At 51.7% G+C, this 524,950-nt stretch overlaps 37 protein-coding genes and 5 non-coding genes across 68 annotated transcripts; 21 read left to right on the forward strand and 21 right to left on the reverse strand.

Moving 5' to 3' along the window:
• The first annotated feature begins 8,928 nt into the window (after positions 1–8,928).
• PRPS1 (phosphoribosyl pyrophosphate synthetase 1) lies at positions 8,929–21,115 on the forward strand. Its single transcript, XM_054289349.1, has 7 exons — positions 8,929–9,218; positions 11,398–11,581; positions 11,926–12,024; positions 13,684–13,808; positions 15,516–15,689; positions 16,553–16,712; positions 19,040–21,115. Exons 1-7 carry the CDS (start codon positions 9,097–9,099, stop codon positions 19,130–19,132), a joined length of 957 nt encoding a protein of 318 aa, XP_054145324.1. The 5' UTR covers positions 8,929–9,096; the 3' UTR covers positions 19,133–21,115.
• A 4,652-nt stretch (positions 21,116–25,767) lies between these two features.
• Positions 25,768–26,802, forward strand: LOC128945609 (thymosin beta-15A homolog). Its single transcript, XM_054289355.1, has 2 exons — positions 25,768–25,884; positions 26,302–26,802. Exons 1-2 carry the CDS (start codon positions 25,785–25,787, stop codon positions 26,337–26,339), a joined length of 138 nt encoding a protein of 45 aa, XP_054145330.1. The 5' UTR covers positions 25,768–25,784; the 3' UTR covers positions 26,340–26,802.
• A 9,752-nt stretch (positions 26,803–36,554) lies between these two features.
• Positions 36,555–41,846, forward strand: RAB9B (RAB9B, member RAS oncogene family). Its single transcript, XM_054289352.1, has 3 exons — positions 36,555–36,623; positions 38,130–38,182; positions 39,223–41,846. The coding sequence occupies exon 3, from the start codon at positions 39,258–39,260 to the stop codon at positions 39,861–39,863; it is 606 nt and encodes a 201-aa protein (XP_054145327.1). The 5' UTR covers positions 36,555–36,623; positions 38,130–38,182; positions 39,223–39,257; the 3' UTR covers positions 39,864–41,846.
• A 5,018-nt stretch (positions 41,847–46,864) lies between these two features.
• Positions 46,865–53,786, reverse strand: PLP1 (proteolipid protein 1). 2 transcript variants are annotated; one of them, XM_054289351.1, is made up of 7 exons: positions 53,685–53,786; positions 51,259–51,445; positions 50,677–50,833; positions 49,645–49,813; positions 49,368–49,441; positions 49,192–49,257; positions 46,865–48,836 (listed from the first exon to the last, which is right to left on the reverse strand). In XM_054289351.1, the coding sequence occupies exons 1-7, from the start codon at positions 53,686–53,688 to the stop codon at positions 48,765–48,767; spliced, it is 729 nt and encodes a 242-aa protein (XP_054145326.1). In that variant the 5' UTR covers positions 53,689–53,786; the 3' UTR covers positions 46,865–48,764. The 2 variants fall into 2 exon arrangements, with proteins under 2 accessions (XP_054145326.1, XP_054145325.1); XM_054289350.1 differs by having other exon boundaries at positions 50,572–50,833.
• A 14,328-nt stretch (positions 53,787–68,114) lies between these two features.
• On the forward strand, positions 68,115–77,729 carry LOC128945599 (glycine receptor subunit alpha-4-like). Of its 2 annotated transcripts, XM_054289344.1 has the most exons (10): positions 68,115–68,231; positions 70,639–70,772; positions 71,254–71,321; positions 71,984–72,207; positions 72,334–72,416; positions 72,591–72,731; positions 72,813–73,027; positions 73,273–73,422; positions 74,320–74,415; positions 77,069–77,729. In XM_054289344.1, exons 1-10 carry the CDS (start codon positions 68,149–68,151, stop codon positions 77,345–77,347), a joined length of 1,473 nt encoding a protein of 490 aa, XP_054145319.1. In that variant the 5' UTR covers positions 68,115–68,148; the 3' UTR covers positions 77,348–77,729. The 2 variants fall into 2 exon arrangements, with proteins under 2 accessions (XP_054145319.1, XP_054145320.1); XM_054289345.1 differs by lacking the exon at positions 74,320–74,415 and having other exon boundaries at positions 77,069–77,725.
• Positions 77,730–84,523: 6,794 nt separating this feature from the next.
• GLA (galactosidase alpha) lies at positions 84,524–89,676 on the forward strand. The gene is made up of 7 exons (XM_054289346.1): positions 84,524–84,693; positions 85,148–85,322; positions 85,492–85,669; positions 87,134–87,225; positions 88,063–88,224; positions 88,802–88,999; positions 89,168–89,676. Exons 1-7 carry the CDS (start codon positions 84,524–84,526, stop codon positions 89,429–89,431), a joined length of 1,239 nt encoding a protein of 412 aa, XP_054145321.1. The 3' UTR covers positions 89,432–89,676.
• A 1,712-nt stretch (positions 89,677–91,388) lies between these two features.
• On the reverse strand, positions 91,389–94,279 carry RPL36A (ribosomal protein L36a). The gene is made up of 5 exons (XM_054289353.1): positions 94,231–94,279; positions 93,887–93,992; positions 93,136–93,203; positions 91,543–91,665; positions 91,389–91,457 (listed from the first exon to the last, which is right to left on the reverse strand). Exons 1-5 carry the CDS (start codon positions 94,231–94,233, stop codon positions 91,437–91,439), a joined length of 321 nt encoding a protein of 106 aa, XP_054145328.1. The 5' UTR covers positions 94,234–94,279; the 3' UTR covers positions 91,389–91,436.
• A 3,981-nt stretch (positions 94,280–98,260) lies between these two features.
• BTK (Bruton tyrosine kinase) lies at positions 98,261–105,679 on the forward strand. Of its 2 annotated transcripts, XM_054289342.1 has the most exons (18): positions 98,261–98,401; positions 98,559–98,657; positions 98,827–98,895; positions 99,392–99,473; positions 100,883–101,011; positions 101,117–101,184; positions 101,660–101,841; positions 102,105–102,167; positions 102,403–102,457; positions 102,786–102,868; positions 102,978–103,105; positions 103,236–103,310; positions 103,651–103,822; positions 104,087–104,303; positions 104,556–104,620; positions 105,060–105,178; positions 105,287–105,444; positions 105,601–105,679. In XM_054289342.1, exons 1-18 carry the CDS (start codon positions 98,261–98,263, stop codon positions 105,670–105,672), a joined length of 1,977 nt encoding a protein of 658 aa, XP_054145317.1. In that variant the 3' UTR covers positions 105,673–105,679. The 2 variants fall into 2 exon arrangements, with proteins under 2 accessions (XP_054145317.1, XP_054145318.1); XM_054289343.1 differs by lacking the exons at positions 103,236–103,310; positions 103,651–103,822; positions 104,087–104,303 and having other exon boundaries at positions 102,978–103,041.
• Positions 105,680–106,312: 633 nt separating this feature from the next.
• Positions 106,313–107,587, forward strand: TIMM8A (translocase of inner mitochondrial membrane 8A). The gene is made up of 2 exons (XM_054289354.1): positions 106,313–106,494; positions 106,812–107,587. The coding sequence occupies exons 1-2, from the start codon at positions 106,372–106,374 to the stop codon at positions 106,971–106,973; spliced, it is 285 nt and encodes a 94-aa protein (XP_054145329.1). The 5' UTR covers positions 106,313–106,371; the 3' UTR covers positions 106,974–107,587.
• Positions 107,588–107,686: 99 nt separating this feature from the next.
• On the reverse strand, positions 107,687–112,354 carry LOC128945602 (magnesium transporter NIPA2-like). The gene is made up of 5 exons (XM_054289348.1): positions 112,223–112,354; positions 112,060–112,116; positions 110,946–111,036; positions 110,678–110,838; positions 107,687–109,746 (listed from the first exon to the last, which is right to left on the reverse strand). Exons 1-5 carry the CDS (start codon positions 112,338–112,340, stop codon positions 109,124–109,126), a joined length of 1,050 nt encoding a protein of 349 aa, XP_054145323.1. The 5' UTR covers positions 112,341–112,354; the 3' UTR covers positions 107,687–109,123.
• A 100-nt stretch (positions 112,355–112,454) lies between these two features.
• TAF7L (TATA-box binding protein associated factor 7 like) lies at positions 112,455–118,166 on the forward strand. The gene is made up of 11 exons (XM_054289347.1): positions 112,455–112,584; positions 113,467–113,545; positions 113,684–113,817; positions 114,163–114,289; positions 114,470–114,528; positions 115,541–115,613; positions 116,015–116,131; positions 116,232–116,420; positions 116,522–116,634; positions 116,898–116,957; positions 117,742–118,166. The coding sequence occupies exons 1-11, from the start codon at positions 112,519–112,521 to the stop codon at positions 117,784–117,786; spliced, it is 1,062 nt and encodes a 353-aa protein (XP_054145322.1). The 5' UTR covers positions 112,455–112,518; the 3' UTR covers positions 117,787–118,166.
• A 466-nt stretch (positions 118,167–118,632) lies between these two features.
• Positions 118,633–123,655, forward strand: LOC128945976 (aryl-hydrocarbon-interacting protein-like 1). Its single transcript, XM_054289909.1, has 7 exons — positions 118,633–118,728; positions 119,362–119,541; positions 119,717–119,905; positions 119,980–120,156; positions 120,577–120,718; positions 121,045–121,243; positions 123,577–123,655. Exons 1-7 carry the CDS (start codon positions 118,633–118,635, stop codon positions 123,653–123,655), a joined length of 1,062 nt encoding a protein of 353 aa, XP_054145884.1.
• A 381-nt stretch (positions 123,656–124,036) lies between these two features.
• Positions 124,037–154,118, reverse strand: DRP2 (dystrophin related protein 2). Its single transcript, XM_054289632.1, has 24 exons — positions 153,824–154,118; positions 146,083–146,219; positions 140,858–140,991; positions 139,826–139,982; positions 138,722–138,842; positions 137,656–137,924; positions 136,734–136,880; positions 136,141–136,219; positions 134,797–134,857; positions 134,355–134,416; positions 134,024–134,098; positions 131,917–132,118; positions 131,080–131,165; positions 130,250–130,407; positions 129,959–130,125; positions 129,554–129,665; positions 129,067–129,203; positions 128,752–128,817; positions 128,047–128,112; positions 127,221–127,364; positions 126,438–126,675; positions 126,197–126,317; positions 125,975–126,061; positions 124,037–125,236 (listed from the first exon to the last, which is right to left on the reverse strand). Exons 2-24 carry the CDS (start codon positions 146,188–146,190, stop codon positions 125,217–125,219), a joined length of 2,817 nt encoding a protein of 938 aa, XP_054145607.1. The 5' UTR covers positions 146,191–146,219; positions 153,824–154,118; the 3' UTR covers positions 124,037–125,216.
• Positions 154,119–162,817: 8,699 nt separating this feature from the next.
• On the reverse strand, positions 162,818–177,233 carry CENPI (centromere protein I). The gene is made up of 20 exons (XM_054289791.1): positions 177,035–177,233; positions 176,242–176,379; positions 175,740–175,858; positions 174,593–174,700; positions 173,452–173,500; positions 173,101–173,147; positions 172,361–172,450; positions 170,787–170,915; positions 170,381–170,545; positions 170,025–170,145; positions 169,730–169,818; positions 169,305–169,422; positions 169,141–169,205; positions 168,566–168,651; positions 168,017–168,152; positions 167,145–167,269; positions 166,021–166,069; positions 165,630–165,863; positions 163,734–163,775; positions 162,818–162,946 (listed from the first exon to the last, which is right to left on the reverse strand). Exons 1-20 carry the CDS (start codon positions 177,231–177,233, stop codon positions 162,818–162,820), a joined length of 2,238 nt encoding a protein of 745 aa, XP_054145766.1.
• A 3,703-nt stretch (positions 177,234–180,936) lies between these two features.
• Positions 180,937–184,912, reverse strand: TMEM35A (transmembrane protein 35A). Its single transcript, XM_054289625.1, has 2 exons — positions 184,601–184,912; positions 180,937–181,826 (listed from the first exon to the last, which is right to left on the reverse strand). The coding sequence occupies exons 1-2, from the start codon at positions 184,718–184,720 to the stop codon at positions 181,440–181,442; spliced, it is 507 nt and encodes a 168-aa protein (XP_054145600.1). The 5' UTR covers positions 184,721–184,912; the 3' UTR covers positions 180,937–181,439.
• A 1,351-nt stretch (positions 184,913–186,263) lies between these two features.
• Positions 186,264–192,899, reverse strand: TRMT2B (tRNA methyltransferase 2 homolog B). Its single transcript, XM_054289911.1, has 12 exons — positions 192,742–192,899; positions 191,977–192,031; positions 191,434–191,553; positions 190,923–191,022; positions 190,724–190,794; positions 190,138–190,284; positions 189,923–190,017; positions 188,792–189,006; positions 188,591–188,692; positions 188,296–188,415; positions 187,324–187,423; positions 186,264–186,781 (listed from the first exon to the last, which is right to left on the reverse strand). The coding sequence occupies exons 1-12, from the start codon at positions 192,897–192,899 to the stop codon at positions 186,655–186,657; spliced, it is 1,410 nt and encodes a 469-aa protein (XP_054145886.1). The 3' UTR covers positions 186,264–186,654.
• Positions 192,900–194,898: 1,999 nt separating this feature from the next.
• On the forward strand, positions 194,899–196,215 carry LOC128945869 (40-kDa huntingtin-associated protein-like). Its single transcript, XM_054289763.1, has one exon. The coding sequence runs from the start codon at positions 194,899–194,901 to the stop codon at positions 195,964–195,966; it is 1,068 nt and encodes a 355-aa protein (XP_054145738.1). The 3' UTR covers positions 195,967–196,215.
• Positions 196,216–197,431: 1,216 nt separating this feature from the next.
• Positions 197,432–207,737, forward strand: DKC1 (dyskerin pseudouridine synthase 1). The gene is made up of 15 exons (XM_054289634.1): positions 197,432–197,497; positions 197,681–197,742; positions 198,165–198,251; positions 198,782–198,873; positions 199,365–199,549; positions 199,983–200,047; positions 200,578–200,704; positions 201,662–201,792; positions 202,691–202,834; positions 203,277–203,397; positions 204,086–204,204; positions 205,250–205,353; positions 205,754–205,820; positions 206,371–206,529; positions 206,856–207,737. Exons 1-15 carry the CDS (start codon positions 197,482–197,484, stop codon positions 206,922–206,924), a joined length of 1,548 nt encoding a protein of 515 aa, XP_054145609.1. The 5' UTR covers positions 197,432–197,481; the 3' UTR covers positions 206,925–207,737.
• LOC128946013 (small nucleolar RNA SNORD17) lies at positions 200,126–200,369 on the forward strand. The gene has a single exon (XR_008483920.1). It is a non-coding gene; the product is annotated as a small nucleolar RNA SNORD17 (small nucleolar RNA).
• On the forward strand, positions 200,900–200,975 carry LOC128946019 (small nucleolar RNA SNORD83). The gene has a single exon (XR_008483926.1). It is a non-coding gene; the product is annotated as a small nucleolar RNA SNORD83 (small nucleolar RNA).
• Positions 201,936–202,070, forward strand: LOC128946011 (small nucleolar RNA SNORA36 family). Its single transcript, XR_008483918.1, has one exon. It is a non-coding gene; the product is annotated as a small nucleolar RNA SNORA36 family (small nucleolar RNA).
• On the forward strand, positions 203,633–203,876 carry LOC128946014 (small nucleolar RNA SNORD17). The gene has a single exon (XR_008483921.1). It is a non-coding gene; the product is annotated as a small nucleolar RNA SNORD17 (small nucleolar RNA).
• LOC128946018 (small nucleolar RNA SNORD83) lies at positions 204,518–204,593 on the forward strand. The gene has a single exon (XR_008483925.1). It is a non-coding gene; the product is annotated as a small nucleolar RNA SNORD83 (small nucleolar RNA).
• A 678-nt stretch (positions 207,738–208,415) lies between the features above and the next one.
• Positions 208,416–227,404, reverse strand: MPP1 (MAGUK p55 scaffold protein 1). Its single transcript, XM_054289636.1, has 12 exons — positions 227,249–227,404; positions 220,237–220,377; positions 219,822–219,900; positions 218,736–218,821; positions 217,582–217,650; positions 214,517–214,713; positions 214,147–214,253; positions 213,231–213,311; positions 212,550–212,630; positions 211,986–212,188; positions 211,583–211,657; positions 208,416–209,663 (listed from the first exon to the last, which is right to left on the reverse strand). The coding sequence occupies exons 1-12, from the start codon at positions 227,348–227,350 to the stop codon at positions 209,487–209,489; spliced, it is 1,398 nt and encodes a 465-aa protein (XP_054145611.1). The 5' UTR covers positions 227,351–227,404; the 3' UTR covers positions 208,416–209,486.
• Positions 227,405–232,939: 5,535 nt separating this feature from the next.
• Positions 232,940–257,553, reverse strand: F8 (coagulation factor VIII). Its single transcript, XM_054289734.1, has 26 exons — positions 257,402–257,553; positions 253,284–253,408; positions 252,864–252,986; positions 252,229–252,441; positions 251,624–251,695; positions 251,108–251,218; positions 249,121–249,342; positions 248,619–248,853; positions 248,055–248,229; positions 247,013–247,106; positions 246,144–246,355; positions 245,714–245,864; positions 245,369–245,578; positions 241,823–244,160; positions 240,961–241,126; positions 239,997–240,194; positions 239,072–239,300; positions 238,799–238,981; positions 238,498–238,614; positions 237,204–237,275; positions 236,415–236,500; positions 235,792–235,947; positions 234,883–235,027; positions 233,897–234,045; positions 233,454–233,630; positions 232,940–233,236 (listed from the first exon to the last, which is right to left on the reverse strand). Exons 1-26 carry the CDS (start codon positions 257,551–257,553, stop codon positions 233,081–233,083), a joined length of 6,267 nt encoding a protein of 2,088 aa, XP_054145709.1. The 3' UTR covers positions 232,940–233,080.
• Positions 257,554–262,733: 5,180 nt separating this feature from the next.
• On the forward strand, positions 262,734–268,030 carry FUNDC2 (FUN14 domain containing 2). The gene is made up of 5 exons (XM_054289505.1): positions 262,734–262,806; positions 263,262–263,412; positions 264,704–264,779; positions 265,827–265,961; positions 266,384–268,030. The coding sequence occupies exons 1-5, from the start codon at positions 262,788–262,790 to the stop codon at positions 266,459–266,461; spliced, it is 459 nt and encodes a 152-aa protein (XP_054145480.1). The 5' UTR covers positions 262,734–262,787; the 3' UTR covers positions 266,462–268,030.
• Positions 268,031–269,745: 1,715 nt separating this feature from the next.
• Positions 269,746–278,584, reverse strand: CMC4 (C-X9-C motif containing 4). 2 transcript variants are annotated; one of them, XM_054289511.1, is made up of 4 exons: positions 278,536–278,584; positions 278,166–278,220; positions 273,004–273,070; positions 269,746–271,348 (listed from the first exon to the last, which is right to left on the reverse strand). In XM_054289511.1, exons 3-4 carry the CDS (start codon positions 273,059–273,061, stop codon positions 271,179–271,181), a joined length of 228 nt encoding a protein of 75 aa, XP_054145486.1. In that variant the 5' UTR covers positions 273,062–273,070; positions 278,166–278,220; positions 278,536–278,584; the 3' UTR covers positions 269,746–271,178. The 2 variants fall into 2 exon arrangements, with proteins under 2 accessions (XP_054145486.1, XP_054145485.1); XM_054289510.1 differs by lacking the exon at positions 278,536–278,584 and having other exon boundaries at positions 278,166–278,394.
• Positions 271,326–278,567, reverse strand: MTCP1 (mature T cell proliferation 1). Of its 4 annotated transcripts, none has more exons than XM_054289508.1 (7): positions 278,536–278,567; positions 278,166–278,220; positions 274,719–275,634; positions 274,453–274,623; positions 274,248–274,299; positions 273,004–273,070; positions 271,326–271,348 (listed from the first exon to the last, which is right to left on the reverse strand). In XM_054289508.1, exons 3-5 carry the CDS (start codon positions 274,824–274,826, stop codon positions 274,252–274,254), a joined length of 327 nt encoding a protein of 108 aa, XP_054145483.1. In that variant the 5' UTR covers positions 274,827–275,634; positions 278,166–278,220; positions 278,536–278,567; the 3' UTR covers positions 271,326–271,348; positions 273,004–273,070; positions 274,248–274,251. The 4 variants fall into 4 exon arrangements, with proteins under 4 accessions (XP_054145483.1, XP_054145484.1, XP_054145481.1 ...); XM_054289509.1 differs by lacking the exon at positions 278,536–278,567 and adding an exon at positions 275,675–275,785 and having other exon boundaries at positions 274,719–275,589; positions 278,166–278,218; XM_054289506.1 differs by lacking the exon at positions 278,536–278,567 and having other exon boundaries at positions 274,719–275,785; positions 278,166–278,218.
• Positions 278,585–278,903: 319 nt separating the features above from the next.
• BRCC3 (BRCA1/BRCA2-containing complex subunit 3) lies at positions 278,904–285,101 on the forward strand. The gene is made up of 8 exons (XM_054289803.1): positions 278,904–279,026; positions 279,325–279,444; positions 280,423–280,510; positions 281,074–281,162; positions 281,693–281,748; positions 282,234–282,365; positions 282,713–282,756; positions 283,474–285,101. Exons 1-8 carry the CDS (start codon positions 278,922–278,924, stop codon positions 283,623–283,625), a joined length of 786 nt encoding a protein of 261 aa, XP_054145778.1. The 5' UTR covers positions 278,904–278,921; the 3' UTR covers positions 283,626–285,101.
• Position 285,102: 1 nt separating this feature from the next.
• GCNA (germ cell nuclear acidic peptidase) lies at positions 285,103–292,309 on the reverse strand. The gene is made up of 9 exons (XM_054289802.1): positions 292,265–292,309; positions 291,766–291,817; positions 291,309–291,382; positions 290,724–291,161; positions 290,229–290,400; positions 289,021–289,165; positions 288,015–288,153; positions 286,937–287,141; positions 285,103–286,038 (listed from the first exon to the last, which is right to left on the reverse strand). Exons 1-9 carry the CDS (start codon positions 292,266–292,268, stop codon positions 285,786–285,788), a joined length of 1,482 nt encoding a protein of 493 aa, XP_054145777.1. The 5' UTR covers positions 292,269–292,309; the 3' UTR covers positions 285,103–285,785.
• Positions 292,310–293,991: 1,682 nt separating this feature from the next.
• OGT (O-linked N-acetylglucosamine (GlcNAc) transferase) lies at positions 293,992–316,531 on the reverse strand. Its single transcript, XM_054289408.1, has 22 exons — positions 316,380–316,531; positions 312,632–312,782; positions 311,506–311,749; positions 309,914–309,982; positions 306,806–306,922; positions 305,403–305,482; positions 304,002–304,197; positions 303,579–303,719; positions 303,293–303,393; positions 302,947–303,100; positions 302,741–302,842; positions 302,382–302,561; positions 301,482–301,640; positions 300,775–300,864; positions 299,929–300,054; positions 299,363–299,533; positions 299,137–299,253; positions 298,890–299,057; positions 296,803–296,955; positions 295,917–296,169; positions 295,594–295,717; positions 293,992–295,047 (listed from the first exon to the last, which is right to left on the reverse strand). The coding sequence occupies exons 1-22, from the start codon at positions 316,414–316,416 to the stop codon at positions 294,873–294,875; spliced, it is 3,108 nt and encodes a 1,035-aa protein (XP_054145383.1). The 5' UTR covers positions 316,417–316,531; the 3' UTR covers positions 293,992–294,872.
• Positions 316,532–317,337: 806 nt separating this feature from the next.
• On the reverse strand, positions 317,338–347,120 carry TAF1 (TATA-box binding protein associated factor 1). 2 transcript variants are annotated; one of them, XM_054289619.1, is made up of 40 exons: positions 346,979–347,120; positions 346,324–346,441; positions 345,634–345,750; positions 344,723–344,842; positions 344,054–344,127; positions 341,816–342,034; positions 341,166–341,384; positions 340,770–340,971; positions 339,796–339,909; positions 339,304–339,471; positions 338,794–338,921; positions 338,578–338,685; positions 337,580–337,753; positions 337,326–337,499; positions 337,138–337,242; positions 335,886–336,086; positions 334,874–335,015; positions 334,307–334,437; positions 333,701–333,781; positions 333,148–333,297; positions 332,890–333,009; positions 332,546–332,721; positions 331,625–331,860; positions 330,144–330,351; positions 329,726–329,891; positions 329,366–329,577; positions 329,015–329,123; positions 328,722–328,820; positions 327,970–328,147; positions 326,518–326,589; positions 326,016–326,134; positions 325,565–325,657; positions 325,404–325,488; positions 324,851–324,918; positions 324,656–324,772; positions 321,794–321,919; positions 320,190–320,288; positions 319,821–319,971; positions 318,918–319,095; positions 317,338–317,915 (listed from the first exon to the last, which is right to left on the reverse strand). In XM_054289619.1, the coding sequence occupies exons 1-40, from the start codon at positions 347,102–347,104 to the stop codon at positions 317,699–317,701; spliced, it is 5,700 nt and encodes a 1,899-aa protein (XP_054145594.1). In that variant the 5' UTR covers positions 347,105–347,120; the 3' UTR covers positions 317,338–317,698. The 2 variants fall into 2 exon arrangements, with proteins under 2 accessions (XP_054145594.1, XP_054145595.1); XM_054289620.1 differs by lacking the exon at positions 321,794–321,919.
• Positions 347,121–347,236: 116 nt separating this feature from the next.
• LOC128945872 (rho-related GTP-binding protein RhoG-like) lies at positions 347,237–359,970 on the reverse strand. 2 transcript variants are annotated; one of them, XR_008483899.1, is made up of 3 exons: positions 357,558–357,943; positions 349,831–351,730; positions 347,237–347,768 (listed from the first exon to the last, which is right to left on the reverse strand). XR_008483899.1 is itself a non-coding variant. In XM_054289764.1 (3 exons), exon 3 carries the CDS (start codon positions 351,707–351,709, stop codon positions 351,134–351,136), a length of 576 nt encoding a protein of 191 aa, XP_054145739.1. In that variant the 5' UTR covers positions 351,710–351,730; positions 357,558–357,638; positions 359,912–359,970; the 3' UTR covers positions 348,706–351,133. The 2 variants fall into 2 exon arrangements, 1 of the variants encoding a protein (XP_054145739.1); XM_054289764.1 differs by lacking the exon at positions 347,237–347,768 and adding an exon at positions 359,912–359,970 and having other exon boundaries at positions 348,706–351,730; positions 357,558–357,638.
• Positions 359,971–361,325: 1,355 nt separating this feature from the next.
• Positions 361,326–367,470, reverse strand: ITGB1BP2 (integrin subunit beta 1 binding protein 2). Its single transcript, XM_054289797.1, has 11 exons — positions 367,407–367,470; positions 367,154–367,203; positions 367,011–367,067; positions 366,602–366,750; positions 366,352–366,464; positions 366,047–366,105; positions 365,033–365,103; positions 364,728–364,830; positions 363,282–363,401; positions 362,818–362,880; positions 361,326–361,595 (listed from the first exon to the last, which is right to left on the reverse strand). The coding sequence occupies exons 1-11, from the start codon at positions 367,468–367,470 to the stop codon at positions 361,326–361,328; spliced, it is 1,119 nt and encodes a 372-aa protein (XP_054145772.1).
• Positions 367,471–374,165: 6,695 nt separating this feature from the next.
• NONO (non-POU domain containing octamer binding) lies at positions 374,166–389,140 on the reverse strand. 6 transcript variants are annotated; one of them, XM_054289876.1, is made up of 11 exons: positions 389,005–389,140; positions 387,323–387,491; positions 384,556–384,776; positions 383,278–383,579; positions 381,163–381,258; positions 380,101–380,297; positions 379,279–379,363; positions 378,135–378,237; positions 376,753–376,795; positions 376,325–376,434; positions 374,166–375,180 (listed from the first exon to the last, which is right to left on the reverse strand). In XM_054289876.1, the coding sequence occupies exons 2-11, from the start codon at positions 387,480–387,482 to the stop codon at positions 375,043–375,045; spliced, it is 1,455 nt and encodes a 484-aa protein (XP_054145851.1). In that variant the 5' UTR covers positions 387,483–387,491; positions 389,005–389,140; the 3' UTR covers positions 374,166–375,042. The 6 variants fall into 6 exon arrangements, with proteins under 6 accessions (XP_054145851.1, XP_054145852.1, XP_054145847.1 ...); XM_054289877.1 differs by having other exon boundaries at positions 387,368–387,491; positions 389,005–389,139; XM_054289872.1 differs by lacking the exon at positions 389,005–389,140 and adding an exon at positions 387,655–387,820.
• Positions 388,789–421,081, forward strand: ZMYM3 (zinc finger MYM-type containing 3). Of its 7 annotated transcripts, XM_054289866.1 has the most exons (26): positions 389,407–389,683; positions 397,801–397,898; positions 398,874–399,764; positions 400,589–400,632; positions 401,033–401,105; positions 401,895–402,186; positions 402,616–402,793; positions 403,153–403,365; positions 403,961–404,111; positions 404,649–404,764; positions 407,694–407,780; positions 408,100–408,250; positions 408,832–409,004; positions 409,432–409,597; positions 413,255–413,313; positions 413,854–414,022; positions 414,610–414,725; positions 414,881–415,055; positions 415,610–415,756; positions 416,480–416,583; positions 416,988–417,156; positions 417,277–417,428; positions 417,870–417,984; positions 418,843–419,097; positions 419,182–419,299; positions 419,709–421,081. In XM_054289866.1, exons 3-26 carry the CDS (start codon positions 398,888–398,890, stop codon positions 419,905–419,907), a joined length of 4,299 nt encoding a protein of 1,432 aa, XP_054145841.1. In that variant the 5' UTR covers positions 389,407–389,683; positions 397,801–397,898; positions 398,874–398,887; the 3' UTR covers positions 419,908–421,081. The 7 variants fall into 7 exon arrangements, with proteins under 7 accessions (XP_054145844.1, XP_054145843.1, XP_054145840.1 ...); XM_054289869.1 differs by lacking the exons at positions 389,407–389,683; positions 397,801–397,898 and adding an exon at positions 388,789–388,808; XM_054289868.1 differs by lacking the exons at positions 389,407–389,683; positions 397,801–397,898 and adding an exon at positions 389,008–389,062.
• Positions 421,082–421,630: 549 nt separating this feature from the next.
• On the reverse strand, positions 421,631–422,646 carry LOC128945854 (gap junction alpha-3 protein-like). Its single transcript, XM_054289747.1, is given in 2 exon segments — positions 421,631–422,592; positions 422,595–422,646. Coding segments are annotated over 2 exon segments (1,014 nt in total).
• A 625-nt stretch (positions 422,647–423,271) lies between these two features.
• Positions 423,272–425,002, reverse strand: GJB1 (gap junction protein beta 1). Its single transcript, XM_054289735.1, has 2 exons — positions 424,946–425,002; positions 423,272–424,269 (listed from the first exon to the last, which is right to left on the reverse strand). Exon 2 carries the CDS (start codon positions 424,262–424,264, stop codon positions 423,425–423,427), a length of 840 nt encoding a protein of 279 aa, XP_054145710.1. The 5' UTR covers positions 424,265–424,269; positions 424,946–425,002; the 3' UTR covers positions 423,272–423,424.
• A 5,658-nt stretch (positions 425,003–430,660) lies between these two features.
• On the reverse strand, positions 430,661–469,780 carry NLGN3 (neuroligin 3). Of its 3 annotated transcripts, XM_054289366.1 has the most exons (8): positions 469,697–469,780; positions 451,321–452,053; positions 450,178–450,237; positions 443,316–443,375; positions 440,556–440,705; positions 438,647–438,832; positions 433,159–433,948; positions 430,661–432,756 (listed from the first exon to the last, which is right to left on the reverse strand). In XM_054289366.1, the coding sequence occupies exons 2-8, from the start codon at positions 451,796–451,798 to the stop codon at positions 431,919–431,921; spliced, it is 2,562 nt and encodes an 853-aa protein (XP_054145341.1). In that variant the 5' UTR covers positions 451,799–452,053; positions 469,697–469,780; the 3' UTR covers positions 430,661–431,918. The 3 variants fall into 3 exon arrangements, with proteins under 3 accessions (XP_054145341.1, XP_054145342.1, XP_054145343.1); XM_054289367.1 differs by lacking the exon at positions 450,178–450,237; XM_054289368.1 differs by lacking the exons at positions 443,316–443,375; positions 450,178–450,237.
• Positions 469,781–473,922: 4,142 nt separating this feature from the next.
• MED12 (mediator complex subunit 12) lies at positions 473,923–508,748 on the reverse strand. 4 transcript variants are annotated; one of them, XM_054289420.1, is made up of 44 exons: positions 508,627–508,748; positions 508,187–508,291; positions 507,172–507,363; positions 505,344–505,503; positions 504,601–504,776; positions 504,211–504,321; positions 503,390–503,644; positions 501,359–501,505; positions 500,955–501,054; positions 498,902–499,038; positions 498,036–498,167; positions 497,518–497,644; positions 496,675–496,904; positions 496,200–496,280; positions 495,166–495,339; positions 494,805–494,949; positions 493,758–493,876; positions 493,492–493,635; positions 492,572–492,735; positions 492,303–492,434; positions 491,532–491,759; positions 491,187–491,331; positions 490,786–490,906; positions 489,992–490,093; positions 489,166–489,279; positions 488,745–488,908; positions 485,907–486,086; positions 485,670–485,741; positions 485,232–485,392; positions 484,980–485,141; positions 484,787–484,898; positions 484,478–484,567; positions 483,947–484,056; positions 483,323–483,458; positions 482,892–483,053; positions 481,972–482,349; positions 481,490–481,640; positions 481,098–481,300; positions 480,606–480,686; positions 480,186–480,403; positions 479,447–479,603; positions 476,633–476,791; positions 476,396–476,477; positions 473,923–474,403 (listed from the first exon to the last, which is right to left on the reverse strand). In XM_054289420.1, the coding sequence occupies exons 1-44, from the start codon at positions 508,723–508,725 to the stop codon at positions 474,360–474,362; spliced, it is 6,462 nt and encodes a 2,153-aa protein (XP_054145395.1). In that variant the 5' UTR covers positions 508,726–508,748; the 3' UTR covers positions 473,923–474,359. The 4 variants fall into 4 exon arrangements, with proteins under 4 accessions (XP_054145395.1, XP_054145394.1, XP_054145393.1 ...); XM_054289419.1 differs by having other exon boundaries at positions 476,633–476,806; XM_054289418.1 differs by having other exon boundaries at positions 473,924–474,403; positions 476,633–476,809.
• Positions 508,749–510,298: 1,550 nt separating this feature from the next.
• Positions 510,299–513,871, forward strand: IL2RG (interleukin 2 receptor subunit gamma). Its single transcript, XM_054289778.1, has 8 exons — positions 510,299–510,396; positions 511,226–511,316; positions 511,551–511,738; positions 511,858–512,000; positions 512,105–512,267; positions 512,705–512,810; positions 512,879–512,963; positions 513,064–513,871. Exons 1-8 carry the CDS (start codon positions 510,306–510,308, stop codon positions 513,265–513,267), a joined length of 1,071 nt encoding a protein of 356 aa, XP_054145753.1. The 5' UTR covers positions 510,299–510,305; the 3' UTR covers positions 513,268–513,871.
• Positions 513,872–515,710: 1,839 nt separating this feature from the next.
• LOC128945693 (sestrin-3-like) lies at positions 515,711–522,590 on the forward strand. Of its 2 annotated transcripts, none has more exons than XM_054289503.1 (9): positions 515,711–515,793; positions 518,469–518,672; positions 518,882–519,064; positions 519,180–519,416; positions 519,552–519,663; positions 519,861–519,997; positions 520,334–520,524; positions 520,817–520,961; positions 521,513–522,590. In XM_054289503.1, the coding sequence occupies exons 1-9, from the start codon at positions 515,728–515,730 to the stop codon at positions 521,600–521,602; spliced, it is 1,365 nt and encodes a 454-aa protein (XP_054145478.1). In that variant the 5' UTR covers positions 515,711–515,727; the 3' UTR covers positions 521,603–522,590. The 2 variants fall into 2 exon arrangements, with proteins under 2 accessions (XP_054145478.1, XP_054145479.1); XM_054289504.1 differs by having other exon boundaries at positions 519,879–519,997.
• Positions 522,591–524,950: the final 2,360 nt, after the last annotated feature.

Consider the following 524,950-nt stretch of genomic DNA (forward strand, 5'->3'; position numbering starts at 1 on the left):
CTAGCAGCTGAGGGGAGACCACTGTCACACCATTCTCCAGAGGTCAGGTTCATGCCCCCAAGGCTCAGCCCAAACCCTCTCCTATTTCTTTTCACTGTGACCATCAGAGAGGAGCCCTGATCAGCTCTGACTGTGAGCCAGGCAGGGGCTCTCCTCCTTGCCAGGGTGTTGGGGTTCCTCTTCTGTCTTCACCAGGCTGACTGCCATAAGAAGCATTATTTAGTTCCCTGAGGTGGTTATTTGCTTGGAGTTTGGGGGTTTGTTTGTTTGGGGGTTTTTGTTCTCACTCCTAGGTGAATGGTAAAATGGTTCCTAGTTGTGTTCCTCCCCACCCCAAGGTTCCCCTCCTCCTCCTCCTCCTCCTCCCAGTCTAGTATCAGACATAACCAATGAGACAGCCTTAAGTGGTGTTCCCCTGCAGCCACCCACCCTCCAAGAGAGAGAAAGGAGAGAAATGCAAGGTCACCCATGGCATTGCCCTCACCCTGCCACCCACTGCAGCTCGTGATCCCGGTGCTGTCCCTGTCACAGGCTGGGGCCGGGCAGGAGGGCACAGCCCTGCTCACAGCCCTGCTCACAGCCCTGCTCACAGCCTCAGGGGGTGAGGGCAGCTGTCCAAGCCAGGCAGCTCGCCCCAGCCCTTGGGGATGAGCAGTCGCTTCCCATCTCTATGAGTTTTGATAAATATGCACATTGGAAATGTCTCGTTCTTCCATAGGAGCTATGGAAATGCACAGATGTGCTTTTAACACTGCGTCCTCGGAGTGCAATAACCTCCCCTGGCCCGGGGCTGTCAGCAAGGCACAGAGCATCCTGCTGTGGGGACAGCCTCCTGATTCCAAGAACCATGTAGCAAATATCCAGTGGAAGAGCCAGTTGGGACTTCAGTCCGTGGTGGGCAAGGCCTGTTTCAGTGCTGAAGGCTGACAGGGTGTTTTCCTTTTCCCTGGGAATTACCTAGTTACGAAACTCTGAGTTTCTTCAAAGCTCCCCGTTATGCCTATATCATTCCTCCATAAATCTCTCAGTCTAATACAGAGGAAAATTTTTTTATTGTCTGTATATATTATATATAAATAAAAAAATATATGTTATATCTATACACAAATTTATGTCTTGTTTTACAAACAAGAAAGATTAAATATATTAATCTTAATATCCAAACTAGCATTTGTGTCTTTTTTTAAGAACTTTGTGGAAATGTGGCTATTCTTAGATGTACAAGACAGTGTTTGTAAGCAGAACTTCCTCTTTTTGTTGCTATAGAAATGCAGGTATCACAGACAGGTTTGAAATGAACTGTTTGACTTGCCAAGGTCACTTTTGTTTTGCTGATAGCTGTTCTGGTTTAATTCTCCCCCAGAAGGGGAGGGCAGCAGCAGTCACCCCTTCAGTGCTGGCACTGGGCACTGTGGCTGTGCTGGGACACCCTCCTGCCCTAAAGCTGGGGAGAAAGGGGGGATTTAACAAAGCCCTGCCTGATCCCTCTCAGGTGAGCCGGGTGAGCACCCACGGACCAGCTCCAGGCTGTATTTTCAGCCAAGCCTTGAGGTGACAGTGTGGCCCTGCCATCATTGGCCTGATGGCTCTGCTGCCCTCTGGGACTGCTCTGCTGTGTCTGCAGGGAAAGCCCATCAGGGCAGAATGCCAGACCAGGGGAGAATCCAGATCCAGACAAAAAATTTCCTAGCTACAGACGATATCCAATGTTTTTGCCTGGCACCATGAACTGCTTTCTGTTTATCAGGGAGGATTGTCCCTGTACCCCCAAAGTCTGCTCCCTGCCTTTATCTCCTCTAATCGATGTCTACTCTCAAGGAATTCTCCCCAAGGCTCTATCAGTGACCATGGACAGAAAAGGAACAAAATTTGGGCCATTGCTGGTCCCTCTAATGCTCAGGAGACCAACAGAGGACCTGGACCAGCTCCAGTCTGTGTTTTCACCCAAGCCTTTCCCAGCTTTTCTGCCTGGGAAGAGGTGTCAGTGTGGCCCTGCCATCATTGGCCTGATGGCTCTGCTGCCCTCTGGGACTGCTCTGCTGTGTCTGCAGGGAAAGTCCAGCAGGGCAGAATGCCAGACCAGGGGAGAATCCAGATCCACACAAACAATTTCCCAGCTACAGACAATATCCAATGTTTTTGCCTGGCACCATGAACTGCTCTCTGTTTATCAGGAAGGGAGGCGTTGATGTGTGTTCACTCTCTACACCCCAAAGCCTCCAGGAGTTATAAAAGCCAAGTCTAATAAGGATCCAACCCAAAAAAAGCCCCTTTAGGAACTGGGTCATTCTCCAGACGGGGGTTGAATGTGTTGTCTAAAGCAAAGGCGGCAGCACTTGAGACTCACACAGCACTTGAGCTCTCTGTGCCTCCAGGCTCCTTATTTTAAGCTGCATCACACCCTTTCCTATGCTGAACTAACAGTGACACTGAATGGCACAAAACCCACCTATTTATAAAGCTGGATATGGATCAAAAGCATGGAAAAGCCAAGAGGTTTTCTAACAACCCCCAGAGCCTGACAGTGTTATTGACAGCAGGCAGTGAAATCAGCAATTTCAGACTCGGTGCTTGGTACCATCTAGAGGGCAAGAAGCACACATCAGAATGGTCTTATTTGTACAGAAATGTTGTCCAGGAGCAGCCAGATGTCCCTCTGAGAGCAGAGGAGCTGGACTGGTACATTCCCTGCAGGATGACATTGCTGTATTCCTCTCAAAGGTTCGGTCCCTGCTCTTGTTGGGGACTTGTAAATGCTCCCAAAGGAAATGATCCAGGTAAAACGTTCTTGTTAATGGTTCTGAATCACAGCTATTTTAAAAAAATGCATCTCAGTTACACAGCACAGAGAAAAGTGGATTTTTTTCTTCCAAATCTAGTTCCTATTTCACTGCCCATCTCCCTGCAGACTGCCTGGTTCTCATTTAGCACCAACAGTTCTTCACCTCAAACCCACTGTGCCCCAGGAAGTCAAAGTTAAAACACTGTGTGATAAACCAATTTTTCTGCATCCCCTCTCACCAGAGCAATCTGTCTGAGAGTGGTAGATTGTGTTTGCTGCCCTTCAGCACCTCCTCAGAGCAAACCAGCAGTACCTGCACTTCTCACATTGCCTTCCCCTGAGTGTTCTGCTGTAGCCCCACAGCTGGTGCAGATTTCCTCCAGCTCCTGGACCCAGCCACAGCATGCACTCCTGGCCATCTGATGTCCCTGCACCCCCATAATCTGCTCCCTGCCTTAATCTCCCCTAATCTATGTCTGCTCTCAAGGAGTTCTCACCACAACTCTATCAGTGACCGTGGACAGAAAAGGAACAAAATTTGGGCCATTACTGGTCCCTCTAATGCTCAGGAGACCAGCAGAGCAACTGGTGTGCTGGTTTTGGCTGGGCTAGAGTTAATTTTCCTCACAGCACTGGGCTTGGTTTTGTGCTGATAACCCAGGGCTTGCACACAGCCAGGGCCTGTCCTGCTCCTCACCCTCACCAGAGAGGAGCTGGGGGGCACAGCCAGCACAGCTGATCCCAGCTGAGCCCAGGGACACCCCAGACCTGATGGCATCACCCTCAGCACACAGAGCTGGGGAGAAGGAGGAAGGGGGAACATTCTGGGTTTGTCTCCCCAAGTAATCGATGGAGCCCTGCCTTCCTGGAGCACCTGCCTGCCACGGGAGGCAGGGGATGAATTCCCTGTTTTGCTTTGCTTGCTTGTGCAGCTTTTGCCTTATCTGTCCAGCTGTGTGGTGCTGCTTTGCCAGCTGAGGTTAAACCCCCCCTACCTGTTTGTCAGGGGTTAAAGTGTCAAAGGCAGGGGCTGGGAAACCAGCAGGCCTCAAGCAGCAGTCCCAAGACAGGTTTTGTGTCTCCATGAACTTTGCTGGCCATTGTCAGCTGGAGACAGCAACTGGGCTCCATGGCTGAGAGCACTTTGAACTCTAATCCCCGTGGCAGAGCAGCCACATTCTCCTGTCGGGATTTCCACCCTCTCCAAGGTCTTGGCAGCACTACACAGGACTTGCAGGAGCCCCAGATACAACAGCAGAATAACTGGGACCCACTGCTGCTTTCATCGTGCCCAGGGGAGCTGACAGTCAAATGGAAGTGAGTAATGTCTAAATGTTATCCTCATTTAAAGCACAGTGTCTGGATTCCTGTGTGAAATATCCTAACAAATCCTGGATTCCTGTGTGAAATATCCCAACAAATTCCTCTCATGGGCAGTCACAGTGGGGCTGGGCAGGACACCCATGGACTTCTGTGCACGTGGGAGAAGCTGCCAGGGAGCAAAGTCATCTCAGCCTATTTACAGCACCCAAACATGCCTCATATACACAAAAACAGTCTGGTTTCATGTATATTAGGAAAATTTTACAGAGGTTTTGTGTCATGTTATGCAATTCCATGGAGCAGACACCTCACCCCACTGCAGCTGCTGCACAACCCCCCCGGCCAGCTGAGATGGTGTCCCTGGCTGTCACCTGTCCCCCACTCACAGAATGGATGGAGGGGGCTTCCTGCAGCTGGAATATTAAAATTATTAAAAAGCAAAAGTTATTAAAGTTATTAAAAAGCAAACACACCATGCCCAAAGTGGCAGGAATTCCAGTGCTGCCCCTCTAAAGCTGAGAAGATGAAAGGGCTGGGGACATGCTCTCGGTCAGGACACTTTGAAATGTTTTCCTAAATCCCACTTTCAAAAAGCACCTTGGAAATACTCCTAAATCTAATGAATATTCACCTCTTCTCAAGGCAAGAGGGCTCATTCCTCATACTTTTACCTGGGCTGCTTAAAAAGGCACAGTAAAAACGCTGAGTGGAAAGAGCAGGAACAAAAAGGGAACCAGTCAGGATCCTTTAAAAACGATCTCTAGATCTGTATTGGTTCCAGTGGAGACTTGGCAATACCATTTATTTCCCAGAATTTTCACTTTTTCCCGATAAACGGCGTGCTTTTCCTTGGTGGGTGTGGTCAAGCGATGTCCTGTGTGACTCTGGGAATATTTACAGCGCTAAGGGTGAGCACCATTCCTAAATTTCCCCCTCTCCACCCTGCCCTCATATCAATCTCTTACCCCTTTTTGGCATCAATTTTCAACCTCCCTCCCCTTTTTAGCGTCTACTTTTCAGCCTCCCAACTTTTTGGCATTATTTTTTTTTTTTCATCTCTACTTTCCCATCCATCCTCCCACCTTTTCTCTACCTCTACTTTTCTTTTTTTTTTTTTTTTGACCTCCAATTTTTCCAGCCACCAAGGCAAGAGGGCAGAGCCCGGTGTAATTTCCATCAAGTGCCATTCATTAACAGAGCCGGCTGTGAAGAACTGAAGTCACAAGGCAACAGGAAGAAATAACAACCCTCAGCCACGGGATTTTTGCATGAAAATGTGCTCTTGATTAGTGGCTGGTGGTAATTGAGTGGCAATTGTATGCAGGAAAGTGCCAAGAGGGGGACGAGGGCTGCTTGTCTTGATTGATGTCGCCATGAAATGTGATGCTGTTAATGTGCTGCTGGAAACTTCCTGGGAATTTCATTCTCAGCTTGTGACACACAAAGGTATTTCTGATTAATTGCACCTCCTTCGAATCAGGTAAGTAAAGATTTTTTTGGCTGTTAGTGTGTTTTCAGGCTCTCCTCAGTTGGACGCTAATTTAATTCACGATTTGCAGAACTTGATGGAACACAGCACCTCAGGCTATGAGCTTGTCCTTTCTGCTTGTCCAGGCCAGCTTGTGCTTGTCCCTACTGTAAACCACTGGCAAATTAAATAAAATCCTTTCGATTGAAAGGAAATAATTCAGTTTCTCGTATTTTGCTTTCAGAATGAGGCTCACCAGCTGCAATGAGGAGCTTTGAGGTGAATAAGGGCATCCACACCAGAGCTGAGACACTCCAGTGCATTTTTCCATGATCTGTGACCATTCCCCCGAGCATCCTTTCACACAAATCCTGACTCCCAAGCCAGTTCGGTTTGGTTTTAAAGGGATGCAAGCAGAGTGTCTCCTTTCATCCCAGGAACCAGATAAACCTCTCACTCTTCAAAGCTGCTCCTCCTTGTCCCTGCATGGCAAACCACCCTGCTCTAGACCAGCTGTGGCTCAGGAACCTCCTGAGCGAGTTCTGCCTTTGTTTAACTCAGACTCTGGTGCATTAAGAGCTTCTCCTCAAGCAAATCCCCGAGGTTATCCTGTTCCCAGAGCTCGGGGAGTCGTTATGGAGGTGGACTTTTGTCCTCAGGAACAAAGCCCTGGCTAATCTACAAAGGCTCCGTGGAGGCTCAAATAGGAGGGAAAGCAGGTGGGTGTGAAAACACACCTGGCTGCCAGCTCAGAAAGGGAAAAAATATCTTTGATTTTACACAGAGCAGGTTGCTAGTTCCTGGTTTTAGGATTAAGCATTTAATTTTTTTTCCTTTCTTTTTGGTTTTAGGATTAATTCCTTTTTTTTTTTTTTGTCCAATTTTTCACTCCCCCAGATGGCATTTCTGTGATGCCAGGAAGATCCTGATAGGAAAGCTGCTTCCAAAGTCCTGTGGAGGGAAGCCCAGGCAGGGCTCATCAATGAGAGGCAGAATTTGCATGTTTAAATACACCCTCTGCTGCCTTGAGTCTCAGGGCCTCACTGCCTGGTTCACAAATAAACTGAGAAGTTTCTGTTTCTGTGCTTGGGCACAGAAAATTCTCATTCTGTATTCAGTTAAATGGAATTTAAAACAAGAGGTTTAAGCAAATACTTCAAAATCCAAGGTGTGCCTTAGACCTGGAGGTAGCAATAAATGGCTGCAGGGATGTGGATTTGGGGCAAAAATGTGTCTGCTGGAAAACTGGGAGGTAGCCTCAAATCCCATCACTTGAACCATCAGGTAGCCACTCCCCAGTGAAGCTTTCTTCACTGCTAAGATCAATTTTGTTTGTTAAGATGAATGTTCTTTGCTATGATAAGCAACAATTATTAGCAACAAATTAGAAGCAAAGGGTTGTGTTCTTCTTTCCCCATTCCCTGCATTTGTTGTCTGTCACAGCATCTCAAAACTGCTGCAGCTACCCCAGAAAATAATCAAAATTACCAGTATTAATATTCCAGTTCATCAATGCAAAGCATGGGAATCGATATCTATTTTTATGCAGATGAATTCCAAATTTAATGACACTGTACAAAGTGTTCTGGAAAACCTCCTCCAAGCATGGTATTGCTGTCATTAATTTATGGGTCTTTGGGGATAGTGGCAGCAGCGTTTGGGGCCAAGGGAGTTTAAAGAAAATAAAGAAAACATGGCCAGCCCCACCGCCCCTTGATTGTGGATGATTTCTTCTGTTGAATTCTCAAGTACTGGAAGCAAATCAATGTCAGATTCACTGCAGTTTATTGCCTCTTAGAAATTCAGGTAATATGAGCAGGAATACAATTGCATAAAAATACTGAAGAAGCTGTGGCTTATTTATATATAAATATTTGTATGTTTATATAAATGTGTCAATCATCCTCCTTCACTTCGTGGGGAAACAACAAGCACAGACAGGGAGTGAAGAGTCCCTGGCTTGGTCTCATCATTACCCTGGACTTGGTGGTGTTGTGTGTGTGACAGAAACACAGAAATGTGAGCAACTACCAATTCCTGCATTCTCTGTGATGAAACACACGGCCTTTTTATTTTGAAGGGGTTTATAACAATGTATACAAGCTAAAAATTGAGTATCATTTCCTTCAAAGTAGTGAAAGGTCATTTGAGATAATTAACTCTTAGGAAAAGGACAGGACTATATTGGCCTATTAAAAACTGGAGACCGGATCAGAAATTTAGAATGACAATAAACCTCTATAAAAATCACTTTGGTGGGATTCTTGGGGGCATCCTGTGCAGAGCCAGGAGTCAGGAGTTTGTGATTCTCTCAGAACCCAGTATATTCTATGATTCAATGATATCCAGGTTTAAAGGTTAACAATCCAGGTTTAAAGGTGAAAACCCGTTAAGCACAATGTTTCTTTTCACCAAAGGTAAATTAATGTGCATAATGCAGTCACATACAGATAATTCATAGAAGATTGATTTGGTGTTAGTCTACAGTTAGTTACATATATAACTACATATATTATTAAGATAGATAGATGTATACATACACATATATACATCTCTCTATATATATATAAGAAATATATATCTATATGTATATATAGATATAAATATATAATTTGGTATGGAATTGGGTACAAAATCCCCACTATAAACATGAAAGCCCCACAGGAATTAATCAGCCGCCAGGCGGGCTGCAGCCCTGACCCAAATCAGAGCAGCCCTTGAAGGGCAGGGCCGGCACCCTGTCGCGGGGCTCGGCGGTGCCGCAGCGGGCCCGGTGCCACCCGGTGTCAGCCGGTACCGCCTCACACGCGGCCCGCCGGGTGACGCCAGCTCCGCGCAGCGCCGCGCAGGGCGGCGGGGACGGACGCGGCGGGCGCGGGCAGGCCGGCATGCTGAGGTAACGGTGGCGGCGGCGCGGCGGGGCCCGGCTGGCGGCGGAGGGGCGGCGGTGGCGGGGCGGGGGCGGCGGTGGCGGCGCCGTGAGGCGGCAGCGGGGCCGTGGCCCGGAGCCTTCCCCCGGCGCGGGGGGCGCCATCATGGCCGCCGGGGGGGCGGCTGCAGCCGCGCGGACACGTGGGGCACGGCCGGCCGCGCGCTCGGCCCGCCGCCGCTCTGGCCAATCGCGGCGCAGGTTGCCACATAGCGACCAATCGTAGGCCGCCTCTTGATCTAGGCCCCGCCCCCAGCTGGGGGCCGCGCGCGCCTCTCCTCGCCTTCAAGGGGAAGGGGACGGGACAAGCCACGCCCACTACTGCCGCGCCTGTTAGTGGAACCCCGCCCCGTTCTGCGGCACAGCCAATGGAAAGCGATTGGGGGCGTGTCCCCGGGGCAGAGAGGCTATAAAGGGTCGGCGCGGTAGGCGGGAAAGGGTAAGATGGCGGCGTAGAGGCGACTGGTGTGACCTGTACCTACCGTGCCGCGTCCTCGCAGGAGGCGGGCGGGTCCCCGCGCGGCAGCCGCGGGCGCTGCGTGGCGGAGCGACGAGGAGGGGGAGAAAAAGGGCGCCAGTGCCGCAGTCGCCGCCATGCCCAACATCAAGATCTTCAGCGGTAGCTCGCACCAGGACCTGTCCCAGAAGATCGCCGACCGCCTGGGCCTGGAGCTGGGCAAGGTGGTCACCAAGAAGTTCAGCAACCAGGAGACATGGTGAGGCGGGGCGGGGCGCGGCCGCACTACAGCTCCCGGCAGGCCGCGCGGCGCTGCGGCGCTGGGTACCGCGCGGCCTGCGCGCGGGGGATGATGGGGGTTGTAGTTCCGGGGCCGTGTGGATGGGCCCGGCTGCGGAGCTCCGCTCGGAGACCTCCGCGGAGCGCTCCCGCCGGGCCCCTGCTGCCCCGGAGCCCTCGGGTGCCTCGCTGCCGTCCCCCCGGGCACAGCCGGCTCTCGGTGCAGGACGAGGCCGGGCCGCGGTGCGCCCCGGGAGCCATGTGCGGGCCGGGCCGTGCCTCCAGCGGCCCCCGCCTCACGGCGCGGGCCCCACGCGGGCTCTCCCCTCCCGCCGCCTTTGGGGCTCCCTCAGCTCCCGGGGCCGTGCGGGGCTCCTGAGCTTGCAGGGTTCGTGTGCCCTGGCCGCTGTGGCAGTGTAGGAGCGGTGCAATTCGCCACCCGGACCTTGCCCCCTCCACCCCGAAGCCGCGAGCTGATGGGACTGCGCATCTCGGAGTTACACCTACACTGATCAGGCTTTTCATGCTTAAATCTAAACTCTGATGACTTGAGGCTTGATAATTTTGTGTTTAGCATGTAGCTGGTACCTTTAAACTTCGCTGAGGAGCTTCAGAGTCTTAGAAAGTATTGCTGGAATTCTTAAGGAGAGAGAGGAGGCTCACACCTCCGTGCATCCCACGGTGCATTTACAGTCACGCTGTCTGCTTCCCTCCAGCTTTGAAACCTAATGTTCGCCTTGGTTTATGTAGCTGTGCTTTAAAAATCTTGCTGCCATCCTACGTAAAGCTAAAAAGGAGATTTAAACTTGTTCAGAGCTCCTTAAGCTTGCTTTAGAGAATACCCTAACCCTGTATAAACCAAGAGTATAATATAAAGAACCTTGGTTGCTCCAACCCACTCCTTCTGGAAGCAGATTTTTTTCCCCCGAAAAATCCATGATGTACATGTGACGTACAGTATTATGGTTCTCTTGCCATGGATATCGATTGTGAAAGCTCAGAGGTAGTACAGAGAGTTGTAGAGGAGTTATAAAAAGTTCTGTTTGATTTACAGCCCTTGCACTGTTCTCATTGTTCTTTATTAACTGCTCTTACCCATTTAGCTGGCTGGCCAGCAGGTTCCCATGTCAGCAGGTAATGTGACTTGAAGACTTAAACATCTTATTTACCCCAATAAACTGACAGCAGGTGCTTCCCCAAAAGAGTAAGACTTTCAAGAGAATAATACATAGACTTTTTTGTACAATAAATATCTTAAATCACCCCAATATTGGAGATGATACTTTTATGCTAGCTGCTGATAATCAGCGAGTTCCCCAGCAGAGTTCTCATTGACAGAAGCTCTCCATGAGAGATGAATGCATCCTGTAAGTCAGGGGGCAGTAGAGATGACAGCAGCTCACTGATGGATATTGAGCAGTAAGATAAAAATAAATAACAGTCATCAGAAAAAGTTAAAGAAGAGATCAGGAAGGTCAGGGAAGGAAATATTAGAATTAGAGCTCTACCCTGAGGGGCTCTGTTACTGAAGTGGTTTCTTTCCCACTCTTTGTGGTGCAGGTGTCTCCATACATGCATGGAGCTGGCATTTTGCTGCTGGCAAACAGGACCTTTGGCTTGTGTTCAGGCCCTTCATCAGCAGGGATTAGTGTGCACTGCATCCAGGAGAAAATTAACCCCAGAAGCTTTTCCAGAGTGAAATGCTGGAGTGCTTCTCTGCTGGAGCCCTGGATGGCTGTTATGAGTCTCAATCTGATAATTGGCTGCAGGGTGGCTCTGGTAGCAGCTTGACCCCACTCTGGCTGGTGGCTGGCCAGGGCCCTTGCTCCTTTGTGCACTGCTGCTTTTAGAGGTGGCTGTGCTTGTGTTTGCAGGGGAACAAGGCCTGCTCTGGGGTGTTTACATGCTCAGCTTGTGTTGAGATCAAGAGTACAGACTGAGTGCTTTTAGCCTTACTGGTAGACCATTAAATCTGATGAGTGAGTGCTGTAAAATAGCCACTGAGCAAATAAACAGCAGTGTTGCTGTTAACAGCCTTGATTACATGGCACTGTCACCCCCAGAACCTTGGGGATGCAGGGCCTTGGTTGCTCTGCAGGCACAGGTAATGACTGGGCTTTAATTTGTGTTTGGCTCCAACTCTCTTGTGATGTTTGCAGCGTGGAAATAGGCGAGAGTGTTCGTGGGGAGGATGTCTACATTGTGCAGAGTGGCTGTGGGGAAATCAATGACAATCTGATGGAGCTCCTCATCATGATAAATGCCTGCAAGATTGCCTCAGCCAGCAGAGTCACAGCTGTCATCCCCTGCTTCCCTTACGCCCGGCAGGACAAAAAGGACAAGGTAAGGGATGTGGGGAAGGTTTCTGCAGGGAAGTTGAAGGCACACCTTGAAAATCCTGGCTGCTGGAGAGGATTTAAATAAAGTTTTGTCGCCTCCTCTGAATATCCAATCTCTCTTCAGTTTGTTAAACTTTGAGACATTAGGCTGCAAAATGATCTCTTCATAAAGATCTAGTTCTTCTTGAAAATATACTAAAGTCTAATCACTAGCTGATGAGAAGATGCAATGTTAATGAGTGCTGCTTTTAGTAACTGCTTGTGAATCACTGCCTGGAAGCAGAAGGCTGACATCTTGATGAAGGAGTTGAACTTGTCTTGTACTGTCTTTTTTTTCTCCTGTACCAGAGTCGAGCTCCAATCTCTGCCAAGCTGGTTGCAAACATGCTGTCTGTGGCAGGAGCAGATCACATCATCACCATGGACCTGCATGCATCTCAGATTCAGGTAGGAGCAAAAATCAGGAAGGGGCTTGACCTGTTCCAGTCTGAGCCTCTTGGCTGCTTTGCCAGCTCTCCAGTCATCTGCTTTTTGGAGATCCTGCAGTGATCAAGAGCTAGGAATTTGGGACTGGGTGGGGAGGTGGGTAGCAGATTTACCTGTAAATGAAAGTACAGTTGTTCTTCATCAGACTGAGTTGTGTAAATGAGCTAGTAAAGGATCACTGCAGCTTTGTTGCCACACAGTGACACTGTTTGTTCTTCACTAGACCTTGGAGGAATGTGACATGGAGAGTGTCTTTAAATTCTGAGCAGTATTTCTGATACCTCGTGTGTTGTCTTGGAGAGGTGAGCAGTTAGTTCTGCCCTCAGGTGTCCTGGCACAGCTGCATTTGTGGGTTTGGTTGAGCAGGATGGTGATCTGATAGCCTGCCTCTGGCAAAGATGGGCAATCCCATTTGTATCCATTCAGTGCCACCCTCCCACACAGGCTGGCCTTGGTTCTCTCCCAAGCTCGTAGTGAATTGAAAATCATTCATAGCCTTTGTTGGCTTATGAACAAAATATCTCACAGAACAACTAAAGTCTTGATTGGGCTGTGCAAGAAAGCTGGCAGGAATATTTGCCAGGGAGAGGAGAGGATGCAAGCTCAGTTTGATTTTGTTTTTCTCTACCTTGAGCAAGTGCTCAAGACCAAGAAACCAACTCAGTGCCACAGAGAGGGTGTGGCAGAGGGAAGGATGTCTGTTGTATGGCTACACAGGGTAAGGGAGCTACTGCCTGCTGAAGCAAGTGGGCTGGCTGTTGTTTTAACACTTCCAAGTGCAGTCATTCACACTTCAGTATGATTTCCCCAGAAATACTGTCTCAGATGAAAAAAATCTGTAGGGGCACAGCTGAGAAGGCTCTCAGAGCATGAAATAACTGAGCCCAAGGGGGTCCCTCTTCCTACAGGGCTTGGAATTGGTGTGGCTGAAAGGGCTGACCTTGCACCTGCAGCAGGGATGGGATTTAATGGGATCATTAGTGCACATGTGCTTCCAGCAGCTGGCTGGTTTCAGCCTGGTTCCTGGGGCTGCTGTGTTGCTGAGCACAGAAGGAATGATGGGGAGAAGGGTCTGTTACCCTGTACCTTGAAGCATTCCTCAGGAGTAGCTGCCCCTCCCTCTCCTGCCTGTTTACTCCAGAGTTAAATTCTGGTATTTGGTGACCTATGAGATTTGGAGAAGTCTGCAGGGTCACAGTAAAGTTAGGAACCAGCTGCATTACTTTAAAGACAGATGTTACTCAAGCCTGTTTTGTAGATGTGAACAGTTTGGGTAATGAGCTTTAAGGACTGACTGTAAACAGGCAGCCAGCTGCTCTGGAAATGAGTGCATTTGCTGCAGGCTTTCTGCAGCCCCCAGGACAGAACTAGTTTCATTTTGTGGGGATATTAAATATAAAGTGTTATTTATGCTGCTGAACTATTTCTGGCTCTGAAGACTTCTTCCATTACTATTCTGTGTATCCCAAAGACTACTGCCCTTACATCAAGGGAAGCAAAAAGGAAAGCTGAAAGCTGTGGAAAGGTGATGATTGCATGCCTGATGATACAGAAGGCTTCCTACAACTGTTTCTGGAATGGGGCTTTCAGCTTCATCTGTTCCTGTTGTCTTCCTTGCAGGGTTTTTTTGACATCCCTGTTGATAATTTATATGCTGAGCCTGCTGTACTGAAATGGATCAAAGAGAATATTCCAGAGTGGAAGAACTGCACCATTGTTTCACCAGATGCTGGTGGAGCCAAGAGGTGAGCTGTCACATAGGTAGCTTGAGATGCTGCTTCTGTGTCTGCTTCAATTCCTAAGAATACTTGTGACTATTTTTAAAACATGTTCCTTCTTTCAGTCTGCCTTCTCTCAGGCAGTCTGGGACAGCTGGTGAAGAGTGGTCAGATATTCTTCCTAGGGAATATTTAGAAGGTTTCTTTGGGTACATGGAGCATTTAATAGCTTCTAGAATCACAGCTGCATAGGTAGGAATTGCACAAGAGCTACCTCCCTTGGAGTAAACCAATTTGTACAAGGGTGTTTATGCCAACTGAAGGAGGAAATAGTGTAGCCTACACCCCTATGCCAAGGCAAGCTTACTGCTGATGATTAATGATACATTTTTATCCAGGCTGCTTTCTTTGCAGAATTAAACTTAGTCTCTTGAGGTATTTTCTTACTTTATTACCTTGGATTTTAATATGTAGCTGTGATTTAAGCCTGGTGCTCTCTTCATCTTCCCTGAGAATGAGGAAGATAGATGGTTCCTTTCCAAAAAGCAGCAGCATATGCCATAGCACATTTCTATTTTGATAGCCTTACAATCTCCCATCTCCCTGCAGACAAACATGCCAGTTTGTGGGCAGTCCAGAATGTTCTCAGAGGCTTTTTGGGAGAAACTAGGCTGTTCCTTGGTGCTTCTGTCTGAGGGCTACATGTGAACAGTAGAGGGACACAGATGTATCCTCTAATCCAGGGCTGTCACACCAAAATGTTGGTGGGTGCTGATGTGATTCACATGCCTCAGAATGTCTGAAGTGATGTGTTACAGACAGCCAAGAGACACAGTGGAGGTCACTGCATGTCTTCTGTAGCTCTGCTTTGGTCCATGGATTGGGCAAGACCTCCTGTACATCCAGCTATTTCTGTAGCTTGTTGCATAACACAGTATATGAAGTGCCAAACCAGCCAGATATAATCTGACTCTTGAAAAAATCTGCTCAAAAGCCTCTTATTCTGAAATGTGTCAATCTTGGCTGGTGCAGTATTTTATGGAGATATGCAAAGCCAAATCAGTTTAGTTTAACAGTCTTGTGTAGGACCACCAGGATGTTAAGTCTGATCTAGTGGGGCTAATAGTCTGCTTACCTCAAGTGAAAAGTTTCTTAAGGGGGCATGTGTGTTTTACTCCTTCCACTTTTAAACTTTACTGTTCATCAGTATCAATATATAAGGTTAAGATCCCTCTAGCAAGGTTGCTCTGCAGGCCCTTTAATGGAAATTAATGTGAGGTGGTGTATTTGAGTTTCCTGGATGTGTAATCTGTGCCAGTGCTTGTGTGCATGATGATTGAGTGCTCACAGGAGTGACAGTAAAGCCCTGTCATAGCACAACTTAAGCCTTTCCAGTGTAGTGTTACAGAGATGACAACTTTCCAAGTGTTTGGATCACTTCAAGTTTGCTGACCTTGCTGATTAAGATTTGTTTTCAGCTTAAATGCAAATTAGTTTACAGTGGTCATGATGAAAGATGAGATCTGTTTGCAGTCACTGAGAAAGATTGGATCAGAGGTTGCAGTTTAACTGCTCGAAGGCAAACTGAGGTGGCAGAGTGCCTTCTATTAATTGCTTGGGAGCAGTAGCAGATGTGGTGACAGCTCCTCTTAGTGCAGTGTGTTTGATATTGAAGGAGCTTTGCCCGAAGCTGCAGTGTGAGTGAAGTGTTGTTTGGGACCTCTCTCTCCTCAGAGTGACCTCCATTGCAGACCGGCTGAACGTGGACTTTGCCCTCATCCACAAGGAGCGCAAGAAGGCCAACGAGGTGGATCGCATGGTGCTGGTGGGGGACGTCAAGGACAGAGTGGCCATCCTGGTGGATGACATGGCAGACACGTGTGGCACCATCTGCCACGCTGCAGACAAGTGAGTGGGGCTGCCTGCTGCCCTCCTAACCAGGAGCCTGCTCTTGGGAACACCGTGTAATGGGCTAAGCAGTTTGTTTGCATGACGAGTTTCACAAGGCTCGTGCAGTTTCTTCATTATTTGTCATACAAAATAAGGAAAAAAACACAGTAAGAGTTCTTGCAGTAGGCTCATGCAGTTTCTTGATTATTCATGTCATACAAAATAAGAAAAAAAAAACCAGTACAAGTTCTTGCAGTAGACTCATGCAGTTTCTTGATTATTCATGTCATACAAAATAAGGAAAATATCATTAAAAGTGCTTTTAGTGGGAATAGGTAGAAGACCATAGTGTCTCTTTTTTTCCCTGCATTGAAAATGGACCATCACTGACCATGCCAGGTAAAACTAAGTGTTGTTGTCTGGTCCGTCAGCTGCTTTTGTATTAGAAATAAGCTCTTCAAACTTTGATCTCATTCATGCCTTTACACTACAAGCAGTAACATATTAACTGTAAAATACAGTATTAAAAATTAGCACAGTATTTCATACTGTATTAAATACAGTATTAAAGTATTAACACAGTATTAAATATCTGCTACCTTGTGTAAGCAAAAATTACAGAAGGTCGTTTGTATGATCTGTTCCAAATATTCCAGAGCTAAGAACAAAGGGGTTTTTTCAGTGTGTGCTTTGCCTGTAATGGATTTCATGGTACTTGTAAAACTGTTTTTTCCCCCAGGTCAGTAGAGTGTGGGAATCAAAGGTAACCTGTTCCTAGCACATGGGGCTATCTCCAGTCATGCTTACCCTGTGCCCTGCACTAATGTCAACTTAATACTTGCTGAGAATTACTCATCCTTGTCCTTTACTCCCCCTTGCAGGCTTGTGTCAGCTGGAGCCACCAAAGTTTATGCCATCTTAACTCATGGGATCTTTTCTGGGCCAGCAATTTCCCGCATCAACAATGCCTGTTTTGAGGCAGTTGTAGTCACAAACACAATACCCCAGGAGGACAAGATGAAGCAGTGCCCTAAAATCCAGGTGAGCATCTATTTTCTGTCACTCCTGGGGGGTGGTAGCCTTGTCTGTTCACCTGTTGGGGGTGAAAATCCCACAATACTGTGTAGTGCTGACAGTGGTTCTGTTGGTACTGTCATTAGTATTCCCTTGTTGTCTTGGCCCTATTGCTGTGGGGTAACAAACATGTTACACTGATATAAAGCAGCTTCTGTTGCAGCTCATCTCAAACAGTTCATAAAGGGTTTTTTTTCAGGGCTTGTTTTACCTAGATCAGGTGTCTGATTTAATGGGGCCATGATGTAGGCAAGTAGTTGGATGTGTGCCCTCTGAAGGAGTGATGTGCTGATGTGCAATGCTGAAACAGAGGTAGACAGGAGCTTCTGATGTTGGTGCTGACAGCTTTGTTGTGTATCTGTCACTTTATGCCCAGCCTCTGCCATCCATATGAAAACTAAAAGCTGATAATGAGCCCCAGAATCTGCTGCTCAGCCAGTTCTCAATCCACTCATCCAGTGTACACTTCTGAGTTTTGCCTGTGAGGATTTCATGACAGGCAGTGTCAGCAGCCTTGCTGAAGTTGACAATATCCACTGTTCTCGCCCATCCAGGCAGTTGCTTCCTCATAGGTGGTCAGGTTGCTGAAGCATGATTTGCCTTGGTGAATCCATGCTGACTGTTCCTGATCATGTTCTTGTCACCCTTGTGCACAGAGATGGCCTCCAGAATGAAGTGCTCTGTCACCTGCCCAGGGATTGATGAAGTGCTCTGTCACCTGCTCAGGCTGACTGGCCAGTAATTCTGGGTTGTATTTGCTTTCTCCCAGTCCTCAGGCACCTCTGCTGATCTGCAGGAGCTTTCAGAGCTGATGATGAGTGCCTGGCTCTGATGTCTCCCAGCTCTCTCAGTACTCATGGATGTGTCCCATCAGGGTCCATGGACTTGTGGATATCAAGTCTGCCCAAGTGTCCTCTAACCCAGTGCTTCCTAAGGAGGAGCCTTCCTTCCAACATTCCCTTACTCAGGTCTCCTGCTTGTCAGTGCAGGCTGATGTAAAGAAGGTGCTCACTAACTGCCCTCTGTGCATCCTCTGTCACCAGAGTGGCCTTTCCCTTTAGGAACAGACCCACATTATTCTTAGGTTTTTCCAAATACATCAATAACAAAAGGAAAACATTCTTCTTGTCCCTGATGTCCTTTGCCAGATTGAATTCCAGAAGGGCCTTGGCTTCACAGCACCAATATTTAGGACACAAGCATGTGGAGAAGTTCTGGCACTGCTCACTCTCAGCCAGTGCTCTGGTGTGGGTGTAGAGGCTTCCCCACTGCTGGGCTGCTGCTGAGAGGGCAGCTGAACTGGTTGAAGCTGCAGTCATTTTTAAGCTGCTCTTGGAAATATGTTAAAAGCTGATTGCTAGCTGCTGTTGGGTTGCATTTCTTTCAGCACCAACTTCTGAATGATACTCCTGCAGCCTCTAAAACATTTCTGGTGCTTCACCTTGTTTTCAGGCTCCACACAGCAGCTGGTGTAGGCAGAATGTTTAACTGGCAACCTCTGTGTAAGTAGCTGCAGCCAGAGATGCAGTGGAGCAGTTTTCCAGGCTCTCCTTTAATACCTCACATTTACACACTGGTGTCTGATGTTGAGGAGCACAGAGCTAAAGGATTTGTCACAAGTCTCAGGCTTTACTCTGCAGCTGCAGCTTGTTCATTTTTTCTTCCCTTCAGAGACAAGCTATCTAGAAGATTAAAAAAAAATATTAAATACAATTTTCACTTGGTTTCCTCAATGCACCATGAATATAGGGATTTTTACTAGACTACATATATTGAAATGCTTTAGCTGTGGGGATTCAGAGCTGGGATTTGGCTGAGACTCAGCTTTCCCTCCTGCTACCTTTCTGACCCCACCAGATGGAGCCAGCACAGCACCCAGGAGCTGAGCTGCAGCACAGCAGCTTCATCTCTCAGACTGCTGGCAGCAGTGGTAAAACCTCTTGGCTCAAGGGAAGTGATTTCATCTTGATTTAGACTGCCCTAACTTCTCTGCACAAAGTGAATAAGAGAGTCCAGTGGTAAATAGATTGAGCCTAGGGAGTCTGAGCAAAGCAAGGCAACAGTAGAGTGTAATTCTGACAGACCAAGTAGAATATTTGTAGTGATGTTTGTGGGGTATCTTCAGGCTTAGATGTAATTAAATCCTAATCCTGTGTAGAAGTAATTTATCTGCATCTGGCATGTTCAAATGTGGGTGATGAGTTTATTCCTTAGGTTGTCCCTGACTTCCCAGCAGTTCTTTCAGGCTCGATGCCTTTTCTCAATGGCACTGATGCATCTTTCTTCCCTTGCAGGTGATTGACATCTCCATGATCCTTGCAGAGGCCATCAGGAGGACTCATAATGGGGAATCTGTTTCCTACCTATTCAGCCATGTCCCTTTATAACAACAGATGTCAGCTGCTGCTTGTATGGCTTTTTTTTTTAAAACCAAAAGTTGTTCAGCTTGTTGTAAAGTTCAGTAGAAGACTCTGCTTGTTCCAGTGCAGTTCTCCACATCTCCTGCTTAAGTCAGGCTTTCTGGCTCTGTTCCCAACACTGGGAGGCTGGAGGGGGAAAGCTCGTCTTTATAACAGCCAACTCCACCAGCAGCCCTGTGCATGGAGCTGATCAGTAGCACTGACTCAATTCTGCAGGTCTGTGGAGAGCAGGACTGACACATGGCTAATTGCCACAATTATTTTGAGGGGGGGAGGGAGAGGGTTTGTCTGTGGGCAGGGTTAGATGATCTGGCATGTGCATCCTAAATTGTTTGGGAAATAGAGCTCCCTAGGACATGTTGATCTGGATCTACAGCAAGAGCCCAAGAGACTGCTGGCTGTCTTACCACTCTGTACCTGACACTTGGAGAGTGCTGGGGAAGGCTTGTGCCTTGGCCAAGCTTGACCCTTGTGAAGCCCTGGGAGACACCATGGGAGTGGTTCTGCTACAGCTTCCTCCCATAAAAGGAGATCAGTGTAGCTTGCAAACTTGAATTTCTCTTAATTGTTGATGAAATTAAATGCCCTTTAGTGCACTACACAGCAAAATGAGGGTGAGAGCAGAGTCTGTGCAGTGCTGTGCTAGCTTAGTGGGGAAGGTGCATCCTGGACAAGTGTTCTTTTCCAAAAGCTCTGACATAGAGAACTTGTGGTGGTTGTGTGCTTTGGTTTCTAGTGCAGGCTAAAACCAGCTTCTCAATTTCACAGCTTCCTGTTAGCCTTGCTAGCTAACTAGAGCACTGCTGTCATGTGCTGCAGCTGCACCTTGACCTGCTGTGCAACCCCCAACTCTTTTTTTACCAGTACAGTAGTAAAGAGAGCCTCTGTCCAACAGCAGCAAGGTTGTTGCATCTAGCAAGTGCCTGCTCAGATGCTGGGGTGACCTGAAACACAACAGCTTTGTGTCCAGCTGGCTCAGCCTCTCACTCAATGCCTGTTACAGTCCTGTTAGCCTGGAAGTTACTGACACATTGTCCTGCTCACTGTCTGCCTTTCCTTGAAAGCCTTGCTTCTTGCAAAATACCTTAAGCCAAGGAGCACTGCAGGCTGCAGAACAACAGAACCTGAAGGAGCCCTTGGAGTGTGTCTGATGCTTGCCAGGAGTGTTTATGGCAATGGGTTGAAGAGGCTGGTGATACATAATACTGGGAGAACTGCAGATTTAACACCAACCTGACAGGCCACAAAGTGCCTGAAAGAAAAATACCAAAACTAGAGCTGGCTGAGGCTCTTGGATGTAATAAGTGTCATCTGAAACTTGAATACTTTGAAAATGTACCAGACAATCGTAAGGTAAACTGCTAAGTCTCTCTTGAACTCTTACGGTTTATAGACCAAACTGTTTTATTCTGGTTTTCTTTTGTTTTGGTTTTTTGTTTGTTTTTTTTAATAAGCACTCCTTTTTTATTTGTTTTTGAGCTGGAGGAAGGGAAAAAGGGAAAAGAAGGAACTTGAAATTACTTTCTACAGTAACCAGCATGGCTTTGAGAGGCTGGGGGCTGGGGTGTGAGTGGAACTAACTGAAAGATGTGGTTAAAATCTAGGGAAGTACTTCTTTAGTTGTGCCTTTTACTGAAGACTTCTCTCCCTTCCTAAACTCCTGTCCTGTGGCAACATTAACACTTCTATTAGTGTAGAGCTTTTCTTTTTGTATAAGAATTGGTGTTTGTCTGGAAACTGTGCATCTCTTGCTTCTTTGCTTTGCATCCTGCACTGAGCTCTCCTGAGAGTCTGTGATCCCACCTCCTGTATGGGAGCCCCTGCTGCCATCCTGCTGCTGCTCTGAGAGCCAAAGGCCAGGACATCAGAGCAGTGCTGGGAGGATTTTCAGCAGCATTTGTGTTTAAAGTTAAGACCTGATGAAGGAATTAAACTTTTATTTAAAAACCACGGCCTCTGCCTGTAAATACTTCTGAACATCTTAAGTGACATGAATCTTCTGAGTTGGGTCATTTTAAGGGTAGATCATCAAGTACTTTTATGTAGAAGAGACCTTGGAAGGTCATCTGGTTTAACCCTTGTGCTTGTGACCAGCTGTGAGGCTCAGCTTGGCTCTGCTCACATTGCATGGAAGGAAAAGCATGGGACCAAGCACTGAGTAATTCCTTTTGTCCATCTTTGATTTCCTGGACTTAATTGTTAGAGGTGGCAGTGCAGCTTCTCTAGTACTGTTCAATTATGTATCTGAGCAGATTTGTTCACATCATGTTCAGGTAGGGGAAGCCTGAATATTTTAACAAGTACAAATGAAGAATTTGTAGTGTCTTGCACAAAGCTGATGATCAGAGACAGTAGGATTATGTCCTGAGGAGCACTTGTTCTGACTAAACCCTGGTCCTTTCTCATTGTGTGTTGCAGATGGGGAAGTAGGAAGTCAGAAGGATGAGATGGCAGGTCTGGAGAAAGGTCCTTGGCATTACAAATAGACCTCCAGACCTAGAGTGAACATGACCATGGCCTCAGACAGGCATTTGCTGAGGATCACAGTTGTCCATCTGTTAAAATGTCTTGCAGTGCTGGCCAGTGAATAAGTGCAAAAAATGGGGTTTTTTTCCCCCCAAATAGCAGGGTGGGTGCTGTGGGTCTTCTCAGGATTATGCAGCAGATTTCACCTTCACCTTTGAAAAAAGCAGAACAGAGTTTTACAGCCATTTCTATAAAGGAGACCATTGCTATTAGTATATAATGTTTTCTTATTACTTTAATAAAACCAGGGGTTTGAGTTGGGAGAGGGCCCAGACTCAATGTGCTGTATGACATTGTAGCTCTTACAAAGGATGTGAGATACCTCCTTGGGAGAGTTCTCATACCTGTGTAAAGTTACACTGCTCTGAAGCCTTCAGATCAGAAGGGATGGAGACTTCACCAAAGTCTGAAGGTGAGCTGTGGGGTGTCTTAGGCTTTCCTCACAGCTGTCTGAGTTACTCCTGTACAAAACAAGTTATTTCCCAGGAGAAGATCTCAACTGAGTCATTTGCTGTGCTCATGAAGTTGAAGGAGGAGCAGGGGGGAAGGCTCCATCAGCTCTCTCAGCCACAGGCACAGCCAGAGTGTGGCTGCAGCTGTGAGGATGCTGGAATTGGTGCTGGTGGCTATCTCATGTCTGCTGCCTGCTGTTAATTCACCAGAACAAGGAACACATCAATCACTAGTCCTGTATCAGCCTCACCCACCCATCTGAAACTAATGCACACTGTGGGAGCTGAGCTTGCCAGGTGTGCCCTGCAGGTAGCAGGATGTGTCCACTGTTAAAAGCACAATGAGACACACCTCGAAATAATTTGCTGGCACCTCCCTCCTGCCTTAGTGATGTAAGGAGGTCTCCTGGAGCCAGTGTTCCTGTGATCTAAAGAAAGCAGCACCTTGTCTTGCTGCTGTTGGGCAAGGGGAAAATGGTGTTAGCAAGCCCTTTTGTGAACTGCAGCAACATCCACAGGAGGAATGAGCCCTCCTGTAAGACACAACAGCCCCAGACTGCTGCTGCCTTCCTGTGTGTGCTCCTGCCCTGATGGATGTGAAGGGTTGTGGCAGGAGGCTGGGGTGAAAATGGGAGAAAGTGCTGTCACCCTGTGGAGTGGCTCAGCCTGGCAGCTGTCACGGTGGTGCCCTGCAGGCAGATGGGTCAGGAGGCTGAGGAAAAACCTCTGATCAGAGCAAACCTGCCTCCTTCCAGTACAGGAGAATAAGGTATTCCTGGAAATGGCTCTCGGGGAGGCTCTATCAGCCTGGCAGCCTTGTTCTGTGCGAGATTTAAAACCCATCTAAAATGGCTGGCAGTCGGTCTGTGCTATTTCAGGTCAGGGCTGTTTTTGCTTTCTCCCTATCTGTTGATGTCTCAGTTCTTTTGTTATAAATTATTGAAAGCAGAAATGCCAAAAGACGTAAGAAAGAAGCTGGTTGTGCTGTTATGGGAGGCTTTGCTAATTTGCTGGGGAAAAGCTCTTGCTGGGATATAAGCTCCTTTCTTGTTCTTTGTGCAAGATGGGTTTTAGCAGCTCCCCAGCAGCAGCCCCACCTCTCCCCTGCTGGCAGTGCTCAGGCTTGGCTTTAAAGCTGCTCTGGCTGAGGTTTGTACGGTGGAGGTGCCTGTGTGGCTTGAGGAAGGGGGAGCTCCCCTTCCCCTGCCTGCGTGGCCACCGTGGTGGCTTTGTGCCCAGACAAAGACCCGGGGCTTCCAAAGTGCTGCAGCATCGGGAGATGTAGCACATTGTCCAGGGGCTGTGCCTCGCCAGTGCTGGGTGCAGCTGATGTGCTGAGGGGAATGGTGAGCAGGTTTTTGGGTGCAGCTGCTGCTGGTGAGGGGCTGTGCACAGGCAGGGTGGGGTTCAGGTTCGTTTGCACTCGCTGCCTGCCAGGGACAAAAGCTACGTCAGACTGCAGCATCCACAAAGGAGAAGCATGTGGAGAGCAGGCAAGCAAAGGGGGAAGCTGAGGGGAAGGTGAGCACAGCCAGAGAGTAAACACATGGTAAAACACTCGTCTGACTATTTGCATGAAGGCAAAATGGATTGCCTGCGTTCATTTTGAAACTGAATGGATGTTTTGGCTCTCGCTGGCTGTGCAGGAAAGATGAGCCTTTTCTCACTGGGGCTGGGCTGTGTGATGCAGGCTCTGCAGGGTGGGTTTGAAGGATGCTCATGAAGGCAGTCCTGCCTGGGATTGCAGCTCCAAACCTGGCCCTGCCAGGGGCTGCACCACCAAATCAGAGCAGCCTGGCCTGGAGCTGTGCCTGCAGCCTCTCCCTCCCCCCAGCACAGGAATGGGAGGCTGCTTCTCATCCAGACTCCTCTTGGCGGAGCAACCTGGCCTTAGATCTTGGCCTTTGCCTTTTCAGCGTTTGCCAGCTCTTGGTGCTTCTTGAGTTCAGAGCCCACATTGTGGCAGGAGTGAGAAGGTGCCTCGGGGTTTGCGGCTCAGGGCCACCTCCGGCCGTGACCTGCTGTCGCTGGATAGCACCGCTCCCTGCTGCCAAGAAGGCAGTCGGTCTTGCTAAAGAACACAAAGCAAGTGTTCCCTCCGGATTGCTGGGGATTTTCTCTGCAAAATCTCCAATAAGCCCTGAGCAAAACCCAGAGGTTGGCAGGCCAGGAGGAGGTGGAGGTGAGAGCTGCTGCAGCACAGCTGCTATCCCTTGGTGTTCAGTAACAGGTTCCTGTTCGCCATGGCACCAAGATCTCTGCAGAAAGGTTTTGCAAGCCTCATCTGCAGTTACGATACTTTTTCTTTTGCCTCTTCCCCTTCCTCTCATTCTCTTCAGCAGCTACAGGACCTTCCTGGCCCTCCACCCCCTCTCTATCCTGGTGGCCAGCATGCAAGTGCCCCCCAGACTGCCACTGTCCTTCCTACTGGGATCAGATGGGCTGTCTGCACACCCCTTGGCTTTTTACCACCAAAGGTGTTTCTTCCACTTGCACACCAGCCCATGTGCAGTTTGGGCTGCTCCCCAGCCTTGCTGCAGCCAAGCAAGAGCTTGTGAGTATGGTCAGCTTCTTGTCCACCCATGCAGCTTCTTCAGTGACCAGCCCTCCCCAGGAAGTGCTGTGGCCAGTGTAGACGTGAGCTGGGCAGTGGCCAAGCATCTCTCACAGAATAGGGTGCTGGCTTTAGCCCAAGCCTTGTTTTACTCTAGTTCTGCTTCAGCAGTGGGAGCATCCGTGGACACACACATGGGCCACAGCTGCCTCCCTTGCTGTGGGGCACCTGCTTCTGGTGAGGGGGGTTGAGGGTGGGACAGTGGCTGTGGAGCCATCTGGTCACAAAGGGACCAGCCTGCTGCCCCTCACACCTGGCACCCAGGCCCGTGTGCGCACAGGAGTGGCAGTGGGAGCCATGCCCATGTGTGGAGGCAGCAGGAGCTGTGTCCGCGCGTGTGGGGGGCTGTGTGCCGCCTGTCCGTGTGTGCTGTGAGGGTGCGTGGCCCCTGTCCCCCGCGATCCCTCACTCGGTGTCTCTTCTCTCGCTGTCCCCGCCCGTGTCCCTCAGGCCCCTCACGCTCGGTCCCGCTCGCGCCCCCGTCGCGCGGCACGGCGGGAGCGGCCGCCCCCTGGCGGGCCACGCGCTTCCCGGCGGGCGGGCAGCCAATGGGCGCGCGGGCTGGGCGGCGGCCGGGGTATAAAAGGCTCCGCCCCGCGCGGCGCGCGCTCCAGACTCACCTGGACGTGCACGGAGCGGGATCGAGCTCGGCACCGGCACCAACCGCACATCGCATCCGCTGCAACCGCGCCGTACAGCGCCGCAGGTACGGGCCGGGCCGCGCAGGCGGGGCTCCGCGCAGCGCTGCTGCCAGCAGGGACTCGCCGAGGCGCACCGGGGCGGGGGTTGGGGGCGCGGCGGGTCCCGGGGACCATGGCTGCCTTCTGCGGGGAGGGCTCCCCGGCGTGTGCGGGCACCGGGGGCCGCCCCGCTCGGCTGCCCGGGCCCGGCGAGCGGCGCGGTGCCCGGGGCGGCGGCGCGCCCCGCCCTGCGCTATTGTCCGCGGCGGGGGCCGGGGGGGGCCGGGGCCGCCTTTGTCTGCCCGTCCCCATCCTCGGCTGACTGCGGCGGGGGTCTCGCAGGCAAAATGTGCGACAAACCAGACCTGTCGGAGGTGGAGAAATTCGACAAGAAGAAGCTGAAGAAAACCAACACGGAGGAGAAGAACACGCTGCCCTCCAAGGAGAGTGAGTGCGGGGCTGGCGGGGCGGGAGGCGCGAGCGGCGGGGCAGAGCCCTCGGGGCCGCTCTCACCGCCGGGGGACAGGGGCGGCTCGGGGCGGCGGGGCTCCGGCCCGGGGAAAGCCGCGGGCAGAGGTGTGCGCAGCCCGGGGCAGCGGGCACGGCCACTCGGGGAGGGCTGTGGTACCAAACTGATCCCTCGGGGCATTGCTTTGCTGCGGACAGACGCAGACAGGTGCCCGACATGCTGCCACGCACACGTGTGGCTTGTCATCTTCTGACTTGACTGTTCAACCACCCCACTTGGGATCAAACCACAAAACTGGCCACCAGGGCCTGAGTGAATCCTCTGAAACCTTCTCCAGTTCGTGCTTTCACCCAAAAAAAGTCACTAGAGACTAATGGGCCTCTATTCTCTTGCAGCTATTGAGCAGGAGAAGGAATGTGTGAAGTCTTCCTAGGGAGAGATTGCCTGGCAGGAAGAGCGACTACTCAATTATTTTGCTTTGAAATGAATCATGTGGGTTTTTTTAAATTTACATCACATACATGTATAGAAAACAGCTGTATCACCTAACACACTGTCCCACTTTGCTGGCAGCTTTGGCAGGTGGGGGGACAAAGCGTGGTCCTCTCAGTCCATCAGTAGCCTGACCTGATGCCATCTCTGCTGCTTCAGCTGCCTCCTGTGACAGCACTGATCTTGCTCTGATGCAGTGGGGAGATGAGCAAGGGCTGTGGAGGCTTCTGGGCATGGACCCCTTCTGCCTGCTGGAGTGGGGAACCTTTCTGGCCTCACCTCCAGCCTGGGTCTGTCTTGCATATTCTTCACTGACAGTGTTCTGTAGCCTCACTCACAGTTTTTTGTCTTCCTTGGGGGAAAAATGAGAAGTTTATTATAAAATAAAAAATTGTAATGATCTACCTATGGCTCCTGGCTTCTTTTCTGATAAAGGTTCTGGCTGTAGCATGGCTTGCCCTGTGGAGGGTGGGGTGGTGTGCCTGGTGCTGCAGCAGTGCTGGGGGTTCAGTGTTGCTCAGAGGGCGATGTGGGATGGTTCCCTGCAGGGTGAATCCAGCTTGGTGTTTGGGGATCTGTTCCTGGGGAACTGGGAGTGTTGCTGGCATAATTATGGCCACTGTGCTCCACCACCATTGTGGTTTCTTGGTCCATCTAAAAGCAGAGGCTAACAAGGCTGCCCATGTGAGGGCTGAGCCTTCTGCCTTGGAAAACTTGGTGTCCCCTGCCTAAAACCTTGTGGAGCTGGGCTGGTGCCTTGTCAGCAGGGCTGGGGATGCTGGCAGTGGTGATTCTAGCCTGGGTCCTGCTGGTGTGGTGGCCAGGCCAGCTCTGCCCACCCAAATCTTGGAGCACCATTCTCCCATCACTGCATGGCACTGCCCTTCTGTTCCCCTTGAGCTAACCTCCACCCCTACCCTTGACTGCAGGTGGTTTTTGCAGCCCTGTAGGGTTGGGTTTGAATGCAGTAAATCCCTTGGGTACTGTGGGCTGATCCCAGCCCTGCCTTGCAGGTGTGGAGATCCCTGGGCCCTGCAGTTGGCTGCCAGCACAGTGTGGGTGAGCTCTGACAGTGCCTCCAGGTTTATGCTGAGGCTTCCTGGCTACTGCCAGGGCTTCCTCACCTCTACGTGGCTGCAGAGTCACTGAACACACCAGCCCACTTACAGAGGAGTGGAGGCAGACTAGCCAAAACTTGCCAGCTGACAGCGTTGGTCAGTGTTCCTCACGAGCCTGGTCAGCTGTGGACAAACACGGGGCTGTTGTGCCTGTCTGGACACGGTGCCTATCTATGTGCCTCCACCCACACTGCCTGCCTAGGACTGCAAATAACACTGCCTCTGTGGTTGCCACTGCCTCCACCCCTTAAAAAGCAGAATTGAAAGAGCTGCAGGTAAGAGTTTGGTGTTTGTGCGCTGTCAGGGCAGCGTGTGGGGTTTTCCATGGGGTGAGGGCAGAGGCCAGCAATGCAGAGGCCCAGCTGGGGCTGCTGCTCTGTTGGGCTGAGCACTAGGAAGGATGGTGGTGCCCCTTCAGCACCCTGATGTCCCCAGAACAGACCCCTATCCTGGACATGGGAATGTTTTCCCAGTGCCAACAGCCAGGGTGGTTTGTCAGGGTGACAATGTGTCCCTGCTCAGGGGTGGTTTTGCTAATGGAGCAGAGGCAGGCAGGTAAAGCCAGCCTGAACCCTTACCCCATCCCTGAGAGCCAGAGGCTGAGTTGAACCAAGTAAAGCTTTTGGGACAGAAACACAAAGTGTCAGGGCTGATGTCCCCTGCTCAGTTCTGCTTTTGGGGATAGGGAGGTCTCTGGGTGCCCAGAGCACCTTGGCTGCTCTGACGCCGCCCCGTGCCTCTCCCTGTGACATGCTGCAACGGGCCCCTCTGCGGGCATGGAAAAGCACCAGGGCACTTATCTCTCCCTGAGTCACATGGGGACACTCCTGCCGTGGCCTTGCACTCGTCTGCAAGGCCACGGCAGGAGTGTCCCCTCCCTGGCACTGCTGTGCTTACAATAACTTCCCCCTCAGCCTGTGCTGGGCACACAGGCAGCAGAGCCTGCCAGGGGTGCTGGGCACCCCCGTCCCACAGAGCCAGCTGGTTTGGCAGCCAGGGCCAGGGCTGTGGGTTGCTGCATGTGGCAGGGTGGCTGGTGCCAGGAGCTGGCAGCATTGACCCCGAGTCTGTGGAAGTGGCCATGGCACCCCCTGCATCCTGGGGAGCCATAGAGGTGTTGATGCATCTGTGTTTGGGTTGCTTTTTCATTGCAGCCATCCCCAGCATGTAGCAATACAGATTCAGACATGGGGCTGTGCCCCAAGGAAGTCACCCCAGCCTGGGCCCAGGGACATAGCTGGACCTGGGAGCAGCTCCCCAGCAAACACATCCCTGTGTGTCTTATGGCCAATGTCCTGTGGTCCTCTGAAGTGAGGGCAGTCCAGGCACTTTTCCCAACCACACCCCTGCCAGAATGGTGCACAGAATACATTGCCCAGATGCCCTGTCCTCAAGACTGAGGGTAAAGAGTTACCTATTTTTCTAACCAGTATCCAAAATGTCCCTGTTGCCAGCAAAGCGTGAGCCAGGAAGGGGAGAACCATTACAGAAAAGCCTTTTACATCAGCACTTCCCCTCCCTATCCCAGACCTTCACCTTTTCACCCTGGCACACATGGGCCACCACTGCCAGGGCTGTGGGAGGCCAGGACACCTGCCAGACTGATGTCCCCTAGAAATGTGGTGGCTTGAGCAGCATGGACTGCCCCAGCAGGCACCCACACACAGAGGGTGACATTCCAGGAGCTGGGCCTTCCTGGCAGGGCTCTGTGACCCTTCCCTTGCTGGCACCAGGTGAGTTCCTCGTGTCAGCCCCTCTTGGCAATGCCAGGAGAATATAATCCATGCCTCTCTCCCATCTGGGGCCCATCCTGCTGCTTTGGGGCGGTTTCCTCCCACGCTCCATGAGATGTGAGTGAGCCGTGGCCTCACTGCAGAGGAGGGAGGAGAAGGCTGAGTCACCATCAGGAGGGATTTGGGCAAATACCTGGTGACCAGCAGCATGAGGTGAATTCAGATCAGGGCTTGTGGCTGGGTGTCTGTCCTTGCCACTGCTCCATCCTCTCTGACTCCAACGGGAGAGGATTTGGCCCAACACACACATGTGGAGGATGACAGCCCCATCTCTGGCAGGAGGTGCCTGAGTCAGCCAGTGCATTGCCCTGTACTGGGCTGCCCTGTGCCCCACAGCTCCCTGCCAGTCTGTGGCACCTTCCTCATGTCCCACAGCACCACACTGGTTTGTGGCACAACTCACCCAGGGCAAGGGAGGCTCTTCCACTCTGGCAGCCAGGGTTTTTCCTTTTGTCACTCACCGTCTGGCAGTTCCCAGAACTGCAGCAGAAAGTGGTGAGAGCCAAGATCAGTCAGTAATCAAAGCCTAAGGCAGCTCCTGGATGGCAGGAAATTGCCAACCTCAACTTGAACTGCAAATGGGCCGAGCAAACCTCCTTTAAGATATGTGTTTGGCACCAGAGCAAACAGGATAAGGTGAAGCCAGTCTGCACAGACAGGTGAATGCTGCAGCTCCCCGAGGGGTGGATCCTGCCCATCCCCACCTCCCTGTTCCCTACATCCCTGGAGAAAACGTGTCACCACCTCTGTGTCACTTGGGTTGGCCTTTTCCTGCCAGGTCTCTGCTGCCTGCACAGACACGTTGCCAAGCACAGAGCTCAAACCACCCCATGGCAGCTGAGGTTGAGAGGGGAACAAGGGGCAGCAAGCATGAGCTGCCAGGGAAACCTCTGCTGGGACTGCTTGGGGAGGATCTGTTCATGGGGATAGCTAAAGAGGAAAGCACATGGCTGTAAAAGAGGAAGGCAGAAGAGAGGGAGCAATAGTGGGGAAATGAAAGTGTTGTGTGGGCTAGTGACCACAGTCCTTTGGCAAAGGAGTTGCGAGTAGGCTACCATGGTGTGCGAGAGCTGTGCGTGATGGGGCACTTGGTGACATGGGAAGGATGGACAGACAAGCTGTCCCCATCCTGTGGTGGGGAGGAGCACTGTGCTGAAGAACTCCCGTGGCCATGGGGAGGGAAAGCCACTGCCCCTTTGCACCCACAAAGGCACCCACACAGCAAGCCAGAAACCCTTGGACACCTGTGCTGGCAAACTGGCCTGTGGGCTGCACGCACTCAGCACAACCCAACACCTTCCCCGGCAGTGCAGATGTTATTGCTGCTCTTGAAATAATGCCCTGGAGGTCAGGTTTACCAGCAGGAGCTTACTCATCCCCTGCCACGGAGGGCTCAGCATGAGCAGTGATGAACCGGGAGCACGCAGAGCTTCCTGCTCAGGGCCAGGCTGCTGCCAGCCTCTGGCTCTGCACAAAGCCGGGGGTCACCAGCCCGCGCTGTCCCGCATGTGCCGGGGCTGGGGCGGCCCGAGGCGCAGGTGGGAACAGCCGGGCTGCCTGCCTCGGCCGGGCGACAGGCGCTGCTGGCGCCGGGGCTGCCGAGCCCTTCGGGGGCTGCCAGCCCGCTCCTGCCCGCGGCCGGAGCTCGGTGCTCGCTGCCGGCCCCCCCGGCCGCATTCTGCAGATTCCCGCGGCCGGAGGGGCCGTGCCGGGCTGCGGCAGCATGTGCTCCTGCGGGAACGCCGCTCCGGCCGCTGCGGCACCGCCCGCACTCGCGCCCGAGCCGGGCAGCTGACGGAGCAGAGGAGCGCTTTATTTTGGGAAGCAGCTGGCTCACACAGGAGACATTGTTTATCATCTTTCTCGCCTCTGGTGTTTTATTACAAAGGATTATGGCATGAAAAGCCATTTTGTTCCCCTGTTCGCAATGCATAGCCCCTTCTCCGTGATTTATTCCTCTCAACAGGCAACAGCTGGGGTATGGCATCCCAGGAAGTGGAGGGGGAAATAAAGTGGGGGCTCAAAGCCATGGCAGCGATGGCAGCAGGGATGCACCAAATGCCCAAGTCATGGCACAGCTGGCAGGAGTTTGCCAGGGGTGCCTGAGACTGCTGAGATGCACCTTCATGATGTGAGGGGTGGAAAAACAAAATCAAAGCCTTTCCGTGATGGGTAAGGAATGTCACATCACTCTGTCTGGCCAGGGCAGAGATCAGTGTCCTCTGTCAAAGCCTGTGCGCCCCACAGGCACACAGTGCTGGTGGCATTCCTGTGGTTCCACAGCCCCAAACCTGCATGGGATTCTCCTGCTGCCCAGGGGGAACTTGGATCCAGGCTGGGCACAGCATGGTGCAGGTACAAGCTCAGCACGTGGGTGGGGTGCAGGGTACAAACCGAGGGTCAGCTTGGGAATATGATCCGTGTGCACTCTCCCCAGAATCACCTCCAGCAGGGCAGAGGCACCTCCAGAGCCACAGCAGGAGCAGCTTCTCTCCATCCCTTTGTCCAGGCACTTTCCTTGCCAAACGACAGCCAGGATACCCCTGTTCCCCTCCTCTGCCCCTGCTGCCCTGTGTCTTTCCTGTGGGTCCCAGAGCAGAGTCCGTGGCAGCACAGGCTGAACTCCCCCCTGCCCAGCCTGGCAGATTCCTCTGTAGTTTTCCAGGAACCAGCTCCGGAGCCATGGGCAGCACCTTTGCATGTTGCAACAGATGCCTTGTGCTGTTTGCCAAAGGCCCACCCTGTCTGTGAACCTACATCGGGGTAGAACTATGTCTGCTGCTGCCTCCTATGGTGATACCTGCTCTGCCACCCTGTCATCTAACATGTCCCTAAAAACCAGCCAAGGGGTTCTTGGGAAGAGCAGGGGATGGGCGGGGAGGTGAGGGCAGTGGTGCGTGGCTCAGCCAGTGCCAGGCCTGCGGTTCTACTGAAGCTGGGACAAGCCCCTGCCTGCAGTGTTGTGTCTGAGGCTGATCTGCAGCCCAGGCATGTCCCCCTCCCTGCTGCCTCAGACCGGCTCACAAAAACAAGACAGGTCACTTTTTTAGGGCAGGTTGAGCTGTGTAGGGTAGAGGGGGTGAATGATGCCTCTTCCCCACCTTTGCTCCACCTATGGAGCTCCTTCCTGGGGAGATAAATGGATGATGGGATACCTGACAACTTGCTCAGGGCAAATGGGGGTGGCCAAGGCAGGACTGCTCAAGGGGTTCCTGTGCTGGAAATTGTTTCAGAGTAGATGCCAGGGGCTGGAGCTGCTGCTGGGTACATGCCTTGGAGAAGCAGCTGCAGAGCCGTGCACCGGGGCTGGAACAAAAGCAGAGGCCCAAGCCCCAGCTGCAGCACGGGACGTGTGAGGAATTAATCGAGACATGAGCTGGCAGCATTGTGTGACCACGGGCTGGCAGGGGGTCCAAGCTGGATCAGGGCTCCTTACCTTGGCACCAGCTTCCCGTTGTTCACCCTAACTCCCAGAGCTGGCAGTGAGAGCCAAGCAGCCACACGTGTGCTGCAGCCCCTCTCGGCAGGGAGGCAGCCGAGCCAGGGGAGTAAAACCTCTCATGCTGAAGGAGCCCAGTGCCCTGCAGAGTCCCTGCCCCAGTGCAACCCCCTGGTGCTGCTCACCCAGCACATGGCTCCTGGGCCATGTCCCCATCTCCAGACAAATCCCCTGGTGCTCAGGACCCACAGGTGAGGTCCCCTCCTGGCCGTGGGGCCAGGGCAGTGCTGCTCTCAGCAGGCTCCCACCAGCACAAGGTCATGCCCAGATAAGTCCATTCCTTAATTTGTGCTGAGTGTGCTTTAGCCATAGTAGTTACTAAGTAGGCAGCTCCTGTTGGGCCACAGTATTTGTTGGCTGCACTTCTTATCTCTTTACTTTGCTGGGCTTTGGGAACATGTTAGCACAAACCATGGCTCTGTGTTTTGCTGTGGCACTGATGGCCTTGCTCTGCTGGGGGAGCTGCCTTGTGGAGAGGATCAGGGAATACATCTCCCTCTTCTTACCCAGGACTGATGTGGGTGGCTTTGTTGTGCAGGCTCAAGAGGTCCCTGTTCACCCTTACATGAGCCGTTTAAAACTACTAATTAACAACTGGGGGTTTGTGGCAGCAATTTACAGTCTCTGCAGGTAGCTCCTCTCAAGTGTGAGGGCAAGATATCTATCCAGGGAAGACCTTGTGAACTACTCAGGAAAGTGCACCAGCACAGGTGAAGGCATCCAGCACCTGAGAGAATTTAGTAATGCTGGAGGTCATCTACAGTGATCTAGACAATGATGATGTCTTCAGAAATCCAGAGGGTGTTCAGTGCACACATGCTGTGTGGAAGAAGGTGATTCAGAGTGTCCCAGTGTCATTCTGGCAGCTTGGCAGCAATGTATTATCCAGATATGAAAACACCTTATTAGCTCTAGAACTTTGATGAAATATCTGTCCTTCCTTATGCATATAAGCCAGTGCTTGGCTGCCAGGGACACCCCAAGAAGTCAGTCCCCTCCTGCCCTGCTCAGAGGGAGAGTGAGCCCCAGATGCATGTGCTGTACTCTGTTTCCTCTTGCCTGAGCAGGGGAGGACAAGAGGCAGTGGGATGGTGAACCCAGCTTTAAGCAGAAAGCCCATATATGAGATGTGAGAGGGAAGAGAGCTGTTAAGAGGAGGAAATCCCAAGAAGGCTGCCAATATAATTGCTGTAGAGGCACAAGAAGGCAACTGTCTTTCAGAGTAACCACTATGAGTGCTTAAGCCCTACTTCCCCGAAAGCAGCTGGACATCACCTGCTGATGGGAAGTAGGGAATAAATCCTTTGCTTTCCTTAGCTTCTGCATGCAGCTTTAGCTTTATTAATCTGCCTTTATCTTGACCCACAAGTTCTTTTCCATCTTACTTTCTCCCTGCCCTATCTGCTGAGGAAGGGAGTGCTAGAGCAGCTTGGTGGGTAACTGGTGTCCACCACAAATGCCAAACCGGTTGTTATCCAGCACAGCAAGACAACCAGACTGCACAGCCTCTGGGAGCCAAATCAGACCGGGCGCATCCCTGCACAGGTAGGCAAGTGACTCCACCAGCTGCCAGCACCCACAGATTACCCTGGAGGTACAGGGGGCCCCTCGAGCATGAGCACGGTCAGCTGGGGTCACTGGCCATGTGGCATCTTTGGCTGAGCTGCAGGGATGTGCTGCCCTCCCTAAAGCCTGCAGGCAGCTTCCCCTGAGGATTAGGTGTCTGCCAGGCCTGACAGGGGTGGTGCAGGAGGGCAGAGCATGGCACAGTGCTGCAGCAGAGCACCATGCCTCTACTGCCTTGGCAGGATCTGCCGTGGTGGCTCTTTCTTGTTCAGGATCAGGGCTCACCCCTTATATGCTGAATCAGATCCCTGATCAATAAATACTGGGAAACAGGACTGAATGGCTGCCAGGCAAAGGGAACTGGGCAGGGGCAAGTGTGCCCTGCTCAGAGGCTCACTCCAGCAATGCATGGTCCTGACAGAGCTGGCATGGGCATCTGGACTGGTTTGGAGGGATCTCCCAGGGGGTGGTGCAGGCTGCATCTCTCCCTGGTACCAGCAGCATCCTGCACTTCTGCCCTGGAGCTGCTGTGGAGTGCTGTGCACACTCCTGGAGCTCCCACATTTTCCCCAGGCTGCCATGGTCCCCTACTGCCAACAAGCCTCGACCTTGGGCCCTTGTGCTGCCCTCCACCTCCTCACCCCCCTAGGCTTTCCTTGTTTCCCATCCCTTCCAACAGATCACTGAGGTCAGTATTAATATAATCCCTGGCTTAATTTAAATCCTCCTCCCATCTCATGCTTTTCCGCAGGGAGAACAGAATGGATGCCCTTTTGTGGCACCCACTCAGTCCTGGAGCTGATACAGGATCCAGATGGCCAAAAGCCCTGGATGTCCGTACCAGAGGTCCCTGCTCTTCCCCCCTGGAGAAGGTGTCCAAGGCATGTTGCAGCCCCAGTGAGATGTGTCCCCAAGTTTCAAAGGTGTATCTCGTTAAGCACCAGGCACTATTAGAAAGAAAAGTTGATGATGCCAACCACAGGGGAACACACAAGTGGCTGCTGCTCCCCAAAACCCCTCTGCAGCCTCCTGGGGGTCTGGTTTCCCTCTCCCTCTGCTCTCACTGTCTGGGCGAGGCTGGCCACAATTTTCCCTTTCAATGTAATGTTTGTATTAGCTGTTCTTCCCCAGAAACCTCCTTAAAAACATTCTCATTCCTGGCCCTGTGGGATATCGTGAGGGTGGGGAAGTCTTGCTCTTTCAGGCAGCTGTCACTGAAGTGACAAAGTGGGGACAGGGGGACTATGAGAAGAGTGACAGGGGCAGGCAGTGAGGGGACACAGGTGGGACTGTGAGGGGACTGACAGGGAAGGGCAGTGAGGGGCTGCGGTGCGACATGTGGGACTGTGAGGGGACAGGAGACCGGGGACTGGCATTAAGGGGGCTGCGGGGGGCAGGGGACATGCGGGGACTGCGAGGAGAGTGACAGAGGGGACTATGAGGGGAGTGACAGAGGGGACTGTGAGGGGAGTGCCGGGGGCGAGCAGTGCGGGGCTGCCGGCCACAGTGGGGCCATGCAGGGACTGTGGAGGGGAGTGACGGGGGGTGCTGTGGGGGGCACAGGGGGACACTGACGGGACGGGGGCTCGAGGAGCGACAGGGCAGGCAGCGAGGGGGCACAGGTGGGACTGTGAGGGGGGACTGTGAGGGCGCTGAGGAGGCACGGGGGAAAACATGCGGGACCGTGACGGGGCTGAGAAGGCACAGGCGGGACATGCGGGACCGTGAAGGGAGTGAGGAGGCACAGGGGCGACAAGCGGGACCGTGATGCCAGTGACCGTGGCACCGTGAGGGGGCCGAGGAAGCACAGGGGGGACATGTGGGACTGTGAGGAGAGTGACGAGGGGACTGTGAGGGGGCTGAGGAGGCACAGTGAGGACATGCGGGACCGTGAGCGGAGCGACCGCGGCACCGTGAGGGGGCCGAGGAAGCAGAGGGCGGGCATGCAGGACCGTGATGGCAGTGACCGCGGCACCGTGAGGGGGCCGAGGAAGCAGAGGGCGGACATGCGGGACCGTGATGGCAGTGATCGCGGCACCGTGAGGGGGCCGAGGAAGCACAGGGCAGACATGCGGGACCATGATGGCAGTGACCGCGGCACCGTGCGGGGCTGCGGGGCGGGTCCTGCCTGCCGAGGGCGGGCCCTGCCGGCCGGCGGGAGGCGCGTGCGCGGCGCAGGCGCGGGGCTGAGCGGCACCTGCGCCCCGCGGGCCGGGCGGCGGCGGCGGCCGGAGGGCGGTGAGGGTGAGGTAAGGGCGGGCCCGGCGCCACCGCCCCGGCCTGGGCACCTGCGGAGGGAGAGGGCTGGAGAGCCGCCCCTTTACCCCGGCCCGTGCCGAGGGGGCCCCTCGCGGGTGCCGCTCCTCGGCTGCGGGCTCCTTCCTGGCCGCTCCCGTGGGGCGGGATGGGACCCGCCGGAGGGTCTCGCCTCCGCCGAGCCGGGGCCTGGGGAGCAGGGGGGAGTCGGACCTGGCGTGCCCACCCCGCTGTTGGTACCTGCACACAGGTGCTGGCGCCCTGCGAGAGCGGCTCGGCCCTGCTGCAGTGGGGTTCAGCATCCGGATAGCTCGCAACGGGACCAGCGATGTCAAGGCTGTGTCACGGTGCCGGCAGCGTGCTGACCTGAGCCCTGCTGCTGAGTCCTGCAGGCTCTGGAGCAGCCCGACATAACCTATTAGTCATTTTTAAAAAGAGTCACTTGCTAACAGAGTATATTTAAACAGAAATTCTGCTCGGGGCAGATGGCCTGTGCCAGGAGGAGTGACAGTGACAGTGGTGACAGTGACTGTCTTAAACATCCCTCAGGAAGGTTTGGAAAGGAACAAGGGAATTGAGCAGTTCACCTGCTCACAGGGCAGGATTTCCCCTAAGCCATGGGCCATGGGGAGTTGTGCTGCAGTTCCTGTTTGTCTCTTCTGACATTTGCATTTTGGTCTTTGCTTTAGAAATACTGGGTCACACACTGCTCCTCAAATAGCCCATCAGCTTAGCTCAGCTGGGCTTGGTTTGAGGTGTTTCTGTGCAGGGAAGTGAAATTTGTGAGCCTTTTGTGCAGAAAGTGAAGAAACTCACTTAAAGCAGAAGTTTCTGCTTTTGGCTTTGTGGTAAGCACTGTTTGAAAGGGCTGCAAAAAGAGCAGAATCAAGGTTGAAGAGGGCCCCCCGAGGTTAAGGCAGAAAGCTGGGTTTGGCCTGGAAGGAGCAGGAGTGCTGATCTGAGCAGTGCCACACGCTCCTGCTTCAGTGGGTCGGAGATGTCATCACTAAGCAGCACTACTCATCCACACCCTTCCCAGGAATGTTGGTAGCAGGTGTAAGCAAGCTCCTTGTCTTTTCATCCCAGGCTGTTCTCAGCTGGCTCACTTTCTGGTTAGTAGATTCTGGTGCGTGTTCAATCCTCAAATCAGATTCCAGGGTGTGAGTAGGCAGGACAAGCAGATCACAGTTATTATAATCCCCTGGATTGAGGGGAGACACAGGTTGCACAGCCTGTGCTCTCCTGTCAGAGCTCCTTCAGTTGTTCTCTTCTTACCTGGGGTTCAGCATGCACCTTGTAGTGGTTCTGTACTGGGCTGTGTTCCATTTCACTCAGGGCAAGGGAAGCTCCTCAGTGCTTTGTTCTTGCTGTTTTACTCAGTACTGCACGTGCAGGTTCCTAGAGCTCTGCTGTTGTCCTTCCATCCTCACTCAGCATCACAGACTGAAAGCCAACGAGGGCAGCCCTGGTAACCTTGATGACTGATGTTTGTTTTTTAGTGACTGATACACTGGAGGAAGCTGTTCCCTGGACAGTCCTGGAGACAGAGCAGGTACAGTACAACACCCAACAAACCTCTTATTCCATGTCAGGCCTTTACCCTAGCCTGCACAGTGTCCCTGGGAGGGAGAGGGTGCACTGGCACTTGGCCTTGAGGGTGCTGACTAAGGAACCTGTGGTGTCTGGGTGGTTGCAATGTGAACCTGCAGCTGAGCCTGAGCAAACTGGGCTGTGACAGGCAAAGAGCAGCTGGTCCTGTGCTGGGAAACCCCTTCCAGCACCGGGATCACGCGCAGCTGCGCTGGCAAGGTGAGTCAGCATCCTCAGGGTGATTAACAACTGGCTTGACAAATGACTTGTATTGGTATTAGACCTGCACATCTATGGCATCCTTCCAGCAGAGCAAGTCAGAGAGGAGAAATTGTTTAGCTGGTGATGGCACAGTGGACAGGAAGGCCTGGTGATGGCCACCCCTGGTGATTTTGCTGTTTCTGTGATAGCCTCACAGGATGCAGGCCCAGAGAGATGTTTCAAGTAGTGATGATGTGTTTGGAAAAACTGGGCAAGCTTTCTGATACAGAGTTTTCACCAAAAGTGCTGTAATTGATACTAAACTCTCAACAGTTGTTTTTACCTTGCACTTAAAGGGGTCATGTGCTATGTGCTGCATCCATTTTGGACCTGATGGAGGACTTGATTGCCTGAAAGTTTGTCCAGTTCCTAGCTCTAAACTCTCTAATAGGACAGATTAGGATGATAAGATCTCTCTAAAAACAGACATCACTTCCTTAGACACCTCACTTAGACTGAGACTGTCTTATGCTGTAATGTTAAGTTTCCTTGGCATTCTGTTTGATCAGTGAGCTGTTAGCATCTTTCTTCTCCATTGTCATAACAGTGTAATTAGACTGATGCTAGGAAAATAAAAGCTCTAGACACTGATTTCAGGTGTCTCATCCTGCTCATGGCTGTACATAAACTGCCAGCGAGGCACTATGTACAAAATTTCAGAAATGGGGATGGAAATACCATATTCTGTTCTGCAGAACCCACAAGTCCAATGCTGTTTTGTTCTCCTGGTGAACCCTGCAGATTGCCCTGGTACCCTGTCCCTCCGTGCTGCTGCAATGAGCGGGAAGTCCTTGCTCCTGAAGGTGATTCTCCTTGGAGATGGTGGAGTGGGGAAGAGCTCCCTCATGAACCGCTACGTCACCAACAAGTTTGACTCGCAGGCGTTCCACACCATTGGGGTGGAGTTCTTGAACCGGGACCTGGAGGTGGACGGGCGCTTTGTGACCCTGCAGATCTGGGACACTGCGGGCCAGGAGAGGTTCAAGAGCCTGCGGACGCCCTTCTACCGGGGAGCAGACTGCTGCCTGCTCACCTTCAGCGTGGACGACCGGCAGAGCTTCGAGAACCTCAGTAACTGGCAGAAGGAGTTTATCTATTATGCTGATGTGAAGGACCCTGAACACTTCCCATTTGTAGTCCTGGGCAACAAGATAGACAAACTGGAGAGGCAGGTGAGCACAGAGGAGGCCCGGGCCTGGTGCATTGAAAACGGTAACTATCCCTACCTGGAGACTAGTGCCAAGGATGACACCAATGTGACAGTGGCCTTTGAGGAAGCTGTGCGGCAGGTGCTGGCGGTGGAGGAGCAGCTGGAGCACTGCATGCTGGGCCACACCATTGACCTCAACTCCAGCTCCAAATCAGGCTCGGCCTGTTGCTGAGAGTGGCTGCTGCTGCTTTGGGAGCAGCTGGATCAAACACCCTGGGCAGCCCTGGGCCTCTCTGAGGAGAGTGGCCACAAGGACAAGAGGTGGTTTGCTCACTGGGGAGCTGCAGCCTCACCATCTGAATCCTGCCTGGGGTTTTCAGGCACAGAGCATGTATCTGCAGGAGGGAGCTGTTAACAGAGCATGTGAGCATAGTCTTGCTTTCATCTCTGCCTGAGCAGGTTTAAAGGGCTGAGTTCAAGTCCTTTAAATTCCCTAAAGACAATAGGGATTTGTTCTCTACCAAGAACTGCCTGCAGAGCAAAGCTGAGAGCATCCTAGACATTGAAGTATTTTAGTCCTGAAATAAAAAAAAAAAATAGACCCACTCATGACCATACTGCCAAAGGAAATCCCACTCAACATACTGAACAAAACCTGTCCTAAAGACTCTGGCCCATGTGACTGTGAGAAAGCCAAATAGTGGAGTGGCTGGGATGTGTGTCTGTTGTTTGGGATAAATGTATTGTGTTCTGAGGTTGAAATGTGATAAGAATTGTTAGAGCTCTGACCAGAAGCAACATGTGAAGGAGAGAGGGGCCTGTGTTTGAATGTGACAGTATTGTTTCTTCATAGCTGCCTATTTCTGGTCTGTTTTTCCTCACCTCTAACTTTGTCTTGTGTGAGTGTTATATTTTGGAGAGACTGCTTGTTGTTTAATACATGTTTCCTTGTCTCTTGTGGAAGCTCAGCCTTGAAGCCCTGGGTGAAAAACACCGATGTGGATGTTCACTGGGTCATGTCAAAGGGTTACTCAGGAGATCTGGAGTGTGACACTTCAGCTGGTTTCTGTCACAAGTGATCATTGTGTTCAGGTGATGTGCTCTAGCAGGCCAGATGGCAGGTGGGTGGGCTGTCTCCTGGGTGTGCAGGTGGCTCATGTGTGGTCAGCTGTTAAACCCACTCTGTCTGGCACCTGTGACCACTGTGCCTCATCAGCTGGCACAGCCACACCTTCAGTTGCTCGAGCATGGATGTTCCCATGAATGCTGCAGTGTGGAACCATTCACCTGGTGTGTCAGGGACAGTTAGCCGGGCCCTTGATCCCTCATAGGAAACCCAGGATGTTTTATCTGTAATTCCTGTGACAGACTGCTCAAGTGTCTGCTAACAGACTGCTGTGTTCAGTGCTGTGGGGAGAAAGCTGCACTGCTTTCTCTGTTCAAGGTGTGGGCAGCCCAAGGAGCCTTCTAGAAGGGATGCCAGGCTTTGCTCCCATCTCCTGCCCTCTGCTAGGTGTTAGTCCCAGGCTGGCTGTGTAGCAGAGATGAGCTTGCTGGCTGCTGCCTTTGCCATTCAAACCCCGAGCCCTGCAACCTCCCGTGCAAGCATTTGGCCAAAGCTGTGGCTGCCCACAGGCACGTAGGAGCCTGCCCCGAGCACGTATCCACTGGCTGCCCAGTGATTCCCACTGTGATCAGCTGCTGGATGGTGAATTTTATAGCTCAAATCAAGCAACCCTCCCTTAAGCTGTGCTTTAGAGCAGGGCAGTCCCTGCCCTGTGCTGGCAGCTTGTCCCCATCACAGCACAGTCTCTGAGCATGCAGAGCATGAGCATTTTCCCCCATTTCTTCTGGGGTAACCCAGGGAGATACTGCCCTTGTCTGCAGGGCAGCTGTGTGTGGAAGGGACTGGAGTATTAATGCTTTAGGGGGATCTAATTTCTAAACAGGCCAGTTGTATTCATGGGGAGTGAATGCTATTCAGGCAGCTCCCTGAAGGCAAAGGTTCTGCCTCTGTAGGTGAAAGATTTTTACAGGATATTATTGTTACTGTTTATTTAACCGTGTCTGACCTCCTGAGGCCTCTGGATTTTTTCTTCATTAGCACTGCTTGATATTTCCTTCAAGGTCCCAGGCTCTGTGACCTGTGCTTCCAGTTTCCATCCCTGAACAGGCACAGGGGCTTAGGGTGAGAACAGACTCAGGTCCCTGTGTGCTGGCCCCAGTAGGGGGCTGCTGAGGGAGCTCCCTGCAGGTGAAACTGCCACTTACTGTGGATTTTCTGGGATCTGTGTGAGGACTGGCACCTCCTGTGGAAGAGGGCAGAGATTCAGGGTGCCACAATGCAGGAGACACGTGCAGCTGTTTGCACACCCTGTGTGTGTCAATGCTGGCAGCTAAAGCTCAAGAGCCTCGTTGTGCACGTGTTACACAGCACTTATATTTCTGACATAGGATCACTGACTTTTTCTATTAACCCCCCCCCCCCCATTATATCAGGCTTACATGTTTTTTTATAAAAAGTAGAGTATAATATATTTCAGTTGTTTAATTTATTTTAAATGAAACGCACAATTCCCAAAGGAGCCAGGATTTTGAGCTCTGTTGCAGTTCAGTGCCAACAGCCATCCCTTCCCGTGCCCCCTCGTGCTGCTGCGGTTGTTGCTATTGCTACAGAACTGGAATTGTAAAACCAAGAGTCTACCTTTATTTAAGCAAATAAAACATGGATGTATTCAAATGAAGTGGCTGCCTTCTTGATTTATCCATGTTCAAGTCAGTTTTTGTTCTGAGGACTGCTTGCTTACAGCATCTGGCAGAGAGAAGTCACTAAGGGATCAGGGGGATATTCCTTCATGTACCTACCTGCACCAGGAGCTGGAGGATCAGAGCTCAACAGCTGAAGCCAGTGACCAGTTTTGTCTTTTCAGTAGAATCAGAAAGCAGTTTCAGAACAGAAATATTCCACATGGCTTCCTTCTGTCACTACATCTTAAATTCTCAGCCTGGGCTCTCAGCAGCAAGTCCGGTACTTTGCTGTGAATTCTTCCTGTGATCTTGGAACTGGCTCCTCGGGCTCCAGGGGGTTTTAACCAGGCATGACTTCCTTAGGATGCTGAGAAGGAAATCAGCATATGGGACTGTTCTCTTTCTCTGTCCTGCCAGGATAGCTGCTTATTTTGGGAAGCTTTCTCTGTGTTTGCAGAGCTTGTGCCTGCTGTTTCTTTTGGCAGAATGTTTTTGTTTATTTTCCTCCCAGGTTTGCTTGTGCTATCCATGATTCCAGGAGGCAGTGTAGGGTTCAAAGTCCTTGAAAACCGTGCATTTTACATGTGGGCTGGAGTATCTGGGGTCCTCCAACATCTCAAAAGGCAGCTGAAAACACAGTCAACACTGGTGGGAGATGGCTCTGGTGTGGTGGCACTGTGGGGTTTGGGTGAGGCTGCCTCACATCAGGAAGGGTCTGTCTGAAAGCAGCAGAAGCTGCTGACCCCCCTGGTGTGAGGTGTTTGTAAGGAAGTGCAGGCAGAGGCAGGAGCCATAGAGAGGCCATTCCCTCATTCCCCACTTTCCCTCTGTAACCTGTTTCAGAGGGCTCTGTAGGTTTTGTCATGGCAGGGGAGAAGATGGATCCCTGCAGGGCAAAGTGTTTCCAAAGGAAAGCAGGGAGCTGCTTCTGCATGGGACAGATGCTGTAGCACATCCCAGTGTGTTTGGAGAGGAGGAGGGGTGAGGAATGTCCTGATCCCATTCATCTTTCTCTCCCACTGCCTTATTGAGGATTCTGCTGCTCTGGGCTGGGTAGTGCCCCTGAAAGGCCATGGAACTGCTAAGGTGGTGGGGTTCTCCTCAAGAGCCACTCTCTGAGGAGCACTGGTGTCACAATAGAACACAAAATGAACAACACGCACAAGCTGAGATGTCCAAGGTAAAAAGAGAGCAGTTTATTTCTGAACTCCAATATTTATAGACTTTCAAAAGTGACCATAGATTGGAGGATGAAATTGCCACCTCTCCAGGCACACTGGTCAAACCAACAATCTATCAATGCTCTCCTCCTCCAGAAAGGAATGCAAAACAATCATTATTTACATGAAAAGTGTGTGAGAAACTTCAGTACAAAAATGTAAACATCAGAAGGCTTAGAGGAGTGGAGTGACACACCAGTGGCTGCAGATGCCCTGGGGCTGCTCTCTGGTGACCAGGGCTGTTCCCTGAGTGCAGCTCCTCCTTAGCTCTGGGGCTGCTCCTCAAGGCAACAAACCGTGAGGAGATTCATGGGATCTCTGGATACAGCATATTCTTGTGTGAAGTTGAGCTGGATGAATAAAGAGTTAAAAATGCCCCTTTAGGAGCCTCTGAACCCTACTCCAAGCTCCAGTTCCAAACAGGGAGTTGAGGACAGCTCTGACACTGTGGCACTGGTGTGTTCTCTGGACTGAGGAGCACTGCCCAGGTGGGAGGTGATGGCAGCTCCATCAGTGGTTATCTGGAGGACACAGGTGAGTCAGAGTCCCTTGACGGGGAGATTGGGCTAATCTGTGACATGGTGGATTGCTGCTGAGGTGAATGCTCATGCAAAAGCAATCAGAGATGGACAGAGATAGCCCCTGGCCCCAGTGCTTGCATGGCTGCTGCAGGAGCTCCTTCCTCGTGACTGCCTGGGGTCCTTTGGGGGCTGCTGCACATGGCCACGTGCAGGTACAGGACTCCTGGAACAGGCTGTTTGGAGAAGTTGTGGCTGCCCCATCCCTGGAAGTGTTGAAGTCCAGGGAGAACGGAGCTCTGAACAACCTGCTCTAGTGGAAGTTGTCCCTGTCTGTGGCAAGGGCTGGATGATTGTTAAAGTCTCTTTGAACCCAGGCCATTCTGTGATTGTGTGACTTTCCACTTACTATTCCCTCTTCATCTTTAGACAGAAGCTTCTGGCAGAGCTGGACTCTGCAGAGATGGAGAGAAAGCAGCTGGGTGCTTGATCAGGTGCAGGTGAGGACTTCAGCCAGGGCAGGTGGGTGTCAGTACCACGCCACGGCCCTGGCACGCAGAGCTGCTTGCCAGGCATGGCTTATCCAAAACACAGCTCTGTACTAGCCACTGTGAAGAAAACTGCCCTGGCTGAAACCAGCACATCATCCTACGCAGCCTTTCCAGGGCTGAGTCCGTATCCTGGGAGAAGCGAGCCTTTGGTGGTGTTTATGGTGTGTCCTGGGGGGCTCGGGGGAGGGCTCCCCAGGAAGCGCCATCACCCTTGCCGGGCAGCGCAGGGACAGGGACCGGGGCTGCGAGGGGAACCGGGGCTGCCGGGGGAACCGGGGCTGCGGGGGGAACCGGGGCTGGCCGCCGCTCGCCTCGCTGTCCGAGGAGCCGCTGCTGCACCCGGTGGCCGCGGGGAGGAGCCGCAGGACCGGGGATGCGCGCCCGGGGCTCGGGGATGCTGAGGAGGCCATCCGCCCGGCGGCCCCTCGCCCTTGGGGGCTGCCCGAGCGCAGGGCTGGGGGCCCATGGCATCACCAACACCCCCTGGGTGCCGCCATCCCCTCCCCAGGGCACACAGGGCCGTCCCCCGGGGCGGCAGGGCACAGGATGGAGGGATGGGAGTTGCCTCGCCTTCTTGCCAGCAAGCCCATAGGACTTGCTCCAGGGTCCCTTGCTCTGGCCCAGCCTTTGTGGGAGCAAAGTTCTGCCGCATTTTAGCCGCAGGTGATTGCACTGGGTCCCCTGCTTGGAGCTTTCCTGATGGGCCAAGATGTGGTTCGGTTTGGTTTGGTTTGGTTTGGTGTTTTACAGAGATATGGTTTGGTGTGAGGCAGAGCTTTTCCCTGTCTTTTCTTAGCCAGTGTCTGGAGGGCGCTGGGTGCCCAGGAGAGGAGCTCTGAGGACAGGTCCCCTGTCCCCAGGTGGGGTGGCAGCAGGGCACACCTGATGAGGCTCCACGTGTCCCTTGGGGCCTTGCCCAGCTCCCTGGCCTTGCTGGCCGCTCTCACACGCTGCCACCTCGCACTTGCTGTCCCCAGCCCGCGCCCCGGCCGGGGGGGCACCAGGCTCTGCCAGGGGACAGAGATGCTGCTTTGTTCCCCAGCTCGCTGCTGCCCTGAGGCTGATTGTGCACACACAAGACCCTTTCAGCACGGGGAGAGGAGGGTGATGGCATCTGGGAACGCAGGGAACAAAGGGCCCCGTTGATGCTGGCTGCAGCCCCAGGGGTTTCTGTCAGCCAGGGCAAGGCCGAGCTGTGCCACTGAGCTGGGGCAGCAGCAGTGCATGAGCTAAACCTCCCCTGGCCAAGCTGCATTGGGAAGCTTTGCTGTCTGTTCAGAGGGGGCTGAAACCAGGGAAGAGTGGGAGGAGTGGGATTTGGGCTAGGGTCCCATTTAGGAATAGTGAAGGTCCCACCCTGCCACTCCAGTGCATGTGGCTGTGCCTTAAATCTGCATTTTTGGACAGATACATGGGGCTGGGAGCATCCCTCTGTGGCCTCACTCCCTGGAGGCCCCTGGGCACAGCTTCTGGGGAGATTTCCAAGAGAAACAACATTTGAATCAATGATTTTTAAGCAGCTGCTGTGGAAAGATGCACCTAAGGGTTTCTGGGGCAGAAAGGCAGCAGCCAATGCCCTCTCACACACCAGCACTGTGGACACATTAACAATCCTGCAGCAAACAGCACCACAGAGCCACAGACAGGACATGCAGGGCTCTGTGACAGCCCAGTGTGTCCCTGTGCCTGAACAAGGCCATCCTGTTCCACACAGGGCTCTCTGCTAGCGAGACAATCGCCCACCCTGCATGGCTCTGGCCATGTTCATCCCACACATGCTGCCTTAGTGCCAGCCAGCCTGGCTGGAGATGCCCTGTTAGTTTTGTTGTGGTTTTGTTGTGCTACATGAGGAGACACAGCAGAGGCTGTCAGCACGTGGGCTGAGTGTTAAAGGGTAGCAGCAGCACCAAACACAAGCAAGCAGCTGCCACAAGACCCCAGCTTTCCTCAGGGTGGCTGGAGGAGAAATAAGAGGTTTTAAGGGCCCCCCCACCAGCTGGGAACAATGATTTTGAAGTCAGAGTTATGAACCTCGTGGCTGGCGTGGGCAGAGCCCTGCAGGGGCTGCTGGCCCACACATGGATCAGCAAGTACTGCCCCTCTGAGACCTTCTCTTCTGCAGCCTCCCCTTTTTTGTTTTCTTGTGGGGGCAGAAGGTGGGAAAGCCAGCACAACAAATGGACAGGCAGACGTACATCTTGTTCAGAATGTTCTTAATTTTAATGTATTTTCTTTAATTTTTATAAAATACATCCTGTAAGATAAGTCTTTAAAAACTTGCTCCTTTTTATTGATGGTTAACAAGTTGAAATTCTAGATCAGAAATGAAGGAAACACTTTCAGTTGATTAACTCTTTTTGCATGTGTGTGTGTGTATGTGTGTGTGCGTGTGTGGGGTCTGGGGACAAGGGTGGGAAGGAGGACCTGGTTATTTTTTGTTAAATGGATATGAAAAAAAACCCCAGCAACCCCCCAAGAGAGATAGCACTGATGTGAATTTCCAGATCTTGACTGGTTTCTCCCCACCCTGGCACCCCTGCTGGATCTCCCCCCTCCCCATCCCGTGTGCGTTGGTAGCCTGGCCAACCTATTTCAGCATTCCTGGCAGCAAGGATCCTTCAAATGCACTGCTCAGCAGATCTGCCTCCTTATCCTTGCCCCTGCCGAAACCAGCACTTAAAAATATATATAACAACAATACAGACATGGAAAAAATAAAATAAATCCATGCAAGATGGAGCTTCAGTCTGCCACTGAAATTAGTTTCTCCAATAAATAAACACAAAGATTAGCACTAAGGAGAGAGGCAGGGAGAGCAAAACAAATCACCAGTTGTCAGGGAGGACAGGAAACAGCACTTCTGCAGGTCTGGCTGGATCCATGCTACCCAGCCAGAGGAGAACAGCCATGGAGGAGAGGTCTCCACCCAACCCCTTGCCCCCCTACCCTCTCCATGGGAAAAGACTGGCACCTGTAAGGATCTGGATTGCAGAGACGGGCTGTGTTTGCACCCTGTGACCCCCACACTGCCACCTTTCCTTCCCTCCTCAATTCCTTCATGGGTTTCACCTGGAAGCAAGATGCTGCCTGTCCCTCCCACCCTGGCAGGCACAAGGCAGCTGTCCTGACTTGCAGGAAAATAAGTGAGGGGACGAGGGGGACAGAAGGAGGCGTGGTTACGCTTGACAAGGGGGAGAAGTGAGCCGAGCTCTGTGGCCCAGTGGAGGTTAGAGAAGCAGACATCACCCCAGAGAAGAGCACCATTGTGAAGGGCACGGCAGGGCAGGCAAGGCACGCGGTCCCGAGGGTTATCCCCTGCCCACGGAGGGATGGCTCTGGCTTTATGCTCCCAGGGCTTCTGCAGAGGTGTCCCCTCCTCAGTCAAACCTATTTGCTGCCTCTCTGCTGCCTGGAGGGTAGAGCCAAGAGTCCCCCTTGCCTACAGAGACACCAAACTCCTTTAGGCTTTAATAGGAGCAGCTGGGTTAGGGCTTTATCGGCATTGGGATCAGCACTCTCTTCTCCACACTGGGAAGATCCTTGCCCTGAACTCCCTTTGCCGTGGCTGCAGCAGGCGATTTAGGTTAAATTCATCTTTCTCTGCTAAGGGAAAAAAATCCTTCTCTTATTCTCCATCCATGGGTGGTGACAGCAGACAGCTCCAGGAGAGTCTTTAGCAATGGTACCACAACTGGGCCAACTTCCTTTTCTCTCTAGGTAGCCTCTTGCTACTCACGGAGCAACCTACGTGGATTTCTTCCTCCCAGGAGCTTGAAGGCCTTTGCTCATCCCTAGGCAACACTGGGACATTGGAGAAAGTCCCTCCTCTTCTCTGGCTGGTTTTGATGGGCTTGGCTCTGGAGCGAGCCGGTTACGGATGAGCAATGAGAGAAAAGTGCATGAAGAGGCGTCCATCAGTGGGAAGCTCTCCTTCCTGGTCACGCTCAGCACAATGGATGCGAGGGAGGAAGAGGAGGGGAGTCATCAGCGAAGGCAGAGTTAAGGCAGGAGACCTGGTGTCAAGTGGCTGCAGTGTTAAAGCCTCGGGGTTAGACAAAAGGAGGGCGTTTGGTCTGGCTGGGCTCCGCCTCGCGGGCTAGAACTTGGTGCCTCGGCCCATCAGCCTGAGGACTGCGAAGTTGTAGGTGGCTGCGATGATGAAGGTGACCTGCGGGTGGGAGGAGAGTGAGCGAGGGGGCAGCCCCAGCCCCACAGCCCCGCAGAGCAGTGCCCTGCAGAGCCCTGCAGCCCCACAGCACCATCGGGACACTGCAGTGTGTCCGGGGAAAGGCAGGGCACGCCCTGCACTGGGACCTGTCCCTGGCAGTCTGCTAAAGCCTCTCCAGATCCCCTCCTGCAGCCACCTCTGCCTTATGGCCTGGACTCACCATCTGCACTTACGTGCCAGAAAACGACACGAGCACAGGCTCTGTCCCATCCGTGCCCACCACCTTCGCTGTCCTTTTCCCCCACATCCTTGCCAGGCGGAGAAGCACGGCTGGGCAGGGGGAGCACTGACTCACCAGTGAGACCAGCGTGGCAGCTGCCCCCACGAAGGCTGCGATGAAGAGGTGGAAAGTCATCTGGAACTGCAAGGGAACAGGAGGGTGAGCTCTCAGGGTCCCGTGTGCTGCGTGGGGAGGCAGAGCCAAGGTGTCCCACGGAGGGGAGCACACACGAGGTGGCAGGAGTTACTCACCTCGCTGGTCTTGCAGATGGAGAGCAGGTTGGAGCCACACACCTTGCCAGGGAAAGCATTCCAGGGCAGGACACCTGTGGAGATGTGGGAGCCAGGTGAGCGAGATGAGGCTGACAGCTGACTCCCTTGCCCAGCTTCCTGCAGCCTCCTGTCACACACCCCCCAGCATTTTGGGGCCCTTCAGCACCTGGTCTGCTTTACCCCACCCACCATGCCTGGGTCCTGCCCTCCATCCCCTCTCCTCCCCTGGCTCCTGGCCGGTGAAGCCGGCACTCACCGTACATCCTGGCATCCGCACACAGGGTGCCAATGCTGGCCGAGGTCTTGGTGGGGTTGCCAATGGACTGGCAGGTGGTCCAGGTGTTAAAATAGATGTAGACAGGCACGGCAGAGCAGGCGAACACCAGGAGCCAGATGATGGTCAGGACGTAGGTAATGCCCACAAACTGCAGGGGGCAGGACAAAGCCGGGCACAGCCGCGGTTAGCGATGGCCCAGGCCACGGACAGGGGAGCGCGAGGGTCCCCAGGCAGGGCAGGGCGTGGGGCAGGTGGGGACTGCGATGCTCAGAGCCAGCGTGGGCCCAGGCAGGCAGCACAGGGCAGCAGCCCAGGCTGGGGCTCCTGCAGCTCACAGGAGCAGCACCAACCCAGATCCATGCCCGGCTGGGTGTGCATGGGGGGACTGGCAGCAGCAGGAATGCTGCCACCTTTGGCGGGGGGTAACCATGGCCACGGCCAAGCAGGGTTTGATCTCTGAAGGAGGGCAGCTGCAAAAGCTGCCTTGACGTATCAGTGTGGCTCTCCTGCCCTCCCTCCATGGTGCCACCCCACCAGCCCCCGAGGGAACCACAGCCGTGCCCCTCTGCTCCCCTTTGCCAGCACCCTGTCACGGTTCCCAAGAATAGCAGAGTGGAGGACCCCAGGGGTACCGGGTGCCACAGAGCTTTGAGCTGCCAGCACTGCAGGGATGCTCAGATTCTCCCAGCCTATGTTTAAACATGAAGCACTTTTATTAAACATAACTATTTGTGCTACTTTTTGTCCCCAGGAAACACGGCAGGCCTGGGTGAGGACAGCAGGGCTGTGCTTCCCTTTGGGATATCCCAAAACCCAGAGGGGCTCATTCTCCTGCCCTTTGGCCGCGCGGAGCGTGGTGAACCCGCTGGGGCGCGCGAAGGGGTGCCAAACCCCGGTTAAGATCACCTTGTCAGGATGTCCTAGCCACTTTCCCAAACAATGACACACCCGCTGCCACGAGTGAGCTCGCTGGGGGCCTCGCGCTCCCCTCCCTTTCGGGCCCCCAGTTACCGTAGCGCTGAGGCCCTTGCCGCAGATGGTGGTCCTGTAGTCCCCAAAGATTTGCCGGACGGCGCCGGTGGTGTAGAAGCCTTCGGCCAGCAGCAGGGCTCCGTAGAGGAAGAAGAAGGCAGCTGTGCCGTAGATGAAGTACTGAAAGCCGTGGATGCTGCGGGGGAGAGGAGCGCGCAGGGGGGCTCAGGTGCCAGGGCGATGCCAGAGCTCAGCCCTGGCTGCTGCTGCTTCCCCTCCCCACGCTGCCCCACAGGAACCAAAACAGAGGGTGAAGGCACAGGAAGAGCAAAGCTGGGGCAAAGCTGTGGGGAGCAATCTTCCATATCCTCCAATCCTCCCCCCACATCCTCCATACCTACCCCGTGCAGAGGTCCAGCTCTACCCAGGACACCTAGCAGGGGTCAGATGAAAACTGGTGTGAAATAAAACAAGTGGCCCCTTGGACCCTGCCAAAGGCAGCTTGGGGGTCTCTCTGGTGTCTGGGTGAGAGCCTGGCCCTGGCCAGCCCAGCCAGACACCTCAGCCTGGCACAGAGCAGGACAAAGCTGTGAGGTGGGTGCTCTGCAGCAGGGTACTTACACATCGAGGAGGAACTCATAGTCCTGGTAGTTTTTGGAGAAGTAGGTCTCGATGAGCTGCTCGGTGCCTGTGAGGGCCTCATGCCCACAGCCACAAAACAGGGCTACCCCAAAGAAGCACAGGCCAGTGGCAACCAGGGAAGCAAAGGGTGCCCCAATGAGACATCTGGCACAGCACTCGAGTAAACCTGTGGAGAAAAGGGAAGAGGTGGGACGGGACTGCTGGGACAAGGATTGCTTGGAGCCTGCAGCTCAGGAGTGCAGTGGGAGAAAGGTGCCTGCCAGGAGGAGGAAAACAGGTGGGAGGAAAACAGGTGGAAGGAAAACCCCAGAAATGACCCATTGCAGTGCTGCAGAGCCAAACCCAGCAGCTCCCCTAAGAGCTCTCCCAGCAGCTCAGAGCCCACCCAAGGGTGTCCAGGGATGGTGGCAGCGTGGGGCGCAGGGGCTGTGAGGAGCCAGCCATGCTGACCCGTGACAAACAGATGGAAATAGAGCGTGATGTAGCGTAATGCCAGTGGGACCTGGCAAACAAGCTGCTAATGGGCTCCCCACTGCCACCACAGCAGCACCACAGCTGCCTGCTGCTCTAATTTGCCATTAAATGTAGAGGGGAACTCAGCACCTGCACAGAATCCAACCCCAGGGCAGATCCAGCAAGGTGGCCCTGCTTGGGGCAGCATAGCAGGAGCCAGCACACACCCTGAGCACTCTGGACATCCAGGTGGCACCCTGGGCACTGGTCCCTTGCCTGGCACCCTGCAGGCAGCTCGGGCTGCAGCCGCCCCTTTATGCAGGCAGGCGTGCTTGTAGGAAAGCGCCGTGCCAGTTCCACAAATGACAACACTTGTGTAATAGGTTTAGTCCTCCAGGACCTGCAGGGAAAGCAAGGACACACAGCAGTGTGCTGCTTGGAGTGCCTAAATGCTGGGTTTTTTCAGCAGTGAGGCCATGGGCACCTGCTCCTCCCGCACGTTGGGGCTCTAACCTGCAGGAGTGTTGGCTTAGTTCCCCTGAGGGCTGCCTTTGGAGGTGCCCAGCCAGTTTCTAACATGGGCTCAGTGTCCCTGTGGGCTGGGTTTGGAGGTGCCCAGCCAGTTTCTGACATGGGCTCAGTGTCCCTGTGGGCTGGGTTTGGAGGTGCCCAGCCAGCTGCTATCCTGCCTGCTTTGGGGACAGACAGCCAGGTGGGTTTGCACCCACCAGCATCTGGCTCCAGCTAAGCTGGATCAAGATGCTGCCCTGGCTGTGTGACACCTGGGGAAGCTGCTCCCCTTCCCCAGGACATGGGCTCTGGCACCCCACTGCCCAGGGCACAGTGGCTCCCATCTGGGCACAGAATTCCTGCCTTGAATGCCACGAAGGCACCCACACCAAGCCCACGCTCCCTCCACAAACCCCACAGTGCTTATCTCCTCCCCAGGAGAACACGAAAGCCGTGGGGCCCTGGCCAGCCCTGCCCTCCCCGCTGGGAGCAAGGTTGCGCAGTGGCACCGAGGACAATGGGGGATTGTCCTGGCACTGCCACCCCAGTGGCTGCCCCACGCCAAGAGCAAACAGGGAACAAAGGCAGCGCTATAGGAGAGTGCTGGGACCCCTCCCTCTTGTTTGCCTTGGACACAGCACATCCAGGGGGGGCCTCCTTCATCCTGGGAGCGCTGCTCCCAACCTCGCTGGGACCCAGGGTCTGGCCCCTCGCTGGGGCAAACTTTCCTTTCCTGGTTTGATTTTTGGCCACCTGGGAGATGGCACAGAGGTGCCAGCTCTGGGGCAGTGAGCAGCTCCATTCCCAGGGGACTGAGAGCCCTGGGATGGTACAGGGCCCCTCAGGCTCCCTGTCACAGCCTCTCTGCAGGGGGAAAGCCTGGGGAGGGAAAGGAGGGGAGAAAGAGCCCTTGTGCCACACAATCCTGAGCTTTGTGCCCAGACTCCGCTGCTGCCAGCGCCAAACAACGTGCTGCAGACAGGAGGAGAGGCAGGGGGCCAGCAGAACAAGGCACCCCTGGGAACAGAGCAGCCCTAAAACCCCAGGGGTACCCCGGTGAGTGTTAGCTCTGCTGTATCAGTGGGGAAACTGAGGCACCAGGTGTGGCTCTGTTTTCCCAAGTGGCACGAGCTGTGACGGGCTCAGTGCCCTGCCTGGACCTCACAGCTCCTGCCAGCTCCACGATGGAGCTCTCATGTGGTGGGACAGGCTGTGGGGATGGCATCTGCCCCCTCAGACAGCACAGGAGCACATGGGGACAGAAAACTGCCTTGGGAAAGAAAACACCATCCCTGCCGTGCCAAGGCATCCTGCCACGGCTGGCACAGGCACACCGGGGTCACCAGGACCTCACCGGTGCCAGAGGAGACTTTCAGTGGGCTCTGCTGTGGGCTGAGGTCCCCAGAGACACCCAGGTGTCGCCCAGGTCCCCTCATACTCACCCATGGTGCTGGTCCTGCTCAGCTCCCCGAGCGCCGCTCTGGCTCTGCTGCTTGGCTGCTGCCCGGCGGTCCCACGCCCTGGGTCCCCCCTCTGGGTGCCTGTCCCGCTCTCCAGCAAAGAAAAGGGCTCTGTGAGTGACAGCCACCCCCCTTAAAGGCACGGGCCCGCCCTGCCCGCCCCCCAGCACCCCTTGGCTGCCAGCTCCCGGGTGATGCCAACGGCCCTGCACAGTGCTCTGGGGGGAAAGGGCTTTGCAAAAGGGACACAGCGCTCTGGGGCATGGGGAAGGGGTGCTCCCCCCTCATTGGTGGCTCTGGGGACATCCCCCAGCCCCACCAGGCTGTGTTGGTGCAAGCTGCCCACTGGCAATGTGGGAGTGTGGCCCTGTGGGACTGCAATGGTGTGCCCCTGTCACCTCCCTGATCCCAGCATCTGGCAGCAGGGAAGAGGGGCTCCCACCCCAGGAACCGCTTTCGGCTTTGGGGGCTCCAAACTGGAAGTTTCCCCCCTTTTGATGGGAACCTTGCAGCTACTTTGCCCAGCCCCGTGACCCCCATGGTGCAGTGACAGTGGGGACACCCGTGGCTCCCCATGGCCCCAGGGCTGTGGCAGGGCCAGCCTGGTCCCTTGGGTGGCCCAGTCCCGTGGGTGCCACGGTTCCCATGGGTGTCCCTGGTCCCCTGCAGCTGTGCAGGCAGCAGAGGACCCCGGGAGCCTGCAGAGGGCAACCGGGCCCTTCCCGGCAGGCACAGAGGGGGACAAAGCCCTGCTGTGTCCCTCAATGCCCCTCTGTGTGCCAGGCAGTGCCCAGGGCCTGCCTGTCCCCGGCCTCGGGGACACTGCTGGGCTGTGGCACGCTGGGACCAGGCTGGGCCACCCTCTGGGGACCCTGCCCCTTCCCACCAAGCCAGATAGGCACCCCTGGCTTGCCACAGGGGGGCTGGGGGGGAATCACCACTTGGGCATCAGTGCCAGGGTGTTGTGTGCACCCCACAGCAGTGGGGCACAACTCCTGGCCCCACAGACCCCTCCCTGCCTCAGTTTCCCACTGCAGAGGGGCTGCCTGGTGTCCTCAGGCAGATGTGGAATGGGAGGGACAACAGAGCAGGGGGAGTCTCTGCCATCACTGTGGCACCCCTCTTAGCTCCCAATGTGGCATCCAGGGACCTGGCAGCGATGTCACCTGGCCACGATGGCCTTGAAATGGCCATGGGAAGGTGACAGACTCACAACACCCCTTTGGAAATAGCCAGAACCCCTCCAGCCGCTGGAAACCAGCAGAGCCCTGCCTGCATCCCAGGGAAGCCCAAAGGGACCCCCAGCCACCAGGAGGGGAAAGTATTACATAAAAAGTCCCCCATAAATAAAAGATATAAAATGCAACATGACAGAAAAAGAATAAAATATGACATGGGGCAAAAACATACCAGCCCCTCTTTTTGTTTCCACAGAAATTCCAGGTTTGCTGACTCTGCCATTTCTGAAGGGAAGTGAGACTTTTTCCTCACTGGGTACAAGGCGAGCAGCTAAGAGGGATTGTGATTCCTGCAGAAAGTGCTGTAAAATTCTTGACTATTGGGCATTTTTAGTCAGCAGGTGGATGACAAAGTGTGATGGAAACCCCTTGGCCCTGTGATGAGTGGCAGTGGGGATCACTCACCGCCTCCTGGCAGTGCTCCATGGATGCTCCAGAGCAGGACTGCAGGACAGGGAAAAGGGAAATTCCCCCCTTTGGATTTCTGAGGCTTGAGGGAGAAGAAAATGTGCAGGGAAGAGTTTGGAGCTGCCTTTGCCCTGCCCTGCCTTTGCAGGGCACTCCAGCTCTCTTTTGGAGAGCTGGAGTGCCCTGCCCCAGGCAGCTGGGTGGGCACCCAGAGCCCACCCCAGGCACTGCCCCTGCCTGCCCTGGGGGCACAGAGCCTGGGGGCACGGGGATGCTGGAAAACGCTTTTTGCATCCCTCTGCTTTTGTGAAAAATGCCTGTTTTATGGTTGGCTTTTCGCAAATATTCACATTAATATTATATATCTTGTGTTAGAAAGTTATGCTGTACTAATTCTCTTAAGTACTGTGTTAAATATAGTTTTAGGCTATAAAAACGTTAAAATAGAAACCATGCTATGTAGGATATTTTTTTAAAGAAAGGACTCGCACAGAGATAGCAGCCACGGGACACCTGAATCTTTCAGAGAAAGAGAATTTATTGCTCCATTATCAGAAGAAACGAACTTCTTCCTGCCTCGAAGGCATCTTAAGATTCAGAAGAAGACGATGACCTGACAGAATCCTGTATTTGAATGGAATTTATGCATCATGTATGAGGTGTATGAATATGCATCAGGCTGTTGTTTTTAAGGGTTAATCCTCTGTTAACGTGGGTCCTTTTTTGGGCTTATTTTGCCCAGAAAGAGGTACCCGAACTGTCCATAACTCTTTGTTTCTATTATCTCATATTATCCTAATTCAATTTGTCCAAAGTATTATTACTCTAATTGTATTACTTTTTTCTATAACCATTTTATTGCTATTAAACTTTTAAAATTTCAAAAACCAAGTGATTGGCGTTTTTCACACTTTGCACTCCAGCTGGAGAGTTTGGGAGAGCCTCTGCTGCAAACCCAGCCGTGCAATTCTGCGTGCCCAGAGCAATCCTGCAGCTCAGCCCCTGCTGGGTGAGCCCCCAGGGAGCTGCAGGGAGCCTGTGCAGCCCACATCAAAGCTCTCCTGTCGGCTCATCCCTGCCAGAGAAATCACTGCTGCTTCCCAGGCGGGGAACACGCCAGGCTGGTAAAAATAAACATGCTTATAAATCAATATGGATCACCTTGCAGTTTGTTCTGACCCTTGGGCAGTGAGCAATTGCATCCAAACCCCAGGGAAATGAAGGAATTAGTCAGGAGCTCTCACTAACAGAGCCTGGCAGTGCCACACTGCCCCTGCTGAGGTGTGTGGGGGGCTGGCAGGGCAGGGCAGGGCTTGGAGGGGGTTTTCCTTCCCCAGCACCCCCAATCTGCACTGAGATGCTGCAAAGGCTGCACCAAAGTGAAGGGTTTGGATGGGCACACACACATCCCTAAATACACTCTCAGTGTGGAAAGGGCTCCCTGGAATTTTTGTGGGTTTTTCTCCTGACAGCTGCAGCTCAGACTCAGGCTTCCCCTGGGCCCTGGGGCTGGGGGGACAAGGAGGGGACATCAGTGGCAAAGGGACAGACACACAGGCACCGCTGGTTCATCCACTCCACTGCTTTCGGGCAAAGCAGTGGCATGGAAAAGCAAGCAGGAGCATGTGGGGCAGGGGAGCAGAGCATCCTCGTGTCCCTGTCTGTGTGCAGCCACCATCACCAGAGGCTGTCACGGTGGTGATTGTCACTGTGGTGATTGTCACTGTCACTCTGGTGATTGTCACTGGCTCTGTCACTGTCCCATCGCTCTGGTGGCACAGCACAGCCTCCTGCCTGTCCCACCCCCTCCCAGCACACACTGGGCAGGCAGGCAGCCCTCCCTGGGGTGGGCTCAGCTGGGAGAAGGGCTTTCCTGCAGTTCCAGGGAGGATTTGTATTCCCTGCTGATTGGTTTCTTTGCTTACAGCCCCACAGGGGCCGCACTCCTCATTTTCTGCACTCCTCATTTTCTGCACTCCCCTGGGCATGGGGCTGGGCTTTCAAAGATGCTCAGTGGCCAAAATCAGGCTGTGCTGACCCTGCAGCCCCTGCAGTGTGCTCCCCACAGTGCAGGCACAGCCCTGGGTACCCCAAGAGCAGCAGCAGCAGCGGCACGTGCAGTGCCTTGATCCATTATACATCTGTCAACAGGAGAAACCCCAGCCCATCCTGTCACAGCTCAGAGCCTTGCTGCTATTTTTAGCCACTCTCTTCCCTGGTCAGGATGAATTTCTTGTCATCTGCTGCTGATTTTAGCTCTGCTTTTCTTGCACCTCCCTGCCCCACCTCGCCCAGTGTGGTGGTGTTTGAGGATCCCCAGGACAAGGGAAGAGACGAGGATCTGACTCCATATTTCAGAAGGCTGATTTATTATTTTATTATATATATTATATTTAAAGAAAATAATATGTTAAAACGATACTAAATAATAGAAAAAAGGATTTCATCAGAAGTCTTGAAAGGAATAGAAAAGAATGATAATAAAATCTTGTGAGTGACCAGAGAGTCTGAGCCAGCTGTGATTGGCCATTAATTAGAAACAACCACATGAGCCAATCACAGATGCACCTGTTGCATTCCACAGCAGCAGATAACCATTGTTTACATTTTGTTCCTGAGGCCTCTCAGCTTCTCAGGGAGGAAAAATCCTAAGGAAAGGATTTTTCAAAAGAGATGTCTGTGACAAGCTTATAGGACCTGGCTCAAGGAGATCATTATCTCAAGGTGTCCCCGACAGAACCAGGAGGTGACAGTGCCATGGGCAGGCTGTGCTGGCTGCAGCAGTGTCTGTCTGTCCATCTGTCCGTCCCTCCCGGGATGCCGAGGGCTCCCCCAGAGCCAGCCCTGCTCCCTCTGCCCGCCCTGGCTGTCCTCACCGTCCTGTCGGTGTTCCCGGCTCGCTGCAAAATGTGCTAATAAAAATTACATTGAAAAAGGAAGGAGCTGCTAGAGGCTGTCAGAGGACAGGGGAGGAGCACTGAAGGACAGACAGACAGACCAGTGCTGCAGGATGATAGGGAAAGGGAAGGGGAAAGGGAAAGGGAAAGGGAAAGGGAAGGGGAAAGGGAAAGGGAAAGGGAAAGGGAAGGGGAAAGGGAAAGGGAAAGGGAAGGAAAGGAAAGGAAAGGAAAGGAAAGGAAAGGAAAGGAAAGGAAAGGAAAGGAAAGGAAAGGAAAGGAAAGGAAAGGAAAGGAAAGGAAGAGGCTAAAACCCTTGTGAGGCTCAGCAAGGGTGGAGTCCTGCACCCTGAGCCCCCCAGGGATGCTCTGGGGCTCTCCCAGAGCAGGCAGGGTTGAGGCAGTGCAATAAAGCCCTGCTGGATAACCTCGGGTCAGAGCTCTCCCAGCTGGCACCAGCCCTCACCCCTGCCTGTCCTGGCTTTCCTGGGAGCACAGGGGCACCAGGAGGTGCTGGCCAGCAGGGATGGCACGGAGATGAGCTCACCTCCCACGCAGCCACCCTCCAGAGAAGCTGAGCAGATGTCTGCCCTTCTGTTTTGGTGTCTGTGGCTGATGTTTCCCTCTGCAGGAGCCTGACTTTTCAAACCTACCCGGTTTTTGAGTTTGGAAGAGCTTGTCCAGCCTGTGCTCCGTGCCTGGCTCACTGCTGGGGGCAGCAGGGACCAGGGCAGGGTGGCTGCCACCCCAGAGGTGACACTGCAGGAGCCTCCCTGCTGTCCCACACCATCACAGGCTGTGTCACCCACGTGAGTGTGACTGTTTGCACTCCCATCCAGTGAGTAGGGGTCTGAGTATGAGGGAAGAGACAAGGATCTGACTCCATGTTTCAGAAGGCTGATTTATTATTTTATTATATATGTTACATTAAAACTATACTAAAAGAATAGAAGAAAGGATTTCATCAGAAGGCTGGCTAAGAATAGAAAAAGAAGGAATGATAACAAAGGTTTGTGGCTTGGACAGAGTCTGAGCCAGCTGACTGTGATTGGCCATTAATTAGAAACAACCACATGAGACCAATCACAGATGCACCTGTTGCATTCCACAGCAATAGATAACCATTGTTTACATTTTGTTCCTGAGGCCTGTCAGCTTCTCAGGAGGAAGAGTGCTAAGGAAAGGATTTTTCACAGAAGATGTCTGTGACAGGTGAGTGCAGTTTCAGGCTGTGTTTGTGCCTGGGGGATCAGCTGCAGAGCCCAGGGCACACCCAGCAGTGCTCAGTGCCAGGAGCAGTGCCCTCACCAGGGCCCAGGCACTGAAGCCTTCCTGGCTGCTCACTGCTCCTTTTATCCACCAGACAGCTCTGTTATTTACTGCAGAAACTGGGGATAATACAGTGCCAGAAACAACTCTCTTAGTCAGGTTTCTAATTTCAAAAGAAACTCCCACAAAGCCTCTCACTCCGTGCAGTGAGTCCCTCAGATTAATTACAGGTTGGTGGAGAAGGTGATTTCTTTTCCCCTGGCTCCTTTTCCAGCAGATTTGCCTTTCACATCCACTGCCTTTCTCCTTGATTTTCTCCCTACTGGAAGGTAAACAGATGCCTCACTCTGATCTTTTCCAGGCTGTTCATTACTCTCTCACTCTGCCTTTCGTGGGGTCACATTCTTGAACTGTTCTCATTTACTTTTCAGAAAATCCTGGAAGGGAAAGACAAATGTCATCCTGCCTCCCTGGCAGGAGGGGGTGGGAGATGAGAACAGCAAACAGAGCCCAGGATTGCTCTGTCCCTGTGGAGCTGCACTGGGCTCCATAGAGGGAGGGGCAGCAATGCCAGCTCTGGGCTGTCCCCATTTATTTCTTGCTGCCCATTTGAAAAGGCTCAGGTGAATTCATGTGCTCCCAAAAGTCAGGACCCAGAACATCCCTCTGGCTGTCCTGAATGGCCAGGACCCCGTCTCCACCACAGAGGCCAAGCTGGGCATGGAGGGGAGTGGTAGGAGCACAGGACAGGGGGAAGAGGGCACAGGGCCTGCTTATTCTTCCTTATTCTTTCTTATTCTCTTATTCTTTCTTATTCTTCCTTATTCTTTCTTATTCTTTCTTATCCTTTCTTATTCTTTCTTATTCTTCCTTATTCTTTCTTATTCTTCCTTATTCTCTCTTATTCTCTTATTCCTTCTTATCCTTTCTTATTCTTCCTTATTCTTTCTTATTCTCTTATTCTTTCTTATCCTTTCTTATTCTTCCTTATTCTTTCTTATTCTTTCCTATTCTTCCTTATTATTTCTTACTCTTTCTCCCCTGCAATTGCCACCTGATGTGTAATGTTCTAATATCCCAGACTTGTCCCTCCTGGGGGTCTCTGGTTGAAGGCAGAACCCAAACCCGTCCCATGCAGTGAGGTGGGGCAGGCAGCCTGCAGGGCATGGCACACAGCACTGCCCCAGGGTCTGCTCCTGCTGCTCTCCTGCTCCTGCAGGGGCCGAGGGCAGGGGAGCTGTGGGAGGCAGCACAGTGAGCAGAGCTCATCAAACCCCAGTGAACAGAGCTCACCAAAGCCCAGCGCTGCTGCTGCAGGGAGAGATGTGCATCACCATGGCAACCCTGGCCAAGGATGCTCAGAGCTGGGCACCCCAATGGGGAGGGGACAGGGGACCACGCTGGGCCTGTCCCCAGTGCCCCAGTGCCACCCTCAGCCCAGCCCTGCTGAGGCTCTGGTCTGGCACAGCAGCTCCTCCTTCCCCTGCTCAGAGCTGCAGAGGCTGAGGGGCAGGCAGGGTCGGGGCTGAGGGTCCTGCAGTGTCAAATCCAGTGGATTTTCTCCAGAGACACTGGAAATGCTGGAGGGAACCAGAGCAGGGTCAGGCCAGCACCCTGGGGAAGGGAGGTGTCCTCTGAAGGGTTGGGATCTGTGCCAGCCTTTGCTGCTGTCCCAAAGAGTCTTGCTTGACACTTATCTAAATTAAATCTCCCTGTTCATCCTGCTGCCTTGCCAAGGTCACAGGATCAGGCAGTGCCATTGCTCCAGCCTTCCCTCTGCCTGCAGCTCCCTCCTCTCCTGCTCTGCCTGCAAACACAGCCCCCAGGGTCCCCCCAAAGCAGCTGGGGTTGGGACCAGTGTCTCAGTTCACCTTGCAATCCTCTCTGGGTCACCCTGCCCTGCCTGCTGAGGCTCTGGCTCCTGCTGGCACTGCCACACAAACACTGAGCCCCACTGGGCTCCCCAGTGCCCCCTGTGCCCTCCTCCTGCACCATGGTGCCACCTTCCTTCAGGAGCAGCCCCAAACATCCCCGCAGCCTGTCACCTTCCAGGCCACAGCAGCACCAGGGCCAGTGCTCCAGATTGCAATACAAGATGTTTTCTATTACCATCTGTATGGCAGATTACCTTTGTCAGGTGGGCAGTTTGCCTTATCTCTCTCTCTGAGTGACCACAATCGCTCCTCCCTCAGGAGGGGACATCTGCTGATAACAGCTATTGAATGTCCCTGCATGGCTGATAAGAACTACAGCATCCCATTGGGAGATGTGAGCCCAGAGGGAGGAGCCAAGCATTCCTACCCAGATATAATCCAGAGGTTTTGAGACACCAGCACGGCTTCTCCACTGGATTCCCCAGAGGAACAGCACCTGCCTCTCCTTCCACTGCATCTTCAGAGGAAGAATCCATCCTTCTCTACAGGATCCCTGCTCCAGCAGAGCCACCCCTGACACTGCAGGAGGGCTGAGCCACAATTCCAATGGGACTGCTGCCAACAGGCTGACCCACAGGGTGTCAGGTTGGGTTCTGACTCTGCCAGTGTTGTTCTAGTGTACTGCATTGTTTATTTTATCCTTTTATTTTCCTTCCCTATTGAAGAACTGTTATTTCCTGCTCCCATATTTTTGCCTGAGAGCCCCTTAATTTAAAATTTATAGCAATTTGGAGGGTTTACATTCTCCATTTCAAGGGAGGGTCTTGCCTCCCTTAGCAGACTCCTGTCTTTCCAAACCAAGACAGCCAGAGACACGAGGTCTGCAGCCCATGGACAGGCAAAGGAAAGTCTGCACCATCCACTCCATGTGTTCAGGCCAGGGTGGCACTCACTTGGTTGGATGTGATGGGTGGTATGTACACAAAATAATTCCTTGAGAACCTGCCACAAAATAAAATAAATATGTTAGATGAGGATAAGCACCTGTTGATGAGGGGGTGGCTTTGAAGAACAAGCACTGGGCTCTCCTTTCTTTGATGGCTTTCAGAACAGCTGAAAGGCCTCCAGCCTGCAGGGAAGGGGCTCAGGGGCTCCAGGGTGCTCTGAGGGATCTGCTTGGAAGGGCAGAGAGGAGCAGGACTGAGCTGGATCCTGCAGGACTGAGCTGCTCCCCATGGCCAGGAGGGCACTGGTGGGATGGGGCTGACCCTGATGGATCCAGCAGGACTGAGCTGCTCCCCATGGCCAGGAGGGCACTGGGGGAATGGGGCTGGCCCAGCTGGATCCTGCCATGCTGGGGTTGCATCCAACCCCCTGTCCCCTCCAGCCACCCATTATGGTGTCCCAAACCCAGCAGCTTGGACACACAGGGACAGAGAAGTGCCCTCTCTGATGTCCCCCCACAGCTATATGGAGGGTCTGGGGCACATTTCCTCAGCACATGCAGCAGCCCCACAAGCACAGTGATGGGCTCAGTCCTCAGGCCTCACCTCACTGCGCCTCATTGGGAAAATGAGCCCCGTTACAGCATCCCACCCCTGAGGAGCCCCCAGATGGGCCCAAGTGACCCTCTGGGATCAGCAGAGAACCCAGTGCTGGCCTGAAACAGAGCTCAGAGCGCTCACTGAGGATGCTCTGTCCCCACAGAGTATGTTGGGGACTGATGGACGAGCAGCTGCATCTGGCACAGCCCTGGAGAGAGGTGCCAGGTCGCTTGGAGCCAGAGGAGAGGTGACCTCTGTGCCTGGCTGCTCACAGAGCAGGAGGGGCAGCCCTGGGGCTGCTGGCAGGGCCAGCCCAGCTGGATGGTGCAGCTGCCCTTGGCCAGTCCCCAGCGCAGAGCATCCCTGCCCAGCCTGCACAGCCCACCCCAGCACCAGCAGCTGGGGTATTTTTAGCCTGGAAAAGTGCCACAAAATCATAGAGCAACATTTGCTGGAGTTGGGACCAGTGTCTCAGTTCACCTTGCAATCCTCTCTGGGTCACCCTGCCCTGCCTGCTGAGGCTCTGGCTCCTGCTGGCACTGCCACACAAACACTGAGCCCCACTGGGCTCCCCAGTGCCCCCTGTGCCCTCCTCCTGCACCATGGTGCCACCTTCCTTCAGGAGCAGCCCCAAACATCCCCGCAGCCTGTCACCTTCCAGGCCACAGAATAGATAATAGTAGAAATAGTAGAAATAGTAGAAATTGCAGAAATGGTAGAAATAGTAGAAATAGTAGAAACAGGAGAAGTTGCAGAAATAGTAGAAATAGAAGAATCCACCCCACTTGCCAGCTTCGAAAGCCGATCCTCTCTAATATCATCCCAATCATTAAGAGGCTATGAACCAGCATTAGCCTTTAAAGCTAAAGAAAGAGGGTTTCCCCCTCCTTAATGGTATGCCTCAACTAAACCCTAGCCCCTGATATTTTATCATGCTCACTTCATGACTCTCTTTAATTATCCAACCCCAACTCCTGTCATTTGTATCAATAAATCCCCACTCTAGCAAACCACCCATCACTCCGAGCACTACCCCCTGAACCTGACCATGAACTTAAGCTTCTTTGACCAATTTCCAAGCCCATCCCTCCTAGGAATCCCACACCCTGCCCTGTCCCTCTGGTGGCTACACCTGAGCCCAGAGCCTGCTTGCCCTGCTGAGGAACAGGGGCATGGTTGGGCTCTGGTGCCTGTGGGGCTCAGTCCATCCACCAAAACACCACTACAGCTGCTCATCCCTTCACTGTTTATTGCAATGAGATGATTTTTGTTCCTGCTGGGAAAGGAAAGCACCCACAGCCTGTTAGACAGCTTCTCCAGGGAAAGGCAGGGGCAGCAGGACACAGGAAAAGCGGTGACAGCACAGGACAGCACAGTGCCCACACTGGGCTCACTCTGGGCGGCCACGGGGAGCTGCAGGCTGGCAGCACTGCACAGACACCCACCAGGGCGTGTTGCCCCCAGCACTAATTTCACACCCCATTAAATGCCTCCAAATGTTTGCTTTGGGGGAGTGTGCCTCCGTGTCCCCCAGGGTGGAGGGGATGTTCTCTCCCCCAGTGCAGCATGTGGGGTTTTCCTGTTTGTTTTGCTGCTTTCCTTAGAAACAGTGCTGAGACTGTGCCTGCTCTCCCTTAATTTCACTTGTCAGAGGATTAAAAGAGGGAAAGGAGAGCTGACATGGCCCTAAACTGAAGGCAACAGAGAGCCTGAATCTTTCACAAGGACTGCTTTGCTCCCCAGGGCTCATTAAGCATTTAAGCAGTTGGTCCAGAGGATGCACAGCAGTCCTGGCACGCTGGCAGAGCCCTCTGCATGCAGCAGCTCTGCTTCACACCTTGATTTCTGCAAAAGAAAATCCCAGTCCTGAGGAAAAAGTGACAGGAGGATGTCCAGAGGTGGCTGGGCATCCTTAGGAGAGGGGAGGAAGTCAGGAGAGAATGAGGAGACAGGATGGAGGTGCTGTGATGTGGTGTGCTCTAATTACAGCAAGCACAGCCTCCCAGGGCGTCAGACTCTGTGCCTGAGGAACTGCAGGGCTGTTTCCCTGTCCAGCCCTTCACTGGGGCTGGGGCTGAGGGAGGCAGAGCCAGCAGTGCCCCCAAACCAGGATCTGCCTCTGAGCTGCTCCCAAGCCCTCCCCAGAGCAAATGACCCTCCAAGCCTGCTGCAGGGCTGCTGGAGCAGGCTGCTCAAAGCCCACCGCAAACCTGTGCCCACCTGGAGCTTCTGTCCCTCCTGGTGCTTCAGGGCTTCCAGGCTCCAGGGCAAAGGCAAATCTGTGCTCACTCCAAAGGAGGGGCCAAGGATGAGTGGGAAGCAGCAGGAGGACTTTGTGGTCCTGCATGAAGAGCAAAGTGCCCTCCTTTGCCTGCTGTCCTTCCTCTCCCTCACCCCCCCAGCACAAATAGCACAGAGCCGGTCCTTATCCTGAAACTGAGCTTAAGCACCTGAACCTTTTCTCTGCAAAAAAGCTCAAACCTGTTTTCAAGGGGTTGAATGACTCACTCCCACCTTGTAATGGTGTTGTCTGCAAATACACCTCAGGGTTTCGTTTATCAGGCAGGGTTCAGTCTGTAGATGTGGCAATGCAGAGAAGGGCTGGGGCAGTGTGGATTGGCACAGGCCTTCCTCAGGCTGCAGATTTGAGGCAGGGAAGTGTCTGGCCTCAAAGGAGAAGGTTGATGTGAACTCAGAGACAGTGGAGGGAAAGGAAATAAATCCCCCACTTTTCTGCCCATCTGAGCAAGCCCAGTCTCTGCTGCCTGCATGTCTCCTGTCAGCAGAGCCTGCACGGTGGCAGGGACAGCTTTGGGGATGCCCCTGGGGGCTGCTCCAGCCCGGCAGCCACTGGATCACAGTGTGGTCTTTGTGGTCTCTGCCCCCTGCCCCTGCCAGCCCTGCTGCCCCTGGGGAGAGCAGCCCCAGGACAAGCTGGTGGTGGATGCCTGGAGCCCAACGCTGACAGCTCCTGCTGGCTGCAGTCCTGACTGTTTACAGAAAAACCACCTCATGCCTTGATTCCAGGGACATGGGGCATAAGCCTATCCCTGTCACTCCCAAAAATGCCCTGCTCAGGATGAGGCACCATCCTGGCATCCCCTGGGCTCTCTCTGTTTGTGCAGCTCCTGCTCCATCCCCGGGCCAGCCAGCAGCGAATCAGCACTGCCTGCGCCCTCCTGGTGGGATGCTCGCTGCCTTCATCTGCTCAGAGCTTGTTCTCAGCGCTGCTCTCAGCACTGCTCGCCGTGCTGGCTGCCTGCAGAGCTGCAAGGAGGGCAGCAGGGCTGTGGCTGCAGCATCCCCACGGTGCTGCCCACCTGGGAGCCTCCTTGGCTTCTCCCAGAGCCTCGTTAGCCCAGCCCTGCTGACCACAGCATGTGCACCCATGCCTTGGAGCTGCTCACCTTGAGCTCCCATGCTCGTGGCCACCTGGCACGCTGGCCCCACAGCCTCTGTGACCATCCTCAGGCCCCTCAGGGACACCGTGCCTGTGCCTCAGTTTCCCCAGAGAGCAGAGAGGGAGCACTGGCTGCCCTCCTCTGACAGTGTCAGGTCAGTTTAGCTGGACAGCGTCAGGAGAGGAGCTGTCACACCGTGTGTGTTTGCTCTGCTCCCTGGGGCTCCCTGCTGTCCCTGCCCCTCCTGGCACCGTGGCACCGCAAACATTAATGGCAACGGTAATCAGAGGAGACTTCTCCAGCTCCTGGTGCTGGGAGAGCTGATCAGAGGGGATGGGGACCCTGCACACCCCCTCGGGCCAAGTGTCCTCTGGGCACCAGCCCCCTGTGCCCTGTGCTGGCCCAGCACCCTGGGCTGGCTTCACACAGCCCTCAGCCACAGTGCCAGCCTTCAGCAAAGCCTTGGGAGCTCTCCAGGTCCTGTGCAGCCCCTTGCTTGCCCGGGGAGAACAGGCACAGGGGGCACCATGCCCTCCTTCCCCACTGAGCTCCTCCTCTGTGGGCCCCTGCAGCAATGGCTTCGTACAGCAGCTCCCAGCCATTACCAGACTGCAATTAATACAAACAAATGAGATCAGCCAGCCACAGCAGAGTGAACAGAAACCTGACTGACATATCTGCCAGGAATCATTTATTCTGCGCTTTTATCTTTTTTAAATACTATTTACTTCCTTGCAAATTAATCACGGATTGCCTTGGAGCAGAGGCGACTCTGCGGCTGGGCCGGGTGGCCTCAGGGCACCGGGCAAAGGCAGCCGAGCACCGAGTCCCGGCCCGGGCTGTGGTTATCAGGCAGCTCCCCTCCCTCTGCCTTGGCTGCCCTGTCCCCGGCAGCCGCGGCAGCTCCTGAATCACACAGACATGAGCGACGGTGTTGTGTTCTCCGAGGAGCTCACCAGGACAGTCCTGTCCATCCGCTGAGCCCTGGGAAAGGCTCCCGGGAGGAGGGACCTGAGCTGCGGCCCCAAGGCCGGGCACAAGGGTTTAGGAGCCCGGTTTACCCAGGCGCTATCCCCCATCCGATGGGCAGTTCCTCTGGGACATCCCTCATCCCCGTACATCCCTGAGCCCGCACATCCCTGAGCCCGCACATCCCTCAGCCCCCTCACATCCCCGCACATCCCTCAGCCCCGCACATCCCTCAGCCCCGCACATCCCTCATTCCCGCACATCCCTCAGCCCCGCACATCCCTGAGCCCCGTACATTCCTCATTCCTGTACATTCCTCATTCCCCGTACATCCCTCATTCCCGCACATCCCTCAGCCCCGCACGTCCTCTGCTCCCGGTACGGTTCTCTCCCTCCGAGCGTCCCTCGCACATCCCTCAGCCCCGGCGCATCCCTCGCCCCCTCCAGCCTCGAGCCCGGCGCGCCCCGAGACCCCTCCAGCCCCCGCCGGGGCCGCTCCGTCCCCGCACCGGGATCCCCCCCGAGGGCCGCGGGCTGCGGGCCGGAGGCAGAGGCCCCGAGGGGCCGGGGAGGAGGCGGGCACCGGGCCGGAGCCCCCCACCCACCGCCGCTCCCGCCTCCTCCCCGCCGCGGCGGGCGAAGCTCCGCCCGGCTCCCGGGGCCCGCAGCCGGCCGGCGCCCACCCCGCGGCGGGCGCCCGGACTATGAGGAGCGGGAGCGGGCGGGGGGCGGCGGCAGCGGCCCCGGTGCGGCCCCGGTGCGGCGGGAGCGGGAGCGGGGACGCCGCCGCCGCCGGCCGGGTCATGCCCGTGCGCCCGGGGCGGCGGGGCTGCGGGCTGCGGCGGGATGGGCGCGCTCCGGGCCGGTGCCCTCGCCTTCCTCCTCCTCCTCCTCCTCGGCTGCCTCCTGCCCCGGCGCGGCCCGCTCAGGTGAGCGCACGGCGCGGGTGCTCGGTGCTGCGCGGGGCTGCGGGACCCCGGCACCCCAAGCCCGTCCATCCCCCGAGCCGCGATTCCCCCGGCACACGGGCATCACCCCCTCTGGGAGACAGAGCTCCTGCGGGACCTGGGCATCCCTCCAGTCCCGGACCATCCCCGGACCCTTATCCCGACCCCCGATCCGGTGCTGTCTCCGCGGCCTGATGCCCCGGACAGAGCGCTCCCAGCTCCTGTCTGCACCTCCCGCAAACCCGGCCTCGCTGCCCATTCCCGGGACCCTGACCCAGCACCCGGGACCCAGCAGCCTTCCTCCACAGTGCCCACCGCACACAGCCAGACCCTGCCTGTCCCCAGCCGCCCCCGAGGGCTCCCCGGGCCAGCGGGAGGGTCACCCACGGGAGAAAGGGACCGCTGAGCCCGTGACAGCCCAGGCAGCTCCATCCCTGCCGCTGCAAAGCCCCCGGGATGTCCAGATCCTCTCCTGGCTCATGGTGTGTGGGAAAGGACAGTTCAGGGCAGACCCTGACCCAGACCCTGGCTCACTCGGGACAGTGGGTGGGTGCCCCAGGTCCCCTGGGTGCAGGAGCAACTCTTGGCCCACTTGGGTGGAAAATCTAAAGCCCTCGGGTCCCTTTTTCCATCTCTGTCCACCTTGGGTGTTATCTGGGACGAGGTGGGATGCAGGGGAGAGGGGAAGGGAAGGGTTGGGGGCTGCAGGACTCCTGGGCTCAGCCTGATCCCAGTCCCCCTCCCAGCAGTCGGCCAGTGTGGCTGGAGGGGCACGGGGGGATTTGCAACATTCATGGCAGGGAGGGGTAACCCAGAATTGCCTCACGTGCAGAAACTGCCTGTCTCAGGGCAGCGTTTTTAGGCAGACATCAGCGTTTTCAGCCCTGCCACCCACGGGCTCCACAGCGGCGCTGAGTGAGCTCCAGGGCCCCGCGGTGCCCGGCCCGGGTCGGGGCAGAGCCCCCGGGCAGGCAGCGCTCAAGGCAGGGGCTGGGCCCCAGGGCTGATTCCCCTGCCTGGGATGCCGTGGGAAGCGGTGGCACTCTGGGCATTTTGGCATCCCTCACGCTGCTCTGAGCATCCCCGGGGCTGCAGATCCGCTGTGCCTCTGTTATCTGAGCCTCCTCAAGGAGCTACCTGCCAAGGGAGCCCGGGAGCCTCCCTGCCACGTGCTGCAGGGGAGAGCCCTCACTGTCCTCTCCTGTGAGAGGACATGGCTCACGGCTCTGTGCCAGGCAGAAGCCTCACTTAACTCCTTGTTCGCCTGGCCCCTGGCAGCCCTCCTCCCAAAGGCTCCACACCTTGCTCATGCAGCTCCTGGCAGGGAATTCCTCCCAGCCTTTTGCTCTTGATCAGGATGAATCTCAGCTACTCTCTGCTGCCCTTCTCCAATTAAAGGAAAACCTGCCCCACTGGAACACTTTGGTTGTGGCCATTTCTAGCTGGTAAGGTGCACATAAACCCCTTTAGGATGAATCTCACCCCTTTGAAAAGAGGTAGGAAGAAGGACCACAGGGTTCCCAGCATCATCCTCTTCTTGCAGTGCTGGGGCTGCAGCTCCAAGCAGGAGTGAGATCCACCTGGGCACAGACCTGGTGGAGTTATAAGCATCATGCAGCAGCACCAACAGCATGCTCAAAGCTTCTTTTGTGTCCAGAGATGTCTGGCTAATTCCTCTCCATCACAGCCACATGCCTGGCAATGTGGTGAGTGAACATCTCTCGCATTGTTCCTTGAAATTATCATTATAGACTGACGGCAGGAGAGAAGCTGGCAGGCTAAGATGCATTCACAAAAATATCCCCTCCAGAGTCAGTTTAAATAAATCTCCATCGTCACTCAGAGCGCTGTGTGGGAGAGCTCATCCCCATGGCTGGTGTGGTGGTGGGCTCTGCTGCTCCTCTCCTGCCACATCTCCCTGGCCCCTGGCAGCTGTCAGAACCCAGCTGGACACTCCTCACTCAGGCAGGGACACCGTGTCCCCCAGCCCCCCATGACAGGCAGTGTGTGATTGTTTGCTCAGCAACTCAAGCTGAGCTGTAGGTGGAACCTGAGAAGGAGCTGCCTGCTTTCCCCTCCAGCACTGCTTATGCTCCATCCCCACCACAGCCCTGGAGCCAGGAGACACCGGCCCCCAGCCCCATGCCAAGGGACGTGGTGGAGCAGGGACAGGCAAAATGTGGGCATGTGACACTCAGGCTGCTGCAGGTGAGGGGAAAAGCCATCAGGAGCCCAGCAGAGGGAAGGGATCCCCCACCATGCTGACTGGGCACTGGAGTGGATGCAGCACAGGCACAACCACCTGCCCTGGCAGCTGAGCGTCCCCAGGGGAGCCCAAAATGTGCCTGCAGAGCCCTGGCAGCAGCTGACCTGCCTCCCTGCCCCACAGGCTGGTCTCAGGGCGGGAGGAGATTAAAGCTGGCTCCCGAGGCTCAGCCCAGCCCATGTCACCCTCTGATTTCCTGGACAAGCTCATGGGACGAACCTCAGGGTACGACGCCCGCATTCGACCCAACTTCAAAGGTAAGAGGGGGGATGTGAGGGCTCCAAACCTGGCAGGTCCTGGCAGCTTATGGCTGCCCAAACCCAGGGCCTCTGGGGCAAGAGCCTGCCCCACATCCCTGTCCCAACACCCTGCCAGAGTCCCGGCTGTCCTGCCAGCTCTGTGTGCTCGCTTTGCTGGCAGCACGGGCGTGCTGGGGTCACCCCAGTCCTGGGGATGGCCCCACAGGAGGGGACGCCTGTGTGCCCACAGGAGCAGTGTCCCCGGGGGTGGCCCCACAGGAGGAGATGCCTGTGTGCCTTCAGGGTGTCCCCGGGGGTGGCCCTAGAAGGAAGGGATGCCTGTGTGCCTTCAGGAGCGGTGTCCCCAGTGTCCCCAGGGGTGGCCCCAGCAGAGGGGACGCCTGTGTGCCTTCAGGCACGCAGCAGGAGCGGTGTCCCTGCGTGTGCCCGCACGTGTCTCAGCAGCCAGCAGCAAGAGGAGGCTCACGCTGTTTTCCAGGTCCGCCTGTCAACGTGACGTGCAACATCTTCATCAACAGCTTTGGCTCCGTCACCGAAACCACCATGGTGAGGGTTTGGGCAGCCTCTCCCAGAGCCTCGGGGCTGGCAGGGGCTGTGCTGGGGAGCGTGGGGGTCCCCGTGCCCATGGCTGTGCTTACAGGGCTCCTTCTGGCACCACACTCGGGACATGCAAAGCCATAGCACGTGGCTGTGGCTTTCCTGGGGTCAGCTAACACAGGCTTGGCTATGTGGGTCACATTCCCTGTGCCTGAGCTGGAAGAAAGAGCTCCCCAAAGGGTCACACTGGGGCAGATGGATGTAACCCCCTGCCATCCTGAACCTCCTTGGGTGCATGAGGAACACATCAGAGGAAGTCCCAGGGCAAAAAAAAATTCCTATTTGTGCTTCTGCAAAAGCCTTAATACTATCAACAGTCCCACAGAGCCTTGTGCAGAATGCTGCAGGCAGCAGTTACTGGTCTTCCACCTCCTCCTCCTTCTCTCAGCTACTGTGGCCTTGGCTTTTTAATTTCCCCTGGCTGCCAGCAGCATGGGAAGGCTCCTGAGCTGCCCCTGCTCCCTGCTTTATTAGTGGCAGGCACGCAGCAACAGCAGGGCTGAGCCTCAATGGAAGCAGCCCATTCCACCCCCTCCTCCATCCCTTCCTCCTCCTCCTCCCCCTCCCTGGTACCCGGGGGTGCTCTCACTGACTGCTGCCCCCTGTGCCAGGACTACCGGGTGAACGTGTTCCTGCGGCAGCAGTGGAACGATCCCCGCCTGGCCTACCGGGAGTACCCCGACGACTCCCTCGACCTCGACCCCTCCATGCTCGACTCCATCTGGAAGCCAGACTTGTTCTTTGCCAACGAGAAAGGGGCCAATTTCCATGAGGTCACCACTGACAACAAGCTCCTGCGCATCTTCAAGAATGGCAACGTGCTCTACAGCATTAGGTAGACCCTTGCCCTCTGGTGCAGTGCCTGAGTGGGGAGGGAAAGCTTTCCCCTGGCCTTCCATGTGGTGACTTTTCCCCAATGACTGCCCCATCTCCAACTCCCTCCTTTCCTCTGCCTCCTCAGGCTGACCCTGATCCTGTCCTGCCCCATGGACCTCAAGAACTTCCCCATGGACATCCAGACATGCACCATGCAGCTGGAGAGTTGTGAGTACCTTGGGGGGGTTCAAGCTATGCTTCATTTCCCTCTTCCCATCCCATTCCATGTCATCCCAAAAGCTGGCAGCTCACTTTTTCTGAGGGACATGAGCAGGAAAAAGCTCAGGGTGGGGTTGAACGGGGTGCATGTCCCCATCCCATGGCTCCCTACATCCCCTCCAGTTGGCTACACTATGAATGACCTCATCTTCGAGTGGCTGGAGGAGCAGGAGGCCGTGCAGGTGGCAGAGGGCTTGACACTCCCACAGTTCATCCTCAGGGATGAGAAGGACCTGGGCTATTGCACCAAGTACTACAACACAGGTGAGCCCCCCAGGGACCTGCTGCCACCCCTCCCATGGCCCAGGGGTCCCTCTCGCCCACTGGGGCCCTCTTTCCCTGCAGGCAAGTTCACCTGCATCGAGGTGAAGTTCCACCTGGAGCGGCAGATGGGTTACTACCTGATCCAGATGTACATCCCCAGCCTACTCATCGTCATCCTCTCCTGGGTCTCCTTCTGGATCAACATGGATGCGGCACCGGCCCGGGTGGGCTTGGGCATCACCACGGTGCTCACCATGACCACGCAGAGCGCCGGCTCCCGCGCCTCCCTGCCCAAGGTCAGTGCTGCTGCCTGCTGGGCAGCGCCCCAGGGCCAGGGGCAGGGGCAGGGACAGGGACAGCCTTTCCCTGGCAATGCCTTGGCTTTGGAGCCTCATCAGCTGGGGCACCACCATGCTGAGGGGTAACGCTGGCTGCTCTGGCCCGTGTGCCCAGGCTGAGAGGGGCTCCCAGCCTCCTGGCAGCGGGGGGCACAAGCAAGGTGGGGGGCAGTGGGTCCCTGAGCCCCCTGTCACCCCGGCAGGTGTCCTATGTGAAGGCCATTGACATCTGGATGGCCGTGTGCCTGCTCTTCGTCTTCGCCGCCTTGCTGGAGTACGCGGCCGTCAACTTTGTGTCGCGCCAGCACAAGGAGTTCATGCGCCTGCGCCGCCGCCAGCGACGGCAGAGGATGGTGAGTGTCCCCCTCTCTGACATCTGCTCCTCCTCAGCCCCTGAGGGGACAGCCCAGGGCTGCAGGGACAGTTTCTCAGCAGTCCCCAGGGCAGGGCTGTGTTCCATAGCCGCAGATGGCTCCTCTGGCACCCCAGGCACCCACGGGCACTGCAGCACAGGGCTCGGCACCCATGGGTGCTTCAGGGCCTGCTTAGGGTGCTGTTCTTCTCCTGCTGGGACAGCCTCAGGCTCTGCTTCCTCTAAAAATGCAGAAAAATAAGCAGTGAGGATGGGGGAAACCAGCCTTTCCCCTTATGTGCATCCCACAACCTGGGCTCTTTGGCAGTGACAGGGACTCACTGCCGTGTCAGGGAGAAAACTGCAGAAAAATAAGCAGTGAGATGGGGGAAACCAGCCTTTCCCCTTACATGCAGCCCCAAACCTGGGCTCCTTAGTGGTGACAGGGACTCACTGCTGTGTCAGGGAGGGACCTGGGGGCACCCAGGGACAGGTGTGGGCTGCAGATGGGAGCACAGCAGGATCTGCAGAGGCAGGATCCCTCACTCATGGAAATAGTCCTCCCCTCTGTCAGCCCACCAACACAGGCATCAGGCCTGCAAGAAGCTTTGGGTCAGCATGTGGCTGCCCCACTCTCATTTTAAACAGTCTGTGAGGCACCGTGGAAGACACGAGTACACATACACACACCACACAGGCTCACAGCATCCCATGCAAGCAAATCCCTTCAGCACGTGCTGAAGACAGATCCCAGTGCCAGGGCACACTGGTGGGGCTCATTCCCCCCAACACAGAGCCCCCATCTCCCCCCACCACCCCCACCCCGGCACCCAGAGCCGCTGCCCCGGGTCACCCGCTGTCCTGTTTCTGTTTGGTGCGCACTGCTGGATGCCACAAGGGCCTGAGCAGCGGCACGGCCAGCCTGGAGTCCCTGCGGCAGCCGAGCAGCCGGCGCAGCAGCGAGCACACCTACGCGACGCTCTGCAGCTCCCGGGTAAAGCACGACCCTGCGGCAGCCCCCGTGCTTCCCCAGCCAGCCTCACCCTCCCCTCCCCACAGGGAGCCCCCAGGAGCAGCCCTGGGGGCAGCAAGGGGCTGTGGAAGAAGCAGGATAGTGATTAGCACAGAGAATGTGGCTGATGGGTGAGGGTTTGGGCAGCCTCTCCTAGAGCCTCAGGGCTGGCAGGGGCTGTGCTGGGGAGTGTGGGGGTCCCCAGTGCCCATGGCTGTGCTTACAGGGCTCCTGTGACCCCTTCTGGCACCACACTGGGGACATGCAAAGCCATAGCACGTGGCTGTGGCTTTCCTGGGGTCAGCTAACACAGGCTTGGCTACGTGGGTCACATTCCCTGGGCTCAAACGTGTTGAGAGAGGGATGGGAAAGGAGCAGGTTTCCCTGTGGACACCCCCACTCCATGCCTTGGGTTCCCCTTTGGTAAAGCAGCACCAGCAGAGTCCCCTTTGCTGAGGGTGAGTGATGCTGAGGGTGCCTGAGCCCAGCTCCCCAGCCATGCCCACAGCTCTGGCAGGGTGAGGGCTCTGCCTCCCTGCAGGCAGGTTCCAGGCACTCCCAGCTCTGTTGGAACCTCCCAGCCCCATCACCCACCAAGGGCCTTCTGAGGCAGGGAGGAGAGAAAGCAAGCTGCACCCACGCTGGTTTGGGGCTGGGGTTGTTCTTTAGGTGGGACAAACAAAGCTTCCCCAGGGTCTTGCTGCTGTCCCCACCCCAAACTGAGAGAGGACAGCTGCCTGCAGTCACCCCTGCACAGGCAGCTGCTCAGGGCTCATGAGCACTTTGAGGCACAGGGAGAAGTGTGGGGCAGGGCAAGCTCCCAGGATGTTGGGGAGATGCAGGGGATCAACCACAGCTCCAGGGAGGAGACCAGGCCTGGTCACCCTCACCTCCTCTACGCCACCAGCAGCCCTTGGATGCCAGGAGAGGCATCTTTGCCTTTCACAGATGACTCCTGGAGAGCAGCACCAAGCCAGGGCAGGGAGGGGGAGGCTCTGTGCAACCCAAGGACCGTGTGCTGGCTTAGAACAGACCAAAGTGAGGCTGCAGAGCACCCCGGGGTGCTGCTGGCACAGCACTGGATGCAGCCAGGAGCACCCCGGGGTGCTGCTCAGTCAGAGATGGGAGCAGAGCCCTGCTACACACAGCTCCTGTGCCTGAGAAAGCACAGCCCGGGTCTCACAGCCTGAGGGCAAATCCCTCCCGCAGACCACCCAAATCCAGGCTCAGGAACCCTGGGCTGGGGGAGCAGCTGCTGGTCCCCAGAGCACACAGAGCACCCAGGTCCCCCCATCCAGAGGGGCTGCAGGCACTCAGCCTGAGGCAGCGAAATAAAACTGTCCTGCAAATGAGAACTGACCTCAGCAATCTGAGCCACTGCTGCTCTTCCCACTGTAAAATCTTGCTTAGCCTGTGGATTGCTGAGTTAAATAAAGATGCCAGGGTACAAACTCTCTGCATGAGAGCCCCCGTGCCAGCCGAGTGCCTGCAGGGGCTGACCTCAGCAGGCAGCCCCTGTGTCCTGGAGGGCAGTGCCGGCCAGAGATGGTGTTTGGGGTCCCAAACAGCACCCAGACACAAAGTGAGGCACTGACCTACAGTGCCTTGGAAGAAAGGACCCACCACAGCCAGATACAGCACCACAAAGGCAGAGGGGAGCTGAGCTGAGCCACAGAGACCAAATGAGTCCAGGGGCTCAGCAAAAAGCCAGATGTGCAGCCTGTGCTTGCACATGCCTGTCCCTCATCACATCTCTGCACACATAACCCTCTCCAAGGCTAAAACAAGGCGAGTGGCTCGCAGTGCACAGCTGTCGATGGGGAGGAGGGCAGGCACTGCTGGCCAGCCCCTGAGGCACCCAATCGGTGCCCTGAACAGTGGCAGTGGGCTGCGGCCAGGGACTCTCACGGCAGTTCTGCAGCCTTGATCATGAACACACAACTCCATGGGCACGTTGCCCCCTCTGCCAGCCAGGGGAGAGAGAGGCTGAGCAAGGGCAGAGAGACCAGCAGAGTCCAGCTCTCTCAGCCTCCCTCCTCTGCTGCACCAGGCAATCTCTGCCAAGCAGCCATGGGGAGAAATGAGGGCTTGGGTTCTTGGAGGGACTGGGGTGCCCTGCAAGCCCTGGTGGTAGCCAGGTTCCTGCATCCCCACCCTGCTCTGCCCCAGCAAGCTGCCTGTCCTCTCCTATTCACCATCACAGCCACATTTCCACGGCACAGCAAACACAGCACACTCACAGCAGTGCCTGCACACCTCCACCTGCACCCAGTGCACCCTGCACCCCTATGGGCCCCCTTCCAGCAGTTCAGCTCCCATCCCTCTGGCTGCCAGAGCTGGGAGGAAGCTGGGGGGAAGTGTCAGGCTGCCAGGGTCGGGTTGCCTTTGGATACACCCTGAAACACGTGCTGGATGAGAAGGCAGGAGCTCAGTGCTCACCCCTACGCTGTGCACAGACAGCACTGGGAGCTCCTGCCGGCATGGCTGGGCTGTGTGACAGAGCTGCCAGCCTGGCACAGCACCCAGCACCCAGCACCCAGCACCCAGCACCCAGCACCGGGGGTGTGCAGGACGTGCAGCCTCCCCCCGCAGCCCGGCACCGCCGTGCCCTGCCTGACCGCCTTTCCTTCGGCAGGAGGAAGAGCTGAGCCGCGAGAGCCGCTTCTACCTGCGGGGCTACGGGCTGGGCCCCTGCCTGCAGCCCAAGGAGGGGGCTGCGGAGGGCCCCGGAGCGTTCAGCCCCCCGGCCGTGCTGCGGGAGGGGGAGAGCCTCCGCAGGCGCTACCTGGACCGCGCCAAGCGCATCGACACCGTCTCCAGAGCCGTCTTCCCCTTCACCTTCCTGCTCTTCAACATCTTCTACTGGGTGGTTTACAAAGTGCTGCGCTCAGAGGACATCCACATGGTGCCCTGAGGCTGGAAAAGTAGGACTGACTGCCTCTTGGTGTCACCCCACAGTGTGCTCAGGTGCCACAGGCTCAGCCAGAACTGCGTTTCCCTCTGTCCCGGAGCGGTGGCAACGCTGGGCTGGGCCTCAGAGCCTGGACGTGTGGCAGCCCCTGCGCCCCTGTGGATTTTGTGGCACAAAGTGGGGGGATCAACAATCACAGGTCCCCACGGTCAGCTGGAGAGAGGAACCCCTCCTGCTTCCTGCATGGTGTCACCCCAGGTACCCCGGGATGCTGTGCTGTCAGGGCAGGGAAACACCCCAGGAATGCAGTGCTGTCAGGGCAGGGAAACAACTACACCCCAGGAATGCTATGCTGCTGGGGGAACCCTGAGTAGCCAGGGTCACAGGAGAGCCCTGGGTGGCCAGAAAACATCACCTTCCAGAAAAATATCTTCTCCCTTTTCCATACCTACCATGTTAGGCTGCTGCTTCTCCAGCCTGCATCACTGAGCTGTGGGGCAGGGATCAGGCTGCAATTCTCTGCTCTGGCCTGGAGCTTGCTTGCAGGAAAGAGCAGGCAGCAGCCCTGCCTGCACCTGGGCTGTGCAGGATGCTGGCTGTGCCCCCCTAGCCCCTGCCCAGCAATGCAGCCCCAGCCAGCTCCAGCACACAGCAAAGCAGCAGGCTGGGGATGCTGCCGTCCCTGCAGAGCTCAAAACTGCCCGTGGTGCCCAGGGCTGCAGGACTGTGGCAGGGACAGTGGGCAGGAGGCTCTGTTTGCTCCAAGGACAGGCCAGCCCTGAGGCAGGCAGCAGGCAAGCTCAGTCCTGCTGAAGGGGCCCAGATGGCCACTGCAGTTACAGATGGGAGTCACTTGGCACTGGGGAGATGGCACTGCATTATCAGCAGGGTAGGGCCCACAGCCTGTCTTCCAAGGGAGATTTTGGGATGAAAGCAGTGGGGAAAGCTTGGCCAATCCTTTTGGAGGAGCAGAGTGAGTGGTGGTGTACCCAGACTGCTGCATTCCCACAGCATCACGGTGCCAGAAGAGAGATGGAGGTGAAAATTGCCCCATTCCTCAGCCCAGCATCTGAGTGCAGCATCCCCTGGGCAGGCTTATCCCTAATGTTCCTCCACTGGAGAGGAGAGCAACTGGAACCCCAACAGGACAAGCTCAGCAAGGCTCCCAGCCCTCCAGACCTGGATACCCTCCATGCTTTGCAGGAAATAAAAGCAGCAGGTGATGCTTAAGTCCTCCAGAGAGGAGTGTGGTGATGCTCTCCTTTCCCTCTGCCCTCAGGAGGTTGCAGCCCAGCAGCCCCCACGGCCATGGGTGCAGGAGAGGGCCCAGAGTCTACCAGGATGGGCAGGATGGAAATAGGATTCACCCCTTTCCTTGAGGGCTGTGGTGGCCCCATGTCACAGTGAGTGCTGCAGTGACCCACCTGCCATGGCAGGGGGACATGGCCAGGAGGCCAGCACTGCCTTCTGACACCAGACCCAGGCAGAACCCCCTGCCACGATCCCTGGCCTGGCTCCTCAGGCACCACTCATCCCCCTCTTCCTTCCAGGACTGACCGGCAGCACCATCCCCTGAGCCCCACAGAGTGCTCAGCCACATGCACCCATTCACAGATGGGGCAAGCAGAGAACAGGCCCCAGGCCACCCCATGAGGGGACAGAGGGACCCACAAGGACAGGCTGTGCCAGCTCCATCCCATTGCCAGCCCCGAGCATGCCCCCCGTGCCGTGGGGCTCCCCATGGGTTCCCACCGTGTGTCCAGGCCAGACTTGCTTTGGGGAGCCCCATTTGGAGGCACCCTGGGCTCCCCCAGCACCCGAGGCAGTGCCAGTCAGGGGGTACCAGTGTCTGAGCAGCACCCACAGGCACTGGGTGGCCATGCCAGCCTCCTGCAGTGGTGGGGTTTTAAACAGCATCGACCTTCCTACGCAAATAAAGCTTTCTGGGATTTTCGTGCTGTGTGCTGGGGATTTGTCTCTGCCAAGAACACTGCAGCCAGCTCCCACTCACAGCGTGGGGAGGGGACAAGGGCACAATGCCCTGTGGGGACAGGAGCCCTGACCCACCATTATACCCATACAGATATCATTCCTCTCCACGGGTGATTTTTCTGACACAACTGTTCACTGTCACATTTAACTCCCACGTGGGAGATGCCGGGAGGGCTGGGCAGGAGCCCCCTGCAAGCCCTCAGCCCCAAACCTCCTCACTTTCTGTCCCCACCTAGCTCTGTGGGTGCTCCCCACAGTCACCCCAGCCCTTTTCACCCACCCAGGCTTGCCCAGGGGACAGGACCCGAGATGAGGCGGAGCTGAGGGGGTCCCAGCTCTGCGGTGGAGCTCAGACGCCCGAGCATGTGCAGCATCCCCAAGCAAACCTCCCTGCACGGCCCCTCAGCCCCTTCACTCGGCTCCCTGGGCAGGAGCCAAGCTTACAGAGCTGCCAGCTGTCCTGGGGGGCTTACGCCAGCCCTGCAGTGCCACCCGGGGCCGGGGCTTTTGTCCCCAGCTGGTGCAGGGGTGGGCAGAGCCCGCAGCTGAGGGCTGAGCGCCCGAGCAAACATCAATCTCCCTCTGTGCTCCCGGCCAAGTCTCACAGAGCAGCTCTGTTGGTACCTCGCAGCCCCATCGCCCTTCTGGGGCAGGGAGGAGAGAAAGCAAGCTGCACCACGCTGCTTTGGGGCTGGGGTTGTTCTTTAGATGGGACAAATGAAGTTTCCCCGGGGTCTTGCTGCTGTTCCCACCCCAAACTGAGAGAGGACACAGTCAAGGGGAGACCTGTGAGGTGTTTCACACCAGTAAGGTGTCCCAGTTCCTTCACTCCTTGCTCTGGAGTCAGGACATCACATCTGGGCACTCAGACAAATGCTGCAGTCAGCCCTGAGCCATTCAGCTCCAGGAACGAGCACATCACAAAAAAAAAAAGAAAAATGTAAAAACCCAACACATCCCTCCCAAGCCAAAGCCCCCAGGTGCCAAGCACTGCTCGAGCAAGGGGAGCTCATTTCTGGCATCACACTTGGAAAGGCATAAGGGCAGCACCACCCCATGGCTCTGCAGGTATTTGTGGTTCAGTGTCCCTGGGGGCAGCTTCAGAGTCGGGAGCAGCACTCAGGCCCTGCCCTTGGTGCTCCCAGCTGCCCAGTTTGAACTGGGAGTCACTGGGACACCCTCACAGCTGCAGGGCTGCCACTGCCCTCCAGCACAAAGCTCCAGTGGTTCCCTCACATCTTGGGATGGGGGTTCTGAGCCCCATGTCCTCTCACAGCATGGCCAGGGACCAGCCCAGGTGGCTCAGCCCCTCAGCAAAGCCCACAGTCTTTGGACAGAATCAGATTTTTATTTCCTGTTCAAGGCTGTGCATTGGTGGTGCACCCCAGTCACCACAGACAGCAGCTGTGGGCACAGCACCAACAGCCATGGCCAAGTTAATTGCTGGTTCAAAAGGAAGTTAATGAAGTTAACACCAGGTTAATGGAACTCCCAGACAGCAAAATGAGCATCAGCAGCACTGGCAGCTTCCCAGCTCCTGCTTGCAGCAGGGCCAGGAGCACACACACACAGGTTGGGGACAGCTCAGCCCCTTGCCAGCCCCAAGGGACCATGTGGGGCCAAGGAAATGTGCCTTGGGCTGGGCACTGCAGTGACATGCCAGCCTGGCCCCTGCCCCACAACCACAGAGGGCCTGACCCTGCTGGCACTGAGCTCTGCTGCAGTCCCTGGCAGCATCAGGGTGTCAAACCTCCCCTTCTCCCCCTCTCCCTCACCAGGGCCTCTGCCCCTTCCACAGCCTGGAGCTCCTGTGGGGCAGCTCCAAGTGCCAGAGGTTCAGCAAAGCATCCTGTGCACACAAAGCTGTGCCTGCAGGACAGCCCCAAGGCCAGGGCAGTGCCACAGGAACAGGTGACAGCTCTTCTGGGGCTCTGAGCAACCTTTGCACATGGCCTGAGCACAGAATTCTTTCAAAGAAAATAGAAAGCTCCAAAAATCACCCAGGCAGCCCTGAGCAGGTCAGGGCTGCCCCTTTACAAGGGGGAAAATGGACATAAGGGGGAAAATGGACACAAGAGGGAAAATGGACACAAGAGGAAATCACCAGGAGCTGGACTGGCATTGTGCCCTACTGGGATTGGCCATGCCACAGGCACGGGGCCCCAACAGGAGCTCCATGGCACAGGAACCTGCTGGCACAGGTGCAGGGTGCTCTGGCAGCGTGGCTGTGCCAGCACCCCAGCCCTCAGCACAGCTCTGCAAGAGCTGTGCCCCCAACAGAGCATCCCCTGCCACTCCGGCTGTGGCATCACACCACAGCCTGTCACCTGCTCTGAGGGGCTGCACCATGGCCCTGCCAAACTGTCACAGACATCTTTTATGGAAAATCCTTTCCTTAGGGTTTTTTCTCCTGAGAAGCTGAGAGGTCACAGGAACAAATGCAAACAATGGTTATCTGCTGCTGTGGAATGCAACAGGTGCATCTGGGATTGGTCTCATGTGGTTGTTTCTAATTAATGGCCAATTACAGTCCAGCTATCCAGACTGTCTTAGTCAGTCACAAGCCTTTGTTATCATTCCTTCTTTTTCTATTCTTAGCTAGCCTTCTGATGAAATCCTTTCTTCTATTCTTTTAGTACAGTTTTAATATAATATATATCATAAAATAATAAATCAAGCCTTCTGAAACAATGAGTCAAGATTCTCATCTCTTCCCACACCCTGGGACCCCTGTGAACACCATCACACCAAACCCCACAGCACGGCTTGGGGACCAGCCTGCCCCACTCTGGGGACACCAGCCGGCACATGCAGCCCACACTGCACCCCAGAGCTCCCCATGCCAAGGGGTGTGGGGTGCCAGGTTCTCCTGGGGACAGGCAGGACACCTGGGAAGCAGCAGTGAGGGAGTGCTGGGGCACAGAGAGCAGCAGAGATCAGCCCTGCAGCATCCAAGCTCTGGCAGTAGGGGATAAGTGCCCAGCCCTGAAGAATCGTTTAGCACAAGAGAAAACAAAGCCAGGAGGTTTTCCAGCCTCCAGAGTGTCTTGTTTTGCCCCACTCTGAGAGATCTCTGCGCTTCAGCTCCCCGAGGGACAGGGGGAGGACCCCAGCCCTGAAACAAGGAGTGATTATCAGCCCGCGGGCTCTGAGGAGCTTTTGTTCCGTGGCTGTGGCAGAGCAGGGATGGGAGGACACCTAGCGAGCTGCCTCGGTGGCACCCTGAGCTCTGTGCCCTGCTGTGCTCCCATCCTGCCCCTCCTCCTGCCCTGGTGGGGCCCTCAAGAGCTCCAGGGGGCTCCAGGGCTGGTCCAGGGGGAGACCTGGCTCCTCACATCCCATTGCCCTCTGTGCCTTGGCAGCAGGAGCCTCCACTCTCCCTGACAGGCCACACGTGCTACCAAGGCTGCTCATGGCTGTGTCGCTCCTGCAAAAACAGGGATTGAATGCAGGGTTCAGCTCAGAGATGCTGGCTGGCACAGAGGTGCCCTTTGCAGCTCTCCAGGTCCTGCTGACACCAGCACTGCCCCTTTTCAGAGCTTCTCATCTCAACTCAGTCACATGTAACTGGTGCAAGTGGGGTGATACACATGACTTATTCTTGTGGCTGAACTTGTTGAAGAGAGACCAAAACCTTTGATTGCAAAGATCTGGATGGGCCCAAGTATCCCAAGCAGAAACAGGCTGGATCCAACAGCACAGAGTCAACACAAGGAAGCAGAGAGGCAGCAAACAGCCTGGCCATAATCCACACTCTGGATCAGGCTGGATCTGATCAAAGAGCACAGGGAGAGGTGCTCGGGAGGAGGGCTCATTCAAGAGCTTCTCACAAAGTTTTTGAAGCAGACCTGAAACAAGAATGTATCTGGTGGGTAACTGTTCAAATACCATTCGTTTAGGAGATAATGTTTGGGTTTTGATGGAGAGGCATAGCATGTGATGTGGACTATCCTATATTTCATGGACTGTCTGATGGGGCAGAGTGTGTGATGCATAGTTATACATACCCTGAAATTATGAAGAAAACATCCGGGGGGGGGGGGGGGGGGGAGGAATGGGGGGGGCCAAAACCAAGTCCTGAGCCCATGGGGTACAACCTCTCTTCCCCAGCACCCTGTGCTGACAGAACACACACAGACCCACACCCTCCACCCACAGCAGCCCCCAGCCCCTCAGGCAGCCCCAGCACTGCTGAGCACACAGAATCACTGAGGGTGGAAAAGATCTCTGAGATTGAGTCTAACCCATCCAACCAGAGCACGGCACTGACTGTCATGTCCAGTCCTTAAACACCTCCAGGGACCCTGACTCCACTTTGCTGGGCAGCCCATTCACCCTTTCTGCGAAGAAATTACTCCAGATGTGCACCCTGAACCTCCCCCAGCACAGCCTGAGATCCTGTCCTTGTGATCCTGTCCTTGTGACCCTGTCCCTGAGATCCCGTCCCTGTAACGTGTCCCTGTGACCCTGTCCCTGTGACCCTGTCTCTGTGATCCCATCCCTGTGACCCTGTCCCTGAGATCCCGTCCCCGAGATCCCGTCCCTGTGACCCTGTCCCTGTGATCCGTCCCTGTTCCCCGGGAGCAGAGCCTGACCCCACCCGGCTCCCCCTCCAGCCAGGGAGTCGTGCAGAACTATAAGGAGCCCACTGAGCCTCCTTTCCTCCAGGCTGAGCCCCCACACCTCCCTCAGCCTCTCCTCACGGGATTTGTGCCCCAGACCCTTCCCCAGCTTTATTCCTTCAGCAGCTCCACGTCCCTCCTGAGCTGAGGGGCCAGAGCTGGGCACGGGTGTGGCCTCAGCAACGCCCAGAACAGAGAAGGACAAACACTGCCCTGGCCCTGGTCCACTCTACTGCGGTACCGGCCGGGTGCCAGCGGTCTCTCGGCCAGCTGGGCCCCTGCACAGGGCCGGTGCCGCCCCGGGCGCGGCTCCCCCGGCACCTCCGGGCAGCAGCTCCGGCACGGCCCGACCGCGCCGCCACGGGCCCCTCACACCGGTCACGTGACACCGCCACACCTGACCCGCGACAGGGGGCGGGCCGGTGCGCGCCTCGCCGCTCGGGATTGGCGGAGGGGCGGGCGGTGTCGCACGGTGATTGGTTCTACTGTCAGCCCTGCCCGCCGACTCCCTGAGGATTGGGCATGCGGGCTGCCAATCAGCGGCAGTCGGCGGCGCGGCGGGGCGATGGCGGCTGCACGGTGGTTGCTGCGCTGGGTCGCGGCTGCGGTGGCCGCGGTGGCGGCGGCGCTGGCGCTGGACAACGGCCTGGCGCGGACACCGCCCATGGGCTGGCTGCACTGGGAGCGCTTCCTCTGTGCCACCGACTGCGCCGCCGAGCCGCGCCGCTGCATCAGGTACCGCCGCAGGGGCACGGGGAGCCGTGCAACGGGGGCAACGCAGTCACGGACAGCCGGCCCGGTGCCCGGCAGCCGCTGTGCCTTCCCCAGTAGCGGACACGCGGCCCGGTGCCCCGGCAGCCGCTGTGCCTTCCCTGTTAGCGGGCAGGCGGCCCGGTGCCCCGGCAGCCGCTGTGCCTTCCCGGGTACCAGATAGCCGGCCCGGTGCCCCGGCCCCCGCTGTGCCTTCCCTGTTAGCGAGCAGCCAGCCCGGTGCTCCGGCAGCCGCTGTGCCTTCCCGGGTAGCCGGCCCGGTGTCCCGGCAGCCGCTGTGCCATCCCCGGTAGCGGACAGCCAGTCCGTGGCAGCCGCTTTGCCCTCCCCGCGCTGCCCCCGCCCGCTGTGCCCGCGGCTGTGCCGGTGGTTCACAGCAGACGTTCTCCGCTTCCTTTGCCGGTGGTGCCGTGGCCAGCGAGCAGCTGTTCGTGGAGATGGCTGACAGGATGGCTGCCGAGGGCTGGAGGGACGCCGGGTACGAGTTCATCTGCATCGATGACTGCTGGATGGCCCCGACGCGGGACAAGCAGGGCAGGCTGCAGGCGGACCCCAAGCGCTTCCCCGGGGGCATCCGCAAGCTGGCCGACTACGTGAGTGCCACCGGGGCACGGTGTCACCCGGCGGGGAGCAGGGGAGGGCTGGCTGGGTGTCACTGCTGAGATAAGGCCCTGCCTGCCACTGTGAGGTTTTGCTTCCCTCGCTGCCCCAAATCCTCCTGCCTTGAGGCTGCCCCATGCCAGGGTCTGTTTCTGTCTGCAGGTTCACTCCAAGGGTCTGAAGCTGGGAATCTACAGCGATGTTGGGAGCAAGACGTGTGCTGGCTTCCCTGGCAGCTACAACCACTATGACCTGGATGCTCAGACATTTGCTTCCTGGGGTGTGGACCTGCTCAAGTTTGATGGCTGCAACTCTGAGTCACTGGATCTGCTGGCAGAAGGTGGGCACGGGCTCAAGGCAGCTATTCCCATGGCTGGGAATATTCTGCAGGCAGCAGCAATTCTAGGCCCAGCATCAGGCTCCAGAGATTTTCCCTGAGCATACTCATTTAAGGGACTTGCTTACAAAAGCAAATCTGAGGCTCTGTTCTCAAGGCCAAGGTGTTGAGTGTTGCTGTGTTAAGTGATTTTACCTGCTCGGTCTCCTGGAGCTGTCCTTCAAACTCAGCTCAGAAAAGGAGCTGTGAGCCCAGAGCCTGGATCAGGCTGAGCACAAACCCATCAGCTGTGGGCTCTGGGAGGGCTGTACTCCCTCAGCTCTTAACTCAGCACAGGCTTTGCCCTTCTGCAGAACCTGTACTGCAGAGCCCAGAGCATCTCACACACTTAACCCTCAATCCCTGTGGTGGGGCCTTATCAATGTGAATCAGCCTGAAGCTAGAAAAGTTTGTGTCAGCCATTAAAGGAGCAGTTAGGAGAGCTTTTAACAGATAAAAATGAAGGGAATTATGGCATAAAAATCCTACTGGGGTTTTCCTCTTAAAGCACACCAGTGTAAATACCACTTCAGAAGTGATTTGCACAAAGGCTGAAAGCTCAGCAGCTCCCTGTGCTGAGGCAACTTGGCCACAGCCTCTTCTGAAGCACAGGCAAATCCCAGTGCCACAGGAGTAGATTTATGGGAAGAACACTTTAACTTAGAAAGCTTTTTCCTCTTGACTGTGCTCTCTGGCTGCTGGCACAGTCAGCACCACCACATTTGACAGTAGGAGCCCTGCACAAAGTCCTGTCTCTGCCTGGCAGGGACAACCTGCCCAAGTGACAGTGCCATCCAAGCCAGATGGTGGGGCATATGCCAACTGCCACAGACAGGAGCACAGCTCAGCACCCTGAGTGACAGCTGAGCTGAGAGCTCCTGCTGGATCATATGTGTAACCCAGATACAATGCAGTTGTACTGAAGCAGTTCCAGAGGAGAGAGCGGACTTTTCATTCCCTCTCTGCCAATTGGAAGGGACTGAACAGGGCTGTTTGGGGACAAGGACAGGAAAAACTCGAGCTCTTGCATTCCTGCCCTGTCCATATGGCGCAAGGGCCTCGTGAGAACCTACTCCTACATCACCCAGCAAAGCTGCACTGCCTGATAGATACTGACTTGTGTTTCCTGGCTATCTAGAGGGAAAATGCCATACAGGAATGCTTTTAACCTCTCCCCCTGGCTGTATGTACAAAGGGATCAGCAGTCTTGGGGCAACAGCCTGCCCAAGCAATGCTCCTGTCCCTGGGAGGCAGGTGACCAGCTGCAGACTTTAAATCCTCCTGTTCCCCCTGTGGTGTCTCAACCACAAAAATGTGTTCAATCTTAATTTTGCAAGAGTTGAACTGAAACCTGAACCTGTGACATTGGCTTAGTTCTGCTGTGTGACCAGGGAGGTTGTGTAAGCTGTGTCTGTGCTCTTCCTCTAGGGTACAGGCGCATGTCTGTGGCCCTGAACAGGACTGGAAGGAGCATTGTGTACTCCTGTGAGTGGCCTTTCTACCTCAGACCTGTGCAGCAGGTAAGGAGTGCCTGCAAGGTTTATCCTGGGGCTCAAGTGGGAAGAAGAGAAAAACATTTAACATTGCAAAACAGCATCCTGAGAAACTTGCTGCTCTCTGTTCTGACAGAGAACAAGGCTGTAAAATGGAGGAAAAAATCTTTTCTTCCAGAGCCCTGAAGCATTCCTAAATCATTGCTCTGCTGAAATAGATTCAGTGGAATTCTGCAGCATGAAGGCACAGCCCAGATGGAGCATGCCAAAAAAACCACAGCATCCATCTGCTTCCTCTCTCCAAGGAGCCAAGCAGCAAACCATTGGCAGTGCAGACACAGCCTAGCAGATAGCTCAGGGCAATTCCTCCTGGACACAGTGCTGCAGGCTCAGCCTTACAGACAGCTCTGGGGACCACCAGAGAGGCTTTGTGACATCCCCCACATTGTTCAGTGACAAATTTCTGCCAGCCAGGGTCTGTGATTGACACACTGCCCTCCACCCACAGCTGGAATTAAATGCATTACTCACTAAAGGGTGTAAACCCAAGAAATAGCAATAATTACTGGGATATTACAGTTTGATCCCACGGGCCTTGTCACACCTTCAGTAAAACTGGGAAGGAATTTTGTAACAGAGCTGGTGGTCACAACTGTTCTCCCAAGGGGAGCAATAGTGTTGTCTAGAACATGTCAGAGTGGAATTACTGGGCACAAAGCATTCAAGGGAATCAACATGCACTAGCTGGTGATGGAAGGTTCTCCCCTGGTTCTCCCCCAAGCTACCTCTGGTCCAGTCCAGCCTCATTGACACTCCTGTTGTACAGCCAGGTGCTCTGTCTAATCACACTCATTGTTCTGGCAGCCCAATTACACAGAGATCAAACAGTACTGCAACCACTGGAGGAACTTCTATGATGTCTATGACTCCTGGAGCAGCATCAAGAGTATCTTAGACTGGACAGCACTTCACCAGGACACCATTGTGAAGATAGCTGGGCCAGGGGGCTGGAATGATCCTGACATGGCAAGTACAGCAGCAACCACCCCACTTGAAGCATCAGCAAAAAAACCTTCCCTCAGCTGTGGGCTAAGAATGGGAGGGGAGAGAACTGGGGGAGAAACACTGAGGGGAAGGGCTCTGATGGGACCCTAGGATCAGGATCTTGGTGAGAAGGTCCAGGGTAGAAAGGGAACTGCAGCTCTGGGTGGTACCAAGGAGGCACCATCTTTGTGTCACAGCCTCCACAAGCAGCACCAGCTCAGGACACAGGTGTGGCATTGAGGGACAGTCTCCAAAGTGCTGATGTCCCACCACAGTGAAAACCCCTGGGTGCCAGCACTGCAAGAATCTGAATCCAAAAGCATTCTCAAACACTGCCTAGCCACCACTTAAAGAGCTCTCTTCACTTCCAGCAGGGACTCATCCTAAACTGCCATGCAGTCATGCCTTGCTTTTCCCAACCGGCTGGTCCTGCTCCTGGCCCTCAGCCTATCTAGCCAGGCTCCAAAGAGAGGTCCCACCCTGTGATTTCCTGGTGCTGGTGGCCCAGATTGTCCCCAGCAGTTAGTGTTACCAGGCCCTTTCTGTTTGCTTGTCATAGCTGGTGATTGGAAACTTTGGGCTGAGCTGGGACCAGTCGGTGACTCAGATGGCCATGTGGGCCATCATGGCCGCCCCCCTGTTCATGTCCAACGACCTGCGGCACATCAGCCCCGAGGCCAAGTGGCTGCTCCAGAACAAAGAGGTGATTGCCATCAACCAGGACCCCCTGGGCAAGCAGGGATACCAACTTTTCAAGGTACAGTAGAGAAGGGGGGTTCAGAGGGGAGCAGGGAGGGATGGAGTGGTGCTCAGGGTTTGGGAAAGGAGCCCATGTGTTCCTGAAGCCTGCTGGAACAGACAGGCATGAAGATCACCACTTCAGCCCTCCCACAGCCCTGGGTTTGTTTTGTTTTCTCCTTGGCAGGACAAGAACTTTCAGCTGTGGGAGCGGCCCCTGTCTGACCGAGCCTACGCTGTGGCAGTGCTGAACCAGCAGGAGATTGGGGGGCCCCAGAAATTCACCTTCTCCCTCACCTTCCTCGGCAATGGGCTGGCCTGCAACCCAGCCTGCTCCATCCAACAGGTGCTGCCAGCCAGCAGGGACTGTGGTGTGTACAGCTGGATGTCCTCCCTGAGCCTGGAGGTGAACCCCACAGGCACCGTGCTGCTCAAAGTCCTGCCAGTATAGGCAGCACAAAGACAATCTTCTCCTAAGCCTTAGGCTCTGTTTGAACTTGAGGCAGGAAATTGTTCTCCTTCTTCCAAACAGGTGCCTTTCTTCTCAGGCATTCATTATCTGAACCTTCCGTTGAATGTGACAAATTGCCATCACTCCATCATCGAGAGGTGACAGAGAAAGGGTGAAAGCAGAGCGGGGCCCCTTTCCCTGGCATCTCACCTAACTCCTCCTCCAAGGGGCTGGAAGGGCTCCAGCAGGGCCCCTTTCCCTGGCATCTCACCCAGCTCCTCCTCCAAGGGGTGGAAGGGCTCCAGCAGGGCAGCAGCTCCTGTTTACACCCACTGCCACTACCGAGCAAGGAAAGGCAAGGGATGCACAGGCAGCACCTTACAGTTGTCCTGGAGCATTTTAGGGACAATAGGGAAACACCCCTTGGCCACCTTGCTCTCTTTTCCAGACCAGGACACACAGTCCAAGAAAAGCTGCTCCCATCCCCACTAAAGAAACCAAACACTTGACTCAGAGCATGGACATGCACTTCCATCTTCTGACAACTCAGGGACTGACATGAACCATTGCACTTCTCAGCAACTTCCTTGACACCTGCTATCAGGCCTTAGGACTCAAGTTTTTGAAGGTTTCCCCTCACTCCAGGAATCTCTCACCAGTGGCTGTCACTTCCTTTTAGATGACAACTCCCTCTCTACCCTTCATATGGCCACTGGAGTCCCCTTGCTCCATGAATCCTGCCTCCCAGAAATCCCTGAGTGCTTGCTTCCCACTGCTGGCAGCAGCCTTTAGGTTGAATAATATGGGCTCTCCAAGACAGGAAATGGATAATCACCTAAGCAAACATCATGTGCAAATATATTATCTTCTGATTACAATACAATCAGGGTTTCTTGATTTGTTCTTCTGTGATTGAGCACTTTGATTAAAATCCCTTTAAAAGACTATGCTTTTTCTTACTTGCAGTGTACAAGAGTACAGCATGGTATCTGAAATTAAATAATGATTTAGAAAACAGGCCAGTTTGTTCCAGTCATGTAAGTTTTTGTGACATTTGTCACCAGAAACAGCACTCAGTGAAACTGATGTAATATAGCTGTACAGTCCACCCCACAGGCCAGAGCCACCACTGCCTACACAAATCTGACAATGCCATCACATCAGCCAATATTTAATAAGCAAAACCACAGATTCCCTTACAGCTCAGTAACTGAGTGCTCTCAGTCATGATGAAGATGTGAAGAGGCATCTCTCCATCCTCCAGCTCCATTTCCACTACAAGAAGTTGCCCTTAAGGGTGAACCCTGCATTGCATTCCCAGCACCTGCTAACAGCACTTCCTACTCACAGAAATGTTCCTCTCTAAGGGGAGGCTGTCCTGGAGGCTGTCCCCACAATCTACCACACTCTGCTTGTTGCCCATTTGAAACTTCACTGCTGTGCTTGGCCTTCTTCCTTCAAGGAAGATGCAAAGGGGAGCCAGCAGCAGTTGGCACAGGGGAAGGCAGCTGAGGCCTGTTTCACCATGTGCCAGGGGCAACCACAGGCACAGAGCTGTCCCTCACCTCTCTGAGCTGCCACAGCTACTGGCACCAGCCTCATTACCTAATTAGGGACCTGCCTAATGGTGCAGGTGTCAAACCCACTGGCTGCTCCAAGGCCTTTGCTACTCAGGGCAGTACAGCTGTCTATAAAAGGGGCCTACAGCCGAGTGTAGGGGCTGTTCAGGAGAGTTCATAAACGAGCCTGCAGCATGTTCATGCATAGAAGTCACTGGCACCCATTACAGAACACTTCTTGGAAACACAGTAAAGAGATCCCAGCTTCTGGCAGGGAATTTTCAAAAGCCAGGGTAAAAACTGCTCTGTTAAATGGTTCTGCAAGCAACACCTCCCTGCTGAGCTGATGTACTCACAGCTCCCACCCCAAGAGAAAACACATGAAGAAAAGCAAGGGATCAATCTAATTACTTTAATACGGTCCGTAACGATGAGCAGGACGATGCTCAGAACTGGATCACCTGGCCCTGTAAGAAACAAAAGACAAGAGTGAGTTTATTCACCACTGAGTATTGTCCCCCCTTCTCAGCCACTCACAGAATACAAACTCACCTTTCTCTTCTTGTCTCCTCCCAGCTCAAAGTGCTTGCACCTCTTAATTGCCAGCATCCTCTTGGACCTGCAGTTGGGCTCCACACACTCCAGCCTCAGCACAATCTTCTTGGTGGTCTTGGCCTGGGAGGAGGAGCAGGGTGTTTCAATGAACCACACATCCCCAAGCAGACAAACTTTCAGGGAGAGCTTGTTCCCTGCACTCCTGAACATTCAGTTTGTTCCCAAAGCACAGAGAGAAACTACAAACACAGTTAGGCTCGCTCCACTGAAAAGAAGGCACTTGAAAGATCAGTTGGGGAATGAAGTAGATTTGTATCTTCACAAAAAGGGCACTGGCAAACGCATTCAGTGAGGCAGGGCTGGTTCCTACAAGGATCAGCCATGCTGGAGAAATCTGTTCCACTGAACAGAGCAAGAAATTCACACTTTTACAGTGTGGAAGCACAGACCAGCAATGCTCAAGAGAAATCCAGAAGAAAATTGGACAAAAGAAACACCTGGAAGCAACACCACTGGCAAATTTCTCTGGAAGGAGCAGTGACACAACAGGCTCAGTGCAGACCTGCAGCTACTCAGAAGCTGGATGGAACCTGAAAGACTGCAGAGGAAAGAATCCAAAGCTGGGAGGCTGCTGTAGCAGCTGGACAGGGCTGTAACCACCAGCTAAAAACCTCAGCCAAGCATCCATACAATGCTGACTGGGAAAAAACAGAAATGAGAATTGCAATGTACAGGTAGAGAGTGCCAGCAGTGCAGCTGCTTGGTGTACCCTGCTTGCAGAAGCATTTTCTGTGAGGTCTCCCCACTTCCTGGCACAAAGTCAACTTGAAAACCCGCTGCCTCATTTTTCCTTCTTGCTGGAAGGCTTCCTGTGCACCTCCAGCAGCACACCAGGGCTTCCCAATAATGAGCCAAGCAGCTCTATGAGCACAACTAAATAATTCACACAAAGTAACAAACCCACCCACTGGGGTTTGCTTCCCTGCTGTGAATACACCAAACAAGCAGACAGCTCCTTTCCCTTTGCCAAGCCCTTCCCCTTGGACAAGCAAAAAAGGAAATGTTCCTTTCACTTCAAATATCCCACTCCCCTGCAGCACCAAAGCTGAGAAGCTGCTCTGCCAACACAGCCCAAGTCACCCTAAAAATGAGGAGCATCTCCATGAGACAGCACAGCAAGGAGATGAGCTGGGCTCTTGATGGGAGCTTACAAGGGAGATGGAGGATTTTACAAGAGCACAGAGTGACAGGGCAGTGGGAAATGGTTTCCCACAGACAGAGTAGGAAGAAATTCCTCCCTGCGAGGGTGGGGTGGCCCTTGCACAGGTTACCCAGAGAAGCTGTGGCTGCCCCTGGATCCCTGGCAGTGTCCAAGGCCAGGCTGGGACAGTGGAAGGTGGCCCTGCCACAGCAGGGGGCTGGAACACGATGGTCCCTTCCAACCCAAGGCATTCTGTGAGGATGAGGGGACACCTGCAGTGCCAGCACAGCACTGCCCTAACACAGCCAGAGCAGAGAACGAGGAACCTCCCTCAGCTGGGCACGGGCTGCCAGGGAAGTTTCCTGGTCCTGAGGAGCAAACTCACTCACCTTTTTACGGAAGATGGGCTTTGTCTGGCCCCCGTACCCGCTCTGCTTCCGATCGTAGCGCCTTTTTCCTATGGGGAAACAGCTCTGGTCAGGCAACAACCAAGGAGATGCTCCAGGCACAGCTGGCACTGCCTAAATCCCAGCACACCCCAGCCTGTCCCTGCACAGCCCAGCAGAACCAGTGCCACGGCTCTTGTGCTGTCCCCAAAAGTGGAACCTTCCCCTCACTGTGCGCCCAACAGACACACAAGGTCTAGGCACTTGATTTGTTCAGAGTTCTGTGCAAAGAGTGATTCATGTTAATTCCTCAAAGCCAGCACACAAAGGGTTTAAAATATTTATACAGTCCTGTTCAGGTGATATTCGCATAATTAATCCACATCAGTACTGGCAGAACTACCACTGGATTCACTTTCTTTCACATTTTAAACTCACAGCAGGGCTCTCCCTCGGGCTGGCCAGCCTGGGCTCCAGTTGTGCTTTCACAGCCAGCTAGATTTACCCAGAGCACATTCCCTAATTAGTTAAACATTTCTATACGACAACCATCTGAAACCGCCTTGGGCTGACACGTCCTTAGTCTTTCTCCCTTTCTCCTATTTTTATAGTTCCCTTTATTGTACAGCACGTCCTTTAGGCCAAGCTGTCCTCCCCAGCCATACAAGTGTTCCCAATGTACACCAGCCGTGCAGGGCACACCACACCCGGCCCGCACGCAGCTCCCCTGGGCCCAGAGCGAGCCCGCGCTCACCCTGCGCATAGAGCGAGTCCTTCCCCTTCTTGTACTGCGTGACCTTGTGCGGCTGGTGCTTCCCGCACTTCTTGCAGTACGTCCGGCGGGTTTTCGGCACGTTCACCTGGAGGAGAAGGAGAGAGAAGCCGGTCACGGCCGCTGCGCATACGCCACATCCCGCTCCCAAGGCCCCGCTCCGGCGCTTCCCTTTCCCTCGGGCCCTGCGCTGCCATCGGGGATGGAGAAGCCCCCGCGCCGGCCTGGCCGCCCAGCACGCACCCATGGCAGCGGAGAGAGCCCGGCCCGGCGCAGCCGCGGGGCGGATGGCGGCGGATGGAGCCCGGCCCAGCCCCGGCACTCACCATTTTGGCGGCGGCGGCCCGGAGAGGAGGAGCTGACCGGAAGCGGAAGTGAATGAGCTGGGGACCATAGAGAGGAGCGCGCAGGGGCGCGCAGGGCACGGCGCCCCCTGGCGGTGGGAGGAGAGCAGCCATGGGCGGGAGGGAGGGCGTGGGACGGGGCTGTGAGGGTGGGGAACTGTGGGGTCCGCCGGGTGCAGGTGACATCCCAATGTTCGAAAGACAAACTGTGTCAAGAGTTCATTGTTAAGGTTTAGGGCTTGACATGTTTCAGAGATCTCAGACTGGGTGGAAGTTCACACGGCTTGGGAAAAAGGATTTACCATCACAAAGAATGCAGAATTTAGGAGCACAAGAACAGTTGGCAGAACTCTCAAGACAAGGATGTAAGTAGCAAAGCAAACTGAACAACTGTGCTGAACCAGATCTGAGTGGATAAGACAGATTCCAGATCACGACACCAACTCACGGACCACCAACCCAAGAAACTCGCTGACCCAAATGAAGGCTGAACATGTGGCCTAATTAATAAAGGAATTGACGGAATCATTTAACACTACAAGATAGAATACTAATGAATTATGTAATCTGTAGCCAATGGGGATTAATCTTTTCATTTGCTAAAACGTATAAACAGTAAAAACTTTTGATAGTCGCTCTGCTGGCTTTGTGAATTTACCACCAAAACCTCTTTCCACACAGAACTCTAAATAAAAATACCTTGTTTCTGTGTGGGGATCAGCCCCATTGGGTGAAAGAACCCGTTTTGGGGCAACACAGGGCTGGTCATCCAACTCATCCAACACCCAGCACTGCCCAGAGCCCGGGGCAGGCTCCCGGCCTGGCGCCCCCACGGCAATGACCCGGCTGTCTCCAGGAGGAAACACAAACGCTGCCTTTGAGTCACAAAACGAAAAAAGGGGAACCGAAAGGGTGGGGTTGGCCGGCCCCGTCCTTCCTCCCTGCGCACCCTGCCGTCTCTGCGGGTCCCTGCCGCCACAGGCACCCCGAGCGGCCGGGTGGGCGCGGCGGGCCCGGCGGGCCGGAGCGGCGGCGGCACGGGCGGTGAGTGAGGGACCCGGAGCCATGGAGGGCAGCGCTGCCTCGGGCTCCTGGGCACCGATGGGCCCTGCTGATGTGCCCGAGGGACAGCCGGGGTGGCGGGAGGCTCCATGTGGCTGTACCGGTGGCCTCACACCTCTGCTGGGCTCCGTGAGGGCAGGGGAGCCGTGCTGGGCACAGGGCACACGGGGAGGGTGAGCCCAGCAGCGAGGGCAGGGCTCTGCCTCGTCCCACAGCCTGGCCAGTTCCAAGCAGGTGGCACCTGACCCTGTCACCTGGCCGGGGCTGTGGGGTGCAGGGAGCTGGAGGGGTGCCAGGGGCTGCAGGCTGGGCTGGAGCAGGGAATCACAGCGGTGTGAGGCTGCCAGGGCTGTTCAGAGCAGGGTTGGGGCTCTGCCAGTGTCTTTGGCCGTTCCTCACCTGAGCTTTCCGCAGTGGGCACTGCTGGCGTGCAGCTCTGGCTTTGCTCTCAAGTCTCTCCCATGCAGGTTTCCCCCTCTGTCCTTCCCACCTATGGTTTTTGACACCCTCAGCGCTGAACCTGAAACATGAGGGCTGTGAAGTTAAGATGAGGGTGTGAAGTTTGTCACTCTGTCACCCTTCCCTCTTGTCCCAGGCATGCCAGCCCCACACCAGAGCTTGCCTGTGCAGGAGGGATGGCTGTGGGACCATGGTGGGACACAGTGTGCGGTGGCATGAGGCCAGCAGCATGTGCCAGGCTGGTGGTGGTCTCAGAGCATGCTGGGCAGAGGTGTGAGCATGGCAGGAAGTCACACTGGCTGGAGGGGGGGACACAGGACATGCTCCCACACGCCCACTCATCACTGCTGTCACCGCACAGCAGTGCTGGCTGTGGGGCTGAGCCCTGGGGGCTCCCACAGGGACACAGTGGGTCTGGTGGCCCTGCTGGGGACAGGGAGGCTGTGCCATGATGGGGCACAACAGCCCTCTGAGACACTCGTTGTCCTTTCCCCTCTGGCAGTTCCATCCAGAGGACACAGTGAGGACGTGTCCCACCTGCCTGGCACTGCTGGCCATGACCCCACTGCTGTGACTGCAGGTAAAGCTCCAGGGAGCTGGCACTGCAGCTGGGATGGAGGCCAGGGCCCCTGTGCTCAGCCCTGTGTCTGTGCCAGGGAGGGCAGTGGGACCCTCCTGCTCTTGGGACACAGGATCAGCAGCCACACTTGATAAGGAGGGAAAATGAGGCTCAGGGCTACAGGGTGGTTCTAGGGTCACTCTGGGCTCATCTACCATCTTGCCAGCAGTCTGGGGGTCAGGGGGGCCACACCAGCCACCTGCAGGGACCCCAGATCCCTCCTCCTGAGGCCTCAGTCAGCACACTGCTGTTTGTTCCAAAAGACTCCAAAATGACTAATTTTTTAAGTTGGGCTTCTTTTGACCACCCAAACAAGCTGGGAAGGTGTGAGCCATAAGAGCCACAAGGAGGGGAGAGGGAAGCCTGGCAGAGGGAATCCTGCTTGTCCCCAGCCTCTCTGTGTGCTGTGGGGCAGGGTCAGCACTGCAGCAGCAGGGGCTGTGCTGGGAGGCTCTGGGCATTGCCAGCAGATGGGAGGACACCTCTGCTCCTTGTCTGGGCATTGCCAGCAGATGCGAGGACACCTCTGCTCCTTGTCCCCAAGCTGGGGCTTGCCCTGGAGGGAGGCACAGTGTGTGGGATTGGGTCCTGGCATCTTTGTTCCCCCCTGACCATGTTGTGAGTAAGCCAATGCCCATCTCCTGTGAGGGGAGAATGGATGGAATACTCAGCTGGGGAATGGGGGTCTGAACCCCTGTTTCTGGTCTACCTCTGAGCTTCCCCCTGAGGAGATGGGCTGTGGGGAGCAGGGGAGAAAAACAGCTTCTCCCAGGTTACTTTCCAAAGCCGTGCTTATAGGAGGAAAAAAGGGGAACAAGGTGAAGGTGAAGGGGAAGCAGGGACTGTAGGTGGTCAGGCAGGAGACAGGAGCTGGGCTCCAGGGGCTCCCAGCTCAGCAGGGGCTGCACACAGCTCACCCATCAGCTCCCAGACTGCAGTCAGGTGCTGGTCACAGCCCACAGCTCCAGCCACGTGGCTCTGGGGGTGCTGGACCCACCTGGGGGTCACAGTTCTGAGTACAGCATGGAGATGGGCCAGGGAAATTTCCAGTCCCTAAAGGCTGGGCAGCAGTGGGATGCAGGGCTCTCATGAGCCCGTTCCTGCACTGCCCTTCCCTGGAGAGGCTCAGGGGAGCTTTGCTCATGGCTGGGGGAGGATTTAACCCCTCTGCCTGCTGGCTGGAGACAGCCCTTCAAGCCTGGCCACTGACAAGTGCTGCTCAGAGGGGAGGAAGGGGAGTTGAGCTCCATCCCTGCACTCCTGCAGGCTCCATGGACACACAGGGGAAGGATGGCTTTGGGGCTACTCCGTGCTCTGGGCAGCACTGTGGCTTTTCAGGGCCAGGCCCTAGCCACAGCTTTTCAGGGACTGGTCTCCCGTGACCAGCCCTTGCACGCTGCCAAGTCAGCACATCCCCGGCACGGAGAGGCTGCGGTGGGGCAGGAGGAAACGGCCCACACAGGCTCACATGCACAGAGCCCCAGGGGAGGAGCTCCTACGCGGTGTCACAGCCGCCCGCTCCTCCCCGGGGCTCCGAGCTCCCCCCGTTTCTCTCTGTCTCCAGCTCTCTGTCCATCTTGCATATCCTGGGGGCCTCCCCAGCTGGAGAAGGAGCCATCCGGGTGGTGGCTTGGTCTGCAGGCCGGTGTGGGAGAGGTCACATCACCAACAACCCACACTGACCTGCCCTCACCCCTCTGTGGCTGCTTCCCCTCGCTGTGGGGGTCCCAGCACCCCCTGTCTGCCCTTGGGGCGAGGGGCAGAGTGCATTGAGTGGGGTCCAACAGGTTTTGGGCTGAGCAAACACCGTGTCAGCATTGTTTTACCCACAGCAAGCTGGTGAGCACAGCACAGGGGACACCAGGGGTTGACATGGCCAGTGTCATCCTGGAGAGCATCTTCCTGAAGCGCTCGCAGCAGAAGAAGAAAACATCTCCCCTCAACTTCAAGAAGCGCCTGTTCCTGCTGACAGAGAGCAAGCTGTCCTACTACGAGTATGACTTTGAGCGGGGGGTGAGTCTGCAGCCACAGGGGCTGGGCCAGTGTCCAGGGGTCACAGCTGTCCCTTGCCAGCACGTAGCCCAGGGGGTGGTTGGACAGGGAGAGGGGCTGGTTTGAGCCTCTCAGGTCTCCACTTGGTGGCTGTTTGAACCAAGGCAGTCTCTTGCAGCGCCGGGGCAGCAAGAAGGGCTCTGTGGACATTGAGAAGATCACCTGTGTGGAGACAGTGGCACCTGAAAACAACCCTCCCCCTGAGCGACAGGTCCCGGTGAGGAGGGTCCCTGGGGTGGTGGCAGTGGGGGACAGCCCTGCTTGGCATGGGGGGCTCTGTCCACACCATACCAGGGGTCCAGCTTGATGCAGAGCAAGGGGATGCCAAAAGCTGTGGGTCTGCTTCAGAGGAGATGCCAGCATCCATCTCTGCCTCTCTCTTCCAGAGGAAAGGGGAGGATTACAACAACATGGAGCAGATCTCAATCATCGAACGGTTCCCCTACCCCTTCCAGGTGAGTTTTCACTGCGCCCTCTTTGCTGGTCCACTCTGCCGGGGGCAGGTCCTGAGGGGGGGACCCCACAGGGGCCTGGGGTCAAACATGGCATCACTGCCCTGGTGCCAGGTGTCACTCAGCTGCTTGGAGACACTCTGCTGCTGTCCACACTGCTGGGACAGCCAGGTGAGCCTCTCTGAGCCCCGAGCCAGCTCTGTTTAAGATGGAAACCTGCTTCTGAGCTCTGTCCTGCCCCTTTCAGTCCCCTGGCTGCACACTCAGCCCCCAGCCCAGCTGCCTGCCCTGCTGGCACCCAGGCACACCGAAAGTCAGAGAAGGAAGTGGAAAGTCTCGGGGGAGGGGGCTTATTTTTAACCTCTTTGTCACGGTCCCGCGAGCACCGTGCGGGGCCAGCAGACACCGGCGGGGCTGGCTCGGGGTGGCCACAAGGCTCGGCTCCGCCCGTGCCTGCCTGAGAGCCCTGCCCGCGGCGCTGAGCTGAATGTTCCTGCAGGTGGTCTATGACGAGGGGCCCCTCTACATCTTCTCCCCGACGGAGGAGCTGCGCAAGCGCTGGATCCATCAGCTGAAGAGCGGTGAGTGCGGGGGCTCTGCAGCTCCCTGGGGAACCAGCAAGGCACAGCTGTGCCTGTGCCTGACCCTCAGTGCAGCCTCCCAGGGCTGCCTGGCTCATGGGTACCTGTCCCATGGCTGAGGAAGGAAGAGCAAGCTGATCCTGCCTGGGGCAGGTGAATGCTGTCACCCTCTGCAGCAGCATGGCTGAGGCTCCTTGCCTTCTCACAAACCTGCTCCAAAGCGGCTCAAGCAGGCTCAGAAATCATTGAGGGCAAGAGGAAATAGCAGATGTGGCCATACAGCTGTGCTGCCTTGGCATGTGAGGGTTGGGTGCCCAGTGCTTTAGGAAACATGGACCACAAACCTGCTGGGAGTCAGGGAGTATCATCCCCAAACCACGTCAAGCCTTCCTCGGTAATGCTCAGCTAATGCTCAGCTGGGTGGGTGCTCCCTCCTCGAGTGTATTGCAGCAGCACTGTGCCAAGGGGCTCCAACCACCCAAAATCTGCTGGAGCTGCCTGTGTGTGCCTCCTGGCACATGTGTGTGTGTGTTTCTGTGGCTTTGTGCTGGCAGGGTGGGATCAGCTGCTTGAGTTGACACGGGGAAGTTGGCTCGAGCGGGGCGGAAGAGGGGCAGGCTGATAACGGGGAAGTCGGTTATCTCACAGGAGCCCCAGCAGAGCAGCCAGTCCCCTCCCCACTTCCCTGCTGAGGGAGCAGGGCTGCTCTGGCAGCTCAAGCCAGTGTAGAATCCAGAGGGAAAGGAGAGAAAATGCTGCCTTTTTGCTGACAGGATGTCCTCCTCTTACTCCACCAGAGAATGGGCTCTCTGCAGCCTGTGCAGCTGCTGGGCCAGCCCCAGGCTGTTGGCAGTGTTTAGGCACATCCAGTTGTCCCTCTAACCTGGGGAGAAGTGTGAGGAAGCCGGTCAGCCTGCCTGGCAAGGGAATATTCTCCCTGCCAGGGAAGTCTCTGAGCAGGGTGGTGGCAGTGCCCTCCTCTACCCATGGAAAAGCCAGGCACAGCACTGGCCTCCTACCCCACTTCTGGGGAAAAAAGGGCTCAAAAGAACTGTGAAACATGGGCCAGAGCAGCCTGGGGGTTATTGGATATTTTGGCTGGCAGAAGGGCCAGGTCCTTCTGTGACTGGTTCCAAGCATGCTCATGCCCTTTTGCAGAGCTGCTCAAAAGCTTGGATCTGAGAGCCAAGCCTGGCCCTTCCCTGTGGCACAGGGATTGCACAGCCTCAGCACTGAAACAAGAGTGGTAAGCTGGGGAAAACCTGAACATCAGGGCTCAGGGGACTGCAGCACAGCTGAGAGGAAATGATTTAATGCAGCTGACCACTTGCACTGAAGGAGCAGAGAGCTCTTGCAGCAGGCTGGGGACACAGCCCTGGCTCACACACATCTTCCCTCCTCTGCCACAGTGATTCGGTACAACAGCGACCTGGTGCAGAAGTACCACCCCTGCTTCTGGATCGACGGGCAGTACCTGTGCTGCTCCCAGACAGCCAAGAACGCCATGGGCTGCCAGATTCTGGAGAGCAGGAATGGCAGTAAGACACCAGGCACCCTCCCTCTGCCTCATCCCCCTGCCCTGGGGAGCACTGCACACAGAGCCAGGCGTCTTTTCTCACCATGGCCCCTCCTCTGTTCCGAAGGTTTAAAAGTCGGGCGGTCGCATCGCAAGACAAAGAAGCCCCTTCCCCCAACTCCTGAGGAGGACCAGGTAAAGGCCAATGTCAGGGTTTGCTCCAAAGTGCTGGAGAAAAGATCTCCCTGGGAAAAGCCAACATGTTCAAGGACTGCTCAGAGATGTACAGGCAGGACTCTGCTCTGGGGAGGGAGGTCAAGATGGTGACCTAAGGGAGAAGGAGCTTGAAGCAGGGGATGGACCCCAAAGGCCTATAGGGAAGTCAGTTGATCTCAACCCTAAGGTTTCCCAGAGAGATTAAATCCCTGATGTAGGTTGGAGGAGTCACAGGTCAAGCCAAAAGGTAAAAACACTCACCTTTCTGTGGAGATGGGGAAAAATATTTTGATAAAAAGTCCAGGGGGAGGAAATGGGTGTTCTGTTAGAGATACACGTGGGAGCTGAGACAAACACTGCACTGACCTTGCCTGAGACCACTGCCCTCCCAGGCCTGGGAAGGGTTCACGTGGTGTGTGTGCCAGCCTGACCACTTCCCTCTCCCTGTGGGAAGATGGTGATGAAGCCTCTGCCTCCTGAGCCAGCCCCCAGCACAGCAGGGGAGAGGAAGAAGGTGGTGGCCCTCTACAACTACGAGCCAATGAACGCCCAGGACCTGCAGCTGCACAAGGGCGAGGAGTACTTCATCCTGGAGGAGAGCCACCTGCCCTGGTGGAAAGCCCTTGACAAGAATGGGTGAGAGCTCCCACTGCCCATGGCTGTGGTGCTCAGGCACTGGTGGGCAAACACATCCTTGGGCACCCCATGGGTGAGGACAGGCTGCCTGCTCACCTCTGGGCTGCCCTCGGGAGGAGGCTGAAACCAGCTGTGGTGTCAGTTCTTCCCAGATGGGATTGCACCAAAGTTTTTGAGCCCATTTCTACTCAGCCTCCTGAGATAGGAATATCTTTTCCCCTTGGCCTCCTCCATCAGAGTGTGACCAGCCCTTTTCTCTGCAGGAGGGAAGGATACATCCCCAGCAACTACGTCACTGAAACCAGAAATTCCCTGGAGATCTTTGAGTAAGAGAGGGCACAGGCACCTGGCGAGTTGCACTTGGTTGGAGACATTTTCCATTTGGTTGTTCCCCTCCACAGCCCTTGAGCCCAGCCTGGCTGGGTTATTCTCCCTCTTCCACATCCCCTGACAGCCTCCAGCCCCTGGCAGCCATCCCTGCCCTGCTCTCTGCACTGCCAGTCCTGGCTGGGCACAGAGGTGGCTGTGGAGATCTCTCTGATGGCTGTGTCCCTGTTCCAGGTGGTACTCCAAGAATATCACTCGGAGCCAAGCAGAGCAACTGCTGAAACAGGAGGTAAGTGCTGCCTCCCGAGGCTGGGTCTGTTCTACACCAGCCCTCCATGGGCTGTTCTCACATTGTGTCCAGCGTGGGACCAGCCCTGGCTTTTCTGGGAGAGGAGTGTTGCCCCAACAGCCCCAGGAGCCTTCCCTATCCCAGTGTGAGCTCGTCCAGGCAGCCACTTCAGGAGATTGCCTCCCATGCAGGGACTGGAAATAGGATTCCTCTGACTCCCTGCATCCTTTCCAGCCATGCTGTGATCTTCACTCACTTCAAGTTTTGCCTGTTACAGTCACACACAGTCCCCACAAACACCCAGTGCCCTTTCCCCTTTGTGTTTTAGGGTAAGGAAGGAGGCTTCATTGTCCGAGATTCCACCAGCAAGACAGGGAAATACACTGTCTCCGTCTATGCCAAGTCCTCTGCGTAAGTGCCTCTGAAAACAGCTTGTTCCTCCCTCAGAGGGCTCCTCCAGACACCCCTCACCCTCTGCCTCTCCTCCCCATGGCACTGACCTCATGTTCTCCCTCTCCAGAGACCCCCAAGGCACAATCCGCCACTACGTTGTCTGCTGCACCCCCCAGAATCAGTATTACCTGGCAGAAAAACACCTCTTCAACAGCATCCCAGAGCTCATCACCTACCACCAGCACAACTCTGCAGGTCAGTGCTCTGGAGACACAGTGAAGCCAGCAGTGTTTGCTCTGGCACCACGGCATCCCCACCTTCCTGTGCCAAAGGCAGGAGTTGTGTTCCCTGCTGGAATGTGGCATTCTCTGCTGCTGTGTTTCAGGGCTCATATCCAGACTGAAGTACCCTGTGTCTCAGCACAAGAAAAGTGCTCCTTCCACAGCTGGCCTTGGCTATGGTAAGCCACAGCCTGGGCTACCTCACAGTTCCCTGGTTAAAGGGTTTGTTTCTGCTGGCAGCAGCCTTCCCAGGCTGGGATCCTGGCTGTCCCGTGGCTCATAGCCTTCCCAGGAACCACTTCCCAACTGCCCTCTGGTGACAGTATTGACCAAAAGACTCCACAAGCTGCCTTGCTCCCATTCCCTGGAGTTACAGGTCTCAGATGTTGTGGATTTTGTGGATGATTTTTCAGGCAGCAAATGCTTGTGAGCTTTTCTTGGGCTTGCTAGATTGGATGACTGGGAGCACTGTGCAGGGAGGTCACCTGTACCCACATTACCCTCACTCTCTTGTTCTAGGCTCGTGGGAGATTGACCCCAAGGATCTGACCTTCCTGAAGGAACTGGGGACGGGGCAGTTTGGCGTGGTGAAATATGGGAAATGGAGAGGCCAGTACAACGTTGCCATCAAGATGATCAGGGAGGGCTCCATGTCAGAGGACGAGTTCATTGACGAAGCCAAAGTCATGATGTAAGTGGTGAGCACCACGCAGGGCAGCGCTGGATGCTTCTTGCCAGAATGGCTGTACTCCTGGGAGGTGTGGAGGGACAGTCTTGGGCAGTCCCATACTCTGCAAAAAGCATCCAAGATCCCACGGATTTTGTGCTGATTCTTTGTTGGGGTTTTCCACTGTCAGCTGGGCCAGAAGCACCTTCCCTTTTCAAACTCTCCTCATTCACTTCCTTTGCTCCCTGGATTTCTAGATGCTCAGAATTGCCTTTGTCCCCAACACAGGAACCTGTCTCACGAGAAGCTGGTGCAGCTCTATGGGGTCTGCACTAAGCAACGTCCCATCTTCATCATCACCGAGTACATGGCCAATGGCTGCCTCCTGAACTTCCTGAGGGAAACACGGCAGCGCTTCCAGCCCGCCCAGCTGCTGGAGATGTGCAAGGATGTCTGTGAAGCTATGGAGTACCTGGAATCCAAGCAGTTCCTGCACAGAGACCTGGTAGGGCTCTGGCTGCTTTGTTCAGGCAAAATCCCTCTGGGGAAGTTGACCCCACATAGATAAATAGGGTGCTTGAAGGCCTCAGTTGCTCTCTGCTGAGGGCTTTCTAGCTTACCCCAGTCCAGGTAAACTTGCAGGAAAAAGTGTGGAGAAGTATTTGGTAGGTGGGGATGAGATGAAGTTCACCTGCTACAGGGGGATGGGAGAGACAAGAGCAGGTAGAAGTAACTGCCTCCACCTCTCCATTTACAGGCTGCTCGAAACTGTCTGGTGAATGACCAAGGAATTGTGAAAGTGTCAGATTTTGGTCTTTCCAGGTCTGGTAGATGTGTTGCTTTCCTGTCTCAATACTCCATCTCCTCCTTCCATCAATTCTACACTTTGGTCTTTGTCCCCACCACCCTCCAGCTCTGCTTTACCATTGTCTTCCCATTTAATCTGCTTGGCTCAACCTTCTGCCTCTCCACTTTCCACCATCCCTTTCTTATTTTCCCCGGCCCTTTCCCCCCCCCCTCTCTGTATCTTCTTTCCCACCCCCAAATCTCCTGGCTGCAGCTTTCTCTCCACATCCCCTTTTTGCTGTGCTTCCATGTCAGCAAATCTCTTCTGCAATCCTGGCTAACACGCACTTACTGCTGAAACCCGTGCAGAGCTGCAGCCTCTGGTCATCCTGAGCTGCCCATTCCTTTTGAGCTTGTGGGAAGGAGGGAAATGTGAAATCCAGCTGAGGCACCCTGATCCATTTTCCTGCTGCAGGTACGTGCTGGATGATGAGTACACGAGCTCCATGGGGTCCAAGTTCCCAGTGCGGTGGTCTCCTCCTGAAGTGCTGCTGTACAGCAAGTTCAGCAGCAAGTCTGACGTCTGGTCCTTTGGTAAGGGCACAGCATTGCTGGTTTGGAGGTTGGGAACTCCTCTGCAAACCAGGTGCAGCCACCAGGTGCTCCAATGCCATGAGCTCTCTGTGCTGTTCCCCTCAACAGGTGTCCTGATGTGGGAAGTTTATTCCCTGGGAAAGATGCCTTACGAGAGGTTTAACAACAGCGAGACAACCGAGCACGTCATCCAAGGCCTGCGCCTGTACCGGCCGCAGGCGGCCTCGGAGCGGGTCTACGCCATCATGTACAGCTGCTGGCATGAGGTGAGTGGGTCTGTGCCATCATGTACAGCTGCTGGCACGAGGTGAGTGCCTTCCACCCCTGGTGACACCTCCAGCCACCCTGGTGGGGTGACAGCATCCCCAGGGCATGGCTGAGGCAGACTCGTGTTCCAGCTAGGCCCCCCTTTTGCCCCACAGAAGCCTGAGGAGCGCCCCACCTTCACCGTGCTGCTGAGCAGCATCCTGGACATGGCTGACGAGGAGTGCTGACCGCGGGCACTGCCCCTGACCCTGCCCAGCACTGCCACTGCCCCGCGGGACACCCCTGCACACCGGCTGGCACAGTTCTCATGGACACGGGCGTGCAGGAGCCTGGGGAAGCCCCACGGCTGCACCCACAGCTCCATCACATGCTCAGAGCTTCAGCACATCCCTGGAGCTCCATCACGTCCTCAGAGCTCCATCGCATCCCTGGAGCTCCATCACCGCCCTGGAGCTCCATCACATGCCCAGAGCTCCATCACCACCCCAGAACTCCATCAGTGCCTTAGAGCTCTATCACATGCTCAGAGCTTCAGCACATCCCTGGAGCTCCATCACATCCCCAGAACTCAGTCAGTGCCTTGGAGCTCCATCACATCCCTGGAGCTCCATCACTGCCCTGGACCTCCACCGAATCTTTGGAGCTCCATCGCACCCCTGGAGCTCCATCACGTGCTCAGAGCTCCATCCCATCCCCGGAGCTCCATTGCATCCCCTGGGACGCTCCCGCCCCGCTCCGGTCGGTCCCGGACAATAAAACGGTTCCAAGGGCTCCCCGTTGCGGCCGCTCCGCCCCGCCGGCAGGGGGCGCGCGGCGGGCGGGCGCGCAGGCGCGGCGCGGGCGGAAGGGGCGGGCGCGGCACCGGCGGCACGTGAAGGTCGCGGCGCGGCGGCACCGGGAGGGAGCGGGGGCACACCGGGAGCGCCATGGACCCGCCGTCCGCCGCCGGGCTGGGCGGGGCCGACCCCCAGCTCCAGCGCTTCATCGAGGTGGAGACGCAGAAGCAGCGCTTCCAGCAGCTGGTGCACCAGATGACCGAGCTCTGCTGGGTACGGGCGGCGGGCAGGGCCGGCGGCTCCGGTGACCCGGTGGCGACGGTGGGGCGAGGCGGGCTGGGAGGCCGCGCAGACCTTTGTCCCCGGGGGGAGGAGGCAGATGGGCACAAAATGGAGCCGCCGTGGGAGCAGCCCCAGCTCCGGTGAGCACAGAGCGGGAGGGGGCGGCTCTCGGGGCGGGCAGAGCCACGCGTGGGGAGCGGCCGAGCTGGGCTGAGGGTCCGGAGGGGATCGGGGTCCTGAGGGCGGGAGATGGCCGGAGGCACGGCCCCGGTCGGGCTGCGGTACCAACGGGACCCCGCTGTGTGCAGGAGAAGTGCATGGACAAGCCGGGCCCCAAGCTGGACAGCCGGGCCGAGACGTGCTTCGTGAACTGCGTGGAGCGCTTCATCGACACGAGCCAGTTCATCCTGAACCGGCTGGAGCAGACGCAGAAATCCAAGTCGGCCTTCTCGGAGAGCCTGTCCGACTGAGCCAGACCCAGCCCCGCCAGGCCAGGCCCTCGCCCATGCCCACTCCTGGTCACTCCGCTGCCCCAGGGAGCCAGGATCAGCTCGGGGGGTAGGATTTGATTAAATGCCAGTCTCGGGGAAGTCGCAGCCAGATGAGAGCCCACAACAGACACACGGACGCTGCACGTCGGGGTGATGTGCTGCTCCCGGCCCTGCGGGCCAGCGGCCACCTTTGTGCCGGGACCCGGGAGGTTTGGAACGTGCCCCTGGGCTGAGCAGAGGGTGCTGATGCTCGTTTCACGGATGCTCCCAGCGCCGATGGGAAGCTCGGCTCTGGGTGAGGCCAGCCTGCCTTAAACGGTGCTGCACAAAGCAGCTCTCCTGGGCACATCCTCACCCGCCCCGGGCTCCACGGCTGGGACAGGCACCCTGAGCAGGAAGAGCATGTTGGGAACAGTGATCATCCCAGGCAGTGCCACTGCTGGAAAATACTTCCAGGCTTCCATAGGTGAATCGTTCATATGGCCAAGTGACCAATTTTCACACTCTGCAGCACAACTCTGTCGATGCTGACTTGCTCCATTAACTGCTTTCCCTGGGTAAATGTAATAAATATTAACTGGGTCAATTTTTAATATGAGATTCTCCTTTTTTCAGATAGATCACTACTAAGAATGGAAAATCTGGCCTTCTTGTCACTCCCCCTCCTTCCCAGTTACCCTATTTATGGCAAAATTAGTAGGAAGGAGACATAACTGTCTTTTGGCTAGAAGGCCTTTTCTGAATTCTGATATGTTGCTCAATTAATTTGGTCTCATGAATCAGATTTGTTTCTGGGAGAGGCTGTGGCCTTTCCTCTTCTTCCCCAAAAGGTTAATAGCTCCTGCTGTCCTGGAGAGTAGTTTCTTTAGAAAGACTAAATGCAGGAATAACTAACCAGCTGCTTTATAGCCTCGTGCACCTTCACCTTTGGAGGTCACTGGCAGGAAGCCTGTGGGTGTGTTTTCTGGACCTCTGCCCCCAGGACACAAAGAGGAGCTTCAAACTGGAAAAACAACCAATTACTGTTCAGCCCTCTGGGAAGGCAGCAGCATTTCAGCAGTGCTCATACGCTGCAGGGCTCTGGGAAGCCTGGAGTGACCCTGACAGTGGTCTGGAGCTCTACACAGGAGCCTGGTAAAGCAGTTCTGCACACAACCCACTGCAGGGCTGCTGGACAGAGCGTGTGAGCTCCCAGCGTGGGTGGCTTGTAGCCAGCAGCCCTCCTGGGAACAAACTCAGGATGTGTTCAGCAGCTATGCAGATGTAAAGCCATGTCAGTGAGGACACAGCTGTCTAGTTATCTGTCAGAAACTTACCTCAGTAGCTAGGGACTAGGTTCCCAGAGTAGGTGATTCCCTCTCCTGTCCTAACCTGAGTTTCTCTGGAGCACTCACAGAGTTCTTCCTACCCCTGTGATCCTCCATGCCTTCCAGTGTTCACCCAGCTCTTGGTGTAAATGTTTCACTCAGCACTTGGAAACTGAACAGATCAGTTTTTAATAGAACACAGGAAGCTTCATCAACCTGCACAGCAGATGTTGCACGAAGAGGTTGGTCCCTCTGTAAGAGCCACAGCAGCATGTGGCAGCACCACTGAAGTTTCCCAGTTTGGGCTGTATTCTGTTTTTGGATGTGAATCTGTAAATAAATTCTAGCAGAGTGAGCAAAACCAAGTACTTGACAGAGGAATTTTTGCATTAATACTCTCTGAATGTCACCTTTAAAGCCAGACATCCATCTTCTCTCTGTTCAACCTTAGCACCATGTTAGATCATTCTGTAACTGTTAATTCTGGGTGTAAAAACTGTGTGAGCCTCCCCAGATGTGTGACCTGCCACAGAGTCAGGGTTAGCACTGTGTTAGTGCTGCAGGCCTCTCTCTGCACAGCTGAGCTCCGAGTCCTGATGAGGGAAAATTAATTCTTCACATAAAAGAAGAGTGAAGAAGCACAGGATGCCAGGAATGGGGGCACTTCCCAGGGCTCCTGTCTGTACCACAGGAGGCTGCTGGCCCTGTCAAGCTGGTGGTGCCTGGACTGGCAGAGGGTCACTCACAGCTCCTGCAGCAGCACGTTCAGCCTTTGGCAGGGAGAGCAGGAAAACAGCAGTTCACATGCTTCCTCACCTGCTTTCACTTCTCCTCCTCCTCCTCCTCTGCACTCTGAGGGCCCTTGTCCTCCGAGGGCAGCAGGGGCTGGTGCTGACAGCACTGATGTCTGTCTGCAGTGCTCCAGGGAGGGTGTGGGTCTGCCCTGGCTGGCTGCAGGAAGAGGGGCAGGAGGCTGGGGGTGAAGGGCAGGTCCCTGAAGGCGTGCAGGAGGAAGATGCCCGACACGATGGTGAGGAAGCCGCTGATGGAGCCGATGATGTTGTCCAGCACCAGGTGCTGCCACTCCTTGAAGAGGATGGCAGAGCACGTCATGACTGCCGTGGTGAACAGCACGTAGTAAATGGGTGTGACCACAGAGGTGCTGAAAATGTCCAGGGCTTTGTTCAGATAGTTGATCTGGATGCTGATGCAGATCACCAGGCACACCAGGAGCACCCAGCCCAGGGGTTCCTTCAGGACTGGCTTCCCAGAGAACAATTCCTTGAGAGCAATCCCCAGGCCTTTGACACAGGACACAGACAGCGAGCCGATGGCAGAGCAGACCAAAACATAAACCAGGACGTTGCTCTGTCCATAACGGGGTCCAGCCACAAAGATGAGCAGAATGGAGCTCACCACGACACACACAGCAAATACAATGAATCCTTGGGGAAAGAAGAATTCAAGAACTCCCATCAGAACACAGCAGCACCAGTGACAGATTGAACAGCAAGGAGAGATGGAGGATAGGCAGGTAACTGCCCCATCAGCCTTTCTGGCCTCCATCTGAGGGGAACAGGGTTGGAAAGCCTGAGCAAAGCTGCAGAGACAACAACAGCTCATTACAGTGTGATCACAAGTCAGGCTGTTGGGGATACAGTCTGCTGGGAGTGGCAGGGGCACAGCCAGGCTCCACAGTATGAACAGAGCTGGGGGACTTGTGACCAGTCCAGCAGGAGGCCCAGGAAGGTGACAGAAGGCTTGGGAAGCCGTGGCTGAACTCTGCAGACAGGTGGGATAAAAAGGAAAGTGCCACATCACAGCAGTGCCCTGCCAGTGCTCCCCCTAATGAGCAGCAACATCTGCCTGTTACTCTGCTTTGCCCCTCTCCTTTTGCTGCCTTCCTCCATCTCTTTTGGCTTATTCTGCCATTTGTGCTATTGCCTACATCATATCCTTGCAACTTGATGCATCCTCTGAGATACATACCAGGACTACCTGATCTTGGACACAACTCCTTGAATTCTTTTGCCTTGAGTTCTTCTGCCTGAATTTCCTCCTCTCTCTTCTCTCAGCCACACCACTACCACCCTTATGTACAGGAATTCCCTCTGCAGTTCCTGGCACAGCCACAGGCCAATCTCTTCTGCTGACAGCTGCACCTCATTTCCCTGCTCCTCACTTTTTGCATTATGCATCACAGACAGTAAAAAAACCAGCCCACTTGGTAACTAGTAATAATTCCAGTGGGGTGTGCAGAACAAGAAACAACTCAACTACCATTTAGTTCAGTTTAGATTTCCAATCTCTCCAAGTTGTATCCCACCTTCTACTGTCATCAGGCTGAAGTCAACAGAAATCCTTTTATTTTAGTACCTGGATCTTTCAGCTTCTCTGCCATTGACTCCAGGCTGGAAACCTCTTCTTCCTGTGGAGCATGGATCACCATGACAGTGGAGCCCAGGATACTCAGGATGCAGCCAATCTTCCCATGGACGTTCAGCTGCTCATTCAGGAAGATGGAAGACAGAACTGCACTGAAAAGGCAAAAAAAAAAAAATCCAAAACCAATTAGGAGAAGAAAACAAGAAATGGATACTTGAGGGCTGGTAGGTGAAGTGAGGCTGTTTCTGAGGCTGCTTACCTAACAAGGACACTCAGAGCACCCAGTGGAGTTACCAGTGTTGCAGGGGCAAAGGCATACGCAGCGAAATTTGCAGCTTCTCCAACTCCCACTGCAAGAGAAACTCCTGTGAGCATCAAAGTAGGAGCAATTCACCGTAATACAAGTTTGAGTGTAGTCAGAAAAGCCTCAAGTTCCTCCTGAGCATGCTGTTTCTCTGAGGTATGTTGAGCAAGCAGGGAAGAACAGCACCAGCACCTTCTCTTGGGAAGAGAAAGCTCAGTGTTATGCACAGTGATCCTTAGTCACATGTGCCTCTACAGTGAGCAGCAACCACAGGAAAGTATTTCCATAATTTCCACAAAGCTGAAAGGTGTCTGTCCTTTTCCTGGAAAAGCTTTTACAGCTTTTTAAAGGGTAAATCAGTTAGAGTTGGTTCTTAACATAGAAAAGTGTAAAGTAAAGCTGCTGAAACTGCTGCACACAGTGCTGGATGTGCAATTATCATTACATCCTCAGGGCAGGCCACTTCAGAAGCACTTACCCCAACCCAGCTAAACCAGCTCCTCAACACCTGCCAACACCTGCTTAGCACAGAAACTTGGTAATGCATGAGACTTCAGAATAGTTTAATTACAATGAGGTCAACATCATCATCAAAAACTTGGATAAAGCTCAAGTAGTCAAACAAAAATGGTAGTAACAAAGCATGAAAGTGACTGGAAACAACCGCAGCCACACTCTTATTAGGGAAGGCTCTGGATTGACCTAATTGTGGCCCTGCAGTGTGCAAAGGGAACCTACAAGAAAAAGCGAGACTTTTTACAAGGGCATGTAGTGACAGGATAAGGGGGAATGGGTTGAAACTGAAGGAGAGTAGGTTTAGATAAGATACCAGGAATTGTTCCCTGTGAAAGTGGTGAGGCCCCGGCACACGGTGCCTAGAGAAGCTGTGGCTGCCCCATCCCTGGCAGTGTCCAAGGCCAGGCTGGACATTAGGGCTTGGAGCAGCCTGGGATAGCGGGTGTTCCTGCGGGAGGGGTTGGAACGAGATGATCTTTAAGGTCTCCACCAACCCAAACCACTCCGTGATCCCACGATAAGTGTGGTAACACAGTCTGAGCGCGGTACTTACTGCACAGCAGCCCTGCCCACCACAGCCACTCCCGCAGGTACGCGTGCCCTCCTTGCCCTGAGTGCGGAGGAAACAAACGAGAAACCTCAGATGAAACCAAACCAAACTCTGGTCACGACCCTCGGGGGACCCAGCGGGGGCAGCGCCCCGGGAGCGGCCGTACCTGCCCGGGCGCGGCCGCACAGCCGGAGCAGCCCCTTCTTCTTCAGGACGAAGCTGCCGCCGATGAAGGCGCTGGAGGCCAGGGCCAGCCCCAGCCCCGCGCCGAACCCGGCCCCCATGGCCAGCGGCACCGGAGCGGGGCCGGAGCGGGGAGGGAGCGGAAGGGGCGGTGCGCCGGGCTCGGCTTCCGCGGGGCGGGACCGGGCCGGGCCGGGCCGGGAGCGGGGCTGGGGCCTCCGGTCTGCATGCAGGAGCCTTCCCTGGGCGCCGTGACCGCGTGTTTGTGTTTGAGGCGGGATGAGCAAGGGCAAGGACGATGCTCCGCACGAGCTCGAGAGCCAGTTCGTGCTGCGGCTGCCCCCGGTAAGCGCTCGGTCCGCCCGTCCCCTCACGGCCACACCGGGCTGAGCCCGGCTGGCAGGCCGGCACCGGCTGCCCCAGGCGGTGACAGGGCGGTGGGGAAGCTGCGGCTCGGGGTGTGGAAGCAGGCTGGGTGCTCTGGGGCCTGGGGAGCCCCTTCCTATCCTTTTGAGCGGGTTGTCCACGGCCTTCCCCAGAGAGGTGCTCCTGCCGCTCGGAGCTCGAGCTCCTGCTCCGGTTCAGAGACAACCGAGAGGGTTTGGGAGGACCTTTCTGTAAAGGTTTTGGCTCTTTAGTTGCAGTGGCGGTACGTGCTTTCGTTGCTGTTTGTTATGTGCGTCAAGCTGAGACTCTTTCTGGTGCCCAGCGACAGGATGATAAACTAAAGCAGTTTCCACCTCATTAAAGGAAGAACTTTGCATTGAGAGTGGCAGGGCACTGAAACAGCTGGGCAGGGAGGCTGTGGGATCTCCATCTCTGGAGACATCCCAAACCCACCTGGATGTGTCTGTGCATCACCTGCTGCGGGTGACCCTGCCTTGGCAGGGGGTTGGACTGGGTGATCTCTTCTTCCACCCCCAGTTATTCTGGGATTCTGTGTCCTGCTGGGACCATAAGGGCCTGGTGAGGGCAGCTCTAGGTGCCCACAGTGCTGTGGAGCTCTGGCAGGTGTGTCTGTCAGGGACCTCACACCAGGGATATGGAGAGCACTGGGAATAGCAGAGCCACGTTAACATGCTGTTGGAGCAGGGTGCAGTTCACCGTGGGTCTTGCAGTTGCTGTCCAGCACGTGGATGGCAGGTGTTTAAAGCTGGGTAGGTTGGGCAGAAGCATTCAGTAACTCTTGGAGGAAGCACTCCAGCTCCTGAAGAATTCCCTTCTCAGGAATATGCCTCGACTGTGCGGCGAGCAGTCCAGTCTGGGAATGTCAACCTGAAGGACAGGCTCACCATTGAGCTGCACGGTGAGTGAGCAGCACCAGGCACCTCTGCTGAAGCTGTGCCACCTGCACGTGCTGTCCTGTGAAGTTCCAGCTGCCCAGGGCTGTATTTCCTGGGTGGCTGTTGGGGCACAGCACTGACCTGCCCCTGGTTCTCCCCAGCGGACGGGCGCCATGGGATTGTCCGTGTGGACCGGGTGCCACTGGCAGCCAAGCTGGTGGATCTGCCCTGCATCATCGAGAGCTTAAAAACCATTGACAAGAAAACCTTCTACAAGACAGCAGATATTTGCCAGGTATGAGCTGTCCTTCTTGCCTGCACCAACAGCTTAATTCATTGCTCCCCCTCCAGGCAAACCCCTGTGCACTTTGGCAACTGTACACCCATTATAACATGCCCAATTCCTGTATCTCAATGCATTAGCAGTTTAAAATTCCCCATTCCACTTGGTCTTTAGAAACCTCATTCCTGAAGTGTGAAATGTGATTGTCCTTGTGACAGTTTAACTGCTGCTGTGTCCAGCTGAGCTGGGGTTGCAGCTGTGTTTCCCACACCCTGTGCCCCTGATTTCCCTTGGCTGACAACGTGCAGTGGGCAGTCACTGTTCCTTCACATCCTTGTGCTCATGTGGGGATTCCAGATGCTTGTTTGCACTGTGGATGGTGATCTGTACCCACCTTTGGAAGAGCAAACAGTGACCACTGACCCCAAGGCAAACAAGAAGAAGGACAAGGACAGAGAGAAGAAATTCATATGGAACCATGGCAGTGAGTAGAGGCTGTGCCATCCCCTGCACCCCAGTACCCCACATGTGAGCCGGGTGCTCACAGTACTGGCAGTGCTGCTGCTCCTTTCCACGGCTCTCTCTGTTGCAGAAGGGATCTTCTCCCTTCTGACACGTGCTTCTCTCACTGCCTGACACATGAAATCTGTTTCCTCTGTCACAGTCACCCTTCCCCTGAAAAATGTACGGAAGCGGCGGTTCCGGAAGACAGCCAAGAAGAAGGTGAGTTGTTTCTCACCCAGATGCAGATGAAATACCCAAGGGCTAGGAGGGCAGAGACATTAGAGCTGTAACTGTGATTGTCCAGAAGTCATGTGTTTTCTAACATTTGTTCACTTTTCCTTGCCTGAGATGAGGGTGAGGGCAGGATAGTAGATTTAAACACTTCTTTGGGTGCTTCTTCTGTATTTTTCAAGATACTCCTGAGGGGAAAGTTCTCTGTTTAGAGCACTGCTGGACCTCATTCCTGTGGCTGCCTTGCCCAGCCACATCTCTTCCTGCTCATAGAGAAGAAAGGAAGAAAGACTCACGTGGAAATGCGGCTTCACTCATTCCTGCTTTCCCAGCTTAAATCTTCTCTTCTTCTCTTTCTGCACGGCCCATTCCCTTCCCCAAATAGTACCACTGTCACTTCAGCTGGGGGAGTGACAACAGATGGAGCTCAGAGACTGTCTCTGTGCATATGCACAAGCCAGGCAAGGTGTTGGGGAGAGGCAGCACCCTGAGGCTGGGAAGACTTGTTCTTCTCTCCTTTGCAGTTTCTGAGAACAGGGTTGAGTGTGATTTTGCATGACATTTGGGAAGCAAATTACTTGAGACATTCTTGTAGCCCACAGGAGAGATTTGATATCACTGCAGTAAAATTCCTGACTAATTTAAAAGTGAAAAATGAAGCCTTCTTTTGAGTGGGATGGGAAGGATTTGAGTTCAGTTGAGTTGACCATCAACACCTCAAGGACTTTCTGCCTAGACACAGAAAGTCTTATGAAATACATAGTATAAACAGAAAAGTGAGAGCACTCAACCTACCAAGGTACAAAAAAGATGGGTTGTTATTGGGGAGTGCATAAATTACTTCACAGTTAAATATGAGCAAACTCTGAGCAGGGAGATAAGAAAGCCTTGAAACAGTGCTCTATCCAGAGGTGGAGCCTTGGAGCTGAGCTGGCCAGCAGCAGCAGCATGCACAAGGCATTTCACAGTGTCTCTGTTCTCTGTCCCCTCTCTGGCCCAGTATATTGAGTCTCCTGATGTGGAAAAAGAGGTGAAACGTCTGCTGAGCACCGATGCTGAGGCTGTCAGTGTCCGTATCCTTTCAGTGGGGAAAAGCTCAGGAGTGGGACAAGGACATGGGTGTGACCTGGGGGTTCTGGAAAGAGCAGGTTGAGCTTTGCATGGATGTGGGACACTGGGACATCAACACACAAGAGGCACTGAAGTTTTGGAGCTTCATCTTTGCCTTGTTCAAAGTTTATTGTCTCCTCAGGGTGACCTTTCTTGTGGACTGTGCTGTTGTAGTGAGAAGGAACTGAAATAGTGGAAGAGAAGTCATTAGAAAAGAATTCTGGGATGTTTTATCCTGGGGATCCATAGGTACAAGGCCAGGCTGGTTGGAGTGGCAGTGATCTGCCATTTTTAGCCTCTTCCATCACAACTGCATCTTCCAAGTTCCTCATTTTCCCCTTGACTCACCTGTTCCTGCTGTCAGGCTGGGAAGTCATTGCTGAAGATGAAACAAAAGAAGTGGACAACCATGGTTCCCTCACCAGCCTGGACATCTCCTCCCCAGGGATGTCGGGGCATAAGCAAGGCCATGGCTCCTCAGGTGCAGTGGGAAAAGCTGTTTTATTTCTAGCTGTGGTCCCTGGCAGGCACAGGGCACTGGCAGCTCATCAGCTGTGTTTTAACTCTTTACCCCCAACTAGAACACGATGAACTGCGGGAGATATTTAATGATATCAGCAGCAGCAGTGAGGATGAAGATGAGAGGGATCATCACGATGATGAAGACCTGAACATCATGGACACTGAAGAAGACTTGGAGAGACAGCTGCAGGACAAGCTGAATGAGTCTGATGGGCAGCAGCAGGAGAATGAGGGGTCCAACCAGATTGGTGAGTGGCCAGCAGAGCATGGCAGAATTGTTGGGGTGCCAGGCAGGCTGTGCTTCCCAGCTCTGCTGCTGCTCTGGGTCTGAGCTCACTCTCCCTTCCAGCCATGGGCATCCAGAAACAGATTGACAACCTCAAAAGTAAACTCCAGGAAACTCAAGACAGGAGGAAGCGCCAGGAAGATCTCATCATGAAAGTGGAGAACCTTGCCCTCAAGGTGAGAGCTCTCCTGGGGTCTCTTCAGACCTGCTTAACACTGGCTGGCCATTAGATCCAGCAGGCTGATTTGGAGAAGCCAGGAGCCTTTGCCTGCTGGGTTAAAAATAGCTGTGGTGTGGCTGTACACACTCCAGCATCTCCCTGTGGAGGCAAAGTAATCTGTGAAACTGGAGGAGACAAGGGGGTGGTTGATGTGTGGTAGCAGCACCCATTCTGCTGAGAGCACACTGCCAGCTGTGGTCTCCATGTTTGTGTCTGCAGACCCGTCTCCAGGCCGTGCTGGATGAGTTCAAGCAGCAAGAAGAGAGAGAGAAGCAGCAGGTGAGGAGAAGCCCACAGTGGAGTGGGAGGTACTGGGGCACAGCACTGCTCTAAGCTTGGCCTGACAGAGTTCCTGAGTCTTCCAGCACAGCAGCTGCTGTGAACTCCAGGTTACAGCTCAGGTGGGGTTGTACCTGTACCTCAGGTGGGGTTGTATCTGTGGTTGCATGGAGCTTCCCAAGGCAAAAGGAGATACAAGGAGTGGGATTGACTGCAGTTTTCCCTCTGGAGCAGCCAAACCATGCCCAGTCAGCAGTCCAGAGCTGCCAGGATTGCTGCCTGGGGTGAAACACAGCACACAAACCTGTTAGCACCCTTGTAAGAGGAGGGCAGTGGCTGTAGGGTTGTGGCAGATTTCCTGCCTGGGCTGCTCTGTTCCAGCCTGGTACCAAGGCAGGAGGTTCTCACTCTCAGATCCCTGTGGACAGTGCCAGTTCTGTCCCAGAGGAGCCCAAGCACAGCCCCAGGCAGCACACAGGGAGAGCAGCCACTGATGTGAGTAGGAGATGTGCAAGAATCTTCTCCTCCTAGTAGAGGAGAAGTCATTAGAAAAAAAAGGTCTGGGATATTTCATCCTGGGGATCCATAGGTACAAGGCCAGGCTGGTTGGAGTGGCAGTGATCTGCCATTTTTAGCCTCTTCCATCACAACTTCCAAGTTCCTCTTTTCCCCTTGACTCACCTGTTCCTGCTGTCAGGCTGGGAAGTCATTGCTGAAGATGAAACAAAAGAAGGGCTGGGGTCCCAGGTGTGCCTTACTGTAACATGTCACTCTCTCTTCCCAGATGGCATCCCTGCAGGAGCAGCTGGAGTCCCTCATGGAGAAGTGAGCAGTGGGCTGGGTCTGTGTGCAGAGCTGGACGTGGTCACCTGCCACACTGAAGTCCTTGCTTTAGTCACACACTGCTGCTGCCACTTGAGCCACTTGTGCTGCTGGGCAGTGGTACAGGGTCCATATCCAGAACTGATTTCACATCCACTGTGCTGGGTTTGGCTGGTGGAGCTAAAAAATTGGACTGTGCCTGTGAGAGCAGCCAAAACACAGATTTCCTGTCAATAGTCAGCACTGGCCTCCCCAGGACAGGACAGTGCTGCTTTCTGCATCTTACTGAGTCTTGGGCTTGATGGGCTGGGGCCTGGTAAGAGTTTGTTCTTGTGTTTGAGGAGTGCTTCTATCTGCAAACCAACCTCAATAAAGTTTCATTTTCAACCCTGGTCTGTTCCTTTGTGGTCTCCCAGACACACAGCCCCTGGCAGGAGCCATGCCTGGGCACCTTTGGTGGGGCACTGCTGGGCTCCTTCCCCAAAGTGCTCCCTGTGGAGCTGGGTCAAAAGTGCTGGCACTTGGTGGGGGGAACGAGGCCCTCCTGATCAGGGAGTTCCTGTAATTCCTCACAGACTCTGCAGGCAAATCCCAGATTAACCTGACAGGGTGGGAAGAGGATTAGAAGGGCGGTTACAGAAAGCAACAGAGGACACCAGGGGCTTCAGCAAGTGTGTGCTAGGAGGGGACACCCCTCTCACAACCCACGGGCAGGGGAGAAGGCTCTGCCCCCAGCACAGAAAGAAGGTCAGCAGGAGCCCTGGAAGATGATGTGTATGTCCAGATAATCAAGAAAGAGACACCTAAGGAAGACGTGGAGCTCTAGAAGGGCCAGAGTGATCTGTGAGCAGCCATGGAAGAAACCTACCTGCTGAATGTGGAAGGGGTCAAAAAGAAGATTCTGCATGGAGGCCAAGGGCAGCTGCCAAAGCTGCAGGATGGGAGCAAGGTAAGTGGTCTGGGTTGTTCCTGCAGAGCCCAGGCAGAGGGAGTGGGTCTGACATCCCTGCCCAGCTCCAGCTCTGGAAAGAGTGAGAGCCCTCACAACAAGGATGCAGGAGGGGCTGGATTGGGCTGGTTTGAATTTTCAAAATTCAAAATTTTGAAATTTTCCCAGCCTAATTTCTCACAGTGACAGCTGGCAGTGCCCACAGCCTCACCCTGCACTGGGCCTGGGACACCTCCTCCCCCTGGCACCCTTGGGGCCCAGCAGCCCAGGTGGGTTGCTGAAATCTGCTTTTCCTGCCATGTGCCAAGCAGCAGTGAGATGTGCCAGTGGGTTGCTCCTGGGAGATTCCCCAGCCTCTGATCACTGTGGGTTCCACCAAGTCCTGGAGCACACTGAGAGCTCTCTCTGCACAGGGCTGTAAAGGGGGATCCAAAGGGAGCAGTGAGCACAGCATGGATGGATGTTAAGACATTTGACCATCTGCTTGCTGTCTCAAGTGGGCAGGAAGCACAATGTCCTGCTGTGGAGGGAGAGCTGCCAGTCAGACCAGCCCAGTGCTGGGAGCAGGCTCAGCCCCACAGCTGAGGCCAGGGTGGCTGCCAGGGGGTCTCACCTGGGCTCTCTCTGGGCCAGTTCACCTTCCACTTCCAGACGCTGAAGGACGACTTTGAGCGCACGGTGATCGACGACAGCCGGGAGGCCGGCATGCCCATGGAGATCATCGTGGGCAAGATGTTCAAGCTGGAGATCTGGGAGACGCTGCTGAGCTCCATGAGGATCGGGGAGGTGGCAGAGTTCTGGTGCGACGCCATTGTGAGTGAGGGGCCCAGAGATGCCCACTTCCCTCCTTCCTGCAGAGCCAGGACGCAGATCCACGCATCCCAGCGATGCTGTGTCCTTCTCTGGTGCCAGCACAGCGTGTCCCTTGGCCTCTGCACCGGGGGGCTGCCCCAGACAAGGGGCTGAGCAGGGCGCTCCCTCCTTGCAGCACACAGGCATGTACGCCCTGGTCTCCAGGGGCATGAGGAGGATCGCAGAGGGACGGGACCCCCTGGAGGGCCAGAAGCACCGCTGTGGCATGGGCAACATGTTTGACTACCACAGCACGGGCTACGAGGACCTGGACGAGCTGCAGCGAACGCCTCAGCCTCTCATCTTCATCATGGAGCTGTTCCGGGTAAGGGGATGGCGGGGATGGCTGCCAGAGCGGGAACAGCTGGGACAGGCACTCAGCTCCTGCTGCCTGGGCAGGTGGAGGACCCCTCAGCGTACAAACGTGACACGTGGGCCATGAGCAAGGAGGAGAAGCTGGCAGCAGTGCCCGTGCTGCACAGCGAGGGCAACCGGCTGGTGCTGCGCAGGGAGTTCGCGCAGGCGGCCGCCAAGTACCAGGAGGCTGTCATCTGCCTCAGGAACCTGCAGGCCAAGGTGAGCAGCACCAGCACCCCCATCCCTGCCTGGGTCACTCCTCACAGTGTGCCCTGGGTGCCTGGGAGGGGATGGACACAGCCATGAGGTGCCCTGGGTGCCTGGGAGAGGATGGACACTGCCATGAGGTGCCCTGGGTGCCTGGGAGAGGATGGACACTGCCATGAGCTGCCCTGGGTGCCTGGGAGGGGATGGACACAGCCATGAGCTGCCCTGGGGGCTGGGAGGGGATGGACACAGCCATGAGCTGCCCTGGGTGATGGACACAGCCATGAGGTGCCCTGGGTGCCTGGGAGAGGATGGACACTGCCATGAGCTGCCCTGGGTGCCTGGGAGGAGCTGGACAGAGCCATGAGCTGCCCTGGGTGCTGGGAGTGGATGGACACAGCCGTGAGCTGCCCTGTGTTGCTCGTGGGGCAGGAGAAGCCGTGGGAGGATGGCTGGCTGAAGCTGGAGAGCCTGGTCACACCGCTGGTGCTCAACTACTGCCAGTGCCAGCTGGAGCTCGGCGAGTACTACGAGGTGCTGGAGCACACCACGGAGCTCCTCCAGAAGCACAACGGTACCTGTGCCCTGCATCCCACCCCTGCTGTGCTCGTGGCTCCCAGGGACTCCTTGCTCTGAATCCCCCAGCCGTGACAACGCTCATCCTGTGTCCTGTGATAGTGCCTGTGTCACTTAGATCCCTGTGTCCCAGTCTGCCTCATCCACCACCATCCTTCCCCTTCCCTTGATGATCCCTGTGCACAGCCCAGATCTCCCTGCCCTCCCTATAAGTGTGTCCACCCCACATATGCTTGGCATCCCCTGTTCCCCAGGCTCTCCAGCTCCTGTGGCTGGTGGCCCTGAGCTGCAGGACACCCACTGAGGGCTCCTCTCTCCTGGCAGACAATGCCAAGGCCTATTTCAAGCGGGCAAAGGCCCACGCTGCAGTCTGGAATGAGAGGGAGGCGCGGGAGGACTTCCAGCGCGTGGCTCACCTCGACCCCTCCATGGCGGCCGCCGTGAAGAAGGAGCTGAAGCAGCTGGGGGAGAGGATGAGGAAGAAGCACGTGGAGGATCGGAAACGCTACCAGGGCCTCTTCCAGTCAGGCCAGGGCACGAAGGGCCGTGAGGGGAGGGAGAGCAGGGAGATGGGTGATGGGGCACCTCAGGGGGAGGCTGGGCAGGGGGAGCAGGGTGCTGGGACTGGGGTCACAGAACAGCCCAGGGCTCCCCAGGCTGAACCAGGGACCCCCATGGCTCCCCAAATGGAACCAGGGACCCCCAGGGCTGCAGGTGAAGGGGCAGCACCAGGAGGAGAAGAAGCCCGAGGAGAACCTGTGGGAGAAGAGGTGGAAGGGAGGGATCAGACAGCAGTGGGCAAAGAAGAAAACCTGGGCACCTGTGGGGCAAAGCCAGAGAGCCTGGGAACAGAGGAGGAAGATGAGAAAGAGGAGGAGAGGGAAGAGGAAGAAGAGGAGGGGGAAGAAGAGGAGAAAGAGGAAGAAAAAGAGGAGAAGAAAGAGGAAGAAAAAGAGGAGAGCAATGAAGTAAAGGTAGAGAGGGGGGCAGAGGAAGAAGATGGAAAATTGGAGGAGGAGAAGGAAGAAAAGGAAGACAAAGTGGAGGGGGAAGAGAAGGTGGAGAGGAGAGCAGAGAAAGAAGACGGGAAATTAAAATGTGAAGAAGTAGAGAAGGAAGAAGAAAAGGAAGGAAAAGAGAGGGAGGAGGAGGCAGTAGTGAAAGGGAAAGAGGAGAAGGACAAAGAGAAAGAGTGTCTACCAGCAAAACTGGAACCGCCTGAAGCAGGGCAATGTGGGACAACAGGGGGGACAAAGGCAGCAGGGCCAAAGCAGGGGCCGGAGCAAGGAGCCAGCAGAGCAGAGGCAGCTGGCACAGGCAGTGAAGCACAGGCTCAGCCAAAACCAGCCCCACATCTGGAGCCTCCCAGCGAGGGGCTGGGGCCAGCTGAGGGGGCCCCAGGGCTGGAGGGTAAAACACCTGGGAAGGCTGTGGGAGAGGTGAGCTGCAGGGAGCTGCAGGGAGCAGGCAGGGAACAAGAAAATCCCCGGGAAAGCAACATCCCTGCAGAGAGCTTCACCCCTGGGGAAGGTGAGGAGCTGGGTGCAGGGGCAGAAATGCCCCCTAAGGGGCAGAAATGTCCCACAGCAGCTGGAGAAGGGGGTGCTGCAGCCCGGGAGCAGTGCAGCAGAGAGCAGGGCAGTGCCCAGCCCTGAGCAGGGTCAGCTCCCCTGCCTGGGGACAGCTGCCAGGCACTGACAGAGAGGCACAGCAGGGCAGCAGGGCTCCTGTGCCCGCAGGGCAGCCCCCGCAGTGACACGGGGACAAAGCTGTCCTCACCCTGCAGGCACAGCCCTGCCCGACTTCCCGGCTCCAGCCCTTTCAGCTGGTGCCACCGAGCTCTGCTGGCTGAGAAATAAAAGCTCTTCCCTGGCACCACAGGCTGGATTTGTTCCTGAGCATGAGCAGCTTCCCTGAGCACATCCCACAGCTCTGCCCTGCCCTGTGGCACAGGGATGGGGCAGCTTGTGGGGTCAAGGGGCTGCATTTCACCCCCTTAAGCTCCCAAATCTCTCCTGTGTGAGTGTCCCCAAAGTTCCCTGCAGTGGCACCGTGTCAGGCCTTTGCAGCACTGCCAGCCTTGCCAGGCAGGGTGAGAGCCCAACAATTGTCTGTCCTGGGCAGGCTTCACCATCAGCCAAGTCTGGGCAGGGCAGAGAGCCCGAGAGCCCCTGGCCTCACCCTGAACTTCTCTGAATCCCTCACTGTGCCACAAAGGCACAGCCAACACGGGCAGCACTTGGGGCACCCAGACACCTCTGGGCACTGAAAACTTGATGGAGCTGCAGGGAGAAAGGAGGGAGAGGACTGCCTTGCCTTACCCAGCAGCCTGCCTGGGGCTGAAGTGTTTCCTCAGCCAGAGCTCCTGGGGAATGAGGGACTGTCCCCGCATAGCCCCTGTCCCAACCCTCTGCAGCCACATGCACAGACCTTGCTGGGAGAGGATGAAGGTGGTGGCTGGGGAACACGCCTGGGGCTCTGCTCCCAGCTCCTGCTGTGCCTCAGGTGTGGGGACAGCCAGGGGGACAGTGCAGGCTGTGTCCCAGCAGCCCTGCACAGCACAGCCATGGGGCTGGCTCAGCCCAGACACACGGACAGAAGAGGCCAGAGCACTGATCCAGGCATCAGTATAAATACAAATTTATTCTCTTTCCAGAGCAGAGATGCCACAAAGCAGTGAGGACAGCAGCACCACAGTACATGGTTACCAGAGCATCAGCCAGCCTGCTCCCCTCCCTGACACATCCTGGCTCCCAAACACAGCCCAGGCACCCACCTGGCCACCTCTGCTCCCCACAGCTGCCACTGGGGCCAGCAGCTCTGTCCTCATCCTGCCCTTTTTCTTCTTCCCCCCAGGCTGGACACTCCTGAGCACACCCTCAGGCCAAGCCTCACTGCTGCTCCCCACGCTGCTGCCATCCTGCCCCTGGCATAACAGAGGGGTCCAGCTGGGTCTCACAGGCTGGCCCAGCGTCCCTGTCACTCACAGCCTGACACAGCATGCCCAAAGCCACCTAATGCCACCACCCTGCCCTCCTGCCACTCAGCTGGCCAGCACAGGGGACAGCAAGGACAGCCACCCACGCTGTGCCAGTGGCACTGGAGCACTCCATGCTGCACAGCCCAGGCTGGAAGGCTCACACTGGGGTGGGCACTGCTGCTCACCTCTGCCAGCGGCCCAGAGCCAAGCCCACAGTGCTGCTCACAACCTCCTGGGACAGTTCTGCACCGTGTCCTGACCCAGCCAGCAACACCAGCCCTGGCTGTGTCCTTGCAAGCCCTGTTCAATGGGATGTTCCCCCCCTGCGTGCAGCCCTGCCCTGCCCCGAGGGCTCAAGCCTCTCAACTCTCCTCATTCTGTGGCTCCAGAGCACCGGGGCCATGTCAGCCCCTGCTCTGGGTCACCCTGCAGCACCTGCCTCTGCCTCCTTCTCGACATAACACAGCACCAATCAGCCAGCCCGAGGGAGCCCTGGGCACCAGGAGCCACCACCCCCGTGCTGCCCTGCCAGCTGGCACTGCCCCATGGCACCCACAGCCAGGAGGTGCCTGCCTGTCCTGCTGCCCTCCCGCACCTGCATCACACCAAGGCGGCCCCAGGGCTGAGTATGGCTGGAGGAGCCCTCCCAGCCGGACAGGGAGCTGGGGCTGTGCAGGACCCTGCCATGGCCAGGGCACAGATGCCCAGGACACCAGGCAGGGTGCAGCACCTGCTGTGGGCGCAGCTCCCTCACTGCAGCCCTACAAGGCAGCCCCAGCAACAGGAAAGGTGCTGGTGCCCTGGGAGCTGGTCTGAAAGTGAAGGGCAGCTACACTTAAGGTATTAGAGTTTAATAGAGTGAGTCCATGAGAGGATTTAAGTACAGTATATATATATATATATAATATATAGAAATATATGCAAATTAAACAATAAGGCTCTGTTATAAAGACCCTCTCAATATAAGGCTACTAGCTGGGCTGAAGCTCTAACATGGACTCAATCCCTACTCCATAAACCTCACAGACTCTCTCCTGGTGGTGTGTGCCTGGCTGGCTGCAGAGCCTTGGGTGGCAGAGCTCAAACCACAAGGCTGGCAGCTGGTCACTGTTATAAAGAGTTATTTTAAAAATTTTGTGGCTCCAGGAGTGTTTTGGTGCCCACAGGCCTGGAGGCTCCTGGGCAGGGATGAAGAGTGGGATGCTGAGCTCTGCATCCCCCGAGGGTGCCACGGGACACTGGCAGTTTTCATGGCTTCAGTTCTTCCTTCTGAACCATCCCACCCAGGCTTGGACACTGTGGCCAGTGACCCAGCCAGCCTCCTGGGGAGCCCACAGTCCCACTCCTGCATGGCCTATGTTCCCCTGAGATCTTCTGGAGCTGGCAAGCATCCTGCACCACCAGCTCGGAGGGAGTCTGTGTGAGGTCTGCTGCAGCACAGGGAGCATGGCAGGGAGAGAGGGGAGGAAAGCAGCCAGGGAGCTGGTTAGGAAAAGCCTCTGGCTCACAGGAGGTGTTAGATAAGGGAGGTCATACCTGGAAGAGAAATAGACAGGTCAGGAGAACAGGAGCCAGAGCCAGCTGGTTAGAAGGGGGCTGCTGCAGAGCCAGCAGGATCCTGCTCAGGGATGGCAGAAAGTGGGCAAGAGTCTGCATGGGCAGGCCACCAGCTCATGTTAGTGCTGGCACCAAGCAATGGCTCCCCCTGGCAAGAGACCAAGTGCTGCCCTGCACTGGAGCACAGAGGGAAGGAGCAGAATGACCAACACCAAACCCATGGGTGAGTGGAGTGCCATCCACACGCACATCCCTGCTGGGAGGAGCCATCCACGAGCAGCCAGGAGAGCCTGCACCATTGCTCCCATCTCACCAAGCTGCTGGGGCCTCTCCTGCAGAGGGGTCTGACAGGGACGAAGGCAGGAGGGGGCTCAAAGCTGTCACTGCAGGTGGTGCTGGCACTCTGTCCATCCTCACGGTGGGCTGCACGTCCTGAGCAGGGCAGGAGGCTGCCCTGCAGCTCATCACAGGGATCTGTTTGCTCTGTGCTCTTGGCAGCTCTCATGGCCTCTCCTTCCTTGCAGGTGTGAAGCAGCCTCCTCCTCCTCCATTCCCAGGCCACACACCCATCCCAGCAGCACTGCAGCAGCAAAGCTCTTGGCTGAAGCACTGCAGGTCATCAGCTGTGCAGGGAAGCTGGGATTGGGGCAGGGCTCTGTGGGAAGCCTCACCTGAGGGAGCAGTGAGAAGTGAGGGAGGAGGATTTCACTCAAGTACCTCGGGAGCTGGGGAAGGCGCTCCGCAGCTTCTCCATGATGTCTTCCAGGCACATGCTGACCTCCTGGGTTTTGGCTTCCACCTCATCTGCAGCAGCAAGGAGGGCAGGGGGGTAGGAAAAGGCTCTCTGGACTCACACCTGGCTGCCAGCATCTCTGCAGGATGGCAGGGTGCAGGAACAAGGCAGCAGGGCCAGGAGCTCAGCCCGAGCCCACAGCTCACCTGCAGTTTCAGTGTCAGGGGTGTTGTGCTCTCTCTCCTTTGCCTGGCTGCCTTCTGACTGATGTGGAGATGAAGCCAAGGAGGAGGCTGCTGAACCATTGCCTTCTGACTCTGTGGGAGGCTGGAATGAGAAGAGTTGTTGTGAGAAGGTTGTCATGACCCTCTGTCCTTGGCTCCCCCTTTGTGCCACTGTCCCAGCCCTGCTGTGGCAAAGCCCACCCCATCCCTGCTCTGCGCTCACCTGCAGCAGCAGCTCCCTCAGCCTGTGCAGCTGGGACTCCAGCTGCTTGTTGTGGTCCTCCAGGATCTGCATGCGTGTCTCCAGGCGGCTCTTGTGCTGCCGCAGGATCCGCGCCTCTGCCAGCAGCTCCTCGTTCCGAGGGTCCTGCACCGACTCAGGAGAGCCTGAGGCCAAGGTTGGGGACTCCACTGCCTCGTCATGCTGCCACTTCAAACGTCTCAGCTCTCCCTGGAGGATCCTGCAGAACAGCCCAGGTCAGCATCCCCTCAATGCTGCCTGCAAACCCGGGGAGCTGCACATCAGACAAAGCTCTGCTGTTTGCGAAGCTTAAGGGCCAGGATGCTGCACTGCAGGGTGGCCTGTGAGTGGTTCTACCCCACACAGGGGTTCACAGATGTGCAAACACATCCCAAGAGGCTGAAAACAAGGGCAGGGAAAGCATCACCTCCTCCTGAGCTGGTGTGCCCTGCCTGGAGCCTCACCCTGATCCACAACAGCAGCACCACTGCTCATGAGGGGCTCAGGGACAAGAAAGGCAGAGTGCCCTGGGCTCACTTGAACTCATTTGGGGTTCAGGAGGGAGCAGGTTCTCTGGATGTATTTGGGGAACAGAGAGAGCACAGCCTCACTGAGTTTTAGTGCTTAGCCCTCTCAGCACCTGCAATCCCCAGCTCCAGCCCCAGCAGCATCCCCTGCCTCCACTCTGAGCTCTGCAAGGCCTCCCCAGCCCCTTCCCCCCTCCCAGGCCATAACCCCCACCTTCAGAGCTGCCCATGTCTGTACCTGTTCTCATCCTCCAGGTGGGCCAGGACTCTCTCCAGCTCTCCCTTGTCATCCATGTTGAGGCCTGCTGGGCCCTGCTGGCTGCCCCCAGGCTCCCTGTCCGTGATGGGGCTGGAGTGGCGCAGCAGGTACTGGTCCTCATCCCTGTTCCAGCAGGGGAGAAACACCTCATTAGGAAAACCATGGATTTGTGTGCCCCTGGGGAAGGACAGTATGGAGGGAGGCAGCTTCACAGGAGAGCTCCTGGCTGCTCCAGGCCCAGAGCTCAGAAGGGGCCCAGCACCCCTGATGTTTGTTGTTGGGGGAATGTGGTGTTTGTGAGGGTCCCCAGGACGAGGTGAGAGATGTGAATTTGACTCCATGTTCTCAGAAGGCTGATATTCTATTCTATTCTATTCTATTCTATTCTATTCTATATTATTAAAAGAATGCTATACTAAAACTATACCAAAGAAATAGAGAAAAGAATACATCAGAAGGCTTAGCAAAAATTATAATGAAAGCTCATGACTGACTCCTCAGAGTCCAACACAGCTAGACCGTGATTAGTCATTAATTAAAAACAATTCACATGTTTAGATAAACAGTCTCCAAACCACATTCCAAAGCAACAAAACTTTAAAAAAATTGAGACTTCTCCTCTTCCTAGGAGAAGGAATCCCAGCAAAGAGATTTTTCAGAAAAGATCATAGTAACAGGGGTGCCCAAGAGCCTCTCACTCAATGGGACTGGGAAGGAAAGCATTTCTGTTCCCTGGCTAGGCATGGACAGAGCCACAGGAGCCCTGACCCATCAGGAGGTGAGGAGAAGGGAAAGGAGAACTCACAGGCTGTCATCAGGGGACAGGCTGTCACTGAAGAATGAACAGTTCTGGCTTTCCATCTCTGCAAGCCTGGAGGGAAGTGAAAAAGGTTGAGATATGGTCAGAGACATCCTAAATGTCTGCTCAGCTGCTTGCAGACCCTCTCTGCAGGGTCTCCCACCTGGCCTGCACCAATCTGTCCTTCTGCACAGGCTCTGGAGAGTTTTTCCTTTTTAGAAACCAAAATACACTGCTTCCCTGGCTGTAAGTCTCTAGAATAAAGAGCTGCTGCTGTGCAGTTGGCTCAGCCTCCACCCTCACAAGCAAAGGAAAGGGATGTAGGAATTCCAGCTCCAGCCCAGGAGCTGAGCTACAAGTACAGGCTCCCTGTACCCCCTGGGTCCCCACAGCAAGGGCAGAGGCACCACAAACCACAGGGCAGCAGCAGTGGGAAGCTGGCAAACAGCTCTGGTGAGGACACAGAGCAGAACAACCAAGGGAGAGCCCATCCAGCAGCGCATCCTGGGCAGAGCAGGACAGCACATGGAGGCTGCTGCATTCTGCTGTCAAATGCATGGTCTGTGCTGCCCCAGCCATGTCCCAGGCAGGTCTGCCTGGCTGTGCAGGGGCAGGTGGAGGGGTCTGTGACCATCTGTGTGCCCCACAGCCCCCCCACACCCATCAGGGCCATGCCCTGTGCCCCAGCAGGACAGCAGAGCCCTGAGGTACCTGCTGGCAAAGTGCTCGATCCTGGAGTGGGTGTCAGCGTGGGGTAACATTGGGGAGGAGGCTGGGCTGCAAGAGAGGCACACTGGTCAGCAGGCTTGGCACAGACTGAGCCTCCTGGCTGAGAGGAGCCGGGGATGGGCTGGACAGAGACTGAAATCCCTGTCCCTCCAAGAACAAGGTGGCAGATCACCCCCAGAGCAAGTGCTCCTCCAGCCCTCCCCCAGGAGCCCTGTGTGACCTGAGATGCTCCTTCCATCCACAGAAGCCATGGCTCATTCTGGGCCTAGAGACAAAATCCAGGGCCCAGCAACTCACGTCTCAGAGCAGTCAGCCTCGAGCACAGACTGCACGGGCAGGTAACCCCTCTGGGGGTGCTTGCTGAAGTACTGCTTGGACCTGAACTTGTTCTTCAGTGTCGTGGCAAAGTCCCTCATGTTCTCACTGGATGTGGTCTGCAGAGACACAAATGTGACACAGGTGCCTGCTTAATGGAAAGGGGGGGACCACAGCTCAGCACCCACAATAAGATAACACCCCAGGCTGGGCATGAGCTCCATGCGGGGGGAAGAGGCAGATAAAACTGAGGAAGAAGCAAGGAGGGCACACAGCAGCTCTGTGAGCCCATCATGGGGCCTGGCACAGGCCAAGCTGGGCACTGGGGCCATGCATCCTGCTCACCACGAGCCCCAGAACAGCAGGGACACAGGCAAGGGATCACTTGTGGGGCTGCACCAGCCCAAACATCACAAGGCTGCTGCCCTGCTCTGTGCCAGGGCCCTCCCAGCCCAGCCCAGCTCCTTACTGGGGTGTAGTACTCCATGATGGGGTAGTGCAGCTTGTTGCCCTTGCTGGCTCGCCCCGTGAGGAAGCAGGTCTGGCAGATATCCACATTGAACTGCTTCAGGCTCCGATACCTGCAGAGGTCAAGAGGCCATAGGGAACCACTGGAAGTCATCAAAACACGTGTTTAAAGCCCAATAAGAGGTCAGTGGGAGGGGACAGAGGTGGCCTGAGTTGCTCTAACACCCCAGTGAACCCACAGTGCTGATGGCTGAAGCCCCCAGGAAAGCACTCTGCTCCTTCCCCTCAGCTGGCACCTGCTCTGCCCTGCCAGGAACAGTGCTGGCTGCAGAGTCCCAGCTGTCCCAAGAGCCCAGAGCAGCTCAGCTCTGTCCCTGGGGCCAGGGTCCCGTGTCACAGCCCTTACCTGAAGCCCTTGATGGGGCACTGGCGGCACACAGAGCACTTAGTCTGGTGCTTCACCTGCTCGGCCATGGTGACCCGGTGCAGCACCGCCAGCCACACCATGGACTGGGGCTCCAGGTTGGCCCACTCCAGGAACTGGGACACCTCAATGGCAGACTTCCCATTGCTCTGGGGAGGGAGAGCAAGGGGCTGCTCAGAGCTGGGGCCTGGCTGCCATGGGGTGCAGGTCCCCTGTCGCTTCGGGAGCCTGTCCCCAGCACAGACAGGGCCAGGGCCATCACCCCACACTCACAAAGCGGAAGCAGCTGCGGATGCTGGGCTCCACATTGCTGCCCCCAAACGCTGCCACCTCCCCCAGCTGGCGAGGGACCTGGATGGCCTCATGGAGCAGGACCCCGAGGTGCCGCTGGTCACACAGGCCCCCGGCGTTGGCCACCTGGCTGAAGAGATCTGTGGGGACACACACACAGCTGAGAGCCCAGCAGGCATGGGGAGCAGGGTGTGGGGACACCAGGGACCCACTGCCCACCCCCAGCACAGAGCTCAAATAGGAGGAAAAACCTGAGCTATGATTAAATAACTTTTATCAGTGTCCTTCTAGCTCCTAATAACCAGTTTAGTGTCTTCTTCAGACATACATCATCTTATTAAACAGCCCCAGACATCCTGTCCTCTATGAATCAGCCTAATCCCTTCATTTAACCCCTTGGTGCTCCCTACGCTGCACAAGGTTCCTCTCCACAATATTCCATGGTTAAAATGCAGTGAGGAAAGCAATTTGCCTGAAATCTACTTCCCCCCAGCCATGCACCCCCTGGTATTTTCCTTCTGGAGAGCACTGGATAACTTTCCTGTGTGCCTTCTCTGCACTGCTCCTCACAGTGCCATGCAAGCAAGATCACTGCAGCACCAGGCAGTGCACAACAACACCTCCTAATTTCAGTGGGTAGGCCTAGGGAGGGAGGGAGGGAGAGGTGGTGATGCAAGCAGCTTAGTCACTGCAGGAAAGCTGTTTCCTTGCTCTTCCTGGGCAAGGAAGGTCTGAGCCAGGAAACAAAACCACTCCTGTCTTCCCGAGGTGAATTCACAGCAGGTTCAAGGGGAGGCAGACAAGGGACTCACACTGGAACTTCTCCTTGACCTCTGTCCCGCACAGACACGCGATGCCCGTCTTGAAGGAGAGAGCCCTCATCTTCCCGCTGCGGCCACTGCAGGACGAGAGATTGCACAGCTCTGCAAATGCTCCAGAGTGGGGCTTTTTGTCGGGGGGGGGGGGGTCATCAAGGCAAGCACACACCAGGCAGCCTCCCCCACTGCCAGCTGGAAGAGCAGCACGGGGGTATTGTATTTGCAGGGAGGAATGATGCATCTGACTCCATGCTCTCAGAAGGCTAATTTATTATTTTATGATACTATATTGTGTTAAAGAATACTATACCACACTAAAGAATACAGAAAATACTTACAGAATGCTACAAAGCTAATAATGAAAACTCGTGACTCTCTCCAGAGTCCTGACACAGCTTGGCACTGATTTGCCAATGAGTGAAAACAACTCACACCAGAAACCAATGAAACAATCCCCTGTGGCTAAACAATCTCCAAAAGCAAAACACAGGAGAAGCAAATGAGATAATAACTGATTTCTATTTTCTCTGAGGCTTTGCAGCTTCCCAGGAGAAAAATCTTGAGCAAAGGGATTTTTCAGAGACTGTAAATGCCACACAGGGGTTTCCTCCTAGGCTTGGCAGCCCCACAGCTCAGGGGACATGGAGGGACCTACTCTCCAAACACATTCCACAGGAGCAAAACACAGGAGAAGCAAATGAGATAATATGGTTTTCTTTTTTCTCTAAGGCTTCTCAGCTTCCCAGGAGAAAAATCCTGAGCAAAGGGATTTTTAAATGCCACACAGGGGTTTCCTCCCAGGCCCGGCAGCTCAGGGGGAGGGAGAGGTACCTGTCAAAGACATTGAGCAGCCAGTTGAGGCTCATGTCCACGCAGAGGGGCACGTTGACCAGGATGCCGCGCTCCTCCTCCAGGCGCTCGTAGAGCGCGGTGAGGCAGTGGATCACCTCCACCACGTCCATCGCCCGCTCGCTGGGCTGTAGGTCGTGCTCGTTGAAGATTTCCAAAGCCGTGCCCAAGGTGACCATGTCCACTGCACAGAGAGCACAGAGGGAACAGAGGGAAAGAGGGGAAATGGGAGAGATGCTGTCCTGCCCTAACCTGGGGCAGTGTTGGTCCCACTGTGTTGGGAAAGATGCTGGTAAGGATGGGGCAGCTCCTAGAATTTCTCTCCTGCCTGTAAACTCATCCCAAAATACCACATCTCCACCTTGAGCCACCATTCTTTGTGACCTTCCCTCCTCATTTCTGTGTCCAGCCATGGCCATGAAAATGCCCCCCATGGAAGGCTCTGTGCAGAGCCCAGTGCTGGCCTCTCTGCATGGGCCAGGTCCCTGTGGGGCTGGTGTGGGGGAGAGAAGGGGCACAGACCCATACAGACCCTACAAGCAACTGTCCAGAGATGGATCAGTCCTGTCTCCAGCTCTGACAGGGTGAGGGAATTAAGGCACAAACCTAAAACAGGGCTAGGACAGTGTGAGCTGCCCTGGCTGCCCTGCTTTCAGATTTCTATGGCTGCAGGTTATACATGCTACTGTGTTAGCAGCCAGCAATACTTCTTTCCTGAAAGTCTTTCCATCTTTGAGACCTTTTTATATTCACTGTACCCAGAGAACTGTGTGCCTTTTCCACACTGTAAGTTCACTCTGTGGATAAACCCTCCCTTCTCCTGTCAAAGCTGCTACACTCGCACTGGGAAGCCCCAGTTTCCATGCCAGGGAGTATCACTCCTGCCCACCCTTGTGTCCACACTGCCCACGACTGCATATGGCTCTGATCCATCCCTCACTGCCTCTTTCCTTCACAGCCACTCCACCAAACTTCTCGTGATGGGAAAGCTGCCTTGGCAATCTCCCTGCCCTTTTCTCAAGTATATCTTGATAAAGAGCACTTATTCAAGTCACTTCTGGAATGGAAAGAAGGCGACCGTGCAGCACGTGAGATGCAAAACCAAGGAAGCACAAGCAGCACACAGGAGAGTTCTCCTTTGCTGTTCATCCTTGTTTCCTCTCCACACCTTGCCTGCTGCTGCATGGACACCTTAACAGGGTGGCAAAAGCTTTCTTCCATTTGCATTACATCATCCTTGAATGTCCCTGGGTACAGGACAGCCTGATCACCACAGTGTTATGAGAATACTCCACAGCCAGGGTTTGACTCCCTTGAGAACCCAAACTCCTCTTGCCCTGACTCACTGCCTCCCTCCAGCCCTCTCACAGGATGTCAAGGAGCACAGGTCTGCCTGGCCCCACTGCTGCTCCCCTTCACGAACAATTAATTCAGGGGGATTATTTCCCCCAGACTGCTGCTGCTTAATTTTGACAGAGCCTTAGGTGAGGCTTTATCAAAAGTTCTGAGCAGCCAAGGATGCTGCATCTATCAGATTCCCACCTGCCTGCTTGCCAGTTCCACCAGAAACTCCTCAGCAGTTTCCAGGGAGCAGCTGCCTCTTGGAGAGATGTTTGAGCTCCTGTTGTATCATGTTCACCTGGCTATGAATCCTCCAGTTTCACCAAGAGTGCAGAAGTCAGGTTTATTGGCTCTCTTCCTCCTCTTTCAGCAGTGCAGCCCTCTCTGTCCCTGCCAGTGAGGCTGGTTTCATCTCTCAGTTACACCCACACCTCCTCCATGCTCCTTTGGAGCTGCTTGGTGAGCTCCTGCCTGATCCCACAGCTTTGTAACCCTGAGCTGGAGCACTTTGTTCTCACATCCCTTTGGACAGCACCTGCCCTTGGGTCATCTCCACCCCAAGCTGTACGAAAGGCGCTGACACAGACGCGGTGCATTTGCTCAGCTTCCCAGGCTCATCTCCCTGGATTCTCCCCTCAGTTGCCCATCCCCTGGTGCCTCCTGCCTTTGATGTGCTGATAAAAGCCTGTGTTAGTTTAAACCTTCACCAAGGGAGAGGCAGCAGGAGGGGAGCCCTTCCCACACTCACGTCTCAGGGCTTTCTGCACCCGCCGCAGCTTCATGGCCGTGCGGTACGCCGAGAACTTGATGTTGTTCAAATCCGCTGCAGACACACAGGAAAACAAGAATTAAACCACAACACCCTCATCCCCAGGGCAGGAAGCAGCAGCTGCAGCTCTCAGAGCCCAGCAGAGCACGTGCAGGACAGTGAGGAGCAGAGCCTGGCAGGGGTCACACCCCACGGCTTTGGGGGACCCTGTGGCACAGGGGGGAGCAGGTGGCCTGGGGGGATCTCACATGCACCCCACGCTGCAAAAAAGGCAAATACTGCACAAAGAGTTCTGGGACAGCCTCCTTACCCAGCGTCTGGTACAACTCTGTCATCTTTGGGTGGTCCCAGCACGTCGTCTGGGCCTGGTGGCTGGAAGCAGAATAGATGGAGACCAAGAGTCAATGTGGTAACCAAAAGGTGCAGTGAGAGATTAAAAAAAGGACCTGGCCAGTGCTGGGAGCAAGTGTTTCAGGTCTGCAGACACTGCTGCATCCCCCTGAGCACACTCCCCAGCACAGCAGCAGGAAGGATGCCCACAGCAGGGTATCCCCACTTGCTGCCAGCCCCCTCTCCCTCCAGCTGGGGCTTCCCCTCATCCTGGGCATCCCAGCAGGCAGGGAAAGCCTGGATCTGCCAGGCTGAGGAAGCCCTGCCTCACTGGAGGTGAGTTCTGCCCCCCTCTCCTCATTGCCCAGTTCCTGATCCCTCCAGGCCAGAGGAGGCCCCGGGCTGTGGCAGGGAACACTCACTTGATGTAGTATGGCACTTTGTTGGGGGAAATGGCTCGCTCCCAGGGCACCTGGACAGAGGCTGCAAGGAGAGAAACACCTGTCAGATCAACACCAAGTGCTCCTCTAAGCTGCTGGTACTTCTGCTGCCAGCCCTGGCACAGCAGGACTGTGCCAGCAGGTGGGTGCCTCTGAAAAGGCTGCACACCCCCAAATCACCAGCTGCAGGTGTTGGTGCAGGCAGGGGGATGATACCTATAAAAAAGTCACAACTGCTGGTCTTGTTAGAGACATCTCGCCTCTCGAGCCAGGGGCTTTGTATCTGGCTGAGCTCAGAACTCAGGAAGAGACATTTCCTGATGTTTTTGATGATGCCCAAGGCAACCTTGTGGTGACCACTGGGCAGGGCTCATAGCAGATGGGATTTGGGCACACAGACACAGCACTGCCTGTTATGACCAGGCTCAGACACCCAAAGCATCTGTTGTTCCTTTTGTTCCTGCTCTGTGTGCCAGCTGCAGTGTCTTGGGAAGATGAGGATCCATCCCCTACCAGCTGCCTGCCGCCCTGTGTTATACAGAGGATGGAAGCCATGGCATGACCCTTGGACATTTTCCTTTTTCACAGGTAACGTATCAATTCCAGCAGCTGGAAAAGTCACTCTTCCTTTTAGATAGGTGTGTGCAGTCTGCCGAGAAGCACAGGCCAGTGAATCCCACTGACATCCAGAGACCCTGCAGGGCTCAGCATTCCCAAGGATGGAGCCCAGGCTCTGGAGCACAACCTGCTGCCCAGCCTTGGCAGGCCTGAGAGCTGTCAGCCAACAGCTCTGATCTGTAAAAACAGCATCCCTCTGCCTCACCAGATGAATGAAAACCTCCTGAAAAGGCACATTTTCAGCCTCCAAATCACCAACAGGGGATATGAGGCACTGCCTTTTCCTGCCATCTGTTGTCTTGCTCTGAGGCTGACACAGTCCCTGTGTCCCCTGGGAGCTGCTGTGAGTGCCACAGCTCTGTGCTTTGAAGGGAAACCACAGTCAGAACCACCTTCAGTCCCACAGGGTGAGACAGCACAATGCCAGCTGTGGAGATGCCTCCTGCCTTGGTCCCACAAGGTGGGACAGCACAATGCCAGCTTTGGAGATGCCTCCTGCCTTGGTCCCACAAGGTGAGACCAATGGCAGCTTTGGAGATGCCCCCTGCTTCAGCTCCCATGCACCAAACACCAGCCTGGGGACATCTCCAGCCCCGTGCATGGCTCTGGGCTCAGCAACAGGACCTTGCACCCTGTTTTGCTGTGCCACAGCCCAGGCTGCTGTGCAGAGGCAGCCTCGTGGCAGAAGCCAGGGGATCACTCACGTACAGGAGAGGAAGTGCTGGGAGCCTGGTCCAAAGTCCCGGTGGGCATCTTGGAGCTGCTTCAGCCGTTCATTTATGGAGGCCTGGAGAGTTGAAAAATAGCTCACAGCCAGTCCAACAGGCATTTTGGATTGATGACCCGTTCAGGAAGGTTTGTGGGTGGACTCAGACATGCTCCAGCACACAGATGCCCTTCCTTCCTCTCCTATCTTGGTGTTTGTGTCCTGCTCCAGCCTGCTAAACCCTCTACACCTCCTCCCACAGGCTGAGGCAGCCCAGCCACATCTCCAGCTCACCTACATCCATTCTCTCACAGACATCAAAGCAGTCACAGCAGGTACTGACCCTCTCCACCAACACATCCTGATTCTCCCTTTGTTCCTCACACTGCCTTCTCCTGACCAAGACCTCTGCAGATTCACCAGACTCTTTCCTCACCCTGAACTGATGCTCTTCTCTCCCAGGAGCACCAGCTATAACATCCTGCTGTGCCAAACCTTACTTTATCCTCCTTGAAGGATGTCAGCAGTGGGAGCCCTTCCCAGCACCCTCCTGCCCATGGTTTATTTGCAGTGCTTGCCCCTGACTCCCTCCCACCTGCAGCTGCTTCCAGCGGGTGTTGATCTGCTCCAGGGTGCGGGAGCTCTCCATGCACAGGTGCACATCTGAGATGGCCAGCTGGTGTGCAAGGTCATTGACCACCTTCACCCCATCCTTCATGGGGGACAGCTCCTCTTTGAACAGCTGGAGTGCAGCGGGGATGGGGACACAGAGCAGGGGAAGAAGGAAAAGAAGCAGGTGAGCAGCCAGGACTTGGATCTGATTCCTTTGCTGCAAGCTAGGGTGGGCTAGGGACTGCTAAGGCACTGCTGACCAACCCTGCCACAGGGTATCTCAGCAGGGGAAAAAATACCCAACCCAATCTGCCACTAACTAGGTTGCAAATTACTCCTGATAAATTGAATTATATTTAATGATTAAATTAAATTTAATGATAAACAAAATGGGGGCTGCAGATTACTCCTGATAAATGAAATGGGGAGCTGCAGATTACTCCTGATAAATTAAATGGAGGGCTGAAGATTACTCCTGATAAATTCAATGGGGGCTGCAGATTAACTCCTTATAAATTAAATGGGGCGCTGCGGATTACTCCTGATAAATGAAATGAGGGGGCTGCAGATTACTCCTGATAAATGAAATGGGGGCTGCAGATTACTCCTGATAAGTGAAATGGGAGGCTGCAGATTACTCCTGATAAGTGAAATGGGGGGCTGAAGATCCCTCCTGATAAATGAAAAGGGGACAATGACTCAACTATGCTGTGCCACTGTGCCTGTGTAAGGTCTGTGCCATGACAAGGTGCTCAGGGCACTGCTGGCCAAACCCCCCTCACAAAGCAGGGGGGCTGTGGGAAGGAGCCCTTGGCCCCGGGATCCCAGGTGATGAGGCTGCCCTGGACTGAGCAGTGCATGGAGCAGCTCTGCCAAGGCTGGTGCCTCCCCAGAGCCAGGAGTACCTTGGTGGACTGGATGTGCTCAGGCAAGGAGTCGATGAAGAGGTCCCCGATGGGCTCCCAGGTGTCCCGCACGCTCTCAGCCTGGTCCAGGGTGGTGCTGAGCTCCTCCATGGCCCCTTTGATCTCCAGCAGCTGCTCCAGGGTGCGCTCGATGTGGCGGTGCTGGTCCACGCAGCGGGCTGTGAGCTTCTCCCAGAGCTCGCTGGCCACGTTGGCCTGCTTCCACACAAAGCGGCTGATGTTCTGGATGCGGTGCCGTGGAGACACATCTGGCAGGACAGAGGGAGCAAAAATGAGAGCCCAGCCCAGGGGAGAGAGGGGCAAGGGGTGGAGGGAGGACAGGGAAATTGGAGATAAAATAATCGAGGGAAAACTGGGCAAAGGGAAGGAAAACAAGTAATAGTAGTATCCATAGTATCCATCTCTGCACCAGCTCCTCCTCTCTATCCTCACAGGCTGTGCTGCCTTTTAAAAACCTACCCCAGAGCACATCTGGTGCTGCCTCATGAGGTGCCCCCATCATGGACTGCACCAGGAGCCTCTGCCTTTTCCTGGGACAGCAACACTGCTCTGTGCCAGTCTGACCCTTGGCCAAAGGACTGGGCACAGCCTGCGCATGGTGGTGTGGGGCAGAGCACTGGTGTGCTGCTCCGTGCCAGTGATGTGGGGCAGAGCACTGGTGGGCTGCTCTGTGCCAGTCTGACCCTTGGCCAAAGGACTGGGCACAGCCTGCGCATGGTGGTGTGGGGCAGAGCACTGGTGTGCTGCTCTGTGCCAGTGATGTGGGGCAGAGCACTGGTGGGCTGCTCTGTGCCAGTCTGACCCTTGGCCAAAGGACTGGGCACAGCCTGGGCACTGTGGTGTGGGGCAGAGCACTGGTGTGCTGCTCTGTGCCAGTCTGACCCTTGGCCAAAGGACTGGGCACTGCCTGGGCACTGTGGTGTGGGGCAGAGCACTGGTGTGCTGCTCTGTGCCACCACAGCCACCTCCATCCACTCCACCCTCTCCGGGCCAGCCCAGGAGGAGCTGTGAAACCAGAGAACAAAAAGGGGGCAGCTCCACAGACCTTTGCTTTCCAAAGTTGGTTCTTCTAATTCCTCAAATGGGTGCTGGGAAAGGAAAGCCTGTGCTGACTCCAGGACAGAGTAAATGTATGGCCCCCGAGACTTCACTTCTTCCATGAAAGCCTGGAGAGCAGAGCACAGAGATGAGACAGCAGGCTGAGCCAGAAAGGTCTGCCCTGGCTGCCCCCTTGCCAAATGCTGCAGTGATTTATTCACCCCAAGGCACAAACCTCCCTGGAGGCACAGAGAGAAGTCAGTGCTAAGAGAAATATTTTTGCAGTTCAGGGAAGGAATGACCACCTGGCAGAAGGTGGCTCCTGCAGAGGTTTGGCCTGGAGTGGGGAGGCAGAGCAGCAAGCCCAGGATGGTGTGTTGAGCCAGGGCTGCACAAGAGGAGCTGTTTTATTTATGGTGCTTTCAGAGGCACTGCTTGGAGATGCTCTTCACTCATGCAGTGAGAGCATGGCCACGCTAACAATCCTTCCAGCAGCTGCTCAGCAACAGGTCCAGCTGCTGCAGGAGCAAGGAGAGGAGCAGCAGGATGCCCCACAGCAGCACATCTGTCAGAGGCACGCTGGTCTAGCATGTCCTCTCCTCCCCTGCACTGCAGCTCCCACACCAGTGCTGTCTGCTGATGGGCTGTTTGTGCACCCAGCAAGGATGAGGGATAGCAGCAGTAAACACCTTAATTTTGTTTTCAAGGTAAAAACAACTAAAGCCCAACAGGCACTGGCAGTGAGAAGAAAATGCTGTGAACTTGGGAGCAGGAGACTCTGATCTGCCTGGGTGTGTACCCCAGTTTCAGGTATGATGATAACATGTTCCTGCAGCCACAGGATTGCCCCTAGACCAGCTTTCCCAGGCTGCAGGATCCCAGAAGCAGAGGCCAGTGAGAGGGAGGACACAGGGAAGCCACTACAGAGGACAGGGTCCCTCATCAGCTGCAGGTGACTCGAGGCTGTAATGTGGGTTTGCTGTCTAAACCAGCTGGGCTCTGCCTTTCCTCAGAGCAGAGGTGGAGTCCCTCAGGGACTGGCTGTGGCATGGCAGCGACAGAGGCAGGGCTGTGCACACACAGGGCAGGAGCAGGGAGGAGCAGAACTCACCGCGTGTGTCTCCTTCTCCTGCTGCACCAGGAGAACATCGCCCCGCAGGGGCAGCTGCGCCGACAGCTCCTCATCCTTCTGCCCCAGCCAGTCTATGATCTCTTGCAGAGGCACCTGCAGCTTCCCACTGTGGTCAGAGAAGGCCTCCAGACGAGCCCTGGCAGGGGAGCAAGGACAGTCAGACAGACAGACAGACAGACAGGAGAGGAGCACGTTCCCTGAGGAGGGGAAGCACAGCACCATGGCCGGGTGCTGACCTCAGGGTCTGGCAGCACACATTAGCACGGGCTGTGCATGACCAGGGACTGGCAGCACACCTCAGCATGGGCTGTGCATGACCTCCAGGACATCCCCAGGGACTGGCAGCACACCTTAGCCAGGGGCTGTGCTGACCTCCAGCCAGCAGAGAGCCTACACTGCCAGGTGGGGTGAGGCAGGAGGCACTGGGGACAAGGACCTGGAGCCATTCCTCACCCTGGAGCCCAGCGCAGAAGACAGCCATTCTGTGCTTGCCCGTGGGTCAGAACTGCTCTGGCTAGCAAGGGGGGCTTGGAATGGCATTTACATGTCTGGGCAGCTTCCAGGAGCCTTGGATTAAGGCAGGAGACAATTAACACGCCCCAGTTAAGCTCTCTGTCATGCTAGAGCTGCAAACTCTGACAGTCTGGAAGGCATGTTCCCCTCATGCAGGCAAGAGGGCTACCAGTGAAGGAATGGGCACAGAGGAGGTGCAGGCAAAGCCATGGGGCAAAAAGAGACAGCTGCAGGGGTGGCAGAGGACAGAGAGAGCAGCAGAAAGCAGGAGGGAAGGAGGGGAGGGAGGAGAGCTTGGGATGGGTAGAAATGGAGGAGATGCTTTCCAGCAAAAGGAGTTCAAAAGCCTGTGGACCAGAGGGGGAGCTGAGCCAAGGTCACTGTGAATTCATGTGGCTCATCAAGCAAAAGGGTTCAAAAGCCTCCTGACAGTCAGAAGCAGCAGGCAGGGCTGGGAGGCCAGGCCAGCCTGGGGCTCGCTGCAGGCACAACTCTTACCGAAGGCTGTGGGATTTTTTTTTGATCTCGTTCCAGCAAAGATTCATCTCCAGAGGGGCCTGGGGCCCAGCAACACTGCTGGGAGCCCGGGGGGTCACACACGAGGGTCCTGCACCATCCTGGGAGGCTTCAACCTGGGCAGAAACAGAACCACACTGCATCCAGAGACTGCTGCCTGGTGCTGTGGGAACTTGCCTGGGGACACCCACCCCACTCTGCCCTGACCCTGACTGGATTTTTGACTCTCAAGGGGCTGCCCTGCTCCTTAGGTGGTCTGTTAGCAGCTCCCAGGAAACTCCTGGGATGCAGTGCCAGTGTCACCCTGTTTCTTTAAGATTTTCTAAGCCTTCTGATGTTGACATTCTTGTAGTGAACTTTCTCACACACTTTCTGTAAATAACTCATTGTTTTGCATTCCTTTATGGAGGAGGAGAAAGTTGATAAACTGTTGGTTTGTCCAGTGCCATTGGAGAGGTGGCACTGTCACCCTCCAATCCACTGTCACTCTTGGAAAACTATAAATGTTGGAGTCAAAAAATAAACTCCCCTTTTTTCTTCACCTTGAGAGCAGCAGTGTGAGCTTCTGTTCTTTCATGTCCTACAGTAACAGTGCAGCTCCAGCAGCACTCAGAGCAAAGGCTGAAGGGAGGGTTCACTGCACATCTCGTGTTCTCCTCAGCTATCCAGCAATGAGCTTATCTTGCTGAGAGCTGTTAAGCCAGAGCTGGTCCTTATGTGTCACAGAGCCTGCAGGGCTAATGATGATTTTTACCCATGTTACACAGAGCTGCTGTGCTTCGAGAGGAGGCTGATCCTGCTGTTCCCAGGATCTGCCAACATCCTCTATGCCATCCCCAGTGCTGGCACTTGCCACCTGCTCTTCTACAGAGGCTCCAGGATATTCCCTGCCTGCATGGCAAATCTGAGAAGCCACTTCTCCTCCACAGATGCTGCTTCTCCTCCGCAGCCCTCCAGAATGAGCAGCCGTGGGAAGGGTGCTGCAAAAGGCCATGGAGAGAAGACAGCAAATCCCAACGCAGCCAGGCAAGGGAGGCACATCCAGCTGGAAAAACTGGGTTCTGATCCCTGGACAACAAATCCTTGTTGGAATCCTCTCCTGAGCCCTCAGCACTGTATCATGCCCCTGCTCACAACACACTCTCTGCACGTACTGGTGACAGCAGCACACAGCATCAAAAGCCCCTGACACAGGACTCAGCGAGTGAGAGGGGATTTTCTCTCCAAAACCCACAGTTTGTTAAGCAAAACACATGGACACTTTCCCATAAGTGAGACATCAATGAGCTGTGTTGGAGAAATGGCAGCATTTCGATCGAGTGCTGCTTTGATATCAGAGCTCGCTTGAGATAATTATCCCCAGGTGCTTAATCAACCATAATTAAATGTGTTAGTACTTTCTAAACAGCATACAACAGGCCAGATAAGGGCAGCTGCCTTGGGGGAAAAGCAGCAGCTCCTCCAAGGGGAATGTGTACATACATACTTGTCACTTGTGCTGTCCAAGGGCTCGTGGAGGTGTCTGGAGAAGCAATTCAGCCAAGCCGAGGGAAACAACAGGCAGGAGAAAACAACCAGACAAGGAATTTGGCTGCACAGCTAAAAATACCCCCTCCACACCAGTTCTCAGAGAAAAATCAAGCGATCGCCAAGACTGGTGCTAAGTTTGATTCATCTAAAAACATCCAACAGGCTGTTCTCTGCCTCCCCATCCTGCCACTCCAGAAACACCAAGAAAACAGAGAAAACCATCACCCACAGAGTTCACAGGATTCTTGGGGCCACGGATAATGATCCACTGAAGCTAAAACTGCTGCTTGCACATAGAAAAACCAATACTCTGCATGTGCAGGTGCTCATGGCACTGAAGTTAGGTCAGTGCCAGGGAACTCTCCAGCCCTCCCCTCTATCCCAGGGGACTCCAAAGGAAGGATCAGCTCTACCTGGGTGTCATCACAGCATAGCTCTGCAGACAACCCAGCCCTCCTGGCCTTATTACACAAGTTAAAAGCCCACCACGCCTGCAGCTCCCAAGCCTTGTAGACAATCACGTAGCAGAGACCAAGCAGAGAGCAGGTGCTGAACACCTGCTTCCCTTGGACAAACCCCCTGCAAGACAGCAGAGAGAGAAATAAATGCTTTCCTATTGGGGAAGATGAAACAGGAAAGCCTTATAAATGTGATTGCCTGGCAAAAGATTTTGAGAATATGGAAACTATAAACAAGATTGAAATGAAAGCAAGCTTTGAGATACCTCAGTTACTGGAAAACAGTGGAAAACAAACCGGAAAACAATGGCATGGCCAGCTGAAGGTAATCCCCTTTTGATGGAACAACACTCTCTGCTTGCAGACAGGTCCAAGGCTCAGAGCAGACCCTGCCAGCTTGGCAGAAGGGGCCCAAAGAGGAGTTTTTAGGGTTTAAAATGTAACACAGTATAGTAATATAGTGATTCTTATAAGCTGTGTGTAAATCTATAGAATTTGTATATTGTACTAGATTGGTTAGTGAAAATCAGAATATTCAACACAGAAGATGATTTATTGTATTGTAATGGGAACTTTGCTTACTTGCCCCTCTTACTCACTTACCCCCTTTCACTCTCTCACCCTCTCATCCTCTCTCCCCCTCTCTTCTCTCTTTGCTGCTCTGAGCTGTGGCTGGCAGCTCCCAGCAGAGCCCTGCACCCAGGCCCTTTGCAATAAACCACAAGTTCCAGCCCTGGCTGCAGAGATCTCTGTCTCTGTCCATCCCAACTGTGCTACCCCATCACTCCGACACTTTCCCTCTGAGCATCCCCTCAGCATCCCTTCCCCAGAGCCCCGGACCCTCACCTGTCGCAGGTCTATGTTGTGACTCCCGCGGGCTGTGGCCGGTGCCCCTCGCTGCTCCCAGCCCCAGCTCCGTTGGAGGAGCGGGCATCGCTCCCGCAGCGCCCGGGGCAGGAGCGGGCACGGCCCGGCCCGGAGCCGGCACGGCCGTGCACTGACCCCCCAGGAATGCGCAGGGGGCGGCAGCCGTCCCTGCCAGCCTCAATCCCAGCTTTGTCCAGCACATTCCAGCGGCCTCCAACCTGCCCCAGCCCCGCGGCTGGCCTGCAGCACGGGGAGGGCAGGGATGTGCCCATGGGGACAGCCCCACGGGACAGCAGGTGTGTGCAGGGCTGTGCTATTCACACGGCCTCTGAGCGGAGAGAGGCTCTGAGACAAGCAGAGAAGAGGGAAAACACAATTCTTATCTCGCTTGCAGTGCCTGTGTTGTGCAAAGGTAGAATACAATATGGTTATGGTTTACCCAAAGTGAGGATGTTTGGTTCCCTTGGCCTATCAGGGCCAGGTGTGTGTGTGTGGGACTGTCACAAGACAGTTACCAGAGAATCAGAGATCAGTGCAGTTCTGGGCAGTTGTGAGCAAGAGTGAGTGCAGGGCAGATTCAGTTTAGATACAATGCACATAGTATAGTATAATAAAGTAATTAATTAGCCTTCTGATGATGGAGTCAGATGCATCATTCTCTCTCCCCTTTGTTGGAGTCACCTTTGATTTACAATACAGGGTCACTGGAATAGCCATCCCTGCGAGGGCAGCGCAAAGGGGATGCCCAGCACAGACCTTGGCTCTGATGCTGGAGCACACACAGAGCACACAGGGTGTTTGCCAGGGAAGGGATTTATCCAGGAAATCATCCTATCAAGCCTCAGTGACCCAGAAGGTGAATAGGTTCTTGAGATCTGCCCTTGTGGTCCCCCACATGCCCCAGCACAGTGTTGGGTACCAGCAGATGTTCATGCCAGCCTGGACCAAGTGCCAATAGTTTCTTTTTGCCAAAAAGTTCTGGGCTGGCTTCTTGTGTCCCCCACAGTCCTGACGCCCAGAATTTTTATCGTGCTCTCTTCCACCTACAGGGAGGGAAAGAAAAGCTCCCAGTATCTCCCCCTCTCTTCCCAGAGGGTGCTGCCCTGCCTGTGGGACCAGCACAGCCAGCTCCTGTCCCCAGCACCCCTCAGGTCCAACAGATGGGAGAGCAGCTCCCAGACTGCAGGAGGGGGCTTCAGTGAGGAAGGGCTGTGTGCAGCAAATCCCTCCCAGCAAATCCCACAGGGCTCTGATCCCTGCTCAGCAGGTCAGGAAGGCTTTTCCCTGCTCATCCTGTTCTATCCCTCTCCCTCCTCACTTCATTTGCCAGGCTGTCTATCAACCACTCCTGGCCCACAGCAGCACTGTAGCAGCCACCCCAGGGCCAAGAACCCCTGACTGAGCCACCAAGAGCCTGCCCCTGCCTCATCCTTGCAGCTGGAGCCTCTCCAGAGACAGCTCTGCCTCCCTCCTGCACACCCCAGCTCCCTGAGGCAAACAGGTCCAGGCTGATGGTCAGCCAGAGCAGGGAGAGACCTCAGGCTCAGCCCTTGCTTCTCATGCTTGGAACACAACAAAAAAGGAAAAGGCAGAGCTGGGGCCTGGTTTATCCTGGGGAGAACCCTGCCAGTGCCCAAGGGAACCTTTGGCAGTGCCCAGACAGGTGAGAGCACCCTGGGACCCAGGGCTAAAGAGGGATCCACAGCCTGGCAGAGCCCAGGCAGCCTCTCCCCACAGCAGAGGGGCTAAAGCACCTCATGACAGCCCAGTGCAGAGCACAGGCAACTTTGCAGACAGCTGCCAGCACACCTTTCTGTCCTTCCATCTGCTCTGCCATTTACCAGGGTCCCCAGAGACCTTCCTGCCCCTCTGCTGAGGAGCCTGGTGGAGGAGGAGGGACACCAAGATCTGTCCCTCGAGATAATTAGATTAGTAAGAGGTCAGAGTCCTCCTCTGCCTTACAGCATCAATACAACCCACCAGGGGCTTATTTCCAATCTCTTCTCCGCAACCAGAAAGAGTAGAAAAGCTACATTTTCACCAAAAGCTGACATTCTTCTAAGTTTCCAGGAAAGAAAAAAAGCCCAACCAAATACATGAGAGGTGTTTACAGTAACCTCTCATTCTTTATTGTGGAAGAGCTCAGAGTCCAGCTCTGCAGGTCTCTCCTCCCCTGCTTTGGGGAACACTCTGCAGCAGCAGCGCTGGAGCAGAGCACACGCTCTCCTCCTGGAGTGATGGGGGCTGGAGCTTCAGCCTCCCCTTCCCCAGGGCAGAGGGGCTGCTTTGCCCCCCAGAAAGCTGCAAGATGTGCACAAATCTGCCAGGGAAGGGCTCAGGGGCGGCTCTTACCTGAGAGAGCGGGCGGGCAGGGCTGCTGTGCTGCGCCTGGGCCGGGAGGGGCCACTCAGGGCACGGAGGGAGGACATGGAGCCATTCCTGCATCACCAGGGGCTGCATCAGAGCTGATGGTCACGGGCATGGAGCACCTGAAAGGCAGCAGCAGAGTGCCTGGGTCAGCCTGCACCTCCTCACAGAGCTGAGCCCCCTCCCAGCTGCCCGCAGCGCTGCCTTCACGGCAGCTGGAGACTAAAGGAAGCATTTTTAATTTAATGTACTTCTCCTGGTGCTACAATCTAGTTTCATCTAAGCATCCAACTCTTTTCTTCCACCTGGTTATGCAATTTTCTGTTAGTGAGTCCCACAGACTACACTGCACTTTTAGAAAGGGTTGGGTTTCTTGAACTGTACAAGATGCCCATGGTTATAGAAAGGGAGAGAGGATCTCACTAGCATGGCCATTGCTCTAGTTGTGGTTGAGATAACATTCACTTTCCTCCTAGCAGGTGGTACAGTATGGTTTTTAATCCAGAACAACTTATGTTTAGACAGAACAGACATTTCCCCATAACAGACAACATTTTCAAACATATTTTTTCCTTTTATATTCAGAAGGCAAACTGCCTAGAGCCCCAGCTTCATGTATCTCATACTGTGAGCTGGCTTTTTATGAGTTTTTGCTCATTATGAGCTACAAAATTGCCTTCATTATCCCCATTTTTGAACTGCATGACCTGTAAAGCCAGTTAGCAGTGGCCCCTGGACTATTCCATAGATCAGAAATGAGACCTCTGCTCACAATGCTGCTGGGTTTTGCTGTTCGGACTCTAAATGAGCTAAAACAAGGATTCATTTCATTGCCAGCACCATCTCAGCTTTATGGAAAGCCATGAGAAATAGAGCTCAGAGAAGATTTGGTGACTGCTTTCCTACTTTTACAAGGTGAAAATCACCTGCTCCAGCAGACAGAGCTCATGGCTGCTTGCAGGGCAATGAGTGATGCTGATGGGAGAAGGCTGCTGGCTGCTTCACACCAGCTCAGCTGGACAGCTGGGGACCCCTCCTGCTTGGCGGGGCAGGGCAGGATCAGGCAGCACATCCTGCACTGCACAGCTGAGGAGAAACCCCCCTGGCCCTGTGCACGCTGCCCATCCCTGGCACCTCCACAGCCTCACTGCCCTGCCTGAGCCTCCTCTGCCTCTCTGCCCTCAATTACACACATTAAGAGATTATCCTGTGATTTTTTTTTTAATCTCGGAGTGATTTTTACAGCTATAATGCTCTCCCTTTCCAGCAGAACAGCCTGTGCTGAGCTCTCCAGCAGGCTGACAGTCCAAGGTCTCGTCCTCTCCCTCTCCTGCCCATTAGCTCCAATGAACACTGCAGGCTGTGCCTCCCTGCTCCTTCCCCCATGCAGGCAGGGGATTATCAGGGGATTGTGAGACCCACATTAATCATTATAAATTCCAGGGTCTTCAAAGCCCTGCAGCTCTTGGTGCAAATTCACCACACCCAGCCCCAAGGGTACAGAAGATTTCTGACAGAAGGTAGCACCACCTCCTTTTCCTCCAGTGCTTGTGCCATTTGGGCTCTGTTCCTCTAAATGACACTCATTCTAGCTGAGATACAATTCTCAGTGTGTGGAAAGCTATTTTTCCTCACAGCCTCTGACAGAGGAATGCCCCTGAGCTCTTCCCCAGGACAGGGAAATCCATGGATTTTGCAGACAGGTTCTGTGATATCTCACTGTAGCTGCCATCCTGAGGCCTGGGTTTTCCTGTGCCACAGTGCAGTGAAACTGCAGAGGTGTGTGCTGGCCAGAGGAGTTCAGCCAGCCCCCCAACAGCACACACACACACCTGGGCTCTCTGCTCTTAGCCTGGCCCCTGGCAGTGCCTGCCACCAGCACAGAGAGCAGGAGCAGCGCTGGGCAGGTCAGCAGCTCTGCTCTGAGTGCATTTTGCTGAGTGACAGCTGTGCATGCACAAGTGCACTCTGAGACAGGGGTGGGGAACCCTGCTCCTGCAGGTATCCATGGAGGGTGTCCATGCTCCCTGCCAGCGTCGTGGAAATAAAGACGGGCATTGCTGCACTCCTGAGGCTCCTTGTGCTCCTCCAGGGATGGCAGAGCCCATCAGGACACAGATGGTACAGGGACCTAAAGCCTGTCCAAGGCAGCAGTCACAGCACAAGCTGAGTGCCAAGCAAAGGGCACTGCCCAGCCGTGCCCTGTGCATCACCTCGCTGCCAGGAACACCAGAGCAGGGTGAGGGCAGTGCCTCAGCTGCCCTTTGGCACTCTGCAGCAACAAACACAAAGCCCAGAGGTAGAGAACCCAGAGAATGTGGGACTGAGTGAGCTGCACAGCAGGCAGCACAAAGGAGCACATTCAGGGGAGAGAGAGACAACCAGACAGAGAGGCACGTCTGCAAGCAAGGCAGCAGCTCCATGGGACCCCCTGCCAAATTCCCTGCTATTGCTGGAACCAGGCAAGGAGAAATGCTCTTGGATCTGCTCTGCTTCTCTGCTGAGGCACACAAAACAGCTCCAGTTCTGGCACTCCTACCTCAGTGCTTCATACAGCTCTGGGGCTGGGCACTGCAGCATGTGGAGCAGATTTTGTGGATGCTTCCTGGCTAAATTCCTGCTGCCTGATGCCTCCTCCTGTCAAGAGCCAAACCTGTGATCCACTTTGCCTCTCCCACACCACCATTCACTTTCTGCACTCTGCTTTAGGCTGGTGCTGGAGCCCCAGCACACAACAGCCAAGGTTCAACATCATTCAAACCAGATTGAAGTGCAGATAAAAACTCTCATCCCCACAGCCTTCTCCAACCTCTAATGAGTTGAGAGATTCTCCTTCGGTGGGCTCAGGGAACAACGTGGTCAGGCTGTTCAAACAGATACAAAGTGAGCTTGGTCCCCTGGGCACATTTCTGTGCAAGCAGAACAAGCATCAAGGCTCAGGTGAGAATTTCCACAGGTGGGCACTGCAAGAAGCAGCTGCAGAGTCCCCATGGAGCAGGGACTGGGGCACTGCAGTCACACAGTGCAGACAGCAGGGAGGGAAACCCCTTCCACTGGTGTCTGTCACCTGTCTGTGCTGGAGGAACCACTCCAGGCACAAAGGTGTCAGATCAGAGGCATCAGGTACAACCTCCTTACCTGGGGCTGTTCTGCATCCTCCCCCATGCAGAGCACACAACATCTGCCTCTGCTCTCAGAGCACCCTAAGAAATGAAGCAGTGCATGTTCCACAGTGCTGTGTGAGAGCTCCCAAACACTTCAGTACCCAAACCACTACCAGGATGAGACCTTGATGATCCTCTAGCTGAAAAATGAGAAAGCAAAAAATCTGGATGTTACTTTTCAACAGATGAATGCTTGGGCATTAAAGGTACTAAAACCAAAATAATTGCCTTTTTTTCCTCTTCCTACTTGTTACAAATTCAGCACTGGAGAGCCTGTCCCACTCCCCCCTTTCCAGGCAGTCTGACAAAGGCAGCTGGAACAGCCTTTGCCCAGCCAGTCCTGCTCCAGCTCTGTCACACAACTCTGCACCACCCAGGGATCTCTGTGCCCTCTCTGCTTTCCAGACCTGCTGCAGCAGCACCCCTGGCTGCCTGGAGAGGCTGTCCCAGCTCCTCAGCACCTCTCCTCCACCCCAGCCAAAAGGAAGGTGACAGCTTCCCACCACTGCACGTGGTGCACAGAATTCACCAATTCTGCTGCATTTGTTTAAAATCCTCCTGATAGAAGCCCATATCCAAACTCCCCCAAACAGTTTGGGAATTCACAGTTCAGTGAGGGAATTCACACTGCAGCTGACCCTCCATGGCTATAAGACATCCCCCAGGATTAGAAACCTGCCACAGGCAGTAGAGTGTAATGTTGAATTTCCAGATCAAGAGGTCTCTCAATCACAGGTTTTATGCTTTGAATTCCTAATTTCCTCCTAAACATTCTTCCCTGAAACTTTCCACTTCAGATCTTGGCCTATAAGGAAAAAAATATGGGAACATCTTGAGGCAAGGCAGCTCAGCTCAGCCTCTATCCCATGAGGAGGGTGGAAATACAAACATGTTCCCTGCTGCTGGAAATGTTAATGGCTTTGTTGTTGTTTAACTTACTGTACAGAGAAGTAATAACATTTTAGCTCAGCATGTTCGGTGTCCTTTCAGGGGAAAGGTGGGAGGCTTGTGGATATTTCAGAGCTCAGCTCCCATGTAGATGCTAACAAAGGCAGCATTCCCAGGCTGACAGACAGCAGGACTCCCTCGACAGCTAAACAACACGTCCTGTTTCAGCAAAAAAAATTATTTTCTGCACTTGTAAGTAAATAATTGAAGCCTGAGATCGCAGGCCAGATGACCTACTTCCCAAGACCCCACTGGTCAAGGTTTGGTGAGAGAAAAGCAACCTTTGTCCCAGTGGGATCAATGTCAAAACAACACAGAGCACTGGCCCTTCATCTCCATCTCTTTACAAACCCAGAATAGATACCCAAACACACTCCCACAAAAATCAGCCCAACATTCTCCTGGCTGTTATGTGCTCCCATGTACCCTGAAAGGGACTGGCAGCAATCTTCCACATGTGGAGCATTTCTAACCCCATAACCTGAGGGTTAAACATCCCAGAGGCCAAAGCTGGGCTTCACACTGCACTTCCACCAAAGAACCAGGGCCCCTTTATTAATTAAAATGAAGGGTGATTCAATTAAGCACCTGTGCATGAGAAGTAACATAAAACCTTGGTTTATCTGGTGGTGAGCAAGCAGCACAAGATGTGTTATGCACTGAGGGTGGGTCAAGGGGGGACTCTCACACCTAATGAGCTCCTTTCTTAAATGGCCACTTGGACTTGGAGCTCATAACCAAAATGTTATTTTAATTCAATGGATAAACAGGTGCTTATCTAAATAAGGAAGTAGCATCCTTTCCCCTGGCTCACTCACTCTCCATTTTCCTAAGCAACAGAATACACACACACAACCTCAAACTGAAAAATTTCCCCAGTTGGCTTTGCACTAGGAAACTGTGGTGATGATGATGTCCCCACCTCACCAGGTGAGTGTGGGTGTATGCCCACAACATGGTCATGCAACACTGACTACCCTTCTCTAGGCTCAAAAATAACTTAGGGAATTTTTTTACAGGAAGACTGAAAAACCTACATTTCTTTTGCATGCCATTTCAGACTCCCAGCTGGGTTTTAAGTTGCTCCCTCTAAAGCTCACTTTTCCTAGGAACTCTTCCCCTCTCTCAGCAGCTTAGAGTACTGAGATAATGACTCGAGCAGGCAGAGGAGCCAGCTGTGAGCCCACAGCCCTGCTGGGCTGGACACAGAGGAGCTGCTGCCTGCTAGACCTGACAGACAGAAGGAGCAGGAGAAGAGCAGGCAGCCACCTCCCAAAAGGGACAGCAGAACAGGGGGGAAACACTTGCTTAATGACTGAAAGAAGGTTGCACCGAGCATAAAAATTGCACATTCCTTAAGAAATGTGGCTCCTGTAGCCCAATTTAAACCAGTAAAAGCCTCAAGCCTTGCCCTTCTCCTCTAAACACCTGAACCTCCCCTGCTGCTGGAAGCAGCAAACAAGTTTTGCTGCATTGTGAAAAGCACATCACCCATTTGCCAGGCTGTGTAACTGATCAACAGCAGTGGGAAGAGCACACCCACACTCAGCTCTGATGGCCAAGGCAATGCTGCTGACTCCTGGCTGCCTTGGCACTTGGCTTCCCATTCTCACTGTAAAGCTGGCACCTGCTTCTCCAAACTGAATGCTCTGCCTTGCCCCCAAGGTTGTCCTTATAATAAACTCCCTGCCAAAGCACAAGGCTCTCTGGCCTTCTGAGGCCATGATTTAATGGCCAGGCTGTGTGCCCCATGGAGTCACATTTCCTTTCCCTACTTGAGATGTGGCAGAGTGACCTTATTCTTATGCAAAGGAAAATGGGATGGAGCAATTTTGGCTCAATCCTGAAAAGATTGGTTTCATCTTCATACACCTATGAAAATTAGAGTTTTTTGAAGACTGAGTTCTTTCTGGTCAGTATGTCTTATTTCATGAGACTTATAATTCCTCTGTTATGCTTTTATCACAGACACCCAGGCTAAAGTGGAAACCTTGAATGTACTTCTAGAAACATGACTATATTCAGAAATAACCATATGTCTCCAGAACTCAGGACTTTTGTTTGAACCGATTCATTTAATCCCTTCCCTGCCTCACTTTGCTTGGTTTTGTGAAGAGCCACTCCAACCTGAGCAGCCCCATTCACAGCTACAGTCCTGGCCAGGTTTAGAGAGCATTGATCTGCCTCAGGCATTAATCCAGAGGCATGATCCTCATCCCATCTCAGAGAGGACCTGAACACAGCACCACATCACAGCAACACTCCAACACTTCCCCTCCCAGCACTCCACATTCCTGGACACTGCTGCAAAGGGAGACTGTGGTCCAGTTCCTTTCCAGAGGGCCCTGCTGCCTCCAGAATCCTGCCTGGACAGCTCCCACAGCAGCAGGGACAAGCTTCCACCCACAGGGAGGGTGTGAGATGGCACCAGAGACACATGTGAATGCCAGGAGAATGGAAACCCCTCCAGAAGAATGGAAACACCCCCAGCACAGCTGAATCTGGTGGCTGGGACCTCACACAGCTTCCTCAACAAGGGCACTCTGGTCAGGCAGGGAAGGCCATTAATGAGAATAACCAAACAAGAACTCCCACAGGTCCAAAACAAAGAGGTGAGCAGCAGGAGAGGTGTGAGGGACCTTGGATTAGGGCACAAGGAAAACAAACTGACCAAAAACTGACTAGACTTTTTTTACATCACTAAAACCCAAAATACAAACAGACATTGGTTTCTCCCAGAGAAAGCATGGCATTTAAGGGTATGGGAATAATTGCTCCACACCCCTGTCACTGCACATGGGCAATCTCAGCACTGAAACCCCACAAATACAATGCTGGCACTTCCACCAGTGCCCCTCCACAGCTGTGATGCTGTGCTGGAGGGAAGGCTGAAGGGAACACGCTGGACTGGGCACCTGGAACAATCTGTGGCACCAAATCTCCAGAAAGCACAGCCCAGGCTGTCCTGTCTGGCTGGGAGAGAGAGGCAGAGCCCTGGGGAGCAGGAAAGGTCCTGGGCTTCCTTCAGGCAATCAGGGCTGCCTGCAGCCAGGGGAAGGTCAGTGGTGGCAATACCAGCCCTTGAGAGGGAGGAGGAGGAGGAGGAAGGATGAGTGAAAGGAGCTGGGGGAGGGGAGGGCGGACACATAAAGGAGCAAGGCTGGACCGCGTAAGGTGCTGAATGGGAAGGGCAGAGCTGGGACTGTGGGCTGATGCTCGTCAGGAGTGTTTCGGTGCCCTGATCCTGCCAGGAAGATGCTCGAAGGCCACCACACACCCTGCCCAGGGTAAATAAACACTGCCGGGGTAAATAACCCTTCAATGAGCAAAGCATCGCAGCCGGGCACACCGGGCTCTGCTGCTCGCCTCGGGAATCCGCATCCCCAGCTGCTCCCCGGCCTGTCCCTCCTGGAGATGCTCTGGGCCACTCTCCTGCTCCCACCCCGACACCCCTCTCTCCTTCTCCGCAAGTTTCCTCACCCGCACATGCACGGGCAGCGCTGCTGCCAAGGGACCCGCACACCCCAAAGAGGCATTGCCCGGTTTGAACCATCCATCCGAATTGTCCCTTTTCCCAGCCCAGGCAGGAACACGGGCGTTTTGCCGTGGCCTACCTTGCGAGCGCGGCGGGTCCGGGCGGGCAGCGGGGCTGGCTGTGAATCAGCAGCGGAGCCCCTGGGGCAGGGCTGCATGCTGAGCCTCGGCACCGCTGCCTTCCTCCTCCTCCTCCTCCACCGCCCCGGCTGCTGTGTTGCTATGCCATCACAGCCCCGGCAGCAGCAGCAGCAGAGGCTCGCCCGGCTCACAGAGATCCCTTTGGATCGGCAGGGAGCAAGGACGGAGCCCCCCGAGCGCCCGGCCCTGCGAGAGCCCGGCCCAGAGCGAGGATGCCGGGCAGGGGAGGGAACAGCGGGGATGCAAAGATGGGCACGCACGGGAGGAGGAGGAGACAAAATACACATGGAAAGGGGGAGAGAAAAGGGAGGAGGGGAGAGGTACAAACACACAGAGATCTGACCTCTGGGGACCTGCTGGGCTCAGCCACGCTTCCCTCTGCTCGCCGGCATCTCCCACCGGCTCTCATTTTAGGTTAGATATGGCCACGCGTGTGCTGGAAAATGCCAGACACAGTCGCCTCCTTCCTTAAGCACAATTTGGGTATCTGACATTAGATTTTTATAATTTAAGAATAGCCCGTTTTAAAGTTAAATAGCAAAAATATTATTATCACAATTTTGGATGTGCTTCCCGCTCTTCTTAGGAAATAAAAATAAGTAAAGGAAGGAGGCAATTCTTATTCTCCTTTCAAATATCAGGGTATCTTGTCTCAGCTCACAAGAAACAGGAGGATTGGAGCTGCTGGCTTGGATGAGGACACAGACATAGAGTTGGGGTTTTTGCCCATGGATAACAGTTCACAGTTCTGCAGATCATTCCACCCAAGGATTTCAAACTGCTCAAGCCACCAAGTGATGTTATTTTCATATAACACAAAAAGAAACAGAATTCAATTACTTGGTGAGAAAGAGGATTCAAATGTAGTCCCAGCTCTCTGTTTTAAGCACTAGTCTGTCTCAGCCTCTCCATGGGAAAATTAAAAGTCAGAAAATACAATAACTCTGGTCCTTGTCAGAACAGTCTTTAATGAGTCTTAGCCCATTTTTCCCCAGAGCTGGCAGACTAAAGATGTTATTTTGCTGCTCACACAGTTATGTTATCCAGAAATATCAGTGCTGTTTATAAACATTTTCCATTTCTATACATTTATTCCCTGTCTCAGGTGTATTCCAAAATGCAGGTTCACTCAGAACCAGCACTGTAACAGCTTCACAACTCCACTAAATTCCTGAAAAATCACTCCTGGTGAAGCCAGCAATGGAAATAACAACTGGCAAACTCTGCAGCATCACAGGGCCTCCTGTGGGTGGGTGTAAGGATGATGGTGCTGCACAGAGGGGCAGTGCCCAAACCACCCCAGGGCTGTGCCCAGCTGGGTGGGGAGCCCATGATCACCTTTCAGCCACTTTGGGCACCTTACAGAGCAAAACCTTAATTCCAACACCATGGGGATGCAAACAGAGCAAAAGCTTTCCTAGGTCACCAATTTAAATATGGAAAATGTTTAAAACTCAAAATATCGTTCATCCTGTGTAAAATATGTTTGAGAGAGTCATCAGGAAACCTGTGAGCCCCTTGGGATGGTAGCAGCTAGAACCTGCAGCAGGTGGGTGCCTGAAGTTCTCCCTTGATCCCAGATGGGTGCACCAGGAGTCAGGAGCAGAGCACAGTGAGGCACAGACAACTCCTGTAACCACACTGAAAGGAGATTTTTAAATAGCAACCTCCTTATCTTTGGTTCCAAAAGGAGCAACACTGAATACTTGGAGTACCAACCCAAGAATACTTATTCACTCCACACCTTCTGCTCTTAAAAGCTTCTTCAATAGCTCCTGCTTCCACAACAGCTGTACTGATGCAATAAAATCCCTCCTGGAAAGCTGTATTTAGACCAAAAAAAAACCAGATATGGATCAGAAGACAAAAATGAGCAGAGACTCTGCTGGGCTATTTTTGTGCACACAGACAAATAAGAAATCTTGGGTTAAATAAGGAGAGAGAGGGGGAAATAACAGCAGAGTCTGGAAGGGCTGTCCAGGCACCTCCACAGACACCATCCTCCAGAGAGACAGGGCCAAATCCGATGGCAGCATGTGTCTGTCACCAGCAGCAGCTGTAAGGGACATGACAACATGGACAAACATATCAAGCCAATGTACACATGCACACGAGACAGACAGCAGCACAGAGATGTGAACAGACAGCATGAACCACAAAAACAAGGTGCTTTCCTGTACAAGCATCCTAAATTATTGATTGTTTAAATGCAGTAGAGAAAAAATATCTCTTGTGTCAGTTTAGTTTAAATTATGAGGCAAACCAGAATCTCTGCTGGGAGAGTTGCTTCCAGGGCTGGGAACATCTTCCCAAGTCTTCCAATACTTTCTGTTTTAAGATTAAAATTAGGGCAAGGAGAGGAGGAATTCAGAACTCAAGGGGAACGAGGGAGACCAGCTCGGATGTGTCATAATCACAGTTTTCACATAAGCACTACAACTTTTTTAAGTGTATGGGAAGGTTTCTGAGATGAGAGGCTAAATTTGGTGTACTTTGAGTTCTGAAGAGAACTTAAGCCAAAAAAATCTCCCAAAGAGCTCCAAGAGCTGAGCTTCCAGAAGATACAGTGGTACTTACTTTATGTATTCCCCTAATGAAACATTTCAGTCATTTTCTGTTTTATGAAACAGCAAATATGTACCTTGTTAGGAAAACTAACAATGTCCACCCTCCCAACAGGGATATCTCAATATGAACAGTGCTAAATACAGAGTACAATCATACAATAGGTAAAAATTGGGACAGGTTTTATAAGGCTTGAACATAAAATTCACATATAGAGAGACACACAGACAGAATTTTTAGTTTGAAAGTTCTAAAAGCTATAAATAAGGGCTGTGTTTGCTTTCAGCCTAAATTCTGTATTACATTCTCAATATACAAAGCCATTACTATTAATCACTTCTAAGTTGGAATATCCATAACAATAATTATTCTTGCATTACCAACCAAACAAAAACCATCACCTAAAATTCTGGCATTCATATTTTCAACATAAAACTTCAGGGTTCAGTATAATTAAAGGCTATTACTTTTACATTTTTCTTCCCATAAGTTCCCACCAATTAACTTTATCTTCTAAAATAGTGCTTGTCACAGGGAATTGGTTCCCAAAATGTGCAGTGTCTCTTTCCTCCTTTGAAACATCACATCTCCTGAAAGAGAAAGTTCATCTCTCTGGTACAGAAGAGAAAGTATTGCTACCATCCTTTGGAAACTTTGGGAAATTATTTCCCTTTCAGAGTAAAGCTCAAATTAATCCATTTACCCCAATTAAAGTGTTTTGGCCAGGAACAGAATGTAGACTTATCCTTGTTAAAAGGAGAATACAGGCAGACAGCAAGAAGAGCACTTTCCCTAGAGCCATACACCCACAGTCCTTGTGGATCCATCTGCTGAAGAAGAGTTTAGTGAGAGGCTTGTGAGCCAGGACAAGGTCCTTTATGGCTTGAAAAACTCCAATTTCTCCCCAAGAGTCTACAAATCCCTGCTTTCCTGAGACACAGGGCTCCCTCACCTGAGTCTCTTCCTAATTAAAGCATCAGACAGCACTGTGCTCTCTCACAGCTGCCCACAGCCAGACAGCTGCAGCTCTGTTTTGATTCAGGATCATTGATCTCAGTGGTTGTGCTGTTCCTACCTGGGAGGGGAAGCCAGAGGAGCAGGTCTTGCACAAAGGGACAGACCTGCCCATCAATTCCAGTACATTAGACAGGCCAGCAGGCTGGGAGCAGAGCACAAAGAGCCTCCCTTCAACAAGGAGGAGCAAAACTAGAATTAGAGCCCTAAGAAAATAATTTTGTTGACTGGGTATTGTACCATCCTGGGGGGCTTTTTTTTTCTTGTTTTGTTTAAATAACTGATATAGAATAAATAACTGTACCTCTTTTGCTAGCATCAATAAGCACAAAAACCTTCCCAGAGCAGATTCTACCCTGCTGAAAGCATTTAGAAAAGCAGCAGGGTACTTTCTAAACACATGGTACCTGGGGTGAGAGAGAAGAATGGGCAGAGAACTGATGCAAGCCATGCACTCAGAAACAGAATTAATCCCCCTTTTCATTTGTTCCCACACAGGCCTTGAAACAATCCCCCAAAATGAGAAATAGAGACTATGAGGGAGGAAGGAAATCTTTTCAGAGCAGCAAGTGCCAAAAGAAAGAGGAGAGGGTATCAAGAGAGTGTAAAAGAATTTGTGGGGAGAGATGGAGAAAGAAAAGAGAAAGGAGAAAATGGTAGAAAAGAAAGCAAAAGCATGCAGGAGAGGAGGGTAAGGCAGACAAGGCAGATTTCAGGGGCTGTTTTGTTCTTCAAAAGCTGTCAACACATTTACAATGTGCTTTCCATCCCCCTCCTGCCTTACTGGGCTGTGCACTCAGAGGAGCAGGAGAGCAATCACACAGGAACTGCTGAAGATTCACTTGGACACAGAACAGAGGTGCCCTGAGAGAAAGGAAACTGCTTAGTGATCCGTGCACAACAAACCATGATGGGGATGGTGCAGGGCCTGAGACTGGAGAGAGGGCTGGCAGAAACCTGCAGAGAGCAGCCTCTTCCTGCAGAGATCACACTGGCAGCACTGACACTGGAGCACAGCAAGCCAGGCTGCACAGGGATACAGCTGCACATCAAATGTATGTTCACAGCAGAAGCTTATCCCTGCATTCTTGAAAGGAAGAGCCCAAAGGATTTGGGCAGAGAGTAAAATCTTTCAAAGTATCTATTGCAATTTGCAGCCTAAACCCAGTGCCTGGAGCTCAGGAGCTCAGGCACATTACAGTGAGTTAAATATCCCCTGAGTGAGGCTGTGCTGGAACAGCCCATCCTGTGTCACGTTTCTGGCAGGTACCACAGCCTGCCTGATGCATGTTCACTCATTCAGCTGCAGAATGGGATCACGCCTCAGCCCACAGATTTCTCAACACTGTCAAGGTTAAAATGGTATTTAGAGCCTGTGTAGGTACCTACAGCCCCCCCCCCTTTTTTTTTTTTTTTTTTTTTTAAGATCGACTGTTTTGGTTTCTACATTTGTGCAAGAGTGAGCCTGGAGATTAAAGCCTTTATTAAAAAAAAAATCTTACCCTGTGTTATGCAGACTTTTTACTCCTACGAGACAGGAAGCTGAGAGGCAGAGAGGCATCCTCACAAGGTACACACACACCTTGTAGGATGGTATTTGTGTGCTTCAACACCTCCTTTGCCAACTATAATTACTTGGACAGGTCTAACAGCTACATTCAGTTCTCTCAGGAATCCTGTGCCCAAACCCACATCACCAAATGCTAACGACATAAAAGGCATCCTTGGTCAAAAGGTTTGGTGGTATCCAGCCTTCTTCAGAACATAATTGTTGCTTCCATTTTAAAAAGCAGAGCTGTAATGAGGGAAACCCATTGGTACAATATAAATCATCTTTCCTGGAAGAAAATACTTGAAGACTTTGTTCTTTCAAGATATTCATCATCCAGAGCAAGCTTTTTACCAGTCTCTGTTGTTTTTCATCCAGACTAGATGCATCCTCTGACTAAAGAGCACATAAAGAGCTCCCTCACACACTCTCTCAGGAGCCATGGAGCTACAAATCAGCCCAGTGTGTATTATTAATGACAAGTTATCAGAAAATCTAGGACAACAGCCAGGCTGGAGTTTCTCTGTGCTGTGATTCTATGGAGAAAATGAACCCTTTGCCAGGTCAGACCCCACAGTTTCCCTGCTCCTGTCTCCACTGTGCGCAGATTTGTGATAAGCCATTTTGTCACAGCAGCCAGGAGGTGATTACCCTGCCCCAGAGGCCTCACAACTGAGCTTTGCCTAAAAGACAAAGGTAACCAAGGGAGGAGACACTGGGTAGAGGCACAAAAATCTCAAAGATTGCATCAAAAAAGGCAAAGTGGATTTAATTTTGGTGGCAGTTAAATGGCATTAGAAGAGTTCAGGAGCACCCATGTTGGCAGTTGCTAGAGCTGCAGTACAAGCCTCACAGATTCCATTTTCTGAGTGGTTACAGCTGTACCACCTTCTAAATCCTTGGGTCCTGATTTATTCATGGCATTAGGAATGCAAAATGCAAGCAGAGGGAAGTAGGCCAACAAAAGAATAGAAAGCAGGGATACAGAGGAACCAGTTTCTTCATTCCAGCTGAAAACAGGTTGAAATTATTAACTCTTTCAGAGCAAGCTCTCTCTGAAAGGGCAGTAGACTCTGATGCATAAAGGTGCACAAATGAGTCTCCCACCACAAAATTAAAATGATGAACAGGAACACAAAGCAAACATGGCTTCAGAAGAAGATGTCAGATTAACTCTAGCCCAAGGCATCTGGATTTTCAGAGGCATAATGCTGCCTGTGTCTGACAGGGAGGGGTTAATGGCTTTGGTTGTGTGACCAAATGTTCAGCTGGTGCAACTCAACACAGATCCATTAGAAATTAGTGGAGCTGTGGCTGCTTACCCTAGACAGGGTTCTGGCCCACTACTTGGAAATCCTATTTAATATCCACTCAGAGATTTTTCCAAAGGGAGAGGCCTCACTTTTTGAAATCAGATTAAAAGCTACCAGCAATGCTACAGGATGCAGTTAAACTGAAATGGCCACTGCCATGGCCTGTTTATGATATTACAAAACCCCTAAATCAAAAGCCTGCAGAAGCCTTGTGATAACACCCCAGCGCAGCTGTTTCTGCTACAATTTCATAGTGTCCACCTACCTTAGAATGGGCTGAAACAGGCATGAGAGGTAAATCACTCATTTGTCACTTACCAGGAAATGGATGGGTCTTGACTGTGTCCATTTTAGTCCTCAGAGCAGCTGTGGTCAGCCAAGTCTTTGAGCACATACTTTTAACAGAAAATGGTCTGCAAAATTTGCTGTGATGATTCAAATGCAAAGAGCAAGCAGGGGGAAAAAGATAAGAAAATAGAAAAGCTACAGTAGCACATTTCTCCATAAAAGGGCCATTCTTTCACTCAAGTGCAATGCTACTCAGGATAGAGGGAAAAAAAAGAAAAGAAAAATGTCCAAATGTCAAAAAAGACAAGAGTTACCACAGCATAAAGAGGCTAAAAGTCATCTCTGGTGCCCAATAATACCAGGCACATTTTGCTGCATAGGATGGATTTTAAACAGGCATCTTGTCCATCCAACAAAACAAACAAACCAATAAAAAAACCCCTGACATTAAAATGATCTGTCCTGTTGCTGTAGTTCTGCACTCCTAAGTGCCCAGCCTGTGTACTTGAATGTCAAAACTGTGCACAGTTTGCTTAAATACTTTCACAACCCAGGGTACAACAAAGACCTGTGATGCTGCAAGTCTTCCATAACATGATTCTGTGTTTCCTCCACCAAACACCAACCCCGAGGGAAAACTGATCTCAGCACCAGTAACTGTAAAACATTCAGTATATCCTCAAGGATTCTCTATAAGCCCCTTCAAATACATTTACACACATCACACACACTCTTAAGAACCCTGGCATCTTCCACAAGTGAAATGAAGGCTCTGGCAGCTAACAGGAATGCACCTTCCACAAACTCCAAATTCCAAACAGGAATCCTTGTCTTCCTGGCTATTGCTTCTTTGAGATGTACACAGCCTTTCCAGCATAAGTGGAAATAACATTTCCAAAAGCTTTTTGAAGGTAGCTTCACAGAAAAATAATACTAGTTATATGTTAGGAACACATCTTGAAACATATCCACTTGGAGGAATTTTTAATAGGTGGAGTTTCTCCTGTTGAAAAAATATCATCAGGGTTTTGAAGATCTGTTTCTCCTGACAAAAATTAGCAAGCAGCACTTACACTTCTTGGGATAAGACAGATGAAAGAGAAGGGCAATACTTTAGACATTAACCAGATGTACTTGAGCTGAGAACTCTGGTACTCAACCAGGCTGATTTTGAGGGGATGAAGAAAGCAAACATCTTAAGTGGCTCCAGAGTTGCTCTCAAGACTGATTCCTTTACTGAATCAAAGCACAGATTCACAATGCAAAATTCACCATCATCTAACCCAACTCTCAAGTGGTTACAACCTTGTTTCACAGCAGAAAAATAAAGTTCATTCAGATTTTGGAAACCTCAGTTCAGCTTCTACTCAGATTTAAAATGAAATGACAGGAGAAGATACATTTTGTAAGAGTTTTTTCAAAATGACACATTAGAAATATTTTACAGAATATATATTATACATATGTACTCAAATAATATACAACACCTACCAAGCCAAAAACACTAAAGGGAAAGTTACATTTGCACTTATCAAGACAGAAAATGGTGAGCTGGTGGCAACACTGTGGAAGTGCTCACACCAGTAAATCAACTGAACTCCAGTTCAGTGTACTTTCCAGCTGTATTAGAACATCATTAGAACCAGAGTTAGCAAAAAAACTGTTCCTTAAGCCTCAAAATGAAAATTAATTTCAGGAAGGTCAGTTTGGTCAGCCTGTTAAAAGTCATGCAGAGTACAACAGGGGATTGGGAAGCTCACATTGCTCCAATCCAAGACATACACAGCATCCCTGAAAGGCTGATGGAGTTGTTTCTCATTACCTGCTGCTGAGGAAGACAAAGCAGGTCAGGGGTCAACATGACTTATAAATGAAGCACCACTGCTCACTGCAGTTTTGAGATGGAAAATGTTTGCTTCTCAATCAGAACAGATAATCCAACAGAGACACACTAGGGTGAAAAAGGTGGATGTCACAGAGCTTCAGACCAGAGAAGTTTAGCAGGGACAAGAGGGGGTTCAGTGTTAGTGAACCATGGCAGCCTCAACATCTGTGACTTCACTTTCATAAGAGAGATGTCAGTACAAAAGTGCAGGTAGGAGTCAATGCTCTGTTTCTCTCCTCTGAGAAAGGAAGAATTAGTGACACAGTCCTTTAGAGTCTGCAAGTCTGCTCCAGATGACAGAAGTGCAGTGAGCCCCAGGTCACACATCCACATTCCCTGCTTTGCTGCGGGCCTGGGAAACCCGACTGATGCTGCTCTCAATGAACACCTTCAGCCCCTTCAGCCCCTGGGCGTAGAGATATTCCAGATACCAGTCCCACTTCTTCCCCTGCAAACCAGAAAGAAGAGTCAGATGTGCAGAACAAAGCTTTACCTTTCTTAAGCCAATTTGGAAAGGTCTGCAAACTCTGCCTTCCTGTGGGACAAAATCCACATGTTGGGTGACATCTGTAAACACCCACAGGTACAGGGTCACCTGCTGGTCCTAAATGCCCACAATTACATTCTTAGACTGAATCATGATCTCTAATACTGCAAGTTTTTATAAATCTCACTTCTAGAAAAAGAAAAGTCTATTGGATCAACAGGGAATAAGTCAGGAACTAAAAATGAACATGGCTGTTAAAGCCTTCTCCCACCACTAGTGGGGATTCCTCCAGCTCAGGTTTGAAGTATTCTGTGGCATAGGAAAGGAAACCAACTGCCACTGTATTTGCTCAGTGAAGATTCCTGTTCAAAGCTGTAACAAAGCTACTCATCTGTCTCAGAAATAAAATATGAAGCAGAATTTGAATTATCAATTAACTTTAGGTTCATCAAAAATAACTTTTTCTGGAGCCTGCAGAGAGCAATAAACAGCCCTGTCCTGGCACTGCACTGAGTCATGAAGGAAATACATAAAATCTCAAATCACTAGCCACAGATACTTCACTTCTTAGGTGTTGATTGTCCTCTTGTTTGGCCCTGTTAAGAGACTGAATCACAGCCTACAGCTGGAATTTTTCCCCTTCCAAAATTTTTCTAGCACACTTGTGAGTTTGAATATTCTAACTTCATCCTCTTCAACACAGCTGCTGAAATTTACCTGCTTTATTTACTGAAACAAGAAATCTTACCTTAATTAATTTGAAGTTGAAGGTGGTATCTTCAGGACAAATCTTAAGGGAATAAAAAAATATCAAGTCAGATAAAAACTATGTCCAAGGTTGATAGGTCTCTGCTAAATCAGGTCTAAATAGGTCTCCTAAATCAGGAAGTGCAGACATGCAAAGAAATTCAGAGATTTTCAATCCTGCTTCAGAGGGGTCTTCCAGCATCATACCCTGTGCATAAGTGGCAAAGAAACATCTGGACCCTCTTGTCCTGTGCTGCAGCATTACAGGACAGCAACAGGGAATATTCACAGGTATCTTTACAATTGTCTCTCTACAGTGTAAAAGTCTCCCTTTCTAAACGTCAGAAATTCACAGCAATGAGCAAGGGGAGAGAAGTGACACTGAGATCAGTGTTTGTTCCCCCAGTGCTGCAGAGCAGTGCCCTCTGGTGCCCAGCACTGCTCAGGAAAATGTGTCCCTGCAGCTCAACATTATTTCCTCCTGCCTCAAAACACATTTGTCACAGCTGTTAAGCAAAATTTCTTCTAGTTCTACAGTAGGAAGAGAATGCAAGAATTCCCAACCAGAAGGTTTTGGGGGTTTTTAAGGGATTTTGAGGTTGGGTGGTTTTTGGTTTTGTGTTATGGTTGTTGGTTTGTAGTTTGGGTTTTTTCGAATGTGCAAAACTTATAAAGAAAAATTAGGAAGCTGTGCCAGGGAAAGTTTAGGTTGCATATCAGGAAAATGTTCTTCCCACTGAGGGTGATTGGGCACTGGAACAGGCTCTCCAGGGAAGTGGTGACAGCACCAAGCCAGGCAGAATGCAAGAAGTGTCTGTAAAACACTCCCAGGCACGGGTGGGGTTCTTAGGCTGCCCTCTGCAGAAGCAGGAGTTGGACTTGATGATTTTTTGTGTGTCCCTTCCACTGCAGGATATTCCATGATTCTAGGAAGCCTCAAAACAAGAATTATGTGGACAAAAGACATGAGATATATACAATCTCTTTCCTTGGTCCAACAAAACCAAAATAGCTTCCTTGAGCAAAGACAAAAGCTGAATTTAATCAGCAGTAAGACACAAACTAGCTTGGTTCAGGACACTGAGTACATAACAAAGGCAAACAAGTGTTCCTAACCAGAATTCTTTGCTTCAACTACTCAGGTGCCCCTTGCTGCATTCTAGGAGTCACACCTACACTTGCCTTGAGCCTGCCAGCATTTCTCACAACAAACTGGCATCTCTGTGCAGCCCCTGGACAGCCTACAAAACCTGGCTTCTTGGAGCAGCACACACATCTTGGGACAATAACAGCTCTGGCAAACTGCTCTCTCCACTCCTCAGCAGCTGCACTGAGCACAGGAGGGCACCCACAGCTCAAGGGAACTCCTGGCAGAACTCACCAGACAATGCAAGACAGCTCCATGTTATCTCACCTCTGTGCTTGAAGCAGCTGCTTGTATTTCTGTTTTAGTAAGCAAAAAAGCTACCACAAGAGCCAGAAAGCACTGCTAACAAATTCTAGCATGAACAGCTGTATACAATTTAACCATGCATTTCTTGACTTTCTAGAGTTTAAATATTTAGGTCACACTGCCTATTTTGTGGGGCAGAATGCACCTTTGGTAAGCTTTTACTGAAGTGTCATTTATTTCATTAATTAGCTATTTTAGTTCTATCATGAGTACAAATTCACATCCAAAACTGCTAGAATCATACATTCAACTGCTTTCATACCACACAAAGAAAGGCTCTTCAAATTGTGCCAATAATCTAACAAACACAGAATGCCACAGCAGCTTTTGAAAGCTCAGTTGTCTCTACCACTCAGCCAGGACACAGAGACCCTTCTCTACAGAAACAGTCAAGACAGAACATGTGGTGCCATGAAAGATCCAAATCTTGGCCTACACCATTACCTGCTGCAGGAATTTAATAGAGTAGCCCATCATGGCTGGATGATAGACAATGTTAAAGCTGGTTTTTACGTCCTTCACTGCAGTTTTACTCAGCAGTTTATCATCCATACGAAGACCTTGAGGATGAATATCCTTCTGGAATGCACTGGATGTCCACAGACAGCCCACCATAGCTATTATGTACTGGTTGTACTCTTGGTATGTCTGGTTACTGAACTTGAACTGCAGGATTTTCTGAGGGGGGAAAAAGAAAAATCAATAAATAACATCCTCAAAGCAGCTGTGTGCTCCCTCCAGTCCTTAAAAGATGGCCATTAGCACACCTCCCCTCCACTCAACCCAATTCCTTGCTGAAGTCTGTTCTAGCACATGACAGATGTGTCCACAATACCTTTTTACTCAGCTCATTTTCTTTTGCAGCCACTAAGTTGGCTCGATACCTGAAAAAAAAAAAAAAGCCAAAATAAAGACCAAGTTAGGGGCCAATAAATTTTTACTACATGCCTGGGTTGAAAAAAGCTGGAGGAATGTATCAAGAAAACTTATTTCCACCATGAGAAAGATCATCAAACTTTATTGGTGAAAGAGAAAGACATGAAAAAGGATTCAAAGGGACTTTATCACTTGGCAGAGTAGGGACATATCTAATAATATCAGTCTCTTAAATGATTCACACATGACCAGTTTGCCTGGGACAGTCACCTTCATAAATGCAACACACAAGAATGGACATCCAGCCTTTAAATCAGCAGAGAAATGCAGTGTGTTTTTAAGAAGGGAGACTTTCATTCACTAAGCAAAGAAACAGAAGGCACTGGAAGTAATGCAACTTGACAGTTGTTCTATATAATAAGCACAAGCTCTTCTTATTTCCTAGAGACCTTCCTGTCATGTTAATTACCCTGCAGATTCCTTAGAGAAAAAGCCACATGGAGAGCCCTGCACCAGCTGTCAGCTATTGGCCACTCTTCTCCTCAGATGCAGCCACTGGAACTAACAAGGCCAAGAAGCGCAGCCTTGGTGGTGGATCCTGCAGAGCAACAAACAGTGCTGCCTTTGGCCTTGCCAGCAGCATGAGGCAGTCCCAAATTCCTGGAGTTTGGAAGTGGAAGAAGTGCTTCCTACTCAGCACATGGGCACATGGCAGAACTTGTAAGGAAAAACTCAAGTGTAGTAGCCAAAGAAGAGGAGTGAGAAGTTGTATAGTTACTACCATTAATCCCAGCTAGCTGACTTTAGTTCCCTCAAAACAATAGGGGAACTTCTTCACATATCAAAGATATGGAAATAATACCAGGAGAGAGGTCAGAGTCCTGCTATCTTGGATAACAGACTTGAAAAAAAAAAAAGGAACTACAGCTGTAAGATCCTTTATCATGAAAGCTGGACACAAGTGGAATTTTTACCTTTACCTTGCACAGCAAGAAGTAGATCCCAGGTTTTTACAACAAAGTCATTTCATTTCCAAAAGACTGAAAGAAGACAAGGAGTCCCTGCCCACCCCTGTTGTAGTACCTGTACATAATGTAGCAGAGCTGATTCAAGTTGACAGAATCCATGCTGAGCAGTGCTGGGTAGAAAACCCCAGCAGGAGGCATTATCAGCAAAGGCAGGTTGTACTTCAGGTACATGTCACACACCTGCAGGAATGAAACACATCCAGGCTGATTATTACTGCCAAAGTAATGATAATTACAAACTGCCAAGGGGGTTAGAGCAACAGAGAGCATGACACTGAATTCCAGCCAGATCATCCAGAAGGGAAGGCCAGGGTGTCTTACACAAGTGTTGTTACCCATCAGTTTTGCGCATTTTTAGTGGACAAATTCAGTTACAAATAGATCCCAGAACTATCATTGTTTTTTCAGCTATTCCCAACCTGAACTGTAGGAGCTGTTGCTGTTGTTACAGCATGGCTGGAGTTCACAATAAGCACAACTACAGTGAGGACATGAGGAAGCTGGAGAATACTTAAGGCTATTTGATGCTGTTCAGTTTGCCTACAGCACAAACTAGAAAAAATCCCACATTTTTAAGGAAACATTTAATGAAAAAGAACCAAGATAAGTTGTGTGAAATTGAATTGATCACTGTTCTTTTCTTTAAGTCACCATTAAAAAAGCAGGTTATAGCCTACTGTTACTTGTCCTTCCTCAGTTCACCTCTGAATTTAGAGCAACCACTTTCTAGCAGCATATTTACTTCTGCTTGTGGATACAACAACAGCAGTTTTCACCTGCAGATCTACAAAGTATGTGGAATATTCTGGCATTGAATCACAAAGTTCTGTAAACTAGAATGAGGAAGATGTTTTTATGCTCTAGCTTAAAAATGCAAACAACCTTAGGAGTACTTGAAAAGAAAGACAAAATGACTGGGATACCCACAGTGCCATAGAAATCCAGAATGAAGTAGAGCAAGAAGGTGGAATTGTTTTCCAAACGCAGTGCAACAGTAGAGATCCATCCCACAAAGTGAACCAGCTCAGCCACCATGTTCACCAGTCCAGACAGGGTGGTGTTCCTGCAGCAAAGACAGGGCACAACATTACAGAAACCTCTTTGCAAACAGCAGCATGGAAAATGGTGAAACAAAATTGACATTTATGCTTTTGCCCCATCAAATACTCGACAACAGACACTTGTTCTTCAATACAGGCAGCAAGACATTGTTATCAGCACCATATGAACACCCAGCTGTCAGTGCTATGAGGATTTTGAATTCTGGACACTTCAATTTCCAGTGTCAGCAGAAATACTTCTAAAGAAAGACAAAGAACAGGCCTGACAAGGTAGCTTACAACACAGCAGAATCATAACTGTATTATTAACCTTCTGCTTGGTCTTTAGGCTGGGTATTAGGGCTAGACTATAGATCTAAAAACTCCAGTGAGCAATGCACAGAACATGGCTCACATTCTTTAAAGACAAACTTACACAGAAGAAATCTCCAAATCCATTTGAATCACACTGTGAATTAACCAGTTCTGCAGCAGCTCCTTCAGGCTCTCAAGAACACTGCACTGCAATAGGCAAAAAGAAATCAGGTTGATGTCAATTTATGCAAGAGAATAATTCCAAACAAAGAATGCCTTGAGAAATGGCATATCCAAGGAAAGGTACCACGAGTTTCTCAGGAGCTGCATGGCCACTAGAACTGAATGTATGTGTTGTATATAGCTTTTCCTGGAGAACATGAACTTCAAGTACTGAAAAAACTGCAATAAAACTGTTTAAACAAGTAGTTAAAACTGCAATAAAACAGATCAACTATTGTGTTGTGTGCTATCAGTTCTTTTTATCTCCAGTGCCCCAGCTTAATTCCAGTCAAAAAAGGAAGCTATCTTAAAGCACCTATTTCTTAAAGAAGTTAAACTGTAAGTATATGTTTTATCCTGTTTGGGCACAGACTTCTTAAAAAGATGTTTCCTATAGAGTCCCTCAACATCTAACAGAAGTACAGATAGCAGCATCAACTAGAAGTAAACAGCCATTGTGTTCACTTGAATTACCTTAAAGTAAATAGATGATGTGAAAAAGAGCTGTGCCAGGGGATCAAAGAGATATGGCTTAATGTCTGAAAAAAATGAGAAAGCAGTATGATATCAGTGCACAAATTCTATGCCCTGAGATATCCCCAGTGTCCAAGCTCACCCAAAGGATCTGAGGCACACACCAGAGAAACTGCTGAGGGGGATCCAGCTCACAAGCCCCAGGACTTCTGAGCGGCAGCAGACGCCATCCCAGAGGGGAAGGGTCTTATACAGGAACTCTTCACAGGCAGAAAATCCCTCCTGGAAAGCAGAAGAGAAGCATTCAAAAAGTCATCTGACTGCAGCTTGCCATGCTCACATCACTCTGAAGAAAGCAAGAGGCTCACAGCTCCTTCCTGCCATACTTGCCAGGACATTCAAATTATCATTCATAGATTATTTTTCCTGCAGAAAACAAGGCCATTTCCAGAATACTGACTTGCCATAGGTAAAGGTATTTTTATCACTTGAGTCACTGTCTCAGAAATACTACAGGAAACAGGTAAGTGCCAAAAGCTCTTTAAGGGAAGACTTTGTGAAACCCTTGGCTTCCACAAAACACACTTACCTGCAAGAAACATTCTGCCTTGTAGGCAGTTTCCAGGAAGCTCCTGAATTCTTCTTCATATGGGTTATCAACCACACACCAGGTGCACTCTGAACAGGAGAGAATACTGTACTTAAACACGAGCACAACAACAACAAGCACAATGAGAAAGCAAATTCAGCTCTCCTCCAGTAGCTGCTTTAACACTCTATGGTTATCACTGTAAATCTGAATAGCACAGAACCATTACTGCAAAGTGAAAAGCCTCAGACATCCCTTAGCTCCCTACCTCACAAGATAATACTGAAGTTCTTACCTTCCTGGAGCCTCTGGCCCATCCAATAGTAGAGCCTCAGGTAAATAGATTCATCTTTCACACAATTCATGTAGTGAAGCAATAAGGGGTTTGTTAGCACAGAACCCATCTGGGAAGGAAACTGCAAGAAAAAAAAGAAAGAATTATTCAGTATTTACATCAATAAACTGCCAGAGACCCTCATGTCCAATCTTTTTATCACCACAAGACCATTCACAGGACTCATCCAATCTTCTCATTTAGGACTAGAAGCTCTGTTAGAATTAGGTAGCTCACACACTACCCAGATATAAATAGGGCATAGAGGACCATCCTTTGATCTACCAAAACATTGACCAATGTTTCCTGAAACTCACCTCTAGACAGTGGATATTCTGTAGGAGCTGAGGGAAGGTCTGCAGCTGCTCCACTGGAAAAGACTCATTTGGACTGCACAAATAAAGACAGCTCTTTTCTCTGTCCTCATCTAAATGTTTTGTGCTTGCACTGCTTGCAGGTATAACCAACTGGGCATTCCATTTCTGTAGAAAGGAAACACAAATGACTCAGTTCCCAATGCAATTGGCTGTACTCATGAACAATGTTCCCAGAAAGACCCAGTTTTACAAAAAAGGCACCCAGGTTTTCATTATAATTGATTGTTGCATCTCTCTATAGTTACTCCCCACTTTCCAGTGCTGAAATAAAGGCAGACTCCCATTATTTGCCAATATTCATAATGAAAAGCACTACTTGGCACCTTCTAGGGTGCCCATAACATACCCTCTTTCGTGACTGAGGTTGAGATGTGCCCAAAAACACTGCCTGGGACAGGGGAGAGGTTCCTTGGTTTCTCTGCCTTACTGCAGCAATTGCTGCTTTCCATGGGCCCTCTGAGTTCTTGAAGTAAGTCTGGAAACAGAAATCAGACACCCATGCAAGAAGTTAAGCTGAGACAAAGCAATAGAAAGATCACTTTCTATTCTGATAAACCACAGTCATGTAGAGACACTCAACTCTACTTGACAGATTTTCACAGCACAGAACTCTCAGCATTCCTCAGTTTCATCACCTTTGGGCTACAATTCAACTGTTGGGCTTTAATTTCCTTTGGAAACAACATCCCCCATTTCAGAAGGGATCTCCAACATTTGTATCTTAAAATCTTAATTCAATCATCAACTCATAGATTAAATCTCAAGTATACCTTAAAATTAAACATGACCAAAGTATGCTCAGTTAATAGAAAAATTTTCTGAATTCAGCATAAGTGACACCCACATCACAGAACAATGCCATGAGTAACCAAATACTCAAATTAATCTAGATATTACTACAGAAAATTGGAAAAGCTAACACCTTTTCTGCACATTTTTTTTGACATTTCAATGCCAAGCAGTCTTTAAATTCTAATCAAATGCCAAATCATCACAAAAGCATTCAGATTGGCTTGGACCTAGTTAATCAAGCTTTTATTATACAACACTGTGTTCATAAAGACAGTTGAAGAAATATTTGGGATCCAGTTGCTAGTAATTTACTACACTTTAAAAAATGCAAATGTGCATGCTAAAAAATGTAAATTCTCCAACAGATGACTGTGCAGCACAATGCAAAGTAAAAATTTAGAGAATATAAATACACATGCAGAAATAAATTTTATTGAAACTCAATTTGTCTGCATATAAATTAAATGTCTGTTCCAAAAAAACCAACAAAAATCTCAAACATTTAAGTCTATGACACTGAAATAAAATTTTGTTGCACAATTTAGGTCTACCCAGATGCTGTTTTCTCTTCTATATCTGGTTCTGCTACATGTTTCTGCTTGGTCAAAGGGCTGAGCACACACACAGGCTCTCTAAAAGGGGAATTATTTTTTTGCTGTTCCTTGCAGCTCTGACAAATCAGTTTCCTACTTTTTTTACCTGCTTTTTTCTCTCTCCTATGACACAGACTTTCCAAGTACAGAGCTCTTGTTCACTGTCATCTGTTCATTGTCATTTGTAGTTGAGAATGGCAGCAATTAGAACAATACCTTGACAAATTAGACAGTTTGTTTCCTTCAGAACATAATATTGTGTGAAGTAATAATAATGAAACCCAGCAGGAACACCAAAAGAAGGATTAAAGTAATCCTCATAAAATAAAGGTAGATGTCATTCCTTACCAAATCATCTCATTATGATGAAAAGGAAACACAAGGCAAAGAATCCTCATCTAAACCTGATTTTACTCAGTGAAAAGAGAAAATGGAATTAATCTTCACGAGTAAATCTGCTATAGCTTAAATAGAAAGCTCCATACAAATACTGCAGTAAATCCTGGTTTTGAACTGACTCAATCTAATTCCATACCTTCATTTTCCCAGGAAGGGTTATGGTCACTTGTTCTGGGCAGAAAAGTTTGTAAAGTGACAGCAGAGCTTGCAGATGAGACTGCATTCCCTGTAAAACAGCAGAACAAGAGGGAGAATATATGAGGTATGTTTTAATACAGAAACTGAATGCTGTATTTTAGAAGCAAAAAAATACAGCATTCAGTGATCAGTAAAAGTTAAATTCCAGAGTTACACATGATTAAGTGACCTTAGATAAACAACAGAAACTGACAGACACAACAGAAACTGGGTCAATGAAATAACAACAGCAAGAGGACTGAAGACCTTCCTGTAGTCATAACTGATAGAAAGGAATTTAACAAAATGATAAGAAATAGTCTTCTGCTGTCTAAAGAACATGTTATTATAGCAATGTTTTTTTCTTTTAAAAAAAGGAGCAAGTCCTCTACAATCTTACATTTTTCAGACATTTTTGGCACCACTTGAAAAAGGAAGATGAATAGAAAATTAAAGACTGGAATAGATAAATGAAGGTGCCTCTTGGTCACATGGAACTCTGCATATATCACTGCATGTGCTCACAAAACACACATGAAAATTAGGGATGCACATGCAAGAGAGAAACTTTGATACCACAAAGAACTAAAACCTACAATTCCAAGTCCAATCATTCCTTTCCACTGTGTAAGGACATTAGTTTCACAAAGTGCATTATTAACCACAGTTCAAACTCTACAAGATCTGAAATAAACTCACCATTTTTGCTTGGAGGTCAAGCAGGATCCTAATCCGAAAAGGCCTGACTGGAAATACAATTAGGAATATAAAGGATTTTAAAAATACCATAACAGACATCTAAGCAAAAGTTATATAAGTAACATTTTTATAAAGCAAGCAGAACTAATAATTCTTATTTCTAGGGTGATAGAGAGGTTTCCAATTCAGCAAGTGTTACACCAAGTTTTCCCTGAGCTACCCCTCACTCTCCCTTGCATTAAAAGCACAATATTGGCTAATCATTGTATCAGCTGCATTGGAAGAAAAGGCAGCACCAGCAAACAGAATCAGAAATAAAATGGTATTTCAGCTCACACAGATGAGACTCACCATTTTCCCTCCTGGTCAGCAGGTAGAGCACGTGGCAGACATAGGGGCACTGCAAAAAGGGCATCATGAGCTCTCCTGCTGCTGCAGACACACAGCCAGGACACAAAAACCAGCACAAAGACAGCCCCACACAGCAACTCCATTTAAAACTTCATCTGCACTGTGAGCAGTCCTGACTGTAACCAAGCTGTTTAATTAACTCAGATCATTTCTTTTGGAACATGGTCTAGAAATTACAAGAGTCAGCAGTGGAAATGCAATTACATTTTCAAAAGGAAAGGCACCTTTGAGCCAAAATACTTTTTTAGGGTTTTTAACTGTAGTTGAGGCTGTAAAGAGTCTTAAATTAGTTTCAAACCAACTCTGATGTTCTTTCCAACTGACCCATCATGTCTAAAAAAGCTATTTCAAACATTAAGAACTTAAATCCAGTTTTATGGAAAGATGATAAATGAAATTAATCTAAAACCATTAAAAACATTACAAGAAATATAACTCAGAACTTTGGGAACTTGTTTTAACCATCAAATATCCTAAAGTGAAAGAATATTAGCAATTTCATACCTAACATGACTGCCAAGATTATTTTATTATGCACTGAATCCAAACACTTTGAAATTCCTGGATTTTTCAGTTGCCATATGGCAGAAATTGCCTGAATGCTTGTTCTCTTTTAAGCTACATTTCAAATTAATTAAGTAGAACAGCAATTAGCTTCTCACCTTAAATAAACACTGCTCTAAATTTTTTCCTTTTTTTTTTCTTTTTGCCCAAGGTGTACAAGTCAGATTCTGCCCAGGAGCAGGAGACTTTACCTGCAGATGTCTGACAATCCCAGAGACCACTGTTACTCTTGGGAATTTCTACAGAATAAATGCTCACAGTCTTGTGATACAGCATAGCAATTCTTGGAAACATGTTAAATACACAGACCCCAGCAATCTTACAGTGCTTGCCTGTTTATGGACCTAAATCACCCAGCAATCTTATAATGCAAAGAGAAAATAAAAAAAGAAATCCAACCATCAGAAAATGGTCTCTAATCAACCTACTCCAGACTAATTCTAGCATTAATATGTATACTACTAATGAAAATTTAGGTTTATTTTATCATTTCCATATGTTCTTCAGTTCTCCTTACCAACTTCTCATCTTGCAGGAAGGAGAAGAAGAAACCATAGAGGGCATTAAGCTGTTCCTTGTGATCAATGAAGTCAAACATTGTGATCAGCCACTTCAAAAAAAGCAGCTGCAGAGAAGAAAAAAAACCACATTACATTAAGTGATGGGCAAAAGCAAGGCAGGGGAATCAGAATCCAGCTCCAGAGACATCATCAGTAAGGATAAACACCATTTTTAAGGATAACCAGCTACAAACAGTTCAGGGGTATTCAGATGAAGAAAGTCTGCCAAGGGATTCACCAGGTAATCAACTGACCCCGCGTCACTGCTGGTGGCAGCTGGGTTTTGGTTTCTAGAACCACGGGACCCTATTTGTGTATCAGTGGTGATTGGGAGAGAGGGAATCCAATAAACAGGGCACACATGGGCTCAGCCTGGAGAAAAGGAGGTTCATGGGGGACCTTCTCATTATTTACAACCCCTTGAAAAGAGGCTGAAGTGAGGCAGGGGCCAGTCTCTTCTCCCAAGCACAAAAATGATAGGTCAAGAAGAAACAAGCAACAAGTTCTGCCAAGGAGGTTGAGATTGGATAATAGATGAAATTTCTTCACAAAAGGGTTGTCAAGCACTGGAACTCACTGCCAGGGAAGTGGCTGAATCACCATCCCTGGAGGGATTTAAAAGATGTGCAGCTGTGGCTCTTGGGACATGGTTGGCTTGGCAGCAGTAGGTTAATGGTTGGATTCTGGGTCTTAATCTTTGCCCATCTAAATGATTCTACCACATAAACCTTTGAGCAGACCATGTGAACACAAAAAAGACTCTTTTCCTAATGTAAACTCATGCTGCCACAACCAAGGTACTCATAACCTAAGGGATACCTCACTGAAATTAAAGTATTTCACAGAAATCTTGGTGGAGACACCATTCCTGAGGAGTTCAAAGATACAAGACAAGCAGGAACCAAATCTCCACAGACAGTTTTAATGTGTTCTTTGGCTCCCATTGCCACTCTAGCAATGGCATCTCTGCCAGTCTTGGTAAACAACGGCATCTTGGGTAAGACCTTGTAAATTAAAACCTCAGGATTTTTGATTCCTCAAAATAACCTGTTCTTATGGTTCCTGTGCAGAAACAATACCTACCATAAACACTTACTAAGTTACCTGGATGTTGCCTGAGCATTTGCCAACACAGAGCCAAGACACAGCTGTAACCACAGAATCTTCTGGTATCACTGAGGCAGGAATCAGGCTCTTCAACAAACGAGTATTCACTGTATCAGCTGGAAAAAAAAACAAACAAAAAACCAACAATTTTAAGCAAGATGGTGCTCATGTACCAGGTTCTTTGTTATTCTTTTGCAGCTTAAGTCAAAATTCCCTCTGGACTAAATTATTTAGAGCTTTCTTGCTCAAAGTAATGGTGTGTTTGAATTTAGCAAGGACTTACCTATACCTCAAAATGATGACAAATAATTCATTCCAGCTTAACCAAAAAAAAATGGAAACTACCAAATCATGCCAGAAAAAATAATTTTATGCTATAATACCATAAACACATTATCTCAGCAGGTTTGATTAGAGGGGAAAGGCACATTCACAGAACTACAGAAGGGATTTGATTAGAGGGGAGGGGCACATTCACAGAAGTATAGAAATGCTGTACCAAATCTGCCACTGAGCACCACCTTCAGCAGTATCTCAAACCCTTCAGGGGGCAGCCCTTTTTCCAGGGCAGTGCTTTCCACAGCATCCAAGTGTTCCTGCACAACACACGTCTTCTTCAGTGCAACAGAGTCTTGAGCTAGGAAAAACAAACAGGACAAGCACAGGAATAAGCAACGTCTGAACAGAAATTAAATAAAAGCTTCTCTGAAATGTCCCTGCACATACTCCTTTTTCTTGACATAGTAACAAAGCAGAAAAAAATTTTAAGACATTAAAGAAACATTACATAGCTCAGTGGTAAAGAGGGAAAAGAGAAGTAAAATTATTCTAAAATTATTGATATTATAATAAGAAATATGTAGAGAGACCTCTTAGAAGAGCATGTAGTGACAGGGCAAAGGAATGGCTTCAAACTGAAGGAGGTTTAGATGGGATATTGGGATAAAATTGTTTACTGTGAGGGTGGTGAGGCCCTGGCTGAGGCTGCCCAGAGAAGCTGTGGCTGCTCCATCCCTGAAAGTGTTCAAGGCCAGGCTGGATGGGGCCCTGAGAAACCTGATCTCCTGGGGGGTGTCCCTGCCCATGGCAGGGGGGTTTGGTCCTTCCACTCCAAGCCATTCTATACTATTCCTTTTTTTTTTAACATTGTAGTAACACAAAACTTCTAAGACATTAAAGAAATAATACATAGCTCAGGCATTAAAGAGGGAAAACAGAAATCATTTTTTTAATTAAGAATGCAGCTATCATCTTCTCAATCCTAGATAACCACCCCAAAAAAACTTCCTCACCTTTCTGAAAGTAGCTCAAAGCTTGCTCTAGAGACCCTTCCTGGCTCTCACATTTCTCATCATCAGCAGATTGATTATTCTGCAAACTTTTTTCAGAGTCAATTTTCCCTCCCTTTCGCCAGGCAGAGAGATCAGTTTGGCTTTTATTGGGAACGGGCAGAGGCTGCTTTGGGGTCTTGGAACTCCTCCTTCGCTGCATCTTTTCAGACTCCCAGCTGAGACTGGAGAATTTCACTCATTTGTCATGTGAGAGCCAATCCTTCCTTGGGTAAGAAAAGAGATCAGCTGAGGAATGTCAGAGAGCTGGGTCCCTGCAAGGAAAAGAAACATTTATTTTCCTGACAAGCAGATTTTAGAGGCATCCTGCATAACATGAGTAAATTCAAAAGAAATAGTTTAGAGCTCACTGCTCCCTAAAAGATCAGACAAGATCCTCAAAGATGTAAAGACAACAGTGTATCAAAACTCTCATCTTACATTAAAAAGGAAAAAATACCCAAGTAAAAATTAACACAAGCTCCTTTCAAGTTAAACATTATCTGATACAATCTTATATAACTTTTTGATTAAAAAAATCAACATAACCAGAAAGTTAACATAACACAAACAAGTTTTCTTCTAAGTGAATTTTGTATATTATTATTTTCCTTACTTTGGTTGCATGTGCCAATACAACCCAGTCAACAAGTCATGATTCTCTGCAAGGTTAGGTACAGATTGTAGAGGATCATAACAACACTTTTCTTCCTATTTCACAAAAATTAGATTCTTCTGCAGCCTTCCTACCAACCAGCTTGGATTGGAAAAACTAAGAAATCTGGGTAAACCTCCAAATGAGATACAAGAGCTACCAACAGTGCCAAATTGCACAGGTATAGGTGAAATACACCCATAAAAAGTGGCATTTTCTCCTCAATATGCTGGAGAGATCAACCATTTACCCACAAAACAGGAAATTTTGCTACAATTTCCTGAACTCGGTAGACTGTGTACCCCTGTCCCTGGATTGCTGGAATGTCTATTTCCAGAGACATTAAAACACAATGACTTTCAATTCATACTCCTCTCACTTCCTTACGAGGTTACAATCATCATTATTTCCGTCTAGGCGTGTTTGTCACTTTCCTGTGCAGCAAAGCTCCGTGACACGCTCTGGAGTACAGCACCAGCTTTCTCTCAGCTCCCTCACCACTTTCTTTACATGTGTTTTGTTCTCTTTTGTCCCGCAGCTCTACCAGAAAGGTTTGGTGAAGGAGAGAGCGGCTGGAAGGGCAGTTCTGGCTGACAGCGAGCCCCTCGGTGCCGACATGAGTGTGGCAGCAGCAACCCTCACCCTCCTCCTCCTCAGCAGCAACCCTCACCCTCCTCCTCCTCAGCAGCCCTCACCGTAACTCCCCCAGGGCCCAGGGCCACCCGGAGCATCCTGAGGGGACGGAGGGTGCGAGGCCAGCCCGGCCCGGCGGCCCCGGGGCGCTCGGAGCGGCGGCGGGGAAGTCACTGACCGCCCCCTCACACAGCCACCGACCCTCCCGCTGCCCTGGCCATTGACCGCCCCTCTCACAGCCACTTACTATTGACCCTCCCGCTGCCCTGGCCACTGACTACCCACTGACCCTCCCGCTGCCCCGGGAAGCGACCCCCGCCGCCACAGCCACTGACCCTCCCGCCTCTTTGGCCACTCACCACCCCACTGACGGCCCGTCTCTCGGGGCAGCACTGACCATTGCAGGGCAGTTGGCCGCCCTGCCGCCCTGGTCACCCTTCCCACAGCCACCTCCCGCCGGCTCCAACCGTCCCTGCATTCAAACCCCGCCGCTACCGCCCGCACATGCGCACTGACCGTCTGTGGTCCCGCCCATCGGCCCAACTGCGCATGCGCAGCGCCGTCATAGCTGGCGGTGGGAGGGAATGGCGGTGGCACTTCCGCCCTTCCTGTGCCGGGGGTCTCTGCGCATGCGCGGGGGCGAGAACTCCTCGTCAGGGAACGAGTCCCTCCCCTCAGGTGTATCCGCGTCCCTCGGGCTGGGAACGGCAGCCTAAGGCTACGTTTTAAAATAGAGAGGCGGGGAAAAAAAGGCACAAATAAAGCGAAGCAGTAACCCCGAGGCCGAGCGGAATGAAGTAGAAATAAAGAATTAAAGGGAAAAAAAAAAAAAAAGGAAGAGTAAAATAGCATCGAGGTCTTAGAGAAAGAGCGGATCTGTTCTTGTCACTTCCAGCGTGCACAGATGGCTGGAAGAGTCCAAAAATAGCTGTTTAATGCTGGGGGGCAGTGACAGAGGTCAGCCCGCTAAGATAAATACAGAATTCGTGTTACTGGGCTCCAAGATGGGTTATCTCGCTCTGTAACAAAGGACGTGCAGCCGCTGCTGCGGGTCAGTTGTTCATTTCCATGCAAATGTGAAAAAAGGGGTTTTTTAGTAGTCACTGAACAGTCTGAAGCTTTTACAGAGATAGGCTTTGTTCCATGGGATGCTTTATTATTATCATCTCTACAAGCTCCAGTGAGGAATGTTACAAAAGATAAACACAGCAATTGTTCCCAAAGGTTTCCTGGGCTGGCTGCCCAGGTGAAAGGGCTGCAGCAGTTCAGTCGTGTTTCCTGGGAATACACAGCATGGTGTGGCATGGAGTTGGTGGTATTTTTATTTGGTTTTGAATTAAAACACAATTAATAACCTGTCGGGGCATGGTAGTTAAAGCATCTTTTGGGAAGCAGAGGCAATTCTGTGTATATATTTTGGATGAACTTGAGATAGTCTGTGAAGATGAGAAGCAGGTGAAAAGAACCTGCTGGTTCCTTTGCTCAGGGTGCACATCTGATACAAGAGATTTAGTCCATCTGGAGCTCTGGGAGGTGGCTTTTTCAGCATATATATGTATATTTTGCTGCTAAAAGATGCAGCCATATATATACATATACACACATATAGGGCTGCATCTGTTTTAGCAGCAAAATTCAGGAGAAAACTATATGAACATCCATCATCAATTTTTATAGAGATGCAATCCTGACACTTTACTGGAGTTACCTTTTCTCACTGCTGCACTGAACTGTAGCAGAACTTTATTTGAGGCTGTTTCGGTAAAATACCCAAATGTCTCTTTTAATTATCTGTGGTTATTAATATAAAACCAAGTAGAATTTCTCTGACTTCCACTCTGCATCACGTTGTCTCTCAAATTGCCTGACATGATTCTGCCTATTTTAGGTCGAGTTTTTGACCAGAGGGAAATGTTTTCAGACACATCTCTCAAATAAGAAATTTGTTTCTGTAAAGACATTTTTCTCCAAATTTCAAAAAGTTTATTTTTGTGACTAATTAAAAAAAAAAAAAAAAGAAAGAAAGAAAAACTGAGAACAGACAAACATTAAGAAAACCAGACAAATTTCAGAGGTAACACATGCTCCTTATGACACTCTAAGATTTCAGATACAACACAGGGGTTCAGGCTCTGGTAACAGGACTTATCCCAGCTCACTGAGGCTGTATGTGGGATGAGCAGTGAGGTACTGCAATTGTTCAGACCCTCATCTATCAGAAATAAACAGCAATTCTATAAAGTCACAGTAGCTGTGGGGGGGAGGAAAAAAGGAACTTGCAGGGAACTGGGGAGCACAATGCTACTTGCCAACATCAGAGAGATACTTTGGAGTTCTTTGGGCAGTTCTCCTCCCCATCCCATCTTCTCTGCCAAGAAGGGTAAAGAGATGCCACTGCCTTGTGTGAAGCAGGCAAAAAAAACTACTGTTATCAGGCCATTGTCCCAGTTTTGGAGCCTCTGCACAGAAATCAGAGAAGATGTAAACAGAGCATCCCGTGTTTTCTCTGGATAAGCATTCCACAGAAAGGGCTGGGCACAGAGGCAGCAAAGCCCAAGGAACCCCTCTCTCCAGCACATTTTTTGGTAACAGGGTCCCTTTTACCCCTTAACCATGGAAAGGGAAGTGCAGATGTGTGTGTGGGGCAGCACAGGGACACTGCTCATGGCCTGCCCACCCTCTGCTCCAGGCAGCAGCAGCACCCAGGGCAGCTCTGCTGCTGCTCAGGGCCATCGGCCCACTGCAGCAGTGCCAGGGTGGCCTGAGTGCCTGCCCAGATGAGGGGTCTCAGGCTGGTTTTGCAGCTCCTGCTGCGGCCAGCACTGCTCCAGCCGGGTTGCTGACTGCCTCCAAGCTGTCCCTGTGGAAGCTAGCTTGTGTTTTTCTACATTACAGGGCAGCAGCAAAAGCAAGACTACAGTGTAGACATACCTTGTATCTCTCAGACCCCAAGCGCAACTTTATTTAGACAGACAAAAAAAAAAAAAAAAAAAAAGCAAGTAGGTAAATAAAAACCAAATTTTTCTGGGTGATTTTGGAGAGAGCTGCCTCGAGGGTCCGTGTTTCCTCACATGCACTCAGCTAGGATACCTTCACTTTGCCTTTCTCGGGAGCTGCTTCGTGGATGAGTGGCTGCTCATCACCGTTCACAGACAGCATCCTCTTGTCGGGCGGCAGCTCCTCGGGCTGCCGGGCGATCAGCAGGCGGCAGGTGAGCAGGATCCCAAACACCAGGGCGTGGGCATAGCGCTTCAGGGGGTCCCCCACCAGCTGGTGGAAGAAGAGCACGGCCAGCACCAGGAGCAGGAGCAGGAAGTTGGCCACGTCCTTGGGGCGACCGGGCACCAGTGTCATGACAATGCCGCACGCCACTTCCAGGGCGCCGATGCTCTTGCGGAGCAGGATGGAGCTGACTCCCATCTTCTTAAGCATGGGCAGGGCCCGCACGTAGCTTTTGTATGCTCGTTTCTGGAACCAAGCAGCCAAGGACATCGTGTGAGAAAGGGAAGGCAAAGGTGACTTCCATTGAAACAGATTGATGTGCAACACGATCTAAAAATTATTTCAATTGTCATAGACTACTCTGGCACAATATCCAATCTGTAAAGCTTCTGTTTGGGGGTATATTAAACCATCAATCTGCAATTCCACCTTTCTGAGCTGTTGTCTCTTCACTGGAAAACAGTTCTGCAACCTCTCATCCATCTTTGGAACTACAACCAGGCCAGGTGTACCTTACCCCAAAATCTGAGGTTCTGATTGCTGGAATTAGCAGTGCAGAACCATGTTATTAAAACAAACCTCTTTCTAAGAGTACCTTGTGCTTTAAAATTGACTAACACACCAAATCCCTCCAAAGCCAAAGCACAGCAAGTAAATACAAGTCTCTTTCTACTCCAAAGCAACTTACAATATTCCAAAGCAATTTACAGTAGATATGGGCAGTGCAGGCTTAGGGTGGGACTAAACATCAAAGCTGAGATTCACCAGTCCTATCCTGTCCTTACATACCTTTATGATCCTTTCTTTCCTCAGGTGAAAGCAAGCTGACATTTAACATTTTTGTTATGCTGGATTTAGAAGCAGTGTAAACTGCATGTCTCAGCCTGCTTACACAGCTGCCTTATTCTTTTGGGTAAAAAAACAACTTTTGTCCTTACACATGTCCAGGTTCTTGCCTTTGAACATGAGGTGCTGGGGGCCTCACTGTTTCGTTTGTTTTTGGTTTTTTTCTCTCTTTTTGTTTTGCAATCAAGTATTTCCTTTATAAATATATATTTTAATAAGGCTCCTATATTCAGTGTGATACACTGAAATTATTTCCACTTATACTTGAGTATAATATCCCTGAAGACATTCTTGCCATTGTGTTTTCAGTGTGAGGGAAATGGAAGCCAAATCTCAGTTACAGGATTGTTCAGCTCTCACAGGCACTGATCAGACTGTGGATTTACTTCCATACAATTTTGGAAACCTACATTACAGTCATACAGAACTTTCCCACGTCTCCATAGATTTTGATGCTTCCTTCTGAGAGGAACTGATACTTCACAGGTGGCTAAAAAATATCCAGCATTGTCATTTTTGCTACAAAATAACTGAAGATCTTGTGACACATTTACTCCAAGTGTTTGTATTGTAAGGATGTATTTTAAACCATCAGTGACTAAAACCTCAGAACAGAGTATTTTTAAACAGTTGTGAAAAATACAACATTTTTAAGAAATGTACTATAAGCTTGTCCTAGAGTACTCTGGTATTTTAGGTATTTTAATAGGCAAGCTAATGTGTTTTCTGCCAAATGAAAAACTACAAGTTTGGTGGTTTAGGTAGATAACAGAGGTTCTCTGTTTGCTGGGGGCAAAAAGCCATCCTTATGGATTAGCAAGGTCAGGTTTTCCCTGTCTGCATGACCTGACAGACCACCACAGCATGCAGCCCAGCAAATGCAGGAGAGCCTAATGAGCCATGAATATGTAACATGAATATGGACTATGAAGAATAATGGTGCTGTCTAATGTCTGCTTTATAAAACCAGAGATCATTCCTACCTGTAGGCCTGACTCTTGATAAAGCAGAAGGAGACACAGAAGTGAAATATTTTACAGAGCAAGCATTTTGCAATGCTCCTAAAGTCTCTGTGATTTTTTTTTTCCTGTAGCAGAAGCTTAAGAGCTTTGTTTTCTAGGGGTTTTACCTCATGTGTCTCTTGCCCATGAATTACTTCTTGAGGATTTTCCTCTGTGAGATCCCTGTGCAGGGCTGCAGACTAAGCACTGCAATTCAGACGTTATTTGAGAGCTAAGGAAAAGCAGCTGGGCAGGTGGAGCAAAGGGAGAGAACAGAATGTGCTGGAAACTTCCAGCACTATTTTTTTTAAGGGCACAAAAATTATAGTAATCTTTTCAACCACCACAATGAATAACTGGGAAAGGGGGTGGGGGGGAGCAGGAGAATAAATAAACACAGATGAGGAAGCAAAATGTGGCAGCCAGTCCCTCACCTGCCTGCAGCTCTCAGAGCTCTGCAGCAGGGCTGGCCCTGAGCAGAGAGGAGCATAAACCAGTTCACCAGGTGAGAAATGCACACAGTGACTTCTCTGTCCTCTCCTCACCCCTTTCCTCTTAGGCAAGAGGGGGAGAAGCTCATTTCCCAGGCCAAAGAGAATAATAAGAAGACTATTAATAATACCTCCCTCTGCCAGCTAAGAATCTCAAGCTTTTCACAATCATTAATTAATCCCTGCACAAGTCTGATGAGGTAGGGACAGCCAGTGTCATTATCCTTGCTTTAAAGCATGGAATTTTGAGGATGAACATCTGCCAGAGCAGGCATCTGCTTTTCCCACCCCCATCCAGCGGATAGGTTTCCCCTCGGGGATCAGCTGTCCCTGCTGCACGTCTGGCACTCCTGCAGGCCTTGTTTTTCCAGCCCCTTGTGTCCCCATCTCCGGCAGGCTGTGTGTGCTGTGCCACCCCATCCCTGCCTCCCCTCTCCATCCTTTTCCACCGGAGGTTTCTCCGTGGATGGGCTCAGCCGGAGCCAGGCGAGGGCTGCCAGGATACCCTGGGCACTGCGTTTTATTGGCCTCCCTCCATGTCGATCAAGCAATGAGTCAGATCAGCTTCTTCCCCCTCCTGGCCTCGCTCGGGGTCCCAGGGCAGTCACCCCCTGCGTCCCCCCTGCTCCTGCTGCAAGGCGGGAGAGCCCCACAGCCGCTCCCTGCGTGCTGCCCGACTTACCATCTCATTGTAGGCATCCCTGCTGAGCCGGGGCGTCAGCTTGATCGTCCCCATAAAGACGAAGAAGAGCCCCAGGGCCACCGAGAGGGCGACGATGGTGATGGTCCTGGGAGATGCCATGGAGCCGCAGGGATCCGCTCCTAGCGAGGCCTTGTGGCTCCGGCTGGCAGCCCGGGTGGGAGGGAGTCCGTCACCATTGAAGGCTGTAGGAATAAAGCTGCAGAGGCAGGAGGATGACAGCGGGAGGGGATTCAGACTCCTCCACTCGGCAACCCCTGGGTCCTAAAGCCCTGCAGCCAGCGCCAGGCAGCTCCAGCACCGGAGCGCAAGGGGAACTCATCCATCCCCTTGTTTCCTTGCGTGCTCCACAAATCGCCCACAGAAAGCCGAAACTGAGGCGATTCTGGGGATGTGGGATGGCAGCCAAAGGCAGAGCACAGTCATTCCGTAGTGGGAAAACGAGGACATGTTAGCAGAGGGCACAGGAGTAACGTGCTGTGGGAGGAGAAGTGGGCTGGGGTCTCTTGTACAGAGAGAACATTCAGTTTCAGATACTGAAACTACACAGCAAACAACATATTGCTTCATTTATTTGCATCAGGAAAGAAAAAGAAATGTCTTGTCCCCGTGGCTCTCCTGGAACCTGATGCTCAAAAGGGAAGATGAGGCCACTTGTGTCACCCTGATAAAACCTATCCTGTATGTTCACCTATCCAGAGGCTAGTGGAAAGGTTTTATGATCCTCTGGTACTTTCTGATTTAAAGTCATTGTCTCCTCTGCAATTAATGCAACAAATTTCCTTTTGACCAAAACTAGTAGAAATCTATTCAGATCTCACAGTGAGAAACTGTGAGATTATTATGTGAAATTATACGAATATACAAATATATATATATAACACAAATTATACTAAAAAATTCGTATAATTACACAAAACAGAACTGCTGGAATATTGCATCCTTTGGTATAAAATGAAAGCAAGAGGCTGCAACAATCTCATCATCACTCCCTTTATGGTGCAGTAATTCTTAAATCCTAAACACATGTATTTTGACCCCCATGGCTTGAGAACTGGTTGCTGTTATTATTCAAAGCTGAGGTCTGGAATTAAAAATCTGAAAAATACAGGCAACTCTCCCAGTTTCCTTGGGAGTTTATCAGCCTTGATTCAAAACATTCTGGGACTCACACAACACGAGGGAACTCTGCTCACTCAGACTCCCCTCCCCATTACAGCAGCTCCATCTCTGGAAGAGCTAGAGAAATATAACAACATTGTAGGCAGGACAGGACACATACAAAACAGAAGAAAAATTTTAATTAGCTATAGCAGAATATCCTGAAAAGGAAAAACATTGCAGCTGACATTTTCTCAGGGCACTTCATATTTAGGCATCAGGAATCATTAGTGGAGAAGGGGGAGGCAGATGTGAAAAGAGAGACACTGAAATCTGTTCTCTTTATTTTGTTTTATAGAAAATCTCATTGTCAAAGCAGGTGCCTCCTCTAGGCAGGGATCCCAACAAGGGAATCCCTAGGTTTTCATACTCTTCCAACCTGAATTTCCCACAACAGTTCAACCAGTGGAAAATTAGAGTTCTCTTTGTTCATTGGTTTGTGCAGAGTCTGTGGGTGAGAAGTCAGGGCTGGAATTCCCGTGCCCTTTGTTAGGCACAAGGTCAGCGCCCATTCACGGCTCCTAGCCTGGGGCTCCAGTGATTTCCCACTATCCAGGGCACAACTTGCAGCCTGAACACCGAGCTACAGATTCCTCACCGCAGGGAAGGGTCTTTTCCAGGCTGCTTTAACCAGCAGCCCAAGGTTTGCAGGGGAAGGAAGGATGATGAAATGCTACAGGGAACCTTTTCACCCCAGAAATGCAAGTAGTTTTTTACAGAACAGTATTGCTAGGCAACCCAAACTAAGAGAAAAACCAAAATTATTTATTTTTATACAACTTCACAGAAAATAAGTTAAAATCCTAACTACATTGGCTCTTCAGGACAGGAGGACGTAGCTTCCCAAGCTCTCAGAGCTCATTCCTGCCTCCCTGTCAGCGGGTGAACAGCAGCACCAGCTCACAATGAACAGTGTGAGGAAACATGTCAAAAGGAATAGCCATCACAGGGGCAAATGGCTCCCCTGCCAGCTTCTTCCGTGGGTCAGGGGGGCAGCACAGCCTGTGGAAAGCAAAGAGCATCCTTTAGACCAGCAGCAGAAGCCTTCCCACCACTGGTATCACAATCCAAGGGGCACCCACAAAGGAGGCATCATGTATTTGACAAACATTCCTCAGAATCTGCAGCTGACACTGGCTGAGGTGTGGAACCATCAATAGTAAATCCCCAACCAGCTCTGAACACCTCAGGGACAAGCTGAACAGTCAGCAGCAAGTCAGACACTCAGTTTTCAGTTTTGCACTGCCCTTATGACTGCCTGCAGACAGATTTATCACCTGGGTGTACCCCAGCTAAAGGCTGAGCAGATAAAGCTACATGATTAACCCCTAAGCAGGTGACAAATCCCCTTGGCTTCACCTTCTTGACAAAGGGTCACCCTTCCTGCAGTGAACCCCATGGACTCTGCATCTCACATCCAGATGTGCTTTTTTTTCCCTGAGGGATGCACAGTGTGCCATGTTTGAATTATTTTCTATTCCTCACTGATGCCTTGTCTGGGCTTAACGGGGTCTGTCACTGAGAGAGAGGAGGAGAGTGCTCACTCGAGGAAGTTCCTCATGGCTTCCCCCTCTGGCTTGCAGGAGATGTAGAGCAGCCTGCGGATGGCGCTGCAGTTCCGGATGGCTCGAACGACCCTGTAGTCTGCAAACACAAACAGCCTGCTTTCCTTCCATCACCCTGAGCTCTGCAGCAGGAATGACTGCACAGCACCACAGAACTGTCACAAATACAGATGCATATTTTGGCATGCTCTGTCTCAGATGAAGTCTCTCGGAGGCCACGGGTGTGACCCACACTGCTGACAGCTTAGCCAGGTTGGCAGGCAGGGCAGAGCAAGTCCCTCTGCTTCCCATGAGAGAAAAAGTGTTAATTAAGCAAAAGCATATAAAACTTCCACACACAATTGTGAGAGTGCATCTGGGCACCAGGACAGTGTGTGACTTCCCATACACACTCCAGGGGAGACCACTGAGACAGATTGAGGGCTGGGTTGTTCAGCCTGGGGAAAAGAAGGTAAGCAAGGATCCATTTACTATCTTCAGGAACCTCATGGGGCATAACAGATAACTGAGAATCTTCTCAAAGGGGCATGAGAAGCAATAGATGTATGGCAGCAAGGGAAAACTCTGATTAAATATATTAGGGAAAACATTTTCAGGAGAGGGGATACACCCTTGGAGAAATTCAAACCTCAGCTAGGCTTTATATCCCTATGCAACCTCATACAACTCTGAAGTTGGTCTTGCTATAGTTGGGAGATTACACCACAAACCTCCAGAGGTCCCTTGTCTCTTAAATAATTGTGTGAGCCTGTGAAAGATGGAAAAAGGATTAGAGCTAAAGAGAAAGCATGAAGGACCTGAAAACAGCAGACTTAGGGAATTTAGCTGCTGTCAGTAACAAGAAACAAGAGACTAAACAAGGGAAGGGTTTGGAGCCAGTATAAGAGGTCTCACAGAACTTGTTCAAAGCTCTCTGTTTACAAGATGAAAATAAATAGCATTTTCTCTCACGTAGGCCAGCCCGAGAAGGGTTCACCACAGCAACAAGCGGTCGGGCATCCTCCCACGATGCCAGGAGCTGTGGTAACACAGCCTCTGCCTTTCCACTGTGAAACTCACAGTTTGAGATCCCTGTGAAACAAAAAAGCAACCACATGAAGTGAGTCTCACCAAGAGTTGGGTATAACATGATATTCACATACCCTTTGCTGTGTGAAAGTAACTGGTTAGGGTCCCTCTGCTCACTTCTACTCTAGTTTTTCAGCATTTAGTTTGAAACTTTTTGCCACAGCAAGCTTGAACTCACCATTGAATGCTGCATTCCACTCAGCATCCTCTACTGCCTTCTCCACCACCTCGACACCAATAACCTTGGACACTCGGTGAGCCAGAGAGAGACCAATTGTGCCTGGAAACAGGGGAAACAAAAATACTCCACACATTCATGCCGAAGAAACAGGTGAGCATCAGCTGTGGAATGCAAAGCTCTGGGAGCCCAGGAGCCTACCTGTTCCACAGCAGATGTCAAGGAGAACAGTGTCCCCAGCAGCCTGGCAGAGCTCCCCAACTAACTGGAACAGAAGCTCTGCCCCAGCCGTGTTGACCTGGAAGAAGGCATCCGGAGAGATGCGGAACCTGAGGCCGAGCAGCTCCTCGCAGATGTGCGGTGCCCCGTGCAGGAGCTGGTACGGGGACTGCTCGTGGGAGCAGCGCGTCATGGTGCTGCCAGGGCACACAAAGAAAATCTGTGAGAAGGCAGCAGAGGGGAGCTGCTTTCCATTCCTATGGGCAGCAGGGGATGGTTCTTCCCCTCATCAACTTATGTCGCAGACATTTTTTCATAGAAATCCTTTCTTTGGGATTTGTTCATCTTCTGGGAAGCTGAGGCCCCAGAAAGAGAACATAAACAATGATTATCAGCTGCTGTGGAATGCAATAGGATGCACCTGTGATTGGTTCATGTTCCATGTGTACAATTAAGGGCCAATCACAGGAGCAAGCTCGGGGAAAGATTCTCTGGACACAGAACTTTGTTATTCATTCTTTTCTATGCTATTCTTAGCTTAGCAGCCTCTGCAACTTCTCTCCTTATTCTTTTTAGTATAGTAATAATGTATTATATATCATATATCAATAAATCCAGCCTTCTGATCATCAAACAAGATTCTCGTCCACTTCTCTCACCCATGAAGACCTTCATCAGATTGCTGTAATAAACTTATATTTCATGTGAGCCTTTCTACAAGATTAAAGCATTTTGATTCTTTGTAAGGAATCTGTGACTTGCACAGCCTAAATTTCATTAAAAGGATCAAAATTACTTAGAAGAAGGCAGCATTCCTCTGGTCTATTCCCCAGTTTTGCTGCTAATGTGATTTACTGTTTTGGGATAATCACTGGAAGTTTTTTCTTTAAGTTTCCCAGATGCATAATTCCCAGAGGTAGAGCCACAGTGTGTTCAAGTAAGTCTGGAAAAATAAAAGATGGGGCCATCTTAAAGCCACATCTTCAAGAGGGATGCAAACATCTGTCATTCTCTTCCAGCACTCCCTGAACTGGTGCAATTTGAATTTGGCCAGAAAGGGTAGAAGAAGGAGGTGGCTTTGTTTCCACTCATTCCCCCTGTCGAGGCACTTACCTCTCTTGGAAATAAAGTGAAGTCAAGGCACAGACTGCTCCAGGCCCACGTGTGAAAAACTCCTTCAGCAACGCTTTCTGAGCAGCCAGCTCCTCCTTCAAGAGTGAGAAAGGAAAAGCTCTTTGGGTACCCTGATTAGAGCCCTCTCCCCAGCACCACAGCCAGCAGGCCCAGCTCAGCCAGATGTGCCTCCTGCCCTGTCCCAAGGTGCTCACCTGGCCCAGCTGCTGGGGGTGGAAGGTGATGATGGCCATGGTGTGGCCACAGCGGCTGGTACGGACCACGAGCTCTCTCCAGTGCCCACCTTCGTGGAAGAGGATGCAGGGGTCCAGGGGGGAGTGACAGATGAACTCCTCATAGCACTGAGGGGAAGGGAAATGGCACCTTTAGTACCATGAAGACAAGTGCCCTGCTCTTAGCCCCCCAGACAGGCAGCCCTTCCACCACTGTGGTCTGCTTTTTCTGTTTGATATCAATGCACTGGCTGAATGCTCCTGCCAGGCTCTTGTAAGGCAACACATTTTAATAATTTCAATTTGCAATTCTTATGTATTTTAATAGATTGGCAGGAATTCATTGTCACTTAACTTCATTACTCAGGATGCTTTATGGGCCGCAATATTGACATGTGAGTTTTTATAAATGTATTTATCCACCAACTAGAATCAGGCATGAAATTTTCAGAACATGAAAATGGACTTGAAAACACAGCAAAATTAAAATTACAGTGTTCTCCCAAGTAAGAGCTATTGCAACCTCTCTATTCCATAGTGAAGGGACAGACATGACTTATTTATTTACCTGGGCTACTTGTTTATGTTTTGATGGTATGTTCTCCACATGGCTGGCTTTCACACAGACAATATTCCTTTCTGTAGAGAGATGGACAGGAATTTAATTGCTCTGGCACGTAAACCACTCATCATAAACTGTGGAGAGTCCTTTCCCCATTTCCACAGCCTTCCAGCAGTTTTCTCTGAGTTTCTTGTTCTGCACTGACCTCTGCCAGTTCCCACATACAACCCCACAGTTTTGGGGTTCCCATCTGGTCCTCGGTTCACAGAGAAAGTCGATTTGTTTCGGTAGCCATTAATGATGGGCTGAGGGAGAAAAGAAGGAAAAGCAAAGCCTTGGATTAAAAGAAAAAGCAATGGAGGAAAGCCAAACCCCAGCCTGGTCATTCTGTTGCCAGCATGTGAAGGTGTATGTGAATGGGCAAAACACAGAAACAGAGCTTGTGCACCAGAACCCCAGTACTGCCCCTTGGGGACAAGAAGTGGCTCTCTGTGACAATGGTGACAGGGAAGCCTGAGGCACAAAAAAGGGGTTCCTAAGCACTGGGCTTATTTCACTCTCAGGCAGTCACAAGCTGCAAAGCACAGGTTAGCAAGGACTGACTCAGGACTGACACATTCTCTGCAAGCAAATTATGCCCCTCATGAGACTCTTGAGCTGGCGAGGCAGAGACTGTTCATGGCTCAGAGGGAAGAGCATTCCCATGGGACACTCACCGAAGGGACTACGGGCTGCAGAGGACAGCAGAGCCCACCAGGTTTCTGTGCATCGATGCCCAGCTCCTCAAGACGAGATGCCAGTGTCTGCAAAGTCTTCCTCTGGCTTTCATACTTCACCTGCAGAGGAGTTCTGAGGCAGAAACACTCTCACAGGACCACACGATGGTGGGCAGCTCTTCATCACCCACCTCTGAGGAGTCCAACAAGAGGAAAAACTGCAAGTGAAAATATAGCCCCAGAGGAACTCTGCCCTTTTCATAACCACAGCTGCTTGGAGAAACAGGAAGAGTGAAAAATCCCATGTCTATGATGCCCAGTGAAGCAGAGCAGTCCCACAGAGGACAGGATCACTCTGCTAACACCCATCCTCTGTACTGCCAGGAACCTCCATTTCTATCCTTCACAACAACAGGATTAAAGCAGCAGTAAATGGGGTCTGAACAGTTTGCAGCATTAAGTTGCTAAGGAATACTGCTCAAGGGGATAGGAGGGACAACTGGGGCAACACAACAGAAAAAAGTCTGTGTAAACACATCTTACCTGTAGCTGCTCTTGGTAGGGAAGTCTCCACAGTGGTGTCACTGCATTTGCTAACCTGGAAAGCACAAGGCAATGCCCTCATTCCTGCTGCATAACATCCCTGTCAGCTGCTTCATGGGCAGGCCTGTTATGGTGTGGGCTCTGCACCAGGCAGTGAACACCCAGGGTATCACAGTGGAATGCACAGCTTGTGTGCAGCAGGAGGGAATTTCAAACTGCCCAATCTCACTGATCCGGCCACTAACACAGAAGTGGTTTAGAGATAAAGCTCAGAACTTGCCACTATTCATATCCAAAGCAGAACAAGCAAGAACAAAACACATCTAAACTGGTTAAAAAAACCCCAAACATATATATCCTAAAAAGACCCCCAAAACAGAGGTGAGGCTGATATGATTCACACACTCATAACTGATTCTCTGAGCACATGGGGAACACCACCTCACAGCTGGGTAAGTTGCAGCTATTGCTTACCTACGATTTTTGGAGCTGCTTCCAAAGCACCCAGTGCCAACTACTCTGAGATCCAGGACTGCAAATCAAATGGACTATCACTTTTTGCTTGCCAGTTTGGCAACTTATCCGCTGCTTTCCTCTCAGAACTTTTCATTTTTCTTCTCCACTATCCCCTACTCCAGGCAAACGAGCCGAGCCCTGGCTCTTCTATTCCTACTGGGTGGAAATAAACCCCCCAACCTACCACGTTCACAGCTGTAGGTGCTCGCTGCTTTGAAAGAACGCTTGGATATTTTGAAAAAGCCATACCTCTCCTCCCAGGAAGGCTCCGGCGGGCTGCAGCTCACCCTGGCCTTCTCCTTCCCTTCCCACGGTGTCGCTGTGGTTGTTGTCACCGGGCAGCGCAGGGCGAGCGGCGGCGGGCGGAGGCGGCAGCGCGGCGGCCTCAGAACGGAGCACAGAGCCATGGCGGGAGCGAGAGGCTGCGGGGGAGCCGGGCCCGCTCCGGGCACCGACAGGAACCCGCGCCGGGCACTTACAGGGCCCCGCTCCGGGCAGCACAGGGCCCCGCTCCGGGCAGCACAGGGACCCGCTCCGGGCACCGACAGGGACCCGCTCCGGGCAGCGACAGGGACCCGCTCCGGGCAGCACAGGGATCCGCTCCGGGCAGCGACAGGGACCCGCTCCGGGCAGCACAGGGATCCGCTCCGGGCAGCACAGGGCCTCGCTCCGGGCAGCACAGGGCCCCGCTCCGGGCAGCACAGGGATCCGCTCCGGGCACCAACACGGACCCGCTCCGGCAGCGGCACCGGCGGAAGGGGCGCGGTGAGAGCCCCGGGCCCGGCCCCGCTCTCCCCGCCCGACGCTGGGAGGGAGGGCTGAGCTCTCAGCCCGGGTCTGGTCGGACAGGGGTAGCGAAGTGTCACAGCAGCTGCGTGGCCATTGTGAAAAACGCCAATCGTTTTTAGAATTTTAAAAGTTTAAAAAAATGGTTATGAAAATAGTAATATAATTAGAGTAATAAAAATTTGAACAATTTGGGTTAGGACAATATAAGACAATAAAAACAAAGAGTTATGGACGGTCCGGGTACCTCTTTCTGGACAAAATAAACCCAAAAAAGGACTGACGTTAACAGAGGATTAACCCTTAAAAGCAATAGCCTGCTGCATATTCATACACGTCATACATGATGCATAACTTCCATTCAAACAAAGGATTCTGTCTGGTCAGTGTCAACTTCTTCCTCTGAATCCTGATATCTTCAGGGCTGAGCAAGGCAGGAAGAAGTTCGTTTCTTCTGATAATGGAGCAATAAATTCTCTTTCTCAGAAAGATTTAGGTGTCCTTTGGCTGCTATCTCGGTGCGAGTACCTCATTCCACTCTTTGAAAAAAGTATCCTACATAGCATAGTTTCTATTTTAACATTATGTTATAACCTAAAGCTATATTTAACACACTACTTAAGAAAATTAATACAGCATAACTTTCTAACATAACACATATAATATGCATTTTAATATTTGTGAAAAGCCGATCATAAAATATGCATTTTTCACAGCCGTGCTGAGCTGGCCTGGGACAGACTGAAGGCTCAGTGCCAGCTGCCACCGAGCCTGTTCGATGGGATACTCAGGATGGCGATATGGCTGGTGTGTCACCTCGGTGTGGCTGCCGTGTCACTGCACGGTGGCTGCAGTTGGGTACTTGTGGTTTATATGGACAGGAGTGCGAGAACAGCCTCTCCCAGCCAGCCCCAGCCGCGCCTCCAGCAGCTGCTCGGGGAACAGTAGGGAGCAGGCAAGCACACATGGTCCCATGCCCACTTAATCTCTCCATCACGAAATATTGTCAGCGCTGGAGATTTTACGAGTCAGGCGTGGCTTATTTATTTAGGGACCCCAGGAGTTCTCTTGTCCAAGTGTTTACCTGTCATCCTTTGATGTTACCTAAAATTCCTGCTGCCACATATTCTTTGGCCAAGGGGCTCACCCACCCATTGCTACCATTTGGGTGAATTGTTCTTCTGTGCACCTGGCTGCCGCGGTTTCCCCCGACAGCTGCAAAGCCTGGCTCTGTCCCCGCCCGGCCCTGCTCCCGGCCCCGTTCCCGGTTCCGCTCCCGTTCCCGTCCTGGTGGGGCCGGAGCAGGGCCGCGGATCCTCCACTCCGCGAGGGGGCGCCACGCGCTTTGGGCCCACTGCATGCCTGGGGCGCTGCTCGCGGTGCCGCGCTTGGCCACGCCTAGTGGGCGGGCTATGTGCATCATAGACACGCCCACCGTGGGCGGTGTCAGCTGGGAGCGCTGTTTGCAGTAGCCGCGCCCTCTCCACGCCCCCCCGTCCACGAGACGCCGGTGCTAGCTCTGATTGGCCGGCGGCGCGGGGCGGGTCTGGCGCTGATTGGCCGGCGGCGCGCGGCAGAGCGCGGCCGGGCGCGGCGCGTCAGTTCCGCGCTGGGCCCGCGATGCTGTCGGCGGGCGGCGGCTCCGGCCCCGGCGGGGCGGGCGGCTCCGGGCCGGGGCTCGGCGGCGACGGCGATTTCCTATCGCGGTACCGCCTGGTGTCGGCCAAGCTGCGGCGGCGGTTCCTGCGGAAGCCGAACGTGGCGGAGGCGGCGGAGCAGTTCGCGGCGCTGGCGCGGGAGCTGCGCGCCCAGGAGAGCCTGCCCTACGCCGCCTGGTGCCAGCTGGCCGTGGCGCGCTGCGCCCAGAGCCTGTTCCACGGCCCCGCCGAGGCGGCCGCGCTGGCCGAGGCCGCGCGGCTCTTCCTGCGCCAGGAGCGGGACCTGCGGCAGCGCCTGGGCTTGCGCGGCGGCTTCGGCGAGCACGTGGCGGCGGCGCAGAGCTGCGGGGCCTTCGCCGCCCGCCTGCACCTGGAGCGGGGGCAGCCCGCGCTGGCGGCCGGGCCGTGCCTGGAGCTGGCGGCGGCGCTCCGCGACACGGGACAGCCCGCCCGCGCCGCCGCGCCCCTGCAGCGGGCGGCGGAGCTCCTGACGGCGGCGCGGCTGCCGCTGCAGGCTCTGCGCTGCCTGGCCGAGCGCGCCTCCTGCCTGCTGCTGGCCCGCGACTACGCCGGGGCGCTGGCCGCGCTGACGCGGGCGCAGGCGCTGGCCGGGGCCGGGCTGGGCGGTGCGGCCGGGGCCGGGGCCGCGCCCGGCGGAGCCTTCCTGGACGTGCTGGCGCGCTGCGAGGTGTCGCGGGTGCTGCTGCTGCTCCTGCTGCAGCCGCCGCCCGCCAAGCTGCTGCCCGAGCACGCCCGCACGCTGGAGCAGTACTGCTGGGAGGCGCCCGACGGCGGAGCGGGCACCGGGAGCGGCTCCGGGAGCGGCGGGGGGCTGCCGCCGGCCGCCAGCTACCTGCCGGCAGAGCTGTTCCTGCTGCTGCAGTCGGCGGTGCTGGCGTGCCAGGAGAAGGACGCGGAGGCGCTGAAGGCGCTGCAGGCCGAGCTGTGGCCGCTGCTGAGCGCCGAGCAGAACCATCTGCTGCACCTGGTGCTGCAGGAGATGCTGAGCCCCGCCGGACAGGGGCTCTGAGCTGGGACAGGTCGGACTGGTCGCTTCAGCCGGTGCCAGCACAGACTCTATTCCGTTATTTATTTTTAATACGAGTTGAAGTAATGGTTGGTGAGAGAATGCGTTCATCTATCTACACGTCTGCCTTTTGTCATAGTAAACTGCTCACTGTATGTACTGAAAGTTGTCGTGCTTGGAAAAAGTGTAAGCCTAAAGCAGAAAGGCCATTTCAGGGCAGAAGGAAGCTGTTCATTAAAAGACTGTCTGCAATTTGCATGTGTTGGAGGATTTGGGTATCTATGAATCAAATGTTGTTAGAGGTGCTTTTTCTAAAAAATCAAACAAAAATCCTCCGTATAAAAATAGGTTTTCATTTTTTCCCCTTCCTGAAAACAACTGACACTGCAGCCAGCACAAGGCCCTGAGTTTTGTGGTGGATGAAAGGAGCTGGTCACTGACCTGCAAGTGGTTCCTGGGGTGGTGGTGGCTTGACTCCAGTCTCTGTGGCAGCTGTTAACCCAGGGAACTGAGCCTGCACGGTGGCAAAGCCACTTCATCTGAGGGAATTTGGGGAGGGAATTAATGGTGGAGGTGGTGAAGTTACAGGAGTTCTTGGAATGTGGGCTATTTGTTCAATTCTTTTCAACTGTTATCTGTCTGCTCTCTGGCACTTTTGTCTCTTGCTTTCTGCTTCTTGGGACCTTTAGGTGAAGGCAGCTGATCTTTAGAGAAAAGACCCTGTCTTTTGGGTCTTTGGGCTGTCTTTGGTGCACTCAGCTGTTGGATACAGGCTTTGCTGAATTCCATCAGTGCTAATACACAGCCTCAGGCAGGGCAGGCTCTATCCTGGAGGCTGGAGATGCCCTGGGGTGTGCGTGTTGGGGGGATAAGGAGCAGTTCCAGGGTACCCAGCTAGTGGTGAGAGAAACAAACGCTCCCAGCCAGCACTTCCAGAGACCCTGCAGAGGCTGAGGCTTTTGGAAAGAAGGCAATCCCGTTTGTACACCTGGGAGAGAAGCCAGAGGTTAGAGGTAATTGTGTTAAACAGAGGTATTACATCTGATTTTAATATTTGGGCCTAGAGACAGCAGTTTTTCCAAACGCTCTCCCAGTGTTTGTTTTTCAAGTGCTTTTCACCTTCCACACTTAAATAACGAAGAACTTCCATTTTCCCTTTTGAAACGCAAACAGAGACGCTGCTAATTTTAAGAAGCCTTAATTACCACAACCCTCTTTTGACATGGTAAAATGGTAGTAGAGAAAGGCTCGGACCCGAACTGGATGCAATTTTATGGCTAAGCTAGCCGTGAATGCGCCAGACCGAGAGGCAAAACTAAAAACCAATGTGGGGAAACGCCTTATATCCGCGTCCTTTTCAAATCCCATCGGACGGAACCGTGGCTGTGTAACCGCGGCGGCACCGGGGCGGGCGGAAGGCGGCGGAAGGGGCGGTGCCGGTGACGCGGCGCGCGGGGCCCGGCGGGACGGGGCGGGCCGGGGCGGCCGGTGCGGCGCGATCCAGCACGCGGCGCGGCCATGGCGGACGGGGACGGTGCGCAGCGGTGGGGACCGGCGGGGGCGCGGGCAGCCCGGGCGGGGAGCGGCGCGGGGAGGGCTCGGGGCCGGCGGGGCGCCGCTCGGGGAGGGCTCTGCGGGCGGCTGTGCCCCGCCGGGCCTTTGCCCCTCTGCTCTCCCGGGCCTGCCGCCGCTCACTCCCGGCGTGTCGCTCCCGCAGGTTCCAGCGTGAAGAAGCGGCGGAAGAAGGAGAAGCGGGCGCTCACCGATGATGATGTAGCGGTGAGCGCGGGGAGGAATGGGGGGTGGATCGGGCCGTGCTCGGGGGGCTCCCCCAGCCCCATCCGTGGGGACGCGTCCCTGGTACCGTGGGTAGGGCCGGGCCGGGCTCTCCGCGTTCCATCCCGGCGGGATCGCGGCCGCCCCGCGTGGAGCCAGCGGAGCCTCCCGGGAGGAATGGGGGTAGAACAGGGGGTGGATCGCGCCGTGCTCGGGGTGCGATGGGGCTCCCCCAGCCCCATCCGTGGGGTACCGCGTTCCGGTACCGTGGGTAGGGCCGGGCCGGCCTCTCCCCACTCATCCCGACGGGATCGCGGCCGCCCCGCGTGGTGCGAGCGGAGCCTGCCGGGCCACGTGGAGAGCGCGGCGGGAACGCGGCCCGCCGGCTTCCCCCGCTCTGATCCCGCTTAACTTCGCCCCCCCAGGACATCCAGCACACCGAGGACTTTCTGATCAAGCCCGAGTCGCGGGTGGCCCAGCTGGACACGTCGCAGTGGCCCCTGCTGCTGAAGGTAGGGCGGCTCTGCTCGGCCTCGTGGCCCGTCCGAGTTCCCGCTGCTTTTGTCCTCTGCCCCTGGAGGTGTGACCGCGCTGCAGGAGCGGCACACGTGGTGCTCTGCCGCCAGAAATCGTGTTACAATGTCTCTCCAGCAGTATCCTTTAAGTTCAGTGAGATTTCCCGTGCTTTGGAAAGATCCCGCCATATTTCTGGAGTTTTTCATTTGGGTCTGATTACGGCCTGTGGCGTGTGTAGGTTTCCATGTTGCTTTTGCTGAGTTTCTGGGGAATGTTCGGTTCATCCTGCATTGTCAGTGCATATATTGCGCTGCTTTCCCATCTCCTTCAGTCCAGGATTTCTATTGTTTTATATTTTTGTAAAATAATATCGTGGTTTCATTGTTGGGTCATTTTCATTTTGGAAGTGGTTCTGTCACTTAAATGCACAAATCAGACCTGGTTATGTGGGAGATGTACTGCAGCACAACAGCACTGAAATCAAGGGAGCTTAAAAAGACTTGTAACTTCTGCTTGGATTTTGTAGAACTTTGACAAGTTAAATGTGAGGACAGCACACTACACACCTCTTCCTTCCGGTGCTAATCCCCTGAAGAGAGAGATTTCTGACTATGTTAGGTGAGTGCAATACAGGCCAGAGTGGTTTATTTTTCTTGCACAGTTAATACCTTCAAAATATTTTCTGTCTGGATTCCCCTTGTACCTTTCTTCTTCACTACAGAATCAGTAAACATTTAAATAGGACCCACTGATCTCTCCCTGTAAAGTTTTCTTTATTTTGGGGTTGTAGCAGGTCTGATAAACATGCAAACCACCTAAGGAATTCTCTGGGGTCTTCAGAAAAGTCCCTTGGCCTGCTGGGCTTTGAAACTGCTTGGAGTTCATAGAATTTGGGTGTTTTTTATAAGTGCAAGGAGAATTCCTTGCCCATGGATTGTATCACCTGTTCTGCATGGAGCAGATCAGTGTGAGCTTACTGAGAGCTCATTGCTTATCTGGCTGTATAAAAATACATTTCTTTGCAGCCAGGACAGTATTTCAAAGTTCCTGCACTGTTGCCATGTATGCCCTGATGCTTATCTCCCATTCCCTGCCCTTTTGCACCCCAGGTCTGGCTTTATTAACCTGGACAAGCCCTCCAACCCATCCTCTCACGAGGTGGTGGCGTGGATCCGGCGCATCCTGCGCGTGGAGAAGACGGGGCACAGTGGCACCCTGGACCCCAAGGTGACAGGGTGCCTCATTGTGTGCATCGAGAGGGCCACAAGGCTGGTCAAATCCCAGCAGAGTGCAGGTTTGTTCATGCTCAGGGCCATTTGCAGTGACTGGGGATGTGTGAAGTGCTTTTGCAGACAAAATGGAGGTTTCTCAAACTTCAAAAGTTCAATCTTAGTCTTCAGTGCCTTGACATTAAGGGTTATTTCAAACCACATGTTGTCTCAAGTGGTTTTTTCATTGCTTCTCTGGTGCTTAGGCTGATACAAAGCACCTCTGACATGGTTTGATGTACCAGTTGAACAGCCTCTACTAGTCCAGAAAAGAAATAAACACAGCTTAGATTTATTTCCCTGGAAGAAAAAACAACTTTCTAACAAACCATGCCCATTTCCTAGAAGAGATGGTAGGATTTCAGGGTTCTGGGGATGTGTGGCTGTTGAGCAGGGTGGACCTTGAGGTCAACATCAAATGCCAGTGGCCGTTCCTGACTGCTCTTGTCATTCTTTCAGGCAAAGAGTATGTGGGAATTGTTCGGCTGCACAATGCCATTGAGAGTGAGGCCCAGCTGGCCAGGGTAAGTCTCACGTGCTCTCAGCCATGCTGGGCACTGGTGGGAGATGAGAGGCCAGGAGTGGAGCTCAGGTGTGCTCATGTGAGGTGATGACACAGTTTATCCATTCTCTGAGTGCAGTGGAGCTGCCCTCCTGCAGCACCCAGCTCCTGTTCTAGGCTCTGGGTGCTGTGCAGCCTCCAGACACCCTGCAGTGTCCCAGTGTCCTGCTGGGGGCTGCTGGATGTGTGGCTGGCTGCCTGCAGGAGGGGAGCAGGGCTGGCAGGGTTGGAGCCCCTCCTGGGGGGCTCCAGCCTCACTGGGACGAGGGATGGTGTCTGATCACATGCTGCCACCTAATGGAAAAATCCTGGCTGTGTTCACTGGCATCTCGACCACATCACTGGCTTGGATTTGCTGTATTAAATATGGATAAAAATCAGGGTAAACCTTGTGGTTTCTCACTCTTGGAAGTGGTCACAGTTGCTGCAGACTCCAAGGTGCTCCTGCATTAGGGCACAAGTGTAAACTCTTGCTTCTCCTTCTTCCCTCAGGCCATTGAAACCCTGACAGGTGCCCTGTTCCAGAGGCCACCCCTCATTGCTGCTGTCAAGCGACAGCTGAGAGTCAGAACCATCTACGAGAGCAAGCTGGTGGAGTATGATCCTGAGAGAAGATTAGGTAAAACAGGGCTTTCCTGCCTTCTTCCTATGAAACAGACAACTGATAAAATTTTCTGTGAAATGGGCTGCTTTTGGCACATGTCTTAAGACCTAAATCCTCCCATTGTCCAGCAGTAACTGCTTCATGCATTGCTTTGGTGTGCTGGGAAGCAAATCCCATTTCTTTTTGTGCTGCTGCACCCTTCACAGAAGAGCCAAATGATGTCAATTAGATGGCATTAGCTCTCAGGGCAAAGATGACCTTCATCTATCACCCCATGCTGATGGCTCTGGGAAGGGTTGGGCATGCAGCTTCTCTTGTAGGATGTGGTTTATTTTCTGCTTAAATGTTGGGGTGCACTAAGTCCTGGCTGGGTGATAATAGGGGTGTGACAGGGCTCCACAGAATCCCAGCACCAGTGGAGGAACAAAAAGGCAGCAGCACGGGCCCTGGGGTGGAACTGGGGTAACTTTTTTCCATGGTAAAACCCTGAACTGAGGGCAGACAGGAGCACAAGGCAGGGAATACAGTGTGTAACCCAACTGAGGATTTCAAGGCAGGAGAACAGCTTAAACAAACCAATGGGGTTTCAAAGGATACAAAACTGACAGGGAAGTTTCTAAAGGGAAGGGCAGGTTCGGGGAGGGATTGACATTTAATGGAAGGAGGAGTAAGGAGGGTTCTGGGAAAAGAGCAGGGACAGGAGGGGGTGACAAGTGGGATGAGGGGGTTGAAACTTGGCAGGGAGTGGCCAGGTGACAAACAGAAAAACTAGCACTTAACTGAATAGAATAACAATGAGGGAGCAATTCTAATTTTAGAAACATAAGATACAAAATGGGGGCTTGTGCCACTCTAAAGACAGGGGGAGGACAATACAGAGGGATTACAAAACCACAAATTAAACAGTGAATATGCCAAATAAAGAAAACGTTCTACAGCATCTAAATCTCTCTATCCCGCCCTGCCTTTCAGGTATCTTCTGGGTGAGCTGTGAAGCAGGCACGTACATCAGAACCCTCTGTGTGCACCTGGGGCTGCTGCTGGGCGTGGGGGGCCAGATGCAGGAGCTGCGCAGAGTCCGCTCGGGCATCCTGGGAGAGACGGTACAGTGGCACCTCAAATGTGGCCACCCCTTTGACATTGGCACAATTGCAGCAGCTCCTGGGGACTCTGGGAGCTCCACAGTGTTAGGAGGAGGGTTGTGCATAGCCCAGAGCAGTGAGAGCTCTTGCCGAGGATGGTCTGTAACCAAAGTGTTGAGTTCAGTTCAGGATGTTGCTCCTGTTCTGGTAATTAAACTTTGGGACAGTGAGTGACTGGGAAGTGCATTGTGGTGGCTGAAGGTTTGTTTTATGTCACCTGTGTTTCTCAGCCTACAGACCCTGGTGTCCATGAGTTCAGGAGTGTGAACAGCTCAGGGAATGGGGTTCATTGGAATGAACTGGGAGGTGCAGTCTTGTGAGATCTTGGACACTTGTACAGTCTTTTCTTTCAAGTCATAGAGAGATCCTGCTGCTGGTCCAAACTTCAGAACTAATTTATTTTTTTGCAAAGCAGCAGTATCAGAGTGCAAGTGCTTCCCCACCCATCTGTGCTCTTAGCACTATAACCACTGGGTCATTTATGAATTCCAGGTGTTGGGTGCTCACAGCTGCCTCAGAATTTACTCCATGTCACAGGTTAAAGATCTGGTTAATTTGAACTTCTGCTCACTAACCTTTGTCTAGGAGCCCCAGGAATTTAAGTTAGGCCATATTTAACAGTTTCATGTGGGCAGACCTTAGACTGTAGATCCAAATGCTGTCTGAGATTAGGAAGGTCCAAGTCTGGTAGCTCAAGCTCAAGGCTGATCTCAAGCTGCTGATGGAAAGTATTCTTTCCTCTTTTAAGTTGTGTTTTCATGCTTGTGATGGGTGTCTGGTTTCACTCCCTATTTGCTGTTTGGACTTCAGCTGTTCTCTTGTGCATAGTGGAGAGTTTAGGAGGGTTTTGCCTTTGCAGGACAACATGGTGACCATGCACGACGTGCTGGATGCTCAGTGGCAGTATGACAACAACAAGGACGACAGCTACCTGAGGAGGGTCATCCTGCCCCTGGAGAAACTGCTGACCTCACACAAGAGGCTCGTCATGAAAGACAGTGCAGTGAGTTCCTGAGGCAGTGCCAGGGGACAGGCAGACACTGCAAGGTGTCCCCCTGACTTGTGCAGCTGGTAGGACACACAGGGGATCAGCAGCCATGGCACATCCAGTGCTGTCCTGATGGTGACTTGTGTAGATCCTCATGTGGCTGCTGCCAGAGCAGCACTAAGGGGCAGGAGCCATGAATTAAATACAGAATCTGCTCTCCTCACTTAAAGAGGACAATGATGGTTATGAGATATCTGCCTTACCTGTTGTTTGCTGTGATGAGTGCTTTGCTTTCTCCTTACAAAGCTCCCAAGTTTTATGTAGTGGACAAAATCCCTGTTTACTTAGGGATGATATTGCTGGGATGGTAATGTCAGTGGGAATCTAAAAATTAGAGACACTTCATACTTTGATTCTCATAATAACTTCTAAGCCCTTCCATTCCCTACATTTTCAGGTTAATGCCATTTGCTACGGAGCCAAGATCATGCTGCCTGGTGTTCTGAGGTATGAGGATGGGATTGAGCTTAATCAGGAGATTGTTGTCATCACCACAAAAGGAGAAGCCATCTGCCTAGGTATGGAATGCCTCCTTCTCCTTGTGTCCAGCTAACTGCAGAAATAACAGACTGTGTGACAGTAAGGGCACCACAAATTAGTCCCCATGTGCAGAAGGTTTAATTAGTGCTTCCTGATGGAGAATGTGGGCCCAAGGCAGCTGGCTTTGGGCAGGATGTTGGGAAGCAGTGGCTGCATCAGTCCTGGGCCAGGTGTGAGGGGTTCAGCAGCTGTGTGATGCTCAGGTGTGCTCATGTGAGGTGATGACACAGTTTATCCATTCTCTGAGTGCAGTGGAGCTGCCCTCCTGCAGCACCCAGCTCCTGTTCTAGGCTCTGGGTGCTGTGCAGCCTCCAGACACCCTGCAGTGTCCCAGTGTCCTGCTGGGGGCTGCTGGATGTGTGGCTGGCTGCCTGCAGGAGGGGAGCAGGGCTGGCAGGGTTGGAGCCCCTCCTGGGGGGCTCCAGCCTCACTGGGACGAGGGATGGTGTCTGATCACATGCTGCCCCCAGGCACAGCACACCTCCTGGAGATCAGTGCAAAGGGACTCCAGCAGTAACCAGGGTCTTTAGAGAAGTGTGTGACAGCCACTGAGTCCTTGGGGTGACACTGGTGGGGGTGTTGGTCATGTTTGAGCTGCCAGAGGCAGAACAGGCTGTCCCAGTTCTGCTGTTCAGGAGTTACTGACCCCCATGCCTGCTTCTGCAGCCATTGCCCTGATGACCACAGCTGTCATTTCCACATGTGACCACGGAGTGGTGGCCAAGATCAAGAGAGTGATCATGGAGAGAGACACCTACCCCAGGAAATGGGGGCTGGGCCCCAAGGTGAGTGTGGGCCTGGGGCCAGTCCCAGGGCACTGGTGGGAGCCCAGCCATTGGGATGTGGGGCTCTGGGACCCTTGGGCACAGCTGTGCCTTCTGCAGGGCCTTGCTGTAATTCTGCTGTGGTCTCCTGGAACTGTGATGGTGGCAGTTCCAGTGCCAGCTGTGGCAGACCAGTGCTGGTGGGAGTGAGGCTTTCCCTCCCAGAAGAGTCTGGGGGCCACTGCTGGTGTTAAAGCATGGGCTCCTCAGCTCTGCACAGCACCAGGCATGGGCTCCTGAGATCTGCTCAGCACCAGCCCTCCTCTGGGGAAGAGCCACATGATGTGAAGTGGATGGCATTAGCACTCTGTGCAAAGATGACCTTCATCCATCACCCCTTGCTGATGGCTCTGGAGGGGCTGGGCAGGAGCTTCTTTTCCTTCTGGTGCAACACTGCTTAAATGCACACTAAACTGTGAGACATAAAACTGTGCCTGAAGGAGAGGAGCAGGGGGAACTCCCAGTGCTGGGTTCCTCTCCCATCTCAGGCATGTGGTAGTAGCTCAGCTGCAGCCAGGCTGGCCTGATGCAGGTTGGACTCAGAGCTCTGCCAAGTTGCTCATCCCATTCCTGTGGTTCAGGTGAAAGCTTTGGGGCTGCTAACACATCTGTCTGTCTCATGGCAAAGGTGGGGTAATACAGGACAGTTCAAGTATTTTGGAGTCCTCTGCAAAGCCTCACAAAGAAGTGGTCCAGCTCAAATGCTGCAGGTCATTAGGCTGGAAGAACCCAGTCAAAGATCCAGACTCCATGATGTGCAGTTGTGTTACTGTTGCTGGGACTCCCCCATCAAATTAGCCATTATCTACTGACAAAGATGCCTCCTGTCTGAGGTTTAGGCTTCTGTGCAGGGGATGTTTAGTCTCATTTGTTTTAAGGTCCTTGGAACAGTGGTAAATAGATAATGCTGTAGTTGTTGGCTTGTAGCTGGATTCCCTCCTCTTAGCTCGAGGGAGGATTTTCCCTACCTGGAGCTGCAGTTTGATTTGTTGCCCTTTGCTTTCAGGCCAGTCAGAAGAAGATGATGATCCAGAAGGGTCTGCTGGACAAGCATGGAAAGCCCAATGAGAGCACACCAGAGTCCTGGAAGATGGAATATGTGGATTACAGGTGGGTACTGGGTGTGTGCCTCCCACAGGGTTGTTCAGAGAGGACCAAGGGCTGGGCTGGATGCTGCTATTTGTGCATGCATCGTGTTAGGCTTGGCCTGTGGGGTGCAGTTGCATCTCTTGGAGTGCTCTTGGGCAGTGTTGGAAGGAGGCCCTGAGCAGACAGTTATCCCTTTTTAGCCTGCAGTGGTTTTAGAGGGAGTCAGTCTGCTAAATTAAGTGGGGGAGGCCGTGCTGTGCCCAGCCCAGCTGGCCCTGGTGCAGGCTGCAGGTCTCCCCTACACCAGCTTCCCCCAGCTCTGGGGTGGTTACAGAGCCTTGGGAGGGGACAGGGATTTGTACAGGCCTGAGCAGCATGAGGCAGTGACTGTCCTGGGCAACACTGGGATCTTTTCTTTCAGGGATGCTTCCAGGAAAGAAGCAGCTGCTGATCACCAGGCTGTTTCAGAGGTGGACAGGGCTGCAAAAGTGAGTATTGCCAGTATTCTCTGGCTCTTTTTTCATGCCCTTGTTATTCCCATTATCTGCACACACCTTGCACCTGCATTTTGGGCCAATGATGATTTTTAGTCCAGGCTTTTCCATGCCCTTTGTTAGGCACAAGGTCAGTGCCCATTCACAGTTCCTTGTCTGGGGCTCCAGCAATTTCCCACCACCCAGGGCATGATTTGCAGCTCAGACACCAAGCTACAGCCCTGGGCATATTCTTCAACACAGCACAAGAAAATATATTGTGTGAAGCCACAACAGAGATTTGTTGTGCCAGAGAACCTTTTTAGAGACTACAGAGAGCTGCAGAAATGTCCATGCAAGAGTTGCACCTAAAATTCCCTAACTCAGAGTTTTGTATGCCCTTGGAAAGGAGCAGCAGTGTTTTAAACTAATATTTGGGATACAGGAAACACTGAAAAATACAGGGGGCAGTTCTGGCAGAAGCAAATCCTAGACAATCAGTTTTCCCCTCACCTGAGCTCTGTTGGAAGGTGTTGGTGTGTCTGACAGTGTGTTCCCCCAACAGAGAAAGAGAGACTCCGAGAGTGAAAACGAGGAAGCTGTGACCCCTCCATCCCCTGCCACCCCACCACCAGAGGAGCTGAGCAAAAAGGAAAAGAAAAAGAGGAAGAAAGAGAAGAAAGCCCAAGAGGCAGCTGAGAGTGGGGGAGAACAAATTGAGAGGGTATGTAATGGGGTACTGCCATGGTCCCAGCATGGTAGAGATTGCTGTGTGTCCCTGATCACCTCCAGGATTAGTGCACCAGCAGCCTGCAGTGTGTGTCCACAGAGTGCCAGGCTTTCCACAGCAGAGGAGGATGGTTTAGAGGTGCATTTTAAACTGAACTGGTGGTTAGAGATAGGGCAGGTGGCCCAGGACAGTTGGTGGTGCCCTGTGGGAGGATGGTGCTGGGGTGTGCCGTGGGACTGCGCTGCTTTGCTGTTCTTCCTGAAATGGGCACTGGGGGATTCCTTTTGGATGATTTCCTGACCTTCCCAACCTCTTCACAGCCCAGTGAGAGCAGCAGCAAGAAGAAGAAGAAGAAGAAACACAAGGAGGTGGAAGAGAGCTCGGACTAAGCAGCTGGGTGTGTCCAAAGCAGGCAACCTCATCAGTGTAAGGAGAAGGAGTTTTAGGCCTTGAGAAGAGGAGAACTGGCTGTGTGGCAGAGGAACCAGCAAGTTCTAGTTCTTCTCTGCTGTTTATATGAGTGAAGGGGTGTTTGCCCTGCTCAGGTGCCCCTCTTCATCCTGTTTTAAGGGTTGCCAGAGGAGCAGGGTTCCTCACTGTCCCTGCACTGGATTGATCTCTAAAGCTGAGCACCATGATGCCAACAGAAGTGGTATCTTCAGGGAAACTGTAGCTTCTGGCTCTTCCTTGGTCTCTGTTTTCACCTTAGTGAGGGTGGAAAATAATCTGTCACCCCCCTCACGTACTGCCTCTTTCTTCCTTTTCTCCCAAGGCTGAGGCTGTTACCTGACAGTTAAAGAATGTGTTGCTTCCTGGAGGAGTGGCTTTGTCACAGCCCATGTGCATGGGTTTCCATGGAGACAGATCAGTTATTTCTGAAGGACTGTTTTGTTTTAACCTGGCCACATGCTTGGCTTCACTTTCAGTTAGATGAGAACAAACAGTCCACTCAGATTGTTTTTCACTCCTTTTTTGACCTTTATCATGAAAGGATTAGAGAATTTAATTCCTCCATTTTGCTTATAGCACGAGGCTGTGCTTGTTCATGGTGTGCTGATTGCCAGGCCCAGCAGCCTCGGTGACCTGGGCAGTGTGTCCCTTTGGCTGCCTCTTTGCTCTTCTCTATCCTTTGCTGGATTGTAAAGCTTTTGGTTGCCTTGCCTGGTTCTGATGCCCAGTGTGCTATGAAGGCTGGAGGTGGGGATGTGGCTGGAGGGCAGAAGGTGACCAGGAGGTGACCAACATGTTCTTCAAGCTGCTGGGGCTGGAGTCCTCCTGAGGAAAAGCTTGGTCAGAGGCAGCTCTGCCAAGGGGCATTCATTGGCTGTGGGCTTTGAACGGTTTCACATAAATCTGTTGTATTGCTAAGCTATCTGGAATTACTTGCTGGGGGCAGAAGGTCTCTCCTCTGTCACAGGGGGAGTGCTGAGCCAGAATTGAGTTCCTTTTAATGAGGAAGAACCTCAGGCTGTTTTGTTCTGAGTTTGATCCCTGCAGAGATTCTGTTAACTGTTGGTTTAACCTTGTGCACTGCTTTAGTCTTAATGGTCTATGCTCCCCTCCAGTGCTGGAGATGCAGGCAGAGGGGACAGCAGCTGGTGGGTGTTACAACCTGAGCACGGGGAAAAAAAAAAGGTCCATTTTTATTTACTCTTTTTTTACAAAAAAATTAATAAAACTTCCGGTTTTGAACAGGTGATTTTCTTGCTCCTTTGGTTCCTCCCAAAAGGTCAGTGGCATTCATAGAGCAGATTTTACCACATACCCAGCCTCTGCTCCTCTCCTGAAGAAGCTGCTGGGGCAGAGAAATGGTCATGTTGATGAGCCTTTGTCATTGCTGTGTCAGTGCCCAGCCTGAGAGGTAAAACACCAGCCATGGCAATGTTTCAGCACACATTTATTGCTGCTCATTGTTTCCCTGCAGTGGATCAGAACAAAGGTCCCTATTGCACATAGATTTTTATTTTTGGCATCCTTAAAAAAAAATTGCACAAGACTTTTTAACCACCTTCCCCTTGCCCCTATAGCTGACTGAACACACAAATGAGATTTTTCACCTACATGGATGTGGTGATACTTCCCAGACATGGTGGTGTGGGGCTTGTGAGTCAGTGCAAACCCCGGGGTGAGCATGGCTTTTGTGTTTGCATACAGTGTGAGAGACACCCTAGACTGGAAAACATGCCTGGATGATCTTTGTAGACACTTTTCTACTGCATGCAACAGATAGTTGTGGCTGGATGTAATTTACCCATTGAAGAATCCCTCGGGGGTTTGGTCTGTGGGACTGGCTCAGCTGCTGCCCAGTTTCTCTGGCCAGGCAGGAACAATCCAAGCTGCACGGTGAGAATTCCAATACAGTGAGGTTTTACACCTATGGCTGCACAGGGTGAATGAGAAAACTCCAGCCTGGGAACATGGGGTGAGGCCTGCCTGGGGGTGTTCATGCCACATTCATCATCTTCCCCATTTGTGAGAGGAACCCCTTGGGTGGAGGAGCTCTGATCTGGGAGAAGCCTCCTAATACTTAGATTTCCTTGAAGCCTCAGGGACTCCAGCAAGGGTTTTGAGTTGTGCATTCCTGCCATGTCAGGAGCAATCTGTCTGTTCTGCCACATCCCTTGGGACTGCTGCAGGGAGGATCAGCTGGGTGCCACAGCAGGACTGTGCTTTCCCTTGCCCTGGGAGGGCAGGGAGCTGTGCTCTGAGCTATCCTGGGCTCTGCTGTAGCCACTGCCCTGCCCTGCAGTGCCACAAGAGGTGGCTCACCCCCAGGCAGCCTCTGCCCTGTGTTTGTTCCCCCAGGAGAGGAGCTGTGGGCACCCTGTGAGAGTGTGAACCGAGACCATGTCCGTGGAGCAGCAGAAGGGAGTTGTGCTGGGCTGTGTGGGCAGGGGAGGCTGAGGAGGTGTTTCCCAGTGGCTGCAGGATGGTTGATGGAAGGTGCCCTGTCAGTAGACCCAGGAGACAGGCACCCACTGTGGGGAGCTGCAGGCCTGCTCAAAGGCCTCCTGCAGCAGCTGCAGGCTCTCTTCCACGCCGTTGTTGACCAGGGAGAGGTCGAAGTAGTGCGCGTAGCGGCTGCGGATGCTCTCCGAGTCCTTGCGGAGCTGCTGCAGCGCCTCCGACTGCAAGGGACAGCACAGTGCTCAGCAGGGACCTTCACAGCACACCTGACCAGCAAACAGCCTCCCAACACCTCCCAAAACAGCTCCAGTGCTTGGGAAGTCAGCACAGAGAATGCTTACAGCTTGTCTGATGGGCCAGGAGCTGTTGTGTGATCTCTGGGCTTGTGTCTGGGGCTGTTGCTGGGCTTTGGGTGGTGTTGGGAGCATCAGGTTAGCTGCTGGAGTGAGGCCGGGCCTGCTGGCTCTCTGTTTACCTCTGAAATGCTCTGTGGCAGCTCCCAGGGAGAAGGCTGACAAGCAGCAGGCTGCTCAGTGCTCTGGTGGGCACTGTCACCAGCTCCAGGCTGGTGGGATGCCTGCAGGATGCTCCCTTCCCACTGGCTGACCAGAACAGCACCAGCTGGCAGAGCTCTACCTGCCTCTGCACTGCTTTTGGCTGGGGTTTTAGTGCTGCACTTCAATAGGAAAAGCAAAGCTGCCTCTTCCCTCCTGCCCAGCTTGTAGGGACAGCCCAGGGGTGCATGAGCAGCTCTGCCCCTGGCACTGAGGTCCAGACCATTTCCATGTATTTCCCTAATAGAGCATGAAAGGCAGCTTCTGTGCCTGGGGAGGAGGGACAGCTTGGGGTGCAGTGCTCACTGAGCTCTGCTCTGTGCAGATTTAAATAGATCTAAAAGGGTATTATTAGATTATATTAATTATATCTATTATATAATTAAATCTATTATTAATAGATGGAATAGACATATTAATAGACCCGAAGCAGACCAATCTTTAGGTCCTTCCTTCTTTTTTGTTAGACCAGCTGGGTATATATCACAATACTGATACTTTTAGTGGCCAGCACTAAAAACATTACAGATGGCACAGTAATATTTGTAATACCACACCCTCCCTCAGGGCACAGCAAGCTTCTGTCTTTAAGGTGTTCAGTTCAACACTGACAAACTTTAAATACAATTATTTACCCTAGGGGCAAAAAAAAAAGAAGATACTGCTTAGCTACCTTCATCTTGAAAGAGTTACTGAAAATATTAATCTATTCTTACAAAATTAATTTTTCCTATACTGTGGATAGAGCCAGCAGCTGTTGGGGGTGGAGAGGGGAGGGGGGGCAAGCAGCAGCCTTTGCTCATGTGAGCTCTGCGGGGTCACATTAACTCTGCCGCATCCCTCTCCTCAGTGAGCCGAGCTGCAGGGTTATATTTAGTGCCTGGCAGCAGGGCTGGCCCTGCCCACTGCAGCAGGATGTAAATCCTCTCTGGATGGGTGACAGAGTGGCCCTTTCTGTTCTGAGATCTGTCCCCTTTTCCCCTCCCCAGCCTGCTGCATCAGGCAGTTCATGTTCCTCTAAATGCCTGCACAACACTTGCTCTGAAGGTTGCATAAATATACTATCTGTAGCCTGAGCTTTACAAACACAATAGGCTGGAAGAGGCGGCCTTGTTGCCATTGAATCCAGGAGGACCACAGCTCTGGGTTTTCTTGGTGCCTCTCTTCCCATCTCCCTGCCAGGCTGGGGTCTAGGACTGGTTAAGCATCCAGGGGCTTCCTGGGAAGTGATATAGCTTGTGGCTGCCAGCCTGAGGCTTGGCACTGAATGAGTTAACTGCTATCAGTGCTGCTTTCATCCTCACGTTAAAGGGATCAGCATCCTAATGAGGCAAAGAATGAAAGCAGCTCTTGTTTGTGTGTCTATTTGCATAGCTGATGGCAGGGTAAACGCTCCTGCCCCACTGTGCTGGGACTGTGCTGTGGGATGAGTCTACAGCTGCAGGAATGGGCAGCTCAGGTCTGGGCTGACTTCAGCCAAGCAGACAGGAGTACACTGGTGGGGAGCCCTGGGTTGCTGCAGCAGGTGCTGCCATGGCCCAAGAAGGCCACGCAGAGGGGACAGGAGGGGACAGGGTGGCACTCACGTCCTCTGCCCGGTCTGTCGGGGCAATGAACACGATGAACGGGGAGAGCTCGGCCGTGCGCACGATCTTGAGGGTCTGTGGAGAGAGGGGTGCAGTCACCACAGTGTGGCCCTGCTCAGGCTGGGGCTGTGCTGCACTGGGGGCTAAAGGAGACATGTCCCCTCTCTGGGGACATGAGCTCACTGGGTGGACTCCTGGAAAAGGGTCCCTGCCCCCCACTCCCACAGCCAGGTGAGTGCTGGGACAGGGAACACCCTCACTGTACCCATGCCTTGGGAATGGAAATGCCACCCCAGGGCTGGCTGGCTTTTTCCTTTGGGAAGAGAGGGCAGGGACAGTGACAGCCAGCACCCAGGTAATCTGTGTCAGCCCCTGTCCACCCACCCCTTCCCCTGCTCCCTACCTGGGGCTCGATGTCCAAAATAGCAACTTTGTCCTGCTGGTGGATCTTGTGCACTGTTTCAAACTTGGTGCCAAACATGTTGCCCTGGTAGCTTCCAAACTCCAAGAACTCATTGGCTGAGATGTCCCGGGTCATCTCCTCGGTGGAGACAAAGTAATAGTCCTTCCCATCCACCTCATTCTTCTTCTGGGGGCGTGTGGTGTCTGGGGAGGGAGAGAGGGGGTGAGTGCTGGCCCCCAGAAGGAGGGGGGAGCAGAGTGGAGCAGGCATCAAGACTAAGCTGTACTAATCCCTGCTAACTGCTTCCTGCTTGGACCAGTCCCTCAGCCAGCTGGGGACAGGAACTGATGAAAGAGTGAGGTGTCTCTGTGTGGGGGCAGCAGCCCTGCAGCCTCTGTGGGTAAAGGTGGCTCCATGTCGGATGCAGGCAGGGAGGCTTTGCACATGGGGACCTGACTGCAGGGGCCTGGTGGTGCTGGAGGAACATCTCCCCACCTCCCACCTGCTGTCAGAAGGTCCTGGGTCAAGGAGGTGAGAGGAAATGCATCCTGTGCTGGTACTTACATGGGGGTGGGTACATGAACTTGTCTGGGTTGTTGCTGAGCAGAGCATTCTTGATGTGGCTACGGCCCACACCACTGGCCCCTGGAAAGAGAGAGATGGACACTGGAGCTGGGCTCAGAGCACCCTGGTGGGAGATGCTGGGGCCCCTCCACAGCTCTGGGTCTGACAAAAAGTGCAGAGTTTGGCCTGGGCCCTGCCCAAGATGTGCTTTCTGGGCTGGTCTGTGGTGTCTTCCAGCCCTGGAAAAGGCTCTTTGTGCCCTGGGGATGCTCATCTCCAGCCCCAGCTGGAGACAGGACTGCTGCCTGCAGAGCAACCAGCCTGGCTGGACTGGCCCATGCCCATGGAATCCAACACCAAGTGCTCAGTCCGCATAGAGTGGGAGTGCTTGCCTTGATGCAACTGCAGAGCTGCTTTTAATAGAGATTTTCCATTAAGATACTCAGGAGCTGCAAATGCCTAAATTAACTCTTCCCCAGCACTGCAGCAGATGCCAGACCGTGGTTGCTGCATGGAGGGGGTCAGCCTATGGATGGGATGACTGCTTCAGGCTGAAGAAATGCTCCCCAGACCTTACTAGGTCTTGAAGGCCATGCTGCCCCAGCCCCTGGGCAGTCCTGGTTCCCCCTGGTTCCCACACACAGCCCCTGTGCTGCAGAGGATGCCTGGCACAGGACCTACCAATGAGCACCAGAGTCTTCCTCTTGAAGGCAGGCAGCCTCACCACTTCCTCGTAGGAAACAACATCCAGCTGGTCAAAAACTGGGGTGGAGGAGAAAGGAGACATGGAGGGGTCAGAACTGGCTTGGCCACACCAGCATGAGCCATGTTTGTGCGTCAGAGCAAAGCCAGGGCAAATGGACAGCAGTGGTCAGGACTGGGCTGGGAGCTCATCCACCCTTGGCTCCTTGGGAAAAAGAGCAGCAGCATATGAGGGGCAGAGTGGCTGCTGGAGAGCTGCCAGAGAAGCCAGGGAAGCCATTGCTTTTGCTCAGTAATTCTGCTCAGGACAGTAGGACCTGGGAGCTGGGGTGGAGGCAGCAAGGGAGCTCGTTGCTGGGTCAGCTTTATATATCTGGGTGATTTACAGCCTTGTTTGTTGCTGGTTGAAGCTGCAGGCTGGGCCAGGAGCCAGCAGTCCCTGGGCACCCACCTTTGCCAGCTCTTGCCTCAGTTTAGCATGGGGTGCTGCTCCTGCCCACCAGGGACAGGCCTTGGCAGCTGTGGGAGCAGTTCAGGCTGCTCCTGACTGCTGAGCAGCAACACTGCCACTGCCTCCCCTGTGGGGTTCAGCAGCCTGTGGGGTTTGGGGCTGGGGAGCCTGAGCTCACAGAGCCAGGAGTGCAAGGGATTGTCACCAGGGGAGAGCACGGGAGCTCAGTGCTGAGCCAGCCCTGGCCTTGTGGACATGGGGACACAGCTGTGGCCACATGAGGAACATGAAGGCTGCAGAAGAGACTTAACAAAAGCTGACAGCTGTGGGGTATCTGAGATTCCACTGCTGCCACAGCTGGGCTGTTTGGTTGACTGCTGAGGAGGACAAAGGCAGGGGCATGGCCAGGGCTGGGGTTGAGCCCACTGCCCTGCTCACACTTACTTGAGCTGTGCTTGGCCAGGTATTTATCTTTGCACTTCTTCTTCTTCCCGAAGGGGCTGCAGCTCGGGGACTCGCTCTGGCTGGGCTGGGAGACGCTCGCCACACGCCTGCCAAGAGAGCAGCACACCCCCATGGCCCAGCTGTCCCCCAAACCCTGGCACAGCAGCAGGACTGTCCCTCAGACATGCAAGAGAAACAGGCTGGCTGCTGGGACAGGCAAAGCTCACCCTGCAGCACATGAAGGGGACATTTTCCTGCTTGTCCCAGCAGTGACACTGGTGTTACCCAACACAAACTCCTGACAGCACATGGTCACTGCTCCCTCCTCCACTCCCAGATCCAGCCCTTCTGGGTAAGTGCAGGGACCTACCACTCCTGCAGCTCTGGAGAAGGGATGAGTCCTGCTGACTCAGTAGAGGAGCCCTCCACCCGGCCCTGCCACCAGTTGCTGTCGTCCTTGTTTATGATCTGAATCACATCTCCGATCTGAAACTTCAGCCCTGCCTCCTTGCAGGGGATCAGGTTGTCTTTCTTGGGGTCATAGTCAAACTGTGCCCTCATGAACATCTGCAAAAGAGAGAGGAGACCAAAGTCAGCCTGGCCATGCAGCACATGAAGGGGACATTTTCCTGCTTGTCCCAGCAGTGACACCGGTGTTACCCAACACAAACTCCATACAGCGTGGCTGAGCTTGGCCCCCACACTGCACTCCCAGGCAGTGACTGCAGAGATGGCTCCAGGCACAAAGCCCCTGCTCCTTTCCAGGCCCCACAAGGCTGTGTGGGGAGAAAGGAGATGCACAAAGCTTAGGGGGAAAGTCCTGGGCATGGAATTGTAGTGAGATGTGGTGGTGAGTGGACGATGGCATCTTGGCCTTACTGGGAGCTGATGGCAGGGCTGCAGCCTCTAGGCACCCCCACACCCACAGGTGGTGTTCAAACCCCGCCATGGAGCTCCCTGCAGTGCCCTGGGTGCTGCACAGTGCTGCTGAGCTGGGCCAGCCACACAGGAGTCCCACCAACATGGTGCACAGCTGGGCTCTGCAGCGGGGTGAGCACAGAGGTGATGTTGTATCAGGGACCCCAGGGAATGCCATGGCTCAATCTCAGCTGCTCTGTGCTCCCTTTCCCCACAGCTGGGCAATCCCTGCATGCCACAAGGCCTCTGGGGAGCCAAGGCTGCAGTGCTGTATCCATCCCTGCCTTGCTCTGTCCTAGTCCCTTTTGCATCTTCCAAAACTCATCACAGCTGCAACTGGAAACAAGCTGCTGCTATGGCTTCCCAGGCCACTATGTGCCCTCCTGAGGCTGGGGAAGCCCTGGGGACAAGAAGGTGTGAGAAAGTTTGTTTTCCCTGTCCCTTCTGCTTGCTCAGCTCCTTGGGAGGGAGTCCACAGCACCCACTCCCAGCAGGACCCTGTCAGGCATAGAGTGTAGGCAAATCCAGGCAGAGTCCAGAGCATTAGGAGTGAAAAGCAGAGTTTAGGGAATGCTGAGCATGACCCTAGCAAGTTAGTAACCCCAGAAACACAGCATGTAGCAAGGGGGAAAAGAGTTTCACATGGGGTGATGCCTGTCCTGTCCTCAGATGTGATAGGCAGGGCCTGGAAACTCATCTTGCCCCGGTGGGACAGACCATGCTGCCCTTGTTCCACATTAAAGCCATTTCCCTCAGCTGTGCTGCTGCAGGCACAGAGCCATCAGCACACAAACATGGCTCCCTTCCACTGCCAGAAAACACCATATGGATCAAGCTGTGACATGAGGGGGGCACAAGAAAATGAAATTAGGAAAAACAATAGGAGTGGAATCTCCTTTCAGGATGAGGACTGCTGCTTGCTTTGAGAGCACTCTCTGGCACCTGGAAGCACAAACATGAAGGATACACAGCAGGCACTGCCCAGGCATCTGCCCAGAGCTCTCTGCTCCTGCAGCACTGGTGTCCCAAGCCAGGACATTTGGGAAAGACACCCCCCTACATCAGTTAGATGCCAGCTCCACACATGACCCACAGCTGCACAGGGCTCTTTGCCTGCCTGCTGCCAGCCCTCTCTGGGGCCAGACAGCTGCTGAGCAGGCTCCAGCATGAGAAGTCTTGGTCTTTTAAAGTCAAAGGGCTGCAGGGAATATGCTGGAAGGGTCCTCAAGAGCCTTGAATGCTCTGTGCTTCCTCTCATTAAGACACTCCCAAGCAGACCTGCGCCAAGAGACACTCAACCTTGTGAGCCAGGCAGGGGAAAATCATGATGCCAGCATCTCCAGCATCCTGCCTGCCAGGCACTGAGATAAAGGTGACCATGGGGATCCAAAGAGTCCACTTGCAACAAACCCAGGCACAAGCAGCTGTGGCTCTGGGGAGCAGACAGCACCACTGCCCTGGGCACAGCAGGAGCAGTACAAGTGCTGCTGGGAAGGAGTTTGTCCCTGTGCCTTTCGCAGCCTCAGGTGAACCAACAACTGCATTCTTTTCCTCTGGGGTAGATTTTCCCCTGGCACAGAGTTGGCCAACTGCAGCTGGCTGGGTCAGGACAGGGAGGGCAGACTGACAGCAGGGAAGGGCAGACAGGGCCAGTGTTTAACAAACACATGCAAAGCTGGTTCAGCAGGACTGGAGGCAGCATAAACTGAGGAAGAAAGAGAGCCACCTTCCACCACGTTCAGAACTTCAGCTTCTCTGGGTAAAGAAGGATGTGTGCTCCCTCAGCCCATCCCAGCACCATCCAGCCCCCACCCTCTGCCTCTGAACTCCTCTGCCTCCCCTGCCTGTCCATGATAAGGGGCTGCACAAGGACAAGACAGCCACCCAGCTACAAAGCCCTGAAGCCTTGGCAGAGAACACAGCCCTGCCCACTGCTCTATTTCAGCCCCAGCAAGACTTCAAAGGCAAAGCCAGGCAGGTGTCATCCCCTGGTGACACAGCATGGCCCCCCTACCCTGGCAGTGACAGCAGGTGCAAGGAACTGCCTTCCTGCCCCCACTGCTCCTTCCTCCCACGCTGTGCACGGCGCCATCCGCACTGATGTCACCCTCACTGGGGCTGCTGCACCCGGCCTTGGTGACAGCAGGGACCACAGAGCAGGGGCTGCCCTGTCACACACAGCCATGGCTCTGGAGGAGACCTTCATGTGCTCCCTGCTGTGCACCTGCCACTGCTTTCCCATCCCCAAACACCACAGGTGGCTCAGCCATACCAGCCCCGTGTTCCTGCACACACTTTGGGTGAAAACACCCACACAGGCCCAGCATGTGGCTGTTTGCAGGGATGTAAGCACAGGACAGGTCCCTCCAGCAGCTCAGACAAGGCAGGCACCCCCTTGCCCTGACACCCCTGGCTGAGCACAGCTCTGTCCCCAGCATGTCCTGCATGATTTGCTGTGTCCCACCCTGCCCCACAGCCCTGTCCCAGCACTGCCCATGCTCCAGAGGCTGCACTTACCTGGAGAGCAGGGAGGCGGCTTTGCTGGTTGGGAATGACTTTTAATGACACCATCCCCTTGGTTTCTTTCTAGTGAACAAAGGGGAGAAAGAAGAGTTGGAGGAGGTGGTGTCTGGAGGCAGCTCAACAGCAGCAAGCTGTGCAGGGAGGTGCTGAGTGCCAGGGCCTGCAAAGGCAGGGCTCCTGGGCACCCCACCGTGCTGTGCTGCTGGGGGACACCACAGCCTGGTCACAAACAGCTTTGCTTGGCTTTGCCATACTTGTGTCATTCCCATGGGGGACACCAGCACCCCTACAAGGGTCTGGCTGTGGGCACTGCTAAGTACCACCAAAATGAACATGGAGACCTGCATCCTCTCCTCTCTGGCTGCTCCAGAGAGGAGAGGCTGACTCTTCCAGGTCCCCTCCATGGTGGCCCATTGCTCTGGCCCTCCTGGTGACATTACAGCACAGCACTCTCTTGCCTGCCACAGGCCACTGTTGCCTCATACACATCACAACCCCCACATGGTCCCGTGGGACAACCACATGTGGAGGCTTGGAGGTGGCTCCTGGGCCAACCACTCTTCTCAGGAGGCAAAACCAAAGACAAGCTCCTCCTTGGTCCTGCTGTCTGGAGCAGGGACACCCTGTGGCACTCTGGCAAGGCCAAGCCTCCTGCTTTAGGCTGCTGGTGGGGGCTCTCAGCAGCACCACCTCCCTCCAACAAGGTGTCATATGCTGGGCAGAGATCAGGATCAGCAATGTATGAACCCCAGGCAGCTCTGAGGCCCTGTCCAAAGCTGTCTCTGGCAAGGGCCTGACAGGATCAGCATGGCCTCAGCAGCAGGCAAATGGCACCAACATGACATGCATGTGTGGCTCAGGTCTGCAGGAGCTGCACAGCAGCCTTGGCAAACAGAGGTGGTTTCCAAGCCCCACACAGGATGAGCACATGTCAGGGACCCACTCAACAGCCCTCAGTGCTGCCCCAGGAGGCCAGAAACAAGCAGCAAGCACAGGGGGCTGCATGCAGGATGGTTTCTGCCACACCTCACTGCTGTATGTAGGCAGCTGTGTGAAGGCTCTGGTGTGTGGGAGGGGGTGAATGTTCACAGCATGCAGGGCAAAGGGATCCTTCCCAGGGAACAGCCCTGACACACACAGATACCTACCAGCATCTTCTGCAGCTGGTCAACTGTGTGGTTGCTCGCACTCTGCCCATTGATTTCTATGATTTCATCACCCACGTGCAGGGAGCCTGCCAGCAATGTGAGAAACATGAAAATGCAGAAAAGGGACAAGAGCTGCTCACCAAACCCAATTCACACAGCTCCATCAGCCTCCAGGGCCAGGACAGTGCAGTGTTTGCCTGGCAGTGCTTCTGGAAGCACACATGCCACCTCAGCACATGGCAGGAAAGCACAAGGGGAATGAATTCTTCCCCCTCCACCCAACACACACACCTAGCCAGTCCTAAGGTCACCAGGCTGCTTTCCACTGTGTGCAAAGTGCTCTGGACTGGTCAAAGCACCTGCATCAGCATTTCAAACACAGCCCCAAGTACCTCACCTGAAGCCAATCACAACCTCCTTACAGGGCCCTTACCACAAATACTCCTCACTTTGTGTGTTTTCAGTTTATACACCCAGGCAGATTACAGCCTCAGATATACTACTAAAAATCAGGCTCCAGTAATGTTATTGGAATGGCTGCTGTCTTATTTTGGCAGTGGTAAGCACAGACTTCCCACTTGGATCCAAGGCTGGAAAAGCAGCCTCGTCTAAGCAGAGAACATCTCGTATCCATGCCTCCTTGGCAAGACCCAAAACCAGAAAATAGCACCTATTTATTTCTTTTGGCACCTTCTTTTGGTCTGCAGAGCCAATCTACAGGATGCCTGTCCCACCTGTGCACTTTAGGAATGGGAAGAGCCTTCCCCAAGGTCCCTGGGGTATGATCCATCTCTTCTTACAGTGACCCCATCACGAGACAGAGACAGATGATCTCCAGTTCCTTTTTGGGAGAGCCCTTCCCCCAAGCCTTTATTTATCCCTAAAGCCTCTAGTGTTTTAACATGACAACCATGCAGAGGGACCAGTGAGTCCCAAGCTCCTGACACATCCCTAGGGGAGGAACAAGCACAGATGTCCATGTCACAGGGGGAAGCCAGTAGTGCTGAGGACCTGCATTACTGCTGCATGGGAAGAAACCACCTGCAGACGTGCACCCCATGCACCACTTCTCCAAAGGCTCGTTACCTTGTCTGTGAATCATGCCCCCATGGAAGATCCTGGCCACCATGCAGCTCTGCTTGTCATTTTGCTTCAGCGTGATTCCCTGCAAGACAGGAAAATCCATGACTGCTCGCTGCAGGGGAGAGCTCTCCTGCCCTCACAAAGTCCTCTCCAGGCCCATGTCCACAGTGGGCTGTGCAGTGGCTGGGGGGAAGACCCTGCTAGGCCAACTCAGGCTGCTGCAGCTCCTCTTGGCACAAGCACCACCACCCTTTGCGGGGCTCGCTTCGGCTCCCTGGGCAGAAGGCAGAGTCCAGCCCCTTCTTCCCATGGCCGAGATCTCCAGTGACTGTTTCCCTCAAGCCAGGCTGCTGGCTCAGCTCAGGCTGCCCCTCCACCCCCGGGTGCCATGCAGCTTTGGGGCCTTGCCAGCTCTCACCATGGGCTCCTCGGTGACCTTCTCGAACTGCACGAGGCGGATCTTGCGCACCTCGCGGCCGCCGTGCGAGGGGCTGCCCAGGGTCGCTGAGCCGTTGGTGTAAATGTCCTCAGTCAGGGTGTGTGGGGACTGAGTCATGGCCTGTCGGGGCAAAACAGAGACCACGGTTTAGGGGCTCTACCTGGGAATGCTGGATGCCTGTTCTGGGGCTCAGCTACTCAAACCTGAGTTAGTTTGGAGTTAGTTAAGGTGCCTGCGGTGCAGGTGGAGCACACAGGAGGAGAAGACACTAAGGGCAAGAAAATAAAAGGAGCAGAAGAACTTGAGCCTTGGAGATGTGGATGTGGGTTTCATCTGCAGTTTTCCAGGTGGGAAACACAAGAGGTAAGAAAAATTTGGAAAAGCTACAGGTAGAAGAAGCCAAAAGAGTTCACAGCTGATCTTCTGAAGCAAAGAGTCACAAACACTTCTTGTGTGTCGCAGCAGCACTTGCCTCACAGGTAGCTTGCTGCAGAGCATAAAGCCCAGGATTTCTTCACCAAGTGAACAGAACAGTTTGGGACTCACTCCTGAGAACTGGAGCCAGGCTTTGCTATAGCTTAGTTTGCAAATTCAACCTTTCCTGACCTACATCAGTGGGCAACTGACAAGGTGCAATGCCAGGTAAACAACATTCAGGCACTGAACCAAGACAGCGAGAAACATCCCATTCCCCTTCCAGCTCCAGCTCCTTTCATGCTGGTTTGCACTGGAAATCCAGGCTTTCAGTCCTGAGGAAATCCCTGTTCTTGGTTTCCAGCCTGTGCTGGCACCAGGGCTGACAGAGAGTGCTTGGGGTCCCATACAAAGACCTCCAAATCCATCCTGCCTGGTGAGCTTCTCCCTCACAGCCCAAGAAAGCCTGACACAGTCCTGTTAAATCCCTCAGACACACTGGGCAATGTCTCCACACACCTCACAAATGTGCCTGTTTGTCCCCAAGTGCAGTGGACTTTCCTCAAGCCTCTCCCAGATCAGTGCTAGCCCAGCAAAACCCAGACCAGCTTTGATCTGCAGCCTCTGCCCTGTTGGCACAAATTCCCACACCAGCCCATGATGCAAAACAAACCCTCCTGTCTGTTCCACTCCACACCAAACTCCTGGCTTTGCTGCCCAGTTTGCAGCCTGCACCCTCCCTCCCTGTCGGATTCCCGGCTGTTTAGATGGTCTGGAAAGGCCCGGGATGACCTTGGGCAGCCCGCGCTCCAAAGGACGAGAAGGGACTTCAGATCTTTTCTCGGTCTCGGTGTTTATTAATTGTTTATCTAAAAGATTTTCCCTCTGCCTGACAGAGTTCTGCTCAGCAGTCAGCCATGGGCACACTCTACTCTCCCCCGGGGCGGTCACTTATCTTTATACTCGGAGTTACGTATACAATATTTATCATTTTTCTCCAATACCCTCTACCCTTATTAACCAGTGCACTTTTAGTAAGGACCAATCCCAAAGTGCCAACACCGCCACAGAAGATGGAGGCCAAGAAGAAGAAGAAGAAGGGCACGCCCCAATTCCTCCATCTTACTTCTTTAGACCCCCCCTGTACAAAAATCTTAAACCCTGTATCTCACACTCCAATTAACTTATCCCTTCACCATTCACCCCGGTGAAATCCTCCTATCCTCATACCGATGTCATCTCCCGTGTAGGATCAAAGTCCAGCCACCAGACATTTCTGGCAACATTCCAGGACTCCCGAGCCCCCCAGGGGTGGTCTCGGTCACTCTGCACCTCAGTCCTGAGAGGCTGAGATCCCACACCTCCCAGCATGCCTGAGCTGAGAGCCACAGACAGCAAAGCTGCAGGGACACCCAGCAAGGTCCTCATCAGCTTCAGTCCTGCATCAGTGATGTAGCAGTGCCCAGACAGGCAGAGCCAACACCTCTCCTCACACAGTCTGACTTGTCAGCTGAGCACCAGGGCCAGAACCTCCATGACAGGGGCTGGGAAATATCAGCCTGACCCCCTTGCCCCAGGTGAGACTGCCCCAGCTCAGTCTCACCCACCCTGACCCCTGGCCAGGAGCAGAGGAGAAGCTGCAGCCCCACACTGTCAGGTGAGGAGGCAGATCTGGCCAGGCCAGTGAAGAGCACCTGCTCCTGGGCTGCAGCCATGGCACCAAACCACAATAATATGAGCTTTGGTAGGGATGTGCTGGAATGCTGCTGGCTGATCCAGCTCTGTGCAGTGGCAGAAAGCAGGGAGGGAGCCAAAGAAAGGGGCAGCAGAGTCAGGACTAACAAGGATAGCAGGAAAGGTGTTGGCAGAGAGGGACAGAGCAGGCACAGTCACTGTCACAGACCCCAGAAAGGCCAGGGAGAGAAGGGCTCAGGGAGCTGTGTGCCCATCATGCAGTGATTTATTTTTAAGCCAACTACTTCCAGAAGCACCAACCAACCTCCTCCTCAAAAGGGAACCACGTGGGCTCCAGCTGCCAATGGCTTAAACATGGAGGAGAAGGCTGAATCCCAGCCCAGAACAGCAGCCAGGCCGTGGACTTGCAGGGTGGAAGAAGAACAAGTTGTATCCACCCCTCCCCAGCCTGGCCTGCCAGCCCAACAGGGCACGATGCTACCACAGCATGTGCAGAGCACAGGAACAGATCCAGCAGTGTGCGTGCCTAGAGCTGTCCCACAGCTCTCTGTCAGCTGTCCCCTGTGCCAGACCAGCAGGTGCAAGGAGGAGTAGGAGGACAAGGACCTTGTCCAGCCCAAACTGAGGCCAAAGTGCCCACGAGGTGCTTGGAGTCAGCACAGATCATACTTATCTTGGTCATGCCTTGGGAAAGGGTTAGACCATGCAGCTCCTGGCTTCAAACCTCTAGGCTCAGCAGAGCCCAGTGACCCAGGACAGCACAGTCTGCTCCAGGGACTGGGAGTTCCCATCCTCACCATCCCCATCAGCTGAGCCTCCTGGCCTCGACCTTTGCTTTTTGCTGAGAGCTGGAGAAAACACCCAGCCCTCATGCTGACACAGCACCAGTGTCACCCTGGTGACTCCTGGAGAACAAGGTCTGTCACCAGAGACTGGCTGCTGTGCCTGGGGATGGCCACCAGTCACCTGATGGCAACTCTGAATGCACAAGGGTCCTCCAAAACCAGAGCCATGCTGGTATGCTGTGGCTTTTTTGCTGATGGCACTGGGCAGCCAGTGGGTGGGGATGGGAGGATGGCTGGTTCATGAGGACAGCCAGAACCCTCGGGGTGGCAGACTCAGCCCTGATGCTGGCACCCAGAAACAGGAGATGTGTGTGGCTCTCATGCCCCATGCCCATGAGCTGGCTGGCTGGATTGCCTTGCACTCTGCTGGCAGCTGCCACGCTCAGGGCTGGCTTGGCCCAGCATAGTCTGTGACCTCAAGAGCCTTTCAAGTCACGCTGGTGACTGGCCAGACTCTGCTCCTTGTGCACTGCTCCACAGGAAACATCTGTGAGCGCTGCTGAGAGCCAGCTCGTGGCCACCAGCCACTGCCAGCTGTGCACAGCCCCAGCTGTGTCACTGCCAGGCCCGTGCTGGGGCAGATGTGGGGCAAGGAGGTTGGGGGCTGAGCTGTCAGCAATAGGGCTGTCCAGCAGCCCTGTGTGCCTTGCAGCTGGGTGACAGGGGTACAAATCCTCCTGCACAAATCCTGCACTGGCAATGCACACAAGAGCCACCAGTCTGTGGGTCAGAGGTGCCCCACAACCCCTTGTCTGCATTTCCCTCAAGATTTCTGCCCCATATCCCAGGGCAGAGGGAATGTACCAGCTCCTTGGGCAGTGTTTACAAACAGGGACTGTGGTGAGGATCCCAGGACTTGGCACCTTGTCCCCCAGTGGGGTCAGCACTGTCTGCCAGGGCTGCTGCTGCTGCTGTGCTGGCTCCACCAGGCTGGGCAAATCAAACATTAACTGGGCAGCTTGTTTGCAGGAGGCTGAAGCAGCACTTGAGGAAAGCAGCACTACAGAGCAAAGGGCACGTTCAGAGATTTGGTTCCTGGGCTCTCCTTGCTGCTCCAACCAGGAGACTTCAGTACCAGGCAGCCTTGGAAAAACAGGGCTGCCTGGTCAGTATGTGGAGAAAAGTACTGCTGGTTTTGCCAAGCAGGCCCCCAAAGCACAGCAGCTTGGATGCAAGAAGGAATCCTGGAGCCAGGTTTCTCTGGGATTGCCCTCTTGGCTGGCAGGAAGACATACTGTTCTCACACTGTGAGGAACAAAATCCCAGCTCCCTCCATGAATCATGACCCCTTAGACTATAATCACCATGGGTGCATGCAGGGAGGCAGGGGCACTGTTTGGTGCAGAGATGTCCTGACCCAGCAATATCTCCTGCCACCCTGCAGGGCTTCCAGCCTTGCCTCCCTCCCCATCCAGGATCTGTCCATCTCAGTCTTGTACAGCTTAAAAAACACAGCAATGTGTAAAAAAATGCAAAGTAGCAAAAAAAAATGAGCTTGGGAGCTGCTTTAAGGCTGCTTCAGCAGGCTGGGGAGCTACAGCCACGTAGACATTTAGACGTAATTCATTCTGCCAGGGGCTACTGACTTCTCAAGTCTGCCTGCACAGCCACAGGAACAATCTCACCTAAAACCCCTTCTAGCAATATGATTGAAGTTTAAAAACAAGAATCAAACCAGCAAACATTTAAACCAAAAAGGATTACATTGCTGACATCAGGAAAAGGCCCAGCAACACCAACAGGTCTCTGTGGGAAGGGGAAAAGAGAAATAGGAAGGATACAAAATGGTCGTGGCAGCCAGAAGGTGCTGCCAGCTCTGTGTGCCCTCACACTGACTCCACATCACAGAGTGCTGCAATGGAGATGGGCCAGATTTTCAAGGGAGCACAGTCAGTTTTGCTGAGGCACCACCTTCCCACCAGAAAAGGCTGATGCAGCCTTCCAGATGTGTTTGTGAAGCTGGTAACCTCCAAGGGACAGCCACTGAAACCACAACACTGACAGAAGGAGGAGCTGCCCTGCCACTCCATCCCAGCTTCCAGAACAAGCCCTGCAAAACAGCTGTGACACACAGCCACACAGCAAAATACTTTATTTGGGATTAAAAAGTTGGAACCAGCCCTCCCCACGTCATTAGTCAAAGCCAGAAGTTTTAGCTCAGCTTTCAACTGAGTTTTACCTGTGGTTGATTCAGGATTTGCTCCCTGTAGCCTCAGTCTGCCTTGGAGCTGCTGCCAGCTGGATGCTGAGAGCTGCTGCCCAGAGGCAAGTGCAGTGCTCCCTCTGCACCCTCAAATCAGCTCTCCCCAGAAGTACCCTCCTTTTCTCCACCAAACTCCCAAAGGTCACATTTGCTGCCCATTTTACAGCTGGGGAACTGAGTCACAGGTGATAAAGGGACAAGCCAAGGTCATCCTGCCATGTGCAACAGCTGGAAATAAAGCCCACACCTTTTTGGTAAATCTCTACTTGTCAGTCAGGAGATATGGCAAAGATATGCAGGCACATGGTGAGTGTGAAGAGGAGAGGCCTGGGGCTGTTTTCTAGCAATAACATGGCTTCCACTTGCCATGATTTGCATGCCCTGCCCCACCACGTGAGGAACACAGCACAGCACTTCCCAGCACATGGCTCTGCCAGACAAAATGCAGAAGAGAAACCTCCCAGTCACCCTGTTTGACTCCAGACCAGGAGCAGCCAGGCAGACCCAGCACCCTTCCCAAGAAGGGACATTGCTGCTGGGGGAGGTCCTGGTGTCCCATGGAGGAGCCACAGCCACCATGGGCCATCTCTGCATACCCATGACACAGAGACAGGAATCTGTGACTGGCAAGCTCAGGGCACTGCTGGAAGCCAGCACTACAGAGCTCCTTTTAAAAGGCCTCATGCAGATCTCCGTTCACCATCCCTCCCTTTATCCCTACTGAAATAAATACACCACAACACCAGGGAGCAGCTCCTACACTTTCCATGCTCTGCTGCTATTGGCAATTTATCCTTGCTCTGTCTGCAGCCAGACAGGCCCTCTGCCTGGATCTCTCAGTCATTGCCTGGTCCAGACACTTTGCTTTAATTATATTTTTCCTACTGTTTTTCTCAAAGCACCCTGTCAGGGTTGAACCATGAGAAGCAGATGAGCCACTGGTGTGAGACAGATCTGACAGGCCTCTTTTGCATGTTTAAATGTCCAACGCAATGGGCAAGGACAGCACTTTAGGGAAATTTCCTCCCTGCTCTCTCTCAGAGACTCCCCACAGTTGCAAGGAAACCTTAGCCCAGGCACATCATGCCACGGCATCACCAAGGATGCGTTTTCAAAGCTGGGAGAAAAGCACCAGCTGTTTAACATTGGCAACTGCCGACCTTTTCCTAGCTGCACCCAAGCCGCCCCAAACAACACTGAGTGAGGAAGGAGCCCACCCAGCAGAACCCAGAGGGCTGGTGCAGCCTGCCCTCCTCCTGCTGGAGGTGCGGTGCATGCGGCCACGGGCTCACTCCCTGTCCGGGCAGGTGTGAGAGGGGCTGCGTGCATCCTCCTTCCCTGGGGCAGAGACCCCCGCGCTCCTGCAGCCCATGCCGTGGACCGGGAGGTTGCTCAGCAGCTGAATCAGCTCATGTGACAGGCAGTTCCAGTTCAGACCAGCTACAACTTTGCAGCAAAACAAGCACAATCTCTTCCGCGGCAGGATGCTGGAGCCTTGCTCGCCTGCACCCAGCTCTTTGCCCTGCCGGCAGTGCTGGGTGACCATTCCCCGGAGGCACCGCGTCCCCAGCGAGCACCGCTGCCCCCGGGGTGCTGGGGCCCGCAGCTGGATGGGCAGCGCGGGGTCCCTGCCTGTGGGACCCTGCTTCTCTCCGTGTGCGGGAGGGACGGGATGGAGCGGCATCCCCGGGAGCCGTGCCGGGCCCGAGCCGGGCGCAAAGCGCTGGGCTAAGGGCCCGCAGGGCAGCGGGGCACGCCGGGCTCCCTGCGGGGATGGGGCCGGGAGCGGGGCGCAGGCGGAGCCGCGGGGTCTGGGGGCGGACGGGCCGCTCACCTCGGGCTTGGGCCGGTTCTGCAGGAGGTGCTCCAGGTAGAGGTCGGAGAGCGCCGTCCTCATGCTGCCGCCGCCGTCGCTGCGCCCCGACTTGAGCGTCATCCCGGCGGCAGCTGCGGCCGGCCCCGCTGGCCCCGGCAGCGCTGAGCGGCCCGGCCCGGCTGCGGCGGCGCCGCGGGCTCCCCACGCTCCGCCCGAGTGCGGCGGGGGCCGGGCGGAGCCAGGCGGCGGGGGCGGGCCGGGGACGGGCCGGGGGCTCGGTGGGGCCGCCCGGCGGCAGCGGGGCCCAGCAGCCGGGGCCGAGCAGCTGGCGCTGAGAGAGCGGCGCTGGGAGGGCGGCGCTGGGCGGCCCCGCTGCGCTCGGCCTCGCCTCGCCTCGCTCAGCGCGGGGGCTTTTCCCGTGGGAGCGTCCCCATCGCCTCAGGGCTGGGCCAGCCCCTGGCCCCTGCCTGGCCCTGGTCGTGCCCAGGCATTCCGGTCACAGAGTGCACCCAAACGGACCCGCGAGAGTCATCGAGGCCAGCTCCGGGCCCTGCCCAGGACACCCCACAGTCCCACCCCGTGCCCCAGAGCACTGCCCAAAGGCTCCGTGAGCTCTGTCAGAGCTGCTGTGAGCGCTGCCCTGGGAGCTGTTCCAGTGCCCCAGCACCCTCTGGGGGAAGAACCTGTCCCTAATACACAATGAACCTTCCCTGATACAACTTCAGCCGTTCCCTCGGGTCCAGCACAGAGGGGGATCAGGGTCTGCCTCTCCTCATCAGCAAGCTGTAACTGCAGTGAGTCTGTGCTCAGTCTCTTCTCCGGGCTGGACAGACCAAGTGACCCCAACTGTTCCTCACAAGGCTTCTCTCAAGGCCCTTCACCATCTTCATTTCCCTCATTTGGACACTCTGGGCAGGAACCCAGCAAGGACAGGGGGAGCGCCTCTCCAAAGTGGCACTGGTGCATGGCTGGGTCTCACAAACCAGTGGTCATTCCTGGGCTCTGACAATGTGCAGAGCTCCAGGGTACCTCCAGGGTACCTTTCTCTGCAGTCTAGCAAGTCCAGCCCTCTTCTTCCTTCAGCTGTTCTGGGTCTTCCACCTTCTTCAACTTGCATGGGTGGGATGGCAAATCCCTGTATTTGTGAGCCATGCATGGTGCAAAGGGTTTCTGTCAAACCATTTCTGCCCTTGCTGTAGGTCTTACTGATGAGAAGGTCAAAGTGAAGTCTGAATTTTATTTGGGGATGGAAGGTTAATTCTGCTGTATTATTCCTTAAGAAAACACTGAAAGGGTTTTCCACACCATCCCTGGGATCTTGGAGGTTTAGAGGTTGCCTTGGACCAGACTCCCACGCTGCTGCTAGATGACTTCTCCAGGCTGAGTTAGCCTCCAGTTACCATAAGAAATACAAGGAGAAGAAGGAAACCTAGAGAAAGGAAACAGGAAAGGGGAAACAGGAAAAGGGGGCGGGGGGGGGGGGGGGGAGTAGCAGGGAGGGGACGGGACAGGATGTGGGCGAAGAAAGAAGGAAAATCCATCTCGTTCTGATGGCAAGTTTCTCCTGCCTCATGGGAACAAAACTGTTCCTGATTGGGCTATAAGAAAGCCCAGAATGCTGTGAGATGCTGGAAAAAGGAGGTGTGGGAGCTGCAGGCACTGATGTGACTGGCTCCCAACAAACTGCTCTAGCACTACCAGGAGCAAAGAGTCCCAAAGCACAGCCTGGGCTGGGAGTGCTCTTCCCAACAATCCCATTCCTGTTGTGCACTTTTGTGGGATCACCTGCCTGGAGTCCTGCATTGTCCAGATGTAGTTCCTGTTCTTACCCTATCTCCAACCTCACACGGCCCATCTGGGCCCTGGGCTTTGTTGAAGTAATTATCCCACCTGCCAGGATTTATGCCACCATCAACAGGGCTTGAAGAAGACAAGTTGCCACTCCACTGAGGAAATGGGTTGTTTGTTTATCTGACATGTAGAGCAGCTTGAGCTGGGTATCTCCAAAGAGGAACCCCAATCAAAGAAATCCTTGGGCAATTAAATCCTTACAATGTAAGTTCCCCAGCCCTCACATGACTGCTCTGACCACTAGTAATATTAGGATCTGGAGTATTGCTGTTCTTTATTGGGTCCCCTCACTGTCTCTGGGTGGGCTGTTCCTGCTCTTATCTCTAAGACTGCTGTGTCAGCTGACCTCATGATGGTAGCAGCCTTCCCTGCTTCCTTATCTTCCAGCTCAAACCAGCTCTGGGGCCCTCTCTTACTTAACTTGGTAAAAGTTCAGCCTGTCTGGGTGGAAATTCATAACTGGTGGTGTAAGGCTTCATCAAATTTTGCTCCTGATGGTGAGCAAGTTCTGTGTACCAAGCACATAACAGGGTTGTAGTGTTAGTAGGAGATCAGGGCAGTCAATACCAGGAGCAGAAAACACCTAGGTGGGCCATGTTTTGCAGCTGAACCTGGTGGACCATGTGGCCCAGACTTTGTCTGCAGGGTTCACTGTACAGCCTGATTAGGATGAGAAAATAATGGACTAGAAAAGTCAAAGGATGCCTGGCTGCCTTTGGCCCCAGCAGATGTGCCCACCAGGCTGGAGAATGCTGCTGGGAGCCTCATCTTCCCATCCCTGCCCAGCTGACCAAGAAGGCTCTGCAGAGCACTCCTTACCCAGCAGCTGAAACAGCCAGCAAGGAGGAGGGGGAGGTGGACACACGCTGGGTTGGTGGGGCATGGCTTTGGGATGTGCTGGAGTCAGGACCCCTTGGTGCAGGGCTTCTCTTGCACTCACGGGCTAGAAACAGGCTGGTAGGAACGTGGAGTAGGAGGCAAGAGATACAGAGAGCAGAGACATGCCTTGAAGTTAATCATGGAATGTGTAGTAGGAGGGAGAAATGTGACAAGAGGCACCTGACAGACAGAAAAACGATGTCTAAGTGTGTTCATTCCCTCTTGGTTGCATATGGGAAAGCTGAGGTGGAGGAGGTGGTGAGCAGCTTGGTCGTAGCTCCATGGCTGAGCTTGGATTTAAGCTGTGATTAAATCTGCTGTGCTCCCCATTGGCCATGGTCCCTGCTCAGGTGCTCTCTTCAGCCTGATACTGCCTGTTCCTGTTGTGTGCTGGCAACTTTTTCAGGGGAGGGTGCCCACCTGCACAGCTGCAATAGCTGCAAACATTCCCCACATCTGATCTCGTGGGGGAGCACACCAAGAGCCCTCCAGCCAGCGTGAAGGAAGGGAGATTCAGGAACCTCCCTGGCCCATGGCTTATGGCTGTGGCTCAGCACTGAAACCACACACACTTTGGCTGGCCAATTAATCTCTGCTTGGGCTGTTACAGACAGAGACAGCCAGGATGTATTTTGCCTTCCTGGAGACACCAGAAAGCTGCGTGAGCACCAGATCACCCAGCCCAGGCAAGCCTGGCAGCTGAGCCATGAAAGACAAAAGATCCCTGGGGTGCAGGAGGATCCAGGGACTCTTTGCAGGGCTGTGACTAGGCAGGACATCTCCTGGCTGAAAGGCAGAGGGCTTCATGGTGGTCAAGCCCTTTCCCTGCACAGAAACGTCTGTGGCTGGGGGAGGATGTGATGCATTTCAGATCTGCGTCGTGCTGGGAGGAAACAGCGTCTGGTCTCCGTTCCTCACAAGGTAAATGTCAGGACATGCTTCCAGTAATGGATGCCAGAACTTGGCAGGCTCAGACACATCTGTCTGCCTGCCCACTACTGCTCTTTCTCAGCACAGTCCCTTCCCTGCTGCCTGGCTGGAGAAAATCCTGGAGCTGCTCAGGGCTGGTGGGTGAAAGCTGCTGGGACGCCTGCAGAGATTTCAGCTGTGCTTCCTATTTGAAAATAATCCAGAGTGGGCTCTGGTGCATAGATTTTTTGCTCTTAGCTAACCCTGTGTCACCAGACAAATGTGCCAGAACATGGCAGCCTCTTTCTGGAGGGAAGATGAGCCTGAGCATCCACTGATAGAGACCCTGAAGGGTATTTATACCCATGGAGTTGCCTTGGAGCTGAGGAAGGATGCCTTGAGAAGGGCCTGAGGTGGCAGGTTTTGTCCTCCCAGGCTGAGGGCTACTCTGCCTCAGGCAGGGGTGTTCCCTTTGAGAATCTCATGGCTCCTATCCCTCTCTCCAGGCCAGTGCTTGCCAGGCAGCCTCTCCTCACCTCTGTGCCTGGTTATTGCCAGAATGCAATTGAGCCAAAGGGTGATTGCATCTCCTGCTTGGGCTGTAATGTAATCACTGCCAGGGCCACAGCAAAGGCTCCCTGTGCAGCAGTGTGGAATGTGCCTGAGGCTTTTTCAAGCTGTTATTTGAAACACCAGTTTCTGATCTCCCCTGGGTGTGAGTTCCCAGACAGGTCACAGCACTGGGGTGGTCAGCAGCACATGTCCCTGCTTCCTCCAGACACAGGCCATGGAGGGGACATCTCTGTGCACCACACAGCCCAGTGCAGTGATGGAGGCAGGAGCTGGGTGCCTGAAAGCAGCCATCCCTCACACAACCACCCTGCTCATGGCACAGCCCTGGTGTCCTCACCACAGCTGTCCCCTGCGCTGTGGCACAGCTGTTCTCAGATCTGCTGCAGGCCACGTCTCATACAGGTGACAGCAGAGACTGCCCAGCTCTGATGGGGCACCCTGCAAGTTCCCAAGTCAATCACTGGATGTTGCTGGGCTGCTGCAGCCATCGTGCCTATCCCACTGTGGCAGCACCCAGCTGACTCCTGCCATTCTCCAAAGCCCCTCACAACCCTGCTTCCCTGCCACACCAGCTGACTCCTGCCATTCTCCAAAGCCCCTCACAACCCTGCTTCCCTGCCACACCAGCTGCCAGAGCATATTGGGCCACCCAGCTCCCCATCACAGATGGAGGACTCACTGCCCTGGGAGTGGGATGGCACAGGCTCTGGCAAGCTGCTGGAGGAGAAGTGCTGCCCAACAAGGATGACCCCCATGCCTTCTCCACAGCCCTCCAGGTGCTCCCCACCCTTGTGAGGTGGCTGTTGCTCTGGAAGGTCCCCACTCCATGAGAGGAATGAGGCAGGAGCCAGTGTCACCCTGCTCATCATCATTCCTGGGAGGGGAAACCTCTGCCCACTGTGTAGGGTGGGTGCCAGGGAGGGGGAAAGCCACAGGTGTCAGGAAGGTAGCTCTGACCCATGGCACACCTTGCTGGGGGTCATGTCAAGGTGGCAGCTCATCCACCAGGGTCCCTGGGAGCCACAGAACTCCTGTGGAGAGCAAGGACAGCTTGCTCAAGGCAGCAACAGAAAGGGGGGTGATGGCACCCAGCCACAGCAGCAGCAGCAGCACTGTGGAAAGGAGACAAAGGGAAGTGCAGGGCCAAAGCCCAGTGCTGAGTCAGGCTGAGCAAGAGCTGCCTCCCTCCAGCCTCCCATCCCCACCGATTGTGAAATGGACACTGGGGCCTGGAGCAGGGCCTCCACCCCCATCCTTATCTTTGCTCTTCCTCCTCCAGGACCGTGCCCAGGACAGCAAGAATTTGTGAAAAACGAGGCTGAGAAGCTCTGGGGCTAATTAATTTGTAGCTGCTGGTAATGTTGAATGGGTCCCTGGGGAGTCCAAGGCTAAAGCAGAGGAGAAAGTGCAGAGAGATACTGGAAAATTACTGTTTAATTCTTCATCATTACATCTGAGTATATGGCATCTGGCAGACACAGGAAAAGGCAGATAATGACCCAGCCACTTCTGCAGCCCTTCCCCAGCAGCAGGGGCAGCCAGGCCCCTGGAGGGATGGCTCCAGCCCTGGGGAGGGCTCAGTGCCTGGTGGGATGTGTGTCCTTGGGCTGGCAGTGCCCCTTCCCGGCCCTGCAGCCATCAGTACTCCTGCTGAGTGTCGCAGCCAAGGAACTCTACTCGCAGGGCAATGTGGTTGTGCCACAGGCGGGGGTGTATCCTCACATAGCGGGCAAAGAGAGGCGGCTCCAGGCTGTTCCTCACTGTGCTCTGGTGGTCTTGGTTTGCCTTGAAAATCTGGAGAGGAGAGAGAAACCAGGGATGCACTTGGCTGGCATAGTGAGGACAGGATCAAGCCAGACAAACACCCCTTGGGATGCTTTAAGGAAGGAAGAAGCACAGCCTGGCTCACTGCTCTTGGAGAAATCCTGTGAGCATGTTTGCTGCCAAGGGCTGTGCTTGCTGCCCTGGGGGTGGTGGCCATGGGCTCTGGCCACAGAGCAGCCCTGCCTACCTTCTCCTTGCCATTTTGCAGGACTGGGCTCCAGTGCATGCCATCCTGGCTGATGGAGACAGCAAACTCCTTCACAAACATCTGGGTGAAGAGAGCTTTGGCACCTTGGGTTATGATTGCAGTCACCTTCTTGGTCACTTCGAAGTCCACCTGCAGCCACTCTCTGGGGCTGTTGCTCTGGGGAAGGACAGACTGCCATCAAGCCTCCAGCAGCAATGAGGAAAACACACTCATTGCAGCTGAAGCCAGGCTGGCCCTGCCCTTCCCTCTGCTGCACCTGCCCTACCAGGCATCTGCTCGGAGCTGCTGGGTGCTAAAGCAGTGTGGCAGTGAGTGTGCAGCTTGCATGGTGCATGTGGCTGCATGCACTTCCCACACTAGGGGAGGTGACCTGGGGACCCTGCTGGGCTCCCAGCTGCCTGCCATCTCCTCACACAGGCTACCTGTGGCCTCCAGGCGTTGGTCCTGCCCTGAAGGTTCAGGCGGGCCAGGGCTGGTGTCCATCTGGAGAAGATGTTGGCACTGTGGGAGGATGCAGTGATGTGCTCATCAGGGATCCCTCTGTTCTCCATTCCTAAGGGCATGGAGCAGCCTGGAAGAGAGAGGCAATGCTTGTCAGGGGCTAGAACTGACCCACCATGGAGATGCCTTCTGCCTGCTCACTGCTCCAGCTGCCCTGCGTGCCTTTGCCCTGGTTATGAGTTCTGCAGTGCCATGGTCCCTGCATTGCTTGGGGCCCCTGTGTGCAGCCTTGCTCTGACCTCACTACTCCCACCTTCTTTTCTCCCTGGAGATTTTATCTAAGAGAAATGTGAAGAATTTCTGGTGTTAGGAAACATAAGGAGAACCTGTCTCCAGGGGGAGGACAAGAATACCTGTCAGGGAGACACCCTGCATTTGTGTGATCAGGTGTGCTTGTGCACAGCTGCTCCAGAGCCAGCTGGCAGGTTTGGGGCATGGGCTGACAGCACAGCCACTGCTGTTTTTAGCTGCTGCAAAGCAGATGTGCAAAGCCAAAGACACGATCCTAGGGCACCATTTCCCCAGGCTGTGCTGTTGATCAGAGCCATCTCACCTTCAACTGGCAAAACCAGACTAAAAGCCAACAGCATCTGTCTCTGCTTGCTTCCAGACTGAGGCAGCAGCTCTCCATCCATCAGCTTAGCTGCTGCTGGAAGTTTCCTGTGCCTCAGTAAAAAAGTTGGTGAGAGCTGGCTCTTCCTCTGGTGTTTTTATCTCTCATACCACAATGAGACTTTCCAGCTTTGTTCCCTCAACACCTCAGTGCCATCTCCAGCTGCCTCCTTCCTCCTCCATAACTGCCTGGGGGTCCTGGCACAGATGGAGCTGGGGCTCAGCACCCTAGCAGGGCAGAGCAGAGCAGAGCAGAGGGCAGCCCTGGTGGCTGGGATGTGAGGGGCACACGCACTGTTGAGGTCGCAGCCCAGGAGCTCCATGCGCAGCGTGGCCCGCAGGTTGTAGTGGGTGGGGTGGATGCGGATGTATCGAGCTACCACCGGGGGCTTGAACCGGTTCTCTTTCACTCCACTAGCATCCACATTCCCAAAGAACAGCTGCAGGGAAAGGGAGGAAAAGGATTGTAGCACCGGTGGAAAGAGAGATAGGCAGGACAAGGATTACTGGGGAGAAGAACGTTCATGTCTGGCACACAAAAATGACAACTCAGGGAAATGATCTTAAATGAGGCTCAGGCCAAAGTGTGAGTGGGCCACTGAGAAAGAAAAGGAGAAGAAGAAACTTTGGGTCTGTGCAAATTAACGTGGTTTTATATTTTTCACCAAACAGTGGTAAGAAAAATAAGGAAAAAAGTCAGTCCTCAAACGTTTGGACCTGGGAAAAGTTGTAGCCACACATGGTGCACACAATGGAGGCTTTTCTGGCTACTCCTCTCCCAGTGGATTGATCAGCTTATGCATATTTAAGTTGTGGGCTTTTTCTAGTGACTGTAGATTCTCCAAATCATCTGCATTTGCACAATATTTTTAGAAAGGCAAATTTGCCTTTGAGGTCAGAAAAGATACTCAGGTAGAATCTTATGCTTAGCTCTAAGTAAAACACAACATAACATTGAGAGGTGGATCTCACAGCCACCTGGGATGGTGGAAAGAGGTAGCTCAGATAGTTTAAAATCAGACAGATGGGACAGCAAGTCCCTTGCAGACCTGTGATTCAGCCACCTGGCACTGAATGGTGTCTGTTGCTGCCCTAATCTCAGGGGCTCAGGAGGTTTCTGCCTTGTGGACAGAGCTCCCCAGCCCTCCTCACCCCAGGACACCCCATTTGGGGAGAGCACTCTGCTCAAGACCCTTGACCTTACCATCTGTGTGCTCGTGGCATTCCCCTTGTAGGTCTTCCACCTTCGCCCATCGAGGCTGTAGAACACAACAAACTGGGAGATGTAGAAGCTGGAGAACTTTTGTCTGGCCCCTTGGGTTTTTATGCCGTGAATAATGGTGGGATGCAAAAGATCCACCTGAGAATGAAAGTCAGGGATTCACTTCTGATGGAAAACCCAAGCTATGTTCAGGCAATGCCCCAAAAACCCAAAAACTTGCTTCCTCCTGACATAATTCAGCACTGGTTATGAAAGTAATTAAACCAGTTATTTATAAGGGCACAAGTCAGCCAACAGCTGTGAGTGAGCAGGGGACAGCTGTTAGGAGAGGTGAGCTGTTCTGCCTTGGGTTTGGGGAGATTTTTGCACAATCCAGTGCTGCAGCTGGACCATTTAGTGATTCCTCTGCTGCACTGAGCATGGATATGGGGGTCAGGCCAGCAGCAGCCTGAGCAGAGCAGCTGCCATTAGGATCTTAGTGCTCCCCTCTCAGAGGGAAGAGAAAACAGCAGGAACAGATGTTTATAGCTGGGGAGGCACTGCCCATCCATGAGCATGGCCTTGCAATGCCCCCAGTGGTGCCTCAGGCACAGGGCCCCTCTCACCTGGATCCAGGCATTGCTGCGGTCGGTGCTCCAGGCGTTGATGGAGCCGCTGTTGTGCAGCCTGGCCAGGTGAGGAGCCCACTGCCCTGCAGGGAGAGAGCACAGACACAAGGGTGCTGCTGGCCCCTGCTGCTGCTGCCCCAGGTGGTGAGAGGTGCACCCACAGCACTGGGCCTGAGCATCACCCCGGGGTTTAGTAGCCACACACAGGGTGTGACCGTGTTCACAGGGGCCTGAGAGTGAGGGAAGAGACGAGGATCTGACTCCGTGTTTCAGAAGGCCGATTTATTATTTTATGATATATATTGTATTAAAACTATACTAAAAGAATAGAAGAAAGGATTTCATCAGAAGGCTAGCTAAGAATAGAAAAAGAAGGAATGATAACAAAAGCTTGTGGCTTGACTCTCTGTCTGAACCAGCTGACTGTGACTGGCCATTAATTAGAAACAGCCAACGTGGGCCAATCAAGGCTCCACCTGTTGCATTCCACAGCAGCAGATAACCATTGTTTACATTTTGTTCCTGTTTTCCTCCTCAGCCTCTCAGGAGGAAAAATCCTAAGGAAAGGATTTTTCATAAAAGATGTCTGTGACACACAGGGTGGCACAGCACTGGCACCATGGGCCAGCTGTGTGGGAAGGCTCCAGGTCCTGACTGGGGTGCTGGCATGGGCACAGATGGGGGAAGGACTGCACTACCAGGGACTCAGTGCAGCAGAACTGGGGCAGGCAAACGAGTTCTGCTGGCTGAAGCTGCCCTGAGCCCCCCTGCCCTCCAGCTACTCACCATACTGCCCTGAAGCTGTGATCTGAGAGTCTGCAATGCCACCCGAGGCCATACCCAGGGCATTCTGGCAGTCTGCAGGGAACAGAAGCCAGGCACAGTTGGTTAGACAGCAAAAGTCTGGGCTGGGTAGCAGCCTTCAGGCTCAGGGAGGTTTGCAAGCCTCCAGGAGCTCCCAGGTCTATTTCTCTTACACCGGGGGATAGGTTTCAGAGGCTTCCACATCCATCTCTGGATTTTAAGACAGCTGGAAGTTCTTGCTCACACCCCATATGTCAAGAGCAGAGAGTTTCTAGCATCAGACACAGCAGCCTTTTGCCAAACTCCTTTCCCTGAATCCATGACCTCTCATTCCCATGTCCTAATGTCCCAGCAGTGCTGACAAGTGTCTCTTCCTTATACCCACATCTTGCTCCTGGGCCTTTTTGTTGCTAGGCAGCATCTTTTGAAAACAAATATCACATTGCTAAAGGAAAGTCTACCCGACACCCCTGTCTCTCTCTGTGTCTCTTCTGGTCTCTGAGCACAGGGATGTTTGTCTCCTATAATAACCATTATTTTTTATTATTAGTGACTTGTCACACCTTGGCATCTCCACTGCATGTCAAATGCTCCTGGGTAAAATGCAAATTTGAAATCTTAAGCGGATTTTTAACTTATGGCAACATTTTCTGGCTGACATTTAATATTCTTTTATAAACAGGAGAGAGACTGTCACAGTGTGATAAAATACTACTCTCCCACACCACTTCCCCAGTCCTTACTTGTGGTGAGTTAGAAACATGTTGTTCTGGGGTGGAATCAGAGGTTTACTGTGGATTTTGCGGTTGCTTTTGGAGCTATTTCTATCAGATCAACGTGCAGTCAGGCAGCATCACTCACTGCCTCCTGTCATTGCTCTGTGCCTCAGTTTACCTCCTGATGTATGGCTAGGCAGCTGGGCACTGTATCTTACTGGCAGCACAGGCAGGGACCAGCCCATGCATGCACTTCCTTGGATAAGTGCATTTTATGGAAGGTCCAGGGACTCTCAGATTTGGAGAATGAGAACTCTTGCAGTAAATATTTGCAGGCCAATGAAGGTGCCTCCCAGCCTTCACCCCAGCTGTGTCCCTGACCCTGCTCTCTGCTGGGCTGTGCAGGCTGACAAGGGCTGAAGTAGTGACTTTTTTTCAGAGTGAAAACACAGAAGGTCCCACTTGGGTCACCCCAAGAGAAATGCTGAGAGAATATGGGGGAGGAAGCTCAAATACACACTGGTAATGGCTGTGTGTGTGCTCACAAGAAAATCACTCACTCAGGTCATACACGAGGAAGAGGGCACTCATTCCAGCTTCTTGGTGCTCTCCCACTTTGCACTCCACCCTCCAGATGCCAGCATGTGAGGGCCACATCTCCACCGTCCCAAAGACACCTGGCCAGGAATGGAGAGCAGAGCAGAGCGGAGTTACTGCCTGTAATGGGACACACTGTGCCAAGTGCTGTGCAAGCACAGGGGCAGAACAGTCCAGATCCACTCCCCATCCGTGGTATTCCCCCACAGAAACTTCCTGAGGGCACAAGCCGTGGCAGAGGGGGTGCACAGTGCTGCCTCTCACCAGGATAAAGGTTGTAGACTCCCATGCGATACTCCTGGCCGGTCCTGACGTTGAAGAGCTGCCCGTGGAAGTGAACAGAGTGGATGTCCTCAGTGCTGCCCATGTTTAGGAGGTGCCATCGGACCCGTTGCTGCTGGGCCATCACCAGCCCAGGCAGGGTGTCGCTCACATAGCCATTGATGGCTGGGAAAGGCAGCAGTCAGAGGGGCTCAAGGCTCTGGGGCATTCCCATCCTGATACGGGCTGTGGGGTGGAAAGGGCAGGGAGCCTCACCGTGGAAGGAATGGTTTCTCCTGAAGTCAGGGCTGTCCTGCTGGAGCCGGCAGGGAGGCCGGCAGTTCCTGGCCACGTTCTCTGGGAAGTACCAGCTCTTGGTCTCGTCAAAGATGGTGAAGAGCAGGGAGAACTCCTGCACAGCCAGCTGCCTCCTGGAAACGTAGCTCAGCACCCCATGGTTGCAGATGATCAGCGGCCCGATGAGGCCTGAGTGCAGGTCCTTCTCCTGCCAGGGAGCCAGGGAATGAGGGGCTGCCTCTGAGCTGGGGGAGGCACTGACACCAGCAAGAGACAGCAGAGAGGAAAGCACTGAACCCATCTGCATCCCTGGCCTGGCTCCCACTCTGGGGCACGGAGGCACTGACACCAGCAAGAGACAGCAGAGAGGAAAGCACTGAACCCATCTGCATCCCTGGCCTGGCTCCCTCTCTGGAGGGATTAATTTGTTGGGTTCACCAAGCTAAGAAAGGCTGAGCAGCAAGTGTTTGCATGTGCTTTCAAGAGACGTGGTGTCTGTCTGTCCAACTGTCCAACAGTCCCTACTGTGCTGGACCCTGGGGCCAAATTCAGGAAGATTTGGCATAGAGGTAAGGAACTGCAGAATGCTGGTGTCTTGTAGGTATCATAGGCTGGAATAATTGGGGAAAGGGGTGAAAACCAAATGGAGGAGAGGGAGAGGGAGAGGGAGAGGGAGAGGGAGAGGGAGAGGGAGAGGAGAAGAGAAGAGAAGAGAAGAGAAGAGAAGAGAAGAGAAGAGAAGAGCACCAGCATGTATTCATCATTGTATTAGACACCTGAGAATCTACACAGCCCCAAGCTGCTTTCAGCACAGCCCCATAGGAAATTCCTTGACCTTCCAGGAGGACCCAGGTGTGCTGCCCTCCTCCCCTTCCTGGGATGCCCCATGGAGACTCCCACCTACCAGGTCCACGTTGGAGAAGTAAGCCCAGGCCTTGCAGTCGAACTCCTGCGTGGTTGGTGCCATCTGGGGCAGGACTTTCCAGGTGTATTTCTGCTGGCCACCAGGCTGCACCACCTCACCCTGCTGTGCTGTGCCCTCATAGGCTGTCAATGTGGAGTGGAAGGAGAAGGGCCGTGAGGCCAGGTTCTTGAATGTCACCTGCACCAGAGGGAAGGCAGAGCAGTGCAATGTGTGAGGGAGCAATGCTCACAGTGCTCTGGGCCCTGGTGGTGGGTCCAGCCAGCTGGTGGGAAGGATGTCCCTAGTTCCCAGGTCTCCAGCAGGTCTCCATGCAGTGGCCAGCCCCTGCTGAAGCACAAGCTGTAGCTGTGCAGTGCAGTCTCTGGTGGAAAGCATGTCCTGGGTTCATGTCAGCAGGATGAGGCCTTTGCCTGCTCAATGGAAGCAAGGTCAGCTACACTCCTGTCTCTGGAGCCCAAAGGTGCTGCATCTGTCCTGGTGAAGATTTCCATGAAAACTGGGCAACTTCTCCAGGGACACAAGTCCTGAGCCTTTCACTTTCTTCTTAGGTAGGTGTTGAAGGAGCTGTGGTAGTGTGGGAAGCCCAAGCCTGCCCTCATGCAGAGCACCTAAAAGAGCTGCACTGAGCCCTGCTTAGCTCACTACCCTTTTTGCATCCCTTCACCCAAAGGCTCCCCATGGAGCCCAGGAGCTGATCAGGCCATGCTGTTGCAGGGGTTGGGTCTCAGCTCCAGGGCTTTGCATCTGAACACTCTGAGGTTCCTGCTGGCCCACTCCTCCAGCCACTGAGGTCCCTCTGAGTCCCAGTCTGGTGCCATTCACGTGCCAACAGGGCAGCTCCTGTCCCCAAGCCCTGAAGGTTAACCCATGGGCACTGCAGGGCAGCACTCCCTCTGGCTGAACTCCAGCAACAACAACAGGGGGATTCATGGTTTCTACTCACCATGATGACATCCTGAACTTCTGCCCTGATGTAGGGCCCGAGGATGCCCAGGTGCTCATCCAGCTCTCTGCGCTGCACCGGCTGCGTGAAGGACTCGTCCAGGTACTCTCGGAAAACCGCCTTGCGGTACTGCCAGGAGTGCTTCCCCCTGCTCCTCCGGGGGTCCCTGCAGGGTGGCAGTCAGCTCAGTCAGGTGACACTGTCCCACAGTGAGCACAGCATGGCAGGGTTGTTACAGGCCAGGGGGATACAGAGCCAGGGCATCCCTGACCCACTTGCAAGGAAGCTCAAAGTTTCTGGAGGTTTAAACCCCCCTGGGGAGAGGGAGATGCTGGGAGCATCCTTCCCCTGGGCTGCTTGGCTGGGTTGTACTGGTACAGAACTGTGATCCTGCCTGCCAGGACATGCCATCTCATGCACCATTGTGACAGTGTTCACAGGGGTCTGAGGAAGAGGGAAGAGATGAGGATCTGACTCCATGTTTCAGAAGGCTAATTTATTATTTTATCATATATATTATATTAAAACTATACTAAAAGAATAGAAGAAAGGATTTCATCAGAAGGTTAGCTAAGAATAGAAAAGAAGGGATGATAACAAAAGCTTTTGTCTCGGACAGAGAGTCCAAGCCAGCTGACTGTGATTGGCCATTAATTAGAAACAACTCTATGAGATTAATCACAGATCTACTTGTTGCATTCCACAGCAGCAGATAACCATTGTTTACATTTTGTATTTGAGGCCTCTCAGCTTCTCAGGAGAAAAAAATCTTACAGAAAGGATTTTTCATAAAAGATGTCTGTGACACATCATGCCATGCCATGCAGTGCAGGAGGAATGCCTGCAGGACCATCACACTTACCTTGCCTTTAGGAAGTGCTGGGGTCTCTGGTCCCCGTACTCCCACATCACCTCCACTGCTGCAATGAAGTACTGCCTCATCTCCCCCTGGAAGGAGCGTGGGTCATGCTCCACTTCCCCATACATGTCAAAGTCCTCCATGGTCTGCTCTGTGTCGTACTCATCATAGTCTGTCTTGGCAGCCTCTGAGGGGCTGGAATGTGTCCCATTGTTCAGGGCCGGTTCCTCCCTGTGTCCTGGGATGTGGCTCCTCTCCCCAGCTGTGCTGTTGCTTTCCCCATCCTCCTTGGGCTCTCCTAGGCCCTGGCCCTCTCTGTTCCCTATTTCTCTCAGGACATCTTCCCTGCCGAGCACCTGACATCCATGAGGAGTGTCTTGCACATACTCTGTTGACTTTTTGGAGCTGTTGTTGAGAGGGGGACGACTTGGAGACAGTGAACAGTTCTGTCTGGTGGCTGATTTCAGAGATGTTCCTTCTGTGCTTTGCCCAGACATTCTCCCAGGCATATGGTCCTCTGTGGCATTGGCCTTGGGCTGCTGAGGCTCAGGACTGGACTGACCCAGCTGCTCCACAGAGTTTGTCTCCTCCTCCATGTGGCTTCTCCCCTGAGCTTGCTCTCTCCCAGGAGCCCCCCACACCGCAGCTCTGCCTGGCTGCAGCTTGGCCACAGCTGGGCTGTGCAAGTCCCCCACGTTGACCACAGCCCCTGGGGAGCCTGGGTCCCAGTTTGAGGCCAGGTGTGCAGCCTCAGCAGTGCTCTGCCTTCCTGAGCTGCTCTCTGCCCCTGCAGGTCCTGTGCCCAGTGCTCCTGGTGAGGGCAGGGAGCGTCTGCTGCGCTGAGCCCCATCCCTGCTGCTGGTGTTGGGAAGACCCAAACCTCTGCTCTCCAGTGACCTGCCTTGTTTAGGTCTCCAGTCAGGGCTTCTGGCTGTAACTCTGTGCCTCAGAAACTGCTCAGGGCTCTTTAAGAAGCCATTTGGGAATGGTCTGGTGTCATTGGTCACAATGTTCGATTCAGAAAGGGCAATACTGTCCAGCTCTGCTAATTCCTTAGCATCCTGAAACACTTCTTTCAAAACTACTTCATCCCTCTCTTCTGTCATTACATAGCTGGGTGACTCAAGGTCATTGCTGTCTGCAAAGGTGGTGTCTGGAAAGCCTTTGGCAAGTCCACTGGCCTTTTCTGTGCCACTTTTTGCAGGCAAGGGGTTGCTCTCATCTGTGAAGGTTTCTCCTCGTACAGGTTTGTCTGACAAAGAAACATTTTGCTCTTCAAAAGTTTCGTAAAAGCCTTGTGAAACCACATTGTGAGGCCTTTTTTCCAGCCTAGCATCTAGGTCATTTGACGAATAATTGCTTTCTATGGTGTGACTGTGAACCACAGCATGAGAAGTCCTGTTATCTTCTGTCTCATCTGGAAGTGCAGAAGGATTGTTCAATGTGGAGGAAGAGTTGTGATCAATACTTAAAGACAGGCCTGTACTGATTGCCTCCTCTGAGTCATACAGGTTAAAGGATATTTTATCAGCCCTTTTTAGCAGCTTGTCCTCTTTTCCCTGTGAAGACACATCTTGAAGTGCCAGGTTGTGCTCCAGATCATTCTGGTGAATTGAGCTCCTGTTCTCCTGAAGAGGGGCTTTGCCAGCAGCATAAGCAATGGAGTCCCACAAGCTTTTTGCATGAGTAGCTGTCTTTTGAGGCTCTGCTTCCAGGTTCTCTATCCTACCACCAGACTGGACTGTCATTCCTTTTACTGGCTCCTGCAGCTCTGGAGCCTCTCCTGGAGCTGCTGTGACTTGGTGCAGCCATTGCTGATCTTCTTCTGAGCTCACAGTACCATGGACCCTTCCACTGACACTCACCACGTGTTCTCCAGGTGGGGCTGCTCCAAACCCTTCATCCTGGCTGATGATTTTTGACAATTCTTCATCTTCCAGGAAGGACTCATAGGACACTGGGTCATAGCTCGTCTCTGGCAGAGGAGACATGGAAATATCATTTGGATTTGGCAATGTTTCTAAAAATGTTGATATGCCATTGGAAGAGGGATCAGAAATCTTGCCATTGCTCTGGAGGGCCCCATGTTCTGTCAGGCACAATCTTGTCTTCTCTATCTCATTTCTGGAAGAGGTGATGTTGTTCAGTTGCTCATTCACACATGACTTCTTTCTTTTAGAGAAGCCCCTGGGCTGGAATTCAAAGGCCACCTCCTCCCCATCAGAATACCCATAATCTTCCTCATCAGTGTACTGCTCATTCTGGCACTGCGAGACCGTGAACTTGGCATGCATCCCTCGGTCCCTGAAATCAGGATTTAGGCACCCCAGCGTCCACACACCTGTCTCAAGAGAGGCCAAAAGGACACCATCAGCTCACTTCAGTGGGAAATTGGAAGAGATTCCATCCCCATGCTGCTCCCTTGCTAGTGCAACCTGTATTTTCAGGCAGCCTCTGGTAGTGATTCCATGCTTTCATAGTCCCTAGAGTGTCTTACAGCCAGACCCATGGTGTTCTGGCAACATGAGAGCCTTACAAGCACCATCAGCAGGGCTGGCAGAGCTTAGTGAGCTCCACACACCTGTGAGGGCCCAAGCACAGCTTGGTGAGAGCAGTTAATGCAGTGAGAACCCACAGAGCCCCCAGCAGCAGCAGCAGCCACCATAACCCACCCCCAAAGATATCCTGGTGCTGTCAAACACCCCTCTCTCCCAAAGACAGTCAGCACAGCTCTCCCACTGAAGGAGAAGGAAATGGAAGGCTGCATCTCTCTCACATCCCCAGGCAGTGTGTTTGCTCCCAGCAGGGATGGTGAGATGTGTGATTTCTGGGCTCTGCTGCTGGAGAGAGCTGCCACCTGCTGCCGGCTGAGCTGCTGCTCTGCTTCTGAGGAAGCACAGCAATCCGAGCTCAAACGGATGTGAGGCTTGGCTGGGCTGTAGAAAGCTTCCTGGGGTGTCTGCAAACCCTGACAGCTTGGCTCGGGCTGCAGTGCTCATGACCTTCATATCAGTGTTGCAACCACATGGTAAATCCTGTGCCTCCTCTGGGAGGAGGAAATGGTTTGACAGCTCTAAGAGAAAAGTGCTGAGTTGGGGGAAATGTATCTGAACTCTGAAGCAAATCTTTTCTCTGACTTCTCTGTGGCTGTGGTTTCTGTCCTTGCAGAAGTGTGGAGATAAATGGCATGGCCAGCAGCTGCACCCACAGCAGGTACAGCACTGCCACTCCCCTTGACCTCGACGCTTGGAGCCAAGATTGCAAATGTCCACCAGGCTCATGTTACTGCAGCCAGCTACTGGTTTGGCAGCATGTGTGACCTTAACACACCCTACTAATTAAGTAAAATACCATAACTCAATTTCTTTGAGTTAAGCTTTGAAAGATTTAATCACTGCCTCTCATTTGTTGTTCTAGCAGGCTGTGGATCCTTTGCTCCCAGAGTTTTCAAAAGGAATTGGGCACCAATCAGAGAATTGGCTGGAAGTGCTCCGTGATCTCTGCTGGGATGCCAAGCCCATGGTTGGCAGAATAGCCCATGTCACTCACCTGGCTTTTCCAAGCTCATGATGACTGTTTCTCCAGAAAACGGGAAAAGAGTGAGCACGTCCTCAAAGACCATGTTGTGCTTGAAGGTGTTTCCAGAGAAGAAGATGGAGAGGAAATCTGTTTGGGCCCCAACACTCAGGACATACCAGTACACAACATCATTCAGGCAGAGTTTTGTTTGCAGGTTGTCAAATACAAAGCCATTAATAGCTGGAAGAGGGCAGGGGTGAAACATTTCAAGACCAAATTCCCTCCATGGCTGCTGAGCTGCTGTGCATCCCCTGCTCACTCCCTGGGGCAGGGATGAGCCTGTGTCTGTGGGGCCTTGCAGGGCTGAGTACTCACTGTGCATCACATTGGAGGCATAAAACTGGGGGTCCTGGGTGTCCACATGGGCTGCATCAGAGCAGAACCTCTTGATGTTCTCCTCCAGGTACCAGCTGTGGTTCTCATCAAAGACTGAAAACAGCACCAACTTCATGTTGTCTGACATTATCTGGAAAAGAGAGGGAAGAAATTATTCCTGGTCTGATCAGAGCACCCCTGGTGCCCAGTGTAGCTGTCAGGTCTCAGATTGGATGATGGAGAAGTTTACTGCTATTTCACAGGAGTTAGGGTGCAGATTTTGGGAAGAGACAGCAGGCAGAGGAATTAGGACTGCTGGTAAGGTTGAAGAAAACAGGACAGACAAATTTGGGTTTACTTAAATATTTCACCCACCACAGTCATTCCAGCCTTTCAGCTTAGAAGTTGAGGCAACAAAGGAAAGACCCACCTGATTCCCCCTCTGATCCATGGACTTCTTGGAGCAGATGAGGAGGGGCCCAATGAGGCCTGAGGCAGTGTCCCTGACGGGGTTGATGGAGCTGTAGTAGAAACGGGTGAGGCAGCGAGGGTCTGCCTCTGTTGGGCCATCCTCAGTGGTGAGACTCCAGCTGTAGGTGAAGGACTTTCCAGGGGCAATGGCAATATCCTTCACATCCTTCTCTGGCAACACATAACCCAAGAGCAGACCAGTTATGTCTGGGCTGCTCCTGCAAGGGGTGATCCCACTTTGTAAAAGAGCTCAGAAAGGTTTCCTGACTGCAGGAGCTGCAGAGGGAACCACCCATGCCCATCCCAGGATCCTGGTGGGATGTGGGATGGCCCTGCACAAGTCATGGTCTTAGGAGCACAGTAACAAAGGGTGAAAGCAGTTCTGGGAATGAAACCTGAAGGGAAAAAACAACCCCAGAGCAAAAACCACAAAGCTGCAAGAGGGAGAGTCTAAATCATGGTGAACCCCCCCACAAATGCAGGCCGGAGGGAGCCCAGGGAATGAGGGCTGTAAATAAACCGCAAACACAGGCAGGATCAGCAGGATGGTCCCTGCATTGTCAGAAAGTGGAGGCCTCCAGGATGGACAAATTAACGTGGTCCCAGCTCCCTGGTTGGAAATGCCCCTTCTCCCAGTCATCATTAAAGCCCTCCTTAAAGACAGATTTACATGGCACCAATGGGAACATGAATCTAGAATCATCATAATCCCTGGAATTGTAGAGCTCAGGTGCTTGGATGAATGGACAACCAGCTTCAGGAAACTCTCCTGGCCCAGAAAAATGGCAGTGGCCAGGTGATATCCCAAGTTGCCATGGCCTGCCTTACCTGGTGAGCGTCTCATGGGATAGTAGGGCCTGACGCTGGTGAGGCCATGAGGGTAGATGTTGTAGGGTCGGCTGGCTAGATTCCTGAACACGATCTGAAACGAGGACAGGCAGCAGGAATGGGTTTTGATCAGTGTTTTCTGGTGTTCTGGTGTTTTCTGATCACTGTAAGCCCTTGAAGATGCTCTCAGTGTCCTTGCAGAGAGGGAGACACTGGACAGCATTGCCCAGGGGTTAGCAACCTGCCAGTGATCAACAGGAGGGACCCAGACATGTCTGAGATCACAAAGAATACAAGAAACCACAATTTCTCTGTGATGAGCCTACACTGTCCATTGTTCTGGGAGGTGTCTGTTGTAAGGAGGGCATGAAAATATCAGATTTATTAAAGAGAAAGTTGCTGTTCATAGTCTTACTTTACACATGAGTCAGAAGAGGGCCATCAATCCAGGCCCCAGAGGACCAGGACATTAAGTATGCACAGCAATGAAGAGCTTTAGAGTGCTCCCCACTTCACTGCATGCAGCCCTTCCTTTATTTCTCTAAATGGCTCTGTCACATGCCCACAACCACACAGGGAACCCCAGGGAGGGAGCAGAAATGTGAAGCTGCTGGAAACCATCCCATTCCTCCCAGCTGCAACAAGTCAAGTGGTCAGGAGAGGCACTTTGGGAGACAAAAGTGAAAGTCTCCAGTGCTGTGAGGTAACAGCAAACAGATGGAGAAGAGCAGAGGATGAGAGGACACTCCCGCCTCAGAGGAAGGTGCTGGATGTCATGGGTCGTGTATGAACTCACACAGTTCCTAAGACACCTGCAGAGAAGTCAAATGAGAGGGACTGGGCCATATCCTGTGCATCTTACTGACAGTATTTACCTTAAGCTGCCAGTACCACCTGCCTTTCCAGTGAACTTTGAGCATTGCCAAACAGGAGAGAGCACCTGAATGACTAAAGTCAGTCCTCTGCCACAAGCAAAGAGCTATTAGTAGGAATAGCATCATCTGAAATTTCCCCTTACAGTGGTAAACTGCATTTCTCTTACCTTCAGCTGATCTCCCACCTCCCCCTTGATGACAGGCCCCAGAATTCCCTTGTCCTGCTGGCTGGACACCTTGCGCTTCCTGAAGGTTGCATCCTCATACTCCACAAACACCACCTTCTTATACCTTGAGCCCACCCTCTGTGGGCCAGGCTCCAGGTACAGGCTTGCCATGTTGCTGCAGGCAAAGGCAGAGAGAGAGCAAATGGCCACATGTCAGAAACAGAGCAGGACCTTCCATCATCCAAGGACCTGGCAGGTGGCTGAGAAGGTCACCAGGAGTTGTTGTCTGCTCAGAAGGAACTGATTCCAGAGGCCTTGGTGACAGAGAGACAAATGCCCTAAAGACAAATGTCTCTGCAGGGCATTTGGTAAAATGGAGCAAAGCCAGGTGCTGCCTTCCCATGGCCTCTCCAAAACCATTCTTGTCCTGCCAAACTGTTAGTGTCAATAAAGAACGAAACTGTCCAGGTTGGGCAGAATGAAAAGCAATTTCTGGGGAAAAGGGGAAGAGCTGGCAGGGCTGCCTTGAGGAGCAGCCTCGTGAGCACACATGCCCACTCTCACCTGTCCAGAGACGCTGGCTTCACAGGGGCATAGTCCCAGTCCACCTCCTCAGCTGCAATGTAGTAAGGCCAGGTCATGGGCCTGTCCTTGGCAAAAGAGCGTGCTTGGATCACGTGGTAAGTTTGCTCATCTTCCTCAGGGTAGTCCAGATCCTCTGGCTCCTTTAACTGCTTCCCTGTCTTCAGCAGCCGCTCCTCAGGACACTCCTCCACCTTCACAAAGGCCTCCATGCCAACTGGGGTCAGACAGGCAGGAGAAAGGGTCACACTGCTGTGCCAATACAGGCAGGCACCCACCCAAGCCCTGCCTGGAAATTTCTCCACTTTTTTTCCCATCAAACGGGCCAACCTGGATCCACCCTTGCCATCTGGTATGGCCAGGCTGCAGGTGGATGTAACCCTAAGGAGCAGGAGGGGCCTGGAGCTGCAGCACTGCACAGAACCCTGAGCCCAGGCCATCCCCTGACCTGCTCTTCCCCCCAGCTCTTGGAAAATAACCTTACCTTGCTGATGGGACAGTATCTGGCAGAACATCCGGAACCAGCCAGCTGTTCCTGGCGTGGTCTGGGCTGTGAGATAGGTGGCAGGGGAGATTTCCAGGCTGCTGAGGCGGTGGCTCCTCACCAGGAATGTGTGGCCTTCAAAGAAGATGGAGTGGACTTCTGGCCCAGAGCCCAGCCCGATCACATGCCAGTGGACCTGCTTCTTGAGGCACAGTGTGAGACCTGCCAGGGGACAGGGAAAGCAGTCAGGAGTCAGCACTGTGCCCACTGTGCCCAGCCCTTGTCCCCACTCTTGGTGTCATACACTCAGAGTCTGACATAGAGTAGGGTAGAGTAGAGTAGAGTAGAGTAGAGTAGAGTAGAGTGGCGTCCCCTGCTCCTGTGCTGGCTTCAGGCTGGACAAATCACACATGAATGTGAACTGAGCAAAACAGAGGCACTTGTCACATCATCCCCCTGAGACAAGACTACATTTAGAGTCTGGGGGACTTTGGGGGGTTGCTGGTAGGAGCTCACAGTGGGATGCAGTGGTAAAGAGAGAGATGTGCTCCTTGACTCTGTAAATAGGGAAAGTGAGCATTGGACAGGAGATTCATTTGTCTGATCACAGCACTGGCAAGCCTGATACTAAAACACTGCATTTGGAGCAGGGCTCCAGCACATCCTCAGCAGTAGCTGAAATACCACAAAGGGCAGAGAGGGGTCACCAGGATTATTGAGTGCTGGAGAAAATTCCTTCCTCAGAGCCACTCAAAGAGCTCAGTGTGCTTAGGAAATGGGAAAGAACTTGACTGCGTTGTAAAAATACTTTCCTGGGGAGAAACTGACGTGTGCTGAAGGACTCTGTAATCTAGCAGGGAAGTGAATAACAAGTTCATGGATGCTCAAGCCAAACAAAGTCAAATACTCGCTTTTGGCAGAGTGCAGAGGTGACTGGAACAGATCCCAAGGGCCTGGAGGAAACTGGGTGGAGGTTCCATCCTGAGGCCCTCAGCTCTCCATTTCCAGCTCTCCATCAGACACCTCTCAGGCCAGGTCCTGCATCCAGGGAGGGGGATGCTGAGTGGAGGTGGATAACTTCTCCAGGGAAAACCCACTGTGCAGAGATGGTGTTTGACCATGAGGCTTCCTCAGCTCTTGACCTCTATGAACCCATCAGGACAGGGAATTTAGGGGACTTTCCCTTTTTTTTTGCTGGAGAATGGCCAGGCCCCAGTGGGAGGTTTTAGGATGTGGCTCCCCAAAGCTGCTGGTGGTAATGACTCTCCTGACAGTGTTTCCCAGTTTGTCTTGGAGATTCCTCACTCTTGATCTTTTCCCAGGAGAACACCAGAAAGCAGCAACTTTTGTATCCACTGAGATCAAACCCGGCCTTTTCTCTTGCTCTTCTGAAGAAGAGGAGTCTGAGAGAAGATCTTATCACTCTAGCTGCACCAGTGAGGTTGATGTCAGATAATGGGAAAAATTTCTTCACTGAAAGGGTTATCAAACGCTGGAACAGGCTGCCCAGGACTTGTATATGAGACACTCAGGGACATGGTTCAGTGGTAGACTTGGTAGTGTTAAGTTTACAGTTGGACTTGATGATCTTAAGGGTCTTTTCCAACCTAAATGATTCCATGGCTCTATTCCCAAAATCCTATGAAGGTGATTTAATGACAGCTAAATGCTACCTCCAGACTTGTCCACAGGGCTACAAAAGATAAAACTCTGCTTCCAGCATTATTCCTGGAGAGCTCCAAGGAAGCCAGCTGCTCTTGGCAGCACAGACAGCAGCAAACAGCTCCTGCCCTGCTGTAATGGGAAAGGCAGATCAAGGAGTGAAAGATAAGACCCTCTCTGAGGTGAGCACAGCCTAACAGATCCATCACCTGGAAACTCCTCTTATCTCTTTTCTTCCATCCTTTCAGAGTTATAGACCTGGCTCCAGCCCTGTTCCCAGCAGCTCCCATGCCCCCAGCCCTGTCCCTGTCCCAGCAGGACTCACCAGGCAGTGAGCCATTGACATAGCCATTGATGGTGTGCAGCTCTGTCCTGTTGTGAGCCTGGGGCTGAGCAGCTGCTGGGACAGAACCCTGCTCAGAGTACCAGCTTTTCCCTGTGGAGAGAGGAGGGTGCAGTCAGCTGTCACTTGGGAGCATTTCAAAGCAAAATGAACCTCTCAGGGAGCTCAGATGTGTGGTGCCTGTGGGAATGCACAGCACACCTGGCCAAGGCTCTGCATGGGTGTGGGGATGTCACTACATGTGACAGGGAATGACTCCCCTCTTAACCAGTGTGGTGGGAGCAGGGCCAGGGCATGGCATGGCAGAGATGGGGAGCTGCAAGCTCCCTGCACCTGGGGAAGAGAAGGAGGGGCAGTACTGCACCAGTAACACACTGACTGGAGGGACTGGACAGGCATAAACCCTTGAGAAGCTGTCCTCACATTAATTGAACACACATGGCAAAGCAGATGCCCCAGACCCTGCTGAATGCCTGACACCACTCAGCCAGCACTTACCTTCATCAAACACTGCGAAGAGCAGCACAAACTCTTTCTGCAGGCTCTCATTCCCATCACTGGCCAGGGTCCCTGCAAGATGCAATGGGATGGATTTCTTTAAAGGTCAGCAAGCACCACCCAGGGAATTCCCTCTGTGCTCTTCAAGAACTGGTAAACCAAGGCCAGGCTGTGGTTTGCTTTTGTCATGTCTCAAATTGCAACAGCCCTGCTTCCAGTCTTGCAGTCCCCAAAAGTCCATGGTTGAGAGGCAGCTGCCCCCAGACGGCATCAAGAGGTCAGTTTGTGGTGCCTCCCCTTAGACCTTTGCTCAGTGGAGAAGCTGCTCCTGGTGAGTCACTGCAGCCTGCAGACAGTGCCCAGTCATTTCCAGGTCTGGACAACCACCTCCAGGATATGTCTCAGCCAGAGATGACAAATCTTACTCCAGTCACATCTTCTTGCACCTTGTGCTGTCAGAATTTCAACTCTGAGCCCCAGGAGCACTTTCATTGAGCACAGCTCACTGACTCCAGTGTCCTGCTCACCCTCAGGAAGGCACCTGTGATTATTCTGCTTTTATTAAAAGTTGCATGTGGTCTGTCCCCAGCCTGTGCTGTCCTTACCAGGTCGGCACACGAGCAGGGCTCCAATCAAGCCAGAGTTGATGTCCTTCACACTGTTGGTGTTGGAGGAGTAGGAGTGTGTCAGGCACGCGGAGTCGTCGTCCGTCGGGCCCTGGTTCTCCTGGATTTCCCAGACATAGGTGTGTGTCTTCCCAGGATCCACCCTGTCCCCCTCCTTCTCTGGCTGGCTGGTCTCATCCTCATACCCTGCTCCTAAAACCAAAGGAATGGCCAGATGTCACTGAAGGTTCATCCCCAGCACACCTTCCTCCCAGCCAGAGCACAGCCCCTCTCCATGCCAGGGCAGTGACAGGGCTCAGGGCTGTGACAGAGCTGTGCCAGACTCACATGTTGGGCTGTGCACCTGCCCTGAGCTGGACAGCACAGTCTGCCTTGCCCTAAGCATCCAGCCTTCAATTTAATCTGTGTGTTGCCTCTATACCAGATCCAGGTTTGCTCTGCATTGTTTGCTCAGCTCATTTCTGGGCTGGGCATGGTCACGTTGCTCCCCAAGCCAGGCCACCTCTGTGGCCATCTGTCCTTGCAGAGGGACATGAATGGCAGGAGGAGAAAGGATGCACACCTGGCAGGAGGTGCCACACAAGGACTTGCAGCCCCTGGTGCTGCCAGCTCACCTTCTGATGCCTTCCAGTAGGACACCCCGACAGCATGGAGGCTGTAGGGGCGGGAGGCCAGGTTCTTAAAGGTGATGACCACTGTGTCATGGACTTCTGCTCGGATGGTGGGGCCCAGGAGGCCTGAGGGGATAAGACAGTAAGGTCAGGCAGCTGGGGTCAGGCAGCTCACACCCTGCCAGCAGCCCCAAAGGGTCCTGGCTTTCCACAAGCACAGTCAGTGTTTGTCCCTCGTGCAGCAGGGCAGCATCAGCTGCATCAGCTCCAGCAGGGCCCCGGCACCCCCAGGAGCTCTGCCATACCCAGATCCACCCAGCTGCTCTCCTGCTCCTGGCTGAGGAGCAGCCAGCACCCAGCCCAGGATGAGTTTGGTGGCTGTCAAGGATTGCTGGAGCTCCCCACCCTGCAGGTGCTTCTTACCCATCCAGGCTGGCTTCAGCTTGGGCTGTGTGAATGAGCCATCAGGGTACTCCACAAAAACAGCTTTCCTGTACTGGGGAGGGACACCAGCTGTGGGGGGACGTGGGCCTGCATGCCCCAAAATGCTGCAGGAGGAAGGAAAGTCAAGGCTGATTGCACAGACCCATCCATGCATGGGCAACATCCAACATCCATCCCCTTCCTTCCCTTGCCACCAGCTCGCTTGCAATCCCCAGGGATTGCTCACCCTGCTGTGTCCTTTGGGTTTCCTGACAGCTCCCAGGTATGATTGGGAATGTTTTGCCCAGCATGCAGATGCCAGCAGGGCAGTGATTAGTGTTGTGGTGTTAGGGTGGAAGAAGACACAAGGCCAGAGCCAGATGCAGCTGGGGCAGGGCACAGCAGCAGGCATTGCTGCCCCTCTCCTGCCTCATGCCTTGTCCAGTTTCAGGATTCCTTGGCAGCAGAGACAGAGCCCTGGCAGTGCCATGGTGACCCCTGCCCTGAAGCCACCCCAACCCCAGCCCCAGCACCTTCAGGTGTGGCAATCAGATCACATCACTGTAACTCACATCCTCCCCAGCTCCCCCCAGGAAAGAGACTGGCTGCTGGCAGGTGCTGGCAGTTTGCTTTGTGTCTGAGCAATGTCCCCACATTTGTTTCTTTTCTGCCCAAAATGGGATTTACACTTCACAGCAGAAAGATAAAAGAGCCTTGAATGCATTTCACACCCCACTTATCTCTGCTGGCCACTTTCTATCTGTAAGAAGCTTAACAAATTCATTTTCCAGAAGCAATCCAGCCTGTTTATCAGGATAACAAAGGCATGAATTTCTTCAAGGATTTTAGAGGCTGACTTATCAGCCCCAGGACTAAGACCATTTCCAGTAACCACACAGACCTTTCCAGCCTTGTTTCGTTTGGAGCTAAAGCCAGGTGGTGTTTTCTCCCCACTTAAGAAGCAGGGAAGGTTTGCTGTCCTGCTCTGACTAAGCCTTCATTCCAGCAGCGTTTCCCTTTGCAGCTCTTCCTCAAGCGGAAGAGGAAGGAGACAGAGTGACTCAAATTTAGGAAAGGCAGTGCACACTCACCCATAAGACTGGCTGGAAGCCACCTGCAGCTGGAGGGTGCTGTGGGGAGAGCAGGGTCCCCTCTCCTCAGGGGCAGAGCAGGATGGGAGCCCAGAAAAAACCCCACAGGCACCCATATCCTATAACCCCACAGGTACCCAGCCCCTGTAACCCCACAGGCTCCTATAACCCCACAGGCATCCAGCCCCTTTAATAACCCCACAGGCACCCATATTCTATAACCCCAAAGGCTCCTGTAACCCCACAGACACCCACAGCTCCTATAACCCCACAGGCTCCTATAACCCCACAGGCACCCATATCCTGTAACCCACAGGCACCCAGCCCCTTTAACAACCCCACAGGTACCCAGCTCCTATAATAACCCCACAGGCTCCTATAACCCCACAGGCATACAGCCCCTTTAATAACCCCACAGGCACCCGTATCCTATAACCCACAGGCTCCTATAACCCCACAGGCACCCAGCTCCTGTAACCCCAAAAGTACCCAGCGTCTATAAGCCCACAGGCACCCCACAGGCTCCTATAACCCCACAGGCTCCTGTAACCCCACAGGCTCCTATAACCCCACAGGCTCCTGTAACCCTACAGGTACCCAGCCCCTGTAACCCCACAGGCACCCACAGGCTCCTATAACCCCACAGGCACCCATATCTTATTCCTGGCTTGCTGGCACTGGGGTCCTGCCCCAGCTTTGCTCCCCTCTGTGTCCCCACACTGGGAGGTAGCTGAGCTCAGGGTTGCTGACACTCAGCTGTCCACTCTCAGGAAGCTGTGCCTTAATCTCTAGCTCACAGAAAGCACAAATTTGAGAATGCAGCTCTGAGATATGATGGTCTGGTCCTGCTGATTCTGCAGTAAACAAGGCAGAAAGCCTCTGGAGCCAGGGGGATTCTGCTGGCATGCAGGGGCGTGGCTGGGAGGGCTCTTAGTGACAGCAGGGCTCAGTGCTGGGTCCCAGTCCTGGCAGAGCAGAGCCCACAGGAGACAAGCAGGCGGGTTCAGCCCAGGGATGTCTGATCAGAGTCCTTCTGGCCAGTCCTCTGTGACTGGGATCCCCGTGAACTTCCTTCCCCAGGGGCAGCTGGAGCTGAGACAGGCCGATAAGTTTCTGGCACTTTGGATCAGCATTGTTAGCCACTCTATCTGTTCATCTCTTGGAGTTGGGAGACATCCTGCACTGCCAAAACACTCAGACATGGGCTGCTGCTACGTGTCCACCAGCCCTGTGTCTGAGCTGAGAGCCCTGGAGCCACTGCAGGATGTGCTGGGACCCTGTGGTGGGGCTGTGCTTGGGAGGAAGAGAAACTGAAATCATGGGGAAGGTGTGAGCAGCTCTGGCATGTTACAGCCCATTAATTTGACAGAACTTTCTACAAACATGCCAGAGAAATCCCTGGATACATACAGGGGGTTGGAGGTCCTGGCTGGAGATGCCCCTTTGGAGCTGCCCTGAGATGCTGGCACACTGAGGTGTGGGGCAGAAGGAAGCACAGACACAGTTCAGGGACAGCCAGCTCCAGGGGCAGCTCTGCCTGCCCACTACACTTTCCTGGCTCACTCCTGCATGCCCCTGACATCCAGCCTGGCTGTTTTCCTGTGCCCTCCTCTGTAGCCTGGGAAAAGGCACCACCATGCAGCTGGGAACAGCCATGAGGAGCAAGCCCTGATTCCCATCAGCTTCCCAGCACTGCCCAGGAGCTCTCTGCCTCTCCAGGCTGCAACACACCAGCAAGCCCCTCTGAGACAGCCAGTGTTATTTTCCCCCCCTTTTACAGAAGGACAAGTGACCTCACACTGCCTGCCAATGCCCCACTCATCCCCAGGCAGGGTCAGGTCCCTGAGTCACTCCAGGGTCAGGAATAGTGCCTGAGTGCATCCTAAAGCCAGTGCTGAAATGGAAAGCCACAGGGCTAAATTAAGTGTGAGGGAAGTCATCACCCCAAGCACAGCCTAACGGATCTGAGGGCAGCATCAGTGAAAGCAGGGCAGGGGGATCAGTAAAAGGGGGGTGCTGGATGCAATTTTCCTACTGAAGTAATCAAAAGGGGAAAAAACCACATAACTGGGATACAGTGAGTACAGCAGCTAGTCAGCCTGACCTGGGTCATCCCTAGAGCCTGGCTCTCAGTGCCTGACCACAGCTCCTCACTGCTCAGGCCACTGTGGCTCTGAGATGGGCTCATGGGCTGATCCTGCCTCAGCAGAGCCTGGGGAAGGGGATGGAACCAGGGCAGAGGGAATGGGCACACCTTGACCCACAGGGGTGTAGCATCCAGCTCCATCCTCCATGCCAACCTCAGAACATTCACAGCCATGCATGTCCAAACCAGCCGTGCCTTCAGACAGCACCATCCTGATGCCTGAGCAGTGCAACTACCATTTTTCCTTCCAACTTCAAAGTACACAGCAAAACCACCATGCCTTCCTCCTCCTTACCACTGTGCATTAATATTATGCTTTGCCCAAATGCTACAAATAATTTTCATTTCCTTGAGGAAGAATTTCAGCCCCCAACAATGTAATGTACACAAAGATATGAATAACTAAAGCTGGGTTTTACCAGGGGCAGACACAGTGGAAAGCCTTTGCTGCTCAGAGTTATGTCAGGGGGGCACAGCCAAACTTCCTCTGCAGTGCCCAGAAGTCACAGGTGCCCATCTCCCCTCACACTTCCCCAAAGCCCTCAGGATGCAGAGCAGAAAAGCAAACACAGGCTGGAGAATCAGCTCCTGGCTCCTAGCACAGACTTTAAAGGCTCCTAGGCAAATGGCAATAAGATAAACCTGTGCAGAACAGTGATGCAGAGCAGGTTTGCATCTTTCTCTCTCCATTCCACCTGTCCCTCATCGGGGGTTGCACTCAGTGACTCCCCATCACACCACCCCTTCCCAGCAGCTCCCTGCACCCACCCTGCCAGGTTACCCCATGTCCCACCTGCCTGGAGCCCAGCTCACAGTGCCATATGCCAGGGTGGGAGAACACCCAGGGCAGGGCTCTAGGAGTGCAAAAGGAAGAGCTTTACCCTGCAGGCGCTTGCAGCACAGACAGCAGGTCGCTGTGTGTGTAGTCCCAGCTGGTTTCCACCGCAGCTATGTAGTATCTTCTGACTTTGCTGGTGCCCTCCTCAACCAGGCACAGGAGCAGGAGGCTGCACAGGGCTCCCACCAGCACCATGCCTCCTGGCTGGGAACTGGTCTGACTTCAGGAGGAAAAGTGAAGAGGAAGGAATGAGAAAAAGAAGAGAAAAGCCTTTATCTGCTCATCCAGCTGTTGTAATCCACCGGAGATGATGATGAAAGGCAGCACCCACAGACTCACTCGGGGCACTGGAGTGTTTCTCAAAGATGTCAGCAGGGGAATGGCTTGAGCAGGTTTGTGCGGAGAGCAGCGTGTGACTGGTGGACTCTCCTGCTCTTCCTCTGGCAGTGGCAGGGGGAGAGGAAAAAACAAAAGGAAAGGGAGGGCAAGCACAGCGGTGAGTTCCGCTGGCTCCGTGTCCTGGCTCCTGGCTGGGAGCAAGATGAGGAAAGGGAGGGTTGCAGAGGCAGCAGAATTTAGGTGTGGTCTTTGCCTGGTCTCACCTTCTGTGTCACCTCTACGAGAAGGAGAGCAGGTTGCCAGGGATGCAGATGTACACACGTGACTTATCCCTGACTCTGGGATGCCCAGCAGTGGTGATGTGGCCACACAACCTTGCCTCAAGCCACATGGGAAGGAGTGGTTGGGATGATCCCTGGAATTCCCTTCCCGCCAGCTGCTCCTCTTCTCCCAGGGTTCTGCAGTAGAGCTCAGAGAAGATGCACTGAAATGTTTTGACAAATATATTTCATTTTACTCACAAACTTTCAATCTCTCTTTTTAACAGCCCATGAAATCCCCCTCCCCTCATCAGTGCACACACACACACACACACACACACACACACACACACGTGTGCTCAGGCACACACACACTGCCACATGGTTGTCCCTTGGCTCAGGGAGCAGGAAGATGAGGAGGAATGCCCTGCATGGTCCCTGCATCCCCTGGATGAGTGAGGTGGGGAAATGTCCCATAAATCATGTCACAGGGCAGCAGGAGTGCAACGGGCCAGTGACCCCTTTGGTGACAGTCCTAGTGTGTGCAGAAGCATCCATGTGACAGGTCTTGGTGACTGGGAAAGAGAGGGACACAGAGGGATGGGCTTTTGGGGGTCTCTGGCATGAATCCTCAGCGCAGGGCAGAAACTGATTCTCCCCCACCACCCACCTTGCTCCTGGGGAGACAAAGAGTGAGTAAGAAACATTTTCTCCAGCTTGTACACGCACAGCTGGCTCCATGACTAACCTGGGGCTCCTTTTCTTTGTGAGCAACAACTCACCTCACTTTTTCCAGCTACTATTTTGGGGCAAAGCAACTGGTGTGTCATGTTTGGGGATGCCCCAGGGTGCTCTGCATCCTGCCCTACTGCAGTGAAGCAGAGGAGTGACCTATACTGGAGGGAAGAGAGGAATGGGAGAGCTGGGCTGTGCCTCAGGGACCAGTGTCCCCTCCTATGGATGTGACTTTATTTTAGTCAGCCCATCTGGGAATCTCCTGTGAGACTCATCTGGAAAGGCTTCCAGGAACAAGCAGATGGGGAAAACATTGCCAGGCAGACAGCATGACCATAAGGAGGGCAGCTGAGGAGTGGCAGGACGGGATGGGCATGTGGGAGGGTTGGGACAGGCTGCCAGGAGCGGGGCTCCAACTCTGCAGAATTCTGCATGGGGCAACACAGAAACTTCTTAACTCTAACCCTGGCAGGGATGCTCTGGGCACTGTGGGATGACAACATCTGGAGGGGACAGAGGACTGTCAGGAACGGCATCCCTGGGGGCTGCAGTGGCAGGAGCCTGGAAACAGTCAGAAATTAATTGTTGTGACATTGACAAATGGTGAATTAATAATTTTCAGCTACTGGGAGGCAGCTCCAGGTTCCTGGCCCAGGGAAATAAGAGTAAACCTGAGAGACGAGGTCTAACCCAGGAGGCCAGAAAGAAAATATTATCAAGATACTCAAGGCTGTGGGAAAGGGGATCCAGGTGTGACAATTGAAAGTAACTCGGGGAGGGGGCCCAGATGCTGGCCTTAGCTGCACACAGCAGCAGCTTTGTGTAGACACACGAGAGCCAGTGTGGAGCAAATCAGGCCAAGGACAGCTGGACATGCAGAGGGAGCCCAGCATGCCAAGCTGGACCCCACATGCCCCAGCAAGAGCAAGCATGGTGCCAGCCAGTGGGTGCCATTAACAGCTGTGCAGCTTCCAAGGGCTCTGCACACCCATGTGGGAGCCTGTGCAAGCTGTCAGCATCACCCAGGGCTGGGCCAGGCAGCAGCTGTGCCTTTGGGAAAGCTGCAGAGAGGAGTTGGCATTCCAGTCCTGCCTGGAGCCCACCTGCCCTCCCCAAGGGCACTGTCCTCCTGTGCAAAGGTGATGGAAAAGCCACGATTCCAGGTGATGGAATCTCCTGCCAGAACATATTTTGCCAGAGCCAAGGACCCACACGCATGCAGAAAGGGCTGTTTGTTTCCCTGAAATGTGAAGTTCTCAGAACAGTAACATAAAAGTTCTCAGAACTAGAGCAGATAAAAATTAGTCAGAATCATTTGAACCATGTCTAATCTCTTCTGGAACCTTTGTGTGTGTGTGTGTGTGTGTGTGTGTGTGTGAAAGAGAGAGAACAAGTGATTCGTGACAGCTTCTCAGGAACACTGAGCAGCTCAGAAGCAGCAGCCAGGCACAGGGCACTCACCCTTCCTAGAAGCAGGAAAATGGCTCTGCACATGGCACAGATCTGCCTGGAGGACCAGGCAGGGCCCCTCATATCAGCACTTCCAAATTACTGCACCCAGCAGGGATGGAGCAAAGAGGGGCTGCAGCCCAGTGCAGTTCTTGATGGGGAAACTCACGGGCACAGGGGCACCCAGGGAACAGCAGTGCAGCAGGGCTGAGGCCAACACCCTGAATATCCAGAACATCCATCCCTGATGGACCTACCCCAGCATCAGAGTGGAAATACTGCCATGGAGGAGGTCCCAAACTAAGCCTGCTTTCCTCTGCTGGGTTTCCCTGCAGTAAGTGGGTCAGTGGAGCATTTCTGCTTTCTCACTTGATCCTCACATCAGAGGCGTCTCTGAATGAGTCAGGCAGCAGAAACACTCTCTGGAAGCTCCCATGGGCTGGTGGGCTCAGCCTGGCCATGGAGGCGGGAGGGTTGTGGTGGTGCCAGGAGGGAGAGGAAGCCTTTGAGATGGGGAATGGTGTTTCATGCCTGTGCCTCCAAAGCTGAACAGCAGGAAGGCACCTGGCAGGGAGCTGCAGTGTCTGTGGGCTGCTGAGGGGCTGGCTTCTGTCCTTGCTCCCACCACACCAGGCTGTGCCTGACCCCAGCACACAGGAGCCCCCAGCCCTGATCCACCTCCACCTTGGCATCCTGCTGGAGGAAGCTGAGCACCTGCACCAGATGAAGATGCACATGTGCTAGGAAAGATGAGGCCATGCTGCAGATGCCCAGGCCATCAGATGCTCCCGGGATCAGCTGCAGCAGAGCCCACAGCTGGAGGTACCAAAGGAGACCTGCCTGGCCCCAGGGCATGAGGGCATCCCTTTGCTCAGGGCAGGGGAGACAAAACCAGGGACACGTGCTGGACAAGGATGGAAGCCTGTCACGTACCAGACATGCAGGAGACCCCAGCACCACCTGACACTGCTGTTCAGATTGGATTTCTAGAGGCCAACTTGCCTCTACCATCCCTTCCCCAGACACATCTTTTCCTCCTGTTCCCAGGGAAGTGCTGTCGTGTCACTGGTCAGAATGCACACACTGCTCCAGCCAGTTCCCCCTCATCGGGGCAGTGCAGGAAACACGTGGGACCTTCCTGGAAACACGTGGGACATTCCTGCAGTTCCCAAAAGCAGTTCCCAAATCCTCCGACCTACGTGCAAGTGGCAACGAGGTGCTGGGCTGTTTACTAACAGGATGTCCTCAGCAGGGCACATGAGCGCTGCTGTTAGTTCCTAGAAGTGTTTAGTTCCTAGAAGAGCGTTTGTTTGTTCCCCTACCCGTCCCATGCCGCCTGCGCTCCTGCTCCCACTCACACACTGCTTTCCATTAACCCCAAATGAGGGTCAAGTCTCCTCTGTCACAATCTCTCCATGATTTTTTCTTTTTTTTGCTTCTTGTGTCTCGGGATTTCCATCTTTGCTACACCCTGGGCAGCTTCCCCAGCTGGGAATTAGGTGGCATTTGTTCCACAGGAGTTCAAGTGATTAATGGCTCAGAAATCAGAGGTGTCATTATTTTAGGGGAAACACTAAGATGTGTTCCTGCCAGGCAGCATGTCCAAGCTGCCCAAATCAGCTCCGGGGCAGAGGCCCAGCAGCCGGGGTGTGCTGGCTGACTGCGCTGCAGCCAGAGCCCCGAGCTGCTCCAGCACACCTGAGCTCGTGTGCCCGTGCGCAGTGCCCACCGTGCCGGGGGGCCTGGGGTCCCTCCAGTGGATGGCAAAACGCGCTGTGACAGCCCCAGCCAAGCAAGAGTCCCATCTCAGAGGGAGCAAACCACCGTGGGCTTTAGGAACGCTTTGTGCCGCCCCGGCTGCCGCTGGAGCAGCGCAGCCACCGCACAGCCGAGCCGCTCGAGCGGGAGCAGCAGCGACCCCGGGGACACCGGGGCCGAGGGGCCCAGAGGAGCCGCTCCGGGGCCGGGATGCTGCTGCAGCACCGGGCACCTTGCAGGGAGGAGCACCGAGGGCACAGCTAGGGGCACGGCGGGGCACAGCCGTGGGCACAACTGAGAGCATCACCGGGACATAGCCGAGGAGGCGCTCCGGGGCGGTGATGCTGCTCCTGCAGCACCGGGCGCTTTGCAGAGGTGACCACCGAGGGCACAGCTGAGGGCACAGCCGGGGCACAGCTGAGGGCACAGCTGAGGGCACAGCCGGGGGCATCACCGGGGCACCGCCGGGGCACAGCCTAGGAGCCGCTCCGGGGCCGCGATGCTGCTGCAGCACCGGGCACCTTGCAGGGAGGAGCACCGAGAGCACTGCCGGGGCACGGCCGAGGGCACACCGGGGCATCACCGGGACACAGCCGGGGCACAGCCGAGGGCGCCGCTGGGACATCGCCGGTACACAGCCGAGAGCACCGCCGGGGCACAGCCGAGGGCACGGTCACGGCCCCGCTGCCCCCATGCGCGCTCCCGTTCCTCCCCTTGCGCCCCTTTCCCCTCGGGCCCCTCCTTCTCCCTTCCCGCCCCTCTCTCCCGACCTGCCCGTCCCCACCCCTGTCCCGGTCCCTCTCTCCCGGTCCCTCTCCCGCGGCCCCGCTGCCGCCCGCTCCCGGTGACGCGCGCCGTGCTCGCGCCTGCGCGGAGCGCAGCGGCGTCATGGCGGTGCCGGGCGGAGGTGGGCCGGGCCGGGCCGGGCTGGGCTGGCCGGGGATGGCTCGGGGCTCGGGGCGCGGGTCCCTCCACCCCTCTCCCCCTGCAGCGGGTCCCGGCTCCCCCGGCTCGGCCTCCCCGCTGCAGGGCGCGGTGTCGCTCCCTTTGCATCGCGCGGGGCGGCGGCTGCCGGGGCCTGGCCCCGCTTGAGGGACCGAGGGGGCGGCTCCGGGCACGGGCCCCCAGCCCCGGCCGCTCTGCGAGGGGCGGCCCCGAGGGAGTGAGCGGTGCCGGGCGCGGGGTCCCGGAGGCCCTGGGGAGTGCCGGGGCTGAGGGACGTGGGGGTTCCCGGAGGCCGGGGAGTGCCGTTCCCCTGAGCTGTGTCGGGGCAGGGCTGCTGTGCCCCTGGGCGCGCACCGGGCAGCGGCAGGGGGCTGTGGTGCCGCGGTCCCGGCGCTGAGCCTCTGCAGGTGCCTGCAGGTGCCAAGGACGACACATTCAACGTGCTGGACCTGGCGGAGTACACCAAGAACCGGCCATGGTGGCGCAAGATGTTCGCCCCCAGCTCGGGGTCGAGCGCTGAGAAGTACAATGTGGCCACGCAGCTGGTGATCGGAGGGGTCACGGGATGGTAAGCGGGGCCGGGGCTGCCCTTGCTGCGCTGGCTGCGTCCCCGGGTCACACTGACAGGCGCTGGCAGATCGAGTGGCAGGCATTCAGCAGGCGGGTGCTCAGCCTGCTGTCCCCTGGCATGGTCTGCTCAGCTCTGGGACGTCCTAAGTGCTGTCTGTAACTTGAAGAACTGAGATTGTCTCTAAGGGAAGAAAATTGCACCAGTCTGGAATTATTTTTAACTTCTGGTAAAAAGTGGTGCTGTTGAATTAGAACAGGCAGATATGAACCCCTTGAAACAAGGATGCCTTCTCCACTGGAGGTGGATGTGCTTCAGGCATCTGCAATAAAAACCTCCTGGGCTCTCAGTTCCCAGGGTTTCCTGTCACTTGTAGCTGGGACTGAGCATGGCTCTATTTGTAACTTCATTCCTACAGCATCGTTTGAGTTGAAAATTTTGTGTAATTGTGTAACTGCTTTGCCTCTTACCATGACCCTCATGTTCACCTGGCAACAGGGTAATTATTTAACATTGTGTGACAGAGCTTTGTCTTGTCACAGAGGTGTGGCCTGGCCACCCTTCTCTTGTATCTTCACTGAGTGAATTCAGAAATGGGCAAAGGCAGGCTGCTGTGTTGTTTGCAGTGCTCATAAGGAAACCTTGTTCCAAGGGAAGTGTGGTTTGGGGGGCACAGCACACCAGCCCGTGGCTGCATGACTGAGCACTGGGGTGGTGCTGGCTGCAGGAATGTTTTTCATGCTGAAAGCAGGTACCCATTTTGTAGACCAGCCTTAGATCACTGCTGTGTGCTTGTTCCATCCTTTTTCTCTCCTGAGAAACAAAAAGGTAAAGTAAGTAGTTGTTTGCTGCTTACTTTACAAATAAGTAAGAAAGGGGGTTGTGATTTGCTCCCCATGCTCTGTCATGGAGCAGCACATGTGCTCCCTCATTTCTTCTCAGAGATGATGCCAGTTAAAAAAAAAAATGACACCAAAACATAAAATCACTTGTTGATTTTGGGGAAATCACAGGTTTCTGGTTACTCTTTTGGGACAAGGATGAGGTTGAAGACATAAGAACCAAACAGAAAAAGGCTGGAATGTGCCAGCACAGAGTGAAAAGCTATAAAGCATCAATTTTGTCTGGGTGCAAATCCTTCTCTCTGGTTGCACATGGGTTTCTTCTGCAGTTGGTCAGGCTGTCTCCAGTCCTGGGTAACTTCCCAAAGGCAGCCTGGCCTGTGGGAAGCACAGGGAGTGGTGTGTGTGTGGTGTTTCATTCTCCTGACCGAATGCTGCTTGATTTGTAGGTGTACTGGATTCCTCTTCCAGAAGGTTGGAAAGCTGGCAGCGACAGCAGTGGGAGGAGGCTTTTTCCTTCTTCAGGTGGGTATGAACAGCAGCCCAGGCTTTCTGAGAGCTGTGCTGCTGGGCACAAAGGTCTCTCTAGGAGCCACTGCCTGTTGGGGCTTTGTTGGCTGTGAATGCCAGAGGTGTGTGCTCTCCAGGGCACGTGGATGCAGCAGCAAAGCAGGGTCAGTGTGCAAACACCAGTGCAGCACTGCCAGGGCACATCCACTGGGGATCTGCTGCCAAAGGCCAGGCAAAGGCTCAGGAGGGCCTGAGTGGAGCACGAGACAGCTTCAGCTGTCTGGCTGTGGACACAGTGTCCCTGGAGGAACAGCCCTGCATGTCAGGAAGGATTTACCCATATCTGTGCCATGCTTCCTGCCAACCTGGCTTCCCAAGGAGACCAGCCAGCACAGATGGGGCTCACTGTAAAGCACTGGGGAGGAGGAGAGAAAGGAGATCTCTCTCTGTCCTCTGCCACTTCTGCTGGTTTCCCAGAGCCCTGGCACTGAGGGAAGCTGCTGGGATGTGTTCATGCACCTGGTGCATCCTGGAGCAGGTAGAGCAGCTCTGTTCAGATCTCACCTGTTTGCTCCTCAGGTCTTGTATGTGACTCATTCTCCCTCACTCTCCTGGTTCTGCTTGTTCTGCTCAAAGTCAAGAGCTTGCTCTGGGCAGAGGGAGTTCCACAGCTGAATCACCCTGAGCAGATAAAACAGTTGGAGAGGAATGGGCTATTAATAGCTGTGTGCACCCACAGCAGCAGGAGAGCTGCAGGGAGTCCCAACAATATCCATGGCAGTGGTGAGGGGGAGGTGATACCAGCTTCACTTTAAGGAACAGAGGCAGAAGCAGGCTAGGCTGCTGTGTGTGCCCAGCAGCTGGGGGTTACTGTGGGAGACAAATATTGCAGAACACTTGGCACAGCTCCAGGATGGTGTTCTGTCCAGTTTTTAAGGCAGTGTGCCCCCCAGTGAGGGGGAGGTGGCTGTGGCCAGGGAAGGTGGCCTGTTTAGCAAGGGGTCTGTTTAGCTGTGGTCATGCAGGACTTCAGGAACTTTTTTCTAATCCCCAAAACTCTAGATTGCAAACCACACAGGATACATCAAGGTGGACTGGAACCTAATACAGCGGGACATGAACAAAGCCAAGCAGCAGCTGAAATTTCACACCAGTGGTGACAAAATGCCTCCAGAAGTGAAAAGCAGAGTGGATGAGGTGAGAGCTCTCCCAGGCCATGTGCTGGAGGGACAGCAGAAAACAGGATTGCCTCTTGAACTGTTACAGATGTTCAGTTGTGCCAATACAAGGAGGGAATTCTTGCATGACAGCAAAATGGGAGAGATGGCAAAAGTTGTGGGTGTTGCCTGCCTAGAGTTTAGGAAGACATCATTTCCCACAGCATTCTCCTGCAGGAGCTGGCTGCTCGTGGCTGGGGAGGGTGAAGATCTGGCTGTGTGCTGGTGCAGGTAGGGAGGGGAGCTCCTTAGGTAGGAAGTTTTCCCAAATGTGAGCAGTGTCATCTCTGTGAGCATCACTTGCCTCAAGAACAAACAGTCTGAGGGATTTCTTCTTAGCAGGAGGGGCAGTGAGTGGCCTGATGTTGTTGAACACTGTTGTCTCTTCTCACCCCTGCTTAGGTGGTCATATTTCTGAAGAAGAATGCTATCCTGACTGGAGGGTTTGCTGGAGGATTCTTGTTTGGAATGGCATCCTAGAAGCTGCACTCCCATGCCCAACTTCCCCTCCCCTCCTCTACTGCTGTTATCTCTCACTTAGAAGTCAAAGGATGTTGCCAACAGACTCAGTCCCATCTGCTCACAGGTTCCAGCCCTTATTTCTTACAATGCTGCTTCTGATTTCCACCTTTTTCTTCTGTCTGGGCTGTTAGTGTGCTGGGCTTGGTCTGGAAGCTCACAACTCCCAGTGTATCATGATTTCCCACCAAATATCCCCAGACTCAAATTTTCTAATGAGTTTCAACTTCATAAAAATGTAGTGGCAGAGAAACCTCTTAAATGTGCTTCTTGCAGGTGCTCAGGACTGTTATATGTACCTTTGTCTGCCAGTATATTGTGTCAGCTCTGCACCACAATTTAGCTGTCAGTATTCCTGCCCTGGTAACTGGACCACCTCTGCTTCCCTCTGCACAGAGGTGATCTGTGCAATCCAAAATGTGGTTGACAATCCTGGGGTGGATGCAGAAGTGTCAAAGCTGCCTGAGCTGTGTCCAGGACAGGGGAATATGGATTTTCCTGCCCTCCCCCTGCTGTTTCACTGCACATAGGTGGCCATTTGGCTTTGTCTCTGCTGGTGTCCTTCCCCATACTGGAATTGCAGCACTGGCACTGCTGATGGAAACAGCACTGAGGCTGACTCTCCAAGCCCTTTTCTCATCATGTGTTCTGAAAGTCACCAAGTTCTGTTCTGCAGAACCACCTGACTGCTCAGCCCTTGAGGCTCTCTCCTGCTTCCAGCAGGCCCAGTCTGGCTGTGTCACATGGGGGCATTTCAGCTGTGCCACTTAGTGTAAATCACTCTGGGCCTCTGACTGGGCTTTCCATGTGTGCCACAGCCTTCTCTGGTCACTTTGGCATTGGTGATGCTCCTTGAGCTGTAATCATGTGGGACAGGATTGTAGACAGGAAATGCATCCCTGCTCAGGGTACACTGTACTGGTCCAGGTCCCTGTTGCCAGCTGTACTGGAGAAAGGAGGATGATGTGAAATCTGGAGTGCAGTCCTTTACTTGCCTCTGAAGGGCACAAATTCCTTCTCCCTGGTCTCTGCAAGCAACTGAAATGACAAAACTTTAGTGAAAACCAGACCATGCTCTTGTGAGAGCAGTTCATTTCATATTTCTGCCTCAGTTATGTTCCTTCCTTCTTTGTGTTTGCCATTTCCACAAGAAAGGCTCTTTGCTTAACTCCATCAGCTGCAGCCCTTCTCCTGCAGGAGATGAGGCTCCCCAGGTGCAGAGCTCAGTCTGACTCAGTGCATTGTGTGCAGTACAGACAAACATCCCCCAGGGCATTCTGCAAGCACAGAGACTTGTCTGACAACGTGGTGATGTCCTCCAGCAGGTATAGGAAGGAGTTCTTGCCCAGAATGTGGTATTTTGTGTGAAAGTCAGCTCATCTTTCCACGGGAAACATGGTAGGGAGCAATGGCAATCATGGGTGGGTGGTTTGCAGCACCTGGCTCAGCATCTGCACCCCATTTCCAGTGTGTGCAAAGGCTTTGTGATCTGCTGCTCTCAGTGTGGCTGGGAAGGGGATCCTGCCCTGAGAGCTGAAATGCTGGGTTCTTCCACTAGAGGGGTTGGAATGAGCACTTGCAGTTGGTAATTTTGTTTCAGCTCTGCTGATTGAAGTGTCCATATAGCAACACATTGATTTAGCTGAGGTTTTCCTCACCTTCAGGATCTGAAAAGAGGCTGCAGGCAATCATGAGATAGAAGTTGCTGTCTTTGTCTTTGCTCCTGTCCTGCCATACATGGCCAAGGAGAATGAAGGAGTAGCTGGGCTCACATCCTTTAACAATGGCCTTCTTAAAGGCCATCCTGGACTGCAGGATGCCTCAAATAGGTCTTCAATAAATTGGTGTTTAGCAGTGGAAATAGAGACAGTGGTGGGGTTTTTGGGACTTGGTTTGTTTTTCTGTAGGATCTGCAGATGTGAACATGCATAAATGGATACATTGGTCTTGCAAGGGATCTCTTGTTCCTGTAGGACAACAGCATTGCTGCTCTTTGGCTGGGTGGGCTGCAGAACACAACTTCTGAGATGCACTGATCTCCACAAAGCTGTCTCCAATGACAGAGCTCAAAGCAAATCATTAACAGACCTTAGGGGTGTTTTTCTGGCTCAATAAGTCACTACTTCTGCTCAGCCCTAGGTGGGGTGAGTTCTGCTCAAGTCCCAGTTTGCTACAGGGAGAAATGGCCCCAAGAGGAGCTAAAATGCTGCTGAAAGGGGAAACAATCAACAGATTTATGCTGGGTTTGATGTGAATGTAGGCAGGGAATGGACAAGCACATCAGGATGTGGGAAATCTTTCTGCTGTGCTGGTGTTGGGCTCGTGGCTGGCACTGTTTGATGCTGTGGGGCAACACTGGAAGCTTTGATGCTGGATCAGTCTCTGTGGGGATGCATTTTCATTGCTGCAGGTGTCAAGATGAGGTGTCCCTTCCCCTCCCCAGTCCTGCTCCTTTTAGTGTTGTTTCAACAACTTCTGATATCTGTTACACTCTGAGATTTCAAACACATCAGGCTTTTAAAGTGGTTTTATATATTGTATGTAAATGCTTGTTGAAGTGATATTTTATTAAACAGTTTTGCTCTAAATGCTTCTCTGTGTGAGGTCTGTTGGCTTCCTGGGAACCAGCACATTCCTGCCTCACTGACTGAGGGGAGCACCCACAGCAGCAGGAGTGTGGCAGGTAGCACCTGGGGACATGGCTTAGTGCTCCACTTGGCAGTGCTGGGGGAATGGTTGGACTCCATCTTAAAGGTCTTTTCCAACATAAATGAGTTTATGGGGGTTCCAGCCTCCCCTCATCCATGCAGGTAACCTGGGCTACCTTATTAAATCCCTCTCCATGATCATCCTGGCACCAATCACACATATTCCCAAGAGTATGGGATGCTGCTAGGGCAGGAGGTGAGTCTGTATGAGTCTGTAGCCAGCCTGGGTTGCCTCTGCTGAGCAAACTTGTTCCACCCAACTTCAAATGGGCATTGAGACAAGCCTATTTCTTTTTCATAGGTGCAAGAGAAGCCTAAAGATATATATTTTATCTGTCTATCTAGATATATCTAAATAAATATATTTTATCTATTTATCTATTAGTGATTTTCTTTCCACTGTTCCTGCTCAGATAGGGCAAAAGAGAAAAAATAGCTACTTGTCAGTGTTTGAGGTGGTTCACAACACCTTTATCATTTTTATTATCATCACTTTTCCCTACTTTTCAGGGACACTAAACCCCCTGTTTTGTCTTAAAGGTTTTTTCTTGGAGGGGACAGCAGTGGGAGGGGAAGACAAGCCCTAAATTATTCTGATCTCCAGCCCCAGTTACAAAAATATCAAGCAGCTTCTATTGAAACATGATCTCCCATGGCTCTGGGCTGTGAATGGCAGCCAAGGCACCCGGCCTGCAGCTCCACAAACAAGCAGAGACCACAATTTGTTCCAGTCGTTTATTTTGTACCATGGTATTTCAGAGCAGTGAATACAGATGGTTTGCTCTTCTAGGCTTCAGTACACACAACTATTGTGCCTAGACCTCAGTGGTTTATAGAAGCTCTATTTCATAAGTAAGTTGTACTTGATCACAGCACAAAAGTCCTTTACGGCTAGATCTAATACAGAGTTAGGGCTAGTGGGTTGGGAGCCTGATATTTGGGTGCCTGGACTCCTGCTACAGGGGACAGCAGACAGGCAGCTCTGAAGGGTGGTGCAGGAACCTGTCTATGAGCTCTTCCTACAGGTCACAGGAAATTCTGCTGCATGGCTGAGAGCTTCTGGAAAGCCATCTCTCCTGGGGCCCAGACACAGCCGGCTTGGGAGTGAGTCTGGAATGTTGTGTGGAAAATAACTGCCTACAACTGCTTGTTCAGTAAGCAGCACCTAAGTCAGTTCTTGGATCTAGCCCAGGGCTCTGTGACAGGCCTTTGGGTATCAGCAGTTTCAACTAGACTTGGATTCAAAGCATATTGCTTAAAGGTGTTTAATTAGACATAAATTTATAAATTTTGTATCAACAGTCAAATCTTTCAAATGAATATTGCTTTTTTAAAAAAATATCCTATCCCTGTAGCAATCCCTGAAATTATATTCCTGTAACATCTTTATCTTTATCATGCAAATAGCAGCGTGTAGGCAATTCAAATATAAAATAAACAACTCTGTCCAGTGGAAAAGTGAGGCACTTAGGCAAAGTGACTTGCAGTCACTCATGATCTATACAAGACTTAGGAACAATCATCAGACCTGATGCCCATTCTTGAGCTTGAACCACTGGACAGGCAAATGTTGTCTGGAACTACTGCACGGTGGCAGCACTACCTTTGTTGTATCAAGATGGGTTTGTTTCATGTTTAAACTCACTCTCCTGAGCTCATTTCCTGTACCTCTCGCTCCAGAAGCCAGAATAACTCTGTTCCAATTCTCCATTTTTAGAGCAAGGATGGATTAGAGTAAGGTAAGCATCCTAAAAACATCAAGTTGACATTTCACAGGTGTGATGCAGAGGCAACATAGATTATGTTTTCGTACAGAAAATAAAGTTTGTTAACCAGGCCATATGTTGGTACTGTGTAATGCTTTTTGGTGTGCTGAACGGTGTGTTCCAGGAGCAATCTGGCTTTTCTGAAAGTCTAAAGAAGGCTTGAAAAAACACACACGAGCTCTTCAAGTGAGTCCACGCTTTGTGTTACTGAGGTGGTGGGGAAATTCCTTTTGAAGTCAACTTAGCCTTTTCTCTCTCCATTTCTTCTCTCTCAAACCCTGAACAACAGACGGACCTGCCCTTGGCGAAGCGAGCGCAGCATTTCCGCATCTCCTGGAGCGCAGCTTCACACTTGGACTCCACGTAGTTGTTCGCTGGAAAAGGAGGAGACACCAGGTCTGCAGAGAGGAACAGGCTTTGTTCCCTGAGGGAGCACACCCTGCCCAGCTCTGCAGCTGCTTACAAGCATTCCATCATTTTCTTGCTCACTGCTGTCTAAGGCTGTGGCTCTCTGTGACTCAGAGAGGAGTCCTGCAGGAAGAGACTCAGGCTGGTTTGAGTTAAGAACCACCTGCCCAGAAACATCCACAGCCCCCTGCTGTGCCCTGGATGAGCGCTGCAAGCACTACACAGCTGCACTCTGACTTTTAAAAGATTAAAAGAAGCAACACCAGCATAATGTGAGACACACAGCACCTGTGGAGAGCCCCGAAAGCAGCAGTGAACACCTTCTGGTTAATGAGCAAACCACGCTGCTGTGATCACTGGGCTATGAATTCCCTGACTGGGTTGGTGAGTGAGCTGTAATACAAACACAGAGATCACCCCTGAGAAAAGGGTTGTGGTGATTTCTGCAAGCTGGCAGCCCAGGAGGCGCAGCAGACCCTTGGAGAGGAGAGCTGATCTCTGTCTGCCATAACCTGCAGTTGATGAGTGCTCCAAGGCTCTCCTAACTGTCCCTCTGCATCTGCAGCTTTGTTTCTAAAACTGTAGCTACATACAGGCACACCATCATCTGTCAAGGATGCATTGCTGAAAGTCACACACAGATAGCAAAACACAAAAGAGATTTATAGCAGGCATTCAGTCTCCCAGAGGAGCAGCAAGATGTTTGGAACAATGACTTTTGAGAAGTCAGCATCTCCCAAAGGTGCAGCTCCCACCCTCCACCTCACACATTGGATACAGTAACTGTGCATTCCTCAGTTAAGGCTCTGTACTTTGATTTTTACAGGGGAAAATTGCTTTGCTCTCTGTCAACAGCTGCTTCATCTGTGCCCATCAGACAGCTCCACAGCCCAAAACAGGAACAGCAGCAGTGACAGGGACTCGACATGCAGCAAAGAGCTTCTCTGCCAACTCTTAACCATTCAGATCAACACTGTACACAAACCTACACAGGAAAACCACTTGGAATAACTTCCACAAATGTTATAAAAATAACATTGCCACAGATGGGACCAAAACAGGGTCAACCATCAGCTTTTAAGTGCAGTAATATAGGGAGAGAAGGCAGTTCTTTGTGGGAGAATGCTCCAAACCATGAGGACATTAAAGGTAGTCTCTAGACAATTGCTGGGGACATGAAGGCATTGTCACACCTCAAGGACAGATCACCTAACCCGTTCCTGACAGAGCTCTTGAAACACCCCTGGAGCAGCTCTGCAGTCTTCTCATACCATCCACCTACTCCCTCACTAACCACACTGTAAGAGAGCTTATTATAAATGTCTAGCTCTCCCTGCCCACAGCTGAGTCCCAAAAATACACCTGGGATCTCACTGCCAGCATGGAGAACTCTACAAGCACATTACTGTTACTAATGATCTGCTTTATACTAATGAGGTCTCATTATTTACAATTAAGCACAAACCAATTCTATTAACATCAGACATTATAATTTTGTTCATTTTGCAGCCAGGCAATGCTAATGTGCTTTGTTCCTTCTCAAGGTGAAAGACAAGGTTAATTTAAAAGAATTAAGTTCCACCAAAAATCAGGACACCAAAGACAAAATGACATTTGGTACCTTGCAAGCATTTCTGTATTTCACAGGCTTGTTTCTGGCAGGGATCCTTCCGGGACATGTTCAGGAACTAAAATGATAGAAAATGTTACTGTAGATCAGGGTTCTTCTCAGGGGTGGGAAAGACAATGTCCTACAGCCACATCTTTCAGGAGCTCCCCATTTCCCCCACTGTCACCATTCAGAAAACATCTACAGCTGCTTCCAGGTGCCTGCCAACATACACAAGAACTCTGTCTGGCTAAAAGATGATGATGGGGACAATGAATAAAGGAAGTTTAATGTAACTAAGTTTAAAAGCCTTCTTCTTTTCTCTAGTTAAAATGTGTCCTTTTCCACTTGGATTTACAAAGGATCCAGAAAATATTCAAATTAACAGGGCTGACTAAATTTTAAGAGTTTTCTATCTCTAGACCTTATACTGAGACATGTATTTATGTGAAATCCACCTCTGTGAGCTTTACACAACCAAAGATTTGGTGGCAAGTCATGGAACCACAGCTGGAGAAGGCATTTTAAAAAACAATCACCCAAACAACTCAGTTGTGTATATGCCATAAAGCCAACAAGAAGGGCTCTTTTCATTTTGTTTCAGGAGGAAGTCTCTTGGAAATCCTCTCCCTCTGTCCAAAAAACCCCTCAACCAGATTGAAGGACACCTCCATCTTGTTCAAATCTATTAGAAAAGGATTTCAGACACCTGAGTTGATTTTTCTGCAGCTGAGACACCTGTAACTGTGTCAGTGTAAGATCAAAAGCCAAGCAAAAGCTGGTGGTACCAGTAGTTGGATGGGAGACCTCTAAGGAAAGCACCAGTGTCACTGAAAGTGGAGGTGAGACTGAACCCTCTGAGGCTCTGCTCAGAGCTGGGAGCTGCTGCCTGTCCACTTTCTGACAAGCCACAGCCCCCAGCAGTTTGCAGGGTCACCAGGGCATTGCTTGCAGCATCCTGGCCGAATTCCATCTGGGGCAATCACATTCTGCCTACCCAGAACTCCCCCTGATGCTTCACTAGGTCACAATGCTCCACTGCCTGTCCTAAACTCTTGTGTGGTGCTGCTGTGTGTGGTTTAACTGCTTCCACCTCAAAGGTGGCTGCATTTCAGTGGAGAGAGAACCTTTTATTGTACAAAACAGACAATGGCATCTTCCTAGAGCCACTGCTCCTGAAAGACAAAAATTCATACTGAAGAAAGACTGGGAGTAAACAGTGCACAGTACAAAGCAGGGGTAATGTCTGCACATACCAGATTAATCCCCAGGCACGAGTTTAAGCAGCAGTTCTTCAACACCATCAAGCTGTAAGTGACAAGGAAAAGTTCAATACGTCTACAGTTACCGTGGATGAGCTAATGGACTTCAACAAAGTAACAGTCCTTTGCCGTCCCTCAAGGATCTCAAATGACTTCACAAACAGGAATGACTATGTTCTATTGTCGCCACCATCCTTACCATGAGATGGTGCTCTATCTCCCAAACGCGAGAGTTACTATCCCTGTACTGCTCACCCTGGGACAGCTGCCACATGTGAGGCAGCCGGGATGGGGGGAGCTGGCTGGGTCGCAGCGCCTCACCCAGGGGAACCTGAACTCTTTGGATCCGAGCCCTCAGCATACCTTCCTCCTGGGGGAGAGTAACAAACAGAGCAGGCAGTTACTGGCAGAGGCACCTGAAACAGCAACGCTACAACCAGGGGGAAGCTCAAAGCGCACACTTGCCTCTTCCGCAGCCACGAGCCAGGTTTTGCGGTGCTCATCGCAGTAAACCCCCACGCGGCGCACCCAGAGGCGCACGGGAGGAGCGCCTGCCTCCCCTCCCTGCGCCATCCCTCGGGCGCGGCCGCAGCTCAGCCGGACGGCATCGGCCCGCGGGCTGCACTCGCGGCCTCCGGAGCTCCGAGCACATCCACGGGGAGAGCTCCCGCAGCCGGCAGCCAGGTGGTGTCTGACTCTTGGAGGAGATGCTACACGTGCGGAAATGTCCCTAAAAGTCAGCTCGGGAGGCTGAGGTGGCGCCTAAGCCAGCGGAAACATCAGGCCAAGTCGTACAGCGGGACACGCGGGCCGGGTGGCGTCGGTAAGGCATTCTGGGGCTAAAGGTGCTATTGGTACCGAGTTAAACCCTGGGAGTATTGGCTTTGCTCATTCCACTAACAGTCCTATTAACAGTCTTTGTGTAAAATGGGGGGAAAAAGAGGTGTCTAAATCCCAAACGCAAAACTGGTGAGCAGCAGTGAGGTGAGCTCAGCAGGAACGGAGATCACTCTGGAGACAGAGCACAGGGCTCGCTGTGCAGGACTCTCATCTTTGGAGCTCGCTGAGCTGTCGGGGCGCAGGGTCCTTTGTCTCATCTCTCGGGGTGGCAGCACTGTCCATTCACACCCAAACTCCTCGGGAGCAGCGCTCAGGACTGCGTCACTCGGCTTTTGGCTGGTCACAGAGTGCCACCGACACGGGCAGAGGAGCTTGGGGCACTGAGGTGGTTCCTGCTACTGTAACTTTTGTGTAACAGCACGTTTATCTGTGTGCCAGTTAGATCAAGCTGAGCCATGAGCAAATGGAGGCCAGGGGAAATGATTCTCTTTGAACCCTAGAAGAGGTAATCAAAATGGTACAGACAGTCTTCATCCTTTATCTAGGTGTAAAGTAGAACAAAGTTAAGCTGTAACACATACAACATCCTCCTGCTATGAAGCAGATGCAATATTCTTTATCCCAGTGAAACACAGTGGTCTTCTGAAAACTTGTAAGGTTATAAGGCATATTTCAAACAGGAGCAAGAAAATCTGGGTACAAAATAAAGGAGGGAAGGTCAGGGAGAGAAAAAAAAAAACTTGTTATACATTGGGCTGCATATATAACAGAAAATACTCTTCCATGATGCCTTCCATATCTTAGATCAGTGTTTCTCTATCTTTTTGAGCCAGAGGAGCACTCAGCCTTTTTGAGAACAAAACACCAACCACGGGTCAGCCTGAACAGCACCATCACAAAGAAAACTTTGAGTGTTCTTTTATTACTTCTGTTTTTCACCCATTCTGTTTGTTGCCTTGCTTGGTGTGTGGGGATGTGTATGTGCCCCACACAAAGCAGCACTGTTCTGGCTGCCATCCTGTGATGAGGGACAGGCATTCCAAGGAATGCCCCACCAGCTGGATCACTGGCATTTGGAGGAATGTGACTGCAGCCTGACAAGCCTCACAAGGCCTTCAGGAATTAGGCTTAAAAGGACATTTCTGTAACTCTTTTCCTTTCTGCTTTACCCTATGCCACATTACAAATTTAAACCCCTGTGTGGAACTCTGCCCAACAGTGAAATGCAGCAATTGCCACTGAACATAATCACCCCAGGTGGAATTCGGCCAGGATACTCTGCAGTAAACTGCAAAAAGTTCCATCATGATCAGAAATGCCCAAGAACTTGGAATGTTTTCATTCCATTCAAAGCTGGAATTTTTACAGGTCATCATCTCCAGAACCAGAAAGCTCAAGACTGGCTCCAGTAATAGATAAATGAGTCTCAGTAAATGAACTGTGTTTCCTACTGTAGGTAAGCTCTCCTGGAAGGTCTCCTCTCCAAACACTGCCCTGGTTCAGGCTGGCTGAACCACAGGGAGCAGGACCAAAGCACAGCATGCACATTTGTGTCCATGGGCAGTGGAGATGGCAGCAGTGACAGAGCCAGGACAACAGAACAAGGTCTCATGCAGAGGACACTGTGCAGAATGGGCAGAGGTTCGTGTGTGCTGTCACCCTGTGCCACAAGCTCCCCCAGAACTGCAAAGCTCAAAGGCTCAGTCTGGCCTGTGGAGGTGCCCAGGTGGTGCCACATGGAAAACCCTGAGGTCAGGCAAAACCGTCAGCTGGGTCTGGGGTGGGACAGGAATGGGGATTGGGGTGGGACAGGAATGGGACTGGGGTGGGACAGGAATGGGGATCAGGGTGGGACAGGAATGGGGATCAGGGTGGGACAGGAATGGGGATTGGGGTGGGATAGGAATGGAGTTCAAGGTGGGACAGGAATGGGATTGGGGTGGGACATGAATGGGGATTGGGGTGGGACAGGAATGGGACTGGGGTGAGACAGGAATGGGGTTCAAGGTGGGACAGGAATGGGGTTTGGGATGGGACAGGAATAGGGTTCAAAGTGGGACAGGTGTCTGCAACACCCAAACACACCAAAGAAACTGGAGATTCCACAAGCACACACCCAGACAGTGCACCTGAAAACACACACAGTGTCTCATTGCTGCAGGTTTGATTAGAAAGCAAAAACAAAGCTTGAAGGAAGACATGGGTGGAAGGAGAAGAGAGCTTACTTATATTTTAAACATGTTTTAAACCCGAGTTCTTACACTGCTTGCTTCATAATCTATCAAAAACCCCATCACAACCAAGAAAAACCCCAACAGCTTAAATGTGCAGGATTGCAGCATCATCCTTTGAGACTTTAACATTCCCATCAACACTGCTGTAGAAGGCTGAGCTGCTCAAAGTGCTGCTTTGGGGAGATTCCAACCCCAGTCCTCACAGACAGGAATAACACTGGCAGATGTTCTGTCCATCTTAGCATCAACCTTAGAAGTTTAATGCTGTTCTGGGACCTGGATGGATTTCTGAGCCATAATATATGGATAAATGTCAAAATGGCCAGGAGGAGGAATGCAGCTTGTAGTGACGACAATTTATTTGGTTTTAAGTTGGGTACATTAAAATATTTTATGGAAACAGTGACAGAAATTGCTCCAGATGCTGCCTGGACCACCCCAGAGCTGGAGGTCAGTGTGCTGAATAAACTGCACCCTTTATCACCTTTTGATCTAAAAAGCAGCAGGGAGTTCAGCTGCCATTTAGGCAGCAAGGAGAAGCAGTGCTGAGGCTCAGCAGTGCTGTGCTGCCACAGTTACACCCCAAAGCACGGCTGGCCAGCCTGGCCTTCCCCTGGGGCTTCAGAGCCGCCTGCACGCCTCAGGGCTACGAGCGTGCTGAGCCTTCCTGACAAACCCAGCCCGGCTCTGGCAACAGCTCGGGGATCTGGTGACTTAAGGGCATGTGGAGACACTCTAAAGCTTCTTCTTGGGGGTTTGACTCTACTCTGCCTGGAGCAAGCCCCTCTGACTCCACGCTCCGCTCTGCCCGACCTACGGAGGGGTAGCAGATGCTCACCGACCAGCCGGGCTGTCCAGCAGCGTGGGGAGGGCAGGCCGAGCTTTGGTGGGATCTAAAAAAACAGGAAGACAAAGAGATGGACATAATGCGGGGGGAGCCACGCAGAGGGGCGAGGGAAGGGACGCAAGAGCCGGGCCGGGGAGCGGGAGCGGGGGCAGAGCGGCCAAGCCGGGCAGCGAGGGCCGGAGGGGAGGGGGGTGTGGCGCAGGCGTGGGGCCGGAGCGGCCACGGCGGGGCGGCCGGGCGGGAGGAGGGCGCAGCACATCGCCACAGCCACCGCGTTCCCCGGGCCGGGGCCGGGCGGGCGGGCGGCCCTGGCCGTGAGGCGGCGGCGGGCGGGGGCCGGGCCGGGCCCGCCATGACCTACCTGCACCCGCGCCGTGACCGCCGCGCCGCGTGCGCCGCGCTAAGCCGTCCCCCGCCCCCCGGACCCGCCGCCTCCCCGCAGGCCCCGGAGGCCGGGCCCGGGGCCGAGCCGAGTGGGGTTAAGCCGGATCGGATCGGGCCGGGCCGTCCCGTCCAGGCCCGGCCCTGCCATCCCCCGCCGCTCCGCCCCGGGCATCGGCCGCCGGGCGGAACCCGGGCGGAACCCCGGCGCTGCCGCTCCCGTGGGCGGCACGGCCCTTCCGCCGCGCCGCACCGCTCGCCTCGCGGGAGGCCGCGCCGATTGGCTGGGAGGGCCCGCGAGCGCCGCTGCTATTGGTCCGTCCGCCGAGGGGGCGGGGCGAGGGCAGGCGGGCCGGGGGAGGCAAGATGGCGGTGCAGGCGGTGCACCTGGAGGCGGACGCGTTCCTGGTGTGCCTGAACCACGCGCTGAGCACCGAGAAGGAGGAGGTCATGGGGCTCTGCATCGGAGAGGTACCGCCCGCGGAGGGGCCGCCCTGGGAGGGGCGGGTGGCGGCGCTGCCTGTGCGGGTTGTGGCCTGCGCGGGGCCGTGAGACGCGGGGCGCGGGCTATGAGGCACGGAGCCACCCCGGCACCCCGCTCGTCTGCGGCCCTGGCAGCCGCCAGCGCCATGGTCAGCTCCTGGGAGAGTCGAAGCTCAGAGTCAGGAAATGTTCCCGTGCCCGTACCCCCTCGTTCTACGGTTCTCGTGCCCCGCGGGTTGCTGTTTCTGTGGCAGAGGAATCTCTGATTTCCCCCCTGTGTCCTTAGGTGGACACCAACAGAATCGTCCACATCCACTCTGTGATCATCCTGCGGCGCTCTGACAAGAGGAAGGACCGTGTGGAGATCTCACCGGAGCAGCTCTCAGCTGCTTCCACTGAAGCAGAGATATCCTTCAGCACAGGCAGCCGCAGGCTGGCCCTGGAGTGCTTTACCTCATGGGCTGTGTTTAAGGCCTGCAGAGGGTTTGAAGCTGTCAGCTGGGAGGGCTGTGCTGGCTGTTGCCTTGCCCTGGAGTCTTTGTTGGTTCCAGCACTTGCAGTGGCATTGTGTTATAAATCGTTATCCTTGTTTTGTATTTAGTCACAGCTAAAACTGCAGTGTGTGTGTGGAGGGGGTGGCAGTTCAGCAGGGAGGCTGAGTGCAAGAGGAAAGGTCAGCAAAGCTCCAGGTGCTGCACTGGAGCCTCTTCTCTGCACACACTCTGGGTACTGCTTTGCACAGCTGCTGAAATGTTGTTTGTTGCCACATGCAAACCAAATCCAGTTTGCTTCTGCAGCAGTGGCTGCTGATGGTGCTGGGGAAGAGGCTCCCATCAGCTCCCTGCACTGTTTGTTATCACTCCTCCAGAGGGATCTGTGTGGTGTTCACAGGGTCCGGGGATGAGGGAAGAGATGAGAATCTTGACTCCATGGTTCAGAAGGCTGATTTATTATTTTATTATATATATTATATTAAAAGAAAATTATATACTAAAACTATACTAAAAGAACAGAAGAAAGGGTATCATCAGAAGGCTTGAAAGGAATAGAAAGGATGGAATGATAATAAAATCTTGTGAGTGACCAGAGAGTCTGAGCCAGCTGACTGTGATGGGCCATTAATTAAAAACAACCCCATGAGACCAATCACAGATGCACCTGTTGCATTCCACAGCAGCAGATAATCATTGTTTACATTTTGTTCCTGAGGCCTCTCAGCTTCTCAGGAGAAAAAATCCCAGCAAAAGGATTTCTCATAAAATGTCTGTGACAGATCTGGAATTCTGTTGCCTCATAGGAAACCCTTTAAAGCTCTGCTGTTTCCCCTGTGCATGCAGCCCTTCCCTTTGTCTCTTGGTTCTGGTTGGCTCCTTGACCCCCACACAGGCTGGCAGAGATGACAGGACGGCCCATGAGGGTGGTGGGCTGGTACCACTCCCACCCCCACATCACGGTGTGGCCCTCACACGTGGGTAAGAGCAGCCCAGGGTCTGAAACATTCCCTGATTGTCTGGGGGGCTGCAGGGGCCCCCCCAGTGTAGCCCCATTGCTGTGTGTGCTCTTCAAGGACTCAGAGGTGGCCCAGGAGTCACAGATCAGCTACTGCTGGTACTGCTGTTCTTGCAGAAGGATAAAAACAGACCTTGGGTGTGGGGAATAGCAAAAACAGCTGTGGGGATCCTGGGCCTGCTGTGATGAGTTCTGGTATCTGTGAGTGTTAATGCATAGCTAAAAACTCTCATAACAGAACTACCTGAGTACCTTATATGTGTTGGACCTCATGGTGACCTGTGGCAGCAGCTGGCTGTGAGATAATTTCTTGGTTTTGCGAGCTCATATTCTATTTTTAAGAATTTCTATTTACATTTTAAATTGGATCAAGTTCTATACTTAAACTCAAGTCACCTAGAGTGAGGATGTAAACAGAGTTTGTCACATTTGTTACCAAATCCCAGTCACCCTTCAGAAGGTGGCAGAGCATTTCCCTGTCCTGCAGGGGAGCAGGGCAGCTCTCACTCCCATTTCTGTCCTGCAGATGTCCGCACACAGGCCATGTATCAGATGATGGACCAAGGCTTTGTGGGGCTCATCTTTTCCTGCTTCATTGAGGACAAGAACACCAAGGTAGGCAACTTTAAAATGGCAACAAACCCTCCAGGGCTTCATGAGAAACATCAGGGCAGAGCTGAAGTCCTTGGCTGCAGCCTGCAAGAAGGGCAGAGCTGTGCTGGGAGCACATGGAAAGCACAGTGGGAGTGGTTTGGATTGTGATCCCAAGGACAGGAGAACAAGTGATGATGGCTCTGAGCTGCCCAGGGGCTGCAGCAGCAGCTGCAGAGTGTGCCTGGAATGGACTGGGGCTCTTCCCTCAGGTGTCCAGCCCAGCACACACAGCTCTGCCCCTGTTCCAGCCTCTCCAGGAGGTGTGGCTGTCGTGTGAGATAGCTGACAGTCAGCTCTAGGCTGTCCAGGCAGCTGCTGCTGAAGAGGTTTTTCATCATTAAAGGGTTTATCAAGGTATGACTTAAACACCTCCAGCAAGTAAATCACAGCAAAACCTCTGGAATTCTATTGAAAGCTTCCCAAAGGAATGTGTCTTTGCCTTTTAGATGGTTTTTTGCCTTTGGAATCTGACTTTCTGCTGTCTCTCTCAGACAGGTAGAATTCTCTATACCTGTTTCCAGTCTGTTCAGGCCCAGAAGAGCTCAGAGTGAGTACAGAAGAATATTATATCTGATTGTATTTTGAATTGTCTCTCCCTTCTCTGGCTTGTCTCTAGTAAGTGGCTTCTCAGCCTGTTGTGAGGAGCAAATGCACAGAGATGCCTGCACAGGGTCTCCTCACTTCTGCTCTGCAGGCTGCTGGAAGAGAATCTAAAGATTAGCAGTGATTCTTTTAGCCTAGATAATTAATTCTTATAAGAATTGAGGTCAGGGTGGGGATTTGTGCTGCAATTTGGTGTGTAGCAGCACCACCTTTTTGCTTCCAGCTCTAGAGGTCAAGCCCTCAGGTTTGCACCTTATGATTAAACTTCAAGACAAGGATGTGGATATAAAATGCTTCCCTTTGCCTGTCAGCTCAGGCATGTGTTCCAGAAGTGGATGTGCAGCCCTTCCAGGCCTTGGACAGACTCTTGCAAGGTTGTAGAAGTTATTTTTTGTTTGCTGCTTTTAATTCTATCTCACACCCTTCTAGATATGACAGGATTGAAATTCCCATTCATGTTGTGCCCCATGAAACCATTGGGAAGGTGTGTCTGGAGTCAGCTGTGGAGCTGCCCAAGATCCTGTGCCAAGAAGAGCAGGATGCCTACAGGAGAATTCACAGGTAACAGCCCTGGGCTCTGCCCCTCTCCAAGGCTGCCTTTGCTGACATGTTCTGCTGTGGCTGTAATTAAGACTTAGCAAAGTCTTAGCAAAGACTTACTAAAGCATTAGCAAAGCTGTAGAAATTAAGGATTAGCAGATCTTGTGCCTCTGTAGAACTTACTGAAGTCTGTAGAACTGAGCCTGGGGTTAGCAGCAGAATTTTGGGGTTTTTGTCCTTGTGAATGTGCAGGGCTTCAGCAGGTGAAGAGGTTCAGGTGTACCTGTGGGCAGCTGTTTCACAGCCCGTGTTTAATTCACAATTCCCTGCTGCCTTGTCTCTAACCTGCTTTCTTTTCCTTCCCTTAGCCTCACCCACCTTGACTCTGTAACCAAGATCCATAATGGCTCAGGTAAGGATTCCTTTCCTGCACGTGACAATCCAGGGTGCTGCTCCCAGAGTCAAAATGGTGGAATCTTGTTACACAAGAACAGAATTATAACTAGGAACTTAAAATAAAAACTTCAGAGGTTGTAAAATACCCTAATCCTGGGTGAATCCTGAATGTTGTATCCTTCAAGCTTTGTAGAATTGGTTAAAATGAAGGAAAACTTTGGGCTTGTTTGGGGTTTTGGGGCTTGGTTTATTTTTTCTGTTGGAACAGGAAAGGGGATTTGGGATTTGTTGAGTGTTAAAGTAGTGCCTGGCTGACCTGTATGCACACTTCCATCTCCTGGCACTTTATAGGTGTTACATGGGTGTGACATCTTTCCTTTTGCCACTGTGACGGGGTCAGTCCTAATCCTACTTCTGTTCCAAGTTTATCACCCCATTGTCCATTCTCACATGTTTAGGAAATGAGGTGTTCTGTGATGCTTCTAAATGTAGAAATTAATTAGCATCAGTGATTAGGTGTGTGCAGATTTTCACTGTAGAGCTGTCATCCCTGCCTGGGTCACACTGAAATGGTGTTTCCCTGGTAGAAGCTGCTGGCTCTGATCTTCCAGTGCAGATGTGAGGTTGCCATGGGCTGGAGGCTTTCCTTGGCTGGCTGCTGCCTTTGGGGGTGTTGTAGCACACTGAGTCTTTTGTGTGCTGTCCTGGCATGATGTGTTGTTGCTCTTTGCAGTGTTCACAAAGAACCTCTGCAGCCAAATGTCTGCCATCAGCGGGCCCCTGCTCCAGTGGCTGGAGGACAGGCTGGAGCAGAACAAACAGCGCCTGCAGGAGCTGCAGCAGGAGAAGGAGCAGCTGCTGGAGGAACTCGCTGCTTTGGAGTGAGGAGGAAATGCAGACCCTTCAGGAAAGTGATGTGAAAAAATCTTCAAGAACTACTCCAGGCTGAAGGGTGGCCCTGCATTGCCTCAGTGGAGGTACTGGCTGTGCCTCTTTTGCAGCAAAGAGCACAGCTCCAGGATCAGGACTTTACCTGCCCCAGCCTGGTGCAAAGCACTGCTGTGTCTGCACTTGCTGCACTTCTGGCTCAGTGGTGGGGCTGGGCAGCACCTGAGTGCTCCTGTTCTGGAGAGCACACACCTAGGGACCCTGTTGTTTCTCCCTCTGTGTTTTGACAGAAGTCCTATTGCTTTACATGTATTCCAGGAGCCTGGAACAGGAGGGTTAGAGGGGAAAAGTGTCCCTGCTGTCATATATGATGCTGCCAACTTCTGCCTTCTCTTAGTAGCTTCAGTTGACCATGATCTTATCTCTAGTAATGTTCTGGATCACTGTCATTCATCCAGGCAGGTAGGAGGTGGGAGGGAAGCTTGGGAACAGACCTGGAAGATCTTTGACATAGGATCTGTGTTGAGCATATGTCAAACCAAATAAACAACTGCAAAGCTAGAGCTGTTGGGAGCAGAAATGAAATGAATGCTATCCAGTGCCTGCATTTCTTGGTCAGTCTGTATTCTGTGTCTAATTCTGGTGTGTGCCCAGCACTGAGCTTCTCTAGAAAATGAAGTTTCTGCTGGCTCAGTGAGGGGACTGTGGTTCCTTCCCAGAGGGAAGAAGGCTGAGGTGCTGGGCAGAGAACTCATGGATATACTAGTCTGACATTCTTCCGTGCTAAACTTAAGTACAGAAATTTCCTAAGACTGGAATGAAATAGCTGTTGTTGAATGAATCCCTTTAACTGTTTTTGCTGTTGCATTTCACAGTGTCCCCCATCATGTACATCCTCATCTGTGTTCTGTTGTGTGGATCTGTCTCTTGTGAGCAAAGGATGGGACAATTGCAGTGACAGAGCTGGGGCAGAGGCACTCCCTGCCATGACAGCCAGTGTTGCTCAGCAGCTGTAAAGTGCTGTCAGGTGTGAAATCCCCTTAACCCCATTGCTTTGTCAGACCTGACTTTTCAATCTTTCTACATTGCTACTGACAAATCCCCTAATAGCAGAACTTCCGTGAAGTCTATTGCTCACTACTGTTTTTTTTTCCTTAGAGGTGCTGTGAATAGTAATTAATCAGTTTTGGAACAGTCAGTGGTTTTGTGCTGTCATTTTTGCTGTTGGTTTCTAGTTCCAATGCTCCTTACCTTCATCATTGCAGGAGAAGGGAGGGTGGTGCCTCAGTGGCCTCATGAGGCTTCATGAGGGCTCCTGGGAGATGAGCCAGCAGCCCTGGGCATCCTGGAATGGGGATCCTTGGATTGTAATCCCAGTGCCCAAAGGATGTTACTGACTGTGCTGATCCACAGCCAGGAGAGCTGGGCTGCTACCAGGGTTCTGTATTCCTACACAGCCATGATTAAACTGAAACAAAGTAGCCTGGTTTATTGCAAGAGTTTGTATTAAACTGGCATTTATTGATTATCAAAATTATTAAGCCCCTGAGCAATTTGCTTACAGAAGGCACAAACACTATAACACACATTGTTGCATTTTATATGAGACTTAAGCCACAACAAGACCTACTCATCCTTGGGGAAAGTTTGAATCTGCTTTCCCCAACCTGACCTTCTGCATCTATTTTAGTTCCTATGAAATCTCAAGGATAGAGGTACACTACTTACTGAGAGTTAAAGGGCTTTGGAGAAATTCACATATTCTGTTAATGGATTTAAGGCACCATCTACCTACCACTTAATTTTAACAAAAACAGCCAAGCATCTCTCGGGAAAGTCTACATGGGAGAATATCTGAACCATGTTGGAAGCCCAACTCAGGTATGCCCCTTTTCCTGCCTTGGAGTCATTCAGAATCAGAGGACTTAGGCTGGTGGGCCTGGACTTTGTTGCCTCTGGCAATTGCAGCCAGATGCACAGGGAGCAGTTCTTCAGCACACACACAGAGTCTACAGCATATCAGCTGCCCAGATTAAACAGTAAATCCCTTACTCACTGGAGTCACCGAAGACATGCTATGTGTAAGTGCTGCTCAGAAATGTCACTACTCTCTATACAAAATGTAAGTAGCACCAAGAAAGGAGGTATATTGAGATATCAGAAGGAATCTTCCAGCTTGGTTTTCACAGCAAAATCAGCACTGAGCTTCTTCATGACCTCTGCATGACTCAGCCCATGCTGCTCTCTCTTAGCAAGGGCATAGTTTTCCTTGACATACTTGGCAAAGGGCGTGAGCTGTGTCCTGGCAGGGGTGCCCCCCCTGCCCGGGGGCTGCCTCAGGGCCAGCTGCCCCCCGCAGAAGGCGCAGACGAACCGCGCCGTGTCCAGGGAGCGCGAGTGCCGCCCGATCCTGAAAGGCAACAACCAGACCTGCATTCCACTGTGGGAGAGGGCCCTTGCTCTGCTGCTCAGGCCTAAGGCAGCATTTTAGAACAAGGAACAATGCATTACACAGTGGTACAATCAAATCTGTGCTACGCTTCTCTACCCTCGTATTTTTTCCACTGCTCTTTCAGCTTGGTTCCTTCCTCTGTCTCTTCTCTCAGCCTACCAGTATGAAGTGCTACAACATTTCCAACTGCCTCCACAACCCATGTATCAACTGCCTCTTGGAGTTTCTCCTCTAAGATATCATTAAAAAAAAAAATCTTTTCAATGCTCTGTAGCATCTAAACAACCACTGCATTGCATAGTCCTAATAAACACTTTGGGGTCTGTGAAGTGTTTCCTCCCAGTACTTCTGGCAGTCACACATACAATCCTGAGGTTAAAAAAAACCCCATAAACGGTGTCATTATTACAGGTTGTGTCCCAGTGTCAATCCTTCCCATCACAGTGCTGCTCACATCTGTGAGGGTGCAGATATAATTTAAAGTCATCAAGACTTTAATCTGGAAGCTTCCTCTGGTAGTTTTATCAAGTATCTAATCACTCAAATATTCTGTGCCCAGTTTTCATGGGGATTTGTTCCTTCAAAGCTTAGGTACATATCTCTTACTGCTTCCCAAGACCTTCCCTCATCACCTCTGGTCCTCAGATGACATTTCTGCCTGTCCTGACCTCTAAACTAGAACTGAAACTATCTGGAAACAAATGTGGAATCACATACTGAGGTTCTGTAAGCTCTGGAAAACACTAGAATATCCAACCTGCTTTACTATTTCAGAGAACCCTGATTTCTAGACACAGGAGAGTGCCAAGTTAGAAAGTTAATCCGCAGTCACGTGCAAGATGACAACGTTACTCACGTAGCTTTGCAGCGACCACACTCGTAGGTGAATTTGTAATTGATCTCATAGCTGTGGCAGCGTGTCACCACTGGCAGCTCTGGATGAATGACAGCTGCTTTGTTGGCATAGAACCTCCAGAAGCGCCCGTGCCCGTCCCGCACGCCGCTGATGAGCCAGGTGGCCGCGTGGCAAACCTCGTGGATCAGCGTGTCCCGCAGGCGATCTGGGGAAAGCAAACAAAGACAAACATCAGAAACAAACAAACGTGTGGGGAAGAACAAACTCACCTGTGGCCACTGCTTCAGGCCTCCGACACTCACTCTGTATTAAGATGAAAGTATTATTTTGAAGGTTAAAACTACCGATGTCTTGATAAGATAAAATGCTCCAAAACAAGGTTTTACTTTGTGCATTTCCAGTTTTTGATCAGCCCCAATTCTGCATCCTAGTTACTCCCCCAGACATCTCATCTGTTTGGGGTTTTTTGTTTGGTTAGTAAAGCTGCACCACTCCTGCAAGTGTTTAAGGCTAGGTTGGGCAGGGCTTGAAGAAACCTAGTTCTAGTGGAAGGTGTCCCTGCCCACAGCAGGGAATTAGTACAAGGTAGTTTTTAAGATCCCTTTCAATCCAAACCATTTTATGATTCATTTTTCCATATTGGGAGGGGATGAGAGAGAAATAACAATCACAGCACCACATAACAGAACTTAATTTGGCACTGCCCTGTCTTTATTCCAGCTTTAACCACTACCAACAAGGTGTCTTGGTGTGATGGAAGAAGTCAGATTTTAGACTGCCATTGCAACACAGAATTAGAGTCTAACACCTAACCTGTAGGTCTTCAAATCATTAAGAAATATAAACAATACTGCAGTTACTGTGACTACATCTCTGTTCTCACATTTTGTAGTATTTGCCCAGGCTCTCAGAAGGGCTGTGGAATGTGGGTAAATCCATACATGTATTTATTAATTTGTACAACATAATATAAAATTTTGAAGCAGGCTCCAGTACCAGATCTCTTAGTCAGATTTTTGTTTTTATCTCTAAAACTTACTTCCTCAAAGAAGAATCAGCAGACCCTTTCTTGACCTACCTGCAGAGTCACAGACCTTCTCAGAGAGTTCAATGCGAGCGTAGCGCTTCCCTTCAGCGCCTCCCCTCTGCCCCGTTACACAATACCCTGCTGTCTTCCTCATTTTCTTATTCCAGATTATTTCCATGTCCTCTGGTAACTGAAAAACAAAACAGTGCATGTAGTCTGCCCTCTCCTACTCCTTCTCTTACCTTCTAGCCCTGAGGGTTCCCCTTGTATTTAGTGCAAAGCTATTCCACGATGTCTCTGTTGGTGCCCTTAACACTTAAGATGCCAATCCCCTCCATGGCCTCTTATTCCCACCATCAGTTTTTCTGTAACCAACAATGGGGGTTTCACAGTGCAGGGTGAGACAGGAGTCCTTAGTTCTTCTATTCTACCTCCAAGTACCTCCAGGTACAGGGCTGAAGCAGTGGGCAGTAAGATATTCTGCTTCAGGAACAGTGAGTCTGTTCAGCTGTTTTATGTGAAACCTGTAAACTCAAGATTATTTTCTCATCTGTATAAAAACCACTTTCCTTCCTGAGGGAAATCCCATTGGAATTACTGAGGGCAATGCCCTTCTTTCAAGGATATTTCTCACCAGAGGAGGGTCCCCAATATCCCAGATGATGATCCCAGGTCAGGACAGTTCTCTGAAACAGAGCCTTAAATCTGAAACACAACTTGTAGCTTTATGCTGACCCTAAACTGTTATTTGAAGGATCACCTTTTTAATCTGTTCCAGAAAGGCAGACAAGGCAGACATGAACATCCTATAGGAAGGAACACAGATTATGTGCAGCATTTCCATTACAGCTGGGAAAGCAAAGCCAAGCTGGAAACTGCTGCATCACAGTGGTGACAAACCCCTTCTGAAGAAATTGCCTGGACTAATTCAAACATAACCCACTGCTAAAAGCTTAACTTCTACAATCTGAAGAGGACAAGGAGCAATCACATCAAAAATTGAGGAGCAACATATTAACAAGCATTTTATAATGGTAGTTCTTGTTTTGAAACCAACCTTCTGCTCAAAGATAGTACTATTAAACAGCCTGTAGAGCTTCTGGGCCAGCTCCTCTTTATTTTTCTTGAAATACTTCACATACTGGGAGGCTGGATTTGAAAGATCTTGCAAGAAACAACCAGGCACTGAACATATCCTGAGTCTGCAAGAAAAGCCATTAAGCAGTTTGCTGAAGTACAGACATATGGAAAAACACAGGGAAAAATAAGGGCCACTTGAAATCCAGTAAAGATCTCAGGGATGCTTCAAGTGGCATCAACCTCTCCTGACCCTTTCCACCAGCTTGCCCTCATGAGGCCACGGCTGTCCTCTTACCCCTCTGAGGGCACGAAGGGGCAGAGCTGTTGCAACAGTCTTGCAGTTACTTCATTAATTCACAAAATTAGATTATGAAGACTGCTAAGTAGGAAAAGAGATTTTGTGACACAGCAAGCCACAACTATACCAAAATTTAATCAACATATGAACAGCCCTAACGTGATCATGACAACAAAGGTGTGTTTTCAGAAACACACAAAGATAGTCCAGGAATGCTCAGGAATTATTTCAGAAGTAGATATTCCACCAGGATTACTAACTCCAATGCTGCAGCATTCTGACCTTTTAAAGTCTCACCTTTAAAGATATCATTTAAAGGTTTGGTATTGAACACACCACTATAAAATGATTCAAGGAAACAGCACATGGCTAGGAAGCATAATAAGGGCAGCTATTAGAAATGAAAAATGCATTCTTTTGAAAAGTCTAAGCTGTATCTACATATAGAAAAAGAAACATGAATTCTCCAAGTTATAAGGATATAGATAAAAAATCAATACTTTTAAACTCTTGTTTAAAAGGTATGAATTACTAATAGAATGAGTTTTGGCATCTTTTCAGAGCTAAGCAGCTGGATATATACAATCTGTAGTGCCACCACATGCTGTACAAGACAAGGAATAGCAAGAGAGAGAACATTTAAAAACAAGATTTGGCATTTGTCAGATTTATTTGTCATCAATTCCCCTAGGCAGAGATCAGTTTATATTCTCCCTTTCACACTGGAGACTGAAAACTGTTTTCCAGCTATTCAACCATTAACAAATGCTGAATTAGGAGAAGTTTCTAGGTAGCAGAGGGATCACATCATCCCATGCAAAATGCTTAGCATGTCTTTGTCCATCTGTAATTGTCCTAGAACACAGGAACAATGGAGAAACACTCACCTTTTCTCTGTCTTTGCTGACTGTGAGCAACTGACTGATCCATTCCCAGGAATTCTTGCAGGAGTTGTTATCATGGAAGGTGTTCCTTGAAGTGAAATGGATTTTGGCTTTGGTGTCTTGACTCCCTCCCCTTTCACAGGCTGTGCATCTTTGCAGGGTGGCTTGATGTTTTCTAGTTCAACAGGAAGAGTCACAGGATTACACAGCATACATTAAAAAAAGAAATCATAGAATCATTAGAAACCACCAGAAGGATCCACCAGCTTTGCTTTCAGAATAATTTTAAAAACGAAAAGTGTCTACAATGAGAAAAACAAGCAATAGCGAAAATTTTACATCTTGATAGCACAAGATGACTTTTCTCAATGCTCAGAGGAGTAATTTTTGATTGCACCAAAATCCTTTTCAAGGTGCTGGGCTGCACCTCAGAGGTTGATGCCCCACAAATGGAAAGAACCAGGCAATTCCCACTGCAGTTAGCTCAGGACTGCTCACCTGCTGTGCTTGGCTGAAACACAGATTTACTTGTGCTCAGGACTGGCTTGCGGGGCAGACTTCGCTTCTTTATCCGTTCCATCAAAGATCCAAAACTCTCATCTGAGCTGTCTGATTCCACCCCTGCACCACGTCCCAGGGCCACAGTTGGCAATTTGTTTTCTGTATTTTCACAGCTTCCTTCTTTCCTTCTAACAAGCAAATCTGGACTGCCTTTGAAAAGTGACTGGTTCCGATTTTGTGGAGGTGAAAGGTTTATGCACTTCTGACTCTCCCTCAAGTCTTTCCCTCCCTCTTTTTGGTGGTCATGCCACGGGCTGTCTACAAAGACAGAATCTTCAGTGTCACTTGAAGTGTCTGGATAATGCAATTCTTGGCAGCAAGTGTTTCTCTTTCCAGGAGTCATCAGCTTTTTCGGGGTCTGAAGATCTTTCCGTGCTGCAATTCAAAAGAAAGAGCTTGAAGTTTTGGGGGCTGCATTTAGGAGATTTGCCTTTGTCTTAACACAGACTAAATCCCTTGAAAGATAGGAAAACACAACAGTAAAGCATCTTATGATTTTTTTTATTATAGATGATTGCTTACCACTCTTGGTTGTACTCTTTTTCACCTTCAAGTCCAAGAAGAAATCATCCGAGTCATCAATGAAGTCTTTCAAACTGTAAAGAGAAAAAAAGGCAAATTGTGTGGAATAAAGGTAGGAGTAAGCAGAAAAATAGAGCAGTAAGTGTGCCTTACTAAAACAGCAATCCAAAAAAAAGCCACCCAATATAACATTATCAGCTGCTCACAGCAAATGTCACCAACTGCATCCATGAATAGGAATGGGAAGAACATGTGAACCTCCAAATATCCCTTTTTACATTTGCCCTGAACATGACTGAAGATGTTAACTGGTCTGTCTGCACTCTCTCCTAGACTGGTCTATGAATCAATACAACTTTAAATTGTTTTCTTCTATTCTGATTAAATATGTAAAATGCAAATATTATACAGAACACTAAGATGTGAACACAGAAAACTCATTAATGACAGCACCCACCTTGTATCTGCCTTTTTAGGAACAGATTTGGGAGTTTTCAGTCTAGCTAAAACTGAAACAAAAGAAGATTATTTAAGAATAAGGTTTTGTGTCTCTTGTTATGCATTTTTAAAAGTTTGCAACCAGTAAAAATTTGTTCTAAAGTATTTTCAAAAAACCAAACATAATTATATTCACATATAATTCCAACCCTCAATTCCTCAAGGCTGACAGCAGCTTTCTAGTCTCTGGTGACTAAAAAGGAAGCAAGTGAGTGACAGGGAACAGACAAAACTGAGGCAGTAAGAAAAACATAATGCAAGGCAAAAAGAGTGAAACCTGAGGCAATTCAAGAACACTCCCTGTGGCACTGACACCAAGACTGCACTGCAAGGAGAGAATTACTGTGCAGCACAAGCAATGAAAAGAAAGTAACATGTAAAAATGCTTCACTGTAATTAGACAGAAACGTGTCCTTTTCACACTCCTTCATATCACAAACCAAGGTGTCATTACTTACACATTTCAAATTCGTCATCGCTGCTGGAAGACAAGTACAGGGCACTGCTGCAAAAGTGAAATTCAGAACTTTAGGTCTCAGCAGGATCTGCATCTCCACTGGTGTGAAACACCCTTGAACACAGAACCAAATATACATTGGGAAAAACACTGAAAGTCCCAAATAGGCTGAATTACTTTAACTCTTTATAGAAAGCTCGTTTCTTGTCGTACACGTGGTCTATGAGCTGTCAGAGCACATGTTATAGTAAGCCTGAAACCCCAGCCCAGGCACTGATGAGTAAGAAGCTGCTTTTGCATAAGGTGCACTCTAATAGAGCTGCCATGAATATTTAGCAAAATGCAGCAGCTGTCATACTGATATTTCAAGAGGCAGAATGGAGGCATAACCACCTGGACTGCTATGCCCATGCAAATGTAGAGGCTGCCCCCAACATCCTTACCAAGTCATTTATTTCATTTTAGGAGAACATGAACCAAACATGAACAACTTCAAAAATACGTGATGCAGCTGCTTAAAAAACCAGGAAGACAGCTTTTTTAAATAGACATTACTTAAACCTTAAAGATTGCAATTCGGAAACTTGTACCTACCAATCAACATAAAACAAACAAGGGTGTAATCTAGAATTATAAATCAATATATATAATATGTACTACATGCAATGTAGTATGGCGTATTTATATACAAAGGCATGCATTATATGTATATATATATGCATCTACATGTATATATATGTATGTGAAGCAGAGTAGAAAGTTTCCAAAGTAGAAATCCATTTGGATTTAAGTGAAATGCACATCTTTAAGTTAAGTCTGTAGCTTGCTGTTTAGTCTGCCTGCCTGCCTATTCTCATGAAGGGCCCGTGCTTAGATAAACTGCTTCAGCCAAAAGACAAGAGATAAGAAAAGAGCAGAGCACAGCAACCTGACGCAAGAGTTCTTTCTAAGATAAACAAGAATTAGTAGCAAGTATCACGCAAAATCAGTAGAATAAATATGTATAAACCTATCGTAAAATTGCATCCCTATGTATTTAAGAAAGAGACAAAAAAGATCTGAAGTTCCCAGAAGTACACGTCATTTTAAAAGAACGATTCCCACATGCATACAGCGCTGTAATAAATATATCAACCTTACAACTTTCACAAAAGTTGTAGAGTTTTTGTTTCTGCAAATCATATGTACTTAGAGATGCATATATGTGTATGTATATGTATATAATTTAAATAGCTATATATTTAAGAACTCTCTATGGTAATGATTTAATACCAACACGTCAGGACACACGGGCTGAGGCGCTGTCTCCCCCGGTGCCCCTCACCTGCCGCTCCGCCAGCCCTGGCTGCCCGCGGCGCCTCTCTCGGGGCTCCCGCCGCCCGCGGCCGCTGCCCCGCTCGCTGCCCGCCGTGCCCCGGCGCCGCTGCCCGCGCGGTCCCGCCATTCTCGGTGCCGGGGCCTCGGGGCCGGCTCGGGCTCGGGCTCGGGCTCCGCCGCCGCTCCCGCCATGGCGCTCGAACGGCCCGCGCCCTTCCGGGGCACCGCGCATGCGCACACGGGCAGTGCCAGCCGCCCGCCCGCCCCGCGGCGCCGGCAGCGCGGAAATCCCGCTTATTCCTACCCAAAATAGCCATTGCGGCCCAAACCGCTGCTCAAAACGGTACACAACAGAAGAGTAAAGGCCAGCAAGATTTTTTTCTGACAGCACCACAAAACGTGACACACCGGTCAAATCAAACTGGCAAACCAAAGCTTTATTTTTTTTTTTTAAAGTCTTTGCTACAGTACCTAGGACTGCACCCCTATACATAATTAACAATCATTCCTGAAAGGTCTGTATTTGGCACCAGTTTGTGTTCACCTCAAACACCTGTGGGAAGGATTAATTTCAAATCAAATTTGGTTTTTTAACAGAATAGGAGCTGCCATCATGAAGCCAATTAGCTGAATTATTGGAGAAGCTTAAAAAACAAAACAAAACAAAAAAACAAAAGTCCTTATCTTAACCAACACATTACAGAGAGAGCTCCAAAACAGAGGTCAAACATTAAAAGGCTGATATAGGCTCAAGTGGTTTATAAAACCTATAAAAAAAGACTACACCAGCACATACGCCCTTTCAGTCCACGCAGTTTAGAAATTAACACAGGGAGCAACTCGCTAGCTGGAAATCTTGTCATGGGAGAACCACATATATACCAACAGGAGTACTCAAAATCAAATGTTAAAACGCTCCAATTCCCAATCCACGTAAAAGGAGAGAGGTTTGTAGGAAGATTAAATCAATCCATGATACCATAAACTGGTTGGGCAGTTCAAACTTCCCCCAGCAACCACTTTGTCACTCATACACACAGGCTCACATGTACACGGCTCAATCCCATTCAAATTCCTCATGGAATAAAAGGATCCCAGGCTCTATTGAGTCTTTCCCTATCATGCAAGAAATAAGTCTGGCTGTGCTTTAATCACCATCATGTATTACTTCAGCCACAGAGTACCAGGCAGATTAAGTAGAAATGCACAGTTTTTAGCTGATCATCTCTGCACAGGTGTTGGAGAGGCTCAGTTCCTGGAGAGTTTGGAGGGCAGGCCCAGTGTGTCTCTGTTCATGCAGACTCGCTGGCCTCCACGGCTTTGATCATGTGGTCGGGTTTGTTGCCCGCAGCGTAGTGATCCCACATCTGCAGGTACAGCCGCTCCAGGTCCATCGTGTACTGCTTCGTGTTGAACAGAGGGCTGGATATTCTCTGCTTCCACACTTTGCCACGGATTTTTTTCAGGCTACAAAAGAGAGTTAAAGCAGTCATGAGATGTTCCAGACAACACATCATACTGTCTACCTCTGAAACCTGCTGCTTTCAGCTAACCCAGAACTGTCTGTACAACTGTTTCACAAACACCTGCTCCCCCACCTCCACCAAATTCCTGTTCTATCTCCTCTCATTTCTGATACAGACCAGCAAAATTACTTCAAATCAGAAGAGCTGCAACATCAACTTGCTGCATTATCTGTAGGGCAGTAACACTTTATAGCATGATTTTAATTTGAAGTGACAAACTGCTTCATCTTCTATTTAAAAAGAATAAAACTGTATTGCACTTTTGCATATAAGCAGTTTCTTCAGAATTGTTACTCAATTGGGAGTGCTGTTAAGTTACCATAAAAGCAGAAGCTGACTTGACTGCAACACAAAACACCTCTAGACAAGGACTGCCCAGCTATTTTACATATAAAATATCAGGATTAAAACTACTGATGCCTCAGCACTGTGCCCAAATACTCTGCATTCTTGATGCTCCCACATTCCAGAGTCCAAGTTTGCTTACTATTCCAGGTCAGTTCCCAGTTTCACAGCAATATCCTCATACTCCTGTCTGCTTTTTGCAATGAGCTCAAGACAACCCAGGCAAGTGAGTTGTGAGGCAGCAACTCGTGAGGCAAGAGTCTCGCCTGAAGAAAAGAAAATAAAAGGCACATCAAAACCAACAAAAACAACCAGGAATGAGTTCATCAAGTAACTTCTCACACAGGAGCTAGGAACTACTTTCCTTCTGCCTCTACAAAAGGCACAGTTTGATGTGTTTGCTGTTACTAAAAAACTACTAATATTCCAAGCCATGTATTCAATGTAGGTTCCCTGCTGCATTACCTGGCATAGTGACCATGGGAGTCCCAGCCCAGAGCACATCCATGCCAGTTGTGTGCCCATTGCAAAGGGGAGTGTCCAGACAAACATCAGCCAACTGCCCTCTCCTCACATGCTCTTCTTTGGGGGCAACAGGCGAAAAGATGATTCGGTTTTGGGCAAGGCCCAAGTTTTGTGCGTACTGCTGGATATTGGGCTCTCCTACAGCTGGGAAACGTAGCAGCCACAGCACACTGTTGGGAACTCTTTTAAGGATCTGTAACAAAAATAAGAAGAAAATACAGGAAGTTCAGAGAAGAATATTTACTTTTCTAAAGAAGAAATTGCCACATACTAAAATGAAGTGGAAGGCACCATCATTCTTTGAGGCATAGAGCAGAAATTAAAGAGATCATCATTATGAATGAGATCACTGGGACTGCAATTCTGATGCCACTGAAAGAGACAGCAACTCTGAGCAACAGTGTACAGAGCAGTTCCTTAAGAGAGTAAGTACTGAACTTTATGATCTCATTTATACAATACACTGTAAGCTGGAACCTGATAAAAATGCCCTCCACTCACATTTATCAATGTACCAAAGGCCAAGGCCAGTTATAACTCATTTGCAAAGACTAAGGAAATCCAAAATTATTTCACAATGGAAAACCAGCATACTTAAGCTGTCCCAAACACAAATTTTCATTGCCTAGATACACAGATAGTAATTGGAAATACATCTAAAATCCTCTATATGCTACTAACACTAAGCCCTGTGACATGAGCACTGTAAGGATTCAAATGGCTCAAGGTCAATGTTTTCCACAGAGAAGTTCACTTGCATGAATGATAACTTGAACAGCTTTACCAGAGTCTGACCTTAGATTTCCTGCTGGATACAGATACTCACATTAGCCCACATCTGCAAGGTGGAAGGATCAATCTTATAGAGCTGATTGAAGTTACAGTACACAACAGCATCCTCTGGTAGGCCGTACTGAGAACGGGTAGTGACAATTATAGTCCGTGGAACTTCTTCACCAGTTGCTGCTTTGTTGTTTATCTAAAATAATAATAACAAAAGTATTGAAACACTGAAACTGCAGGAAACAAGACTATGCCCTGTGGAATTGTCCTGAGACACATTTGCTAGCATAACAAATTACTGTAAGCACATCTTTGGTTTTATGATACAAAACAAAATTGTCTACTTACCCACAGCAAGAATTTAACTGGTATGTGTACACGTTTGTGGATGCCACAATGTTGCAACCACCAAGGCAAAAAACACTGGGCATTTTCATGCCCTTCCTATATCTCCCTGAAATTCCAAGTAACTGGAATAATTGGAAAGAAGAATCATATAAAGAGGCATTACACATGGAATCCTATCCTCCTTAAGGTCACGTAATTTCCTTGAGACCAAAAATGAAATTAAAACTGAAAGACAGAATAAAAAGGTATTTAGAAAGCAAAGCTGGGGTTTGGTTTGTTTGGATTTTTGTGGTTTATTTTTGGGTGGGTTTTTTGTGTGTGCTTCTCTTTTTTAAGATAGAACACAGTAAGCACAGAACAGATAATCAATAGAGGCAGACTCATATGTAACTGATAGGACTGTAAGGAACCAGTTGACAAAGAAAATAATGAAAATGCTGAAAATAAGAAGAGTTAATGACAAACTTTTAAAAAGCCTTCACAAAGAATAGGAATATGCTAATAAAAAGGAGCAGAGGATGAAGTTGGAATAATCAAGTTACCATGCAAGAGTCTTGAGGATTAGTAAAATGGAAGCAGGATTTGTAATTAAATGACAAGCCATGATAGGATCAAAATCAGATAAAGAGACGGCAACACAGCTACTCAGAGCCTTTTTCCATATATTTATGTGTATTTTTACATACATAGGCATTAAAAATTTAGACAGTGGCATTGCAGCCAGCCACTGATGACACACTTGATGTGAATGACAATGACTCACTGTCACTGTTAGAAGATGCACAACAGAAGTTGGTAAATATGCTACTAATTCAGGTCACTGAGACCTCAAAAACACAGTGATCAGTTCTTGTTGACCTATGCCCAAAAGTAGCTGATCTCAGCACAAAGAAGTGCTATTATCAATGTCACTGAAAGACAGAAACCCTGTTTTAGAAGTGCACAGACAGAGGTGAGAGTCTTTCATCTCAGTGGTGGAGTGTTAAGACAAGAATTCTCTATGATTCTCAGATGACAACTTCAGAAAAATTGCTAACAGCCTTACTGACCAAGCTAAGAGAAACTATGCCCAACTCAAAGAAAAGTCTCAGTTGTGAAGAAAAGAATTCAAAAATAAACCAAGCTATGAAAATATGAACAGAGCAGTGGTAACAAAAGGTATCAAAGTGATGTAAAAGAGGTTCCTGAGGAACTGTACACTGAATAAAATTCACAAGATACCGAGTGATGCTAATGTCAGAATATGGCATTTCTAAAAGGAAAAAACTGTTCTGCAGTGGGAAAGTTAAATACCAGCAACTGTCACTAAAATCCCATGAACTGTGAAGCACTGAGAGGTGCTAATATAGTGTAAAATTCTGGAAGATGTAAGGAGATGAATAAATGTTGTTGAAATACAGTGGAATAACTCTGCCTCTATCCTATTACTCAGCCATATTTCTTCTAACAGAAAAACACAACTGACACTGAGTAACAGGTCACAAATCTTGGTAGGCTGCAGGCAATAAGGAAATCTTGCCTTCAAATTCAGAACAAGCAAATATCTTCTTTATGCAACAAGAAAGAATTTGTTTGGACTTTAGATACCTCTAGATACAATTCCTCTATCTTTGGGGGGGAAGATCATCTTCCAGTACATCTGTGGCTTATAATGAGCTTCCTTCAGTATGACAACTAAAGGAATCAACACGACAGAAAACACATTTGCTTGGAGGTTTTTCTTCATTGCTATGTTAAAACACACATATATAACATAAATACCAGTGTCCTGAAGTGCCTCACCTGAGTAGTTGCTAATCCATTACTGATGTTGAAGCCATTGATAGTAATCTGAATTTGCCCACGGTTTATCATCTCAATCACAGCCTCTGCAATGGTGTTCATAGGGATCACTGGCATGCTGAGGGCGGCATTGCCATCGGCGTTGTCACAGCTGTCAGGACACTTCATCTGAGATAAATCACACAGGGGTCAGAGGCAGTTCCACCTGCAGGCCCCAGGATTGCACACAAACAAGAGCAGCTCTCACCTTAACGATCTTGACATCAGGAAGGCTGTCCAGGAATGCCTTCAAGTCAATGCCATTCAAAACAATCCTGTTATCATAGATATGGCCATTGGACTTGAAATCAATGACTGCTTTTTTCTGTCAAAAGAAAAGATTTCAGGAAGTTACAAGACCCCTTGCCAATAATATACCAAGTGCCATTTCATAAAGACACCTATGGAAAACACCCACTTTACTTCCAACGTACCTTCAGATGGGGGAACATGTTGGCATGGTCTCCAATAAAGAAAGTGTTTGGCATGTAAGCTAATTTCTCTGAATACTGCTCAGCCACCTCAACTGGTGAAGTTTCTTTATCTGTGATGATATAATCCATGAACAATGCCCCACTGGTTCCAGGATATCCTAGCCACATTGCCTAAAAAACAAGATTCAGTTCCATGTGCATTGCAAAAAAAAGGCAGTTAAAAATCAATTTTAACTTACATTTGCCACATACAGGTTCAAGTTTCTTTTTCTGCTTTACTAACTGAAGATCAACCCCTAATTCTAAACTTTCCATACCAAGACAGTGAACAGCTCAAATATGCTCTAAAATTGATCTCTCAAGCAAATTTTCCCCACAATGTGCAGCGTGAAGCCAACCATCAGTGATTACAGCTTCTCTCACCTGAGACAACTCCTGTAGTCTAGAATGACTCTGATCAAGCTTCCTCTCATTCTCTTTCCATAGGCATTTTAGAAAATCCTTAGTCAAAAAATCTCCCCAAAAAACTCCTGACATTGATTCTGGCTTACTAAGAGTTTAGTTACCTGAATAGGTGCTGGTCTCAGGGCAAACAATTCATTTCGGGCTCCTTTGGTGTAGCCATTCATGTTAATGAGAATGTGAATCCCGTCCTGATGGATGCGGTCTGCTGCTTTTCCATTACATGGTATCTAAGAATAAATAAATAAATACATAATTTTTTGTTTTCAGTCTCCCAGCAATAAATGTGGTTAGTCATCAGTGTAACAATGGATAGATGCCAACTGCATAATTTAATTTGAGACTTAAATCTTGTTAATTCTGGTTTTACAGAAGTGTAAATCCTCAATGCAGCAGTAGAGCCGAGTAGCAATAAAACAAAAGCTAAAGGCCAGAAACTGAGGTTATAGAAACCAGAACACCCTCCCCCACACCCAGTCCTCTACAGCTAATTAGTAATTAAAGCTCACATAGGGCAAGTGACACGTTCACAAACTAAGGTAGTACAGAAAATCAAAATGAAGATCAAGAAAAAGCCAGTTAACTACACTACAGGGCTTTGCCTTGACTTCAAATCCTGGTCAGTTTTCACACTGAACCTAAGGCAAGCTTAAATGTATTTGCATTGTGACATCTTGACTCCTCCATGACATTTAAATATGACTTATCTTGAGACTTAATGTGAGAGTTATTAAATATTGATGTTACTTTTTAATAATCAGAGGTCACAAGATAACCACCACATCTGAAGTAGGGCATAATGCCAATACAACTACAAATTTCAAATTATTAAGACTAACATCAGCCTAATTCAAGAAATAATTGCAACTAAGAATCTCAAACCACAGATTCATCTCTTTATTTAGAAAAATTTAGGTTTGCTAGAAGGTCAATGCATAAAACAAGCTTACCTGAGATAAGTCAATGAAATGATTTGCTTCAGCCATCACTTTCACACGGAAGTTTGTCCCATCATCAGGACTCAGGGCATAACAGAACACCTAAAATAAGAGGCACCAAAAACTGAGTATCTATTACAACTTGTCCATAAAATAACTGTGCTATATTGTGATTTTAAATTACATCTAGTTTCACAGAAATCATAGTTTTTTACATAGCATTTACCAGTTGAGAAAGAAGCCAAGAAAGAGACATTGAGCCATTTTTTGACACATTTAAACCAGGCTTAGCTCTGTGCCAGAGAATGGCACTGCACCCTGCACAGACATATATCCAATCTTCTCATCAGTGCAAGGCAAAGTAACCTTAACAGACAGATCTGCATAAGAATTAGATGTCTAAGATGCCTTCAAGTCACCTCTGACTTTGTAATTAGTGAGAATCATAACTATGAATCAGGTTGAATAGACAAGCCAAGCCTCAGGGAAGCTTTTTAACAGTGACTGGTTCTCCCAAGTAGGAAACCACAAGTGTATCTGAAAACAGCACTTCATATTGGTAAAGGAGGATGATTTGGGCTGAAGAACTCATCAACCCATAAAAAAAAACAAGAAGCAAAAATTTGCTCTTTCCTGATTTAATTGCTTGCACCAAGGGAAAAAAAAGGTGCTACTTATAGGCATACTTAGAGCTTTAAGCATGCCATTTTTATTTTTACCTCGAATTTGTCTGGGTTATGCATGCCTGGAATTGACTGCATTAGGTGTGAGGTTGGATGGTTTCCAAAATCAGAGCTCACGTAGCCAATACGCAGTCGACCTTCACTGGCCTTCAAATCCTTGGGATGCTCATATGGTGGCTTGTGAAGAACATTAATCTGCCAAGAAAACACACAAGTGTTTAAAAACCCAGGAATTAAAATCTAAACAAAGGGACAAAACCTCCCTAGGAATTTGCAGAATTAACCTTATCCTACATTCAAGCAAGCAGTCATGGACATCTGCTGCTCCAAACCTGTGCTCTACGTATTCCACTGGAGCCAAGTGCAGTGCCCACACACTGTGTCACAAGATGTGATGTCTCTGCTCTCACACAAATACAGACACCACTAGCACATTTCTGCTTTTCTAACAGTTTCAGTATTCCACCCCAATTATTAAGTATCCTGATACCACACCATGATCCTCAGGAAGTTCTCAAACCACAAGTCACTGTTGACCAGAACAGCATTGCTGTAGGGCACCACAGTGTTTGTTCTGTTCTTTGCTCTCCATCTTGCCAAGGCATCAACTGGCAACCGCTATCTCTGACAGGATTATCAGGCTACTCAGACAAGTCACTGTGACAGAGTGTTATCTTCCATTAGTTAACTGGACCCTCCCACCAGCTGACAGCACATTTTCAATTATAATGGCAACCTGCACCAGTAGTCTGTCTCAAAACTCACAAGCACTAATAGCTATGAACATTACATCCCACCTCTTCACATGTCAGTGACTCAGAAAGCTTACAAAGGCTAATAATGACAAATCTGAGTATTAGATTTTGAGTAGGAACACACAAAGCCTCAAAGGACTTAAATCAATAACCAACAACTGGCCTGTACAGAGCTTCCTACCTTGTCCAAACAGAGATTTCCATGTCTCTCAGCAATTGCCTTCCTAAAACTGTGAGATAGGGGATACAGCATGCTGTGATGTGGGTGTACAGAAGGCAGTCTGTTTTTCTCCAGCTGATCAGCTACAATGCTAACGAGCTTCTTCATTCTTTCATCATAGTCTGTCCAGTCACAGACAATCTATAAAGAAGGAAAAACAAAGATTACGATGACAGCTTCCCCCAGCCTGTATCAGTTATTTCAGAGGTTGAGATTAATGTTTCTTCCAAAAACGGAAGTGAGAACTCCTGCAATTACTGTTAACGACTGTAAAATCTTCTGATTTAAAACTGAAGTCTTTCAAAGCCTCTCTTCCTCACCTGCAAACAGTGGGCCAAGTTGCAATATGCATCTGGGAAATCAGGTTTCAGTTTCAGAGCAGTACGGTAAGAGGCAATGGCTTCTGGTATATTCCCTGAATCCTGTGAAGATACAGAAATGAGTCAGCAGGTAAAAATATCCTCAGGGTAACTACTCACAGTGCCCCACCACACTCTTCTAAGAGTGAATCATTCCCATGTGCTACCTTGTGAATCGAGGCCAGGTTGCTGTGGGCATCAGCAAAAGCTGGGTTTATCTGAATGGCACGGGTGTAGCACTGCAGAGCTCCCTGAACATCCTGCATCTCCTTCAAAGTGTTTCCCATATTAGAATAAGCATCTGCAAATGTGGGGCTGATTCTGAAAAATAAACATAATATGTCATGAACAAGAAAAGCTCCTCCTCCAACAAGAAAACATGCTCATATCCAGACTTTTCCATTTGAAGAGCAACTATGGAAATTACAACACATTACTAAATCATCTTCTATACAAATCCAGGCACTTTCCCATTAGGAAAGGCTGGGACTCTTACAGGGAGTATCCATTTACCTAATAGCCTCTTTGTAATGCATCAGAGCTTCCTGTAACTTGCCCTGCTGTTGCAGAACGCTTGCTAAGTTCGAATGTGCTGCAGCAAACTCTGGAAACACCTGGAAGAAAAGAAGCTGACTCTGTCTCAAACACGACAAAACCACAGCAAAAACAGTTATGCATTTATTATTGTATATTCTTGTATTATTATTGTATATTCTTACTTTTTTTTTAGAGAAAGGGGAAGAAAACCTCTCATTCCCATGTAGAACCACCTCCCTCTCCCCCTCACACCCAACTGTACCTCAAGAGCTTTCCGATAAAGACGCACAGCTTCCTCAATATTGCCCTGCTCCCGCTTGATGTTTGCCAGATTGTTGAGTGAGTCTGCATGAGTGGGACAAAGTCGAAGGGCTGTGTTGTAGCATTCTTCTGCTTCTACCACCTTCAAAAAAGGGGCACTGTTAATATGTATTATTATTTATATTTATTTAATGTTATTTATTATTTGTAACACTACATTTATTGTAAAAGCACTGTTTATGAAAAGTCATCATACCATCACTTTTAAAAGGTTCAATATGGAGATTTCCTGAATTATTCTTCCTTTTAAGTGAGGTTAACATCCATCTTAACAACTTGCTCAACAACTTAACAAACTGGCGACAGCTGGTGCCTATTAAAAAAGCATTCACTGTAATTTTAAGCAGAAAGAAGTGCTCCTTACACTGCCTTTCTCCTTCAAGGCATTGGCCAAGTTGCAGTAGGCATCAGGGAAGTGGGGCTGCAGCTCAATGGCCCTCCTGTAGGTGTCTATGGCCAGGTCTATCAGGCCCTGCTCATAGTACACACAGGCAAGGTTGCCGTGCACAACTGCGTGATTCGGGCTCAGACTCAAGGCTCGCAGGTAAGCTGCCACAGCTCTGGAACAAAATACAGGAAAAAAGAGGTGAACAATCATCAAATAAAAAAGGTTAACAATCACCCAGAGAGCAGGAATTATTTACCTTGGTACAGTGTATACTGAACAACATTAGGTCTTCTGGAAAACAAGGAGAGCCTTCAGGTTCTTTTTTTAAACACTTGTCATTACTAGGAAAAAGCCCTCTTTTTCCTTACCCCATTTTTTGCCAGTTTATTATTCAATTTTAACAAGGTAAACAGTATCACATTACATCTTTATTCTCACCACTAACCTACCATTAGTTAGACTTAAATCATCACTTTGTTCAAAAGTGAAATATTTAATCATATGATCCTATAGCACTATATAAATGGCTGATGTATTTAAATCAAATTTTAGGAAAACGATATATTTGTAAGTAAATCTTTAAAAGATGATGCAAAATCTGAAATTATAGAAAAACATGCCTCTGTTTGGTCCTCTAATTCATGATGTAATCAGACATCACCGAGTCATTTAGACTGTGAGCAATGCAGATAATTAACCTGTTCCCTGCAAGCTTTTATTAAATCTGGGGCCACAAACCACAGCTATCAGAAATTAAAAACCAATTAACAGATGCAATATGCTACACTGCATATAAACAACACAGCCTGGATCTTTTCCCAGAAACAGAAGACTCACGTATCAGATTAGAGGTCTCAGAACAGGTTAGTTCAACAACACACCAACACTACTGCAACCCAAGGCAATAACATCAGGCAGACATGTCAGAAATACAGAATATTCAATCACATGTTTAGCTGAATTCCGGCATTCCAGTATGTCTCACATAGAAGGGAAATTTCTGAAGAGACACACTTGCAAATTATGTTCTGAATCACTTAATAAAAACAGAGAAATCTAGCATTTACGTCTTCCTTGTGCATCTTATTTTCACCCTCCTGAGCCCTAATTTCAAATCTATTTTCATCAGAAACTCTTGGTTTTGACAGTGCATTAAGTACAAGAAAGCAACATGAAAGAATACATATCACTGGAATTTTTTATTTTTATTTGAATAGACCAGTAGCCTGGTCTGTCTGCACTTCAAAGCCATTTGTTTGCTAAGCTTAGACTTGAAGTCTTTGCTACCCCTGCCCATAGACAATTTACAGAAGGAACACAATCTGTATCTTGATATATCTGACAAGCCACAGAGAGCAACAGTACTGATCTGCTTACCTGTCAAATATCCTTGCCTCCTTCAGAACATTTCCCAGATTGATATAAGCATCCAAAAAATTTGGGTCAAGTGTTACAGCCTGAAAATAGTTTTGAAGTAAAAGTTTTGAGCATTAAACACAAACATATTTTCTATGAAATTGCGTTGTTTGCTGCTTTTTAAAAATTTGATAAATATAATCTGTAAGTTTTTAAGACTTTATCAATAACCCAGTAAAGAAGGAAAGCATACAAACCAATCACAGAGCAAAGTTATTTATCTGTAGAAGTGAAGCATGTACTACCTTCAAATTTATTTGTTTGCTTACCTACTGAGTTGCAACTAATGCAGAATAAAGTATTAAGCATTTATTTCTCATTAGGCTGATCATACTTAACACTCCTGTCTACTAATGCTACGTTGTCTTTAGCTTGTTTTTAGAGAAGAAACCATAAAAAACCTTTATCTGTATCCTTTACCTACTGCAAAGTAAGACAGAATTTTAAAGCTTTACCAGTGCAGGAAAACAGGCTGTTCACAAGATCAAGGAAATAGCAAATACATCACATGTGCAGGGAAAATTGAGTAGCCATTTAACTAAAACATCTTTGCTCCCTTCAAAACTAATAAAATGCAAAAAATCACTTAAAACTGATGATGTTACAGAAGCTGCAGCATAAAGCTACATATGAGTATTTGACAAGCCTCACTCTTACAGTCTTACAGGAATTATTAATTCCATATTAAAATACTTCATCTATCATGGACTAGACACAGATTCAAAAAAAAATCTTGAGCAGCTAGACTTTTTTCTGTACATTTAAAGCCATGAGTTTCAGGAAAAAACTGTTGTCACATCTTAAATTCAGCTTTAGGGCACTCTAGAAACTTCAGAGATGAGGACAAAATTAATTACGATGCCAATTAGACACTAATTGGAAGGTCTCAGACAACTCTTAATGACACTAATCGAGGGAAATCTGAACAGTAGTGAAAAATAACCCTGGAGAAGAGGAATTAATGTGTCACTTAAAACTGTTCTTCTCAATTACTCAAAGGACAGTAATACCTGAAACAAAAATAATAGTGCAAAATGATTTAAGCACCAAGTTGATTCTTTCTCTCACACACAACACATGCAAAACATCATCATCAAATGAGATTTAAAAAAAAAAATTAGTCCAGGAAAGGGCTGAAGAACAATTTAATTAATTTTCTCATATTTGGCATGTGTGAAGGGCTAGGAGAGTTCTAAGTGTCTCTCTCTAGTACCATATAGGCAGTTTAAAACACCAGCAAGTTTAAAAAAACAATTAACAGGATCATATAAAGTTCTCCACTACCAAAATATTTATCACCTGCAAGCACACAACGGCACGTACATTTAAATCTAGCAGTGAAGCTGACTCCCTTAAGTAGTTACCTTTTCAAAGTGATGAATTGCAAGCCAAATTTCTCCTTGGGCATTGAAAACACAGCCAAGATTACTCCAAGCCACTGCAAAGTTTGGTTGAGTCTCAATTGCTTTTAAGTAACACGCCTTGGAATAGTTAAAGAAGAGAGATACAAGGGAAGGGGAATATTTGTAAAAAGAAAAAAATGAGAAAAAATAATTGTTAGTATGCCTTCTCTAACCAGCCAAAAGTGACCCTGCAGTATAGGCTAGCTTGCGCCAAAACTAATGCGCTGCAAACTGTTGTTGATCCTGCGCCAGCGCAAACCAAAACCCAGGTGCAAGCCCACCATTTTTCAGTTATGCTGGCAATAAATTAACATTCCTTCAGACACTAGATTGGCACAAAAATCATCTTAGAAACAATTCAAGTAGCTCACCAGAAGATCTGCTGCCTTTAAGTGCATAAAAATAAAAAAATTACCGTGTAAAAACAACTTTACTCTGAAATAAAATTTTCAAATATTCTAAATCTGATAGAAATTAGTTTAAAAAAAATCAAAAAGAAAAAAAAAACTACTGAAAAAGATAAAGTTTAAAGTGTGCTTGTCAAATGCGATGACACACCCCAGCCACATCTTGTTCCCCAGTTTCTTCAAATACAATTCAACCTCTCCTGCAGCTTCAAAACCTCAAATGACAGGATTGCATGAAGGTTTAGGTCCCTGTAATGCAAGCGCAAGAAATCGCTGCGCATCCTACCCAGCACGGCGCCACGCTATCGCTGCGAACTGCTTGGCTCTAGTGATTGCCCCAAGGTGCAGTGAACAGCCAACCAGAATCATTAATCTACCAGACAGGCCCACACAAAACTCGCATGTTAAATTTGACGTCTGGACTCTGGAAATGCGTTACAAGCCAATTTTTGTTCAAAAGGCTGCAGCCTGGAGCTCGGGCAGTCGCCCGATCAGAGATTAATCATCGAGTCAACCGTTCACGGGGGCTTGAATCGCACGCAATGCGCGTTACCGCTGCGCAGCCTTTGCGCTACTGCAGGATCACAGCGCATCATCAGAAGAGCAGAACGCTGCAATCCAAACAAAGAAGAAAAAAGGAAAAAAATGAACAACCGGAAGAGTTAGAAGCTTTTACTATTAACTATCTCCAATTATTTCTTTAAAAAATATTTTAATTTACTTTTACTTTATTTCTTTGAAAGAATTTGTGGCTAATAGTATAAAATATTCTTACATTACTTGCTTGTAATTAAATATTTTAAGCTGTTTCTGAAGCCACAAGACAGAAGATTCAGGCATGGAGGCAAATGGTTTTGCTGTGGCAGTTACAAACCCGTTACCATATTTCTCATCATGTGACTTTTCGGTGCGTTCCTTGCTGGAAGAGGAGGAGGAGGTGTGTGTCTGCCCTAGATCCAGGCCTCGAGCTCCCTTCAGCGAGGCACCTTACGCATGGAATAGGAGGTTTCACCCACCTGAAACCTTCTAAATACAATATCAGTGGTGAAAAACCAAAAACAAGAGAGAAAATAAAACAAGATCATTAGTAAGAGTTCAACAAAGCAATTGCATTTTTTTGGATATGTCTTAACACATGGGAATGAGGATAATCTGTCTGTAACAAGGGAGACATGCAGAAGGGAGAGGGTTAATCGGGCAATTGCATACAGCAGGGACTTTTTTTTTTTGGAAGAAAGGCTCTGAAACATCTACAAAGAAATTAAATTTTAGTTCAAACTGTAAGGAATCTGCTGGCTTGATCTTTCAAATGGACTGATAACCAAAGAAACACATTGCAATTTACTCGAGATGTTTTTCCTCGTTTATTAAGTTCTCACAAAACGGAATAACACTTTCAAACTAGGTGTCTCCAGAGCTCTGAAACAAAGAAGTCAGCAACCTAAGGCAGGCGCAGTGTCTTGGCCTATACCAGTCACACTAAAGCTGCAGTGAAGTGCAATTCATGTTAGCTGTCCGCTTGGTGGGCTGAGAACCAAGTGTCTCAAAGACCGTTCAATTCCGAATGCCGCTACACAATTGTTTTCAACCTGGATCCGACCAAATCGATCAGGCTGCTCTAGGGTGGTACACGCATCCAAGTTGTTTGTGAGAAATAAAGCAATATTGAATTTTGATCCTGCTGTCCCCGTTACCCCACAAAGATGCCCACCCTCCCCAGCTGGTGCTGCAGCCAAACAGACAGCTACGCTGTTCATACACTCCACTTTGAGCATGCGCGTGGGGCTTGGAGCGACAGCCGTGGAGCCCAGAGCGGCTCTGCTTGCTCCACACTCCTCACCCCGGCAGCGCGGACGCGTAAGGTGGCTTGTAACAAGACAATTTCTTTCTGCAATCCGAATTTTAACGTGCCAAGAATTTGAAACTCATCTTGGTGTTCGAATTGTCGGTTTAGGAAACGCACGACTGCTAGAAGCCACCTTTCCACTACAGCAAGTTTTCTTTTGATCAGTTCATTTACCAAACAAACCAGCTTTGTCCTTCCGATTTCTTTATTTTGGGGGAGGGGAGAGGGAAGACATGAAGAAAAGATACTGGGGATGGGGGTGGGAGGGTGGTGTGTGTCGCATACTGCAGCTATTATTTACTAGCCTTTCTTCCACTATCAAGGGAAGGGAAAAGTTAAAAGAATAAAAATCTTTAAAAGCCAATATTACAAGGTAACATTTGGAAAGTTTCTTCTCCACTTACAAGCCACAAAGGACTTTAGAAGAGCAGCCTTTTCAATAGCACCTGCATCGTACAGGGATCTCGAGCTAACCACAGGCTCTCTGCTTGGCAGCAGCAGGCAAGCCTCAGATCTGAAGGATTGTTACTTATTTCCAGATGAAAGCATGATGGAGCCCCTGCCCAATACTTCAGAATGGTATCAGATAGTCTAGTTCAGCAGCAAGGCTTGGTAACTTTCCATTTCTTGACTTAAACCAACTTTTTAAACATGGACATGCCATATCTTGCCCTGCAACTACTCTGGGGTGTTTCAGTGCCTTCAGTTTTCAGAAGTTTCTCGGACTGTCTGTTGATCAACGCAGATTTGAAGACTTGGTGCAAAGTTCAAGTTTTCAAAACACTGATGTTTACATGTATTCTACCCAACACCTACCTTGGCTTCTTCCAAGCGACCCAGGGCTTTGAGCAGGTTCCCCAGGTCACTACGAACACAGTACAAGTCCTGAAAAATCAACATCACACCATCAGCTTCAGGACTTCACATTCCCCACAGGTCTTCACAGAGAACTTGCAAGGAACAACCCAGTCCTCTAAAGCTTAATTTAGATTCTTAATAAATACATCACAAATGGAAATTATTTTTCTTGACCGAAGATTACAAACAACAGATAATCTGAGCAAATTTAGTACTGTAAAGAATTAAAAAGAAGCAGTATTTCATACAATTCCTATTATACAGAAATAAAAAACTGAAAATAAATGCCCCCCCAGCACCTTAAGTCCTTTTGCCACATGTAAGCATTTCAAGCCCTTTTTTTTTTAAACCACAATGCCAAACCTGTACTCCTAAGATACACCATTGCCATTATGGCTTTTAAATAAGATATGTAAAGTGATTTTGCTGCCTGTATTCCTAAAGAAGTTTTCCTCCCTGTTTTGCCCACTAATCCATCCTTTTCCAATAGCTTTACCCCATGTTCTTGTTGTTTCATTTGTTTGAAATGAAAGCACAATCTGCAACAGCATTATCCAGCAGTAAAGACCAGAGAGAATGTAGACATTTTGTCAACACTAATGAAAGGATTTACTAACCTAAACAAAACTCAACTCCTGCAAAAAACCCCACCATCTCACATTATTCTAACCAGTGCATCCACTAGTCACACCACTTGGCATGTTAAGATAGACAAGTTCACACTGGCTTAAGAACACAGAGAAATAAGGTTCAATAAGTCTCTTGTTGGACTGGGTTTGCTTTTCCTACAGAAAATGGATTTATGGACATGGGACAAATGGTGCACTTGAAGTATTTTTTATCAAAATGTTTGACCAAATAGCAAGCAAATACCCTTATCACACTGAGCAATACTATACAAATTTAATGAACATGATGCAAAATAAACAGAAGACAGCAGTCTGCTTACTAAAAATGTCAATTTGAAACAATTACAACCAAAAATCCATACACCAGATCAATCTTATAGGAGTCACTCACAGACAGTCAGTTTCAGCCTGTAAAACCTAAATGATGCTCCAGTAAACCAGCCCACAATGGAAATCTAACTCGGTATACAGCAGAAATTTACCAAGGCAACAGTCATCGCCATCAAATTTCTGACTTTGTGATAAAGCAATACCTGGTGATTTTCCAAGATCTCACATTCAAGTCTAAGCATCAATTCTCTGTCTGTAGTACTATCTTAAAGCACATAAAGCTAAATATGGGGGCATTCACTGAAGCTTCTGCCTTCAGAAGAGAGAAACCAAACCTTGCTTACCTTTTATCTAAAAAGTTAAGTATGTTCCATATAGAGAAAAGCAACCAACCAGCAGCCCCTACTGCAATACACATTTTATTGTGGCAAAAGCCTCTCAAAGATCCTTAAAAATAGTATTAACTGCTTAATTAAGTTTATGGTATACAAGTTGGAAGAGTTACCTATTGTTCATGCTTTGAAAGCTGCTACTTTTGTGTCTTAAGGCAGTAATAAAGAATGGACTTTCATAAAATAAAGCATTACTTACAGGATTGTACTGAAGGGCAGACACATATGCCTGTACTGCTCCTTCCATATCCCCTGCAGCTACGAGTGCAGCAGCCAAATTAATATATCCATCAATGAAATCAGGTTTGAGGCGCAGTGCATGTCTGTAATGCTCAATGGCTTCCTGCAGCTGTCCACGCTCCTTGTACACATTGCCTAGGTTTGAATAGGCTTCAGCCAGCAGTGGGTTCTGTTTGATTGCCAAAGTGCTGAAGTGAGCAGACCTGGAGAAAGCAGACCAGTCAGCAAATAAAAAACCATGACCCAAAACCAAACCAAAACCACCCAAACAAACCCACCCTTGACATTCAGTGTTTGTCTGTTTATCTAGTCACTCCAGTGAACATTCATGCTTAGGTGAGCCAAACACAGAGCCAACAAATCTGGACTTACAGAGCTGTCCTGTATCTTTATCCTCCCACTTAAAACTCTGATTGCCCTGGTTCCCGTTTTAGGTTGTACTGAACAAAGACAGCTCTCATTTAGTCAGAAGGGTTCAAGTTGCCTCACTAAACCTGAGCCCAATACATTTGGAAAAAAACTACAGGAATCCCTCTTCCAACATCTGTATGCCTTAGGCAATGTTCTACTTGATATTCTTTTCAAGCAGCAGGACATGACTAACATGTAAAATTCTGTTGTATACCCACTCACTCCATTTTCCCATGTCTGAACTACTATGACTTCAATCAGAAGACTATATAAAACAAATCTAAGTCAAAAGTTCTTAGTTGCTTCACCAGCAAACATGAGTTTACAGCTAGAACAAGTGAAATTCAAAATGCTAGAGGCACAGAGAGCAAGATCAGGAACAGGCAAGCAGAAAGCACAAAGAAACAACTTTCAGATCCCAGAACTCCTTTAACTAAACATGTTGTTGTGCAGGAAACAGTTTTACAATTTAAAGAAAAAACCCCAAACCCTTAGACTGTAGGTGGAATGAACATTACAGAAGTAAATCCTGCCAGCACACACCAATGTGGCTGATGTTCCAATGTTAATTAATATGTTCAATAGCAAAATAACACACCAACAATGGCAAGGCCTCCTGTCTGTTGTAAAGCTGATGAGTCCAAGCAAAACTGCAGAGGGAAGAAGCAGCCTACCTGTCCAGTCGGCGGCACTGGAAGTGAATGGATGACAGCAACAAAAGCACCCCAGTGTTATCAGGCTCCTGCCTCCAGAGCTGCATGCAGTGCCTCTCTGCTGCCTCAAAGTCTCCTGCCTGATACTCACGATGAGCCAACTCCGCTAACCCTTGGAAGGAAAGCATACGTTTCGTTGGTTCTGGAGAGTCACCAAAACATTTAAAGGGGGAAAACAAAAAGTTAGATGATGGGAACAAAACAAAACCAAAACAAAACCAAAACAAAACAATGAAAAAAAAATGTACACAACTAATGGATAAAAATGTTTGAAATGATATGGAACACTACAGCAGGTGACAGTTGGGATTCTAAGATCTTATCTGTACCAGACCTTGACTCTATCAGCTAATAATAACAAAAATGCAGACTGTAACGACTGTGAATATTTGCAATTTAATCATTTCCATTATTCTGAAAGAGACTCCTGTCATTATATGATATTTTAGTTCCTAACACTGGAAGTGCTGCTAACAGAACAATGACTCTCCTCACTCCTCCCCACGACTGAAAATCCTATGCTTTGCTAAGTAAAAAAAGTTCTAACAATTTAATAGGGAAATGAAGGACAGGAGACAAAGACTTTAATAAAGGACTTGAACAAAATAAAGTTTTGCTGTGCAAGTAGTGAAAATTCTTAAAAAAAAATAAGGCAAAAAAGCACAATGAGTAACATTCATTGAATCCTGCATACTCCTATATTTCCTCTGAGTCAAAATCCTTTCAGAGAACAAAAACGGTCGTGGAACAACAATATCTGATGAAAGACAAACACACACTTCAATGATTATGCAACTGGCCTACAGGAGGAACCATTAAACAGACAGGGTACAGGAAAGCAGTTACTGCTCCTGGAGGCTTAGCTGGAACAGGAGTGACAGAATAGTTTTAGTATTTAATACCCAACTGCGGAGAATGAAATACTTAAATGAAACACCACCTGTTTTAGGCAAAACAACCAGAAGTGAGAGAAGTAAAATTTCTTACAAATAAGCAAGTGCAACTTGGATAAAACCCACAACCATTCATTGTAGAAAGAAGTGCTGGCCTTCAAATTCTGCCTTTATACCAACAACTCTTACTATTAAAATGTTTGATTACTGCAAGTATCTCATCTTTCCTCCTGTACTCTGCAGCCCCTCCATTCCATTCATTACACATTTCCCACCTCATCCTATAGCTTTAAAATTTGGAATCTAAATGAAACAGATAAACCTTTCCTAATACAAGAAAGCACCTCAATAGCTGAGCCTACATTTTTGTAGTGAGGTAGTACAAAAGTTCATGCTTTTGTGAGAACTTTAAAGACAGCCAAAATAATCATAAAGAGATTAGGTACAGATTTACTACCCAGTGTTTATTTTATGAAATTGGGATTGATGCAATTTAAATTACTTTCATATTTGGGGTTTTAGCACCAGTAGGTTTTAATATAAGGCTGCAAGTCCTGTATAAGTACAGTAGTTTTTCCAGATACTGTACAGTCTCCGTCAGCGCTATAAACTGTTTCACAGTAAATTGGAACTACCACTGCCACTCTCTTTTTCAGATAATTCACAAATTAGTAACCAAGTTTCCTTAACCAGATTAGATTCCTGTTTTTCAAACCCTAAGAGCAAAGTGGACTTCACGATCTGATTAAACCGACTGGCAAAGATAAAAAGGTACAACCTTTATTCAACATGAGAAAGTTGAACTCTGGTTGAAAACCACAGCACTAATAAATGGTGCTGACAGCAATACTGGAGCACCTGCAGACTGTTCCTCACTCGGCCCTGTGCTGTTAACAGGTTCTGCCCTTCTGGCATTTTCAGCTTCCGCTGATGGCACAGAGAAACCAGACAGAGGAAGAGCACGGCTCGTGTACTCAATTTCCTCTGCAAGTACATTTAAATTGTTTCAGTAAATTTTAAAGCGGAAAAAAAAGCAAAAAATACCCCAAAACATAACAACCGAAGTTTACACTTCAAGGCTTATGACGGCAGGGAAAGAGGCTTTCAGTCACTATTTCAAGGCTACATTTTGCCTACTTAGAGCAAGAAGTCAAACTGAAGTTGTAACTTCCAGGCCAAAAGAGCAGGCGGTGCAGAGTTAATACCTGGGAATGAGAACTACTAACAAAAGCAACAAAAGAAGAAACACTGACACTTTCTTTCATTCATCAAGTGTCTCTGTTTACAAAACAAGCCACCCTCTGTCTCCAGAGAAAAGGCAAACAGTGTAAAATTGCCAGTCATTTACCTCCAAGCATTTATTTTACAAACGATTGTGCAGAAGTTCACTGAAAAGCAGGAAGTGGACAGCCACATCAGGAAGCCCAGAATGAGTGAAACTTTTTAATACAAACTTGGCTGGAAGTTATGCAGCGCAAAATATCCGTAAGACAGCCCATGAATGGATGCTCACTGAATCAATTTGTAAAGAAAATAACTGCAGCGAGGAGTCACAGCCAGGAAAAGCCCTTTTCGTGTCTTGCATAAATTAATTTCTGTACCTCGGCTAATTTGTGCTGCATGCTTCGACTATGACCTTGGAAAAGTCTAGTACAGTGCTGTGACAATGACCTTCCCCGAGGCTTCCAGACAATACGGGCGAAACAAAAAGCTGCACAGAAGCATCAGAAAGGCGCCCAAGGCCATTTTCTCCCGACAAATGCCATCCTAAGCACTTGCAACACACTCATGCTCAACCTTCCGCTCGGACACCACCTAGTTCCAGGCAGAAGCGGTGGTTACCCCCAGCTGGGAGGTGCTGGATAGCACAGGATTCCTCCCAGCGTGCACGTGGCTCGTTTTACCCGCAGGGATCCAGGCTACAAGAGGATGCTGCAGCCTCGCTGACCACACACACAGTTCTAGCTGAGAAAGTACCAAACACCGTGCTGCAGCACATTTCTGTATCATTACCGATTCTCTTTAGACCTCTATCTCTGTACTCCTATCCCGTCTCTTTCTCCAAAAATTCTCCTTTTCCTTCCGCTTTTCCCAAGCATCATTTCAGCTCTTCCTGCCCCTCTGGTTACAGAAATCCCCAAATTCTGGGGCATAAAGCTGTGCTCTCCTTTCATCCTTTCAGTAAGCACAAGACTTCTTTCTCTTGCTCTACAGAGAAAGTCACATTTCTCCTCCATTCCTCAAGTTCCTAAATTTAGGGCAGGATCTTTCCTTGATACAACACGCTATCTTACAGTTCAGAAAAGCGCTGTAGTGTCCGGCTATGCCACAGAATCACAGAACGGTTTGGGCTGGAACGGACCTTAAAGACAATCTCGTTCCAATTCCACTGCCATGGGCAGGGACACCTTCCATTCGACCAGGCTGCTGCAAAAAAACTCCTGTCTCAGTGCAGCGAGCGATTCTGGGCAAAGCAACACACATTTTGGGTCAGGCTTTTCGCTTACTTCGCCCTCTAACGCAGTCACCTGATAGTCTGATAAATATAGCAGCGAGCCCGCCGCACTCACACCTCCCCGGCAGCGGCCCGGGGCTGCCCACGGGCAGCGCCCACCGGAGCGCGCCCAGCACCGCGCTCGGGCCCGGGGCGCCCGGAGCCCCACAAAGGCGGCGGGGGCACCCCCGCCCTGCCGCGTCTGGAAACTTCCGCCGGGCGCGGGCCCGGCCAGCGAGCAGCGGCCCCGGGGGCGAGGGCACGGCCCGGCCCCCGCTGTCCCCGGCCAGCCCATCCCCGGGGGCGCCGCAGCGCACGGTACCTGTGCTGTCCGCCACGTTCCCCACGGAGGTCGCCATCGGGACGGGGGCCGGGGAGGCTGTGGCGGCGACGGCAGAAGGTGCGCTCGGGCCGGGCCAGGCCGAGCTGCCCGCGGTCGCGGCGCGCTGAGGCGGCGCTCCCGAAATGGCGGCGGCGGCGGTACCGAATGGCCGCGGCCGGAACTATCTCCGCGGAAAAGAGTCCGGGCGGCGCCGGGCGGCGCTGCCACACGGCGGGCGGAGGGACCTGCTGGAATCAGCGCGTTATCAGAACAAAGTTATCCTTCCGCGCGCAGCGCTGCGCCAAAGGCGGCGGGATTGCGCATGCGCCGCCACCTCCTGGTACCCCCGCACGTGGCTCCGCGGAACCGCCGCTCACCGGGACAGCGGAGCTCAGTCACGGGACAGAGGAACTCAGCGGCACAGCGGAGGAGCTCGGACACCGGAGCTCAGATAACGGGACAGAAGAGCTCAGTCACGGGCCAGAGGAGCTCAAACAGCGGAGCTCAGTTACCGGGACAGCGGAGCTCACTGGGACACCACAGCTCACCGAGACAGTGCAGCTCAGTCACAGTGACAGCAGAGCTCAGCAACCGGGACACCGGAGCTCAGCGTGTACCCGCACAGAGAAACAGCAGCAAAGGCGCCTGTGTTCCCGTTCCTGCTGTATTTCCATGAGTGCTCTCAGCCAGGACTCCATGCGGAACCCCGGGGTCTGCAGCAGCTTCCCCAGGGCACTGACAATTAGCAGTGTCCGGTGAACCCTGAGCCTTCCTAAAGGCTCACATTACCAAAGTCTGGTTTCTGGAGGTAGTTGCAACTTACAGAAAAAGTAGGGCAGCTGTTTTTGAAGTATTGGTAGTGTTACGCAGTTCCCAAAACCACTCAGGGGTCAGACACTGTATTTGTGGTCCCAGAGAAAAAAACTCCCCTTTATGAAATGAGAATTGCCTTACAGTAGTTCATCAACAGCAAGTATTTCATTCTGAGCAAGCATTTTTTCCTGACAGACATGCAGGTATCCAACAGGCCAGTATTTCTGAGGAATAGCTTTACATCGATGAACACTGAAGAACAAACCATACAAACCTGTATCTGAATTCTGGAACCAGTACAGGCTACAACAAGCCAAGGCTTCAGCAGGACACACTTGTTTAAAGCTTATTTTTGACCGTTTACTCATTCATATAACATGTTTTACAATCAATTAAAATATCTAAAAAAAAAAAATCTTATTGACATAGCCCACACTACACTGAAATTGGGACAAGAGAAATTCTGAAGCCAAGCTCAGAATGATCATCATCTCAGGGAAGGGAGTTCATTCATCTGAGTCCAGGTCACTGTCTCCTGCAATGGAGTGAAAGTCCTCACTGTCCTCCTCATCCTCAGACAGATGGACCTGACTTAACACGCTTGGCCCCAAGCGCTGCTGCTCTTCCTCCTCCTCCTCTTCAGAGATCTCATAGCCTCCAATGCTGCTGAAACTCGTGTCTCTTGTGTTGGACTTTGGGTCTGGTTCCTCATAGCTGCCATAACTAGAAGAAAGAAGAAAATAATTTCAAATGAGCTGCTGATACCAGCAATTCTGTATTTAACTGCTGTAAGAGTTGGCTTGAAGTCCTGTGAACACCAGGACTGTGCATTTCAATTCTGTTACTGGCCAGCTTTTAAAAACAGAAACTAAAGAAAAAACAGTTCTTCAATGAAACAATTCCAGTATCTTCACTCTGATACACTCCAGGCAGGAAAAACTGATTGTTTCAACAGCTTCTGTCACCTTCAGTGCAGATAGAAAGTGCAGAAGTGTTTTCAGTCATTCTCATCTTCTCTAGAACTTTCTGCTGACTCTTGTCAAGATCCTGGGCTGGAATGCCAGCCCAGCTACCTGTCAGCTCTGATGCCTGTGATTTATGAGGCAATGTCAATATTTGCACCAAGAAACTGAATTCCACAAGTAGAAGAAGAACAGAGAATCAAATACTTATACTCTACAGAATGTCCAGAGAAGGGAGAGTAGGTTACTGTTCTCTTGAATGCAAAAAAATAAAGCTGATATTATTGTACTTTTAATTTTCTAATAATTGAACACCTTCCAAAATACAGAATATGCATATTTCTATACTTTTGGACTTCAATTAAGCAGCTGAATTTCAAGTCAGGACATGCTTGTTCTTAGAGGGGAAAAAAAAGTTACTGTGCTATATCACTTTTTAACTTCAAAGGCATCTTGTAGTTTGATATAGCTTGTAAAAACCTTTATTTGTGCTGCCATCAAAAACCACTATATATGTACAAGAAATAATCTAAATTAAAAGAAAAAACTGGGTCGTTTTTTCTTCTAATTTTACTGATATTTTTATTAGTGAAAATCTAACAGCAACCCCAAATTTCTGTCAGTAAGAATAAATTGTAATTATGGTTGCAACAGTAAGAACAGTCACGAGATATCTTTATGAAAAATATGAGATATTCTTCAGGTTTTTATGATGAAAATTTCAAAAATCTTTAAGAGAAGGGATTTTACCAGCTCTAATTACCTGATATTGCTGTCCTCCATAACATGAGATGTCTCCCCACCATCTCCTTCATAGGACATCATGCTTTCTTCATTGTCCATGCCCATCCTTGTGTTCTCTTGAAGAACATGAGGCTGTTTGGGTCTCACTGCATTGGGCTCCACATCTGAGTCACTGCCACTCTCACTCAGCTGGATAGCTGTGTAATGAACCAAAGTTTGGTCAGGAACTGCCAGGTTTGTTCTGTCACTCACATACCCACTGTCTGTGGTTCAAGGCTGCAGTGCTGATTGTAAGGAATGTTTACAAAGTCCTGTCTCCACAAGGCAGCAGAAAAGGTATCTGGGAGGTGACACCACCCACTGAGTGCCCAATTCTGATGTTACTCCAAAGCAATCTCACTACCACCATTACCCAAAAGGCCTTATGTCTTGTCTACTCTGAAAAATTCCCCCTTCAGAAGTCATTGGTAAATACCACTACATGCTTTTCTGCATAAGTTTGTATTAAAACATAGAAACAGTCTGAATAACCTCTGTACACCTCTTCCTGTTTGTGATAACGTTAAATGTGATAATGTTAAATTGTTTTAACATTAACATTTTACATTTAACATTCATAATCCTATTTCATATCAAATTAAATATCCATTTAACTACCCATTTGTGTCTCTGCACACCAAATCATACTTGCAGTGTTTTCAGAACCATTTGCAGTTTCACTTTATGAAATACAATCAACAAGATCTTGTCTTAACTCTGCTCTCATGTGTGTCTATACTTACAGCATTCCCATTCCTATTTTGGTTTCAGTCCCATTTATGTTCACCCAGTTGCCCCTTTGGTCTCTGCTTTCTATTGCATGTTTTTGTGATGGAAGCATGAGATCAGCTGGGTTCATCAACAATCAGAAAAGGACACTTACATGAGAAAGGATTATCTCCCTCTTCATCACTCCCATCATCATCATCCTCTCCATCAGACATAAGCAAGTCTTCATAGAGGACACTGGCCTGGGGCTGCTGGGCTGATCCTTCTTCTTCATCAGCAAGGTCACCATCTGCATCTTCAACCTCCTGAGTCACACAAAGAGGGATGCTGAAGATCCAGCAGCCTGCTGCCATTTCTATCAGAGATTTCCCACTCTGTCCACTCTGAAGCATTCATTCCCTCATTTCCCAGTGCTAACTTTTCCAAACTGCATTTCAGAGCCTGTCTCAGGGCAGCAGGCACAACAGACAGCCCTGAGAGTCAGCACCTACACTGTGGCTGGGATTTCTGTAAATATACTCACTGGGGCTGGAGTCTTAGGCTTGCCATCATCATCCTCATCAAATCCTTCAATATCCACATCAGAGTCTTCCTCGCCCAGCCTACCTCGCCCCTGGCGCATCTGGATGGGAACAAAAGAGCAGTGACACTGAGGGTGGCACTGCTGGACATCACCCAGAGCAGCAGTGACACTGAGGGGGGCACTGCTGGACATCACCCAGAACAGCAGTGACACTGAGGGGGGCACTGCTGGACATCACCCAGAGCAGCAGTGACACTGAGGGTGGCACTGCTGGACATCACCTAGAGCAGCAGTGACACTGAGGGTGGCACTGCTGGACATCACCCAGAGCAGCAGTGACACTGAGGGGGGCACTGCTGGACATCACCTGGGGCTGTGAGGGACACCTGGGCCACAGAGGTGGGTGTGGGAGCACAGGAAGGGAAAGACAGAAAGGAAAATATTTGTGTATCACTCTCAGAGCAAGGATGCTTCTTCTCTTTGTTGCAAGATCAGAGAGCACAGTCTCCACACCCTTCTACCTGGTGTGCTCATCCTTGAATCTCCAGCCTCACAGACCAGAGTTCCTTGTTCAACTAGTCATTTCTGGAAAATAGCTAGGTTTTTTTTTTACTAGACTGTAAAAAAGTGCTTTTTTTCATAATATATTTTAAAAGCATACAGCATTTCCCCCAAATCTTTTTCTGTCCTTCTCTTCCTGTTCTTCCCACAGTCCCCATGAGTCCAAGATAAAGAGGACATGCAAGATTCTGTCCCAAAGACTATATATTTCTACAGAAAGCTTGAAGACTTCCAAATCTAGAAGGCATTCACAAAGCTACAGATGGCCACAATATTACACAGAACTATTCATAACCAATCTCTGTTTGCCTGCATTGTTCAGAATAGCTCTCACCAGTCTTTCTGGTACCACCTTCAGTCTTATGGCTCCTCACCTTCTTCATCCTCCTGGTAATTTATTTTCATGCTCCTATTACTGCATATCCTTCTGCTATTCCATCTCCTTCAACATTTATTGTTTTGTTTAATACAGAATAAAGGCTAAGGGAAAATATTCTGTGGTTACTGTAACAAGTTCATTTATAGTTATTTAATGCCTTTAACCTGTCTGCTTTTCCTTTTACAACTATAAGGTACCTACAGTGGCAACCATATGTTCCAAGCTCCTAATTGTCACTGGATGCAACCATAATAATCTAATTAGGATCTTTGAATGTGTAGAATATCCTTCACCATTTCCTTATTCAGAATTAACAAGGGATTGCATATTAACCCTCTGTAGCATGAGTCACCAGGTTTCTACTTCCAGAAGCAGTGAAGCAAACAAATACCTGGCCTTAGGCAGATTCTTTTGCAGCTTTTGATTCTCTATTCTTTGTTTTGCAGTGTTTCAATTCCCAGTGCTCTTTAATTTATTTTTTTTTACTTTTGCCTCAGAGCAGTCAAAATTAAGAAAATATCATAACTTTTGGAAGAGATATTCTTCTCTGCTTGGAAAAATTGATCTTTTTGTCACCTGTTTCCTACAAAGTCATTGCCTCCTTTTGGTAATTTGCTCACACAAGACAACTCCCCAACCAGATGAGAAAATGGAGGATTCTGACCTGAGCTCCTCGCTTCCCTGAGGTAGTGATGGGAGTGTCCATAGCAGACAAATTGCTTTCATCTTGATAGAATGAAGCACCATGGGACACACTGAGGGAAGTGCTGGTATCATACAAATCTGGTGGCTAAAAGTATAGGTGGAAACAGGAGACAGAACATCCTCAGGCACTGAACTGAGACTGGAACATTACCTTGAGAGGCAAGACTGGGATTTCAGGACTGAATGCATCTTTTTGGCATGGTGTTCATATTATTACACACTGTTTAGTCAAAATGAGCTAATTATTCTTAAAGAACAAATGGGGTAAATGCAATGGCTCAAAATCTCAGCTTTGAAGTTTGCCAAATAACAGCTTTTAAAATAGAAGTCATACTTCTATACAGTGCTATTCTACAAAGGCCAAAATCACAAATGGGTTCCAAAAGGATTCAATAAATTTATAGAGAATAAACCTCTCTGCAGCTCGTAAATACAATAGTCCAGGTCCAGTAGAAGTTTAAGGTGCCTGAACAACCAATTCCCAGCAGCAGAGGGGGTTTGCTGTAAAAATTATCACTGCATGTTTGCATCCACCTACTTCTGTTCCCTGCCACAGACAGGAGACTTGATTACATCAACCTTTGGTCTGACTCAGCATGGCCCTTTTCATTCACTTCCTTGCAATGGGAATGCTGTTGCAGCCCCAAATGTTCCAATCAGAACTGGGGAAAGTCTAGCACCTATGAAACAGCAAAGCTGCAGCTTCCAATCGATCCTATGTAAGTCATTGTCTCAACTCCTAAAGCTGACACAGGCAAGAAAAAGGGGATTTGGATAAAGTGTTCCTAAAGCCAACCTGCAGTTTGCATGCAGACTGAGCTCTGAAGAGTTAATGAGGAACTACATATTAGGATTTTGATAAAGTTCCCTTACAATACACAGTTCATAGATCATGACAATACTGAAAGTCTTAAGAACAATAAAAATAATTTTTAAATTAGGCAAAACAGCCTTCCTAAGAATTTAAACAGACATGTAAAGCACAGACAGCTCTCAACTGTATTTGCTTTTTATATCCTGGAGGCCAACCTCTGAAGACTCATATGGGGAGATAAATGTTGGCTGTCACAACTGCATTTAAAAAAGGGAACTAAAGCCAAGCAGTTCCCCCAGACCTGCCATCTGTGGCAAGTTTGGGAGTGTGGGAAGTGGGATTTCTGCCCAGAAGCAGAGGGAAAGGGTGGCCTTCAGGTGACAAGTTCAAGGCAGCTCAGAGAGCTTTTTCCCCTTAGCAAGGACAGTTCCCTGCCCAGGCCTCCTTTCCTCTCTTCTGATCACCAGCTTGGAATAAAACACACCAAGTAACATTGCTCTTGGGAAGGAAACCATCAGGTAAGAAAATGGCATTTTTGTCCCTCATTCTCTGATGCATTGGGATCACCACTGATGCCATTTAATTCTTGAAATATGTCAACAAATAATTTCAATATCTCCTCTCCAAAGACTCTCCTGCAGACCAACACTTCCTACTGGCAGGAAGGTCTTTTTCCATGATACTCAGTTTCAGCATTCCCAGCCAGTTGAATTTGATCATGATTTCTAGCAAATACTTTCCACCTTCCTAAAATGCTACATTTTGGGTATTTTTGTGGGGAGAGATGGATGGGAGGGTGTTAAATATTGCCCCAAACCCTCCTGTGTCCTGCTACCCTGGCTCAGCCATACAGTCTTTGTATACTTCTTGCCTAAACAATTTCTAAACTCATTTTTTAGCTTAAAAATAATCTTTATAAGATCTTAAATTGTTCCTGAACTTCAGGCCCTTCTTTTCTGCTCTGACTTTGTTAAAATTAAATGCAATTTTCCAGATGTAATTACATCAGACTTGCACAGAACTGAAAAATTATTGGTCTACAACTGGGCTGAACAACTGCAAAGAAAGTTTTGATTTGTCTTCCTATACCCCAAAATTTGCATTTTATGATTCAATTATCAACACAGAGATCTTTCCCAAGGCCTATGAACTCTTTCAAATAAACAAAAGGCACATCTCAGACACTAGAATGACATCCCCTGCTTTCCTAGGCAAATTCCAAAGTTAATTTTAGTTTTTATGAATTAACTTGTCATTCCTGGTGGAAGTTTTTAACTGATGTTTTTAAAAACATCAAACAACCCAAAATAAGAATTATTTTTTTAAAAGTCTAAGTAGCTTATAAATCTTTGCCAAACTGTAAACACTGAAAAGAAACCCAGCATGAACTTGCTCTGTAACACATAGAAAATACCTGACACACACAATTGTCTTCTATAATATAATGATAAAGGTTAAAAAATGTTATTTTCCACTACAACTGGAACAAAGAGATGCAAAGAATCCCAGCAATGAGGGTACAGTTGGAGTTTGCTGACCTTATTAGGGAGTTCCTTTGCCCACAGCAATGAGCCTTTCCAACAATGCCACCACCAAACAGCTCCCTGGATTCCTCTCAGCACTACACCCATGTTTTGTCCTCATGTTCTCCTTACCTGTCCACTGCTTGACTTCTGAGGGTTTCTAAATGTTACATTTGCACAGTCCTCAACCTTCCAACCCACACTCAGCTGTACCTGACTGTACACAGCTCATCTTTAGACCAGTTTTACAACTTGCCTGGGAAATGTCTCTCTCTGTCTTAGGTACCTCACTTTCTGAAGCATCAGAACTGCTTCTAATATTTATTCTTAAAAAGCAGTATGTGTTAGCACACCATCCAACAACATACTCCACTAAAAGAAAAACTGCAGACAGATGGAGAACATGAAACAAAGAGGAAAATTGGGATCAAACACCCAGGAGACTGAAACTAAAAGGAAGTGAAAGCCTTGCTTGGTCACTTGCCTGTGGAGTGTAGGGACCAGGGGTCATAGGATCAAGACTCTCCAGATCTGCCTCCTCCAGTGCTGCTTCCTTAGCAGTAGAGATGTCCCTCTCGAGTTGAGTCAGGTGCTCATCATACTAAGAACAAAAAAGCTTGCTAAGGTTGCAGATCAGAAAATTCAAACTGTAAATATTCCACTAAAGTTGTCCACATACCTCAGCTAAAGTCTGGTAACAGATGTTTACAATCTCCTGGGCTGTTTTTGTGTACTGGCTGTCTGACCCTGTAGTAAGAAACAAATCTCTTTATACATTCTGATGTTTTTTCAATACAGACAGCAAGAGACAGGTTTTGGTTACACAGACCCCTAAATCCTAACTCCTTCTGAGTAAGCAGAGCTCACATTCAGCTAAAATAGCACAACCAGTTTGTTCCAGCATTAAAAGTGTGATTTAGAGGATTTAGAGGTACAACAGGAAGGTTGTACCCTGTCTGTCTCAAGGAAATTCCCAGAAACAAATCACTGGATCAGAGACGTGCACTGAGCAAGCAGAACATCCTCCCCAAATGTAACTGCCCCATTCTGCACCAGATGGTAATAAAGCTCCATGTGACAGTGAAAACAGCACTGTTAAAGCATCTCTTTCCTCAGGAAAGGAAAACAATCATCAGGTTTATGAATCACAGCCTCAGGCTTCAACACACTTTGGTTGTGCCCAGATGAATTAAAGTACAAAAGGCAGCTGAAGCCTCATTTCCACCACCTACCATTGTACTTAATGCTGTTGGCAAGGATGAGGTTAACGTCATCCAGGAAAGTCTCCCTGTTCTGGTATTTGTGTTTGGAGATATTCTGGAAGAGAATTGTCACCCAGTGAGTGATCAAGTCCAAACACCTCTCAGGAGACTGCTCAGCCCAAGCTGCTCACCTTGCGGATGGTCTCCAGATCCATCGGATTGGCAATCACCTTGTAATAGTCAGGAACAAACTTCTTGTTAACTGGATGGTGGAATGGCCAAGACTGAAAAAAGAAAAAAAAAAAAAGAAAACAGACAGGTTTAGAAAGCTTCTGTGTAGAATTTTCTACAGTTTGAGCTATAAATGTCATAAAACAAGTGCAGAATTGATTAACACTCCAAATGTATTTAAGGTGTTTATAACAAGACCTCTTGAATCCAATGATTTAGGTTTGGGAGGGACACAGAGAAAACACCTACCAACTGGATTTTTAACTAGGCCTGTTGATATCTATTTGACAGTAGGAACATAGAATACAAATTGATAATTTTACAGAAGACTTTTCTATTTAATAGCACTGTTTTCTCCACAACAAGATCAGCACATTTTGCACATCACACATAGTCACTCAAGATACATACATCTGGAACTGCCATCATCTTTTGAGTCACAATGTTATCCAAAATGAAGGAAAAGGCCACTTGATCATCATCATCCAGGAGAGGATTAATTGCTTTTTCTAATCGAGCCAGTTTATCTTCTTTCTGCAAAAGAAGTAGGGAAAATCAGTGGCTGACCCTAAACTAATAACTGAACTATCACGATACTCTGTCCCAGAGAGACTCCCATGCACCTTTTTATGGAAACACTTGAAACTAACAGGGGGTAATAGTCAAGATATAAGCCTATAGATAAGGTAACTAGAATAAGAAACAAGCATTTTTTCAGCAAGGCTCCCATGGGAACTGTTTAAAATGGTAAAAATTCAAATACCTTCTGGGCTAGGAGGAAGAACTCCTTTAATTTTCTACTACTCTCCGTAAACCCCTAGGTTTTGTCTATGCACATCCTCTGTTCTCAAAGTCTTCAACCACACCTGATCATCCCTCCCCCTCCATTCTGACCACAACACATTCACAGAACTTGCCTCTTTTAGCTTTTCATCACACAGGTCGAGCATGGACTGGGATATCTGTGTCAGTGAGTGCTTTGGCCCTGCAAACACACACAGCAAGTGCAGCTTGATTAAAAAGGCCATGTCACAATATGCTTAATCTTTACTCCTAAGGCATCACTGATAATATTTCTGGCACAGTTAGGAGAATATACTCAAGTATATTTTCAATACACACAGTTATTCAAGTTCAGCATGCATTTTATATGAGAAAATGTTATTAGTAGTAAATAACATTTCTGGCATACATTCTAGTAAAGTTTGGAAACCTTTTGGAAAGCAGCTGTGCCTGTGGCAGACTGGCCTCCAAGCCCTCCACCTCTGCCAAATATTCACAGTATAAATCATGAAATTTCTGTTTCCTTCCCTAAGTCCAGTCAGTGAAGCAGAACTGCTAAGGAAGGCAAGATGGACATTTAAGGAATATTCAAAAACCCCAGCTTTAGATAATTTCAGGATTCCTCAGACATGGAAACAAGAATTTGCAACAGAACTATGAAAAAAATGGATCTTACTTATTAGGATAAATCAGGGATTTAACTGTCAAAATAATAAAGGAAGCAGCAAAGACACAAACTCAGTGCTGTCAGTGTCGCCCTCAATGCTGCACAACCTAGACAGACTCAGTGCAGCTGGGAGGTTTTTCTGTCAAATTAGTATATTTTGGACAAAGACATTTCTATCAGCAGTCAGAATAAAGCCAGGGAATCAGCACTTTTCCCCAGCAGATACATACTCTACCACAGAATCTATGCTTTTATTTTAAACTAGCTTTCTTTCATTTTTTAAACTAGTTTCCTGACCTTCCCAAATGGGGAAGAGGTTTATTGCAACTGAGAATAAAATACGTAAAATCATGACAGCAAACTCTACTCAAAGCTGTATGCTCCAAGGCACTGCCTTTAATGGGTGTGAACTATTCCTATTAGCATTGAAAGATTCATTCAATAAAGCATAATAATGTAATCTAACTCAAAGCTGCATGCTCCAAGGCACTGCCTTTAATGGGTGTGAACTACTTCTATTTGCATTGAAAGATTGATTCAATAAAGCATAATAATGTAATCCACTGAACACAATATTTTACTTAGCTATGAAAGAGGTAGGCAGGACTTGAAACATGCAGAAGTCTTCAGTCATTGAGTCAATCCAAGACACAAACCCATAACTGAACTTCAATTACTACATCACAGTCAGCATTTAGTTGTTGCTACATGCTGGAATTCACTTCTTTCTTATTAATTAATTAGTTCATTAAAATTAATATAATCTTTCAGGTATAGCTAGAAAAATATACGTTCACTACTGCAATCTGGAAGTGCATTTACTCTGCTTTTATGTTGCTTTTGTTAACTCTAAAAGTTCCACAGCTCATCCATGCACAGTGTATTAGCAGAAGCAGGATTTCCCTGTGTTTTTACCATTGTAAGTGGCACTGTTCTTCACAATGAGCTCCAGGTGCTCCCTGAACTCCTCTCGGGACGGGTACTGCCTCTTACGGACGTTTTCACGCAGGGTCTGTAAATCCATGGGCCGAGTAATGATCTTGTAATAATCTTTGACAACTTTTGGATTTACAGGAGTGTGGAAGGGGTATGTCTGAGGAGGAAAAGAAACAAATGGTTATTAGCACAGTAATAGCACAGTTAATCTCAGTTTAACCTCCACAGTTAAACAGGCACTAATGTATAAAACCTTTACACAAAGTTTCCTGCACCAGGGAAAACAGAATAAGCTCAACCCCACGATGGCAAACACTTTCTTCCACACGGTTATTTTCTAATACCACTATAAGAAGGAAAATCTCACTTCTCACTGAAAATGTGTGGTATTTTCAATTGCAAAACAAAAGTCAAGAAACTGAACTTTAAAATTCGCATTTCAACTCCAATCTTCCATTTAATCTTTTGATTTTGCAAGTTTCTGGCAAAGACTGGTCAGAAAAGAGTGAAGGACAGATCTTCTCCAGTGCCACATATATAAAAGCATTACACATTGCTATATTTCATTCATCTTGTGCTGGTTTTGTTGAAAAAAATATTTGAAAAAATCACAAATGAGCTTTGAACATGTATCCATACAAAACCAGCCAAATTCTGGTATCTACAACACATACCCTCCTTCAACCATATTGCTTGAGATGCAGGATTTGGGTGTCATAGCTCAAACTTACATTGGGAAGATCCCTGATATCATTGATGATGCCCTCCAAGATGGATGAGAGTGTCACCATGGGATCGGTTCTCCGCCGGTGGATGGATTTATGGGGACGCTGAAAAAATCAGAGGCAGAAAAATTAAAGCAGTCCCAAGTTGCAAAACATTTACTCACAGAAATCCTAGACAATTTAGCTTATTAATTTCCTGGGCAGGCACGAGGAGGTTGCACAGGAGCAGTTAAGGGCCTGGCCAGGTGGTACAAACAGGAATGGAGGTGCTGCAATCAGCTCAGTAACTCTTCACTCACGTTGAGATAATCACAGTGCACCGTTGTCCCTACGCGACGCTTCTTCTTCGGAGGAAGCTGCTGCTTGGGAAACTTCAGGACCAGGGATTTCCTGCGGACCTCATCAGCACTAGGCACAAACAAAAAAAGCACAATACTTCCTCCAGCCCTCATGTGAATCAAGATCATTTGTCCCCCATTACTGGCTTTGGTTCCATCTCCCATATTAACTAATGCTTAATGGAAATTCTGTACTAACAGTTTATGTAAATCCCTGTCACTTTATGTAATTAATACACATGAGTATTCTGCATTAGGCTCTCCATTGTTTATTCTTATTATCCCCACCAGTATCTCTGCTTTTTCCCTTACCTCTCAATCAGTTGTTTTCCCAGGACAATTTTCGTTCCTTCAACTTTGATGAGTTCTTCATTGTCATTGTGAATGACTGTTTTTTCCAGCTCTTCCTCCTGCTCCTCTGTCATTGCAACAGGATTAGAAGGTGGGGCATTTGTTTGGTAGTAAAGAGGGCAGAACTTATTCGTCCTCATGTGCCCAATTGCACCACATGCTCCACATTTTAGCTGCAAAAATAGAAGGTGATGTATCAGAACTCACATATGGGCTCCTAGTTTTGAGGCAAAGCATCATTAAAACACCCCAGTGAGATCTTTAGTACATGACTAGAACAGAATATTTCTCCAGTAGCCAGAACCTGTATGGAATGCTTACTTTCAAGTCTGGACGCTCTTTCATTTTCTTGGGCTTCTTTTCTGGAGGGCCCTTGAGTTTCTCTTTCTCTTGGTTCCGCTTTAGCCTCCGTAGCTGCTCCTGGATCCTGCGCCGCTCCTTCCGCATCTCCTCACGGTGCTGCTCATCAAACAGGGCAAACTTCCGTCTGGGTGGGGGGAAAAAAACCACAGAAATTTTCCAGCCTAGTTCATGGTTTGCCAGGTACTCTTCTGCCAGCTCAATCACTGCACGAAGTTTGTGACACTCTCCAAAGGGACAGCCATTAAATCTCTTTCTCTCCACAATTACTGCGCCGGGCTTCTACGCTCAATTCTACATTTCTTCATGCTGTCAGTGGAATGAAATAAGCCTGCAGGCAAAGTGAAGAGACAGGAGAAGGAGAGCAGGAAGGCCTTACATGAACTCCTCGTCCTTGGTGGTCCGTATGCGGCAGTAGGCGTCGATGACCGCGGGTTTCCGCACCGTCTCACACCGCACGTACTCCTTGCCGTCCTCGTCCCTGAACGTGCGGTAGATCTTCAGGCGCCGGCCCGTGGCAGAGGAATTCAGGCTGGTCACAGAGGCAGTGTCATCATCCTTGTGAGAGTTTGCTGAGGCTGCTGAAGCTGTTGTCACAAGAAAATGCTTTATTTGCTTCTAATATTTTTCCACATTGTAGAAATACCATTGTTTAAATACAGCAGATAGTTTTGGCTTAAAAGCTTCCAAGACACACACTCAGGAAAACCTAATAGAACTCTTTCCCTTGCTTGTTCATGGTTTCTTACCATGACATGAAATGCAGCTGAAACAAAGATACCTAATTATCCACATAGATTACAAAGCCAGAAAGAACAGCTACAGTCAACAAGGAGCCACAAGTACAACCTGCCATGCAATTGCATCTGGCCCTGCAGATGGATTAGTTACAGTGCTTTTCATCATAGGTATGGTTATCTGGCAGAAACTTAGGATCAAGAATTATCCAGTTTTCCAAGGAGTGCTCCAACCAGTGTGTCAAGTAACCACAGAATCTTTCCAGCACCATTCATAATTCAGGTTGAAAGGTTTTGTACAAAGTAACACTGGATATCTTTCATGAGGTAATAATCATAAAAAATCTTCCACATTTGCCTTATAAATTATTCTGGTAACTATTTATTAGTGATTTATTCCCAATTTGAGAATAGGTGGCAACAGTAACATTGACTCAGATGCAGAGTTCAGCTTTGCTCACAAACATTCTACAAGTGACAGTGGTCGTGGACACCTTCATGAAGTTCATTCACAGGCCAAACGTTTTACCAGCCAGTCAGGGACATGTCAAGTTCTCTGTTGGAATGCACTTAAAACAAGCACATCTCCAGGAGATCCAAATCTGGCAGCTGCCCAATTTACCTCCAAACATGCTGCCACAGCACACAGTGTAACAGACACTGCTATCAGCCTGCAGACTGTGTCTGCTTCACACACAGAGCTGTGTGTACACAGAGGATCCAACTACACAACCGTAAGATGGTTGCAGGAACTATGTGTGAAGACATGTTGAGAAAAATGCTGAAAAAAACCAGCTCCCCACTCAAAATAAAAATAAAAAAAAGAAACTTCAGCAGGAAGCAGCAGTGACTATCTAAAGAAATACCAGAGTAAGTTTATAGTTCAAAATAAACAAAAGATATGAGGCAAAGAATACACTTCACATGCACTTTCAGCCACTAAGTGCTCAAGAGAAGGAAGAACCCCTAGAGAGGGAATGTTAAGATAAGCAGATAAGCATGTTTATACCTTCTCCCTGTAAGGAATCCACACTCCTGAGTGGCCAGATCAGCACACTTTGCAGCAGGACATTAAGTCCTGCATCCCTTCCCAGGCATAATTCTGGTGGTTGCAGTTACTTACACAGCCCCTTTTTGTCTCTCCTGTCCTTTTTGCCCCTGTCTTTGTCATTGTCTTCTCCCAGGAGCATCCTTTGCAATTCCTTCCGTTCCTGCTCTTCTCTTTCCCGAGAGAGCTGAGAACTAGTTTTCTTGTTCTGTAACATGTTCTCAATATTCTTTCCCATCTCTTCAAAGTCACTGTCTTCAGCTGAACTGCTATCTGTGTCTGTTGACAGGATCTCAGTGGATTCCAGAACCCTGAAATAGGAAGCATCCTGAAAGTCAGTGAATGTGGCCCTCCCAAATTAAAAAAACCTCAGTCTGTTACTTTCCCAGAAATACAAAGGTAAAAATGATGCAAAGATTTGAGAATTAATGATACAAATCACTACTACAACAGGCATAATTTATTCCCTTCTCAGCCCTCCTTTTAACCCCTGCTAAAGGAACAACTGTTTGAAGACAATCTTTCCCAAATAGTTGATCTCTTCTTCATTAACAATACCTTATCCCCTCATCACGCAAGTCTCAGGCCAGAACAAGGAGTAATTATGTATTTTGGCAGTTCTAAGAATAGGACATAGAATTGGTACCTGCTACCCAAGAGCGAGATGGCAAATTGTTCATAACAGAACAAAACAGGAAAGGAAAGGAAGGAAGGTGGTGAACTACAGATGTGTAGAACTGCAGAACATCTCATGTTGTGACTCTGCAACACATTCTACCTTTCCAAAAGGTCTGTGACAACAAGGGTTTCTATTATTCTGAGGGTTTCTATTAACAGCCAAAGGCCTCTTTCTCAGTGCTGTATTTCATGAGCCTAACAAGTTGAATGAACACCTACACCACCACATATCAGTGAGCCCCAGACATGCACAGAGCTGGACTTTTGAGGTGGGGACAGGGTGGGGTCCAAGGCTGTGAACATCAGATAAGAACGCACTTATTTTGTAAGTCGAAGATGCGCTGACACTCTTCTTTGTATCTCTCCTGATGTTCTGCCACAGAGAACCGAGAGCCACGGGCAAATTTGCTCATGGGCCCCTCCCCTGAGCGTGCCTGCTCTGTGGACATGGTACGGACCACGTCGATCACCTCCCACCGGGACAGCTTCTTTATCTGCAAACAGGAAAACAAGGAGTGGTTCTAGAGACACACAGCTGAGGCACCTGGCTGTGGATCTCAATCCTCTCCACATGAGGTCAAAGCAGAAATTTATACATCCCTTCCCCCATCAGCTGCCAAAGCCTTAGTGAAGTGTGCAGCCTGCCCTGGGCTCACACTCACCTCCTCCTCAGGCACTCCGAATTTCCGCAGGAGCTGTTTGGCATTTTTGAGGGAAAGCCGGCGCAGATCCGCGTCTGTGCCCGTCACTGTCTTCTTCACTGGCTGAGGCTCTTTATCGTCCTGTTCAGAGGAAGATTCAGCCCATTAATGTCATAGGAGTCTTTCCTAGGCTCATTTGATATTTTCTCTTCCTTATGTCCCTTATTTAGTCCACTTCTCCCACATGACTTCTCAGCCATTGCTACTTGGGAACTATACCTTCTGCTGGGTTGGTTTATTTGGAATCTTGACATAAGAAAATCCTTCCCCACAACCAGTGGGATCTGCAACACCAGTCACTTCTAGGAGGCACTTGCCCTTCATGGCAGCAATGAAGGCTCGTGTGGTGTTCCAGGGAGCCGTGCGCACCTGCCAGAGAGAAAATAAACAATCACAACCCTGTTACAGTCCAAGCTTTTATTTTGCAATTCTTGCAGTCATACTGAAAACTTTTCAACTGACACAATGAGGGTGAATTCCTCCTCTTGATCCTTCAGCTGCCCTGATGACACTTCAATGAATAATTGAAATGCTAAGGAACTCACAAAGAGGCATTTAAGGTAAAAAAAAGCCTAATCCTGGAAAGGACCTGCAAGAACAATCACCAAAGACAGGTATGAGCTGCCAGCAGAAGTTCCCAAAAAAGCTGTGTGAACATTGAAAACACTGAATCAGACTTTAAATATGTCCTTTAAATACAAGGACCTCATTTTTCTCCTGCCATTCAAATTTATATACCGGTGTACACACTCATGCATCACTCTGATGATACCTCATCATCAATCTTCATTTGGAAATCCTCTTCATTCTCCTCTTCTGGAGCAAAGAAGGATTTCTCCCCATAACCTGCATCCTGCAGAGAAATGTTAGGGAAAAAATGAGAAGCTGAAGTGTTAAACAGGTTACTGGAGACAAAACATGAAGACTTGCCATGCTGAACAAGCAAACCTCCACAGACAGTTGTTTGCAAGATTCACAGTGACCAACAGTAGCAGAGATGTCAAACTGCCCAGTATTTTGACAAACTCCATATCTAACAGTGCATTCAAATTTAAAAAAAAATAATCAGTGTCTCTTACAGCCACCTGCTGGTCACTTTAAGCTGTAGAGCTCCAGGTATAAACATAAGCCCTTTCCTGTACCTTCCCTTTGGTACTTTTGAGCTGATTAAATGTTGAGATAATAGGCAGTAAGAATACAGTGTTTCTCTCTTTAAGACTTAATTCCCTTTTATGCAGCAGCAAACTTAGCAAGTGACACAACAGTCAGGGACCTAACTTGCCTATTTTATAGCAGAATTAGCTTCAGAGAGGAGGTGTTAGCTAGGCTCACCCCTCCCAGGGTGCCAGGAATTTGCCTTGGATTTAGCAGGATTTACCTTGAGCCGCTGCTCGGCTGCAATCATGCTGTAATAGGCACAGCACTGCTCTGGGGACACCATGGCTCTGATCTCTTCCTCTGTTGGCAACCTGAAATCCGGCTTTAAAACCCACCAGTTTGAGTCCATCCCTGAAAAACGCACAGGTCAAACACTGAGTGGTTTCCACGTGGTGGATGCCATCACAGTCCCAGCTTGCATTTGCATGTATTTGCATGCAAAACACAACACAGCCACACAGAGAGGGAATGTGTTTGTGTTGTGTCTTTAATGAGTAAAGGGTTATTAAAAATGCCCAAAGGGTTATTAAAAATGTCTAAACTTGTGACCAATGTCTACTGTCACTATTCTAATGACTACTAAATGTAGTCACTTCTCACCATCAAGCACACTTGCGCCAAAAGAAAGCGCACATTCTTAAAAACTGGAACAAACAGCACCCCTGTCAGATTACAGTTCTACAAGCTTTCAGTAATGGTTTATCAGGAGATGTTCTCTCTTTGTGCTGTGTTGGGAGCTCCAGGAGCAGCACAGGATGGCTGCCCACCAAAGAAAACCCGTCAGTACCTGTGCGTTTGAAATCGGCGCAGAGCTTCAGGCGCTTGCGGATGCTGCTCTCGGAGTGCGAGGGAAAAGCCTTCTTGATGTCCTCCATGCGGATCCTCCGGGGACGGTCCCTGCTCTTCCAGAAGAGCCTGTAGATAAAAACCTACAAAACAACACCCATTTGTCCAAAGAAACAATAAACCGGCTTGCACAGACAGTGCACACGATGTTTCTGGTGTCTGCTCCAGATTTGCTACTTAAAAACCATTTTTTCTCATAAATTTATTCAGTGAATTTTCCAAGCTGTGTGTCTGCTTCAGGTTCAGCTGGTTTTGAGAATGAGATGTGGAAACATGTTTGTCTTGAAAGTTTGTTTTAACACATTAGAAATGTTTGTGCTTTGTCACAGAAATTCTGTGAACAGCATGGATTCTCCTGCTCTGCAGATACCTCTGGAGTTATAATTTTGAGTTAAATTGACAGTAAATTACTAGAAATTTTCTCAAAAAATGAAATTGGGGATAATTACTGAGTGCTCATGGACTGTCTCAAAGCTTAATCACCAGAAGATCTAGAAAATTAAGAAATACCTACGAGGCAACTCTAATTCTGTGCTGTTTGATAGCACAGTGATAAGTTTCCTTAACTGACTCTTAGTAAAACCCATAAGTGACATTTCACACAGCACAACCACTTCAAAACTCACTCTAACTTCTTCAGTTTTGTACATTTATATATAATTTCCAAACCTTTTATTCTGGTTATAAAAAGCCATTATCTTATCAGATAGGATGCCATTAAAACAGAAGAGACAGGCTATAAATCTTTGGTTAAATGAAAACCAAAATGGCCTGTCTGGTTAACATCCAATTCTTGCAGTGCTCTCACCTCACCAGAAAACAAACAAACGAAAAAATGGAGTCACAGCAGGACAATGAGATCCTCAAATCAAGACTGTCCCAAGGCCCAAGCCTATGCCATGGACTTGCCTCAAAGATCCCCCAAAATCCCCAAACAATCTCCTATCACATACCTGCAGGAAGTCTCTGATATGTGTGTTAGCTCGCTTAGAGTTGGGCCCAGGTACTTCATAGAGTGGGCACTCCTGCCCAACTACAAAAATATCCACCAGTTCTCGAATGTAGTAACCTTGGCGTGTCCTGATGATCAGAAAATCTGTTTCAGGCATCTTATGTAAATAGATGGGGGCCCTGAAAAGATTGTTTTCAAATGCCTGTCAAGAGAAACAAATCAAAGTTCAGAAGTTTTGATCAAATCTTCTGTGATACAATCTACAAAAAAGATCTTAAAGACCAAAACAACACCACAAGGTTCACTGCAATGGTATACCATTATTTATATCACAGTATATGTAAATGTGCAGGGACTAGTCAAGGATGAAGAACAAAAGCTTAAGAAACACTAGAACAAATGCAGAGATTGAAGGGCTCTTTGGACATGTGGAGGTACTTCAAGTCCTTTAAGGAGGCACTTTCAATAAAAGGCAGAAAGAACACATCTGCAAAAGGGTACAATAACCACAGAAACCAGCCCAACACACAATTAGCATTGGTAGTTCTGTGATACATCTCTAATGTGAACCTTCACCTTACCTTTATCCTGTGGTACAGAATGGAAGAATTATTGCTGCAGCAAGAGCAGCTAGCATTAACTGAAATCCATTTCTATTTACATTAATAGATTATTAGCCAGGTGGTCCTTGTAACATTCTTAATTCCTCTCCCCAACTCAAATGTATGTATTTTAACAACAGAGAGAGGCTCATAAAAGCAGAAGTCTGTGCACCTGACTAGTAAGTGGCATCCAAAAACAAGAAGTGTAATTCTCAGAAGGTACACATAAAATCCTGGACTGTGAGAAATCCATGTTTTCTATCCCCTCCAACACCTATTTATTGAGCTTCTCAGCATTCAAGCAGCTTTGGTTTTCCCCTCAGTCCTCTCTAACACTATTTCTAATACCATTACTAAGCAAAACAGCAAAGATTCACTTCCTGCAATTCTTGTAACTCCTACAATGACTTAAAAAAACATGCAACAGAGATTAAAAAAAAAACTAGGAACTGAATTACTAATAGTAATTACTATTACTAGTAAACAAAGAGACATAAACTGGGATTCAAAAGGAAGTTGGTGGGTTTTTTGGAAGCTGCGTATTATTTGTGATTGAATAAATAGGGTTTAAAGTAAAGAGTAAAAGGTACTCTGCCTATTATGCCACAGCCAACTTATCAGTCTTTTAAATGTAAAAACCTTGTTTCTCACCTGCAGCAACTGGCCTGGATGCAGAGAACCCAGGAAGGGAGAAGTGTGACAATAAACAGTCTCTCCATATTTACAGTCTGGAGCTCCTGGATCTTTGCCAGGTTTCTGGAAGGTGCAACGGAGGAGCTGTTAGCTCTCAGTGAGAGGCAGAGGGAAAGCGCTGTCCAAGAGCAGAATCTGATACTCACCCTCTTGTAGTAATTTTTAATCTTTGTTGCCATGCCAACCTGCATCATCAGAGGGGCGTTCTCCTCGCTGTACTCAGCCAGGATGAGATCTCCATCCTTGCCAGTGAGGTCCTGGGGTGTGCGCATGAAGAACATCTCCCCCCCGCCGGAGGCCTGGCGCTCCTGCTCCCGCATCTGCGCCGGGGACAGGGGACAGTGTCACCAGAACAGCTCACCCAGCTGCCCAGGGGCCACACAGACAGGAACAACTGGACCTTGGCTTTCTTCTTGATGTGCTTCAGCAGAGGCTGCACAGCGTGGGGCCCAGGCTGGGACAAGGCACCAAAGGAATATTTCTTCAGGGGAGGCCGATGGAACTGCCGCAGCTTCATGGGACCCATGTGGGTGGGGAAGAACGGCTGGCGCAGCTCCACTGCTGGGATGGAGTGCTGGTACAGAACAAAGCTGTGCTAAGAGACATGCACCACCTCAAAAGTAAAACCATCATCTTATCCTGTTAAACCTCAAATAACAGAGCCCAGGGATATTTTTAGGTTTCCTCGCAGAAGTACAAGTGCATTGAAATTCACTTGTCATCATAAGTGTTGACTTTTGACAGAAAAGTCCTTACTTCCATATAAAGATCTTTCCTTTGCATACAGGGATGACTTCAATTTTACTATTTCAAATGGTACCAAATGGTGGGATCTTTTTACTAATCAGGAATTACATGTATAACCATAATTCGGTGGGGAGAAATTCATCTGGAATTATATGCAAGTTTCCCATTACAGAAGTTGCTGGAGTCAGATGAGGTTTTAGAAGTCACTGAATTCCACAAAGAAGGAAGAAAAAAACTATCATCTCCTCAGCTGGGGCTAGTGAGCAGTAATTCATATTCACCAGTAACTAAATTAATTTTATAATATTCAGACTAAGACACACAGTAGCAGCAGAAACAAGCTGCACCCCATTCTCCTCTCCCACTATTGGTTTACAAAGAATGCTACATAACAAGACACCAAACAAAAGCATGGTGAGGAGGACACAGCAATATCAAGCAAATAAATCTCAGTTTGATGGGGCAATCAATAAAAATTAGTTCAAACTCCTAATATTAATTGAGCATTAAAAATATCTTTCATGAACACTTAACTGACCTGTTGTAATCTAAATTCTGTTTTTCTACAAATCCTCAGTCCTACCCTCAGCTAAAAACCTCCTATCAAGGCACTCAAGCCCTTTCATTCACAGTGAAGACTATTGTGACTACCTGGATGATGTTTCCTCCAAAGGTTCCTCGAAGTCCCTGCTGTTTGGGGTAGTAAAACTCATCATTGGAGAGGTTCCAGGGATCCTTCACCTCTGGCTGAGACATGTTCTAATTCCATTTTAAACACAGAGAGAGAGAGATGTCAAAAAACCCAACAAATCTCACTCCCTCCTCATCATTCCTAACCCTGGAGATGATGCTAAAGCTTATGCTTACCTGCTGTGGTTCTTCCTTGATGACACCTGTTTTTCCCAACAGGATCCGACTCTTCTTTAGAGAAGATTCTTTCTTGTTCTCCTTGGATGGAGAGTTCAAAGTCATCTCTTCCTTTTCATCAGGAATTTCTGAAAGCACAAGTTTACATCCCTACCTTTCCTCTTCAAACCAACATGCATGCAAGTCAAATTAAGACAGTCACTCCTAAAACACATCAAGAGCCAGATTAATCACATTGAATTTAACTTTCAAGGCATTCATTTTTGCTTTCCTGTCAGTGCATTTAACTTGGAAGTTGAATGTGTACACCACAGCAATATAGGTTATTAGCATTGCCATGTTCTGCTTAGGCCTTTGACTTGCAAATTAACTTCAAAATCCAGAACAAAGGAAGGCTGTAAGTATTGCCCCAGTCCATTTGTTTCCACTGCAGTGTGATTATAAACCCTTGCTTCCATTTCCCTTTGTCTTTTCCCACTCAAGTCAAATTTCTGCATGCCATAAACGTACCTAGAATTATGTTTTCATCATTTGGATCAAGTGTTAAGACAGGGGGATCCAAGTAGGTTTCCATTGCCTGATCATCCCAGATGATATTGTCTTCCCAACGGCCATACACCAACTCTTCATTATCAATTGGGAAAATGGAGTACCAGGGCTTGTCTTCATCCAGGGAAACTGCAACAATCAAAAAGTAGAACACTTGAGAATTTTATACACAGGAAATTGTTTCAGCCTTGGCAGAAAACTATTTCAGATCTCATTCCCGCATCTTATTCCCTCTACCTTCCCCATCTTTCAGGCTTCCTGAGGGAAGACCTCTGAAAGGCAAAAGAAAACTGATCTTGAAAGCAGAGAGGAAGTAGAGCTCCAAGTCTGAGCTTTACCAATGCTCAGAGATTTTGCTCTTTTGAAACACAGCCTCCAAAAAGTTTTAGAGCAAACAAGTAGCCCTTCTGCCACAGAAATGAGTGCCACATGCACCTCTTCATGGGCCATTACCTTGCTGTTCAGGAGCCTTTTCCTTGCACTTTGCTATGCCCAGGACTCCTGCCACATTGGGTTTCTGTGCTAGAGGAATTGGTGAGTTGAGCAAAGAGCCACTGCGGTTCAAACCTAGAGAAAAGAAAACCAAAAGCAAGGTCAGCTTGAGTGGGAGGGTCAGAGGCACTGCAGTGCCTCAAACCAGGACTGGGGGATTGCATGGAGAGTGACTCTCAGCCTGATGGATCTACTGCTCATATCCCAAAGAGTGATATGTGTAATTAGAACTGGGAAAGCTTAAAAAAAAAAACATTTCACACAGAGCTGACTGCTGGAATCTGCAGCCTCTTCAAAGAAACTCCAATTCACACACCTAACACCTCAGTGTCTTGTACTCACAGCTGAACACTAAAGAACTGACACTGGTATCCAATAAAGATCTGACATCCCCATTAGTCTTTCCTTGTAAAAGCAGCATAAGATATAACAAACATTCATTCTATGTGAACAATTTCAATTTAAAATGCATCCATGTCTAAAAGAAGTCTGAGGCTTGTAAGAATGGTTACTTCCTATCTAGAAAAAACAGTATACAATTTTTAGTTGAGGAGAAACTTCTGAAGACTTTTACATAATTCTTCCAATTAAAAACAAAAGTAAACAAAATTCCACTAGCCTATAAAAAGAGAAAATCCTAAGGGCAGCTTTGCTTGATATTAATGTAGATGGATCCAGCATCTGGTATTCCACATGGGAAGAAGAAAAACAGAGCTTTTAACAGAAGTGACCTACTCTGGTTTTGGAAAGAAACCAAGTCTCAGAATTCTCAGTGGAGCTGTGATTTTTCCAAAAAGCACCCCCTCACAGGGGGAATTATGTTCTACATTTGAGACATGCAACTGTACATGTACAGTTTTACTAAGTGCTGCAGTTGAGCATGTAATGAGCCAGCTCACTACAGCAAGTAAAGCTGGTGTCAGAGCCCTGATCACCTTGCTGGGCATTGTAGGCAGTGGCATTTCTGGTCATGCTGGAGGGCAGCCAGCCCGCCAAGCTCGCACGCTGCGTCTTAGTCCCTTTGTGCTTGACATCCTCCCCGTTCCAGATGACATCATCCTCCCACTGGAGCTGTGTCACCATGAGGAAGTGCTCATCAGCTAGCAGATCATCCTTCTCCTTCGACGATTCTGCATCCTGGAAGGGAGTAATAAGAACTTGGAAGACGTGGAAGTCACATTGGAAGATGTGACTTGAAAGACATCCTTCCAAACTAACGGAGGAAAATTCAACGTCTCATTTTGCACAGTGCACAACAATCCACCAGCCCATCGCCGGATTCTCATTGTGCAGCAATCCCCACATCCATCCCCACACTTTGCCCCACTCACCCCCTCCTCTGTGTGCCCTTTGGCCTCCTCCTCATTCTTCTCCTTCAGCTTGAAGCCATAATCGAAGCCACTGCCGTCCTCAGGGACGCCCAGCATGTCGTACCAGAGCTGGGCAGGGCCGTAGCGCCACTCGGCCACCTTGGGCTTGGTGTCTGTCACCTTGTCCGTGTCACCAGTCGACTGGGAGAATTTTGACTCCACAGGTGCCATCATGGTAATCTGAAGCACAGCAAAGAGGGAACGGTTACACTGGTGGTTTATCTAAGTGTCAGTAAGAGGTCTCCTCCTCCCGAGTTTCCCAGCTTACTCTCATAGAAGAAAAGCATTTCTAAGAAGTTCTTTTCCATACTTAGTAGCTGCCCCAAGAATGTTCTGCAATTAGACTTTCAAGAACACAGAGATTTCTTCATTGATACAAAGAGGGTAAGCTCTCCTATTGATCCTGTACCACAGATGCAGCCTTCTCAGTAAGAAGCAATCACCTGAAGTCACTGACTAGTATTTGGAGAAGAGCTGCTGCCCAGCTGGAATACAAGCTAACTCTGTTCTCCACTTTTGAAGGAAAAGCTCCTTCCTCTAAAAGTCACTGTCCAATCCACTACTACCCCCAGCACTGGCTGGTGACCCTCTCTAAGTCTCAGATATCCCACCTCATCATCTGAAAGGCACTGCTCAGGAGGGGGAGGAGCAGCAAACTCATACTCCCAAGGAGACTTTCCTTCCACTCCACTCTCAACCACAACTTCACCCTCCTGTATCTGCACTTCCTGTGCCAGCTCCCGGTGCTTCTTCTTGCGCTTCCTCCGGGCGCTCCGCCAGACCGACGGCACGTTCTTCCCAGGGCCGAAGAGACGCAGGAAACGCAGCACCTGGAACGGGAGAAAACAGGAGGATCAGACTAAAACAGGCACTGTGGAATGCCTGCCCTCACTGAAAGAACACTAATGCAGGAGAGCGCTCTGAAATTCAGAAGCTCGGCCTGTGGTACAACCCCAGCTCCCAATGCAATCAACAACCTCTGGGTTATACTCAAAAAAAAAGTTTCTGATCCTTCTGTTTGATGGATCCCGCCTTTTCAAAAGGATATATTCTTAATTTCAGACGCAGAGAAAGTCAGAGGGAAGAAAGACTGCCTTTACATATTGGACATGTGGTTAGACACCACCTGGAAGGAATTGATTTTCATTCTGAACAATCCACAATCTTCAGAAAGACAGATGGAGGTTGAAGAAGAGTTGATAAAATTATCAGCAAAAGAGACAAGCTAAAAGAGAGTTATATAGAGATTTCTTAAGCAAACAGATAGATAATATGGCCCAGAAATAATACACTTATTTTTACTTCCATTATAATGCAGTTCCCCTACACTGCACACCTCCATAACCTGCACTCGTGGTAATGATACATTTTCTCTCCTGTTCCTTCTATGGGTATGATTGCTGGTTTTTATACACTTAAATTTATTATTTTCTTCTAAGAACTCTCTTAAAGAGGTAAAAAAATATTTCTAAATTAACTGACATATTTAGGAAACAGGAATTGGAACCAAAGATTTGCAGATACACCCTATTAATGTTCTCTGTTAATCTGTTACAGTGATTCCCAAAGGAAATGTTTATATGACCACTCTGTCCTCTGCCTATCCATGTAAACCTTCTTTCCAAAACTCCTACAGATTATTTAAAACAATCCAGTTTTAAATTTAAAATTTAAAACTTTATCCAGTTTCAATGCCCTGTCATGAAGAGCAAAGGTCTCAGACATAGTTAAACTGCTAACAGGTTAAATGGACACAAAAGTCTGCTTCTGCACATGCTACTTTAGGAGGTTTCATCCAAAAATACAATGCTATATTAACATGCACAGCAACCATTCTCATAGCAAAATCTACAGGGCTTTAGGCTTTGCCAGCTCTATTGCTCATTAATTAATCATGGCAAGTGCTCAGCATTAATTGCTTGCACTGATTTCTGCACCCACTGGGCACACCCAACACTGAGCCAGTCTCTGATATTACATGCTGAGCATCAAAGGAATGAACACACTGACTGATACACAGGAAACACCAAGTTTGCAAAAGCCTAGCAAACACTGAGAAGGGAAACCTCTGTGCTAGAGCCTCACCTAGAACCTAGATTACCAATAGACAGTGTTCAGCTAAGTCATTAAAACATTACATTAATTATGCAAATTATTCATCTCCTTACACAAACTCTCTGAGGCACACATAAAACCAAGTTACCCTTATCCACAACTATCTCTTTGGCAACTCTAAGCCCATCTTCATTGTCCTTCTCCTCCTACCTTTTCCTCTCTTCTTGACAGCTCTAAAACTTCCAAAATACTGAAATACATAAACTGCATTTTCTATTTGGGAGCATTTAGGAAAGAATTGTAATTAATTCGCTTTGTGCAAAACCCAACCATTCTTTGAACCAACTTGCTTTGATGTGATTTCTGATTTATGCTCAGAGCAATTTCAGGAGAGAATTAAGTAAAGATATAGATCACAGATTGTTACAGGAAAAGCACACCAAGTTCAGGACAGCACAAAAGGAGGAGCAAGTATTTACCAGAAAAGCCAGGAAGCAGACAGATTAGCACGGTTTTTAATCATCTGGCAAAAGTATCAAATCAACAGGCCTTTGCTATGGTCAGCAAAACATTCACACCCTGATTTATAGGATGCTTTTTAAGAGATTCCTGCAAATGGCAGGAAAATTATTAGATAAAATCAATCTGGAAACAGCAGCACACAGAAACTAAAGAAAGTATTGAGTGAGCAAGAACATCTATGTGATTACTGAATAGATACTCCTAAACACCGTACAATGCATATTTAGAGGGTTTACATGACACACATCTCCTCCACAAAACTCTTACAATACCTTGCCTGGTCGAAATTCTGGGAAGAGCTCTGTAACACTTGGCAACTGTTTGGAAGCATCTCGCTGCATGATTCCTGCAAGAGGAAGTGTGAGTTTGCCTTCCTTGGATTCTGCCTGCCTGGCTTCTTGAGGTCCCATCTCTGACTCAGAATCAGAGCTGCTGCTGAAATCCACCTTGTCAGAGGCAGCAGAGGAAGGAGCAATGATGGAGGGCAAAATGATACCGTCTCCATCTTCAGATACTATAACAGAACAAGCACCTCATAAACAAACAGATCCCCTCCCTCTCCCCTAGCATAACCCCATAGTGCCACATTTACTGTTTGTATGAAGTTATGCAAAAATTAAGCCTGTGCAGGCAGTTTAAGTACCATTCTGGTTTAACCTTTCATTTTATCCTATGCGTTCCAGGTGAATTCCCCAGCCACAACTGAGAGGATGAGATAAAAAAACAGTTTCATTGTCAATACAGGTATTGCAACAGTCACTGGAAATAAAATGCTTCCCCCTAGGCTTCAGGCAACCCTGTAACACCACAAATACTCACCTTCAGATGCAGCCTGCAGATCGAGTTTGGGTGACACATGGTGCCGCAGTTCTGCTACACAGAAGCTCTCACTTTCTTCAGAAACTCACATTGCCAGAGAGAAGAAGAAAGTCCTCACTCACCAGTGGCAGCTGCATCCTTTTCATCTTCTTTTTTTCCAGGTACTGGAGGGGGTGGTGGTGGTGGCATCAGCTTGGAATCAATGTCCTCACAGTCAGCATCATAATCATCCTCATCTTCATCTAACCATGCAGGAGACAAGACCAAGTGTTAAGCAGATAATAAAACAAAACCAGGCACCCTTTCCATTTATTCTGTCTCAAACCTGATGGCATAGACACCATTCTTATCTTGTAACTAGAAGAAAACTCTTACCAGTTCAGCTTCCTGCACAAACTCACTTGCAAGATGTAAATTTAAAAAATACCAGGAAGGAAGGACAAAGAGAAGCTGACAGAAAGATGACTGAAGCACTTAAAATCTATGTGTATATATATATTCTGCTATGACCTCCTTTTACTCACAATTTGCCTACATGTTTATATATTCTGCTATCACATCCTTTTATTCACTCTTTGTAGAAGAAATAAAGAAAATGTGGCTTAAAAAGTCCAAATCATCTTCATATCTCACCAATCACAGAAAGTCAGCAGAAAGATTAAGTGTAAGACATCTTTAAAGAATATGCCAGGATGTAGCATTTACACCAGCAGCTACTGAAATGGAAAAGCTGCTTGGTTTTGAAAGCATATTCTGGGCCAGAATACAGACAGAGATACCTGGGAACAACAAAAGAACCAAGGTACCTTCTGCAGAGTCTTAAAAAAAATCAAGAGTAAAACAGGAGATACTAAGATTGAAGTGACTCCAATAAGGAACTGATTCCCTTAAAGAGGAAGACAGCAAGCAATGGCTTCATCCAGTGAAGAGAGTTTCACAAAAGCAGTTACTGGGCTTGTGAAGCAAGGAGTGAGAAAGCACAATGCCCCAGAAGGGCTCCTGCAGGCAGAGCTGCAGTGCTGGGCCCCTTTACCTGGCCTTCGAGCTGGCTGCAGGCTGCCCATCGCCTGCTTGTACCGACGGCTCTCATCCTCTGCCACTTCAGTGATGTCTGAGTAATCAACAGCATCCTCTGTGCTCTTAACCCAGCCTAGGAGAAACACAAAACTTTATCCTAATTTATACTAGTTACATCAGACTCCACTAGGTACTTATGAATGCTTGCTTTGCTATGCTTCCTTTATTTAAAAAAACAAAACTATCTGATAAGCATCTCCCACAGAGTACTGTTCCCCTCATTCTAATCAAAAGCTCTCATGGCTCTGAATTTCTCCTAAGAGATTGGTAAGCAATCAAATTTAGCACAAGAAGCACTTATCACTTACTCATGAAAACTGTTCAGCAAGTTCAGAAAGAGATATTATACTGTGTGCTAAGTAGGCTTCTTTAATACAAACACAGACTAAACTCATTTATGAAGGAGGAAAGACAAGTAAAAGAAAAAATACTCATAAAAAATTAAAGGGAACAGGTGCACAATTGATCAGGAGCTACTGTGGGATTCTGTTTGGCAAGGTGGAGAAGAGAAGGCCTTTGACAGAGAGGCTCTGGCCAGAGACCACCACGATATTCCCTGCAGACCCGGGTGCATTTTGCTCTCTCCGGCAAGAGCTCTGCCCCTGCAGCCCCTCCGCTCCCCAAGCGCAGCCCCCCAGCGCCAAACCTTCCTCGTCCAGGTGCGCTCCCTCGCTCTCGGCGCTCTCCTCCTCACTGGCGGTGATCTCGGTGATGAGGTTGCCCAGCCCCAGCACGCCCAGCCCGGCCAGGTGCTTCTTGGATTCCTGGGGAGACCAGAGCCGGGAGGCTCCGAGCGCCGGGCCGGGCCGAGCCCCGCGGGAGCCTGCGGGGTCCTGCCCCAAAGCCCGCCCCGAGCATCCCCCGGGACACCCCGGGTTATCCTGGGACACCCCGAGCACCTCCATACACCCCGGGTTATCCTGGGACACCCCGGCTGACCACAGGACACCCCGAGCACCTCCATACATCCCGGGTTATCCTGGGACACCCCGAGCACCTCCATACACCCCGGGTTATCCTGGGACACCCCGAGCACCTCCATACACCCCGGGTTATCCTGGGACACCCCGGCTGACCACAGGACACCCCGAGCACCTCCATACATCCTGGGTTATGCTGGGACACCCCGAGCACCTCCGTACATCCCGGTTCACCGCAGCAGAGCCCGGCATATCCCGGTATATCCCGGCACAAACCGGGTCACCCTGCCTTCACCCCGGGATAGCCCACAGGTCGCTCCCAGCACCCCGGCTCACCCATCCCTCCGCCCGCCGTGCCCTCCCGGAGCGACACGGCCCTACCTTGTCGAGGACGCTGTCCCCTTCCAGCTGCCCCGCCTCATTGATGTTGCCGAAGAGGAAGCCGGCCAGGGAGAAGGGCTCGGCGCGGCCGCCGTCCGCCTCCTCCTCGCTCTCCGAGTCCGACATCGCTGCCGCGCCACCGAGAGCGAGCGGAAGCGGCGGCGGGAGCGGCCCCGGGAGCGGCGCCCGCCCACAGCGCCCCCGCGCGGCCCCGCCCCGCGGCGCACAAGGAAGCGCAGACGCTCCGGCTTTGCCAAAAATTCCTTTTATTGCCTCAAAGAACCGGGCCTGGCTTTCCACAGGAAAGAGCTGCCTTCAGCACAGGGGCGGTACAAACAGCAGGGTGAGTTAATGCGACAGCCAGAGAGGTGAGGAAAGGTTTATTACAATGTCATTATGCATAATTTATAAAATAAAAAAAGGAGGAAAAAAAAATCCTTTAAAACTGTTAGATGTAATACAAATTATTTTATAGCATAAAATCAAGTTGCCAGTGTATGTATCGGTACCACGCTTCAGAGTCTTGGGCTCCCATGCTGATGGGTGGTCCTTGCTGCCCACTCTGGGGTTGGGACCCCTCTGAGCTCCATCCACTTCTTGGGTCAGCCCAAGCAGCACCAAGGGTTCTACAGAATGAGGTTTAGCACCCGGAGACAAAGCACAGGGAGGTTCTTCTGCTTTAAATTTCATAGAAATAGCTACAGCTGTAAACTGAAGAAAGCACTTCCGAATCTAAGCACAGCTCATGGATATCCTTTGGACACACAATTCCTGAACTGCTCAGCTTCAGCTGTATTTAAAAAAAAAAAACCCAAGTAGTTCAGAAATCATTTACAAAGCAAAGGTTAAAATCCGTGTCTTCACAGTGAGTCTCTTCTGTGATTTAAGACATACACATTGCATCTCTATTCAGAAACAAACCAAAGGACCTTGAACCGATCAGGAAACCGACACTGAGTTTTCTGACCTCCCAAAACAAGACAAAATCCAGCCATGGGATTATGTGAAGTCTGTATTTTTCAACTGCTCACAGAAGAAAAATAAAGCATGGAAGAAACAGAACTGATTGTAAACTGAAGCACTGGATTACTTATTAAAAAAGGACCAAGAATTCCCAGGGGGAGGAAAAAGAGGAAGGAGGATCAAGAAAGGAAAATGTCCACTGAAAGGAAAAGCTCTCTGGATTTGTCCTGAACCTCACCCTCATGGAAAGCAGAGGCTGGAGGAAACCAGCTGCTAGCCAGGACTTTTATTCCCATCAGAGGGTGACAGAAATACAAAGCATTTAAATAACCAGGTTCTCTGAAGTGAGTAAAAAGTCTTTGATGGTTTAAAGTTCCTTCTGCTCATTTTTATCACTATCATGTTATTCTCCTCAGCACTGTTGTGCAATCCATTTGCTAAGTAATCTAAGTGGGGATAAGGTGTTCTGGCATAATGTAATCAACAGTGTAACCAAATCAAATAAATTGATTAAGTAGTTGAATTTTATCTCGCTACACTCTCTTCCAGTTCACTCCAGGATGGCTGCTTGAGCCTACAGAAATGGAGGGGTTGTGCAATAATACTTGCTCACAAGATTTCATCTCCACAAAATGCATGTAATTCAGTTAGGAATAACCACAAAAAGGCACAGGATTAAAAGATTTCAGTATGTAAAAAAAGTAAAAAATTTTAAAAACAGTAGTAGCTTCAGTACAAAACTGCAAATATATGTAGCCAAAAAAAAAAAAAAAAGGTAGACTTTTAATTTCAGGTACCTCTTAAGACTAGTTCAAACGTATCACAGACTTTTAAAAGTACATTTCTGAATAAAGCAAAGGTTATGGGCTTGCACCGGGGTCACTAGACAGTTGATTTAGGTCTGACCAGCATTAAAACAAACCACGTGCACTGGCTTAAATAAATACATTTTAAACATGATAAAGTCTATTTACTCAGTTACTGAAATTTACCTACAGAAAATAATCTTGAATTACAAGGCACAGAGTTAATTGCTGCCTGCAAGCCCAGCCCACACTACAGGCCTACAGCTAAAGCAAAGGCAGAAGGTGGTGAGTAGAGGTTATCTCAGTGAATTCTCTACACCCTCACAGCCTTCAGGGCAGGAACCACATCTGGAACAGCACTTCCTCTGCAAGTGCAAGGGACACAAAGCACTCCAGGCAATGGCACTTGGTGAAGAAAAATGTGCAGAGTGTGTAGGCTTCTGCAAACATCCTGCAGAAAGGGTGTTTTGGTACTGCCTGTGCTCAGTTTGGAACTCTGTGTTGGTTCACTGACCACAGGCACCAGTATTTGGATTAACTGCAGTTTGTAATCTGTGGGTTGCAATTGGCTAAAGCAGCACCGAAATGAGCATGTGTCAGATTAAAAAAACTGCAGTTAGCATCAGCATCAGTTACACCAGCTGAAGAAAGGCACATCCTCTTCAAATAGTGGAATTAGGGCACAAATACCAACATTTCTATCCAAATAGTGGAATTAGAGCCCAAATACCAACATTTCTATCCAAATAGTGGAATTAAGGCACAAATACCAACATTTCTATCCACCTGGTATTTTTGCCAGCATCAGATAAAGCAAGGTCAAATTAACACGAGATCCCTAATAACCTCGTTGATGTATTTTCTGTTATCCTGCTAAAATGAGGCACTTTTTTTTTTTTTCCTGACCAGGGTATACACCAGTGCAGTTTCGCATGTGTGGGAATCACAAGGAAAAAGCAAGTTCTGAATGACCAATTGAGGCTGCAGCCAGACAAAGACAGCACTGTCAACTTCAGACAACAAAGCCCAGTCCAGCACCAGTGGTTTCACACAAAGTATCTTTGAAGCATGCTGCTTTCATACCACGGAGCTGGAAGGTTGAGTCTAAGGAAGGGCTCTGCGCTCACTCCTCAGCTGGTCCCGGAACCACACATAAAGAACAGTGCACATCCTGAAAATAAAAGCCAGCTGCCACTTACTAGAGCTGCTATAGAAGGTTAAAAAGTATGTAAATAGAAGTTCAGTTAAAAAGAGTTTATAAGAACTGAGCATCCAGGAGAGGAAAAAACCCACCCAGGTAATCCTATCCAGCGACTGGCTAACCATTACAGACTGAACTGAAAATAGGAAGAAGCAGGGGTTCCTGTAAACAGAACCTCTAAATTTTCTGTCAGCCTTCTCACAGAAAAACAACTAAGGAATTTGCCATAAAAATCTGAGATGGTGGCCCCGAGAATGTTAGGAATTGAAGCAATTCATTCCTCAAAAGCAAACAGGCTGCTGTCAAGTCTCTGGGATTCATCAAAGGGATTACACTGAAAATCTCATTTTGAGAAGTGTTATCCCAAATACCTCAGTCAGCCTGAGAAGGTAATTGTTAGAACTTTATTCTCAGGGTGCAAAGTCTCTTTGGACAGTGAAATAAAATCTCAGTTTAGAAGATTACGGAAGATTTGAATCTAAACTACTCTTCCACTTCTCCACCTCAAAACTATGAAAATCACTCATTTGAATGAGTCATCATTATTCTAAGTTCCTTACATAAGGAGAAATCAGCTCCTGCTTCTATTAATAAATCATTGCAGGTATTCCCTTGGTCTTGCTCATTGCATTAACCATGCCTAATGCTAACTCTTCATACAATCAATCACAGTTCACTACAAGGTGAATCTCAGTTCAGGCATTTTCGCAAGTAAACAAATTGTTTTCAAGCTTTAAATTGACAAAACAACTGGACAGCCAGACTTCTGTTTGTATAACAAATTCAATCAGTGAATAAAGGATGGGAAAAGCAGCAGCTACACTTTAAGCAAAGTTATCAGGATTTGTGCTTTTCTGCAAATCTAGTAACTGATGGCTATCTAGTAAAGAAGTGGCTTCAAAGAGGTCTCCTCTTTTATTTTCCTCCACTAAAATAATCAAGTGATCCCTGGAGAAGCTGGAGACTGGAACTTTAGAAATAAGAGTAGGTATTTGACCTCTCAGTTGGAAAAAAAAAAAAACCTGTTCCGTTTCAGTTTCCCTGAAGCAGTAAGACTGCAAGAATATTCATTGTATAAACCATTTCTGCTTAGAACTGTTAGTGCAAGATGCAAATCTTCAATTTAACTCGTTAAAAAGCCCTCCAAGATTCTAGTCAACTCCCAACATCCATCACCCAAGGCAACTACAAGAGGACACATTTCCTCGTGTTCTTCTTTGTCACAGGATACAGAACTGCACGGACAGCTTCAGCAAACACCTCCCGAACACCCTCCTGATTCAACGCCGAGCACTCCAAATATTTGACTGCTCCAATTTGTTTGGCCAGAGAAGTCCCCTGCTGCGGGGTGGTGGGAGCCAAGCTCTGCTCTTTCAACTTTTTAACCGTTTCCAGGTCACTCCTCAAGTCTCTCTTGGTGCCCACCAGGAGGATGGGGACGTTGGGGCAGTGGTGAGAAACCTCAGGGTGCCATTTGTGCCTGACGTTGGCGTAGGACGAGGGGCTGCCGATGGAGAAGCAGATGATGAAGACGTTGGTCTGGGGGTAGGAGAGCGTGCGCAGGCGGTCGTACTCCTCCTGGCCCGCAGTGTCCCAGAGGTTCAGGCTGACTGTCCGGCCGTCCACGGTCATCTGGGCACTGTAGTTGTCAAACACAGTGGGGATGTACTCCTCTGGGAAGGCGTTGGTGGTGTAGCTGATGAGCAGACAAGTTTTTCCCACCGCGCCATCTCCGACCACCACGCACTTTATAGTCTGCATCCTTCACCCAGAAACAGAGTCCTGCCCAAAGCAAGAAGAGGGGAGTTAGGCAAAGCACACTCAGTGGTGGGCACTGTAAAGATAAGCTTTAGCAAGTGTTTTTAATATAGCTGAGGATTTTCTTATCACATTCAGTGTCTCAAGCCACTCTGAAGAGCTCGGGGCTACAAAGACAATAGTGAAATGGAGATGCAATGAGTGGAGAGCTAAGTGACAATTGGCTGCATTCCAACCATGTAAGTACAAATTAGCCAAATTCCCACAGTCTTGTCTTACTGCCAGACTGTTTCCCACAGGCAAAAGGACAAGTCCTCAGAGGCACCTGCAAGTGGAAAGGGATTCTGACCCAGTAACAAGATACTCTGTCGTTTGTAGGTTCACACATCCACCTCTATACAAACACACACACACCAACACTCACACTTGCCTACACAGTCTGCTATCTAAACAGTTTACCACAAAGAAAGGTCCAAAAGTTATAAATAAAATCAAGATATTAATTTCTGGGCTGCACTGCTACTGTTTACAATAATAATTCACTACACTCAGATCAATCAGTCCTGAATAAACTACATTATTTACAGGACACCAGATAAAAGGTTCAGAAAGCAGCACCCTCAAGAAAAGCTATTCCTTGAAATCTAACTAGCCACAGTAACCCAGATTAGAATCCATAAAGAATTTTTCTAAAGAAGCCAAGAACAGATTACACTCACTAATCACTGACAGAACAAGCAGGATTTAATAGGCTTGAGTTATTTGATGTCCTCTAAATAATGAGCATGAGAAAAATCCATGTCCTAAAAGATCAGCAGTCAAACAGCTTTCCTGGGGAATTGTTACTCAGGAGATACTTGACACTTTGAGGTTTTCCATTTCCCTTTCCTGATATGTGAAAGGTAGGTTTGACAATCAAACTAATACAGACTAAAACACAATTAATTTTAAACTTTCATCACATGAACAGCAAGAATTTTGAAAATAGCAAGGAACTAACTACAAGCAGTCATTTGTTGTACATTTCTTGTGTGCTGGAGCTTCCACTGCTAGCCTGAACAAGAAGGAACTTGCATCTGCCTTCTCACCCAAATGCCTTTGAGGTACTATCAGTAATCCTCAGCTTGCAACCAGCAGAAAATACCCTGCTTCAAACAGAAGAGAATAGTGGGAAGAACTTTTTAGCAGGGCCTGTTATGATAGAACACGGGGCAGTGGCTTTAAACTAGGAAAAGATTGATTTAGATTAGATATAAGGCAGAAGTTATTTACAGAGAAGGTGATGAAACACTGGCACAGGTTGCCCAGAGAAGCTGTGGCTGCCCCATCCCTGGAAAGGCCAGGCTGGATGGGGCCCTGGGCAAGCTGATCTCACTGAAGGTGTCCCTGCTCACTGCAGAGTGGTTGACCCAGATGACTTTCAAAGGTTCCTTCCAACCTAAACTATTTTGATTGCATATTCCAGAAAGATCTCAGCTCCAACACAAGAGTGGCAAAGGGAATGCAGAACTTCAGGACCATCCAAACAAATCAACAATTCATTCCCATTTAAGCCTCAGCTTTGTCTTTTTAGACAAAGTTTTTACCTGCATCCACCTTCTCACTGGGAGCACATGATTTTTCTGAACTAAGTGAAAATGGGCTACCTGCACAAAGCTGCAACTGGAGTGACACTGACTGGTCACAATAACACACAGCGCTGAGGAAGCATCAGTGTGCCTGCACAGACACTGTGGAAACCACACACGGTGGGAGGGAACCAGCACCTTGTGCTGCTACTGCTGCACACAGGGCAGGCTTTAAAGCCCATTCCTGCACTTACATCAAACCCCTGAAGTACCAGAACGTGCTGTGCCAGAAACCTGAGTGCTGACCAACACCACTGCTTCCACAGCAAAGGTTTTTTCCCCAAATAAACTATCTGTGCAACAGACAATTCATTTTGACCAGCCACTAACAAGTGACATCACGGAGATGGCAGAGCTAAGCCAGCAACAAAAACCAGATGATACACAAAGCCTTTTATATGCCCAACCCCTGGTTTCCCAAATAAACAAATTGCAAACACTTGTAAACAGATCTCTCTAGAAAACCCAAACAGGGACTCACATCTCCTAAATCTCTGTGCACTGGTGTCCAGAGCTCTGCACAGAGTGACAGGGTACCCCCAAACTGCACCCCAAAGCCTGCCCATGGCTGGAGGGACATCACAGCAGCACCCTCAGACAGCACAGCTTCCCAAATGGAAAAACTCCAAAGCCACCAGCAGCAGCCAACACAATCTGATTCAAGATGTCCAAAGAAACTGTGTTACTCAAAGATTACTTTGTTGGTGTTTTATTTAAGGCTATTACAGATTTCAACTTGGAAATCAGTAATAAAGTAACAAAAAAAAGCCTGAAACATGAATGCTCTTTTCAGGGCACTAATACCTTGAATTACCTCACTAAAACTCGGATTTTAGAAGAGCAACATTTGCAAGGGGAAATAACTCCAGGCAAACCTGCCAAGGCATTGGGCAAAGCATTAACTACACAAACACAGCTAAAGAGCTTGCAGGCTTTTAAGTATGATTCTCTGAAGGGCCCCTTTAAAGGAGGTTGCCTGAGCTGAAAGGAATCGTGTGTGGCATTTGCAATACAGAAAAACAAACACACACCAGGATACACATTCCTTGTATTGAAACACAAAATTTAGATTAATTAATCAAAAAGTAAAGAGTAGAATAAAGCTACTTGACTCCAGAAAATTATGTTGTGAGCAAGGGTAGTTTGGTTAAAGATTTATATATGGAAGACAAAGAGTTTTTTAATTTAAGTCACAACCAAGCAAACTAATATTCTCTCCATCAGGTCTTTTCTATTAAATCCATTAACTCATAATGTATGAAATCTCTAATTATTTTTTTAGTAAACAATTTGGCTACAATAAAACTCTCATAAGATAGTTAAAAAAAGCCTGGGTTCAAATTTGCATGGAAAATCCCTATTTCTTAAGCACCCTTGAAGCTGGCACTGCATGCTATCTAAATATAAATATACATTGAAAAAAAAAAATCCCATACTCCAAAAACAAAATTACCAACAAAAATTACTAAGAGTAGGAAAATTGGTTTAGGGTTTGTTTGGGATTTTTTTGGTGACCTACTAAAGAATTTTTGGGGAAATTTTAGAGAGAAAAACTACACATATGACAAGTAACAAGAAAATGAAAGAAAGAAAAATACAGATTAACACGTCAATAGATAAAAAAACCCCAATTTAGAAACAGAAAGCTGGTCACAAGCTTCAAAGCCAAGTTGAAAGGTTATGCAGCTAAAGAAACAAGTGAACAGAAAATCCAAAGTAGTGAGAGGTAATCTGGGTTCCTTAGTCCTTGCAGGGAAAGGACTTTTATTGCAGCTGAGGTTCTAACAGTTACAGCAGAATGGGAATAATTTTCAAATTAAGTAATCATTTTTTTAAAAAGCAATCAGAAAAAAAAAAAAAAGGAAAAAAAAAAACCCACACCAAATCATCCCACTCAGAAGTGTTGTGCAAAAACACTTAGATAAGAGTATTCTTATTTCTATCTTGTCCATCGATGGCTTTGAATTTGAAAACTGGCATTCCCTGTTTGGGTTAGCTCCCTCCTCAGAAGATGCTGCAAAGTCTGACTTCACTGCCTGCACACCTGGCACTTCCTCTGGAATGTGCAAGATTTCAACATGTCAAGACATCACCTGAAGAGCTGCTCCTGTTCTGACCTAATTAAGCATTTTCTGGTATCATTAACATGGACAGTTTGCTCTCCAGATGAACATTTGCTGGGGAAATTCACTGCTTGGAACACAGACACACAATAACTTCACGTTGCATCAGATTTTTTTTTTGTGGTAGAGAAACAGCTTCTAGATCTTCCCTTAACACTCCTGAAGGGAAGTTCCCTGACTGCTGAGAGAAGGGAGAATACAGTGACAGAAAACAGAGAGAAAACAGGAACCTGTATCCTTCTGTAGTTTTCTAGATTTATGTTTTTTATACTTCCTACACTTTTAAAACCCTTTTGCAGAACTTCTTAGCAGGACACGCCTCTGCCTTTGCTAACATCAGATGCTCTTTGTGAGGTGGATTTTAGCTCTGATATTGCTCTCTGATAAACTCACTCTCACTCAGTTTGTCTGCTCTTCCTTCCTTCTCTTTACAGTTTAGATAGGGCCCCATTTTGGCCAAAACTGAGCAGAAAACTCTAATTCAGCTGAAATCTGCTGTACTGAGCTGTGTCATTCTGCTCAGCCATCACTTTCATCAAGCCCTCGCTGTTTGGGAGAACCAGATCCTGCTTTACCAGGGGCAGGCAGAAATTAAGAAATTGAAACAACTTAATTGCTCATCTTTCAGTAACAAAAACTAGATCAGAGACAACTCACTCTGTCTGCCTGAAACATGAAGTCAGGCAGGAACTTTCAACAAAGAACTGGGTGGATAGGACAGTTCTAAATATATCACACCATGCAAAGGAGTTAATTCACATGTGCAGCTTACCCACCAGCCCCAGCAGGGAAGAGAAAGGGGCTCTCAGCAATTTAATCAAGACTCTGTTACTATCCCACAACAGCTCAGCTTACTTGCCATTGTTTTAGGCAAGTGCCAAAGGGGTGGAGAAGTGCCAGGCTTTCAGAACGTGCGCCAAGAAAGAGCAGAAAAAGTTAAATAGGAGACCTCATCCCTCATATCCTTCAGCAGTGAGTGACCTACTTGGACTTCTCAGTGCCTCTCAAAGTTTTCACACCACTTTCTGTCCTACCATTCACCTGCAAGAGAAATAAAACTGCAACAGTCTGGGTGGCTGTGAAAGGGGGGGAAAACCCACAGGGGAAGGCAGATTTCATCAGCACAGCAGGAACTGTGCATTTCAGCACCCAGGCTCCATGTGAACAACAGAACCGAGGGAGCTTGCTCCCTTTCCAAGCTCTTTGCCTATAAATTCAGCTCCCAAGCACACAACAGGAGTGCAATTCTTGCTGGCTGCTCCTTCAGTGCCAATGCTAGAAAGCCCTTCATGCCTTTTGACACAAAAAGTTGTTTCTAGGAAATAAAAGAAACCCCTCAAAACATTTCAAATAATATTTTTAAATCTCTACCTCTGTCAAATTAGGCTGAAATTGGTTTATTGGTTTAAAGATTTTTTTTTCAGGGATGAAACACACAAAAGCAATATTTCTTAGGAAACTACAGTGAAAATGAAGTGTTCTGCATGAGGTATTTGGGCAACTCACCTACACAAGCATCCTACTACAGGCACTTATACCCCAAACTTTATAGCAGAGCAATGATAATAGTGACCAAACATCAAACACCTTCAATCCCATGAATCCAAGATCCTGAATGGAACATTAATATTTCCAAAGGGCATTAGCTCATGGAGGAGATGCACAGCTGATGCAATAAGACTGTGACAAGGTGCAGTTGCACAGCCCACAGGAACTCAAAGCCAAGACTCCAGCAGATATCTGGATCCACAGTGTATGAACATGACACATATCCTGCCATAATCAAAAGCTGCAGAGTATCAAACCTGGATTTCCCTCCTGACACCACGTGCAGAGGCATGGATTAATCAAGACAGGGATCCTTCAGAGTTTATTTGAACACAAGTGACCCTTTGTTGGTGAGCAAAGGTGTAAGAACAGGAGCCAGGGCTGCAGGCTGCTGTGCCCACACTCACTAACTCACTCCCATGTGATCCAAGCAATTTGGTCCTGGGGGGTCACAGTCAGCACATGAAAAGTTAATAACCATGTCCTTCCCACCTTCCATAGATTCTGACAAGGTTTTAGTCACTACTATTGGCTAAAAGAAACAAACAGTACCTCAGACATAAAGTTCTGTGGAGAGGCGTTTTAGGCTCGTTGCAGGATGAATGATAAATCCAGTTTAAGCATTCTGGATTCCTGTTTGAGGGGAAAAAGAAAAATAAGAAACTGTTAGTGTGTCTTCCTATCATCTTTTGTCACCTGGCATTTGCTGGCAGTCTCAGTTGTAACAAAGCCACTGTTGTGCACGAAGGGCAATGTTACACCAGGAAAATCTAAGCTGCTTTCTGTGAGGAAAAAAAGCCCCTCCACACTTTCCATTGGATTGCACTTCTCTGAGTCCTCCTCTTCCACCACCAAATTTCACTGGGGAGATGGGGAGGGCAGGGGTAGGGAGATTTAATAACAAATAAAAACACAAACAAGAATAAACAAAGAATAAAACCAAACAAAACCCAACCAAAAACAAAACTGAAACAAAATCAAGCAAAACCAGAAAAACCCAAAACACAGAAACCAAAACAAACAAACACAACCCCCGAACAAAAACAAACAAAAATGCACTTGCTCAATCAATACCAATTTTTTCAAAGAGTTTTGGTATGACGAAGACAAGAGTTAATGCATGCACTCATGTATTTTATCATGGCTTGTGCACTACAATACTGCAACCATTGCCAAGTCTCATTTGCATCAAGCATTGCAATTCTAAAATGTGAGCAAAAGTTACCAGAGTCAAGGAGCCTCTCAGCACTTAATCAGATTTACACAAACTGGCATGTAAAGTAAAAAAACATTCCCTGCAGAGGTACAAATCTTCACGTGGCACCAGATTGTGTGAAAATACTTTGGACCCCAGAAGAATCACAGCCTCATCACAAAACAAATCAAACCACATGTTCAGCTTCCTCCTGCTAACTGCAAACCGCACATTTTGTTGTTTTTCCAGGATCTCTGTAAAGTTCCTCCTATGAATAATATTTAAAAGTTTTTTTTTAAATGGAAATAATAATCTAAAATGTATCTCATAATCTTGAATTCCTCGCAGGAAAACCGCTGTGCTGGTGAACAGCGGCAAACTGGCTCCAAAGTATGCCTTGCAGTGATGTATTTTACATCTTACACAGAAGAGAACGTGAGCTTTTTAAAAATCAAAAAATGAGCTTGGGGCAAAGAGCAAACGATGCTGCCTCAAGAAGTACTGCACCCAGCCCAGGACACACACTGCAAGTATAAGGTACACATAAAAACTCTTAAACTAAAGCATTTAAAGCTTTTTTATAACTCAGGGTAATTATGGTGGGAATTGCAAGCATCTATAAAGAATAAACAGATACTGATTACTCACTGCTTCCTGAAAAAAAAGAAAACCAAAAAAACCCCCAAAACCAAACAAAACCAGAAAAGAACAGAGGGAAAAAAAACAGAGAGAAGTTCAGAACAAATAAAAAGCAGCATTGCTTCTCGGGGTTTGAGGTTAAGCAGGAACTCAGCGCAGGTTGTGATAAAACTGAAAGTTCCCAGCGTGCAGAAGAGAACCACTGAGCGATGAAGGGCAGCTCCTGGCAGCTGCTAAATGAGACCATACCTGGCACCCCCTGAGTGTTTTAGGTCACCACTTTGCTCTGCTTTTCCTGAGACAGCACTCTGCCAGCTGCTGGAGAACAAATCCAACCTTCCTATCCTTACCTATCCTCACTCCCAGCAGCGAGGCAAGGGACCTTCCCAAAGGCTGCCTCATCCCGTGCCAACGTTTTATGACGCTCGCTGGGAGCAGAGGTCGCCTTAAATTTGTCGCGGTGCTCCTGATCGGGATTAGCATCGCGCTGGCATCGAACAGCCCAGCCCAGCCCAGCCCGGGCACACCGCGGCACCGGGGCAAGCGCGACCTGCCCTGCCCTGCCCCGCACTCCCGGAGCGGATAAAGGCTCGTTCCAAGCCCTTCCCCAGCACCGCCGGGTCCCCGGCCGCCACACTCAGCTCCGCCCGCACCGCCCCGCGCGAAGCCGGGCGCGCATCCCTTGCCGAAGCCCTCGGGGCGCGCAGGAGCCGGCCCGCCACGCGGCTGCGGCGGAGCAGCCCCGGTACCGCCGGGCTACCTGCCCTGCCCTGCCCTGCCCCGGAGCCGGCCGCGTCCCGCCGGGACAGGTGCGCCCACAGCGTGCCCCGGTTCGGGAGCGGCGGGGCCGCCCGGGCGGAGGCCGCGGGCCGCGCCCCGCTGTCAGCGCGGCCGGGCACGGAGGATGTTCCGGCACGGCCGGGCGGGAACACACGCGGCCACGCGCGGGGCCCGCCGCTCCCCCGCCGGGCCCGCCGCTCCCCCGCCCTTCCCGCGGGCTCTCCGGGCCCCGCCGCTCCTCTCCGCCCGCCCCCGCGCCCCGGCGGTGCCGCCGCCGCCGCCCCGCGCTCACCTCCGGCGCGGCCCCGCGGCCCCGCTGCTCCCCGCGGACCCCGACCCGGCCGCGCCCCGCGCCCGCCGCCGCGCGCACGCGCCCTCCGCGCCGCCGCTGCCCCGGGAGCCGCCAGGGGGCGCGCGCGGCCGGGGCGGGCGGAGCGCGGGGAGCGGCGGGCCCGGAGAGCGGAACGTAGCCGAACGGAACGGAACGGAACGGAGCGGAACGAAGCGGAACGGAACGGAATGGAGCATCCCCTCGGGTCCGGGCCGGGCTACGGCCGCGCTGGAGTGCCCCGATACAGCCCCGCCATCCGCCCCCCTGTGATCCTGCTGATGCTAAATGCGTTATTTTGTGATTATGCGTTATCGGAATATATCTTGAGAGATTATATTATATTATATTATATTATATTATATTATATTATATTATATTATATTATATTATATTATATTATATTATATTATATTATATTATATTATATTATATTATATTATGGTTGGTCTGACTTTGGATGATTTCTCAGTAGATTGACTTCAAAACCGATACGCAGAAATAAGCACGCGTGTCTGCGTGCATATCCACAAATACGTAACATATATAAGGACAATATATCCTTAATAAAGATAATGCTAGTAAAAGGAAAGAATGGCAAAAGTGAGTGTTTGCTTTTGCTTTCTCTACACGATACTGTCCGATTAAGTGGCGCTGTGGCAGAAGATTGCTGGGTTTTTCACAAGGGTGGACGCTCCGGTCCCTGGCGTGCGCCGCCCCCGTTCCCGTTCCCGTTCCCGTGCCGCGTTACCCCGCGCAGCTCCCGCGGGCATCCCCCGCCTCCGCCCGGCCCGCGGCGCCTTCCGCATCCCGCCGCTGCCCCGGGCGGTCTCACGCCTCTCAGGGCTGTGCACGAACGCCACGGCTCCGCTTTGGCTGCCGGCGGCGGTGACGCTCCCGTGTCCGCGGTCACCGTGTCCCGACCAAGCCGCGGGGTCCGGGATGGGGAGACGGCAAGAGCTCAACTCAGCTCAGCCCGGGGCTCAGCGCCCCAGGAGCCGCAGGGAAGGCTGTGTCCCCCCCCAGAAATGCCGGGCTCAGGGAGAGTGCTGGGCTCTGAACACCCCCAGGGACACCGAAGGTGACTCCTCCTGTTGTCCTGCCCCAGGCAGGCACAGAAGGGGAAGTGACACAAGGCAGGGTTTGGCCTGCTGATGTTTCTTAAGCGCCCGTCACGGATTTCAGAGGACAACCTTTGCTCTGGGTGTTTATTAATTGTGCCCTCCGAGCCGGGGAGAGGCCACGCTGCACCTGCACACAGCTCTGGGCCAGGACTGCTCTGCTGGAGCTGGTGCCAAGGTGCCCAGCAGGGCTGGAGAGGGACTTGGGACAAGGGAGGGAGGCACAGGACCCAGGGAATGGCTGAAGCACTCGACCATCAGTTACTCGGTGTTATCAGATCCGGTGTTCCCATCTCCAACTCTTCTTCATCCTCCTCCTCGGACCAGCTCAAGCTGTCGTCAGAGTCCTCATCGTGCACAGCCCCGGGCTCCTCTGTGCTTGCAGCTTCCTTCTCTGGCTCACCACAGGACTGCAGCTTGCTCTGGGGGAGCTCCAGCCTGGCCCAGGAGCCTGGGCTGGCTTTGCAGAGCGTGATCTCCACCTTGGCTGGGACCATGCTCACAAAGCTCTTCTCCACATCAATGGTCTAGGGAGGGGAAAAGGCACAGTGAGCCGGGCAGGTAAATGGACTATGGTAAATTTCACCTATGATCCTGCTTCTAATGTGGCCCTGTTTGCATTATCCAACCCATCATTGCACTAGGATTAAATCATGAAAGAACAGTGCTCTACCCTTCAAAACATAGAGTGTGGGCACAAAAGGTGAATGAAAGGTGGCAAACAGTAAACTTAGAATCCTGCATTACTAGAGAACAGCTGGGATTCATTTATGAAAGCAATACTGTTAATGCCCAGGATGTGTGTCTAAACACTGAACTTCGAAATTCATCCAAATTTGCCGCTTCGAAATTCATCCATTCACTGACCAGAAAACTGTGCTCGTTTATACTGGAAAAGGTTGTGTGTGCCTGAGAACTGCTTGTGCTGCTGTAAAAATTGATTACAACGATGTTATTTTGTCTAGTAGAAACCGTTCTAATTTTTGTATTTGTAATTTTGTTAAGATTATCAGGTGTGATCTTTCGTACGCAGCCCCAGTGACACCCCACCAGTTGATTCAAACCAATTACACAATGTGCCACAGACTATCGCAGACTATCACCCACTGAGCCCTGCCAGAGCAGAAATCTCCTCCTGTGCCAGGAGAAGCTGAGCTGCACTGAGCTGAGCTGAGTTTCACATTGCTGCGTCTCAGCAGCACCACCGTGCTCGTACCGAGCTCAGCAGAGCTCAGCTTGCCTCGGCTGCACTCGCAGCCTCTCCCCAGCAGGAGCTGTGCTGAGACACAGCCGTGCCCACACCTGTCAGCCCTCCGCGCCTGCAGGCACAGCCAGCGCCAGAAATACCGACCAGAAACGCACATGCAAATTCCTGAGCTCACTGCTGCTCGCCCCAGCCAGCCAGCAGCTGAAAAATCAGTCTCATAGCTCAGACCTGCAACTCACAGCAGGATTGTGGGGCAGACAGGGACCTGCCAGGCCAAAGAGCATTTGGGGCAGCCTGGCAGCAAACGCAGAACACCTTTAGGGCTGGCAGGGACCTCCAGCTCCGACCTTAGCTCTGGATCAATCAGTGCAGCCACCTCAGCCTCCTCACAGCCCCTGAGGCATTTCCCAGCAGAGGTGGCCATAAATGCCTGTATCTGGGCAACCCAGCCTAGGATGGAAAGCTCAGGCTGCCTCCCAGAGCTGCAGCCCAGCCCCATGCAGGCTGCTGGAACAGGGAAATCAAAGCAAACAGGATCTTACCCCCCAGAGCTCCAGTTCTGCCTGGAAAATCTTATTCCCTTCAAAGATGACATGAGCCTCGAGCTGAAAGATCAACAGAAAATTATCTGAGAGGGCAGCACAGCACTGCCAGAGCTCTTCCCCAGACAGTGCAGCTGCCTGTCAGCACCATCCTGCACCCACACCCTGGCTCCAGTATAATGCTCTGGTGATGCCCTCAGCACCTGGCAACATTCCACCCCTTTCAGAGTGTGTTCACCTCTGCCACAGGTCAAGGGACCCAAAGCCAGCAAATCCACCAAAGGAAGCTGAAAGCCAGAGCTGCTGGGCAGATGCATCAGTGGGGCTGCCAGGCTCTCAGCTCAGGGATGGCAGGTTGGCAGTGCCAACAGGCCAAACAGGTGTCTGGCTGGACACCAAAGAGCACAGGGCACCCAGGCGGCTCCTGCAAACCCAGGTGGGTGTGCAGAGCCCACCCCACTCACCACGGTGCGGTTTGCCTTGACGCTGCTGAGGGCAGGCAGGGGGTTCTTGGCGTACACTGTCACCACCACCTGGCTGCCGGTCTGGTGCCAGTCCTGCCGGCACAGCACCGCCTTCTTGTCCTGCCCAGGAGGAGAGCAGCCCGTCACGGCACGGCTCGGCTCAGGCACCGCCCCAGCAGAGGGCACGGCTGAGCCTCGGGATGCTCCCTGCACATCTCCCTTGTGCTGGTAGCTCGGGTTGGCAGCAGCTAAGCAAGAACAAACCCTGCCTTTGGGGCAGGTTTCTGAGGGTTTTACAAAGGTGGGCAGTCCCTGCCATGCTTCCATCCCATGTAACATAGGACATCTGTGCTGTGCTTGGGGTTCCTTCAGGGCACTCTGAGATCAGAGACATCTCTCCTAGTTCCAGAGCCACTCTGCTGTGCCCAAGCCCCTAAGTGCTGTGCACAGCCAGGAAACTCAGCCTGGAGGGCAGTGCAGGGCTGTTACTGGGCATGGATCATGATTTGGGAGTCAGATGAACCCTAGATGAAACCCCCATGTTTCACCTTTGTCACCGTGTCAGCACCACAGGCACTGACAGGCCTGTGTCCCCACCACCTCATTTCTGACCAGCACGAGGAGGCAGACCCCTGCAGCCCTCCACACTGCCAGCCACAGAAATGCTCCATGAGGAGCCCTGGCCCCAGATCCTGGCCCTCAGGTGACAATTAGCACCAAACACCTGAATCACAGCATCACAGTTCCCTCTCTGCAGCCTCCTTTACATTCAGGGTATGTTTTCTGCTCCAGGACAAAGAGGAGATTGGGCTCAGAGAGGGTTGCTGGGAGCAGCGCTGATTCAGAGAAACACTGTGCACTTTCGGGGTTATCCTGGGCTGCTTTGGTAGAACTATCCCAGCTCAAGCTTGTTTCCAGTCAAGAACTTTCCTGGGGAAACTTACAGACACAGTATTGGGAATTGGGATCAGGTCCCCACTGCCTGCCTCAACACCATGTTGGTGTGTGGATGAGATCCCTCCTGAGAAGCAGCTGCAGAGCAAAATTTCCATTAAAGCCAAATCCAGTTATCTGCAATCATCTGCCAAAGCCTTTGGGGTTTTTTTTTGTTGGACTTTTCCTGTGCTCAGCCACCTGTCTCAGTGTGGCAGCCTGCAATGCTGGCTATGCTGTGTCCAGGGCCAGGTCCTGCCTTGTTCAGATTTATACTGCACATCTGCCCATTGGGGGTGAGAGCTGACACATCTTGTGAAGGCAGAGCAGCACCTCAAAGGGCACATGGGTGAAGACTGGCCACTCAAACCCGTGCTCTCATCTGCCAGCAATTACAGATATTAAGACAATAAAATGCAGAAACCTGTGTGAATACAGAGCATGGAAGAAGCACTCTCAAATACCAATAATGCCAATGGCTCACACGAGTTGCCTGTGCTGAGAGCCCCTCACCTTCTTTTCTGTCCAGCAGTGACGCCCACGGCTGCAGCCTGGCTGCTCCATGAAGGCACTGAAATCTGTGGTTTTGATTCCACAGCAGCTCCAGTACTTCATCCTGAGGAGAGCAGGGTGGCCTGAGTGGGGTCAGGAGCAGGAGAGGGACCACAGCAGGGTGGGGAGGAAGCAGAGGGGCTCACAACCACGAGCTGCCCCTGTCCCCTTGCAGGGTGTCACCCACAGCGGCAGTGCCCGTGCTGCTGGGGCCACCTCCTTGCCGTGGCAGGGTCAGTTTGCTCTGGGAAAAGGTTTTCTCTTACCCCTCGTGGAAGACAGGAACACCAGGATGAAACGTACAAACCTCTGTGTTACTCTCTGGGCCCTGGTAGATCTGTGGAGAAGGAAGCAAAGGAAAGTTCTGTCTGTGTCTCTGGCATAGGGTGATGGGGCACAGGTGTCCACTCATCAATGCCCAACATCACACTTTGTCCAGGCCCAGCATCTGTGAGGATTCCCTCTGGGACCATGCCCAGCCAGCAGCCCAGCGCCCATCCCTGCTCCCTGCTGGCACAGCCGCCTTGACCTTGCCAGGGCCACAGTGTCACCCCTGCCACCCTGCCAGCAGCCCTTCTGCGCCCTTCTCCCACACACTGCCTGCTCCCAGCCCAGGGCCTGGCAACACAAGCACAGTGGGCACGTTTAGGCACCACAGAAACTCAGAGGTGCAGGGGCTCCTTTCCAGAGGCCATGCCAGCTTTGTGGCCCCATCTGCCTCCTGCCTTTTGCTCCCCACTCCCTCACGGCAGCTTTCCAAGCATCCCATCCCTGCCACAGCTGCACCCTCCCACTCATCCTGAGGCAGGCAGTGCTCCACAAGGCAGCCTCGGGCGAGAGCGAAATTGGGCTGAGCTGCATCAGTTCAAGGCAGGTGGGAATTGCTCCATGTGCATTTTGCCTACGTGCCCAACCCTGAATATGTGCTGTATTTCACTGCAGCAATCAGCCAGCAGCGAAACACAAATGCACCACCAATGTGGAAGCCTCTTGCAGGAAAGTGGGTGGGAGGTGACAGAGGAGGCTGCTGCCAGGGTGGGATGAGAATATGGAGCAGGTGGGCACTGCCACCTTCCACCTGCCTGATACCTGCCCTGAACCTGGGCCTGTGATGCTCCTGGAGCAAGGCACGGGAGGGTAAAGGCACAGGAGGGTGAAGGCACAGGAGGGTGAAGGCACAGGGGGGGTAAAGGCACAGGAGGGTGAAGGCACAGGAGGGTCATGAAGGCACAGGAGGGTGAAGTACAGGAGGGTGAAGCTGGGTCCCTGCAGGTACTCACCGCCTTGCAGGCTGCGTTCTTGCACGTGGTGCCAGCTCTCACCTGGGCAGCCTCCTCACCTGTGAGACCAACACAACCTCACCCAGGACACATACACTGCCCTTGCCTGCCCCCAAATCCTCACCCAGCCCTCTGCCAGCTCCCCAGCTGAGCACAGACCATCCCAATGCGCCTCCAATGCAGTTTTGCAGTTTTGCAGGTAGCTGAACATGCAGCGCTCACTGACTGCCCTGAGCCTGCCATGCAAAGCCCCGTGCTGAATTTGCCATGTGCACCCCCAGTGCCATCCATCAGCTTGTCCTTACCTGTACAAGAGCTCTCGAGTGTCCTGTCCTCAGAGGACACGTTCAGTTTCTCCAGTGCCTGCTCCAGAGACCTGGATACTTTAATTGGCAGCAGTTGTCTTGGCTCATCAGAGCTGGGAAACAGCAGCAGCAAAGGCCAAGTGGGTTTTTCTGTGATTTAAGTGTCACTGCCTCTCCTGAGAGAGCAGCAGGGCAGGGCACACACAGAAGTGACACAGCAGGGCAGGACTGTTGGCTGAGCCTTTCTCACCTTGGTCTTTCCCGCAGCATCTTCTCAGCTGATTTTGGTCCTTGGACAATGAGCTCCTTCACTGGCTTGGCCTTTGGTTCATCTGAGCTCTTCTCTTGGCTGGAGGGCTCAGGGGGCTTCTCCTTGCTGTGGAACCCCTTTGTGCATCCCTGAGCAGCAGAGACAAGCCCTGTGACTGCTTTGTCCTCCTCAACCTGGTGGCTGTCCCCAAACCTTGTGAGTTTCTGTGATGAGGTGGCAGAGGTGGGCTCTGACCTTGCTTGGAAGGTCCTTGGAAGCAGACACAAATCCCTGGCTGGCAGGGGAAAGGGACATCCCTGACACAGGACAGGGTGGGACAGCACTGGGCTGGGGCCAGAAGGAAAGGATGGAGGAGCAGTGGGTGCCCCTGGGCTGGCAGGTCACTCACCTTTATGGAGAGGAACTCAGAGAAGTCTGTTGTGCGTTTCTTGCAGCAAGACCAGCCCTAGACAGCAGGACACGACAGGCTGGTCAGCTGTGGGCAATCTTGCTGGGGACAAGGGCACTCCCCACAGCTGCTGCCCCACTCACCTTCAGAGCATCGTGGAAAATGGGGACACCAGGGTGGTACAGGCAGGAATCTGAAAAGGGAAAACAGGGCAGGAGCTTTCAGGAGCAGCAATCCTGCCCATGAGCCGCCAGAGACAGCCAGCAGATCCAGAGGCAGCTCCAGAGGCAGCTCCTGCCTTTTGGGGTGCCTGTACCGGGCTGGGCACACCCCGGGAACGCAGCACACAATAATTCCCATTATTCCCTCCGGTGGCAGGCACACGAATTCACTCACCTTCAGCGTTGTGCTCGGGGTCAAACCTCTGTCCGCAGCCCTTGTTGTAGCACAGCAGGGCCATGGCTCAGGCGGGTTGGCAGCGTCCTTCAGCCCTTCCTCAGAAATGCCATCGGCCCGGCCCTGCCCGGACCCCTCTGTGCTGCCCGGGGGCCGGGCTGGCCGTGCCTGCCTTTGGAGGCGGCCGGTAACCCGAGACAGGGCTAAAGATGGACAGGGCAGCTGGGGGGGCCTCTGCTATCTGCACAGGCATTCCTGGGCTGGCCCCGAGCCCAGCACAGGGAATGGGCGCTGCAGGATGGCCCCAGGCCCGGGGTGTGCAGAGATCCTGTCCCAGTGCCTCCATCCTGCCAGGCACAGATCCTGTCCCAGTGCCTGCATCCTGCCCTGCACAGATCCTGTCCCCCACGCCATCCCACCAGCCACAGATCCTGTCCCCCCCCTCCATCCTGCCCTGCACAGCATCGCCCCAGTGCTCAGCCCTAGGAGTGAAGGGAAGACAATTCCCAGAGTCACAGGGGAAAATTGGCTGGTGCTGTTCTCCCCCAGCCCCACAAGGCACAAGCACCTGCTAAACAGAGGCACCAGCAGACCAAGGCTGTGCATGTGGCCAAGACATCTCCTAATGCTGGTTTTGTGCAGCCCAGGAGTAACAGAGTGGTCAAGGGAAGGTTCTTGGCCAGTGAGAAGCAGGAGACAGTGATTACAGGGTGATTATGATTAGATTTATGGCTAACACAGTTTTTAAATGCAGTATCCAAACCAAAACTCTACCATGCATTACAAAATATGGTATATACAGGAATGGTCCCTCTCACTGAGCCACAAGCTCCAGTGAGACTGAGACCCACTCACTTTCTAAACTTCTCAGAGAAATCTCAATGTGGCTCAGACCAAACCTCAGATTTGGTCACATTATTTGTCTAAAGGATTATAATATTCAGGTTTGGCTAGAAATATGCAGATTTACAGGTTTTGACCTTGCAGAATTCACAATTACAAAGCTATAAGGCAACTTTGGGGCTGCTTTAGAATTTTATCTCTGTATTTGATCAGATCTTACAGTTTTTCACTACTCCTCTAAAAGTGAGTATTCTAGTATTCTGTGTGTTCCTTGCATTCTGCTGGACATGCCCTGCAGGTGTCCCCAGGAGGGGCAGGGGTGGCAAACACCACCCAGAAGCTGCCTGTGACCTTGGGAGAGCAGTTTGCATGGCTGGCCCAGACTCCAGCAGCATTTTATACCCTTTGCAGGTCGATGTGCACCACAGTCAATCACAAACAGCTCAGCTCCCCCATCCCTGGAACATATTAATCATGCAAGCAGTCAGTGAGTTCCTCCTGCAAAACCTGCCTGCTGTTTTCATCTTATCTTAGGACAGCCCACATTGCCCAGCAGAGATTGTGGAAAGGCAGAAGGAAGGAAGGATGCACAGACAGACTCAGACCTGACTATCTTCCCTTGTCATCACGTCAGGGATGAAAATTGCTCCCTGGAAGATCATTGTAACCGCAGAAGAACACAAAATGCTACTTGGGTCCCCTGTATGCTGAAGGGGTTTGCTCAGACCTGAGCATTCCCCCTGCTCCCCTTCTGGGACCCAAGAGTTTTCTTCTACAAACAGGAAACGAAATCCCTCCTGAGATCAAAGGTTTTACTTAGTTCCTCTTAGTGTCTAAATCAAATATTTTCTTTGTGCTGCTCCTGTTTGCAGGGACAGCTGTTTCCTGGGTGCTGCCCTGACCTGCAGGAGCACACAGCACCTGGGCACCATTTCTGTTCAGAACTGGGGCTGATATAAATCCTTGGCACTATCAGGCAGCACAAAGAACAAGTCCTGCAGGCAGAAGATGCCCAGGGAGTCTGCTCAGGAGCTGAGCCCACAGGGGCTGCCATGGCTGATGCAATTCTAATCCTGTCCCACAATGTTTGTTTAACCTACTTAATCCCCCTACAAAGCCTGAAGAATTTTCTGTCATTCCAAGGGTATCTCCAGAGTTCAGAGGTAGGGTGAACTGTTGCCAGGATTCTGGAGCTTATCAGGGAGAAGACTCCAGATTATTTGACACTGTCCTGCTGCTTTATCTGCAGCTCAATTCTGCCACCCCCATGTCAGGACCCAGGACATCCCTCTGGCTGTCCTGAGCAGCCAGGATCCCTGCCAGGAGGCTCAGAGACCCTGGCACAGAGCCCAAAAATGCCCCTGTGGTTTTGATTATGACCCCTGGAGCAAGTTACCAGCCTTAGATGAAGATCTGCAAGCCATGACAAATTAAATAGAATGATAGTGAATTTATCACAAGTGAAAAAGTAGATTTTGAGGGTTTTAGAATGGGGATTTAAGTGGACAAGATGGAGGGATCTGGGTGTGTCCAGCCTTTCTCCTTCTTCTTCTTGGCCTCCATCTTCTGCTGTGATGGTGGCACTTTTAGATTGGTTTAGAGTAGAAGCTCACTGTCTAACATAGGTGATAGGTATTGGAAAGTAATTGTAGATATTGTACACATAGTTTTTAGTATAAAGACATAACACCACCCTGGGGGCAGGCAGAGTGCCTGGAACTGTCCTGCTGAGTGGACCTCAGCAGGACAGGAGAAGGAATTTTATAGATAAGATACAATAAACAACCTTGAGACCAAGAAATGAAGAGCCCTGACTCTTTCTTCAAGCAGGGAAAAGAGACTTTCCAACTTTTCTCGGGGTCACTCTGAGCAGCTGAGATCCCAACACCCCCACCTTGAGGTGCCCCAGCCAGCAGCAACACCAGCACACAGCCAGCAGCTTCTCCTTGTGAGCTCCTGAGCAAGGAGCCAGCCCTGCTGCAGGGGAGGACACGCATCACTGTCACTCCTCTTTGTGCCTGTGTACAAACCTGCACCCACCCAAAAGCTGGGAGGGGACCAGGAGGGCAGGGGGGAGCTTGTCACACCCACATGGTCCATGTGGCTTCAAAGCACTGCCCCAGGTCACAACTGACCCAACAGGCCCAAAGGTGGGCAAAAAAAAAAATCCTGCTGGCATCCAGAGCCTCTGCTGAGGTGAGAAAGATCACTGGGGACCCAGGGAATGGGCAGAGGCCTGAGACAGGGGGGTTTGCCATCCTGGGGGCTGAGCAGAGCTATAGAGTTTCAGATCTGCCTGTTCTTTCCACAAGCTGTCACCAGGGCTGCAGCTGTCACCAAGCCTGTGCCAGTGGGAATGTGGAACTCAGGTTACCCTGCACACCTCAGAGGAAACTCCAACAGGCTGATGTGGCTGACACATCACAGAGATAAACAGCAGGTACCCAGGGGCTGGGGAAACTCTGAACACCTGAGGCAGGAATAGAGTCCCAATTAAAAATAGAGCCTGTTTGCTTTATGTACACTTAATTCCATGTACAACAGATCAAAAAAGGAAGTAGAAAAACCAGAATAAATTATTCTCAAATCCATCTGAATGTGTTTGCCCTTGAACAATCAGGGTCAGTGTAAATCAGCCCTGCAAGGTCCTGGGGAGAACATGCTGGATACCTGCAGGGAAACCAACCCAGCTCACCCCTGACCCTTCAGTCGCTCAGGATGCCCTGTGGAGCCAGGGGAGCAGCAAGACACTGCATTTCTAGAGCACAGAGTAATTCCTCCATACAAAAGGCCTGTTAGGTGAAGGGATATCCCTGAAAAACACGTTACTGCTATGTATGCAGCAGGCAGGATTAATGTTTTATTTATTTGGGCAATAAAATCTTTCTCAAAAGAACACATGTTGAGCAACTCTGCCTGGCCAGTCTTCAGTTAGCACTGCTAAGGGATTATATACCACCTGCCCAAGGGGCCTGCACTGCTTGTACTCAACAGTTCAGAGAACAGGTTTGAAAAAGACCTGAAAACTACCAGAAATGGGGGTATGGGCAACCTCTCCATTCAAGACCACTGCTTTTCTGCAGTCCGGAATCTGGAAAGTCTGGACCTTCTAATGCTGCAACACTTCAGTCTCATTGGAGAATTACAATCTCAAACTGGAACCAGCTACCCAGCTGATAAGGATTTTCTCCCTGTAGTTCAGCCAGTGTCTTGCTCCAGAGGTAATTCCTTGGAGCTGAGTTACTCCTAGAGGAGTTGGTTCACTGTAGTGCTCACTCTGAAGGCACATGCAATATTCCTTATCAAAAAGTGTCCTTTAGTTCTCAGTTGGAGCCAGTCCAAAAAGAAGAGTTCAGTCTATTTTATATCATTGGCTGGCATCCTGAATCAAAATCTGCTGGCTGAAATACCCTGAACTGGCACTGAATGTGGGGTTTTAGCACTTCTCCTTTTGAGGATCCTGTTGCCTTTACAGCAAGGTCCCTGTGAGCTTATTTAGAGCAGAGTGGCCAAAGTGAAGTGAGGGAAAGTGCCCCAAAAGCAGGGCTGTGCCTGGCTGAGCTCCTTGCTTTCTCACTCTCTTTTTACTTACGTCTGGCACTAGGTACCCAAGTCAGGACCAAGAGAAGAGAGAATGATGGCTCCTTTCAGCAAGGCCATAGAAAATCACATCTTCCTTCTTCCAGCCCCCAAAGGTAGCTCACTGGAGAAGTAGTTCAGCACATGCCATCACTTGCAGCTTTCTGTGATAAATTAGAGCTGCTAGTGAGAGGCACCGTGCCAGGAAAAAAAAATGAAATGTTTACTGCTTTGGTATGACAGAATTATCCACATACCAGCTGGATTTTTCATTTATCTTTGATTCTTGCAAATGCACTCACTACTTAACTGCATAAAGCACAAGTTGTAACTTCTGAAGTCCACAAATGATGGGGGTTTAAAGTTAAGAGGAAAGTGGTGAAACCAAATTGCTCATCAGTCCTTGGTGTGAAACAAACTGATACTGGATTTTAAACCAGCTGATCAAATTTGACAGCAAAAGGCAAGGGTTTATCCTCAGAAGAGTAAAAACATTTAATCAGCGTGCAATTACATAATAGCCAGCACTCTGGAAAGGGATGCAGAGGGAAGCATTCCCTCCTGCACAGGGCTGAGCCTCAGCACAGCAGGGCTGTGAACAGCCCAGCCTCAGGAGATGCACTCCTTACCTCAAACAGGCAGTGCAAGCACCAACACCAAAGCCAAAGGGCTTCAGCAGGGCAAGGAACTGCTCTGGAGGGAGGCAGCTCCTGTGCCCAGCTGTAAATGCTTCTGCACTGCAGCCAGCCTGTCCCTGACACAACTCTGAAAATCTTAGTGAAGGTTTGCTTTACCATTTCCTTACTCAGCTACAGTTTTCAGTCTCCTCCTTTAAAGCAAATTAAGAATAGTTACCTATAGGATCCATACCAGAATTTTGTTTTCTTTCATTGCTGCCACTGGATCTTTAATTTGGAAATCTGGAATCTTGTTAGATGGGCTTTGAGTAGTGCTAAATGATTTCAAACACCCTTTTCTCCCAGGGAAAGGCAGTACCCAGACCATCCTTACCTTACACTTGCTCAGGACTGTTCAGCAGCAGAGTGATGCTGAACATCTGAGCTCTGCTGTTCCACTAGGACAGCAATTCCTCCTTGGGCTGCCCAAGTAACACACAGCAACTGAGCAACTGGCAGGTGAAGGAGGTAATGCAGATACCTGGATGCAACTTCATAGTTTCTTCTCCTCATATTTCACACTTGAGAATTAAACACTGCAGTTACCCAACAGCCATGGCACTAGTGAATGTCTGCCAGCCTCATTACAGACAGGGTACAAGAACTGCTCCATCTTCCACACAGCAACAGAAAAGCTAATTAGCATTCTCACTTGAGATTTTGCAACAGTGAGCTGTTCTAGCAAATAAGCCAGATGAAAAACATCACCAAACTCTTCATGCTTCACAATCAAGCTAATAACCACCATTAGATACCATATCATCTCAGCAAACCAGCTGCTGATGCTTTCAAATGTGGAGAACAAATTAAGAAAAAGAAACAAAGAGCATTGGCTGCAGCCTCTCTTCCATACATCTTATCATCCCATTCCAGGTTAACTAAAACCCATTCAAAGTCAGGAGTAAACTAATTAAGGCTCCAGAGTGATTATTTCATCTTCCCCTGCATTTAAAGAGTATCTACAGGACCAAACTCTAATTTAAGGTTCTTGCTGTGGCAAGATTAGCCATCTCAAAATGTTTTTATCTTCCTCATGATTTCACAATTTTTCAAGGCACTTTCTTATGCTTTCAGGCTGAAACACTTCCTCCCTCCTCCCTTTCCCACCTAAATTAATTTCTAAGCTTCCCCTTTGCAGTCTCAACTCCAGAGACCCAATGTGAGAGCATAAGCCACAGAAGGCTCCTGTCCCTTCAGATTCCCCCAAGTATTGCCCCAGATAAAGCATCACCCTTGCCAAAAGTGAGTCCTCTCCTTCCCACCCCAGCACAGGAGTTCTGGAAAGTCCCAGCCAGAGGCAACTGCAGCACAGAGCACAGACAGACAACTCTGCACTCTGCACCTGAGAAAGGAATTGAGCTCCAGGACACACAGACAAGCCTTCAACCACAGCAGACACATCCCAGGTATGTCAGCAGCTCCCTTTCCGCATTCTGACCCGCTGAAGTTGAAGGTCACATTCCAACCCACAAATAAAACTTGTTCTGTGAGAAGGAAAACTATTAGAAAATCCTCAGGGGTTGAACACCCTCTTTACAGGGCTATGCAAGAACAACTTTCACACCATAATCTGAAGTTTCATTCAATTCAATTCACATGTAGACATTAGTACAAAAAAAAAGAAGAAACAAGACACCAGATAAAAAAGGCTTAAAATCCACTTTAATAATGCATTCCTGTAACATTCCTCAGACAAACTCAAACTTTTTAGTGGGACAATTACAGTTTGTGTTCAAACAGTTTACACTAAATGAAAAATCTTGTAGTACTTCTACACAAAAGACAGGCAAGGTTAGGATTATACAAACATTTGTTTCAGTTAAATCTTCAGCATGAGATACAGTATCTTTATCCAATAGATTGTACTTTACTACCAGTAAAAATAAAGAGATACAACACGTTATCAAAAAAATCCATCAAAACAAGAATCTCCCAGCCCTTCAGGCTGCACGACTGTCAACTACTTCAACGAAACAAATGGTCCAGGTAAAAAGAGTAACTAACAAGTTAGGAGGGGGGGAAAAAAAAAGAAAAAGAAACAAACAAAACCTTCTCCAATTCATTACATGACAGATCATTTGGAGCTATATAAATTTACAAAATCATGGGAGCTGCAAAGTACCCAAATGCTGCCCTAGTTCTCCAGAGACCCCCCGTACTCTTAAGCAAGGTACACTACACTAAAAAAATGCCAAGACATACTGAAATTTTATCCAATTTAGCCTCATGATTTCAGCTGCAAACAGGAAACCTGGAATGGTCAAGGCATTAGGGTCCTTGCAAGATTTTACTGTTACTGAACCAGGGCAGCCTCCCAGAATTCATTTTTCACTTTGAAATTAGGAATGCACCACATGAAATTTTCCAAAACCTTTACCAGTCAGACTGCACTCCCCTTGTCTTAAGAGTGGCTTTACCAAACCAGGCCCTAATTAACTATCTTTAAAACGTCCCCCCTCCCCCCCAGGTTGAACCCTGTGTGTGGCCTGCCGAGATTTCCTCCTTTGGGGCGTGTCCAGGGGATGGCTGAACCCTGCTCAGTATCGGCGGCGCTTGTTGGGGCCGAAATCCCCGCCCGGGTTTCCCCGGTTGAAGGCGGGCGGGTTCCCTCCCATGGCCCCGAGGCCCTCCATAGCTCCACCCTGGCCAAAGCGGTCTGGAGGCGGTGGTGGGGTCTGGGAACGTGCAGAAGATGCAGGAAGAAAAACAAGGAAGAACAAAGGGCAGTTAAAAGCAGTTTGAATTGATCGCAATTCTACCAATATTCCACAATTCCAGCTGACCTCACTGCAAACATTCACCCCACCAAAAACATCCCCACATCCCAAACCTTTGTAGAACAAGGCTCCTTTCCCCACACAACCTGCAGTCAGGCACACTGGGACTGTGTGCAGCAGCTGAGCCATCTGAACTCACCTCTCCTTTCCACTCCTGGCTTCACCTTCCCCCTTAATTTCCTTGTGTGGTGCACATTCCCTGAACCTCAGCTGCTTTGCTGTCCCTACCACTTAGGTGGTTTTTAGACAAATAAAACTGTTCTTTATGGAAAAAAAAAATTTGTGTCATAGTCAAAACAAAGCAAGCAGTCTGAGTAGGAATATTTGCAGAAAAAACATTCATTGGACCAGTTCACAAAAACCACTGAAGGAAGATGAACTTTCAGGACAAACTTTACTATGACTGCTGCTGTTTCTGCTGGGACTGGAAATCCTGACACTGTGGAAGGGCCAATCCTGTGTGACAGAGATGGATAACAAATGCCACAAAAGTCAGGGTCTATTGCAAAACCCTGCAGTAAAGTTTAAAACTAAATCTAATACAAAAAAATTTTAAAAAAAATCAAACAAATAAGCATGAACACCACTGATTCTTTGCTTTTGACCTCCTAAGCAAATTGGCTGAACTCATTCTGGCATATGAGAACAGGAGATAACCCTTTTCTGGTTATGGAACTGGTGATGAACAGAACACTCCTGAAAGCTTGGCTTTATGCCTACAAGAATCTACTCTCAAAAACCTCTCAATTTCACAGAGTGCTTCCCACTAGGTCATTTAAAAACAACCATATATTACTCCTAAGAGCTTTCTAACAAGCATTTTAGCACTAGCTCTCTTGGAAGTAAATGAAGCCATTATTACACTTGGCTCAATCTCCTGAAAATTATCAGCTAGTACCAAGGCAAGATTAACTTAGCAGGAGTGAAGCAACAGGTCTGAGTAGATAAATAAGCCTCAACTTCAGCAGCTAATGCTTAATACTGGAAACAATATAATCTGCATTTTAGAGGTGTGCACAAAAAGCAGATGGAGATACACTACCATTCCCATGGCTCCATCAGGGATCATAGCTCCAGGACCAGCAGCAGGAGGTGCAGGAGCTGGGACATTGGTACCACCCATAGCTCCTCTATTGTTCATGCCAATGGTACCTGGAAAAGAAAACTGAGGAATAGTCCTGGCACACACACACAGTGACTGGGGTCTGCTCATCACCCCAGAGCCACAAATCATTGCTCCATGCAGGGACAGAGTCCAGTCTATTAACCAGCTTTGCACTATCAGGTCACAATCAGTTGATCTTGCTTTACAGCATGTTGTGTTTCCTGTCACATGAATACTTCCTCTTACTAGCCTGGGAGATTACTTTGACTGAGTTTCTAAATAAGAAGCCAATAAAATGAGATCACTAAAAAAAGGGGGTAGATTTTGAAGGAAATGAACATGCACAGAACAAAGAATACTCTTACCTCCCATACCCATCTGTCCCATTCGCATGTCTGGTGGCTCCCTCTGGAAAGACAGACACTCATCTCAACTGATACTCAGGCTTTTAAAAATGTAATTTTACAAATTCAAAGAGTTCTGAGGATATACTACTGAATAATGTATAGAAAAGTAATTCCCAGGGTAAATGTCAAAGAAAGGCAGGAGCAACCTTCACATGACAACTGCTGAATGAATAGGTTTTATTTTAAATATCTCATTATAAAAGGTAGTTCTTCAAAATTATAATAAAACATCCAGCAGCAAAGCTGCACATGCAGACTTTAACAAAGACATCTTGATGGAAAGAAGATGTGCTGAGCAGTAGTAACACATTAGACAGAATTAGTTTTGCTACTCTCTCAGCACAGCTAAGAAGCTTTTCCTGTTGAAAGGAATGCAAGCTTACATAAAGACACAGTACTGGGTCACTTGCATTAAAATACCATTTAGTGAGCTCAATTTCTCTTTTATTAATCAAGCATCAGAAACACCTATCACAGATTTTTCTCACTGCAAAATCAGGAGCACTTCAGTGAGGGCATTACTTTTTTTAACAGTGGTAAGTGAAAACAACTTTAATTTCATCTGTAGTTTCAGTGCCATTATCCATCACATGAAGGCAGTATTATTTGTAGGAATCAGGATATCTGCTGCACAAAGAGAATATTCCAGCTTTTGGCTCAGCTATGCTCTTGGTCCTTTGGTTTGACACACATTTACCTATTTTGCCTAGGGGCCAAGTTCACTAGTAAGCATTGAACACTTACCCCCAGCTGCATCAAAGCCATTACACCACCTGAACAGCCCTACAGCTGCCTCCACAACAGAAACTGCCTGGGACTGGAAACAAATTGTAAGGCATTTCTCTATAGAACTAGAGATACTGTTATTAAAAGGCAGGTTATCACCAGGTTACACTACAAAAAAATACTTGACCAACTGACTTTTAAGTACAAGCATATACCATGCCTGCAGCAATGCCCTCAGTTGGGATCATTTTATTATGACTAAGAAAGACTGCAAGCTAGGGATATTGCCAGTCATATAATCATAACAGCCTTCTGCTGCAGTGCTTCAGGACAGTGTGTGTTGCTGTTAGAATAGAATTAGTCAGCACACATTTCTCTGAACAGTAAGACAGCTACAAAGGGCCCTACGTGAAGAGCAGTGGAACAGAACCGGGAGATTTACAGTTTCCAGGCTAAACTGTATTAAGATTGGAGGGAGTCAATAATTTAGGGTAGACTGCACTACTGATGTACAGTCCTCCAACCAAGCTGAAAATTCACAGAAAGCTGTGTTGTGGAAGGGAAAAATCTACAGTGAGTGCAGAGATGTAATGGAAATGTAGAAGCACTCATACCGCATCAGCAAAATTGCCTTTGAAGCCTTCCTGCTGGCGTCTCATCATCTCCTCCTGCTGCCTTCTCATCTCCTCCTCACGGCGCCTGCGCTCCTCCTCTTGCCTGCAAACAAAGCCCAAGATGCTCAGCACAACAAACACCAACCACCTGCATCACTGGGCTGCAGGGCTGCCTCATGGATCTTCCTTGGAAGCTTCACAGTTCAAACTTTCAGTTTTGAGAGCTCATTTGAAAAAAAAAAAAAAAACACTTGTGTGCATGTGTCTCATGAGGAGCAGCTGAAGGAGCTGGAGGGGCTCAGCCTGGAGAAAAGGAGGCTCAAGGGGGACACCACCACCCTCTACACATGCCTGACAGGAGGGTGGAGCCAGGTGGGAGTCAGTCTCTTCTCCCAGCTAACAAGTGACAGGACAAGAGGAAATGGCCTCAAGTCACACCAGGGAAAATTCAGATTTGACATCAGGAAAATTTCTTCAAAACGGTTACAAAGCATTGGCACAGGCTGCCCAGGAGGTGGTGGAGTCACCATCCCTAGGGTGATTTAAAGGATGTTTAGATGTGGTGCTTAGGGACTTGGTGGGCTTGGCACTGATAGATTTACAGCTGAACCCATGATTTTAGAAGTATTTTCCTATGTACACAGCAGCTGCCAAGTGCATGCAGCCTACATGCAATATCATGCATCAAGCCTGACAGCTCTCCAGCCCCTTCTATTACAAATAGTCTGGTAATCTTTCTGGAGCTTCTCAAAACAACTGCAAGACAAGGAAGAGCTACAATCCAGAGAGAAATCTCTGAGACCAAGTTACCCTCAAATGAAAACAGAGATGCTGGAATGGGATTTCCCAATCTACAGCACTGAAGCCACTAAATCACAGCAGAGATTCTGATTTTTCTACCTGCCTCATTTAAAGGAACTTAACTGAGACACAGAAATGTGAAGAAGTACATACTAATCAATGGAAGAAACTCCTAACTCTTCCATCTTAAACCAAATGTACACTCTTCCCTATGAACAAAAAAAGCCCTAAGTACAGGCACACTTGAGGTAGTAATTAAATTGTCACAATGAACAACTAGGCACAGTGAAGAGGTGTTTTATTCTGCTCTGGATTCACAGCATTTCACAACCTGCCCCCTTACCTGAGCTCCAACTGTTTACGTTTTTGTACTTCTTGGTTATGCAATTCCTCCATTCTCCTCAGCTCCTCCTGGCGCCTCATTAAATCTGTGTAAGACAACAGTAAAAAACACAATCAGACTCATCTCCCATGCCACCTCTTAGGAATTCCTGAAGTAGAACTCTAACATAGAAGGCTTTACCAATACAGTAGCATGTCCCCATGTTAGGTCTAACAAGATTCAGTGCCAGGTCCTGTCCTGGGTCACACCAAGCCCTGCAGCTCCAGGCTGGGCAGAGGGGCTGGAAAGGGCCTGGTGGGAAAGGCCCTGGGGGTGCTGCTCACCAGCAGCTCAACAGGAGCCAGGTGTGCCCAGGTGGGCAAGAGGCCAAGGGCACCTGGCCTGTCCCAGTCATGGTGGGGCCAGCAGGACCAGGACAGTGACTGTCCCCTGAGTGAGGCACTGCTGAGACCACTCCTCAAATCCTGTGTGCAGCTCTGGGCCCCTCACAACAAAACAGACACTGAGGGGCTGGAGCGTGTCCAGAGAAGGGAACGGAGCTGGGGAAGGGTTTGGAACACAATTCTGATGGGGAGCAGCTGAGGGAGCTGGGAAAGGGGCTCAGCCTGGAGAAAAGACTTGAGGAGACTTTACTGCTCTACAAGTACCTGAAAGGAGGTTAATGGTTGGACTTGCTGATCTTTTCCACCTAAACAATGCTACGATTCCATTGATTTGCACCACAGCTCCCCTTGAGTGGTCTCTAGCCAGTCTATTGAGCCACCCACTCCAGGACAGCACAGGGCCCTGCTGCCACCCTGGATTTACCCATCTGGCTGGTACCTTGTCGCATGAGCATCACTTGGTGCTCGTGGCGAGCTGCTTCCATCTCCATCTCCAGCTTCTCTCGAGCTTCCTTGATGTTGCGATCTACTTGTTCCTGCTGCTGCTTCTCCATCTCTATCAAAGCCTTCCAACGCATGGCGTATTCATACTCAAAGCTGCCGGGCTGTGCAAACCGAGGAGGCTGCTCACGCTCCCTGGCAGACAATGAACAGCTAGTGAATGCTTCAGGAGAGCAAGGAGGAAGCAAGAAAGCTCCATTTGTGTGTTAAATGCAATAGCAGACCCCAGTTAACTGTGCCTGAGACACCAGTTTGTTTGCTCCTCAGGCATCATCTTATTCCTGCATGGAAGCTGTCCTCCTCCATAACAAGCAATGACACTGCTTTCATAAGAGATTCTGGGTAAAGAGATTTAGAAATCCCCTTGAAAGCAACAGCCTTTGCTCCTGCTGCACATCTTATGGACAGATGCACTCCAGAAACAAACACTGCCCAAGTGTGTGTGTTATTTTCACTCTGAACCTGTAGAACAGGACTATTCCTAATTCTGCCTCCTGAAGCCCTCATCTTCCTTACTTGAAAAATTCATGAGCTCATATGGTTTGCCAGTGCCAACTGCTCAGGATTCCCACCTATACTGGGGAGCCCTCTAAAACTCTGGTCTTATACCTGGATAGCTCTACAACCTCCTAATGCCACTCATATAATTCCCCAAATTTCTATTGTGAATTCAAGTGTTTCCTACAAAGGCTTTCTGTAATACTTCCCAGGGAATCTCATGTATCTGTGTTATATTAAATTGACCTAATTTTTTATTCCAACAACTGAAATGGACTTATAGAAAATATGTGAAGGCAGCCAGTCTTATCCAGCAGTGTGGATTCAAAATCACTGTTTTCTTTCAGCCAATCATGGCAAGAGAAGAGTGAATGCAATTCTCCTTCTTAAGCCAGGTCACACTTAAGGAAAAAAAAGCAGGACCTGATGAGCACTGGTGAGCCACCCCTCTAAGACAGACACTGGCCCACAGGCACTCTCCTGCTGCATGCCAGGCACATACTTGTGATACTGCTGGTTTTTGATGACTAGTTTCTCTGGTAGACCCTCCTCATCATCATACTGATCCATGGGCTCCACAGTGACAGGGCGAGGGAATCTGTAAAGAAAAAGTGAGATGTTTTCACGAAAACTGAAGAACAAGCTTGCAGTTGTGGAAAGCACAACTTATATTGCTTTTAGCACTGCTCAAAGAAACTCAGGGCAGCTGGGGATCTCAACCAAAGCGAAACCAGGAATCACTTTGAACTCTTTCTTTTTTTCTACAACAGGAGTGTAACTGTCAATCAAAATCCTTGTTTAATCCAAATCAAAATTGTGCTGGAAGAATAATATTTGTAGTTACTTGCTTCAAATTAACAGCTTAACTGGAATCCTGACACACTCCAGCAGGATCTACTCAGCATGAAGTCTTGTCTCTAGAGTGGCACAAGCCATCTGTGCCTTTTTATGGCTATCTAAAGCAAAGAGTCACCACACACTCCTCACTGGAGGCTGCAGGCTGTACCATCCAGTCATCCTGTGCTGGTGAGGCCACCATGTGCTACTGTTGCTTGGCAACATTGCTCTAGGAAGGCCCACTGGGCCCTTGTCTGAATTTCCACCCCCCAGGGAATCCACTGGTGCACTTCAGAGCAGACACTGCAGACGTGTGCTCCTCTCTCCCTGGCTTCTGCATGCAGAACAAAGTATTGACCTGGCCTCTGAATCAGCTCTCCAGCACAGCACTGACACTGCTCATCCTCAGCACAAAGCAGCACCCCAGCTTCCCATGAGCTCTCAGTGCCATGTGCCAGGGCTGGGGAAATGAAGACAGATGATCCTGTGGTGCCAAGTTGGCAATGGGTACCCAGGCTCCAGCAGGAAGGCAGGATATGGAGGGCTAAAATCCATTTCCTCAGCTGAAGATCCATAATACAGCTTTGCACTTTGATGTGACATATTCCATTATTAATAATCTTATTTTCTAACATGAACAGATTTCAAACAGTTCATCTAGCTTTCCTGTCTTGAACTAGGACAAACCAGAACAAGTTTAATCAAAACCAAACCATAACTAGAAAAGAACAACAGAATTATTTGTAGTCTTAGATACCAAAACCCAATGTACTGATAGCTATAAAGAGAGGGAATGTTAACTTTAACTATGCATTGACAGTGATTAGTTTTAAAAATCACTTTTAAAAATCACTTTTAAAAATCTGTTTTCATTGTTCTTTCAGGTATAGACTTCTGAACCAGCAAAAGCTCCCTAACCATAATCCTCCTGTAGAGCACTACTCACTATGCTGGTTATGCTCAAGAAGCATCAGGGAGAAAAACAGGTATTAAAAAAGAAATAAACAAAACCTGCTTTTTGAAATTGAATGTGCTTGTGTATAGCTGTGCCACTGCAGATCCACAGGAGGTGAGAAGCACAAAACTTTTAAAAATTGCTTCAAAAATGAGCAATATAGCTCAATTTCAGAAAGTGTTCTAGTCACAAATTCTAGGAGCATAATACAAGAGAGTAATTTTTTTCTAAGAGATAAGAAATGGCTCCCTCTTAACAGAGCAACAAGATGCTTTGTGGAATGCAACTGGAATTGGTCATTTGCTTGAGCTACTTCATATAATTATGAGAACATGATTTTCTCCCTTATTACATTCAAGTACAGGGAAAGCAGTTTATAATGGTGAAAACTCCACACAATCCAATTTATGTGAGCAGCCTCTCCAACAGATCCCATGTCCACAAGTGGCATTCCACCCTGTGGAGAAGACTCTCCCGTTTAGTGACCCAAAGTGTAGAATTAAAACACTTACACTTTGTTTCCAAACAAGTTATATGGATGGTCTCTGAAACAGGCTCTGTTCTTAAAGGCTGCTTTAATTGCCCTAAGGTTGTTTTATAGAGAAAAAGTTTATTGGGAAGTTTTATGCACTCACCCCACTAGCAGCTTCCCAGAAGAAAGCTTTCAGAGCTGAGCTTCAGCACAGACTGTCTCTTGTTGGAACAAAGCTAAATAAAATTCTCCCCAGGCCAATCCCCCACCACCTCATGCCCCACCTGTCCCACTGTGAGGCCACAGTCAGGGCTCACCAGCCATGCAGAGCACCCCTCCCCAGGCACACTTACGTAGTCAGCAGGAAAGATCCATCACTACATCTATCCAGCGCCTTCCTAGCAGCAGGCTTCCCTGAGAACTCCACAATGCCTTTCCCAGAGGATCGTCCTCTGTCATCCACAATAACCACAGCCCTTTCCACCTGGCCAAACACTGAGAAGGCTTCCTCCAGGAGCTCGTTGGACACAAACTGAGGCAGGTTCCTGACCGTCAGCGAGGCGCTGTGGCAGGCAAAGCGCACGCGGAGCTGCTTCCCACGCAGAGGCATGTTGTCCAGCTCCACCTTGGCAATCTCTGCCAGGGTGCGAGTTTCCTGCAGATAAAACAGCCTGCATGAAAGCTCCCAGAAAGGCACAGGACTAAACACAAGCTTATTTCTCCATAGCAAGTGCTTCTGAGAGAAATAAATGATCCTCGTGCCAAAAGGCACAGCTATTCCTTATCATGAATGACTGAACAGCCAGGGTTTGGGGGTGGGGAAGGTGAGAAATATATAACAAATATCTAAGTTTAGTCCAACAGCTAAGTATGAACTAAGCAAACAATGACATTTTCATTATGACACATAATTATATTAAGGCTACAAAGCACCTTTTTTAAAAAAAAACAAATTCATTTTAAAAAAACAACTAAGATTCATCTGTTAACCAAGTCTGATAAGGAAATGCTGACAGTATGACAATCTATGAAGGACCTTCTATACCACTTTCACACCTTTCCACTCACTTAAGTAACTACCAAGCCCCTGCACTACATAAAAGTGGCCCAGATATGGCTGTGGAAACCTCATCCACTCACCTCAGGGCTTTCACAAAGGTGGTGCATGAGCCACAGAAATCTAAGAACCACTCTATGGTGGCAGCTACTTCCCTTTCAGACACACTTCAACGTGATCATCTAGAGATCCCCTAGCCCAAGAGAATTAATCATGCCAGAAATGCTGCATGACAAACTATGCCCATTGGAATTCCATATTCCAGAAATAGAAAAGTTCACTTTGGCTATAATAGCATCACATTCATGTGAGTTTTTTTCTGCTTTCTACCAGCTGATTTCAGAATAAATTTATCAGATCTCTCATAACTCCTGCCACAAGCTGTTTAAATTCACATCTCTCTTAAAAGCAAGCTCTAGACCAACCACTTGGAAGCTAATCCCATATTCGAGGTTACTGAGATCATCAGCAGGTGTAATCAGCAAGACATCAGAACATCCACAACTTTCAATTAGCAACAGTGCTCCATTGAGAGCCATCACCACAGAACTCCCCGAAGTGCCAAGTCACTCACCAGCCTGATAAAACCAAAGCCTTTGTCCTTGTGTATGAAGACTTCCCCTGCCTTGCCATACTTCTCAAACAACTTTCTCATCTCTTCCTCTGTAATATCAGGGGGCAGATTCCCCACAAAGAGGCGGCTCCTTTGGGTGAAGGTCTTTTCACCGGGTTTCCGGAAATTCTTCAGGTCAATGGTCAGGCCTTCATCTGAGGGGAATAAGGTACACAGCTGCTCTACAGTTGGGGGGATAAATTTTATTAGGTTTCATCACAGTGACCACAGAGACACAGGATAATACAGGTAACACATCCCTTCACTTTGGTCTTAAACCTCTCCAGCCATCTCTCCAGCAAAAAGGGAGTTTGATGTTTTATTTCAGAATGGCCCCATAGCTTTTTTAAAGAAAACTGAACCTCAGTGCTCATTAACACCAGTGAATTGGAGGAAACAACACACTGCAGCTTGAAATAACATCAAATATTTCACTCCAACTTTTTGAGATCTGGTCAAGGTAACTGGCCCACAAAAAAAACAACTGCAGTCACAACACAGGATTTTGCTATTACAACACAAATAATTATAGAAAAGCCACAGTTTAGCCAGAAAACAGATTTTTACTCAAAAACACAGAAAACCAACTCCAGATATCTCGAAAAACATGAAAATAAGAGGAAATTTTGTTCAAACAGTTAACATTTAAGATAGCTGTCATTCTGTGAGATGGGTTCCAGAGTATGGGTTTCCAAGCTGAAGAGAAGGCTGGAATAATTAAAATAGTGGGGGAAAACACCAACCCAAAATTTTAAAAAAACCCTGCCATATAAATGAGCCCTCAGAAAAATTACAAGATTAATTACAAGAAAAAAATCCCTATTCAGTAAGTTCTGCTAGAAGGGATTTTTCAAGTCGGAAAAGACCTCTGAGATCAAGTCCAAGGTTAAAATATTTTCTGAGCTGTCCAACAGAAATAAACACAAACAGTAACATTCTCAAATCCCCACAGGCATATACAATCTTTAACCCTTAATTCAGCAAGAGTCCAGCATGAGCCTGAAAGTTTTGTTTGTGCCAGACACTGGGGTGGATTTAGCATCACTTTATCACCCTGTGCCCCATTTTCTTAAACACACATGGAACTTAACCACACAGGACTACAGGGCACAGAAAGCAACTCCTTTGCTTTGCAGGGGAGGACACAAGTCACGGTCACACATATGAAATAAACTGTGAACATCAATGGCTTGATTGCAGTTACAAAACAGGGCAATAAATGAGAAAGATTCTCCATGAAAAGACAATGCAAGGACAAATCTTTGATAGGAGTAAGCACACCTCCATGGCCAACACTAAATAACCAGACTGAGTGTGCCCAGAGAAGAGCAGTAGGAGTAAGTTATCTACTTCACACAGCAAAGGTGCAGGAGTGAAATGTTTTGCCTTGTTCACAGCATTTCCATGAGTATTTGGGGATGAATTTGAAGGGCTGTGGATACAACACGAGGTGCTTGCACAGAGTTACACTCAGGGGTACACAGAGTACCTCTGTTCTGCCTCAGGAGATCCATGCAAAGGAGTGAGACACACTCACTCACTCCAAGCTGATTCCCCAGGGAATTCCACAGTACAGCTGCACTGTTATTGTTTTCAACCTGACTGGAACCGGCTGCTCTGCCACTCTGCTCTGTTACTGTCTGGGAACTGATAAAGAGCCTGTTCAACTCTGCCACTTAACAAAAACATGTCGGATTTTTACCAGCCCGGTATCCTTGACACAAAAAAACCCCCACTCTGAGGAATCACACAAAGCACACAGGTGATTCCACACATTTTTGTTTTGAACAGCCAAAGTGTCCAAACTTTAAAAAAAACTAATAAAATCCACATCTAATAAAACTAAAGCACTCTCTCCCTCCCCAAAAATGCTAACGGAGATGTCTCGCCACTTCTAAACCATCAGGTCAGATCGGTTCAGACCCCTGAAGCCATTAACGCGTTCTGTTCCCGCTCCGGAGCACACTCCACACCGACCAGGAAAACCCGGACACCCGCTGGAGCAGAACGGCTTCGGCAATGTCAAATGGCATTAAACACTGAGTAAAGCAGGGCATCTCCCGGTTCCTCGTTATAAACAAAGAAAAATCAGTCTGAAGAGGCGCCTGCAGATCGCTGCAACAACGTTCTCACTACAACATAATCTTCACCGATTCTTACTTCTGTATAATCTAGTAATTGCTCTAGCAATCAAGCTTCTTAAGTTTCTAGCTTCCTAAGAAAACCTGTATTGAGAAGCCATCTGTTATGCCCGGGGAAAAAACAGGAACCAGACAATGAAAGACAGAGCTCGTTATATTCGCGACGCTTACAGACACACTGTCAAGAACGCACTGACTTTCAAACTGTGAGCGATCTTTCCCTGGGATTTTCAGACAAAGACAGAACCTCTATATCGCCTGCCCTGGTTTTGGGAACGCAAGAAACTCACGAACACACAAAACTTACGAACAAACGCCACAGGACTCGCGCGTACCCACGAGCGGACATAAGAAAACCAAAAGAAAACGCACAAATACAACCCAGGCGCGATTAAAACCGCAGCTTCCAACAAGGGGAAAAAACTGATTTAGCAGGAGGTGCTGCAGCCTCCTTGGGAACCTAAGAATTTATTGTTTAAACTCGGAAAACCGGGTTCCTTTTGTTCCTGCCGAGACCTGTTGCACGCCCGAGGGCCGCAGCTAACCCGAGGTTTCCCGCTGCACCGAAGCGGTCGCTCAGCGCCTACCCAGAGCGGGGCCGGGCGGGCCCCCGCGGCGGGCCCGGGACTCACTCTGGCTGTTGGCCTGCTGCCCGTTCGCGGGGATGGACGGCGGCGGGTGCTGCTGGTGCTGCTTGCGCGGAGCGTGGTTCTGCTTCTCCATGTTGAAGCCCTTGTTGCCCTGCATCTTCCCCACCTAAAAGCAACACGCGCACGGTCGGGAGGCGGCCCGGAGCTCGGTCCCGGCTGGCTCCCGCCGGCCCCGCGTGCAGGGGCGGGGCGGGCCGCGCAGGCCGCGCCGGGCCCCGGCGGCGACGGAGCGGGGCCGAGCCGCGACCCTACCGCCCCCGCGAGCTCACCTGGCGGCAACACCGGACAGGGACACGGACACCGGGACGGGCACCGGCCCCGGCCACGGACACCGGGACGGACACGGGCACCGGGACCGCGGCGGCCCTGAGAGGAGAGCGCGCGGCCGGAACTCGCGCAGCCTAACACGGCGCCCCTCTCCCTGAGCTCCTATTGGCCACCTGGCGCCCGCCGCCGCGCCGCTAACTGGCCAAGCCCGCCGTCACTCACAGCGGCCGCCGTAGCGGGGCGGGACTAGCTGGCCGTGCGCGGACCCCATTGGTCAAGGGAGCGGCAGCGCGCGCTGCCAATCACGGCGGCGGGCATCAAGCTTGGGTGAGAGGCGAGCGGGGGACAAAGGGAGCGCCGCGAGCCGCCCCGCGCGCGGCGCGCAGGCGCGGTGCGGGCGCGCGGGGGCCGCGCGCTTTTAAAGGGCCAGCGGCGGCGCCGAGCGCGTGCCGCCCCGCCGCGCCCCCCGACGGCACCGGGGCGGGTCCGGGCTTGGCTTCTCCACCCCGGCCAGTGAGCACCGGAGCCCGGCGAGCCGGCCTGCGCCGATCCGCTCTCCTCTAGGTGTTCTCCATCCCCGTGCCCGGTCCTTGCCGCCTCCAGCCGCGGGCTGCCCCTCGTCGCCCGGAGCCCGTTCCCGTCGCTGCCCCGCTGTGCGGAGGAAGGCGGCTTCTGCCCCTGGGAGCGCACCGGGCGCCCTGGGAGCGCAGTCGTGTCGTGCCTCGGGCGGGTTTCACTTCACCGCCTTGCAATAAACCCCGCCGCCTCACCGGCGCAGGTGCCGCGCGCCCGCGGCCAGCCCGCTCCCGGGCACGGGACCCCCGGGCGGCTCACAGCCCTCGCGGAGCGCCCGCGGCTTTCCCGCAGCTCCGCCGCCCGCTCCCGGCTGTGCCCCCGGCTCCCAGCCCACGCTCAGCCCCGGCACCCCCGTGTGCCCGCAGGCCGGGAAACCGCAGGCTTCTGGGGGCGGGAGCGATGGGAGAGCCCCCCGGTGGAGCGGGGCGGCCGTGAGCTGGATGCTGCCCCGCTGAGCCGGAGGGGGCCCGGTCCTACCGGCAGGGGACCTCCGGGGGGGGGGGGGCAAGCCCGGTGGGGGAGAGCAGCGCGGGGGGCACGGATGGAGGCGGGAAGGGGGAGCCGCGGGCGGCGAGGCCAGGTGGGAGCTGTCATGGCTGTGGAAGGGCACGCCGGGCTCTGCGCGGTGGTGCGGGAGCGCAGCCCGGGCACGGGAGGGGGATCCCGGGGGGAGGCGGTGCCGGGAATGGGGGGCGCCGGCCCGGGCGGTCCCACCCGGGGGCGGTGCCGCGTCCCTGGCCCCCGCGGAAGCCCCGCCCGACCGCGCTGTCACTCACCGCCCCGGGGAGACGCTCCAGCTTCGGGGAGGCGGTGGCGGCGCCCGGGCTCGGCCGGGTGGGTCCCCCCGCGTGCAGGTAGAGGCCGTGGCGGTGCGGCCGGACCGGACCCCCCGGGACGACAGCGGGGCTGGGGCCGGGAGAGGCGGCAGCGAGAGGGTTAAGGGGGGGGCGGGGAGCGGGGTGGCGAGCCCATTCCGTGCGATCCGCTCCGCGCTTTGCAGGTGGCCGCGTGGGCACCGGCGGGAACCGGGGCGCCCCGTTCTGGCCCGCGCCTCCCATCGTGCTCCCCCCCCGCACCCCGCCGTGCCCCGCCAGACCGCGGCTGTTGCCCGCGCCCGGCTCCGTGCTGCCCGCCCGCCGGGACCCGCTCCGCCAGGTGGATCCGCCCCAGGTTTTCCAGCCGCCCGTGGCGATCCGGGCTGTCGCGCCGATCCCGAGCTCGGGGCTCCGCTCCGCGTTTCCGCGGCAGCCGCTCGTGAGCGAGTCTCGCGAGCCCAGGCCCCACCGCGGCCTATGAGAGCGCGTCCCTCGCTCCGCACAGCCAATAGGGCGCCGCCGCCGCCCCCCCGTCGGCTGGCAGCGCGTTGAGGGCTCCGAGCGGCGCCTCCATTTAAAGGGGCCGCGACCCGAATCCGGGTTCTGGGTAGAGCGGGCGGCGCAGCACCGGGAGAGCCAGGTACGAGCGGTGGCGGCCGCGGGCGTGCCCCGGCGGTGTCCCGGGAGGTGCGGATGGGGCCACGGGCCGGTCTTGGGGCCCCGCGAAGAGGGGGCGGGGCGGGCGCGTGCGGCGCGGGTACCAGAGTGGGGGGGTGGGTGAGCCCCCTGGGGATGGGGGGGGGGGGGGTGTGCGCGCCTTGCGGGAGGGGGCGTGGCCGGCGCCCCTCGAGGGGGCGTGGCCGGCGCCGCTCGCCCCCTCCCCGGGGCCGCCGCTTGGGGGCGCCCTGCGGCGGGTCCCGGAGGGGGGGGCGCTGTGCGACCCTCGCCCCTTATGGGGGATCTGGGCTGTGGACTCCCTCGGGATGGATGGGGAGCCCTAGCCTGACCCCCACCCCTTGCAAGCTCCGGTCCAATGGAGAACCCAATGCGAATTGCTCTGCAGTGCGGGGGAGGCGGTGGTCTCTGCACCCCTCCCGGTATTGCTGGGGAATGCACTTGCCTGGCCCCCATTCTCGCCTCGGTTCCATGGAGACCCCCGTGGGCCCTCGCTCTGGAGCGGGGTGGTCTCTGGAGTCCCCCGGAATGGATGGGGAGCCCCCATGTGCGCCCCATCCCCGACCTGGTGCAAAGCTCACCCCGTGCCCCCTGCAGTGGGGGGATCGTGCCACCCTTTTGCCTTTTGAGGAGGGATCTGGGCCCTGGGTGCCCCCGCTGTGGCTGGGGAACCCACCAGCCTGCCCCTGATTCCCAGCCTGCTTCCATGGAGACCCCAGCGAGATCCCTGCCCCTGTTGTGGGAGGCGGTCTCTGGGTACCCCTGCGGTGGATGGGGAGCCCCAGCCTGGCCCATCCCCGGTGTGGGCTGGCACGGGGAGGTGTGGGGGGCAGCCCTTATGGGGGACAGGCTGGGCCCAGGGTTCATGGCTCCCGCAGGCCCTGAGCGCTCAGCCCAGCGGGGCCTGTCCTTGCTGAGGGGCTGTGCTGAGCAGGGACAGCAAACAGCCCTGGCAGCCTCTGCCCCACAGCTCTGCCCTGGCACTCGGCTCTCCCCGTGTCCCCAGGGGCTCTGCCTTTATGGTGCTGTCACCACACGCAGGAGCAAAGTCTGTGGGGTTCACAGCTGCTGCTCTGTGAACTGGATAACCTCTCTGACAGCCTTCCCTGTGTGTGGGGGAGTCTGCAGCCTCCTCAAGGCTTGGAGGGGCTGTGTGGCCCTGGGTGTGTGTCCCTGGGCACCCTGTGCTGCTCTCGAGGATCTGGCCCCAGGGGCTGGAGCTGCCCTGGGCTCTGCTGAAGCCTCCCCATGCGGGCAGGGTGGCTGTGGCCAGCAAGGTGCCCTGGGGAGCATCAAGCACCTCCTGTGTGGTTGGTAGAGGTGGAGGCAGGCCTGGCGAGGCCGGGAGCTGGCTGTGCTGTGTGCCCAGCATGGGAAAAGGCCCTGGCATCAGAAATGCTGTGTGGGCAGAGGCAGTGCTGGACGTGTCAGGTGATGGTGGGGGGTAGGATTTTCAACTGAGTGCTGAGGGATGGTTCCTGGAGTCTCTTTTGATGAGCATGAGAGCTGCTTCATTTGTGCTCTCCTCTGCTCCTGCTGTGCTTCCAGGTATGGCTTTTGTTCTAGGCTGTAGCTTCTTTCCTTTTCATTGCAGCTGCAATCCCCAAGAAAACTTTTAATCTGCATTTTCTCACCTAACCCTGCCTAGCCTGGGATCAAAGCTGGTGATAAGAGCATAGCCCTGTTGTTATTGTGAGCTCAACCTTATGAAAGGAATATCCACAGCCTGCAGAGCTGTAATGACTAACCTGAGCCTCACAGCTCCATAGTGCATATTTGCACAACCTCTTTTTCTCTCTGCACCTGCTCACATCCCTCTCCCTGTGAGTGCCCTTGCTTTGGAGGATGACAGTGAGTAACACCAGATTCTCCCACATCTGTGGCAGCCAGAGGAAGGGCCCAGGCTGTGCCCATGGCCTCACTTTGGGGGCAAAGCCCCTTGTATGGTATCTCTGTGGATGTGTTGTGGTCAGCGATGCTGGGATGTACAGATGTGCTGGCAGAAGCCTTGCTGCAGAAGGGTTGTGGTCAAAGCCATCCAATGGAAGCATGGAATAGGCTACAGCTGTGACAACGCATTTGTTACTTTAGCAAAGGCAGTGCTAAGGGTTTGATTGAATTTTAGTCTCAGTAGGGTTTTATTAACTTCCCTCTCTGCTGATGGTACAGGTCAGGGAATGGCAGTGTCTGAGACCATCCTCACCAGCCCTGCTGGCCATGGGCTCTGGTGCTGTCTCCTCTCCCCTTGCTGTGAGCCTGCTCTGCTGGCCCAGCCCTGGGCAGCCCAAGGGGTGAGTGTTGGTCCCCAGATGGGGTGAGATATTGCTCTGCTCAGCACAGCCTTACCAGGGCCACTCTGAAGAGCTGCATGGGAGCTGAGGCCTCCCAGCACTGAGATCCCTTTCCAGCACCTTGCAGAGGGATCTGGGACTGTTAGTGAGGCAGAGGCGACAGCTCTCACTGTGTTTCCAGTATTTTGACTCTGCAGGGCCTCAAGGAAAATTTCATGTTTTGCCTTCAAAGATACATCCTCTCAGAGACTCTGCCCTTTTGTTTTCTCTCTTTTCCTGGGCAGTAAGGTTTATTCAGAGAACTACAGACAGATTTGAGTTGTAAAGGATCTCTAGAAGTGTCTGGTCCTTCTGATCTGCTCACAGCAAAGCTGACTTGAGGCCTTGTTGTTCAGGGCTTTGTCCAGTTGTGTTTTGAGGGCCTCCAGGCAGTCTGTGGCCTGTCCCAGGCTGCAGCACTCCTCTGGAGAGTCACCTGCTGTCCCTGCAGCTGTCCTCTCCAGCTGCTTGTGGGATGTGCCAGAACACTTTGTCAGGTACTCTGATGCCCTCCTGCAGCATTTGGGCAACAGGTAGACAGACCTGATGACCATCTAGTTTTTACCATTTCCAGGTCTCCTATTTTTTTTTAAATAATTGTCTTGATATCATTAAGGCAGTTTGGACACACTGCTCAAGCATGCTGTACCTCCAAGCCTTTTTTGTTGAGCTTCTGCTAGTACTTCCAAAGCTTTTTTACCCACTCACCCCTTTCCCCTGCATTTAACACTATTTTGGCTGTACAAACACCAGGAGAACTTTCTCTTGGACTTGATGGCTGAGTGGAGTTGGTTCTTGAAGCTGAGTTGCTCTCCATACAGCATTGCTGCTGAGGGTGTACTTGGATTTGTTACTCTTTTCTCTGTTGCAAAGCCTTGACACTCAGTGCTTTGGGAGATCCTGGTCTTAGGAGGTGTGAGGGGATCCAAGGCATTTCAAACTGCTGCCAGGATGGCATTCTGGATGGATGAGGAGGCTCCTGTTGCCTGTTCTAGCATTTACTGCTATGGTTAGCATTAGATAATGCTGAGATTGAGGAATGTTGTCAGTTGTATTTGAAATGTTGCAGGGAGTCTCCTGGTAAACCAGGCAATTCTGTGAGATTTCTGAAATTTGTCCTTCTTGCACTTTGTTGAAGCTGAGGTGAAGTTTCTGGAATGCAAACTCAAAATCCAGTTTGGTCGTTCCTGCCTTTGAGGAATTTACAGGAGACCCATGGCTGTGTGTTGCAGCACCAGCTGCTCAGTGCTGGAGGATTTTCTGGCTTCAGGGTGGCTGTGATACTTCATTTGAGGCCTGCAGCCCTGAGCTGGGGCTCCTGCTGTAGGAAAATCTAGTGGTGATCTGCTTTCCTGGCTTTGGGATTAACAAAAAACAATTGCTGGAGTCTCAGTGCTGCTGGTGAAATTCTGGAAAGGCCCTTTTTTCCCTGTGTGCCAGTTACTGTTGTGTGGAGAGTCCCAGTCACACTGGAGACTGGCCTGGAGGGGATGTGGTGAAAGCTGCTGCCCTTTGCACTGCTGGGAGCCAATCATACATTTGGAGTTGGGACAGTGTTTGCCAAACCCTCCCTGAAAGGCACAAGGACTTGACCAGTGGCATCTGCAGGAGCTGTGGCTGACTTGGAGTGAGTCACTGCATGTAAAGCCTCCAAGTCACAGAGGGTTTACAGATCCCATGGTCAGTTCTTTAATCACGTGTTTCTGGGCTTTGATTTCCAGCTTTTTGCATCCTTGAGTGCATCTCTGAATCTCCAAGGAGCTGTCTGCTGTAGATCTTCTTACTTTGGGACTTTTTTGAGATGGGTCACATCTCCCTGTTTCTTTTCAGGGAGCAAAACAGGTTTAGCACTGGAGGGTGCTTTAAACCATGGCTGATTAATAAAGCAGTGGGATTCTTGTGTTACTGTGTCAGATTTTTATTTTTAATTTGAAACATCTCAGCTCTTCCAATGACTGTGATCAATTGTAGACAGTCGCCAAGAATGAGACAGTGATGGTCTAAGGTGGCTCTGTGTGCAAGTAGCACTGTACTGAATGTCACCAAGGGGGCTTTGTGCTCTTTAGTTTGCAGCTCAGAGAGCTGCCTCTCCACAAACACAAGTAAGTAACAAAAAACTTTCTGCTCCTTTCTGGAGAATTTTGACTGGACTGGAACATGGTCCACAGTAGTGTGCTTAATTAACTGGTGATTGTTTGTAAATTCATTTGTGTTGAAGTGAGTTAGCCAATATGTTATAAAGGTTTGCAGTGCTTGAATTTAGAATGCTGTCAGCTGTCCAGATAAACTCAGATAAGTCACAGCAGTGAAGTTGGCTTCTGCTGTACTCACCACTCAAAGTATAATACTATTGATGAAGATATGTTGACTAAAACCATGCTGGTAGGACATGATATTACTTTCTTAATGTTTTATTCATTGAACTGTGTATTGACACTATTTTTGTTGAGAAATACTAGGTGGAGTGTTGCTGTTGGTTCAAAAATTTGGCACAAAAAAATAGAAGCTTCTTCCAGAGATTTGCTTAGATCTTACAGACCTTGTAGATGGGAGGTGGCTGAAATGTTCATTTAAGTGTCTTTTGTAGTTACTAGTTAATTATTTTCATATTTCAAATTATCTCTAATAGTGAAAAAGGTAAGCCTTCAGCCTTCAAAAGTATTGAAAATCCGAATACACATCCATGAACAGAAGTCCAGGACAGCAACTCAAGCAGTTCATTTTCCTTTGCTAGAGGACAGCAGTAACTGCATGGCTGTGGGATTTTTTGTGGGCTGTAAAGACTTCTGAGATGTTCTCTTCATCAGGAGAGAGTAACAGCAGCATTTTTTTTTTGCTGTCTGTTTTTAATTAAATGTTTGATGGTAGATCCTCATTTCTGTAGGTAGGCCACATATTCCCCTGCTAATGGTTACCTGAGTTACAGCACCACTGATGTCTTTAATAAGCTAGATAAAGTCCCAGGTAGTCCCTGGGATGTGCTTAAGTGTCCTGGCAGAGATGTTGCACTTTGAGCTTCCAGACCTGAGAGAAGATGCCACGTGCCCCTCTTTGGCAGGTCTGGTGGTCACAGGTGGGTTTGGCCGTCACTGTCGTGTTCTGTGCCAGGCCTGCACTCCTGGGGAGGACCCCAGCTGTCCCATCACTCCTTTGGAAATGATTCTTGCTGCCTGAGAAGCATTTTGCTGCAGGCTGCTGTGCAGGGGACTTTGCTCCTTCAACTTCCCAAGCATCTATCTCTTACTGGATACTCCAGGGAGTAATACTTACTCCTAGGTGAGAAGTTCCCAGATGGAGCAGTTCTATGTGCTGCTAGGTGCAGGATTTCAGCACACTGCCTCCTCTTGGTTTGTTGCACTGTACTCTCCTTGCTGCCAGTTATGTGGCTGCAAAAGAAGAAGATTTTGAGCAAACCAGTGACCAAACCCCAGTGACTGAGCTGTGCATTAGCTGGTACTGGAATAAGAGAGGTGATGACTTGTGGTGGATCATTTCAGCACCTGCCAGAAACAATAAGCTATTCTGTTTCTGTTGTGGAAAGTGAGAAAAGACTTTCCCAGAGATAAAGAGCACGCTCTGTTTGCAGCTTAACTCACTGTGAAGCTCAACAGAAGGCCCAGACAAATCTGTCTGCCTGGGGCAGACAGAAGTAGAGCTTCTTACCTTGCTGCAGCAGAGCAGCTCTAATTTCTTCAGGGTGAGTTTGATTTCAGAGCAACCCACAGAACTGGAAAATACCATTCTTTCCTATTTTGAGAGCCTCCTTCCTCATTCTTATCAGCTGGTAGTTGAAAGCCACTATAAAGAATTCATTGTCAGGGACATTCTGTGCTTTCCCACTCACACTGCCAGCATCACCTTGGGTCCAGCCTCAACTCTTAACTCCATCAGCTTTTCCAGATTCTTTTAAATATATCAAGAGTTGGAATTCATCTGCCCTGTATCACCTCAGAGCTCTGCTGCACCAGGTTGAATATAAACAAAAGGAAAATACTTTTAAAAACTGAATGTTAAACTGCAGGACTTAAAACCCACTGGAATTTTAGGAAGTCCAAAGTGTAAATTGGTTCAAAGGGGGATTAGGCAGATTCACAGAGGATTTGCCCAGTACAGACTCTTAACAGGGACATTGTCAGTGCAGCTCAAGCCAAGTGAGATTCTTCAGCAGCTGAGTCCTTGACTGGGGGATGTGCTGAAGAGGAACATCCTGTTAGTTGTGTTTCTTACACTCTCTCCCCAGGTATCCATTCTTGGTGTGAATAGGATCTGCATATTCGAGCACATGGCCCTTTCATTGGCCTGACTGCAGCAGTCCTTAGCTTTGCACATCCTAAGAAGTTTGAGTTCCTTCTCCAGAATGTGTGAGCTGTTCTGCTGGGAGGATTCAGACAGAGCTGATGAGAGGGGACAGGGCCTGGAGCACTGAGGGCTGTGCTTCCAAACAGAGCATGTGAGTGAGTCAGTGCTCTTACTGCAGCCTTGCCTCTGCAGAGAGGTCTGTTCCAGCCACATCCTGATACTTTGGAGTTGCCTTAATCTGCAGAATGCTTCTTCTCTTTCAGACTTTTCTGTTGGTCAAGAATGTTACCATTAAGTCAGAGTTTTGTCTTGCATTTTGTCACCCGAAGTTTGAAAGCAGGGTTAAGGTGTACACTGTTAACCCAGATGCCTTTGGTCCGCTTGTAACATGAGTTACAGGACAAGTTTGTAGATGGTTGCTTGCATTATGCTCTAGGAGGGAATGCCCAAATGGATTTCTTATGCTCCAAATGTTTCCAGGGTCTGTTTCTACCAAGCAAAGACTAGGCAGCTGAAAGTGGGAATTACTTTAGGACCTTAATGGTTCATTGCAAACGTGTGCAAAGTGTCTGAGGTCATTCTGAGGGGTATGTTAGCTCTGTTAAGTATACCTATAAATAAATTTTCCTTCTTCATCTGGATGCTTTGAGGTTTTTTTCTTATTATTGTAGGGTCTGCTGTTTGTGAAACTGGGTGGGGAATGTCTTTGAGCAGGAGACATTGCTCATATTCTGAACAGCATCTTGTTTATCATCTTGGAAGGGTTCTCATCTTCAAACCCTTACGACCTTTCTTTCAGATATCTTTGTTTCTATTTCACTTTTTTCTTATTTTTGTCAGCCAACCTAAAACATGTATTAGATCCTGCATTGCTCTGGAATTGGCTTATTCTAAAAGTTCTGTCTCATCTTGTAACTAAAAGTGAACAGAAACACCAAAATCTTTGGGTGTGAAACTTGCTAAGTATTTCTAAAGATTACATTTGCTTTAGTTTCTGATTGGGATTGTGTGAACAGTGCTTTATCTACCACCAGGAAACAGAAAACATTACTGTGTATTTAGATAAAATAAAGAGGTGGTGGCTTTGAAATCCAGTTGTTGGGTATGATTCCCTTAAATTCCTGCTTGTCTAAGTTTTAGAGGCTGGGTACCTTCTCTGTCCAAGTATGTTCTGTTTATTTCTGAGCAAACCATTTGTGAGTGAAATTTTGCTTGTCCGTTCAGAGGGAAGGATATGAAAAAAAGAGTTAAACAGCCATCATCAGTGAAATTAAATCAGGCTTCCTGCTTCATTGATAGAGATGAGTTATGCCCACTGTAAGCCCAAATAAACAAAAGTACTATGTTTTTTTCATTCAGGGCTTAAAACAGTGCTAAATTTAGAATTGGAATTACTCTGATAGGAAGGGCTAGGTTGTTGCCACATCATTTGATTCTAGTGCCTTTTTTGTAGTGCCTACTGAGAGCCTGTTTGGGGACATGATGTTATTTCAAGTCTTGCACTGCCTTCTCACTTGCAGACTCCAGCTCTTTCTCTCTTTCCCTCTTCAGGTTTGTCAACCATTATCTCCTTGTGGGGGTATAATTCAGTTTTAGACCATATTACTTGCCTCATCTCTAAGTGTTGACCTTTCTGTCTTATGATGATGTCAGCCATGAGGAGCTGGGCTGTAACTTTGCCTCTGAGGTTGGCAGTCTGCATCACACCTTCCTGTTCAAGTCACTGTTGGTGCCCTGCAAAGTCACACTGATCTTTTTTCCTGACTGCATTGCCTGCTTGTGTCTATCTTGCTACTTGTTCTTCTTATGACTGCTTTTAACATCAGAGCTTTACCACCTTTCTTCTTGTCACCCTCCAGAACTCCTCCTAGTTCTAACTTAAGTTTTCCAGTTGTTCCATGTCTGAATATTAGCCTATGTAATTTTGGGGCTATGCAGTGGCTGTAGTTATACTGTAACATTGTTCATATCTGTCCTCTGACAAGATTAATGCCTGTTGTCATCCTGTGTCTTGTTAAGACTCACACTTCAGGGCTTGAAAGACTCACACGTCAGGCTTCTACCTCTATGTTTAAGAGAAAAAAGGTATTTTAAAAATTAAAAATGTGTTAGCTCCATAAGAACAGATCAGGAGAGAGGACAGACCAGATTATTTGGATGGAGAAGAAGGCAGGGCTGGGGATATTACCATAGAACATTGGTGTGGAGCCTCCTGAATTGGTGCTCTGATACCCCAGTGTGTCATTTAGCATAAGCAAGTTACTTTGCTGTGCTGTGGTGAGATGTGTGAGGGCTGTAGAGTTCTCAAAGGTCTGTAATACCAAACTACTGCATCCTGTTGCTGACTTTTGTACCCTTTGTACCCACAAGCAGAGGTGATTCACCTGCTGGTGTCTGATGTCCTGGTTATGGCCTGGCAGCATTCCTGGGCCTAGGTTTACTCCAGCAGTGTTCAGAAGAGTGCACAGTTCATGTTCTGTGTTAGACTGCTTTTCATTAACTTGCAAGTCTCTCTCTCATTTCCAGTTGCCATCTTCTAAATGGATTCCAGTGAATTTTCAGGATCTCTGGACCCCCTGTCCTTGCCTGACAAACCCCTCATTGGTGATCTCCCTGCTGACATGGAGTTTGGTGAAGATCTCCTGGGCTCCCAGACAGCTTCTACCCAGGAAGTTTCAGTTCTTCAGCCCCCTGACTGGGATCAATCCAAGCAGATGACTGCAGATGAGGACTTGGACCTTGTAGTGAAAGCAGACAACGTGCCTGATCTAAATAAATCAAATGACTGTGTTCTAGATAAACCTGGTGTCTTGGATGTGCTGGAGAAACCTGGTGTCAGGGATGATTTGGGTAAAACCTCTGACTTGGTGGATAAAGCAGAGGGTCTGGATGGGCTGTGTAAGGAACAACCTTCCCAGGACGTGGAGGGTGGACCAGCAGACTCCTCTGCCCTGTCTAGAGAAGCTGTTGGTCCAGAAACAGGGAAAGAAGGGGAGGATGCACCAAAAAATTGTTCTGGGGATATAAAGGAAGATGGTGCTGCTGCTATTCCTGCACTGTCTGGTGACAATGCCCCTAAATCACCCCAACAACCTGTCCCTGACTCCAGGGACCTCAGCAGTGCCCCAGCCAAGGAAGAAACCACAGCACAGTCCTCAAGTCCCGCAGTGCCCCCACCCCAAATCAGTCTGAAACAAACAAAGAAAATGAAGTTGAAGGCACCAAGGAAAAGCTCACCCTTGCAGAGGGAAGGGCTGGCAGGGGAAGCAGAGGTGCAGCTGAGCCCAGACAACAGAACTGCAGCTTTGCCCCCTGAGCCTGTGGAGAAAAACCGGGCAGAGGAAGGGGATGATAATGGGAAGAACTCACTTAAAGGAAACAGTGCACTCAAAGCACAGGAAGCCTTACCACCAGCAGGTAAGTTGTTGGCTCAGCAGAACCTGGCTTCCTTTTGCTCAAGTCATCCAGCTAAACATTGCTGAAGCTGGAGTCTGCTCTGCACTCCAGCTCATCCCCTGCTATGGAAATAGCCAACCCTTCTGATGGTCTAGATTTGGGCAAAGCCTCTTGTGTAAAGGGAATAATGTTCTGGTATGCACAAGCTCCTGCTCTGGCTTTCATGGCTTTAATTGATTTTTGGTGATTGTGGAAGCAAGGAGCTTCCCCAGTAAAGCTATGGCTGCACATCAGCCACAGCTTTTTTTATTTGAAACATCTCAACTCCTCCAATAACTGTTAACAATTGTAGACAGTAGCCAAGAATGAGACAGTGATGGTCTAAGATGGCACTGTGTGCAAGTAGCACTGTACTGAATGTCACCAAGGGGGCTTTGTGCTCTTTGAGTTTGCAGCTCAGAGAGCGCACGCTCTCCATTGCTGGAGTCTTTGCTGGAACTGAGGGTCAGCACCAGCTGTTTCCAATAGGCAAAGTTCCTCTGCCCAGGCTGGCCATCCCCAGGAGATGCTCAGTCTGGTCAAAAGCAGCCCACCCAGCCTGCCTCCCCCATGCAGGGCGGTCTCCCCCTCACAGGGCTCCTCCCAATCTGTGTGTTTGGATCTGCAACTACAGCTGGTGGGTTTAGGAACCTTCCACCACCAGAACTGTACTTGGTAGCCAGGACAGGCTGGGGCTTCATGTGCTGACTGACCCAAAGGGTGGCTGCATTTGGAGAACACATGTGCTCTTCTATTGTAAAAAAGCAAGATGTTAGATGCAAGTTTGTTCTGTGCTTCTGTTCCAGGAGAAAGCCTGTCTGGGAAGGGAAGCGAGCTGCCGGCTGAGAAGGTGAGGAGCTTGCAGTCAAGTATGTGTGGTGCAGGAGCACAGAGTGGGGCTGGCTGTTGTCAGACTGACTCTGTGAGGGACACTGGCTGTCTCATCAGCCCTCTGGAAAGGAGTTTGCATGACTCCTGTGACAGAACGATCCCTGTGCACTGTCACTATGCTGTAATGTGGCTTCAGTGTGTCCCTGCTGCCCTCAGCTGAAATGTCATTCTCATAAGCCTACTCTCCTCTCTCCTCTGTCTTGCCTGCTCTGATCAGGTATCCATGGAGTTTTATCCATTTTCAGCCTAGGTATTGGGAAACCAAATCCCAGAAGTTGGAACTTCACCATAATCTGGGATATTTATCTCTGGTTGCCCTAGCTGCTAGTTAGCCTAACTATTTTCTGAATGTCTTCTAGGAGCAGAAAAGAAGTGAACGACCCAGAAGATCAGAAACTGTCAGGCCTGAGACTGTGAACTCCTCAGAGAGCAGTGAGTAACTGGGGAGAGAGAATGGTCCAGAGAGACCAAAGCAGAGAGAATGGTCCAGATCCATTGTGGGCAGGTAGTTCATGGTGTGAGTACAGTGGGAACTCTGGAACTTCCGTGCAGGCTTCCCTTCTACACAAGACAGGTCCACAAGTCTCCATCCTGGGGTACTTGCCTTGCTTTCTCAGGGCACTTAGGTCAAAACAGGGAGTGTTGTAGTATTTTTACAGTGGTGTGTGGGCACCAAGCACTAAGTTACAGGATGAGACTGGGGGAGAGTTCCCAGGAAATCCATTTTCCATCTCCTCACCCAGGAACTTTCTTCCATTCTCTCCATGAGAGCAGGCTGAGAAAGGTTGTATTTTGGAGATTTTCCTGGAGTGAAGTGTCTGTTCTTTGAGATACTGAATGTCACCCTGCCATTCCCTAGTATTTGTGTGTTGCTCCTTTATTGCCTGCCTGTGCTAGAATCTGGTGATTAACACATTCCCTTTCCAGTCTAACAGTTCTTACAGGGTAGATGTTCACACTTCAGGCTTCTGCTCAACCTTGGTGTATCATGACTTCCTAGACAGGAATTGTATTTAAGCCTGGTTTGTTTAAACACCTCTTGATTCATCTCCAGTTACAACAGAATTTCTTTTAAGGATCCCTTTATCATTCCACCCAGACAGGAACAAAGTACATAGAGGGACTCTAGAAAGGTGACTCAGAAAATCCCAGCGTGTGTCTCACGGCAGAGTTTCTCACTTCCTAACGAGGGGTTTCTGATCTTCCTGTGCTGCTCTGCAGTTCCAGTGTCTGATGAGGACTCTGATGCGATGGTGGATGATCCCAACGATGAGGATTTCGTCCCGTTCCGGACGCGGCGCTCCACGCGGATGTCGCTGCGCGCTCAGATGGCGCAGCGCGCCGCCCGCTCCTCCTTCACCAAGATGACGTGTGCCAACTGCCGGACCCCGCTGCAGAAGGGCCAGACTGCCTACCAGAGAAAAGGCCTTCCTCAGCTCTTCTGCTCCAGCTCCTGTCTCACCACCTTCTCAAAAAAACCGCCTGGCAAGAAGATATGCACCTTCTGCAAAAAGTGTGTGTTCGTTCCCCCGTCCTCAGTGCTCCCGTGCTTGTGGCCCACTCAAATGCTCCACTGCTCTCCTGCCAGTCCCCTTCCTATGGCCCTCGTTCAGCCACATCACTCCTGCCCGCTGCCAGCTGCTGCCCTGTGTATTCTTTCACACGCTGCCTGCCCCATGCTCCCTACACCCCCTTCACATTCTTGCTTTCCCTGCCTGTCCCCAGACTTAGAGCCCCATATTCCAGCCTCCCCTCAAAACAACCTCCTGCATGCTCTGTCTTCAAACACCTCTCCCCTGGGCCAGGACAGAAGCTGCTGTGAGACAGTTCTTGCCAACTTTTTGGGACACCAGAAAGTCCTGTACATTGCAGTGAGCCATCCTATCCCTTTGTGGCAGGACACACACGTCCCTGCACTAACGCATCCCCTCCTGATCCCCAGGGAGATCTGGAACACCAAGGACTCTGTGGTTGCCCAGATTGGTTCAGGTGGCTCTTTCCATGAGTTCTGCACCTCTGTCTGCCTTTCCCTCTACGAGGCCCAGCAGCACAGACCAGCACCTCAGTCTGCAGATGCCTCGGACACCAGCCGCTGCAGTGTTTGCCACAAACCTGGCGAGGTAAACAAATCCCTTGTCCTTCCCATGTCCTCGACGAAGTGCTTAGGACTCACAGCACTTAGTTTTGGTCAAGACCAGGGCATTTGCCAGGTTTCCCTGTGGTGTGAGGCCTCAGGAGCTGGCTTAGGCTCACTCTCAAGCTTTTCCTTGCCTGAGGCTCACTGCTTCCTGCCACCTGCTCTCCCAGTTGCTCCTCTGACTTTTGGCAAGGGAGCTACCTCAAGTCCACACCAGCTTCCAGTATGGCAATTCCCAGAGTTTTAGTGCCTGTTATCCCAAGGGTTGTGCTTGTAGTGGTACAGCTGCCCTGGAAGGAGGCCTGTGGTGGTTTGGGAGTGACAGCAGTGATGTCTCTGCAGATCCAGCATGAGGTCAGCAATGGGAATGTGGTTCACCGCATCTGTAGCGACGCCTGCTTCACCAAGTTCCGAGCCACCAAGGGGCTGAAAACGAACTGCTGTGACTACTGTGGACTTTATATCTACAACAAGGGCTTGCCCCTGGAGTACCTCTTCCATGAAGGCCAGCAAAAACGCTTTTGCAACTCTGCGTGTCTCAACAGTTACAAGAAGGTGGGTGGGGGCAGCTGCCTGGGGTGGGAGGTTCTCTGTGGGCACACAGCAACTTTGCTTGGTGTGGCACAGGGGATTTTATTAAATAGCAGGTGACTGGAATCCCCTTGGTCTTTGATTGCTGACAAAGCAGTGAAAAGATTGCTGTGGGGAAACTCTGAAGCAGGCAAACAGAATTTATTTTATCTGCATGGGGCCCACCATGGACCCAAGCATGGGTCTGAAAGTCCATGAACTGATGGTAGAGTGACATTGGTATATGCAGTTAGCATGGACTGGCTTCTGGATGTCTCCCTAAAGCTGGGCTGGGTATGTTCCTCTGTTACCTGAGCAGTCTTCCCTTAACTGTCTTGGAAGGGATGGCCAAACTTTGTATTCCTGCTGGGCCACCCTTGAAATGAGAAGTTGAAGAGCCAAAGGCAGCTTTTTTTACTACTGCCACCTGAATCTGCAGACTATGAGCCTATCCCTGGCATCAGGTGGTCACTGCAGGAGAGTAGTCCTGTAGTGGATTCAGCAGTGGGGTGGGATGTGGTAGCTGGGCCTTGCCAGCTGTGATGGTCTCCTGGAAGCTCTGTTCTCTCTGTGTTTGCAGAAGAACACTCGGGTCTATCCCTGCATGTGGTGCAAGACACTGTGCAAGAACTTTGACATGCTGCCCAACGTGGATCGCAGTGGCAAGATGGGCCTGTTCTGCTCCATTTGCTGCACTACCTCCCACAAAGTGAAGCAGTCAGGCTTAGTTGGTAAGAGCACCTGTGTAGAGGGAATCATCACCTCTCCACTTAACTCCTTCCTTGGTATTGTTTGTTGCTTGTGGATGGGACTGAAAAGATGTAAGAGCCTGGGGGAAGAGTCCAGTGAGACAAGTGGAAGTGCAGAGGGAGGAACCTTGCAGCATGTAGACATCTTAATAGAGGGTAGTGTGCATTGCTGTTCTTGAGAATGAATTCAGGGAGCAGGTGTAGTGCTGGATTGTGCTGGCATTGCCCTGCCCTTTACATGGTGTACTGGGGTGTCCAGGAGTGGGACAAGTGTTGCAGCCAGTTTTGTCCAAATTCCTACAGAGCCAGGGTCACTTCTGTGAACCACTCTGCTCTCCATCTGTTTAACATTTCTGTCCTAGTAGAATCTGATGCTCTTAGTTTCCTGCTGTTCTTGTCCCTTGCTTTTTGGTAATAGCTTGACAGACTGAGGATGAGTGAGTAACTTGCATGCCCTCCTCAGAATCCAGTCCCACATCCTGTGCTGCTGCCCTCACCAATTCCTGTCTGTTTCTTCAGGTCCCCCTAGACCCTGCAGCTTCTGCAGAAAGAGTTTATCTGAACCCTGCTATTACAACAAGACAGACCGGGTTGTCTACCAGTTCTGCAGCCCCAGCTGCTGGACCAAATTCCAGGTACTGAAATATCCTTCATGCTGGGCTGGGCCATGAAGCTCATGCCTCCTTTCACACTAAACAGAGGCTCCACCTTCCTTGAGCTCCTCAGGGAGGGCTCCTAAGAAAGTCTCTTCTGAAGCCCAGGAGTTGCAGTGACTGTGATTGCTCCAATCCCAGTCTTGGCCCTGTCTCCCCCACCCTCCATTGGATAAGGTGGGCTGCAATTCACTCCTCTCTATCAGGGCTGCAATTCACTCCTGTCTATCAGGTTATGCCCAGCAGGAGGGCAGTGCAGAGCTGTGCTGTTTGAGGTAGAGTGGCCTTAGGAGAGCACAAGCAAGTGCAAAAGTAAGCCAGCAAAGCACAAGTGCACACCTGATAGCTGGGTGGAAAGAGCAGAGCTGCCCTCTCAGCCAGGTGTCACTGAGAAACATAAGTCTTCAGGATGTATTATCTAAAAATTTACAAGTAGCAGGCCTGGATACCTCTTATTTAATAATCCTCAAAGGCTTGACTGGTGATTTTTAATCTTCTGATGTTAAGTTTCAGCAAACATGAGATGTCTGTGGTATTCATAGGCAATTTCAAGAATATTAGTTTTGTACAGTTGTCAAAGAACAAAGTAACAGCCAGGAAGACCTGAGAAACTCAGGCCAGGACATGTCTTGGGCAACTGAGAAAACGTAGAAAATCTAGAGGTAAGAGTTAGCTACCAGCAGTTGCAGCATTTCATTTTCAGATTTGATTTGTTTGGGGCTGTTTTTTTTTTTTTTTTTTGGTGGGAGTGGTGGAGACATTTGGTTGTTTGGGGTTTTTTGGTGGGTTTCTTTTTGTTTCTTTCTGTTTGTTTGTTTGTTTGGTTGGTTTTTTTTAATAAATCCTTGATTGTAATCCTTCACTAAGGTCACAAACAGTGTGAATAGTGTAGCTCTAAAGCTTTTAGTGTTGTAGACTTCATAAAACTAGAATCATAGAACAGTTTGGGTTGAAAGGGACCTGTAGATGTCATCTGGGCCAGCCTCCCCTGCAGCGAGCAGGGACGTCTTCAATTAGATCAGGTTGCTCAGAGCTCTGTCCAATCTGATCTTGAATATTTCCAGGGTCAGGGCACCTACCTGTGCCAGTGTTTCACCACCCACGTTGTAAAAAAAAAAAAAAAAATAGATAATCTCAATATGCTCTCTTTTAGGTTAAAACTATTAGCCCTTGTCCTATTGCAGCGGGCCCTGCTAAATTGTGTATCCCCATCTTGCTTACAAGCCCCCTTTTAAGTATTAAAAGGCCACAATAAGGTGTCCCCAGAGCCTTCTCCAAGCTGAATAATCTCAACTCTCAGTCTTTCTTGACAGGAGAACTCTTCCAAAGCTCTGGTCATTTTTATGGCCCTCCTCTGGACTCGCTCCACCACCTCCATGTCCTTCCTGTGCTGGGGAGCCCAGAGCTGGAGGCAGCACTGCAGGTGGGGTCTGACCAGGGTGGAGCAGAGGGACAGAATCCTCTCCCTCTATTGAGGAGACAACTAGGTTGGTCAGGCAGGAGTGCCCTTGGTGCCCTGTGCTGGCTGTGTTGGCACCTCATGTGCTCCATGTGCCTCAGCACAGCTTCTAGAAGGATCTGTTCCATGATCTTCACAGGCACTGCACAGTTCAGTTGTTTCCAGGGTCCTTCTTTCTACCCATTTTAGAAATGGTTGCAAATTTTCCCAACTGGGACTTCATTGATTCATCTAACTTGAATTATTACCATATAAAATCAGCATTGTAAACATATAAGTAAACCCATGCATCACCTGGGTTAGGAAATGTGTTGCTGGCAGATCTCAGAACACACTTGTCAAAGAAAAAACACTGGAGAGAATGTTTCAAAATGGCTTCTTGGGGATCAGCGTTAAGTCCAAAGACTTCAACATCTTCACTGATCATTTGTCAGTAAAGTCAAAGTAAGCATGATGAAATTTAGCAGATGAAACAAAAACTGGTGAGGTGTTAGCCCATGCTGCATTCAGGGTAGTCATGGAAAGCAAAGCAATTGGATTGATTGACTGTTTCCTCCTAATGTGTGCTTAAATGCAGTTTCAGTACAAGATCCTCTGTCAGCTTTGCTCAGGTAGTGTGGAAATCCTTGAAAATAAGGATTTTGAAAAGGCCATGGAATTACAGCAGGTAAACTATTCAGTATGAGCATCTCAATTTACATCCACACAGGGAAGGATTAATTTATTGCAAGTACAAGCAGGCAAACACAGAGTTAATGTTTGAAGGCCAGGGAGCAAAAGAGCTGCCTAGAATGATGCACATATAGGAAGGATGTTCTCCACTGTCCATTTCAATGCTGAAGAGAAATTGAAAGTATTCTGAAGAAAAGCCCAAAAATTAAATTTGGGCTTGGAAAATGCTTGTACTGAGGCACTTGCAGAATGTCTTATCTGAGGTTATCAGAAAGAAAACCAGGAATTACTTTATTAATAAATATATCCTTGTGGATAAGACACCAAATACTAAATGCATTGTGGACAGGACACCAAATGCTGTTTAATCTAGCAGATTAATCTAGCAGAAAATGGGATGAGAGGCTGCTTGAATTCTTAAATTGCATTATCTTGAAAATAGAAATCAGGCACCTCTGCTTCAAGAACTTTTAGAGAAATCCTCAGAAGAGGTAGCAGAGCCCTCATCATTTAAGTTTTTAAATCCAGTGGCATGGCAAGCTTGCAAGCTTGCCTTCCTGAGGAGAGCTGGACCCAGCACACTGGAAGCAAAGTGAAATTGCTCTCAGGAATCATCTGTCCAGGAGCTTGGGACATGATGAGATGGACTGAGCGAGTCCCCACAGTGGCAGCAGGTGCGAGGGGCCAGGCAGGCTGCAGGCCCTGGAGGAGGTGGCAGTGGTGGCAGTGTGAGCAGGTGCCTGCTGCCCTCTCCCCATGAGCTGTCTCTGTCTCCTGCAGCGCACCAGCCCTGAAGGTGGGATCCACCTCAACTGCCATTACTGTCACAATCTGTTCAGCGGGAAGCCGGAGATCCTGGACTGGCAGGTGAGGATTTCACCTGGGGGGATGTTGAGGTGTAGGCCAACACTGCTGAGAACCTCTGGGGTACTTCCTCTCCCTGCTGTAAGCAGAGCTCCTCCTCTGCCAGTCCTCTGAATGCCTTAGCTGCAGAGATGTGCCTGGAGACTGAGTGCTGCACTCCTGATCAGCGGGATGTCAGAAGGGCAGCAGGAGACCACTCCTGCCAAATCCTGTGCCAGGAGAGCTGAGGACTTAACTCAGCCCTGTAGTCTTTCTCTTGCTTCCCTGAGAAGTGTGGGAACCTGCTGCCAGGCTGGCTGACCTGGCTGTGGTCTCTTGGCAGGACAAGGTGTATCAGTTCTGCTGCAAGGACTGCTGCGAGGATTTCAAGCGGCTGCGTGGGGTGGTGTCTCAGTGTGAGCACTGCAAGCAGGAGAAGCTGCTGCATGAGAAGATCCGTTTCTCTGGAGTGGAGAAGAACTTCTGCAGCGAAGGTACTTGGGGAAGGCATGGGAGAGGCAGAGCCCCCATGCCAGCCCATGCTGGGGGAGGAGAAGAGAGCATGGAGAGGAACAGAGGGGAGATTGTCTTAGCCAGGCCCTGGGGCAAGAGCCTTGCCATGAAGTGAAGGGAGGACTGTTGTGGGGATGGCTTGCTGTCCAGCCAGGCCCTAGGGCAAGATCTTTACCGTTCATTGTGTCCTTGGGGAGGGCCTTCTCACAGCTTTTCTCTCTCTGGGGGCTGGGGAGACAGCAGGTGGCAGCTCCGCTCCTCCTGTCATCATGCACTTCTACGCTCTTGCGTCTGGGCTGGCCTGACCTGGCCTTGCCCTGCCTGCTGGGTTCCTGCACACAGGAGGTTGGAGTCAGACTCTTCCTAGAAGCATGGAGGTGAGAGATGGCAAGTCCCCGTGAGGTCCCATCTTATCCCAGCCCTAGGGGCCAGTGCTGGATTGTTCCCTACAGTGTGTTGCGTGTGCTCTGTTGTCTCCGCAGACCTGGATTCTGGTCATGTTTGGGTCAGGGAGGCCCCCAGTTCATCCTGGGAAGGTTTCACTCCTATTGTTTCTCCGCAGGGTGTGTGCTTCTTTACAAACAGGATTTCACCAAGAACCTGGGCCTGTGCTGCATCACCTGCACCTACTGTTCTCAGACCTGCCAGCGGGCGGTCACCGAGCAGCTGGAGGGCAGCACCTGGGACTTCTGTAGTGAAGACTGCAAAAGCAAATACTTGCTCTGGTACTTCAAGGTCAGTATTGGCACTGGCAGCTTGTGCTAAGTGCTGTGGTGGGCACGGCACCCAGATAAGTGGGCATTGCACTGAGGAAGTTCACACTGCTGGAGTCTGGCTGGCACTGCTGCGGAGAACCTGGCACTGCTGGAGTCCTGCCTGGCAATGACGGGACACTGCTACGGGGAAGCTCACGTAGCTGGAGTCCCCAGCTGATCCTGCCAGACAGAGCACTGCCCTGAGGAAGCTCACAGTGCTGGATCCGCGGCCAGTGCTGCTGGGAGAAGTTCGCACCGCTGGAGTCCCCGGCTGGCACTGGCAGGGCACTGCTGTGGGGAAGCTCACTGCACCTTGCGATGTGCACCTTTCACTGGAGAGTTGTGTTGCACTCGGAGGGGGTGTGGTTAGTTACTCGTTGTTTCTCTCCTGCTGATGCGGGCTTTAGGCAGCTCGGTGCCATGCCTGCAAGCGTCAGGGGAAGCTGCTGGAAACCATCCACTGGCGGGGGCAAATCAAACACTTCTGCAACCAGCAGTGTCTGCTGCGATTTTACAATCAACAGAACCAGCCCAACCTGGACACGCAGAAGGGGCCCGAGAGCCTGCTGAACAGTGAGTAGGAGGGAGGGAGGGAACCTGCATAGCTCAGTCTGAGAGACACAGGGAAGACTCAACAGCAGGGGGTGGAAGCTGCCTGCCTGGGACTGGAGGAGACGCTAGGGAACAATCCTGCACTGGCCCCTGGGGGGGAAAGGACGGAGTGGGACCTAATGGGCTTCTCCATCTCTAACATCTATGGTTCTATGACACACAGGGCCCAGACGGGAGGAGCCGGTGCCAGCGTGCTGCCTGTAGCTCACACTCTTAGCGAGGATACTCAGGGATTTAACATCCTCAAGTTGCCAGCGGAGAGCTCGATTTACAGGGTTAGGGGACAGCGTGGTTTGGCATGACAATCCACCTGCAGCCTCACACCACCTCCGAGCTGTGACCTTCTCAGATCTCATAAACTAATCTGGATTGGGCCAGGTCAGTGCTTGGATGGGAAACATTCAAGGACAAAGAAGGGTGCTGCAGGAAGTGGTGCTGGTGATGCTGTAGGTGGGCTCTCCTTCAGCCAGAGCTGAACCTAGAACGGTCTTGAGGGAGCGCTGAGCTGCTGGAGGCACTGTGTCTTGCGATGTTAGGTTGGAGTCCTACCACTTACCCAAAGTTCACTGCAGCTTTGGGGAGTTGCCAACCCTGTGTCCCAGATAACCCCATTCTGCATCCATGGAGAACCAGCTGGAGAGGAGATTTTCACTGCCTGTTGCCCCATTTCCTGTCATTAACTCGAGCCAGTTCCTTATGGAAGATTGCAAAGTGCTTTGGGATCCCTCAGGATGGAAGGTGCTCCTAGTGACAGTGACAAGACACCGCTTGGCCCTCGGACACCTGCAGTCTCATTCTGCTTGGTCTTTCTTAGGCCACAATCTCCTGGGTGACCTGGGGATAGAGTTAAAGTGCTTGCAGCTTACAGTGGGACTTGCTGCAGTGCATCAAGCTTCAACACATACCTGCATCACAGGTTCAGGGCTTTGCTGGCCTCCCTGGGATTTCATGATGTGTAAAACCCTGGCTAGGGTGTGCCAAGGAGGGGAAACCAAGACAAGGAGCTTCTCATGAGAGACCTCATCCTCCATCTCCAGACTCTTGAGGCTCCTCCCCTGACTGTAGAGCACTGATCATAGGACAGGGAAAGCTCTGGATGTCTTGCTGCTTAGACAGTAAGCAGAGCTGCCCTGCCAGAAGCAGCATGTTCCCCCAGCTGGGGGAAGCCCAATGTGCCTTCCAAGGGCCACGCTCCATAACAGGCTGTGTGAGGTGACAGCTCAAGTAGCAGCACACTGGAGTGACCTGGAGAAGGAACTGTTGGTTTCTGCTGGCACAGGGGTGCCCATGGGAATTCTGCTTGATTTACAGCGCTCTGCTCCCAAGGGAGGAAGACATGCTGGTTCCTGTAGCTCACCAAGTGATTGCACAGCCTTAGCCATGCTGTTCCATTTGTCCTCTGCTGTCAAAGCATGTTGCTTTTGAGAGATCTGTACCACAGCTTTTGGACAGGCACAGTGGGCAAGCTCTGCCTGCAGAGGGAAGATGTTTCACACTTTCAGCTCTTGTCTCCTTGGAACCATGGGCCACAAGACTGAGAAGTACCTTCACCACCACCACCAACCACGAGAGTCTCAAGCCTCGTCCACCACATCTCTGGAGGCCCCCCAGAACTCTGCTGCTTGGTATGTGGGGCATCACTCTTCACTGTGCCACAGCTGCATCTCCATGCAACCTGTAAGGACTAAAAGGAGCCAAGGAAAAGCCTGTCATCAGTTGTGAGTGCTCAGCTGAGCACGAGTTCCAGGCTGCCCCAGCAGTTGCTGTGCTTAGTGGATGCACTGGACCCTCTGTATGCTCTGGCACACCAGTCCCCTGCCAGATGTGGGACTGCTGTGGACATCCTTGCCCCAGGACTGTGGGATACTGCTGAGTTTGCAAAGGAAAGATGCTGAAGCCAGGTTTCACTTACACAGAGAGCTTTCCAGCTGTGCTGTGCAGGAGATTTTTAGGAGGACCAGCTTTTGCATGGTCTCCTGTGGATCTGACAGCTTTGTTGCCAGCTTGCAAGGGCCTACCTGGATTTCAGGCTCATCTTGGGCAGAGCTGCTTATTCTTGCTTACTCTCTTGCAGCCAGTGATTGCCTAAATCCATTAATTCCTGGGATCCAGTGGCTGCTACCAATCTGGTGATCGTGAGAGTTCTTGTAGCTGATCATACAAGCAGACATTGCCTTGCTGGGAACAGTTCATGTAGTGTGGAACTGAGGAGTTTTGCTTCAAAACTGGGCCCAAAAGGCTTCCAAAGGAGCTGGCTCTGCACTGGGCTGTCCAGCTGGAGAGGGTAGAAGTCACAGTTGTGGCAGGCAGTGCCTTGACAGCTCCTTGTTGGTGTTGGGATGAGAAAAAGAACAAGCTGCAACTTTCCTGGAAGCCTGGACACATAGCATATGACAGGAGAATCTTGTTTTCTTTAGTCCTAAATCATTGACCAGTGGGGCAATCGTGTTTGCTTTGGATTCTGCTGCAGCAGAAATTCTGCTCATAAGCCATAGCTTGTCTTTCCTCATTCAGGCCATTGGTGTTTCCCACCTGAACCTGCTGCCCATCCACTTTGGATTGTCAGGGTGAGTTCTTGGCCCCTGAGACTGCTGCAGATCCTGTGGCTGAATGCTCAGCTGCAGATTAGGGAGCTTCCTCCAGCTGGGGTTTATCTGTTGCCCCCTGTGGTGGTCAGCAAGTGGAGCCTGATGGGCCTCAGATTGTACAAAAATTATCCTTCACTTCCTCAGGTTCAGAGGAAGTCTTCACAGTGTGAATGTCCCTGTGTTGGACCTTTAGGAATCTGGGTCTTTCCTGAAGGACCTGTCTGTGCACAGGAGCTGTGAATGGACCTGCCACTGCCTTTGGGTGCTGGGACCTGCTGCTGTCCTTGCAGGGTCTCCTTCATGCATGGCCCACCAGTGGAAGGCAATTCTTTCTGCCAGTCACATGGGTAACCAGGGATCACTGGAGACTGGGATGAAGGTGCTCTGGTAGCTCACCAGCCTTTGAGGTGGGTGCAGGTTTTCTGCAGAGCACATGAGCTGGATTCTCATGCAGGGCAGGGTGATGGTGTCACCACCTGAGACCAGTGTCTGCCACACACACCTCTCACCTGCAGGTGATCCTCTCTTTCCTTAGGGGAATGGACTGCATCCCTAGGGCTGGGCAAAGCTGTCTCTCTGCTTTCTGGGATTTCTCACAATGCTGCTGCTAGCTCTGTCACCTTCTTCCTCGGGATCTCGAAGCACTTTGCCAAGATATTTGCTGCAGGGATATGGAGGCACAGGGAGGGGCCATGGCTCGGTACAGCAAGCCAATAGGCAGAGCTGGGATTAGAGCCCTGGATTCCTCTCTCTACAAGGGGCTGGGATTTCTCCTGACCTGCTGTCATGGGGAAGGGGTGGACTGTAAGGGAACACAAAATCACATGGGAATAACTTGATTTTGGAGTTGTAGTGTCTTCTGAGGTGTTAGGGCTAGAGATTATGGAAACATTAACTGTTCCTGGAGTGGCCAGGGGCAGTTTCCGGAGAGCCTGTCCCTGCTCTCTGGCTGCTTGCACCTCCAGTCCCAGCAGTGGGACATGTTGGCCCAGGAGCTCTTGAACTTAAGAGTTGTTGCTTTCTCTTACAGGTCAGACTTCAGAGCCAAAACCAGCTGTCCCTTCCACACAGAAGGCAGAAACTAACATGGTAAGACCCATTGGTGGTAGGAGTTTGCAAAACAAAGGGGCTGTCCCCAAAGACAGGACAGTTTCTGCCATTGCTCAGGGAGATTTCATTCTTACAAAACAATGCATTTTGTGATGTCTGGGTAGCAGGAAATTAAAAGAACTCCTAGGAAGGCAGCATCAACATATCTCCTGCAAAGGGGAAGAATAACTGTTCCCCAGGAATCAATGATGAACATTCTGACACTGTTTCACTGGCTTCTCTTTGCACAGTGCTTTCCTGTCCCTGGGTATAGTTGCTGTCCCACTGTTCCCCTCTACCCTGTGGGACAGGAGCCACCACTGCTGGACTCCTGGCACAGCAGAGGCTGTACACAGGCTTGCTGCCTGCCAGGAACAGCTTGGCTGTCCTTCATCATGGCCTGACCATGGGAGTGTCCACATGTTAGGGACTGCCAGGCTCCAGGAGGTGCTTTGGGAGTCATTCTATCTGCACCTGTAGTAGGGAAGAGATCGTGCTGCCTTAGGTGGACACCAACCTCCTGCTTTCTGCATTTCCCAGCTGTCAGCAAAGGCCTCCTCAGCCCAAACCTCTCCAGCTGTGCCGCCTCCTGCCCCACCTCTGGTTCCAGCCACCCCTCGGAAAAACAAAGCTGCCATGTGTAAACCCCTGATGCAGAACCGGGGTGTCTCCTGCAAGCTTGAAATGAAGTCCAAAGGATGTCAGACAGGTAGGAAAGCAAGGTTTAACTGTAGGATTACAGGGGCATTTTGGAAAGGCAAGTGGCACGTCCCTGCTCCACGCTGTGAATCCAGCCTGAAATGCTGCACAGAGCAGGCTGGGTGTTGGGCACCGTGCTGAGAAGTCTCTGGGCACACATGGGTAGAGGGCACACATGGCAGGGCTGTTGACAGGGAGCCCATTTCCATCACAGCAAAAGGAGAAGTGTAGAGAGCTCTGTAGCATGATCCTGCCTCTTGTGGGGCAGCTCCTGTTCCTCTGGAGATCATTAGCTTGTCTGAGGGCTGTCTGCTAAACCAGTTCCACTCTAGTTCCTGTTGTGTGGTCTGCAGCATATGCAAGGCAACTAGACCTCTTAGCAGGGCTGTGTAAGAGCAGGATTTGTACTTCTGGCTAAGGCAAGCCTCTCTTGCTGCTGACTTTGACTTGCTGCTATTGCAGCTCTGCCCCTGAGTCCAGGAGCTGGTGGCTGGAAGGGCCGTGGTGCTGGATGGCTGGGGGCATGGCAGCATGCAGCAGAGCTGGGTGGAGGAACTTCAGGGATTAAGGTCACTGATGTATTTTTGCTCTTGTCAGAGGCTGACTGGAAGCCCCAGCTGGTTGTGTTGCCAATCCCCGTCCCGATCTTCGTGCCTGTGCCTATGCATATGTACTGCCAGAAAGTACCTGTGCCTTTCTCCATGCCTGTCCCGGTAAGCAACACGCTTCACCTGCTCGTGTCCTCCTGCTCTTGTGATCCTGCCTTGCTCAAGTCTCCCTGCTTCTCTGTTCATGCTCGTCTCCTGCCTCTGCTTTTGTGTCAGTCTACTGAGTGTCAGTTTTCTGCCTGGTGTGCTGCTGTCCACAGGTGCCTGTGCCAATGTTCCTGCCCACCACACTGGAGAGCACAGAGAAGATTGTGGAGACCATTGAGGAACTGAAGGTGAAGATCCCCTCCAATCCCCTAGAGGCTGACATCCTGGCCATGGCTGAGATGATTGCAGAGGCTGAGGAACTGGACAAAGCCTCCTCAGACCTGTGTGGTAGGTTCTGCCATAGCTTGATCTGTCCAACAGCTGGGATCAAGGGGGGTTTGCCAGCTCTTGGAGCTAAAGCACCTGCTGGGATTGTGGCTCTCCCAAAGCCTTTGGAGAGGAAGCAGGGAAGACCAAGTCCTTAACTTCTACTGAGGAGGTACCGGAAGGGAAGAGCAGCAGGGATCAGTGTCTGCCACTGTCCCTTTTGGGGGTGCCAGTCTTGTGGCACAGGTGCAGCTCTCTCAGTTTATTCAGGTGGCTGTAGAGATTCTTCCCTAAAGCAGCTTCCATGCTACAGCCAAAAGGTAGCTGCATGCAGCCCTGGTCTTGTAGGTTTTTTTACCTAGGGGGCTGCATTCCTATAAATGGCAGTGATAGGGATTGTGGCTGAGGTGACAACAACCTTCCAATGTTTTTCTGTCCAGGGAAAGCTGGACAGCTCAGATGTCGTGGGGCTGCTCTGATCACAGGGATCCTGACTTCGTTTTCCAGTTATCACAGGGAAAACAGACAAAAGATTTTCAAGAAAGTTTCGTTTCTGATGAACTTTTTCCTTTCAGACCTGGTGAGTAACCAGAGTGCAGAGGGCCTCCTGGAGGACTGTGATCTGTTTGGACCAGCACGGGACGATGTGTTGGCCATGGCTGTCAAGATGGCAAATGTCCTCGATGAGCCGGGCCAGGACCTGGAGGCTGACTTCCCTAAGAGTAAGAGCTGGGTCACACAGGGCTACTGAGGGGGTTCCCACTGCCCTCAGCTGTGTGCTCTCACCTCCCTGTGCCCTCTGACTGACGTGGTGTGAGAGCCCTGCGGTGACTGCTTGCAGCAGGGGTGGGGAGACCACCACTTCTGAAAGAGTGTTTGTTTGTCCAGACTAAACTTACCTGTTGTGAACTTAAGACCCAGAGAGGGGGGGAATGAGAAGCTGATTTGAACAGCACAAAGAGCAGGGCAGCAGTACTAGTGTGTTTATGAGTGATGATTCCATAGGATCCAGCTAAATGAGAAACCTGGACAAGGCATGGCATCCTGAGGAACGGCAGAATTGCTGAGTGTCTGTTAACAGAAAGTGGAAGAAGAGGCAGGGACTTGCAGGAGCACAGCAATGCAGCAAACAACAGAATTGAGCTGCCTGTGCCAGGCTGTCCACAGTACTGGCCTGACACCAGGGAACGAGGAATGTTTCTCAATTTTAAAAAATAAACAAAAAACTGTCAGAGATAAAAATGTGGGGTTCTGGTTATTCTGAGAAATTTTAGCATTCTCTGCCAGAGCCTTATTTCCTTTGTTGGGCTGTGGCTGAAAGTTCATTCCAGGCAGTGATAGAGGATGTGAAGTGTTCCCTCTTCATTTTACTGTAAAAATCAGGCCAGCACAGGGGGCAGGATGAGAAGTCTCAGCTGAGCCCTTCTGCCTGTGTTTCCTTTCAGATCCTCTGGACATCAACCCCAGTGTGGATTTCCTCTTTGACTGTGGGCTGGTGGGACCAGATGAGGTGTCCACAGAGCAGGATCTGCCTCGAGCTGTGCGGAAGGTGAGGAGTTCTCTGGGTACTGCCTGCTTAAAGCCCTTTGGGTTTGGCATGGGAGCTGCCACCTGGGCTGTAGGAGGTGAAGTGTACCAGAGTCTTTGGTGTGCTGGGGAGGTTGTGCCCTCTCCTTTCAGGGCATGGTTGGCCTGCAGGCCACTCCTTGAATGAAAATACTTGCTTGTCACTTCGGAGGAACTTTGAATGCTACAAATCGTGTGACAGCTAGCTGGTCTCTTTCTTGCCTGTGACCCTTGTAATTAATGAGCTTTGTTGGCTTGGCTGCCAGCAGAGTGGTGCCTGGTGCCATGGCACACTGCAGGGAGCTGGCAGCCAGCAGGTGTGAGGGTGGCCAGGAGTCCTGCACCTGTGCCAGGTGGGTGCCCAGTCTCACTAACACCTCTCTGCAGGGGCAGAAGCGCCTGGTGCTCTCTGAGAGCTGCTCCCGGGACTCCATGAGCAGCCAGCCCAGCTGTACAGTGCTCAACTACTCGTATGGTGTGAATGCCTGGAAGTCCTGGGTACAAGCCAAGTACGCAGGGGGAGAAAGCAGCAAGGGAGAGGAGCTACGCTTCGGCCGTAAGTGCCTTGTCTGATGCAGTGCAGGGGCAGAAACCTCCCAGAAGCTGCACCTTGGGGTGCTGAGGTGTTCCTGACCTTGTAGGCTGTTGTCTGAGGCTGCTGTGCTTGTCTCTGCAGCCAAGCCCATGAGGATCAAGGAAGACATCTTAGCCTGCTCAGCAGCTGAGCTCAACTACGGCCTGGCACAGTTTGTCAAGGAGATAACGCGGCCCAACGGGGAGCGCTATGAACCAGACAGCATCTATTACCTCTGCCTTGGCATCCAGCAGGTGAGGGGGGCCTGTGCCCTCATCCTCTACAGCCAGACTGGGGTCAAATCTGGTGAGGGAAGCCTGTACCCTTCATTCTGCCTTCTGGGGACCCAGAGAGGCTGGCTGGACTCTCCTTTAGTGCCTCAGCCCAAGACAGCATCCCACCTGGTTTCGTCTTTGTTCCCAAGCTCAGAGTAGGGTGGCATCTATTCCCCAGCCTTGCACCCTTCTTGCACATCTCTGAGGAGGACTGGGGGATCTCCCCAAACTCAGGCCCTTCTTCAGCCCTAAGTCTGCTTAGTCATGCCCCAGGGTTTTCTTTGCAGCTCTCTGTGTCTGCCCAGCAGCTCTGGTGGTGCAGGGAGGGGTGCTCTGCATATGTGCCCTGTGCTCTCTGGGGAGGGTTTGCATTCCAGGTGCTGCTGTGTTTCTCTTGACTGTGTGTTCTGTCCTTTCTAGTACCTGCTCGAGAACAATCGTATGGTGAATATATTTACAGACCTTTACTACCTGACCTTCGTGCAGGAGCTGAACAAATCCCTGAGTGGCTGGCAACCCACAATCTTACCAAATAGTATGTGTCTTCAGAGTACCTTCAGTCCCCATAAATCCAGTTTGTGCTTGTAGCCTGATTGTGCTCCCCCAGCTTCAACCTTGGCATAGGCAGCACAGTTCTGCTGTGTGTTGAGGTCACACTGACCCAAACCAACTGCAGAGCCAGCATGGTTTGTGCTTCAGCTGCTTCTGTTGCCCACAGTCAGGGTAGCTGAGAGCAGAGCACCTGTACTTTGTATCTTGGGACAATTTGAATCTTTACAACACTTCACAGTGATGTCTCCACCCTTTGGCATGGAGGATGCCAAGCCAGGAGGCACACTGGTGCTTGTGCTTATGTTATCAGCACATGGATGAGCCCTGCACATGGTGCTAAGCCTTGGCCAAGGTTGCTGTGCTGCTGCCTTGTGAATGGGCTAACCTAGAGCTCTGCAGAGGCTTTTCTTGTTGCTGTGATCTGGGCTGCCTTCCCTGCTGTGTCTTGTCAGTAGTTATTTCACAGATCCAGCCTCATCTCTGCAGATTGGCTATCCCAGGCAGAACCATTTGACTCCAGACCTGTGTATCTAGGCAGGAGCTGGCCAGATCTCTCCTGCCTGCTGCTTTTCCCTAATCTCTCACTGAGTGTGGTGGAGCACTGACCTGGAGTTCACTTTTTGGCCATCTGTAGTGATGAGCAGTTAGGATTGATTTGGGTTCTCACCTGTGGTTTGGCTGTGATCTGGGGAGGCTTATGGCTGGGCAGAGCTCTAGCTGAGGAGAAGAACCTTGTGGAAAAAGAGATGCTGTGAAGCATCAGTCTTTTGCAGAGGCAGGGTGAAGGGATTGCCACAAAGCCACTGCTGATGTGACCTGGTTCTCCCTCTGTGTGTTGCAGACACAGTTTTCTCCCGTGTCGAGGAGGAGCACCTCTGGGAGTGCAAACAGCTGGGTGTTTACTCACCCTTTGTGCTTCTCAACACCCTCATGTTCTTCAACACCAAGTTCTTTGGGCTGCAGACAGCAGAGGAGCACATGCAGCTCTCCTTCACCAATGTGGTGCGCCAGTCCCGCAAGTGCACCACAGCCCGCGGCATGACCAAGGTGGTGAGCATCCGCTACTACGCTCCTGCCAAGCAGAAGAAAAGCCGAGGTGGGTCTGGGGGAACATCTCTGTTCCTCCCCCTGCATCCCCCACCAGGACCCAGCCATGATCCAGCTCTCTCCCTCTCTGCAGATGGCGGCTCTGGAAAACGGAAGCGTGAGGAGGAGGTTCCGATGCTGGAGCAGCGGGAGAACAGGATGAATCCCCTCCGATGCCCAGTCAAGTTTTATGAGTTTTATCTCTCCAAATGGTGAGGCTTTCTCTGGAGAAGAGGCATGTGCCATTTTGGGGCCACTTCTTAGTTTTGATGTAACCCTGTGGAGTGACTGCTGCTCTCCATACATTTGTACAGAGCATGCAGTCTTGCCCAGGCTCTGTGCTGCTTCACTAGCCCAACTTTGAGAGAATGCTTCTCTCCAGTCTTTTCCACTTCCTGCCCTTCTCCAGACTGGCAGGAATGTGCAGTAAAGAGTCCAGTGCTTGGGTGGTTGGGAGTTTTGGCCTTGAACAAGGAGCTGTAGGCTGAGTTTGTGTCCTTACCCTACTGAATGATGAGAGGCTGTGACGAGCTGTGGACACTCCTTGCTAAACACAGGCCAGGCTGTCTGAGCCCCTGCAGGGAGCTGCAGCCCAGGTCTCACCCTGCTGTCTCTCCACAGTCCCGAGAGCCTGCGGAACCGCAGCGACGTGTTCTACCTGCAGCCCGAGCGCTCGTGCATCGCCGAGTCCCCGCTGTGGTACTCGGTGATCCCCATGGACCGCAGCATGCTGGAGAGCATGCTGAACCGCATCCTGGCCGTCAGGGAGATCTACGAGGAGCACAGCCGCCTCAGCAGCCTGGAGGACGACGTGGACTAAGGCAGAGGTGCTGCTGGACTGGCTGCACTCCAGCCCTGGACACCTCATCTTGCTGCTTCCCATTGCAGGGCAGGGGCCGTGCAGCATAGGAAGGGATGGTGCTGCAGCAGTGCTGTCCCTGCATCATTACCAGACTTGGACCTCCCATCCTGCTCGTTACAGGCATCCCCTACGTGCGTGGCCCCCACACTCAGCTCTGTCTCCAGTTCTGGCTGCTGGGTGAGCCATCTTCCCCAGGGTCTGTTCCCGTGGCACAGGAGTGGCAGAGTCCCTGGTGCAGCTCCCCTTGCCCAGCCCTGTCCCTCCCCTACCCCCAGCCCTGCCGCTGCCCCTCTCTCCCTGTGCCCCAGGGCAGGAATTGCACAAAACACATTGCCCCGTTGGACCAGTGGCTCCCAAAGCTTTTACTTCCCTCTTCCTTTAGCATTCCCTCGCAAGGCTGGAGGCATCAAGGCAGGAACAGTAGCTCTGCTGCTGGGGCAGGATTGTCTTTTCAAGCCAGTGGGCATGGGCCACAGGCAGCCTGAGAGCTGTTGGGTCAGGGGGAGAGCTTTTGTCCCAGGGTGAGAGAGATTTGGGTTGGTTGCAGGGAGTGGATGGGGCTAACACTGGAATTTGTGGGCAGAGATCTGGCCTTGCCACAGGGATACCTCCCTTGTGTGCAGCCAGGATGCCTCCCTCTCTTTGGTCAGTGTTTTCTGAGTCTGCTGAAAACTGATGGAGATGAGTCTGTACTAGTGCTGCCCCTCTCTCCCCACTGTTCCCTGTCTTGGTGTAAGGACCCTCCCCTGTGCAAGGTGCCATCAGTGGAAACCTCTGCTCCAGCCAGGGGCCCAGGCATTTGCTTGCAGAAGCAGGGAGCCCTGCCTGGCCTCCCCCTCCTTCCCACAGCCACAGGCTGCCACCACCCTGCCCAGAGCAAGTCTGGCTCCAGCTGTGCCACTCCGTGCTGCCTCCTGCCCCTTCTTGTGTTCTGGTCGGTTTTCTTGAGCTGTACATGGGTCTCCTGTTGAGCCTGTATATATTGTTCTGGGCCCTGGCCTGGGGCCATCTGTTCTCTGTGTCCATGTGGAGAGTGAGCTGCTCACCAGTCTTGTTGTAGTGATGCCAGGGCAGTAGGACTCACCCTGTGTCTCTGGAAACCATTCATTTCAAATAAAGATGTGGAAAACTTTGGCAGCCCCTGGTTTTTCCCCCTGGGCAGGGTGAGCATTGTAGGAGAACAGGGTCAGTGTCCCTGTGCTACTGTGTACCTTGCTCCTGTCCATCCCAGCCTTAACTCCCTGCACTTCCTACCTTGCCTGGGCCCTGCTGTCCTGCCAGCTCTGCAATGTGGTGATGGCCTCTGCCCCAGTGCCCACTAGTGCCAGCCTGACATGCCCTGCCTGTCCCTGCCCTGCCCTGGGCCCATAGTGTGCAGCCCCACCCAAGCCAGCAGTGGCCCTGCCCCGGCCATGCAGTGTGACCGTAGATGGAGCAGCTGGAGAGCAATGCCACAGAGCCTGTGAGCAGAGCAGGAGTCAAGTGAGGTGCAGCAAGTGTTTATTTTCTCCCCCTTCCAAGCTCTACTCTCAGCCCTCCCAGGAGTGCCAGGAACAGCCGAGCAGTGTCCCCAAGGCTGTTCCCAGCTCTCCATGCCTTGGGCCTGGCAGAGACTGGAGACACAATCACCACAGTGACCACCCATGCATTGCCCATCCCTGACCATCCCAGCAGGCCACATTTACACTGCCAGGTCTGCCGTTCTCACATCCCTGTGGGACCCACCAGCCACCCCTAACCATGCACCTGCCTTCTTCAGCGGTGCCAGGCCATGGTGGGAGCTGCCACCCCTGGGCAGAGTGACATAGGTGCTGCCAGGCCCTACAGGCCCACCAGGAGCGGTCAGGATGCGGGACTTGGGGCCTGGCCCCCGACGGCACTTGGTGAGACCCAGGTGGTAGATCTCCACCAGGTTGAGCAGCAGGGACACGCAGGCCACCCCCAGCATGAAGAGGATGAAGATGGTCTTCTCAGTGGGCCGGGAGATGTAGCAGTTGACCGTGTTGGGGCAGGGCCAGCGGCTGCAGGTGTAGAGGGGCTTCAGCTGGAACCCATACAAGGCGTACTGGCCCACAATGAAGCCCACTTCCAGCAGAGCCTTGAAGACGATGTTGCAGATGTAGGTCCTCAGGATGGCCCCCCGCATGCACACCCGTGCCCTGGTGCTCCCTGCAGGGAGCTGGGGCTGCCTGGGGCGCTGCCGCCTGGCCCCGCTGCCGGCCCGCGCTGCCGCTTGCTGCTGTGCCTTCTCCTCCAGATGCACCAGGTGCAGGATGTGCCCCAGATACACAAGGCTGGGGGTGGAGACAAAGATGATCTGCAGGACCCAGAAGCGGAGGTGGGAGATGGGGAAGGTGCTGTCATAGCAGGCATTTTGGCAGCCGGGCTGCTGCGTGTCACAGGAGAAGCCAGACAGCTCGTCACCCCAGACCCGCTCCGCGGCTGCCCCCAGCACCAGGATGCGGAAGACGAAGAGGACGGTGAGCCAGACCTTCCCCACCACCGTGGAGTGCTCCTGGGCGTTCTCCAGCAGCCGGCCCAGCAGGCTCCAGTCCCCCATTGCACGTGCTGTGGTGCCCTGCAAGACAGCCACCCTCCAGACACAGCCGCCCCACAACCCGCCAAAACACCGCCCCGCTCCCTGGCCAAGCAGGTGTGCACAGACCCAACCCAGGGCTGTCCCTGGAGCGTCCCCATCCTGTGTCCCAGGGGACCCCCTAACCTGTCACAAGGAGAGCAGGGGGAGCAAAGGCATCCAGCAGAGAGCTGGGAACAGCCGCGGTGGCAGCATGGGGACCTCTCACCGTAGACGGTGTGTGGGGCAGAGCCCGGTGCTCCCGCGCTGTCCCCTCCTGTCACAGGGGTGTTGGGGGATGCTGTGAGGCCCCTTCCCAGCCAGTCCCCAGATCCTCTGTGGGGTGCAGACCGGTCTGCCTGCTCCGTCTGTCCGCTCACCCAACAGCAGGCATGGGGTTATTGGGGCATGAGGCAGCTGCGTGCCCCATTGGCTTTCATTGTGACTGGCACATCAAACAGCCACTGGGGAAACTTTTTCCCTCTATTTTTGGTCTGGGCACTTTTCTAATTATATTCGGGGCTGCAGGGGCTGGTGCTGGGGGAGCGCAAGCCCTTGGACACTGATCAATGCCACCCAGGGGTCACTGGCCGCTGCTGGCTGTCAGGGCAACACAGCCACAGCCCCAGCTCAGCCCTGGCACTGCAGCCCCCACAGCCCCTCGTGACACCCTCCAGGGCTTGGGTGCAGGGATGGATACCCCACACTGGCACCCCAGCTCCCAGCATATCAAGGCCAGAGCAGAAAGGAGGGAGGCAGCACCTGAGAATGGAGATTTAATGGCCCAAGATGCCCTCCTGGCCATTGAGGAGAGCCAGACTCACGCCTGAGGGATGCTATCCTTGGGACAGGGACAGTAACAGGCCCGTGGGGCGACTGTGGGGCCGGTGGCCCCTGCCCCTAGCAGGCAGAGCAGCGGTCACCCTTCTCCTGCAGCCCAGAGTTGCGGCGCAGCATGTCCTTGAGGGAACCGTCCTGCTCTGTCAGCAGCTGGTTGATCTCGTTCTGCTTGTACTCGGAGGAATGCTTGTGCCCATAGAAGGAGCCCTTCCCCGATGAGGGGTTGGAGTGGTGCTGGCTTCGCCGGGCGCAGGCCCGCACCACCAGGTAGACCAGCTCTGCCATATTGAGGATGATGCAGACACTGGAGGTGACCAGCATGAAGACAGTGAAGATGGTCTTCTCAGTGGGCCGGGAGATGAAGCAGTCGACGGTGTTGGGGCAGGGGTAAGCCTCGCACTTTACCAGTCGCATCATCTGGTAGCCTGGGTAGAGCATGTAGAAGATGTACATGAACACGGCCTCGAAGAGCAGCCTGAAGACCACACTGCAGACATAGGTCCACCACAGCGATCCTGCTATGCGCATCTTGTGCTTCTTGACCTCTTCCATGTGCTTGGCATCCGCGTGCCCGGTCATCACCAGCAGCTTCTTCTCCTGGTGCTGCTGGTAGGCCACGTGCATGGCCACGAGAAGGGCTGGCGTGGTGACGAGGATGAGCTGCAGCGCCCACAGACGGATGTGGGAGATGGGGAAGAAGTGGTCATAGCAGACGCTGTTGCAGCCAGGCTGCTGGGTGTTGCAGGTGAAGGCGGATTTCTCATCCCCCCAGACGCTCTCGGCTGCCACCACTAACACCATTATCCGGAAGATGAAGATGACGGAGAGCCAGATGCGCCCGATGGCCGTGGAGTGGCGGTTCACCCCGCTCAGCACCGTGTACAGCCCGGCCCAATTCATCGTTTCTCACGTCTGCAGGAGAGAGCGGTGAGGGATGGTGTTAGCAGCAGGAAGGACCCCTGGCTGAGAGCCAGCAGGTCCGGGCTCCAGTGGCAGCAGCCCCAGGAGGGACCTGGGAGCAACTGGGTGGCAGCCCTGGTGGGTGGAGAGCAGGATCGACAGACAGGAGGATGGCAGCATGGCTCCTGCTCCTGATACGGCTCTAGGCAGCATTTTGGCCAGAGCAGGCAGGAGACTGGCTGCCCCAGCAGTGCCAGATTCTCCAGTCCTGCCACCCCACGCTGGCACAGGGATCCTAACCCACAGCTGGCACAGAGAATGGGGATGAAGCTCCCACACCTTCTCAGGGACCCTCAGTACCCAGTGCTGAGCTCTTTGGCTAGGAATAGTCCCAAGCTTCACGGGCTCCATTGCACCAGTACCTCCCTTTGTTCTCCCATTATCTGCAGGAGCATGGCCACGGAGCCCTGAGCTGGGGGGATCCCCCCGTGCAGCCCTGCACTGCCACCCTCCCAGGGCCATCCTTGCCCGGGGAACACAGGGCCACCCCACCCCCAGGCACAGACCCCTGCCCCACCAGAGCGACCCACGGGCACTGGGCACCCCGGGAGCTGCTTCCCACCCCTGCAGGAGTCTGGGCGGCCGGGACCAGCCACCCCCAGCGCACAGGATCCTGGCGACGCGTACCTGCCGGTGAGGAAGGGTCCTCGCAAGCTGCCCCCAGTGGCCCCTCTAAGGTCTCATGCCTCCCGCAGGAGAGCTCTGCTCCGCCTGCCCTCGTCTCTCTCTGCCACTGCCCTGCACTGGAAGTCATATGCTGCTTTATAAACTATTTACATACAATGGGGCCTTTATCGGCCCATGAACAACACACTTTAGCATTCAGATCTAACGCCCTGACTTCCGCCCACCCTGGCCAAACAAAGTGCCTGTGTGCTGCATTCCCGCTGCTCGGCCCTGCACCCACTCCCACCTCCCCACCACGCCCCGCACCGACCCCGGACACGGCCCCGGCCCCCTTGCGCCACCCGCGGGCTGCTCGTGGCTCTGCCCGGCGGGACCCACGCCGCAGACAGACACCGCCGTGCCGGACAGGCCAAACAGCGTGTCCGGAGGTGCCTTGCCCAGGAAGCATGGCCATCCCGCATGGACAGCGCGGGGCGCTGGAGCAGGGGTCTGCACTGAGCTGCCGCGGGGCTGGGTGGCACTGGCTGTGAGCCCTGCCATCCCCTCAAGGCTCTGGTGCCAGCAGCAGCAGCGTCTGTGAGGGCACCCGAGCTGCCCCGCGTGTGCCGTGGGAGAAAGGCGGCCGAGTGACGCTGCTTTGCGCTGGGGCTGCGCTCCTCCCCCGAGAGGGACTCACCGACGGCGTCCTACAGCTCGGACATGCGGTTGGGACAGCAATCCCTGTGCTCGCACAGCCCCCGTGCCCCCCAGGCTGGTGTTCCAGCCACACCGCCACACTGTGCCCCATCCCTGCAGGGATGGCACCGTGTCCCTCGGGTTTTGTCCCCAGCCTCAGGTGGGGAGCAGCGTACCCAGTAAACCCTCCCAGCTGGGTGCCTGCAGGCTGGCAGGGCAGTCAGTGCCATCCCAAATGCCACCTCCTCCCCTTAGCCCAAGGTGCGAGCAGCCGGAGCTGTGCAAGCGGCGGCGGCCAAAGACCGTCCAGCAAAGCTGTGAGGATGCCGCTTGTGGCCTCAGTGCCCCTCTGCCCACTCCCGCCATGAGGGCCAGCACTGCCGGCTCTCCTCTCCCCTCCCAGGGCCGAGCCCTGCCTGTGGCCCCCATTGTAGCCCCCCTGGTGCTCCCCAGCTGGGGGACACGCGGCCACTCCCGGAGCGGTGCTGTGCCCGCCAGCTTCTCACCTCCACAGCAGGACAATCAATCAATGCTCGTCGGGATTGCAGCAATCAGTCGGCACCGCGCCACCCCCCTGGACTTTATACTGCCCTGCAGGCACGTCCCCCGCCCCCTCCCAAACAGCCTTGCTCCTTCCACGACTCGCCAAGTAAACACCGCAGGTGTGTCCAGCCCTGCTCACACCCACCCGCACCCACCAGCGCGGCTGAGCATCCCCCAGGACCAGCCCGCGGGCTACTGCAGCACCGGGGCAGGGCCAACCCCCAGGATGGTCCCCGGAGCCATTTCTGGTCCCCGCGGCCCCACTCCCCTGCTGTGAGCATCCTCCCCGCTGCATTCCTTGCAAGCCAGGCACACACACCGTGGCGGAGCCCTGCTCTCCACCCGGGGGATGGCTCTAGGTACCCCCAGCTCCTGGAGCACCTTGATCTGGTGCTTCAGGCTGCCGGCTGGCCCCTGGGGAGCCACCAATATCCCGATTTAATGTGTAAAAGTCCAGCTGGGAAAAGACAAACAGCCGGTCAACGATTAACTCGGCTGGCCCGCTTCAAGGTCCCGCCGCCCAGCACCCCGTGTGGGACACGGCGGCCCTGCCGCTCGTCCTGGGCCCCTGGCCGGGCTGCAGGAGCCCGCACACGCCGTCCCTTGCAGGAGGGTGACAGTGGTGCCGGTGTCTCCGCATGGGGACGGCAGGGTGGCACTGTGCAGCGGCTGGGGCCGCTCGGGGTGCCCCGCAGCTGGACGGGGGTCGGTGGGCAGTGAGATACCGGCGGTGGCCGGCGGTGCAAGGCTGGCTGGGGCCATCGAGGCCACAGTCTCGGTCTCTGATAATCTCCACACCTGAGTCAGCAGCGCCGGCGAGGAGCGATAGCCGCGGCACCGCCCAGTCCCGCACCCTGGACGGGTTCTGGGTGTCAGCGGAGGGCAAAGTGGGGCAGCAAGGGGGTAATGGGGCCCGGCTGGAGAGATCGGGCTGGGGGGGCCACTGGGGGCCATCAAGAGGAGGGCAGACTGCTGAGAGCTGGGCTGGGCTGAGCTAAACGGGACTAAGCGCAATGGGAGGCTGGCATGGGAAGAGGGGTCCCTGGGAGCCAGGGTAGGGGTCTTTCTGGAGGGACCTGGGAGCCAGGCGAGGGGTGAATGGGGAGCACTGGGAGCCAGGATAGGGGTGGCTGGGGGGCACTGGGAGCCAGGATAGGGGTGACTGGGGATTATTGGGAGCCAGGATAGGGGTGGCTGGGGGACACTGAGAGCCAGGCAAGGCGTGGCTGGGGATTACTGGGATTCGGTTGAGGGGTCGCCGGGGGCTCGGGCCGTGCGGCGGGGGTGTCGCCAGGTGGCGCTGCGGGGCCGGGCCGGGGGCGGCGGGGCCGCACCTGCCCGCGGCAGCACCGGCGGGGCTCAGCGTGGGAATCCCTCTGAAATGTAGTAAAAATGAGAAAAAAAACAACCGGAAAGAGGAGGAGGAACCCGGGGCGTTGCTGCCCAGCCCGGTGCCCGCCCGCTGTCCTTGCAGGGAGGTGGCTGGGAGGGGCAGAGGTCCCGGAGCGCGGGCAGCCCCCTCGCTGCTCGCCCCAGGCTGAAGTGCAGGAGCCATCGGTGAAGGACAGGCTGTGCTGAACAGCGGCCGGCGCTGCCTCCCGTACCCAGAAAAGTGCCCCGCCCGCGGCCACGCTGCCAGAAATGCGCTCCTTGTTAATGACCCTAATTGTGGAGGTAATTGGTGTCTGAAGTTGCAGCGGAAGAGCTCAAAGACGTGGGCACGTCTAACGCAGATAAGCTGATGAGATGGGCAGGACTGAGTCAGCATGAGGATGGTGGGACTGGGGTGACGCAGCTGCTGGCATTCTCCTAGGGTCAGAGAACTTGCAGCCCAGCAGTCTGTATGGGTACGATGGACGAAATCGGGATTGAGCCATCACTGAAACATCTCCACTTCCAGGAGGACTGCAGAGGAGCCTTCCAGTGTCCCCTCTCCCCGGCCATTGTGCTCCAGGCGGGGCTGGCCCTGTGGAGGGCTCAGCCTCGTCACTGGATGGCCGCTGCAGTGCAGGGGCTGCTGGGTTCCAGGCCAGGACTGGCAGCCGGACAGGCATCCCTGGATCCAGGCTGCTGTTCTCAGAGACACAAAACCCTCTGCTCTGCGTCAACTGCCAGGAAGGTCACTGGCAGTGGGTGAGCACAGAAATCCTTTGTGCTGCTGCAGCACAGGGCAGAGGGGGTTGCGGCCTAAGACTCAACAGCTTGTTCTGCCTGCCTGTGAGTCTGCTCTCCTGTGTCCTGGGTGCATCAGAGATGTGGGGAACAGCACCAGGGCACTGTCCCAGTGATGCTACTGTGAAGATGTCCTGGTTTAAGAAAAAGTGAGTTTTTGGGATGCTGTGGTCAACTGAGGTTTCAACTGTGTTTCCAGGGAAAAGTCTATGGTACAAGAGGGACTCCTCCCTCCTTGATGAACTGAGAATTGATTATCTAAAGGGTGGTGATGGACTGAGAATTGGTGATCTGAGGGGTGGATGTATTGGAAATTTGATGGGGGGAGGAGCAATGTTTTTTGGAAGGTTTTCATTCCGAGTTCTGTGTTTATATATAGTTGTAGGTTAATAAAGTTTTTTCTTCTTTATTCCTAAGTCGGACCCTGCTTTGCTCTATTCCTGGTCACATCTCACAGCAGACACCACAGAGCATATATTTTCATGGGGGCACTGTCATTGTGCCAGCATCAGACCGTGACAGAAGAGCAGCATCCCTGCCCTCCTGCTGGCTGTGGATCCTCAGGATCAGCCAGAGGCCAGCCACAGGTCACTCCCTCCCTCCCTCCCATGCCAGGGACACCTTTGCAGTTGAGTTCCCTTATGGTTCTCCTTGCCAACAGCCCTAAACATGTCCCCTGAAGCAGAGGATGTGCCACAGTTGTCACGCAGATGTAAACTGTTCATACCCTCTGGGATACAGTGTCCCTTGAGCTTTGCCAGGTCTCCAAAGGAAAACTGTTGGTGGTCAAGGACACCCTGGACAGATGGCAGCCTCAGGAGTTTGCAAAGGCAGTAGCACAATAGCACTGGGTTGTCTGTCACCAGCTTGCCTCGGGGTCCTAGCTTGGGTTGGCCTCGCTGGCACATGTGGCAGCATGCAGCTGCGGCTGTGGAAGGATGAGGAGAGGGGACAGAAGGGCAGGGCAATCCCCTAATCTGGGGCAGAAAGGCATCTTCCCCTCAAGAGGGCACTGGGCACCCTGTGGGATGCCACAATGGGCAGCACCAGGGCTTTGTCCAGCACAGGGTCTGGAGCACGGTGCTGAACACGGTGACATGTTCCTGTGGTACTGAAGCTGCGAATGTCCCCCGTGGGGAGAAGGGCAGAGCCCCACACTCAGCTTCCTCACAGCCTGTGCCCCTGCCTGCCCCGGCTCCCCTGGCTCGGGGCCTCGGCCCTGGCTCCAGTGTCTGCACGCTGCCTGGAGGCAATTCAGCCCCCCCACTCCGCTCCTGGTATCCATGGCAACTCCAGCTGAAATTACATTAAAAAGAAATGAAACCAGCAGCTTTTCTCTTTGGCAAATAGGGGGAAGGGAGCTCAGCTGGGAAAGGCTGGGGAAGGGATTTGAAGTTCGGAGGGAGGGGGCTGTGGGACAGATGCATTCCCACGTGGGGTCCCGGTGCTGGGGGCAGCAGGGCTGGGGGGATTTGGGGACATGGTGGCACATGGTGTTGGCAGTCCTGGATGCTGTGGTGCCAGCGTGCATGTGGGGGTCCAGCACCCTGACATGGGGGGTGATACCAGGGTCCTCCTGGTGCCTCTGTAGGGGGTACCAGCGACATGAGGACCAGCACAGGGCACCCCACCCACCCAGCCCGGCAGTCCCTGTATGCTCCAAGAAGAGGCGAGACACACCGCTATTAAAAATATCACTTCTGTTTTATTTGGAATTTGTTACTCTGCGCGGGTGACAGGGTATAAATACATTCTCCAACGAGCATCCTCACCCTGAGCCCTGCGCGGGGCGGGGGCCGGGCGGGGTGCGGGGCCCTTGTTGTTGCAGGGCCAGCAGGGCCATCGATGCGCTGGCCCCGGGCAGCAGGGCCAGCCGGCACCGGAGCGTCACGGCCGCCAGCACGGGCAGCGTCTGCCAGCCGGACCGTCTTGCACAGGGACAAGATTGGTGTCCCCACAAGGACCTGTCCCTTTCTCCTGCCTCCCCAGGCCCCAGGTGCTAGTGCTCACCTCGGGGGGCTGAGACCGGGGTACCCCACGTGGGATCCCCCGCAGCTCCTTCTCCATGCCCGACCACACCAAAGCCACTTGCCTAGAGCCACGTGTGGCTCGGTGGCCACAGCGGATGCCCCAGCCCCAGCACGGGTTGGCTCCCAGCCCCACACAGGCTGCATCACCCCCAGAGTCCCTACCCGGGCATCTGTTCCAGCTGTACATCCTGGATGCAGGAGCTGGGGTCACCCCACGATGGGGTAAAGGCCCCAGTGGAAGCAGCCTGGGAGGCAGAGTGGATGCTGGTGAGCAGCTCACCCCGCTCCTGTCGCCCCGCTCCTGCCGCAGGCTGCAAACCACCGGCTCTGCTTTTGGGCAACAAGCACGGGCAGGGAGGGCACAGCACAGCCCTGGGGCAGTGGTGAAGGGATGTGGGATGCTCCGGGGGGAGCAGGACAGGGTGGGGAGCATGAGGGGCCGTCCTGGGTTCATGGGAGTGAACAGACAGTGCTCGGAGCAGGTGATGCCCACAGGGGCGCTGGGTGGCACTGGCCAGTGGTGGCGGTGAGGGACCGGGGCGGGGGTGCTCGCAGGCAGGCCGTTGGATAGGCTTTTTGGCTGAGATACGTGGGCACGGGTGACAGAGGAGGGAGAATATCAAAAAATACAAAAGAGCGCAGCCCCACAGTGCAGGAGGCACTGCCCTGCCTGGTGCCCACCCACGGCAGGCGGGCGCCATGGGGGGCCGGCACCGTGCGCACACGCTGGCTTCTAACTGGCTTTTTATTTTATATCAAGAACACTTGGTTTTAAAATCTTTACAAAGGACAAAACGCGGCGACTCCGTTAGTGTGTAAAGAACTAAAGATCTGCTTAAAAAACGTCTCTGCAAAGAGAAATGACTGACACAAAAGAGGTTCTCTGCAGCGCAAAGAGGGGCAGAGGTGCCAAGTCTCCAGCCCAGGGCCCCCTCCCAGGGTCCCTGAGCCCCGGCACCAGCCCCAGCGCCTGCATCCAGCACAAGGCCAGGTCCCTGGACTCTGCCCATTCCCTCTGCCTATAGCACCATGGCCTGGGGCCACTTCTCAGCACAGTGAAGGAGCCTTTTCCAGGGCTGCCAAGATGCCTGGGGATGTCTGGGCACCGGCTGAGAGGGATGCCCGGTCCTGCTCCTCGTCAGTCCCAGGGTGCTCAGTGGGCTCAGCACTGGGGATGTGATCGCCCCACTGGGAGGCACAGCCACGGCACCAGGAACCCCGTGGCCACTGACAGCGGGGTACCCCTGCCCACCTGCACGGGTGGGTTGTGCAGGACTACACCGTGTCCCTCCTGCACCCCACTGGCGTCCCGGGGCAACCCACGGGGCCCTGAGGCCAGGAGAGTCAAAGCACTTCTCAAAAGTTAGATAGGAACAAAAGAAAGCGCCGGGGCCGCTCTGGGACCCCCACAGGTCTCTGGGCTGGGAGCTGCACCGTCCGTGGGCGCTGCCCCTCTGTCCGGGGGCTCCGTGGCCCCGCCGGTCCCTCTGCCAGTGTCTGCTGCGTGTGTGTGCGTGCGTGCATGCGTGTGCGCCGGCGGCGGGCAGCTATACCCTGGTGGTGGAGTGTGAGTGCGGAAGCCCCGTGCTGTTGAAGCCGGCGGTGAAGGTGTTGTAGGGGTGCAGGGTCTGCAGCCCCACCAGCGAGTTGGGGATCATGGTGATGGTGTTGGGGGTCATAAGCGGGATGTCGTCCGGAGAGCGGCGCAAGGTGAGGGTGTAGTCGGGCAGAGCGGCCAGGCGCAGGGTGTCGTGGGATGGCACAGCTTCGCACTCGTGGTGCCCCTGGCTCACCTGCAAGGAGGGCATCTCCTCATCAGGCGCGTGGGCGATGTCGTTGGAGGCGCCGCGCTGCGGGCTGGGCTGCCGGTGCGTGTCCTGCCGGCGCTTGTCCTTGCGGTAGTAGAGGGCGGCGAAGGCCAGCACGTTGAGGAAGAGGAGGGAGGCTCCCACGGCGATGGTGACGCTCAGTTCGGTGGAGTAGTCGCGGGGGCTCTCGAGCAGTGTGCCCGCCTCTTGCTCTGGGCTCCACTTCTCCTTCCCGTTCTCGCTGTTGTAGGCGGGCGAGATGGCCGGGCGCTTGGTGGTCCAGATCTTGCTGTTGGGCCGGCGGGTGATGTGGGAGTTCTGTGTGGTGTCGGGTGGTGGCACTTTGGTGGTGGTGGAGGTGTAGTGGAACATATCGTGCAGGTTGTACAGGTGGGGAACCAGGTGCTTCCAGAAAGCCACCTTGGTGGCCCGGTAGTGGTCGCGTACCCGCGGCTTCAGCCCAATGTGCAGGTACAGCTGGTCACGGGGGTTGTACTTGGACCAGGCCACCTCCTCAAACCGGTTGGCCTTGGTGTGGATGAACTTGGTGTCCTGGGGGACAGGCTTGTTGGGGTCCCTGTGAAACACAGGCAGAACAGAAATAGCACTGGGAAAAGCCAAAGAAACAAAGAGGGAGAGCTGCATGCAGAGACAGAAACTGAGGGGACCTTTGCCAGTGGTGGCACAGGGTGGGCTGGCAACAGGTCTTGAATGACTGGGCAGCACCCAAGTCTCACCCAAGATAACCAGGGGCAACAAGCCTCCCCACCCCTGTGGCTTGGTCCCAGGGGCTGGTAATGATCTAAGCTTCTTGCTTTGTGGTTGGCCCCAGTGAAGGTGCAGCACACAGGAACCTCTGGGCACAGGGAGCTCAGTGTCCCACACTGGGCATGATTAACCCCCCCACCACAGCACAGCCCCAGGGAGTGCAGCTGCAGTGAGTGCAGACCCCCGCGGCACAGCACCCATCCCCACTCACCCTGTCTTGGCAAAGTTGGTCCAGTAGGTCATCACCACAGCGCTGAGCATGACGTCGTTCTTGGAGAAGTTGCAGGGAAAGAGGTCTGTGGGGCCAATCATGGGGATCCCAAACACGTAAGGCACCTCATCCCCGTGGGCTGCGTCGGACCATGCAGGCTTCATCAGGCTCTGGCAGTGGTGGTAGAAGGCGTAGAAGTAGGTGGGGGAGCCGTAGCGGGCGTGCAGGTCGGCAGTCACCACCGAGGGCTCTACCCACTGGTGGTCAGTGAAGAGGGCCACCAGAGTCTTGCGCCGCGTCTCGGGGTTGTCCCGGTCGGCCCAGTCCGTGTACATGAACTTGATGGTCTCCCTCAAGGTGTCCTTGCCCTCAGGGTAGCCGTACAGGTTGTCTACAAAGTTGGAGACTGAGTAGTCAAAGTCACTGCCTGAGACGCCGTCCTCGGGGTCCACCACACCCTCCACAAACTTCAGCCCTTCACCCTGGTTGACCCCCAGCATGATATCATAGTTGAGGAACTCGCCCTGCTCCATCAGGATCTCTGGGTCATCCGGGATCACGTCCCCATCAATGACTGGCCCGAAGGCCACGTGGTAGCGGGCTGGCTGGATGTCCTGCTCTACCAGCTCCTTGGCACTCTTCTGCCGCAGGCAGTCCACCATGTCCACGGTGTCCAGCACGTTGCAGCCCACCTTGTCAGCCAGCATGCTGGTGTACTTCACAGGCTGGTAGTTCACTGCCCAGCTGGAGAGCGCGGAGCCGCTCTGGATGATGGCCCTCTGGAACAGACCTGCAACACAGGCACGGAGTGGAGGAAGCTCTCAGCAGGGTTCCAACATGCAGGATGCAGCATTGGAGAAGGCATTGATGCTCTTGTACCCCTGCAAGGAGCCAGCACTGCAGCCCACACCATGTCCCTGAGCTGTGCTGCCTGCTGAGCTGGGCTCACACAGGGGGCTCAGCTCAGGGCTGCTGTGGGGATGGCAGAATGGCAGCTGGGAATGCAGGTGGGTGCTCCTGGAAGCAACCAAGGGCTGCTGTGCTCCCTGAGGATCCCATTGCAGGGGTGACCCAGCATCCCTGCCTGGTGTGGGGAGAAGAGGGGCCATGGTTGCATCACAGCCTGGCCTTGCCAAGCAGCCTGTGCCACCCCAGCCACCCCAAGGATGTCTTACCTGGGCCCAGCACCATCCTCCAGCCCAGGTTGGCACCTGCCTCGCTGAGGAGCCAGGCTGTGGGCTGGCAGCAGTGGGAGGGTTAATGCCTGCTTGGGGACACTTAACCCTGCCTGTCCCACCCCACCGCTTTGTCAGAGTCCCCCTCCGCCCCCTCCCTGCTGCTTCCTGCCCAGCTGGGGCTGCTCAGTGCCAATCCGGCCCTGCAGGAGCACGCTGACAGATGCACAAAGAGGGCCTTTCTGCCACCAGGAACACAGAGGGAGTGGACTTTCGCCCTGGAAAACGAGGCCACAAAGGCCCTGGCCCAGGCAGAGAAATGCGTGGCTTCGCTCCAGTCCCATGTCAATGGTGCTTGTGCTCAGAATACAAAGGGTGGTGAGGAAGCAGAGCCTCTGGGCCGTGAAAGGCAGCCAGTCCGGGGTGCACCCAGGGGTCCCTGCTCTCTGACCAGCCCTCTTTGCACCCCAAGTGCTGCCTGCACCCCTGCCAGACCCCAGCACTTGCTTGCCATGAGGGGCTGTTCCAGGTGACCCCTGAGCGGTGCTGGCACAGCAGTGTGGTGCCCATGGGGCTGCCCCTGGCACCCTGAAATGCAGAGAACCCCTGTGCAACCAAGGCTGTGCCACTCTGCAGGGAAGCAGAGCAGCACCTTCCTGCAACAGAAGCGTTCAGAGGCTCCTGGCTCCCAGCCACCATGTCCATAGCTCTTGTCTGCACGCACAGTCCTCGCTCTGCCAAGTACCTGACGTACAGTCCCATGCACTGGGACAAAGAGAAGTCACAAGCTCTGTTTGTCACCTCCTGGTGCCCTAGAAAGCCATACCCAGCCTACAGGCTGGAGACTGGCCATGGCTTTGCTAGCTCTGCGCCACCATCCACGTGCCAAGGAGCCAGGATGGGGTTTCCTGGCTCCCTGGAGATGCTGTCCCAGCAGCAGCCATTGCACTCTGCCAGCAGCATCACTTCTCAGACAGACCCACCAGGCTGGGCTCTGGCCCTGCCCACCACTGCCAGGGCAGCTGATGTCACTGTCAGCTGGTGCTGTCCCTGCTGGAGCCCCTCTGCCCTGTCTCTGCATGGCCACAGCCTGACCCTGACCCAGGGCTCTGTGAGAGCCTGGACCTGTCGTGTTCTCCTGCTCCGTGCCAGCGCCTGACTGAAGCCTGACCAGCACCCCAGGGAGGCAGCAGCACCCTGCACTCCACACTGCACCTCTGCAGCCTGCTGAGGCCAGACAGAAGGTGAAGCTCTGCCTTTCCTTCCTGTTCCCCTCCCTGGTGAGGGTCCCAACACACCCAGCCTCCTGCAGGACTGGCTGCCACAGCATGGTGGAGTCAATGGTGGGGCCAGGGCTCTGCCAGAGGGTGGCTGGAGCTGCACACTGCCACCAGCTGCTGCCAGCTCCTCATTTCCTCTTTGCTTTGCCCAGTAGCTGAGACTGGAAACGCTTCTGGGGGTGTCTGGGCCAAGCCCTGCTCAGAGCAGGGTGCTGGGTGCCTTGTCCAGCTGAGATCTGGAGGGATGGCAGCAAAGGGCAGAAGCCCCCATGGAGAAGGAGATGGGGCAAAGGAACCATTTAACATTTGATTGGCACAGACTGCTCCTGCCCTGGTATGGCTGACTGGGGAGAAAAACAGCACTTTGGTCACTGATGAGGAATCAGAGTGATCCTACAAGGCCTGAGGCTGGCAGGGAGCTGTGGATTTCCCCAGCAGCCAGACCAACATGTGCTGTACCAAGCCTCCAGTGTCTGCCTCTTGCAGCACCTGGCAGAGCAGGCACAAATCAGCAGCTTCATTAATAGCTTGTGATCACTAGAAGTTTAATTTTGATGCAGTAAAAACAAACCCACCTATTCTGCAGGCTGCAACTTAGCACTGCTCCCACGCCGTGCTCCAGAGCCAGCTACCCATCCCTGGGGATGTGGGTGCTCTGGCACAGGGAACTTTTTTCAGGTCATTTTATGGCCATTTGGCTTTATGAGACACTGGCATTGAGCACTCCCCTCCTGCCCCACAGCATTGACAGCCAGCAGCAGCTGCCCTGCCCCAGCAGTGAGTGCAGGGGGGCACACCAGGGGCACTGGGGCTGCAAGGGGCAGCAGAGGATTTAGCACATGTAGGGCTTGCTTAGTGGCATTAAGTGCAGCATCACCTGAGAAGTGCACATGCTGGCAGGACTATTTTTCATGGCTGGAAAGTCACGAGGAGCAGCCCCTCCAATCCACCCTCAGCCTCTCTCCATGCTGCTCCAGCCTGGACCCCTGCAAGAGGCTGGGGCCACCTGGCAGCCAAGCACACACTCCTGCACTCCTGTGAGGGAAAGAAGTACCCTCAGAAGCATTGAGAATGCATCACACATAGTGTTCCCTCTGCAGCCTTTCACACTCAATATGGGCAGAGAAAACACTTTTTCTTTCTGCAGGAGCTTTCAGCCTGTAAAAGACTCCCCATCATCAGCCATCAGCCCTGCTGAGGTTCTGGAGGTCTCCATTGCTGTGTGATTCCCAGGCTGTTGAGCAGGGCAGCAGCTCTTCAGCTTCGAGTGCAATTTGCTGTGTGTCTCTGAAGGGCAGACTCACGCCCATGTCTGCTGCTCACACATGTCCTTTTCTCCTCAGCACCACCCTGGGGACACAGCACTGCAAGATGGCTGCACCCTCATATAAAGCCCATGAGCAGGTCCCTGGCAGGCTGCTCCCCTGTGAGCCATATCCAGTTCAGGCTTTGCTCCTAGAATTTCCTTTAGGAAATTCATCAAAAACACCTCCAGTCTCACGGTTAATTTTTCTCCCCCTCAGTGCTTGATGTAAATGTCTTTGCAGGTGGTTTACATGCATTTGCTCTTATTCCAGCAGAGTCTTTTAGCATAAATAATTCCCTTCTTTATTTAGAGTAAACACTCTGCTGTATTTACAGATATTAATCATATTACTTCCACCTGTGTTTGGCTAGGTGCAGCACTTCCAGCTCTGCCAGTCTCCCAACACAGGGCGTTCCACCCCTCCCAGGCTCAGGAGGGATGTCTGGGGTGCTCTGTCTTCCTCTCTATTCCAGTATAAATACCTTTCCTTCCCCTCTATTCCAGTATAAATACATTTCCTTCCCCTCTATTCCAGTATAAATACCTTTCCCAGCACTGAGATCCCTGTTCCCAGTGCCCTGCATGATGCCCTGCACCCCCTCCACACCTGCACTAGGAACACCTGAGCACCAGGGCAGGACCCCTCCTGCCCCTGGAAGCAACCAAGGGCTGCTGTGCTCTCTGAGGATCCCATTGCAGGGGATGGCCCAGCATCCCTGTCCTGGGGTGGGGTCCCCACCTCTCCCCATGCCAAGGGTGCAGCCTTGTGCACAGGGAGCACCCATCCATCCCTGGCTCCCACATGCTCTGCCACTGGCTTCTTTCTGCCCTGGATGAGAAGGTTTTGCCTCCCAGTCCTGGTCCAGGCTCTCACCAGTGAGTGATCAGAAAGCACCCCTGACTTTGCTGGGCTGGGCAGCAGGACCCAGGCAGGCTCCCCTCCCTGGGTTAGCACCAGCAGAGCGAAGGCTGAGTAGAAGCTTAGGTGGAGGTAGGACATAAAGAAAGTTATAGGGTGGGAGTTATAATTTGTTGAGCCAAAATCAACCATCTTAGTTAGACTAACTTCTTGTTATTCTGCTCATTCTAATCCGCCTTGAATTCATTCATACACCAGTCCTAAGGTAAGGAGGAGGGTAAGTGAGGAGGTTCAGCTTAGGGAGGTGGTAGGAGATGGTAGTTGGGTGGCTCATGGTAGCGGGAGGAGTAGGGCGATTTCTAAGTCGAGCAGGAGGAAGAGAATGGCTACTAGGAAGAAGCAGATTGAGCAGATCCCAGGGGGTCGAATCCGCATTCCTATGGGGATAGTTTTTCTGAATCAGGTTTTATTTGGGCGAGTCAAAAGTTTAGTGCAGTTAGGAGGATGCTTAAGGTCAGTATGAATAGGATTATGTTTATTACTCTTCTCTGGGTTTAAACCAGATTCTGCAGCTGCAGCAGCCTCGGGCAGGGCTGACACCTACCTTGAGTGGTGGGACAGGGTGAGCAGGGTGACACCTACCTCCTGAGTGGTGGGACAGGGTGACAGGGTGACACCTACCCTCCGAGTGGTGGGACAGGGTGAGCAGGCTGACAGGGTGAGCAGGGTGGCACCTACCTTCCGAGTGGTGGGACAGGGTGAGCAGGCTGACAGGGTGAGCAGGGTGGCACCTACCTTCCGAGTGGTGGGACAGGGTGAGCAGGCTGACAGGGTGAGTGGGCTGACAGGGTGACAGGGTGACACCTACCCTCCGAGTGGTGGGACAGGGTGAGCAGGCTGACGCAGGAGGCGCCGATGCCCGAGCCGAACACGGTGATGCGCAGGGGGTCTCCCCCGAAGAAGGCGATGTTCTCGCTGACCCAGCGCAGCGCCTGGATCTGGTCCAGCAGCCCGTAATTGCCCTTGGCAGCCTGGTCCCCCGTGCTCAGGAACCCTGAGGGCCAAGGGGAGCCCAGTTAGGGATGAGGAAACAGGGAAAGTCCTGGTTTCCCACCCCCCTTCCCCAGATCCAGAGCAGGGGACCCTGTGTTCTCTGGGACTCTATCCCACCATGAGAGTTTTGTGAGTTCTAAGCTGGAGCAGGGACACCACTGAGCTCCCCCCACCCTCTGCAGAGCAGAGAGGGGTGAAAGGCTGAGAGAGCAGCTGCAGACCTTGGGGAGTCTCTCTGGCCAACAACCAGCAGGGATAGAGTAAAGAGCACAAAGCTCTGTCCTAGCCATACCACCACCCGAGCTAGAACAGCTCAAGACATCTCACACCAGCCCCAAGGAAAGCTCAGAAAGCATCAGTGGCTGCAGGCAGGGCGAGTGTGAGCATAGCCAATGCTTCCCATGGACCAGTGTGGGCTGGGGGAGGCTCTGTAAGTGTCAGGTGGGCTGGGCAGAGAGGAACCAACTTCAGCCTAAAACACAAAGGTTCTCAGTGGGGAAGAAGGCGAGAAATGCTTTCAATAGCACAGGAAACACCCAAGATAAGTTATCACTCTTTCGTTTGCTTTGACTTTAAGCAGGAAGCCAAAACCTGAGAGGCCCGAGGTAAAATCCAGGCAGGTAACCCCAGCACACGGGGAGTGGCCCCAGGGGTGTGCTGGCACTTTGGAGGGGGTCTGGCTGGGTGTGGTGCACGCTCAATGGAAATGATGAAGGCACCACTTAAGTCTAATGTCATATTGTGACTCGTGTCTTATCTTGGCAGCTGTCCATTTTAGGACTTTTGACATTAAAAGGTTTTGAATAGGTTAACTATCATCTTCCACATGAAACTGTGGGCTCTGGAGGCCATGAGAGGAATGTGCTGCCCCAGGTACCAGGCAGGAGCCCAAGGGAGAGCACCAGGCTAGGCTGGACGGCCAGGAAGAGAGCCAGCAGCCTGGCTTGGACAGGAGCTGTCCCCAAAGCTCTACACCCCTTGTTCTCACGCTGCCAAGGGAAGCAGCAGTGGTGTTCCACACAAACCTCCCGTGTCTCAGCCCCTGGGGGTTTCTGCTGCTTCAGGCGGGGGACTGCACTGCCTTTTGACCCTCTGTCCTAATTTCCCCTCTCTAAGTCACCAGTGCTTTTGGACACAGAACTGCCACCCTCCCCTGCATGGCACCTGGCCCCTTCTGTGGTGCCCACTGCAGCCAGCCACGCCACGGTGTGTTGCTGAGGGGGTCCCAGCAGCACAAGCGGCTTGGAGGCTGCCTGTGCCCAGGGAGGGAGAGCTGCCAGGTCCCCGGGACAGCCCGGCAGCACCCGCTGGCACCTCACCCGTCTGAGCCCTCTCAGGAGGAGATGCTGGGTAAACACATTTATTATTCATTTAACCACAAACCAATATTTGCTTTCAGTTGCGCCAGTTTGTGTACATGAGCCGGGGGAGAGCCGGTGCCAGGGCGCAGGCTGGGCTGTGCCCGTGTGCCGGGGCTGTGCCCGTGTGCCGGGGGCTGCGCCACGTGGCACCGCTGTGCTGCCAGGGCAGGGGCAGGGGCAGTGCCCGTGTGCCGGGGGCTGTGCCCGTGTGCCGGGGGCTGTGCCATGTGGCACTGCCAGGGCAGGGGCAGGGGCAGGGGCAGGGGCAGGAGCAGGAGCAGGGGCAGTGCCCACAGCGCATCCCCGCCGCCCCTCCGCCCCTGTCCGGGCAGGCCCCGGGGCTGTCCCGCAGCCAGCCCGTACCGAGCACTCCGACGCGGTAGTTGAGGGTGATGACGATCACGTTGCCGTAGCTGGCCAGGATGCTGCCGTCTATCATGTTCCCCGTGCCCTCCATGTAGGAGCCCCCGTGGATGTAGACCATCACCGGCTTGGCGCCGCTGTCCCGGATGTCTGCAAGGAGAGCTGGTTACACACAGCCCGCAGCCACGGCCGCAGCACCCTGCCCGACAGGCAGACCAAGGACAAGGGCAATGCCAGCTGCCAGGACCACGGAGGGGGCTTGGGAGCCAAAGGTAGAGCTCTCCTGGGGGCCACAGCATGGAGCCCCAAAGGCAAACATCACTGAACCAACCCTGGCAGCCGCTGTTGCTGCTCTGTCCCCGCACCGCTGTCCCCTCAGGGGTCTGAGCAGGTGAGGGAGGGACGCTGGCTGGACCCTGCTGCTCTTCCCTGGAGCTGGGCTGGGAGCCAGGTCAGCTCTGCTGTGGGTGGGAGCTGCAGAGTCCAGCCCCAGGATGCAGCCCCATGTCCTGTCTTTGGCTGGACCCGAGCACTCCGCGGGTCCTGGAAGCTGGCATTGCGGAGGGGGGCAGGGATGGGGGTGTGCAGGACCTAGAGGGGGGCCACTGATGTGTGCTCCAGTGTCTCACTCTCCCACTGCCCCTTCCCATTCCCCTGGGAAGGCAGGGACCTGTCTGGATGTAACCCTACGGCACCCCAGTGCCCAGACACAGACATGGTGATGAGGCAGACAGTGGATGCAGGTGTGCGTGTCAGGGAGGTGAGCACAGAGTCTGGACGAGGACAGGGCATGAGGCATGGAGTGAGGATGGGCAATGGGACCCCGAGGGCCGGGGAGGAAGGACGGTGGGAGCCTGGGGGACAGGGAGCAGCCACAGTCCCTCTCTTGACTTCTCCTGCCCAGGGGACATCCTGCCCCTTCTGCCCCACTGGCTGGTGATCCCTCAGGGAGCCATGGCCACCCACAGGGAATAACATCCTGGAGCATGCTGCCCATGTCACACGGACAGGCAGCTGCACCCGCCCTGGAGACATGGCCAGGTCCCACATGCCTGCACTGCCCAGCCCTGTCCTGGGCTGGCCATCCAGACCCATGGACTTTGTCCTGCCTTGTGCTCACTCACACCCAGCACCTTGCCCAGGTGGGCTGGCAGTGCCTGCCTGGCCTCAGCTGCCCCAGGCAGCTGCTGCTCCCTGCCTGCCTCCCTGAGCAGTGCAGCACAGCCCTGTCCCACCAGGACTGGGACCCTGGGGGCACAGCCACACCAACGCCAGTGCCCACTGGGCTGTTCCTGCTCCCTCACACCCACCGAGCCCCTGCACATGTCCACTCCTCCCTGTGGCCTGCCCATTGCAGGGGGCTGCAGGCCAGGCTGAGGGGTATCTGTGGCCATTGTCACCTCCAGCTGTGGCCCACAGCATGGCTAAAGGTGGCTTCCCACCTCTTCCCTCCAGGAGAATGAAGCTATGCCAAACCTGAAAGCTGTGCTGGCTCTTTTCCTATTGCCAGAATGTAGTCAGACAAATGCACAGACCAGGGGAGCAAAAAGTGCTTGCAGCTCCTGCAGGACAGACACTGCCTGTGTGGCACAGCTACACCAGGACAATTTTTCCCAGGACCACCTGCTTGAAATGTGGTAGGGGCAGGAACATCAGTGCCTGTGCCCATGTCTTCTCTCCATCCTGCACCCACTCCCTGACATACAAAGGGCCCTCCTCACAGCAGAATGGCAGCAATGTGCAGAGATTACCAGGAAATAAACAGCGCTGAACCACTGCAGCACATTTTGGTGTGTGTGGATTGAGCACAGTGGAGTCCCTTAGGCTGAACGCCAGTTTACGACCTGGTACAAGAGATCATGGGGCACAGGTTAGCTGGAGTAAACAACAGGGGTTTAGTACTGCCAAAGAAAAAGTTTTTCATCTATTTCCCAGATTCTAAATGCCATCTGCCAGGCCTTGTTCGAGCTGCCCTGGCCTTCTGCACACCATGAGGCTTTACTGTCCTCAGCACATGAGGGCTGTACCCTGGCCAACCCTTCCTCCTACCTCCTCATCACATCTCTGCAGCCAAACACGCTGACTCCATAACCTGCAGACAAACCACCCTGTTTTACTAAAAATAGCCTATTCTGCAGCTTGCTTAGTCCTGGCATATGTCTAGAATCACATCTGCTTGAAAGGCCACTTGCTCTGTCTTGGCGGGTGCTTGCAAGCAAGACCTCACTTTCACAAGGTGAGGAAGGAGAGAAGTTGACAGAAACCAAGTGGACCCTGGGTCTCCTGTGCATGGCCAGATGCTCTTTGGGGTGCCAAGTGTTCAGGCTGCTGGCACAGCCACGGCAGGGCCAGGCAGGGGTGGATGGGGAGGCTGCTGGCTCCCAGATGCATGTCACTGACTCGGGAAGGATGAGGCTGGAGGTGGGATGTGACCTGTGGGCTCAGGGTGAAATGGGCCCAGGTGCCCGAGGGCTTCTCTCCTCCCAAGCTGCCATGCTTCCTCCCTGCCCTGGCTCCAACTGAGCAGGAGCAAACTCCTCCTAAAGCGGAAAAACCCCTTGAGCTTCCCCCCGTCAGCAGGAGGGGAAGGTGCTGGGTGCCCTGCACAGCCGGCCAGCCTGCCCCCCACCCCGCGCCGCTGCCTGGCACGGCAGACAGACACACACAGGGCTCCCTGGGGGTGGCAGCGGATGGCGGCACACGGAGCTGCTGTGCTTTGCTTTGCGTGTCATGCAGTGGCAGCCTCGAGCACAGAAATACCTTCGTCTTCATCACCGTCATTATCCGCTAAGTCCTCGCCCTGTTTCTTAGCGCTGGCTCCTAGGGACCAAACACGAGGAGACAGAACAAAAAGGAAAACAAAAAGGAAATAAAAACAAAACAACAAAAAAAGAAAGAAAGAAAGAAGAAAAGAACACAAAAAAAAAAAAAAAGAGAATTCAAAAATAGCATGATAGCAGAGACAGTGGGGCCACGCCTGTGCCCCACAGCACTGCTGGCTACTCACACTGCACCTCTCCCAGAGCCAGGGCAGTGCTGGGCACGGGCAGCGCTGCCCCAGGAGCGTGCCAGGATGCTGCTTCACCCCAGGCCCCTTCCCAGATCCTCCCTGGGGAGGGCTGGGGTGGAGGGAAGACGCGAGTGGGGCTGTGACAGCATCAGCACTGGTGGTGGATGAGTCTCTCAAACCACTTGTTGGTCCTCCTGCATCCCAGCCTGGCCCCACCTGGTCATGCACTCTCAGCTCCAGCAAGGCTCCCTCTGCTAGCACCCAGCCCTGCTCCCAGCCCTGCTGCCCCTGGGGACAGCTGTCCTGTGCAGGGCTCACACCGAGGGCTGCCCTGCATGGCCACTGACCCCCAGGCAGGTCCCTGCCCATCACTCCCCCACGTGTGTGGCTCCTTGTTGTGCCACAAACCACTGGTACCACTGCTTGAGACCCCCACAGCACGCAGGGATCCCTCATGACAGCTGCTCCCCTGAGCTGCCTGGCTCCATCCTGCACCAGCTCCCTCCTTACAAGACACGCTCCATGTTTCACTGAGGATTTCAAAGGCACCAGTCAGCTTGACCTGACCAAGGCAGAATGCTAAACATATGAGTTTCTGTAACATCCTGAATGCCTTACAGATGTTCTGTGTCCCTTCACCACCGTGCAGAGCTGGGGCAAGGGCCAGCCCAGCAGCCCCATGTGGATTGCTGCTGTGGATGGCTTGCAGTGAGCCTGGCACTCCCCACACTGCAGAGAGGTGGCCTGTGGGCTGGCAGGGAGCAGGGGTGCTGAAAAACCTGTGCCAAAACCCCACTCCTGCAAAGGACTGCATGCCAGTGTAGACACAAAGGCAAGTGGTGCCACCCCTGTGCTCTGGAGCTCTGAATCTCAGTAACAGGCTGGGTGTTCTCATCCTCTCAGAGCTGCAGCTCAATGCCTGCGAGTCCTCCGCTCCCTAATGCCTGCTACAAAAGGTTCCCCAGCTGATGGTGACCTCTGGGGACACAGCAGGGCTTCCCCCGGGCAGGACTCATCCACACAGAGCCTGCACTGCCCAGGGACCTTCCCCTGAGACAAGGGGCTCTGACACCCTGTAGGCACCCAGCTGAGCCAGGGTCCTGCTGCCACCACCAACAGCTCCCATTGCCCCAGCAAGGGCTTTCACAGTCCCCAGCAAAGCTCCCACCTGCAAGGGACAAGCCTGTGGCTGCAGGGAACTAGAGGACTAAATGCACAAAACTGGTCAGAAAGACAAAAGTGGGGAGCCATGCTCACTGTCAGTCTGGGAGTGGCATTCTGCAGGTGACACGGGAGGTGGATAACAGAGATGGCAGCATGGAGTGGGACAGGATTTGAATTTACAAGGCATCTGTGATGGGGGAGGAAGACACCTGAAATGGCTGTGAGGCAGCTCCATCAGGGTGAGAGGCTTGTAGAATGCCTTTAGCAGCCATGACCTGCTGGAGAAAGCCTGGAGGAGCAGCAACCAGAAACCTCAAAAAATCCAGCAGGCACGAAAAGTTCACAGAAGGCTGGGTTACATATGAATGCTGGGAGCAGAAGCACGATGGGAGCTGCAGCAGCATCCCAACACATGAAAGAACACTGTGAGGTGGTGAGCTGGAACAACAAGTCCCTCTCAGGCAGCCCTGGGGCTACAGGAGGCAGGATGAGAAGGAAATCTTTCTGGCAGAAAGGGCAGAGAAGCACTGGAAGAGGCAGCCTGGGGAGGTGTTTAAGACCAGGTGGGACACACTGCCAGAAAGAGGTGAGGGAGAGCTGCTCCTGCCAAGGGCAGGGATGGATCAGCTGTCTCATGTGCTGTTCTGACTTTGCCCACCATGCTCCAGCCCCACCCCTTCACCTCCTGCTTCACCACCCAGCCATCCTCTGAGCATCTCACATCCTTCTCTTTCCACCATGCCTGTCATCTCCTGCCCCAGCACCCCAGGCCCAGCATCTCCCCCTTCCTGCTGCCTCCTCCCCACGCTGCCTGCCCAGCCCAGCCCAGCCCAGCCCAGCCCAGCCACACACTTGGCTGGGCATGTGCAGCCACTCAGGCTCTTTGCAGGAGCTGCAAGCTTGACCTGCTGTGTCTTCATCAGGAAGAGCTGCAAGCCCAGAAAGCACTTAAATGACAAAGTGCTCATGCAGTATTTGCTAACCAGTGCTGTGTACCAACCTCTTGGTACTTCTAAGGGATGGGGATTTTTCTCTAATGAAGACAACAGCCAGTGATGTGCTCCACACCGTGCTTCAGAGTTGAGAAGCAGACCACAGGCAGCTGGAGATCATTTTCCACTGCCAAAGGCCCTGGTGCTGTTAAAGCCAGGCTGGGCCCTCCAGCCTGGTCTCCTTCAGGGACAGAAGTCTCTGTGCAGATGAGAATGGTGGAATCAGCTATGAGGACTGGTCAGGCTGTAAAAGAGGGCAGTGGACAACATCTCTGCGACCTGAGCAACTGTCCTAGCTGAGCAGGGAGGGATCCAGCTGGAGACTGCTGCTGCAGAGCTTTGGGATGGCTGGGACAAGCCTCCAGCAACCGGGGCTTCAGGCACCGTGGAAGAGATGGCAGAAAGCAGCACTTGGAAACTGAGCAAAGCAGGAGTGCAGTGATGCAGGCCAGGGAAGGGGAACAGCAGGGGCATGTGCGTGTGGCAGGTGCAAAGCACAAGCCTCCCCCATCAGCAGGAAGGTGCCAGGGTGGTTATGGCCAACACCCACTGTTGTGACCAAGGGGCTTTTTGCCCCTTGCTGCAGTGCTCACCTCCAGCACCACCCACCAATGCCCCTCAGCTCGTGAGAGCAATCACAGCTTCACTTCCCCCACCCAGTAACACTCTCCACTGCTCCTGCCATGTTCAGGGACACCCAGCCCAGGAGATCTTCCTCTGCTCTAAGAAACACCACCACACAGAGCCCTGCAGCACCCACTCTCATGAGGATGGGCTTAAGCCTGTGGATTCACAGCTGGGAAGGGCTCATGGCTCTTATTCTCCTTACCCATCAAAAACACCCTCCACTAACCCAGGAAGTGAATGTCTGTTGTCTGCCACTTCACTTTAAGCTGACTGCAAAGTGACATTGTTCAGGCCGATAGGAAGGATGCAGAGCTCTTATCTGAGCCACTAGGAAGATTTAAGTTCAACTTTAAAAAAAAAAAAAATCACTTTGCCTGAAACAGGGGCATCCATGCTGGATTTATTCTATCTTAAGTAAACCACACCAGCAGCACTGACACCAGTGCAAACAGAGATAAAGCAGGGTAAGGAGCCTCAGTTCTCAGAGCCCTCATTCTCAGCATGGTGTGGATAAGAGAAGAGCAGGAGCCTGAGGTGACACCTTGGCAGTTCCAAATGTCTGTTCAGGGCACCCACAGGCAGCTCCAGCACCCTCTCCTCAGTGGGAGCTCCCTGGGGCACCCACTGCTGCAAAGCAGCCACGCTGCCGCAGGGAGCAGAGCCTCTGATGGCTGCAAGCACCCAAAGGGACACCTGCTGCCAGCCACAGCATCTCTGGGAGTGACAAGGGACAGGGCCAGGAACGGTGCAGCTGTTGAACCTGCTGCTGCACAACCCCACAGCTCAGCTGGGACCTGTGCCATGAGCCTTGCTCCAGGACTGACTGCAGCACACCTCGGTGCTGCCCTGCCCCTCCCTGCCCTGAATGATGCAGAGGAGCTCTCTCCATCCCCGGGTGGACTCAGTAAAAGCATCTCCTCACGCTCTGCTGCCCCCGCAGCACAAACACCGACCCTCACCTTGGCCAATCGCTCCTCCCGGGGTGGAACAGAGCCCCAGGGCGGGGGTCTGCCCACAGTCAGCCCTGCAGAGCAGCAGCTCCGAGGGGGCTGGGAAGAAGCTTCCAGCAAGGAAGCACTGCAGAATTCGTGCAGCTGGAGGGAAGCCTCAGCTGGTACTTAGACAAGTCAGCTTCTTGGAGAGCAGCAGAGAAGCTGCCAAAGAGCTTCCTGAGCCCAGGAGCTGCTGGGAGCTCCAGCCACCCTCACACAGCAGAGGAAGAGGCTGGACCTGCACATTTGTCTCTGCAATGTCACAGACTCTTCGCATCCCAGCCAGAGAGATTTGGGCATTTGCTAATGAGAACTAGGAAGAGCTGCAAAGTGCAGGGCAACCACATTTTTCCCCTCCAAAAATGACATCCACCTCCTCATGCCCTGCAGCAAGAATTGCCCAGGCTGGTGAGGAAGGGAATGAAAAATCATCTTGGCATCTACCACAGCCAAAAAAAGGCTGGAAGTGTTGGCAGCACAAAGCATGGGGCAGAGCTGCATTTTGCACATAGGTACTGTGCTCCCAGAGTATGTGTCTGTGTGTCTGTGTACATGGTCTTTGGGTGGGCAGCACTATTTTTGCAGCAAAATCTGAGCCTCAAATGAGCCTCAGTGCTGTCAGCTCCCCTGGCACCATGCATGGCTAGCTGCTCTCAGAGCACTGCTGCCCTGAACTGCTACCAGAGAAGGGACCAATGTGTATGGAGGAGACTGGCATTTAGAAAATTTCCATAGAGGAAATGACTGTGGACAACTGGGCAGGGAAACAGGGATGTTTTTCTGTCCCAGAGATAAACAAGCATGACTTATAAATTCTCAGTCCTTTGTCTGCTTTGAAATACACAGGGCTTAGGGGTGGCAGAAGTCATGAAAACTCCAGGAAGGTGGGAACTGAGGCATTTTCAGCCACCAAAATACTGTTCTGTGAGAGGAGAGCTTATCACTGCTCATCTGTGGCCTTAGAAATAGTAACCATGATTATTCCAGAATGAGTCAATGTTCAAATGTTCAACCTGAGGAAATCAGCACTGCAGGTACATTACCCTCTCCCCAAGCATTACTAACCCAGGATACACAATGAGGAGTGTGGGAGCTTCTGTGTTTCATCACAAGTGACTCAATTAATTCAAGCCAACAGCTACCAGAGCCTGGCCAGGGCTGGAGGGAAGTGCCAGTGTCTGGGTGCTTTAATTCTTGGCACGCCACACCTGCATGTCCAAATGGCTGGCACTGGGCATCTGCTGGCCCATGAGTCCACAGAGGCCAGTGGGGGCAAAGGGAATGTCCCCCACCAGCTCCCTGGGAGGTGACCAGAGGCAACAACCGCAGACGGGCTGCAGAGAAACCCTGCCGGTGAGCAGAGCCCGCGGGGAGGGAAACCCGGGAGATGAGCACAGCCAAGGTGCTCTGCCATGCCCATATCACCCCTTGCCTGGCAGTAACCTGGAGCCCGCTCCCCCGGCTGCAGGGCTGGGGGCGGCGGGGGCTGGCAGCCGGTGGGAGGGCCGGGAGAGGAAGCGCTTTGAAGTGGCTGGTGATCACTGGCACAGCCGGCTCCGGAGGCAGCGTGCACAGACTCCCTAATGCGCCAGCCCTTTCAGGGGCAGCCTTGGCACTCAGAGAGATGCCGTGTGAATAGCCAGGACAGCAACAGGAAAAGCAAAGCAAAGAAACCAAACAACAGAACTGGGGGAAACGGCTGGAAGGAAAGCGCTCCCCAAACCTCCATGCCCAGCTGCACTGGCCCCGCCAAACCCAGGGGTGCAGGGAGACAGAGGCTGGGATGCAGGGATGCTGCTGCTGCTGCTGCTGCTGCAGGACGCCCAGGACAGCAGCCTGTGCTGGGCAGGAGCCCTGTACTGAGCCTTTCAGAAGAGCTTGGCTGCCTGACTGTCCACACATTCATCTTGGGATGCACAGAGCACTCAGCTCTCCCTGCCTGCACGGGGCTGTGTGGAGGGGTGGGTGAGGCATTGTGTCTGACACGGGGCTGAGCCAGATACCATTTGTATGTCTCTACTCCCTTGTGCATGTCACTGGTTGGGAATACAGGATCATTTAGGGGCAATGGGGGAAGGTCAGTGGAGGCAAGGCAAAGCAGATGTGTCTGAACTGGAGGTGCTTGGCTCCCCGTGGGGCAGCTAGGGCTGCTGTGGGCTCAGGGAGGCTGCTGTGCCATGGGCTGGAGACCAAATCCTCACTGGCAGGACTGGCACTGGCATGGGGATGTGAGCAGTGGGGAGCAGCCTTGGCAGGCACAAGGCTCAGGGCAGAATCTGCAGCATTTACACAGCCAGGAGAGGCTTTATGCTTTTAACCAGGGAGCTCTGGATGCAAAATGATCAGGGATGCAATGGGGGAAAAGCTCAGCCCAGGATGGACTGCTGCAGTGCCCCATCACACGGGTCCTTCCCTGAGCAGGTCCCTACACCCCCCAATGGGGTAACCCAACCTGAGGGATGTATTTCGGTGCTGCCTGCCATCAGAGGCTACCCCTCATGGCCAGGGATGGGGAGGCTGTCAGTGCCAGTGGGATGAAGGTGGCAGTGCAGGCTCAGCCCAGGAGAAGCTGTTCTGAAAGGCCTGGAGCACCATGAGCATCCTCATGACCTGACCCCAGAGCTGTGCTCCCAGCTGGCCGGAGCATCCGTGGGGCTGTTCCCAGGGGGAAGCAGGGGGTGGCAGGGGGGCTGCTTGGAGGGTCCACAGTCCGGGTGGCAGCACAGAGAGGTGCTGGAGGAGTGCTGCAGGCCGGGGGCCAGCCAGGCACCCTCTCACTCTCTCACTCTCTCTCTCTTTCCTCTCTGTGCCTCTCTGCCGGTCGGCTTGCTACATACCTCCTTTCCTACATATTTTCTTGTTGGGCTTTCGGGTGCATTCCTTGGAAATCCGTTTTACTGTAAAATGAATAAAAGACTACAAAATAACAGGAGGCTCCACTGATGGGAGTGGGCATGCAATCACAACCACGCTGCCACCCTCCCACCGCCCCCGGGACCGCGGGAGGTGGGGAGGGAGCGTCGCCATGGGAGGAAAACTCTGGGCCAGCCGTGCTGGGCGAGAAGGAAGGCATGATGCATCCCGTGGGCCCCAGAGACAGAGGAGTGGAGCCAGGCAGCCTGGGAGAAGCCACCGACCCTCCAGGCTGCTCTGCTGTGTGCAGCAGACCCTCTGCGGGTCCCTTCTGGCCCGCTGAAAATCCCCGGGGGCTCCTGTTGCGGTGAGGCTGGACAGGCGTGCGGGCCCCTCTGCCCTCTACTTACAGTTCAGCTGGGATCCCCTACAAAGGAAAAGGTTAGACGAGGAGGCACCCAGCGCCGCTCAGCCGCACCCCAACAGGAGCGTGCCCCGTGCGTCCCCAGCACGCCAGGCTCATCGCTCTGCCGCCGGCCCACCGCGCACGGAGGAGCAGCCAAGCGATGTGTCTGCTGGTGCACCCCGACCTCCCATCCGTACCAGGGCCCACAAAAGGGCTCTGTGGTCCCTTTCTTGCCGGAGCATCTTCCCAGGGAGAGGCAGAGAGTGTTCCTCCCAGCCGCAGCCCACGCCCACAACTAGCGCATGGACCTGGGGAGGGTGGGAAGCAGGGAGGAAGGACGAACTCGAACCAACTCAAGACAGAACCTGGCACTCGGCGCCTGTGGGGAGCACAAATCAGCTTGTCACTCTGTGGATCTGCGGTCAGAGAGTCGGATTCAGATTTAGCAATACAAGAGAGGAGGAACCCGTGAAGATGCCATGGAGGTGGAGGGGTGGGACCGGGAGGCGTGGAGGAGCAGGAGCACGCGAGACAGAGATGGTAGCTGAGGGCAAGAGGGCAAGCTGCGTGGCCAGAGAAAGCTTTCCACAAACAGACAGCATGCTGCGGGGTCCACAACCACATGCTTCAAACACAACACCCAGGTGAGACCAACCACTGCTGGGGAGGGGTGGAGTGACCCCCCCCTCGCTCTCCTGCGGTCACCCCAGTGGGGACTCACCATCCTCCGTGGGGATGTAGATGTTGAGGTACAGACAGTCCTCGTTGGGGTCCTGGATGTACGTGGCCACGATATCCAAATTGGAGGTAAACCAGATGGGCAGCATGATCTCGGGAACGGCGTTGTGGATGTTCTGGGGGCAGACTGGTGAGAAGTGGGTAGCGTTCCTGATGCCTGACCAGGATGGTGGTGGCTCGGGGGGCATGAATCTCTTCTCCCCGACGGGGGGAGCGGCATAAGGAACCCCCAGGTACTGGTCCACGGGCCCCAGGATCTCACTGGGCAGCGGCACGCGCACCCCTCGTAACTTCCCGTAGTGCGTGTTGACGGTGGGCGAGTAGACCTGGCCCTCCATCTGCACAACCATCGAGGCAAAGCTCAGCACCCAGAGGGTGAGACGCAGGTCCCAGCTGGCCACCAGCTCAGGCACTTGGAGAACAGGGGGGAAGAGAGGGCTTCTCCAGAGTATCAGCCACATTGTCCGGGAGAAACAGCACCAACATCCAGGCCTGAAGCTCCTGGGGCGAGGTCTCAGAGCAGCCCCATCACACCAAGGCTCCGATTTGCCCACCGGGAACGGACGGAGCAGAAGAGACGGGAGTCAGGGGTGCCCAGCCACACCTTGTGCTGGGTGAGTCGGACACAGGGAGAGGTGGCACCAGCTCCTCACAGCCTCCCAGCTGCCTGCTGCTGCCTGCCTGCCAGCGGCCCAGCCCGGAGGTGACTGCTGATACTGTGGAGAGATGGAGGGAATTAACAGCAGACTTGCTCTGGAAGAGCTGAAGACGTGCAGTGCAGAAGGAGCCAGGATCTCTGGCTGAGCCTCCCACCCATGGGTGCTCATTGGCTCTGCCAGCAGCCGGGCAAGTGGCTCTGGGAGCAGGCAAAAGGGGGCAGAACAAGCAGAGCATGTGCAGGCGCACACACACGGTCTGCCCATGCCTGCAGAGCCTGTCCCCAGTGCTCAGGGGCTGCCCAGAGTGTGGGTGCCAAGACAAGCAGACAGTGCTGTGTCCCTCCCCATAAGGAGCCCGTTGGACACCACTGGTGCCAAGCACAGCCCCTGCACAAGATTCCCCTGGCACCTCTCCTCTCCTGGCTGAGCTGGAGCTGCCTGTGCTCGGTGCCTGGCCTTCAGCACAGCACTGCTCCCCTGTTGGGGCAGCCTACACCGGCAAACTGCGCCCACACGTCCTGGCCAGGCACTCATCTCACCCACCAGCACAGTCCCATCAGCTTCCCCCTCCGCTGGGCAAAGCAGGGAGAGCCCAGGAGGACACGGGTGCTGGGCAGGCAGGAGGGGAACAGACAGAGTGCTTGTGGGCATCTGCTCTCCTTCCCACTGGCTTGTGGGCGCTGCCCTCCCTGCCACCCACTTGTGGGCATCATCTGCCCTCCCTGCCACCTGTTTGTGGGCATCTGCCCTCCCTCCCGCCCGCTCCGTGCCCGGCAGGCCCGGAGTCAGAGCTGCGCTCCCGGTCCCGCCCGGGCTGGCAGCACCAGGAGGAGCAGCTGTGGCAGCCCCGGGGGAAGGGAGGGCACCGCAGATGGGGAGCCGCGGATGTGTCAGCGAGCAGAGCTCCTGTGCCAGGGAGCCCTCGCTGGAGGCTCTGTGGATCCTCAGCGCTCTGCCCTTCACCTCCCAGCACCGCCTGGCGCATTTCGGCCTTATGTAAGCGCTGTGAGCGCCCCCCGCCCGGGCTCCCCCCGCCGCCCCGCCGCTCCCGGGGGAGCCGGGCACGGGGAGCCCGCCCGGTGCTCCCCGCACCGCAGCATCAGCCCCGGCAGTGCCGCTCCCCGGCGGGCGGATCCGCGGCCGGGTCCCCGCGGGAAGGCGGCCGTGGCTCGGGGGATGCTCCCCGCTCCCGGCTCAGCCACACGTGCTCACGCTGGGAGACACGGCGGCGGCGGTGAGTGAGCGAGGCACCTCCGCTCTGCCCCAGGGCATCCTGACATGCCCACCCGGCAGAGCTCTCCCAGGCTCAGAGGGGAGCAGAGTTGCCTAGAAATTATTGGAGCACAAAATAAGGGCTGTATGCAGATGGGAGTTTGCAGCTCTGGTGGAGGTTCAGTTGGGCAGGGATTCCACAAATAGAGAACACCTCATCCAATGAGGAAAATCCGCAAGAAAAAAACCCCATCACCACCCAAAAAAAGAAACCAACCAAAAAACCCCCCCCAAATCTCCCAGACAGACAAACAGAAACCCACAAAAACCCCCACCCAAACAGAACACAACCAAAACCCCCCACAGAAGGTGTCTCAAATCTGTACTGCACATGTGCAGGCAACTCACTGCTGGTCATTAAGGGAACGGGCCCATGCTGTGCCTGCCCTCCTGATACACCCAAAGTACTTGGCAGCCTCAGAAATCAGGGTAACACAGTAAACAGAAACGCTCATCTCAGGAAATCATGTTACTGCATTTAGCCCACCCAAGCAGCAAGGCCTGGCAGGGCTGGGCATGCAGGCACCTCTCCAGAGCCTGCCAAGGGAACGCAGGTGGTGCCAGACAAGGAGGACACTACAACTCTGCACATCACTCCCCTTCACCCCCTCCTGCCCCACCAGGCAGCGACAGAAACACCCCAGCAGGAGCACGACACTGCTGCGTTATCCCCCAAACAGACGCCAAAGCCTGAGAAGTAAAAGCTGAGTCAAGGGCCAGAAAAACAGCTGAGGCACCCAGAGACCCCAGCTCAGCTCTGCCCACCCCTGCTGGAGCTGCCTCTGCAGCACAGCCTTGGCTGCCCTGCTCTGCCTGCAGCTCTGGAAGAAAACCATCACTCATCTCACATTCCCTGCTGCAATGCTCCTCCTTCAGCAGGGAGCTGACCTCTGCCTGACAGCCCCATCCCAGGGGAGCAGGGCTGGCCTGGGACCCCCCAGAGCTGTGTTCCCAAGCAGGATCCCAAAGGTGCTTCAGACCCATCACTGACATTGCTGGAAGGCAAACTGCCCCGTGTAAATCTTCTGCTTAGGTTCCTTCAGGTACCACAGGTTAGGATAGAGCTAATTATTAATGACTGTCATATCTAATTTGTATGACTGGAAGCTACAGGCAGCTTCCAGTCTTTATGATAGTGCATCCAGTGCTCCCTGCAGAGCCATTTCAACTGATCTGTCATCATTTTCTGTCTGCAGGAGCACCACAGCCCTGCCAGGGGTGGTTCACCAGCTGATTTCCCAGCTCCAGAGCTTCCTCATGGCTGCAGCCACATGCTGCCATGGGCACTGCTGCTGCACCAGCTCCTCCAGGAAAGCAATTTCATGGCACCAGGGAGTGCCACCACACAGCTGCCCAGCTGGGCTGTGCACACCAGGCACAGGGCTGAATTCACAGCCCACTTTGCATCCGTGGAGCTTCCGCACGCCCACTATAACCATCCTGTCCTGACACAATGAGGAATCTCTCTTTGCAAAGCACAGCCAAAAAACTGCTTCTTGCTACAGCTCCTCAGAATTATGCTATGATGATATTCCTCTGGGTTTTTGTTTAATCCTCATCCAGATCTGAAAAAACAAGGAAATCTGAAGACAAAAAAACCCCTAAGCTAAGATAGAATTAAATACGCATTCTTAACTTAAACAAAATGATGCTACAGGACTAAAAACTGTCTCCAATTATGAGCTTTACAAATATGAGGCACAGAGGTGAGTTGCAAAAGTGATAGCCAAATATGTCCAGATATGGAGATGCACAGTCAAGGCCCAGCAGCCGTAATGTTACTCTGGAGAGCCACAAAGCCTTAACACTCAAATACAGCTCACGGTGTTTTAACATTTGTAATTCCACACTTGGTTCCATCATTTTTTAAAGACTCTTTGCCTCCATCTGCACATGTCCCCACAGCACAGAATAAAGGCACCCAAACAATCTCAGTGACATGCTTCTAAGCCTTCCTATGTTTGTATTTTTTTCAATTACAAACCCAAAAGATGATGCAAACTCTGTATCTGAAATTCCCTGGGTTTCAAATGCCTGATTTGGGATAATTACAATGCCCCTGTAACACATCTGATACCCTCATATTGCTGTTCTGTGCTCTGTGCTTTCTGATGTAACTTCATGTTAACATAACATTTAGGATGGGAATTTACCCTTAATTTAATGCTGACAGACTGCCTTAAAAACCCAAGCTGAATCCCTTCCACCGTGGGCTGTTGCATGTGCCTTGCATTGCTGCCTGCTGCCTCAACAGCTCTTCAGCTTCTTGGTCTTCCAAAGCATGAGAAAGAACTGAGAGACCAGAGAAAGGACACTTGGTTCAGGGAAGCAATTCCCTTCACATCCCATGGGAGGTGGGAGCAAAACTTTCCCGGTTTTGCCGCCTCCAGCGCTGTCACCGCTGCCTCCAGCAGGGAAGCCAAACGTGTCCCCCAGCGAGGACGGGCTGCTGCCTGCCAGGAGCTGAGCCTGCCAACCAGAAATGAAACCAGAAATGAAACCAGGCTGGGCTGGGCGGGCTCAGCCAAACTGGGAATGCTCACACGGGCACTCAGTGAGAAACTGGGAGCATAAAGACACCGCAGGCATCCCAGGTCGCTGTGCCAGGCCGCGGGCGGGTGAGCAGAGGAAGTGAGGCTGCTAGCTCGTGGGGATGTTATTCATGTGCTCTGCAAAACAAATGCTCTATAGGTATTTCCACGGCCACACTGCCTGCCAGACGCTTCCTCCTCAACAAAGAGACGCTCTCCATGGAAACCTGGGCGGGTGGGATCCTCTGGAAGCCTCTCTGGCAGATGCATATTCAGGCATCTCACACCAGCCAGACAAGCCGGATCCACACCTCCCCTGGCAGGCGGCCGAGGAGCTGCCAGCAGCCAGCCTGCTCTGCGTTGGACCCTTCACGGGGCCCAGCCTCCTGCCCTGGGGCACCAAGCCCCAGCTCAGCACCTCACGCTGTGGCTCTGTGTCCCACGAGGTTCAGAGCCAGGACAGATGGAGACCTCAAAGCACCCAGCTGGCACGGATGGATGATCTCCTTCCAGCAGCCAGCAGACAGGATGTCCCATTGCACCCTCCAGCCTTGTGCAGCTCTGCTCACCATCTGACCCTGCTGTACTTTGCTGAGAGCCCATGAACCCCAGAACAAACATGCACCCAGCAAGAGCATGAGAATCTTCTGCCTTCCCTTCTCCAGCTGAGCTCCAAACCTTCCCAGCAGCTCAGGCTGGTGCTCAGCTCTCAGGCAGCAGCACCTGCCAGACCCACTCCTCACCTGGCATCTTCTCTGCTGGGCAGTAACCCAGCTCTCACCCAGCCCCATCCCACCACTGCAGGAAGCCACAGGAAACCCTGGGGAGCAGAGAAGCTGCAGCACAACTGGACTGATGTGCTTGTGCAGCCCCTCAAGAGCATCCCTAAGCCTGCAGGTCCCATCCCAGGTCACCCATGCAAACCACAGGCAGATGTTTCCAGGTCCCACAGCATTGTGGGGCATTTCCCAGGTCCATCAGAGCTGGTGAACAGTGATAGATGGCTCACAGTTACACTGAGAGGGACATGTAAGGTTTCACAAAGGTTTGCCCTGCTGCTGCTGCTGCTCTGCTTTTCCATGAATGGTCTAAATGACAGAGCAGAGTACGTTTCAAAATCTGCACGTGGCACCCCAGCACTTCAGAGGCCAGGATGGGAGCTTGACATGCTCCTGACAGACAGGGAGAAGGGCTGGGAGATGATGGGCAGGACTGTAAGGCATTGGGAGGCGAAAAAACTGCACAAAGAGGCCACAGAAGAAGAGACAGTAGCAGTTCTGCCACGAGGGTCACGAGGGCTACAGGTGAGTACAAACTGAATGTGAGCCAGCATATCATTGCCACAAAAAAAGGCAACTACAGCAGGATGTGTGAAAGGCCAGCTTACACATGAAGTAATTACTCTCCTTTCAGCTCATAAAGACACATCAAGTAATTTTACTGTTGTCCAGAGAACCAGTTCATTCCCCAAAAGATTTGGACCAACTGAGAGAGGCCATGGGAGACCAGTAAGATCATCAAAAAGCTTTGGAGAAACGTCTGGAAGATTTGGATTAGTCTAGACAAGAAAAGTCACAGGGCACAGTTTTATAACATGCAAAGGCCACTGCAAAAAAGTTCAGAACACTCTGCCCTTTTGTGCTAGGTAGGAGACACATCCATATTGAGAAAGAAAAGTTAAGGATACACCAGGAAAAATTAAAGCACGCCATGGCTATCTGCAAAGGGCAGATGGATGGGCCAAGTGATTCCCAGCAGCTCCCCCAGCCCAGTGTCCCACATTTCTCATTGCCCTGGCTGGCAGCTCTGCCCCTGCCCACATTCATTCAGCATTTGTCACCATCTGGGCACACACAGCCACCCTGGCCACGAACCCTTCAGCATTCAGGCTGCAGAGCAGGGCACTCAGGAGCACCATGGAGCCCAGAGCATCCATTCTCCACTCGGCAGGGACCTCTCCCAGAGTCCAGGGCTGCCCAGCTCACTCTCCTCCTCAGGCACATCTGCAGCCCCCATATGGAGGCACCAGAGTTACCCCAACGGGACAGGAGGGAAAGTTACAAACCTCACCCTCATTTGCACCAAATCTGTCCCTATGCCTGTCCCAGCTCCCACCCACAGCAGCACCAATATTTTAAGCTGCACGTCAGCAGCCTGGGAGACACTCCAGCGCACATCCCTTGCCCTGGGGAGAGGATGAGGCACCACGTGAGAAGTGTCAGCTCAGTTCCCCAACGCTGCGAGAACATATGTGGGACAGAAGCTCTTTGACAACTCCCAGACACATGCCAAGATCCTCGAGAGCTTCCATTCATAACAGAAGAATGTTATTCAAAATCCCTAGAAACAGACAATTTCAAGAGCCACTTCTGCCGTGGTGCTAAAGGCCTCCTGCTGCAGTATGGCCTGTCACCATTGGCTCCAGAGCCTTTCATGAGTTTTCCATGAAGGAGCCAAGCCAGCCTTGGGAAGGACACCAGGGGCAAAGCAGAGCTTTCCCTTGCCCACATCTCAGCCTTTCGAGACACTCCTGGTATTGGATGTCAGCACACTGCTCCATGCCCGCCTCCAGCAGACACGCTGCCCAGCAGGTGAGACAACCTGGATCATTTCCAGCTCTTGTTTAGCATCAAGAGCTCCAAAAATGCAGGAGGTTTCTCGGTGTCACTGAGCTGTGACTGCTGGTGCTGCTGAAGGACAGCCTGTGAGCACTGCAGCAGGGACAGCGTTGGGGTCAGCACCCAATACTGCTGATGCAAGAAGAAGGTGACCACTGTAGAGAGCCCAAGGACAACTGTGCTTGGAAGCCTGGATTTTTTTGGAGTGGGCTACACGCTCACCTTGAGTTAGTCCAGATTTTGAATGACCTTCCCACTCACTGCTTCCCGGGAGCCTGGTGGAAAGCTGAGCAGCCAGGGCCACATGGCACAGCCCACAGCTGCTGTGTGAGCAGCAGGCCCTGCCAGGACAGGGACAGGGCAGTGGCAGCAGCCTCTCAGTGCACTGACGGGTTCCCACACGGCTCAGGGATAGCTGCTGGCAGCAGGCTATTTATTGCCACGTTCTGCATAGAAATAATCTGGATTAGCTCACATTGTGGCTTTCCTGAACCCAGCATGAAGGCACAGGGGCAGTTGTTCTATCCCTCACCTTGCTGTTTTCGGTTTCAGTGGCCAAACAAACACTCACCTACAGGGGCAGAGCTTAGGGAGAAGCACAGGTGAACCCATACTCACTCCGCAGCCCGGGTGGCGGCACCGGGGCCGTTCCCGGAGCCCCAGGACCGGCAGCCCCGGCATGTGGCACCGCTCCGTGCCGGTGAGCGGGGCCGGGCGGCGGCACCGGGGCCGCTCCCGGAGCCCCGAGCGCGGCCGGAGCCGCCCGCAGCCCCGGGAGCTGTCCCGTCAGCACCGCGGAGGGGACACCTCGAGGCTCCCGGGAGCTGCCCGGGATGCACAGGGAGTGCTGAGCTCTCCTCCTGGTGCCCAGCCACAGCACATGAGGGATCGGCTCAAAGCCGTGCCGGGGGAGGCTTGCACTGGGCCACAGGAAGCATTTGTTCAGCCAGAGGGTGGTCAAACACTGCAACAGCCTTCCTAGAGAGGTGGTCAATGCCTCAAGCATGTCGGTGTTTAAGAGGCATTTGGACAACGCCCATAACCTCATGCCTTAATTTTGGGTCAGCCCTGAGTGAGCCAGGCAGCTGGCTGGATGATTATTGTAGGTCTCTTCCAACTGAAATTATTCTATTCTATTCTATTCTATTCTATTCTATTCTATTCTATTCTATTCCATCCCATCCCATTCCATTCCATTCCATCCCATTCCATTCCATCCCATTCCATTCCATCCCAAGCAGTGCTTCACAAATAAATATTAGGATTGCTGCACCTCTGGCTTTGTGCAGGCAGGTGGCTGACAATGCAAAAGTGCATCCACAGAGCCCTGGAATTTCCAGACGAGTACTCAGGAGTGAGCTGACAGACAATCTGCTTTCAGCAAGCCCTTGGCACCAGCACAGAGTTCATGCCAAGACAACTTGCTCACTCTCCCACACATCACAAACAAGCATCAGGCACCTACTCCAAGGCAATATAATCTCCCTCAAATCTGTGATCAACACTCCACAGCTAACAGCCCAAGTGCAAATCTCACCCAGCGAAGAGAGAGCTGACTCCAGCAGCAGCATTCCCCTCACTTCCTTCTCCAGCTTCAGGAAGCCACACACTGACATTATCCCACCTGCTCAGCACCATCCCCCTCACATCTGCCAGAGTGATGCTTCCTCTCCTAAATAATTGCCCTGGAAACTACCATGGCTAACAGGGCCATTTTTAAAGTTAACAGGGGTCATCATGACTGAAATGTGTTAGGGAAAAATTACATAAGCCTAAGGCTCTTATCAATAAGCTTCTGAAAGTCCAAGTCCAAACACATTCATATTTCTTAGGTTAGCAAAAGCAGGTTTGAAGTCTAATAAAGAAAGGAGACTTTGGTGACCCAAAGAGGCTGGCTCAGTGACACCCCCATTTCTGAAATGCCTGAAACTGAGGCAAGTATGAAACCAAGCTGCTGAGGCCATGTCCTTGCCCAAAACTCTCTCATACCCACCTCTCAGGCTCCCTTCTGGGAACCCAGCCACACAAAGGACAGGAAGGAATGGGTCACAGGCAATGTACACCATGTCCTACCCATAGCTGGGCTACAACAGCTCCAGACACCTCACACCAGCCCCAAGGAAGGCTCAGGAAGCATCAGTGGCTGCAGGCAGGGCGAGTGTGAGCACAGCCAATGCTTTCCATGGACTAGTGTGGGCTGGGGGAGGCTCTATAAATGTAAGGAGGTGGGCTGGGCAGAGAGGAACCGACTGCAGCTTAAAATACATGGACTTCCTGCAAATGTGATTAGGGAGGGTGGGCAACAAGATCCAAGAGTGTTCTGAATGGGAACAGCTTCATCCAAAATAAGTTGTCAATGTTTCATTTCTACTGACTGAAAGCAGGAAGCCAAATGCATTAATCAAGGGCTGAAATCCACACTGTGGCTTTGGAGCCTCTGGTTTCAGCAGCAGAGCCAGTAAAGGACTGTTTCTTTTACCAACATCTGCCCCAACCAACCATTTCTGCCTAACATCACTTTTTATCAGCTCAGAAAGGTTTTGCAGGACAGAATTGTGAAACAGGTCATGGAAGTAATCTGGAATAAAGGTAATAAAACCCAGGACAAAGAACAAAGATGAAGGAAATGGCTGGAGACAAGGAATTAACTTTTGCACAGAAGCTGAAACATGACATAATAAGTTTTCTAGGGAGGAGATAAGGTTACAAGTTATCTGGCAGTGTGTAAGAACCATCTTTGTGTACGATGTGTCACCACCACCTTGTCCTGTACCATGAAACACCAAGCCTGTGGAGCAGGATGAGTCAGTGGGGAGGGCCTGTCCCTGTGCCAGGGGTGCTGTGGGCCATCCCAACAGAGCCACCCACGAGGTCACAGTGCAGGCAGCAGAGCCTCGTGTGCCCCCTCAGGGTGCAGGAAAGGCCAGGCATTGCAGCCCAGCACCAAATCGTTTCCTCACTGCAGGCTCTTTGCCCAGGAAAGCCATCCCAGATGTTTGAGCTCATTGTCCACACCACCTCCACCTTGTTACAAGTCCCCACAGCCAGGTGAACAGCAGACAGGCTCAGCACAGACACAGGAGCCCAGAGGCTGGGATGCAGGGCTGTGCCATCCCCTGGTCCCGAGATTCCCACAGCTGGGAGAGCTGCAGCTCCTGTCCTGTGCCAGAGGTGCCCCAGCTGAACTCCAGCCCATCACCTACTGTGTGCCCAGCACATCCCACTGCACTCTACAGATGCTGAGTTTTATGACAGTGTGAGTGGCCCTGACCAAAGGCCAAAGGTGATTTTCTGATCATATTGAAAACGTCCCTTTGAGCCTACTGGCACCAGCAGTGACCCAGAGCTCCATGACACTGCAGCTTGCCCGGGGGCACAATTAGTCCCAGCTCTCTGTGGCTGGCCTGGAAGACCAGGATGATCCCCTCCTCACAGCACTGGACTCTTATCTACAACAGAGGGCTGCTCTGTGGGAAGCAGGGAGGGGGATACCCAGCCCTGGGGCAGGAGATGGGGAGCAGGGACCACTGGTACCAAAGCACAGGCAGGACAGAGCACGGGTCTGCATCTGCCAATGCTGCAATGCACGTTCCCTCTGCTCCCACCAGCGAGCAGCTTTCACTGGAAACATCAGAAGGATCCAGATGTGGGGGCGGGAAAACGCCATTGCTGCTGGACACACCATGGACTCCTCCATCCTCAGCATCACCCTGCAAACTGTCCGTGGCAGGGGCCACCAGGTCCCTTTCCCTCCCAGCGTGCCCCCACAGGGCAGGGGACACCATCCAGGGCAGGGGACACCATCCCGGAGCAGGGAACAGCATGCCGGGGCAGGGGACACCATTGCAGGGCAGGGGAAAGCATCTCAACATAGGGGACACCATGCCGGGGCAGGGGACACCATTTCAGGGCAGGGGACACCATCCTGGCACAGGGGACAGCATCCTGGGGCAGGGGACACCATCCCGGGGCAGGGGACACCATTACAGTGCAGGGAACACCATCCTGGCACAGGGGACACCATCGCAAGGCAGGGGACAGCATCCCAGCGCAGGGGACACCATGCCGGGGCAGGGGACACCGTGGCAGGGCAGCAGCTCCCGGCAGCGCTCCTGCGGAGCCGGGGCCGCACGCCCCGAGCCAGGATGACACAGCTGAGGGCGGCACATCCTGCAGCAGCCACCGCTGCTCCGGGCTGACGTCAGCCTCCGCAAGAGCCGGCAGGCAGGACACGCCGAGCATGCGGGCCCGACACCGCCCGGCTCCGGCACACGCCGTGCCCGGCGCTCCCACCGGCCACGATTCACCTACACGTTGAATGTCACGCTCCAGAGGAAGGCACAGGTGCTGGAGGAGCCCCCTCCCCTCTGCACACCTGCCCTGCCGCCCGCCCCACCCCGGGGCTGGGCACGGCCGGGGCTCCGGAGCGGCTCCTGGGCACGGCACAGGTGGCAGCATCGGCTCAGCGGGGCAGCCCTGGCACAAGGGACAGCCCCGCGTGCTGCTGGCACACATGGCGTCCGAACCCGCCCATCTGCAGCTGAACCAGAGAAAAGCCCATCCCGGAGTTATTGGTTTCCCCAGAAACCCTCCAGGCTTTCCCAGGAATTCTGGAAACGCACAGATTTGGTATGGGCTCCAGTGAGCACCTAAGGAGTTTATACAGCTGTCACAGCCAGGGACCACCACCAGCACGGGCTGTGGGCACAGCTGGCAGCACGGGCAGATGCGGTGTCTGTCACCCCGGAGGGACTCATAGAGCCCAGGGGTAGGTGCAGCCCATGGTGCAGCCCACGAGAGCCTCACCCTCGTGAAGCAGGGGAGCCTGCTCTCAACAAGGCCCTCAGCTGCTCATGTTCCCAAACCAGACCCAAAGCTGGCATGACTAAGCAGAAGACCATGGAAGCACCCTGGACTGGAGCCTGCAGCTCCACAAAGTCCTGCTCATGCAGCCAGGGCTCACTAGAGACTGACTGTAGGTCAGGCAAGCCAGCAGCTAGAAAGGAAACCCATTCAAATTTAATCCAAAATGTATTTTCTATTTTCCCTTGTAAATTTATCCCCCCATATTTTCTATCTTCGAGCACAAAAAAGCAGAAAGCCTAAAACCTCTGGCAAAAAATCCTTTAATGTGTTTTACTGCAAATACCACCTCGTGTTAAGGAATAAGCTGGACCGGAGCAAATCAGGCAGCCTGGGGATGCCCTGTCTCTCCAGAGGGAGCAGACCAGAATGAAGCAGGACAGACAGGCGTGCTGCAAGCACCAACAATGCCAAGGAAAGTCAAGTCCAAGTGCCAAGAGAGCTCTCGTGCTCCCTGCTGCTCCTCAGAGTCCCTGAGCACAGCTCTGCCCCAGCAGATGCCCACTTGGAAGCATCACTCCCGGCGGACACAGGAGGAATTTTTGGGTTACAAAGAGTAGGAAACCAATTGGCTTCTCTTACAGCAGCTCCCTGCCCAAATCTGCAATCTCAGATTCTCATCCAGAGACCCCAGTGGCAACAGAGACCAAAAAGACAGGATAGGAACAGAGATTGTTTCTTTCTTGAGGCACAGGACAGGTGCTATCCAAGGGAAATTTTGGGTTGTGGTTGCAAGGACACCTTTGTGCTGCTGGCTGGACACTTCCCTCAGTGCTCCTGGAATTAATAAGGATGAGAAAAAGCATCCTCTCCATTAGCCAGAGCCTCACTTGACCTCATACTGCTGCCTGCCAGCCAAACCCCACTGGGGACTGCTGGACCCCCTGCTCATCCCTGCATCCTCCTCTCCAAGCCCACTTCTCCCACAAGAAGCCAACTGCTCCCAAGCCAAGGCTCCATCTCCCTGCTGTCCTTGCATGCCTCTGGACTGCTCAGGAGCTGGGGAGCAGCCCTCTGACATCCCACACTCCCCAAGGTGAGGCTGAACTGGACCCTGATGAGTAGCAGGACATGAATCTTTTCTCATCTGAGGATAAAACCAGGAACAAAACTGACACTGATGTGTATGAGAACAGGCAGGGACAGGGGATTGGAGGAGGGGGAGATGAAGATCAGATCCCTGGTGATCCCACAGTGCCTATCATGTGCAGCAAGTACCAGGGAACTGGGACAGCTCTGAGACTCCAGCCCTGCTGCCAGCGTGTCCCCGTGCCCAGGGAACCAGAGGAAGCAGAGCTGTCAGGGAACACAGCAGGAAAGGACACTGCCATTCATTTCCAAACCAGCTGAATTAGCACCTATCAGTGGACAACAGCCTGTTGGAGGTCTCCAGCAAAGGGCCCTGTGAAGCCAAGGCTGGGTGCTTAGCACAGGTCCTGTATCCCCCAGCAGGTGCACCTCTAACACGTGGGGAAAGCATCTCATGCTCCCAGTGAGGAAGCAGGACTGAGCATCTACCACCCTGTGCCAAGAGAACTGGGTGGGGATAATCCCATCCTTCTGCACAAAGCCCAGTGCTCCCTCCTGGCTCCACACTCTCTGGGGGGCAGAATGTCATGAAAATAACAGAGCAGACCAAAAGCCCACCTTGCTCTGTGCACTTGCAAGCAGCCAGAAGCACAAGCAGTTCACAGCTCAGCAGCTGCCCAAGCCATAGGTGGATCTCAGTGTATTTATTAGTTCTGAGGGAACCTCTTGTCCTTCTTGATATCATCCCATTTCTCCTGAAACTAATGCAAGCTTTTGCTCTTCATGACACCTTCTCCTGAGGACTTTTGTGATTTGATAACACATCTGCAAGAGGCAATGCCTCTCCTCCTGTTTGGCACCTCCTGAGAGCTTAATTTGATGTGACCTTGTACTTGTATGAAAATAAACAATGCACAGTTAACCTCTATCGCTTCTCTCCTGGCCTCCTGTAGACACATCTTATCCATCTTCTGTTGTTTCCTTTCCAGCCTGAAGAACCCTGCCTTATTTAGCCATTTTTTTTTGCAGAGAGGCCACCAGACCTCTGACCAGCTCTGCTGCAACTCCCAGGCATTTGACTCCACAATGATCTCAACACCCACACATCTCTCCTGAGCTCCCCGTGGGCAGCTCTAGAGACAGAGACACAGAGCAAACCCTGTCCCTTCCCCTCCATCACTGTCCCACGAGTCCTCAGGTTGCTCAGTGGTGCCTGGAGTTGTGTGAGGGCAGAAAAAAGACACAAAGGCAGTTGGGCTCACACATTCACCTTCACAGCTCCTGTAGCACTGGAGGCCAGCACTGGACATGGACAGGAACACCTCCCCAGCAAGTGCCACAGACATTTTGGCCACGTTACAGACTTGGGAGCCTTCTCCCACTCCTTTAGAGCAGCACCAATGCTGAATGAAGGCCAAGTCCCTGCAGCTCCTGATCATCAAAAGGGCATTCTCAGCTGTCCCCTCCCCAAGCCCACCTCAGAAGCCTCCTCACCAAGCTCTTCCCAGCCATCCTTGCCCTGAGCAGCCCAGGCCCAGACCCAAACAAGGCTCATGCACTGTACAAGCCCTGTAACATGCTCTCTCTGCAACCTTTCCCAAACTTTGCCACCTGTTCTGCTGGCACGGCCAGAGCATCTGGCCACCAGGCAAAGTTTCAACTCTGCTTGCCAGGCACCTTACAGGATATGCTTGCACTGAGGTGCTGCTTGAAAATAACAGATGTTACTCCTCTCTTCTGCGTTTTGCAGTGTCAGGAACCAGGCTTCTGTACCAACAACCCTCTGAGCTCCTTGCCAAGGTGGTCTCACCCCAAACAGCACTCCCAGCACAAAATCCTGCCCACAGACAGCCCCTGCCACATGCTGTCCCTGCTGCCAGGCAGACAGCACGGCAAAAGGAATGCACTGCAGGAGCAGAGCCTCCACACACAACTTCAACACTTAGCAGGAGCACAGGTTTCACCATGGACTGCAATGCCACAAGACTACTGAACCCAGACAAGCCTCCAAACTGCACATCACCTCCCAGCCAGGGAAAACTTCCAGGAGCTACACAAACCAGACAGGACCCAGCAGCTGCAGCCAGAAGCACCCATGTCTGTGCACTGCTCCCTCTTCATCCCCATTTCCTCTCAGTCAGACTCGCTCCAGGGTCTGAATGATGTGGGTTCAAACTGGCAGCTCTGGCAATTGCAGGACCATTTATTTATTCCCCTCACACCCACAGCAGAATCCTGCTGAGGCCAGCAGCACACAGTGCTGGTCACAGCCTGCTCCCTGCCCCCAGCTCTGGGGAGTACCACGCTAGGAGACCACCAGAGCACTCAGCCCCCCATCCAGCACCACCCAGCTCAGAGCCAGCTCTCCCTGAGTGCCCTGGTACCAGGATCCAGCCTGAATCCAACCTGCCTCCTGCTGCTGAGGTGCCCTGTGCTGCCTGTGACCACCTCCCCTCCACAACGCCCTTGGCTGCCTTTCAAAGCACTGTCAGTGGCAGCCAATAACCACAGACCACCAGCAGAGCAATCCTGTCTGGGATCCACAGGGAGCCGGCAGTTCCAAGGACAGAGCCAAGGAGCCTGCCCCATCCCTCTGCACTCGGTGCACAGCCCCAGGGTGGCAGACACACAGCCCCTCTGTGCTCTGAGATCCCACTGGCTCCTCTGCAGCTCCACTACTTGTTGCACAGGCACACGCTCCATGTCCCCATCCTGCCACTGCCCACCATCCTTCCACCCTGCTACTGTTACTGGATCCCTCCAGCTGCCCCCAGGGCAGCAGGGACACCTCCACACTGCCCTGGCTGAGGCCACAGTAGCTCCTGGACAGCCAAGAGAGCTTCCTTCTCCCCTGCCTGCTGCAGAGAAATAGCTTCTAGAAGGAAGGATGCAGGAAGATGGCAGCAAATTGCCTGGGAGGCAGCAGACTCGCTGTGGCTGGGGGGGTTTAGGAGCTGGCTGAGCTGATGCTGTTTGGGAATTGCTTAGGTGGAGCTTACAGACTTGATGACCTCAAGGTCCCTTTCTTATCAGCTGTCCTAAAATACCTCCTCCCTTGACACAAGGGCCAACGTGGACCTGCCAGAGGATTTTGGCAGTCACCATCTCCTCGCTTTTGCACGCGGACGTGATCCTGATCAAAAGACACCTGGAACAAATCCCCGTCTGTGCTGGATGTGAGCACCCAGAGCAGCCTCCACAGAGCGCCAGGACAGACACAGCCACCACATCTGGAGCCTCAGCACAGTGCCCTGCCAATTCTCACGCTGCCTCCTGAGGCTTTGGCAGGGCCCTGTCCCCGGGCAGCTGCTCAGAAGCTCCACTCATGGCTCCCTGGTTCTGGCTGCCCTCACCACCCTGCTCTCGAGCACCTTCCCTCCAGCCCTTTGGGACAAAAGCCTCTACACGGGCTCTGGAAAAGAAACAGCCCCAGATGAAAAGGGCAGGGCAACCCCCTTGGCACGGGCTCAATCCTCCTCTCTGACAAGCCTGCCCTAGATGCTCGCTGCTGTTGAGTGGGGGCAGTTGGAGGCTGTGCAAGGCAGCACCAAGCAGACCCTGCCAAGACGGGCTCTGCAGCTCCCATTCCCTCAGCACAGAGCTGTGCAGGGCCTCACACCCCTGTCCAAGGGCTGCCCTGCACCTTGGCAGCTTCTGCTGGTGCTCGGGAGGTTGGGAGCTGCGTGTTTGCAGGTGTCCAACCAAACTCCACATCCCGACTGCACACGTAACCATGGCAACTGCACATGCGAGTGGCAAAGCCTCGAGCCCGGCTAACTGCAAATGCAAATGAAGCAAACACATGCACAGTGCTAAAAGTGTGACCTCTAAATGTCAGCCTTTAACCATTTTGCAGACACCAGCTCTGGTGGCGGCCACCTGCAGCCTGCAGAGCAGGCAGAGCTCTGGTTCCAGCGGGGAGCTCTGGGTGCCCAGCCCTGCAGCAGGTGCTGCCATGGGTGCTGGGGTGCACGCCTGGCACGGGCATTTCCCAGAGCTGAGAGTGACTCCTGCCTTGTCAAGCAGCAGCTCCCTCTCTGAGGACACGTCCACTCCTTACCCAGCTGGCAGATGCTCCAGTTCCACAGAGGAGCCTGGTTTGCTGAGGAAGGAGGGTCCCAGCAAGCTGACACAAAGCATGGCCAGCACAGGGGCTTGTGGGGAGCTGGCTCTGCTGTCACCTGGGGCCGAGCCAGCAGCAGCATCAGATGAGGCACTCTCAAAGGATGGAAGGAAAATCCCAGCCTTTCAGGGATGTCATGTCAGAGCCACCTCCCTAAGGGAGGTCTGTGGCCTTGGGAAAGGCTGCTGGCAGAGGCATAAGGAGGTGTCACCATTTGGGAGAGTGTGGTCCACAACTGGCTGGTGTGTCCACTGACTGGCTGGACAAAGGTTTCAGGTCCCTCACCATTTCTCTCCCTTGCTGCTGACAGCACTGGATGCAGACAGACCCCAGAAGTGACCAGCACCCACCACCCTGTCCTGCTCCATGGCCTTGAGCACGAGGGAGTCAAGCTCAGGTGAGTGGTGCCAAGTCCAGCCACAGCCCCTGCACCCAGCACCCCGCTCAGGGACGAGTGGGTGGATGGATGGACGGACATCTGGGCTGCTGCCCCGCTCAGGGATGAGTATGGCCAGCTGTTTGACAGCAAGCCTGCCTCCAGTGAGGTCCCTGGCCCAAGAGGGAAACAGGGAATGTCCTTTCGCTCCAGGAGCCCAATGGCTAATGTCATTCCTAATGCTATGCCAAATAAACTGAGCTGAGCCAAGGGGATCTCCTGCCTGCCCTTGACCCAGGGATGCTCACACCAGCAGCCTCATGCCTGTCAGCACCAGGAGCACCCTCGCACCCCAAATAACCCATCCCCAGTACCCACAGCGCACCACGGACACCCCAGAGCCCCGGGGAGGATCCCAATTCCCTGGAGCGAGGCGCTCCAGCCCGGCGAGCCGCGCTGCCCGCTCCGTGCCGGGAGTGCCGGGCCGGGCCGAGCGGTGCCCGGCGGATGCGGGGCGGGGGCCGGGATGCGGGCGCGCAGCTGAGGCGGGCGCACAATCCCCCTTTCAGCACGTCGCCATGGCAACCCGCCGGCTCGCCGCGGCCGCTCATCCGGCCCCGTTAACCCTCGCCGTTACCGCCGCCGCCGCGCTCGGCCCCACCCGTTAACCCCTGCCCCGCCGCGCCCCGCTCCGACGCCCGGCTCCGGGACCGCGACCCGAACCGGGACCACCCCGCGCCCCGAGAGCCCCGCGGCCGGAGCGGCGGCCGCCCCCAGCCCCGCGCCTCGGGGCCGGTCCGGTCCCGTCCGGCCGCCCTCCCCATCGCGAGCGGCCGCGGGCCGTGCCGTGCCGGTCCGTGCGGGGCGGGGCGGGGCGGGCGCACTCACCGTCGGGGGCGGCGGCGCGGCTGGGCCATGCCGGTGGCGGCGGCGGCTGCCCCGCGCTCCGCTCAGTCCGGCCCGACCCCGCACCGGGAGCGCGCGGCGCGTGCACGGCGGAGGCGGGCTGGGGAGGGGCCGCTCCGCTGCACCCCTTCATTGCCGCCGCGCTGCCCGGCACCGCCGCCCGAAACCGGCACCGGCACCGCGACCGCCCCGATCGGACATCCCGCGGCCCCGCCGGCCGGGCCCGGTACCGCACGGCCCGGCACCCGCACCGCCCCGGACCCCGAGCCGAGGGGATGCCGCGCCCGCCGAGCGCCGCGCAGTCCGGTACCGCGCCCTCCGGGTATCGGCAGCGGCCGCACCTGCACCACGGCGTCCCCCAGGCCCCCCAGACCTGCCCTGCTCACGGCACCGGCACCGCCCTGCCATCGGCTCTGGGCGGAGGGGGTGACCCCCGCATTCCCGACCGGGACATCCGCACAGCCCGGGGCACCCCGCACGGCCCCACTGAACGACCCTGTCTGTGGGGGCATCCCGGCACGGCCCCGGGCATCCTGCACTGTCCTGTGCACACAGAACCCTGCCCCACTGCAGCCTGTGCGTGCCCCAGCCACGCTGCCAGGGTCCCTCTGCACCCCGGCCGTGCTGCCCCGGCACTCCCCAGGCAGCCGGAGCACCCTCCAGCCCCGGCACGTTCCCCACAGCCGGGGGAGCGGTCCCCGCCTCCGGTACTGCCCCGCAGTGCCCAGCGAGTCTGGGGAGCATTCAGCAGGTGCTCGGTGTGGGGTGCCCCATCCCAGCCTCAGCCTTGGGCCCGGCCCAGCCCTGCCACGCACCGGGCTCCAGTCTCAGCGGCCACGCAAAGGCTCCCAGCAGCACCGCGCAGCGAGACCCAGCACCTCTGTCATTCCCCTCCCTGCATGGGGGTATTTTCTCCTCCCACTCATGGCCTCCTGGCAGGAGCCGCCTCTCCTACAGCCCGCCGCTGCCCATAGCAATGTTTCAGTCTTGCCTGATGGGATTACAGAAATCATTTGAAGCAGGGCATGGATTTGGGTCTTGATGGATGTATCTGATTGCTGCCTCCCTCTGCCATTGCCAAGGTAGCATCAGCTGCGATGCCTCCACAGAGCAGGCACCGTTTCCTGTTTAAGATGTTTGCATGGCAGAATCTGAAGGGCAGCAATTAATTTCAACTCTCCCACACACCTCTGCCACCTGCACTGAATCTGTGAAAGTGCAGTGGCAGAGAGATCCCTGCACCCCAGTGCAGGCTGGGCTTCACCTGCCCCAGCTGCTGCTGCAGAGCAGGGCAGAGCTTTCCTGCTTCTCCTGCCCTGCTACCTCTCCCAGGGACTGCTTATGAGTGGTCAGGAGCTTGACTGATTTTATTGCTGACCTGTTACACATAGGATGTATATAGGGCATACCAATATAGCTCACCCTATTATATATATATATATATATATATAATGCATAGAGGGTGAGCTGCAAGCTGCCACCCACTATGCCGTTGAACAGGCAACACTGCCTGGGATGGCTGCACAACCCTGCCCTGTGCTTACCAGGGCTCATTGGCTCTGAGCAGCATCTTGAAGGGGGCCCTGGACCGATGCTGAGCTGCCCTGCAGCAGGCAGGGTATCAGGCATAGCTCACTGTGTCCTGCTCCCCAGCAAAACCAGTCCAGGATGGGGTGATGGAGCACGGCTGCAGTGGTGCCTGCAGGAGTGCTGGGTACTCACACAGCTGCTCCACGCCCAGCTTCAGTTGCTTGACTGAGCAGTGATTGATTTTCTTGCACAACACCAGTTCTGACAGTGCCTGACAAGCCACCTCTGCCCAGGCTATGGTCCGTGGGGACCCTCCATGCCAGGCTTCTGGGTGGGTGTGTAGGGCAGAGCCTCTTCAGCCCATCCATCCCCCACAATGCATCAAGATTTGTTTCAGTCTCGGGTTTCTCCTCAGCTGCTGGGCACAGCCCGTGTGGCATCGCCCTGAGGGAGCCCAGCATCAAGCAGGCACACCCCGCACCGCGCCCTCCCTGCTCTGGTGGCCGCAGCAGGGCAGCTGTGTGCGCTGCTCAATGGGCAGCGTGTATGAAAATGCCCCCGGTTGCCTCTGGCTCTGTCACAAGCAGCGTTTAGCCACGACTCGGAGAAGGAGCAGAAGGGCTGGAAGCTGTCAGCCCTGCCTAAAACGGCCGCGGCTCAGTGCTAATGTGCAGCGCAGCAGCTGCGAGGCACGCAGCCAGGCCGGGCACAGCTCAGCTCCCCACACGGCCCTGTGTGCTGTGACCAGCTCCTGCACCGGTCCCCACGTCCCCCCGGAACCTCCTGCACCCTCTGGGAACCTCTGGGCAGCCACCGAGGGTTGTGTGGGATCTTGGACAGTGTGTCAGCCCGGCGTCTGTCACCACAGCAGAGCTCTGGAGCGCTGCTCATCCCACTCAGACCCGGCCTGCCAAGCAGCTGGCACAGCTGGCGAAGCCTTTTGCCAGCGGAACAGCCGGGCCAGCCCTGGTGCTGGGCCGTGCGATAAAGGGTCCCGTGGCAGCAGGCGCTTGGCCACAGGAAGGGACGAGTCATCCCCTCTGTCCCCGGTGGTTCCTGGGGTGCTTTCCCCAGATCCCCCCATCAGAGCTCACAGCAGGTCAGCACCGGACTCGGTGCTCTGGCACCGCAGCACTGCCGCGTCACCGCAGTGCCGTGCAAGGCCGCCCACCCCCCGCACCCCTGTGGGCCCCCAGGCCGCGCTGCTCCCGGCCCGCTCCGGCTGCTGCAGAGCCGCCCCCTCCCACCTCCGGCGCGGCAGCGATGCAGAAGGAGCATCCAAGATGCCGCTTGGCGCAGGCTCAGCTGCCGCCCAGGGCCGGCAGAGGAGGGGGCTGTCGGCCATGGCCGCGCACACCAGGAATTGGGGCACGTTGTGGGCAGGGACAGTGCCCCGTGTCCCCGGGCAGCGGCCCCTCCGTGTCCCGGCAGCGTGAGGGGAACAGAGCGCTCCTGCCGCAGCCAAGGCTCCCACCGGGCAGGGGCGGCCTGACACAGCCTCCAGCTCGGGGGCACCGAGCACGGGCTGCCGGCAAGCAGAACCCCTGGCCAGGGCAGCCTGGGGGCAGGGGGAATGCAACAGCCGGCTCAGGCTGATTGCATGGAAGGGGACAAGCAGGGATGCACACAGGGAGCAAGCCCCTGTCCTCACGAACAACCGAGTCCCTTCTATCAGACCTGGGCAGCAACACCTTCCAATGGTCCTGCAGCCACAGGGCAAGAAACTGGGATAGGTGCAGGTGTTTGGGGACAAGCAGGGCAGAGAGGGTGTAGGGACAAGCAAGCCCCAGACAGCAGAGAGCAGCTTCACCTGTGCTCCCACTGAGGATAGGGAAAGTTCTTGGGACAGCAGACACCAGCCCATCAACAAGGACAAGGGACACTGCCAGCCCTGATAGGGCCCTGAGCTGGCCTTCATGCAGTGGTCCATCCTCCAGAACTATCTGCCCTCAGATGAAGATCAGGTGCAGCTCCTTGCTGAGTCCTTGGGGCCTCATCCTATCCCACACAGATGGGATAGAAGGATGAGGCTGGTCAAGCAAAGCTACCACAGAACCACAGGTCCAGCTGCCGAGGAAGAATCTAGAGAAGAGAGGTGCTGGTGGCTTCCAGCTTCAACAGACAGCAGGAGCAGCAAGCACCAACATCAGAGCTCATGCCAGCAGGCTGCACTAAGCAGGGCACAAGTTCAGAATGCACATTTCCCATGCAGAGAAAGCACCCTGGCTGTGAGGAAGGAGCTAACAAAGGAGCCTTGGTGCTCATCAGCCAAACCTTGCTGTAGTGAGAAGCAAGAAGCAGCACTGTGAGTGCACTCGGTCTGCAGCTCCTCCTAGACTGCAGAGGTAAGGAGCTTGAGCATCTCTGTAAGTGCTGTGGTGAGGGAAGCTGGGCTGGTTAGAGCTCAGAATTACCCTGCAATAGAAGTCCCTCTTCATTTTATACCAGTGTCCTGGTGGAACATGCAACAGGACTACCAGCAAAGCCCTTAATCAACATAAAAATCCTACAAAGCTTGCACAAACCTTTGCAAGTGTGTGAACACCAGCTTATGAAATAAACAGGGAAGAGCTTTCCTTCCCAAACGAAATTGTTTAGCCTTCACAAAAGCTAAAAATGCAGACATTAGTTCTATTGAGGAAGAGATGAAGCCCATGTGTGGAGGGTGCTGCTGGGCTGTACTGGGAGGAGTGCTGAGGAGGAAAGGCAGGCTCTGAATACACACTCAGTTTGCAAAGTAAGCTCTCTGTATTCATCCGAGAATGTCTGCAGTATGGAGTTCATCTGGTATAAATAAAGTACAAAATTTTACAATGTCTTAATCATTATTTTAACAAAAATACTAAAAACTGAGTAAAAACTGAAACCAAAGTGGGAAGGGAGACTATCAGCCACAAGGGATCTCCATAAACATTTGTATAGAAATTGGATAGTAAAAACACTTTCTCTGTACAATAAACTGCTCCTCCTGGCATCTCCCTGTGGGACAGACAGCAGCAGCACTGGGGGACACAAGGACACAGGGTGGGGGCTGCCCCAGGGAGTGGGCCAGGCTGAAGAGGCTGTGTCCATCCACAGTGATGTCTCCCTCCTGATCAGGCTCAAGTGCCACAGGTCAGTAGCGTCCAAATGGGTTGTTGTTCTGCTGTGTCTGTGTATCTGTTGAGGTCAAGACAGAGTTAAAACAGTCACAAGGTTTAGTTCAGAAAAGAGATTCCCCTCCCCACATCACCAGGGCAGTGTCAGGAGTGTCACAGGCCATGAGAAGGAAAATATAACCAGTATAAAATCTAACCAGTGTGGTACTCCCTGTGCTGCAGATCTGCCTGAGCCTTTGAGCAGCAGCACAGCCAGGATCCCACATTCTTTCAGGAAGAGAGAGATATATTTTAGTCCTGATCCTGAAGTTTCCAGGGAAAATCTCTCCATCCCTCTTGGAAGACCATAACAAAGCCCTGAAAGGTGGCAAGCAGCTGGGAAGATGAGTTTATGGATTCATTATTTCTGATTTTGAAAGAAAGTCAGCTCTATAAAATTAGACAATTTCTGCTGCTGAGCTAGCTAGTGTCACTCATCCTAAAGCACTCCCAGAAACCAAAGGTTTCAGAGAAAATATCCCTGGCTTCCTGTCAGTATCTCCATACAGGCCCAAAGGATTTCCAGATGGCACAAAGGCAGGAAACATGGTAAAGATACATGGTAAAGAACTTTCAAACTGCTGGGACTGCTGTTTTGTGATTTACAGTGCTCACAGTATTCAGTATTGTCTGATACATAAAATTATGTTGTTCTTTCTCCTGAACATAAACATCAGCCTGTGTGGCCCTAAGCCACTAAAGTAAAAGGAGCTGAATGTAACCTGGCTGGCCTGCTGCCTTCTCAACTCTTCTGGACATTCAGGGATACCCTGGAGCCTCCTAAGGCATATCCTGGGTCCAGAACACCCTTGTCCCCTTCCTGTGCAGGCTGGTCTTGGTTTACCCTCCTGCTTTCCACTCCATCTCTGACACTACAGATGAGAACTCCAGAGGCTTCCAGGGGGAGGTGATGCAAAGCCAAGGAGGCAGCATGGAAGCTGAATGCTGACACAAGGCTGCATGGGACCCACACATCTAGTGCAGATACAACAGCTCCATTTGCTGTGCAGAAAGGCTACAAAAATATGGCTCTTTTGCTGTATTCAGATTCTTATACAAGGTCTTCCTATATTTGAATGTCCCAGCTGAGATCCTTTGGCACAGACTTATCATTTGTGAATCAGGCTAGTGGGAAGCTCAGCACATTAAAACCTGGTTTGGGGAGGTTTTTGGCCACAAGGACTCAGAATTTTCCATCAGGGAACAAGTATAAGCACAGTTTCCAAGTCCCCCACTCCACACATTACCAGATCTGGCACAGTCTCACTCTCAGTGCAAAATAAAACAAAAAAAACTATCAACTGTGCTGTCCATTTCTGAGCATTTTCATAGCATTTCTGCCATTTTTACAGCAGAAAAACCAGTGAGGTGACAGAAGACAATGACAGAAGGCAATTCAGAAGGGAACAGCATAGAACCTGAATTCTGTATTGTGATCCTCCAGCCAGTAATTCAATACAGATTATAGGAATACAGTGCCAGACTGAAAAACATCTATGCCACTACCCTGCTGTGACCACCACAAACACAGCAAGTGTGAAGCTACACTTTCTAGAGCACTCCTCCTGCCTCCAAGAAGTCTTGCCTGGCTCACAACACGACCACAGTGTCTCTGGGTCATGCACCAAGTGACTGCTCCAGGATTACAGCCTCCCTATGCCCCTCAGAGGTCACCTGCAGCAGAGAAAATACCCTCAGATGATTTTAAAGCTGCACACTGGATCCCTTCAGGAAAGCTGTGCAGCAATCCCTACAAAGGCTCAGCTCCCTTGTCCCTCTGCAGGCAGCAGGAGGAAGGTCTGGAAGGTTGTTCACAACCTGGCAAGCACTGCCCTCCCTGCTGCTGTGCCCCCTTGGGCTGGTAGCTCTAAGTCCTGATGCCACTTCCCTGCCAGCATAATTTATGTCCTCAGACAGACAGTCTGGCTCAGCCTCGCTTCTCTACACCAGAGTACCTGCAATAGAAAACAGCAGGGAGGAGACTAGCAACAGGATCAAGAACACTCAGGCTTACTGGAAAGCTGCTGCTGAAGCTGTCGAACCAGAGCAGCTGTTTGCTGCTGCTGCTGTGTCTGCTGAAGGCCCTGGCGCTGGAACTGCAAAGAGAGAAACACAGTTATAGGCACAGCCCCTGGCTGGCAGGCTCAGCACTCACACAGGCCCTGGCAAGCTCAGGGAGGGAGAAGGGGGGGTGCAGGTGGAGCAGTGCTGGATGTGTGTGGACTGTCCCTGTGCCTCAGGGAACACTCACAATGGGCTGCTGGGGGGGCAGAGCCTGCATCCCCAGCCCCGGGGGCTGGCCCTGCGCCTGGGGCTGAGGCACTGTGGACACCTGGGGCTGCTGCTGGGGCTGGGGCTGCGCTGCCTGGGGCTGCTGCTGCTGCTGCTGCTGCTGCTGTTGTTGTTGCTGCTGCTGTTGCTGCTGCTGCTGTGAAGACAAAAGAGAAGGGACCGTCAGGGCAACACACACGGCACCGGGGCACAGCGAGGGCTTAAGGAGGAAATGTTCCATGTGTTCCATGGAGTGAAACACCTCATGCACCATTTTCCTAACAGGTACCTAAATTACTCAAATTTCACCAGGACTCCACCCCAGCCTGAGAAAGGGCAAGAAATACAGAGACAGCAACAAAGTTTCAGATTACAATAGATTACAATATTGACAGATGACCGGAAGAGAACTCCAAGTCCACTGGTCATTACTAGGAGCAAACCAGGTGCAAGAATAGAAAACTAAGGACTCAAAAAGCTGGCTTGCTTCATCTTTTGCCTCCTGGTTAAGATCAGCAATAATGAATAATGAGTATTTGCCTGACTCATTCTCAGATTCTCTTCAGAGGTAGCAACAGAGCTCCTATAATCTCCTTACACAATCCACTCCAGGTCAGCTCCTACTACTGGAGTTTTCCCTAATCTCTACCCTGAATTTCACATGTTGTGTTTTAAGGCAATTTCTGGTCCTACAGCCTAGAGATAAAAAGAGATAAGGGTTTTTTTCCTTTATTTTTAAGATAAAAAATATGGAGACGTATCTCTCCTGTCGTCTTTGTCTCTCTAATGCAACACATCCAGCTATTTCAGATTTTCCTTCTCAGTCATGTCCCCCAACTCTTCAATCTATCTTGCTGTCCTTCCCTGCCACTCATGACAGCTGGTGTTACACTTCAATAAAAGGATGTGGATAAAACTGGATTCAGTGCTCAAAACCAAATGTTTACAGAATTAGTTATGCTGAGAAGAATATTCAGTGTGTTGGAGTCAGAACATACCCAGAAATCTCAAGGTTTTTCATTTCTCCTAATTTCCAGACAATTCTCCCATCTGTCAAAGCAATTTTTAACTCTCTAGATAAAAAAAAAATTCCTAGCAGAAATAAAAAAATATTAATGTTATCATAAGAAACCCAACGTGGTGATGGTAGGTACAGCTCCAGTCACTGGCTCAAAAGGACAAGGTTCAAACCCTGAGCAGGCTCAGAGAACAAACAAAAACACAATCAGGAGAAGGAACAGTGTCTTATGAAAGAAGGTTAGAAAACCCTGACCTTTGGAAGCTGCAAGTGCTCCCTAGGAATGTACATCGGGCAAATAACAGTGAGAAAGAACAGCCAGTAAACAGGACACAGTGGACAATAATAATTCATACAAGAACCAGTCATGAACACATTGGATCAAGAATTCAGTGGATCAAGGATTCAAATTCAAAGGGAGTGAGTTTCTAGAACAGCATTCCCACTTATATCAGTTTGGTCACAGGTTCCTGACATGGATGCTGCAACCTGGATACACAAGAAAGCAGATGACTGACTAAATGGGCCAGGATACCAATTTCATGTCCTACCTTCCTGCAGCAGCTGTCTACCAACCCACATAAGACAAATCAAAAGGCCACCCATCCTTTCCACAGGCCACTGCATGATGGAAGTCAGCTCCAGCACCAGGCACACCTCAGGTAACAAAGCAGGAGTCCCAGTCATGGGATAGCTTGGGCACTCCACCTTTGTGGGTTTTTTGAGCAACCAAGCAAAGTCAGCTAAAAGCTGAAGGTATACATGAAGTTACTGAGCTAGGAGAAGTGTTAGCATTTTGTCTGAGGCATGTTCTTCTAAATATGAGTGATGGAGAATGCTAAAGGAAACTCAAAGTGAATAGTCAGGGGGTGCTACTTATCAAAAGGACTAAAAGCTGCTGACCATGCCAGAGGCAGTTCTCTTGTCCAGTGCAAGGCAGCAATTCTCAGATCCTGCTGACTGCAGCTCTCTGCAGGAACCACTCTCACTCAGGCCACTCTCTGAACAAAAAGACTCAGCACTCTGTGCCAGGTAAAGTCTCCCCATATTCCACAGGTTTGCTAGGCCTTGTCATAAGGCATTGGATTCACCAATTAAAATAACTGTGTTTCTCTGACTATAATTTCTATAATTCTATCATTCCTAGAAATGTATCTTTATTTCATGTAAGAATTTAATGCTCCTAAGATCATAATGCAAATCCATGGAATACTCATGTCTGTTGACTCATGCTTTGTGATCTTCTTTGAACCTAGAGAGCTGGGTCTAACAGTTGGCTTTGGATCAGTTTTTCACCATCTGCTGTAAGAAATGGAGTACATGAACTGATTCATGCCAGATTTTTTGCCAATGGAAACTAACCAATGCTTATTTTGATCTTGAGAAATGCAGATATGCCCCTAAAGATGATCTTGCACAACTTTCCTGCTCTTTCATGGACAGGGGGCTTTTCACTTTGTTTCTAGCTCCTGCCACACTTGTACAACAGCAAACTTTCTGCACAATCTACTGGCTCAGCTGGAGCAGGAAGAGGTGGGACACAGGCCAGAGGACTGAACAGACTTTTAGCTCATGCTGGGTGGCTGGCACAAGGCAGTGCAGCAGGAATCTCCATCAGGAGTGGCCAGCTCTAAGGAAGGGAGAACTGCCTAACAAAATACCACAGACAGCCTCCAACAGAGTGACATCCTTCCTGACACAGAAGGGCAGAGGTAAGCAGCACTGAGCAAGCCTCCTCCAGCTCCAGCAGCCTTCCTCCTGTCAGCAACCACTCACCCTCAGCATCTGTTGTTGCTGCTGCTGCCTCAGGTACTGCTGCTGCTGTTGGTCAGGAAGGATCTGGCTGGGTCGAATTCCTGACGGGACTCCCTGGGGACCCAAATGGTTCATCCCACTCATCATGGGGGTCTGCTGTATTGACTGATGAGGAAACCTGCAGGAGGAAAGGACAAGCTCATGGAGTAAAGGATTCACAGGCAGCCAGTTTTCTTTAATCCAAACACAACTTCTGACATCAACAGACAGCCCAAAGAGCCCCCTGCAATCCATGCTGTCTCTGCAGAAAAGTGAGGGACACAAGGGCCTCTCGAGGGTTTAATACAACCTAGAAGCCCTAAATAACAGTCATCACCCCACTGTTCTGCATGGCTTTCCTGCTGCATTTATGCCTGCTCAGGAACAATGGAAATCTCAGATTTAGCCCTTTGGTGATATGCTGGTTAGATTTAAAACCAAAACGATGACTTTCCCAGGTAACTTTTCCTCATACTTTTCTATGCCATCTTTCTCTGGCTAGTAACACAGTCTCCTGCCTACAACCAGCATTTCCAAATTTCATCCCATCTCTCTGTTTCTTCCCTGGACAGAAAGCTAGATAAAGATGTTTCTCTGAGGAAGCAACAGGGAGAACCCTGGAGAACAGGGTTTTCACAGTTTGCTGTTAAAGTTGTGCAAGCAGAGCAGGGAAACATTTAACAAAACAGAGATAACTAACATCCCATAGGGCAGGAGGTACCTCTGTGTGTTGCCCAAGGTGTGTCCATAGCCAGGGGCCTGCTGGTGCACGTAGCCACTTGGTCTCTGCTGCATCTGTCTAACAGGATCCACTAGAGCAGGATTAGAGCTGGGGTGGGAATTCTGATAGGGCTGACCAGAATAGGTAGGAGGTACCATTGTGCCTGACTGGGAGGGGTGCTGCTGAAGGCCTATGTGGGAGACATAAGGAGTGTAACCCTGGAATGAAACAAAAAAGCCTTTTTTAGTCACAGGGTGAAAAGGAATACAGAACATAGGAGATCAGCTTCCTGTAAATACTGTCACAGGGAAGCTCATTAGGGAGAAGAGCCAAGAGCTTTCAGGCTTTAGCAGCAAGAACAAAGCTGCTGCCCTGTGCTGGAGCCAGACTCCAGCCCTACCTGCAGTCACTGCCACTTACCTGGGAGGGCTGCAGTGCTCCATAAGACGGGGTTGGAGCCATTTGGCGCACGGGCTGCTGGCCCATAATGCCCTGGCCCTGCTGGAAGGCAAGAGAGAAGTGCTTTTTCCAACATCTGCAAAGGGCAGGAACACTGCTGCTCTCTTTTCAGCAGCTCCCACTAAACCAAAGAGGTTTCACTGCTTAACCTACGAGATTGCTGCACAGCAGGCACATGCTCATGACTTCTGTTTCACCCTGACCTGGGACAAACAGACCACTAAAAAACCTGCCACCCCCAGGCAGAACATGCCCCTCTCATTCCCCAGAGGCCACTCTATGACAACCTCTTTCAACTGTTAGTGAAATAGGCCCACAAAGCAGGCACAAGAAACAACATATTTCCATAGCAGATACAGAGTTGGGCAGTCCTGGCTGAAAGGGACAGCACCAAACAGCCTGGCCATGCTGTACTGTGGAGTCAGCAACAGCAAGAGTGCAGCTCTGACTTACCAACTTTGCTTGCAGCTGCTGCCTCAGGATCTGTCCTTGGGACACTGGAGGCTGCTGCCTGTACACTGGCTTGTAGGAGGGGTCAATGCCCATCATGCTGCCCATCCCTGGAGGCAGCACACCACTGTAGGGAGGGCGACTCTGGACCAGCTTTCCCAGTGGCACGCGGACTGGTCTGTAGGATGTGTCCAGGCGAGGGCCACCTGCACGAGGAAGAGAAACAGGCAGAGCAGTCACAGCTACTGCTGCACCTCATAGCTCCAGAATGACTGCTCATCACTGTACCTACACATGCCAGGCAAAAGGAGAAAGTGCAGGGACCTGCATAGGACCATCTTACTAAAAAAGGTTCCCAAAGGGGTAAAATATTTTTGGCTCTCTGGTGCACCTACCTGCTGGAAGAGGCTGATTCTGGGCATAGAGACCCACTGGTGATTGCCCATATGCCAGCCTTGACATGGTGCCTCCTGACTGGTGATGCAAGAGATCAGTAGGCATGCCAACTCCATATGAAACCCCTCGGCTAGGGCCCAACACAAAGTCCTGCAAAGACAAAGCAGTAAGAAAGATCAATGTGCACTGGGAATTCATGCATGGAGGAAGACTATTAAAAGGTTGAAAAGTCCACAGGAGGAAGCCAAGGATGTTATCTGAGCTGGGCAGACTCCTTTCCTCCCATCAGGGATTAAGAAAGTATTTGCCTTGCCCCAAGCTACAGAGAGCAGGATAAAGCTCCAGTACTCCCAGCTGAGAGGAAACACATCACATCTTCACCATAACACCACTCTCAGGCTCCTCAGGAAGCCTCTAGGGAGTGTTCTGTGACTAGGAGTGGTGGACATGGGACATCCAGAGCTGCTGGACCCTCCATTACCTCAGTTTTGCTGGCAGATTGGTTGCGTTTCTTGGTTTTGCTCTGTTTTTTCTTGCGTTCCTCAGTGGAGGCGGCAGGATTGGAGCTTGTTTTATCAGCCTTGGCTGGTTCTGCACTTTTCTTCTCTGGCTCTAAAGCCACAGGTGTAGGAGGCTCTTCCTCTTCAGGGGGTAGTGGCAAAGGCTCCAGGTAGTAACTGCGGGGTTTGGGTTTCAGGTGTGTGTGATACAGGAGGAGCCTCTGCTGCTCCTCAAACCTGGACACCTTGCGATCCACCCGCACTGTCCCAAACCATCCCCAGGAGAGAGGGGCCGAGTGCTTCAAACCCTCAAAAAGATCCCAAGGAGAAATCTTCTGCTTTGTAGAGACTTGCAAACCCTTTAAAGCAAAAGAGATAAGAACCTTCAAGTCCCTGTTGTTGCTCCTGTGAGGGTACGTGTAACTCTGTCCTTTCTTCAGGCTCTATTCCAGATCTCTCAGTAAACAGTCTGAGTCCTTGCTAATGGTCCCTGCTCCTCCAGGTGGCAAAGCAGTCATTTCTAAAAGCCTTCATCAACAACTGTCTAGTCCCCTTCAGTCCATCTCTGCCAGCCTCCTGCACACTGGCTCTGCCATTAACTTACGTGACAGGGATTATGTGTTTCTCTTTACACTTCATATAACCATAAATACAAACCCCAAATTTAGTTAACATCTCAGGTCACAGCAGCATGCTATCACCAAGCATTAACACCCCAGCTCTGCCCTTTTTGGACATGGTTATGTGCCAGCTTGTCTGCGTGCAGCCAGCCACTTCAGGCTCGTCAGGGAATGAGGCACTGCATACAGATGCCTCCCAAGCTGTGCAGACTCAAGGCATCAGAGGACAAGGTGACACCTGCACTCAGGAGCTGTGATACAGACAAAAATGCTTCACTTACCTCCTTCTTGAAGATGGAATCAAAGCCAGCTATTTTATTGCCCTTCGTGTCAATGAGGGATCCCTGAGGTTCACAGGTGATGACATCTCGGGTCTGCTTGGGAAGTGGCAGTAGCTGTCTCACCTTCTCCAGGCTGTCAGACTGACGGTCCCCCAGCTCCTTCTGCACAAGTGGAACAAAGAGGACTTGAACTTTTCAGGAAAAACCATCCAAAGCCCACCTATGCCTCTTCTCGTTTTGGTCTCCATCCCTGCATTACTTCTCACCATTGCACCCTTCAGGCCCACAGAGTCACAGGAGTCACCCTCACTACTTCAGCTAAACAGCAGAAACAGGACAGGCAGTGTCTATGAGACACAGGTGAATCTGCATAGCTGAACAACCACAACACAGCATGCTCTGGTCCCCATACAGGGCCTGGTATCCCTCACCCTGAGTTTCTTGACCAGATTCATGTATGCCCGCTTGTTCTCCTCCATGCTGCCCTGAGAGATGCTGGACATATCAGCAGCCAGGGTGCCATTGATGAGAACACTCAGCATGTCCAGCACGGTGGTGAAGAGCTCACTGTAGGGCAGAGCAGAAAGGTCAGTCGCCTGAAAAACTGATAAACAGCTTCTGCCATCATTGCAACACCAAACACTATTAAATTGTCAAGACTTCCCCCACATTCTGAAGTGTCAGTCTTCAAAATAACCTCCCACACTAATCTTCCTTTTCCTTATACACTACACTTGAGTTTTACTCCCACATGAATTAGGTGCAGTACAGAGATTAAGATTGGACTCCTCTGTATCCATTCAGCACCTCTAAAAAGCAGACTCAGCTCTCCCCTGTGCATCTCTCTGCATCTGGAAAGCCAAGTTTGTTCTGAATATGGCAGAGTGCACTCAGCTATCAGGACCTAAGTTGTAGCCTGCTATTACTCCAAAGCCTCTTTCACCTGTCACTTCTGACAGATCATCTAGAGAAACAACCAGCTCACATAAGAAACAGGGCCATGCTAACTGCCTTCCCTGGGAAGTGTATAGACCAGAAGTCAGACTGTGAGTTACTTGTTTGACTGCATGTCCACAGTGCCACTGCTGATGATGTCCAGGAGAAGCACGGCCCATTCAGTTGTCTGCTGTGTGCTGCGTTGGACTGTGTCAAACATTCCTCCCACCTGGCAGAGAAAGGGTAAGTTTAGTCACAAGGACACCAAGAAACACTGAGATTTTGAAGTGAGAAAGGAGCTTAAATCAGGGTTTAAAGGAGCTTAATTCCTACTGAGAGCTGAGGGAGACTGCTGTCAGCAGCCAAACCTCAGATGCAAGTAGCAGTTCTGTGGGCTGCAAAGGCATTCAAAGGGAAAGGCACATCTACAAAAGAGACCAAGTCTGGATTTCATCCTGATGAAACAGAGCAAGGGAGTTTATTCATGCACCCTGTCCTACTCAGGGCCCAAGACCTAGAAGCAGCACAAGTGTCTCTCCTACTTCCTTGCCTCAGGACATATATAGACCCTCCAGTGTGTGCTGTTCCAAAGGAAAAGGCAGACAACTCTTCACCCCAGATGGTTAAGCTCTTTTTCTGCAACTGCTCACCAAATTCAGCCGCAGTTTCAAGGCCTCATGCATCAGCTGCTTGGCTTTGCAGTCATCTTGGTACTGATCTTCTCGCCAATTTGTAACAATCTAAGAAATACAGAAGAGAGGACAGACCTCACCAGCTGTATGCTGAAGCTTAGAGAGAGCAGCTTGTACCATTCACTGTCTGGTGACTCAGAAATGGTCAGCTCAAGCTCCCTATATCAAACAGGGTAAGACAAGCAGCACCCTGAGGCCATGCTCCAGAGCCTGTCTGCTGGAGGGGCAAGCTCCTGAGGGAAGTGAGGGGAGAAACAAGACCCCTACCTGCTGGACCTGACTGTACAGAGAGGTGAGGAGGCCTTCCCGCTGCTCATCCTGACCTTTCAAGCATGTCAGCACCAGTGACAGAAATGGCTGCTGGCTCAGGAGGGACATACTGTGAGAGAACAGAGAAGGAGCTATGCTGCCAGGCTGGGACCAGCACAGCAAACACTGCCTGCCTTTCCCCTGGACTCACCTCTTCTGCTTCTGGCGGTCCCGCTCTTTGCGGGATGATGACCCTAAATGTTGTCCTTTCTCCAGCTCTTCTCCAGCAGCTTTCAGCACGTGGCCCTGCACTGATGTTGGAAGCTTGGCAATCAGAGGGGCCACCAGCCACACTCCTGATCTCTCCAGGGAGCTGTGACAAACAGGAGAGGAAAGCTGTTTGCAATGCAATTTAACATTCAGACCTGTCTACAAGAGAGCTGCGTGCTGGCTCTACACCTACCTGAGGATGGGTTTGGATTTGTTGCTGGCGGGTGTAGCACTTGTTGAGCTACTGATATTGTTGATTCCATTACCAGTACAGCTAGCAGAGCTGGTCTCTGCTGACTGCTGGAATACCTCAATGGTGGCCTTGGCTATGTTTTCTAACAAGGAGTTCATCTCCTGCAGGTAGGGAAGAAAAAGATAGTCAAGTCCTTCTCTGAGAGCACCTATGGCTTCCACATTTCAACTCAGTACAAACTCAGTTTGCCAACTTCCCCATGGCTGCTGCTCCTGGGGTCTCAGACTCATTGCTTCCTTCTCATGCTTGGCTTTCACAGCCTGACTCCCTCACTGTTTACTTTCTCCTTACCCCCACTTCTGCCAGGCCACCTCCCCACCAACTCACAAGCAGCCACTTCATCCTCCCCTGTATGATCCCCTCTGAGCAGAAACTCACATTGCTTGCTGTCTGTTTAATCATGAGCTGCAGCTCCAGCGAGGATTGCCTCATGGTCCACTGGTCCAAATTCTGTAACACACACACACATACACACTTCACATAATGCCTTATCTCAGTTCAGACTATACCAACCCACACCCTCAAGGTGCCACCATAATGAGTGTCAGACCCCTCAGAGGGCTGCAATTACATGAGGCAATTAGTAGGACACTCAGATTCTGCCAGCAGCTGCACCTGTAAGATGCGTTTAATCCTCTGCCGCTGAGGATTTTCTCCCTCCTCATTGTCCAGGAGCCGGTGTGGGTAACAAATCAGCTGCATCAGCCTCTGGGCCTGGGTGCTGCTCAGGACAGGATCCTGCAAGTCATTGCTGTCTTCACAGAGGGACTTCAGACATCGTTCTCCTACCCACTCCTGCAAGACGAAGGCAGAGTCAGCACAGTCAAACTGATGTCTGATTCCAAACCAACGCCCCTGCTTTCAGTCTCAGAGAGATGCATGGAACACATCAAAATCATAAAAGCCTTATTACTATGCAGTTATGCCTGATAATCATTTCTCTTCATGAACTGTACTATCCTGATTCAGCAGGCGTCAGGCACAGCACAGTAATCAGAACAGAGGAAACAAACTTTGACAAGTCAGCAGTAATGAAATACAGTAGTTGCTCTTTCTTTTGAGAAAATATTGGTGTGATTTAACAGTATACAGTCACTACCATGTCCTGGCTCCCTTAACACTGCCACTTGGGTTCAGAAGATCAGAAGGGATCACTTAAAATTGTTTGGTCTATTTCCAGCACAACAAAGCTCTGGAGCTGTCCTAAGTTAGTTACTCAGGGTTGCAGCTAGCACTAAACCAGAACATGTCTTGGGGAAAAGCACACACCTTAATTCTCAAATAGTAAAGGAAAACACACTGCCAAACTTAGTAAAAACCAATTACTTTACTTCTCAGACTCTGGAAAGGAAAATGACTGACTGGATGCAAGCCCCTTATAAAGTCACATATTATGAGAAGGTAGACAGAAAACTATTATTGTCAGCCTCTTGATTTCAGTTGATGCTCCCTAAATGCATGGTAATAATAAGGGCAGCAGTTTCCAAACATGAGGTAGGTACTTCACTCAATTTACAGTTAACCTGCAGCATTTGTTAGTGCAGAAATTCTTCATACTTAAAATTAGGCACATTCATTGAATTAAAATCAACAGAGGACTGCTATATAAGCACTTCTGCATCTGCAGAGGAAGCCTGATCAGAGCATTGTTCCACTGAGAAGTGACAACAAAAGAAAAGATGAGGATCCAGTTCATTATGCACAGGTGCTGACGCTACGCCTAGAAAGCTGGAAAGACCCTTCAGCAGTGGGTAGCAAACTAAGCACTGAAGCACAAAGACTGAAAAGGTCAAAACACTGGTTTGAAATCCTTGTGAAACCACAGCCTAGATCATTATCTTCATTCCAGATGAAGTTTGCACATGAGATGTGGTGACCTCTCCACTGCCTATTACATTTCCCCCTTCAGTCTTGCTACATCACAATGTCTTAATAATAATCTTCTCTTTCTTGCCTAGGTAATACACATTTCCTTGGGAAGACTTTTTATCATTTGCTCAGCTTCTTACAAGAACTCAGACTTCATTTCCAATCCACTTTATTGGTATAAAGATGAATGAAAGACATGCTGGAGGGAAGGGGACATCCAGAGAGATATCTGGACAGGTTTGAGAGGTGGGCACTGAACAGGCTGCCCAGAGAACCTGTGGATGCCCCATCCTTGGGAGTGTTTAGGATAAGTTCGATAGGGCCCTGAGCAACTTGGAATAGTGAAAGTGGCCTTGCTTATGATCTTTAAGGTCCATTCCAGCCCAAACAGTTCTAGTAGTCTATAAAAAAACTTTAAATTAATTATAATCTGCTCCTTTTCCTAATCCTCTCACAATGAAGTCTATTATAAAATATACACCTGAACCTGAGACAGAGAAATCACAACCTACAATTTAAGGCAATGATAGTGCAAGTTCACTGCTCACAGAAGAGGTGCTAATATTAAACACAGCATTTTACCAGCCCTTTACAGCTGCAGGAAGCCTGCAGAAGCTCTGGCACAAATTGATGGTAACTCATGGGTGTCTGCTGGAATGTTCACTTCTACATAACCCGTGCTGCCAACAACTGGTATGAGCAGTGATACTTTGATCAGCAAGGGAATATCTACTTCTGGAAATGCTACAGTCAGGTTTCAGTGACATCAAGAAGGTTGAATTTATATTTAAAAATAGGTGGTTCCAATTCCTTTTTGGTAAGGTGGTAAAATTGCTATGCAGTCAGCCAATTAATAAACAATAGCATGAGGACAACACACAGCACCAATGGTGGGTGTGCACATTAGTAATATAAAATACAGGTTTCAGATTGTAACACCACATCTTCCCTGCTGAGAGAATAAACTTATAACTGAGGCTAAGGATACCTTTCAACATCCATTTTCATACAGCATGGCCACTCTACTCTGCAACATTATTAGCCAGGCTTCAGCTCCTCAAGTGTCAATTTTCCACAAAGGAATAGAAATACTGGTGCTGTCATATTAGGCTAAGCAAAAGGCTTTTGTTGTCATTGTTTTAATTAACTAAACAGGGCAATGCAAAGCCCAGGGATACATTAACAACCTAGCTGCAAGCAACACTCAGGCTGCATCCTGAAAGACACCATTTATCATTTTAATAAACCATCTGTCTGTCTTTCTTGTGCTGATCTTCTTTGCCTTCAGCACACATCTCAGCTTAGCACTCCAGCACTCCCCTCCTTGGACAGGAGCCCTGTTCTGTTGCCAAAGCAAAGGGGATGCAGTCCCTGCGCACTGCAACACCTAATTCCTGAGCACTGCTTGTCTCTGTGTTTTGCTAACAGTGAGCAATCCTCAGTATTGTCACATGACAGAAACACTGCAGGTTCTTCACTGATCTTTCAAAGAAATACGTGCCAAATCCAACCTGAAGAAAGGCATGTGAGATATATCTGTATGCAGAAGGGATAAGGACACACCTAGAGATAGGACAGACTCACCTGTTGACATATACTCCTCAGCACATACTTGGCATAAATATCCAAGCTGGCTGTTTCTACAGTGACTACCCGACCACCAGCCTTCCTGGTGCCCAGCTCATCATCCATGAGATCATCAACCCCTCCCGGGTGGGAAAAGCCAGAGCCTTTCAGTTCTGCATCTCCTAAAAGGAAAGCACAAGTGTTACACAACAACTCTAGCCACAAAGGCTGACTCAAAAAACATCGTGAGATTCTGTAAACTCTCCCTGTGATCAGTGACTTCTCTGCAGCCAACAGACTCAAAGCATGTTTACAGCTACAGACACGCCACATTCACCAGAACAGATCTCTGGCCTTCTGCACAGCCAACATGAACAGTGCCTTTCTCTCACTCCCCTGAAAAACATGGTTATAGGTTCAGGCTCACACAGGTACACACCCAGAACAAAGACAGCCTTCAGCACTGCAAAGACTGCTCCATCCACAATACGATTCTGGGAAGCTGCCAGCAAGTGACGGTCACAGGAAGAGCGGATTCCCACAGTTGGTTTGTCTGCAAAGAGGACAAAGGGGAAAGGCAATACTCAGCACAGAGAAAGGCACGGGCTCAGAGCTGCCTGAATTATGTGCCAGCAAGTACCATAAAATCCAGCTCAGAGAATCCTGAGGCCAGTTCCTTTCCTAACTGCAACATGGGGCCCATTTAATTAAGTTTCAAGAAGCATAGTGCCAATCACATTGTGACAACTGAACCATGAAATCCAAATGGGGTGCAGAGCCTGTGTCATGAACTCCAAGCTCCAACAGTACCCTAGACCTAAAACACAAGCTGGATTTAGAAATCTGAGCTATCAGGATACTGGTGAGAAGCCAAGAACAGAGCTTCCTGGAATGTTTCCATCATCACACAAAAAAGAAGTGCTGTAAAACAGCAGCTTCTGGCACCAAGTTAAGAGGCTATACAAAGCTCAAGACACAAAAGAAGAAGTGATCATTACTCTAATGGCTTAGTGACAGCAAGGCCACCTCTACTGGCTGGTTTCCTGCCTCCAAAAACCTTCTCCCCAATGCATGGCTACCAGGGAGTGACATAAATGGAAGGACACTGTTCTTTGTCCTATGAAGAAAGTGCATCAGGCTTTGCCTGCTTTATTCAAAGCAAGCAGGTTATGATCTCTAACCATAAGGTCTCATATCTCTCTTCTTGGAGTGCAAGAGCCTTAGTACTTCCACAATAAAGAAAGGCTTTAAGTTCATTCACTTACTGCCATCTTGCTGGCATGGGTTCAGCTGTGGAGTCTTAAACAGATGGAGTAAAATCCGGCAGGTCAGACGTGCTCCTGGTTCTGAGTCCTGCTCACTGCAGGCTATGTAAAGAAAAGAGACAACTGAGATTTCTTAAGCACCAGGACAGCTGACTCTCAATCCAAAAGCTATTCACAGTGCACTGCCCTGGAGCAGACAGCTGAGAAGCTGCAGCAGCCTTATTGTATTTACAAATATGGAGCATGTGCAGCAATTAACATGCAAGCAAGCAAACCCTTCAGTATTATCCCCAGTGACATGCACTGCTTTCTGCTTGCTCCATTCTTCCAGCTTCACCCTGTCAGGAGTCTGGATACTGCAATCCCCAGAGCAGAGATAGGAAGGCTGGTGGCAGAATAAGGCAGTGGCACAGGTGCTGTAAGCCCAGCTGGCTGTTTTAGCCAAAATGCTAAGCTGAACATTATTATCAGGGGGAGGCATACTGCTGGAGTTCAGAGTTGAGTACAATGGTCACAGTGAGGCTGATAACAGCTCCCCATGTTTACTTAAGCTTGTACACAAACTCGAGAGAGCAGGGCAGTGAAAAACCTTAGCACAAGCAGTTTTTGATAGAAATCAAAAGCCTCAAATTTCTCTAAGCGCCATAAAGTATAAAAGAAGTATTAGAGGCATGTTTCACAACTACAGAGTTCACCAAGTATGCATTAAGCACAGGCCTTTGGGCCAGGACTGAGAGCACAGGCCTTTGGGCCAGGACTGAGAGTCAGACAGGTTTGTGCAGGGATGCACTTACCAGCATTGAGGAGTGAGGGGATAGCAGCACAGCGAATCAGGTCCTCCAGCAGCAGGCACTGCCGGGCAATGAGAATGGCAACAAAGGTGGCCAAGGAATCATGGAAAGATAAGTCACTGACCTGAAAGAGAGGAGATCAGCCAGTGATCCTAACAGCCTCTACCTCATTCCCTCTGTCAGCAATTCCTAGGAGCTGGGTGGCAGAAGGGCCCTTAACCCCTGGTCAATGTCCATGGTCTGCCCAGGCTGCAACAAACACCAACAGCAGCCCCTGGCATTCAAAGCCTTTTCCCTGCCCTCAGAAGACAAGGCCTCCATCCCTTGTTCACTTTTGCCTTCTCCCAAGGGATCCCTCCACTCCTGCTTCAATTCCTTTTCCCCTTTTGAATGTTTGCACTTGCATCAACATTGCAGAGGAGATCATTGAAGCCACAGGTCCCATTATTGGAGGAACAGCACAAAGCTTTGAGCACACCCAGCCACTCGGCACTTAGAGACTTGCAGTAGCCAGTTAGCTCAGCACACAGGATAGCAATGTCGTTCACCCTGTTAAATAAATAATGAAAAAAGCAGAGGGTCAGCTTTGCTACTCATGCATGCCATCAGATCAGTGATTTTCTAAGGGACCCCCGCCTTGGCTCCTCCTTCTCCACATCCCACGACAGCCAAGATATGGCCACTGGTTTCCTTACCCTCACCTAAAAAATTTACTTTCTCAGTAGAGCCATGAAAGCTCTGCCTCTCACCTGTCAGGATCGTGGTGTCCCACACACACGTGCATCAGTGCATTACAGACAAAGCTGTAGCGATTGGCTGGGTTCTCATTGAGGCTCTTGCCCAGGTTAGTGTATGTAAAGTTATGTGCAGATGGATTTTCAATAGTGTCAATCATGAACTCTGGTTCCCACAACATGTTGGAGTCAGATGGCTCAACATTGCAATAGATTGTGTTCTTCACCTTGGAGCAGAAGTCACTAAACAGGACAGAAAAACAATTAGGAACACAAAAAGCTACATGGCCACTGAATTCTGGTGAGCAAAGGCAAACCCTCTCTGGGAAAGAACATGCTGAAACCCAAGATCTCTGTGTACCAATAAAGATCAATACATTTGTTATTTCCTATTCATTCCATGCTTGCATTCTAAGACATGTTGAACATTCAGTTTATTTTCCACATCAACTAGAATTTTACAAAATTTCTATCAGTACTCCTCTTCTGCAGGGAGGAGACTCAGTTTCTCATACATCATTTGAAACCTCTGGTAAATTTATCCACTCACCCTCCTTTGGGTCTAAATCCACCACACACTTTTTAGAGTTTGCTGCCCCAAACCACAAGGGACAGTTTTCCCATGACATAGACAGGGACCTAATGATGCTCTTTGCTCTGTTCTCCATTCCTTTCCAAACAAGGAATTTCTCAGGAGCAATACCATCAAACAAGATCAAAAGCAAAGTTTAAGTCAAGGTGCTATAGTGGGCAGTACCCACTGCACCTCAGCTGCATCAGACTCACCTAAAGAGCTCCCCAAATTTACTTTTGAGGTGACTGCAGGAGGTATAGAGGTCATAGAGATAGGCCAGGATACAGCGCTCTGCTGAGGAGCCATCCGAGCGGTTCATGCCGTGTTTCACCACCCCACACAGACTGCAGAGAGACAAAGCACAGTGAGCTGAACACTCAGGCACCAAACAGCTGCCTTGTAGGAAGGACATAGATGTCCAGGCCCTTATGAACCCCAGCATATATATTTCCTTACACACAGAGAGGGGAGAGGCCCTTACCCTTCGAAGACCTGAGCCATCTGGTCCTGGTTCAGGATAAGGCAGGAGTGGTAGTGCCGCAGCACAGCCACGATGCACAGGCACAAGCTGGTGGTATAGCTGCCAACAAGGTCGGAGGATTTCAACAGCAGTTCTGCCTCCACCACGCTCAGTTCATTCAGCAACTGCACCCAATGACAGAAAAACCCTTCAACAGCCACAGGGGTAAGGGATGGTCAGAAAGGGAGGAGGCACACCAAACCCACAGCCTATAGGATCTGCCAGGAAAGGCACTGCCAGGCACAATCTGCTTAGGGATGCGCCCCAGAACAGCTGGCAAAATGTCTCAGGCAGTAAAAGGGGCTGTCAGGGCTTGGGTATCAGAGGGTAATTGTGATATGGCCACAGGCAGTTTTAAGCAGCTTGTTTGGTAGTTCTATTCTGCATTAAGTTTCACTCTGATCTTTTCCAGGCTAACAGCCACAATTCCATCAGCTAGGCTTCAAGAGACACCTGGTACAGGCTGCAGAAACAGCAACAGGATTTTAGCAGGATCCAGAAGGCAGCTTGAGCTGCCATGTGCCAAGGATCTTTCCAGGGGAGCAAGGCAGGCAAGGTGCCAGGGACTGACAATCCCCTTCTCACTCAGAACAAGGCCCTGCTGCAACCAGGGACAGAGATGCAAGTCCTTTGGAAACAAGCCTAAAGCCTTTGGAAGAATAATCCTCAGAATAGAACATGCAAGACTATCTGCCACAGACAACCTTTTCCTGACAGCTGCAGCCCAGAAGCATCACAATGGCCATATAATCTGACCACCTCCATGACACAGGTCAGAGGGTCCCCAGGGATGACCAGAGCAGGCCAACTATCAGAGCACAGATCTGCTGCCTCTCAGGACAAACCCCTCTGCAGGGAGCATCTGAGCACACTGCCCTTACCTGGATGGCAAAGTCGATCAGACCACTGATATTGAGTGAATACTCCATCAAGTCAAATATGAACTGCACATGCTGCACCAGAGGCAGGTGGTAGGACATTCCCAAAGCAAAGCTGGTGATCTGTTCCAAGACATTACGAGATACCTGCAAACACAGACAACACTGAGTCCCTCAGCAGGCTCATCTCCTTCCAGGAAGCTGCTCTCAGTAATACAAAGAGATTCAGTCAGGCCCCAAGAAGGACAGCAGTATTCAAATTTTCATACCTGAGATGTGACTTGGTGCTGATCAAAGTGAGAAAGGTGCTGGAACTTTGCAAAGATATCTTCAGCTGTTGGGAATGCTTCTGGCTTGCTCTTTTTCCTCTTCTGGCCTTCCTCTCCACCTACCAAAGTTGAAAACATCAAAAACAGTATTAGCTGCTTTCCTCACCAGAGGAATAAACATCAGTCATCAGCTTATGACAGTTCCCCAGCAAGATCAGCCCCTGTGATGAAGCATAGGCAAAAGGCCTGAGTCCTAGACCTTAGGTTGATTAAGGACTATCTTTAATTAAAAAAAAAAAAAAAAAAAAAGAAGTTAAGGAATCCCTAACCTAAGAATGGCAGTAGGGCATACACCAAGTTTATCCCAAATGGAAGTACTCCTTGGAGTATCCTTCTGCCTTGATTTGGAACACACCTATTCTCTGATGAGAAAAGGCATTCTGGACTGGAGATGCTCAGCCACAAAAGTTTCTTTGTCAGAGCACTCCACATTTTAAAGCATCATCTTTTCACCACATTTTAAGTTGCCTTTAAGGCATCAGACTAAGAAAGAAAAACTGTAGCCAGTTTCTCTGCTGTTGAACATCAGACACTTTCTGTTGATTTTGACCCAGCTATCTAAATTTCCTATCCTACACATTTAGCACATGCCTGAAGTGTAACAGAATGATACATTTAGTGAAGTCTTTGCCAAATATGCATTGGCAAAGTATTTTCTGCTTCTTGTACAAGGATCCGAATGCAAGAATAAACAAAATAATATATGGAAAGCCAAAGCTTTGGCCAGGGTCTCACTCTGAACATTGTATGACCCAATTCTCTTCTGAAGGCAAGTTAATTAAACATATTACCAGCAGGAAACCAATTGTCTTACTTGCTGGTTAGTATGTTTGAAAACAGAGCACCATTCCAGACTCATTCACTGGTACCTCTTACCAGACACTGTAGATTGAGTAAAATCCTTTCACTGTGAGACTCCAGACAAGGGAATCAGCCAACTGGAAAGATGCTCTTACTTCAGAAAGGAGTGTCTCCAGCTCTACTAACCTGTCTCTGCAGTGCTCTTTCTGTTTAAGACTTTTAGAATGTCTTTGGTTATTTTCTTGATGGTATGGCGAGCGTCGTCCCGTTGTTTTCCAACCCCAAAAAGAACCACCAGCCTTTGGTTACACTCATGACTGCATGACTCCTCCTGGGGACCCAAAAGAGACAACTGCATTAGCAACTACAAGGCTGAATGCTTTAATCTTGTTCCACATCTGCATCTCTGAAAGAAAAAGAAAACTTTCATCTCAGAAGCTTCTCTGGAGTAAACAAGGAGGCATCCAGAAAAGCAGAACTACTCCTTAGCCAGGCACAGCAGGGAGAGACAGCAGCCTCATGACAAGGACAAGAGCAGGTCCTGTACCTGAGGAATAGGGAAGTGTGTTGCATACTGGATGTGCCGAGGCTGGTCATATAGGGATGCTAGCATTCCTTCCACAGACTTATCCTTCAGCAGAGTCTTTCCTTCCTTTTCAGGATCTGGCTTTTCAGGGGAAGGGCTGGCTTTAGATTCACAATGCATTGGTGGAGAAAACATCTGGGGAGACATAAGAACAAGAAAATGTAGTTAGGAAACATGGTCATGCAACAGTAAAGATTGCTGAAGGAATGTACTTCTGCTCAGGCCTAAAAAGGAGTAGGAAAAGGAAGGGCTGGAAAACCAGCCAGTTCTTAAAGCAAAAACCAAGGTAATGTGCCAAGAGACTATTCCTATTTTTGCTTCTGGTCCATGTTGTATATTAGGTTAAACACAAGAGGAAATAACACAATAGGAGTAAAAAATTCATAGCTTAGAGTTTTGGAACAGCCCCTTCCACAGAAGTGAGATTCTGGGAAAGCATGTAACTTTACATCACACCTGGCTGACAGGTACCTTGAAAGGTCAGAGATGGCTGGAAAGATGTAGGCACACAGGGATTTTGCAAGCACCACGAGTTAATTTTACTGCTTAGTGCTTCACAGTGTTCTGCTACCATGAACCATGCCCACAGATATGAAGAACTGTAACCCTGAAGTAGTAATGAAGGCCACACAGTAGGATGAAAGCAGAGTAGTGTCTTCTTCCAGGATCAAGAAAACCTCTGCAACTGGGAACTTCCAATCTGATACCATCATGGCCATTCACTTCCCATCTACTTTGAAGCAGCCCACTTCCTACCCTGCCCAAACACTGGGCTGGCAGTAGCCAGAGCATAAGAGGCTCCAGGAACAACTGGGACTCACTCTGCCCTGATGAACACCAACCTACATAAATAGGTGATATGGGCCTTTTGCAATGTGAACTGCCTTACAACCCAGCCACTTCCAGCAGACACACAAAGCAAGGCACATGCTGCTCCTGGGCTCACCACAACACGCTGACTTTACTTACTGAGTAACAGGAAATGCTGAACGTACCGAAAAGTCTGTCTTTTCCATGTCATCAAAGAGCATGCTGGGGTTGTGGTCAATGTCCATGGGCTCTGAAAGACCTGTGTCCTGGGAACAGACAGAGCAGCTTTACATCTCAGTGATGCATCAGGGAACAAGAGAATATTTGTTGACTACATTAATGTCCATGTTGGACAGTAACAGCAGTATGCCACCACACCCATGGTGCCTGGCAAGCTGGAGCCTGATATACCTCATAATATGCTGCTCTGTATCAAGCCATGCAAGATTCTCCTATCTACCCTTCTACAATATGCAAGTCCTTTCCAGTCCCTTAGAACATAATTTTTAATTGAAATGCTAAGGAAATAAGTTGAGGGAAGGAAGAGCAGCAGTCAGTGGCACACTCTCCAGTAGGCAACAGCAAGGAGGATGCAAAGCTGGTAAAAACAGGCAAGTACAACACAGATGTACAGGAGGGCCCTGGTGCTCATGCTCTCACCTCCAGCTTGATGCCACTGCTTCCCTCTGTCTCTTTCCTGTCATGCTCCTCAGCAGGGTCATCAAAGGGTGAGGGAGGGCGAGGCCCATGAGAGTCCATGGCGAGATCACCCCGGGAGATGAGCGTGCACATGTAGATGTTGTGGGAGAAGACATCATGTCGGATCAGCTCACAGAACAGCAGCACCAGATTAAAGAACTCCACCTTCTCGTTTTCCTTCCCAGGATCAGCTGAAAGGACAACACAGACAGTCAGGGCTATCAGAGTAATTCTGCACCACCATAAGCAACATCAGCCACCTAACCGAGGGCAAGGGAAAGCATTTCCTGAGATGTCAACACAGTGACTGATACACAGTTCTGAGATTACAGCAGGGACTAAAAGCAGAAAGTCCAGTTTCAAAAATTAGCAATTAAGTAAGCCAAAAGCTCTCCAATGTCACAGCCCAGAGCCGCTGGACTTAAGTGTACCAACAGTTGCCTTCATCATTCAGACCTGTTATCCTATCCCACTTAACCTGTTTGCAGCACTTCCCATCAGAGCCAGAGCTTTGTCACCAGTGCAAAACCTCCCTTTAGTTCTCAGCCTGAAGTAATTCCTGATTAAACTCGTTTATCCTTGGCCAATGCTCTGTTAACAGAAATGCCTCTGTACCATCTTTTTGTCATCTGGCCCTGCAAGTTGCTTTTCCTCCCTCACCAAGATAAGCTCTGAATTGCAAGGAAGCCAGATAGAGAATTTAGATACACCCCATACCTACACACAAGAGAACTGCACACAAATTCAAAGTTTTTAAGAGAGGGAAAGCTATAAACTGGGAGACCACAATTTCTTATTACATACTTAGCATAGGAGCTTGAGTGTCAAGAAACTGCATAAGGACATCCTGAAAGACAGGAGCACTGGCTGCTGACAGAGAGCCCGAGGAGATGGAGCCCTTCTCATCCACGACTTCAGAGTCCCCACATCTCTGTAGAAACAGAAAAAAGTACCAACTGCTGACACAGAGGAGAAATTTCCCATCCACATATCTCAAAGAAGAAGCCTTGAAGAGAATTTTTCTATCTTGCTCTTATAAGCAAGCCACCACACAGGTTTCTGTAAGCTACTGCACAGTCTCCAAGTATGTCAGTGCCTTTGCACTGCAATCAGCTGTCCTCAAATCTATCCCAGAAATGGGATATGCACCATCCCACAAGCTCATTTATGACCTACATTGGTCAGATGGAGCAAATGCCATAATTAGCAGCACCAGTGACAAGAAGCACTGTGCAGATCAGCCTTTGCCTGTCAGTGTAACAGGAGTTAGGTAATTTCAGCTCTCCTTTACTGCTCCCAGCCTCCCAGGAATAAAGACCTACCTCAGCCTCGATCTCTGCTTGACGCTTCTCCAGGAGTTTGGCCACGACCATGGCCCTGTGGCGCCCCGAGCGTTTGTAGCTGACAGCCCACTCACACAGCAAGGCCACCACTGCATCATCATCTGGGGAGATCTGGGGGATGGAAGCACTGCAGTGAGAACCTGAGCCAAGCAGAAGAGGGGAGCAGATATAACAGTGGGTCTGCTCCCCACGGAACAGGGACTGAACACTGCTACATTCCCCTCCTCCTAACAGGAAGGACACATGTCAAGCTAGAGCCCTCCTGTTTTGACTGCATTCTGCAATGTGAGGTCCACAGCCCCTGAAAAATCTCCAGACTGATTCTGCTTCAGAAAATCATCTCTCTAATCACAGCACGGAGTAAAACACAACTTCTCAACACCCTCATACAAAGTATATGAACAGCCAGCCCTGCCCTCTTCAGGAACCACTGCAGTAGTGGATGCACTATGGTCCTACACATCATAAATACATCAGCTCCAAGGCTAAGAGGAACCTGAACTGGGAGCTCCCAGGAATCAGCAGCCAGCCTAAAATGTGACCAGGCTAGTACTGACATAACAAGTCCTTAGCACCAATCTGATATGCAAACTGACACCCTTCATCAGTGAATTCTCTCAAGCTTACATCTATTTGTTGGACTTTCTAGAGCACAGACTCCCCCTTCTCATTTTAGTACCTCCCTAACAGAGCTGCATGCAATTCTTTTCAATGGAGATCACGTCTCTTGGCCAAAGGCCACTACCTAGTCAGCTCTCTGCAGACACAGGACAATAACAGTGTGGTTATAAACAAGAACACAGCCACATCCAAGACCAGGGCCCAGCAGCCAAGTCCCAGAGCACCTCATGACTGTCTTTGGTTGGACCCAGCCCAAATATCCTGTTATACAAGGAATCCAAAGAGTTGCTGAAGTCAGATCTTTCAAAGCTGTGACTGTCCAGAACTTCTAAGGTATGCAAGACACGGCCAATTGTGAAACCTAGAAGAGAACAGAGAAGAAAATGTGTATTTGGCACCTGGTACAACAGACCAGAGCAACATCAGATGTGTTGCCAAGGTCAGCTAAGGTCAGAAAGGCCTACACCTTATATCAAGACCAGTTCCACAAGGAAGATGGGTTGTAGTTATAGGTGATTCTCTTTTAAGTGGAAGAGAGGGTTTGGACCCTTTATCCAAATGCCAGATGGACCCTTGTCTAAGGGAAGCCTGATGCATTCCTGGTGCCCAGGTTAAGGACATGAAATCATGAAACTTGCTAGCCTGGTCAGCCCTCAGAGTTTACTGGTCTCCCCCACAGAAGAAGATGAAGTCACAAGTGTAGTCCAAAAACAATCAAAAGGGACTTCAGGACCTCGGGAACAACCATTAGAAAGAGATTCTGGAGCAGAGATTATTTTCTCTTCTATCCTTCCACTCACAGGCAATGACATTGGAAATAACAGATGGGTGCAGTCTGTTAATACATGGCTCCATGGCTGGTGCTGCCACCAAAATACTGTTTCATTCTGACAATGGGAGGGTCTACACAGCAGCAGCATGCTGGACTGTTCAGTGTATGAGAAACTGGTTGGACAGTCACATCCAGATGGTAGTGACCAAAGCCCAGAGTCCCAATGGACATCAGTGATGGGTGGTGACAGACACAGATCAAGTGCACCCTCAGCAGTTTGCAGATGACACCAAGCTGAGTGGTTTGGTTGATAGTCCTGAAGGATGGATGACATCCACAGGGACCTGGACAAGCTCCAGCAGTGGCCCCTGGGAATCCCATAGGGTTCAACAAGGCCAAGGTGCTGTACCTGGGGCAGGGCAACCCCAGTATTGATCCAGGATGGGGGATGGACAGATGGAGAGCAGCCCTGCAGAGGAGGACTCAGGGATGCTGGGGGATGAGAGGCTGGACAGGACCCAGCCATGTGCACTCTCAGCCCAGAAAGCCAAGAGTGTCCTGGGCTGCCCAAAAAGCAGCAGGACCAGCAGGTCAAGGGAGGGGATTCTGTCCCTCTGCTCCACTCTGGTCAGACCCCACCTGCAGTGCTGCCTCCAGCTCTGGGCTCCCCAGCACAGGAAAGACATGGAGCTGGAGGAGCAAGCCCAGAGGAGGCCACCAAGTGATTAGAGGGATGGAACACCTCTCCTAGGAGGAAAGGCTGAGAGAACTGGGATTGTTCAGCCTGAAGAAAAGGCTCTAGGGTCACCTACCACACTAAGGTGGACTTACAAGAAATCCTGAGAGAAACTTTTTACAAGAGCAGGACAAAGGGGAATGGTTTTACATTGAAAGAGGATAGACTCAAACGAGATGCTAAGAAGAAATTCTTCCCTGTGAGGGTGTGGCACAGGTTGCCCAGAGAGGCTGTGGATGCTCCATTCCTGGAGGTGTTCAAGCCCAGGCTGGATTGGTCCCAAGCAACCAGATCTAGGGGAAGGCTTGCCTGCCCATGGCAGGAGAATTGAGACCATTTGATTTTTAAGGTCCCTTCTAACTCAGACCATTCTATGATTCTATAAGAAGTTTCTGTGAGCTCATTGCTTGGGCTCACTACCCAAGGAAAGCTGTACCAGTCAGGCAGGGGTCCATCCAGCTTAATATCCTGACTCTCACTGTGGCCAGCAGCAGTTTTTAGGGAGATGCATCAGAGCATGGCACACTGACAAGAGTACAGCTCCCTGGTAAATATTTCCAGCTCCTAGTAACAGAAACTCCTCCTATACCTGGAGAAATGGACCCTTATAAGATTTTGCTCTAGAAAGAAAAAGAGCCATGTCTTACTGCTGACAGTAAATACAAACAATAGTAAATAGGAAAAAAATCAAGAAGAATAGCCAGACAGGAGTTTTGTCAGAATAGCACATGGATCAGGGGGAAAGAAACGTTAACCTACAGCAAGTTACCTGCTGTGGTTTCCTGGCACTTGTCAAATGACCAGCGAACCTCCACAGCCTGGCCACGCTCCTTTATCTGCTGCTCAATCTCGCGCAGCTTTGCCCGAACCTGGAAACAATGGACTTGGGTAAACACACAAAAGATGCCTTAGAAGTCCTGGGAACAAAATTATTAGAAAACAAAGGGACTGACAGCAATTCCACTTAAGGTCAGATTCTGCCCATCTTCCAAGGACATTACTACTTGGCGTACAGCAGAATGAGAGCACTTAATTCCTAGGGATTGAGACAGCACCTCCAGATCTGCTTATCACAGATGATGAACATGAAAAGAAAACATGAAAAGAAAATTCTGAAAGAGCTAAGATGCAGCTGTTATCCAAACCACAAGAGCTCCCTTTTCTGAAGCTCACCTGCTGTGTGAAGGCTGAATTCCCCCCTGGCATGGGCAAGTTGGATGGGGCTATAGGCAGGTGGTCCAATGGAGAGCCAGTCTTTATCCTGCTATCAGTCAAGGAATAATGCCACACAAGGGCACTGGGGCAACACAGAATTATACTCTGCAACAGACAAAAAAGTCAGTATCACTGAGCAAATTAAGGTCAAAACAATTAAGTTACATTTCTACAGAACTAACCACTACTTAATCCTATTACCAAGGCACTCATTATCCTCTATACAGCATATTTACTATCTGGGTGGGTTGGTTTTGTTTGGTTTTTTTTTTAAGCTCTGAAAAACCCTTTGGATCCTACAAACTCACACCCCCAATGCACAATCCAACCCTCATGGTCCAGAAGGGGCATTTACATTGGTGACTTACAACTGTCATCAAGTGTAAAGTCTGAGAAGAAACATCAGGTAACAGACCTAAATTAATGAAACCATTTTGTTTGATAATCACAAGTCTGATTATTATAGTAATTATACCATGGTATATGCATTCTCATTCTTTTATGAGCTTGTACACTCAAATAAACACAGACAAAACTTCACTGAACAGCTCCTATGATATTCCCCTACATTTTCTGGCTCACAAAGCTGTTTTAGACTCTCAAACCAAAGAATCTGCTTATCTTGAGAACATGTCAGCAAAGGTTTATTATGCACATTCTTAGAATTATGGAAATTCTTAGAAATGCACCTGTTTCCACTGAGACATACTAAAGATCAGACTATTACTTACCAACGTCAACTTTTTAAGCAGGTTGTGCCTGAACTCTAAATCAGACAAACCTTTGAGGTGCATATGCTCATCTGTTTTCCCTAAAGCAACTCTCCAAATACAGGATTTTTATATTAGAGACATGTTTTATCACATAGAAAATAGGAAAAAAACCCAACCCTCTAAACATCTTGACCAGAAAGCAAACAAGACTTAATAAGAATGCAAAATGTTTATTTATAACCCTGCATTGCTCTCTAACCCTTGCTTCTAGAAAGGTCCTTACTTCTAGCCAACTGTACTATAGAACTTTTCTTTTCCTCTTTTTCTCTGAGAGCTGGCTGGCTGCTTCTTGATCCTGCCAGGGCTCCTTCCTTTCAAGTTCCTCTCTTGAGTAGCAGATTCCCAAGCTTTGTGCTCTCTTCCTCTCCAACTCCTGCTCCATTCTGCACTCTCTGGAACCTTCTCTGCTTTAACAAGTCTTTTCTCCCCTGGAAGAAACAATCTCCACTCCTGCATGGACCCACCTCACCTAGTCACTCTCCTCTTGAAGGAGAAAAACACAATCATGAATGAATGCACACACTGAACAGAAATTGCCTCTTTCTGACACAAGGACAGTAAGAACTGAATCCCACAGTGTCACAACAGCACCAGTTCCTTGAACATCTATCAGTAAGGCTTTGGCAACTTTGCCCTTTTATTGCAATGTAACATTTAATCAATCCCACCTACAAAGATTATGAGTTTAGAGTAGTTCCTTTTCACAGCCTGCTACCACTCCTAAATCACCACATTCTTCCATAAAGTAGGAGGGGCTGTTTGGTTGTGGGCTGTTTTTTTTTTTTGTTTTTTTTTTTTGTTCTGTGGGAACTTTTTTCTGATGAGGGGGATGTTTGTTCTTAAGAGTTGACAAAATTACAAAGCACTTTCATTTCTGGCATAATTTCCTCTCCTGGATGAATACCTGTTATTGATATACATATGGGAAATAACCCTTTCTTTCTTTCTCATCCCTTCTTTTGTAAAGCTTTCCCAGCCATGTGGGACACCTGTGAGTAGAGCAAAAGGCTCTATTCCAAACCATTTTTCTTATGCAAGTCAGTCAAGGGCACTGCTACAGCACTGTCTGACAAAAGCTCTGTAACACATCAGCAGAGATAATCATGGTTTGATATTTCTGTACTTACAAAGCTGCTGACTCAGACTGTAATGATTTTTCTGTGGTGACACACAAACTGTCCCTGCTGAACCCAGGATCACCACCACTGAAACGTACCTGAAGGATGCAGCTGAGCCCATACACCACCGGCCGGTGCTGGGGGCACAGCAATAAGTCGCTGAAAGGGCTGGGAGGAGGATTCCCTGCAGCTGGCTGAGGGGTGGGAGTTGAAGGAAGAGCAGTCCCTGTCTGGGCAGACAGGATGTGTGGTGGGTGCCCACCAGCACCATCCAGCTGCATGGCAAGCCTGCGGGTGCAGAAGTAGGCCAGACGTCTGGACAGGTACGCAGACTGCACAAACTCTCCAGAGTACTGCAGGGAACATGAAGGAGGGGCAAACATCCTGGTCACAAGGAACACAAGAAAAAACCCCGACCTTCCCAATGTACTACACTGTGTGACACTGCCTTGAAGAGGCAGTTCCTTTTTACAGAGAGCTCCTTAGCATCACGGATCACCCACTGGCTACTAAGCATCAGGAAAAGCCTTGAAATGTTCTCTGGCAATGATTTAATGTGTAAAAATGTACCCACACCCAGCCTTCCCAGAGATTCAAACATTTGCCCAGAATCTGTTGCAAGAGAAAGAAAGAAAAAAGCAGTTTCCATGTACTGGTACACAGCCAGTGGAACTATCACAGCTGTGGCATGGGCTGGGATTACCAAGTCCAGTGCAGGGAAAAAGCATAAAGGAGAATAAAAACTGGAAAAGAGCAGCACTAAAAAGACATCCTTGCATGAGCTAAGAAGGATGCTCACAGGGACACTCCCTGGTGTTCTTGGTGCAAAACAGCTCATTATCCCCTTTGGCAATAGGAAGGGGATGGCCAAAGCAGAAGTGAGCACTCTCCTAAAGCAAGCTGAGAGTGCATTTCTCACCCGCAGCAGCAAAGGAAGGAGCATTTTCAGAAATTCATCCTCTCCTGACCGAATCTTCTCAAAGCACTCCAGAACCCACGTGAGGAACTCGTGCCGGTCCAACATGCCATCCTGCACACAGATAAAAGCAGAGCAAATGGGTGAAGTTGAAGTAACCTCCACTAAGGCAAGGTTGAGCAGCACCGCCTTGCACTCCAACAGTGGAAATAACTCTGGAAGTTTTCACAGTTCTGTGCTACCCCTGTCCTATTACTGAGCTCAAAACTGCATCTGGTCCTAGTGGTCTATTCACTAGGAAAGAGAGCATCTTGCAGAAATAAATCATGTGGCATCCACTCTCCCTTCCCTCCTCTGCTCACACCAACCCAGCAGTTCCCACCAGTCCCTCACCTGGAACATGAACATAGCCAGTTTCTCATTGTAGTCCCACTGCTTCAAAGCCTGTTCCACCTCTTGGGGCATTGGTCCTGATGGTGAACCACAGCCTTGCCCTGGGAGCTGTCTGTAGAACTCTGCAATTTTCTGCAGCTGCTCTGACAGGTACTTGGTGATGATCTGTGTCCATTCTGGAAAAAAGAGGTTAGCAGTGAGCACTGTGGCAAAGAGGAGCAGGAAAGAATCAGGATGGTGCATAGGTGGAAAGCCAAAAAAAGCAGAACACAGTCAGGGGAACTCTTCTAGACCACAGCAATCTGGAGCAGGCCAGGATGCAAAGATGTTGGATCCAGTAATGTTTAATGGAATTGGGAACACAAACAGGGAGTAACATACCAAAATTCTCTGGGAAATGTACATACTCACTTGGGAAGTAGCTAATCAGTCATCACTAAATTACAACTTGACAATCTTTGTATGGAAGAAAAAAACAGGTAAGGCAGCAAAGGAGCTCAGTAGAACTTAACAGGGAGAAAGAAAAGTAAGACTCCCAGGAAGTATTTATGGCTGCTAAGACTTATTTTTCAGTGTACTTTCATAGGTGGCCCTGTTACTCAGTTACTCTCATCAGAACCCAAGGACTTATCAGCAGGAAACAAGTTTATTTGGATTTCCAGGCTACCTCTTAGTAAGCAAGAGCAGGCTTAGGAGGAAACAGCTGTGCTGGCCAAAGGCAGCGCTGCCCACAGAGTGCTTACCAATGAAGGGATCAATGACATGACGCTTTTTCACCTTCGTTTCCGTGATGGCAGCGTAATAGGCACAGGTCATTTTGATGAGCCATGCTGCTCTCATTACTGGAACAGTGTATTTGGCCAAATAACCAAAAACCTCTTCCTTCTTGCTAAAGATGGGCACCTGTAATGAAATGGAGAAGGAAAACTGAACCAAGCACTTGGAATAAATGAAGCAGCTAAAGCAGCTATACCTGCTGCAGGTATGAAAAAGGCAAAAAGGCAACAGAGCAACACAGTACCTCTACCTCAAAAAAGCCTGCTGCCAAAATTCACTTGTGGTCAGAAAGCAACAGTACCAGAGCTGCATTTCAGTACAAACAGAAACAAAACAAATTGAAAGAAGACAGAACATATAATTACATCACGGTAAATCCATCCCCTGAATTCTGCAAACATCTTGGAAGTTATCCTCCAGAGAGCACATAAAGAGCTATGAAAGCTACAGACTGAGTCAGTAACAGAGTATCTGCCATGCAGAGTGAAGGAAGGACTCTTCACTTTGTATACAAGACCAAGTGGTTACAGAAATTTCACTGTATCATGAGTACTCAACAGAAGACTGAGAGAAACAGGGAGCTGAGTACATAGCAGGAAAAGAATTCATTAATCCAAGATTCAAAATTCAAGATACAATACAGGAGGATAGCAGTAAAATCACCAGGCTGCAGGACTATAAACCAGGAGACACTAACACATCACAGGGAAAAGTACAGCTGTGGGGCTCATTTCCACACAATACTCTGGAGAGTGAAAGTATGTGTGTTTTCACAGAGGAATGAAAAAAATTCACAAAAACCAGGTCCATTTGGCAGGTATCTTCAAGTCCCCAAATTACTGATGTTCATTTATGCTATGTTTCCTACATCCTTCCCAATTGCTCTCTGATGCCTCAAAGTCAGACTACCTGGCTACTGACAGCCACTCTTTCACATCCAAGTTCACAAAAATGGATGGAGCTCATAGCAGGAAAACAGGAGAAAACCTTGAAAGGTTCAAGCTTTTACCATGACCTCAGGAAACTGATGGTCAAAACACAAAGAAGGACTAAGTTTATAAAGAGTCAGGATACTGGGAAAATCTGATTACTTTATTTTCCCTCCAGGAATGACTCAGACCATTTTGCAACTGGGAGTTATGATTTTTCCATACCAGACTCACAAGCACTTTTTTGTAGGCTACCCCTGAGAGAGAGCTATCTCCCTTGCTATCAGGCCTGATAAAATGCCAAAGTAAGACCCTTTTTCATACTCTACAGAATTCACAGCTATAAGGGGAATATCTACCCCTAAACTCCAGGGCATAGAAATACTGTAGCCTGGCCAAGACCAAGTGATAGCACAGGTACTCCTCTCTGCTGAAAAGCAGAAACACCTCACTGCAACAGAAATCTGGGAAGTCATTTAGGTGATTATTTTCAGTAATTCTCACTAAGACTTTTGAGAACTTGAGAAACCCTCCACAACAGAAATGTCCTAATCTAAACAACAGACCAAAGGCAACAGTGGCAGCTCTTTGGAAAAACAACTGAACCTTAAAATAAATCAGTCGTGTCCTACAAGCCAAAAGGCAAAGCTGAACACACCTCAAAATAACAGCCTAAAGACCAGATCTCAAAGTGTGGATGACTACAGTCAGTGCACTACAAATCCCACATCCACTCTGCAAGCTGAAAGCTTCACAAGCTGTATAGACAACGAACTTCTCCAAACAGTAAAGACCTTCAGAAAACCTCCAAAAACAAGCACAATTAAATTCTCTGCCCTGCCAGGCTGCCTCTCCTGTAACATACCTTCTTAGCAAGGTGAGTGAGGGGCTTAGTTCCAGCCAGATCTGTGAACCAGTTGTTTATGGCACTCTGGGAACGTGCTGTCACCAGCCAAAAGTTATCCTTCTGATTGACCTGGGGTTTCCGTCTGCCCGTGTCAGGCAGGGTGTTGCACCGTAGCTTTTCTGCAATAATACTGCTAAAATTGGAGCTGATCTGGAGGAGAAGGAAAAAAAAAAAAAGGATTCATTAAATTTCAGAGGTCAAAGACATGAGCAGTGTGCTTAAAATTTATCACTCATTTATCACTACTACCAGAAGTCTCACCAGTATCAACTTTTGAAACACAAAGTAACTGCCAATAACTCCTTTGTTATACTTGCAGAGATTAATGTGTCTAGACAACTCATACAATAATCAAGCAGGGATTCAAGTTGAGATGGACACAACCCTTTAAAAAAATACCTGTCAAACCAGACAGAAGGCTCCTCAGACAGAAGTCAGCCAAGGAAAGCAAATATCCTGTGCTTATTGATTGCCTTCCAACCCAGGTCATTACTAGTTGTTTTGTCAGGAAGTCAACATCTTGACTTCAGAGACTGGAAAATGGAGTTGAAGCCTATTATATAACTCCCATTTTTAAACTTCCAGATGTTTCACGAAATCGTACTTTCCTTTTACTATGGCCATCATGTAACCAAGCCAATAAGGAGTTTCTCTCTCCTACTATCACAGCCTTGTGCTTTAACAGCAGAATTTAAGGAGTCCTAGATGCTGGCTTAACCAATACTGCAGACACAGACTTGCCCCTAAAATGCACTGAACTAGACAAGAACCTGCTCTCTCAGAGGTGGGACACACTTCTAAACGAATGCAGAACTTGGATTCTAAGAAACGGAGGGTCAAGTCTTAAAAACACCCACACAAAAGGGGAAGATCTCCTAGTGCTCGACACACGGAAGGAACGAGACCCAGGACTGTGCAAGATCCAGCCGCCTGCCCTCCCAAACCCGCCCTCGACCGTCGGGACGTCTCTCACCTTCGCCGGATTGAAATTGACATTTTTGGCACTGCCGTGCTCGTCCCCAGAGACCGCCGGTTGGTTATTGAAGCCTTGCTTGACATTCAGCGCAGTCAGCTCATCCTGCGGGGAAGGACGGTCAGCAGGGCCCGGCCCGGCCCCTCCGCGCCCACCGCCGCCGCCTCCGTCCCCAGGGCGGGGGCTGAACCAGGCGAGGCCCGGCTGCTCCCCGACCTCCGCCACCCTCGCTACCAGGCACCGCCCTGGGCAGTGCCGGGACACGGCACCGGGGCTCCCCCGGCCCGGCCGGCGCCCCCCACCCCGGGGTCCCGGTGGGACGGCGCCCCCTCGCCCAGTTCCCGGCCCCGCGCCGCTAACCCGGCGCTCCCTCAGGTCCGGCCCCGGCACAGCGGTCCTGCACCCCGGGTCCCCGCAGCACGTTCGCCCGACCCCCGCACCTCCTTCTGCTTGGGGTCCTGCGGGTACACGTCAGGGGGGCCGAGGCGCGGGCGCTTGAGCGGGCGGTGCTCGTAGCTGAGGACGCCGAAGGCCGCCATGGCGGGCCGGCCGGGCGGGGGCGGCCGGGCCACAACAAGGGCCGCCGGCGCCGCCCGCGCCTGCGCGCTACGCGCTGCGCCGAGGCAGGTGGGCGCCGCCGAAGCCGGGCCGAAGGAGCACGGAGAATCCCGAGCGTCGCCGAAAAGGCCCGAGTGTTGCCGAAGAATGCCGAAAATTGACGGAGAGACCCGAGTACTGCTGTGACTGGACCGAGGACAGACGAAGAGTACCGAGCTCAGCCGGAGAGATCCGAGAGTGAACGGAGAGAGCCGAGCGTCCCCGAAGCGGGGAGGAGCGAGGACAAAAAGCCCCGAGCGCCGCAGGAGAGTCCCGAGCAGTGCCGGGATGGCCCGAACCCGCTCCGAGCGAAGACGGAAAGTGTCGAAGAGGGACGGGACAGCCCGAGCGGCGCGCGCGCGCCCCCCGGCGGAGGCGCCGCGCCGGTGCCTTGTCCGGAGAGGATCACGTGACACCACCCCCTGCCCCCGTACCGGGACACCCCCAGGCCCGGCCACCAACACCCCCGGTGCGGCCATCACCGCACCACCGGCAGCGGACACCGGCCGTACTGTCACACGCACCAAGCCTCGCTGTGACTCTCCTGCAGCCGCCCCCTCCCACTGCCTCGGTGCCTCCCCGTGATGCTGCCAGGGATCCAGGCGGGCTGGGCGCTGGGATCCCCATCCCAGCCATGCCTCTGGGGCAGCCCAGGGGCGGTAAGCCCTACAGCGTGAGCCACGGGAACACGGCAAGATGAAATAGGGGTCCAGGAGGTGTGAGGCGTGGGAACTGAGCAGGGAGGGTGACGCTGTCCCGGTGGGATGAGCCAGTGGAATGCGCTGTGGGGTCCCAGTGCGATTGTTAAAAACGAGAGCAGGGTCCCGGGGCTAAAGTGATTTCAGCATTTATTATAATAAAAGAAAGGCCCAAAGCAAGGGGGCCGCGGGCCGAGCAGGAGCGTTCCCGCCGAGGATGCTGCAGCGCCGGCGCTGCGGCTGCTCAGCAGCGATGTAGCGATGTACCAGGTGGAACGGCACATACTCAGTGGGTCAGAAGCCCCTTTTTATCCTGTTTTTTGTCCCTTTGGATTGGTTTCTTTTTGTATCCTTCATTTGCACGAAGGTTTAAGGCACTCGATTGGCCATTACAGCTCTGTCCAGGCTGGTTCATTTCACTTGGGGTTGGTGCACTTTCCTAAGGTGTGTTATGGTACACCTTATAACTCCCCTTTTAACCCCTTTTACAATATAATAACCAAACTAACAGTACATGCTTAACAATCTGTCAACTATTTTATAACAGTTTCTAACGTATTTTTAACAGGATGAGCCATGGAGTTCCACTGGAATGAGCCATGGGGTCCCACTGGGATGTGCTATGGGGTTGCAGTGGGTTGAGCTGTGGGATCCCACCGGGATGAGCCGTGGGGCCCCTCTGGAGTGAGCAGTGCCCCACAAGGCAGCCCTAGGGGCACGCAGGGCGCCGGGTGCAGGCAGTGCCGTGGGCAGGAAGCAGAGCGCTGCGGAAGCCGGCAGTCCTGGCCCAGGCTGCTCTCACGCGTCCCCGCTCAGCAGCCCCCATGGCGGCTCCTGGCGCCTTCCTCGTGCCTGTCCTCCTCCCCGTCCTCTGTGGGCTGGGTCTCTACGCTGCTGCTGCCGACAGCCAGCCAGGTAAGGGGGCACAAGGGAAGGCCACGGGCCCCTTTTGTGGTTGGGGCTGGGGACTGGAGCTCCGAGTGATGGCGGGTGAGGACAGGATGTGGGGCTGTGTGGGCTGGCGTGCTGTTGTGGCACACACCAGGGACCCTGCGACCCCTGATGTGCCCCAGGACCTGCAGCACCTGTATGGCCCCTTGCGGTGGGGCTGCCAGGAGGGTCAGGCTGTACCAGGGAGCCCTGTTGGGGGGTCCTTGTGCCCACTGCAGTGCTGGAGCATTTCTGACCCCACCAGCCCCCTGGGAGTGCTCCTGCCCCATCACTCTACTGGCAGATCCTATTGGCCTGTGCCATGTGAGGGTGTTGGACAGGATGGTCAGTGGATCTGCACCAGCTGCCCTTTCCTTCCTGGTCCCTCAGTAGTGCTGTGCACAGGAAGGGGACAGGACACAGAGGCGTTTCTTTCCACCTGGCACTCTCATCCCAGCCACTGTTTTCAGAGAAAAAAATGCACTCCTTGCCTGGCTGTCAGTAAAACAACAGCTTTCTGTGGAAAAAGCCCCTCTGTATCCCTGGACCTCCTGGGCTGGTGGGAAGGTGCCCTCCATCTCCAGGTGTAGAAGCAGCCTGTTTGCTCCATTGTGTTACATTAGAACCCAGGAAAGCTCGACCCTGGCTTTCTCCTGCCCATGCAGTGCAGGCTGATGAGTTTGTTTGGTTCACACAGAGGGACATTCATAGGGATCCGTGGGGATCTGGCATGTGCCGTGTCTCTCTGGTGCACCCCTGGGCCCTGGCACAGCCACCCACCACTGCCATGCCCAGCAGTGTCTGTTGCTTGCAGGAGTGGAGTGTGTCCTCTTCAACGAGGAGTACATGAACTGCACGTGGGGGAACAAAGAGATGCCCACAGTCAACTACTCCCTCTTCTACTGGTAGGTGCCCTGCCCCATGGCCAGTCCTACAGCAGAGTGTCCAGCACTGGGTCCCTGTGCAGGGAGGCTGCTGCCAGCATTGCTGGTCCATCAGGCCTCTCTTGCTCCCCAAGCCCAGGGTGGGGCAGGCTCTGTCTCCAGAGCAAGCAGGGTGGGATGTGCTGGGGAGGGGGTCCTGGTGAGGGCTGGGGCATGTGAGGCCTTGGGGAGTCCTGGTAACCCAGTGTGGCACAGGTACAAGAACACGTCTGACAAGGCAGTGGAGTGCAAGCAGTACCTGCAGCACCAGGGTGTCAGGGTCGGCTGCTACTTCAAGAAGAATGAGCTCATCCAGTTCCAGCCTTTCCACGTTCTCATCAATGCCAGCGTTGGAGGCAAGACCCTGGAGATCTCCAGAAAGCACATGCAGCTGCAGGACCTGGGTACAGAGTGGTGGGGGGAGCCCCCTGTGGGTTCTCAGAGCTCCCCTGGGGGCTCCCAGCTGGCAGCAGGGCCCTGGCCATGGGGCCAGCCCTCACTGGGCATCACTTGTCCCTCGCAGTGAAACCAGAGGCGCCTGTCAACCTGACCCTCCACAACATGAGCAACAACCAGCTGCAGCTGACCTGGGCCTCCCCCTACCCCAGGAACGGGTGCCTGAAGCACGCTGTCAAGTACAAGAGCAACAAGGACACCAGCTGGACGGTGAGAGCCCTGGGCATGGCACCCTTGTGGCTGTGCCTGGGCTGAGCTGAGCACCAGCCTCCAAGGTGGTCCCAGCCAGCAGCTCAGGGCTCGTGTCTCTGCAGGAGCTCTCGGTGAATGGAGGTGTCTTCTCCTTACCCAGCGTGGACTATGAGAAGTCCTACACCTTCTATGTGCGTAGCAAGATCAACAGTTTCTGCGGCACAACCCAGCTCTGGAGCGAGTGGAGCGTTCCTGTCATCTGGGGCAGCAACTCCACCAGCAAGGGTAAGTTCTGAGGGCTGCAGTGGGATAGGATGGACTGGAGCATGGCAGGGCTCAGCAGGTGAGAGATGGCCAAGCAAGTAGAGAATGGCCTGAGGCAGCAGCTCTAGGGACAAGACCCATCTGGGCATGTGGGGTGCTGGCAGCAGCATCCTTTGTACTTCTGGAAGCAAAACATACCCCACCAGTGGGACCTGCTGAATTTGGCCAGGGGATTCTTAGCACTGGAGGGAATGGCTGGGCCAGGACAGGGTCACCAGCTAGTTATGGTGACAGGATGGCAGTGCCTGGGGCCAGGCCCCTTCTCCATGCTCTGTTCCCAGCTGAGCCCTGCCATGAGCAATGCCATGGCCACCCACGCAGGGCCACCTGCAGTCTCACCTGGCTGCCATGGCGGTGTGCTTGCTGTCTGGGGATCAGTGTCACCCCTCTCCTTCCAGGCACGGTGGAGGATCTGTACTGGTTTGGGATCCGCACGGTCCTGGTCCCCATTGCCTCCTGCCTGCTGCTGCTGGTGCTTGTCATCCTGCTGGTGCGCATGGAGAGGTGAGCGTGGGGAGCTGCCTGGGCAGCAGCACTGGGGCTCCTCCCTCTAACACACCTCTCCTGCACAGGGTCTGGGTCATCCTGATGCCCCGAATTCCCAACCCCAGCAAGAATTTTGATGAGCTGTTCATCACCCACAACGGCAATTTCCAGGTAAGGTGGCACAGGCTGCCCTGCCCTGGGCTCACCCTGGCTGTGTGGGGTTGGGGCTGGGCTGGGTGGCAGCTCTCTCACCCTGCTCTGCTCCCTGGAGGAATGGACTGGAGTCCCCAAAGATGTTGTGGAGAGCTTCAAGCCCAACTACAGCGAGAACATCTGCTATGTGACTGAGCTGCCACCCAAGGACAGCCACGAGCCCCTCTGGGACAGCAGCAACCATGCACCACCTCCAATGCCTGGGCCCCCAGCCGCCCCCAGTGAGCACAGCCCCTACCAGAACAGCTATGGGAGGCTGTGACACACTCCTGCACCCCTGTATGCCCCATGCTCCAAAGCTTTGCTGCCAAACCTTACTGCTCCTCAGGCCTGCTCCCTGCTCCTGCCATTTCTCTGCCAAATGCCCTGGACCCCCAGTCTTCCTTCCTGCCAATTGCCCTCCCTGCTCCCAGGTGCCCACAAGCACACCCAGGGATGTGTCCTGGTGAGGGCAGCTGCAGCTGGGCAGGCAGGGGCCACTAGCCAAGTGATGGGGACACACAGGATGAGGAGTCCCAGGGGGCTAAGTGTGGAAAAATAAGGAAAGATAGGCAAGAAAGATTGTAAACATGCTCAAGTGCCTTGCAGCTGATGTAGGGAAAACACATATACCATACTCATGTTGTTTAGCTTTGTGTATTCAGTAAGTAGAACTTGTGTTTAGAAAACACAGGCCTGTGATAGACTTAGTGGCACCTTATTTAACATGCTTGAGATTCCTGGCCTGCTGTGGGAAAGATCAGATCACAGTGGTAAACCACAACTGCACAAATCCTTGATAAACAGTCAAAAACAGCAGGTTCAGTGATCCTCTAGGGTGGCCCAAGATCCACAGTGCCTGCATCCCTGCTTATGTGCCTGGGTGCTGCCTGGGGGGTCCTGCAGTTGGTGAGGTAATGAAAATAAAATTCCTCTTTGCCTTTCATCCATGGTTTTGTGGTTGTTCCTGTGTCCTGCCTGTGCTGGCTCAGCCAGCCAGCCCCTGTGTCATCCTGGCAGTTCCCCAGGCCTCGCTGCTCCTTCCCCTGTGTCCCCAGTTCCGGTGGCACTAAAGCTCTGCCAGCCAGGGGATTGCCCCGGCTCGTCCTGCAGGGTCTGGGGAAAGCACCACCGGAGCCCCAGCTCTGAGCACCTCTGACCTCTCACACACAGTGAGGTAGGGGCCAGTCCCACAGTGGCAGCGTGTTCATCAGCCAACATCGAGCACATGGATGGGTCCCCTCCTGGCTGCCTCACAAGGCTCCCTGCACACTCGGGGATGTGCTGTGACCTCACTGGGCAATGGGCTCTGCTCTGGGCTCTCCAACCACTTCTGGGGCCACCTGCAGCCCTCAGCCACTGCTGCTGTCCCTGCAGATGAGCAGACCTTTCTGGCCAACACTGACTGCAGTCCCCTGCAGCTGCTTTTACAGAATCCCAGAATCAATTATGTTGGAGAAGACGTTGGAGATCATTGAGTCCAACCTCTGTCCAAACTCCACCATGTCAACCATACCATGGCGCTAAGTGCCACCTCCGATTTTTCCTTAAACACCTCCAGGGACAGAGACTCCCCCACCTACCTGAGCAGTCTAATCCAATGTCTGATCACTCTTTCTGGGAAGAAATTCCTTCTGATATCCAACCTCAGCCTTCCCTGGCAGAGGCACGTAAGAGCACACACTCCCATCCTATCACTGCTTGCTTGAGAGAAGAGTGGGACCCTCAGCTGGGCCCTTGGACAGCCAGGCCCTGGCACAGCCAGACCATGGCACAGCTGGGCCCTGGCACAGCCAGGCCCTCGGACAACCAGACCTTCAGACAGCTGGATCCAGGCACAGCTGGACCCTCCAACAGCTGGGCCCTGGCACGGCCGGACCCTCGGACAGCCAGACCTTAGCACAGCTGGACCATGGCACAGCCGGACCCTTGGCAGGCGGACCCTGATACAGCTGGGCCCTGACAGCCAGGCCGTGACGCAGCCAGACCCTGGCTCAGCCGGATCCTGGCACACCTGGGCCCACAGACAGCTGGGCCCTGGCACAGCCAGACCCTTGGACAGCCAGACCTTAGCACAGCTGGACCATGGCACAGCTGGGCCCTGGCACAGCCAGACCCTCGGACAGCCGGGCCCTGGCACAGCCAGACCCTTGGACAGCCAGACCTTAGCACAGCTGGACCATGGCACAGCTGGGCCCTGGCACAGCCAGACCCTCGGACAGCCGGGCCCTGGCACAGCCAGACCCTCGGACAGGCAGACCCTGATACAGCTGGGCCCTGACAGCCAGGCCGTGACGCAGCCAGACCCTGGCTCAGCTGGATCCTGGCACACCTGGGCCCCCAGACAGCCGGGCCCTGGCACAGCCAGACCCTCGGACAGCCGGGCCCTGGCACGGCCGGGCCGGGGATGGGGTCCCGGCCTGGTTCCCCGCCCGTCCCGCGGTGCCCCGGCGAGGCGGCAGCGCCCCCCAGCGGCGGGGGCACCCCGCGCCCCGCCCACCCCGCTGTGGGCGGGGCCTGGCCCGGCCCCGGTAACTTTCCAGCCCTGCCCACGTGGTGCGGCGGCGGCCGCCCCCTGGCGGTGGCGATTGGCGCAGGCGGGCCCGCCCCCCTGCCTGCCGCGGTGCCGGCTCTGCGCTGCCGGCGGCCGCACCGGGCGGGGGCACCGGCACCGGGCAGCGGGCACTGGGACTGCGCTCGGCACGGCACGGCACGGCACGGCACGGCACGGCACGGGCTCACCATGATCGTGTGTCCCCAGAGCGTGGAGCACCCCCGAGGAAGCCGATGCCAGCGGCTGCCGGGGCAGGTAGGACCCGCCCCGCCGCCACCACCGGAGCCCGTACAGGAGCACCGGGCTCAGCCCTGCTCGCCGCCACCGGGCCGGCACGGCTAGGGCACCGGCAGGCCGGGGCATGCCCGCTGGCCGTGCGCGGGACCGGCGGGGCTGTGCTCTCGGGATGCCGCGACCGGCGGCTCGGTCTTGGTCCTGGTCCTACTCCCGGTGCCGGTGCTGGTGCTGGTGCCGGTCCCGGTGCGGCGGTGGCGTCCCCGTCCCCTTTGTGCGGGATGCGGGAGGCGCCGTGGCTCCATCACTGCCAATCAAACTTGTTTTTCTCTCTCCGCCTGCACTGCCCGCGCCGCTCACCGGGGGCGCTGCCGCCGCCGCCGCCCGCACAATGGGGCCCCGGGTACCGGCCCCGGGTACCGGCCGCCGGCACCGCCGGAGGGGTCCCTGCCGCAGGCACTCGGACTTCCCCCGTCCTCTCGAATACCCAGGCACAAGGGCCGGGCCAGAGGTGGTGCCGCGGCACCGTATCCAGAGAACGTTACCGGAGGAGCCACCGGTACCGGCGGAGCCGCGGTCTCACCGGGCGAAAGGATGAGCCCCGGCCGGGCGGGAAGCGCGGCGGGGTCTACCGGCCCCTCTCCCGCACATCCCGGCGCTGTCCGGGCTCCTCAGCCTCCTGCCTGCTTTATGTGCTCACGGCTGCCGGCCGGGAGCCTCGGGCACCGTTCCCCCGGGGTCCGCCGGGCGGGGAGGGGACGAGGTCGGTGGTGGGTACGGCGGGTACGCATTTGAGGTGCCTGCTAAGAGTTCGGGGGGCCCGGACACACAAAGGTTCCCCTGGGAGGGAGGCGATGCTCCCACAGCCCGGGAGTGCGAGTGGATGCACTCCGGGAGGAGGAGGAGGAGGGCTGTGGCCGAGGAGGATGAGGAAGGTGCCACTAGGGCCAAGCGAGAGGTTGGGGAGGCAGAACTGAGGGCATGTGGCAGGCGGTGCCGGTAGGAGACACCCTGGGCTGAGCTGGTGCCTTTGGGAGTGGGCAGTTTAGCCTGACCAGGGGCTGAGAGCCGAGGAGGTGGCTGTTCTGCACCTTCATCCACCCCCTTCCTTCATCATCTCCTTCCAAGACACATCTGCCTGGTTGCTCGCTCCATCATCACCTGGACAAGTGGAGTGAGGAGAGCTGGCAGCACCAAAGGCTGAGCCATGGTTGCACAGCTCGTTCCTGGGACCACCTTTCCCAGTATGGGGGAGTGGAAGGGCCCTTGGCTCCTCCACCTCAGCCCTCCAGGACAATACCAGGGCTGTAGCCCCTTGGATGTCCTCACAGCATCTCATTTCCCCAGGCAGAGGGACTTGGTAGGGGGCTTCTGCAGGTCACTTCTGGCTTTCATCTTCTCCTGTCGATCAGAGAAGCTGGTGCTTTTCATCTTTCCATTTTAATATGAGTTTTGGGGTTTTGTGGACCCCTCTTGAACCAGAGGAAGTGAAGAGGACACTCTAAATGTCAAGTAAACCTCTTGTTACTTGAGCGATGTGTTTTCACCAGAAGTGCAGGATGGTGGAAAATAGCCTGAGCTGCTTCCTGCACTGCCTGTGTGGGTGCAACTGCTCTGTGCTGCCACACAGCTCACCCCTGCTGTCTGCCCCTCACCCCTGGCTGCTCTGTCATGCACCCTGGAGCTTTGGTGGTTTGCAGAAGTGCTCCTGGTTTTCTCCATTGTTGCCATGCTCCAGGCACCAACCAGCCTTTGGGTGACTGCACTGGAGAGACAGGTGGAAGGAACAAGACAGGGCAAGAATTTCCCAGGAGAGATTTCAGTTCAAGCCTGGGAGCAGAGATGCATCCTTTGCATTCAGGGGTGCTGCTGGGCTCCCCCATGTGAGCAGGAGCTGTGGCTTCCTGTGTAACACGGGTAGCACCTGCTGTACCCGTACTCTGGGGTGGGCAGGGTGCAGGTGCAGACCATGCTGTCGGTGGGAATTGTGGCAACAAGGTCCTTGGAGCATGGCAGCTGCCTGGGCATCTTTCCAGCATCCCTGCTCTCTGTTCCCACCACCCTCTCAGGAGGGGCTGGAGCTGTGCTGGACCCTGGTGCCAGGCTGGCATGGGCATTGCTGGGGGTGTCTGTGTCTTGCCAAGCTGCCCATCTGTGTTTTCTCTGGTGGGCACAGAGCTGTGCTCTGTGTTGCAGGATGCCCTCCCATGCTGTCTGCTTGGGCAACATGTGGGGAGCTCTTCTGTGTGCTCCTGATCACATGGAAGGTACCAGGCCATGGTTTGCCTCTTGGCTTGCCGGGGCAGGAGGCTGGGAGCCCCTCTGCTGTTTCCACAGCTCTCTCACATCTTGGTACTGGGCAGGAGGGCTCCATGCTGGCAGATGGGCTGCTCTGTTCTGAAGTGTATTTTGTGTTGTGTTTCTCCTGATCCGGCCTTGCACCACTACAAGGATCATTCCTGGTTTGCCCTTTGGTTCAGCTCACCATGCAGAGCCTTCTCCCAGACAGAGGCCAACCTGGGTGTCTTGCTACCTGTCCTCCTGTGTCAATGAGCAGTGCTCTGTGTGAGCGTCCCTCTGGCAGCACCAAGCTGGGAGAGGGATCTCTGCCTCTTGCAGAGCCTGTGCTTAGCTGGGGTGTGCTGCTGCAGCAGGGGCTGCTCTGGGAAGAGCTAAGCAGAGCGTGTTTCCTGCAGGTAGTGAAGATGTCCAGCAGCGACCCTGAGTGCCCCCAGTTCCTCTTTGTGAAGGTGCTGGCAAGCCGAGGGCGGCTGGAGGCGGTGACCCAGCAGATGGGATACCACCCCCAGTACCTGGACAGCTTCCTCAAGACACAGCACTACCTGATGCACATGGACGGCCCCCTGCCCTTCGACTGCCGGCACTACATCGCCATCATGGTGAGCCCTGCTGGGACGTGCCAGAGGGGATGGGGGCTCTGGGCTCTGCTCAGCCCTGTGGGGCTCTCCGTAACCTCCAGCAGACACAGCCTGTGCCGTGGGCTTCTCATCAGGGGCCAAAATCACAATGAGAGTCCTGGAGGCTGAGTGAGAGGTGGGTGTGGGGCCTGTCCTGCTGGGGCAGTGATGCTGATGTGCTGCTCTTGCAGGCAGCAGCCCGGCACCAGTGCCGGTACCTGGTGAACCTGCACGTGCTGCAGTTCCTGCGGGCAGGGGGGGACCCCCAGTGGCTGCGCGGCCTCGAATTCATCCCCCCTAAACTCCGCAACCTCAACGAGATCAACAAGATCCTGGCACACCGGCCGTGGCTCATCACCAAGGAGCACATTGAGGTACTGGGAAGGGCTCTCAGCCAGGGACCGGGATGGCAGTGGGGACAGCAGCGTCCCCAGGGGCTGCCAGCACCCTGCCCATGTGTCACATTGCTGGTGTGTCCATGTTCTGCAGAAGCTGCTGAAGATCAGCGAGTGGAGCTGGTCACTGGCGGAGCTGGTGCACGCCGTCGTCCTCCTGGCACACTGCCACGCACTTGCCAGCTTTGTCTTCGGCTGTGGCTGCGAGCAGGACGAGGGGCTGGGGGGCCGGGGCGTGCTGAAGCCACTGTCACTTGGGAACCAGTGCTTCTGTGAGGCCACTGCCAGCAACAGCTACGGCCAGGAGCTGCTGCGCATCAACCGCAAGCGGGTGAGCCCCAGGGTGGGTGGGCAGGGGATGGGGGGACAGGGTAGTTGTGCAGGGGATGGGGAGAGGGTGGCTGTGCAGGTGTGGGGGGATGCCCCTGGGAGCGCTGCCCTCACCCCCAGGCCTGTGTCTGTGCAGTCCCTGGACTCCTGCATGGAGCTGGATTCCCTCCGGGAACGCATGCAGCGGATCCATGTGGAGACTGAGGGCAGGGACGAGATGAGGCTGCTGCAGCAGGACCGAGAGGAAGGTGAGGGGCAGGGAGCAGGGTGGGTGTGCAGGGTGGGAGTTCATGTGGCATCCCTGTGTGTTTGTTGCTCCTCTATGCCTTACATATTCCATGATGTGTGGTTCAGAGGGGCTCATGGGATGCATGTGGGGCAGAGCAAGGACTGGTTGATGTGGCTGGGAGCAGGGCAGCTGAGCACTGCTCTGACCCAGCTGCAGGGCTCTCCCCTCTTGCAGATACTGATGGGGAAGTCACCGGTGCCACCAACCTTGCATGCTACATGCAGGACCCTGACTTTGGATACCAAGACTTTGCCCGGCGTGATGAGGATCAGACGCAGGTATTCAGAGTCCAGGTAAGACTCCTGCTCTCTGGGTGGGCAGCAGCTTGGGCTGCCCCTCCCCTCCCATAAATAGAGTTGCCCATGCAGACTGGCCCTGCCCCACTAGGGTTGGGAAAAGGGAGGTGACTTCTGTCCCCAAGAGTTGATGATTTTTTTCACATGGCCCTCCTGAAGGCAAGGGTAAAAATCATTCCAAAGCTGCTTGATAAGGGATGTGGTTTGGGCAGAGCTACCTCCAGAGCATATTCACTGAATTCTTCTGCTTCCCAAGGTCTCCAGGCCTTCTTCCTGCGAACATGCTCCAAGCTTCTTTTTGCAATTGTAAAATCCTCTTGCTGTGCTCAACAGGACTACTCCTGGGAAGACCATGGCTTCTCACTGGTCAACCGGCTGTACTCTGACATTGGGCATCTCCTGGATGAGAAGTTTCGGATGGTGGATGGTCTGCAGAGCAGTGCCATGGCCAAGCGGCAGGGCTGTGAACCCTCTGTTTTCAAGCGGGGCATCTGGAACTACATCCACTGCATGTTTGGCATTAGGTAGGGAAACCAACCTCATGGTCCAGGGGAGAAAACTGAGCTGACTCAGGTGGGAGGGGAGGGCACTCAGTCTGTCATCCACATGAGCATGGAGAAGGGACAGAGGTGAATCCCCTGCCTGCATGTTGAGACAGGCAGGGAAGAGATACTGAACTGCTTTGGGAGGGCTTTGGGGCAGGGTTTTGGTGCCTGGTGGATGTTGCCATGTGCCCCCCTGCTCTGTGGATGTGCCATGCCCCAGGCAGGCCACAGGCAAGGTGCTGGCTGTGACTCCCCCTTGTGCTCCCCACAGGTACGATGATTATGACTATGCAGAAGTGAATCAGCTCCTGGAGCGAATGCTCAAAGTTTACATTAAAACTGTAACCTGCTACCCAGAGAAGACAAACTCAGAGATGTTTGACAGGTTCTGGAAGCAGTTCAAGCACAGTGAAAAGGTGGGATAGCTGGCCCCTGGCTCTGACTGCCTGGGGCTGAGAGCGGGCAGGGGCTGTAAGCTGGGGGGTATATGCAAGCTTTGAGGGGTGTATGGGAGGTTTTTGAGCCACCAAACCAGTCTGAGGCGGGGGGGATGATGGAAACTGGCTGTTTGTAAGGAGTTGGGCTTAGTGTGGCATGGGGCTGTCCACTATGATGAGGCCAGGGGCACCAGCAGCCCAGGCATCTCCAAGGTCATTACCCCAGTGCTGAGTGCTTCCTGGCGAGCCCCCTTTCAAGCTGTAACTCACAGGAGCAGCTGCTGTGGGTGTCGGGGACTGTGCTGCTGCCAGCCTGGAATGCTGGTGCCAAGTATGCAGGGGACTCCCTGGCACACAGCTCTGGGAAGCAGCTACAGCCTACAGGACTGGGAGGAGGGGAAAAGGGAACCTGCCTGAGCTGGAAAAATTGGTGGCATTTTGATGACAAGACTCATTGCCCAGGTGGGCGGCTGCTTGCACCGCTGAGCACCGCACACTTCAGCTGCCTGAGCCTCTCTGTGTTGCTGCAGGTCCACGTGAACCTGCTGATCCTGGAAGCCCGGATGCAGGCAGAGCTGCTGTACGCCTTGCAGGCCATCACCCAGTACATGATCTCCTAAATGCTGGGGCTGCTGCAGGGCCCGGCAGCCTCCTCTGTCCCTGGACTTGTGTGGGACCCTCATGCTGGGACCGACGGCGAGGGATTCCTTGATTTAGTTCACTTGACTCTGTTGTTCCTTTTTGTTGGCTCCCCCCCGCCTTGTGGGGGTCACTGAGTGGCCCTGTTACGTGCAATTACCAAACTGTGAGGCAAGTCCGTGCTGCTGAGATGCTGGAGACTTGAACATGTCCAAGGAGGACTGCCAAAAACATGGGGGAGAGGGAAGTGGGGAGGGGACTGGGGCCAGATTAGAGGGATGCTCCTTGTCTGGGTGCTGTGGGAGCCTCAGTGGCACAGGGAGGGCAGAGGGGACCACTGGCTTCCTTCCCTGTGCTGCAGTGGCTGCTCTGCTTGCAAAGCCACACTTGGGCACCTGTCCTCAGTGGGGTGGTGTCTCTCACTTGGGAACAGTGGGGGCAGCATGTGGGTGTGTTGCAATGTTCTGAGTTGCAGGGTTAGGCAGCAAGAGTGCTGGCTCCTAGCAAGGGCCCTTCCTCAGCTCAGCAAAGGGATGCACTTGCTGCTTGCGTGTTATGTCCTTTAGGCTTATGTGCCAAACCCTTCTGGGATGGACAAGAGATGACCCAGCAAACTCCAAACTGTGAAGCTCTTGCTGGCAGAGCATCCTCGTGCTTTGCTTTCTCTGACAGCGGGATGAGAAGGTTCTTTGACAGTGTTCAGGCACTGGAGGTTTCTGCTGGGGCCTTTGGCAGTCCTAAGCCCCTCCTCTGCTTTCCATCAGCAGAGAGGCAGAAGAAACAAGGGAGGCTTGTTAATTTGTTTGAGTTAATGTGTTTTGTATCTTCTTACCACCATGAGAGGGCTGAGGTCCTGTGCCCAGTCACTTGCTTAACAGCGTGGTGGAGGAGCCTGTGGTCAGCACAGGTAAGCTACAGGAAGCTTCTCCTTGAATGTGGGGTGGGGGCACTCCTGAGACTGTCCCATTTGAACAGGGCAGCCTGCCAGCCTTGCCCTCTGCCTGGGGGGCTACACCACCATTCCTCCCATCTCCCTGGGCTGCTCCCTGCCTGTGCCACAACCCCTGGCTGGAGAGGTACAAGGGCACCAATGCAGGCTCCAGGGAGCAGCCACCAAGGGGAATGAAGCCACCCGTTGTAAGTGGGAGCCTGAAGCAAGGGCAGCTGTCGAGTCAGCCAGTGCACGCTGCTTCAGTCGACCTGTTTACTGCGTAAATATACGGGGAGAAAACCTTGTGTATGGAAGCTACAGAAAAAGCCTATTTTTGCTATAAATATATTATGTTTGACATGGATGTGTGCTTTATTTCTGCTAGATTTTGGGAAGGGGATCCAGACTTGCATGGTTGCTGTGAAGGCAGGACAGCACTGTCTGGCTGAGCACAGCACTGAGATGGCCCAAGTGTCAGGAAATCCAATATTCTCAGCCAGCCTGGGGTCATGCACTGACAGCTCTGGTCCATGGCCAGCAGCTGGTCACTGAGGCTACACCTATCCTGTTCAGCCCAGCTCTGTCCTCTTGCCATGCTCAGATAAGCAACTGCTGCAGCATTGTGTGTTTGAGAGGAAAAGAGGGAAGTTTTTCAAGGGGCTGTGGCACTCCAGCAAGGAGGAATGGAGTGTGCCAAAGGAAGGAGCTGGCTGGTACCTGGTCACACATGGCCAAGGTGGGGGTGCTGCTTCTGCAGCTGAAGAAGAAGCATTTTGCTCACACTCCCAAGCAGACGCTCAGTGAGCAAGGCCAGGAACCAGGAACAACTTTTCCTGATCCATGCTGCTGATGCTTTCCCTCCACTGGGGCCAGGCCAGCTTGTACTGGGCCAAGCTGGTGCTTGGGCAGTAAAAGGCCAGGACAACTGGTGCTGGGTAGTACCAGCTGAGTCAGTACTGGTGCTGGAACAGTGACACCAGTGCAAGCATGACTGGTGCTGGGACAGCTGCCACCAGGCTTGGCTAGACAGTGCTGGGCCTGCCTGCTGTGCTATCACTCAGCCCCAGGGAGGGCTGGGCAGGGACCAGGCAGCTGGGTGTGCTGCTGGCTGCCAGGGGTAGCACTGGTTAACCACAGTGCCAGCCAGCTTGCCAGACTCCCTGCTGTCCCTGCAACAGCAGCTCCATCCCCTGCAGGGCTGGGATGAGCCACAGCAGCCAGTTCCCCACAGGGCTCAGTGCTGGTGAAGCTGGCAGAGCACCTGCAGTGCTGGGCAGCCTGGGCTGGCTCCCAGCCTGCTCCCACCACCACCCCATGCTGGCCAGGAAAGGGACAAGGCAGAGACAGCATGGCTGTGGCTGGGGTGAGGGGCTGCCTACCCCAGGTGATGTGAGGCTGGCTCCCTTTTACCTCATCTCTACACCTGCACTAAGGGCTGGCCTTGAGCTGCCACACACTCCAGCTCACACACAAAATACCAGCCACACCAGTAAGATGAAAGGCTCCATGCTTTCTCAAGCCTGACCAGAAACAAGCAGAGCTGCTGGCAAGGCCAGGAGAGGCTGCAGGCAGCCACACACAGCATGCCACAAGTCTGGCAATTTCAGTGCTTGGGTCCCTGTCCTGGTGGGCCCTGCATCCTTCATGTGCTTGGGCCAGGATTTTCCTCCCTGTTGCTCTGTGGCTGGAAGAACTGCCAGAGTAGACTGCAGGCTCCACAGAGCAGCCACAAAAGGGGAATGAAGCCACCTGTTGTAAGTGGGAGCCTGAAGCAAGGGCAGCTGTCGAGTCAGCCAGTTCCTCTGCAGGAACGTTCCAGGAGATCCTGCACATGGGAGCTGGGACACTGACTGTACTGGGGATTACCCAGGGGAGGATGCAGGCACATGCCCAAAGCAGTAACTGAGTTTCTTGCAAAGCCTGTAGCAGAATGAAGGCCGGCAGGTGCAGCCAGGACTGCTTTTGTAACAGCTGAGCCATACCCAAGCTGCATGGTGGGAGGAATGGTGTCCTAGCCCATGGACAACACCAAGTGCCACTGCAGCAATGGCACTGCCACAGCTCCTACAACCCACCCAGTCAGAGTCAGGGCTCTGGCTGCTGCTCTTACACAGCTCTGAAGGGGAAATAACAGCTCAGGAGAAGGCAGTGTGCACCCACCATCTCCCTGTGCCCCAGCCCTCCTTGCTCACACATCACCACAAAGGACACATGCAGAGGGCAGAGCCTTTCCCACTGTGCTTCCACACGCGGGCCCATCCCTGGTGGCTCACAGGTATTCATCAACCAGCAGGGGCTGGAGGCAAAGCAGGACTGTGGCCAGAAACCCAGCTGAGCAGAAAAGCTGTTTTTGCCCTGGCTTCACTGTACTGCTGTTCTGCAGACAACTACCCACAGG

Source organism: Melozone crissalis, unplaced genomic scaffold (genome assembly GCF_028551555.1).
Source record: "Melozone crissalis strain CALT ecotype California unplaced genomic scaffold, PUWL_Pcris_2 ptg000068l_1, whole genome shotgun sequence".
Lineage (NCBI taxonomy): Eukaryota > Metazoa > Chordata > Aves > Passeriformes > Passerellidae > Melozone > Melozone crissalis.

Excerpts from the sequence above, each read along its gene's own strand:
- PRPS1 (XM_054289349.1), top strand. The coding sequence starts at position 9,097 with ATGCCCAACATCAAGATCTTCAGCGGTAGCTCGCACCAGGACCTGTCC. Across the intron at positions 9,219-11,397 it reads TTCAGCAACCAGGAGACATG|CGTGGAAATAGGCGAGAGTG; the intron begins GTGAGGCGGGGC and ends TGATGTTTGCAG. Across the intron at positions 11,582-11,925 it reads GGCAGGACAAAAAGGACAAG|AGTCGAGCTCCAATCTCTGC; the intron begins GTAAGGGATGTG and ends CTCCTGTACCAG.
- LOC128945609 (XM_054289355.1), top strand. The coding sequence starts at position 25,785 with ATGTGCGACAAACCAGACCTGTCGGAGGTGGAGAAATTCGACAAGAAG. Across the intron at positions 25,885-26,301 it reads CACGCTGCCCTCCAAGGAGA|CTATTGAGCAGGAGAAGGAA; the intron begins GTGAGTGCGGGG and ends ATTCTCTTGCAG.
- RAB9B (XM_054289352.1), top strand. The coding sequence starts at position 39,258 with ATGAGCGGGAAGTCCTTGCTCCTGAAGGTGATTCTCCTTGGAGATGGT.
- PLP1 (XM_054289350.1), bottom strand. Across the intron at positions 49,442-49,644 it reads TGCGGATGCCAGGATGTACG|GTGTCCTGCCCTGGAATGCT; the intron begins GTGAGTGCCGGC and ends ACATCTCCACAG. Across the intron at positions 49,258-49,367 it reads CCATCTGCAAGACCAGCGAG|TTCCAGATGACTTTCCACCT; the intron begins GTGAGTAACTCC and ends GTTCCCTTGCAG.
- LOC128945599 (XM_054289344.1), top strand. The coding sequence starts at position 68,149 with ATGGGCGCGCTCCGGGCCGGTGCCCTCGCCTTCCTCCTCCTCCTCCTC. Across the intron at positions 71,322-71,983 it reads CCGTCACCGAAACCACCATG|GACTACCGGGTGAACGTGTT; the intron begins GTGAGGGTTTGG and ends CCCCTGTGCCAG. Across the intron at positions 73,423-74,319 it reads GCCAGCGACGGCAGAGGATG|GGCCTGAGCAGCGGCACGGC; the intron begins GTGAGTGTCCCC and ends GGATGCCACAAG.
- GLA (XM_054289346.1), top strand. The coding sequence starts at position 84,524 with ATGGCGGCTGCACGGTGGTTGCTGCGCTGGGTCGCGGCTGCGGTGGCC. Across the intron at positions 87,226-88,062 it reads ACCTCAGACCTGTGCAGCAG|CCCAATTACACAGAGATCAA; the intron begins GTAAGGAGTGCC and ends TTGTTCTGGCAG. Across the intron at positions 88,225-88,801 it reads GCTGGAATGATCCTGACATG|CTGGTGATTGGAAACTTTGG; the intron begins GCAAGTACAGCA and ends TGCTTGTCATAG.
- RPL36A (XM_054289353.1), bottom strand. Across the intron at positions 93,204-93,886 it reads GGACTCGCTCTATGCGCAGG|GAAAAAGGCGCTACGATCGG; the intron begins GTGAGCGCGGGC and ends GTTTCCCCATAG. Across the intron at positions 91,666-93,135 it reads AGCCCATCTTCCGTAAAAAG|GCCAAGACCACCAAGAAGAT; the intron begins GTGAGTGAGTTT and ends TCCTCCTCCCAG.
- BTK (XM_054289342.1), top strand. The coding sequence starts at position 98,261 with ATGGCCAGTGTCATCCTGGAGAGCATCTTCCTGAAGCGCTCGCAGCAG. Across the intron at positions 101,842-102,104 it reads AAAGCCCTTGACAAGAATGG|GAGGGAAGGATACATCCCCA; the intron begins GTGAGAGCTCCC and ends TTTTCTCTGCAG. Across the intron at positions 103,823-104,086 it reads GACGAAGCCAAAGTCATGAT|GAACCTGTCTCACGAGAAGC; the intron begins GTAAGTGGTGAG and ends TCCCCAACACAG.
- TIMM8A (XM_054289354.1), top strand. The coding sequence starts at position 106,372 with ATGGACCCGCCGTCCGCCGCCGGGCTGGGCGGGGCCGACCCCCAGCTC. Across the intron at positions 106,495-106,811 it reads AGATGACCGAGCTCTGCTGG|GAGAAGTGCATGGACAAGCC; the intron begins GTACGGGCGGCG and ends CGCTGTGTGCAG.
- LOC128945602 (XM_054289348.1), bottom strand. The coding sequence starts at position 112,340 with ATGGGGGCCGGGTTCGGCGCGGGGCTGGGGCTGGCCCTGGCCTCCAGC. Across the intron at positions 112,117-112,222 it reads GTGCGGCCGCGCCCGGGCAG|GGCAAGGAGGGCACGCGTAC; the intron begins GTACGGCCGCTC and ends CTCCGCACTCAG. Across the intron at positions 111,037-112,059 it reads GTGGGCAGGGCTGCTGTGCA|TGGGAGTTGGAGAAGCTGCA; the intron begins GTAAGTACCGCG and ends TTTCTCTTGCAG.
- TAF7L (XM_054289347.1), top strand. The coding sequence starts at position 112,519 with ATGAGCAAGGGCAAGGACGATGCTCCGCACGAGCTCGAGAGCCAGTTC. Across the intron at positions 116,132-116,231 it reads GCAAGGCCATGGCTCCTCAG|AACACGATGAACTGCGGGAG; the intron begins GTGCAGTGGGAA and ends ACCCCCAACTAG. Across the intron at positions 116,958-117,741 it reads AAGAGAGAGAGAAGCAGCAG|ATGGCATCCCTGCAGGAGCA; the intron begins GTGAGGAGAAGC and ends CTCTCTTCCCAG.
- LOC128945976 (XM_054289909.1), top strand. The coding sequence starts at position 118,633 with ATGGAAGAAACCTACCTGCTGAATGTGGAAGGGGTCAAAAAGAAGATT. Across the intron at positions 119,542-119,716 it reads AGTTCTGGTGCGACGCCATT|CACACAGGCATGTACGCCCT; the intron begins GTGAGTGAGGGG and ends CCCTCCTTGCAG. Across the intron at positions 119,906-119,979 it reads TCATCATGGAGCTGTTCCGG|GTGGAGGACCCCTCAGCGTA; the intron begins GTAAGGGGATGG and ends CTGCCTGGGCAG.
- DRP2 (XM_054289632.1), bottom strand. The coding sequence starts at position 146,190 with ATGCAGCCCCTGGTGATGCAGGAATGGCTCCATGTCCTCCCTCCGTGC. Across the intron at positions 127,365-128,046 it reads CTGTCCCCTGATGACAGCCT|GGATGAGGACCAGTACCTGC; the intron begins GTGAGTTCTCCT and ends CTGCTGGAACAG. Across the intron at positions 125,237-125,974 it reads CGCCTTCCCCAGCTCCCGAG|GTATGACCTCCCTTATCTAA; the intron begins GTACTTGAGTGA and ends TTTCTCTTCCAG.
- CENPI (XM_054289791.1), bottom strand. The coding sequence starts at position 177,233 with ATGCAGCGAAGGAGGAGTTCCAAGACCCCAAAGCAGCCTCTGCCCGTT. Across the intron at positions 168,652-169,140 it reads CATCATCTATTTACTTTAAG|TGCAGTGTTCTTGAGAGCCT; the intron begins GTAATTCAAGTG and ends TGCCTATTGCAG. Across the intron at positions 163,776-165,629 it reads CTATTAAATTCCTGCAGCAG|ATTTGTCCTGAAGATACCAC; the intron begins GTAATGGTGTAG and ends TATTCCCTTAAG.
- TMEM35A (XM_054289625.1), bottom strand. The coding sequence starts at position 184,720 with ATGGCATCTCCCAGGACCATCACCATCGTCGCCCTCTCGGTGGCCCTG. Across the intron at positions 181,827-184,600 it reads GGGATGCCTACAATGAGATG|AAACGAGCATACAAAAGCTA; the intron begins GTAAGTCGGGCA and ends GCTTGGTTCCAG.
- TRMT2B (XM_054289911.1), bottom strand. The coding sequence starts at position 192,899 with ATGGCTCTGTGCTCCGTTCTGAGGCCGCCGCGCTGCCGCCTCCGCCCG. Across the intron at positions 192,032-192,741 it reads GAGCCTTCCTGGGAGGAGAG|GTTAGCAAATGCAGTGACAC; the intron begins GTATGGCTTTTT and ends TGTGCTTTCCAG. Across the intron at positions 188,693-188,791 it reads TGACATCTGCTGTGGAACAG|GCACAATTGGTCTCTCTCTG; the intron begins GTAGGCTCCTGG and ends CCCTGTTTCCAG.
- LOC128945869 (XM_054289763.1), top strand. The coding sequence starts at position 194,899 with ATGCTGTCGGCGGGCGGCGGCTCCGGCCCCGGCGGGGCGGGCGGCTCC.
- DKC1 (XM_054289634.1), top strand. Across the intron at positions 200,048-200,577 it reads GTGAGGCCCAGCTGGCCAGG|GCCATTGAAACCCTGACAGG; the intron begins GTAAGTCTCACG and ends TTCTTCCCTCAG. Across the intron at positions 205,821-206,370 it reads AGGTGGACAGGGCTGCAAAA|AGAAAGAGAGACTCCGAGAG; the intron begins GTGAGTATTGCC and ends TTCCCCCAACAG.
- MPP1 (XM_054289636.1), bottom strand. The coding sequence starts at position 227,350 with ATGACGCTCAAGTCGGGGCGCAGCGACGGCGGCGGCAGCATGAGGACG. Across the intron at positions 219,901-220,236 it reads AGGTCACCGAGGAGCCCATG|GGAATCACGCTGAAGCAAAA; the intron begins GTGAGAGCTGGC and ends CCTGTCTTGCAG. Across the intron at positions 214,714-217,581 it reads GCCGCCTCCCTGCTCTCCAG|ATGTTCATGAGGGCACAGTT; the intron begins GTAAGTGCAGCC and ends TCTCTTTTGCAG.
- F8 (XM_054289734.1), bottom strand. The coding sequence starts at position 257,553 with ATGGTGCTGGTGGGAGCCCTGTGCAGCCTCCTGCTCCTGTGCCTGGTT. Across the intron at positions 244,161-245,368 it reads CATGAGCTTGGAAAAGCCAG|GTGTGTGGACGCTGGGGTGC; the intron begins GTGAGTGACATG and ends CTCTTGAGACAG. Across the intron at positions 239,301-239,996 it reads ACTTCTCCAACGTGGACCTG|GAGAAGGACCTGCACTCAGG; the intron begins GTAGGTGGGAGT and ends GCTCCCTGGCAG.
- FUNDC2 (XM_054289505.1), top strand. Across the intron at positions 263,413-264,703 it reads ATCGGAGGGGTCACGGGATG|GTGTACTGGATTCCTCTTCC; the intron begins GTAAGCGGGGCC and ends CTTGATTTGTAG. Across the intron at positions 265,962-266,383 it reads TGAAAAGCAGAGTGGATGAG|GTGGTCATATTTCTGAAGAA; the intron begins GTGAGAGCTCTC and ends ACCCCTGCTTAG.
- MTCP1 (XM_054289508.1), bottom strand. The coding sequence starts at position 274,826 with ATGGCGCAGGGAGGGGAGGCAGGCGCTCCTCCCGTGCGCCTCTGGGTG. Across the intron at positions 274,624-274,718 it reads GGCTCGTGGCTGCGGAAGAG|GAGGAAGGTATGCTGAGGGC; the intron begins GCAAGTGTGCGC and ends ACTCTCCCCCAG. Across the intron at positions 274,300-274,452 it reads AGATAGAGCACCATCTCATG|CTTGATGGTGTTGAAGAACT; the intron begins GTAAGGATGGTG and ends TGTCACTTACAG.
- CMC4 (XM_054289510.1), bottom strand. The coding sequence starts at position 278,252 with ATGTCCATCTCTTTGTCTTCCTGTTTTTTTAGATCCCACCAAAGCTCG. Across the intron at positions 273,071-278,165 it reads CTGGACAGCCCGGCTGGTCG|TTCCTGAACATGTCCCGGAA; the intron begins GTGAGCATCTGC and ends CTATCATTTTAG. Across the intron at positions 271,349-273,003 it reads AATACAGAAATGCTTGCAAG|CGAACAACTACGTGGAGTCC; the intron begins GTACCAAATGTC and ends CTCCTTTTCCAG.
- BRCC3 (XM_054289803.1), top strand. The coding sequence starts at position 278,922 with ATGGCGGTGCAGGCGGTGCACCTGGAGGCGGACGCGTTCCTGGTGTGC. Across the intron at positions 279,445-280,422 it reads CTGCTTCCACTGAAGCAGAG|AGGCTGGCAGAGATGACAGG; the intron begins ATATCCTTCAGC and ends TGACCCCCACAC. Across the intron at positions 282,757-283,473 it reads CAAGATCCATAATGGCTCAG|TGTTCACAAAGAACCTCTGC; the intron begins GTAAGGATTCCT and ends TGCTCTTTGCAG.
- GCNA (XM_054289802.1), bottom strand. Across the intron at positions 291,162-291,308 it reads AAAGAGTACAACCAAGAGTG|CACGGAAAGATCTTCAGACC; the intron begins GTAAGCAATCAT and ends TTTGAATTGCAG. Across the intron at positions 288,154-289,020 it reads GTACTATCTTTGAGCAGAAG|TTACCAGAGGACATGGAAAT; the intron begins GTTGGTTTCAAA and ends TTTGTTTTTCAG.
- OGT (XM_054289408.1), bottom strand. The coding sequence starts at position 316,416 with ATGGCGACCTCCGTGGGGAACGTGGCGGACAGCACAG. Across the intron at positions 299,058-299,136 it reads CTGATGTCAAGATCGTTAAG|ATGAAGTGTCCTGACAGCTG; the intron begins GTGAGAGCTGCT and ends GATTTATCTCAG. Across the intron at positions 296,956-298,889 it reads ATGGATTAGCAACTACTCAG|ATAAACAACAAAGCAGCAAC; the intron begins GTGAGGCACTTC and ends TTATTATTTTAG.
- TAF1 (XM_054289619.1), bottom strand. The coding sequence starts at position 347,104 with ATGTCGGACTCGGAGAGCGAGGAGGAGGCGGACGGCGGCCGCGCCGAG. Across the intron at positions 332,722-332,889 it reads TCGGAGTGCCTGAGGAGGAG|ATAAAGAAGCTGTCCCGGTG; the intron begins GTGAGTGTGAGC and ends TCCTGTTTGCAG. Across the intron at positions 325,658-326,015 it reads AGATGATGGCAGTTCCAGAT|TCTTGGCCATTCCACCATCC; the intron begins GTATGTATCTTG and ends TTCTTTTTTCAG.
- LOC128945872 (XM_054289764.1), bottom strand. The coding sequence starts at position 351,709 with ATGCAGACTATAAAGTGCGTGGTGGTCGGAGATGGCGCGGTGGGAAAA.
- ITGB1BP2 (XM_054289797.1), bottom strand. The coding sequence starts at position 367,470 with ATGGCCCTGCTGTGCTACAACAAGGGCTGCGGACAGAGGTTTGACCCC. Across the intron at positions 367,204-367,406 it reads CCCCGAGCACAACGCTGAAG|ATTCCTGCCTGTACCACCCT; the intron begins GTGAGTGAATTC and ends TTCCCTTTTCAG. Across the intron at positions 362,881-363,281 it reads TCAAGGCAAACCGCACCGTG|CTCGAGGCTCATGTCATCTT; the intron begins GTGAGTGGGGTG and ends TTGATCTTTCAG.
- NONO (XM_054289876.1), bottom strand. The coding sequence starts at position 387,482 with ATGCAGGGCAACAAGGGCTTCAACATGGAGAAGCAGAACCACGCTCCG. Across the intron at positions 383,580-384,555 it reads GCTTTGGTTTTATCAGGCTG|GAAACTCGCACCCTGGCAGA; the intron begins GTGAGTGACTTG and ends TTTTATCTGCAG. Across the intron at positions 376,435-376,752 it reads GGGACAGATGGGTATGGGAG|GTACCATTGGCATGAACAAT; the intron begins GTAAGAGTATTC and ends TTTCTTTTCCAG.
- ZMYM3 (XM_054289869.1), top strand. The coding sequence starts at position 398,888 with ATGGATTCCAGTGAATTTTCAGGATCTCTGGACCCCCTGTCCTTGCCT. Across the intron at positions 407,781-408,099 it reads CGGAGATCCTGGACTGGCAG|GACAAGGTGTATCAGTTCTG; the intron begins GTGAGGATTTCA and ends GTCTCTTGGCAG. Across the intron at positions 409,598-413,254 it reads GCCCGAGAGCCTGCTGAACA|GTCAGACTTCAGAGCCAAAA; the intron begins GTGAGTAGGAGG and ends TTTCTCTTACAG.
- GJB1 (XM_054289735.1), bottom strand. The coding sequence starts at position 424,264 with ATGAATTGGGCCGGGCTGTACACGGTGCTGAGCGGGGTGAACCGCCAC.
- NLGN3 (XM_054289366.1), bottom strand. The coding sequence starts at position 451,798 with ATGTGGCTGATACTCTGGAGAAGCCCTCTCTTCCCCCCTGTTCTCCAA. Across the intron at positions 440,706-443,315 it reads TGACGGTGATGAAGACGAAG|ACATCCGGGACAGCGGCGCC; the intron begins GTATTTCTGTGC and ends CTCTCCTTGCAG. Across the intron at positions 432,757-433,158 it reads ACCAACTTTGCCAAGACAGG|GGACCCCAACAAGCCTGTCC; the intron begins GTGAGTGGGGAT and ends TGTGTTTCACAG.
- MED12 (XM_054289418.1), bottom strand. The coding sequence starts at position 508,725 with ATGGCGGCCTTCGGCGTCCTCAGCTACGAGCACCGCCCGCTCAAGCGC. Across the intron at positions 491,332-491,531 it reads GGACACCACGATCCTGACAG|GGTGAACGACATTGCTATCC; the intron begins GTGAGAGGCAGA and ends TTTATTTAACAG. Across the intron at positions 480,404-480,605 it reads GAGCACTGCAGCCCTCCCAG|GGTTACACTCCTTATGTCTC; the intron begins GTAAGTGGCAGT and ends GTTTCATTCCAG.
- IL2RG (XM_054289778.1), top strand. The coding sequence starts at position 510,306 with ATGGCGGCTCCTGGCGCCTTCCTCGTGCCTGTCCTCCTCCCCGTCCTC. Across the intron at positions 512,811-512,878 it reads CTGCTGGTGCGCATGGAGAG|GGTCTGGGTCATCCTGATGC; the intron begins GTGAGCGTGGGG and ends TCTCCTGCACAG. Across the intron at positions 512,964-513,063 it reads CCCACAACGGCAATTTCCAG|GAATGGACTGGAGTCCCCAA; the intron begins GTAAGGTGGCAC and ends TGCTCCCTGGAG.
- LOC128945693 (XM_054289503.1), top strand. The coding sequence starts at position 515,728 with ATGATCGTGTGTCCCCAGAGCGTGGAGCACCCCCGAGGAAGCCGATGC. Across the intron at positions 515,794-518,468 it reads GCCAGCGGCTGCCGGGGCAG|GTAGTGAAGATGTCCAGCAG; the intron begins GTAGGACCCGCC and ends TGTTTCCTGCAG. Across the intron at positions 520,962-521,512 it reads AGTTCAAGCACAGTGAAAAG|GTCCACGTGAACCTGCTGAT; the intron begins GTGGGATAGCTG and ends GTGTTGCTGCAG.